This window comes from Sylvia atricapilla, chromosome 1 (genome assembly GCF_009819655.1).
Source record: "Sylvia atricapilla isolate bSylAtr1 chromosome 1, bSylAtr1.pri, whole genome shotgun sequence".
In the NCBI taxonomy this organism is placed as follows: Eukaryota; Metazoa; Chordata; class Aves; order Passeriformes; family Sylviidae; genus Sylvia; species Sylvia atricapilla.
Genome location: NC_089140.1, coordinates 104,934,753 through 105,511,468, shown reverse-complemented (window position 1 = coordinate 105,511,468; position 576,716 = coordinate 104,934,753). Strand labels below are relative to the sequence as shown.

Genomic DNA, 576,716 nt, shown 5'->3' with positions numbered 1-576,716 from the left:
CTGAGCACTCTCCAAACCATTCACTGACACTGGAGGTAGCTTCAAATGATAGGATATACAGATAGCATAGGATTAGATAGAACTGAGTCCTGTCAAGATGAACATCAGTCATAAAACACATCTTTGCAAAAGTATTTCTGCTGGTACTGTTATTCTGCTGAAATGAAATCAGTTTTTATGTTCCTCATTCTTTTGACACAAGCTAAAATGAAAATCCCATATTCTCAGTCTTCCCCTGAGCCTGTTCCTGCCCAAGATCTGCAGGAAATCCATGATTTTGGCTACATCTCCTTGCAAAGCAAATTGTCTAAGAGATGAGAGAGCCGAAATCACTTTGTTCAGTTGTTTTATGTTCTATGGGGAAAAGATGACACTATCATGCACACTTAGCCTTACACTTCATGCTCCTCTGCAGTTCACACGAAGGTCCCTCTGGCATCCCATAAGTTTTTCAGGCCTGCTAGAGGAATACCACGAGTGGTACATAATGCCTAGCAATTGAATTAGTTAAGTTTTCCCAGGCATTTTGCAACTTTTGTTTATAGAGTTGTTTTATATGACTCATTCACTTTATTTTTGTTCAGTGAGTAATATTTGGTACTTACACGCGTAAGTTTTCTTTTTCTAACATGTGCAGCTATGTAACCAATGCAGCTTGGTTACAGAATCTCTCATGCTTCAACTTTACTTAGAGAAAATCTAAACACAAAAACATCCCTATTAAAACTCATCATTAATTAATTATGCCTAGCTTCTCTCAACACGGGGTTTGTGTACTAAGGGTACTCCTGGCTCTCCTCCTCCTCCCTGCCGTATTTCCCCTCCTTCCCCCCAACCAGTGCAAGACTATATTTAGTTGGAGATTTAGGTTGATCTGCAATTCCCGCTGCAAATTCCTTTCCATCAGCAGCTCCAGCCAGAAGGTCTGAATAAGGGAATGGTTTGCACTTCAAGAGGCTTCCTGTTTCCCTGGATTTTCAGGTTTGCTACTGTTTTGTAGAGTGAGGTTGGTACTATGCTTTGCAGATTAAGTGGCTGCTAACTCATCCCTGTCCTGGCACTGGCATCAGACCATCAAGTGCAAAGCATTGTCTGGTTGATGGACCTTCCAGAAATATAGGCAGCAAAAGCAAGGAAAGCATGTCTGATCCTGAAATATTTCTGGACCAAAGTGTCAGATGATAATGCTGACAGGACTGGCAATCTCCCCGAGAAGGAGAATGAAGTAGAGGAGAACAGTTTGTAAATCATTGTAGAGGAAAGTACAGCATGGGGAGAGCTCCACTCACAGAGAAACAAAACACTCAACCTTGCTTCAAATGCAGGCAAGGAAAACAAAAAGAAAAATATTGCATACTTGTGCTAGGTTTTCTCTAAGTTTTCCGATAATTCTTTTTCCATCGCTAATTCCTGTCCTCCTGGCCTTGGTCATGTCCTACCCTGCAAGCTCCCTCTCCCTTGGATTTAACCTAAAGTAAAAATAAGCAGTGAGACTAAGCTTTCACTTCTTCCAGGATCCTCACTGCACAGTCTAGAATGAGAGCCTTGCTTGAGGGCTTTGGAGACCAAGGTTCAACCACAAACATCCTGGGCAATGCCTGACACCTACAGATATTTTATTCACCTCGCTCCTAGGAATGTAGGATAAATGATTTAAAGCTCATGAGATCCTGAAATATTATGATCCTGGGAAGATTGTAGTACTGGAGATTAGCTGGGTCTGCTACTGAATTCCTCTCTCAAGATTTCCATTTTGCTATTTCACTACAATTCACATTCATGTTTTACCCACTGTGGAAGTGTCAAAAAATAAACAGTCTGGATGCTTTCAGTTTCAGCTGCATTTTAACACTTTGCCATTTCTTAAAATGAAGCCAACGCTTGCCTGCTGAGTTTGGATGATGCCAATGTATGTGTAAAATGAACATAATAAAGAGTGAAACATGGAGTATGTCCAATAGTTGGCTTTTTTGTCAACCAAGAGAAACAAGATGACTGCATAGCAAAGTTATCCCTAGAAGAAGAATCAAGGCTGAGATGTAGCAAAAAGATTAGTAGGACTTGTTCACCTCCAAAACTTTGCTTTGTGGTATTGCATTCTTGTCAGTAATTGTAATAATGACTCTAAGCCTGAACAAAAGCCAGACAATGTTGATGAACTCTTTCATGGAATTCAGCAGGCTCAGGAACAAAGTCTATGTTTAATTTTTTTTTTGCTCTTGCTTAACATTTGCAGGTTTGAGGCCAAACTTCTCAGGTGTTTACCACAAGAAGCCAAATTTTCTATGACTGTCTCCAAAGAATATCCGTGTTGCTGACCCAAAGAGTTCCCACAACAAAGGCCCAATTAGGAAGGACCCTTTGATATCATGACCCCAAGTGTCAGACCTGTCTTTTATTTTTGCAGTGTGAACAGACTAAACAGCACTGCCTCTGGCTTTCATCTCTTCCATATTTTCTATTTTCTGTCCCAGTTCTGCCATCTCTTGGGTTGCCTGAAGTTGCCTATAATCTACAGTTTATACCTCAATGATGTGGTGTTGCCACAGGGATAGATAGATAGATAGATAGATAGATAGATAGATAGTCACATTCATTATACTAAACAAATAGTTCTGATAGAGATCTTCTTTTTTAATTATACACTTTCAAATATCAAGCAATATTTCTTCAAATGTCTTGTAGTTGCAACATGTATAGCTAATTGCCTGGGCTTTTGTTTTTGTCCCAAACTTCCTGCTTTAGCAGAATGTATTTATAGTGGCTACGCAATAAGTACATCATGCTGATTGAAATGTTGGATGTGTTTCAGTTATTGTTTATGCATTATTATTCCTTCATTCTTTGTAAATTAGTGACTCTGTAAAGTGTTGGGGGTGCAGCTGGATGCAGCTACAGTGACTTCCTAATGTTTATTTCTGTTTTCAGTATGTCTGTGTTTGCTGCTAAGCTTAAAAGACCTAGTGACAGCCCCTTTCGAAAATGATGGAACCAAACACTTTGAAATCATGGAGAAATTTGGTCCAGATTCAAACTTCACAGCTTGGACTTATCTCCACACCCAACTGAACCAACACCCGAGATAAAACAGCCTTGAACTCAGATAAGGATGCTGTGTGCAAATTCTTCCCTTAAAGCTCAGATTCACAATTTTTTTCAAAAAGGGGCTTTCCTAAACTTAGATATTACTGCCTATCTCCTTTTTGCCAGTGCCTTTGGGTGGAGGTTGCCATGCCCTCAGCTGAGCCAAATGAACAGACTTGGTGCTAATCAGCTTCAGGGCTAAGTCAGCAAAGTCACTTTAGTTTAATTCAGCTGAACTGGTGATTTCTCCGGATGTGCTGTCCGTTTGCCTGACCAGACCCTGATGTGGAAATGGTAACCTCCAGTGCAGGAGCACAGGATAAGGGCTTGTTTCATTAACTGCTTCAGCTAGACCTGCAAGAACACTTCTGCCTCCATCCCTCCATGGTGCTCAAAATTATGCAATTACTTTGCTCTGAAGCAGAATTTTGTCCCGTCTGTAAATTTGCAGGGGACCAATTGACAAAGCCCAGTCTGTTTGTATCCCTGAGTATATTCGCATGGTTCGTTTGTGGATACTTTTTACACGAGTCAGTTTCTGCAAAAGGAAAAACATTGGTTTCACCAAGAAAATACGAAAGTTTGTTTTCAATACCATAAAATGTAGTCCCACTTCATTATTTCTGAAAAGATCAGATTTGTGAATAAATGGCCTAATTAGGAGCTGCCATAGCTGGCATATCCCCAGGACTGCTGTTTATTTATAATTAAGCAAGTAGGATCAGGATGTGACCTGATGACATGACTGCTAACATTCCTGTAAATTCCAGTTGCAATTCCTCTTTCACATGTAACATTGCTTTTCCCAAAGAAGCCTGTCTAGTGCTTTATTTTTGTGTTTGGGCAGACTGGTGTGTTGTCTCTGGTGTGTTGTCTCTGGCTCATGAGGAATGCTGAGGTGGAACAGACAGAACATCAACTCTAGGGGAAAAAGAAATGGCCACTGCTTTGGCATAAGCCTCCTGGCTTTCATCAGCTAATGTCCTACCTCTGGTAAAGGGACATTTTTTTCCCACCCACTTTGGTCTTGATGGAAACTGAAGGAAAACAAAATAGGTATGTACCTGGTCTGTTCATCATCGTGTCCTTCCCGTAGTTAGTAAATGTTTCTTTAATTTGCTTAGTTAGCCCCTCTCACCTTTCAGCACTTCAGGAATGACTCTTTGAAGAGAGCCATGTACAGAGATTTAGCTGACATTTAGTGACACTAGGCTCTGCAGTCTCCAAAATATGACTGATGTCACTTGTTATGTTCCCTCGGGTCTCTGGGGACAAAGTCACTCTTACCCTGAAGCGTGCATTGACAATCTCAAGATAACACTTCTTTGACAGAGTCAGGGGCCCTGCCAGGGTCTAATGTAATCTCTAGAAAGTTTCCAATCTGGGCATTGTTTGTTATTTATATTTCATATCTGGGGTTTGTGTTTGCTTTTCTGTGATTTTAATACAAAAGCTGCTAATAAGAACAAAAATTCATACCTTTTTCTGTTGGATGGGTGTGTTGGCAGGTCTTCAATGGAAGAAACCTTCTTCAAGGTGGAAAAAATTCAAACAAACCTAAGAAAAATAATCAGAGCCTGCATTCTTTATTCTGCAAGTAAATCCACTGGCACTGAGAAGACTAGGGTGGAAGCGTGAATGAAATTGAATTTTATTCTAACTAAATGAATTGTTTAAGCCCAGCTTCATAGCACTAGGAGAGGAGTTCGGAAGCAGAGAGAGATGCTCTTTGGTTTCTTCCCTCACCCTGAAAAGGAGGGCTGACTTTATTACCGCTTTATTTTGCCTTTATCCTTTTATTAATCCTATTTTCCTTTCCCAGACACGAATCAACTGAGATGGGGCGGGCGAGCTGCTAATACCCTTTCTGGCAGGGAAAAGGACTTTGATGCCAGTCCCGCCCAGCGAGAGACCCGGCTGGGACTCGCCTGTCGGAGCACACCCGAAAGCGCCGGGGCTGGGCGGCCGGGGGCGAGGCCGGCACACGAGGGCGCTCGGAGCAGCCGCAGCCCCGGCACCGGGCGGGCACCGCGGCGAGGAGGGATGGATGTGCGAGGAGGAAACCCGCGGCAAGGAGGGGATGGATGTGCGAGGAGGAAATCCTCGGCAAGGAGGGGACGCGGAATGAGGAAACCCCCGGCAAGGAGGGGATGCGGAATGAGGAAACCCGAGGGAAAGAGGGGATGCGGAATGAGGAAACGCTAGCGACTAGCCCGTCTTTACTGTTTTAGTGCACTCCTTTAGATGTTAATATACTCACCGGGGTTAATGATTCATTGGTGACAGAGAGAACTTGAAGAGGGAACACTAGAATTTTTTATGCTGCTGTTTGGTTTTTTTCCTGTTCTACCACTGATGACACTACGGGTCTGTAACTGCTATCCCCTGTCACTCAGTCCCCCGGGCTGTACCACAGCCTGAGTGCTCCCCTGCAGAAGCACAGCATGGAACTCCAGTTTAGGAGGACTAATTAGTGCCCTAAAACCACCGACCTCTCACCAAAACACCAGGTAGCAGCTGGAGGTCACTGAGAATCCACTGAGCAGAAACCTGAAATTCCTTCACTCTGTATGCATTTTTCAGACGAGAAGAGTATCGGAGCAGCTGGGATGGAGGGAGGGGTTTACATGGGGTTTACATGTTGAACAAAGTGTCTCTTGCCTCTGTCAGAATACAGGTTAAAATCGATACACTGTGTTGTAAAATATGAAATTATTTTCTTTTCTGTCTCAGGACAGAAGTCCAAGTCCTGCCCAAATCAGAATCTGAAGTAATCTGGATGATTTGAAGTAGTGCTGACAGCTGAGAACAAGTGCTAAAACTGATTCTTGTGCCTGCTGCCCAAGGGGCCTGGGTGGGCTACTGTAAGGCAGGACATTTGGGTCACTGCTGTGAAGGGACCACATCATATTTCCAGGTGAGTATCAGTCATATCTGGGCATGGTAATAAAGGCTTTCTGGGTTAACGCAGACTGTTCACAAATGCTGGCTCCTCACTCAGCTCCCCAGGAAATTTTGGGAAAGACAGGAGCAGTTTGTTCATGCCACCTTTACTTGGGGGCTACCACAGAGCCATGTGCTCCTGGTAAGGTCAATGTTTCCAAAATACGCTGCATGTACGAATATGGGCAGGCTATTGCACTGTTTGTGGGGTGGAGGTCTGGACAGGTAACCATGGAAAATCCCTTCCACTGGATATGGAAAAGCTGATCACCACTATTTAAAGTCATGTCAGATGGGAAAAATAAGGTGTGTGCCTTGGGTGACATGAAAACAAGGAAACCTGCTGCAGATTCAGGGACACTAGTGTCTGTCCTGTTTACACTTGGGTCATGAATCAGTGCTTGGTGTCCCTTTGTAAAAAAAGGAGACACACACACACATGGAATAAAGAGGTTTTGGAACAGACTCAAGTGTTTGCCTAAGCAAAGAGTAAAATTTAGCAAAAAGCAGGACGGGAGTGTATGATATGGTTTACTTAGTCAGAGATGGTTCCTTCCCCATCTTGAATTCTCAAGGCCAAAATCCTCTGTGTTTTAAGCCTGGTCAGCTGCCTGCATAGGAAATCCCTCTTTTCCACCCTGTAAAGCAGAAATGAAAGGGAGAGGATGGCTAATGTGACTGCATGCACTGGCTGAGGACGCAGAAATCATCATCAATTCATTAGAGCTTCTTCTAGGATGGCTTTTGCATGAAGATGCTATTGTGTCACCTGAAATGGAGCAAGACAAGGCACATAAGAGTCATCAAGGCATCTAAAGGATCCAGAGACCTGCAGGGTTTGACAACAGCTCAGACACAACAGCCTGTTGAGGTGCCAAGGTGTTGCCCATAGTACTGAAGAGGCATGTGGGGGTCTCAGTACTTTTCCAGCTCAAGGTCTTAACTTCTCAAGTACAGACTCCAATAATAATTCTGTCACAGAAGCATCTCATGTCTGCTTAGGACAAGTCTGCGTGCCTAGTGTTGTTTACTTCTCGGGATTGCCCTGGCTGTCCTTTCCCTGCCTGTTCACAAGCTTGCATCTCCTTTCTTTCCAAAGCACCCAGGCTCAATGTCTGGAGGTGGCATTGCATATGCATACTGGCCATGGGTATGTGAAAGTCCCTCTCATTTATATGAATGTTAGATCTTTCTGAGCAAAAAATCCGGGCAAAGAATATTTAGTGGAAAAGGATTTCCCACTGAAAAAAATAGACTGTTTTCATAAGGAATTCAGGGTTGCCTCTCCCAGAGATAAATGCATAAACTGTGAACATTCTTTTACTTGTCTATTGCCACATCAAAGAAGCAGCAGGAATGAATTCCCAGTTTAGTTGAAATTAAATTAAGATACATTCCAGCAAGGTGTTTCTGTATGTAGTTTTTATTTTTAAGTTGCAGTGCTCCCACTATCACTGGAAAGACATTTCAGTCATAAATAGGCAGTTTCCCAGCCTTGCTTCATTACTTTCTATGGACACAATTGCCAGGGACTACATTTCTGTCAAAAACACTCCTCTTATTACATTCTGTGGTTGTTTCTGGAGGAATCTGTTACTCACAGCATGTTGATCTTAGAAGGATTCCTCACATTTTCTGGTAAATACAGCACATGATTCTTGTATGATCCTGCAATTAATGTTTGTAAATTGTCTGGGATACAAACCAAGCTGTCATTTTTAGGTGTTGTCAAAATAACAATCCATAATGTCAAAACACTGTCAATCTCTTGTCCTGTACAAGGAGAAACTATGCAATGGTATGGATGTAAAGCTATTTGCTGAGCAGAACACCATCTACCTTGACTCTTGGTGAAGGGATGTTCGAAAAAAAGCCTTTTAACATTGATTTCTGCAGCATGTGATGCATCAGCAAGATTTACACCTGGGGCTGAAGCAGGAGAGTGATCAGTTGTCCCCAGTGCCACATGACAGCAGGCTGCACTGGGTAGTCTGGAAGCCATATGTTTATTCAGAATATAAGACTTAGTGAGGTTATGATCAGTCACCATCACTCATGGTAAAGGAAAGAAATGGGATGCTGAAGGGCCAGAAGTCAGGAACAGAGAGCTGTTGGTTGCTGCTGGTAGGCAAAATCTACCACATACAGAGATGGATGGGCAGGCTGAGAAGTGAGGAGAGACAGGACACACTTCATACCTGGACGTTCAGCTGAGGTTCAAGCACTCAGCACATCTGGACTTAAAAATGACTCTGAAGTTGATCCTATCATGTTGGCCTAGTCTGAGATACTTGGGACCTTGTCCTTCTGCCAAAGGGAGTAGCATTACTCTAAATAGATGTTCCCTTTTCATGGTACTTACCTTCTGCATTTATGTATAAATGTTCCCCTTGTCGGAGTTCTCCTGCTCACCTAAGTAGGCTTTTAAGTCTTCTCTCAGAAGAAGTGCTCTTTATTCCCTTATTGCCTTCTTTGCCTTTTTGAGTTCATCTTTCTGGCCCAGGAGAGGCAAAACACTTAGAAAGGACTTTTCATTGAGTCCTAAAAATACCTTGTTCAACATCATTAATACTTTACTATATTAATTTGTCCCCAGTTGGAATCTAGAGGGCTAGTTGATATTTTCACATCTCCATCACAATCTCAATGCACCATTAGGCCAGAAGATCTACCAGTATGGGCACTGCATTTTGCCCACATGCCGTTTGCCTTGATGCATAGACTTTACACAGACCTGAGACTCTTCAGAAATTCAGTTTAATACTGCATGCAGCGCAGCATGATTCAAAAGTGAGTAAAGAAGAGGTGAATTTGAAAAATTCTCCACCTTGAGATAAAAATAGACTTGTGATCTCTGACAAGAGTTCTGATAGAAATTCTGGAGTCCTCTGAGAAGAAAAAACAACCCCTTAGATGCTGCTTTTAAAATTCAACACATACATAAGCTTTGGGGAAAATCAGTTCAGTAGATGTCTGGTGCTGAAGATACCAGAAGTTCTGTTTCCCTCTCTGTCCTTCTGGAGGATTAGAGAAGGAGCATGAGAGTGACGGAGGAAGAAAGAGAGCTGAGCAGAACTCCAGGAAAGCGTCAGTAAACTTCTGAAACTCCTGGCTTACTGCAGGAAACTCACAATCCATGGTCAGAAGGAGAACATCAAAAGTGTTGGTATCTCACCTCTCTCCTTTGTTCTCCATGTTGTGGAATTTTACATGAAGCTGCAGCCATGGGTGCAGATAGCCAGTGTATGGCAAGAGGGAAAGGTGATGAGTACTCCTGGGTACTGTCCCCTGCAGCAAGCAACCCTTTCAGGTGTTAACTCTATATTGAATGGAGGACTGACCTGAGTTTGTCCCACAGTCACTTTCTAAATATACTGTGCTGACAAGACTTTATTTCCAGTGTCTTATCTATGAGTAATTCATTTGCTCTGTCTTGGAAAAGCATATTATTAATAGGCAACAATAGTGTGTGAGTGAATCATAGGGCACCAGACTTAGGGCCAAGTTTGGACTTTCAGCAGTCTAGTCTCTGCTCTTAGTTCCTGCTCTACCCCAACGCTGTCATGTAGGCAGGGGTATCAGGGAAAGAGCAATGCTGACAGCTAACTGAGGGAAACTGAAACGTGTCATCTGTACAAGTGGTGAGGGTAGACTTCAGCAGGAGCCAGAGCTTGTCACACCCCTTGCTTTTCTTTCTTGTTGCTGCCTGTAGCCTGAGTCCACTCCATGTGACTGCATTTTGCTGGGCCTGGCAGTGGTTGAGGTCAGGCCATGGGCTGAAGGACAAAGCTGTAAAGCCTGCTGGAGCTAAATTGTTTGAAAAAAGGGGAATTCCAGCCCTAACACATCAAGCAGACTTGGGCTTTCTCTTCTGTAGACTTTGAAAGTTGGTGGTTTCTTAACATAATCTTGAAGACTCAGAATGCTAAGGGTGATTGAGTCTGACATTGAAAATGAGCTTGGAAACACACCAAGCTAACAAGATGGACACGCTAGGGCAGTTCATTTTGCCAGAGACTGAAATTACAGCTGGTGTAAATTCATAAAACTTTGTATCCTTCAGAAAAGGAGAAGTTTAAAAATAATTGAAGGATATATAGTTCTCCCAATGTGCTCTTAATCATTAAACTTTGAGGCCTTGGCAAATGGAAGACTGTTTGACAGGAGAAACCAATAGACCTGTGATATCAGCAGGACCAAAGATATTCAATGAACTGGTCTATCAAAACACATTTATGGAGTTATTGATAATATGTTCCATGTTACTTGGCAGATTGGGAAATAGAGTACAAAACCATGGGGGAGTGTCAGCTATTGAGGAAAATCAACCAATGAGCAGGAGCCAGTAGAGACCTCTATTTGTGAAATAAGATAAATTCAATCTCAGGAGCAAAAACTGGAGACAACTGAGAACCCAAGTAAGAATTTAGGACACAGTGAGGAATTCCTCCATTAGGAGCTATACATAAGAAATTTTAGGTCCAGAAAACTTTGGAAGGCCACCAAGAAAGCTATGGGGAGTCATCAAATTTTAGATTCAAGTTGGGATCCCAAATTATGATGTAGTTTTAAGCTTGAATGGGAAGCAGCTGAACTAAGGAGAAATTTCCAATTTCCTGTTAACTGAATGGTTAACCAAATGCTAAGATCCAGGAGCACTGGGAATTTTTCAGAATCTTTGGTTTCTTTGGTTTGGGGCTTGTTTGAGTTTTTAAGGTCCTGGAAGCATAGCTTTGGTTTATTCTAAGGCTCCTAAACACTAAATTAAAAGTTCATTATATTCTTCAAGTAAGCATCTTGACTACAGAATGGAACAGAGCCAGGAACTCATGTGTATTATGATTTTTTTTTGTCTGATTTACAGCTGACATTGAGACAGGAGCTGCAGGTGAATTAAAATTATCAAAGCTTTTTAAATGCATGCTAAAAAAGACTGGGCGTATTTGAGTCATCAGGGAGCTAAACCTTCAGGTCAGAAAAAATAAGAGCTTGAGCCATGTGGGAATTTCAGTTTTGGGGTCAGAACTGCATGAACCGTGGTGTGTTGTTGGGAATTTCTAGCTCAGCAAACTGTCTGGAGCCTGGAGGGAGTATCGAGGAGGCAGCAGAGAGGGCGTGAGGAGAGCATGAGTCATCTGGGACTGCAGACAGGAGAGGGCAGCTGCCAAGTGAGTGGGTGCCCCTGGGGAGGTTTGCATTCTGCAGGTCTCCCACAGCTGAAGTCAGCGGTGCTTGGTACAAGGAAGAGCACTTTCCTCTGCCTGAGTGCTGGTATTTCCCAGACACACCACGGGAACTGCACAGGAATCTCCACACCTTGCCAGTTCTTAGGGCTTCATCCTGCAAACTTTTATATTGAAGTTTGCTGAGGCCATCAGGATTATTAAAGCCCCTCCCTTGTCTGTAGGAGGTGAGGTCTCCCAGCAAACCACAATCATTCCCAGTGCAAAGTGCTGGCTTCATGGATCTTTAAATCAGAGGTAAATGTTCACTCTCTCTCCCCTGCCTAAAGATGCTTGAGATCATTTGGAACAACTGCATCCAATAAAGATGGCATAAGAAGGAAGCCTCAGCTTTGAATATTTAACCCTTGTTTTCTGTTTTAATACTTGATTGTCTTTGCCCGGCCATCAGCGTGATAACATATACCAGTTTATTCAGTAAAATTTCCCAATTTATTCAGTAAATTTTCCCAATTTATTCAGCTTCATTTTCCCAATGAGCACTCATTATTTATGACTAGCAAGAAAACCTTTGCCTCCAATGGCAGAAGGAGAATGTCTCCTCATTTAATTACCATGTATAGTTAGCTGCATGCTGATTGGAATAAAATAATTCACTTTCTATTCCCAGAAGAGTTTTCCTAAGTGCTTTGGGAGGCGAGGAGGAGGCTGGCAGATGAGTGTAATCTCAAGAAGCACGCTGTAGTGGAATCCAGCACTAGGAGCCAGATGGCAAGGTTGTACTGAATAGCACATTTTTTTTTAATAGCTGTGAAAATTTGCTGTCTGCACAGGGCTTTGCTGAATGATAACAGAAAGCATTTCTAATTTATCTGGTGCTACAATTAGGTTATTCCTTCAGAGGGTTCCCCTTCTTTTTCACATAGTATGAGGGACCAGTTTCAGTACCAAGGGCAATGTTTAAGTATTTTTAAGAGTTCAGAAAGCAAAGAGGGCAAAGCTGTGGGAGGAAAAACATTTAAAAAAGAGAAAAATTAGTTCAGGAGAGGACTAAGACAAAGTAGTACCCTGGCCTTGTTTTGTGCAGCCCCCTGTGAGGTGGTTCCACTGTGTAGCTCTCGTGTAACATCCATTGAGTCTGTTGAGATCTCATGCAACATTCTTTGAATGTGTTGGGATCTCCACAGACATGTCCAACAATGGGAATGAGAACCAGAGAAAGCCAACCATTTCCCATCATCCTTTAAAATAGGGATGCAGTCATAAATGCTGTGTAAAGAAGGTTAGCCTAGCAGTAGATATATATGAGCATTATGTTAACATGGTTCTGAAAGCCACGTTGGAGTATTAGATTACACTTGAAATCTAAAATGTGTTTTCATCCATGAAATGATGACTGGACGCCAGATTTTGAGTTTTCTGACTCCATTCAGACATACAAACTCCCCAAATCCCCATGAATTAATATGATCTGTGCAAATCCAGTTCATCCACAAATGCCTCCTTGAGTGTGTAGAATCATCTGTGGCAATAAACGCAAGACAAGACAAACCCTGCTGTTTGCTTTAGACAATCAGCTAACTGGCAATGCTCTTCTGGGCAGGGGTGATGGCAGAATTTGCAAAGACCATGGACAAAACACACGATTTGAGAAGCATGGGCAGTCCCGTGGGCTTTCACAAAGTGCTACAAAGCAGTGAAGAAGGACTAGGCCAAGACCTCCTTAGAATCCACAGATACATGAAATCTCCCCTGAAGCAGGCATATGTTTCACACACTCCTGGGAACCTGGCCTGCTGTGATAGTTGTGTATTGCTCCAAATGCCTCTGGTGCACATAGTGAGTTTCTCTGCCTGAAGTCAGACAGCCCATGCAGCTTCTGTGCCTTTGACTACAAAGGTCTGGGCCACTTCTTTCAGTGGAACTAAACCCAGGGTTCCATCATGTTCTTACAGACTGCCTGCATTGGGGAATGAAGAAATGGGTCCACCTTTGAGAGCTGAATGGCTTGGAGACCTGATGACAGAGGTGTGACTCTAAATCACATCTCTTAACTGTGTGCCAAGCACGTTTATCAGCATGAACCACTAAGACTGGAAGAATTCCGAAACTTCTGGAATACAGTTTTGGAGTTATACCAACTAAAACAAAGTCCGTGTGTTGCCTATTGTCTAACTCTGCAGCTTTTTATTCTGTCACTGAATACTGACTTGCCCTGCCGCTACAGAAAATGACACTAAGAGCAAATGCCATTCTTCCATGCTGTCTGCATATTTAAAACAGTGTAAATGTAGAGGCCATTAAAACCCTGCAAGCAAAGCTTTGCCTTGTTGGTATAGTTTGCACTGTACCTAGCCCAGAGGGCACCACAACAAACCTGATGATATGCACCAGGGTGATATGCACCCAAAACTGGGGAAGAGCATCTTCAGACATAACACTGCTGCTGAGATGACACTACAGTGTCTGTCTCATCATAGATAGGGACACATGAATCTATTTGAACAGTAGAATTCATCCTTTGCAAAAAGCTGCCTTCAAAATAGGACTTCTTGTCTCTTATCTGAGCCCCAGACACTGCTGTGGCTTTCAGTGTGGGGGTCAGCCCTAAAAAAGTCATTGCTAGAACAGGCTGAAATGTTTTTGTGTTCTTCTTGCAGAGTAATGCCTGAGGATAATGCGGGGTAAATTTTTTTTCTTCTTACATTTCAAGGTATTTTTCAATTACACAAATCACTTCTGTTCCTCTTTTCAACTTTTTCTAATTTTCTGTGTGTTTTTCATATTTTTTCTTCTCACCTTTACACATTTCCCCTGGGAATGTGGGTGAAAGAGTTAAATAAAAGACAGAATTTACTTTCTATGATGATTCCAGGAATCTTTTCCTTATCTGAGTCAAAATTTTATTTTCCAGGATGCTATTTAATTCTTGTAAGATACAAACAGTTTTCTTTCAAAATAAAATATCCTTAACAATAACAGAAGAGACAATTGGATCAGCTCAGTGCAGCTACGCATGGTGATAGCCAGACTGATGATGATGTAAAATCATCTTTTTACTCTTCTGTTTGAAGACTGAATTTTCAAATGATACTTCATTGACAATCAATAAATGAGTTTTTTACTGCTGTCAGCACTACTGAGTCAATGCAGTGCTGAGAGCAAGTGGAGAGCTGTACTGACTCAGCCACACTTCAGGCAACACTCAATTCATTCTTGAGCCCAGAATCATTCTATTACAACTGAGATGAAGAAAAACCCCACCAACCTCATTTTGTCATCACTTTTTCAGGTTCCTTGTCAACCATTCGAAATTCAGATGTAGAAATAATCACAAGCTGAGCTCAATAACTTCTCATCTGACACAAAACCTTCTAGAAAGATGTCCAGCCTTGATCTGATGACGTCAATGGAGTACTCACCATTTCTCAGAGTAAAGCATTCCCAGTGACTAGTCACCCATGCTCTCAATAATTTGTTTCACTAATTCAGGATGATTTTAAAGCACATTTTTTTCTGATTCCCCAGCCTGGCAAAAGCCCAAGGCAAATTGTATGAAATAACCCAGCTATGTCTGAAAGTGTATTTCTGAGGCCTGACTTGAAAGAGCCTTCTTTTGCAAAATTTTTCTGAAATTTTTCATTGGAGGCAGAAGTTATCATTTATAAATTTTCAGTTTCTTAACTAGTTGATTACACCTACAGCTTGGGTCTAATTGCTTCTATTCCTGTTCAGAGGCACAAAAAATCTGCATCAAGATAAGTACCCTTGGAAATGTTTAAAAAGATCCTAATGTATATGGCCAGAACTGCCCCACTTGCAGACAGTGATAATCTAGCTGTCATGGACTAATGAACTGTAACCTGGAATTCTGGTTGATCCTGTCACCCTTGGCCAAAATAATCCAAGGAGGGAAGTGACGCATGTTGAAATCTTGTTTTGAGAACTGAACATTCGGATTTCTTCCAGGACTCTTCTCAAGGTTGTGTTGTACTTGCAGTGAAATTGTTTGCGAGAATTTAGAAAAACTTCAAGATGGAGGGTTATTGCCTTGATTCTGCTAGGAAAAAAACCCTCATTCTATCTGCACAGGCATTTCATACCCTTTGCAAATAATTCTACTTGGACCTGGACTTACTACAGTGTAAGATACCCTGTTGTTTTATACCTTGCAGCCCTTGTACAGGACTACTTTTTTGCTTAAAATTAAGTCTAAACTTTTGTATCAGTTCCCTTTTCCATTGTCTGCATAATCGAATGTGGCAGATTTTAGCATTTGTTTGCCTGAAAATGTTGTTTGTTTGTTTGTTTGTTTGTCTTAAAGAAGCATTTTCTCTTTATTTTAGTATTTCTTCCCCTGGGAAGCAACATTTGGAACAATCCAGGAAACAATATTTTAACAAGCATTAAGTTGCTATCATTGAGACCACAGAGGGAAGCTGATGCAAGAGGGAGGAAAAGTGGCTGCCATGTGCCATCCTTGAGTGCCATTTATAACAATACACATTCTGTCCTCCTCAAAAGAGTAATCCTCATGCTTCTTGAAATGAAAACCCAGGAAAATGAAAATTTCAAATCAAACAAGCTATCATTAAAATCACCATCAGTGACTGAAAACTAGTGAAAGCTGAGTTTAAGTCTAAATTCCCACCTGACTGTTCTGGCACACCTCATGGAGAAGCAGCGATGTGTCGTGTTTGCATCAGACCTCACTTTTTTGCCAGCTTGCTTGAATGTGCCAGGTTGCTTGCACCTGGAGAGCCAGGCTGTGAAGCAGCAAGAGGAGCTTTCAGTTTAGTAGGAAACAGCCTCAGAGCCAGTTTTGGGTCATTCTGCTGCCTCCCGTGGCTGTGCGTTTGTTCTGCTACCCACACCTTGCCACGCCAGGCAAGTCCCATAGGAGATGCCACCTCTGAGTGTAGCTGGCATATGGCATTTGCCTGATTTCCATGAAGGAGTGAAAAATGTTCAAACAAATAAAATGTTGAAACAGCCTTAGATGTGAGCAACATTTTGCAGGGAAAAAGTCGATGAGCTTTGGAGAAGGAGGATGATCATCAAGCCGTGCTCTGTGCACTGATGTTTGCAGCCAGCAGTCCAGATAACAACTTCGGGAGGAATCTGGGTAGGAGCAGTGAGTAATGTACCATTTCTGTAAGGGCTACTAAATCAAAAGTCACGCCTCTTCAGCACCGGATGCAGTGCTGCCCGGGGCTGTTGTGGACCAGCAAATCACTGCACACACGGAGGGTATCAGCCAGCAGCTGTTTTCTAGGTGCTTGAGTGCTGCCGCCCTGAACAGTACCAACTATCACCATTTAATGGGGAAATCTGAGGTGCCTAAGAACTGTTGCACCAGTGACTACGTCTTGCAGACATTGCAAAGTAGAAGACCCAGACCGGGGCCCAAAGGACTGACTTCAGATAATGCTGTCAGCAATCCCGAATAATGATTGCCCCGACAAACGTTGCTAATGAAAATAAAAGTAACCCGTTTGCCACCTTCAAAGTGCATAGGAGTTTTGCATCACCAACAATGCTACCACCACCTAACATTTCCATTCTGAGCCTGATGAGTCTGACATCCAACCAGAGTCACACAAGGGCAAGACAACTTGTAAATGGTATGAAGAAAATTGTATTTAGCAATTTCGGCAAAGCAGTGAATTCACCAATTCCCCAAAAAGTCAAACTCATGTTAATGCCTGAGCACATTTCTCAGCATCTTTTGCAAGTAGGAGGAAGTAAACATGTATATTTTAGGGGAAAACAGCATTTGTGGGGTATGATCTTTGCAGAGAGCTCCCAAGCATGGACAATGTGGGGGTCATTTCAAAGGATCCGCTTGCTACAGAGAGCTTTCCCAATTCCAGCTGAGCACTCAGACTGGCTGTGAATCTGCAGAATGAAACACGGACAGTTTCTCATCCAGATCTGCAAAGCACGCCCTGGTACAATGGATGCAGTTTTCTCCTGCTTGCTCTATCTCAGCTGCTGCCCTGAAATGTTGGTAGGAAGATGTGGAAAAGTGCAGTTTTTCTCTCCCTGTCATTTGTAGGGTTTTACCTTACCAATGGGATATGCTGCACCACATTTCTAAGTTTTGCTTTTGATACCTGCTCAGTAAACACAAAGCAGTGATGCTATTTCAGCTATATAAAAGGCCATTATCAGGGTGCTGATTACATATGATGATGCTATGCATCACATGACCTATCATTGTCTTGCTACGTGCTTTCTGAAATTCTACACATGGTTTATCGAAACCTAAGGTTTTCAAAGAATATAAAGGGGAAATGCTACAACAGCCTCTCTGCATCTACATTGATTTGAAGAAATGTGTCACTGGAAGGCAGCTTTCTAAATGGGAGTTGGTAGCTTTTCATATGTGCATTTCAAAATTTATTAGATTTCATATTTGACATATGTTCTTATGATTTTGAAATAAAAATCACATTTTAAATGTTCCAGTTTAGTTTTTGATTGTCCCATAATTTTTGTTATTCTATAAACTATGTGCTGATAGCTAGTCATGGGAAAAGCCTTCTTAGTTCTTTACAATTTGCTTTGTGGCCAGCCTGAAACACAAAGACTGCACACAAGACTTTCCACTGCCTGAAAAGTTCACACTAGAGACCCTTTCAGGAGAAACAGCCAGTGGTTCCTTACCTAGAGAACAGAAGTGACAGATGCTCTGCCTGATGAGCCCATTTCAATCATAATTTATTATATTGGAATTCACAGTAATATACAAAATTAAGAGGAGAAAAGAGCACTTATTTCTGTGAACTGCTTTTTCAAACCTCTGGAGATGAAAACCCAAGAAATTTGTGGTTGTTCGCTTTAAAAAATACTGCTGGAAGAGGAGGAGGAGGATTATGTCCAGGCAAAGAATTCACTGAAATAATTTTTCTAGAGTGCCTGGCTAATTCTGTATGTGAGTTATGGGATTTTTAAGAGCCTTTATTCAAAACTATTATCTGCATACTTTGAAGAAACTTTGGTCTGTACAAATATTACCAAATATGTTTCTACTGTAGATCCAAGATTTGATCTCATTAGTCTGCCTAAAGATTTGCAGCTCATTTCATTGAGCCCAAGTTAACAAAAACTAAATATTGTCCTATTTTCCTGTGATCGCCAGTATAAGTGAATTTAAAATTGCCTCTCCATCAATACTATGATAAAAAAATACGGTTTCAGACTTGTACTAATTAACTATTTGTTAAGCTATTAACATTGAATAAATCCAGAAGCAAAAAAAAAAAAAAAAAAAAAAAAAAAAAAAAAAAAAAAAAAAAAAAAAAAAAAGTGAACACTTCTTATTTACTCGAGATAATTTTTAAATATTCAGCCATCTCCGGTGATAAAAATGAAGGTACATTGTGTCTTCATAATGTCATTCATGGATGCCCGGCACTGAAAAACTGACATCTTATCACAGCTGTAAAGGCATTTAGCCCACGGGATCACTCAATAGGCTGAGCAGTCTGACACCAGCAGTGGGATGTGCAAGAATCCAGTTAGTAAAGTCACAGCCCATGCCCTACCATGGAAGGAAACCATCTGGTTTTGTAAAACAGATGTCTTAAAATCATACAGCCTAGAAACTTTAGCATTATCTACACAATTATTGTATTAGGGATGCTGGAATGACTACACTTACCCACTAGGAAAATCTTCAAATGAATCACAAGTTTGGCCGCATGAGAACACATCTTCCAAAATTGGAAATGGACATTTCCTCCTGAGTGGTTAGAGAACACATTTTGAGATCTCAATTTGTACTTATTTGGATAAAAGGAATAACATGAATTCAACAAGGCTTTTGAATTCATTACTTTGTTCTGCCTAATTGATGAATTTTTTCGTCATTTATTTTTCTGTGTAGATTGAAAGGCTCCAGCTTTTCATGTCTGGCTGAGAAACGTGGATTCCAAACTCCTTCACTATTTGGTCATGATTTGGGCTCCAGGCCTATCGGTCCTGCGACTGCAATCACATGCCATATAAATGTATTCAAAGAATGAAGGCTAGATTCTCAGACACTGGAAAAGTGATAACGCCATCTCACCTCTGACTTCTGACACTTATTAAGCAAAATGCTGTCCTTAGTTAGCCAGCTGACTCTCTAAAATGGAGGTCTTGAAGGCCATGAAATAACTCCAGACATATTAGTAGAGCTGAAAACAAAACTCCTTTGCAATAGCAGCCCGCTATCTTGCAGCCATGGATTTTCCACTTCACACAACCATGTACACGTGGAGACCTGTGAAAAACCTCTCACGAGTTGCTCTTGACACAAATTACTTCAGTTTGTCTGGGAAAAGACAGCATCCGAACAAAGCTCCCTCATTGAGCCCTCAGTGATTAATCACTGTTCGTGTGTGGGAGGAAGGAGCTGAATGCTCTGAGACAACTCTACCCAGCTACTGAGCCCATGAACTGGGGGACTGGACAGGGAACAAGGGGGTTTCTGCCCACAGCCTCATCCCAGAGATTTATAAAGAGGAGGTTTGGGGTACGAAAAGAAAATGCCAGAGGACAAATAGGAAAGATTACCCAATGCAGTCTGACTAATGGATTTGCACTGTAGCACTCGCAATCCATGCTCTTGGAAGGGGATCAGCCGTGTGGAGGGGAAGAGGCTGACATTTGGAGTTTGCCAGCTTTGTGTTAGTGACTGAGCCGGCACCACTGTGCGGCAGCTGAGCAGCAGGGCTGCCTGCTCACACAGGGGCATCAGGTGGGAACAGCAGAGTCTGGATCAGCATCTGTACTCTTGGGCTCTGCGAACAGCCTTAACTATTCAGGCTATGGCTGTTCATGTGGCTCAGTACACACACACACACCACTAGAAAGAGGCAAAAGCGAACATTTCCAAAAGCAAGAAGAGAAAGCCTGGGAAGTCTGGGATCTGGGTGGATCTCTGGACCAGAACTGCCTTTGGGACATAGGACTTAGCAAAACTGGCTGAAGTCTCACCACAAAGGCTTGCGAGGACTGCCGCATGCTGTGCGGAGATTGCTGCCTTCTCCTGGTGAGCCGGGCAAAGCACAGCTGGAGAAACGAGCCCAGCACATCTCAGTCTTGTTCTAAAAGGCCTGGTTCTCTCAGACTTCCATGCCCTTTACATTGTTTTCATGTTTTGTGGTAAAAAAAAAAAAAAACTACCTACAAACCTGTAATACTAAAATCAGCTGCAAGTACAACATGAATTCTATTGTTTCTACACAGAGAATATCCCACAATATTTGCTCCCCCCCCCACCCCAATGTGACTAAAGAGAGGGAAGCAGGTAATACCTACCAAGGCATCAAGGCAAGGAAAATGAAGAGGGCTTCGGAAGAAGAAGGGTGTGGCCATTTGTTGGTTACTAAAGTGCTGCTTTTCTGCCAGGCCAAACAGACAGAAGGGGGAAGTGGATGAGGGAAGCTCCTCTGCTGGAGCTCCCTGCTTGCTACAACTGCTCCCGGAGATAAGGCGTGGATCAAGGGAGATAGCGCTCTTGGCTCTGCTCTGCTCTGCTCTGCAGAGCCCAGCCAAGCCCAGCGTGTGCAGAGCTCCCTGCGTGGAGCAACCCCACTGGCAGCTGGATACCCCAGAGAATTTAAAAAAAAAAAAAAAAAAAAAAATTAAAAAAAAAGAGGCGATTTTTCTCCAGATGTGCTCTGGAGATGAGTTTTTCGCAAACAGCCTTGTCTCACTAGGAGCATCAGCGCTCCTCTGGAGAGCCCTGGTGAACGCCGGGGCCTGGCTGGGCCGGCGGGAATTTGGGAAGGTGCCCCCGGGCAGGGCTGAGCCTCACAGCTCTGCCTCATCCCCCTGTGGACCTGCCCTCACCCCGCAGCCCCAAGGCTGCCCAGCGCCCTCTGGGACACCCGCACCCTCTCCTTCTCCAGAGCTATTCTTCTGCCAAGACTTTTTGCTTTGTGAGAGATCAAAGGAGAATAAACATCTCCATCTTCCCTCCGAACATCTCCAGCCAATATGCATGGTATTTTTATTGTGGAAGGGAGCGATTTGTAAGAAGAAATGAAAATCTCCAGCGTGTCAGCTCATAGGAGCTAATGATGTTTACACAGACATACCACACTGATGGAATAGTCCCAACATCCCCTTCTGGGGGGAGGGGAGGAAAAAAAATAGTTTGGGGTGGGGGGGGAAAGGGGAAGAAAAAAAAAAAGGGAAAAAGAGAAAGGGAGAGACAGCGGCGAGAGGAGTGACCCAGGCTCCCCTCCCCCGGCTCTTTCCTGCGCAGCAACCTGTACTTGACCCTCCCGAGCCTGGCTCTGCTCAGCCTCCATCCCGCCCCGCCGGAGCCGCAGCGCTGATACCAGGCAGCTGATGCGCCGCCTCATCCAAAACACACACTTGGGGGAGGCGCACGCCCACGCCGGGCTTCGGGGGGGCTCCGGGGCCGCGGAGGGACGCGGGGGGCCGGCACCCACCTTCCTCCCTCCTTCCTTCCCTCTCTCTCCCGCCGGGCCGGGCCGGGATGTGCCGGGCCGCCGCCGCTGTTTGCCAAGCACTACAAGTGGCGGGGGAACTGGGTCCACTTCAGGGTGGAAATATTTCAAATGCTTCCTGGGATGGAGATGGGGGAGAGGCCGCCCGGCCAAAATTTGCGGGAGGAGAGGCCGCCTGCCCTCGCCCGGCCCCCTCAGCCCCTCCCAGCCAGTCCGTCCGCACCCTTTTGAAGTCCAAATTCACGCTGGTCTGGGTAGAGTGCCTGGAGGACCCTGGGACCCGGGAGCCCTGGGTGCCACTGGTCCCTTTGCTTTCCTATCCCATCCTTTGATCCTTCTGTGCACCCATGGGTGCATTAGACTACCTTTGCTGGGGGCACGTCCCAGTGGGTGCCAACTTCCTTGAGCAGGGAACACGGGAAGAGGTCCCTAGAAGACTTTATGCAGTCACAAAAGGCAAAGGAAGGAGAGGGTGAAAGGTTTCAGAGTTTAAAAAAAAAAAAAGGACTTTATGAGTCAAATTTTCACATTGTCAGTCTTTCAGGCTTGCTACTTCCAATTTGTTGCAGTGTTGTCTGATCCCTGCTATCCATGTTTCTGCTGCAGCTCAAGGGGAAGCCAGAGTCCAGCCGTTCTCTACCTGCCCCAACTGTGCGTTTTCCTCTGTCTTTGTGCTGGGGAAGAACTATTAAAATGCATTTCTCTGAGTCATAAATTCCACTCTTAAGTATTTCTTTCAAATGCCTGTGATGTATACAGTTTCCTTGGGTTTTGCCACAGATTTCACAGAAAGTCCTCAAAGAAAAGCCTTTTTCTTTTCTTTCTTTCTTTCTTTTCTTTCTTTCTTTCTTTCTTTCTTTCTTTCTTTCTTTCTTTCTTTCTTTCTTTCTTTCTTTCTTTCTTTCTTTCTTTCTTTCTTTCTTTCTTTCTTTCTTTCTTTCTTTCTTTCTTTCTTTCCTTCTTTCCTTCTTTCCTTCTTTCCTTCTTTCTTTCTTCCTTCCTTCCTTCCCTCCTTCCCTCCTTCCCTCCTTCCCTCCTTCCTTCCTTCCTTCCTTCCTTCCTTCCTTCCTTCCTTCCTTCCTTCCTTCCTTCCTTCCTTCCTTCCTTCCTTCCTTCTTTTTATTGTTTTTATTTTCCAGTCCAGTGTTTCCTGAAGTATAGGCTTGCTTTTAGCAGCAAACCAGGTTACTCTGGATGGACCTATTTCCCTCACAGCTGATTCAAAGCCCCTGGCTGGATCGGGGCACCATAGGAAGTTTCAGACTGTGCCCAAAACAGGGAGAGGCTGCAGGGAAGCCAAAGTGACAATGCTATTTGTTTTTAAATAGCAGCATGGGTAAAACTGTGTGGAGTAGCTCCTTGGCAATGGAACTGCTGAACCCTACACACCTGAGGTAGCATTGATCAGTATGTAAGCCTCTGATGCTGGTTCACAGAACCACCTTTGGAATTACACTGCTGGTAGAGAAACTGATCCCAGAGCAGCTGGGGATTGGAGGGGATATGTTTATACCCAAGCCTTATCTGAACCTTCTCACAGAAAGCTTTGTCGTGTTGTATTGGTCTTGCAAATGCATTTTGCATGTGAGATAGCTGCTTTTCCATACTGAGGTGAGAAGGTTGCCAATCTCCTGAGCTTTGGAGCCAGGCATTTTTTTTTTCTCTTTCTCAGCTTCTATAGAAAACACAGATTTTAAACCCAGCCTCTATCTTGAATTACTATTGTCTTGGTGCATCCCTTAGGACAACAAAAATGTGCTGGAACAAATGGCCACAGAGGATCTTGCCATAGTGTGCCCAGTCAGTCCTCTGGCATGGCCAGGTGTAGGCGGCTGTGAAAATAGCTATTGAGGGAAACAAGTATTGCCCGGTTCTCAGGATATGGCTGAATGGTTTTGTTTTCTCTGAAGTCAAGAAACTGTCCTCAAAATTCAAGCCTGCATTTTGTTTTAAAAACAGTATTACTGAAGACTGCTAAGCACATAGGGTGGCTCAGTTCTGAAACACAGCAGAATCACGGGGTGCTGAGTTTTGATTGTGTAGGGGATGCAACCATGGCACCTTTTTTAGGGTGTCCAGTACTTTCTGATTTACCTGAGCCAGTGCCTCTGCACGCATTTGCTAAGGAAAAGTCTCTTGACTCTGGCTTGGGAGAAAAGAGCAAGCTCATCTGGCACTGCAAAATAATGGCACTATTATTTTTCTCCTTAGGAAATGTCAGCAAATGTGTGCCAAATGCCCAGCTCTGTGATTGTAACCATTATACTCATGAATGCCCTTACAGAAATAATGTGGTTACTGGTCTAGTTGTCTGTCTGTGATTTAGTGCCCCATAGCTGGGCTTTGCACTTCTCCACTGTTCTCCTTATCCATAAGCTTTCCAGTTTTTCTGATTTTCTAAGTAAATACACTCCAGAGTAAAAAAAAAAAAAAGTCAAGTAGTCCTATTTTAAAGGCAACCCCTCAGTAAAACACACTCAAAATGAGATAGATTAAAGTGCTTTGATTTAAATCAGATCCCCAACGCTCCTGATTCTCCCTTTCTTAGACACATCGTAGGAGCACATTCTGTCTATATGCAGTGTCCCAGTGTTGTTCACCTCACTGATGAATAGCCTTGATTTTGTGCTCCACTTGAAAGCAGCTAAAATCACTGTAGTTTTTCTCATGTAAGAAGACATCATCCTGAATGAGCTGTAAGGAAACAAACAGGCAAAAAGCTGCTTATTGGAGAAAAATACTCACCTATCAAGTTTCTCTCCCATTTAAGACCTCGTTTTCAGCACGGAACCTGATGCTGAATGCTGCTTGGATTATTGTAACGGCTGCATGCAAGGAGTACCTTGTTTCTGCCCTTGCTCTTCCTAGTTTTTTCCCATTTTTACCTTTGTCTTCTATTTTTTTCACTGCAGGTTCAGGAGCTCAGTTGTAACTTTTGTTGTTGACATTACATGTTTGCCAAGTTTGGGTATTACAGCACTCATGCAGCTCCAATTTCATTCAGTTTTCCTTGTACGCTCTATCCCTTTTATCTTTGTCCCTATTAATGTGATTGCCCTGTGACAACACTTGCTGGAAGACGTACAGGAGGGCTGGAGCAACCCGTGTTTCCCAGAATGAATGCTGCCTTCCCAAAGGCACTGGTACCCCAGCAGGAGAGAGCAGGACAGCCCGTGCTGCTCTCCTGCCCCCTTGCCACACAGTTATCCAGCTCAACTCTGTTCCTGGCAGGGAGGTGTATGTCTTCCTTGGGGAACTCAGCTGGCCCTGTTAGGGATACTGCAAAGCTGCCCAAAACACACAGACTTTTGCAAATGGGCAGGTTTGCCTTCTATTTATTTCCCCTTTCATCCTGCTAGCGAGGGATCATCAGCATGCAGACAGTATCTAACACTCCCAGATAAACTGCATCTGTACAGGCTCATTCAGACACAGGCTATAAATACCCGCCGCCTGTGCACAGACTGCCGCCACGCTCCCGGGGTGCCTCTTCCAGGGCAGCCTTTCCAAAAGGCTTTGGGAAACATCCTTGTGCAGTGGCCAGACGGTGCTGGGATGAGACCTGAGAGCTGCGGTTAGCAGCGTGTGAATGCTGCTACAGCAGAGGCGCTGACCACTTACCTTCTCCATTTGTACCTATGTGGTGTCAGGGCTGTGATTTAAGTAGGTTCCCTGTCAGCCAGAACATAAATTACAGCCAGCACTCCAGCGCAGGACTCTGGGAGCCATTCAGGGCATTTCCCTTTGCAAAGATTTGTTTCCTCCAGAGCAACGTGCTAAAGTAATGCCTTCCTCCTTCCCACTGCCCTCAACTTCATGTTAAAGACACTGTTAACTTGGTGCTGCCCTTCTCTTAATCCTGACATAGAAAAATGGATCAGGACGTGAAGGAAGAGTTAAATAATTAATTTAGAGGTATCTCATTTTCCAAATCTTGCCTAATCCGGCTTTCCAGTTTAGCATTCATTTTCCCCACCCTTTTGTATATACCAATTTCAGCCCTTTATCTCTCCCACTTCTAAATATTTTACTGGGGTTTTGTTTTATACAGCTGAGAGGAATGCTGTTCTGATAAAACAGGGCTATAATCTCCTCAGGCTGCATTTCCTTAGTTCCCACTCTTCATCTGTAGCTTTTAAACAAAAAATCTTTACTAGATGAAAATAAAGACGGTGAATTTCAGTGGTACATTTAATAATTCATAAATCAAATGAAGTTCAAACAGGTTCAAAGTTTAAAAGTTTAAAAGTTTTGCTGAAGCTTTAAAGTTTAAACTGTCAGAGACTTTGACAAAAAACTTTTCCTGTCTGGAATATTTAAGATTGTTAAACCATATTACATGCATGGCTATTGCTACATTTTTTAAACCATAAGTTGTCTTCTAAAAGAATATTAATTTTATTTTTTTTTAAGCAACTAATGCACATGCAGTATAAAGAAGCATATTATTAGTGTAAAGAAGATCACAGCTATATAACCTGCATATTACACACTTTTTTTTCAGGCCAACTTACTTTGACCAGCAAGAAATCACTTGATTTATTAATGCTGCTATATGCTAGAGGGGTAGGAAAGGTTTCCTTTTAATGGCTTGGCCATTATAAAAGAAGAATTCAGGCAAGCATACATAACTGCAATGTCTGAAAAGCATTAAGTTTTATGCGTGGTGTCCCTACAAACTTCGGAAAACTCCTTCTGTTCTTGCTTATACCAATATCGATATCAAAGTCTAAATGCCACTGAAACCAGTGAATTTTTATGTGGCCTTATTTACGCTGACCTAATTCATTCATGTATTCAAGGATCCTTTTGCTCACATTTTTATCATTTCCAAATAATTTAAAGTATTTTCAGAAATATATTAATTTCATTCATTGCATTTCTGAATGCAGCTGTAGCTCTAAGTGACATTCTGTGAAAGAAATATATTATAAATAGCACACCAGGCAGATGCTCCTACCTAAAAAGAGGAACCAATTTCCCTTGGGGAAAAACTGGCATGGCATCTGAGGAACCTCATCAGCATATAGTGGCTGTGGCCCAGGCTCAGCTCAGATGTAAACACCACCAGTAAGCCTAGAATTTGACATCTTTCCTTCAGTAAAAATAACACACACTCTATCTGTCATTATTAGCCTCTAAAATTAATTTAGTTTCCATGAATGAGCCCATGAAGTAAGCTGTTTGTTATGGCAAAAGCAGAAACATTAATAGCTTTAAATGATTTTAACTGATAAAAGTCTGATAGATGGAGCAAATGGAAACAGGCATTGTAAATCCCTTAGTTTCTCAGGGAAATCAGGATCGAAGAGGACAAAGTAAGGCAGAAAGTTAGTCCACAGTTGCTGATGTAGTATAAGGTGATAATAAGAAATGTATGTCTCAGAGCACTTCTAAAACAGTTATTTTTGACTTTAGAGCAAACCAGTTGCATTGCTGAAAGTTCAGCAGAGAGCAGAGTCATGTTCTTCCATCAGTCAGGAATCCTTACTCCTTCTAGTAAGTGCAGATTTCTTCCAGCAAGCAGCAGGGAATGTTCTGCACATGTCACAAGACTTGTCTCCAGCCTCTCCAACTGCCTCATCCTGGCTGAAGTTAACAGTGAATAAAGGACAGCTTCCCAGCATCCTACTGCAGTGGATTTCCATATCCCCTAAGCGCTCACTGGGATAACATGTGAACCGTGGTGTGAATGAACTGCAATGTGAGCTTACAAAGTGTTGTTTTGCCTGCCAGGAGACTATTTACAAAAAGTCAATAAAGGAGAGATACAAAACTCACTAAATGAAGTTTTTTAAAAACACTCATTCGTGGAATAGCGTTCAATCAATACAATTAAGAAACCTTGGCAAGCGCCCAGACCTGGGTGTCCACAAGTACATGTAATGAGTAGTAGTGACAGAACCCAGAATGCAGAATTAGGGGTTAAACTGAACGTATCATGAGGGATGTACTTCCAAAGTGCAGCCCAGAAATCTCTCCATGCTGGCCGGGAAGATGCCTGTGGGCAGAAAGCGCTTGCACAAGGTGGATCCAGAACTTAATCCACCACCTCCCTGCCACCCAGGGAGTTTAGATATCTGCCTCAGGGTCAGTGATAAAGGGCTGCTACCCCCACAGGGACCTGTTGAAGTTGGGTGCCTGCAGCTCTTCAGTTATGGGTCTCTAGCAGTAGCCTTGAGTACATGTACATGTACAAAACATTGAGTACATGTTTTCCATCTCACAATTGCAGGTTTAAAAGCTTGAGATCTCTTTGTTTGTTTTGGAGATGCCACTTCAGCATAACAACATGACTTTGGCAGTGTCTCACCCATAATGATTTTGATCTCATTTCAATGATAGTTTAGCATCATCAACTTGGAACTGACTTACTTTGCTCTGCTAAATGCCAACGAGTTGCTGAATGAGTCTTTTATAGCTTGCTGCCTGGGAAGAAGCAGTGGTCATCTAATGATAAGGATAGAAATTACTTACAATTCATTATTTCTGTTAGCTAAAGAGTCAACATAAATAGGTTCTATAGAGCTTTTTTATTTCACGGACTATTAAATGGTATGGCCACTACCCCAGATGCTCCATGCTGATTTTTTCAAAATGAAAAGCCTCCACAAGCCCTGCAGTGAAGGGAAACCCAGCAGCTGCACAAACAATGCTACAAGATATCTTCTGCCTTATTTCCAGGCCACAGCTCTTTGGGGACTTGTCTACATTCTTCTGGTGACTAGCCTCTTTAGTACCCTCACTGCTCTAGGGAGAAAAAGGGCTCATTACTGCACAAAAATGGGTAGGGCCCTGTCAGAATGGACATTTTCACCAAGGATCAGTAAGCTATATTCTCTTGGTGCAAGGGGGAACCCTTATATTACTTTTTCAGATTACAGCTTGTTTGATTCCTGTGTTTAAAAATTTAAGGAACCTTGAGTCCGAGGCCGACCCAGGAAAGAGTGCACTTAAGTCCTATGACAGTGACAGAAAGCACAGAAAGCACGAAAATAGCTGTAATTGTGAAGAAGTTCTGACAACGTGATTTGCAATTGTTACCAGCCTGTGCAGGATTCTCAGGTCATGATGGAGATCCAGTAAGGTCAGGGTTAACAGCTTAGGGACAAGTAAATGCTGCCCCCAAGAATTGTTGCACAAATGACTTTTGTTGAATGAGGAGATTAAGTGGTCAATCTTGGAAGAACAAAAAAGGGCAGTAGCTTCCCATGTGCTACCCAGGACCCTGGTACTAGGTTGCAGAAAAGAGAAAGCAGACACCTGTTTGCTGTCCCTCAGGAGCACTCAGTTTCCTCTGGAAAGTGTTTTTCAAGAAGCCTGGAAGCTTCTTCATCATATACTCCCTGATTTTAATGCTGGTAGCACCCACCTAACAAAGTGTGATGCTGCAGGAGGACAGGACCTATCCCTCCTGCTGGCTACTGGTCCCTGCCTATTTGCAAGGCCCAGATCTGACAGATTTCACCAGGTCCTTTGCCTTCATGCTGCAGTGGTTTTGCAATGCTCCCCAGCCACCGATGCAGCAGGCGACCCAGGAGCCAAAGTGGTCCTTGACTGAGTGTTTTTAAGGAATTCTCCTCAAAGCTCCTCTACTCACGGTTGCCGCCTCTGGAGTGAGTCTGGGAATGTTCCCTGCTCCCAGGTAAGGAGCAGGAGGAGCTCAGCTGCGCTTGCTGCTGGAAAACTTCACAGCCAGCTCTCAGCTGGCTCCTGGCATTTGAAAGAGTTGAGGGATGGAAGAGTTCAAAACCAAAGAGGCAGCTTTGGATCTCCCATGAACGTGTCCTGTTGCTGTGATGTCCCAGCAGATACTGGCAATTAACTAAGAGGTTTATGTGTTGTGAGCTTTGGAGTGTTACAGTCTTTTCTGCACCACATGCTGAGACAGAGCTGTGCCTTCTGCTACTTTAATGAAGAAAATGTCCGAGGTCTTGTTTTGCAAATGCTTAGCCTGTTTTAATATAGGAGGCCTCTGGGTTTTGAAGACAAAAACATAGGTTTCCTGGGAAGAGTTTTGATTTTACTGGCCTTCTCAAAGGAAATAAAAAAAGGAATGGAAAGGAAATAATGGAAATAAATTCTGCATTCTGTAACTACTATACTTAGGTGACAAAATCAAACAAAAACAAAATCCCTAATATGTTGAGTAACAATCTATCAAATCTGAGACAAAGAAAAATGCAGTGAGAGAATTTTTGGGATTTGGCCCTCAACCACAATCAAGCATGGGGTGCCTTATACTCTAGTACTTTAGCAAGCAAATTTTAAATAATGATATTAGGTTAGTTTTTGGTTTTTTTGCTATATTACTGCTGCAGGAGAACCCTACTCATCCCCCAAAACCCCTGTGTCATGAGCCAAAGGAAGAAGCTGAATTAAACAGAAAAAAGAGCCACAGAATTTTTGTGTGCAATTTTTGTGTTTACTTGACTGAGCCATCAGAATTAATTAGGAGGTGTCAGTGAGCAGGGCAGTGTTTGATCTATCCCACCAGAAATACTCTGGCCTGCCACCAAAATGTGGGTGCACAGGGAGCAGCATAGAATTACTCTAACCCCACCCCAGACCTGTAGAATTAATTCATCTCTTCGTTACGTCCTGGGGGAAACAAGTACCACCAATTCACTCAGTTTCTACAGGAGAAAAAGGATCCCCTTCTGTTTGTCTGCTGCTGGACTTTACCCTGGGTGTATCTGACAAGGGATCTGTGCTGCCATCTGCCCAGGAGGTTTCACTGCTGTGGAAGGGTGGGCAGCCCTCACCAGCTTCAGGGAGGGCATCAGGGCTGCAATATGCTGCCCTCCTGCCTGGCCCCAGCCTTGACCTCTCACAAGCTCAGGAGGTGCTCATCCAGCTCTCTGCCAAGTTGCTTCATGGAGCTAGACCAACCCAATACTCTTGATTGGATTTGTTTTCCACCCTACGAGAAGACAAGGTGGCCATGGTCCGTCTTAGGTCAGTTTAGGCTGCCTTGGATCTGTAACTTTAATTCTAGGAATGCGATTGTTGTTCCATATAACTATTTTCACACCAGTCACTTTTCTGTAAACTAACATCATCTCTCTCAACACTTGTCTGTGTTCCCACTGGATGCAACAGATTTCCAAACACAATACTCCTGAAGATTGCTGGTTTAATCTCACTGCAGTGCTGCCAATTATAATGACCTTTGTCCCACATGCTGAAAATAACCTCCTGAAAGCAACGGACCCTGCAGAGTCATGCTCCCTACAGCATTATCAGGATCTTTCTTGCAAAGGCCATCAGCAACCCCACACATCCAGATGCATGAGCTTGCTAAAGCCAATCACACAAAACCAGGGGCAAGCCCTGGAGCTTTGTGTCCCCAAGGTCTGTCTCCTATTTTCTTCAGGAGAGTTTTGCCAGATATTCTGGCCAGGGTGTGTGGTTTTGGAAGAGGAAACATTATTTGTCTCATAATGCAGACATCAAATACAAACATGGGAGCTGCAGTTTCTGGCATGAAAGCTTTTTGTAGCAATTTACTATCCAACATCCTTATAATTAATGAGGGCTGTAACTACTATTTTTAGTACAGCTGAAATTTGCTATAAGTTACTAGAGACAGACATGTTGTGTAATATGTGACTAATGTGCCGTCTCACCAAGAATTTGTATTAGATTGCTGAAAATTGCCGGGAAATTATTTCCAGAATATTCCGACCGCTCTGAATGCTCTTTGAATGTACAGCACAAAGCAATCTACAGCTTAGCTGGCTTGCCTGGCTAATTATGTCAAAGCCTTCAGAAAACTGAATTACTATATTGTAAATTCAGTCTGCACCTTGCAAGAAAGATGCAGCCAAATGTATTTCAGATGCGACAAAATTGAAGTCACTGAAATTAATTGGGGCAAGAGGTGAAAAGTGGAAGTGGGAGAAGATTACCAAAGGTAGAATTGATGAAATAAGACGTTTCATTTACTGGGGCAATTAGCTTGTTAAAGCCCCTCTGGGTACCAGGCCCAGAGGCACCCTGAACCTGCGAGGCTCAGTCAGAAGTGGAGGAAGCTAACATGAGGGGAAGGCAGCTGAAACCCACGTGGGTCCTGGGAGAAAGTCACTGTCTCAGCATGCATTTGTTTTGTTCAGAGTAGTCTCATCTCTGTCTCCATGGGGGTGCTTGAGTATCTTGCATGATTTGCTTCTTGTCTGCAATTTGCTTCTTGTCTGCTTTCACCTAATTGCACCATCACACATAATTCAGCATCCAGTCCCCATCTTGGAAAATGGAGAGACAGAATCTATGTATGTACACTCTTTGTAACTGATGCACCATTTCAGTACTAGCTTCCCAGACAAATGCAAAAAAACTCAGCAAAAAACCTCCCTCCCACACCCCCACACCTTCTCCCCCAAGGTAGCAACCCCAAGTAACACCCTTCTTTTATAAGAAGTAGTGTAAAACATTTTTTCTCTCTTCTCTTGAGTTGGGGAACATTCTTCCCTACATAATGATGTTGTTTTCTTGTCTGGCAATGTTGTACACACTGTCACAGCTATTTGCTGTGCAATTCAATTCATAAAAGTCAGCAACCTGTTGAAGTGATTAGCTGTATTTGCTTAAGAGACGCCCAGTTCTGGAATTGCAGGGAGAGTGCATTACAGGTCGGAGTTACAATATTGACCAGGATCTGGGGGGAAGCTTGTACAATCACATTAGCCATTCCTATTTATGACTCCTGAGCTAGTTAACCTTAATACAGCTGCTACTAAGAGATACAGATGGGAAGTAACTCTGTATTAACTGCATACTGTATAAAGTTTATATGCAATCAAATTGAAGATGGAAAGATGGGGGAGTAGATCCTTGAGAAGCAGATTACTTCAGTTGCCAGGCAAAAGCACTGGCCTTGGCTGGAGCATCAAGTGTCCCAGCCCAGACATCGACATGTTCTTGAGAGAGTGCTCCAGCAAGGAGTATAAGGTCACCAGCACTGGCTTGATGCCTTCCTGCCCAGAGGAGTTTTGTCTGTGCCTGGAGAATTTTTGTCTCCATCTTCTAGGCACTTCCCAGCAAAGTGGTACAATGTGAGGCACATTTGGTGCCTCAGGTCCACAGGTCTAAGAGGCAAAACATGCAGGGAATCTCTGACTTTACCTTCACCAGAAAGTAAGACAAAGGTAAAAAGAGCAAGTATTCATTATGGAAGAAAAAAAAAATCCCTGTGATGGAGCACAGTCTTCAGAACACAAACGGGACAATAGAAATGGCAGTGGAACTTTTCAAAGCATGAAAGTAACTTAGCAACCCATATTTATTTCCTGTTTTATAAAAGGTGACATGAAGGCATGAATTCCTAGGAGATGAATCATATATAAAAAACATGTATTGTTTAGCTTTGAAATTGCATGTGGAATACCAGTGAGATCATTCTGCATATGTTCTCCTCCATTCATAAAGACCTGGCATGCCAATCACCTGGCAGGTGTGCATCCAGAGGATGAAAAGAGGATGGAAAGTCCCTGAGAAAGAGCATTTGATATATTTCCTCTCACATTTCTGTTGGTGGCACAACAGGTAGCAGCTATAGATGCATCTTACAGAAAAGTAATTCCTGTCCAAGAGGTTATAGTAGTACGTGAGAAAACTTCAGTTAGAAATTTCCTCTGTGTTCATAGTTTAGTAAGCAGTCACAAAATAGCTTACTTCCAAGAGTTCAAAACTGGAAGATGCTTATTACAGTGCTGTTTCTTTTCGGGAAAATGTAAAGCTCAATGATTCAGGATTTATGTTTCAGGGAAATCAAAAGAAAATCAAATTCTACTAGGATTATTTCCAGGTTTTTTTTCTTTACATGAAAGCCTTTCTGTTTTCACAATGGCTTTCAGTTTTCAAAACCAACAATGCTTTTTCAGAAAAAATCAAGTCTGAATGGACATAGTTTTATGGGTTGCATTGGTGACATTTATTGTGCAGTTATAAGCATGGATCTTTAATGGTCTTGAGCAAGCTAAACTCTATAACTGTGTCCATAAGTGTACAAATAATGTTCCACCCGTGTTGAAAGATATCTATTGACACTTAGCAATTTATATGAGGTCATCGACCTTTAAAACAGGTCTCTTTTTGAAAATTTTATTGCCGTGTTACATTGCTTGACTAAAAATAATTAACTATCTACATTGTTTAATGACACTGCAGCTTAATGGGTAAATTATGAAGGATGGAAGCACAGCCACAGTAAGACTGTGCTCTGGAATTTTAGCCATAGATAACAAATAAGTATGATACCTGACAGCTGAGTGAATCTGTGAAATAATACTCTTTTTAAGATCTCACAAGTGGTTCAGCCTCATTGCCTGTCTGGAAAGGTGTGAGAAAATGAGATCTTTTCATATTCTCCCCTTTTCAGAATTTTTCTTTAAAAACTTGTACTTACAATGAAAATAGCATCTTAGTCTCTCTTTTATGTTTACCTTCTCTACTGGCAGAATTAATAACCCAGTTTTAGGTAACAGAGATTGATCCCTCCCTGACAGCTTCAGTCTCCCTCTCTCCAATGGAAGATAGGAGATGGTTCGGTTCAGGGCCTGGGAAAGAGAACTGAGCATTTCTGTTGTGCCTTTCCTTACCCCACAGCCCAGGCCAGCCATATGTGTCAGTAGTTCAGTATCCAGTAAGAGAGCTCTGCAGCCATTTAGAAAATCAGTTCCCAGGGTTTCTGGCTTGCTCAGTTCTCTGCAAGTTAATGTGCACACAATTTCACAGCTGATTTCAACCCAAGCCACTAATGATGGTAATAAATGTCTTCCAATTTTATTAAGTCAGATGTAATTGGATATTTCAAAGCAGCTAGAGGAATGGGATAGATTAGATCTATGAAAATATGAGATTAAATTCCTCTTTCACTTGTGGCAGCTCTATTGTAGTATCAGAATTGGTGCCTGTGTACTACTGATTTATCAGTATCTATTTATGAGGAAATGGAATATCTGTGCACATATTTAACAGATCTGAGTACTTTTAAAAGCAGAGTTTGCCTTGTTCTCTCTCAAAGGAAATGGGAATTCATCACTCTCTTAGCACACACCCCAGAGCCTGCAGCAAACACTTGGCTTTGGGAGGCGTTTCTTGTCCTGCCTGTGCCCATCAGCTGGACAACACTTGCAAAGTGAAAATCGCTCTTTTTGGCTGAGTTTAAAGGGAAGAAAACCCAGCCCAGGCTTTGCACATGTTCACAGGAAATGGACAGCCTTGCCCTGTCTATAAAGCATGGTCTGAATGAAGGAGAAGGCAGCATGTGTGTGCAGTGGTAGGTATCAAAGCTGACTTTTGAATATTCTGGAGACACTCTGTGCACCCTGCCTGCCTAAGCCATGAGTCTCTTCCCAGTCGCTAGACACTAAGTAGATAGTGATTAAGAATCACAGAGACCCCAAAGCCCACATCTCTCTGAGAGAATCGAGCACTGTTGACGTGAAAAACAGAAACAAGAACAAATGCATATTAACTTCAGGGCTGACAGGCTTTTGCCTCAAAATTACAGAGGCAGTGACTGAAGCAAAAGCAGGAACCATTTAGATGTTAAAGGAAGCATTTCTTTGCAAGCACCAAATTGGGTGACAGGAATAAATTTTGAAGGGGAGGGAAAATGTGACTGACTTAGAAAATGTTAATAGCAGTGAAAACCAAACCCACATAGGTTTCAGAAAAGATCTGCATAGTGCCAAAAGCACATGTGCGTTTTGAGAGTCACGTTTTAGACTCACAGAGTCATACCAGCTGGAAGAGAGTCCTGGAGGCTGCCTGCCCCAGCCTCCTGGCCAAAGCAGGGTTGCTGAAGCATTGAGTTGTAGATAGGAGTCAAGGTTTGTCAGACTTTTAGTTTATTCTACTGAGCTTCCTAGAAGAATTAATAGAAATGGGAACTACAACTTGATAAGAAATTATATTATTTAACTTATCCAAAATCAATGGAAGTTGGGAATTACTAAGCTTTATTAGGATGAAAAATAAATGGAGCAGGATGGCTAGTTACTTAACCAAGGATGTTGTGTGGTAGTGTTGCAGACACTGTATGCTCCTCCACAACAGCATCCTGCCCAGGTCTGAGATCCCACTGCCTGTAAAGAACACACAAAAAATTATTAAAATGTATAAGCAAATGCCCACTGTCACTGTTGAGGCATCTGCATGACAGTCAGTTGGAGCAATTGCTTTCAGATGAACTGGCTGTCTTATCTAGGGGTAAGTCATAACATCATCAAGTTACTTTCATGTTCAAGATGATGAATCATTTGAGAGTGTCACAGATGGAAGTGAGCCTGGACCATTGCCTGTCAAATCCATTTTAGCATTCCAAGTGGGAAGGACTTACCATCACTTATCCTTCAAACAATGATATAGCTGAGGTCTCTACGTACAATTCAACAGAAAAAAAAAAACCCAAAACCAAACCAAAATAACCCCTAAAACAAAAAAACAACAATCTGCCTTCTAAAGAAAACTTACCCTGAAGGAGTTTGGTAGTAGATAAATATCATATTCTGAATACCTGCCCAGCCCCTTGCAAGTTTCTATTATTTCAAATGTAATAAATTTACAGTAAGAAAACCTAGAAATTGTATAACTGTTGGGGTTTATTTCTATCTTTCTTCATTTTAAGGACTCTTTTGATATGACATATGCACAGATTTGTCTTACTGAAGTTCAAGAGCATATTGATCCATTTGTGCCTAAGGTAGGAATCCTTTGAAGTCCTATGCTGAACACAGAATAAGTAAAATTTTTGCAGCAGTAGAGAAAAAACAACTGTAGGGCTGATGATTTAAAAGACTAAATGTTTGTTCCTTTTCCTTCAGCATGGGCTGCTCTAGCCAAGAATATTAACCTGAGTAACAAAAGGGATGGCTGAAGGGGAAGTGCAAGATGAGGCTTAACATCCTCCAGGCCTGAACCTAAAGTACTTTCTGCAGCCAAAGCTGCTATTGTTGCTAAAAAGGCTGCTGTGAGTTCAGGGACACTGAAACCTTTATCTATATTGCTTTGTCTGGATCACTTGAAATTTAAGGAGAATAAATTACTGGATTTACAGTGGGAACAGAGTACCTTGTCATATGGGAATGCCCACAAGGTGTTCTCATATGCATCTTTATGAAGGTTCATATTTTCCAAGCTGTTAAAGATTCACTGCTTAACAGCGAGTGTCCTCTGAAAGCTCTGAAGATGCTTGACTCTCATCCAGCCAGACCATTAGACAGCTGTGCTGTCTGGAGGAGTGGGAAGGACTGGAGTGGCCAGCCTTGGTGCCAGCAGCCAGGCTGGCCGTGCCTGGGTCAGCAGATCCACAGGGGACCTCAGAGCTGAGAGAGCGTCTCACACAGCCCTCCATCCCCACGAGACAGTGCGTCTTTCTCTTTCCTCTGGGTAAACCCAGAGCTTTTGCTCAGGCCCAGTTGCATCTTCATCAGTGTTGGTGTAGTGCTGAGCCAAGACCTGCCTGGTGTTGAGACCTTGTCCTGGTGCAGAGACACACAGGTGTTTGTCCCAGGGTACACCCATGACTGGCAGGGAGGGATCTGCTGGCACCCTGATTGTGATGCTGAACATTTCTGGGCTCCTCAAAGACATGCTGAAATGGGAAAAATGGTTACTCATGCAAATAATAGGTGACCTTCTGGTCAGAACATGCTACTGGCCGCAAATACGCAACCTAATGCATGGACTTTTGTTTTCATTACCCCCTTGCACGAAAGAAGCCATTTAAGGCTCAGAGAGTGTTTCCCACAAAGGCAGAGGGCAGCAGGTTAGTGGCTTCCTTCCTTAATGGGACTGTGGGGCTCCCTGGGCTGTGTCATGGCAGGGGGCAATGGAGGAAGGAAGTGGATAACACACAGCCGTCCTGCACGCACCCAAGGGGCACAGAGCAACAGTCAGAGGTTGTGAGCTGTGAATATCTGGGTTGGACAATAAAAGCTGGGTAATACCAATCTCCAAAAGCAGCCATAGCTGCCCCCCAGAGCTGCTGCTGGATCTGTGAGAACCACCAAGAGCTGAGGCCCTCCTGCACACCTTGGGCAGCACTTGCAGTTCTGCCATCCTGCCATGCAGCCATGCAGCCATCCTGCCATGAGCCTTCCTGTCATCCTGCCATCCTGCCATCCAGCCATCCAGCCATCCAGCCATCGTGCCATCCAACCATCCTGCCATCCTGCCATCCTGCCATCCTGCCATCCTGCCATCCAGCCATCCAGCCATCGTGCCATCGTGCCATCGTGCCATCCAACCATCCAGCCATCCAACCATCCTGCCATCCTGCCACCCTGCCTCTCACCTGAGCCAAAGGGCCAGGCTGTTCAGTGAGTGGCCAGTGTGTTGTGGATGATAAAATCGTGAGCAGGAGGCAAAACTCCAAAATGGAGATAATTTCAACAGATGCTCTCATCCCTCCCCAAATCCTTCAAGGAAACAGTTGTATCTACACTGTTTTTCATTTTATCTGTGGTTATATACCTATTATCTGTCTTAAAAAGAAGTAGTGGTGTCAAATCAGTGTCTCATTTATTATCTTCCACACATTAGATTGCTTTCTATGTTCAGCCTTACTATTAACTGAGCAGGGAAGCAAGTAATAGTCACTGGTTTTGGTGGGAGGCATGTATTTCCCAATATTACAGTTTACTTTCTATTTTAAATAATACAGAGAACAGGAAAAACACTGTGCCCACAAAAATTGCAGTGAAAATTACAAATTAGGTATTTTTTCAGTATCTAATTAGACTGAAATCTGAAGGAAATGAGATAACATCATGTGAATTCAAAAATAAAATCTTCATTCACAATTATGGTATGTCTTTAGTAAAATAATATACCAAATTAATTACAGGGATAAAAGCAAGGATGCGGAAGAAAAAGAAGTGGGTTAAAGTGGCAACAACTGAACAAAAGAAGGAAAGATAGTAAGCTCTTGTGTTTAAATAAAGCCTTCCACTAGGCCACAGATTTGTGTGTGAGAGACTGAGAGCACTTTTTTCTCAATTTATCTATCTCACGGTTCAAAGATGAAACACTGGAAACATATGTGCTCTTTTCTGCCCTGTTTCAATCACTTCAAGACAAATCCATCCCTGTTGTAAATGGGTGTAACTGTTCAATCCAGTGGAGTTGCACCTGCTTACACTAAGGCGAAATTTGGCTCACATTGGATCCAAATTAACTCAACATTTGGAAATGAAAACGAGAAGCTTGGCATATTCCTGCATTTCATCTGGAATCTCATAAAGCCTGAGATTAGTTTATCTAATAGATTTACAGCTTGAAAAATATTTCATGCTGCTATCAGCTCAGTCCAAAACTCTCCCTTTCCCTGCTCCCTTCATCCTTCCTCCCTCCCTCCTTTCCCTCCCTGGGCAGGAGGATTGGTGCTGCCTTGGCCCCCGTTGTCCTGCTGCAGCTGGTGGAGACCCCAGCTAATAACAGCACATCCTTTTTGATCTCCAAAGTGCTCCACAGGAGGTTGTTCCTGTTGGTAAGGCTGGCCCTGCTGCACTCATCTGCCAGCTTCTTCTCAGACCGTGAGGATGTGAGTGCCTGGGGATGAGGGACACTTCCTGCACCGGCACTGCCAAGGACTGGGACGGCAACGTCTGGCATCACTGAGAAGGAGGAAGTCTGGTTTCCTCCCTTAATTGCTAAAGAACTGCTACAGAGGCTTGTGTGGGGAGGAAAGTAATTGATTTTTTTTTTTATCTTAGTGCATCTAAGAGTTTTTAGGAGTCATAAGGGACAAGTAGTTAAGCCTGGAAACTTGTAAGCATTTAAAGGGATGTCTTTCAGAGAAATGCAAGCACAAGGAAATGTCAGAGATCCTCCACACGAAACCCACCCGTTCAGAAAAAGCCTGAGTAAATAGATAGCCTGTGCAATGTGTTGGGAAAGTCAACAAACCCAGGGTTTCTCACAGGAAGAGGGAAGTGAATTCCTGAATCAAGGATTCTCTCCTGAGGAGACCAAGCCCACGGCTCTGAGAAGTACAGAGTTACAGCCTCTTAATGCAGTTTCTTGCTTAGCCCTCCAGAAAGAGTACTCCAAAAAAGCACCCTGGAGCCTAAGAGAATCTGGCTCAACAGAGCAGAGGAACTTGTGTTATGCTTGGAAAAGACTGGCAAGACAGATTAGTCTTTGCATTTCACGTTTGCTATGTTTGAACATTGCTGTATGTGTACAGAGAGGTGTATGATACCCCAGCCTTTCAGGGACAACCATGTATGCACACTGTCAGGACCCAGGTAGGGCTGTGAAACCACTGGAAACACTTGCAGGTTTGGTAGGTGGTAGGAAACACTGCTTGGGGAAGAGGAAAAAATATATGGCTCAACTGGGAAGGTAGTAGTTTGTCATGGATTAAGTACTTGCAGAATCACAGAATGGTGGAGGTTGGAAGCAACCAAGGGTTTGGGGTGGGGTTCATTTTCTGCATAGTAGCTAATAGGGGACTGCGGTTTGGATTTGTGCTGGAAATGGCGTTGATAATTCAGGGATGTTTCTGTCATTGCTGAGCAGCACTTACACAGCCTCAGGGCTTTTTCTCCTCCTCACCCCACCAGGGAGGAGACTGGAGGTGCACAAGAAGCTGGGAGGGGACACAGCCCAGACAGCTGACCCCAGATGACCAGAGGGTCATCAAAGATCGTATGGTGTCATACTTAACTTACAGAGTTGGGGGGAAAGTTGACCAGGGGCAGCTGCTCAGAGGTTGGCTGGTCAGTTGGTTGGTGGTGAGCAGATGTTTTTCATTTGCATGACTCATTTTTTTGTGGTTTATTTCCCCTCTTGCTCTTTTCTTTTTAATTAATCTTCCCTTTCATTATATGATTGCTATTATTTATGTTATATTAGTAGTAGTAGCAGTAATATTATTATTGTGAAGTTGCTTTTATCTCAGCCCACAAGTTTATTCACTTTTACCCTTCCAATTCTTCTCCCGCTTGTCCTGATGGGTGGAAAGTGAGTGAGCACCTGTGTGGTGTTTAGTTGCTGGCTGGGTTTAAACCAGTACAGTACCTTTGGAGGTCACCTGGTCCAATCCCTCAGCTCAAGCAGGTCCATCCCTAGATCAGCATCTACCTACAAGGATCTACCGAAAATTTTATGCCTAATATGAGTTAGTCAAATCATCTACCTTGTCTTTGCTTGCATGCTGCCTTTGTCACTGTATGTTTTTACAAAGGCTGCTCTATTAAGCTTTTTTTATCAAGCAGAAGACAGGAGCTTGTTGATAGTGTTGTCCCTGTCAGGATAAGACTGAAAACATTATTTGTACAGTGGTGAGGCTTGGCTTTTCTGAAGGAAGCTGTCGACAGCTGCCATGAAAGAAACCGCTATTTGCCTATAAAAATTTCGTCAGCAATGAAGAACTTACTTTAAAACCACAAATAGCAATCAGCTCACCTTCCAGTCACTTCTAGAGTTTTCCAATTTAAAGCACACCAGATTATTTCCTAGCGGCATACAAATAGCAGAGTTTGAATCAACAACAAGCTAAAGTAGAGCACATAGAGGATTACACCACCCAGACCAGAGTAGTAAGAACCAAGAAACCTTTTATTGAAGCAGATGTAAATTCTTGTTTCATGAAAATAAGTGGGAATTTTGCCATTTGCTTCAAACCATTATGCTCTGATCCATTACAATTTGAATCTAAACACAAAACCACAACACTGATACTTTGGACACCAAGGAGAAGAAGATAAATTAGTCGTCAGCAGAAGTGAGATATTACATATTTTTTGGCTCTATTTGGGATCTTCTGGAGCCGAGAATTTTGATAAGAATGCTTACTGTTATATTTTATTTTTTGCAGGAAACAAGCTAGTTTTTCATTTTTCTTTCAAACGATCAGAAGTGATTTTTACACTCAGTAAGTTCACAGTATGAAAGATGAAAAGCCAAGTCCATTGTGGTGTACCTTGGACGGAAGATTAGCAAGGATCAGCAAAAAATTTTTGAAGAACATGTCAGATTGTTTATTCTATGATAATTCATAACTGGAAGCTAACTCCTGCCATGAAGAAATCAAGTAATTCTTCTCTCTATAAATGACTTCTAGTATCTCTGAATTTTCTCTTTGTACATGGGCTGATTCAGCCAGTGTAACTTATAACAGCAACAAATTGTGTAACCTATGTAGCTGGTATGTAAAATGCAGAAAGGAATTTGTTCTTCTTGGCTTCTGATGACACTTATGTCAGTCATGTCATCTAACTTGAGGCTGGGTTCTCTTGGTTTTTTGTATTTCATCAAGATGTGAAATAGAATCATCCAGTCTCAGCTGTCACAGAAGCCCAGGTTCCATTGGAACCACTTATTTCCAAGCCTGGATATTACCCAGAAAGTGAGAATGCTTTTGTCTTTCCTGCAGATATCTGTGTGACAAGTCTATCAATGTGTACAGTTGTTTGTGATTCCACATGCTTGTAAAAATGAGCAATCCTCTTAGCTGCCTGTAGTAGTTACTTGCTTTGTTTTGACTAGCTCCATTACTTATTTTCTTTTGTCTCCCATTCAGAGAAAAATAAAATTGCTGATAAACAATACTAAAAGAAGTGTTCAGAGTTGTGCATTAAAGAAGCAGGAAGGGAGGGGGAAATAACAGAGGGTAATTTTATCATATATCTTTGACCTGAAGCAATAATAAATGTGAAGTCTGTATAATCATAGGTGATGTTTTTATATACGTATCATATTTTAGATTGGTTTAGGAGAGAAACACATAAAATTGATTGATTGGTGATGTGGCAGTAATTATGCAAATAGAGTAACTCAACCATAAAACACTTTAAAGAGGAAAAGGTGGTTCAACAACAAGCAAGCATAAAAAAAAAAGAGGTTATTGCATCTATCCTAATGCCCTGACATCTCTGCTGCCAAAGCATGAAAGGAATGGATGTTGTGTAACAAAATTAAAACTTTATAAAATTCAAGATTAAGGTCATAAATAACTTTTCCTTATAAAAAACATGTCCTTAATTGTTGACTGTGACTTTCTTACAATTTTGTTCGGTCTTGGGCAAAGTTCAGTTTTATGAGACCAGCCTTGTGCAGCAAACACACCTTTGCTCTACTGCTTTACTGCACCATTAATGGTTCGTTTGCCTTTGGGGGCAGGGGAAGGTAAGGGCTGCTGCTGTTCTAGCCTTTCCCTGATGCTGCTCACATGAGAAATGTGAGGTAATAGTTCACTGAGTCATTCTGTGAAGTATTCTCAGTTGCTCAGAATAAGCAGTAAGTAATGGCAGAGTATTCTCTCACTGCCCACTCCTGCATTCCTGCAGCTGCATGATCATTATGCTCAAATGATGATCAATTTTTTGGCGGATGCTTGAGAAGGGCAAAAGATAAAGAAAAAAATAAATTATGAACAATGGACTGTCTTTGAGTGGAAACTCAAAAGGGTGGAAGAACACTTATCTGGGCACAGATTTGGCCTCAATTTGGCCTAGACTTGAGATGTAAGTGAAAAACCCTCCAATACCTAGGAGCCTGGGGATAGTTACCTGAAGGCAGCCATGCATTAATTTTAGCAAAGCAGAAACTTCTTGTGAGGATGAACTGGTGAGCAGCAAGCCAAGAAGGAAATGTACAACAGAGAGGGTTGAAAGCATCTCCCAAAATATACTTCCCAATCAGACGTATCAGGAACTACACTGGAATCCTGGAGAAATCCTCTTTTTTCAGCTAGCCCTGTGACCAGGCATAGGTTGAACATGTTCCTTGTGAGCTGTGGCGTGCCCTTGGTGAGCTCCTCTCCTCAGCAGCAAGTCCTGTGGCTTTGGGCAGGTTCAGGGTGTAGGAGAGTCTCATTACACTTGTGCTCTTGGCGTGATGATTTTGGATGTCACTAGGAGACCTGCTGTGCACAAACAGGCTTCCTTATGGACTGAACCACTTTTGTCCATTTTCTCTCCCAAGATGAACATGGCCTTTGATGGCAAAACACTGCGTGTGGGCAGCCACACTCCTCTCAAATAGCAATAAGCAGTGTCAGCTTGATGTGGATCAAATGCTCTTGGAGGATCCACGTTTTGAGACATTAAAGACAGTCATCTATCAAAAGTGACTTGAGAGGGATCAGCTGTCCAGAGCATCTTCAAAAGGTGGCCTAGGAACCATCAAATAAAGCAAACGGGATCACGGTTCATAGCAAGCCAAAGGGAATGTTGTTTCTTGCAGGAGGTGCAGCTACCTGTTCAGCAGGAAGGAACAGGACAAGCTCTGGACAACAGATCCATTGCAAGCTACTAGACAAACAAACTCTGATGTCTAGGAAAGTCCAAAACATTCCGAGCTGAAAATGGTCTGTGTGCAAGGGACTTTAAGGAAAATATGCATATGTGTCCTGTTCTCATGCTTCCCAAACATGTAGCCAGTTTTTTGTAAACAGTTTTATAAACAAAATGTGGGACTAAAAGGGAATTTGGTTTCAACCTGTACATTCACATGGATGTTTTCCCTGCAATTAAACTGTTAAATGCTTTTTTTGCCATCTAGGTAGGACATAATAAATATATACATAAGCAGGGTTAAATCTTGAATCTTTGACTTGCTCAAGTAGAAAATCACTCCTACGCCGATTACTTCACAACTAATTGCAGAGTCCAGCTGAAACCAAGACTGAAAATGGGAAGGTGAGGAACCTCAGCTACTTGCAGTGCTGCTTTAAGGCAAGACCAAAATCATGATAAAAATGGTCATGATCATACAGTCCGATAATCTACACGAAACCAAGAAATGTTGATTTCTCCCATGTGTAGAAACAGTGATTTGCATTCTGTACTGGCGGGTCACCAAGCAGCAAACGCCATGTCAAGGTCTGTCTGTTCCACAGAACCAGGATCTCCAGCCCTGTACATGGTGACCCACATATATGTTTTTTTACCCTATTTGTTTATCATGCAGGTTTCTGGAGCCCTTGTCAGGCAGGAAGTCACATGGACAGATAGACGGCCACAATGGTAACGACTGTCTTGGCTTCAAAAAAGACAGTAGCTCAGAGTTACCAGGTAAGATGAACAGACTTGGTAAGGCCATGTTTTATTGTTGTCACTTGCATTTAATCCAGCCTCCAGCTGGACTAACACAGAATTAGCTTTGGAAAGATGTATTTACTTTCTAACACCAACAGCCGGTAGAGCCAGGAGATAGTCCTTCAACAGAGGACCCATCAGACACCTATGAAAAGGCAACATTTCAGCCCATGTCCTGCAGCTAGTCCAAACATAGAGGCATAATTCCTGATGGAGTCATTTAGCACTTAAAGGTAACTATTAGGCAAGTGAGAAAAAAAGTCCATCTCTGATTTAAAAACAATATTTGAACCTGGCACAGCAGAAACAATAGGCTCTTTCCCAAGTGAGAACAGGTATGTTTATTTTACTGAAATATATGAGTTTGTGACAATCAAAAGCAGATGTTCATTAACAGGCAGGACATAGGTAGGCTTCCAAGGCATAAAGCATGAGGAGGGCAAAGAGGCAGAACATTCAATCTCCTGCCTTGCACCTGAATCTGCCCAGACCCTTAAATCAGTTTTCAACCATGCTTTTTGATTTTCTTGTTTTTAAGTAACAGCTATGCAGATGCTGTTCCTGCTGGCCTTGCAAAACAAGTATTTTGGAGATAATTTTGATTCTTATTTCAGGATATTTTCCATTTTCTTGCCCTTAACATGACTTAGCGTCCAGAACCAGATTTGGATTCTCATGGCTGAAGACGTGCAGAGCTGAGAAATTTCTTTTATAAACCAACTGCAACCTTCAGTCTGGAGCTGAGCTCCTTCAGGGCCTTCATGTGCCCAGATCTCACATTTGGTACAGAGGGAAGCCCATGGATGTGTTACTCCTTATATAGCTCTTTTATGTCTCCTAACAGTTTGGAACTCCCTGACTGGAGGTGAGTGATGTTGCATTAGACTGGGGCAACCTTATTTCAAGCAGGAACTGTCAGCAAAATCAGTGCAAGGTCAGCCACTCCACTTGTTCCTTTCAGGAAACTACTCCTAAAGACAGCCTTACACTAAACAAACCCCCTCAAATACATGTGTTGTAGCATTCCTCCATACGCTGGCGTCATGAAGACTGGCAAAAATGCCATGGCAGCAAATGTTAGCAGACTTCCAGACCAAATCAAGCCCCATTTTCCCTTGTACAAGGACAAATCCAAGATAACTTGCCAGTTGGCTGTGTTTCTATTTCCAAACAGTGCAGCAGAGTATCAGTAAAAAGAAAGTCCCAGGAATGTTTCTGCAAGTGAAACTGAGTGATGGAACTGGTAACTGGATTCAACACCCTGGCAAAAGAATTATTTTTATCAGCTGACCCTGAGTACACCTATAAGATCATATTTTTTAATTCTTGTCTACAAGTGCGTCTGAATCTCAGTTCCAAACCAAACTGAAGTCTATATGTTGCAGATCAGTCACTTGAGTGCTTCAAATATTTTTTTTTAAAGACAAAAGGAAAAGGGTGGATTTAGACTTGTGGAATTCCCCAGATGGCCCTCTACATCCACTTTCCTTAATGAAAAATCTTCAGACACACCTGCCTCACACCCATGTGGTTCCAAATCCCAGAACACGTATGGTCTCAGATAGAGATGGTTGGTTGCCTGCTAAACTTTGTGCCCTATGAGTTATCTTCAGTGGAAATGCTCATGAACTCACCCTGAAAAACAGCTCTGAAGGGGAAGGCACCCAGCTCCTCAGCTGCTGTGCTTCAGGGGTAATGGTCACAGCACCAGAAGCATAGTTCCAACTCCTCCACAAACCCTCCAGCTACGCAATTATACAACGTGATACCACTAATATAAAGGTAATAATACTGGATATCTGAAGCAATAATGACTAATTAGAGGTCCAAGGCTGAGTCCTGGCTCTCAACAGCAGTGGCTCCTGGGTTCCTGATACCCTGAGAAGGAGGTGGCAAGAAAGAAGCTGGAGGGAGGTTAGGGAAGGACTCCAGGGACCCCAGTGGGCCAAAGAGCTCCTTGATGTCCCCACACACATGGTCAGAGAAGAGTTTTGGCAAGGTCAGGGAACAATGGGCATGTAGGTTCCACTGCTGGCACAGACCTTGAAGCTGTGTGAATTGTAAATGGGTCTATCACCCCCATCCACAGAGGGTGCAGGAGCTGGAGTCTGAGCCAGAGAGTGGTCTCTGCATCGCCGGCTCTACTCTGCTTCCATTGCCTGATCCCTGCACTGCAGACCACGAGACAGGGCTGACAAAGTTAAAGCAGGTATTTGACACCACAGACCTTATTTCACTGTGTTATGAAAAGTCACACAGGGCAGTCTTTTTTTCCCTAGGCTCAGCATTCAGAGCAAACACACTGCTGTAATCTTTAGCAAATACATTTTTGCTTGCACAATAAATCTGTTCAGAAATCACACATTTCCATTCAAACTAGCCACTAAAGAGTCACGTGTTGGGGCCTATCTCTGCTTTGTGCTGACACTGCATGGGCAGAGAATCACGTTCCTTCATGAAAACATATCCCCAGTCTTGAGGCAGGGCTTGGCTCAGAGTCACATAAGACTCATCCACATTTCATATCAGGTTTCCTCTTCTTTCTTCACCAACCAGTCTTGAAATATGTCACTTCCATGCCAGCAGACAAACACAAACCACAAATATATGCCAAGTGGCTGTACCTATGCTGGGAAATAGAATGGGCCAGGCAAAGTTAAAAGGAGGAGCACTGCAAAGCACTTCCTATGTCCCTCTGGCTAAGCCCTCACTCTCCAAAACAGGAGGGCAACAGGAGGGCAACAATTCAAACCCTGGCCCAGCTGCTTTTCCCTAACCAGGGGCAACAGCTGGGAAAATGCTGTGATCCCAACCAAAACCACGCCATGCCAGGTAGTCACTAAGAGGAGCTGTCACACACCCCTGCCTTTGTCCTGGCACTGGTGAGATCCTACAACAGTGCCCAGCTGGGACATTGCCTAGGATCTGGAAGATACTCAGTAAATGTCTTGTCTGTGAATGACTCCTGTGAGATTTTAGGAAAACCACAGAGGCTTTCTAAATCCCTGTTGATCTGTAAAATGAGTATAATGAGCCCCACTGTATGTCTGAGCTGTGAGGAAGGACAGAGCACTTTCCAGCTCAAAAGTAACAGGAAAATATGACAGCACCCTGGCTGGACAAGTGGGCTTATCCCATTGTGTTTAGTAATTTTCACTTGAACAGAGAGCAAACACTCATTTGAGTAATTCATAATCAGAACAGAACTTTGGACATTGCTTTAAATTACAAATGAAGCCTGTCATCTGCACTGGAAACAGGCATCTTTAAGATAAACAAGAATATATACCTTTGAAATACAAAAATATTTTGCTATATTCTGAAATAAAGTGTTTTGCATTTGTTTCTTATTGGTATTTATATTTTTCACTTCTTTCATTTGCAAGAGTGAAAGATGATTATCCATTCTATTTTTATGACCTACTTATTGCTGCTATCAGGAATGATATCGTTAAATAAACTTCAGTAAAGACAGACACAACTTTCTTATACTGAAGGATCTAATAAATGAGGTGGGGAAAAATCAGGAAGTTGTTTTATTCAGTGCTGTGGATTTAAAGATTTTCCTGTCTCTCAGTTGTCCAGAAATATATGGCGACAGACCTGTAGCTGGGTCAAGAAACAAACCAAAATGCATGGGATGAAACAGAAGGATAGAGAGAGAAAAAGAGGGAAGGAGAAGAAGAAGAAAAAGAGGAAGAAGGAAGGAGTGAAAGCAGGTGAGAAGAAGGAACCACCTGGGCTGATGTTCCCTTGCTCACTTGTGCACCCACCTTCCTCTACAGCATTTACAAGCCAGCAGCTCAGCTGGATGCAAAAGACCTCTGATTCTCAGACTTCAGTGCTGAAGATCCTCCAAGTTTTTTTAACCTATTTAAAGATATATGTTTGCAATGCACAGTTTAGCTACAGTCCTTCCAACCTACCTGGCCTTTCCCTTACACATTAGATTTCCATTTGGAACCTGAAAGGAATATACCACCAGGAGCCGTATTTCTACCTTCAGGGAAGATCCAAGTGTAAGAGATGTGTGGTGGAAAGCTCTTATTTTCTGAGGAGGTACCCAGCCCCATCAGGGTTTTACCTCCGAGAAACATAGATTAGATATGTGCAGGCTCTCCTTTGAAACTTGTGCACAGACTTTTTTGTGACAAAGCTTCTGAGCAGCATTGAGACTTTTGCAAAGGCTGGTGTATGAAAGACTTTCAAATTCATATACATCATGGGCGTGGGAAACCATAAATCCAAAACTACATCCTCTGCTGCCATGGGTTCACAAAACTGCAGAGATGCTGGTAGAGGGAGAATGAGCACTTGACACCAGGTGAGGGTCGGCTGCAAAATGGCTGTTTTTGCAGGTGGAAGGGTTAGCTGGAGAGATGGTTAAAGAGCAGTATTCCATGACGTTGGTGGTGTTTATGATATGCCCTCTAATTACCCTTACCAGTAAATCAGTGTGTGCACTTTAGTACCACGAAGTAGGGCATACTTCAAGGAAAATATTAGCTCTGTTGATTAGCTAATGAATATGCTATCAGAGAACTCAAGCGACCTGTCCTGTATTGCTCGCTTTAAATAATAATGCTAATTAAAAACATACTGCGTGCCTCAAATCCAGTGCTTAACTTTTCAAACAATGAAATTCTCACATTCATTCTTTCAATTATCTGCTCCATATTTATCGATAGAAGGATGCTGTCCTGTTCTCTGGCTGCATGTTTAATTCATAGAAGCAGAACAGCACACACAGAACAGAGGAGTGAATCTAATCTTATCTATGGCTGGAAAATGAACTGCCCTTCTCCCTAGGGCAGGGGAAGCCCTCTCTGGATGCACACTGTCCAAGCCTGCTGGCTGAGACATAGCCTCGCTGCTCACGTGTCAGGGGCTGCCGCGCAGCTGAGGGTGACACCCCAGAAAAAGTTCTGGTGGCTTCCCTTCCCCCCATTCACCTGCTGATGAGGCTGAACACAGCGTGGCTAATGGGCTCGGGTGATTAAGAGAGCTCAGATACCACTGCTGTCTCTCATCAGTGCTTCTACCTTGTCTGCTTACAGACCCTCTCTGCTTAGAGGGGTTTTACCTAAATGACCCATTTAATCTGGGCTACATTCCCTCTACACATTCCCAGACTCATATGGACTTTATGGGCCAGGATATGCCCTTCTGGAGGACTCTCTTTTGGGGTCAGTTGTCTTCAGGACAGCATGTAGCCACAATGCCTGTGGGTGTCTATAAGCACTCTCTGATGCAAGCAGGGCAACAGCAGATTATGCCAAAATTACTGCAGCAAAACAGCTGAGCAAATTATAAAATTTCCCTTAGCTACAATAAGAAGTTTGCTATCAGAAAATCCACAATAGAAGATGTATTCAAAAATTAATTTTCTCAACTAAAGGCGCTCTGAAAAATATTAGTATTCCTGACAAAGGAAGACTGGCTGTAATGAAACTGATTTTTTTTTTTTTTGAAAACCAGATACTTTTAAGTCATTAATTTAGAACAGCAATTTAAATATCCTCCAAAGCTTCCATTGAAAAGACTTGCTTTTCTGATCACAGTACACCTTCTGGTTTGTCCTGCTTTTCTCTTTTGCTGCAGCTCTCTTTAATGCTGAGTCTTCTCCCTGAAAAGGTCTATTCCCACTGCCTTCCATTGCCATGCTTTTCATCAGTAAAGCTCCACCTGACCCTCACTACCTCACTTCCCTCCCACCCACCCATGCTGATTAGGCAGCACACACATCTCTTTTTTAGCCACAGGGAGTATCTGGTCTCCTTTCAACAGGACATTTTTGCTCAAAACTGAATTTCTGGGCCCGAAGTGCAAGCTGTCTCAGAAGCAAACCTAGGGCTGGGATGGATATGGAAGATCTCAGTGTAAATCTGTGGGAATAGAGAGGCAAGGGTAAGATTTCCCAGAATCATGTACGGCTGAAGCCTCAGGGTTAACATGTCACTCCTATGGGTTTGCACATCAGTGGAGCACATTGAAACACAAGTGAAGCATCCTGGCAACTTTTTAGGTTGCCCAACAGGGATAGGAAAAGTAGAGTGTAACCAATGTGCCTCTGTACATAACTGGTGTGAAATATGAGTTTCTTTCAGGTTTTTCCCTGAGGGTTTTTTTTTTTTTGTTTTTTTTTTTTGGTTGGTTGGTTGGTTGGTTGGTTTTTTTTTGGGTTTTTTTTGGTTTTTTTTATGTGTGGCTCATTTCAGAAGTCTAATCCTTTGCTTTCGTTAAGAAAGTGCTTTGCTATGTGAGAGATTTGATCCTGTTGCCCAATGCTGAAGCAAGTGCTCCAGTTTGTATCCATGGGTACCTGCACAAGGGAAAACTGCATGCAGTGGGATCAGGACTGGTTTATACTGGAGAAGGGGGACAGCACACAGCTGTCAGTGCCTATCCATGTCTTCCCTGATGAGCTCTGACACAGAGAAATTTTAAGACATCAGTATCTTGTTTACAAAGACCAAAATTGCTGCAATCTGTGTTAGGAGTTTCTTACTTTGGCTGAAAACTGATCATGGAGACTTAAAAAGAGAAGCTATTTCCCCTGAATGTCTTGCTTATACAAAGCTTTCATTTAGTCCCAGAAACTTTATCAGAGCAAAGCATAAGACTGGGTAGCAAAGTGAGAGCTCTAACTTTAAAGACATCACTGGCCTCATTCTGTCTAGAGCACATCTAAACCTATCAATTCCTTTTTTAGAAGTTGTCTTTTAATTTTCTTAGAGTCCCCAAAGTGTACAGAATAAAATTATTCCATTCCTATTCAGAATGTAGCCACATTTTTTTAAAAAACTTGAAGGTATCACTTGGTGCTTGCAATAAGAATAAACATTTTATTAGTCAAACGTTTCAGATTTTTTTTTTCCTTTGGTTAAAATAGTAATGCTATTTTTCAGTTTCTAGGCTCTTGCCTTGATCTGGTAAGAAAAAAAAAAAAAAAAAGAAAAAAAAAAAAAGACAAGTCAAAGTTACAGGATACTACAGAACATCACCTTATTGTAAGGGAGCATTGCTCCTTTAGGACCCTGTTTCAGGCTGAAAGGTTTCTAACAGTTTAAAATAAAATTGAGTCAAATGAATCTTGTGACATATTTCATTAACCCTGTGAAGAACAGAGAGTATCCTTTATATCTTGTCCATGTCATGGAAAGACCCAGGCCTATTGTGCTCAATCTCGGAACAGATGGGTCTCCCCAGATGTCACAAGCACCACTTTTCACCTCTGTCACCGATCTAGAGGAGGCTCATCATCCCCACTATCCCATTTTTGATAAACTTCTATTTAGGTAAAATAGAACAATTACAGTCAAGTGTGGATCAAAAAAAGACATAGAGTAAAAGGTCTAATTTTAATAAAATTGAGACACTACACACACACAGAGAAGGATGGGGATCCACAGCTTGCCAGAGGTCCCTGCAGGCCCAGAGAAGGCCAGTTTCAGGTTCTTGGTCCTCATGCACCTTGGGTCACTGAGAGCTGAGGCTGCCCACGAGCAGCTCCTCATGGTGCTGCAGTTGTGGCAGGGCAGATCTCCCCTCCGCCAGGCCCCCTTCCTTCTGCCCTCCCCAGAGCCCTGGCCAAACACACACATGCTCTCCTGTCAGCAAGGACACTCCTGGGAGGCACATCTCTCAGCTTGTGCAAAACCCCTTCAGAGTGGGAGCACTCCCCACCTGGATGGTTTGGGCTCCTCTCTACTGCAAAGAGATCAGATACATGACCACACAGACAGACAAAGCTCATCCCCGCCCTCTCATGCCACAAGACTGGGTCCTCTGTAAGCAAAGCACAAAAAGCAGCACTATTTTAAGTGTTATTTATTGCCATGAGTAGAACAAGTAGAATTTGGGTTCCAGTTGGGGTTCAGTGCACTAACTAAACCTCCCATTGCACTTCTTTTGTTGTTGTTTTTTTTTAATTGTCACAGCTGTGAGGTGACCCACACACCTTTGTTCCTTCTTCAGGCTATGATCTTCACAGCATCAAAAGGTCACAGACTAAAGACCTGCAGACTGCTGTTTTCAGAGAAGGTTTCCTTCCTGCTTCTCCAAGAGCAGGGGCTGCTCAGCAGCCCCTGTCTCTGTGCTGTGCTGTAAGAGGGGACAGATTTTCAAGTCTTGTTTGTTCAACTTTGAAACTTTTCTTCTATGGGACTCAGGATGTCTTTAGCAGGAAACAGTAAAGATGTAGGACAGTTTTGGAGAGGAAGTAGGACGTTTTAGATATGCAAAAAAATAATTACTTATGCTGAAACTAGGTCAAAACACCACAGTGTTTACCACGGCTCTCAGGAAGAGTGCCATGGGTTTTTTAATAACAACAAAAATTCAAGATCTCAGCATTGGGTCTCATCCCAAAAAGTAATATGGTTTCAGACCAAATGGAAACTAATCCAGCCTATAAATCATGATGTAGCAGATGCAACATGCTCAGTCCTGAACTCAGTCACTTTTGGTCAGCTAAAGCTGATCATCCAGACAGCTTTGTTGCAAAGGCAACAAGAGACTGAGCACTAGTCTTCTTCCCTTGCTATTGGTCCCACCATTAATTATGTTCATTATTTCAGCTGACGTTAAATTATCTTTTTAATTAATCCAGCTTCACCTTCTAGCCACTAGATCCTGTTATGTCTTTCTCTGCAAAGTCAAAGGCTTCTTAGCACCTATCATTTTCTCTCCACAAAGGGACTTACCACACCAGTCACATTTTAGTCTTCCTTTAAATACTCTAACCAGACTGTGGTCTATAAATTAATCAAGACCAGATATTTTCCTCAGTTCATAAATCATTTCAGTGATTCTTTTCCCTTTCTTCACCAATTTTTAAATATCCTTTTCAAATGCGGATGCCAGGTCTGGATGCAGCATTCCAAAGTCAAATTGCCTCCTTACTCCTACTCACTGTTTTCCTGATTATTTGTTCAAGGAGTACATTAGCAATTTTGGCTACAACATGGGCAACTCTTGTTTGATTGCGCATCCACCCAGGCACCTAAGATATGTCCACCAGGCACTTACAGATCAGAGGTTGGACTTGATGATCCAGAAAGTCTTTTCCAACCTAAATGATTCTGTGATTCTGTGAAATTCTACTCCCCTCTCCTAGATATGAGACCAACTTCTATCAGATAGCTTTGAGGAAATATTAAGAAGTGTTTCCAAAACACGTTACAAATATGTAGTGGAGGCCTCAAGCCTTTTGCAACATATGGAGCAGAAGGCACAAGAAAATGCTCCTCAAGCCTTCAGTTTTCTTCTTGCTGGCCCACTGCAACAACCCTTGCCCTATATTTTAATACTGAATTCCATGTGTTTGACAAAACCCTGGAATGTCCAGTGTATACAGATTTAGGAACTGGAGGATCTGTGAGGAATGAAGTTCATGACAGATGGATAAAGGAAGATCTGGAGCTGTGATCACACAGGAAGAGTTGAAGTCCATTTTGGGTTTCTGCAGCCTGTGCTCAAGAACAGGATGTCACTCCAAAATCTCTTCTTCTCTTAGAAAGGAGCCGAAGTGATATTATTTTTGTGCAGGAACAGACACTAAATTACCCGAGTTCTGTAAGGCGAATGTTACAGAGCTGATGTATGGCTTTGTCTAGCTCTGCAGCTGGAAAACAAAAATCAGATACTTTGGGTCCTCACTTCACACCCAGGTTTCTGCCCTCTGATCATGCACAGGAAACAAAGCCCACCTGCCTGTCCTGGAAACAGCCAGGCACTCCTTACTTCCTTTGGGCAGCCTGTCCAAGGCTGGTTCTCCTTGCCTGGGTTGGTTCTCTGGGACACCAACTCAAGCCTGGCAGCTGTGGCACCCACTCATACCACACTAGCACACAGCCTCACTTCCATGCTGAAAAATACCACTCTGAGCCACAGTGGGGACCTCATCTTATTTCAAGCACTTTGAACAGAAGAAAATATGATTATGGGTGAGGGTGTCAGGAATATTACTAAAACAGGATCTAGGACCTAAGGAAGTTTGGAGGCAACATATGTGGATGGGAGCAGTCTGATCTTGAGGGGCCACTCAAGCAAATATGAGCTTTCTATTGTTTGATGGGGGACCCCGAAGCAGATGCCCTGGGACATTTGGTATCTAATTTTTACTCTGTCCAGAGAAAAGGTGCAAACATGACAAGTTGCCCTATGCCTTTTCCCGCCCCCCACCTGCACATGTCAACTCTGAAGCTTCTTTCTGGTACTAGAAAGATTCTCTGGGGTCAACCTGGCTTGTTCAGCCTCACTAGTAACCAAAACTCATGGTCAAACTCTTTCTTTGCTCTTTTGCAGCCCAGTCCAGGGCTGTCACTGCAGAGAAATGGTGATAAGTGAGGAAAGCCTTTGGCTAGACCATCCATCAGGAGCAGTGAACTCAGTAATATAAGTGCCAGAGCAAAGTCTATCTCACACACTCAGAGTTGTGCTGGCTCAGCAGGACTAAAATGCAAAATAATTATATATAAAAGAACAACAAACCTTTATTTTGTCTTGGACTAGCAGGTTGAGCAATTAGCACATTTGGAGAGCAGTTTTGTAAGTATGGAGATACATTCTCACAGTCAAACCTGGCTTTGATGTCCTCAGTACCTTTTCAGTACGGCAGCAGAGTGCTGCACCCCCTATGACTCCTACAGAGGGTTGAAAACCTGACAACCCTGCTTCTGTCCAAGGAGGCAAAGCATTCCATTCCTAATTTTTTTTGCTGACAAGAAATAATTTGAAACACCTTCCCTATGAAATATTGGGGGTTTCTAAGGTGGGGTTTCTTTCTCCTAATATCACCTTAAAGAGCATTTTAATCCTCAGATCCAAAAGGAAGGTTTTCACATAAGGCATCTTTATATGCTCCTGCAAAACATATTATCTGCAGGAACCACCCTAAGATAGACCCTGGGCTAAGGTGGTGCTGAGAAGGGAGCCAGGCCTCCTAGGAGCCCTCTTGAACAGGTACCACAGGGATTCAAAGCAACATGGCCTTCCACAGGCCACCAGCAATACCATCAGCAACCAGGTGACATTTTCTGCTGGGTCAGCAGCCTGAAACTGGAACATGCTGGTCTAAACCTCCTGTTTTATGGTGACTCTGAGCAATGCAGCTCTGACACACCCAGCAGGTATGAGTTACGTGCTAAGCTTTTCAGAAGTGCCACACCAAACCTCACCCCAGCAAGAAAAATGGAAAAGAAAAAGGGAAACAAGAAAGGATACTGACCCTAGCTAAGGCTGAACAGTCTGCAACACCAGTTAGCAACAACTTTTTTATCCATTTAAGTGCCAACACTTGTAAAATGACAAATAAAGGGCATTTTAGCCAGTAGATGCTTCAAGAAGAAAGACGTCCACTTTCTTGTCCACAAAACCAGTGTTTCTCTGCCTGGCTCAATTAGCATTTAGATAGGTATTTATTTTTGTAAGCCACAAGATCTGAGCTCACATGGCCCCAGGGCTAGCAGGCCTGGGGTACCTGGCTACATTAACCCACAGGCAGCCGGGGACATGAGGTTGCCCCGCACTGAGCATGGCATGACAACCCTGCCAAGAAAGGTGAGTGACCCCCCACTCCTGGCTGGCCACAGCAACCCAAACCCCAGGCAAGGCTCAGCCTGATCCCTTTTTTGCTAAGATCAGTTTTCCTCCTGGTGCTGTGCTGCAGCATTCATCCCACAGTCCTCACAACACCTCCGGCATAAGGAGGCGGCCTCAGGTGTCAGGTTTGGAAAACCAAAAGGCAGATGCTTGGCTGGTGCAAGTCAGCATAGCTTCACTGGAGGCCAAGGAGCTCCCCCAATTCACCCCAAAAGAAGGTAGGTCTGGCACAGAGAGACAAAGAGATGCACTGTAGCCGCTCTGTGGGTGTGGAGGTTGGGCATCCTGGCTTCCCAGTCAAACAGCACCACTGACATAGCTGGAAATCACACCTGGCAATAAGTCTGGCTCCAGTGAACTGAGCAATGAAGAGTCAGAGCCAGTAAAAGATTTTCCACTTCCTTTAGAAGCTAAAATTCACTGTCTTCTCTTTTCAGCTGCAGTGCCTTCAGTTTTTGCTGCCCTTTGGCCACAGGAGGATGCCAGCAGGCACTCAAAGCCTCTGCCACTCAGCAGTTACATCTGTAATGGGTAACATCCTGATATTTGCCTACTCAAGAAACCTGGGTGACACCCTTTAACTATGGTGTGAAGTGCAAGCAAAACAACGATAGTCCTCACAGGGCATGGGCTCATTTCCTCAGACCTTCATCGCAAAAACCTCACATGTGCCCATGAGGAGCCTGTGTTGGTAGGTGGAAGCCCTAGTGTTACAGATCATCAGAAGGTGTAGTGAAGAGAGTTGCAGAAAAAGCAAACAGTGTAGACTCAGGTAGGCAGAGCAGACACTTCAGCTGGAGACCTTCCTTGCAGCCATCAGACATGCCACCTGTACCAGGTACATTTCTATAGCTTTTAATGTAGCTTAGCAATTGTGTTGGAGACAAAGGAAAAGGCACACTGTACAGAAAAAAAAAATCCTAAAATGATACCCTTTTATTTGTAAAGCTCTGATGAAACAACTTTCCAAATGACATCCCACTTAAAAACCAATGAAAACCAACCTAACTATGCATCAGTCACACTATACAGATTGCATCCTACGTTTTCAAGATGCCTAGATATCTTCTGTAGTATTTACATATGTATCAGTTAGGTAGTAAAGTTTCATTGCAATTTGTTGCTTTCCACCACACACTTATTCAATGGCAAAAAAACCCTTGGGGATGCATTTGCATTTTTGTCCAACACTTCGGAGCAGACGGCTAGGGCAATTTTCCTGAGAGAAGGCTTGTTCTTCGAAACTCTTGCTTTAACAACTGGAAATACAGAAAGTGGGTGCATTTTTGTTGCGCTAAAAAGCCTAAGGATGCCTAGTTAAGTTTTTCTTTTAAATTATTTACGTACCATTAAGTTAAAATGTTTACATTCATTCATTCGTATAAAAACCGTTGTTAAATCTTATGCAAATGATTTAACACTGATTGCTGCAACGCAAATTGCACTTCTTTTAAAAAATTATTGTATATATGGAAGAAAAATATCTGATTGCTACCCTGTTTACAAATTTTGACTGACTCTATACAGTTCAGCCAGGAAATATGGACTTTCATAAATCTCAGTCACAGTGTACTTTAAAAGTTATGTTGCAGTCTTGAAAAGTGAGTAAATATTTTAAACCAAAAAACACCAATCCCAAAGTCTCCTTAACCAGCTGGACCTTGTGGGACTTGTACCAAATGTTTGATTTCTTCCAGGGACATAGCTGAGCTCTGAAGAGCAGGGCAAGGCACACTGAATTTGGAGAGCACAGGAGAGGTCTGAGGGGGGTCTGATGTCTGAAGACATCAAATGTTCGGTGCGAGAAGTCTGCATCAACTCAAGCTGTAAGCGTTTCTGACACTCATTAAAAGTATCTCACTATCTCTGGTAATTAAAGTCTTTGCTACTCCCTCCCGACACTGACAACTTCCACCAAATTCTGTGGGGAAAAGGCGATGAGAGAGTGAAAACAACTATATAATCAGAAAGGCAGCGCTGCTGGGTAAGTCGAGGGTGTATTTCTGGAATCTATCAATAGGTGTGGGTTTATCTCTTCTTTTTTTGTTGTTGTTTTTTTCTTTTCCTTTTTTTTTTGGCTTTTTTTTGGGGGGGGGGGGGGGGGCAGTTTGAAGGGTTTCTTTGAGAGTGTAAGGCTGCATTTAGCTATCCCCGGTGGTCATTTGCTTTCCCTACATTTTTCTTGCATAGATGAGGAACTGGATGCTTCGGCAAAGCCTCATTCGGAAGTAGAAAAACACCTCTGCCACCAAGGCTCAAAAACTGTTTCAGAGGAATGGTCTTTGCCAGCACTCTCGCCTGCCGCTGCGGCCGCTCCACGGAGGAAACCGTGCGCAGATGTCTGGGGGCTGCCAGGATCCGGCTTCCCTCACAGCAGGTCACGCCAGAGCCAGGGCACACCAGGGATCCTGTCTCACAGATGCTGTCACTTCAGCCGTAGAGGTCAGGCTGACTCCTGTGTACAGCCCATCTTGACCTGAATACTTAAGGTTGCTGCTTTCGGGACTGGTGCTCTCTCCTGGGCCAGACATCACCGATGAGCTCGCCTGCAGGGACGGGGAGAAAAGAGAGAGATTCATTGAGCAGGTGAGCTTTGCACACACTGGGTGTCAGTGAAGCGCAGCCATCATCACAGGATTTCAGTTCAAAAACGGGGATTGCCCTCTGCTTGCCCCCGTGCCTTGAAATCCTGAAACAAAAAATGTCTCAGCATTTGAGCCCAGTTGCCCGGCCCTGCTGCTGGGAGTGATGTCTGTGTTTGAAGAGGTGGAAATGAAACCATGCAATGTGCAAAAAACTTGGAAATCAGCTCGTGATGAAGAAGGAAATGTGCATGTGTCCCACTGCCCCCTACTGAAGAGACACAGGTGCCAACATCAAAAATGTGATCTGAGAGTGGCAGCTTTAGTTTTCCCCCCACCATGGGAGAAGCCTGATACATCTCAATTCTCCAGAAGCAGATATGGAGCACCTCCTGGAAAGCAGTTTTCTTTTTGGGCTCTTCAGCCATTGATACCCTTAAAATCATTTCTGACCCTTCAAAACACCAGCCAAAACCGCTTTATCCCTGTAGGACTGGCCACTAAAGGAGATGCTCTTTTAATCTCCAGCAGAGAAGCACTATGCCTTCAAAGCAGGAGCATTTTTGTTCTGCTGCCTGCACAAGACAACACGCAGGGGAGCCCTGGTAGGCACGGAGATGAACCTCTGAACCACACTGGAACCAGTCCATTTATTTTAACAGAAATGGAGAGTTTAAAAGACAAAGGAACAATCATTTTTTCCATGAGGCTGAGCAGATCCGCTAAAGAGGAAAAATTCGCAGTGCCAGACAGAGAAGGGGCAACATTTTCACCTGATAAAGGAAATGTTTAAGAGCTGACTTCATGCAAAATTAACTCTTGGATATGTCAACTTTAAAACCTTAATTTACTTGTTAATGGATAGTCTCTGGATGAAATTCCTTAAAAAAAAAAAAAAGAAAGAAAAAAGCTATCCTAAACTGTGACTGCAGAAGCTTCCTGCCTGCTGTTTAAGTACGAAGTATACATATTTAATAATTTTACAAGAGTAGAGCTCTTGGCTCTCCTGGAGCTGTGCCAAGCTAGCAGTCCGGACAGAGGAAAAGCAAGGCTTCATTTATTCAAAGGTAATTTCCAAATGCTGTGATGCAGGGCTCTTGTTGCCGTGCTTGACCCAAGGAAAACCTCACCTTCTGAAAGAAATACTCACTGCTAGCAGTCATTTTTGTCTGAAATAACATGGGCTTCAATATTTTTTTGATCTTGTATTAAAATGATTGACTGCTGCTGTTCCTCCATCCAGTCATCAACCATGATCCCGATCCACGAGTCACTACTCAGAAATGCAGAGGAGGAAAGAAAAAAAAAAAAAAAACTATCTGTTCCCCAAAACCAGTTGAAATAGCTCTAAATCTAACAAATAAGTTTTATCAGTCCCTTGAACATACAGTTGCCAATTAGTAACAAGGAATCTCTCTACCCTCTTTGCCTGTGACTGTGAATGGAGAATTCAGTGAGGCAGGTTCCATGCTAACCTGTACAGTCCTGATCTTGCATCAGCCTAGCTTTTCAAAGCCTTCCTTTTATTTCTAATACCTCAAACAGGTTTCTGTCAGCACAAAAGACATAATTTTTAACAGCTTCAGTCTCCCCACAGTGGAAGAAGGCTTTAAATTACTGTTGAGCAGTGTTTGCTCAGCCTGAGCTAAAAATACTAGGAGCTGCTTTGAAAGGTTCCCATTTGCCCATATTTGCCACTGCTGTTCTGGTAGGCAAATATCTTATCAGTACCTGTTTTTTCCGGGCTTGGAAAGTGTAATTCACCTTTTCCTGATTCAGCCCTACAGAGGTGGGGTGCAGGGACCCACAGTTTCCATATGAGGTAATCAGGTACCCCTCCCTCAGGCACCCCAGAAGGGAGGACATGGAGGCACGTCCTGTTTGAAGACTGCCCATCCCTGCCTGTCCAAGGCTGGATTCCAGCCCTGTTGAGCCAGGACGGGCAGGAGCCGGGCAGGACTGCTGGGCCTGGAAACCCCACCCCGGTAATGTCATGACAAATCCAGGCAGCTTGGGCAGCTCCCAGAGTGAGACATGGAAAACAAACTTTAGCTCATGAAAAGGACGTGACGGAATCACAGTTCTGTTCCTGACCCTGCCTACCTTTGCTCTTAGTTTTCCAGCTTTAAGGGATGAGAGATGATAGAAGTTGCACTTAGTTATTAGAAGACTTTTTTTTCAGCTGAAATAAATAAGCTGAACAATGCTGATGAAGTCAATGAGGCCTAACTCACAGGTTCTGGCTCTATTTATAAAAAGGTAATGTCTTTATTTTTATTGGTGAAATCTGATAATAGCATAGATGAGGAAAAAATGGAATGAAGCCCACTGGGAAGAGCCTGCCTCCCAAACAAAGAGGGAGGTTGTGTTTGTACCTGCAAAGGTTCTTGTTTTTACCCAAACCAGGAGGAGCTGGTCATGAGTCAGCCCCCAGGCTGGTTGTCTGCATGAGAGGTGGTCTTTCTGTAGAGGACCTGCCTACCATGTGCAGAGGAAGACCACTGCCAGAGCCACAGAGACAAGGAGATTGTACCAAAACCTGCCATCAGCACCTTAGAGGGGAATGTACTCCCATTAAAGCTGCTCCAGGTCAAAACCAGGCTGCTCAGGCTGCGCTGGCCAGCACTCAGGGAGCAGCAGCAGCAGCTCTGGCTGAAAGACTTCTGCTTTCTTCCACCCACTCCTTCCTGCACTGCCTGCCCACCAAAGAGAGCCGGGAGAGGAGATGGACACTTTCCCCTCTGGCCTTTCCCCACACCTCCGCAGCCAAGAGGGAAATGCGCTGGGCAAGGACAGCTGGAGGGGGTGGCAGAGGGCCTTGATCTAGACCTTTGGTCTATCAGATAGACCTTTGCTCTATCCACTTAACATGTTCAAAATGCTCCATGAATTTTGGACATTACACTAAGTGAGCAATAAGCTGAGTCTCAGCTGAGACTCTCTTCCTCCCCAGCCTAGTTTACTTTTGCAACACATAAATGATATCTACAGTCAGTTAAAATACACTAGCAAAAAATTCTTTCACACATGAAGTGTTGTGGCAAACTGGTGGAGCCCTTAATTTTTCAGCCTCAGACTCCCTGCAATAACTTCCATCCCCACAAAAAGCACGTTTTCCCAACACTATCACTCCCTGGAATCTGAAGAGCAAGTCTTGGCACTGCAAAATGATGGCTTTTTTTACTGATGTAACGACCCTCTTAATACACAAAGTTGTCATTTCTTGCTAGTCCAATTGATCCTCTTGTTTATACTGCAGACGTGTAAGTTTACATGTCTTCTAATCTCTCCTTTGTATTATAGCAACATAAATCTGTGGTTAATACTTCATTAATTTCCTAAGGGAGGCAACTTCCAGCATGGCTTGGAAAACTGATGACCCACTGCTGTCAAGGGCTGTATGAGTAACTGGCTTTATTGCTTTGGCAATAAAACAAAACCAAGCAAAAGGTATGCGTCCATATCCATATAGAATTTTGGGATAGAAGCAAAAATACTTTTTCTTTGCTTTTCCCCACTGAAACAAAAAAGCTGGATCGCTTCCTTCTGTTTGATATAAAAATGAAGTGCTCTCTTTTGGATACATATACACAGAGTAAAGAAAATAATCCAACGTAAAAGAAAAATACTCGGCTTATGAAACTGAGTGGGGAGAAGAAAGTAGCATCCCATTTTGTCCAGGAGTGAGGACAGATGCAGAAGAGGTAGGAGACCAAGAAAGATTTAAACTGGAGTCTAGAGTATCAGATCTCCAGCGGCATACCGCCCTGTCTGCCACGCTCTTTGGTATTTTAGGTTGCCACGTTCCTCATGCCTCCTGTTGATCTTATTCCATGTGGTTTAGATAAATATTTATTCATACCAGGACTGAGGCACCGTGTTCCCATTTTCCAGGTGAAAGTTCTACCAACCATGCTGGTGAGCCTTTCTCATGGAAACTCTGTCCCAACTCCTACAAAATTATTGTATACAACTGGAATACTATCATCAGATAATCTGAAGGACCCCTGGACATTCAACTTCCCAATACCCAGGTGGTTAGCATATTGTTTTAAGAGGTCAAATCGCCAGTTCATCCAGACTCTGGGATATACTCTATGGAAGCTGATTTCCCCATAGCCAGCATGAATGTCCTACCAAGTTACTGCCTAAACAGGAGCAAACAACATCACCTCTAACCAGCTCACAAATCTTCTTCTGAAGAAAAAAAAAAAAAAAATCAAATGCAGGAGAAGCCATTCATCTAATCTAGCCCCATTTGTCCAGCATTTGGGAAACAGTTAAAACCACATTTTCCTGCCAGCTCATGAAATGCCAAGGCCATCTCAGTCAGCTCGCTCATTTCTCACCCTTCAAAACTGAAGACCTAGTCCTGAATCACTTCTCAAGGTAAACTTCTGAGAGAAGTGAGCACTAATTTTACCTCCCAAGTTTTTCTGTGGTTTGAGATTATGGTCCTTCTGAGAAAACTCCAAACTGAAGGCAAAGGACACAGGGAGAGTCTTCTGAAAAAAGAGCTCCCCTGGTGCTGATGAGCTTTTTCTGACATCAGTTGTGCCTCAAGGAGCTGCCATAAAAAGCAGATTTTACAGCAGGTTTTGTACTGTCTTTGTCCTAATAAGGGAATAAAGTCCTTCTGGTTATCACATTTGTTGGAGCCCCTGCATGGAAATGGATGGGTTTGCACTGCAGACCATGTCCTTCATTTAGCAATTTATTTGGTGGAACTTTTCCCTGTACAGCTTCAGCAGCATCAAAGGGAGAGCAGGTATAGATGCAGATGCAGGCTGTCTGAAACCTTCAAATCTTCTTTTTATGGGGATGTAAGGCAACTTCATATATCTTGCAGCTGGACCCTTTCCATATTAGTAACACAGGACACCCAGTACTTATACTGCTTAGGAAAACAGAAATAGGCCTAAATCCTAGGTCCAGATGTGAATTTGGCAAATAGCCCCTTTACAATGGGACAACGAAATATCTCCGATCCAAACATTTCTACATTTTGGGATGTTTGAAATCAACTTTGCCCCCAGAGCAATTCATTTATCGTATCTCTCGAATGTTTAAACTTCAGCTAGAACGTAAAATCAACATTTAAGGTTCTTGCTAATTTGTCTCAGAATTGGCATCATGTAAGATTCCCTTCATGAAATGGATAGTCTCAAAGACATTGCCAAGAGTAATTGCTGCCCTCCTCTTTTTCTGCCCTCCCTTCTTTATTTTGCTTTAAAGAGATAAAGAAAGGTAGGGCAAAAAGTGAATGTTACTGACACAAATGAATTCTGCTGAATTTCATTTCCATTAGATTTCTACATAACTGGAAACTTTTTTGGCAGCCTCCCACCAAAGGCATAATAAATTGCTTTTGTACCAGTAGAGGAATTTGTTTTCTCTGTTTCATTTAGCAACAACATTGCTGTGAATTTCACACAAGAGTTTCTAAAACGTCATCAGATTTCTCTGCCTAATGTCAATTTGGCATTTTCCCCCTCTTCACAGAATAAAGGCTAAAGAAGCAAAAACAGAGGAAAACAAAAACAAGTTGCCATGCCCGTTGCGTAATGCACAGGGAGCAAACCGGGTTCATTATTGAAGCAGGTGCATGTTTTTCAGCAACATCACCAGCACCACTGTCAGGAATCAACATTGGTCTTGTTAAAGTGACCAAAGATTATAAAGCCTGGATTCATCCATCTGAGAGTTTTATTTTCCCTCCTGTCATGAGCTGGAGAAGTTTATTCTCCTTGTGCAAAGCTAATGCCTATTCTAGAAAGAATTAAAAACCTTTGATCGGTCAATGAATCAACTCAAAACGAAAAAGAAAAACTAACCAAGGAAAACAGAAGTCTAGTAGAACACCTTTGCTTCAGCATGTGATCATGCAATCTGCCTTGCTAACATCCCTTCACTCACTACAGCTTAAAAGGGCTTTAAGAGTGCTCAGTCCCTTCCATAGGATTTAGACCCTTTAGAAATTATTTTGTGCCCTTTGCAGCTAGTGATCATGTTCCCAAATTATGTCTGGGACAACAGGAGCCAGTCTTGAATGCCACCACTTTCTGCTTTAAACTTCCAGTCTCCTGAGTCCTCATCCCTTTGAATTACAAATGCTTGGGCAAAGCCAGGAGCCTAGGTGAAGGATGTGACCATGCCCCTGATATATCCTGACAACTGCTCCCCTGCAAATCCTCTTTTCATTTGCATACATCTGGGACAGGGGCACAGAGATGGGACACCAGCAGCCCTTCACATAATTTGGGATGGAGTCAGAGGGATGCCCATACGTCTGGTTGCCCCTGCAACTTCCTCTCTTCAGTGCATGTCACAGCCCCTCTCCATCACTTCCCTTCATTGAAATTTTTCACGAGGGGATATTTGCAAGGGCTTTGCATATGCAAGGCACATCTGATCAAATCATGGTGGGGGAAAGGCTGTGCAGATGTAACCGTGCTGCCGGCTGGATATGAGGGGACAGATTTTCCCAGCTGTTGTGCAGGTGTCCTCTCCCAGTCTGATCTACTATGGAAAAATCAAGGAGAACTGAAGTTCCGTCACCGGGGGTGCCATCATGTAACTAAGAGTAGCCTCAGGGTCCCTCCTGGGAGTTACTCTTAGTTGCAAACAGCTCTCAAGGAGTCTTTTAGCCCACAATCCATGCCCCTACACCACTCTCCTCTGGTACCCACACAGCTCCATCTGGCAAAACCATATTAAAAGTGGTACTATTAAAATTATAACATAAAGATTATTAATAACATGTTTGATGTGCTCTTCTAAGGAGAAATAGAAAGGAAGTCAGGTTTTAGGCAGTAAAGAAGGCAGCAGCATAGTGGAAATGAGATCTCGTCTATATGGCCTCTCCTTCCCATGGCTGTCTCCCCAGACAGCACATGGCCGTGCTGCCTCAATGTCTGCTGGGATTGTGCTTCCATGTCCATCTGTTACATAAATCTCACCACATTGCTCAGGATCACAGGCACTGCTTAAGGTAATGCAAGGAAAATTTAAGGAAAAACTGGCTACTTTTTTCCTTTGCAAATATAAGGGAGAGCTTAAAACAGTGCGTATTAGTTAACTGGGAAAGTCTGAAACTGCAATGGTTCAGTTTTCAGTTAGTGTTCCTCTTTTTTTGATGTGATCTGCTTATTTTACTGTATTGACAGGGTTTTCTCATGTCAAAGACAAGCCTGTTTAGTAATATCCTAGTCTCACAGGATCCAAACCCAAAACCCAGTGCCTCTGAAATTGGGTGGCCCTGTCAGTCCACAAACAATCGCATTTGCTAAAAAATGGGTTTTTCCTCCCCTTGTACAATGAAACTTTGTACATTAGAAATTAAACTATTGAAAGGAATTTGGATGTTGGGAACACCAAGACATACTGAAAAATAGCTATTATAAACAATGTCTTCTTTTCATTAATAAAGGACTAAAGAAAGCCACATTAGGAAAGTTTCTCAAAAAAATGATATGGCAGATTAAGGGATACAGAAGGCTGAGGAGTGAGTGTGGATATGGATAGGTACAGCCAAGGGGTTAGAAATTAATCTACATTAAGCTTCACAACTTTAGCAGTAGTATTTATCACACATGCTGAGTGAAGAAAGGAAGTTTGAGATGGTTGGAGTACATGATGTAAAATAAGGATCAAAACTAAAGTGTGATCAGCACTCCTGGGTGCTCCTCTGGAGCTCGGGGCTGCCAGATGCTGAGCACTCAGCCCCTGAAGAGCCTTCTGTGGGCAGAGGGCTGAACCCCCATGTATTGCAATCATCAGGGTGCTCCAGCCTGCTTTCAGCTGGGCTTCGATCAGGGTTGAATTGTACATTTTAGTTTAAAAGAAAAGCCTTTATGATTTACTTCAAACAGCAGGATAGTATTTTTCTGGGTTTTACCTGATAGAATAATGCATAAAAACATGTATGTATACATACATACATACATACATTCAGATAGATAGATAGATAAATAGATAGCATTGTTTCTCGAAAGGACCAGTTGGGCATATTTTATTGTCTTCTGTCCTAAAGAAGACCTTTGAAATGAAAGAACCTGAATATTTAAAAACAAAATATCTGCGGTTAAGCTGTGGCTAACAATCATAAAAATTATATAGATCTTAATCAAGAAGGTTTGCAAAGTACTTCAGCTTGTCGTTCTGTTTACAGCTATATGTAATATCCTCTGAAAATCTTGTTCTAGTATCAGCTAACAAAACTGGAAAGTTTGTTTAGATTATTATTCTGCTAGATAAGATAAAAGCTGTGATAACACTGCCCAGTGATCAGTCTGCTTGCAGACACAGACACTCACCCCAGAGGCTGCAGTCTGTGCGCCGGGAGAAGCGGTTTTGCTACAGTCGTCTGAGTTAGTAGAAGACGTGGATGTCGGAGTCATAGGAACTGCAGTAGTACTGTTACCTGAAAAATTGGGAATTGGTATTAAAAAGAAATATTTTCCAGATGGAGAAGAAGAAAAAAAAAAAAAAAAAAAAAAACTACAAACTATTGCAGCTACACTTTCTTGTATTTTATATTTACCAGAGCATGCCTTTGATTTATTTATATTCTTAGGTTTTCGTTTCCTCGTCTGAATTCCTTCTTTTTTCATAGCAAGAGGCCGAGGAACCTGAAAAAATTAAATTTCCACACCAATCACAGAGTTGTACATGTACTCTAATATCAAAAATCAAAATACACTACAGGACCAGATGTAATATTGCAAATGTCTGTATAGCAATTCAATTTTTTCTGCGTCACAGAACTAATTCTAAAAAATGTTTGCGATTTATTTGTGCAAAACAATATTTTGATTCAAGGGGAGTTGTAGCTGAACTAAGAAAGTAGGAAAACACTTTATTCTCTATGCAAACTTGGGAGTTTTTCAACCCCTCTATCAATCCACAGGAAAACAGCACAGAATTAGGGAAAACTAGCATCTTTTGGCAATAAGCCATAAGAAATTAAATTGGATGGGGTATATCTGATCCTTGATTTATTATTCCAGTCAGTTAGGAATTATCTCCAGTGCCTGATTCTGAAAAGAAAGAATGTATATGGGAAAAAAAATCTTCCTCATCCTGTGGACCAGCTATACAAACCAGATTATCATGAGGAAATATCTTAGGACAGAAGCTTTAGAGTAGAGGAATCGACTTAGTATTTGTTCCTATAAACAGTTCTACCCATAATACAACTTTATGGTATCTAAATTTATATTTATAGAGATAAATTTATATTTAAATGTGCTCAAAAATCATCTTCGTGTTCATTACAATAATAATTATGCTACAAAAACACTGGCTTAAAATTTATTTTAACACCAGTTTGAGGAAAGTCAATTCATGTGTTTTCTATAGTCATAATATTTAGACCTGTGACCTAATTTACATTTTATTGAAGGCTAGACCATGTCACAATCATTCCTAATTCCCTTGCTCTTCAAACACTTATGCTTGACTGTAACGCAATCCGCAGGAGTCTCACCCAAAACACCCTCCATCATACTCAGGACAGAGGGGTTTTTTTTTACTTTGCTATTGTCCAACAATGGCTGAAATTGCATTTAAATTTTTTTCTGGCAGAGCAAGGCTTGAATTACGCTCAAAGTTTTGGTGGCATAGCTATGTCTGTCCATGAAAAACTGTCTCATTAAAGGTCTAGGGATTTTTTTTCCCTACTAAAGACCTGGTTTAAATCCCTGTGGCAAAAACACCACTGCTGCTCATCCAGAGGTGGTTTCTTTATTTTCTTAATACGAATCTGTTTAGAGAGCTACAATGACAAACACACAACTAGCCAAAAGCATAACAAGCTAAAGTGCTACAACCATATTCTAATGTCGCACATTTTTCTGTTGTTCTACACATTTCGCTCATTGCTTTTTTGAGGACCACCCCTTCCCCAAAGCAGCATCCAAGCCAGCAGGGGATCTCCCCTGGTGAAGCAGCCACTTACCCCATGGAGCTTCATGTAGAGGCCGCAGGCATTGCAGACGGGCTCGCCCTCGGCGTTCCTGCGCCACAGGGTGGTGGTCGTGGTGTGGCAGTTGGCACAGGACAGGCCCATCCGCCGCGACGAAGGCTGGAGGCAAGCACAGGCAAACACGGGTATAAACAGGAGGGCAGGGGAGAGTGATTTATGTCTTTATGCTTCGTAAAAAGTCCTTTAACACATGGCGGCGATGGTAGGAGCCTTTTTTAATAGTTTCTGTCAGCAACAGCCCAGAATTAGAACAGAATTATCCTCATATCAGAGAGTGGAAAGATGGTGTGAGGAAGTACCAAATGTCTTTCAACCCTGGGCAGTCACAGCAGAGGCAAAATTTTCGTTTGGCAGCTGGAGACCAGGAGAAGTCTGTTCAGACCACCAGGCATACCGTTCTTTTTCCATCAGGACAGCTAGGAAATATCCCCACTACAGCTCCATCGAGCTGAAGAGAAGGCACATCTCTCCCATGCCACCTCTCCAGACAGTTCAATGCCCTCTCCCCTGTATAGTGAGTGAAGAGACAGCTCTGATCCTGCCACTGATACTCCTGACTCATCGGAAAAATCATCGGAAAACTTCCCTGGGCATCCCAGGGAAACACAAACAACGGCACTACTTTCATTAAAAAAATCTTTTTATCATCACCCATTTTATCTCCATACAAAAAACAACATGCCTTGGGAGCATATTGTACAGGGCAGAGCCTCCCTCGGCCAGCAGAAAAGCTGGTGGGGGACAACAAGGTTCCCACTGCAAACAAGCCATTTATGACACTCTTCCGTGGAGTTTGGAGCCAAGATGAAGCAACGCTGTATCAGAAATAACCGTACAACCCAGAGCTTTATGGCCACAGGCTGTATATCATAAGTGAAGGCAGTCCTCATAAACATGTGAAATGAAGGTGAATGGGTTATAAAAGTCCCTGTAACAACTGATCTCTTTTACGTTCATCACAAGCAAAGAATTCCAGCTAGATCATAAATCTAGTCTTTTTCAAAGTATCGCATTGTCAAAAAAATACAAAAAAAATATGTGCCTAGCTCTGTGTCTGGCAGCTGAACAAGTTTACACGGAGAAGTCAGTTTTAGAGGATTGCATTAATCTTATTCTGACTATAAAGTGCCCATAACTGAAATTACTAACTTAAGGGTACAATGCCCTTCCTCTTGAATCATTTACTGCTAGGTTGTTAGATGTAACTGGGTCACCTTTGATACCACAGGGCTGCCTGCCACTGGGAAAACCAATAAAAATGTTTTGAGAATGAAGAATATTGCGAGTACTGAGTTTCTTGAATATTGTCTGTTTGAGTGTCTTTAGCAGTAAACCGTCATTTTACACCACAGCTCAGAAAGAGCTCCAGATTAAATACAAATTTTGTAATCTTGAATCAGTAATCCATTATTAAGTGTGCAGGGAAAAAAAAAGCAAACCACCCAGCCAAGTGTTATAGAGGCTGAAGTACACAAATAAAATTTTTAATCTTAAAAACCCAAGTATCATGAAATCAGAAGTTTTGACCAAGTTATTAAATATGTACGGACACAGAGCTCAGATTGGGCCCTCAACTCAATACGTGTTTTACGTGATCACATTGAGTAAAAGAAAATTGGTCGTAACACATATGCTTCATTTTCTTTCTCTGCAAGTGAAAAGCTGTCAGCTGTTTCACTCTGTTAAATCTTTTTCTTTCCTATGCAGCCTGGTCTAAATCTTCATACATTTTATTTCAATAACTTTTGGTCATTCCCATATCTAAACAGACACGGAGTTTTGGCATGTTTTGAAGCTAAAACAACTTTTCTGATGCAGGAATTTTATCAGAAACTTTGGGGCAATCCAAACATGTTTAGCGTTTTCAAAACATTTTCCCTTCTCACCTACATATTTCCAACTGTAGGAACACAGAGTCATGGCTGATTTATAGTTATGGCCAGGGTACTCGGTAGGGATTGTTACACAGAGCTATTTCAGAGTTATTTTGCTGAGGTGTCAGACTGAAATTGGGCCGTAGTTTGACTCTGCTTTAGTCTTCTCACACCCACCCTTCCCTCAAAAAAAAAAAAAAAAAAAAAAAAAGGGGGACACAGAAATGCTGGAACCGGGTGTCAGCTCTTTGAAATCTGCCTTGGGCCAAGGTGCCACAGTAAGTTGGGCTCTGACCCTTGAGGCAACTGGCAGATCTGGCCCCTCTACTGCATCTGTCCCCACTAACGGGATAACACCTTGTGTCATGAAATTTACTGGACAACCAGCTAGAAAAAACAAGCAGGTAGCAGCAGTAAACCTCTGGCTTAAATTAACTCTTTGGCTTAAAGAAAGGTCTTTAAGCAGAGGTGGGTTGGTTCCCACATGCTTACTGTCCGCTCTGATCATTGTGTGTTTGGGTCTTGTTTCCCCTTGGTCCCGTAAGAGCACTAAATTTAAATGGTTGAGAAATAAAGAACTGTAGGTGTTTTTAGCCCAAGGAAAACAGGCATGGAGCAAAGCAGCTGGCATGATTGAAAGGGGCTTGAAAGGCTGATGGGTTTGATACACTGTCTCCATACACAAGGGTCCAAACATCAGCTTGGATTATTGTGGTGTGATTTATTGTGGCTCGCTCGGTAACAGCCATTACTGAAGAGCGTATTCTTTCTGTCTGCTGACCTCCACCCAGATTTGCTAAACATAATATGCAGTTCCCGCTTGTTAAATTTTCTCCTTGCCTATTCAGTGCCAGCCTGAGTTATAAACAGGGGTTCTGGTTTGTACTATTTATTTCCCCCCCTAGTTTTAGGAGTATATTTTTAGAAAAATTGCCGCTCATTTCTTAGGAGTAAAACAAAACAAAGGCTATTATCATTGTTTAAACAATTGGTTTTCTTTGAATTATATACAAAACTTGCTTACATTCCCAAGGATCGAGCTCTCAGCAAACAAAGCAGGTCTGGAGAAATTCCTAGCCCTGTGAACAAACATTTTCCAACCTTGATTCGTTTTTGTTTTGGTTTTTTTCTGTTGGAAATGTCCAACATCACCAGCACAAATTTCTTCCAAGCCACTGAATCCCCCTCACAGATGGGGTTCATAGTTTGAAAATCACGGCTGGCCCATGCCTGGTATGCAGCTCACAAGAGGGCAGAGAGATTTTGCCAGCTCAGAGCCTGGAAGTGGGTCCGAAGCAGTTCCCAAAAGACTGCCAGCCCTGTCAGCCCTCATTGTGACCAGTTTGGCCTGCAAACCTGCTCAGGAGCCCCACTTCAGTTTTGCAGCCAAGAGGATCACCAGGCTGATACTCTAATTGCTTTCCCTCATCCTTGCCCCAAATTTCTCCCTGGCAAGAGCTGACGGGGGTTCCTCGGGTGGAAACTGCTCTCTCCCCCCTCCTCCTCTCCCTCCAGACTCACCACTCTCTTTTGGGGCTTGATGAGGGGCCGGCTGAGGCCGTTCATTTTGGTGTAGAGCCCACAGGCGTTGCACAGGTAGTTTCCGGTGCCGTCCCTCCTCCACAGCGGGGTCTGGATGGAGCCGCAGTTGACGCACTCCCGGCTCTCGGACAGGTCCTCCAGCAGCTCTGGGGGCAGGAGCAGAGGGGAGAGGCGGTGGGCACGGCTGCAGAGCCCGGTGTAGCCCCGGCAGAGCGGCCCCGGCCCCGCCGCGCCGAAACCCGGGTGCCGGGCGAGCGAGCGAGCACCCGGCCCTCAGAAAAGCAGTTCCCCGGCAGTGACGGCGGCCATGCGGCGAATTTTTTTTTTTTAACAAAAATTCTTAGGTTTTTCTCTTCCTTTTTTTGGGTCTGGTTTTGTTTTCCTATTTATTTCAATCTGCCGGCCCCGGCGCCGCGGTTGCTCTCCGAGCCGCAGAGAGCCAATGCGCCCCGACACCGGCCCGCCGGAGGGCTCAGCCCCGGCCCGCCGTGCGCTCCCGTCGGGATCTGACCCTTGGGAGATTCGGCTGGGGTCCGCTGAGTGGCGGAACCCCCGCCGAGGTGCCCACAGGACGGAAAGGGAGGTGCACTTGCCCTTAGAGGGGAGCAGAATGGGGAGCGAGGTGGCTGTCAAAATAGCCATTCCCAGAGACACCCTGGGACGTGGGTATAAGGAGCTGTCGTTTTGCCCAATATTCCCTAGGGCCGAGGCTTGGCAAGAACTTTTCTGCACTAGCTCTTATTTTAAATGCCTCGCAACTAGTAAAGCTTCAAGTTTAGAAGCAGCGTTCGGGGCCCTGGTGTGCCAAGGCAGCGACGGGCAGCGGCCGCTTTGCCTCGGCTATCGGGTCAAATTAGAGCTGGTTTGTAGGAAACAGAGGAAATGGAAAAATAAGCGATATTGCGCCTTCTGCTTTCACAGTTACTGAGCATTGAAGGGAAAAAAAAAAAAAAAAAGGTTTAAATGAACAGGGAAAGGAAAAAAAAAGATAACCTGCCTATAAAAGCTAATAATTTTATCCATGTGAATCCTTGTTCTGATTCACCCCTCCATATTTCAGGGAGGGGGGAATAAATATTTTACATAGACTGTGCCACGTTGTGCAGAAATAATAAAAGGAGACGTTTGGATTTTTACAGCTTTCGAGTCAAGTCTGGGAATGTATGTTTCAGACTCAGAGCGTCATTGATTTTTTTTTTTTTCTCTCTCTCTGCTACCTGCCTACATTCATCATTGGGTTATTCTCTTACATTTCACTGCACAGCGAAAGGGAGCCCGTAAAAGTCGAGCAGATTTGGAGACTGGGCTGCGGTGACACGGCGGGCATTGAGCTGAGAGAGAAGCGGCCTTTTGGCCTGAACCCATCCAAATACATTTCTCTCCTCCCTTCGTTTGCGAATTATTAGGCGCTAAAGAGGAACGGGCACACGGCAGAGTCCAGAGAGCACAGTTCAACTTACGTTGTCAGCTCCTAGCTCTTAGGACATCGCTAAGATTTATTATTCTTTGCACTAAAAGCACCATTGAAGACTGTTACCAGAAAAATGCTTAAGGCATCAAGGACGCTGGAACTTAAAACAGCAATTTGTCTCAGCTATTTATTTTATAGCATTGCCTTCGTGCCTGCAGAAAGAAATTTTACCGTGACAATATTTCTCAATTCAAATCAAGGCATTTTCAAATACTTTTCCCCCTAGAGAATGAGTAATGCACTTATCCCCAAGGAAAGCAAAATAAAGTTTTAATTTTAGATACTGTTTTAACATCTCTACGAGTAAAGTTAAGAAAGCTTGATCAAACTGTCTAATATTTAGCCCTAAAAACATGTATTTCGGCTACAGTTTTCCTACGATTTTGAAACGGGTCAACGCGTAGCTTCGGCTTTGCTCCCCCGTTTCGCCTCGCGGGAGCAGAAAACTCGCCTGGCCCAGGAGCTCCGGGCTGCTTCACCCCGCTTTACATCGCAATGCGGCTGCCCTGGCACTCGTCCTTTCCCTCGTGGAAAGGCTAATCCCTACCCCTCCGGCCCCCAGCACTGGTGGGAGTGAGGCACGAGGGCGGGAGAGACCCGCTGGAGCAGGGGAAGCTGCTGTGCTCCTCGGCTGCCTTGACACTCCTGCCCCAACCTCCTCCAGCGCCTGGCTCCTTCACTTCTCTTACTCACCCCTCTCCTCTCGCTGCCGTGATATTTTCCAACCCCAGTTTCTCCCGACAAAATAATAAAATAAAACAATTTTTAAAAGCAACAGAAAAAAAAAAAAAACCCAACTGATTTTTTCCCCTCCATCACCTAGTTTCACCCAAAAACGTTTTTCATATTACCCTGAGATGTGGCTTTTCCTAGCACTGCTACAGCTGATTTTCTTCCCTCTGTCATGATATTAAACACCAAGTGGGAGGCTTAAAATACTTAAATCTACAAGATATCATCGAGAGACTGGAGGAGCATTGTGTGTGCAGCCCCACAGAAAGACGAAAATTCACGGAATAATTTTCTGCAAAACTGCACTGAAAGAGAAAATCATGGTGTCTATAAAATATATGCACCTGGTGGGTAGTTTATGCTTAAAATGAATGATGATCAAACTTGTGTGCATACACACATTTACATAAATATGTATATATACATTATATATTTGTGCATAAATATATAAATATATATACATAGCCACACACACCTCTCTATTTACGTATACATAAACTTATTCTAAAGCTGAAGAGATTGCAATAATTGCTAATCTCTCTGCCTCTGATTAAATCATGGCAGCTCAAGCTCCACTTCTACAATTGATTTAACGACACTGAGAATTTCCTTAACTAAAACAAAAAGTAAGGATGGGACACCTCGGAAATGAAAACAAAAACTCCAGCAGGACTATGGTCTGTATTTTAGCAGCAGTTTAGAAATTAGGTTTCCTCATTCCTATACGAGGGTTTGCCTCATTGCTTTTCTTTTTTTAACGAACCAGAGAAGTGTTTTGTAGTTGAAACAACCCAAAATGGGTTAAGTGAGCCCCTGCAATTTTTTTCTACGATACAAGAAAGATTAATTTGCAATGAATTTGTCACCGTTTCGCGTCCAGATGACTGCATTTAGAGAAAGCAGGAATGCACTGATTTGGAAAAATTAAAAATTAAGTTTACGCTGGGCAATTCGTTTTGGGATCTTCGGGCTGGTAACCCCAGTTGCCATACACCAAAAAACGCCGCTTTTTTTTTTTTTTTTGAGGTGTATTTTTCCTCCTAATTCAATACAAACGACGGGAATTACCTCCGCTCCAGAACAGCCACGGTCCCGAGACCGCCGTCCTGCCACCGACCCCGGGGCCGCCCCTCGACAGCGAACCCCTGGCCGGGGCGGCCCTACCGCGGCTCCCCCGTGCCCCCGGCACCCCCGCCGCCCCTCCAGCGGGCAGCCCCGCCATGCGGTCACCCTCCCTGCCCTGCCCGAGGGTCCTACCTGCGCTGGGTGCCCGGACGGGGATGGGGGCGGCCCGGCCCTGGAGGCAGTGCAGCATGGAGTTCTCGAAGGGCGCCGTGGGCCAGGCAGGGGCGAGCTGCGGCCCCACGTAGGACGTGTAAGGGCCCGGGTAGGAGCCATTGAGCGGCCGGGCCAGGGGGCTGTACTGGTCCCTGGCGCCCAGGCTGTTGCTGTAGGCGCCGGGCTCCCGGGAGGCCCCGTTGGCCACCGGCGGGCTTGGGGAGTAGGGGAAGCGGCCCGAGGGGTGGGAGCCGCCGCCGCTGCTGTACGAGGGGCTTTCCGCGGCCGGCTGCGACCAGACGGCGTGGCCGCCGCCCGGGTGGCTGGGCTGGGCCGCCCCGCTACCCTGCAGGTACGGCAGCGTGGGCAGCATGGAGCCCACGCGGGTCGTGGGCACGTAGACGGGCGAGCTGGGCGTGGAGTGCATGAAGCCGCCCGGAGATCCGTCGTAAGGCGTGGGGCCCTGGGCGGCCGAGATGGCGAGGGTCTGGTACATCTCCTCGGGCTGCTCGGCGCCGAGGGCGCTCAGCTTGGGGCCGCGGCTGGACCAGATCAGCTTGTTGGTTTGGTCTAAGTCCGCGAAGAGCAGGATGTCCTCCCAGCTGGGACGGCCGGAGGGGTGCGGGGTCCCGAAGTGCACGTAGGGGGCGAGCAGCGACCTGCCCTCGGCGGCGGGCGGCGGGGCCGGCCGGTGGCTGTCGTCGGTCTCCGGCCGAGGAGTCTTGGAGGAGCCGCGTTCACCCTGGGAGCCGGAGGAGGAGGACGGCGAAGGAGGAGACGGGCGCGGCTCCCTGGTGGCGAAGGGGCAAGAGGAACCGCCGGCGTCCGCAGCGCACCGCTTCACCGCGCACCAGCCGCCTTCAGCCACGGCCATCCAGGTCCCCTTCTAGCCGCTGGGTGTGGATGGGGAAGGGCGAGGAGGGGAGGAGGAGGAGGAGTGGAGGGGGGGATCCGCAGGGCAGGGCGGGGAAGGACACAAAAGAGCAGGGAAGTGGGGGAGAGAGAAATAATAATAACAAAGTTTGCAAACAGGACAGCCCGTCTCCCTCCCGTAATGAGATTCATCAGGGCTTATCTGGCCCCTCTGAGCGCTTAATCAGTCATGCCGCCTCGGCACTGTTGTCCCTCGCCCCGGCGGAATGGGATCAGGCAGCCCAGGTCAAGACGGGCCGGGAGACGCCAGTCCCGCGGGGCCAGGGGCTCCGGCCCCGCTCCCGCACCGCGGGAGGGCTGCTCCCCGCTCCTTTCGCATCCCGGCCTGCGGATTTGAACATGAAGCACGCCGGGGCAAAGGTGGGCGTAAAGGCGTGGGGCCAGAGGGGGGCGAGGGGGCATTTTTCCCTGTCTCTGCCCTTCCTTGGCTGCTGTCGTTGTTATGATTATTTCAATGAATGAGTCATTTGACTCGGTTCCACAGAGAAAAACAATTAGTAAGGCGATCCCTTTAAGGTTGCTTCGCCGGAGAGCGATGTTAGCTCTTCCGCGCATCGCCTCGCTTGTTTGACTATTTGCAGCCCAAGGTCACAGAAAGGAGGAGGAGGAAGAGGAGGAGGGAAAGGCACCCGGGAGACGGGAGATGCGCCGGGCCCGGAGTGTGCCCGGCGGCGGCGGGACACGGAGCGAGGCCGGGCGGGATGTGGCTGCCGGAGGGGCCGGCTCCGGCGGACAGCCCGGGCTGGGGGCCTGCCCCGAGCCCCCGCACACCTGGCGGGGGTGACACCCGTCCCGAGCCGAGCGGTGTCAGTCCGGAGCTGCTAGCATGAGGAAGGCCGGACAGACAGACACAGAAAGCCCGGTGCTCAGCCCCTGAAAGAAGGGACAGAAAGCGAAAGGGGACACAGAGAAGTGACAGCAAGAGAAGGCGAGGCTCTCCGTTCTCAGCCCACCTCGGCGCTCTCCAGATAACCGCAGGCACAAGAATACAGGACACACACACAGAGCCCCCTCGCAGATAGGCACCAAATACGTCTTTCCCTCCTGCGAGATAACTAGGAGATAAGGCTCGGGCAGATAAGGCTCCAGGCACCGGCATCGGATGTTTGCCCACACAGTCTCCCTCGGGCTCCCCAGCCAGGGGCAGCCGCCGCCGCGCCGCGCTCCCCTCGGAGCGCCCGAGGGCAGAGCGGCAGCGGCAGAAGACCGAGAAAGAAGTAGAGAAACCGCGGCGAGGCAAGCAAAGAGAGGGGCCAAACCTGATGCCGGTGCCCCGCATGGGGCCGGGGCGCGGGGCCGCGGCGGGCGGTAAATCCAGTGCGGCGGGGGCGAGTGGCGGCGGCGACTCCGGCGGCGGCGGCCGGCGGCTCATGTATAAAAAGGAGAGAGGAGGCGCCTCTCGCAGCCCTGCCGGAAAACTGCAGGCAGCCGGCCCTGATTGGGCTCGGCCAGCCCTAAACAAACACGGGGCTCCGCAGGGGTGCCAGTCCCGGGGCCAGCCGGGCCGCCGCTGCCGCGGGGGCGGGGGGGCACCTCGGGGCGCCCGCAGCTGAGGGGCGACGGACCCCTGCTCGGGAAGCAGGAACGAGCAGCGAGGGCTGGCTCTGCCAGATGCCCCAGTCTTTTTCTTTTCTTTTTAATTTATTTTATTTATTTATTTTTCTTTTAACTCAGAAATAATACACACGCTTCCCTCCTTCCCCATGAAAACTTTTTTTGTGGTGAATATTCAACTTCTATAAGTTTGGGGTTTTTTTCCTCCTCGCCAACCGGCATGTCAGCGAATGTCCCCTGGCAGCGGCCCCGGGGGAGATGCGTGCCTGGCTTTCACTGTAAGCAGTGCACGTATCCCTCCCTCGAATCTCCTTAGTTTTTGTTCGTCAAAATCCTAGCTATCCGAGATGAGAAAAATGTGGCTCCTCCTTGAGTTGCCCCAACTGTCAGGTGAAGCCAAAGCAAGCTGTGGGATGTGTCCATCCCAACAGCTGGCGGTAGGCATTTTTCCTCCGTTTCTTTCTTATTACCCCCCCGCTCCTCAACCCTCTTATCTCAGCTGTGTACAAACTGATATGGTACTTAGCAGGAAAGTGACTGGAAATTAAAATAACTTCGTTCACCAGAGGTTATCAGCTGGATATCTGTCATCATCAGTTTGTACAGAAAGTCATCTGCGGCGAAGGGCTGGACTAGAGCAGAGCCGGGCTCTCGGCAGCCGGCAGTCATGAGCCCTCCCGACAGAAACCGAGCCCAAACCTGCTGATGCGCAGTGCTGTCGCTCCTGGGGTAGGCACGGCTTTTCTTTCGGTCTTTCCAGGCGAGGTGAACGGGAGGTGAAGAATTTGCAGTGCTGGGGGTACGGTAAAACACTGGCTGTAGCCATCCGCTCTGCCGGCGTGGGTGAACTGATCGTGACTTGGAAGTTAATTGTGCGCGTTAATTTTTGTGGTATAGCGCGGCAGGGGTTTGATCGGAAAACAATCACTTTCCCGAAAAACAGTTTCTTTATTAAATTGTATGATTAAAGGTGATACTTCTTTTTTGTCAGTTGTCTCTACATAATATCGTTAAGTATCAGTCACCCTGCCAGGCTGAAGTGACTTTTTTTTTCCCCTTTTTGCTTTTAGGTGTATTTTAGTGAGTGCAATATTAAAAAGAAAATAAGCTTTTGCAAGAGAGGGCCGTGATTTGTTTTCTGCCCGACTAGTCTTCCGATCCTAGCTTGAAACGTAAAACACTTTTGCCGTGGTTTTTACCTGCAAACGTGAGAGAAGAGCAGTGGAAGCCGCGGGAATCGATGCCCACGCCGCTTCTCCCCAGCTTGGGTGCTGCCACTACAAATTTGTGCCCTGAAAAGCGCCGAGTTTTAAATCCCGCGTTTCCTTTCAGTCTTTCGGATGCCCCTTCTCCTGTTAAACACGAGGGTACTTCAAACAAGTGTAAAACTGGATATAAAGCGAGAAATACCGTGAGGGGTTTTTTTTTGTTGTTGTTGTTTTTTGGTGGTTTTTTTTTTTTTTTTTTTTTTTCAAGCGACGGGCTTTGCTCGCTGGGAGGGGTTTGCCGGTGCTCATGTAAACCCAGGGTGGGCGGTGGGACCCGCCCGGGCCCGGAGGGTGCCTGCCCGAAAGGTGAGGATGGGTGGGAAGGACGGCCGCGTTGGCCTGGCAGGCGCCTCTTTCCCTGGCTCCAAAGTGACCCGTGTTTTACACTCAGGCGCCTTGATTTTTTTCCCTGCCGATTAGCCTGTTTACGTTATAGCCGGGCTACAAGCTTCATTTTATTTCCTCCGATAAACACGATAAGAAAACCCGGCTTAAACTGGGACCAGCGTGGGAAACCATTCCCAGTCACCCCTTTCCTCTCCAGTCCTTTTCGTTTCGGGTTTGCTTTCTACCCGCTCAAACCGTAGACTCTTAACTCTTCATTACGTCACTCCTTTCCCAAATCCCTCTCTGCTGACGTAACTTTCACCCCGGGGCTCGGGGAGGCTCTCGGGAATCTCCCTCACCATGCCTGGGCTAGGTACCCGGGGGGTATGTGCAGGGACATACCCTGCACAGGTATGTGCGGGGGGTATGTGCAGGGACATTTTTGAGGGCAGGGGATGCTCGGTTGCGGGAAGACACCGCCGGGGAGAAGGTGCCAGGGAGGTGACCATCGCTCCTGATCGTTGTGGCCAAAGAGGGAAGAAGGCAGATTGGTTGGGGAAAAAAGTTTCGTATCCAATTAAGGCAAATTCCCTCGCTGGCACTTCAACCTCCCAAAAAAGGGTTGGGGGTAAGCCATGTGCAAGAGCAGAGCTGTTGCTCCTTCCCCCACTCTCGGGTCTCTGCAAACGTGATCCCTTACCAGGGCTGCTCTAGGGAGGAGGGGAAGGCTTGGTCCGGCCGCACCCTCGCTGCCCCTCGGCCTGGACAGTCCCGGGAGCAGCAGGCATCGCCCGCCGGCTCTGGCCTCAGAGCTCCCGTGGCGCTGCGGCCGTGGGCGCCCGGCGGGCTCGGGTGCGAGGCGGTCCGAGGGGTCACTTTGGTGACTATCGCTGGCTGGAGTGTATTCTTTTCCGAGACGTGTTTATGTAACTTAATGTACTCTAGAAACTGCTGGGGAGTTTAGGCTGGGCTGATAAGCGCAGCGGTTATTGCGGGCGACGTGCCGGCACCTCTCCCCCTCTCTTCTCCCCTTCGCTTATCCGCGCTACTTAAAATATACTTTTATCAAGGCCACTCCACGATACGGACAGTTTCCATTGCCCAGCGGCTGTGACATTGAAGGGGACATATCGATCGAGGCACCGGCGGCTCTCGGCAGCGCTCAGCCCAGGGGGGAGCTGCCGGCCGGCTCCGCGCTTCCCGCTGGCGGCAGCGCAGGGCTGAACCCCCGCCGCAGGAACGGCGGCCGAAGCCGGCGGAGCAATTCGCATCCGCCAGGGAAGAGATGGATTTCAGAGAGATAGGGGCCTTTGACATCACCCACCCGCCTCGGGCCTGGTGGGACAGCCCGGGGGGCTAAGGGTAGTGGTCAGCCGAACTGGCCCCCAAAGCATTAAGGTCCTCTACACATCACAGCACGGGCAGGAGCGAGCAGGGTGAACGTGCCCTTTGCCACAGATCATTTGCGTCGCATGGTGAGGACGGACTCCCAAACTGTCAAGGATGAGGAGGCAGTATTTTTTTCTTTCCCCGAAACTCCTAACGAAGGGCTGCCGGGTGCTCAGAGGCCGAGCTTCAGCCTCAGCCGTCCTCGCTGGTTGCAGACAGCAGGCTCTGGGCCCCGTGGGGCAGGACACCCTGACCCGGCTGGCACAACCTTGCCCGCTCCCTCCCGGCCGCTCGGCTCCCCCCAGGCTGAAGCCGTGCCCGGCGGCGGGGAGCGGGGCAGAAGGATAGTCCCTGCTGCAGTCAGCGGCCTGCCGGTCACTGGTGACATGCTGCCGCGTGCTTTTGGGTGATTTCCACCGTGTCTTTCAACACCTGAGGCTCAAATAAGCATCAGGCAGCAGAGACCCAGGAAGGACATTTATGCAATATGTGCCCAAGTGTGTGGTTTCTGTGTGGGTTTTTTTTTTTTTTTGTTTTTTTTTTTTTGTTTTTTTTTTTTTTTTTTTTGTGGTTTGTTGGTTTTTGTTTTGTTTGGTTGGTTTTTTGGGGTTTGGGTCTTTTTTTCCTTTTTTTTTTTTTTTTTTTTTTTTTTTTTGGTGGTGGTGTTTTTGGTGGGTTTTTTTGTTGGTTTGTTTGTTGGTTTGTTTGGGTTTTTTGTTTTGTGGTTGTTTTTTTTAAATAATGATCTGTAATTTTTTTTTTTTTTAATTTGCCCTCCGTCTAGTCTCGGAGGTCCGGCTGGTTAATGATTTCAGCCTTAATAAATAAATAAATGAATAAAATCAACAAAACGCGCGGAGGAGGCTCCTGTTGCCGCGTAACCTGACTCCCGGAGCCGGCGCTCCGCAGTACCCGCATGCCGAGCCCCCAGTTCCTCGGGGTGACCGGGAAGCCCGGAACCCACGCAGTACCCTAAAAAACACGATTTAGCTGCTTCTGTCCAACAGGCGCATACGCGTTTTGTCTCCTTACAGCACATACACAGGGACTTTGAAAATGAGTTAAGGATTACTTTTATTGTTCTTCGGCCGTTGTAAAGGTTTTGAGAATCAGTGACTAAAATGGCCTAATTCTGACCCTTGTATCAACGGGCATCTCATTGCCCTTGCTACAAAGTGGTGGAGCTGTCTTCCGCTTACTACTTGCGGTGCTGAATATTATGTATCATTTTTAATTGCAGTACCCCTTTCTTCGCACAATCGTGGATAAATCAAATACCTTGACTCTGCGTGCGAATCGGCTTTCACACCTAGTGAAAGAACCCGTTTCGAGACAACAAGGCCAGAGGGAAAGGCGCCCACCCTGGTTCCCGCCGCCCCGTCGAAGGGAACAGAGAGGCGGGGGGGTGGGAGCCGCCGCCGCCCGCGGCCGCCGTGGGAGCCCGGAGCCCTTCCCGCCGCAGCGTCCCCCGGGCTGGAGCCGTGGGGATCACTGTGCGTTCCTGCCTGGGTGCTGGGGAAGGGTTTCAGGGCTCTCTTCTAGTGGATCTAGCAGGAAAACCCGGGGAAAAGTTTCTTGCTGCGAGAGGTCGTTGTGGGAGAGAGCCGGGAACGGCGGGGCACGGCGGAGCCGCGCTTTTCCTCCCCAACGCTTTAGAGCCGGGCTGCTCCTCATCCTCCCCCCGTTCCCTATCACGGATGTTAGGCAATATCAAATCCGATCTGCAATCAGCTATCCTGCCTCCGCCCCCATGCCCGCAGAACAGGGAGTTAATTCTTTCTCACTTAAACCCACCCCTCCCAAAAGAACTCCAACAAAAACTGAACTAAACAAAACACCAACAAAAAACAACCGAACATAAAACATCACCAACTATTCCCTGGGTCGGTTGTCGCCACTGCCGCACACCGTGAAGGACATATGGGTTTATGCACGCATCGAAACCTGCCGGGAAACCCCCCACATAGTTGCCTTCTCACTTCTCTATCCAAGAAATAAAAGAAACCATGAGAACAGGTCACAATCTTCCAGTGAAATGTTTTTCACGGATCAAAATGAACACGTTCTCTTGGAAGCATTTTTCGGGAGTAGCTCCGTTTCGTGCGTGTCCACTCTGAGCTCCGGCGGGGCCGCTCGGTTTCTCTTGGCATTGCGGCAACCTCTCGCCTTCGCTTTTGAAACCCTTCTCCTCGCCATTTACCTGCCCGACCGAAATGTCTGAGAACGCGTGAGAATAATAATCATAATAAACACCCGAACAACGACATTCGTAACCTTTGCTAAGCAAACCGATTCCCTCCATCCCAGCTAATAATGTTTTAATTTGCTGCTTTCGTGTGAAATGTCAAAGTTTGGGGACCTTGTTCCTGCTTGGAATGAAAGTACCTTTTTAAACGTTAAAATAATATCTTCCAGAGCGAGTCTGACCAGTTCTGTACATGCAAGAGCTACTAGATTGGAAAATCAAATCAAAACAACCACATCACAGAATGAGAGATTTCAGAGTTAGCAGCTCGGGGTAATTAGATAGCCTATTAATAGCCCTGCTTCTAGCTGCTATCACAAGTAAGTGGATGGCTCCTGTCTCGGCAAGGTATGAGCAAGCATGCCACGGGAGGTAGGATGGAGACCGAGGAGATGGGGAGAGGTTTCCAACGAGCCGTGTGCGGCCCCGTGGACAGGCAAAATGCGCGTACCCCCCCTTGGCGTTGCCTGTCATCCCCGCAGACGCGGCTTCTCCCTCCTTTTGATAGATGGCGGTGTCGCAGGGGGTCGCCGAGGCAGGTCCCGGCCGGGCGGGACCCATCCCCATCGGCCCGAAGATAAGCGATGGTGCTGATTCACCTCCGGGGAGGCGACGCCTTCCTTCCCTTTTGCTTTTCTTACCCTCGGTGTTAATGGCTTCGCAGACACAGCCCTCTGTTTGCAGTTAGAAGTATAAATATATACTTTCGCCGTGGGAATACCGCAATTTCCATTTCGTTCGTGCAATCATTGCCAGTGTTTATCCATTTCTCCTAAGCCTCCACTACAGAAGAGGGCGTGCAAATAACCCGCACTTTTCGATTACTTTAGGAAAAGGTTGGGTTTATACATCCGTTATTGCTGCTCACGTTGAATTTATAATTCAATAGTAAAGGACGCCAGTACCTGCAAACAATAAAAAGAACAATTAAAAACCCTATCGTCCCAAAACTAGGCGGCTAAAATATGTTGTTCCCCTGCTGTTATTGATTGATTTTAAGAGGTCGCAGGTGATTGAACTTAAAAGAGTCAAACGACTTTCTTTTAATTCCAATTAGATGAGCAAAAAGTAGCATATCCCGGTATACATAAGGTTTTTTCTCGCCGTAATTTCTTACGTTTTTTACATACACACTCTGTAATAATTTCTCGATTTGTCTTTCTTGATGGACAAAGTAGTTTTAGTATTAAAGATGGAACAGAGTAACAAAGGAGATAGGAGAAATCCTAATGTTACTGAGGTTCAAGGTTTTTGGGGTTTTTTTGTATCCTTAATACGGATAGAGTTAGCAGCGATTTTTTGAAGTAAGCAATCCTCAGAGTAAATCAGTGTGATATATAGACTACTATTTCCAGGGGATTAAAAAAAAAAAAACCAAAACAAAACAAACAAACAAACAAAAAACCACAAAAACAAACAAAAAACCCCCCCACAACCTCATGCACTTTCAATAAACTGAGGAAAATGCCATGCAACAGTGTTACAGCATAACTTCAGAGAGTTGCTGGCAATATCCAACTAAGATGAAACCTGGGTGATGCATTTAGCATTTACCAATGAAAATCGAACAGAAGTTTAGCAGCACACAACTTTAATATTCAGCTCTGAAATAATAATCTAAAAATCCTCAAAGACACAGTTTTAGTATAAATTTACATAGGTTATTTGCTTTGCAGCAGCACATTTTCATTGGGACATTACTGTAGGTTGCTTTTTTCTGATAGGGTATGTGGAATGGGGCTTGCAAAGAAGCCTTGTTTCTGTGTGTCTGCTCATTTATCCAGATTCTAAAAAGGTCTAAAGCTACTCATTCAGCTGAAATTTGTCCTAATTCATAATGACTTAAAATGAAGAGCCAGTACCTCCATGGAAATACCTCTGAGAAATAAACTTTGCCAGTAGACCACTTCTGAGGTTACCAGCAAGAATTATTACTCAGCCCTTCAAGTCATGGTTTCAACTTCACTTAACTGGCTTTAAGCAGATTCTTATACAAACTTCAGATGAATATTTTGTCATCTAAAGCAGAGTTTTCTGCTGTCACAGCTTGGAAGCTGTTGGTCCCAAACAAACCTAATCAGCACAAACTGAGAAACTACCTTAACTTCTGTAATGAACTCAACAGTAAAGGTAATGTAGTACTCTCTGTTATTTATGTCAGGCTCTGTCAGGTTCAACAGCAGCTCTTTATGACACAGATGCTGTGCCATTGGACACTAAAGATGGCAAATCCAGCTCTATGTCCAGCACAGCCTTACAAACTTACATTGTCCTTAATTCTGGGGGACAGTGACCCCAGCAGAAAGGACAACCGCGAGCACTGACATCAGCGGCATCTCATGGCGTCACAGATAAATCCGACAGAGGTGGGGCTGTCAGAGCCTAGAAGTGCTGGGAGATGAAAACTCCAGCAGTGCTTAGCTGGCTGGAGGGCTTTTCCCTGGCTATTTTCAGCTTTCCCCCAAATGCCCCATAGGTGACACCCTATGCAGTGCCACTCCCCACAGACCACCAGCAGCTGGGCTGTAGAGACACAGCTTTACCTATCACCACTTAAAGTCTTTCAGCTTCTGCACTAAGCCAAACTCTTTCCCTCAAAAAATTTTGTATCAATCAAGACATTTCATTTTATCCAAAATTAAGATTTTTTTTTTTTTGTGTGTGTGTGTGTGCTGGTTTTGAAGTATTTCACCCTTTAGAGAAAATCAACTTGGAATAAAATGTGCAACAAGGTTCATCTTGAGAGGGCAGAAAAAGTGCTGCCTTTTTTTTTCTTCTTTTTTCTTTTTTTTTTCCTCATTCAGTTTGGTAACAGGCTCACATCTGGAGTGGTAGGAAAGGTCTGTCATGCCTGGACCAGAAGCCAAAACCTCAGCATCTCATCCTTTCTCAGCCTCCAGAAACTACAGCAAAACCTCTTGTTTTTTCTGTGGTCAGCAAGGCACAGAGAAAGCAACAACCTCTGAACTGGTTGGCACTGCTGCCTGAGCTCTGAGTTGAAGGTTATAAACTTTTTTATTTTAAAGGTAGGGGCACACATGAATATCCTCCAAGATATTTCCCTGATGGAATTGGAGAGGAGTGTAATTCAGCCTAAAACCAGAATTTATGCTACACTCTTATTTTAGTTCCTTCTGCCTAGAATAGCTACTACTCAAATCACAAAGTTTATATGTGACCTGTGCTAAGTTTTCAAGTTCAACAGAACTATTGAATGACATTTCCTTTAGCAGGAGTTTTCCAAACAAATTTACTTTGTTTCTGCTTGCAAGAAGTGGCAAACATATAATTCCCTTCTGCCTGCTTTGAACTACATGTACCTCTGAGGTCCAGAAGGTGACATATTTTTCACAAGTGATTCCTCTAATAAGCACAGAGAGGAGAAACTAATTGTTGTGAGCTCTAGTTACCAGAAGATTAAAAAAATTCTGTACTGAAATAAATAAACCATTGCTCAGCATTTGCACTTGTGGAGCACAGAGCTGACTAGGTTGAGCCTATGGAGAGAATTGGAAAGCCAACTTCTCAGCTGGAAAAGGAGACCCCCTGAATTTAATGGTGGTGGACCAAACGAACAGGGACAAACCTGGAAGACCTTGGCTGAATGCTAAATGTGAGTATGGACCCAAAACCCCACTTCTTTCATGTGTGAAAAATGCATTATTTAATGGATTAAATTATTTTATCAGTCCTCTATTTGGGAGGAAAAAATCTGCTGTGCAAAGCTGAAGAATTAAATAAAATCTAGTGATGAAGGACTAAACTCTGATGGGCATTTTTCTGGAGAAAGGCCACTCAAGTTGACATGCTTCATTAAAATGCAATGAAATGCCATTTCCTTTACATCATTACACGCTAATGTCAACCTTAGAATCACAAATTTGTTGAAACCTGAGCTATATGGTTCATCTGTGGTTACCTCTTGGTAATAAAAAAATGTAAAAAGATGCTTTTAAGGAAACATGTTTACAATTAAAATAAATTTGGTGGTCTAAGTGAAGAGTACTGACAGTACTAAAAAGGGCAATGACTAAACTGTTTCTGTTGATGTCAGTTATTCATTTGTGGGCTATCAAAATATAAACTGGGGTACTTAATTGACTGCAATATATACTGGATATGGGCCATATTATTCAAGAGAAACAATACACTGCAAAAACAATACAGAGAATAGGTAATTTGTACAGAGTTCATGAGACAATTATATAATCTAATTACAAAACTGACTCACTATATCCTTGGTTCTATTTATTAGAAGAGAATTGAAGGACATACTAAACATACTCAGAGTCTAGGAATTTAAATTTAAATCCTGCCTGTACACCCAAGCATCCAGGAACTGCTGTGATCCAGAACACAGATCATGAGTGCCAAAAGAATGGATGCCGTGATGTGGGACTCAGGATACTACTTCATTTTCCTGTCTGATGGAAATTAAACTACTGCCCCATTTTCCTGAGAAGTGCACTGAAACTCAGTCAATATCACAGAAAACCTTTTAATAAGGTTAATAACACACAAAAAGAAGTGTAATCAATTATTTATTTCAAAAGACAACAGCAGTTTGGAATCTGCTCATGTTTCACATGTTTCACTGGTACAAAGCTTCTGGAGAAATGCATCAAGAATATTTGAATGCAAGTGAAAATATTCCACGTTCAGACAGAAACAAATCACTGAGGTGCCTGAACACAAGACATTGCCAAGGCTTTGCATATGTCACTCACCCACAGAAAATCTCATCTAAGCACAGAAATGACCAAAGCAAAAACCAAAAGTTGCTGGTTAAGTTGCTGAATTATTCTGTGAATTTTCAAGTAGTGTCTGTACTGCAACAGTTTGAACTCTTTTCAGATGCTCTTCCTTAAACTTTTAATGCTTCCTAAGGAACTTAGGAATATTTCCTTTCTTGATCATGTAAGAAACTTTATTAAATAAAACATGGTTTTGCATATCTTCTGCTGTTTTTTATTCTCAATTGACTGTGCATTTTGTATTTGAATAGATTTTGATAGGTGACATCTAACCATACCATAATAAATTGTGGAGGTGGCTAGTATTCAGAATGATTACAAGGAGTATTTGTTTATAAAACAGGGAAAAACCTCAGTGTCTCTTTATTTGTTTTTATAAATGGTTATTCTGGCTTGCATGCAATAATTTTTAATGAAGGCTATGAGCATCTAGGAGGCAGAATAGCTAATGGAGAAGCCTGGGACACTTGAGTCTAGTTTAGATTCAGGTAGAGAAGTCATAATTCTGCATATTGGAAGGCACAGTTCTGCAGCACACTGCAGTGCAATTCTGCCTCCAGAAATCCTTTCCCCCTGTCAGGAGGTACTCTTCTGCCTGGAGGAATCACTCCAGTGCCAGCACAGCAATCCACTGCCTTCTCCCAGCTGTATTAATGAAATTCCTTATGGGACCACACTGGAAGAAAGACCATTGAAGTGATTACAATTAAAAATAGCTCTTCCTCTGCTCCTCCCACAAAGGGTTTATTTTTAACTTCATCACTTCAATGCGCTGATTTAAGCACTTCTCTACACACAGTGGTTCTGGCACAGCTGAGAAGGTGACAAACTGCAGGCCAGAGGTGGGAACAGGCATCTGGGGCAGGAGCTGGCTGCAGCAGCTTAGCTGGCAAAGGCAGTGTATCATGGGACTACGGTGTGATAGTTCACTGTATGAACTTAAACTTTACTTTTCCTGAGTATTTTCATAGCCCTGAAGCATCTCTGCTCCAAATACCCGGTACAGGAGAGCATTGTTTTCCTACCCCAGCCTGGTTCATTTACATCAGACATTTACAGTCATGTGAGCCAAATCACCAAGAGATACAGTGTACCTGAAGCCTCAGGTGAATCCTGAGGCTGATATCCTTAAAGACATGTAGATAGCTAACTTTCAGGCAGTGAAAGGCTTAAATGTACAGGGCTAGGAGCAGACATACCTTGGCCATAGGACAGCAGCCACCTCCTACCCACCCTCCCAGGTCTCTTCTCACAGCCTTTTATGTTTGGCTTACATTCAAAGGATCAAGCTCTCTATGGGACTCAAGACTGAGTAAGAACGTCTGGCAGGTCATTTGGGCCACAATTTAGGATTTTTCCATCTTTTCTTAAAGCACAGGCTGCGAGTCACTTCCTGAAACCTTCTTTCTTATTGCTCCAGCTTCCTGACATTTTACGGGCCTCAGGCTGTGGTGGCTGTTTGACTGCTTCTGTCCCCCGCCTGCAATTTTGGTCTTTTGAGGGTTTGGGATCTATGACCTAATTTGAATTTTTGTTAACAGCTATGTAAGTAAGCACTTGGATGAACTTGCATAGCCTTTAATTAGCCAGGAAGTCAGATAATATCTAATCCCTGTTAGGATAAAAGAGTGTCCCTAACACACTGTTGACCAATGTGTTCTAGAGCAGACAATACTGCATCATACAACTTATCCTACAGTTCCCTGTACTAAGAACAGTTATCTGATTGCCTCATGTGAAAGCATCACAGCATGACATCATCTAGAACACACTTCCACTCAGTGGAAGAAATACCAATTCAGCCGAGTCTGGAGCTCTCCTTTAATGCCTCAAGCAACTCGCTTCACACATCACAATCTGAGTTTTGAGCCTCCCCCATGTTCATCAGACATTACCTTTCTTCCAGTCTTGAACCAGCCTAGGAGCCTACATGATTTTCCTAATGATAACTGGCACTTCTGGCAGATTTAATACTTCAGCATCAAGTCCTTCAATAAAAAGATCTTGTTGGCCTTCACAAGCATACTGTTTCTCATCTGCTCCATGCACACTGTTTCAGTCCTCCATGAGGCTGAGTCCCTGAGACCTCCTTGTAATGCAAATAAATTTAAAACAAAATATAATGACTAAGTTGCCTTTAGAGCCACTCTACCTTATCTTGATTGCATAAACAAAATGCCAACCAAAAAGGCAACCTTGAAAATCATCTAGCTCACAAAACTATGATTTTGGGATGGAATGAGGCAGCCAAAGCTTGGCTGAACCACGTTGGACCACAAAAATCCCCAATCTTTCAAAAGCTCAGTGGACTCTTAGTCCTTCATTGTCTGCAGAATTAGCCTTGAAACTATTTTTCCAAAGTCTCTCACTGGTTTCAATTACTTTACCTGCACTATTTTCTGTTTCTGTGAACTTCAATCATGACTCTTCTGTCCTCACTTTGCAGAGGCAAAGAATCAAACAACCTGTACAGAATCCATACACTCGCTGTGAAGAGCACAATATTTGGTATGTAAAAAGCTTTAAAAACCCATCCTACTGTCCTAGCAATCTTTACATATCTGTCAAGCTAGAAGTTATTTCAATGAACACTCATGCTACTCATAAAAAAGCCATTATCAAAGTCAGCCAAAATTCCAATAATAAAAAAGAAAATTGAAGGGCAGGCAGGTAACTAATCCATTTTGAAGCTGTCAGGTTGTGACCTGAGGTATGTTTTCACAAGACAGGCAAAAATGAGGTTCTTTCCCTAATGAGAAAAACCACAGTGATTTAAATAAGGAAGGATAAATGACCAACATAAAGTTGCTGCCTGCACAGAAAACATTCCCAAGAAGAGGACCGATCAGATGTAGTCACAGTGGATGGCTACAGACTGCCAGACAGGCAGTGTTGAATCAGAGCTCCCACTCCTGAGTTCCCTTTCTCAGTTGCAGCTTATGTAAAAGACTATAAAGGAGGAAAACCCATGGAATAATGAAGATGAATGCAATAAATAGACCTGAGCCTGTCTAGTTGTTTTAGTGGTTAATGCCACTAGAGAAACCCTGCAGGGCTTTAAGCAATTCTTAGTGATGAAGATTTATGAAGCCCTTTTAAAAACTTCATTAAGGGGTCAGAGAGATTTAAGTGGCCTCACAAGCTCTGCACTAAGCCAAGAGATTCACTTTCCAGAAACTCAGCCAAAGGCAGCAAGGACAGAGCTGGCCTGCAAGGACTCTTCACACACTCTGGGAACAATGCTGAGTACCCTGTGCATCTGGGCAGGACAGCTTAATGCTGAGGTCCTAGCAGGGTTATGGCAACTAAGATGGTTAAAGGAAGCTGCTTAGCAAAAGTATTTCCTCTGAATAATGTTAAGGCCAACACAGTCTGGTAAGCAAGCCAAGTCTGTATACACTGCTCACCTAACTTTCTTATTCCAGTTTCCTTCAGACTGTCTGAAATACTGTAAACCTTTTTTTTTTTTTTTTTTTTTTTTTTTTTTTTTTTTTTTTTTTTTTTCCAGTTGGGATGTATTTTTCTCCCTCAGACGACAAGTGCGGCCTGAAACCCATCAAATCATAGCCCAGAATCTTACCTTCCATACTGATGCCTCCAAGCAGTTGTTTAGGACTGTAATTATTTAGATATAAATAGCAGTGCTCATTAATTTAGCAATCACTCCCAGCTATGAAAATGCAAATTGAGTCAGCTTATTTGTGTTTTTGAGAAAGAGTGAAGGTGCTGGCAGTAGGTGGGAAGGGGAATATTCCCCAGGTGCTGCTGTTTATCACCTTTTTGTCTCACCCTGAGCCAGGGAATGTTTCATCTGCACCCTGCAGAGCTTTGCTGGGCTCTGTTCCATCACCACTGAGGTGGGTGTGCATCACACACCTCTTGTAAAGTTGGTTCTTAGACCAACAACTTCGGTCAACCCCATAAAAAAAAATAAATCCTAGACTTCTTTTTAATAGGTATGCAGCAGAAATAAGCTCTGGTAGCTGGCAAAGGCAGCAAACTTTGACAGAGCAAGAGATGAAGGCTGTTTTTGTAGCTTCACAAGTAAAACTACCCCTCCCTTTGGCTTGCTGGAGCTGCCTGGCCATGGGGAAGCAGCCATGATGGAGCAGGTTTCATGATCTGTCCTAAAATTCAGAACAAACCAAAGCAGCACATCTCCTCCAAAAGCTGTGTTTCAGCTTGACTGCCCACCTGAACACCCTTTGCTAGATACTTGCACCCTGATATTCTGTGTTTCTTATGGATTGTAGGTGGTGCTACACAGCCTCAGTGCCTGGTGAGGAGGAGAGGAGCCAGAAGGAAAGAAGGTAAAAAGAGAGTAGAGCATGGAGAAAGGGAGACCTGAAAAATCTTCAGTAGGAGGAGAAATCCTGCACCCTCGAAGACCTCCCTCACTTCACATCCCATCCCTGAGAGCTGCCAGCAGCAGGCACTTACAGAGACCTCAAAAAAGGCTGCTTTTTATCCCCAACATGTAAAAAACCTTGGAATCTAGACACATCCAGCATTAATTGAAGCAAGCTCCTGAATTTTTGCAGTGCTTTGTTGGACAGATAATCTAAATTATGGAATCTGTTTTACAACTAATTTTCAGGATTTTAAGGGAGCTTGTTCATGCAAGACCTCATTCAGGAACACACTTTTTACATTCACAGAGCTTAAAGCACCTGCTTTACACTAAATGAGAGGGATGGGAGGATGGATCCCCACACTTGGGAATTTATGAATGATTCCACAGGCAACCCTCTGCTTGAAATCAAGCAGTAGCAATACTTCCCAAATAGTTATCCAGTAAATGATTCAATATTAATGAACTGAATAAGAAATTTAATCTACCATTACCTCCATCCTGCAGTTTCTCTTAGGGGCCTTACCTCACTACCCTCATTTGAGTACAATCATTTTTGATATTTTCCTGAAGGTACCAGCAAAGTCAGGAGGTGTCTTCCCATCTGCAGGAGCAAGCACAGACTCAGGAGTGAGTGGATTACAAGTATGGCTGGCAGGAAAGAGAAGCCTCCCTCATGACTGTGAGTCACAAGATTATCGCCTTGACAAGGAAAACTACGACAGAAAAGCCAATTGCATAATATCCCAAAGACAGCAATTAAGTGATTTCATTGATAGAGCCTTTGGATGAGCTACACACTACAAATAACTTCATTCAGGCCACTTCAATGACACATCCTAGAGATAGGAAAAGCCGTGACAATTATCTTTTGCCATGGCATTTTGGGAAACTGGGGATCAGGAATATTTCCAGAGCAAGAAGTTTGTTTTGCTCCCTGAAGACCTTGTTTTGATTTCAAGCACTGCCGACAATGCACTGTTGCCACATTTTTTAGATACCTTTTTTATTGCTCCCTTGATTGTAGGGTGTAGGGATATTTCTGCAGTAGACAAAGACTCTTCTGAGCAACATGCTGTAACAGTGGAAGGAATCTGCTCCAGATCTTCCATAAATACAGAGTTAGCTCACTGTATCTAAGTGACTGAACATGAGGAACATTGTTCTTGCCCTGTTGAGAGTGGAGATATAGGGAGGCAGAGAGAAGCAGGGTGGTTCAGGCACCCAGTGTCTGAGTTCCCAGTGCCAGTGTCAGCCCTGGGTGCTAGCATTTGCCCACACAGGCCTGAGGTGCAGAATGGTTCCTGTCTGATGCTCCTGTGTAGCTACTACCACTTGTGAGATGTTGCAATGGCTCAACTAAGAGAGTAAAGCTGGGTCTGCTATGCATTAACTAAAGCAGGCAAAACTCTGACCTGCCTGGTTTAGGGTAAATAGCAACTGTGGAGATTGAAAGCACTTGGACAGCTTAAAAACTGTGGCAGAAAACAAATTCACAGTGAAATGTACCCTGATCCTTCATCTGGAGCTATATTCCTAGTCTGTCAGAGTAGGAAATGTCTGAAGTGACAGGAATGTATGAATCAGGGGGCTATTTCCCATTGTTACCCTGGTGTGGCTTTTTAGTTTGGGTTGGTTTGGTTTTTTTTTTCCACATACAAAACAATAGAGGTCATCATTAAATTATTTAGGGACTTTTAATGATCCCAAATTAGCACTCCTAAACATTCTGCTTGCTTCAGGTTTGTGAGCGAAACAAAAGATAAACCAAAGAAGAATGCAGTTCTGAGTTTCCTTGAGTCAACAGGAACTTTGCCAGCACTTTTTTTTTTAAAATCTGGTTACTTCAGCTGAAGTAGTCATGTAAAATTAGCAACCTCAAGAAGGAAAGTATAAGCGTGCGTTACTCCTGTTATACCCAAAAGTGGGTTACATTTCCCATCAGTTCCCTCAAGCAAAACCTGCACACCTGGGAAGCACTGTAATTTTTCTTTTTGTCTCCCTTTGATGAGACTTTAGAGACAAGTGAGCCACCGTGTTTGCTGCAAATTTTCTTTTGGGTGCTGTCCTGGCTCTTACCTGGGGGCTGACAGCCCAACCAGCTCATCTTTCTGCAGAGAGGAAGGAAGCATTACTCTTTCCTTTCCCCTCCATGGGGTAAGAAGCCAAAGGGAACCACAGAGCTGCATCATCCTGGACTGCTATGACCAGATTTATCTGGGAGCTTTCCTCTACTGGAAAGCAAAGTGCTGTGACTGTTCATCTGCCTGTGCACATACTCCGAGCTGTGTGTGGGAAATGGGGTGGGCTGAGCAGCTCCTGCCCAGCACAGAGCTGTCCGTGGCTCCCCCTGCAGAAGATAATTATTCTTTTTGTGTATATTCCACGTGCAGAATGAAGAAAATTGAGTCATCAAGGCACAATCTCCGAACAGACTCGACTCTAGGGGAGCTCAGAGCACAAGCAGGACTGAGAGTATCTGCCAATGGCAGCCCCCTCAAACTCTGGCCCCAGGTCCCACCTGCTGCATTGTCTGGAAGGAAACTGAGTATTTCATGAAATGAAGGGAAAAGTAAGCAAGTCTTCAGGTAATGGACTTCAAATCTACAAACTTGGCTGCTGCAAAGAGAAAAGGAATATTTTGTCTCCGTTGACAGATGGAAGGTATGGGACCCACCAGAGAAAAGTGGAGAATTGCCATCACCTGCGCTCTTAAAAGGATATTAAACACTTCAAGAGAAGTAAAGACATAGTGAAAAAAGGATTTGGTGTCCCTCTGAGACCCTTCCCAAGAAAATACCTCTGTGGCTCTTCAAATGTGCTATTATCCGCATCTGCCAGTGGACATGGCAGTCACACGGGAGAAAAGTTGCATTCCTCAAACAAATGATTCATTAAAAATCAGCAACCTACCCCAGGAATGATCCACTATCAATGTTTTGCCTCAAACTTACTCATGAAGCCAAGAGGAGTTAAAAAAGGAACGACAGTGGCTCAACAATGGCACTCTTTCAATCATTAAACCTACCAATACATGCTGGTGAGTGCTGGAACAAATCTCTGTATTTCTAGAAATAATTCTAACTGTGGAAAACATAAACCGTGTCTTCCCTGCAGACACAGTCAAAACTAATCAAAATACTCTTCATAACCCAAAGGAAACACCTCTGGGCTGCGATAAGGGCAATGACTGTAGCTCTTTTACGTCCCACTAGCTCATAACAATAAGATGGACCGGTGGCAGTGTTTTCAGCATGGAGATTAATAGTCAGGGAGAAACTGAGGAGGAGAAAGTACACTTTCAGTTTTCTTTCCGATGGCTAATTAAAAAGCCCATATCTGAAGGGAAATGCTGTGGAAATGAGAGCTATTTGGATGTGCCTTCCCCCCATCTACTATCACTCTGCTTTGTGAGGAATGCTTTATTAACGCTAATCTCATCTCTGTGCTTTGACAGAAGTTACAGTTTCCTTCCTTTGCAGCCGCTAAGGCTCAGTTCTATTACAGGGTTTGTTTAATGGGAGCTTTATTATTTTACTAAATTACCTCATCTTCTGGGAACAAACTTGACCTTGAACTACGAAGCCAAATGTCTTTTTAATGATGCAAGTCTGTTTGGAAATTGTGCTTTGATGACTCTCAATTTTCTTCATTCTGCATGTTTAATATGTGGAATATACACAAAAAAAGTAATTCTTTTCTGCAGGCCTTCCTGATCCACCATTTAAAATCAATTTGCTGCAATTATTAAGGTTAAGACTAGTGGGAACAAACATTCTTAACGTATTCAGGCTCCAGAGAGGAGCCCCTCGCATCACTAGGGAACCCATCTTCAGTAAATTGGAAAATTATACAGGATTGATGTTAAAATACTCCATATTGAAATGTTTAAATTCTAAGATAATACAAATATCATTCCTACGTGCATTTTGGGATGCAGCCTTCTTATGCTGCTTTGAGACTCAAAGAGAAACTCTGAGAAACAATGAGAAGCTACCATTACCCACATGAGACAGTGATTTGATCCAGAGTTTGTAGTCAGGCCAAATGAATGTGATTTTCTAGTATAATCTGTGGGATGATGGATCTCTTGGATCCCAGGGAAGCAAAGCTTTTGCTTACAGGGCAATTGTCTGAATACAGAGGGTAAAGCAGGGTACTGGCCTATTTTGTTAACATCTGATGTACAGGAGAGGAATTACTGTGTTGGTTCCTGGTTGATTCCCTCCCAAATGCCTGTAAGTTGCTGCAAACCCACACAAAAGACTTCTTGACTCTAGAAAAATGTGTGTCTGTGTTTAGGGTGTGTGCAGTTTGGGTACTTCTGAGGCTGTATTGCTCCGAGGTCACCTCTGGGCAAAGCTGGGGGCAGTGTTTTCTGTTTGTGTCAGACTTGAGTGGGAAGAAATACATGAAAATCAAACAGAAATATGCTGTTTGCTGGTGGGGTAGATACACTGTGATGACCTATGTATTTAGAAATATTGTTAAAACTTGTGAACTTCTTTCCACATCTCCATTCAGAAAAGTCCTGGATCATCCTGCAGTAGGAGCAGAGGTCTGGGCACTGCCTCCCCTCAGTGAGCTGTAAGACCCATACAGCCAGGCACAGTCCCTCCTGTGCCTCCTGGAGACACTGAGTTGCTCCAGACCTGCTGCATGTATGCGCACACATGTTCCTTGCCTGTCACCTGAAAGAAAAGGTGCAGGCCTCTGGAATGGTTAAGGAATCAGCACTGGGGAAGTGGCAACCTCTTCCTAGTTGCACTATATCCAAGAAAAAGGAGTCCTGAAAAAAAAAATTGCAAGCATTGACAGTTTGCAACACCAGAATAGCTCATCTGTGGTGCCAATAGGTCCCCAGAAAAAAAAAATAAAAAAAAAAAAATAAAAAAAAAAAATAAAATAAAAAAAAAACCACAACTATCAGAACCAGTCAACAGGCTGGAAAAATTGTTCTGAGGGCTCCAGAGAGCCCTTACCTGCATCTGGTGGATCTTGCCAGTCTCTTATTTTCCACATTGCTGAGGATTTAAAAGCAAAGTTGTTGTGAGCAGGTCACTTTAAGAGCACAATCTTCATTCTGCCTTTCTCATCCTATGAAACAGTCCTGGCACAACATGTGGAAACAAATTCTCTAATGACAGACACAGATTTGGCACTAGATATTCCATCTGTTGTTAGACACCCAAAATCAGCAAAGAATCACCCAGAAGTAAAATCAACAGTTTTGATACCTGTTTTCTTAATCCTTGGAAATTGCAAAACTTTCGTCTGAGCTCAAATTAAGGGAACTGACTCTTTGCCTGGATGCTCTCATCAGACAATCCTCTCTTCTACCATAATGCATCCCAATCATCTCAGATCAAACTCTTTATCCTTCTTCTTGGTACCATGCCAATAAAATCACCTCTCATTCTTTCACTGTAGTCTTTTATACAGAGACTTCTGCACTTGCCCCAAGGAATGGTAGCTAGTTGACCTGAAAAGACCAGATTCAACCAAGTGCTTCCCCACCCAGAATCTTTTTATTCCCTTCAGCTCCCCCATTCCTGTAATAATCCTGGGTTCCCACATTGTTATGAGTCTCTGAAAACTCCTGCCCTACAAAGCAGGATGGCCAGCTTTCCCCCAGGCAAGCTTTCATATGTGTCAAAAAGTTTGCCAGATGAGAGCCATGGGACAACACAACGCCGTGGGCATCAGAATGCTGAGGGAGGAGTTCTGGCAAGCGCTCATTGTTTGGGGATAACAAGAATTCCCCACTACTTTCCTTTGAGATGGGGATGATTTGGACGTGCACTGGTTACAGTGCCATTTAGCCATGTTACACCAAATCTACTCCGCCAGTTTTCTTGCCCCAGCACTTGGGATTGCCCAGGAGCCCTGTGCCAGTGCAGCCCCAGTGTGTCTCTGAGATGAGCATGGAAAGAGCATTTGCCTTGCACAAGGGCTCCCCTTGGGCCATGAAAACTGCAGCTTGACCACTTCTGCTTTATTCCATCTCTAACTGTAGTGTGAAGACAAAATGCCCACAAAAAGGCACTGAAAGTGAAAAGTATGTATTTCCTGCAGATATTTTATGTGCTTTTTTTTTTTCATATTTTCCTCCCCCGTCACTCTGGTTGGGTGGGAGTTCTACCATTATAATTTTATGTCACTGCTTGGAAATTCAGTTGACAGACAAGGTCCTGCTGCACTACTAAACATAAACACTTCACCTTCTTGCTGTGTTAAGCCTTGGCTGTACCTTTTTATTCCACCAATATTTTTTTTTCCAAATGGGAATGCAAGCAGCTGAAGCCCAGTCAGAAAACATGAAAATAGATTTCTAGGAAAGTAACCAAAAGGGCTTTTACCAGCATGACAAGTTGCTTATCAAGAACTATTTTAGGAACGTGAGGAAATGAAACTTTGATGAGAGAGTTCCAAGAGGGAAGATTTACTGAGGAGCTGAGGGTTCAAAGCAGGATGACAGCACAGCTATCAGGAAACCTTCTCTGCACCTGTTTCTCCACCAGCTGCCTAACCATACTCCCCCCTCCTTTTGCTGGCAGCTGAACAGCCGAGATCTGCATCCTCTTTTGTACTAATCCGCTCCACCGTCTGTCTGGAAATGTTTGCCAGTCAACTCATCCCCTCCTCCTCCTCCTGAGCACAGACATAAGACATAGTTTCTGATTTTAATGCCCAGCTGTGCTCCAGAGGCCTCGTATAAATCCAAGTCACACTCTTGGAGAACATGCTCATAGCCTGCCTCAGTTTCCCATCTGTCGGGGGGAAATACATTACAGCTTTCTTTCCTCTGCATGTCAGTACATTACCTTGTGGGGCACCAGGCTCCTCAGGCTGCGAGCTCCTTCCTTCATCTAACACCATATGAGCCTCAGCTTACAGGAGCTGTCCAGGTTTAATGTGCCCAAAGCACACCTATTGTACTGTGAATCAGAGTCCTCCTAATGATGAAGTCTTTTCCTGTGCCACTGCTTTGCCCATGGGCACTTTGTAAAGTCTCCTCCAAGCTGCATGGCTAAACTGCAGATTTCACTAGCAGGAATCTTGCCTTCCTCCTGCACCCTCCTCTGCTGGAGAAGTGCCCAAAACCGTCACTTGCTGTGCCAGGTCCCAAGATCCCAGAACACTGCACTTCTGCCCCTGTGCTGTGATAAGACAGCAAGAATGGATGGTCTTGCTGAAGTCAGCAGAGCATCATACAATGTCTTGCCTTCACACCAAGAATTATTTTAGAGTTAGTTTAGGATGATGAAACAAGATGCCTCATGACACAGGCACAAGAGAGGCTGATATTGGGACATGGGGCATGGGAACTGCCTTGAGCAGGGTGTTGAAAAATCACAGGCAGTTTGCAGAGGGAAGAAGACCAACTCAGAGGACCTGATGGGTTGTCCACTGCTCAGCCACAAGGCAGGGACACCAGCACATCTCTGCTTTGGGTGGTGAGGACCTTGTCCAGACCTTCCTTTAAGGAATGGGCTCACTCTAGGTGTTGCAGCAGTCAGAGAGGGCAGATTTGGCTCCTGTATAAGCATGGCCCAGGGAGTTTAGAAAAAGGCCTAGGAGACTTCTCTCAGCAAAGTGCTGTCCTCCCTGAACTCGAATTATATCTCATAATGATGGATTTCAAATAAAGGATGGCCCACTTAGCACATAGCCAAGGGGCCCATATCAAATTCCCAAGCTTTTCCTCCTCCCTTACAATGAGAAGATTGTTTTTAATGAACCTTACATATCAAGCTCATGACCTCCTTGAAGAAAATTATTCTGATTTTAACATCCATCATGATGAAATGTTATTTCCATTGTGTGAGCAACATTGAGGACAGAACCCTCTGCACCACATTAGCCTCCACTTTACTTTGTTTCTTCAGCTCTTTTCCACCCAGGTGCTCCCTTTGCTCGCAGACTTTGCCCTGGTTGTTGACTGCTGAAGGGATGACACAGGTGGAAAGAGCAGCATGTCACAGATGAGAGGAAAGACATGGGCCATGCACTTGGAATCTTTAGTCAGACATGTATTTTCTGGTGTAGGGGGACCCTACAATTTTCAGTAAACTGATGAGATTGTTGCTCCTGTTACTGTTATTGTTGTTATCTCAGAAGCACCAGAGGATTCATCCCAAGTCCCAGGTTTTTGAACTGGGGAGAGAGATACAGAGAGATACAGAGGACATGCTACAGCAATTTCTAGTATGAGTTATATGCACAGTGCACAGAAATGTAGAACACATACATAAATGTATGTAGGTAAATAAGCGCACGCATTTTTACATTCACATGTATCTTACATATAACAGTGGTGTATATACATACATATATATATATATATACACACACACATCTGTAGATGTCTCCTACTACTGTACAGCCTCTGGGAAGCAGTACTGTGCTCTCAGTGCCTTGCCACTGTGAACAGGTTTGCAGTGTCTCCCTTGCATTTTCAACCAGAAGGAGTCCTTAAATTTTGGGGCTCTCATGCCCACTCTCCCCATATTCGATTGTCCAGTCAAAAGCTGGCTTTGGCTGACCTCTGCTTTTGGCATCTCTTTTGCCTGGACAGGGAGCTCAGCCTGGGATAGAGCCTGTTCCAGGCCCCACAGTGAGGTCCTTGACTGCAATGATATCTTCAAGGCATCATCACAGCAAGGTTGTTCTTTAAGCTGAAGAGGCAGACAGCACAGAGTAGATGTTATTCCATCCTCCGAAGGAAACTCCTGGGACATCAACATCAACTCTTGAAGCTTTCACCCAACAAGCTTTGACCCCTTTTGAAAAGACTGCCTTTTTCCTCTTTCCTTCCACCTCTCTCAGCAAAAGGGCTGAGCCTACCCCAGCCCTGTGGCACCAGGGCACTGCAGCACTGCAGTGCAGCCACCCTGTGACTGCCTGACGGGGTCAGTCGGCACCGGGGGCCGAGAGGAAACTCAGCACCTTTGCACACTGGAGCCCTTCACAATGACTTTTGTTGCTGATGGCGCATGTTTGGTTGTACTTGTTAAATCTTGTTAAACAGGAAACAGGTTTCAAGGCGAGAGGGTCCCGGAGAGTTCAAGCTCCTGCTCTCAAATGTTCTTACAAGATGCACAATTGGCACCGACTTACAGGAAATATTTAATTGGAGTCGGAAGGCGCTGGCTCCACTGACCTCGTATTGCATTCCTCTGGGTGCTCCCTTCACAATGATTTTCACCTATAGCTTGAATCACTGATTTATTTATACCAGCCAATGGTGAGTCCAGCAGCCCTGAGGGGCTGAGCAGACCATGGGTGTGCAGGGAGCCGAAGGGAGGAGCAAGCAGCAAGGAACAGTCTTACGGAGGAGAAGGGGCTGCCGCAAACCCGAGAGTGACATATTTATGAGTCCAGTATCGGTTGCCTGCACTGATAAGCCACGGTCATTAAAGGAAGGAAAAGTCACCTTTGTGTATATAAAATATACAAGATTCATAGTCTGAAAAGACTTGACAGGAAAACATTAGGTAAATAAGGATATCCCATAAAGCATAATGTGAAAATTAAATTACCTCATAAGGGAGGAAGGCTGTCTGTCCCAGCAGTGAAAGTGAGGAAAAATGAAATTCCTTTTTTCCATCTCAAAGCTGATTTGGCTTTAGGGTTTTGGGTGGATCTAGACACATTGTTACTGATGTCTATAAAAAAAGCATTAATGTCCATTATGTTGGACTGGAAATGCTGCAGCTTTCCATAAATTTTCACTACATCTTGCAAGGTGGTGAGAAGCATCTTAAGCATTGCTGCTCTAGGTAGCCAAATAACAGAAGTACTATCTCAGGGGCAAGCTGGACTTGCAATATTATTTTTAGTTTCCAGGTCTCATTAGATTTTATTTTCATCTGATTTTGGAAGCTGTCCTAAATCACTTGGAAATGTTTGCTGCTCTCCTCCACAGGCATTTATTTTCTGGTGAGTGAAACATATCCAGGACCCACCTAGTTTTGCTTTAACTGGTCAGTAAGCCTCCAGAGCTGAGGAAATATTGAAATATCAGGGAGAGGCAAGAGGAGGGAAATCAAAAGAGGCCACCTACTACACTACTCAGCAAAAAAGATAATGGAAAAAATAAAAGGGAAAGAGGAAAAAAAAGTTAATCCAATATTTAAGAAGTCAATAATTTAAAAAAGCAAATTTTTAAAAAGTAATTTCCATTTTTACAGAATGAACAATTTAACAAATAAGGGGTCTGCTAGTGGCTGTCCCTGTGGAAGGCACACACAGCCCCTGCCTTGCATACAAGCGGCCAACACGTGAGCAATGTATGGCTTTGCAGTCTCAGCAGCAAATCCCTGCAGGTACAGCCCTCAGCCCCTCTGAAGCTCATAACTGAAAGCCTCACTGATTCCCAGGGTCTTGTCACAATGTTTTTGTTGGGAAGGAGCTGATCCAACCTGAACCAAGCCAACCTCCTTTTTTATTTCAAACCCTTTATCCTGAAGACACAACTCAGTGGTTAGATAGACCAGATTGTAGCCACCATTATAGTCAGATTTTTTTTTTCAAGCAGAATTCACAGATCAACATCTATTTATAAATGTAACTGTCTACTTTAGTTCTGTCTCTTCATAGAAAAAGCCTGGGGGAAGTCACTTCCCCAGCATGCTGCAGGATTTTGGAGGGATAACTTTAGCAAATAGCCCCAGTTCCTTGGGTCTCTATTCCACAGTTGTGCCACAGGTGCTGAAAAACATATTTAACTTCTCTGGTGCATCAGACAAGCACAAATTTCTCTGGTGAGGACTCAGAGGCCCAGGAAGTGAGAGGCCCTTATTCAGCAGAGCCTGTCTTTTGCATGAGAGGTTGCATCAACACCTCTTCCTACCAATTCTTCTGTTCCAGATCTTTCCAGGTCTGAATCATGTTGCTGTCACATCCCGTTCTGACTGTGAGGTCCTTTGCTTCCCAGAGGCTGACAGTGTCCTCTCCTGGGCACCTCCAGCCCTTCAGGACTCTGCATCAGGAAAATGTACTGAGTATTAATATGGGTGACCATTACATAACTGAAGGGAAGAAAAAAGCCAAGAAACCTGTGCTGGGCAACATGAATTCAATTGATGAGGGTGAAACTTAATTATGTTTGCAGACTAGTAGTGCAATGGCATCACTTTTGCACATCGATATTACTATTAAAGAATCACCATAAGGACCCCTCCTCCTATTTTTGGAATGGCTGCATTATAGACCCATGGTGTTAAATTTGGAAGTTTCTTTTCCAAGTCAAAACAAACTCAGGACTTTCCTGGCAATTAATGTTGTTCCAATGACCTCCATTGGTGTGGTTTTTACCAGACAGGGCCCTCACTCTTCTGGAGCTGCCTTCCCTTTCCAAGTGCATGGGAGGAGGTCCCTTATCTTTATCATATATCTTCAAAAGGTGCCTCTGAGCAAGGCAATCAGTATCACAAACAGGTTTGTGCTTAGGAAACTGTGACTAATGAAACAATAAATCACTATTTGCCACCTCTGGAAATGCAGTTTAGTCCAACTCTGTCACCTTTGGAGACATTCCTTTATTTGGAGGGGTTTACTTTAAAAACTCTACATGTGATCCCCCCATTAGACAAACAAGGTGTGATCCAGAAGAGAGAGCAGTTTTGCAGGAAGCCTGCCTGATGAGGCAGCGTCATTTCATTTGATTGGGGATTTTTCTTTCATTCGCTCTTTTGCCCTTTGCTGATGTCTCAGCTCCCTCTCTAATAAATAACTAGTCCACATCACTAAACCGCTGCACATAACTCAGAGCAATTTGTTACTGTTGGCAATGTCTGTGCAGCAGGGGCCCAGGAACAGACCAGCATGGAAGCAGTAATACCTCCCACTCTTCAGGAGCACGATTTCTGCCTGATTACAGAAGGGGTCATTGGTAGGACAATGCAAAGAAGGTCTCATGCAATTCCCTCCACACAAATTGCGTGTGCTGTGAGAGGCTCACACAGGCTGCTTTACCCAGGAGTATCTGGCAGGAGAAATCAGACCTGTGATATCAACACCACAGATGCAGCAGGACATAAAAAACCCCCAATACATATCCATGTTAACTGAACACAAGGAAAGTGTGTGAACACTTTATACAGCCCTGGGCCCAGAGGATAGCTTAAAATACAGAAATTCCTCTAGAAGCAATGATATCATGAATCCAGTAGTCCTAGGGTCCTTCCAAAGACGAGATTATAAACACAATCTCCAAACAGTTGGTGAGGTTGTAACATTAACAATTGTGAACAATATTAAAAAGAAATGAGAAAGGACTACATGGGTTGTTTTTTTATTTTCCTCTGCCCCTCATCTGCCTGTTCTTCATGGACACTGAGCAGTACAAAGAGAACGCATTTTCCTGGTGTGGTTATTTTGATGCACCCGCCACAAAGTACTTATTTGGTAGTCAAGGAACAGGGAGAGAGGGAGTTCCAGGTTCTGGTTCTCTGCCTGCAAAAACATTTGAGGGTTAGCTAAGGGCATGTGGCACCATGCAGGTGGAGCACTTACTCTTTTTCTTCCCAGAAAGGTTATGAGGGTTGGGGGAGGAAGAACAGCAGCTCCTGGTTTGTGGGAAAAAAAAAAAATCCCTCATCCTCATACACACCAGCTGCTCCAGCTCAGTGGGGCCTTTCAGAGCTTTCTTTTGTCTACACACTTATGAGCCCCTTTCCCATTGTAGCCACATCCTTTGGGAGACCTTTTAGATGCCAAGACATGGAGGGAGAGAGGGAGCAGAGGGAACATTATTCCTATACACATTCGGGTCTTTTGCTGCCAGTTAGCAGGTCTCTGTGGATGTTGGCACTTGAGCCTGGAAACCTTGGGGCTGGATGGAAGAGCATCAAATGGAAGTTGAAGAATAAGTCATCAGGGCAACTGGAGGGCAACTGTGGTTTGCTAGGGCTGTAACATCTGGGCTCAGTGGCACCCACCAGGTGCCAGTGCTTTGCAATTTCAAAGCTGTCTTATTTGTTTCTGTGGGAATTTTGGGGAAGTTTGTTATTTGCTGTTGGGTTTGTGTTTTTGTTTTGCTTTTTAACAAAGCACCTCTCAAAAGGGTATGCTTTCCAAAAAGGCATTGTTTAAGGTAATAATACAAGAGGGAAAATGGAGGATGTGGGGGAAGGCAAGAGAGAAGCAAAGCAAACATAAAATCTCTGTAGTTGCTCTCAGTAAAAAAACTCTGAGTCTATGGGGTGTGATGGGTTAAACTCAAGAAAGCCTCCTAGAAATCTCCAGACATATTTCATGGAAGGCCATTCATCCTTGGGGGAAGAAGAAAAAAAAAAAGCCCTCAGTGTTTTCTTGAAATGTTATGTTGTTGTTTACGAGCACAGGAGAGCCAAGCAAGGCAGAATGAGGCTCTCAGAGCTCTCATGCCCAAAGGACAAAGATCTGTGGCAAACTGGGTTTTGGCTATGGCCACACTAATGACCAAAATAAAGGCCATGATGACAATTTTCCTGAGGGGGTTACAAGAACCTTGAATAAAAGCCACAGATTACTTAGGACCTTCATTTACAACCTCCACCAGTTTGGCAGAACTGGTTTGGTCATTTCTGAGGAGGCAGTCAACTGGAAGAGGTAAGTTTTATAACTCAGATTGGGAAAATTAAGGTGACTTGAGCTGCTTGGCTCCAAATGCAACAGAAACCAGCAAATGGAAGATGAGGGAGCAAAGAGAAATTCCAGGACATACCATGACTCCACTTTGTGAGCACAACAGCAGACTTCCTGCCCTGGATGCCACCAGTCTGGCAAATTTCAGGAAGGACAAGAGCATATCAGATGGATGTGCTGATGATGGACACTGCCTATGTCAGTCATCTGCAGGAGAGAACAACGCAGAAGAAGCCCCCTGACTTTGACATCAAGCAGAAAGATAAACTCTAGTATCAGAAGAAACAGGCTTAAAGGGATTGTCTTTCGCCATCCCTTTAAGGATTTGTCTTGATCAGTCTGTATGATTAATGCTAATATGCAGGTACCTCAAATAATGCACAAGGTTCAGACATCCCTGCTGGTTGCTAGTTAATTGTATGAAGGCAATAACAGGTTTTACATGAGAGGCTGGTATTAAATAAAATTATCAGTTTTGCCTGCATAACTTATATTAATGACATCTTCTTGGGCAAAAGGTTGAACCCAGGTGAGGTGAGAACAAACTTCACAAGATGGTGGCATTCGCTTCATTCTGGATGTTTCACAAACACCTGGGTACCTAACGGGATCTCACAAAGGAAGGAGTTTGTGAGGTATCTCTCTACCTGTGTAACACTTGCTGAAACCCTGAGCCCCTGCATTAGTTGCACAAAAATAAAACAGCTACTCACACATGTAAAAGTCAGACACAGCTACGTGTCTTGCTGGATCAAGATAAAATTTCTTGCATCTCCAAAATTTAACTAAATGGAACTAAAAATCACAAGTTCTCATGTGATTTCCAGTACTTCTCATATCGAGGCAGGCTACAAATCTTGCCTGATCATTTCATGGTACTACACTTTGCCAGCCAATTCTGGTCAGAGCCAGCAATGTCCCCCTTCCTTAAAATGGAAAATAGTTAGTATAAGATATCTACGCACATGCAAACTTCAAGTAAAAAAAAAAAAAAAAAAAAAAAAAAAAAAAAAAAAAAAAAAGCTGGGTTCACATCTGGGCTTTTAGATTAACTCTGCTTACTTGTTTATTTTTAAGCTGTACTCATTTTCCCTCTCTTAACATGCTTATCCTTTCCTTCGCTTGCCCAGCATTTCCAGACCTGCTAAATCTGCACCTTTTTTGTAACATGTTCCTCTGGAAAGAATGAGCGCCTGCTCCTGCCTCCCCCTTTTCCCTATGTAAGTAACATCCATCACTGTATCAACACCAGACTGAGCAGCACTAGGGAAGGGTCAAGGTATTCCTTCTTACCTTTGACAGGTGTTATAACAACAATGAACCACCTCCACTTACAAAATTTCCCAATCTACAAACTGCTTTTGCAAACTGCAAGATTTTTCTTCTTGCAATTCCATCCTCCCTAGAGGCTTCCTGGCTCTGCTCATGCCAAGGTAAAAGGCCATTCACACTTCTGCAAGTATAAAAGCAAAAGACAGACTCTCCCCATCCTGCACAGTGTCTAGAAGAGCCCATGAATGTGAGCACAGCCTCAGGCTTCCTCTGTGGTGGCCACAGCTGGCAGTGTCCCCCTGGGTTAGGCTCTGTCTGGGGCATGGTGCTGGGAACCTCCCCACCAAACAGGGCCATGCTTGGGCTGAAATAGAAGACCCAGAGGAGAAAAATAACCACACAGAGGGATAGGAATTCTTCTCACACACCAATCAGTTAGCCTTCTCTGTGGAGGGGCTCAACCCCTGCATGCACTTACAAAACTTACTTACACAAGCAACGTCATAGCCAGAGGTAGGAAATCAGGAGTGCAGTGGAATTTGAGGTGTTGGGATGCCAGTTTGGTTGTGGAGGAGGTAACAAATGCCAGTGCTAAATAGAAGCAGTAATGTACACACGCAGAGCACAAGCACTTCAGAGGGTGATCCCCAGAGGGATGCCTGATGCTCTTCCTCTCACTGCATTCCTCACTGTCCTTTTCTGCCTCTTATAAGCGTCCAGACTAAACTAGTTTAAACCACTCCCTGCTAATAAATCTCTGTGGCCATCAGCTAATTAGGACAATTAGCTGAAATGAAATATAGATTTCAAGCAAGTGGAATGAATTCCCTCTCTTATGATCCAGATGCTCCTCAAAAGTTCTCGTTTCCTACACGACACATTTCCTGTGAGCTTGTAGTTCTGAGACACAGTGCAGCAGGTCACCTGTCCGAAAAAAAGAGGAGCTCCTCAGAGAGGCTGCATTTTGGGACTCTCAACCTCATGTACACCCTTCCCTTTAGCAATGATTCTATCCTCATGCAAATCAAGCAATTATTGCAGACTGAACCAGTAGCCTGGCACAAGGATTATGCTTTGTCTTCTCCTCCGGAAATGCAAGGAAATTTGCATATCAACCTAACAGTGTGTGGAGAAAGCATAAGAGAAGGCTACTGGGGAGGTGAAAAACTGTATTGTTACTAAAATATTTAATATTATAACACATTTTTCTACATCCTCCCTTTTCCATGGTTTGGGTCATTTTGTTTGGTGTTTTACTCCACACAAACCAGCACTGTGCTCAAGGAGTAATTTTGTACACCCTTTTGCATTCAGTTGCTGATAACCAATGTGGAAAAGCTGCAGACTTGCAGCCTCAGAAGCAGCCAAATCGTTAAATACTGACTGGATCTGCTCAGATAGAGTAACAATATTTCTGACATACCAAGGCCAGCAAGCCAGTGGAGAGGACCCCAGCACAGCACCAAGAATTGGTTATTTCCACTCTCCACTGGCATTCCTGTAGACTGAAAGGTGGAATAGGAGACATTACAGCAGCCTTTTGTCCATCAGAGACATCCTCCAAGCAAAGGATTGCAAAGACTGTCTTTAAAAAGACCCAAACCAGACAAAAAACCCCCAACAAATTAATTCCTTAATTGTGATTAGTGGTTTAACTTAGTTTGGCTATAATTCATAAAGCAATCTCAGGCATCTATCCAGCAGAAACATGCACAGCTTCTTTGACAGTGGCAGCAGAACTCCTCACGTACTGGCAAAACTGCTTTCAGCAAAACCCAGAGAAAGAAGCTGCAAAAACAAGAGCAATAAAATAATACCCTAGGCAGAGGATAAAGAAAAGACTGAAGTCAGCATTTTATCTGATAGCCTGTCTTCAGGAAATGCCTGTGAAAACAGTTTTGGAAAGTAATAGCTGATCTGGCTGCAGATATTCCCTGAAATAAGAAAGGTGCAAAATCCTGGTGCCATTTATTGAGTAATTTTTTTGTTGCTTTTGGGGTGGTTTTTTAAAAGAAAACAAAATAGCTCTCACCAGAAGAAAAGTATTCTGCCACCCCAGGAAAGGCAGAGTGCTTTACTATGGGTAAAGTATTAGAAGATACAAAGTTGACAGATAAAAGAGTCGCTAATTCTAAGTGCAAAAGGAAATAAGTCTGTGTGAAAAATGAGTGAGTGAAAAGGGATAGACAAACACAAAGGAGGCCACTATGATGTTGAAGTGTTTACCCAGAGAGGCTCTTTCTGAATCTCTGAGTGCCATCATCGCAGTTTTCCTCATTCTCAGAATTTTTTATGTGCTTTGTTTGGGTTTGTTTTTTTTTAATTGACGGACAATTGTACCTGTGAAAATCTGAACCTTGATCTACTCTGCTGCATTCCTTCTCTTCTTCACACACTTGATGGCATGCATTCTGCAGGAGAGGGAAACAGCTGGGGAGCTGGCAGGTGACATACTACCATTAAAGACAAGAAATGTATCTGCAAAGCTCTTCAACTGTTATAACATCCTGCCTGACCGCTCCAATTAAGCAAGGCATTGTAATTTTTGTTCCCAAAAGCGAGCTTCCCTTCATCCCTCACATTCACACTTATTTAAAACATACGTGTCTCTTGCCATGGCAGTGGAATTGATCTCACTCTGTCAATAGCTTTTTATGGGGGCAGAAGCTGAGTGCAATGGAGCCACACATCTGCAATGCAAATGATATCTTAAATGTGTCTCCAGAAAGCAAATGCACAGCACATGGGAGCCCTGACAGATGTACTCTGTCCTGAAACCTGGAAGCAGCATAAGTAACACCAACTTCACTGTCACCACCCGAGGCCCTGGGGTAACACTACCATGGGGGCTCACTCAGTTGTAGGGAGTGCTCCCCAAACTGACACATAAGCAGGCATCTTCTATTCCAATTTATGGTTTATTCTCCATTGGTTTATAGATAGGAGAAAGCTCCTGAGGAAGAGGCATGGAGGGGTGCCCTTGTTCCTGGAGCTGGTGGAGTGGTCTGCAGGGAGGATGGCTGGAAGATGCTGCACCTCCTGGCCTACTTGGCTGAAATGGCAGCTCAAAACTCCATGCTTCCCTCAGTTGTGGTTTGCGGGTTATGGTTTCTTGGGAGGAGGGGCTCCCGAGGGGGAATAAGGGAGCTGATGCTATAAAACAGACCACAAATCACATGTCAACTTTTATGGCCAGCGTTCATAATTGTAGAAGCATCTTCCAGATTGCTGGGGCTCTCAGACTGTGGATGGCTCTTACTGAACTGGGCAATACTGAGATTGTGCAAGCAGCATAGTGGAAGCAGATCAGACACTGCAGGCAATACTGGGGTTGAGATCACAACACGTAGACTGAAATGTGCATTTGAGGGCTGTAGAAGCATGTGCATTTTACTCAGCTGTAGCCAGTCCAAAGCCCCTGAAAGTGTCTGGATATTAAATACTTGTCAGGTACTGGATACTGCATGCCTGGAAATTGTACTGCAGAAACAAAGTGGCAGCTTGCCATCCAAGTCAAGCACTCCAGCAGACATGTCTTCCTCACATCTGGTGCCAGAGTCTATCAGCCAAACCAGATGCTGATCTGATATAGCTGTACTGGCATGGAAATGGGAAGGGAACCATCTCAAATAACAGCAAAGTGAATATCTCTTCAGAAACTCCCGAAATGAATAGACACAATAACCTAATCCAACCAAAAATTAAAAATTATTTCCCTGAACAGCAGCAAGTGGAAGATAAGAATTAGCTTTTATCAAGTCCAGAGGCCTCCTGGACAGAAGGAAAAACAAGTGGAAGATCAAATGGATTGTGGGTCAAGTAAAGCACTAGGCAAAGAGGTTTGAGCCAAACCACAGGACACATTTGTCAAGCTCTTAAAAAAATAGAAATGCAGGATCAAAGCAGAAGCACTTTGCAAATATTAACATTTGTCACCTACTTTTACTTTTGATGTGCTTCATTTTGAAGACATTTCTCCCTTTTCTCTCTCTTTTTCTTTTTTTAACAGGATAATCTAATCTTTCAGTACACACACTTGCCTTCTTCAAAAGAAACACAGGGACAAAATTACTGAAACATGGAAAACTTCAATAAGAACAGATTATAAGAACCAATATATGGAAAACAAATATTAAAAATATATTATGCAGCAGTCCAGGGAAAAGCTGTTAGCACTGTAGTCAAATATTCTAATGTAAAGGTTTTCTCAATAAAATATAAATGAAACAATAACTGCTTGCATTGCCTCACATTTGAGTGGAGGAAGAGCAGTCCTGTAGCACTCGAGTCAGCAACAACATAATTGAAGAAAATCACACTCTAATCAAGTGGATCACATTCATTACTGATCCATAGGTATTGTTTCGGAGCTGCTACCCCATTGATTACCAGGATCAAAATATGGTTTAAAAAAAACCAAAAGGCAAGGAAAAAGAAGGTGGGAAACCTTTTATGGAGCGTTTTCAGTTGTGTGCTTGTTCCTGCTACACCAGTGAGAAGAGTCCTAACTCAGTGGTGCGCTGATGGTCCTGCAAGTCTGGGTTACAGCCTCGTTTTCTTCTGCTCTTCAGTCAGAAGGTTTTCATGTCTCCACTGACATCCCAAGTCATGGGACTGCAGAGGGAAACAGCCTTGGAGGACCTTCGGCATGGGTTGAGAGGAACCTGCTGCGCACCGGGAGATGGTGACCTTCTGCGGGCTGCGGCCGAGGCGCCGCTCTGCACATAACAACAACAATACCTCAGGCTGAATTTAGGAAATTCGGTAATTGTCAAGTGTGGTAAATCATCTTTAAAGCAAACACTCTTAAAAGCGGAGAGATAATGTTCATTCCCTCGGGACGAGGCGGCAGCAAGGGATACGGTTTGTGGGCAGGGTTTCAAAGCAGCCCCGTCACGCTGGGATCGAGATAGTGCCACCCGCTCCCGACGGGATTTCTGAGACTGCTGGCACCAGGGTGACAAGCCAGCAATCGTTAACAGGGGAAGTCTGTCTGCTGCCTGCTCTTTGTTCCAGCCCCACTTTCATATTTGAGAACCCTTATGGTATGCTTTCTATTCACAGCAACATTTCAGCCCTTCGCGAGTGTGGCCCCGGTGATTATAGTTAGGCAAATACAGCAAGGACCCATACATGCTTGAGCCCTTCAAAGTATCTTTTTTTCCTCCCGCTCAGTTTCCACTTGTTAATATTTGACTGAGCCTGTAGTTTGAACAAGTACTTCCCAAATATATTTCAGCTTTCAAAAAGAAAGAAAGAAAAGCCACCGAACGTTTACGGTGTTCAGAGCATTTATGGCTGAAACTCGTTCTGCAGGTTCAGCCATCTGTCCTGCCCATCCTTGCACAACCGTTCTTTTGTAAAATGCAGTCGGCCTTCTTATTGCGGAATTCTCAACACCCCTGGCACCACATTCAGTTCCTCGATATCCCACCAGGATGACTTCTTGGAAATACTAAAAGCAAGGAAGATGCTAGGAAGATGTGGCTCAAGATGCTTACAGCTGTGTGGGGTGGGGAAGAAGGCATTGAAGTGTAGATGACAATCTCTTAAGGGATCCACCTGAAGGAAGGACATACCCAAACTGAGGGATTGTGATCACCTCCCCAGAAGGATGATGATGGGATACATACTTCTGACTACATGAAAGGGAATTGCACTACCAGGAGGAACACCAGACACGGGCCAATGCAAATGTTACCCAGATTAACAAGTACGGTAATTACCACTCCTAATTGCTATCCACATAAAAGAGCTTGTCAAGGGGATCTATTCTTGTTGTGAGCCATCAGAGAAATGTACCTGGAATTTCACAGAAGCTGGAAAATACAGGGGTCCAGCATCTCCAACAACTGCCCTTCCAAGCACTTTACACAGTCTCAGCGTAGGTGACTCAGTGGGGTTTTACACAAAGGCTTCTTCATTCTGCTTCTGGCAGCATAAAGCATTTTAAAGAGGATATCAATAATACTATTTTGACAGAGGCTCTAACAATTGTTCTTATGTGAATCTGTTCAACTATTTTAAATCTCTTTAATCCTATGAGTGGACAAATGTGAAATCAGAGAATTTTACAAACACAGCTTCTTTTTTTTTCAGTCATGCACATATACCAGTTCTGGATTTCATATTTCTATATATAAGCCTATTCCCTGTATGTCGATATTTTTTGCTCACCAAGATAAGAAAACAAGAATGCTGCAATATTAATAACAAGGCAGGTCATTTTCCCTTTGAAGAAAAGTTTTTCTTTAAAAATAAGCTTTATGATAGAGGTAAATAATTGTGTGTTCTTAGAAATTATGGGTATTTCTTAACATGCAAATATTATAATAACCATCAGCAAGCCTGAAAGGTTTTCCCATGAGCAAGGAAGGAATAAGTAGGGTCATCTAAAGTCTCTGTAATTACACAGACTTGCAGGAACTGCAAAAAGGCTGTGGAAACTGCAATGTATGACAGAAATTCCACTTTCATATTTGCCTTTTGTAAATGCCATTTGTAAATGGAACAAAGTTACCATAGATGAAGCTCAGTCCCACTACCCCAATTAAAAAACTCTGGTCTCATGGGGACACCAGGGGAAAAAATGTTGGGAAGGCCGAAAATGGGAGAGAAAATTTTTCTAACAGGTTAAGTTCCAAAAAATCAATAGCTAAGGTTAATAACATTTACAAGCAGTGCTGGTTAAGTGTTTGAATCGAGCAATTTTTAACCAAATATGTCTCACTTTACCATAGAAAACCTCAGAACTATAGAAACCTTCAAAGCCAAGAAGAAAAACTAAAAACCATTGCTCTCCTTCCTTCCTGTAATGGCTGTTACAGGGCTGGTGAAGACACACAATCTCACACTGCCCCTGCAGACATCCTGGGCGAAGGCACAGTTTTGTTTAGCTGAGTTTTACACGGCCACTTAAATAAGTATAAAATTTTCCATTGTTTTCTTCCCATTCTTCTCACAGGCCATGGGTGCTGCCTGTCCACCACTGCCATTTCACAGACTGCAGATGTTAATATCCACATCTGCATTGTCTCTCCCCTGCTACCACTTTTTCCAGGTGCCCCTTTACTTTCATTCATGCTTTTTCCACTCTAGCTTCTTATCTTCTGCTTTCCCACTGGGCAATCACAGCTGGAGCTGTGTTGTCGTTTTCTCCCTGGAAGACACCCCTTTTTCTGGAGCACGTGGAAACATCACAGGTTTCACTTCACTAATAAGACCTCACCAGCTCAAGCAGGCCAGCAGAGGCAACCAGCAAACTCTTGTCTATAAGGCCTGTGGGTGCTGCCAAACAACCTCTCTTTGTAGCATTTCTTCCTCCTGGAAATGCAACCATGGAGCAGTTCACGTTTTCAAAGTGTAAATCAGGCTCCTATCTTGGATGCAACTGGTACTGTTGGAGGATGGTCGGTTTAAATCAGCTCATAAAGTGAAAACTATATAATGAATGAGCACAGAAAATTGGCTTGGCAAAACTCCACTGCAATGATTTGTTTTCCAAAGTGCAGCTGATTTACAGATTTGAGGCCTTCATTGGTGCTCTCTAGGTTTAAAGCAAGATATTTCAACAAAAATTATAGCTGAAGAGCCATTCTGCTAATCCAGGAAATGTTCTGAGGGTGACAGAAAACGCCCGAGGTATGTGCGAGAGGGGTATGTCCCAGCTGGTACTGTTACATCTCTGCACAAAGCAGCCAAGCAAGCAGAGTTCCTGAATTTATTGCCTTTCCAGGCCCCTGCCCCGCCCATGGCCCCAGAGCCATCCCACTTAACCCAACAAGCCAAGCATGGGCTTAGCCAGATTCCTGTAAATTCTCACCGAATTTCCACCCTGCAGCTGGAAAGGGCACGTGGAAACATTGCTGGCTCTGAGGCTCCCAGCTACCCAGCCCCAAAAACACCCCAATTCATGGGGGCAAGGTGATTCCTTGGAGGGCAGAGGAAAGCCTTAAAGAGCTAAACCATGAGTAACAGCCCTTGGAGATAAAAAAGGCTAAACAAGGCACTTCCTTGGGCCTGCTGCAGTTTCTCTTAATAAATGGAGAGCAAGATCTCCGTGTGCTAGCTCCTATCTGTGCTGTCCACCCCCAGCATCAAACTTCTATCTCATTCCTGAGCAAGGAACCAAAAGTTCTTTGAGAGACTGATCTACTACATGCTTTGTCAGTTGTAGTGTGAGTGTTATTCCTTAACAAACTGGAAAGTGACTCAGTTGTGATGACAGAGGAACTGGTAGCTGGCACCAAGTGGGATGCCTGGCTGCACACCAGCCAGCTGTGGGAAGGTGCCCACAGGCATTTAGGACCTCTCCAGGATGGATATCTTTTTTTTTCTTTGTCCAGCATGAACCTAGATGATGGAAACTTAAACCACTGAAGACATAACAAAGTGCCCATCAGAGGTAATGTAAGCAGTACAACCCCACAAATGTCAGTGTCCTGAGTATAAGGATCTTTAGCCACCGTGTCCATTTAGAAAACAAAACAAGAGCACAAGGGGAACTCAGTAGGATGAATTGTGCCCTCCCTTCAACTCCTATACTGTAATTAAATCCTCTGGCTTAAGGATGTGATTAAGGCGGTTGATTTCTCTTTTAGAGGATATTACATAGGCTTGGAAAGCCATGGGGATATTCACTAGCAGCTTCCTCGCAGATAAAAATAGGATAAAGAGTTTATTAAACTTTCAAACTTCTAAAGATGACAGACTCAAATTATTGTTTTATGTACATTGTGAAGAATGGAAAGACAGAGCCCTTCCTTTGTGGGGGAAAAAGATATCTTTGTTTTTAGCATACCTGAACTCTAGAAGTTAGGAAACAGCAGATATTTCATATTACTCATTTACCTGGGTCTATGGAAAAAGAAGCTTAAAAGTCCTGCCACGATGTTGTCATGACCAGAAATGTTGACAGTTATCAAACCCTCCTCAGGTAGCTGAGAGAGGCTTGAAGAAGAAGAGCTTTTACATGGTAGAATTTGAAAGGAGACAAACTCAAATTAGCCAACAGTGACTAGGCTGCAAGAGGGGCCTAATCAGAAATGTAAATTCAGAGTTAAATGTGTAAGATTTTCAAAGTGGCATCACAGTGCCTTGCCCAGCACTGCCTGGACCTTTGTGACACATTTTGCTGGTGTAAATCCAGCAGGATGTCCCCACTGAATGGACAGCAGGCAGTAACTGGGAAACATGGCCCTTGCTAGCCCAGCTGGGCAAACAGGGCTGGATCTGCACACTCCCCAACACAGAGCACCTGGCCAGCCAGACATTCAGAGGCTTTTTTTCCCCCAGGGTTTTTTTTTTGTTGTTTGTTTTGTTTGTTTGTTTGTTTTGTTTTGTTTTTTTTTGTTTTGGTTTGGGGTTTTTTGGGTTTTTTGGTTTTTGTGGGGGTTTTTTTGCCTTTTTTTTTGTTGTTGTTTTTTTTTGTTTTGGGGTTTTTGGGGGTTTTTTTTGGTTTTTTTGGTGGTTTTTTTGGTTTTTTTGGTTTTTTGGTTTTTTTGGTGTTCTGTTTTGGGTATTTTTTCCATTCAAACTTTCAGTATTTTTTTTCTGTTCCACTTTTTTGGCCCCAGTTTCTTTCAAACTACAAGTTCTTCCTCTTTATGCATGTCCATGACTTTCTTTTCCTCACAAGTGGCAGTGGAAAAATGTTGGAAGAATAGCAGAAAATTCTCCAAGAATTCTCTTTTTCTGGAGATAAATTCTGAAATTTTTTCTTCTTTTATTTTCAAAAATTATTTACAGATTTTCAAGCTAACTATTTTCTCTATCAAGCCTTGGAAAGACTTGATAGCTCCTAAGGGCATGTGAAACCAAACTCACCACTCCGAGTCTTAAAATCCTCAGAAGGTCAGCATTCAGCAATGCAAAGCGTGAGACTATTACTTCTTGCATTTGCACATCATTGTTATCTACTTGAAACTGTAGCTGAAGGAAAGACAGAGAAAACCACAGAGATGAATTCATGTGGCTACCAGGGAAAATTTGCAATTGCCAAAATGTGGGTAATATTATTTTTTTGTCAATGCTTGCAGGGCAGTGTAAGGGGGCAGCTTGGCACTGTACATATATTCACACAGAGTAGCAAGTTGGTGGCATGAGCAGAAGTTTGGGTGGTTGAGGGGGGGTTTTTTTGCAAGTGATTCACTTTTTTCTTTTTTTCCAATAGACCTGGGCAAAGTTTTGTGTAATTTTCCAGTGACCTTGATTATGCAAGTGGGTATGGCTGCTGCCCTAGACGACATCAAAGATGCCACTCTCATCAGGTGGCAGGCAGCCCTAGCCAGGTGAGGGACACCCCGAAGGCACCAGGCAGTGCCAGGGGCAGATGGCTCTCCAGCCTGCCTTGTTTAATGAACTTCTCCTGGGGAAGCTCTTATTGCTCCCAGTCTAATTTTTTTTTTTTTTTTTTTTTTTTTTTTTAAAGCGCGGAAGTCACAGACCTGGCAGTCATAAAACACAGAGGCATCATCAGGTAAGATGATGATTTACTGCAAATCAACTGGATTATTTATTTCCCCTTTCAAACAAAGAGAGGAAAGTCCCAATCCAGAAGCAGCACGTGTTTAATTCCAACCAGGAGCTCAAACCCCACTGAAGTCAAAGGGTTAAATTCAGCCCCCTTTGAAGTCGGCGAGGGCAGCCCTTCATCTCAACAGGGCCAGTTCTTCCTCCCAGCACTAAGTGCTTTGATGATGAATCCACACAGTAACACCCAAACGAGGTGCAAAGCTGCAGCATCTCTCCCAGGCTCCCTCCCTGATGCCGACACAAAGCTTTGGAGCCAGGCGGCAGCGGGGCTGGGACACGGCCCTTCCACCCTTTCTCCTACAAACCACCAGGAATGTCAGGTGAGAAACACCCGGCTCCTCTCGGCAAGCCTGGCCACGGGCAGACGCTAAAGAGCGATGACCCTGCACAGGGATGAGGGGAGCAGAAGTGATGATGATGTTGCCCCAGATTTTCTATGCAACGAGAGTCCCTGATTATGCTTGATAAACCTCTTCACCAACCTCACAGGTACAGAGGAAACCACTTACAGTCTCAAAGTGCAAAAATGTGGCTAACTTTACCCAGAAACCCTCCCATCACTACCAGATTCTCTTTCAGTGTTACCATAATTTTACCCTTCCCCCAAAGACAGATGAAAGCCACCTACACCCAGCGTTTCAGGTGGTTGAATGTCAGTTGTTTTTGTGGTAGGACCTGGAAAATTAAGCTATGAGAGGTTTGTACCTGGTTCTCTTTGAATACTTCTCTCTCTTTGGTCCCTTTACCACAATTTCTGTTCCCTGAAAGCCTGGGAGGGAGATCTTAGCAAGCAGATAATCTGTCTCTTAAGTGCTCTTGGATGCAAGTGAAACAAAGAAGAATGAAAATTGCCCATTAATCCTTGGTTTTCAGAAATTTTTTTTGCACCAAGAATTTTCTGGCTAAAGCAAGTTCTTTCCGAAGCATCTTTTTTTCTTCCCCACGCCCCCCTCCCCTCCCTCCGCTCTGGAAAAGGCAGAAAATTGAGTAAAAAATAAGAACGAAGAAAAAGAAAAGATAAGGTCTGGTCAATCAAGCCCCAGGTCTCTTGTCTCCAGTTTGTGATTATGTTTTATGATCTCAGACACAACAGATTGTGAGCCTGCAATGTTTGGAAATAGTAGATGATTAAACCTTCTGGCCAGGTGTAAATGCAACCTTTGTCTTCTGATGACTGTGTGAGAATTACCTTCCTTCTCAAAGTCCCCGGCTGGCCCTGCTCTCTTCACTGTTACAAACACCCCTGCTTGGAGCTACAACCACAATGTGCTTCCACTTTATTTCTCATCTATCCACAGGTACCATCACAACCCATATAATTTCAACTGTCCTGAGATAGAGGAAAAAAATGCTGAGCAAGCTACTAAAAATTTGAAAGACTGTGGCCTGTGAGTTTTTCTGCTTCTTCACCCAGGGGGATTTTGTACCAGGTAAATAATAAAAAACGTGTAATGATTGACTAGGCTTTTAAACCTGAGCTGAAGGTAAGTTTGCCTTGCTGTTCCAGTTAAATATTCTCACTAGCCCCCTTCTCTTTCTCCGGTTGGTCATGCCATGAAGTCCCATTCAGCCTGATGCATTCTTTATTCTTTAGAAATTTGGGCAAGAGTCAAATCTGACCTTTAGAGCCATAAACAAATTAAATTGTTTCACAACCAAATAATATGAAACAATATTGAATAGCTAGGCTTCCGCTGGGTTTCCTCTTAAAGAGAAAGAAGCCCTGAAACAGCACAGACGTGGGAGATAGAGGGAGAGGAAGGACAAGGGCATGCTGATACCCCACACAGCAATGAGATGGCAGAGCACTGGGGTTTGGCTGGGGACTGGTGGGTACTGGCCCTTTGGAAAACGTTGTGAGAGGCATTTATTAATTATCATCCCCTCTTGTGATAACAGAGCACACCCTGAGAGCAGTACCCCTCTGCACAGACACCAGTGCCAGCAGCACCTTGTGCTCTGGCTGCGCTTCAAGGTGAAACCCAAAAGTGGCCAAAGCAGCCTTGGTGCCACTGGGTCGGAAACCATTTCTGCTCTGCACTGTTTGCCTGAACTTTGGCTGCATGCAGCCCAGCCTTCCTGCACACACGGGTCCTGCTGACACGGGTGAGGGGCAGGGCTGTGTCACCTGCTGTCAGCTCTGCAGGGACATCCTTGAGAACAGGGCCGCTCCCTTCCCCTTGGATTGCATGCAGGAAGCTGACAGCTGCCAAGGTGGCAAGAAGTGAGTCCTCTTTGGAGAGATGCTGTAGGGTTCAGCACCTTTGTGGAGCATTGCTGGAATGCAAAGCATCTGGAGCAGATGTGGAAACGTGATAAGGCTCCTTGCTGTCCTTAAAAACACTATGAAGTGGCCGGGTAGGGATTCCCCTGGCAAAGGGAGATTCCCCACCTGGCACAGAGCAGATCTCAGTTGCCAGTGAGGCTCCGGGACCACCACAGGCAGCCCACCCTCAGGCCACCCTGGGGAGATCTCTGCTGTGGGTGGCACCCCGTCACCTGCTCACCCTCCTTTGCAAGGGGACACTCCAGCTGGGGACAGGCCACCCGCCTCCTCTCTTGCCTGTGCGGCCAGTTTTACAGTTTATGCATAAAGGCACAGACAGAGAAAGAAACAGAGCAATGAGAGGTGCTCTGGGCCAGCACAAGCCACACAGTACTGCAGCTGTATTGGGAAGGTGGCACCCACAGGCCCCTTGCTCTGCCACCACGGCTGGCAGAGGCATCCCCGTGCCCCTGGGCACCCATCAGCACAACAGCCCATCCGTGGGGCACCACTCAGCATCTACACCAGCACCAGGACCCTCAGACTCCGCATAAAGAGATCCCAAACCACAATTAATTCTTGCCCTGCATGGTGTCTGCACACGTGATACAATCTGTTCATTGGAGATGTACAAATAACACTCACAGCTGCTGCTTTTCCCTGAGGCCTGACACCTAAACTGCCATTGCTGTCAGTGATACGAAAAGCATTTAATTACCTACAGGTATGTGTCATTCGCAAAGTAGAGGCGACAGACATGAAGCACATTTAGATGCCTTAATTAACTTGAAGAATTATGAAGCCGTGCCTGTAACTGAAATATAGTTTTGCCTTCTGTAAACCATTTGACATAAGAATGATGAGTGTAAGAATTAGATGTAGGAATACATCTAAATATTTATACTGTGTTCATTACACCAGTATCTGAGCACATGTTTATGTTGTAACCTCCACTTTTACATCCGTTAATTTTTGCTTTGCTGTGTAACCCCGGGTTAGCCATTGCTCAGTGCCTTGGTGCCCTTCTACAGGGACTGACTTGGCTCCAGGGTGATTCAGGGTAAAGCTGTTTCTCTGGGCAATGCATTTCCATGCTCTTGCTGCAAGACTTCAAAACCGGGACAAAGCATTGACCTAAACCCGGCTGGCAACCCCTACATTGTACAGCCCCAACACACTGAACCTCCTCACATCGTATTTCAAAGTCCTCTGACACAGGGCAAGGAAATGCTGTGGCTGGGATCCAGTAGCTGCTGTCATCAAAATGCTGACAGAAACAGAGGTTAAGGGTACTAAATATTTCGCTGTTAACAAAGCCAATCTACCATGTTTTTTTGAAGATTGTGAGGGGAGGACTCTGCCAACAGTGATAATGAAATACACACAAAGCTCTGAAACGAACTTTGAATAAGGTTTTGGAACTCTTCTAATTTGATTAAATAAATGTGCATTTTGATCAAATGTTTTGCTCTATCTTTAATGCTTGTTTTCAACGAAAATACCGACCAATATAATGAAGAAAATTACTTTTTGGGCAATAAAGTCAGCATAGTCGATTTTGAAAAGTTCAGAATAGGGCTTCTTGTGCCTTTGCATTTTGCTCCTAAAATACATTTGCTAATAAATTGTTATCCAGAATAATCCATGTAATTCTACAATTATTACAGTAAAGAGCGGTGATAACAATTATATACTCTCTCACACACAGGAATTTACCTTTATTTTTTTTTCCCATGAAACAGAATTGCAAGTGCTGCAGTCAGAATGTCCAAAGGGGCATTTGGAGGTTTTGTATTAGCAAGTTAAATGGTAGGACATGGTATTTATCTCTTTTTCTATGAGACAACATGACACTTGCCCCTTGCCACATTCCAGAAGAACTCTTGCAGTCAGTATATCCTAGGAGGTGATCCAAGCAGTAGACTGTTAGGATGTTTTCCCTAACATCCTCGATTCTACATTTCCAGCCCATCTTCTACCACTCCAGGCAGTAGACACAGTGTCATCACAGTCTCAATGACTGACAGCTCCCTCAGTGACGCTCAGTCATTTAGCACTGTCACTTTGATTCTACTAGGCTCTTTTGTCATTTCCGTGACTGCCCTTCTTTCCCCTCCACACATACAATTTCACCAGTCAGTGCTCTAAGCCTGGCACTGGACAGTAGCAGCTCCTTTACCATACTCCTTGAAAGATGAGTTTTGCTTTGCAAGGGACAATGCTGTTTGGCCGGCTGGATGAAGAGCAGGAACACCATCCTGCTCTCTGCAGCCACATCCCCAGGGGATTGGGAGGGAGATGTTGGCCACCACAGGGAGCGGAGCCTGGGAGAGCCAGTTTAGGTGGGACAGGGATTTGTCCCCTTGACATGTGCTGGTTGGTAGCTGCTGGGGAGCCCAGGCTCCTTGCTCAGGGTGTTTGCATTGCAGGGACATCTCTCACCCCCATCTCTCTATCTCATGGCAATTTTGATTTCTGGGATTCAGCCCCAGACTGTTTCATCCTATTCCTGTTTCATCCACCTGCTATTATCTTCTGCCATTCTTGAGAAATTACTGCCAAATTATGCTGCTCTCTTTTTTTTCCTCCCCATCATTAATTTCCTTTCTAGGGTGGAGAGCTTCCCAGATCACCCTCCACCCACTTACACACATGCATGCACACACACACACACTTTATAGAAAGTGTTTACTTATGCGGGGGCAATAGTTTAAAAGGTAAATGAAATAGAGGACGCAGCCTGGATTGGCTTAGCAACACAAACAGTACCAGCAGGTAAAGGGCCCAGGCCTGTTCTTTCCCACCTCAGAATTGTTTTAAAATGACACCCCTTCATAATTAATTGTACAGCACCTGATTAGTCACTATTGACAGACCTAGAGCCAATTGACTTTTTTTTCTTCTTTTTTTATTTTTTTTTTCATCTGGCTGGGGAGAAAATATGAAGTGCCTGTAGCCACACACACAATATACCTCCTGGTGATTACATCAGGCAGCTGAGCAATTAGAGCTGGTAGGATCAGCTCAGGAGCTGGAGGCTACAGTAGCAGGATCACAGCCCAACCTTAGCCTTTAATATGAAAATGAAGAAGGGAAGCAACAAATCCAATAAACCCTAGAAGTCAAACAAAGCCAACTGGGGCTTCGTTTTTGATAAGCTGAAGGAAGAAACGGGGCTGATAAAGCCGGGCGCCTCTTCTGCTGCTCTGGTCTGTCTCCTGCATGAGGAGGATTAAACCAGTCAGGAGGCAGCACCTAAGTGAGAAGGCAACCCCAGTGGCAGAAAATAGGTCTGTGGTTCATCAGGAGTGGAGTTGAGTCAGGAGGGGTGGGCTTGTACCCCTTTCCACTTCCAGGCATCTATGAATGCTTTGCAAAGCAAATGAGTTTGCTCTGGGACAGGGCAAGGACACATCATACCAGGGGAAGGCACAGGCAGCCTTTGCTCACCTTGATCTAAAACACTGTTATCTTGCTGAAAACTTTGAAAGAACAAAGTCAGCCTCCAGCACCAGGAATGCAGTTGAGGTCCTCCATCCCCAGATCTCCAGCAGCCTTCTTCCAGACATGCTCTTCCAGATGTACCCCATTCAGCCTGGTATCAGCTCAACTCAGCCATTGCACAGCCCCGTACAGCTGAGCCCTGCCTCTGTGCAAACACTTTACTCTCAAAGAAGAGGATCTGTACAAGACCTCAGCCAACTTCAGAGTACTTCTGAGTGAGGTATTAGGCCAGTATCAGTGACTACACAGGCGTTTGCTCCAGTGTGAGTTAATCAGTTTAAACCCATACCTTTGGGTAAATACTTGTGTGCAGGCAGACAATGACTTGGGATTTGACCAAAGCTTGGTGAATACAATGTGAATGAATGTGTGCTCTGAATAAATAAATAATTAAAGACACACCTAATTAAGGCTCCTCTGTGTCCATTCTTGCTGATGAAGCACTGTATGCAGGAAACCTCTGGGTCAGCTCTAAAGCAGTTTACATGAATTTATCAGAGGATCTCTTGTTCTGGAAGCTGATTAGTTCATCAGGAATATTTTGCTCTGAAAAACTCTCCTGCATGGAAAGGCCTCAGCATAGGCTGTATTTAAACTTCTTAGACACAGGTGATTTTACAGCCTAGATGTAGTGACTTCCAAACTTAGACCCCAAAGCACAGGAGACAGCAGAGCAGAAATTTCACAGCTGACTGACAAGAATCACTTGACTGCAGGAGTTCAAGCCACCTCGGGTCCAAGGTGACAACTTCTGCTAAAGATGCCTAGCCCTGGACTGGGTTAGTAGCATGGTCCAAATGTACTCAGAATTACTTTCTCAGTTTAAATCAGTATAAAATGCAGCATAAAGTTAGTAGAAAATGCCTCAGTTAAATTAGAACCAAGTCACAGCTGTTTGTAGTTCCAGTTTAGGGTCCAGTTCTCTTTGGAAGAATGTAAATGCTGCACCAGTTGATGCCCTTAGACTGCACAGATGAACTCTAGGATCAGGGATATATCACAGAACTGCAGATTCAAGTAGTTTGGAAAAGACCTCAGATATCATCAAGTCTAACCTTTGACTAAACACCATTTTGTCAACTAGACCATGGCACTAAGCGCCACATCCCGTCATTTCCTGAATGCCTCTGGGGACAGTGACTCCACCACTTCCCTGGGCAGCCATTTCAACGCTTAATAACCCTTTCTGTGAGGAAACTCATCCTCGTGTCCAACTTGAACCTCCCCAGCTGCAGCTTTAGGCCGTGTCCTCTTGTCCTGCCACGTGTCACCTGGGAGAAGGGATAGTTCCCCAGCTGACTACAACCTCCTTTCAGGGAGTTGTAGAGTGATAAGGTCACCCTTGAGCCTCTTTTTCTCCAGGCTGAACACCCCCAGCTTCTTCAGCTGCTTCTCATGGGACTTACCCTCTAGACCCTTCCGCAGCTCTGTTGCTCTTCTCTGGACATGCTCCAGCCCCTCAATGTCCTTCCTGAACTGAGGGGTCCAGAACTGGACACAGCAGTCGAGGTGTGGCCTCAGCAGTGCCCAGTACAGAGGGACAATCACTGCCCTGGTCCTGCTGGCCACACTATTGATGACACAGGCCAGGGTGCCGCTGGTTTCTTGGCCACCTGGGCACAGCTGGCTCTTGTTCAGCTGCCGTCATCCAGCACCTCCAGGTCCTTTTCCACTGGGCCGCTTTTCAGCCACTGCTGTTGCATGCACTGTTGAGGGAGAGATGAGAAGGGCTGACACTGGGGCAGAGGGTGAACATGATGTCTGTTTCAGGCTCTGTTTGATGCCACCTCAAAGGTGAGTCCAGGTACAAATGTCTCAGGCAATGCTAAGAGAGGAAAGTCTGCCATTGTCAGAGGAGGAAGCAACCAAGAGATCAGGTCTTCCAGACTGATGCCTGCTGTTCCACATCACACTGAGTGCATACGGAGGAAGGGTGTTAGGAAGGCACTAAGGATGCGAATGCTGGGCCCAGTAACTCAGAACTCTGGCATGGGATGGTGGAAACTCTGGTCCCGTCGCTCACCTCTACACCAAACTTTCCACGTGGATTTCACATGGGCCCACTTGCCTCTATGCTATGATATCTACTTAGATAATAAGCGTCCTAGAGGTGACAATGTTGCCTTCTTTTGTGTGTGTGTGTGTGACAGCAAAACTAGCAGATCCCCAGATCCCAAGGTAGTGCAGCAGCATGAATGATCCTGACAAGGGGAGGAGCAAGAGACCACGGGGTCCTGCTTCCTCGGGACACCAGCAGCTGAAATCCATTATGGACAACGTTGTAATAAATGCTGATCATTTTTTGTTAGTGGAGGACAAGTGTCTGGGGGTGGGAAGGCAGTACATCCAGGCTGAGTGCTTCAGGCCAGATGCTGAAGAAATGCTGTAAACATGGATGGTCTGAGCATGGGGGATACCTTTCAAAATTTTGGGGAAGCCGCACCCTGATCATTAGGAAAGACCTACCAGTAAGTTTGTACTTCCTAATGTTATTTATCTCAGACATTATTATGCTTGATCTGGCTGTATTTTTTTCAGCTTTTGAGTGGCTTTTCCTCCACTGGTTTGAAGCTATGCATATGTAAGAGAGATGTGTCTGTACCCATATCAGCAGATATACATTAGCCATAGGTTATCTAAGGGATATTCTGTGTGCAACAGCTCATGGACTTGAATTATTGTTCTTTCTCATTAGTAGTGGTTAGGAATGATAATTCCTATTCTGCAGATTATTTTACCATTTTAAAATTTGGTGCCATTTTGACATCAAAATATTAACCTGAATTGCCACCTAATTTTAAATTACAAAATGGGTATTCAAGGAGAGTTTTGTTGGGATTAATTCCAGGAAACTTCACTTTGCCAAAGATGATGGTCCATTAGTTGAATCTGCTAATATATTGAAATATATTAATATTTCAATATTAATATATTTCAATATATTTCAAGAGCAAAATATTGAAATAACAGATTTTAACTTCATCCTCTAAGTAACAGAAGACTTAGTGACTTGTTTATATATACTTGGTCCCATCAGAACTGGAATTCTATTTGCATGAAATGTTTAGAAATTTCAAAACTAATTACTGTTCCACTCAGGCTTTAATATGTCCTGCAGTTATACCAAGCATCCCTGTTGCTTGTTTGCATACTTTTTCTCTCTTTGTACTTTGCTTGTGAGCATTAGCCAAGAGGCAGGGCCCAGAGGAAGATCATTTAAAAGACTCAATAGTCCATGAATAAACTATTTCTGTCTAGGAGAAACCATAAATTTTGCCACAGTTGTCCAGCTCAGGATGCTTAACAGTACTCCCACAGCGCATTGTTATTCCAGAGGACCATTAATTCCTGCCAACTTTTGCTTGTTTGTCAGTAGATATTTGACTGTTTGTTCAAACTAGGGAATGATAGTCTGAAGATACCTACACACAGGGAGCATTTGCTCTTTACTATTTGCAGTGTCATCTTCTATTGTCTTCACTCAGTAGAGTAAAGCTAAAAGGACTGCACCATGGTACTGGGGCAACGTGCCACAAATTGTCTCTGATAAGAGTTTTATCAGATAAGCAGCATGTTGATCTAAGAACTTGTCACAAAGAGAATATTTCCAAGGAAAACTCAATCTGTTTGAAACATTCCTTCCAGCAGCAGTCAAGACTCAGTGTTTAAAGAAGAAAAGATTGTAAAAATAAATCCATAATGCACCTGTAGAATTGTGCATTCTTGTTGCAGGTGAGATCTCTGCCTCTGCCCCCACTGCTTTTGTAGGATGCACTGCGGTCTCACCAAGTCTCAGGGAAGTGAACACAGCATTAGTGGACTGTGGCCCTTTTTCTGGGGTCAGCACTTCCAAAACCACCAAAATAGTGGAGAACGTGCAGGAAAATACAGATCAGAGGCAGCATCTCTCAGTCAGTGTCCAGCTTTTAAAAAGGAGGCCGAGTTGGCTTGCTGGCAGTACAAATTCATTCAGAAGGAAACTGTGTCACATAGCAAGCCCCACTTATTTTTGGTGGAAAAAGACACAATATAAAGAAGTAGAATTTGAAGCCACATTTTAAAAAAAATAAAAATATAAATAAAAATTTTAAAAAAATTGATGTGAGAACTTACAACTACATTCTTCCCAGTGAAGCACGAGCAGAATGCCAGCAAGCCACTGGGCTCACCAGGGGGACAAAATGCAGGGAGGAGCTCTGTGGCCAGTGTTATGTGGGAGACACGTAACAGCAGTTCTGTGCTGCACTCTGGCACCTTCAAACCTTCACAAATAGCACTGGAAGGACAAAAATCACTAACACTAGTGTTGAGCTGCTGATGTCAGTAGCCACCTGTTACACAATTTTTCCCGATTTCATCTTTCACAATCATTTCTATTCCTGTAGGAAAATGTTTGGAACCTCAAAAGCATCTTTTTCCACTTACTTCAGTACACATATAATTTTTCACAGAGCAGACCACCCCCATCCTCTTGCTAATGCCTTAACTTTCCCAGATTGTTGCACTCCCAGATGCTAAACACTAATCACCAAGCAGGGAGGCGTGTGCAACCGCCAGAAATAGATCTTTTACATCTCACATTATGTCATGACAAATGACTTGCCATTAATGAATTTCATCAGGACTAGCAGGGTGGGGAATGCAGGTGTGGTTTTCAGAAATCCCAGTGGCAGCTGTTGGGGGTGCAGCAGCCACAGAGACATCAGCAGGAGTGCATGCACTGGTCAGACCTGAGAAGTGGCTGTCAAACCACAGACATGTGAAGAGATGCAAGAGACAGAAGGGCCTGAGCTCCGCTTAGGCTGGTATTGCTTGAACAAATCCAGGCTGTACAAATTGATGATTTAGGGTACTTCTTCCACCTTTTCTGCTGTCGTTTTTTAATTACTCTACATCCATAACATGCCTTATCCTTTGATTTTCCACAGTCCTTTCAGTCCATAGTTCCGCTTCTCACCCCTGGCCTATTATTTCTCTCTCCGCTGCTAACTGAACCTCAAGCAGAGGCAGCGCTGGTGGGATCATTGCAAACCAGCCCTCCACGAAGTCATTTTGGTGCTGTCCCTGGGTTTCCTGAGGGTGGGGTGGGGTCACATCCCGGCACTTTCAGCAGCACTGTCGATGACACCACACTGGCCTGGGTGGATGTCCTGCAGCTTGTCAGCCCAAGGGGCAGTGGCAGCAGCTTCCCACTGCGTGTGCACAGAGCTGCTTGTTTCTTCAGTCCCTTCACCCTCCCTGGCCGAGAAACATCCTCCCTAGTCAGACATCCCATATTATGACTAAGGCAGAAGGCCACAGGTTTAGTCAGTCTGTGTACAGTTTGCAATTATTCAGCTGTTTTAATGAGAAGAAGGACCTTGAGGCCCGTGATGTCAGAGATAAGAAAGTGTGGAAAGCAACAGATGTGTGACCTTGCTGCTCTCCTATTGCTTTCTCCTTTGTTGTGTGTGCTGCAGCTCTTCAAGGTTTTAATGCCAGGAAGGGGTGAGGGGAAGGCGAGATGCAGGTTTCACAGTTTCAACTCAAACCCCTGGTTCGTGGAGCACCCCCTGGCTTTTAATACAAGGCACTAGTCACAACCAAAACCCAGCAGCTGCTTGAGAGCTGTGGTCTTGTAGGCTGCAGCCCTTTCCAGCACCTGGATATTTATTCTCCTCAGTAAGCTGGGATAGAAATTCTTAGTATCCAGTATTTTCCTGGACAGAGAAGTTTTCCAAAAGAAAAATACCAGTTAATGAACACTGGGAGTCTTTTTCATACAGAACACCATCTCCAAACACGTGGCCAGGACTGAGTGAAACATTTCAGTTTGACGTGCGTTTGTGCCCTTTGGCCTTGCAGGGAGCTGCACTGCAAGAGCTGGAGCCAGCAAACAGCCCGCAGAGGTGCCTCAACCAAACCTCAATGGCCCCAGAGGCGCCTGAGTACAAAGGTTGGGTGTTAAACTTCTCTGCCCAGGTGCCTTCAGACATCTGAGGTGTACCCAGCTTCTTAAAACATGGCCAAGCTGAGTGGCAAAATGCCTAAACTCAAGAGGTGTCTGTGCCGGGGTGTCCTCCCAGCTGCCTTGACAGCAGCATCTTTTCTTCTGAGAAATGTCTGGGCACAGGGTCGGTGCTGTGCCTTCAAGTGAACCAGGAAAACACAACTTCAATACAAAACTGGTTGGATCATATAGTTCAAGGTGCAGCTGTTGGTGGTTGTTGTCAGAAAGGAGAGAGAGACACAGAGGGGTGGGTACAGGAGGCTTGTACCCTGCTCTGCCTGGCATCATCTGTCAGAGCACAAGGGAACACAGATTGTGATGGTAAACCTGCAGAAAGGATCAGAATTTAAAATCTTAAAAAAGAGGAGAAAGGGGGGAAAGAGACATTGCTTTGATAAGAGAAAGCCTGTGGCAAAACTCAGTAGAGTGCAAGGAACTACAGTCAGGCAGAAATAACCAGACGGAAATAGCTGGTTAAGAAGCAATTCTCTGGAAAATACTCTAAATCACACAATTACCAAAACCAAAACCCAAACCCAATAAAGCAAATGTCTTGTTAGAAAGAATAATAAGAAATAAGAAAGAATATTGCCCGTACAAAGAAATGGCCCTTTTGTTCAGTGCAGATGTGATATGCTACTGCTCTTACAGGGTGGCCAGTTTTGTACAGTGCATTTCAGGAAAGATGTTGGCCTTTTGGAGAGAATCCAGAAACACCAGAGGTCTGGGAAATGTGACCTGCAGGGGAGAGCTGAAACAACTGGACGGCTTAGGTCAAAAACAAACAGCTGAGGGGGATGCAGTAATAATTCTCAGAGATGAAGGGAAAAGTCTGCTCCCCTGTTCTTAGTTAAGAGGGAGAAACACCTTTCTAATCGTAAAGGAGACCCTTAAGAACCATGTACGAACACCTTTCACAACACAGCACATGTATAGTTGTTCTCTTCTTGGGCAGTGACATGCTTTTGGAGACCCCTTCCAATCCCTCCGTCCACTTCTGTGCTCAGGCATAGGATCCCTCAACTGCAGGTAGGCAGTCCTCCATACATATCCAGCACCAAATAAACATCCTCACCACCAGCCTTGAGGCACAGTTCCCTTTGAAATTATTCCACTTGGCACAGAAGGATGGAGCCATTTGTCTGGAGTCGGGGATCACCCTTGCCCCAACCAGTCCATGCAGGTGTGGTCAGAGTGGTGTGGATTGGAAGGGGTTGTCACAGCTGAGGGTCCCTGGCTGACCAGCCAGCTCTTCCCTGGGGCATAGATGGGAAAGATAGGCTTATTTGAAGAGTATTTAGAGCATCTGTGTTACCCCCAAAAATACTTCCTGAGGGAATTTCTCTCCCCTCTTTGACTATAGAGGTAGCTAAGACTATCAGGAGGCTAGATAATCAAACTTGGTGCATTGGCTGATATGACTTCCCTCTTCTCCAAAATGTCCCGCTTGTAAAAAGTGGCATTTTTGCATACATTTTGCAAGACATTTAATCACATTGTCATCGTTTCTCTAAGATCTAGACCCTGTGAGGGGGAAACTAGATATTAAAATATATTTGCTAGACTTGATACTTAGTTTTCAAGTTAAAACCCCACAAAACAGTTCTTTATTGACTGCAGCTGGAAGTCAACCCAGCAGGCCATTCCCACTTGCAAATACTTTGCCTGACACGTCAGGGAACAACAGCTCCAAGCAAGCTGTGCCAGCCACAGCCCTGGGACAAACAGTGCCTGCTCCCAGCGCTCACCCTGTGCCTGTGAGGGGGCCAACACCTTGCCCTGAGCCACAGCACTGCCAGAAGGACAAAACAGAAGAAAAGCAACAACCTGAAGGCTATGATATTGGGAGCTGTGCCTGTGCCCATCATTACCTGGCTGCTACATTATCAAGGCAACTTTTTGGGACAAGGTGCTGTGTGCACATCACCCACAGAAACACCGTGGCCAGAAAATACCCCTATTCCAGCCATATAACAGCTTTCTTCTGCTTAACTCCCACAGCTTTCCCAGCAACCCCTCCTTCTACACCTTTGACCATATTTTAGAGGCCAGTGTGGGATGCACGGCGGGGCACAGGATGGGTTGGGGCAGCCCCACAGCTGCTCTGCTGCGTCCCACAGAGCAGGTAGGCAGGCACCAGCACAGCCCCACTCACGGCCCCCCAGCACACCATTGTAATCCTTATCGGGCTGATGCACATTTTTCACTCAAGGTGGCAAAACGCCCAGGACTGCCAGGCTGCCAAGCTCTCCGCTAAAAATACCCCTCAGACACATTTCAGACTGGGCTCGGTAGGGAAAAGAAAGAGCGAGGGTATTCTGCTTGCAATGGAAATGACGTGGAATGAGGCAGGGGAAGAGAGAAAGGGAAGGGGAGACAGGAGCACTGCCCATGTCACTAAAGCCAGGCTGAGCCTGAACGAGGTATTGGCTGTCCCTGGGGATGCTGAGTCACCTCACTGGTGCTCCATCCCCCTGTAGAAAATGTTTGTGCTTGTTGTGCTTCCTATGTGTGATGCCACCAGCAGGGCAGGAAAAGAGGGAGCACCCACTGGGATGTCCCCCAGCAGTGCTGAGAACAGGCAGGGACCCGGCATAAGAGAGAGAGAGATCAGGGTGAGAGGGCAGGAGGGAGCCCAGGAGACCAAAGGGAGCCTAGACAGCCAGGATGAAGGCAATCTGGTATGGAAAAAGAGGGAAGAGGAAGAAAAAAGTTGGGAGAAGTGGGTACAGAGCATGGGAAAGGACTAAAAGCAAAGCCTGGGTGATGCTGGGTGGGTGGCAGGAGAAAGGGAGAGGAAAAGCTAAAATACAAAAAGAGTTTTGAAAGAACAAGGGATGGTAAAACACTCTTAGCATGAGGATCCTCTGGCCTCATTCTCTGTCAAGCGGGATGCCATTAGCTTGAAGATCCTAGGGCAGATCCCTATTTTGGGAGCTCTGCACAGTGGCAAGAGGTTCATTGACTTTCCTGGCCTTCAACAAAGCTAGCTTTCATTAAATATAGCTGATTGTGTTTTATCAATATTGCAAAAGGGAAGTAGCAGTTGCGGGGGGAGCAGTTAGGAAGGGGATTAGGTTTTTGAGGGTCAAGACTGACTAATACATATTACTTTTCTTATTATTTTTAACCTTTGCCTCTGTGTTTAAATTGCATGAGAACTGACAAACCTTCACCAACACAGCCTGTACTTCTCTCTGACCTTGCAGATAACCATGAACTAAAACATGCAGCTCCCTAATTGCTGTTCCTGGTGGCGCTTTACAGGCTTGTGCTAAATTTAACGAGGAGGAGGATCTGACTGAAAACTTTTCTAAAAGTTTCTTTCCTGTGGCATGGGGAAGGATTGGAGATGCAGGAGGTTTGGAATCACTGTGTGCCTCCTGTGGCAGGGAACAAAAGTGCAAGAGATACAGAAATATCCAGAGGACCCAACCTTACTGTAAGGAGTTAATCCAACCAGAGACTGGAGCCTGCACACACTTTTATCGGTATTTACATGTCCATATGGCCATAGCAAACATAATCCCAGGGTTTTGTATTGCTGGTCACAGTCCCCTTGCTTCAGGTCCTGCCACACACCCCCATGAGGTTCGTATGACAGTGGAGGACCAGAGGGACAAGGATCCTCTCCTTGGCCAGGGCTTCTCCTGCCCCACCAGCCTAGGAGACCTTGCTCAGGGGTAAGGACACAAGGCAGCAGCTGGGTCCACAAGGACCACATGTGGCTCCTGGGAGGCTCAGTGCCAGCCAGGATGGCATTCCTGGAGCACGGGCATGCAGGCACCCATGCAGGGCCAGCCTCCGTGCCAGGACATAGCACTGACACACTGTAGCTGATGAAGGGTATTTTCTTCTTAATTTTTTAAGATGTTTTTCTTTCCCAGTTCTGTCTTTTCTGGCCTGGTATGTTCCACACTTGTGATATATCAGAGGAAGCAGATGTTGCCCTGACCACAGAACTTGCCACAGTGCTTAATTTTGTTAGTCTCTTGGGCAAAAGAACTGTAGGCATCTTTCACAACTACATATGCCAGCCTGAGAGCTGCAGATGACACCAGACAAAAGCCATCCCTCATAAGGATCACACTGTGTCCAAAGAACAAGCTTTCAACAGGAGACATCAGATCAATTACCTTCTTATCGAGTTAGTGTTGCAAGAAAAAAAAAAAAAAAAAGAAACTAACATCAAAACCCAAACAAAAACCCAACTTACCAGAAACATATAGAACAATATAAAAGTCATAAAGATGAGACTATTCACTGATTAATTAAAAGAGCTGTAAAATTCAGTAGGTGGCTTGGAGCCCTGAAGAGCCCTTCCTGAGCAGGAACCTGGTTTAACTACTCCTTGTTCCAGCGCCCATCTCCCTGTGCCTCCTCTCCCTGCCACTCTCTGTCTTGTGAGGACAGAGAGTCTTAACAGGACAGCAAGTTTCTCAGGCCAGGGACTGTTTCTCACTTCTCACTTGGGTTTTGCCTATTCCCAGGGTAGTTAATTTGTCTGGCTGTTTCCCCACTCCAAGCAGTGGCAGCAGGAGCAGCAGCAGCAACCAAAGTTTTCATACCTCATCAGATCCAGGCTGTTGAGTCTTTTCCAAAGGTATTGTATCATTTGGCTTTGGAAAAGAGGAGAAACACATGACTCGCAAGGATATGGGAGATTCTCCTATGTTCCCATTGTACATTTTAGTCAAGAAAAATTAACCTCTTCATGGGAGATGAAGATTTAGTGCGGGTAGGATTACAGTGACTGTGGTGGATGGGGCAAGGAGGAATAGAGAAGAAACAAATCAATTCACAAACAGAGGAAACAAAAAACTGCTGCAGATAATCCAGTAGGGGAAAAAAAGTGAAAGTGAGCCAGCTGCAGAGAGTTACCTGAGCTGGAAAAAAAAGACAAAACAGCCTGTGCAGTACATGAAAGAAGAAAACCCAAACCGGTTTCAAGGATTAGAGAGCCACATCCTTCTAGGTGAGTACTGCCAGTTGGTAGTGGCTGATAAGTACCACTCACCATGGCTGAGACAGAAGTTACTTCATCTACTCATGAAATATTTAAATGAAGACAATGTTTTCTAGTGTATGAGGGACAGGGGCGTGGAGGACACAGCAAGGGAAATGGCCGTGGATGAGCTGCACATGCGAGAGGAGCATTTAATAATACATGCATGTGTTGCAAAGGGCCTGTTATCCATTTATTTTTCCTGGAAGAGCATTCAGCCTTAAAATAGTGTAGGAAGCATCAATTAAGGCAAATGCCTACACTCCTGCAGTCCAAGGAAATGGGCTGTCAGCAGTTAGAGTACCTTCACTAGTTTTTTTCCCAAAGGTTGTTGTGTTAAACCATCCAGCTAAAAATCCAGACTTCTGCCCAAGTGCACTGGGTGTTTTCCCACCTTCCCTTCCTGCCTGAGTGTGCCTGGGTGTGTGGCTGCCAGCTGGGTGCTGCAGTGTGGGGAAGGGATATCAGCAGGCAGCCCAGGACAGCGATCCCAAGGTGCTGCTCTAATGCATCGAGTATCCGGCAAAATATCTGAATTCGCTGTCAGTACATTCAGGAATAAGAAACAGAGGATGCAGCTCTAAAAGGCCCCATAGGTCTTTCCTGTCTCTAGCCATGTGTGGATGTGCTGGAATGTAGTACCTGACAGATCCTATACGAACGTCTGGTTTTATTTCTGCTGGAATCTGGGCTGGAGCAATGACTCCAGCCACCTCAGGTGGCAGACAGGGAAACAGCAATACTGGCGGAGTTTGACCAAAATTATGGCACAGCTCTTGACACACGTATGTATTTCCTCCTCTCTTTGCCAACCCTGGCTCGAAAGTCAACTGCCATGTGAAGCTGAAGAAGCTCTAACTCTACTGCAAGTAGAGGTAGGGAATTTTTGCCCAGAATTAACTGGTTAATAATAATCCTTCCATTTTTCCTAACTGTTATGTTCCAGGACACTTGAATTAACAATTCACCAAGCGTGTTCACTTTGAATGACTGCATTGAAATCGGCACCAACTCAAACAGAAGCCCTATAAAAAGCCGAGGTTTTATCGTGCGCTCGGTGGTGGCAGCAAGGAGACCTGTGGGAAGGAAACAATACCCGTCTGAGTGGAGCGAGGGTTTATCTGCCTGCCATCAGAACAGCCCAGTCATGTTGTTTTTCCGTCCGTTCCCCATGGAAGCCAGCTCCGGTGTACAGAACCAGCCTGAGCAAAAGCCCGCGGCTGGGTCCTTCTGTTTGTAGGGCTTGCTGACATAAGGTGGAGTTGAGGTTATTGTGGTGTGGGACGTTTCCTGCCCTGGCCGCTGATAACCGCAAATCCCAGCAGCTTTCCAGGCTCCCTTTGTCTGCCGGCCCCGGACCTGAGCTATGTACAGCCCGTTCCCGCCCGGCCCGGGGCAGACGCGCCCGCATCCCTGTGCCCGAGGATGCTCTGCCGCACGCTCATCGCTTCTCCGGCGAGCTGGGGATGCCGAAAAACCTTTTAACACAGGGTCCAGCTGAACTTTTTACCTCCAGGGGAAAAGGAGGAGGCTGAGGATGGGTCTGTGTAGGGCAGTTCCAGCCACCGAGCATACATTCCTTCACACCAGAAGTAAAAGGATTAAATTGACTGCTAAAATCTGGCGTCATTTATACCAGCTGAGGTGTAAATGAAGACCTTGCCACGACAACAGCATTAAGTTCCCTTTGTGTTGTCCATCTCGGTGCCAGTGTGGGTGGTGAAGGGTGACACCTCCATGTCAGTGTGTCTCCCCTGCCCCAGAAGTCAGTGTGGTCGTGCCAGCTGATGCACATGAAGACACGACTCTGTGTGTGGCTCTCACGAGCAGAAAAGAAGTGCAGGGGATGTGTTTTCATAAAGAGGTGATACAAGAGTAGGTGTGGACAGTCAGTCAGGAGAAGGATGAAGTGTGGGATGCAGGAGAGGGGAACACAGGCACTGGAAGGGTTGAGCAGCAGCTTCCAAGATGTGGGCAGCACAGAGCTGTGCAGGGGGAAGGATCACTCTTGGAAAATGATGGAGCAGCAAAGGGGTAATGCACAACACAGTGCAAAACCAAAGGGTGTGGGGCCCAAAAGAGTTTTCCTGAAGCCAGGGCTCTCTTCCAGCCTACCTGCTACAGGATCACCCCAGGGACCAAGTCGTGCCTAGTGCCAAATGCAAGTTGCAGCAGGGAAGTGTAGTCACATCTCCCTACATAAATAAAATAAAATCCTCCAGGGATGTCCCCTGGTCTCAAAGCCTGCTAGCCCAGTGCAGTTCACAGCCATGTGACCAGGTCCCATACTTCTAAAAACAGACTTGCCACAATGTGCTCAGTAGTCACAGCTACTACAAACACCAGAAACACTCAAATCACAGAATTATTAGGGTTGGCCACACTCTTCCCAATGCACCTCGGGATACCACTGGCCCTCCTGGGCACAAGGCACTCCCAGCTCATAGTCAACTTGTCATCCACTGAGAGTCCCAGGTCCTCTCTACCAATCTGCTCTCCAGTAGATCAGCCCCCAGCCCGTGTTGGTACTTGGGGTTATTCCTCCCCAGGTGCAGGACTCTGCACTTGCCCTTGTTGAAGCCCATTAGGTTTCTTTCCACCCAACTCTACAGCCTATCCAGCCTATCAAACCTATTCATGGCATCAGAGCCTTCAGATGTATCAGCCACTGCCCTCAGTTTTGTCTCATCAGCAGCTTTGTGAGTGTACAGTCTATCTCTCCATCCAGGTAAATAAACAAATAATAAACTAGTTGGATAAGACTGGGGATCCCTGGGGAATGCCACTGACTACAGGCCTCCAATTTCAGCTCCGCTGATTACAACACTCTGGGCTCTGCCATTCAGCCAGTTCTTGATCCACCTCACTGTCCGTTCGTCCAACCCATATTTCCTAATTTCCTGAGCTTACCTACAAGGATATTCTGGGAGACAGTGTCAAAAGCCTTGCTGAAGCTCAGGTAGATAACATCTACTGCTCTCTTGTCATTGTCCCACCCCGCCACACACACTGGCCATGGGATGACCTATCCTCAGACTGATCACACATGATTTTCCTTTCAAAATTCCATGCTGATTACTCCTGATTAACTTGTTCACTTTTACATGCTTGATAATGACCTCTAGAATGATCTGTTCTGCCACCTTTCCAGAGATGGACATAAGGCTGACATCCAGTAGTTTCATGGATCCTCCTTCTTTCTCTTTTTGAAGATGGGAGTAACAGTGGCTTTTCTCTAATGACTGGGCACCTCTCATGAATTTTCAAGGATGATGGAGAGTGGCTTAGCAACAAAATCTCAGAGGGGTGGTAGCTGGCAAGAGCCAAGTACATGCAGGTACTTGTGCTGACAGTTCAGTGATACAAAACAGCTGTATCTTGGCCTAATTTAATTTATTGACATAGATATGGCTGATGACACAGAATCCTCTTTGCCTTTTTGATTCTTTGTGTGGGTGACAGCCCAGACAGGAGGCTCCCTGAGCTGCCCTCTACTGAGGCTTTCTACGTCCAGAGCCACCAGCCAAAGCACACGAACCATCACTCCCACTCAGTCAGGCTCTGCTGCCCTGGTCCCTCATTGTAGCAGCCATAAGAGACAAGGTGCTGGAAGAATCAGCTTAGTCTGGTAAACTGTTTGGTGCAAGGCAGCGGGTCAGGGTCTCTCCCATCAGTTGGGTAATGGGACCATGCTGTGGGAGGAACTGGGTTCAGAGTAAGCGGAGGGGCAGCACACACACCCTCGAAGAATGGCAACCCCCTGGTTTCAGGACACTTGGCAAGGAGGTGTTAATAAGCAGCAGTATTTTACCTGGACTCACATGAAGCCTCAGCAGGCCGTGCCCTGTGGCTAAGCTGTGCTGCTGGAACAAATGGCAGTCTCCCTGAGCACCCCAGGGGGCTTACGAGGCGTCCCTGGTGACATCTGTTATCCCAGAATGGAGAATTTTCTCTCTCCATCCCACCTGGTGAGCAGACCTGCTTTGCATGGAGGTTGAGGCTGCACAACCTCCACCCATGAAGAGGAAGACAAAGATATTTCTGGCTCCCTTATGCCAGTACTCTGACTGCTCACTGAAAATCTGGCTTTGGTGTGGGTCTGTGGATGGCTGAGCAATGAGTGTTGTGGGAGAAATTAATTAAAACCAGGGCTTGAGGGTCTTGGTGGGTAGACCTTACTTTGCATGAGGTACAATTCACTTCTTGCCTCCACAAGGAACCCATCAGCTCCTGTTACTGCTGGTATGGAGCTACAAATAGTGGGATGGTACATTCCTCTCACAGCAAGCCCAGCTGATGTGCCCTCCAGCTGGAAAACACTAAGGACTTTCACTTTTACACTGTATTTGCTTTACTGCATTCACACCAGCTTGGGAAAAGAGCATTAGTGCCACCAGCTACCACTGTCTGTCTCTGGTAATCAAATATCCTGCTCCCTGTTAAACTGAGACACCAGGCACCAGACACTGCTACTCCCATGAGGCTGAAAAGCAGGAAGATCCCCCGTCTCCTGAGCAAATTCAAGTGAGAAAATAAACTGAGTAACGTGTCCTACTCACCTCAATATACAGCTGTGATGCCTCACACTCACAAATTACCCAGCCATGGTAATCAGACCTGATCCCATTTAACACAAATGTTAATTTATCAGGTGTTCCATCTCTCTTTAATGTTCATTTCTCTGTTGTTGGATCAGACAACATCCACATCTTTCATTTGGTTTGCTGTTTCCCCACCCTGTGGAATGCTCAGGGCTTTCATTCCTCCCTTCCACTTTTTCAGCCAAAGGGTTTGCCCTATCCAGGCACTGCCATTTTCTCTGAGTCATGTCTGCACCTCTTGTGGGGACAGATTTCTCTGCCCAAGGATGATGCTGCATACACGGCAGTGAGTGTGGTGGTAGAGGCTGGAAAAGGCCTTGGAAAAGGATGTGGCAAACACAGCCAAGGTGGAGCTGCTCTTACGTGACGCCTGTAATGCCAATGCCATAGTGAGCCAGACCTTGGAGACTTGTCTTACTCCTCTTACCTGTTCCTCGTGCCATGTCAGAGGCCAAGCTGTGGCATTCCCAAGGCTCTTCCATCAGCCAGAGGGATTCATTGAGTCTCCTCTTGGAGGAGACACCCTTTGATCCCCAGCTTCAAGGCAATATTTTTGGTGTTAACACACCAGTAAGGGAATGCCCTCCCCTCAGCCACATTTGAGCTGGAGCTCCAGCTCTGCAAGAGCCCAGCAAGCTCCTCTGACCAGCCAGCTGTGCTGCACACCAACCACAGAGGGTGTAAACCAACCCATAGAACAGGGGGGAATAAACAGGCAGAACATGGAGGGCTGGGAATGTACAGGCTGGGACCGGAGCAGACCCACTGGCTGTGCGTGGTTTGGCTGGGCCGTGCCAGTAAGAGGGAGCACAGGTTCAATTCTGCTGGAGGGGGAGAGTGAGGGAGAAGCCTCGGATCCCACTCCTCTGCAAGGAGTGGAGTGCGGGTACAATAAGCTAGACCCAGGGTGACACGTCGATCAAGGCCAAACACCCCATCCATCTCGCTGTGCTAGTCACTGCCGGCAAATTTTCTCGCTGTGAATGTTCCACCCGGCTCCTTCAACTCGCCCGGATAATGGCATTTCTGTTCCAGTTGTTTAAACTAACAGCAGCACAATTCGCAGCCAGCGGCTTCAGCGCTTTGTGCTCATTTGCTCAATCAACATTCGCCCCCTGGTAAGTGACTTTCAGAGAAAAGTGTCACCGGCAGACAATGGGCTGGCAGTTAACAGCAGCAGCTCTGTGTCTAAATGTTTGCAGACGCTCGGGTAAAATGTCTCAACCCGAATTTATAAGGACAGTCACCTCCCCGCGGTGCGTGGGGCGGGAGAGGCAGCGGGGGGACGGGAGCGGCTTTCCCTCAGCCCTGCCCGTGCGCTGGGAAGGTCGGGCCGCGGCGTCTCCAGGCGCTGATGCTCGGCCTCCCGCCTTCCCAGCGACCTGCACCGACAGGGAGCTCTTTCTCCGAAGGACACGACTCTGCTCTCCAGCAAATATTCACGCTGCCCGGCCTTGACAGCCCCCTGCCACCAGCAGCTCCCTGGCATCGCCCCCAAACCTCAGAACTTCGGGAGAATAATTTGCCTCCCTTTCTGCGGCTCACGTAAAACATTTATTTTGACAATGAAAGCGATTATTGATTCCACCCATTGATTTATTTTTCCTAAAAGCCCATTGTTAGCCCCTAAATGTGCATGATAACTTGCCATTTGAGATACCAGCAAATGGTTTATAGTCTTGTCTACCAGGAAAAGCCACGTCAGTTTATAAACAGGCTGGGTAAGTGGCTCCCTTGTGGCAGTGTCCTTGTTTTGCTTTGACAGTAAAGCTTGATACGGTTTGAGCTGTAGACAAACCACTGCTTATGTAAATTGATATGATTTTCCTGCGCAGCTGAGACACCTCCTGGTTTTGATAATGCCTGTAGAAGTCCTGTGTACCAGCAGGTCACCTAGGCAGACTCCTTCTCATCCTTCTGACAAGGACAAGGTCCTGAATTGTGAACTTCCCTGAAACTGTTTTCAGAGTCTTTAAAACAAATATCTCTGCTTTCTTGCCTTAGGAAAAAGAAAAAAAAAAAAAAGGCATTCCTAGCTATCCTGGCTGCACAGCAAACCTTTACAGGCAGGTCTTCCAAAGATTCAAAAGCCAGAAAGAGAAAAATGAAGAGAGTTTTGGGGTTTTCTCTGTTTCTTCAGGCTTAGAAGAGTCTCCAGCTCCTTAAGCCAGACCCCATTGCTGCATTTGTGAGCCTCTGCCAGCCTGTCAGGTGATGCAGATCCAGGTTTTTCACAGCCTGAGAAAAGAGTGTCTGTTTTTCACTACCGGTGTTTCCCACACAGGGCATATGGAAAACAAAAGCCATGAGGCCATGCTGACATAAATCACCTCCTGCACCTTCTGCCTGCTCGCAGGGACTTTGCCTACCCCAGGCCCTGCAGAGGTCTCTCTCCAGTCACACCACCAAGCCCCATCTCATCCCAGGGGTGTCCCCTTCCAGAACCGACTGGCAGATTGATCCCAGCTCCACGACCCGGAGCAGGGAGCCTTCCAGCGCACCATGCGTTTTGGGAAGGTAAATACACAACCAAAATATCCAAGCTGCAGGGCGGCGTGACCTTCGGGCGACCCTTAGCCTGACCTAACGCTGGTCACTCTCACCAGAAGATTTGTTTATCTTGGGACCTCGAACCTCCCAACCTGAAAGCACCGGGTTGACTCCCAGCTCCAAGGCCTGCCAGTGCTGCCTGCCAGCCCCCATTAGGATCACCCAGCGAGGGGCAGATTTTATTTTTAGTCCCATCCCCACAACCTCACTCCAGGCAAGCGGCCGCGATCGTGCTAGGAAATCTCTGGCAACTTAAATTGGAGTGTGAGCCCCTTCCCCAGCCTGTGGAGCAGCTGTGGGCATTCACTCAGGAAACAGCTCCAAGAGGGGCTTTTCCTTTTGTCAAAACTTGGAGGAAATTTTGCCCAAGGGTTTCCTCTCTTTTGGCTAGAGAACTGCAGCGTGGACCGGGAAGCAGAAAGGGCAGCAGATGCAAAAGCGGGGGGAAGATTTTCTCTTACCATAAGACAGTAGAATGCAGGGGGCAGGGGCGGCGGCAGCACGCATCATTTCGGGAATGTCTGCTATCCCAGAACTGAGTGGAAACAACCCATCTGAAATATGCAGAGCCATTATCAGGCCAGGGCTTAAATAAACTTTACTGTCCATTCAGTGATCAACCTCCCTGGGAGCCACCGGCTCCATTCATCACTGTCACCTTTTCAAAGTGACTGTGATGACAGTTCATGATCATTAACTAGTAATGGTGTGCTTTGCATTAACAGGAGGGCACATCAAACGGGCAGGCTCGCAGCTCGAAAGTTAACTAAATTATATAATAAACATTCTCCAGCTAACCACGTACAGATGGTGACAAAAGGTGGGACAAAGTGGCAGGCAGGAGAAAGCGTGGAGTAGGGGGATGCGTCAGGAGAAGAAGCGCTTGGTACCTACTGGGGTGACTTTCCCCTCTACTTGCTTTTAATTAGAAATAACACAACATGGCTCTCCAGCCAGAGGGACCAGACCCGCTTGCTGAAGTTGTAGAAGCTTTGCTGTCAGAAAACTTGCCTTAAGATTTCACAGATCCGCCATGGCCATGGGATTTTTTCTGCACTTTGTCTTTTTTTTTTTTTTTTCCCCCCCTCAAATGGTATTCATTGCGGGCAAAGCTGAGGCGCTCCAGGCACAGTCCGGATGGGAAACGTTGAAAACTGAAAAGAAGAGGATGTGAGGAGGAAGATTTCAAACTTGTCCTTCATCTCAGAGGGCTGGGATGGCTCGTTCCCACTTCCTACTGGCACAGAGCACTAGGCTCCTGTGCAGCCCTGGTGCGTGCTCAGAGCCAGAAGTTCCCATGCTCGAGTGGGCCCACCAGCTCAGCCTGGTGAGGCAAAACAGCCTTGTTCAGAGAAAAGCTTGGGAGGCAAGAGCTCCTAGCACAATTCCCAGTACAATCCCTACTGACTGAGAAGCATTTAAAAAAAAAAAAATCTGATTTTTTCCATCTATTCACTAGCAAAAAAGGGAAAAAAAAGTCATAAATCTATTTTATTACAATTTATTATATTATACTTGTAACCAGATCATTCACACAGAGAAAAATGGTGCCTAGAGTCAGGTTTTTAAGTCCATAATTCAACACTTTAAGGAAATGGAAATATTTTAAGTGGGACTTCAGCAGTAGCTGCCGGATGCTCAAACCTTTTGCAAAAGTCCAGCAAAATTCCACTAAATGCACTGCAGCAAAGGGGTCTTCTACCACAGAGTCCAGAAGCCTCTCTACTAAAATGTTTAACTATGGATTTGAAGGGGTTTAATTTTAGGCACCAATTTTTTAACCATTCATCTTAACGTTTTAAATTAGAGCAGTCACAATCAGGAAAACCTTTGTGTTCCCCATGACTTAGAAATTACAAAAAAATTCATCAGTCGGTGACAGTTTGTCTTCCTTCATATCCCCACACCTCAGCCCCTTCAGCAATCTCTCAGATTATGTACTTTTCCATTATTTACCCCTCTCTCGTATCTATGTCTTCACAGAAAAATGTCCCAGAAAAGGTAATCTGGACTCAGCTTTATCCTAACCTAAACAGATGCTGGGGAGGAGGAGCGGGAAAGAAGATGGCCTGATTTTTGTAGTTCCTCTCCCAACAGTTCCTCAATCTGCACTTGAAGAACTGACATCCCTCCCTGAAACATTTTTGGACATGCATTTTCAAAACCAGTCTATTTTACAATGCTTAAATTATCGTGGATTGAAAGGATTGACTTCCCCTCTGCTCATTCAACCACCTGTTTTCAGGCACCTCTGAGCAGGGTGACTTTCCCACTGGTTCACTCTAACTGTGGAGAGCGTTGTTAGAATTGAGATTTTTCAAGAGAGGTTTTTAAATCTGGGTTATTTGCCACTTGGGAGCATAATTTTGAAAGCATGTTGCTTGGCTGCCTGAGGTGCCCAGAGCTCCCACTTGTGTCAGGTTTGTGGGAATTCCGTGGGCATTAGGTCACTACTGCTCCCTAGAATCCAAGAGATGTGCAGACAGAAGGTTCTGTCCAAGTATTTGAGCAGATAAATTGCATTTCAGAGCACAATCATCTGTTGCTGCCACCTCCCCTGTCCCCGAGGTTGCTGGGTTCTTGCAGGAGGACAGCAGCAGCAGAATTGAGCTCTCCCAGCTCAGAACATCCCCGCTGGCTCCAGCTGCTGACAAAACGAGGTTGATCTGATACAACCAGCTGTGAACTGCTTTGACTGAGATACAGCCCTGTCTCTGCCCCTGCGTGAGATGGGTGGAGCAGACATCATTGACTGCCATCTATTTTGCCTGCCAACAATTTAAATAGGGAGGCAGTTATGGCAACACATCCCTTGAAGGCTAAGGACATGAGAGAGAACCTTAGCTTCTCCTACAGCTGCTCGTCTCTCTTTTAAGCTGCAGGAAAAGAAGTGACAGTGTCCAAACACTAGAAAGCCAGCTAGGACACCCACTGTCTTTCACCCCCCCTCTCATGCTCTGCCAGGATCCCAGCTGGGCTCTGCTGCCTGCCCAGCACAGCATTTCTCCTCAGCATTATGTTGGGACACCAAGTGTATGCTGTCCTACAAGGGAAGACAGCCTTTCAGAAATCAGATAGAATGAAGAAGCTGCATTATGTTCTCAGGAGATTTATATTTCTTGTGGGATGTTGCTTCACAAATCTTTCTGTCTCTCTTCCTTGGTTCTAAAACAATGTTTCTGACAGAAAAGAAAAGCAGAAAACTACAATTGGTTTATGGTTTGTTCTTTTATGCATGCAGATGTTTCACAAACTTCTGTAAAATAACAATCCACCCTGGGACATAGTGGGTGAAAGAGGCAACACAGCCAAGGGCTTCTGGGTCTGTTCCTGGTCTCATCTGTTGTCAGCTGTGTCATGTCACTTGAATCACCTCAGGATTACATTGTGCCTCTCTATGACTGTCTTGCAAATGAGATGTTCCGTATTTTAGGACTGACACAGTCTTTCAAGTCTATCACCCTAGAGGTGATACTGAATGGGAGCTGATGGACCCAAATGTACTCAAAGCAAAAACAAAGAAACAAATAAACAAGAGCTACGCTACTCTCTAATATTAACCATATGCCCCATACAGGAATGGCAGAGGGTTTGCACTTATTCCTGAAGGTCTGTGCTGGGCTAAAGGTTACCATATGCCATAGGAATGCTCTGCAAACACCAACAAGTGGCCACGAAATCTGAAAATTTGAAGTTACTATGCAGTCAGAGGTGGTTAATTGCAGTTTCTACAGCCTGCTTGCCCAGGTATACAGAGCGTTCAACTGCTTGGTTACCAGGGATGTTAGCTTTTCTCCTCACACATGACTGACTAATTTTCTACATACCATTCAAAGGAAAATGCAAATAAAAGTGGTTTTCAAACAGAACACAATTTCTTCTCCAGAGCGGCCTCTACAAACCTTTATGAGTGCTACAGTGACTGGTCAGGAAGGGAAGATCCAGAGTCATAGCCAAGTGGCTTAGGAAGGAAAGAGAATGGTGTTCTAAGCAGGAAAATCAAACTCAGGTTTCCAATAACTATTTTTTGGTTATGCTGTAAGGTCTCCATCTATTTTGCCAGCAGTTAACTCCTTTCACACATTTCATGCATCAAGGCAGATTCCTCAGCCTCTGATGTGGGTAAGAGCATGTGATAAAGGACATTTTATCCTAAATAAAGAGCAAGAATACAGATAGACATGAAGGAACATGGATCCATGGGGACTACATTTACAGTGAAAAATGGTGACTGCCATTCTTCAAGAACTATGAAATCAGGGACCAGCAAAATGGTGCAGGCAAGCACATCAGAAGCATGAATGAAATTTGGATTATAGCATCATATTGTGGGATCAGTGGAAAGAAAATAGCTGCATTGTTCTGCCAATATCACCTGAATGGAGCTGTGTTCAAACTGAATGATGGGTGATGGGTGTCCATCTCACTGGCACGGCTCAGTTGCAGAGGAAATGTTTCTCTGCACGAATGTGTCTCCTCATATGCAGAAAATAGATGAAAGAGGCTGAGATGAGGAATAATAAGCTAAGACACAATAAGAAAGTGCCCCTGAGGCACATATCGGTCTTCCTTTGTCACTGCAAGGTGCAAACTCACAGACACGAATTATAGAATACATGTAGGTGCAAATAGCACTAGAAAACAGTCTGAGATGGAGGTGAAGGCAGAATGGGAATTAGGACTTTCAACAGTATAATTCAGTCCTTCTCCTACAGTCTTTATTCAAAAGCAAGTGGTGATTCAGGTTCTTAATTTCGCCAGAGCCCATTGAAGCACCTCTACCTCCACCATGTATGCAGCTGAATAATCTGTTGCTAAATGCTGCCGTGGTCTCTTACTAAAGAGCTATTCCAATCCACTGGCTTGTTTGGAAACATCTGCCCACACACACTTGATTCCTTCTTTGAAAACAAACAAAAAAAAATCTAAAAAGCCAAGAAAACTAAAAGTGACAAAGCCATTCTCAGCTGGCAGAAAATATGAGCGACATCACTAGTAAAGTGATTTGAGCATGAAAGCCAGACAAAAGCAATTTTATTAATCCAGACAAACTGGAAAAGACAGGGTGCAGGATTCTGATGCTAAGCTTTGCTCTAAAGGTATGACAAGTATAGGCAGCAAAAGAGCAAAGAGGAAAACAGAACAAACCTTATATACTGAAGAGTGGAAGCAAAATGTTTCCTGACCTGCTTCATTGCAAATTAGACCCATGGAGCTGGATTCCTACTTCTCACTTTTAGGAAAAGCGCTCCAAACAGAGAAAATGGAAAGCTCAGCTCTGACTAGGAAGCAGGTCTGGTTAACATTATGAAAGGAACTAATTTCCCTTCCCCCAGCCTCTTCAAGGGCCAGAGATTTGTGTGCAAAATAACTTGAGTTTTTCCCCTTGGTCAAAGACTGGTGTTTTATTTATTTGCAGTCAGTAATGCTGGACTTCTGTCATATTTTGCTGTGGTACTCCATTATTTAATCAAGTCCCAAGGAAACCGGCCAGTGCCTTTGCTTGACAGGGACTACTTTCTGACATTGCACCTGGCCAACAAGATCACTTTTTTATTGAGAGAAGAGAGGAATTAAAAGTTCAACAAGAAATTGGTTTAAGCCTGAAGGAAGGGGAGCAGTCAACTCTGCAGTGGTTTGGGTTTTTTTTTAACACGTTAGACCAATACTGCTGCTTGTGCCACAGAGCATTTCTGTGCATAGATCAAGCTGCTTTTAAATCCTTCTAAGCGCCACAGTCCTTGGCAATTTCCCCCGTGACCAAAGCCTTAGTCTGCCCAGCCACAACTTAAGAAAAGCCTTGGGTTTTATCCATTCTGAAAGCCAGGAGTGAGACCCCTCAAACAGCTCCTCATTCCCATGTCCCAGGAAAGGCAGCCCAGCTCCTGCAGTCTCTTGTGCTGATAGCCACCCACTGGATTTTAAAGCCTTTCCTCAAGGCAAGGAACCTTACCACTGCTCACCACCAGCCCAGAGCCTTTGTTACTGTCCTGCAGATCTGAATCTCGAACATTATTAGGCTTTTAGGATGCAGGCTAAATGCAGCAGCACTGCAATACCAAGTCCTGCAATTGCAGGGATGAAGAGAGTGTGAAAACAGGGACCTCGCTGCCTTCTCAGTGAGAACATTTCGAGACAGCAGCTACTAAGCCTGGGAAAATAAACCAGGGGAACTAGACAAGAGAAAATTATAAACTGTTGAAGTCCTGGAGTACTTCCAGGTATTCAAACAGGTAATAGATTTGTTTAAATAAGTGGAAATAGTTTCAAAACGTCAACTTTGCCACATTGTCTAGCTTCTCCTTTCTGGTTCAGCTCCAGTCTGGGAGGTTTCTTCATGCATGAGCTCAGAGAAAAGCACCTACTGCAGAAACACAGCAAAATCTACAGTGTTTCAGCAAGGGGATTTTCAGCTGGCACATGCCTAATGCTTTCATGATTTCCTGTTGGACAGATAGCTCTGGGGAAACAGTTATATGACCTACTGCCCAAATATTATCAAGGAAATATGCACAGGAATAAAAAAAGCAAGCTAGATAAATGTGACACTCGTTCCTCTCTTCCCTGCCAGAGTCCCAAAGGCCGTTGGATTCTTGATAATCCAAACACATATTTTGGTCAAACTTTACAGCTAATTTCAATTAGGTAGGTGACACAATACAGCAAGGCCTAATGACTTCCAAACCTCATCAATATACAACCATATGTAAGTATATATACACAATATATATATTATATATATAAGTATATATACACAATATATTTATATAATATACAATAAATACATATATATACGATATACACATATACACCATATATATATAGACACACACGAAATATCAATCAACAGGTTCGCTAGAAACAAAGAAATATAATGATATTTCATCCAGGATGCAGCACATAAGTCTATTTGCGTCTCATGGGAATAAGGGCATTTCAAACCTTTGTGGATAGCCCATTAAACTCCACATGTGGTTCATTTTAAGACTTTTTACCTATTCAATATCCAACATTAATTTGTGGCAAATACTGCTATCTGCATCTTTCCAAAACTGTTCTTTTTCTCTGCAGCCCTGGCTAGGACAATAACAACACACTCATGATGTACAACTTCTGCCTGAAGGCATTTTATGATACAGATTGCAGTTTCTGTAGATGCTGTCCTTGATTCAGAATTATGGGAAAACAGGGCAGACAATAATTATTGGATACTCACAAAAACTGTTGCTGGTGAGAAGATGACACAGATGTCCCAATTTTCATCAATGTTCACACACTTCAGGACAATTCTCTTTATTTGTGTTACTGATAACAAACTGGCTGCAAGATTTGAACCAGTTTGCATTTAGCTCAGCATTCCTGTGGAATCAAACCTTGGGTAAACCAAATTTCACAAACTGAACTTAAACAAAGCCTGAGAAAAACAGACAACAGCGTAAAAGGGAAGAACAAGTGGGAGGGAAGGGGAGAGAGGGCGAGACCCAGAGAAAGCGGCGTGGTTCGCTAATGGAACAGCCGGAGCTCAGAGAATCCGCTCCAGTGAAAGCTGATGAAAATCTGATTCAGTTCACTCCCTTACTCAGAGACTGACTTGTTCCTCCATATGCTCTGTAAAAAAAGCACTCCTCATGTCAGTAACATGTGGAGACAGCAAATATTTCTCAATAGTGAATGATTCATTGACTTAATAAGCATCTGGCTTAAACATCTGATATATATTTAAAATTCCATCTATTCCCTAAAAGATAGTATTTTTTTTTTTTTTTTGAGTGATCAAACCCAAATGATAACAGTAAAAAAAAAGGCAATAGGATGGTATTTTTTGATGCCATTTGTGATCAGCGGAAAAGCTGTTTACCATTGGTGTGGACCAGATTGGGAGCAATTCCTTGCTAAAACCCTTCAGCTGCTCCTTTCTCAAGTGGAAGAAACTGAACATGACGCACCTGAATCTGGGCAGCAAGTGACCAGTGATGCTACTGGGGTCTGCCTCAGCACGGGAGGTGATGGTAACATTTCTGTGCAGAGGGCTGTTCCCAAGGGCAATTAGTGACTCAGCCTGCCAGGCGCACACCCACTCCAGGAGGACACGGCTCCTGGCTCCAGCTCAAAGTCACACCCTTCACCACTGGTCCCTATCAGATGACTTTTGCCACGCACGGAAACTGGCATAAGTTACAGATCAATTTATCACTTCAGAGCTGGATCAAGCACCAGCCCTCCAGCCCACTGTGGCTCCAGCCACACATGAATCAACATTTAACATGGCATTAAAGTTCTCTTGTGATTGCTTTTAACTTTTGCGCAGTGTGTGCTTAGGACTGCAGAGTGGGGGTTCTCCTGTGCACCATTTTGTAGGCTGGTTGGAGCTCAGTGTCCAGAGTGACATTCCTCCTCTTCTGGATGATTCAGAATATGACACTGTCTCCCTGCACCCATTTCTCATCTCTCTTCTGTCTAGAAACAAAGCAGCCTGAGCACAGGGTCGGTGAGCACAAACAACCCTCTGTGGTGTGCAGTACAGTCAGCATATGAAGGACCATGACACAACGGCAACTTGGTCTCATTCACTCCTCCAGCATTTTAACTTATTTTCCTTCCCTGTTTTTGCTGGATTAAGCTTTTCCAGCATAACTGGGCCGACTCTGGGTGTCTGGGCTAGATTTAAAGTTCAGTGAGGTTCTTTATTTTCCAGGAAACATTCTTCCTTCCTCTCCTTCCATGATTGTTCCCACAGGTTTTAGTTTCTTGTTGTTGGGATTTTTTTCTCCCTTTCTGGGTTTGACCTTTGTCCAGCTGCTTGTTAAACAAGTCTTGAGGGTCTCACAGCAGGTTTCAACACAGTTGTGCTTCCAGTTTGAAAGGGAACTTAGCTGGGCAGATTGGAAGTCTCAGAGTTGGAAGCTTGGGCTCAAACACTGTTTGGTCACCTTACTCCACACAGAGATTGACACCTCCCAACAGACTGTACAGGGGCTGCTGCTCTCATTAACTCAAAGAGCTCATTCCTGCCCCTGCTTACCACAAGCAAGGATGGCTACAAGAAATTTAAGGCAGCATACTGAAGCAGGAATACCTTCTTTCAAGGCTTTTCATGCAAACTACATATATATCTCTGCATGTGTATGTGCGTATGTGTGTGCATGTGCATAAAACAATATAGAAGGAATATAGAAAGAAAATCCATTGTCTTCCTTTTTAACTTCACACATCCACACGAGTCTCTTCTCCACCACCAGTTTAAGCAGTTACAGTCTAGAAAATTGAATACATATATTCTGAGATGTCTAATACCGTTGTATTGGCAGAGAAGACAAGACCTAGGACAGTGTAATTTGACCTAAAGCCTCTGCATCTTTTCTGTCTTTCCAGCACAGTTTGTTTGGCTGAGGACTGCCCTCCTTTCCTAAGTATCCCTCAAACTAGGCCAGTATTATAATGAATATTGCCCTTCCTGCTGCTGGCTCAATCATCTGTCTTTGCCAATCCAATAATGCACGTACTACACACACACTCACTGGGTTTTCTAAGCTGAATCTCACAGCTCAAACTGTGGGAATCTCCTCTTAAACCTGCAGCCCTATATTCTTAAATCTACTCTTAATTGTTCTCCCTACTATTTTATACCCATGTACACTCCTTATAGTCACTGCCCTCAGTTCCAGTTCCTCTTCTTCCCACCTTTCCCATTCTGTGGCTTGTGAGTGAAGCTGGTTTGCCCCCTCACAAGACAGGGTTGCCTCCTGGTTGTTCTGCTAGCCCGGTGCTGCACCTACCTTCAGCATGATCTGTTTCTTTTTTCCAGCTCTTCCGACAAAAACAGCCGCCCAGAGCCATGGGCAGCACTTCACATGGGGTCTCTCCTCAGCACCTGGCCCAGCAGTATGGCTACAATGCTCCCCTCTTCTCTGGAAAGGGTTGTACTGCATCCAACTTGCACTTCCTGTGACTCACTGCAGCACTCTGGTTTTCACCTTCTCGGAACCCTCCGGCTCCTGTTCATTGCCAAAATGTTTGTTATTTCCTAAATACGATGAGATCTTATCTTCTGCAGCATTACATTTCACACCTCTTCTGATATGTGATTATTCCGTTCTCCTTCTGGAGATCCAAATTCCACTCTTTATGTAAAATGCTTCCCAACTCCAGGTCATCAGCATACTCCTATACTGACACTTGGTGAAAATATCAATGCAACTCAGTTGCCAAATTTAATTTTAGGAAACTCTGCCAAGAAAACTACCTCAAATCTATTATTTCTTTTTACCAGGTAAGTCACTTCAATTTGTTGTCTGTTAACCACACATTGAATTCTCAATGTTTGAGAACAGTTTGAGTCAGAGTTCAAAAAAAAAACATGACCAATAGTTTAACATGTGACTTCTTAGCTTTGTGAGACTGAAATGGAGATGAAAAAACCATTTTCCTCTAACTCTTCCATTAGTGTTACATGTGCTAGCTCTGCCTTCATTAACCAAAGCAAAAGAAAACAGGCACCCTTAATTCCAGCTAGCTGTGGTAAAAATCCATGTTAAAAAATAATAAAACTTTTAGGTCTTTATGAGCTAGCAAGGTTTAAATTCTAATAACCCCTTTCCCACAGTCTTTAACATTATCTGCTGCAGCATCCCTTACTTGGCTAGACTCTCCTTGGAGTTGATGCTGCATTAACACTCCTGGCAGTGAGGAGAAGACCTCAGATCAGCAATGTCAAACCAAGTCTTTCACACAGCCTTTCTGGTGTGTTTGGTCCACGACTGCTTCTGCCTTCCTCTCTAAAGAATCCCTAAATACAAGTGACATGAATTGCTTTGCCAGATGCCTGATACGATTTCTCTTGGGAAAAACACACATTGGTGTTAATCTCACATGACTTGGGAGATTACAAGAGTATTTCCTCCAGGGATAAAAAAATAGAAATCATCCTGATTTTCCTACTCTGTGCTATATAAAGCTGGTTACACAGAAGAGAGAACCCCACAAGTCTCTTGCCTACCAAAATATTTAGTTCAAGACTCTTTCTGAATCAAACTGCCCTGAATTTGTGACTGTGATTCTACAGCTACGAATTGTCCATTCCGTACTTCATTCCCAAGCAGGCTCATGGGTTTGTAGACACATTATTGAACAACTACATAAAGAAAAATCTTATTTCCATCTCTTTGGATCAGATATTGTGCTGGAGACTAATATAGAAGAAAAGGAGGGCAAAAAACCCAAACAAAAAAGTGGTAGGAAAGAATAAGAAGCTGCAGCAGCTGAGGACAAAACTCCAAGGCAGGACTTACCCAACATGACCACAAGCAACTCTGTGTAAACTTATAATATCTGCATGAATGCCAGGCAAGGCAAAGACACACGCAACTTTTCAATCAACTCATTGGCACCACTCCACCTCCCCAGTAACCCAGCACACCACGCTGGGAGCTTCAAGCTCCCAGTCTGCTGTCATGGCAATGTTGGGGAGAAGGGACCCTTCTCCCTTCCAGATGGTTTTCCATGATGGCCTCATCAGCCAGGAGCAGGCCACTGAAGATGGGCACACATACTCCCTGCTGCCAATATCCATTAACAAGGACTCAATGTGCTTGCAAAGTGAGGAAAACTGGGGTCACTGAACGTCAGCGAGCTCAGCATCCTTTCTTGGGGGTGCCCAGTGCCTTTGAAGATCAGGCCCTCGGGTACTCCCTACGTGAAGACATGAATAGACCTTTCTCTCTGCCCTCACTGGAGACACTGGCAGCATTGTTAGAGCACAAACACAACCAAGTCTAAACTGGCTGCAAATTTGGCTGGCCTTTTTGCTTCAGCGTGATCAAATGGCAGCATTGCTCACCGAGTGTGAAGGGCATGAAAGGATTAGCCGCCCTCCCCCAGCAAGCAGGTGAGCTCAAACCCTTTCCAATTCACTACATGTCAGTTTACAAGTAAAACATAAGGAATAAATGCAGCTATTGTTAAGGTGAAGCAGCCATCCTGGCTGGGGAGTAAGATTAGCAATTTACCCTTTGTAACAGGATTAGCACAGCCCTATTGTTTCAGTGTTTATTTATCAATTTGCATTTTTAAAAGAGGGCATATATCTGATGAGGGCCCACGTTCTCCATGTACCCCGGGCCACACCATTTCCTTCCAACTCCCCATTGACAGAACTTACCAGAACATTTTATAGACCAGAAACCGAGGAGAAACCAAAACTTTGGCTCTGCTGTTGCTCACACAGCATTTTGTTGGGCCAGCAGGCATTCCTCCATCTTTCAGCTGAGAGCAACTGCTGGGTGCTGCCAGCCATGCAAATCAAACACCAGAACTGGCTTCTCACTTTTCCTCAGAGACCTGAGCTGAATGCAAAGATGTTTACAGCCCGTTCGCCACAGTTTCTAAGGACATGGAAACCTGTGCCAGGTTCTTCTCTCACATGGACTGCAGACACCAAAGCAATGAAGCACCTCTGTAATCAGCACTGATTCCACACTTGCGGGTCTTCAAAGCCCCTCAAATAATTTGCATAGCTTCCACTGGGCTCACAAAGGCCTGTTTTTTTCACTGACAAGGGTAGTGAAGAAATTATTCGGTCCATTAAGCACAGAGGTTAGCATCAAACATCATTTCTTGGCATCCCAACATCTCTGATGGGTCCTCAACTTCAGCTGTGTTGGGCGCTTACAGAGTCTTTGGGAGCCTTGTAAAGGGGCCTTTATTGCTGCAAGGACGGGTCCAGTCTCCACGTGCCGCAGGGACTCCTCGCTGGAGTTCAAGTTGAGGGAAGAGGTTTCACACAGAGCCGTTCTCAGCACGGCACAGGGGGAACACTGCTCACCCAGCCAGCTCCGCCAGGAGCACTGACTGGCCATTTGGCAGACAACAGCTGCTCACCCGGATTAGGTAAAAATTCCTTTGTTAGAGGGAACAGGGGTGTTTGGGAAGGTAAGTGAGAGAGCAGATTTTTTAATTAAGGTGACGCCAGCGCATTTGCGCTCTGGCGCAGCCCCACACCCTGCTTTTCCATAAGACAGCGATTTAGGAAGCTATTCTTTTAGACCATAAAAATAGTTTGAAAGACGAACAAGCATCCAGCTGTGCTAAATTATTTTCCTGCTCCCCCAGGACCCAGCAGCAAACCACAGCATGTATTTTACAGCCGTATGATTTATTTATATGGACTAACATACAGGTATTGATTTTGACCCATAAACCCCCTCTGTGGCTGGGGGCCTATATCCCAAAGCCTTCTCCCAGCCCAGGCTCCACCACCACAGCTGTGCAGGAGCAGGATCCCCATTTGTGAGAGAGGGAGAAGAAACCACAGGGTATTCTCTGGCTTTTTGTAACTCCTTTCTCGCATCCATTTCTTTTTCTTATTCCAAACAATTCTAGTCTGTTGATCAAGCATCTCACACAGGCAATTCATTTTTCCTGTTCATGGGGGAAATGAGGAGGTTCCAGTGGGAGCTGTTAAGATCTTAAAATACTCTCTGTGCTGCTGGCTTATTACAGATACTCTGATTCATGGTTGAAAAGAGAGGCCACAAGCGGACTCGATTAAAGACATGAATTTCGGAATCGTCAAGGAGCACATGAGGCAAGCAACAGATATTCTGCCCTGAGGATCATGTGCAAATGTAAAATAAAATTAAATTAAATACACACAAAAGGAAGGGAGAGAATGTAAGGGACAGACTCTGTCCCACAGGGCTTACAATTTACATTTAGATTAGCACAAGTGGAAGCAACATTGCAGGGAAGGGGGGTGAATGTTACAACAACAAAACTTTGTGGCTGGCCTACATTGTAATTTCACTAATTAGAAAAAATGAAGTTTCTAGTCAATAAATCAGTGCTATTGACATTTCCATGAATTTGAGGGAGGTACACAAATACCTGTGGGATAAACTCTTTGATTGGATTTAGCCATTCTACTCTCTCAAGTAATGGTTTTAAATCATCAGCCTTTGAGGTCTGCTTTGAAGATAAATGAAACATACCCCAAGAAGAAACAAGTCTATTTCCTAAACTTACATTCACTGTATGTCCCTGAGTAATGCTGGTGGGCACAACAGAACAAATCACATGATACTGTAAGCAATTGCTCCAGAATGACACATGGAGAGGATTGCTTGCTCTTTTTACTTAACTGAGAAAGTAATTTACCACATCCTCATGGACAGGGGCTGGCAATCTCCCTATGTGTGGAGCTACTGACCTCTCCATAGGAGCTAGATCAACCAGGCTGACTGCTGGTGAGCACTTAGGGGTCTGTGAACACTGACCTACATACAGATGACTCAACTTGAGAGCAAGTCTCCTCAACACACCTGTAGAGCCCTCAGTCATCTTTTAGACTGGACTAGCGTGGCTGCTAGCAATAAGTATCTAATCATACCTCAGCACAGCACCAGCCCACAGACATTCATCAATCACCAGGTGCCATGGCTACGGCACAACACCAGGCAGCAAAGCCATGGCACCACTGGCACCATCACTGTCCTTTATCGGTGCTAAACACACCAACTCCCTTCACGAGGCAGCAGCGTGCTCTGAGAAGGCGGTGGCACTGGTAAACATGATTATTCATGGCTCTTCCCCAAAACAGGGCCCTTTCCTGCTCCTGATTTACCAAGATTCCCCTCTCAGTATGGAAGCAGAGAAGTGACTGTGACATCTCTGATACTTCTTGACACTCCTCCAAAGGCTGCTGATACCAGCCTAAGAGCTGTGAAGACAACTGCTGATGCCAAGAACTGTACTGAAGTGTAGTTTCTGTTCAGCTCAATGCTTAAGCTTGGATAGTATAGGTGAACTACAATGAGGCATGGCTAAAATGCACTGTGTGAATACAACTGAATATATTGCCTCATCCAAAAAGAACAGAAGGGAAAAGCCAATTACTCTGCACTGAGAACACTCTCCCATTCCGCTGGCTAAAAACAGACCAGGATCTCTTGGTATTGTTAATATTTTTGCCACTTTATTTTTCTATACAAAATTACCCCCAGATTCTCAGACTAATATTTTGCTGTCATAAGCTGTCTGAATTAAAATGAGGAAACAGAAAGCAATATACATTTGAAGCCAGACAAGTATTTGGTTGGCAACCCTGTTCTGGCAATTTAGCACGTTAGCGTGTGTCTGGGGTGAGACTTCAGCTTTCAGTGCCACGCGTCAGATTCCCCTTCCTCACCCTGCTGAAAGTGCTCACTGAGTGAAGGTGGTTTCCTGAACCCAGCGACTGGCTGCAATCACGACACTTTCTATCTTAGCTTCAGGAACATCAAAAGGCAAATCACTTACTATTTTAGAGTGCTCACAGTCAACTGTTTTAAGTCAAAGGTTTAACAACACATTCTAGTTTTAAGGCAAGTTTCAAAAAATACTGTACTACCGGATGACCACAGCGTATTCCATGGTCAAGGCTAAATGGACAGCACTGTACCAGGCAAATATTCTAGAGAATACCGTGGCTACTGTTTAAAGGCAAACAGATAGAGTGAATTGATAAGGCAGAGGTTAACAAGTGGTTCTGATACAAAACATGTTAAAAACTAGCAGACCCAGGTCATGGTACAGTAACTTTTATTGCAGAGATCAGTAGGCCAGCACAGCTATTTGTAAGTACAGTACATAAAAGTGTGCCTCATGCTTATGCCAGCCTGCACAGGGCTAAAACGCAAGCATATAACGAATTAGTGTTAATAGGCAAACAGTCATTAGAAGTGCTAACAAGTGATGGTGGAGAGGCTCTGTTTTCATTTTATTACTGATCTCTAGTAAGTGTTATTATCCTCATAGAATAACATTCTATTATGAAATGCACATGCACAGGATTAAAGCCTTTGATAGTCCAATGCTTGCCAGCGGCAGCAGAACTGTAAACAAAGTGAAAGAATCATTTCTGAAATGCCAACAACCATTAGTACTCACAAAGTTCAGAGAATGCAGAGATCCAATATCCTAAAGCGTAAATAACAGGAATTCACTATGACCTGAGGATCTTTGGAATCAATTGAATATTCAGTTTCTTCTCATTTTTTAAAAGAGCCTAAACACACGTGCTTAATCTCAATTGATGTGTGCCTGAACTAGGGTCTTGAGTCTGTTACATATTTTCAAATCTTTTTAGCCAATAGAATCCCCTAACATTTTTCTCTTTTATAACACAGCAAGCAGCTGCAACTAATCATATTTCATTACGGTTTTGTATATGTTTTGTTTTAAAATAAATTCTACTTAACCAACAAAAATGCAACTGAGCAACTTCTGCTCACTGTAGAAAAAGATTTTTCTGAAGACTGGCAGAATTGGACATGACATCAGATACAATTAAGACAATGCATTTATTTTAAATTTTAGCTAGGAGGACATGGGTTGAGGGAAGGAAAAAAAAACCACCTTGAAATGAAGAAGTTTACAGGACAAGACAGACTTAATCTTTGCCTCCTTTCTATTACTGTTTACAGACAGATGACCTGAAAATTATGGATGCATTTTATATGACTACCTATTTATTGTAACCACTTCATCTTTGACATACAACCAGAACAATAAGTGAACAAGGCTTATATTTCTGTTTTGGAAATATGCAGTCTCCATGCACCAGGAAAAGTCTCAGTGGGAACTCAACCTACAACATCCTGTATCATAATAGAGTAACACCAAGTCCCTCCCAAGCCACCTTCAGCACCAACACAACAAAGCAGGGAAGTGCACACAAGTCACTTTACTGCCCTGCATAGGCTACATTGAGGAAACTTTACTGAGCTATTAAATAACCAATTATGACAATATAAGATATTAAGTACAGATAGGGTTGCGTCAACCAAGCTACTAAATTTGGGCTTTTGAAATTCTTCCCTGAAGTAATATTGGGGGTATTCAAGTAAGCATTTCACATTTCCTTCCAACATGCACCTCTTTCTTCAGAAGATACCTAAAATTCAGTGAAGAAAGAAAAAAAAGAAAAACGTAACACAGCAAAGTCCTACTGGGGAATAGGGTTTTAATGAACACACAAAGCAACTGGGTGACATCTTTATCAGCCCTCATAAACCTTGATTGAATACACAGTGATAAGGCCTGTTTAAACTGTCATCCTCACGATAACACAGGCAGAGACAACGCGGGCCTTAGCAACGACCTGTGCGAGGGAGCCCCTTCCCAAAGAGGCCACCCTTCCCACTGCTAGGCAATGTCTGTGAACAGCCCACAGCCTGGATGGCTGCCTGGCCCGGGCCATGCTGGGAGGCAGAGGGCTGGGGGCTGCCCAGGATGGTACAACCATGGCTTCTCCCAGCAGCGGCTTGGAAGAGCACCTGCATCAGAGCTCATCTGGCTTTGGGGATGGCCACCTCTCTGGGGAAGATGGTGCTTTGAGTCAGAGTGACCTTTAGCACTCAGATCTGCAAACACCAAGAATTCCATGTAAGTAGATGTAAAGAATTTAAGGAAAGGCTTTTTGGGGTTCTTCGGTGCTTGTTTTTGGTTGTTTTGTTGTTGTTGTTTTTTAAACCACCATCATCTGTGAGGTGCATAACTGCATTCAGCACTGGGAAGCAGGTTGGCATTTGGGGCCAACACGGCTATGGAAGTTGCCAAAGACACAACTTCTATCAGAAGATTTGCCTTGGCCATCTAGGATACTTTTTTTTTTTTAATTAGTATTTCAAACCTTTAAGCATCTCCAAGAAACATCTACGCAAATTGCCAAGTTAGTAAGCTAGGATTTAATCGTTCCTCTGCAATTATTTCTAACTTAAAGAAAATACAACCTACACGTGAACTTTTATTCTTTCTCCCCCAAATCGTTCTTTCCTCACTGCAATGGTTGCAGTGACACCCACTGGCTGTGGGAGGTGGAGTTCCAGAGAGCATTTACTAAAATGCTTCAGTGCACTGACAAGATCACAGAGACAGAACCTCAGAGAAATGTTGCCACCCAAAAGCTGGCATTTTGTCAGTTCACTTAAAGTTATAATTCAGTACCCATATTGAATAAAGCTCTTTCTCATTAACACTTTAATAAGGAAATATTGATCAACAGTTACTTGTTAAGTATAATAAAACACATATTTGTATATAATTATTAGTTAATTAGTAACTCCCATTGCTTGGGTGGTGGAAAGTATTAGTTCCTTTTATGCCTATTTGCTCTGTGGCAAGATTGAAGTAGCACTAGTACCTGGTTTCAGTTTTTCATCAGGAAAAGACTGAACTGAGCTGGTTACCACCGTGTGACCAGCTGGCAGAGGAGGCATCTTACCTACTCAGGAACTCCTTAAGGCTGTTGTAGGATTCCCTGCATACACCAGCAGATTTCTTTTCATGCCCCCAGGCAGTAATTTCTCATTTCACACTTAAGAAAGAGAAGAAACACAAAACTAAGTGACTCGTGTGAAGACTCACAAGAAAACCATGGAAACCAAATCTAACAAATCACAATCTAATGGTCTCAGTTAGAGGGTAACTTGTTTCTTCAACTGTATTAGAGAAGCTTCTCTATAATATATACACATAGGTTCTTAATGTTTAAACAAAATTATCCAAGTTTAAGCTGAAACACAAATAAATCACTCCTGTTACACAAGGTATTTACCAGAAGTAAAGATTGAGTTTTAATTTAACTACACATGATGGCTTGGAATGGATCAAGGGAAATTTCAGAAATACTTAGAATAAAAAATTAGAAAAAAAAGAGACCTACTTTTTAACTGCTTCATGGCATGAGCCAAGAGCAAATGGCTCCTGGCTGTGAGCATGCAAGGTGTGTTTGCTGACTTACTCAGATAAAAAATATTTTAGTCACCCTTGTGTTATTTCCCGCATATACAGCACTAATGTTCTCTCCAGAGAGTCAGAAGCACAACTATTGCATTCATGGAAAACACATTTATATGGGACTTCCCGCAGAGCTGAAAAAAAAAAAATTATCCAATGCCTTCCCAGCCAAACTTCCTCCTGAAGTGAAAAATCCTTCCCTTTGATAAGAAAGCTGTGTCAGGCCCACATTTCTGTCCCTGACAAAAGAACCACTTGGCTTGCTCCAGTTTTGGCAGCTGTGCTCAGCAGAACCAGGCTGCTCTTCCCAGCCAGTCACCATGCTTAGCAGAGACACCACTTTATCTTTCCTGAACAATAAAACAAAAATGAACTATGCACAAGCAAGCAGTAACTGTGGGTAACACTGCCCACAGCTCCAAGGCAGGCATTTCTCTGGGTTAGAAATTCCATCAATAACATAACACATCATTAAAGACCTCCCTGTCCTCCCCCCTCTCCCTTTTTTTTTTTGCCTGTCCACATTCAAAGCTATCTAAGGAGATGTTCAGTGCTGTTCACAGCAAAACAAGCTACACTTCTTAGCTTCCTTCGTTCTTTCCATATGATGAGGAAGCAAATTAATAAAACTCAGGGAAGGACACTTTTCATGCAAACATGCAAAGCTGGTGCCTTATAGATCCTCTTGTTTCTAATTCACTGACAGCAAATCCCCAGGTACACAAGCAAACTTGTTCTAGAGTTTTGGGCTAAGAGTACCAAACACCACCCAATGCTCTATGTCCAGGTTCCCTAGGGTACCTACTGACCTCATCTCAGGCTACTTACCCCTCCAGAAAAGCCAGATGTACCAACTCATGAAATATATTATGTTATCATGGATGCAGTGCACTTCTGGTCTTACTCTTAGCTCCTGTGGACACAGCACTGTGCCATGAAGATGCCTTAATCTTTATCTACCCTTCAGACACTGCAGGTCACACAGCATTTAGCATTCAGCTATGACAGAGAAGAACTTAACATAGGATGTGCTAAGCCCTTCCTTGTCTCCCCTAGAAAAACCTGACAGCTCCAGGCCATCTCTATTAATATTCCTATGAGCAGAGCTGGCTAGCTTATTGTTTAAGTACCTGTACCTCATAAAACAATCGATTTTAGGCCAACAGGCTTAATTTTGTAGGAAAGGACAGGCCAAATCCAAGAACATAGCAATGATGCCCCCATTGACTTCCTCCCAAAACTAAATGCCACGTAAAAAAAAGAGAAGGCATCTCAACATCTGATAATTGAAGATGGTCAGAAAGAAAAAGATCAGATCAAATCAACATTAAATTCCTTTCCTTGTCCTGCAAAGTTGCAGAGGATAACACTATCTCTCCCATAACCCCACAAGTGCATACTCATACCCTTGGAAGGATGCTCTGGGGAGAGGTAGTATGATGGTCAGGAACACTGGAACAGACATATGGCATATATGTTTGATTTTGGCAAATTCAGATGGCAAGTAGCAATTACGGCAGCATTTCTGGCAAAATGAAAACTGGCAAGAGAAATGAAAAACCAGCCACAGCTGCCATCCAGTAGAGGGTGAGAACAAAAAAAAAAAAAAAAAAAAAAAAAAAAAAAAAAAAAAAAAAAAAAAAAAAAAAAAAAAAAAAAAACACAAAAAAAAAAAAAAAAAAAAAAACCCACACCCAAAACAAACCAAGAGCAAATAAACCAAACAAAAAGGATAACTCTCCTGAAACACTCCTGCTAGTTGCTTTTTTTCTTTCCTGAAGATTATTTGACTACGTCCTCAAAGCTGAGAAACTCCCACAAGAGTCAGTGACTAACCTTTCCTGGAGTGCTCAACAACTGCTTGCCAAATCTTAGTGTCACCATTTGATTCAGCATAGCAGATAAAGCCTAAAATTAAATGTCTGGTATCCCAATCTTGTTAATAAAGATAGGCTTTTCAAATCTATTTCATTTCCATGCCACTTACCAATAAAGCAATGTCAGCTCAGGATAAGTAGATGCCCAGAGGGCTTGGCCCACTCAACCCTACTTGGCTGCAACACTTTAAAAGCGTAAGTGGCTCCCAACTTCTGCTTGCTGCAGGGCAAGCACCTCACACAGCTCATTACTGAGCAGTTGATTTGCAGCAGCTCCTTTATGCTGCTGCCTGGGTGCAGACAGCCAGAGTACACAGAAAATCCAAGTCAAGATCACTTACTCCTTCACATCCTCTGTGTGTGCCATGGGAAGAGAGCTGTGTTAAACAGAACAGCGGATCACAACTTTTGCACCAGGGACTGGCTTGTCTTCCTTCCCATGTCTTCCTTCTCCATGAGTGGAGTAGTTTCAATATACGACACATTCCTCCAGAGAGATTTGGTGTGCAGGGATCTATCCAGTGTGGTGGGACATACAGGACATGGCAGTTGGGTTACAGCAGGACTCAATGTATCCATGTTACAGGCTCTTCAGAGAGGGTACAGAAGAATTTTAAACTCAATTTTAGTAAATCACTCTTCTCTCTGTCAAATTTGCCATCTGAGTTTCTCACCTCATAAACTCCAGAAGAACTAGGCCTGACTATTTTAGCTTTAGGCTTCCCCATGCCCTTACTCTAACACACTTTCTATCTCAACAAAAAAAGTGTGGTGCTTCCAGATTCGATCTCCTCTACATGAAATGGTGGGAGAAAGCAGCTTCAGAGGACAACAATACGAAGACTTCCTCAGCCTTATATAGAATCAGAATCACCTGACCAAAACCCAAGATCACTGTAATTAGTCTTTTAAGTGCCATGTGCTATAAATCATAAAAACAGACAAAAAACTTGAGCATGATGTGGCTGTACCAAAAACAGCTGAACTAGGCCTCTGTGTTAGGAAAAGCCACCCTGTCTGGATAGGCCTGAAGTAATCTTTATTTTACAGGTCTCATCACAGAAGAAGACAGGAAGAATAATAGTATTCTATTTCAAAGACAACAATCTATGGCCATTGGCTCATAAATGCTATGCAATTGCTATACAGTTTATATAGCTTTTATACAGATCATGATACCTTACAACTGTAAGGTATATACACAGTAGGGGTTATGAAATCTCAGCAGAAAAGTATTACTTGGTAGGTGGCTTCAGATTTACTTTATGTAAAGAGATTGAATTATTTTCCTATTTCTTCATGGAGGCGGCAAAAAGTCCAGACCCCTTCTCTTTGCAAGCAATCCTATTGAACTTCCTCCAGGCAATGTAAGTGCACAAGACATTAGATGGAAGTTTCTCTCTTCTAGTTGTAAGGTTTTTTTAAAAGAAACCCTTCAGCTGTCACCAAAAACCTAACCCAGGATACAGTAAGAAGGAAAATTACAGGTTTTAAATTTATAGGACAAAAACACATCACCAAAGTCAAACAACCTTGAAACATTTACTTGTTTCTGACTTTCCACATATGGTTGAGATCAGGAACACCCCTATCCTTTCCTCAGGTGGTAGACCAAATCTCTTTCTTGTGTCACCAATGGAGAAAAATAAGGGATGTCAATAAATGAATGTGAAATTATGCCAAGACCAAATTCAGGAATTCCTCCCGTCAGTACATGAAATTCAGAGTGGAGTTAGGGACACGAGGACAGGGCTTCACTATGCTTATGCCAACCTCAAATGCAAAAACAAGACAGGAGGACATTCAGAAGGGATATACCAAGAAGGAATAGACACAGTTCTGCTATCAAAAATAAAGACAAAGAAAGAATTGAAATGGAGGATTTCAGTAGCAGGGATAGAAGCACTGAGGACATAAATACAAACCCCACAACAGCTGTGACAGAGAAAATAAGGGTTGCAAACAGGAAGGTAAGGAAGGCTCCTAATTAAGTTCAACACACATAAGAACCTGTGCCTGAATGACAATGACCATCTCGAGATTCCTATTTGTGAAACATGACTTTGCTACAAGAGATGGAAATTTTTGTTGAAGGAATAGCTCTCGGGTCTGTTCAGCCTCTTGGGAGAAAGATTTTGAGTTACTTCAAACTTCTGGCCTTCAAGTAACTTGCATACTCAGGGAAGCCTTGAGAAGCTGGACATTCCTTCCACCGAGCTTTGATAGGCTTCAAAGCATATTTAACTATAAGCTGTGTTACTATAGAGTGGAAAATATTAATCAGCTCTAGCCATCTAGGGAGACTGTGGTTATCATTAAGAATATGTGGGACACTCATACAAGAATTCTTTTTCCCTGCCCGCTGGACAAGCTCTTTCATATAGTTTATCTGCTCCAACTGCATGCTTTTGAAAAAAAGCTTGACTAACTGAATACTTTCAACTAGAGCTAAAGGCAAACACTCCACTGGAACTTTGCCCTAATCAATAGTAGCAATGTTCATGTCACATGAGAGTCAGAGGATAGAATATGGTGCTTACTGAAGTCAGCAAATAACCTAATTATACTTAGCCTGCTTGAAGGAGACAAGTGAGGTCTGGTCCACCCACATATTAATGCAATCATCATTATCCTTATCCCTTGTTTGCTTTCTGCTTATATTGTAATAAAAACTTGTGCCAAATGGAAGGTGCTACTGACCCCTTGTGGGAGAAATACTCACACATTTTAGGATGCAGACACGTCAGTGGGGAAATGGGCTCAGAATTAAGTTTTTCTCCTTACCTCCCACAGATTTATTTCTAAGGCAAATGCAGTGAAACATTAGTGTTTCAAGTTTCAAGTGTTTCATTAGTGTTGCAAGAGGTCACTATAGTCTCGCAAGTGTATAACCACAATTTCAGGCCATTTTACAGAAATTAAGGCTTATAAGCTTCTCTAGGGCAGTCATGTAAGCACCAATAAATCAATCCTAATTGTAGTAGATACTGCAATGACTTTCCCATAACTTAAAAGTCCTGCACTGCTGAAGATTAAAATTTATACATCGCTAGTTGACACAGTTCTTGATTTTTAATGCAATTTAAACTATTTTAATCCATCATAGCATCACTTGCTAAAGACTGCAAAAAAACACCACCTTACTATCTCCTGGAAAGAAAGGACATACTACTCTGCTGAAAAGTGAACAAACTATTTAAAACCCTGAAGTATTTCTCAGCCAAAACCTTCTTGTAATATCAAGAAAAGTTGGTATGATTCATTCTTGAAAGCGTAAGTTTTCCCACAATATGTCACCATCATGAGCAGGGCTGCAAAAAGCACAAGAACTTCAATGATTTTGTTTCTGACAACTTATATTTCCTTTCCTTTTGGTGTAAAATCAAGTCTGAAAAGGAAGGCCAATGCTTTTTATTCCAATACTACTGCTAACCTTTACTCTCTAAATGAAACAGAGTACACGTGTGAAGAACCACTCTCTGCACTTGATTCATGTCAAATCCAAAGGAAATCTCCATGCACCTCCACCACTCCCATCAAAAACAGAAGATTGCACATGGGTTGTAGCTGGAATGACTTAGAACAGCAAAGTGCGCTATACAGAAAATAACTGCATTACACAGTATTTCTATTATAAAATTATTATAGTTGTTCATATTGTACAGTATGAAACAGCCTTCTGAAAATCTAAACGCATCAATACCAAACACTAGTAAAACCTGCAGCTTCCACTGCAAGCAACAGCAGCAGCTGAAACCCTTGAAACCACAGAGATGAAGTCTTGAACCAATGCCAGTACTGCTCCCATCACGTTCAGTGAACATGTAAGGAGAAATATGAGAACAGCTTGTAAATCCCAAAGCAAAGAACCAGAGGCTACTTCAAATGTATTTCAACAATTTGCATCATTTTAAAATAAAAATTTTTCATAAGTATTTGAAAACATTATGTTTTCATACAGATCTGTCATATAAACCAAGGCCGAAGAAACTTGAAAAATGGAAACTGAGAAAGAGAGCAACAAACTTTTTATTCTGTCAGTTCCTTTTTCAACCTGTACACTAGGACAAATAAAAACACTAAGCCATATAAGTCTGGTTGGTTTTGTTGCCTTTGAGTACATAGACCTTTTTTTTTTTTTTTTTTTTTTACAAATGCATCCATTAAATTGAATCCTAAAAGTACAAACTATGATGCAGCATCTGTTGTCTCAGAATATGGAAGTTACTGTATCTGGCAGGAGATGTTTAAACGATCACATTCACGTAGCCAGATCAGTAAAGGCCATTCAATTACAAGTAAACACAGAGTCTAACATACACTTAACAGCAACTCTGGTCAGTAGAACAGTACTATGAACTGCATATTTACAGAAAAATTTGCACATAATCCAGAGATAATTTTAAATCAACCTTTCTGTTGTTACAACATAATCCACCCTTCCAACTTCTACTGTGCTGCTTTAACAGTGTTTCAGTACCTTGGAGATTCAAAGGCACATAGCACTTCTGATGCTTCCACAGACTTGTTCTTCAGGAACACATTATAAAAGAACCAGTTTTTTTAAGAACTTTGGACTGCAAAATTTCTCAATAAAGTCTGGTGAACTTCTAAACATTGTATGCCAACAAGTAACCAAGTTTGCAAATATTTTTTTTTCAGGTATACAATTTTCTAATTCCACAGTGACATCTAACATCACTACAACTAAGAAGGAGGAAGACAAATAAGCCACCACCCCTTTTCCAATGTTGTGTGCAAAAAATCAGTATTAATTCAGTCCAACTATACTTTTAAATCAAAGCTCTTGAAAAAGTCAGTATACATCTTATATGACAAGTTTTACTAACCATACAGTACATCAGCATTTCCTTTGAAAAGCTTAGACCTTGCTAAGCAGTTTTAAAGTAAGCAATTATATAATGCTATCTGCATACAGAAATACACTACATTCACACAGACAACCTTAAATTTCTCCAATAGTTATGTCAAAATCTACAGTTTACAGAAAATACAAACTTAGTTTTAACAAAAGCAAAAATGTTCGTTGTGATTCAGTGAAACCTGTTTTCTAACATGAATAGTTTGCATTCATAAAGACACTAAGGTTGGGACAAATCAAGTATTTCCTAGAAGCTCAAAATGACACAAAGTTTTCTAACCATGAAATGGCATGCAAACATACTGATTTGTTGTTGGTTATTTCTCTCTCACAAAAGATTTACTAGATCAAAGTAAAGCAAGTACTTTTACATGTTATACAATGACCTTTTCCTCACACTAAAAACATCACATACAGAAAATTTTCTCAGCTGTCTTTGACACAAAAGCTGCTTCTGTCAATTTGAATATTATGCCCTTCAGATTCTCATGACCAGTGCAACAATGAAACAGCTTTCAGAAAGCTTAATAATATCTAAATTTGCCAATTTTCCTTTACAGAAAGCTTATACAAGTTTATAAATCCATGACAAGGGCATTACTACTATATTAATGTCAACTCATTAACTGGATTGAAAAGATTGAGAAGATACTTGCATTCTGTGAAGACCATATGGCTGCTGCCCATTCAATAGCTCTATCAAGGCACTGTACAGTCGTTAAATCTCTAGTATTCTCCAAGATGTGCTGAAGAACATTGTGAATGTGTTTAAGTTGTTAAAAAGCCCTGAGTCAGAACTTGCGTATTTACCACAGGCTTAGCTATAAAAATGGCACATACTAAAGCTTCTGCAGACAACAGTTTACCTTTGTCAACACAAACAAGTTATGAAATACAGAAAAAAGACAAAAAAGTATGAATTCCAGCAACTTATACACAGGTATACAATGTACTTTGTGGCAAATTACACACTGCTATTGTATGCAATTTACACAGTAATTTTATAAAGTAAAAAACCCTCTGCAACGTATTCAGACATCAAAACTGATGAAGTAAAAGAAAACCAATGCATTCCCCATCCCTTCCCAAAGACAACGAACAGCTAGAGAAGAATTCAGCACTTTGACAGAAAGGAGGTAGCACTGCTAAAGGTTAGACTGTAGCGTTGTTGGGGTTTGGTTTTTTTAAGTGAAAACTTGACCCATGCAGCACAAAGAACAGGATAGGCTCTTCGGTTCACCAGCTGCTACTGGAAGAGTAAAATTAAATTTCTGACAATTAGTTTTGTAGAGGAAGCTCAGATCACTAGCTGAAGGCAGCTTCTTCAAACAATTTAGTGTATACACTAACTGCAGTTAATACTGCTCAAGATAAATACACATGCCTAAACCTTCATATCTAGAAAATATATACACAATAAGTACTTATTTATTTTTAAAAGACCATTTCACGTCTTTAAAAGAAGCTAAAATACCAATTGTAAGACTATGCTAACAAGGCACAAGTACTTGTGCAAAACTGCTATATTCTCACCCAGTCCAAGTTAAGAACACCACCTATTAATCAAACTTTTACATTTACAAAGTAACTTGTTTCCTATCTCACCAGTGTTATCCACTTAGTTAGCTAGTTTTTGTTATCCACTTCAGGAAAAAGGGATTTGTCCAAACCCCAATATACAAATACATAGTAATCCAAAAAATGGAAGGTAGGTAATAGCAGCCCAGATTTTGAGAAGTGCCATATAAGCTTGGGCCACAATAAGTGACGATACAAGTTCTGAGGGGAAAAAAAGTCAAAGGTAGTTATACAAAAGTTAACAATCTGCAACTATTAAATTTATTCTTTTAACCTCTTAGGTTGTTTTACACCCAAAATCACTGTGTAGTGATATGACTGTTTATGTCCCTTAATGAATGGAAAAGAAAGTATTCTACTTAAACATCTGAGCATACCTCACACTGAACAATAGAAATTTTTAGGTATCTCGTTACTTGTTTCAAGAAACAAGTGGAGACATTTCATTCCATTTAATTTCAAAATTGCTACTAAATGCTGGGAAATAGACATAACAAACCTTACAACCCTTACATTCTAGGATTTCATAATTAATTAGAGATAAATGCCCTACTGATTTTTCTAATTTTCACTTTGCTTAGGTGAAATTTAGACTTTAACATTTTGCTGAAGACAGATGCACAGTGACACTTCCTTAACTCTATTTGTTATGATCCCCTTTGGCCTTCAAGTGAACTTCTCATCCTTCAAATATGTGCTATCCAATTAAACATTCGCACTCTGTGCACACTGCAGAGATGACAGAATAAAGTGAATGAGTTTACTGAGTTCCTCAACAACACTAAGTTCACCTTCTACATCCAAATGCAAAAAAAGGGCCTGAACAGAAATAATTATTTCCACAAATGATACCAGATTTGCAGGCATTTTCCCTCATTAAGTTTTTTGAAAGGCAAACTGTATCACCATCTCCAGACAAAATACAGCTCTTCCTCCTGTCAATAAGAGACTTATATAAATAATTCAAGCATCTTGGTTAGCTTTTCTAGTTTTTCTAATTCAACTGTTTTTCTTGGCACTGAAATAGCATCAAGCTGACATACTTCAGTTTCAACTGGCACACAACATTGCTGAATGAGTCCAGTCACAAACTCCTGTGCAGTCACATACATCTGCTGTGGTTGCAGTATAGGACACTACATTTTCTCCAACAGCAATACCTTCAGCCATTGCCTCCATTTCCATAGGACTGTGATGGCATTCAAGTACTGAGGGTCTTCAACAGTAACTTACATCGTACATCCAGTTTCCTGCCCAGGATGCTTCAGAACTGTTCTAACGCAGCTGACTTATTCAACTGATGCTAATCTGGAATACTTTCAAGTAATTCTGGCTTGTTCCAGCAAAAAAGAATTAGGGAAATGCAAACTGCTATATTGATGTTTCGGTTTTGAGTTGTGTTATCAAGAAGAGATCCACCCTGCATCTGTGCAGACAAGTTTGCAGAGGTCCCCTAGAAAAATTAAGAGGACAAAATACATCTGCCAGAGACAGAGGCTATCAAGGTACAAATCTGATGCATGACAAGCTAAAACTCAGAATGGATCATCAAATGGCACATCCTATTATAGAAGTATTTCCAGGGGAAGCCTGCCAAGAACGCTTACTATAGAGAGTTCAGCTGTCTAACACGCTACCAACATAAAACCCCGCAAAAAACAAACCAAAAACCTTAGTGACACTCCTACTGGCCAAATGAAAATTGCAGTGAACACTCAGATGCACGCAGAGTTCAAGTGGAGATACCAAGATGCTGAATTGAAAACAGGCCTTGTATCAAAAACTTTACAGAACTCCTGGAAATTTTGGTATTTTAGAATAGGAACCAAGAAGCAAAAAAAGGAAAGGCTGCTTCATTTGGTGAAGAATACAGATGCAGATTATCTGAGAACAGATGGCCACTAGTATACAAAATAAACCAGACTGCTATAGTGACTCCAGGTTGTGATCGTGTCCAATGAAAAAACACTGAAAATCATGAGGAACACTTGGAATGCTGGGTGAGGATTATTGAGCTATTGTAAGGCTGTGTATTACATCACTTTATGGTGTTAAAAGCCACTCTCCATACACTTTTCCAATATCACTGCACTTGTTTCCTGGAAAACTTTATTCAGTGTTTAAATCTTATTGCTTAAATGTTTGCCTATCTTTACAGTTTACTAGTAACAGTCTTCTGAGACATTTGCAACATTTGCACAGTTCAGGCATATCAATGTATGTTTCAGAAGACAGATTGAGTTCTCTGAAAAGACCACAACTATATCTTTATCCTTACTTGGATCTTTTCCTTAACTATCCTTTTGTCCACATTTTAGACATATGCAATGAGAATTCAATGATAAATTCACCTAAGCTTCAATTAAGGCACCTAAGTGACTCCAACATAGATTTCTTCAATGTTCTGCAAGAGCACGTCCAAATGAAGTCTGCACAGTGGCAAAGGGCTACATGAACTATGCACTCGGAAAACTGTTAAATCACTTAGGAGTAAGCACAGATTCCTTTTAGCTACAAGAGACCCTTAAATCAGCGTATTTTCTACCACCAAAAAGGGTAAAAGGATATATTTGTTTTCAAAATGTTAATAGTTTGCAGTCCCTAAACCTAACAGTAGCATTTTGGGGGTCAGGAGGAACAGCTCTGTATCACATCACTGACAACAAACTCCTTCAGCCAAATTCAGCTCAGCTAGGCACAGCTCACATAATTCACTGTTCTGCCAGCAATATCTTCATTTGCAGTATTACTCAGCAATGCTCACAGATAAGTTCTGGTGTGAACACCCTAGTTAGATGGATAATCAATATTAAATATTCTCTTTTGCTGTTGACACTGTTTGCCTGGAGACAAAACTCACTTAAAAAGAAAGGAAATTTTGCAAAATCTGTTTTTTCTGAATTCACAGACCCACAATTTTTAAACAGCTCCATATGTATGTGTTTCTACACAAAGGATCAAATTCACTCACCTAAAAGAGATAACTGACCCACTTCCCAAATGTTCTCCTTTCCACTCATATTAGAAGCAATTCCATGGAAAGTCAAGTAATTTGCAGAATTACGAAGCTCACTATTTTAAGTTACTTAGCTTGAACCTGTTAGACTAAAGTGCAGTTTTGGAAATATAATGCTTCTAAAACAGATTTTTCTTTTTACTGTTTCCTATACAACCCATCCTCTGGAACAAAAGGCAAGATAAAGTCAGAATTACCTTAACATTCTGAGGCATTCTGAGGTATTCTGAGGCATGATCTTACAGGATTAGTATATTCATTACTATTGTGTATATATTTTGTATTGATTTTTCATGACTGTGTATTTCAAGACAGAAATTACTGTGAATCAGAACTGTCACAGGAAATGCCGACACCCTCCAGAAAAGCATAAAGCAAAAAAAAAACCAAACAAACAACCCTACATATTTATGTTTGGTAGTAACTGACAATATAAAAAAGAATTCCCTTACATCACTTGACATCTGATGCATACATGATACACAAGAACAAAACCAAAATAAGATTGTCCCTTTAAACTTTAAGGGGAAGAAGAAGACAGAAAAAAAAAAAAAAACCAGACTGCTTTAAATTAGCATTAGGCTTAGATGTTTTTTAAGAGTAAAGCTACAAGCTGACTGTTCAAATACTGTTTCTTTTATTTGGTGTGTTCACAGTCTTTAAGCAATTACTATGTAACAAACTTGTGCTACAGTATTAGAAATGTTTTCATCAGAACCCTTCACTGCCTTTCAAACTTAGAGAGGTTTAAACCATCAACATGTCCTTACTCTTTCACAACCTAGTAAAAGACACTGGCCCCTGTTCAGTACAGAAGGATCCTCCGTTCGATTGCCTTGCGGCATATGGGGCACTCGCTCATTCGGTCTCCACAAAGCTGACACGTTCCATGGCCACACAAGAAGATCATGTTCTTCAGGCGGTCCAAACACACAGGACACATGGTCTGGAAAAGATTTCCACAGGTTACATAATCAGTGGCAGTAGTTATACAGTACTGAATATGCAATATAAAAAATTGCTGAATTTAACAACAAATACATCATCCTAAACATAACAGATAATTGCCACAGCCACTAAGCTAAATTGGGCTTTTTTTTTGGTTCATTTTTATTCCACATTGATTAAAAATATGTGGGTTTTTCCTACTCCATCATGACACAAACAACTATGTAGCCTTTTCTCTAAATATGATTTCTAATTAATGCAATCCAGCAGTAGGCTGACATCATATTTCAGTATCATTACACAAGTTTGCAACATTGAAACATTCTAGAGAAACAGTCTCCTTTACAACATGTAATCTTCCAGGAAACAAAACATTAACAGCTGGATGTATGCAATGCTTGGATAACGATTTACAAATTTCTTCTCAGGCTACCTAGCCATTCATATACTTACCTGCAAACACCACACACTCAATACCCGCAGAAGGAAAAAAAATGTTGCATAATCAATATGATATATAAAAATATAGTACTTTGTTTATGGAAGTTATCTAGATTTTTATACAAAAGAACGCCTCAAGTTTCAAATAAACAACAGTTTAGTAAATCTGTAACCTTCACTCAATACAGCAGCACAGCAAACTTTTAAAATCAGTTTAAATTGCTGAATGTGAAGTGATAGTCAATGCCCAAAGCTCTTCAACAGCAAAATTCATTTTGTACCAAGCCACCAGGCAACAGTGTCCTACACCTTTTTTCATGTGCAGAAATTGAAGTTTTCATAAGGCATGTTCCTTCACCATAAACATATTGCAGTCATATTAGGATTTCATTTATAACAGTTTATCAAATGTTAGTAAATGAATAGATGTTACAACAGATGAAAATTATTAAGACCATTCTATAGATCAGATCAGATCAAAGATGTCTTCATATCTGAGACATACTACATGTATCTAACAATTATAAATGTTAATCTCATACATAACATGAAATACCGACAAGGCTTGTATTTCAAATACAAATTCATTTTATCACCATCTTGCAGCCGTGACTTGCTCTTGTATTTCTCAGTTGGGCTTTACTTCAATTTGTTCATAGCATGAGAGAGAATCCATACCAAGGTAACCTATTCAGAAAAACCCTAAAGCTCATTTTCTATTAAATCAATAGGTATTACTTCCTAGGGTAGATAGCTTAATTGAAGAACAAAATGAAATTCACCAAATTTCTGCTTAAGAGTTTAAATTGCCATAGAATCTGGGCAAATTACTATCTCAGTCTCCAGGATACTAGTATTATGGGCTAGCAGGAAAATAAAACTTCCAGGTAAAACCTTAGGTCAATTTATGTTTAAAAAAAAGCCCTGAAGGGGAGCATGCTCCAGCTTTGCCAGAATTTCCACAGTACTGTAACAAAACAATCTCAAACTAAAAACCTACAGAAGACTACTGACTGTCAGCCACTCCTGCTCATTTTTCCATTCACATTAAGTCGTCACCTTCACATCCCACACATCAATGGGACCTTTAAGAGTATTCCTCCTTCAGTTACTCACAGACTTCAAGTATAAGAGAAACAGCTATTTCCAATGCAATGAATACACAGCTGTGTTACAAGTGTCTAACTTGACAGCACTGGCATGATGATCTTTCACAAAGGACTGAAAAAGCAAACATCTCATCTCTGGGAAAATCCCCAAGGTGTAGCCTTTATTCTATGTTTTAGCTAATGAATTTCTTTCGTGTCTAAATATAATGCCAGAATTACTGAAGTTACAAGGGTCTGTTTATCTCCACATGTTACACCATCATTTAAAAAATAAAACATCCATTAAGGGACACAGAAAAAATACAATCTGCTGAAATGCCATTACTTCAAACTGTTTCATTCAGTAAAGGACAGAAATCCCAATATTTTCATTTTATTGATAGGCAGTATTAGAAAACTGCCTTATTTCTCCTGCTTAGTACAAAAGCAGAGTTTATAAAATACTTTAGCAGTTTAATTTCTTAACATGATACTATCTTAAACCTTAGCTACTTCACACAGTAGGAGGACTCAGCTGGCAGAACAACAAGCTTCCTGTTTGCTACACAATTCTCTTCTGACAGGTTCTTCTCAATCAGTTCAGCCGTTTCCCAGGGGGATACAAGACCAAATAACTAACTTTTATCCAACTCTGAAGGAGAATTCCTTACTTAACCACCATCTTACATGCACTTTTACAGTGAAAGAAAGCTCAACGCAAGCCTTATGCTCCATCTGGGGAGTAGAAAATAATGAGTGAGAAATAAGCAACATCTGTAACTATTGTATTATTTGTTAGAACATCCTCTGCATGAAATCCCATTTTTTATCTGCCTGAAACATTTGACTACAATCTTTTGAAGATAAACAAACAATATAAAAGAGCACTATGCCTATTCTATATGAGAACTACTTCTTCAGGTAAGTACTCTGGGAAAATGCTCATTGCACTTTAAGTATAACTGGGTTTGCAACTCAGATAATTTTTTGTCACTAACAAGGTGTTTTAAACTGCTTGAAGTATCAATCCCTCACTACTAAAAACAGGTTTTACAACAATATAGGTGCACAGTGACATAATAAATTTATTTTTAAGGAAGAAGAAAGTGATGTAAGTATGGTGAAGGAACATACGTAAGGTATTACATGGATGATGATGATTATGTATGAAATGGAGTGAAGGTATTGCAATTACAGTCAAAAGGGTTCACATTCAGGGAATCCCTGAAGAATGGTGTGGTCATCAGATGTGGGAGATTCTGTTGACATCAGCATCACTTCTGCTTGGCACCAGAAATAGTTTTAAAAGCTTGCTGCTGCACTAATATATTAGATTATCATTGAAGGTATGAGTTGAAACAAAGGCTTATACCTGCTGAAAGAGAACAAATTACTTTTAAGTAGAAAAATATCAATTGAATACGAAAACTGAACTGTTACAGCACAAATCAACAGAATACACAATTACAGTGGAATGCTGTGCATAACTTCAAGCACAAATTTAAAAGATGAGATGATCAATTTTTAATCAAATCCAACTTGCTACTCACAAGTATGATACAACTTGCCTTGTCACAAGACTAAGCACAAAAGACACTAAAGAAAACACAGGAGTCTCAAGCCAAGAGGCACAAAAAGAATGACCAGAACCATCTCTTTCTAGTCAGAGGCACTGAACAATTGACTGCTGGCTGGCAAAATCTCAAAGATTAGATAACATCAGAGAGAATAAAACAGCACCTAAGGAAAACTGACAAAAAAACCCCTGAGATCACATCTAATCAAGAAGAAAAACTGTAACAAAGTAATTTTCTTCTCACATGCCTATACCTAAGAATATCAGCATATCCAAACAGAACTCTAATCCTCTATAACCCCTAATGTACCCTGAAAAAATGTATCTGAAGAAAACAAATTACTTGCATTTAAGCATGCATCTAGCATCTTTTGCATGTATCACTTCAAATGCCAAAAGAATAACCTTATTCTTTCCACTCAATGCTAAAAATGTCAAGTAGAAGCTAAACAGCGGATGCAAGACATCAGAGATGACAGTAACATCTGGAGTTTCCAGGTAAGACAGACATCCATTTTCAAATTACAATCTTCGATCTGCATGTTCTTTACAGATAAAAAACTATACAGGAAACTGTTTTGAATTTCTATTACTGGAGTGCTGGCCCAGTGACCATATAACAGGAATAGCTCTTCACAGACATTCAGCTGAGCATATCAGCTCTCAAATTTAAGGCATTTAGAAACACAAGCCCTACAGCTGGCAATCTACACATTCTAGCCCTGGCTTTCATGCACATGAACAGCTGAATTAAACAACTACCAGGACTAGATGTGATGCTCCCATCACTGAAGTATTATGGACTCCTGTAAGCCTACCAGAGGAAAAGCCACCTCAGTTTCCTGTATCTGTGAAAAGTTTCTTCCAATTGTGTTATACACATGGAAGCAAAAAGTCACATTATCAGGGTTTTAAGAGTGTAAGCTCATTCAGTAGTTAGATGCTCCAGATCTCTTACTGCTGAAAGATCTGCAAACACTATACCTAATCACTAAGATAAACCTTAATATTTTAATTCCAAATATTTTGATTACATGTATAATAATTTCAAAGCTTTAACCTTGCAGCCACACAGTTTTTTGAAGAATTTGTTCACTATATCCTTCGTAAGACAGATAACTGTCAGCCATTGTTCCAAGCCAGCTAATGAACAGACAAGTTAAGATTAAGGTAGATACAAAACAATGAAGATGACTTATTTTTATCACAGCTTCTGCTGTTACAACATATTAAGGTCAGCTAAACAGTCAGAGAATACACTGACTGGGTAGAGCATCCATTTTTAGTCACATCAACATACATGCTCTAATAGATGGATTATCAAACATGGCACTTGATTTTTTTTTTTCTTTTAACCCTGTACACAGAGGACATACAAGCCACATCACACCAAAAATATTGGTCTTTTAACTAAAGTTTAAGACCTGATACACTTCAACATGTCATTTTTGCTTTAAATAATAGAGTATGCATTGGGTTTTTCAATCAAGTAGTTCATGCCCTTAGTGGTTCTCACAATTTTTATCCAGCATTTTTACCTGTTCCTTGATGTCTTGCAACTGTTGCTGCAGCTTCTGTACATCTGCATTGACATTAGTGTTGTCTTTGTCCTTCTGCAAAACTGGAATGTTTCCACTTGCTGTAACATTAAAAGAAAATAAAGATCCATCATTACACAGCAATCTAATGAACCAGGAATAATTATTTCCAGTTTCACGGGTACAATTTTTCAATTACCTGAAAAAAATGTTAGTCAACCATCTTTGATGACCTAATAAATTCACTACACCATCACTGCAGCTCAATAAAGAATTTCTTTGAGTTTAGTGGCAACACTTCTTGGACAAGTATTTCCGTAATAACTATGCTTGCAATCCCTTAATGTTCTCAGAATTCTTATTTGTCAGTAAAGTTCCTGACACAAATACCTTTTTGCACGTTTAAAGAAAAAAACGCCAAATTCCTTGACATTGAAATGACTTTTTTACCTACAGAGATGACTCTATTTGGTGTTCAAATTTGCCCAAGTGTCTTGGAAGTAGTTTGTTCAAAATTTGAACAAGCTCATATTAATATTCCTGTATTTGACTGATCTGGGAAGCAATATTACTATAGGAAAGAAAAATCGTCAAGACTTAAATTTCCAGTGTGAGTACTGAAAACCAATTTTAATGACTATTTCTATATTTATCTATTTCAGAACACTATGACAAGAATGAACTAATATTCCAATTCCTATAAACTCAACTGAGATACTGTGTACCACATACACACACAGAGCAAATACAAATAATTCATAGAAATTACTCAAGTCACAAAAAGTTTGAAAACTAATCAAAGGAGGAGATGTAAAAATGGACATTCTCTCAGGAAAGTTGCTTGTACCTAGATGCAAAATACTTGCCATTCCTCCAGAGTACCAGAGGTAAAAAAAAAAAAAAAATCTTTGCTCATTTGCACAATCACAGATAATCTTCGGCTTTTACTTCTTAGGGCATTAGTAAGTGGCCAAGTCATCACACATTTTTGGATTCTACTCCGAATGTTGGAAGCAATTCTCCAGTGTAATGACTGGTGGTGTTACCACATTGACTGCTACCGATGCAGAAAGTAGTGCAAACAGCAAAGCAAAGGGATACCTGGGTTAACACTGTTTTCATTAAAATTCTCTTCAGAAAGGAGAGAAACATTTAGATCATTTAAGAGAATGAGAGAATAAGTTGGTGCAGGAACGTGAAAGAGTATGGGCTCTGGAGTCACTCACAAATATCATCACTGGTATCTTCTGTACCTTTCCCTCCGCAGCACATTATGAAAGGCACTCTTCGCTCAACCACTGCCCGACACTGTACACATTTCTTCATCAAGCTTGCACAATCTGAGGGAACAGAGAAATAAATCAACTCAGAATCTTCCCACTTAATTTTTATTTTTTTTCTCTCCATGAGTTTGTTTATTCAGAGTAACTATACAGCAATGACTTAACAGATAATACAAAGAACTACTTGAGTTTATCTTCACATGATTTTCTGTAAATCACACCTAAACAATGTCCTGTTTGGGATTCAAAGCAAATCTATTCCTTAATCCCTTTTAAGATATTTCAAGTGAACAGGTTCCTCTTTCTCCAAATGAATGTCTAGTCCACAAGAATTAAAAGAAGTTAAAAGATAATTACACATTTGAGACCAGAACTTCCAAGAATGTCCTGGCTATCTGCTTTTTGCTTTAGAACAAAGGATCTCACTAACTGTCCTAATGCTCCAGGGGCAACAAGGCGCAGCTCTTTACCCTTAAGAGTAAACTTACATCTTTTGATATAAACCTAGGGCTGTATTTTTCTTTTAAAGTTATTGTCTCATAAATGCTAAAAGGTTACTGTGAATCAAGAGAGTGGGTCCTATAAAATACACAAACTTGAAGACTCTCTCGTCCTGCTTGAACAAGATGTCCAGAAAAAAATGTGGAAAGAAATGATCTACAACTGTTAAACCTTTTGCTGTCCTTGTTACAGCTTAGACTTGGTAACATGTACTGCTGAAATCCTTCACCACAGTAATCAATCTTTTTGTTGTATTCTTTCCTGGGAAACGATTCAAAAACACTTCTCTCATCATCTTTCATCTGCAGACAGTGAAAGAGGCCAGATCAGGCTAACTGTAGTCATTGATTTGACGTCAGCTGCCTCAGTCAGAACAGAGGAAGAAACCAGACTTCTTTAGCAAGTTCAAGTAAGCAGTTACTCATGGGAACAATTACCTTCCCTCTTATGTAGATCCTCATCAATAAGCACTGCTCTTCTCTAGGGAAATGACCCTTCAACAAAGCCCTGAAATGTCTGGAGCCAAGGTAATAGCTGCATTCTCATCCATGTATACTCAAAACCAAAAAATTTCTGGAGATTTCCTATGTATTTTTTCACTACACAGGACATATCAAAGTGAACCATGTTACTTCTGGGGGGGAAATACAGCCCTTGCGCAAATCTGTAGGTTAGTAATAAAGTATACTAAGTATTTATTTACAATATTTTTTAAAACTCCATTTGCATACCTGAATGCCTTCAAAAAGCTGCAACAAAACAACAAAATTAATTATAATTACTTCCAAAGTATTAACTATACACAGGAGGCTTCTATAACGTGAGAAAGCCTACTCCCAGTTAAATAATTCAGATGAAAGAGCACACAGTTTCTAAACTTTTGAAAATCTCCACTTAGTCCTCCGATTGTTACCAGCATGATAAATAATGCAAAAATTTTGATGAACACACCAGACTACCAAGTAAATTGCATCTGAAATCAGATTACTAATGAACTTTTAGCAATCTGATTTAAAACGTTCTGTTTCAGGATAACTTCAAAAAGAGGTTCTGTAAAGTTACTTACTCTCACAGGCACACATATGACCACAAGGCTGGAAGAGCACTGCTGCCTTTTTGTCTGAACACACTACGCATTCTTCAATCTGTAAAGAATACACACATGTGAGCAAAGTGTATCTCCTGCTCTCTACATTAATTTGCAAGGCACTTGGGCTTCAAGAATCTCCATCTAGTGGCATTTTTAACTACTTCAGCATCTCAAAATGCAACTTAAATGAGTTATCACACTAACTTCTAAGAACAGGTATTTGCTGGCAATTTTTATACATTCAGTATGATGACAGACACAGAGAAGCAGTTAGGACAGCATAAATTCCTTTTTCTTTTTTCTTTTCTCCATCTTTATTCCATCACAGATACCTAAATTAGGGTTCATCAGCCTGAAGATGAGAGGTCTCCAAGAAGATGTTGTTACAGCCTTTCTGTACTTAAAGGGTGCTTACAAAGAAAGATGAGAACAAACTTTTGCTGAGCCTGTTGCAGTAGTACAGGGATAATAGTTTTAGATCAAAAGAAAGCCATTTTGGACTAGGTATAAGAAACTTTTTATGACGAGGGTCATGAAACACTGGAACAGGTTACCCAGAGTGGTGGTAGATGATCCATCCCTGGAAACATTCAAGGTCAGGCTGGACAGGGCTCTGAGCAACCTGATCTCGTTGAAGATGCCCCCGCTCATTGCATGGGATTAGGTGTCAGTTACAAGACTGATTTTAAAGGCCCCTTCCAACATTCTATGATCCTATGAAATTAATTTAAAAGGCGCTTTTACTGAAATGTTTTAATATTCTGGGATAGGGTTCCTCAAGTCCTTTTATTTGAGAGCTGTACATATCATGGAATCATCAAACGGTTTGGGTTGGAAAAGACTTTAAAGATCCTCAATTTCAACCCTTGGCAGGGGCAGGGACACCTTCCACTAGACCATGTTACTTAGAGCCCCATCCTGGCCCTCAACCTGGCCTTGAACACTGCCAGGGATGGGGCATATACAGTATCATCACAGACATCACATAAAATTCCATTTATACTGGCCTGGACCACCTCTTCCAGTTCATAGAACTGTTGTCCTGATTCACTCATTTCTTAGCCTTGCAGATACTACTGTAAGTTTTTATACGAAAGTATAAGAGAAGTATTGACCAGATAGTCCAATCTCTCAAATTAATTCAGCAAAAGGAATCAAAGGAAGGTTATCCACAAAGCTTAGCTTTCACCTGGGAAAGCTGATTTCCATAGATTAACTTCTTTAGATGGGTGAATAGGGGCAGAACCCTCACTTTCATGCTCCAAATCACCCAGTGGCAGAACCCTTTCACTGACTATAAAGAAAGTCTAGAGGAAAGGAGCTCTCACTATGTTCAAAACCCAAATGTTAACATTCTCAGTGCAGAACAGTATAAGAAGAATAAGAGAGTGAGTAGTGAAAACAGTGCAACTTTTATATTTCTTATACTGACTCCAAGATGGAGGAAAAACAACATACCACAGAAGCAGACTAATCAAATATGCTTGGAAAAAGTAAAAAAAAAAACAAACCCAAACAGTTGAGTTTCCTAAAAAAACCCTAACCAAACAAAGAAAAAAAACCCAAAAGCCAAAAAACCACAACCAAACAAAAAAACCCAAAGCCAATCCAAAACCAAACATAAACCCAAGTGCTGAACACTATTTCTCTTTTTTAACAGCTAAAAAAAAGAAACCAGGACAAAATCACCAGGACTTGGTGATTACAAGGAATAAAAGAATACCCAAACAGAAAATCAAGGGGGATGTACCCTTACAGTCAAAACTATTTGGGAGTAGCCATTTGAGAAACTTTGGTCTCCAAAATAGGGCATGACTGGCTGATTCTCTGAAGGAAAAAGACAGTGTAATGAAACTTACGTTTCCAAAGAAAAAGAAAGTGAAAGCTGAAAGTAATTATTAACTACAGAAACAAGCACATATTAACTCAGTTTACAGGCAAATCATTTTTCAAGTAGCCCTAAGGAATAGAATAACTAAATATTACTGAGGGGAATGATACTTCAGAAAAAGCAGCAATTTATCCTAACATGAAGAAAAGATATCATGGCCGGGCAGAAATCATCTATTTCAACAATGCATCCCCAGGTGACTGTATTAGGAGCTCTGAGAACCTGAACAATAAAGACATTGCAAGGCAGAAAGAGGTAGGAATGACAGCCAAACAAAAAAGAGCAAGATATCATTATGATGCAAAATTAATTCCATCCAGTGAGGCATAATAATACCACATAAAAGAAGATGTATATTTCTTTGACCTCTTTTTTCCTTTTTTTTTACATTTTTACATTATAAAAGAAAAAGAACCAATAAACTTCAGAGGTTCTTACCTTTGTCCTAGACTGAACTTGTTCTTTACAGATGAGGCATTTTTTCACCCGTGGTGAGCACAAAGAACACGTGGCAATGTGGCCACATGGGCCGAACAGAGTATCTCTCTTCATGTCTGAACACACCATACACTCTTCTAAGGTTTCAGAATCATTGTTGATCATAGACGGACTTCGGGAACCAACTTGGCCACTACAAAGAAACCTTGCAGTCAAACTTTTAAGAATTAAAAAATTTAAAATGCACGTCAACTGGTTGCTTATATACTCCTGTGCACTCGGGCACCAATGTATGACCATAAAGCAATGAACTGGCTTTTCCAGTAAGTACAGTGGACACTGGAGTGCAAGGTCACGCACTTGGATAAGGCATTATAGAAAAAAAAGGACACACTAGTCAGGATATCGTGTCCCTCCCTCCGGTGCTAAGAGCTTGCTTTACTAACAGAGCCGCGGGCCTCGGCCGTCCCCACGCGTGGCAGTGCCGGGCCGCGGGCCGGAGCTCGGCGCCGCGCTGGCCCGCAGGGGGCGCGCCTGCCCAACCTCCCGCCGGCCCCGCCACGGCCCACGACACGGAACCGCCGAGCGATGAGGCCGGCACGCACGGACACACACTCCGAAAGGAAATAAGCGCCTGACTCCTCACCAGGGCAACATCGGTAAAAACAGCCTCTCTTTGTCACATTTTAAAAGTAAAGTTTTGATTTCCGTACAGGAATTAAGGACGAGAAGAATTTGCAGCAAGAGGTGTGGAACATAAGTAGGACAAGGTGAATCATCTGATACTGCATGGACCTCTCAACAGGCTATTTCACTGAAACTGTAATTCCCAAAGTCATCAGACCTACCCCCTCGTTCTATTTTCACAGAATCATACAGTTGTTCAGATTAACAGGTACTCAGTAGGTGACCTTCTCAAAGCACGAACACTGAATTCGTCTTAGTTTACATTCAGTTCAGTCATTAAAAGTTGCATAGACAGAGATTTCACAACTTCCCAGGCCAGCCTGTTTGCAGTGCTCGTTTATTCTTCCAGGGATTTCCCCCCGCCCCCCTTGTTAAGTTCTACCAACCCCGACCTGAAGATTGTCACCTTCTCATTCCCCCCTCTCCCATAATAATATGCACTAAAGTCCTCTAAGGCTTGGGTAAGTTTCAATTAATGTATTTGTGAATAGCAGTCAGTGTACCATAAAAACATAAAGAATTAAAAGTAAAAAACAAATGACCACATACAAAAAACATACAAATTTAGGGGTTTGGTGGGGATTTAATAAGCTATTGCTAATTAAAGGCTCAACATTTTAAATAAATCAGTAAATCTGTGGGAAGTAGACATTTGGAAACTGTGTATTTTACAAATATACAAACCTGACTTTTTCTTTATGACATTTAGCCAATGCTTTGCAGAGACTTGGATCAGGGCAGAGATCGAGAGGGGACTGACCCTTCTTGTTACGAATGCCGAGGTCAGCCCCATTGGCTGCCAGGAAGCAGGCAATGGATGCAGCACTCTTCTTCTCTGCTCCTTGCGTGCTAAGGCCCATTATTAACTGAAAGAAAATGAATACGTAAGCAGGAAAGACTCTCTAAACAGTTTAGAATCGTCTGGCTAAAGGAAAGCCACTTGACATACACACATGCACATATATGCATAAATGTGTAAGCCCAAGGAAGCATCTCTAGAACTAAAATCAAAACAATTGCTTCATTCTGAGTCAGCTATATTCAGCTTTCTTTTAAGGAACTAAAATTCAGCAAGGAATAGTTCTACTACTGAAGCGCTCAATCTCCTGCACGTCTATACTCACGTGTGAAGTGGCTGTCCTTTTATGTAAGCACTGAAAAGGGCAAAGTTCCAGTGGGTATATTCAGAACACACTTCAGTATATACTCAAATTGCTGAGTTCAGGCAAAATGCTACCACTGCACTTGGACTGAAAATAGAGTTGAGCAGGGAAAAGAATGCACATCTACTTTCAGTTCAGTAAGTAAAGTACCTGTCCAAGAAAGTAACCGAATTTCAGTCTCTCTCAGCCTGGTTGGATAAAAACTTACACACTGTCCATTGTCTAACCATATAATGCTACTTTGCCCTTTTACAGCTGTTACTGTATCCTCACAGGGTCAGCTAGAAACACCAAGAAGACTCATACCACAGCCCAGCTCGGAGTGGATTCCCCCACTCCAGAGCATTCTGGGCCTGCTCCCAACATCTTCTTGGATTAAAGCTCGATCAGATAACATGCATTAAGTATAAGACACACTACATATAACACAGAACTGCTGACATCACTAAGAAGCCCTCAGGAACTACACCACACTGTATTCAAAAGAAGAGCTTTGGCAAAGCTAGGGGAGCTCCAATTCATGGAGACCCAGTTGTCCAGGGAAGAATTTTTTTAAACCTCAGTCTATACTTTTTTTTTTTTAATTTTAAGTTCTTATACCAATATGTATCACTGAGCTGACAAGACTCTTGAAGGTCATTTCATAAATTCAGATACTCCTCCTGCATTCTTCCTCATGATTAGGTAAGAATAGTATAGATCCAAAGGCTTTACACCTGGAAAGTTGCGGAAACAAAAATTTCATAGTATACAGGTAACAGAAAATTTTCATTGATCAATTGAGACAATTTTTGGGCACTTCAATTACAGCATTGGCTGAAGCAAAGCAGAGATTTTATCCATCTTTAGTCCTGGTACTTTGGACCATATTATTAATCCAGCCAAGGCAGTACAACACCTAGTGAAACTGATTTGCTCCAAGGTTGGCAGAGTCGTCATGGAACAGTCATCTACATTGGTCAAAAAACCCCTAGGTCCTAAAATGCCTCTGCATGCTGTGTAATTTGAAAACACCAGGACAATGTTGTATCCTATGACATTTCTCAGGAAGCATGCAACTTTTCAGGCACAAAAAATCAAAACACCACAAAACAACACATACACAAAATAGTCTCCATTATGTCTCAGTGCCCAGTACGGCTGCAGCAAGCAATTTCTGGAGGGTGCTAGTCCTGAAATGCATCAACACAAGCCAGTCCCAGCCCATTCACCAGTGAGGGAGAAGTCTCAGTGTAATCCACAAAAACTGTATAAATCATATAAGTAATTGTAACTAGTGAACTACCTTTGAAGCAGTAAACACTTTCCAATAGTTTCTTTCTTTCAAGTTAGGCAGTGGCATCACTTAAAAGCATTTTAAGGGTCAGAAAGACAACTATATTAAAATAATTTACACAAAATGACCCCGGGAATAGTACATTTATTTAGGATAAAAAGTACTCTAGGCCAGAAGAGTACATCTGTAACACAGCAATTCAAATGACTTTTTTGTAGTAGTGGAGACTATACTTCAGGAAATTTCTCCTCCTCCCAGCTGCACAATCACCATAATATGGTGGACGGAAAATTTTAAAATCATTTGAAGAAATGGGGTTCACTGCTCATAGCACTTGAGCACAAAAATGTTTTTCAGAATGGTACCTAAGATGAGTATGGCTTTGCATACTATCAAGATTTTTCACTAAATGCCTTTAAAATAAACTATTTAAAATAGTCTATCAAAAAATAAACTGAAGAAACCTGACAAAAACTGTTTTAGATGTAACATAAAATATCCTGAGTTGGAAGGAATTCACAAGGATCATTAAGTTCAACTCCTGCCCCTGCACAGGACAGGCCCAAGATTCACACCAGGTGCCTGAGATCATTGTCCCAAAGCTTCTTGAACTCAGGCAGGCTTGGTGCTGTGACCACTTTCCTGGAGAGCCTGTTCCAACAGGCATAAATGTTGGCATTCAGAAGGGACTATAAAAAATAAAAATCGATGTTAAAGAATTAGTTCACTTTAGTTCCATTTATGAAGTAAGTTAATGATAATCAGTAAAAAGATATAAAAATGATAATCAGTAAAAACAAATAATACAATCTCAATGGGTTGCTGTTCAACCAACTCGATCAAGTATGAAAAAACCCTAAAATCATGCAAGTGAGATTTTTCTTTTCAGTTTATTCAACTGAAACAGAAATAGAAATATTTATTTGTTGAAGTACTATGTACTACAAAGAGGCATCCTACAGGCCTCAGTAGGTTGTTGCAATCTCCAAGACAACAGTCCAAAATTAATTAAAATTTAGCCAAGCAAAAATAGGCTCCAAAATACTAAATATTTACAGAGATGTGTTGCTATCACATACTCTAATGATCTCTGACACATTTTCCATCCTTTAAAAGAACTAATGAAGAATAATAAAAAATATCCCAAAACAAACCCTCAATTTAAGTCATTGCATTCACGAAAAGAAAGCCTTACTGATTCCCAGGCTAAATTAGTAATCCAATTTATCTTCTATGCATCACCCGTATTTGCAATCCTACACAAGACAAATTATCAATGTGTCCTTAGATAGCTTTAAAGGTCCAGATACCTGCACATATTTTCACAGCTTTGATTCTGTCTTTGTTGATACTCAATTTTGGGCCAAAGACAGCTCAATATTTAAAACTGTTTAATGGTAAAGTCTAGTTTATAGAATTTTTACCTTACTGTCATTTAAATAAAGGTAGATAGGTACAAGTATTGTTCTCATTCATTGTTTTTCACAAAACATTTTCAAAATGGTTTGATTTGCTGATCATCTTAAAGCGTTTCCAAGTATATTTACTCCATCTTTTACACTTCACATAAAATAAAAACAAGCAAGTTATCATCTCTTCTCTGACAGAACTTATCTTCTCCACACCACTTAAACCTCCTAAATTTGTTTGGCAAAAATTCTCTGCAGCTAAACAAAGTGCAAAGAAATGACCAGTAATTTGATCATGCTAATAAGGGAGACGAGGTATTGGTTGATTAAGATTTTTTACAACTTTAAAACATTTTTAGGTTATCAGAGATACAATGATGAGAGAATTTTTTCTTTGTTGCTCATGATATCCTTTGCCTGCTCTTTGTCTTATTACTTCAATAGAAATTTTTAAAAAAACACATTTTTTGTTTAAACCAAGGATACTTCCCAAATGAAATTAGAAATAAAACTTAATTCTCTAAAACATAAAATTCCCTCAAAGAGAAGGTAAAAGGTGATGGAAAAAAACCTCGCTGCTTCTGTTAAAACCCTTTAGTTATGTACTGAAAACTCAGTACATAACTCTAGATCCACTGTGGATGCCATTAATAAGACTGGGAAGAGAAATCTATTTATGAAATGCTGAATGTGAAGAAAAGAAATTCATCTCCCTTTCATTCATTTCACAGTTAAACATACAAACACAAATTATTCTAGACAGCTCTCACAGAGTCCATTTCAGATCACAGAAACAACTGAGCTGTAACTGCTCTTCTTGTCTCATTTAAAAGGACACAAGCATTTTCTTACACATGCCAGTCGTATTTCAAATCCCTTTCAAAGCTTATTCCAGTTATTTCAGTGAGATTAAGTATCCAATTAAAAAAAAAATTGTACAGTGGAATTATTATTTTGAACAAAGACTTTTCATAAAGGTGGTGTATTTGTTTTTTCTTAACGAAATGCAAAAACAATATCAACAATTTTTTTTTAATTTTAACTCCCAGTTAAAATTAGAAAAAAAAATTATACTGGTAACTAATGGTTCAGCAGATCTGATCCACCATTATGTTGGGCATCTTTGATATCTAAAGAAAAAAACTGTCTCTTTTTCTCAATCTGAATTGCTCCATAACTTTATTTCTTCTTTGTCTCTCAGGTAAACTATAAACTTCACCTTTGCATATGGGGTGCACACATCTTTTGGGTGTGGGAGTTTCTTTTTTTCAATAAAACATTTTGACTTTTATTACCTGGAGGTTTTTTACTATTTCCTTTTTGACAATTTCTGAAATGAACTCGGTAAAAAATATACATATCAATAAACACATAAAATTAAGAATGCCTTGCTCTCACAGAAAATACTTTCAGAAAGTTATAGATGCAACCAAGCAACTAAAGCTATGAAGACATGCAAAATACTGAATCACAGAAAACTATTTCAGTCTTATTCTGTACTGTAATACTGTTAATTCTCTTTCCAAAAAAGCTACTTTGATTTTTTGGCAGCCACACATGTTTACTATAGAAGAGAAATCAGTAGAAATATTTTCGAGCTACATAACCCTCTTTTTCTTCAAAAAAGGTAATGACTTCATGTGAAAAGCTACATATAACAACATGATTTCTGCTTACACTGCAGTTTAATGCAGAATGTCTACATGAATTTATGCTGCCAAAAACCAGTCCAACAGTACAGAACTAGACAAAGAGACAAATATATAGGGGGGAAAAAAGAATAAATAAATGTGGTTTATTTACTGTGTTCTTTGATGGCTCCCAAGCAGTATCTACCTTGCCCACATCTTGCATGTCTTGGAGCTGGCGGAGCTGTGACAGGGTGTGGTGTCTCAGGGCTTCATGCAGGGGAGTATCCCCATCTTTATCCTGAATATCCAATTTAGCACCTGCACGGACTAAGAGCTGAAAAGAGAGAGAATCCAAATTAAAAACCAAAAAACAAAACCAAAAAGTCACCATTTATTCCTTTTAGAACGAATTTCAGAAAATTCTGATTTAGAATTCTCTAGAAGGTTCAAAAGGGCTACTCCTATCTTGCTACAATTCACAGTTGAATTAATTTAAATTTATTTTCTGTACCCGAAGTTCAGCCCTCAACCAAAGCATTTATCTGTCTCAAATATCAGCAAGCTTATTTCAGCAGAAAGCTAATGCTTGCCCATGCTCTGAGTGCTATAAAAGACACAATTTTAGAGGATTCTTTCTACTTCCTCAGACTGTAACTCTTGTGAGACAGCCTGCAAACAATGTAATGTATTACAGCAATACGTGCAGTATTTAAGATAGGTATATATTCTTTACTATTAGGCTTCAATGACCTCAAAAATCACCACTTTCACACCATGCTAAACTTTACAACTTAATTTACAGTGTCTTCGCATTAGCAAAGTAGTTAAGCACGTACTTTGGTTTACCCTAATTCAGGAGAACACATAAAAATCAATGACACTATTAAAAACTCTCTCAGAACACTTTGGAAAGTAATGAACTGTAAGACTTGTCTCTTAGGCTAATTTTAGACACCCGTTCCTGTTCACATGACACGAAACAAGCACAAGGCTGCACAGGCCCTCCTATTCCTATGGCCTTTGCATAGGAATTATCAACCCACCAGAACTCTGTTAAACACGCTGTTGAACAAAACGAATCAACACATGCTGACAAAAAAATACCAACCGCCCCTTAAAAATTAAACCCCATCACCATTCAGAAAGTTGTAGGCAGCAGCTGAGATTTTAACTCTAGTTTTTGAGCTTCTGCTACTCTACAAAACTGGGATTAGCAGTAGAGACAAAAGGCATAATCTAAAAACAGGAATACACTACGAGGGGTCTCCCTCTTTGGAATGCACATGCTTGCAAGGAGCTCAGTTTCTCAGAACCAAAGAAACTCAGGCTTCTGAATAGGATAAAAGGAAAATAGCCTTAAAGGAATTCAAAGCCTAATTTTCAAGGAAGTATCTGCCTGCAATTATTTGCAGCTTACTATTTTCTCCAACCTTTTCTTCCACAAGTGAAACCAAGAAAACCAGCTAACAGTCAACACAGTCAAGTCTCAACTTGTTACACTCTCTAAATGGATTTACTCTGGCCCAATTTCTTTTCTCATATTTGCATCTTGTGTCTGCCACTAGCTCTTTACTTCTTAGAGTTTCTCCTGGAATCCTTGGCTAGAACTCTGCAGAAGTGTAAAAAAATAATCGGAGGAAAAAAAAAAAAAAAAAAGGCAAATCACTGCCCTTTGTCATGGCAGTAGGACTTTTAAAAAAGCCCTGCTACCTTTGACCACTATTCCACAAATGCCTGAGGGTACAAACCCAGCTCTGGAAGGTATCCAATAGGAATTAATTCTGAAATATGGAGCCAACATGTTCTTTGCATGGCTGCATGAGCTATTTTAGGACTTCTTAAAGCTAATCCAGCTCTGAAAAACGGATACTCTACAGGGTCATTCACTTAAACATTCTCAGGAATAGGCATGTCAGTCAAATACACATGCTAGTTCCTCTACATGCCTACCTTCCTGCTCATCTGCTACATTAATACTGTATTCTCAGGTACTGTGTAAATTCCAGAAGGGCACAAGAGTTCACCAAACACAACTGCCAAATTGCTTGTAGGATGCAAATGGCACTGACTCTAGGAAACCATTCTTTTGGTAGCAAGCAGATCCAGATATAGGGCCATATCACATGTTGCACTGCAATGGGATCACACCCATCAGCCCTCAGAGAGGGAGAAACCTTACGGTAAAATAATGTTTAAAAGAATGCAGGCCTGCATAGGGGAGACAATTCTGTTTAGGCCTGAATAAGAGAGTTTTGTAGAGTCATCTTGTATGAAAAGACAAAAAAATATGCCAAAGGCCAAGGCCAGGTTGATGTATTCACTCTGAGAGCAGCGAGTGCTCTCTCTGGGGCTCAAAAGCCCACAGCAGCAAGCAAAACACTGAGCCATACACATCCTGTAGACAGTGCACACAGGCCAGAAACAGCAAGCTATGCCAGACTCACACCTCCTGTGCTAGTAATAAAGCTTTGTTAAGTAGAAATATTAGCTTCTCAACCATGCAAACAAAACAACAGGATAGCACTCCTTTCACCAATAAGGTCCTACTGTTAACTGCTTAGGTCTCCCAAGCTAAGAGCAGGGAATGTAAAGCACTCAGAGACTGAAATGTAGTTAAGATCATAAAAAGATGTTTCATGGTACGATTTGCAAAAGCCATGAGCAAGAATAATTATTCATACAGCAAGAGGCATCAGAAATGCTATTTGAAGGTCCCCTTACAGCACCACAAGATTCAGACAAGTAACAGCTGAACACACTCTTCCTTACTAAACAAAAAGGGATGCTGGAATTGGCAACCACACAGGGGAAGCCATAATGTACATGTACAAAAATTTACCATGCCTCAAGTGGCGTTCATATTGCTGACTGACCTTCTCTGAAAATTGGCAGGCTTCTGAATTAAAAAAAATCCATCAAACAAACATGCAGTGAGTATATGTTGTCAAATAATTTTTTAAATGTTCATGAAGTATTCATATTTTAACAGCTGCCATCAGCTTTAGTCAAATGCCATTAACCATATGGCTTACTGTAAATAAGATACTTACCCTAACAATTTGTGTATGCTGTCGTTCAACAGCAAGATGAAGAGCGGTTTGCTGGTTAACATTCTGGATATCCAGGTTAGCATTGCCCTGCAAGATATTCAAAGCATTACAACATTATCAACCCAGCAATTCATCTATAGGCAAGGCAGTCCATTAGAGCACTGACTATGACCCTGAATATAATTCCTAGTTGGGGATTTGAGAACAGAAGTGATTAAATACTTCAATTATTCACTGATGTTAATCTGTTGAATGAAAATAGGTATCAAATTTTTCAGTCTCTCTGCACCATTAGGCCATTTTAACAATCTCAAAGGCAAGTTTGACCCTTAGAGCTCAACACATCCTTCCCTGCTCCACTGCTTCTGCATTGCGACTGCAGGCGTAAAGCAGTCAACTATTCTCACATCAGATGGTTAATCAAAGCATGATATTTAAATTCTCCTGAGAAAAGAGTCCTTCCTACCTGATGCACCAAAAGTTCAGCCACTTCCACATGATTATTGAGAGCTGCCAGATGTAAGGCAGTGTAACCATCATCTTTTTTCTCATCAACAATCCACGGTCGTGGTAACTTGGACAACAACACACGCATTGCACTGAAAAAAAATAGGCAGAGATGGCATAAACACCCCTACAACATATGCTGAATGACACCAGTAGAACAACATTAATTCTCAGAACTATGCAGTAGTGGCTATAATAATTTTAATCTTTTTTCAAACAGAGAAAGTGGGTGAAAAGCTATACCAACAGTTCCAAAGGAGAATAATTTCACATTCACTTCCTTCTACTTAAAGCACACAAACAAATCATACAATGGCTAGAATGGTGTGAAGATCAGCTTTGTTTTTTAGAAGAATGCTATCTAGCAGTTAAAATCACATTAAAGAAGTATTTAAACAAATTCTGAAATGTAGACAAAGGAATTTTCTCCCTCAAAATCATTATCGCATCCTTTACTTAAGCATTTAATGACCAAGTTCCACTACATTAGATCTCTTTAAAATCATCACTTTATAAAGTGTTGCCATGGGCTGTAAAACTCAGTTTCTGAGAAGGAAAATGGTCTCTTAAGCACAGACAAAATAAATGCTGAAACTGTGAAGTGAGTACTAGTGGGATATTTTCTTAACATATAATGGTTGAGTATAACATACCATGGCAGTGTCTGGTAGTCGGGGTGAGGAAAAGCAACTTGATTACTACAAGTATTAAAGTAGACTAAAATCCATGAAGTCCAAAGACTGAAGGTTAAAGATACTAGCAACACAATGCTAGATAAACAAATTGCTCAATATTGTATTCTCTGAGAAATACAGTTTTCTTAAGCTTACATGTCTTCACCTAGCTTTTGGAATACATAAGTTACCAAACTTAAATCCCTTATTGTCTTATCGTTATAAACAGCATATGCAGCTCCCTTATGACAGTTCCTTAAAGACAAACACAAAACCAGAAACCGCTACAATCCTGTGCCAAGAAAACTCTTCTGTCATCTGATGTTTCCCTACTGTTGAAGGAACACTCTATCTACAGGAGAAACAGAGCTTCTGCACAAAATCCAAACTTTTAAAATCCAAGTAATACTTGCTAATGCAAGTGAAATCACTCAGTCACACAGTGCATTCATTGCAAGGCAGATAATGTATCTGAATTAAACAGTTCTTCATTACAGTTTTGGTATCAAAACTGTGGGATCTCAATAATCCTCAGAAATATCCATATAAGTTGAACCTCTCAGCTTTTACTTAAAAATACCCTCAAAAGGTATGAATGACTGCCCTGTCAAGCAATAACTGAGCTCCCAGTTAATTCCAATCATTTGTTGCCTTGAGCATCCACACTGAGGTGAAGTGCTATTCACTCCTAAGGTCTCTTTCCGAACAAGCCAACGAGTTTCCTATAAAAAAAAAAAAACAAACCTTAAAAGCTGTGTCTGGGCACAGCTCACCCTAATGAGCCCTCCTTGAAAGCAGAGAAGTCTGTGAGGTAGACTACTGTACCAGTAAGGAAGTGCACTCCTTCCTACACACTGCTAAGATACTCCCATAAGAGACCCTGCTTATGCATCTCCATATTCTCTTGCTACTGAGTGCACAACATAAACCAACTCCTGGTTTCATACTTACGCCGCAGCTGCCAGAATGATGTATTAAGTGACACTTTTCAGCCCCCAGAGTCAGAGAGTCTAAAGGAATTGCAACTAACCAACTGCATTTTCAGGCCAGAGGATCATACAAACCCACAGGAAACCAACTGCTACGTGGAGCATCCACAGCCAGGCTGTTCTCCATGTTTGTCCTCCTTAGAGTAGACAGAAGCCATTCTCAGCCTCTTAGGATTTTTTTGTTTTCCTGGCAGAAAGCTTTTCACCTCCTCACAGTTCAAATCACTTATAACACAGCAATTTAAGACAACGACACCTAACAGATTGTACATTGCTCATTGTGAGCCATCTAGCTTCTATTCATAACAGCTCTCTCACGTGCTAGGAAGAAAAGACTAGAATACTTCAGAAAAAAACAAACAATGGAAACATCAATTCTTTGAGACAACAAAGATTGAGAGATTCGCTTAGGGAAGATTTTTTCAAAATTAAGGATATAATTTAGTAAAACTCAAGTTACCAAAGCTTTATGAAATGTGGCAAAATAAACCAGTATCAGTTGCACTGATAAGCATAGTCGATTTTATAATTCAATGATGCTGTATTTTCAAATCTTGGCACCATCAGAACTGTGTTTAGCTACTTTAGGGAGGGAGCGGTCTGGAGCACTGTGGTTTGCTTGGTATCTGGGCACACCACCACACCACTCTTCAGAATGCTGGACTGATACAAAGCACTCAGTACCAACAGCACAACAAGCCTTCTATAGTGGCTTCCCACAGGGCATCATGTCATGTAAGCTCTTTATCTTCACCTGCCAGGCTCAGTGCCTCTAAAGACCCCTTCTAAGTTCTAGGGTAGCTACTGTGGATAGTCTGAGACACACAATAAAAAATTCCTGAAAATTCCCTAGGACTGAAGAAGCAATATGAGACTGAGCAACCAGGAAAAAGCGGGGCAACAATATCCTAACCAAAAAAACCCCAAACAAACGATGACAACAAAAACCCAACAAGAAGTTGTTCCTGAAACTGCAACCACAACTTGAGGAACACTATGGAAGGGCATCAACACTTTAATTACAGCCAGCTTGTTTCCAAAGTAGCTCTAGTCACTAAACAAAAAACGGTCCTAACTAACTCAATGATATTTTATATCCTTTTCTTCAGCAAGGAAATAAAAAACTGCCAACTCTACTGATAAAATTTAAAGTACACTGACCCAGTTCATCAGATGCTTCAATATATAAATGTAAATGTTCAGAAATACTACTGACATTTCTTTAATACACTTCATCTTTGAAACAAAAATAAGAAACTGACTGACCTGGTATTTTGTCTGCTGTGAACAAAAATCACTTATCTTATTATTTGTGTGAGTGTTATCCTTACCAGATCCCCTTCCAAATCTTTAGTTTGCTGTCTTATACCAGAAAAAATTTTATCTGAAGTTTGATTGAAAAGTATTTGGAGGTATCTTGCTTTCAGAGAAATAAGATGCCTGCTACATTTCTGGATCCTTTTAAAATGTATTATCTTACTGGAAAAACAGAAGGACGACCAGAACAAATAAATGGCTTCTGTGTGTAATAGATTTTTATCTTACTGTTCACAGCATATCATCCAAGGGCCAGGAACCACTACCCATTTGTTTCTTTTTGTTCAGAAAAAGACTATATCTCTCTTCCAGACCATGGGACAGCAGGATAGAAAAGACTGTTTCATGGAATGACACCTTAAAATTCTGCAAGATATTAATATGCTACAATGGTAAATTCAGCTTAGTGGCTGCATCCTTCTCCTCATTAGATGAGAGGTAGGGTTTTTCAAATTTTACAGGATTTTCTAGAGTTACTGCCAAAATTTTGACAGCTAAGTAGCTACCATTCAGAGCAGCACTCACTGGAAAGGCACATCATAAGTCACATTAGAGAATTAATGTTGCCAATTACACAGTAATTCTTGATTCACTCTTCCCCATGAAGTATCACAGAAGAAGCTGGGTTGTATTGCTCTGTTTTTAAGACCACAGCATAGATCTGGTCTTAGATTGCTTTTATCTTGTATACATTAAACAAACCACAGACTACTTTCATTGTAGTTGCACTGAAAAGATCAAGAAATCAGCAAATCTATTAGTAACCCTGATCATGAAAACAGCTAAAGAACTCTTTCAAACTATCATCTCCAGTGCATTCAACTGTAACAGATTACATGGCTGTCTGAGGAGCTGCAAAGATTATTGATGAAATGCTTGAAACTCTTCACTGAAACACTGAACTTATGTCATCACTATGCTATTAGTACTGAAGCATCACCAATAAAAAATTTTGTAGCAGACAAGCTTTGGTGTTTGTTGGTCTACAGTATTTTCAGCTTAGTGGGAAGCTCATACAGATTTTGGTCCTTTTTTAGCTGGATAACCATTTGTAGCTTCTGAAAATTTCTACTTTTGAACAACAGGACAAAACTTCAGTGACAATTTTTGAGAGAGAGATCTGTAAAGCTTTAATAGGGATAATTAAAATATTGCTTCTTTTCTAGAAGCTAAACACATGCTCAGCAAAAAAGTAACCGGAAAGCTCATGTGCTTATAGAGGGCTGAGATGGAGCCAGGCACAGCTGCTGGGGGTACGCTGACTTATACTACCCAACATAATGCACCCCCATAAAATGACACTCCAGTCTCTAATAGCTGCAGGTGATTTGGTCAAAGGAATATCCACTAATACGATGCTACATTAAATCTGAGATGTAGAAGAGCAACAGCAAATGCTGCTGTTGCTTGCATCTTTATTTGACCTCGCCACATGAGTAACACTTTTTTTTCTTTTTAAATTCGGATTTTCAGTCTAGAACCACAGCTTAACATATACAGAATCGTAGAGTCATTTGAGTTGGAAGAGATCTTACAGATCATCTCATTCCAACCTTTGCCATGGAAATTCAGCAGCATGAATTGTGTATTTGCAACATAAGATATGCCACAGATCTGAACAATACAGTAATTCACTTTTAGCCACAGAGAGCACTTGTTTCAACATCAGTTACCAACATTAGATATACAAAATATAAAATTATTCTTATGATGGAATGTTAGCATACAGTATATTATTCATTACCAACCTACATATAAAATATTGGGTTTTACACAGTACTTTGCTCACAGAATTTTTGCAGATGCTCATCAGTACTATCTGAGAATGCAACATACAATAACAGATTTATTTGGACAATCTACAAGATAAAAGTAATTGCAAACAAGATGAAGCCAGCACCTTATTGTATAAAAACAATTCCAGATTTAGCAGTCTTAACTGCAAAGTATCCTTGCACCCAGTTAAAATACGTGAACAAAAATGATAGTAGATTCTCTGCTACCAATGCAATTTGACTGCAGAATGAGGTAAATGAAGAAGGTTGAGGGTTTGTGGGATAGTGGTGGGGTGGGTTTGTTTGGCCTTTCAGGGTTTGTTTGTTAAGTTTTTTAGAAACAAACACTTAGGCAGAAAAAGTTAGAAAGGCCACTTCACAATCTGCATAAGCACATTCAACCTAAATTGCTACTGAAAGACACAATCCCACTTTTTTCCCTGCACTTCAGCTCCTGCATTATGTTGGCTCTACAGACACATCATTTTCTAGCAAGTGAAACAACCTGCCAGACTCCTGATTTGGCAAGTTTGCTTTCAGACAGATCAATGAGAAAATCCAACCTACCCCGCAAGTTCATGATCACTAGAAGCAATAGGAGTAAGGAAATGACAGAGCCAGAGCTGCGGGGAGGGCAGACCGCCCCTTCTAGAAGTGAAGTCTTAGATCAGCATAAACTTATCAGCAATCCTATCACCAGAGGTTGTAATGATTCACTGTACTTCCTATTACAGGTTCTTCTACTTTCATGCCGTTCTCCTCCCTCAACTCAGGTTTCCACTGTCTCAGTGTGACATGGTTTCATAATGTATTTTACAGTAATCCTGGCTTGAAGTATTCTCCACACACCACCTCCCACCCCCATATCCTCCTCTCCAGACTCCCAGCCCTGGCTCAGCTAAACCAGTTCACCTGCCTCCAGTCAGAGCCTCAAATACATGAGCGAACAGTTCAGATTTAAAGACAGCTTCCATGGCAAAGTTTTCTTTTAAGACTTTGTAGTCCAACGTGCATTTTATGCATTTTACAACACAGCAGAAGAAAAAACACATTTTACTAAATCCCTTTCTTATCCTGTTGACTACCACATCCGCTCAAAAAAAGGCCCCCACAAAAAGTGGTTCCAACACAGCATCTGAAAGGTCATCTCCTTCTGCTGGATTATTTCTCATATGGAACAGTACTCCAAGCCTGCTCACTTGGAAGCCAAAGAAACATTTGAACCAACATAGTGCAAGGAGCAACATAGGAGCAGGACAGTGCTATTTTTGGCAACCATACCATCGTAAGTGCACGTCAGCACACAACTTCAAGCCAGATCAGCTCCCTGATCTGATTCACATCATATTCGCTGTGCAGTACAGAGAGAACCACTGGAAGAATGAAGAAGGAAGTATCTATCTCTCAGGAACAAGCAACAGGAAGAGATTAATACCTTAGACTGGTACTGCTGAGCACAATGTAATTTAAAATTAGAGTTAAATATTTCATATCTGACCAATGGCCTAGTTAGTAAAAATTTAAGTAGGCAGGCTGTTTCCTTATTTTTGCTTCTCTGATTTTCAAGCACCTCTTGCTTTTGAAAAATCTATTTCAATATACATGTAACCAAAGAAACAATGAGGTATATACATTTACATGGAATTCACAAGAATGCATTTGCACAACAGCTTTGTCTTCAGCGAATAATTATGAAATCAAAGAGAAAAGAGAAAATGTGACTTTTAACAGAAAGCAACAGAAGTTACAGGGTAAACAGTTACCAAGCACAGGATAAAATCAACACAAAAAGAAGCAGCAAGGGAAGTATAAATCCAAGATACTGGTCTGCTCAGGACTTTGTAATTAATTCTCTACCCTACCATACTGAACTTTGTATCTACTAATTACATCAATATTAATTGAATGGCATTTTGACTTAGTAAGTTTGTTTCATTTCAGATTGAGATATTTTCACCTTTTTAATCCTTCTTGCTCCCAAGCAAAGATTTTGTTTTAGAAAAATACAGAGAAAGTCTTGGAGTTTTTGGGTTCCTGACTGTTGTATTTAAAAGTCTAAATTTCAGTTATTCTTTTTAAAAGAAACATTATATATATGCCCCATGAATATGAAAATCCTTCTTCATATTTTGAATGTGCAGTTATTAGGCTTGCCATGACATGAAAGTTTAATACAATGAGCTGTTCTCTTGATTTCTTTTTTTATTCTTTTTTTCTAAAACAATTCAGTTTTTTTAAAGACCAGTAGCACCTAATTTACATGTGTATTTATTTTCTTTAGATGTAATTCTATGGATAAGCATTACAAACAAAATACTATGCCATTATTAAACATAATGGTATGGAACGATACGAATTTACTAATTAACGTTTTTTCAAATAATTTCTCACTTGATTTGAATAAGGAAAAGCAGGGCTACAAATGGACACCGACTTCTTTTTTATAAAATTGCTGCATGATTTGCAATTGAAAACTTAGACTGATTAACCTTGGGTTAATCGACATGTTAGTCACGGCATTTTTCAGTGATCAAGAAACCAGGTTACACAACCTGCCATGGCAGCGCAGGATATTTATTGTTCTATATCTGCGTGAAGTCCCTGCCTTGTTACTAGCAGGGCTGCCTCTTTTTTTTTCCTCTCTCCCACTCCTCCCTCCACCCCCACCCCCCCCCGCCCCAAATGTTTCTAAGTATAGTGACAACCTCATCAGGGTTTACTAGTAGCAGCGCAAGCTCAGTGAAAACCTGGGAAATCTAACTGGAAACATGAGAGAGAGCTTTATTTGGCAGTGCTAAAAAAACCTGGGGACAAATGGCTAAGCGGCGGTGGAAGTGCAGGCTGCACAATCAATAGGCAGAGAGCTGGATAGAGGCTCCCTTCGCTGCTGGATCGACAATCGACAGCTGAGAGACTATTTTTTGCAATGGTTGACTAAATATGGTCAGGGAAGAGAGAGGCACAAGAGAGCCTGTTTGCCTGGGAGTGCATGTTTCAAATGCTTAGCTGCCTATAAAGCCGTAACAGTTTTGCTCGTGCCCTCTAAGTGGGAAATACGGTTGGTGACTTCTGTAGTGTGTGTGCGGGAGCCCTGACCTCGCGAGCAGACTTGACCTCTGAAGATGGAAAGTAGCTTCAACACAGACCTGCCTACAGTTAAGCCTGGAAACATAACCTCAAGCAAGAAAAGATGCAGTGCAATATCTAAGGAACTAGAAGAAACCAATATTTGCCGGGGGAGGGGGGAGATGATCGCTATTTTTTTTGGTGCCTTTTTCTAATTTTTTTTTTTTTGGAAACAACTCCAACTTTTGGGGGCTTGGTTTTGGTCTTTTGTTGGGTTTTTATTTTTCTTTTTGCCTGTGATGATCTTCATCTGACAGTGGGCTATGTCCACCTTCCCTTGGCTTCCTAGCATCTATCCTTGGAGTCTTTAACTCTCAGTCCAGCAGACATAAGGTATAATTTCTATACAACATCATCTGTATTTTAGCATTCAAAAGAAAGGAAGAAGGTGCCAATTAAGCACCCATCTTCATGCCTTTTTTTTTTTTTCTTTTAAGTTTTATCTATTTAAGGTGGTGAGGTACTGTATGCACCGACATTCGCCCCCCCCCTTGCCTCCCCCTCCCATGTAACGAAGAGCTGATTCAGCGAATAGAGTGAGAGCACTCAGGATGAGATGGCTGCTGCTGATGTGTCTCTAGGTCATTACCTCTCTTCCAACTGCAAATGCTGCATGATACTAAGCTTACAGGTAACAGAACATCAGGAGACCTGCATTATTCTGCACGTTTAAAGGATGCCTATGACTTTCTGCATGTATATCTTATTTACTAGACTGTTATTTTAATTGTTGTATTAATCCCTCTACTCTGGGAACAGCTTAATTTTGAGTGTGCTAAAGTACCAAGCATTTGTAGTGTAAAGAGCAGGTTGAAAGAAAACAACTGTTAGTCCAAATTTCATAGGAAAAAAAAAAAAAAAAAAAAGGAAGAAACCAAAAAAAAAACCAAATCCCAACTTGCTTAGTAGGCAGAATTCTTTTTAAAGAAGATAAACTAATAAATTGCAATGCCATTAACTGGTTGTTCATTTCAGTTAAATATATTCTTATCTTCCTATGCACAACTAAAAATGTACAAACTTGAAAAAGAAACAGTGTGCTAGTGCAATGCTGAGTTCTCAAATAGGTCTAGGCAAAATTTTCAAGGTGCTTTGTATCAGACGTACATGAAAACAGCCTACTTAAAAACTAGAATGTGACTGCTGTGATTCTAATGCTGCATTGCTGATTCTCCTTGTACTACTGTGCTAGCTACTGCTACACTCTGATTTGCTCTCTATCAGCTGCACTAGGTTTTTGTCATGAGCTGCAGAAATTCTTACTTCCTCTGCTCTCAGCTTTCCTTGCAACTATTACAGTTACTAATTGTTAAGCTTATTTCAAATTTACCTTCTAATGCTATAGAGACAAAGCTTACTCCACTGTAACCCAAATCAACTCCTGAATACATATGAAGCAACCATAAGCTATATCCAACAGCCCCTCAGAAGTCAAAGCTGTACTGCACATAAAATATTTAACCACTGCTCCAAACCAAGTCGCACGAAATCTTACAAAACAGGGTTGAACTTGGGCTTTGTTTCTATTAGGTTTTTTGTTTGATTTGGGCTATTTTTTTTTAGATAATTATTTTAGCTGTCATAAATATTTCAAGGGTGGACAAGACTTTGACTTGAGCAGGTGAGTTCCAGTTTTAAAAAATGAGAAAAGCTGCTTGCAGAAGTGTTGAATAGGTATTAGCTTTCGCATGTGACCTTCGGCCTAACAATCCAAATCCTGTCACAGCAATTAGAGGTTGTTTTCTCAACTCAATGCCATCATCTTTACGATAAGCAGGATCACCGGTGACATGTGCTTTTGTGTTTGGTTGGGCTTTTAGTGGGTTTTTTTGTTTGTTTTGTTTTGCTCTATTTTTGTTTTGTTTAGTTTTTCAAACCACTCTTGAAATACAGTGTAAATAAGTATAAACCTGCAAAGAGTTTGCAGAATAATGGATGGGATACAAAAAGCATAGAACTGGGAATCCGGGGTAAGCAAATAAGTTTATAACTGCTATTTTAGATCAGTCTCTGCTTCCCTTCAGGACACTAGATGCAAACTGTACTGCAGCATGAAAATCTGCTAGAAGACATGGGAGGAAGCTGAAGTTTTTACAGTGGACTACAACTATGAATTCTAAGAAAAGACATTGCAAACCTACCAGCGATTCAACTCTCTACTTAAACACGGTCACTTAGAAGAGCAAGAGGCTGCAAAAATATGGAAAAACACTTCTAACATCAGTGCCATCCCAAAACAATGCCCGGCTTTAAGACCCTGTGCAGGTAAATTGCATTGTAAAGTTCAGTTAGCATAGTAAGTTTATTTTCTGCCATCAGTTAATCAGAACTGCTGTCCTTCCAAAGGACTGTCAGTTTTACCTAATGACAGCAAGAAAAAGCAGCAAAATACTTTTCAGTTTCATCTGACAGGCAGTCAAGCAACTCTGTGTGTACCTGCTCAGAGCACATACTTCTTTATGTACCCATATGAACATACAATGCTATGGAATGTAAAGAAGTATGTATTTTTGGCAGGCAAGGAACGACCAAGTAAGAGGAAACTAAACAGCTGCTGGAAGAAACAGGTTTCCCTCTTGTTTGAATGACATTCATGTGACAAATTGGCTTGCTAAGGGTCAGCTGCTACTGCCAAAATAACTCATACTTGTTAGTAACAAATCACAAAACATAAAATTAAGTGACTATAAAAGTGGGTAGGAAGAATTGTTAACAGCTGATAAGCAGAATATTAGATGCAAACAGAATTCAAAGCAAGGCTGGAAATGAAACCTTGAAATGCATCAATTAAGACTGCAGCACAGCTGCAGAATTCATCATTACCAGTACCCCTCACTTCATAGATCTTAAACTAAACTTCAAAGCCTGGTTATCAAAATGCATCCCATAAAAACAACCCACTGTTCTAGTAATCACAGCCTGTTCTGTGTACTTCAGATGGTAGTACTTAAATCAGCATCTATGATAGAACATTTAATCCACAGGTTGCAAATGAGACAAGTATTACCAGCTAAGGAATTACAGGTGTGATGTAGAAAAAATGATAGCCAAAATAATTGAATATAACTTCTGCAATTTACTAAAACTTAAGTTAGAATTTTCTCCAAATCAGCACTTATTATGCTCACTGAGCTCTTCGATACAAAGTGCAGTGTCAGGTTTATGCACAGAAAGTGACAATACAGAGATTTCTAGGCCAGAGTTGCTAGTCAGCGGATTAAAGCTATTGACAGATTCCTAAATGGAAACACAAATGACAACTACAGCCTAAAACGTAAGTTATCTTAAATACTATTTTCAAATAGGCTGAATTTATTTTAAATCCAAATTTAAGAAAACTGGCCATAAAAAAAACCATTGTAGCATTCAAAAAATTTTAAGAACTACATGAGAAATAGCTCCACAACAGTTTCAAGTTCTAAAAGCTATATTAATTAAAATACTCTGGTTCATACCACCCCTAAGTAAAGACACTCAAGATCAAATTCAGGAACAAGGAAAAAACACGAGGAAAGAGCTCCCCACTCTTCAATCCAGCCACTTATATTCATGACAGCAGATCTCTAAAACCAGTTATTAAATAGGATATGTCCATGATAAGGAGGCACATTTGGCCCAGATTATAAAGATTCTTAACCATAGCCTTTTGCTTACTAAAATGTCTTTTGCTTACTAAAATGTCTGTGAGGAAAAAAACCCCAAGCAAAACAAACAAGAAAAATAAACAAGAGCAACGTATGATTTTTAGATGGAGAACTTATTTTTAAATACTCACATAATTCTCAAACAGCTAATAATATATATAGCCGGATAATTTTAACACCTGAGACTATGTATTAATATATATATACAAGAAGAAATATTATCTTACCTGCTTAAGAAAGCAAAGTTTCAATATTTTTTTAAAACTTTCTCTTAACGGCAGATATTTTGACACGAAGGCTACAGTATCTTAACGCCTAAATTAAAACCTGGTTTATAGTGGGAAACAAATCAAATTGCAGTAGCTTTTCTGGATAAAGCAATACTACTAAACTTGATCATGCTCACAGATGCAATTTGGTGTAACTAACAGTTTCACTGAGGGGTTAAATTGCTAAGCGTTTTCGTCTTTTCCTGAAGAGCTCCTGTGCTCAGCACCAATCGATTTAGCTTCCACTACATAATGGGACAGATTTTTTTAACAGCTTTAATTTATCTCAAAGGTTTTTGGTAACAATTTATCATACTGTGTTCTCTCTTGTATAACATTGCAATGTTATTCTGACACAAAATGACAGTTCAGAGTGATACAAAAGTTAAAATTATATGTTGACATTGCTTCCTGCTAGTTCATGTTAGCATATCTCTAAGAATACATACCCAGTCACTCTAAAATGTCACATCCATCACTTAGATCAGCTGTTCAATTTTAACCGAGCACACGTTGAACTTTGGGCATCTGCTGACACAGTTGTAACTCAAACATTTCAACTGTGTGACTGACAGGGATAACAGATGCTGACATTATCAAATGCTACACAGCTCTTTTTCCACAGCCGTTTTTTGTCCCGATATGGCCAGTACATGAAGCTGTATTGCCATCCAAAAGCACACTTGAGCAGCTGTATCTGTAAAACAGTTCCTCTATAACTGGTAAAAATAGAAACTCATTTTATAGCCATCTTGATGCTTAAGTCCAAGTGACACACCTGCTACGTTTCTATTAGGATACATAGTGTTGAGAATATATTTACATAAATCTTCTCACCATCATCAGACTATGCAAGAAACAGATGTAGACTACCCTTGACATACTCATTACTAGGGAATGGTTGCAAGTAAGGTCGTCCCCTCCTTTCCACTGCAGTCAAAGCTCAGAAAGTATGGCATAAAAAAAGCTATGTGAGCTCGTACAATTGTATTAAAGACCTTAGTTAAGAAGAAATCAGATGCAATCCCAGATAAATCTTTAAAAGCTGTGTTTTTCTTGCATTAAATGGTTTTACATACACTATCAGGGTAAAAAATTAAATCTATCCTGCTATATTATATAATCATTCCTAAAAAGTTAATACTAACCAGAGATATAGCAATGGAATTGAAAGCACTTGGCATTTATATTTGTGCTAACCAACTACAGCATAAGAGCAGCTGCAAAAGAGAACCTGCCAGAAAATGAATGAGGGGAAGGGGGGGAGGAGGGTGACAAGGAAACTGAAATGTTCTTCCCCTGTAAAGTTTAACATAAAAAAAATAAGGGAGCTCTATATGATGGAAGTTTTACAAATGCAGTTTCTTATCTATTCTAAAATTTGATTACACTAGACAGGAAAAAGTTAAAACTGTAACTATGATTTGATTTGAGACTCATCCAAAGATTCTCAAGGAAACACTCAAGGACACAACGAAAGTATACAGACCTTTCTGGTATACAGCTTTTAATTGTGCATCTCCAAATTAGGAAAGAGTTAAAAATTTGCATTGACAAGAAACAAATTGTGTAACACAAAAGAAAGGTGCGTGACCTTTGTGCACTGCTCATGTGCTTTAGAATGTGTTACTGAATTATAAGCTTCCTGCACTCCAATGCTTTGCTAAAGCTGGTAAAATGGAACCAAATCACCTCTTCAATGGATTTGGTCCCCTTCAACCAGCTGTAGCTATGCATTGATCACTACAGGATTTCTCATGTTTCTAAAACTGGACACGAAACCTGCTCAGAGCAATTAATTATGTAGTCCTCTCTACAGTCCAGCCCAACTTCTAGGCAGCCTGAAGATACAAGGTAACGAGGAGTGTAGCAAATTCTGTATTCCAAAAATCTCAAGTTTGTATTTGTAAATAAATAGCTACTGGTGTTTAACATTTTGTCCATATGCAGTGAAAATCATCTCTTACAACATTTATAAAGAAGATAGGTAAGCAGTGAAATAAACATTTCCCAATGATTTATTGTCTCTTGTATTCTTCCTCAAGTCTGGTGCCCTTTCTAGCAGAACTAATAAAAAAAACCTCAAAAGGAAACAATCATGAAAAGTACTGGTAGGGCAGATTTACTTTCTGGGCATCCCTCTCTCCTTTTTTTCATTGCACAAGGAGGGAAACTCCACAGGGCAGGAACTTCATTTGCCATTTTGTATCTGTCAGGCACATTATTTACTATTTAAAGATAATAAATTTGTCACTGACTTCAACAGCTACAGGCTAATCTGCCATCTAATAATAGGTCTGCTCATGGAGATTATATTCTTCCTCCAAACTAACTTGAACAAAAGTACTCTTCCAAAGCATTTTCTGACATAATACTTTAATAAGAGGTTTTAAAAACAGGCTCACTTTGCACTCAGCTTCAACTAAGCTTAACCTACACTTACTGTCAGAACTGCAAATGCAAAAGCAAAAAAACACTTTGACTGGTTTAGAAAATAATTGTACCACTGTAATTTCCTCGGAACTTGTCTCTCTGAGGACCTCCACGACATCACAGCCCGTGAGTCCTACAGACACTTCCTGAAGACACTCATTAACACTATGTAGAAGTGAGAAACCCCACCTCTCAATTAAATTGCTACAGTTAGAAATTTCACTGCCAACCTGTTCAAATCATCGGCAAATCTAAAACCAAATAGAGACCTCCTAAATAATAAGAAAACCGGGGGAAAAATTATGACTCTGTTCTATTTTAAACCACAATCTCCTGCTTGCCAGTTTACGAACATAAAGATAACATACTTCTTGCTATTGGAGAGCAATACAAGAAATCTGTATCTTACCCCACGATTTTAATTTTTTTATTTAAAGTCCAGCAGAACTTACTGCTCTGAAGAACTAATCATACACACGTGTGAAGTCAGGTCAGCTCCAAGAGCAGCCTCTATTTAAGATGCTAGCTGCAGAGTGAATAAAGCTCACTTCACAAGATACAATGCAAATCTAAAACTAACTGGGGCAACGGATATAAAATACGCCTACACTTCACAGTCATGTCTTCAGCTCAAAAATCTAAAGTCACAGGTATGCGAATAGATCAAACATAAGCAAGAGATGATAACATGGCAAAAATAACCAATCTGTACAGTATTTTCAAATTTTACTCTCCTTTTTTCTGTCTGAAAAAAATCTCATTAACACTGAGGAGGCAAAGTCTGCCAAGCTTTGAGGCTCACAGTGCTTTGAAAAAAGTCCAAAATAAATGCACTTTTAATATGACTGAGTCAGTTAAAAATCACAAACAAGAAACCATGTATTAAATAAAAGTTTCACTTCCCCACACTCAATTTAAAATTTCTTTTTAGCTCTATCTTCCATGCACAAGTTTAAAGCTGCCTACAGCACAAAATAATATCCATTCTACATTTAAACATTATACATCAGCACAAAAACCAGAAGTTCTCTTTCTGTACCAATTCACAAGGTACAAAGGGAAGCAAAACATGAAAAGAAGAAATATTCTACTAAGAATAGGATGCTGTCTGAAACACACTGTACCTTGACTTGTGGAAAACACAGCCAAACTGCCATGGAAGATAAAGTGCTGAAAAAATCTAAGCTATTTGACATAAATTGCTATCTTTCTTATAATATTTATCCAATATTCAAACATTTAAGATAAAACAGATTTGTTTTCATATGAAATATTAAAAACTTTGGAATGTTATCCTCAGTACAATTTGTAGGTTTTTTCTTGGGACATTAATCTCTATTATTTATAAAGATCAGAACTCAAGAAACAAGAGGTTTTGCTCTGAAAATGAAATTGGTTGCAAATACCTATTTGACATCAACTAAAAAAAAATACTAAAGAAATCCACCTCCATTTATTGTGGTGCCCATGCACTTAACACATACATTTATTTTATTATCCTCAACAAGGAAGACGTATGTGAATGTTATTAATTCTTGCATACGTAGCACACTTTTAATTTTTAGAATTATAGCAATGCACACACAAATGCATACATATTTATATACACATACCAATACGTGTTCAACTACTATGAAAAAATACAGAAATTACATAATAGATCTATACATTTAAATATAAGGGGAATTTAGCGCACTGTATTAATATAAGGCACCACATCCTGAAGCCACAATCCTTCAGTTAAGGTGGAGCAGGGAAGCTTAGATGAGGAAAGCTAGGTCTTTTAAGTAAGGTTTCAAGCAGAACCTATTACGTACTGTTTGTGACCCGCAGCAGCAACAAGCTAAAGATGAGGGGGTTATTTTTAACAGTGTTTTAAATAGCTTGCACTTAGTACACTTAACAGATCAGTAACAGCCATTGTTCTATATCACACTAAAAAACTAAGTGGCAAATACAAAACCTTTGGTTTCATTCAGAATCAGGCCAGTGGCAGAACTACAAAATCAGCAATGAAACAAATGAGTATCACTGAAGTCTTGAAAAATATAAAACTCAACTCCTAGATGAATGAAACTATCACGACAATTTTTGGCCAGGGGGGAGAAATCAAAATAGACTTATTTTGGTTTCATTTTCAATCATTTCTTTCCAGGCTGATGGGTAAAATATCTAATGCTGTGAGCATTAGATATTTTAGATAAAACTACTACTCTTGTGATGGGAGAAAAACTTCCTTTTCTGCGTGCTTGAGCAGCGCTCAGATGGAAATGCAACCAAAAAAGAGTATTAAGTATCTGGTTTAGATTCAAGTGAAACCCCGTGTATGGAGGGAACCCACACAGCATTCAAATCACGAATACTGGAAACATTTTCCAATATTTCAAAAAAAAAAACTGTGGTAAAGGAGGGAGGATTCTCATTAAAACTGCACTATACCTATACCTCACATTCTACCAATCATCAAACTGACTCAGTCTGAACTACAACTTGGATCCCTCCATCAAAGGAACCGTCTGTCACTCCTAAAACCTTGACCCACAGAAAAATCTCCAGCACACGCCTATAGAAAACATTTCTTTCTCCATACACTTTCCCTGCATCTCATAATGAGATGATGGGCACACAAGTCAACTACCACAAGAGCTGAGGGATAATACTGCAGGAAAAAACTAAGAAAATATACCCTACCTAGGTAACTGAGACAGGAAACAGTCCTTCTGGCTAATGCTGTTATAAAAAGTAAGGAAGAATTCATTTTAAAGGAAGAAGTTACCAAGTCAGACTTGAAAGAATTCTCTTCTGAATGCCAAAAATAAGCACCCTTCACTTGGTCCTTGACATGTTCTCTTAAAGACCTTTTATGAGTACTGTAGAAAATGTTAAACATTTATTCATCCTATCAACATTTCCAACCACTACTTTTACCTTGTGAAATTATTCCATTCCACTAACATAGATAATTATCTTTACTTTTTAACTATCAGTCTTGATAGCTATGTTCTAAGAGATTAACCTAAATTTTAATCTCATGTATTAATAATCACTGGAATTTATACAAATTTACAGCCTTATTTCTCCAGCTTCTCTCAACTGAAAAGCCAAATTTAGTAATAAACAAGCAAATACACACATTTCTTCTTTTGTGTAAACTATACTGAATATTCTACCCCAGGATAAAGCATTATTGAAGCCTTGTTAGCATGACAGCTTTGAAAGGTACCATTTATCCACAATGTAATAAGGAGTCAGCAACACAACTTTTCTTTAAAGTTCTATCTATGCAGTAGTTTTCAAAAGCTACCTTAACTGAAATTTGAATGTAGACATATAGAATGCACCTAGTATAAAACAAACTACGCCTCAGACTTAGTTTTTTCAGTTGAGCTGCTATATAAAAGCTGAAATACAGAATTCTTCCTAGATATACTTCTATGAAAATATAAACAACTGTTTCATATACTGACAAATATAATCTAATGCAACAATCCTAAGGGTGCTTTAGAACTGTAATTATCTGCAAATAAGTATATCTAAAAAACTCAAATCCCTTTATCAATTCCCAGAGTCAAGAAGGGAAGCACAGCAGTATTTATGATTTTTATCCCATGTCAAGATTCCATCTTCAAGATCTTACTAACTTATTTATCAAACTTTTACTTGGCAAAGTTTTACAGCCGTGACAGGAAATTTCTCAGGAATTTGGAGTTATCTGAACACAGCATTAAAATGAGCAGACTCCTAGCTTCATTCTAGCAAGGGCTTCCAAGCATTAGAAAGATGCATAGCTATGCAACATCAACATTTAAAAAATACAACTATATGCAGATTTAAGAGACTTCTGAAAGAACACCATAGTTCTACCCTTAAATGCACTTGTTTTCCTTACATGCAATTGTTTTCCTTTCACATACGATAAATATCTTTTTTAAAAAAATATGTACCTAGGGTTTCCTCTTAGGGCAGCATGGTGAAGAGCATTAAACCCATTGTTGTTGGTGATAGTAACATCTGCTCCAGCTTCTAAGAGTACAGCAAGGATATCATCACGCTTTTTACTTATTGCATCATGAAGTGGAGTGTCTCCTTCAGAATCCTAAAACCAGAAACAGCTTATGTCAATTTTTGCATGCATCCACATCACAAAGATGCTAAAATATCACTAGGAAAACTGACTACACAAACACAAACCAGCTCTTCCAGACCTGAGTGTTGTTACACTGCAGCGTTCAGAGCAAGTTGCTTCTCATCTTGCTCCAGTTTTGCAAATGCTTCAGCGGGAAACCCCACCCTGAGCTCCACCATTGTACAGTCACACTACTGCCAGAAGTATGCTTTGCATCCCAAAGTACTGAAGACACTGGGGTAGATAATGACTTCTCTATGCTTCTGACCCAGATGGAGTTGATGCCCAAATTGCAATTTATGAGTAACAGGACAGAAACAACAACTAATATGACAGAGGGAAGACTAGTTAGGCAGAAGGAGGTATGGAATTTTGAGTTACAAATGCTAAGTTCAGCCAGCAATTAACCATGTAGAAGACAATACCAAAATGACAGTGTGAAATTAAAACATAGGCAAATCAAAATGAAAAGCAATCCAGGTACTAGAAGTAGACATATCTGTTACTTTAACTGAAACGTATCATTTTCCATGAAGCAAAAGCCAATGTCATAAAGCAATATTAAGCTTTTTAACTTGTTACAGCTAATACAAGATTATATTACACAAGGTACATGGCAATACTTGACTACACAACTGAACAGGCAAAGCTTGATGTTTTATTTTTCAAATATCTCAAATAAGGAAAAAAATACTTTTTATTCCTAGAAGCATTTTGTACATTACTTATTCAAGGACTCAAATGGCTGGACTGAAGAGAAATGCCCCTAACCAACAGCAAGAAAACACTTCCATTTAAGCTTATTTGCAGCTAAATAGGCAAAATCTCCAGATTTATGCTTCCAGTAAAATTCTTGCACCATATAAGTTAGGAAGTCTTTTGTCACCAACACTGACTCAACTGCAAGCTCACTAACACAGAAACTGAATGTTTTAGCAACACACTAGTACAAAAACAGATCTCTACAGTGAGAACCAAAAATTGCCAAACAAAAAGTGCCAGAATATGGAAACACTTAAACCAGTGTGAACCAATTTGCCAGAACTAAATGATGTATCTTTTATTTGGTTTAATTTATATTTCCTGGATTTTCTGTTTACAAACTAATATATGTTTCTGTTTACACAGCGAAGAGGCCACAGTAGTACAGCGCTGGCCAGTTAAATTCCAGTCATGCCTGAGTCTTACTCCCCTGTGCTCCCATTGACAAAATCAATCACCTACTCACATTTGCACATTGCAGTTCCTCAGCACACATGCTGAATCTGAAAGTTCATTTTTTCAATAGCAATTATATTTTCCAGATGAAGCATCCTTGCACCATTCTACTGACTTTTTCAACTGAAACAAAATTCTGTCATTTAAACTCAGGCAAATCCAATTTGGCTACCCATATGTTCCTGTGTGACTTACAGTCATCTTTTCCCGGTCTCAGCACATCAGATTCCTTATTATACCTACTATTCAACAAGCACTAAACAGGATTTAGATGGACATAACAGCTCAACCTCAGCAAGACCAAGACAATACTTTAAGAGTCAGGTGGAAGGAGATAAATAAACAATCACTATGCTCACTAATTTCAAAAAAGTTTTTGCTCATCTTCTTTTATGTGTATATATAGCTCAAAAAAAACCCTGATTATTGACACGACAAAACAAAGAAGTAATATCTTATTACCGCATATCTTGATTTGCTCAGGCCACTACAGCTTTTTCTGGTGCAAATCTCTTCAAACTTACCCATTCTCATTTGTTTTACTAATGCACTTCATGAAGCTGCATTAAACAGTGTGGATACCTGCTTATCAGATAGCACATTTCCACACTACCTTCTAAACAGGACATTGCACTTATGCTACTGCTTCCATCACCTTCATTACAGATTAAATTCCCTGTGAAATTATGGTACTCGAGATCCTACGCATGAGGGCTTTTTAGATAAAAAAGCTGAATATTTGAAAGTGAATCTGACTCAATAACTCAATCTATCAATGATAGATCTGTTTTGATAAAAAAATAAAAGGTTTCTTTTAACAAAACATTCCAGAGTATCATTGTCCTGCTAAACTGTAGCTTGCAGAAGGAGCACGGAGTTGTGGGTTGCATATAGGAGTAATTAATCAGGCAGGAAAGTTAACAATTAGAAATAACTACAGATTGTGAAAATACTAGTTAGTATCAACTGTCTAGAACAAACCAGAAGTCAATCTAGTTGTCAAGAAAACAAACAGACTTAATAGCATTTTTCTTACAGTTGATCACATCACCATGTAAAGGTTGAGACAGACAACTTTACAATGTCTGTTCCTCTCAGTCCCATTTTACATAATTTTTTATACAATTCAGTAGCTCAAAAGTGACCCTACATTAAAATTTACTTTACCTGGAGACTGGGGTGGCAGCCAAAGTCCAGTAAAGTCTTGACAACTTGCAGGTGACCTTTGTTGACAGCAATATGGAGTGGAGTCTGCCTGCGCTTGTTGCGAGCGTTCAAATCTGCGCTGCCTCGGTGCAAAACCTCAATTACGGCGCCCTCGTCACCGAAGGCTGCGTGATGGACAGCCCTGTCTCCATCCTTGTCCTACAGTGAAACATTCATTTAACCTGCTACATTTCACATTTCCTTCACATTTAAACAAGAAGATTATTTCAACTAACAACTGTCCATATTCGATGTAATAAGAAAATTGAGACTACCATGATACCATTAAAATACCTAATTAAATAATTGCTTAAACTGCTGCAATAGAGAATGAAGAATCGGTTTACATATAAGCACACATGTTCTACAATATATGATACTCTACAGCATATACAACTATTGTCTTGAATCTTTGTGTGATTTGTTCATGGCTTCATTTGTGTTTTTTACTACAAAAAAAACACTGTCAAGAAAAAAAAAAAAAAAAACCAACCCACAAACAAAATCCAACATCCAAACAGTATTACACTTAATATCCTAAAGTAGTTCTTCCTGTAGCCTGGAAAGTGTTACAGATTCCAAACCATAGTGCAAGACATGAATATTTCCTTTTTCATACGATTAGGTTAGTATTTATTAGGATTTACTATGCTGGTTTTGGTCTTCACTTAATAAGCCTTTTCCAAAGGAAATTTGTGGCTGATCTGACATTAACTAGAAGTTCTGATTCTGTGTTGATGATTCATGGCATTAAAACTCTGATTCAGTTTGTTTCAGTTTCACTCAAACTGAGAATTAAAATGTGAAAGTCATATTTGTCAGTTTAGGCTATTTTAACATTCATAGAAGTTCACTGTACAACATGAAACATTTTAAAATATCAATCAAGTGATTACAGCATTAATGACAGTATATAAAAGACAGATGTAAAATGGAAGTTACACACGATGCAATAACTTCCATAAGCTATTTTCTGAGTATTTGTGCATAGTTTAATATAACCATGCATTTGTAGGATTCTATTTTGAAAACAGAGAGACACTGAAAATTATAAAATAAAATCATGACTGATCAAAGGCTCACTGCCTCTCCTAAACTTAAGTAAGCTTAAGTTTCTCATCAATTTGTTTCTTCAGCAACATCTTTCAAAAGTATTTTTTATTATATATAACACATTTCTAATATATTTTAAAACAATGCAAAAATTAATAGCTCTTGGCATAAACTGTATTTGCACAATGAGACTAGTTACAGCATTTTAAATGGTGGAAGAAGACTTATGCCTTAATTATCGAATGTACCTTTTTGAAAATATGGATATGGTTTTCAAGACAGGGTCAGGGTGTTAAATAGCAGTTTCAACAGCTTTTGAAAAGATACTTTTATTCCTTTCAAATCAACCCCATGCTACCAAGTTGCCTTCTCAGAGCAAGGGATTCCTTCTCAGGCTCATCTAACATGAACCAAGAGTCAAAAGAAGCCAAAGCCAGAGCATTTGGAAGGGGAAAAGATCAGAAAGGGAATCTTCTCTATATTTTTCATCTGGTTATAAGGATCATTATGAGGCAAACCTTATCTAGAGTGTGCCACTAGTCCTAAACTGCCATAAGCCTTGTACTTACAGAGCACTTGGTTTCCCAGAGGCATGGTCATTTGTCTTTTCATATTTGCAATCTGAGAAGTACACTGAGATAGTTATGGATGAAACCCCATATAATTACTGAATGTTTTAGTTTTACCATATTTCAATTCTGAGACACAATTGCCTGATTTTATAAAGTTTTAATGTATAGAACTCTTACTTTAATGAGCAGAGGTCCAAGATCATGCAGGCCTTTTTTTAGCTCAGCATCAAAACAAATCATCTCTGGAACTAAATCCTACACAACAGCAATAAACCATCTAGAAAAAGCTAGCAACTAGTAAATCATCTGTCCTTAAGACTTACATTTAGATATAAATTTAAATATTAAAAGCACTACATCTCTATACATTCCAACAGTATAATACTGTCAGTACTGTTAATATAATAACTGACAACCATTAATGTCTGCAGCCTAGAAGGTTACATATTTTTACCTTCTACATAAGGTTTTTGAGCTATGTCAATAACCAACTGCTCTCTAACTAAACAGAGGCCACTTGTAGTCTATATTAAGACATCATGAAAAAACACAGGCAATAACAATGAGGATATTCCCAGAAAATGTCACCATGAACGTATATACTCCGCATGAGTATATAATGACTGTAAGTGTAAAAATATCCCACTTAGCTATAAAGCAACGAAAGTAAGGATTTTTATCCACTGCTTCCATGCCTCAGACCACAACAGTGAAGTAAATGGACTACATTTTTGCTCTCTGCTTAATGGGATAGCTCTGCTGAATCTTTGCATTTTATAAGGAATTAATTATGTTTCTAAACATTATATAGATATATAAATATTGATAAACAGCTTACATTTTTAAAGCCTGAAAAATATAACTACTAATCTAATATTATTAATATTATAGCAACTAAGCCAATTATATAATCAAGTGGGAATATCATCTTCACTTAAGCAACACAGTTATGTGAAGACTGCTTTAAAAGTCAGGTAACATCCCTGACAATGTTTTACGCTAGTGTGATGGTGTTTCTGAAGCCTGAGCAAACATGAAAGTCTTCTCAATTCTAGTGCTAGCAGATTACCAGGTGTATTGTTTTCAAACAGCTTAAGTAGTAATTCTACCAACCTCTTTAATGCTTCTAACCCTCTCTTTAGTCCACTACTTGATTAACATGGTAGCTCTGAACATCACAGTACAGACAAGAAGCAGTTTAGACTAATTTTAACAGTATTTACTTAGTACTGCAGTGAAATCACCACTTCTAACATGGAGTTACTTCACAGCAAGTATGCATTGTATCAATCTTAGCCATCTTTAGAATCTAGCATGAAACATCTGTAAATTAATGGTATATCGGAAAATACAAAATAATTTTAATTCCAATAATTATGCTGCCTCGTTAATGCTTGATGTAATAACTTCTGCTTGATTCCATAACTTCTTTATATCAAAGACAATATAATGCTACATGCCCAAGCATTTGCAGTTATTTTTCTGTTATATAAACATCTGGGTGCACAATTAATTCCTCAGCATCCCACTAGGCTTTGGTTTTTATACTTAGTAAATCAAATGTAACAGATCCTTCTTGTGCCTCACAAAATGAGGAATGGTTCAATATCAATGCATTCTGTGTAAATAATTAAGTAAAAATCAATTTAAAATGTGAATATCACAGTATACTGATAGATAATTCTCACAAATAATTATTTTAAAAAACCTAAACAAGAGACACTCTCTCATTTTCAGTGAAGGTTAAAAAAAGGCACTGAAAAACTGGATGCAGAGCCAGCAGTTTCTACCTAAAGATACTGCTATTGCTTTCTGCTTAAATTTGGTTTAGTTAAGAATTGGAAGATTTCTCCTAACTGAACTTTGTATATATATAAGAAGCACGACAAGCATCTGGAGGTGCAGCATCTGACATATTTTCCCCTCAATGTCACAAGCAGAGTTCCTACTGCATTCTACTGTTGAAATAAAACCAAAGGACAGAAAGAAGGGGCTTCATGGCATACTGGCTTACACAGCTCTATTAGTTTACTTATATTTCATTTAATAAGAATGTTAAAGAACTAGATATTGAGCCTTTATAATACTGTTAGTAGTGATGACTTGAGAGGCTACCTAAAACAGAGACTAGACAGTGTTAAAGAATAAAGTAGGTACTTTTTAAAAGGCCTTCAAAGGATACACCTTGGGCAGTACAAGAGCCTGGCCATGGCTCCACCCAAGATGGACAGGGGGTCACTTAAGGCATCAGTAGGAGTCTAATTTGGGTACACAATTACAGTAATAAAAGCAGCTTTTCCCTCTCTCTGGCATTGAAAAAGAAGGCAAGTCAAGCAGAATTGTCATGCATGTAAAAAAGTTTAAGGACACATAAAGCATATTTTGTTTACGTTTAGGTTACCTCTGCTTCTACATCCACGTTCTGTTTCAGAAGCAACTTCAAAATGTCGACGTGGCCATTCTGGCTAGCAGCTTGCATAGCCGTGTGTCCAGCACACTGCCCGTTCACCTGGAATGCCAACACTTGCAGGTGAGTTAAAAGACACGGACACACACACACCTCTGAGGCTGTTTAGCAGCAGAAAACTTAAAGCAACAGCACACATTAGCATACAATCAAATGAACAGTTTTAAGATGCCTTCTTAGCATATACAGGTCTCCTAGGTCTTCTCTATTTCATTTCTATATCAGCTAGACTGAAGGAAAGAGGAAGAAATGGATTTATAACAAACATTAAGACATTCATGATTAATGACACTTGGATTAAAAACATTCATCTTTGGTTGACTCCTGTAAAGGCAAGATTTTTGAGAACAAGTCTCAGATATATACCTATGCTCTGCTCTATGGTACAATAACTTCCTTGCCAAATTTATGGCAACAACAGGAGAGAGTCTGAACAGAAACCCATGTTTTGTAAAATCTTAAGCTAAAAATCAGTGCTCAGAACCACAGAAGTTCAGACTCTTAACTGCTGTATTTAAAACATGTTCCCTAAATGAACTCCTATAATTACTAAGCATTCTCTTTTAGACTTTTCAGTATTAGACAAGTTGGTAAAAGGAATCTGATGGAGAACAAATTAGACAATCTACCTCTTGAGTTAATAAAACAAACAACAGCAAAAACACCCTGAAAAATCTACCCTCCTTCCTTCTATCCCCCCTGGAAAAAAGAAGATTCTTCAGTAATTCTGAACATTCTCTCTCTGCACCAACTCTGGAAGCCAGAGGTTGAAAAGTATCTTAATTCATGGCAGACAAAAGAACACAAAATCTGTCCAGCAAGAAAGTATGTACAACTCTGTGTTCACATAGCCCACTCACATTTCATAGGATAACGAACAGGAGAAGAGACACTGGAAGTAGCTGTACTACTTCTGAGAAGACACAGTACCAACTGGCAAGGAGTATTCAGAACAGCTGCACTTCCTTTAGTACTAGGGGCCCCCAAAAGAGATACTCAAAACAGAACACTCACATCTACGTCTGGCCTCTTGAGCAAGTCTTCTACTTTAGCAACATCTCCATTGGCAGCAGCTTTAACCAATTCTTCATTGAGATCTCCAGATTCCTGGGTTTCAAATAATTTTTTCAACAGCTGGGACAATCTCTCTGTAATTGTTAACCAAAGAACAACTAAGATTACAATTCTAATTACACAAGAACAGAAAAAAAACCCCCAGCTACATTTGTTGTGTTTCTAAGGCTACATACACAGTAATACAGAAACTATCATAAAAGAGCAACTATAAAATTACTAAGTTTGAAACAAGTGCTGTACCCTAGTACCCTTTAGAGAGTGGAGACTGCCACATTAGACACTTCAGAACAAAGATGGTTGAACCAAAAATAGCTTTTCTTCCACAAAACACAAAAGGGTGGGAGACAAGGTAAAAACATGAACTTCTGTATTGCTGTTACAAACACTCTACCATCAGGTATAGCCAGTCTTCTGTGATTTGAAACACTAAGTTGTATTACTTGTGTAGATAGTCTTATGGCCACTGTGCTCAGTTCCTTATTGAGAAAACTTACTGCATCTATGCCTCCTTCGGAAAAAATCTAGAAAATTATGCAAAAAGTTTTCTTGGCTTTAAAGCAAATATAGGAAGAGGAAAGAACAACTAGCTACGACTAAAAAAAAGAAAATTCCAGTTTCAACTGATCTCTGAAACTGTCGACAGAACACAAAACATGCTGGACAGTCTTTCTGCCTTGTTATTGTATGAATGACAGCATGTTCAACAAAAACGAAGCGTGATTACATAGACACCAGAAAATCCCACTGTAATTAGTCATAGGATGTCTGACCAAATTTTAAGACAGACATTTTAAAGAAATAAATTCCTGAGTTACAATAAAAAACCACCTGCAACAGATCTCTCACCTGTGCCTGCTATCTTAAACCACCTATTGAACAAGGAGGCTGCTTGTTACTGCCAGTGATAAACTCTGCATGCCTTAGTCCCTGTTTCAATCTGATGTCCCTTCCAACCACTTTTGAAGTCCTTAAGAGTGGACCTCCAAAGACACACCTGCACTGTGACCGAACAGAAGCACCTGATCAATATAACAACATCTCCATACTGACTGCAAGCTTTTTTTTCTTATCTTTCTCAAGTAAAACTTCAATTACCTAAACTCCAAGTCAATTATTAACCTTGCATACAAACAATGGATTATTACCTAATAACAATTTTTTAAATAACACAATTACTTGCCATACATATATTACTGGTTATTCTTCAAACTTACCACCAGATGCATTACTTATAGCAGATCCTGCCGATGCCACCTTTGAGACAGCTGCTGGATTATAGGTCCAAGATGTCCCACAAACCTCTACCTTCAAGTCACTGTCTGAATAGATCTGCTGAACCCGACCAACTTTACCTAAAGTCTGAATTAAAAATATCAAAAGCAAATAAAATATCCTGATTTCTAAATATTTTATTTTTAATATTATATAAATTTTATGAAGTCGATTGTTTAACAGTACAATCACCACCACTTTTAGATAGGTTTCATTAGGCTAAGCACATTGCTACACACGACCAAGTATTAATTACACTGCATTTGAGGAGAACTCAGAAGAAAATCCTTTTTAGATTCCTGCAGCCTCCAGGTACATTACCAATAATAACTAGAAATACTGTACAAGCTTTAGCCTTCTATGAATGCAAACACACAGCTACTCACCGGAAGCATTGCCTCAGCCCACTCCCCGTGACCTCTCTGGAGAAGCTTGATTCTCTCCAGGTCGTAACACACTTGAACAAGGTCACCCACTTGGAATTGAGAGGTACCTCCTTCTGCACCTTGAGCAGCATCTCCACTCCGGACAACATTTGCCTTGGTGAGAACAGCTGGATTAAATGTCCACCTAAACAATGAATCATTTAAAGTAGATATTAAACACACAAAGAAAAAATATATGTTTAAAAATTCTCTTTTGGGTAAGTTTCTGCTTGTATGCCTACAAACTTTCTGTGACTGAATACTATGGATACTATATTTGTTGTTATCCATTTTTTGTCCATAAACTTGCCTGTGGCTCATTAATTCATTACTTGTGGCTCATAAATTAATTTCAGGGATAATCTTCAGAGATATATATTTGTAAAGGCAATTAAGAAATATCCTGCCTAAGGGGAAGCAAGCTGACAGCAGTGTAAGAGTCCTGAAAGTAGCAATACAGTTGCTTTATTTTTCCAGGGATAGGAAATAACTGGTTGAAAAGCAGCAGATCCAAGCTGTCTCACAAGGACTGAACTGTCAGGAAACTACATGGGAAGAACACAGAATTTTGGCCCCTCCCTTCAGGTCAAAAGACGCAACATTAAATTATAACAATACTTTTCAATTAAATGGATGTCCCAAACATACCTCAATTTTCGATCAAACTATCCTATTTGTAGTATAAGTTTTACTGATTTAGAGGCATTTAGCTGTTTAGTCAGGGAGGAGACCACAAGACAGAGCAGCTCCTGTCACTGACTCTGCTGACATGACCGCCAGAAGAAAAGCCGCTTGCATGCCTTTATCTGGGAAAACAGCTTTGTTCTGCATTACTTTGCAATATTAACAAACAATATCTTGAAGGAAATCCTGAATGAGCAATATACTGTTAATTCTTTCTGGACAAACTGAACAGGTCAAACCCCATATAAAACTGAAATGATATTCCATTCATCAACTACTTTTTAAAGATAAGCCCAATACTTGAGAGCAGTAGAACAGAAAACCATGTGGCCATACCAGATTCAAACCCTGCTGTCAGGTGGGTTTGAGTCTTGTTACTGTGGATGCAGCTAAGCAAAATTCAAACCTAAACTGCCTGCAGGAAGTGGTTTTGGCTTCCCCAGTACCTCCTATTCTTGGTCTGTTTTTACATAAACTAACATTCCTTTGAATAATAAAAGGCTAGATATGGATCATGCCAAGGTGACTCCAGTTTAGACAAGATTCCCCCAGAGTTTGTCATCTGTCCTCTTAAACCCTTATCCTGAAAACCCACAATGAATTGTTATTACCTTGAAAGCATGGGATACACAGCTTTTAATTAAAAAGGAAGTTCCTGCTTGAAATACTACACTTTTCAAATAAGATAGTCTACAACATAATATATTATTTTGGACTCTAATTTTCACCAAGAGAGAGGCAGCAAAACTTCTTTTCCCACTAAAGCATCCTCAAAGATAATTCCCCATTACTCATCTAGAAGGAAATTTTAAAATACACAAAAGGACAAGAGAAAGCTTGAAGATAAGGGAAGCACTGAAGATAAGGGAAGTGTGATGCAACAATGAAGGCTATAGAACAAACCTGTTGCCACTTGGATACTGTACTACAATGTCATGGTCCTCATCGATGCCACAAACTGTTCCAGTTGTTGTTAAAGTTTCAAACATGCCATCAGTCCATCCTCCGTGACCATGCTGCAAAGACTGCACAATTTCCAAGTCGAGGTCAATGTTTACAAGGTCACCTATTTGCAGCCCACCAGGGTTTCTGTTACCATTCTGCTCACCTGAAAGGGAATAAGGAAAAAAAAGTTTACATCACCATACTAATTTTCCAAGTAATTTAAAGAATGGAAGGTAATTTCTGAGAGTCACAGATTTGTTCAGGTTGGAAAAGACCTTTGAGATTTTCAAGTCCAACCACCATGTTCACCATTGAGCCCTATTCCAAGTCCATATCTACAAGTTTTCAACACTTCCAGCAATGGAGACTCCACACCAATGTCTCTGCAACAGTAGTGGCCAACAGGCAAAAAAACTTTGGAACCTCTGGCAACAGAATCGGTGTGTTTCTTGTGGAGTTTTTAAGGCAAACAGCAGCAACAGTGGAAAATGCTAAATACCTGTGACAGGCTCCAATATGGGGTCTAGCTGGGATCTTAAAAGCTATCATATTGTGTTAGACATCTGGACACACAAACATTCTGGTGTCAATAAAACAGTGCTTCTGTGCAAGGAGTTAAGATTTATTACATCTCTTACTGTTTAAGCTAGGTCTGTAAGAACAAACAACTATGTTTGGCTCTTTAGAAATACAGTGCACAGGACACACAACACAGTTTATAACTTAATGAACACTTAAAAGCTCCCATGCCATTCCCTTGGCACACTGATACCAAATACAATTTAGAAAAGCATGACTATTTATCATTAGTGCATACAAAAGTTACTATTTACATTTCACTAGTAAAGACAGTCCTTTTGGATGACATTTAAAAAGGAAAGCTAGAATGAGTATAATTAATACAAACCAACATGCATTTACTTCACCCTCAACTTACCTAACACAGGACAATGGTCTCTGTAGAAAGAGCCTCCTTTTGCATCTTGAACACATTTCAGGTCAGACTACAGAGAGAGATTGAGACAACTTTAGTCCTCAGTGACCGAGTCTCCAGGTCAGTGAAACTAGAACTGAAATATTTAATTAAGAAAGGCTGAAAATTATGGGTACAAAAAACATGTCCCATGATGCACGCAATCTCAAATACTTTCCAATCCATCACCCTTGACATTCTCAAGACTTGAATAACCTTTACAAATATAAGATGCTATAAAGGATCAGAAATTTTTAGTTCAAAGACAGGAACCAACACACAGCATCTTTGCATTGTTCTGTTAAGTTATTTTTCCTTTTTTAAAAAGAAATCTGTGAACACAAGCAAGGAAACATCATTTAATGCCTGCCTGGGCCACTCACTCTTCCCAACAGTTTTTGACAGATTCATATTTAACTTCAAGAAAACTTGCCACTCTGATTCTATAAAATGAAAAGTTTTCTATTAAAAATATGCAGAAGAGTATTACTTAAAAATAACAAAATACTACACTGAGCTAAACAAATTCTTAAGTTCTAAAGCTCATCCTTCATAAAACTGTTTCATATTATGAGAAAAGAAATTTCAAGCATGGTAACTAAGTCCTATTCATAAAGCCAGATGATTTTCTAAAATTCTCCTTTCCTTTAGGTTTTTTGCCTGTGTAATGCTTAATTCCAAATAGCTATCAAATGCCATTGTTCCTTATGAAACAATTCTCACTAAACAAAGGGCATTTTTGTGCACAAAGTAAGTTGGGATGGAGATTGGAAACTGCAAAAATATGTCAGAATATTCTATGACGTGGGGGAGGAAGTAGGGGACAGGTGGTGGTAGTGATACAATTAACCACAACTGAACACAACAACAACAAGCTGGGGTTTTTTTCACAACTTGAACAATTCTTTTACCCATGCCTGAGATTTATTGACAGAATATCCTCCCGCAAAAGGATTAAAATGAAAACTCTGAACTCCTCCAAACCATCAAAGCTCTGACGAGCACAATACCACCCTTGGCAACTGGTAAGCAGTCAGAAACAATACAAAACTCAGTGTATGTCCTGATCTACAAAGAATGTGTCGCCACTTTGGAAAAATGATGAAGACAGCTAAAGGAAAACAATGAGATTTTAGCCACTCTTGAAATCCCCTGAGAAAGCAGAGAAAGAGCTTGCTCAGCACGGCAGCAGAAGGCCTGCAACAGGATGCTGCCACCCGGTGGGCAGGTGCCGGGTTTAGGTCGGCCGCAGACAAAGGGGCTGTGCGGCCCATCCCAGATGGCAAACTCATTCATTCCCCGGAACGAGGGAGACTGAATGTGCCCGGGAGCACTGGGTCTCACCCACTGAATACAAGCCCTCCGTGGCAGGCAACAACCAGCTGTCTGTGAAGGAGACAAGGAGGGGTGCACATGCAAGAGCTGCTGTCACATTCTTCAGAACGCTAAGAATAGAGTGCAGGAGAGTCCATAAGCTCTCCTCCCTGCCAGGCAAAATCAGGGTGAAAGATGGATTGTGTTACAGAAAGTGTTAATGCACTGAACAGACTGATGGCTAAAACCTAGCAGAAGAAACAAAACGTTCATTTAAAAGGCCAATCACTATTTTGCAGATGACATTACAAGGAAGCCTGTTGCAGTATCCTAAATTTAATAGAAAAAAAAATCAAACTCAGAAACCTGCACTTGTATTTTGCCCTGCCTGTACTGTGCCCTGCACACAGTTTATTCCTGGAGTATAATGATATGCTTGGTTGAAATACTAAGTGGTAGCTTGGTGTCCAACCTCAGCTTCACAACTGTCTTCCTTTCTCTTACATGATGTAGTCAATGTTACATTGCTAAAGAATAAAACAAGAGTCTGTTCTGATATTGCAAAAAAGCGAGGAAATGTATCTTCTTTTTTTTTTTTCCAGAAGTCTTCAAAAAGTTAATGGAGGACCCAAAACACACAGAAAGGTAAGACACTGTAGTACAAAATAACTTATGTATTTTATATAAGCAGAGTGCCTTCGGCAACTTGGCAAACAGCTCTACTAAGAAAAGTATTATTAACATGATAAAGGCCTGCAAATGCCTTAAAATATAACCAAACCTAAACAAGATTCTGGAGTTTTAAGACAGAAAACTGTACTTAGTTGTATTTCAGTGTCCCAAAAGCTGGGTAAGCAACTACAATTTTCCTTCTAGCACTCGGCTGTTATGCTTCTCAGAAAAGGAAAATAAGCTTTCTCCTGCTCGAATAATTTAAATAAAAAAAAATCAGGGATCATGGTAAGCTCCTGGTAACCCTACTCTGAGGAGTGCATGGCAAGAGGCCCCCCTAGTGCACATGGAGCAAAACCACACATGGATGGAGCCTGGATGCACAGGCTTTGCACTTCAGAGAACCCCACCGGGATTTCTAAAAGTTATGAGTCACCCTGAGACTTCAAAATCAATCAAAATAGCAGATTGTTTGGAGATGACATGTGCAAGCGTAAAAGGGAAAGTACCAAAATAAGGGATGTTAGAATACAAGTTTTAGCCTCTCAGTGGCACCACCAGAAAAAGAACTAACAACTGTGAAGCTGGGTGTAATGTAAATACGTGGTGGAGACAAACAAATCAGCTTTTCTACAATGATTTGATGGAGTCATTGTTTGATAAACCCCAAGTAGGATTCTCTCAGGAAACAGAAAAATAAGCTATAGATTTCATAGAATTTGTGTAAAATTACAGATAGAAAGCCCAGTTAAGCAGGGAGTCAATGAGAACTCAAGGAAAACCTTGGGAATCAGACATTGCACAGCACAACTTGCAGATCAGCAGTAACAGCTGATGCATGTGAGTAAAGGTTTTGCCTACATTGGAGAACTTTGGTCTTCTAGCATCCATACTTTAACTTCCCAAATACCTGCAATCCAGCAGTATGTGACTGTATTACACAGAGATCATGACTTGCCCAGTCAAATGGGAAATACAGTAAATGTAACACTTTACTGTGACATACCATCCAATTATACCAATGGAAATAAACAGCAGCAATATCACCTTCATAAAACTTCAGAGAATGAGAAAATGTAGAGAAAGGTCAGCACTGCTGGCAGATTGTGTAAAAGCACTATTATCCCTGACCTTGAGGAGGAAAACAAAGCAGCAGGAGCAGATGACTATAGAAAGAATTATTAAGTTATTCCAATCAATATGGAAAGCCATCCATCAAAGCCAGAGAGGGAGGGTCTACAGACTTGAAAAGAGAACTAGCTGTGCTACTGAAAAAAAAGAGCAATGTTTGATCCAAATGAACTTATAGAGCATCTAACATCATCAGCAAATATCAGGGGAGCAATTAATACTGATCTTATAGATACACCAGCAGGAATAGTGCCACAGCTGCAGTTGTTCAAAGTAGCAATGAATACATACAGTAAAAGTCACTTGAAGTCTTTAAACTCACAACAGCTTTTGGCAAGAAAATCAGCCCCTTCGAAGCAAATGGAAAAAGTTCAGTGCCATGCTGCTTTGTCACCAGATTAAGGAAACAAGAGACTGGATAAATCCGTAAGTTTTAGCTAAAGGTTTATAAGAAATGCCATATTTCAAATTTCATGAACTCAAATCCTTCTCAGCTTCAAGAAGCTGGGAAAAGTGAAGCAATAAATGGAGAAAGTAGAAGATGGTAGAGAAAGTGACTGAAATGCCAAAGAAGTATGAGGCACAAAACCAATAATAACAGTTTCTTACAGAGGAAAGCAGACCTCAGGCAAATTCTGAGTGAATGGTTTGTAACCTCACTATTTATTATAGGCACTTATAAAAGCTTTGCACATGTAACTTTTTTCCTAAAGGAAGACACAGTCTTCCTTGTGAGTTAATATTATAAATTGGAAAATGATCAGTAGATACATCTCTGCTTAATGGAATTATTTTTCTTCACAACACAGAAAGATAAAAAACTCGACTTGGTTGAGACTACAGGACAAATGTGACTACATAAAAAAGAAGCAAAACAAAGTCTACTGATGAATACAAAAAAATGCACAAGGTAAACATAAGCCTCTTTTTCCTCTCTGGATTCAAAAACAGCTGACCACCTAATTTTCTTACTGACATTTAACTTATACCACAGGTTATGTATTAAAAAACATCTGCTGCTTGTGTAAAGGTGACCAAAAAGTCTTGATTGTTTTTTAAAACAATTATGGTCAGCACCTAGAAGAAACAGAAGGACACTAAACTAAGAAAATATTTTTGTTGTTCCTTCCTAAATATCTTATTTTCTCTGTTGTGCTGACAAGATAAATGACCAAAGAACTGAAGATTTGACTGACATTACAGATCTGACAGTTTTAACCACAGTGGAAGGCGCATCTCTGTACATTTTGTAACACTCACATACAATGCCTAGTTTACCAAGACATTTACCTTGCACTTAACATTTATCATCTAGAGCAATTTCAAATAATAACTTCATGTTAAATCAAAAAGAGTTCAGTGAATGTACATTAATTACCTATCACCTAGAGGTAGGCAATCTCAACTTGCCTTATGCACTCACTATTTGGAATTTGTGGAAAAGTACACCGACACAGATGGCTTACAGATCACTGTGACAATGATGGATGATAACTACAGATACTTCTTTCAGAGGCTACACAGATGAAAGCACAATCATCCATAACAAGACACATGGGAAAGCTAATAGCAGCAAAAACCCACAAGTGGTAGCGAGCAAAGAAATTCTGAAAGAAACAGATTCCTAAATAACAAAATTGATTTAGGATACTCCCGCAGATGGAACTATTTTGCACTGAAAACTAAGGGAAGTCACCAGCTTTACATCCTCAGTTCATGTGATTCTAAGAAATAAAACCCAGACACAAGCTCCCAAAGCAAAATCATAGTCTTCCCATTAACTTTTTAATTCCATATGACCTCTCTTTATTGCAAAAGGACATGTTCACACATTTCTAAAGCAGGTTATGTGATTAACAGCTCAGTTTGGCTCAGAACTCTGAGTACATACAGGTAAGAAATGTGAGCAGTGTAACCAACCATATAAGCCAACAGTAGTTTATTCCTACTAAGGATGCAGCAAACATTTTATCTGACCTAACAGCATCATAAACACGAATGCCAATTCAGTAAATTGTGGCCTGTTGCAACAGAAGCTCCCAGATTTAAATGTCAGACTTCACACCAAAAAAAAAAAAAAAAAAAAGCAAGATGCACTTCTCAGCCACTTCATATGTAAACACAGCAAACACAAATAAAACCTCCAAGTATCTGACCAGAAATAAATGCATGTTTTCAGCCAGCACCTGCTGCCCCACCAGCCAAACCTCATCTCTCCAAATCTGGCAGGCCAGATAGATTAATTTTGAGGACCAGATGCAGCCTATCAGCTATCAAACAAGAACACTGACTTACAATAATGAGCTGTGTTTCTTTAATCAGCTCCATTAGCATGAGTCAAGTGTTATCCATTTGCAAGTCAGGGTCTCTTCCCAGCTGTATTTACATGGGTACACACTCTTGAGTATTGTTGATTCCACATTTTCTGGACCTTTTAAACCGATTTTCCAAGTACCAAAACAAGTTTGCCCTAACTTTATGTGGACTTTCTGACAGTCTCAGCTTTACATAATAGCACATAAATAGTAGTAAACAATAATAATAAATTGTACCCTTAACAAATTATTAATCAGTTATAAAATTAAGCATTACATTCAAAAGACTCTCACATATATCCAAGAATCCATTCTGTCTGAAATTTCATTGCATTGATGAAAACACCAAAGATAAAGTTAGTGTAGGAATGGATTACAATCAGGTAAGCACTACTTACACAGCCTCAAATTATCCTTTCTATACATCCACATGTACATTTTTTTCTCTATTATCTTAAATACATCTATGTATGTACTCTCACACACAGTTTAACACACTTTTTTTTAATTGACCAAATATTTCTATTCCTACAAAACTCATGTGAAAGGTCACCATTGCCCCTTCAAATTTACAGTTGCAGTACTTAATGGAGTTTTCTAGAAATACTTAACACTTTCAGAAGTGGCAAAAGTTTGGAAACAGAATGTAGTTGATTTAAAATATATATCATTTTTTTATTAAGGGAATAACTATTTCAAAGCAGAATATAACTAATCTCCAATACACTTTTCTCCTAAGGCCAGAAGGAATCTTCAGTAATTCCACAGCACTTTTACTATGTAGTCCAAAATTTTTAACATAGCAACTGAAGTCATAACAACTACAACAACAAAAAGATCAGTTGATCTGTATCTCATTCTATCTAGATTTTGTAACTGTTACTTTTCCATGCATCACAAGAGGGAAGATACCAAACATTGATTTAATATTATACTGCAAAATACAACATGCATGCCAGTGTATAAGGAATTTTCTTTAGAACTAGAGGACACCATGAAGTACATCATTTAATACTGACTCATATTTTACCCCTAGGATCTTAACAAATCAAAAAAGCTGACCCACACTAAATTACTTCACACTTTTTAAATGTAACACTAAAATATGTATTTACTACAGAAGTGGTATCTATTTCCATTTTAAGTATAAAAATAAACTTTAAGTGAGGCTATAAGGTCAAACAGTTCACATTCAACAAAGTAACTGGTCATTGTTAAACATTTTATTACTGTTACACATCTGACAAGATGACACTTCAATGTTAAATTAACATGGTTTTCCTCTGCACAATCAAACAAAAAATCATGCAGAGAAAATGCTAATTAAGATGTTTTAAGCAGCTGATAATCCAAATAACCTTTCCTTGACCCACATTAGGATAAGAAAACCCAGCAACAGAAGGCACTTAGGCTAGAGTCTGACCCATTTTCTCTCAAAAGCAGAAGTTGTTGCTGGAGAAGCTTCAAAAGGAAACAGAAAAATTTAGCGCTAAAGCAAATTAAGGTTGCAATTCAACACCTTCCCATTTGCAAAAAGGAAATTGCTCTCAATAGCATTCCAAGTGTTGACAGCAATTTAAAAACTGCAAATCCTGCAGTAATCACACCAAAATTTGAAGTGAACTGAAGATTTCAGTAGTTGAAGAATAGGGTTTTTTAAAAAGTTTGTAACTATGCTTACCGTTCTTTTCTGAATTTTAATTTAAACACAACAGTACCACAGAAAGATAAATGTCTGTGATGCAAATATTTACTATGGCAAAAAGCAGCTCTTAACTTGTAGTTATTCACATTTAATAAATTCCCAGATCAGACTTTCTTACTAATACATATGCATGACCCTTACAGCTGGATTCACAATGACCTGATTACCAGCATGCAAACTGACAAAGCATATTACAAAAGCAGGATCATAAAGCACAAGTTATTCTTACTGCCCTTCCCCCATCATGCATTTCACCCTTTGTATTCTTTTATACTTACCATGCCCTCAAAGCCAACTCTGTAAAGGTTTTTAGCACCATTGTCCCAAAGAACATATGCTGCGCTATGTGGACTCGACGCACTCCAGTCTTGGATTTCAGTTACCTATTCAGTTGTGAAAATGAGAAAATGGTTTCTAGAGCAAAGACTCAAAAGCACAATTTAAACTTAAAAACTTACTCATCTCTTCAAAATAATTAATGATATTGCAGTTTTACTAAACCTGATAAAACTTGCTCTGAAGCTGTTTTCTGCTGAATGCAAGTGCGTTAAGACAGCAGTCTGAAAAAATGCTTTGTAGGCCTATTTTTCTTGTGTATATTTGGAGGTTATCTAACTACACAAGCAGAGAACAAAATCTGAATTGCTTTGATATGTTCTTACCAGAAATGGAATTTAACCATGAAAAACAGGATGAAAATTATTTTAATTGCTTCAGTATGTCTGGTTTAACATGCCCGGTGGCTGTGCACTATGTTAAAAGATGAAGTTTTATTTCCAGAACCAATGTGTTTAACAAGAGTACAAAAGGAGAGGGAAAATGTCTTTCACTTCCTATATTGTCCTAAGCCAGTAACGTAATATCCACACCTAAAACCTGCAAAGCTTTTAATTTTAAACTGGAGAAGTCCCTATAATCATTAGGTGAAAAGCCCTAGGGTGCCAGCACTGAAAACCAAGACCATGAGATACACAAATGTGCTGGCCTACAAGCAGTAAGACTATAGAATGCAGTGATGACCACAAAGGGCTACTCTTGATAGTTCTGTTTTTATACCAGCTCTCTAGTAATGCTGAAATATGCTCAAGATATGCTGATACAAGTCAATCTTAAAGAGACAACCGTAGCAAAAAATTAATGATTACAAAAGTTCTGTGCTGATATTTTAAAAAATGCAAATTAAAATGTAAAAGAACTGGGTATGGTACGGTTATGAGTATGGTTATGGCATACAGACCCATCTCTCTTTCCAAATGCTTAAGTCTTACAAGATAAGATTAAAAAAATGGCCAGCCAATTCAAATAGTAGCTTTTATGATTGTTTATTTGCTCTATAATTAAAAAGGCCACTGAGGCCATTACATGAGCAAAAAAAGGTGCAGCTTCTTGTTCAAACCAGTTTTATTTTTACCTTTCCTCTACGCCCATTGCCACCATCTTGATCTTCCCATTGCCAGTCAACTCCTCGCACAACCCTGGCACCTGCAAAGATTCCTCTTGCTGTAATTTTCTTTGATTTACGTCGAGACTCCAACAATACCCTGAAGTTATTAAAAGAAGAACCCACAAACGTCAAGATAATAAAGGAAGTCCAAAACAAATCTTTGGGGATGGGAAGGAGAGCATCTTAAAACACAAATAAGCCACAACTGCAGATTTCAGGGCATGAATCACACAAGCAGTATACAAAACAAAATCCCACAATCTTCCAAAATCTGATTTATTGAATGTTTATAATTATCTTTTTAATTCTAACTTTTTTCTCCAGACTTCCTAATACCAGCACTCATCTTGCAAATGCTCGTATACAGATCTGTACTTACATTATTAATATCATCAAAGTACATGCAGAGCCATATAAACACATTTCTGTGTTTCTGCACTCTAAGCCAATACATCTGTCCCACAACTGCCTTGTCACTCTTATTCAGAATTATGCTATTAAAAGGATCTCTTTTCCCTCCTCTCTCATTTTTATAGCATGCTTTTTATAGCATATCTTGGCAAAATTAAGTCAATATAGTAACATCCATTTTTTTTTAGTCATATTATACATTTTTTTCAAAGCAAATCTCTTATTTTCCTTCTGAATTCAACAGCACTGAAGTAGATAACCCTAAACAGAAAAGTTCATGATTATTTAACTAGAAATAATCATCTCAAAAGCCACCAATTTTCAAGCAGCAAGGCTTCTTACTTCATACCAGGAACATGTTGCCAGACAAAAGAATTTTTCAGCTGACATTTAGAATATTTCCTGACCACTTGAGGAAATTTCTCAGCCTCCTGATAACTTTTAACATCCAGCAGATGGCACACAAGGAAAAAGTTTAACTGTCAGAAAGAGCACATGAAAATATTGGCCTTTTTTTTTTTCTAAGAAAAATAAAAGTTAGCAAAAACACAAAGTAATCTTGTTTAGAGAAGCTTCTTTAAAAGTTATCAACACCGACAAAACTGAGACAAACCTACATACATTACTTCATTATGCCACGCATACGATATCCCAGACTGAAAAATAGAATAGTAAGAGCTTATGCTTCCCTTTATCTAAATGTTCTTACATGTCTCTCCCCATTTTTCCTGTGAGACATCCCTCAAATTCAACAGTGCTGTTTTGCCCTTTTCTCCTCCCTGAAACAGTTAACTTCCATCATTTTTTCTCAGCTAAGCTTGTTCCAATAGAAACAGCTCCCTGGCAGAAGAAGCTGCCTTCTAGATAAGAGCTCAGTGAGAGTAAACAATGAAAGGAAGAAAGTGACAAGATGCAAAAAATTTCCACCAATATAACACACAGTGTACAACCTATCTTCGAAACTAAAACTTGTGCTGTATTCACCATAACCAACCTCTTAAAACTACAAAGGAAACCTCAGCTTAAGAAAGAAAAAAGTCTGGCAAGCATTCTCAGAAGCGACAAGACCTCAAAAAAAGAAATAAATAGAAAACATATGTATTTTGTCACCTTTAACTACATTAAGCCAGCATTTCTAAGTCCCACTTCTAAGTCTTGTTCTGCATTCAGCATTCCAATTGGGAATAAGTTTATGATAGCCATTTGATACCTAAAGCTACTGGTGCGAGCCTCCAAAAAACATAAAGAAGTTCTTACATTTTGATTAAGCCACTGACTTGAGCATCTGAGCCACAGTTAAAACTTTTAAGCAAACACTTGAGAATGTAAACACAGACCCCATAAGACACAATTTGAGACCCCAGGTTATGTGCTCCAGCCACTTCCCTTAACTGTAAAAGAACTGATTAAAGCACACCACTAATTTACAGCAGACTTGTAAATCTAACTTCTCCAGGAATAAGATATAAATGTTGTCTTACATATGTCACATTCAAATGAGCACCACATATAAATTTATTTTTTTTTTTTATGATTTAATGAAAGAACATTCAGGAAACCTCACAGAGGTGACACCGCCTTTGTGTGCAGCCTTTATGCAGTGTTTTTCCACAGCTCTCCAAGATTTAGCAGCAGGCAAATATCACTGTTCTCACTTAACTGGTAGATAAATCATGACAGAGAGGGGCTTTGGACTGAGACAAGTTATTTAAAGTCAAGAACACACTAAATGCAATTTTGTTCAGAGTTCTCCCCTGAGAGATGATAATAGATGCTTAAGAACATGAAAACCAAGGCAAGGGTAGAACAACCCTTCATAGCATCTTTCCTCTGCTTCCTGTAGTGAGCAGTTTATGCAGTTCAAGTCCAAGTTTTAATTCCCAGACCATTCTGGTTTAAATAACCTTTAAGGAGAATGTTTTCCCTCAGTCTGTCCATGTCGTTATTGAACCTAATTAAACCTTCACATTGAGAATTCACTGACAAATCTTTTTGTGATTACACACAGTATGAAGGTAATTGCCTTTGTTTTAAAGCCACTACATGAGAACACAAAAATTAGGAAGGCCTCAAGGAGATTAAGCAAAACTGAATAATCATATCCTTTTTCCTGTACTCCATTCTTCCTAAAATTTCCATGTTTTCCAAGATCCAAACACTTACCCTAACTATCCTCCTCACAGAAACAGAATCTAACCTCAAGCCACTCTCTCACCTAATCCAAATTTCAGTAACCAAATGTTCAGTCTAAAAATTAACCACCAATATCTGTTTCTACTTGATTTCACAAGGAAAAAGTTAGTTTTTACCTTTCACTTCCGGGCGTGGTAATTCTGTAAAAACGATGCCTCAAGTGGTGCTTGTCCCCGTGATAGCAAACTGTGCACAAGTCATAATTTGTGCATTCAGCACATTTCCATCGGATGCCAATGATAGGCTGCTGTCGACACGTATCACACATAGTCCCATCATGCTTGATACCTGTGGAAGGAAAACAAAAAGAAAACTAAAAATTAAAAACGTTGCTGCATCGCTACACAGACTTGTGTTGCACACCACTATGATTTGAAACCATAAACTAGAAAGTTAACAATAAAGAAAGGCTGCTGCTTATACCCTATCAGCCCATATCACTGAGGGGAAAAGATAGTGGACTTTGCCTTGTATCTCCAGTTGTCAGTCTGTTCCTAAAATATTCTATCTTCTCCCAGCTAAAAAAGCTGAAAGGCTATGTCTGATTCCTTCCATCTCTACAAAGGAGAGAAAGAAAATGAGAAATCTTTTAACTAGAAGTTTACAAGGTCAGAAATGTGCTTATCAAAATACACAGGGCAATCTAGAATTTTATCTCTGGAGTACAGCTATCAACACACGTTATATCACAAAGGCTACTATGCTCAGCTGTGTGTGGCAGCCTGAAAATTACTGGTTTGACTCACACATTTTCTGTACTGGAAAATGCAAGTGCTTGTCTCTGTTCTTTTTTATACAGGAAAAAAATTCAGCTCTCTTGGATATGTCATTAGCTTCATGAAAATCTGTTACCATTTCTGAAGCATTTTACTGTTATTCTGGGGTTTTTTTAAAAAAAGAAAGTGCCAGAGACAGACCAGATGTAACCCACCAGCATGGGTTCCACCAAGCCTTCCACAAAAATTGATCCTCAAGGCTTTAGTCTACAGCTCTGCCAAGCTGCAGCACAGTGAAAATTATCAGCCACAGAGTCTCCATCCACCCGTTCTGAACAGCCATAAGATTATTAAAAAAAATTATCAGATTCTGCTGCTGTTTGGAAAAAAATGAGCGATAGAAGAGAGAAGCACTAACATTCAGTCTGTAGCACCAGACAGAAATGAGCACTAAGAAGCTAGAGTAACACAGAATTTTCCCAGCTACTTCCCCTTAAAAAAAACCAGATCAGTTTGAAATTAAGTAAGGAAAATGAATGGATTTTGCCCCCTCCAGCAGGGATGCTTTCAGAAATGACTGCCAAATTCACTATAAAGCTATTACTCACTTATACCCAACAGCTGAGCCATCTGTAGCAAAGAAAAATCAACAGTTGGAAAGGCAAAACTGAAGGAAATGCCTTCTTGTTTGATCATTTCACAGAAACATGTAATAGCTGAGGTTGGAACATTTGGAAGTTGTTTCTTCCAACAACCACTGCTCAAAGCAGGGTAAACTAGAGCTGGCTGCCCAGGACCATATCCAGTCAAAGTTTTGAGCACCACCAAGAACAGACTCAACGACACAGCATATTCCAGTGTTCAACCATCCCTAGGACAAAATGTTTCTTCTGTTTCAGTGGAAATTCCTGTATTTCAATTTGTTCCCATTACCTCTTGCTCTGTCACTTGACTGAAAAGAGCCTGACTCCATCCTCTTTACAACATTCATCAGGTATTTATATCCACTCTTAAGATCTCCCTGGGCCTTCTCCTCTGCAGACTAGGCACCACCAGATCCCCCATTCTCTTCCTGTACCAGACGCCCTTAAGATTCTTTGCAACACATTTGCAGTCCTTCACTTGACTCTCAGTGCGACCATACCCCTCTTGGTCCAGGGATTGCATTGAAGCATTTTACTATTTCTTTTGTTTCAAAGCCAAAGTCTTCAAGAGTGGATGCATTAAATGCACTGAAATATCTTGTTAGTGTTGTTGTCACCTTGTTTAAAAAGTCTAACTAGTTATGGTGCTTGGGGTTGAGAGGTAGTATTTGTTTTGTGTTTTTTTTTTTCTAACTGATTGCTAAATTGGTATTTCACATAGAAACAGAAGTTACACATCTTTTGATTATATCCTTTTTTAATGGCTGTTGAACTTTTAGGAAAGCATTTGGCCAAGAAATACATTTATTCTGGATGTGAAAGGACCAAGGAATTGGGTGCTGTAGAATTGTTCCATATGAGCAAACAGCAGGAAAAAGGGCAAAACAGAGGTATAATCAGGAATCATGTGATACAGAGTAAGTCATCTCACTGTTTTTACTTCAGTAAAAACTAAACACTTCTTGACAGTGAGGCAAAATTAGCTACACAAAACTCAGCAAAATTTCTTTATGAAAGATCAAGAAAAAAAAATTGTACAAAGATATTTGACTCAAGCCATTTTACTGACCATAGTGTCTGAGACGCAAAAAAAGAACAGTGCATGTCTGTACTTGAAGCGTCTGATCTAAAGGGACATATCTGTATCTCACAGATCTTAAACAACATCCTGATAGATACGGCCTTTCTTCATCCATTCCCCGACACATGATTCCAGCACCAACACCACCTCAGTGTATGCCTCACCTGACTATGCTGCTCCATTCTTTCCATTATTCAAGCAAAAGGTTTTTGCAGAGCTGAAATGCAAACTGCATAAAGAAATACACCAGAATGGAAAACAGCCAGGAGGAACAATATTCAGCAGAACTGGTTTCCCAATCCCATTCTTTGAGGTGCTGCACAACACTATTGCCATGAGAAACAAAGAATTGTAGGGCAGGTGGAGGCAAGTAATCCTGTTACAGGATGTCTAACCACTGCACCAGAGGTCTGAAGGAAGAAGCAGATTTGTATGCTTCTGGTCACCGTGGACTAAGAGACCTTGAACTTCAAATGCTAAAAAAAGAGTAAAACAAGGTGCCACTACTGATCACATAATGTGATCCTAAACTCATATTCATGGTCATAATACAAACAAAATTATTTAGATCAATAATATGTGTTAAAGAATATTGAAAGAATTAAAGTTCAACATAAGGGTGGTAGGCTGACCTTGTCTGGCTGTCAGGTGTCCACCCAACCTGTCTCTCACTCTCTCTCCTCAACAGGACACAGAGTGAAAATAAAATGAAACAGCTTTTAGGTCAAGCTAAAAGTGAAATTATTTACCAATTTACCAATCATCATCACAGGCAAAAGAGATGAGATTTGACTTGGGAGAAATTCATAGCTAATTAAAAAAAAAAAAAAAGTGGATGGTGAGAAAAACAAAAACTAAAACACCTTTTCTTCACCTTGCAGAGACAACTGCAACCCTTCATTCCAAACTCCTCTATCTCCCTGCTTCCTCCCAGGGTAGATCACATCATCTTTTTGGTTGGAAAAGGCCCTTAAGACCATCAAGTCCAACCATTAACCTAACACCACCACAATCACCACTAAACCATGTCCCTGAGCACCATGTCTACACGTCTCCTAAATACTTGCAGGGATAGTTTTTCAACCACTCCTCTGGGCAGCCTGTTCCAGTGCTTGACAACCCTTTGGGAGCAGATGGGCAATGGAGGGTCAGTCCATAACAGCTCCTCACACTTTTCCCCTGCCCCATCACGGGTCCTCTCCACAAGCTTTATTCCTTCAGGAAAACACTCTCCCCACGGCTGCAGTGAGGATCCCTGCTCCTCTGTGGCCCTCCATGGGTGGCACGGGGACAATCTGCTCTCAATAGGTTGAGACCTCTCTCACCGAGGTCTCCATCTGCTGGTTAACCATCCACACAGCAGAACTCAGCACTGAGGACTGTGGTGGCACTACAGAGACTCAGGGGGAGGGAAGGAGACATTATGTCCTGTGTTTCAGACTAGCGTGGTTCTACCCCAGTGAACTGAAGGTTCATCAGCACTGGGATCTTGTATTTCAATTTACTTTTACCAAAAAGCAAAGCAGCTTATGTCCTCCCAAACCATCCATGATGTATATCAAAACACAGGACGTTAGAACAAGAAGGAGACTGCATCAAGTGTAGACTATAGAGCCAAACTAAAATCCTGACCCAAAAGCAAAATCTGTCACATAAACTCTTGCCCTCTTCAAAAGGAAAGCTGTTTAAGAAAGCTTGAGAAACACAAATGTTACAAAGTTTATATTAGGAAAGAATGCTTTCATTAAACTACTGGAATAAATTAAAAGTGCCATAAAAACTTCAGAATTCAAACAGCAGCCCTATAGCTGATCAGCTGTGCACCAAAAGAGCACTTTAGCTGTCTAAACTGACGTAATGAAAAAATTAAACTTATAAATATTCTTTAAAATTTCCTAGAACCAGGCTATTTCGAAATCAAACAGGTTTTGTGTCACATACACTTTAAAAACCAAAACAGACCAGGTAATGAGAAGCACTTTCACTTCTTTCACATGGTGAAAGTAGTACTTTCACCATGCCTAATTACTTTTAAATAGCTGCCATTTCCTTATATCCCTTCAGCTTAAGTACACCACAAAATCCAATATTCCTGATGTCCACTTGCCATTAATGCTTTTTACTACCTGAATTTCATATTAGTTTTCCACCTTAATGCCATGGTTGTCTTCACTTTTCTCATCTCTTCCCAAATCTTTCCTGGATTACCTAGTCCACCATTCCTGTGTCACCCCTCATTTATACATCAAATTTACAGCCTTTCACAAGTTTTTGAAACCCATGCTCACTCTTACAGCTGTGAAAGGAAATAAAAGCAGTGTTGCTGAAATCGCTACCTGAATTGGTTACAAATAGTTCTTTTGTACTGAAGATAATTAGATGGCAATATACAGCTGTCCAATAAAAGGATTTTATCAGTAAAATCAGAGGTACAAGGGGTATCCACATCACTCACTGTTAAACACAGGAAACACCAATAGTGATTCCACTTCTCAGAACAAACAGAATCTGGTTTCCAATGGAGTCACCACTTTCTAAGAAAGAACTGTAATGAACCAAAACCCCTTCATACCATAATGACAATACTACCATCAATGCCACAAACAACTTTAAAAATAGATTTCTATACACCCCAATTTAAAAAGCAGTAATGATGTTTTGTCCTTCCTATTCCTTCACCCCAGACCATTTTTACACTACGGCCAGATTCCAGGTAAACTGAAAACAAAGAATTCGTAGAGATAACCAGTCAGATTCTGAAACACTGCATGAAAACTCCAGCGAGTGTTCCCACAAACATAACTCACCTACTAAATACACTGTTTGGAAGTTGCCAGCTGGCCAATTATTATTATAGATACAAGAAACCAGACTTGCTAAAGCATGCGTCCTATCTGGTAAGGGAATCACAAGATACACAGGAAGGGAGAGGATTATCGTGTAGGACACATGGGGGAAGGGCAGGAAAGAACAAAGAACACATTTATTTAAAAAAACAGGCCTCCCAAATACCACTACTCAGGAAGTTAACAGGGTTGGTTTTTTTTTAATTTTTGAGGGCTCCTGTAATTATTTACAAATAGCCACTAAAAAAATCTCGACTAAGACAATTCGCCATAACGTACACTTTTGATGTTCTAAAGGCAAGAACAAATAAACAAATACACAGGATAAATTATAGGTGCTCTGTCTTTTAAAATGTTTTAACATGTTTGACTTAGTGATCAATTATGCCACTTTTCAGGTACAAAAACCTACTACTACAAGTACAGAAATACACTCATCTTCCACAGGTAATATTACCAGAATACTGCACAGAATGCTATCCACACTGCACTGATGCACACTCCAGCTGGGGGGATAATTCTCTAACAAGATTTCCATTTCCTGCCCCCAGCCCCTCTGCCACCTCCCCTTATTGAAACACAATTTGGTAAATGCTTGCACGAGGAAAATAATATTGTTCGAACCAACTGTATAAAAAAATGAAATTAATGACAAATTCTGGTTTAAGCTCTATAGAAAGCAAATCTTCAGGAAGAGAATAAACAGAAAAAGTTTCTACAATGCTCATGACTATTACATGAACACAGCCAGATGTGCTCTCTACAAACATGCTACTTGCCTGGCGTTTATCTCAGGTTAAAGGCTGCCTTTCTTTCTAAATAAAAAACTTGGATTTGTAACTTTCTTGCTTCTCTTCAGCAACTCAGAAAACTACTCCTTTCTGTTTCTTTTCCACACCACTACCAAAAAAGGGGTACACTCAAGACTTGTAGATCCTGGCAAAAGGTTACTTGACGGAAAAAACAGGAAGTATTTGCAAGTAATTGAACACCCACACTGCACTACTGATGCACCACATCTGACCACTTTTTCCATTGAGGAGCCAGCCATGCAGGACCTACCTGAAGTTTTACTTTACTGCTGTGTGAAATTTTGATTCTTTTCAAACCCTTGGTTTACCAACCACTCTCAAGTGCTCTGTCTCATTTAAAGCAATGTAGGGTGATGTAAACATGACCACACCAAAGGGCAGCTAACACAGCAAGCCTGGTAGACATAACCAAAACAACCCTGAACTTGGTATCACAAGTCCCTCACAACTCAGATGACTACATCTGGAGCAAAGAGCTACTAAGACATAATTCACGTAAGTAAGTTTTTATTTTAAGAAGACCATCCTATTATCTTAGCACTAAGGCTATTAAAGTTTTCTAAGATGTTAACATAGGGTCACAATGCTGGTAATAGCCTGCAATCATTGAAAGACAAGAACAGTACATGCTTTAACTCTATGAAGCATATTTGTGGCATACACATATATAGGCACATAAATGAATCAAACTCAACTTGCCTTTTTTTTTTTTAATAGAATGACCTTCATATGTTACTTTTATAACACAGTAAATTCTGATGCACCACTACTGTTCCCAGCTGCACGGGCCTCAAACTCAAAGCAGCAACTCTGGCTGCAAGCATCACGTCTAAGAACTTATAATCAAGACTGGTTTTGAACACATAACAGAAAAAAGTCCCAGCAACAAGCAATTTTTATTTTTACTAGTGTACTTTTTTATTTATTTTCACTATAAACTTACAATCACGTTGTGACTGTAAATTAAGGAACCAGAGAATTCTTTTTCATTTTAAACTGTAAGAGTCATGCCACACACTCCACTAACTATCATCAAACAAAAAGCCATCTCATGCTTTATAACATTTCCTTGCTCCACATCATCATTAATACTACCACAAGGAATTCCCGTCACCTAATCCCACTAATATTAATGTCCCTAGAGAAATAGCAAATTATCATTCAAAGTCGGAGTCCCCTACTCTAAACAATGGATAGTCACCACCATGGAGAAAAAATAAATCATAACCAAAAGGTAAAGAAGGGAAGTGATTTAGACAAGACTACAAAGTGAATCAGCAGTAAACCCAGGATTTCGGTCCAAACTGACAGCACCTTAACTCTATTAACTTTGCCCTTTTGTTACAACTACTTCACAGATTTTTACTCTTCCTATCTCCAGGGAATAAAGACCTCAAAAGTAAAAGTAACTGCCTCTAGCAAAAAGCAACCCTGGGTATTTCCACACAACAGTGCCATGAGGATGAGGATGATGTTCCCCACAAACCTCAGGAAGAAAAATACCATTCTGCTCAGCCAGACAACAGCAATGTGTGTGACACAATAGACACAGTTTTATCTGAAACAGAAGTTAAAATCCGAATAGAAAAATACAAACAGAAATTAAAATCAGAAGGAATAAAGCAAAAAACGGAAATAAAAAAATGACCGTTCTAAGACTGAATATTAAGCCTAAGCTTCCAGATACAGTTAAGAGGACACCATCTGCTTGCAAATACGTCAGGCAGGGCTAGAACAATGAGCATTCGAGGCTCATATGCAACATTTATGCATATGCTTCAGTTCCAAGCAGAAGCAGTCCCACTGGTTTCTACAGGACATCAAGCACAGGTAGAAGTTTCTAAGCATAAACATCTGCAAGACAAGGGCTGACTACTTGAAAGACTCCTCTTTCTTGTTTTAAAGTCCACTGAAAAAGGACTTCTAAAAAAAAACCATCATCATCATTATGCCAGCAGAGAGGAAGGTACCCAGTCACTGAAAAATTAAATCCATCTCAAAGGATAACCATGTAATAGTTGGGGTTCTTTTCTTAGCAAGGTTTTTTTGTAATTAATTAAAATGAATTCCATTATTCTGTCTCCTCAAAAGTCTTTTAGCTTAAACCTACTGATATAATTTTCCTTGCTTTAACACTACACATAGGTGGCACAAAGATGGTCTCTCCATCACGTTCTAAATGAAAGACACATTACAAAAGAGTACAGCTCAAGTGCCTTAACAAACCAGTGCAAACACCTCATTACTGAGGCAATCCTGACCGGCGCAAAAGTCCCCTCACAATATATCTGATGAAACTTAACAATATCTGTATTTTTCTGGGCAAGTTTTCACTGTAAAAACAGGTGCTAAAATGAACATTTCCCTGCAGTGTTTGCAATACTAACACTGCCGCATAATGTCAGTGCAGATCAAATTCCATTGTCCAAAATGACTGGATTGAAAGGATAAATATCAAGAAGCTCAGCAATTAGAAGAATGAACTCAAGCAGTTTTCTTCTTCCCAGTACCTTTACTATTTTACAGTAGCTCTGGCAATACAGATAAAAGGCAACGTGCAGACTACAAGCACAAAACCACAGCATTTCAACCACTTAGCGTAACCTTTAAAAAAAGGTACTACACATTTCTTCTGCAAGTATCCCTATACTTGATTCAAGGATGACTGCCACTATTTTACAAAACTGCTCTGAAATATACATTCAAGAAGTGGGGATCGGAGTGTGAAAGCAAACCCAAACCTTGATGTATCACCCTCTCGGCTCCCCGTCTCCACCTTCTCCCCGGCACAACAGGAGCCTGCTGGCCGTGGCAGATCACTTTTGCTACCCCAATTTAGCACTCCCGGGACAACTTCTGTCCCCGCGCCGCAGATCTGTCCCAAGTTTGCGTGTACGCACCGACACACGGACGCGCACAGACAGACACGGCGCGGGGAGGGTGCCTGACTCCCCCACCCAAACCCAAGGCGCACCTCTAGAAGAGGAAAGAAAGGGGCAATCGCTCCTCAGGACGGGAAACCCCCGCACGCCGGGGCGCTGCCCCCCGGCCCCACCGCCCTGAGGGCCGAGGCTCCTCCATTCCCGCCCCGCTCACCGGTGGGCGCGCTGTCGAGGATGCGGAGGTCGTAGGCCCCGGAGCAGCGGTAGTTGGCGGCGGTGCCGTTGTCCCACACCACGACCACCTCCTCGGGGCTCTCGAAGCTGCGCACGGTGCCCACATGGCCCTCGCCGCCATCCTGCTTCCCCCACTTCCAGTCCGGGCCGCGGACCACCCGGGCCCCGACTCCTTCCACCATCACCCGGTTGTTCCGCGAGCTGCTCATCCCGGCGGCGGCGCCCTGGGGCGGATGGAGGGGGCGCGCAGCCCGCAGGCGGCGGACGGGGACCCCGATGGAGGCGGCTACCTCGGGCGCCGGGCGGGAATCTCCGTCCGGCTCTTCTCGCTCGCTCGCTCGCTCCCTTCTCTCCTCGCTCCCTACGCGCCCGCTCCCCGGCCCCAGCGGCGCCCCCCGCCCGGCCCCACCGCCGGCCCCGCTCCCGCCGCTACATCCGGGACCTGCGGCCGCGACGGCGGCGGCTCCAGGGAGACCGGCGGGGCCTCCCCCGCCCCGCTGCGCTGCGCATGCGCGGGCCCGCGGCGGGCGCGTCGCTCGAGCGCCCCCTGCGGAGCCGCGGCGGGCACTGCCCCGCTCGCCTGCCCCGGCCCGGGGCCGCTCCCGAGGGGAGGGCCGGCAGCCGAGGAGCGAACCGCGGCTCTTCTTCCCTGCCGGCACGGCTGCCTCGGGCTTCTCCAGGTCCCAGCCCGGCCATTCCTTCCGGAATCGCCGCGTCCTGCCGCCGGGGGCTGTGGCGCCGCCCCGCCCGGCCCCGAGGTGATGGTGTGGCGGCAGCGGCGGGAGCCTCCCGCGGCCGGGCTTCTCTACCCGCCCTGCTTCTCCATCCACAAGTTGCTCCTGTCGCCTACGCTTCAGTGGCAGAGGGATTATCAATTCAGTTGTATCAACTAAGCGATCTACCTTAGGTAAATCACAGAATCATTGAACGGTTTGGGTTGGAAAGGTCCTTGATCATCATCTGGTCCCAACCCCCCTGCCATGGGCAGGGGCACCTTCCAATAGACCAGGTTGCTCAAATCCCCATCCAATGCAGCCTTGAACACCTCAAGGATGGGGCATTTTATGAATCTATAGTTCGGATTTTTAACCTGTGTAGTGGTTTCCTCATTTTCGATTTACTTTTGTGTTCTCACATCCTGTTTTCTTTTCAAATATGGATATGACACTTGCATACTACCAAGGTGAGGTTGATGGGGCCGTACTTTTGTACCCAGGAGCATTTTAAGCTGGTGTTCAGGTGCTCCAGTCTGCCAAAGGGAGGAATCGGTATCTTCACCTGCCCTTCCCACCTTGGAGTACCCTTCGTGGGGAATGTACCTGCTCAAACTTTGAGCCAATATCTGCAATGCAATTCTTCATAAACTGCCCTCTTGGTTAGCCCTCTCATGATACTCAAGGATTTCCTTTAACTCCACACATCCTTCCCAAGCTTTTATAGAACATGGTTCTTCATTTCAAAAATGGTGCTCCATTGCTTTTGTCTCTCTTTTTGTGTGTGTGTGTGTGTGTGTGTCGCCTTTTTAAAAGTATCTATCCTAAAGGACAGACAAGTCTGAACCAGACAAAAGAAAATCATTTCTTAGTTAACAGGGATATGGCTGCTCTTGCAGTGGAAACCTCAAAGCCCAACAGATACCGCGCTGTTGCCAGGCAGTGGGGGTTTTATGGCAGATGCTTCTCCTTATACAAAAGCTACCCACAACTTGCACTTACTTATTACATCGGTACATGGCAAAATTTCCCAGAAATTATGGGTGTTTCTTTGTATATCAAAAGATCTAGCTGGGCTCTTGTGGGAATAATTTGTCCATCTGCCTCATTCTACTTTTTCGTGCTTTGACAGTTATGGACAAGTATAAGGTTCACACATGCCTAAGGATAATGTAGAGCATGTTTTTCTATTACTCTCTGGTACAGTTAGATAAAAAAGGCGTTTTGTAGTCAGGAAAGGTATGCCAGAAATAACTAATAAAATCTGAGATCAGAATTAGTTCTCCCAGAAATAATCTGCGAAGTTCATCCCTTACATTAATTTTCCCACAAAGGCTATATCCTAAATTACAGAGCTTAAGAGAATCTGCTGCTGCTGCAGTTCAGCAGCAATGCATGTGGGTAGATATTATCCTGGAGCTTCTTCTCTCCCAATAATCCTTCTGACAACTCATCCTCTATCACAATAACCCCTGCCTCTCCTCCTACTCGCCTGCTTTTTCTATCACATTATTTACTTGCAAAATCCAGAATCTCTAAAGATGCCTGGATCATTTCAGAGGTGTCTTATACACACAAGAGCATAAGTAATAACTATAACCCAGTATCTGTTGGACTGACTGTGACTGCTCCCTTAAAAGCTGACAGGGAGTTCTTTACCTGCTCAAAATACAGTGACTTGTACAACTTTATTTGTGTGGTACAAATAAAGGCTGAATAGACTGGTCTGATACATTCACTTGCCAATGACTACATTACTAATTTCTGCACTCTATTCTCCTGTCATTTCTACTCCTATATGGCCACAAAGTTGTGGAAGGTGCAAAATTCTCATTGGCTACGTGATTCAGCTTTCCAGAATCCCAAATATTTCATTGTATTATGTCTTTGAATCATATTCAATGAATATATGAATATTCTGGGCACCTGTTTAACCAACTAGTAAGGAAAAATATTTTTAGCTCTTGAATATTTTATTCGAATTAGCCTTTCAAAATAAGCAGTAAATCCTGTCTTCAGCTGGAAATTTAAAAAGTGACATCAGAGCATAGAAAAAGTATATAGCTTTGGGAAAAGATTTTCAAGTTATGTTGGACAGTTAGTGGTCCTATCTCGATATTTTTCTGGTATCAGCCACAAGAAGATACAACAGCATTAGTGCTAGAATAATAAGCAAGAGAATCTAATTCTGAGTGAGAACCAGAAGACTATCAGAGACTCACAGAAGGGTGAAGACAGAAGAATCAGAATGTAATACCAAAAGGAAAAAAAGAGCTTTGAGTTTTGAAAAGAAACTGAACTAAGATTACAAATTAAACAAGTGAAAGTATAACCAAGATAGAGATTCTATAGGAAGTTGGATCCAATTAACATAGTGTGACAAGAAAAGTGACAGATACCGCATTTTCAGATATGTGTCAGCATTTTTCTTCAGAAATGCAGAAATCAGCCACAGTAACACCTTAAGGAAAGAAAGAAAGAACTCATATCCATTTTTCAGCTGAAAAAATTCCCTTGTTGGCTTAAGGCCTTTTGTGAGGCAGAAAGAGTTAGCTCCTTGTCTGGCTGGTTGTACACAGAATAAATGCATTTGCAGTTGTCTCTAACAAGTCTCTGGTCCCTCAATAGGATCGTTGTCTTCTCCTGATGTATGCTGATATCTCTTAAACTTGCATTTGCCCTTGAGAGGAGAGGAGAGGAGAGGAGAGGAGAGGAGAGGAGAGGAGAGGAGAGGAGAGGAGAGGAGAGGAGAGGAGAGGAGAGGAGAGGAGAGGAGAGGAGAGGAGAGGAGAGGAGAGGAGAGGAGAGGAGAGGAGAGGAGAGGAGAGGAGAGGAGAGGAGAGGAGAGGAGAGGAGAGGAGAGGAGAGGAGAGGAGAGGAGAGGAGAGGAGAGGAGAGGAGAGGCGAGGAGAGGATTGAGCCCTGAAAAGCATTGCTGGTGACTAGTAACCAGCCAGATGTGACCCCACTCACCACAATCCCATGAGCCCTGTCCTTCAGCCAGTTCTTCACCCAGTGAAGAGTGAACTGGCTCATCCTATGTTTCGATAACTTGTCCAAAAGGATGATGTGAGGGACAATATCAAAAGCCTCACTAAAATCCAGAAAAACTGCATTCACTGTCTTCACTTCAGCCGCTAGATATGTGACTGTATCATAGAAAAATACCAAGTTGGTTAAACAGGACTGTCTCTTGTGAATCCATGTGCTCACACTCCAGGTAATTTAATCTATCAGTCCTCAAATTGTGGGGGAAAATGCCATCTAAACCCTCACTACTGGAGTTAGCAGAGAATTTATTTCTTTGTTTTTCAGGTCTATGATCTAAAAATTATATTTATAACCCTGCTCAAACCCTGTACCAGTAGAGGAATAGGACTAGGGAGTTTTTCCACTATTCAGACTGGAAGAGAAGTAATGCCTTTAAACTACTGCATCAGGAGCAAGCAAGGCTCATCTGCAAAAGGCTTATTTACAGCGCTGCTGGCCCTGTGAGAGGGTGCTTGCTTTGAGCACCTCAGGTAGTCGTGACAGAGCAGTTGAATCACAGGCTGGAAGGGAATGCACAGTGCTTTAGGCAAACTCACTCTAATTGCAAAGACTTGTTCATCCAGTGCAGAAGTTTGGATGCACAAAATGAGCTCGTGAACAAGTTCTCTTCTGGCTACCCAAAAGTAAGTATACTGCTGAGTCAGTATACTTACTTATTGTCAGTATACAATCCCACAGCTGGTGATTATGGTCTTCCTCACCACTTCCTGCCATATTGGAGCAATCCAGTCAGGGGCCAAGAGAGAATTCAGTGCTGTGCATACCCTGTAGACTCCTTTGTTTTGTTGGAAAGCAAATACTTCTGTAAGAGTGACTTTTTGTAAGAGCAGCTGCCACTCTTCTGAAGGGCAGGGCATCTCTCAAGACAACTCTCATAGAGTCACTGGAAATAGGACTTTGGAGAACATCCAGCCCATGCTTCTGTCCATCAAGGCTATCCAGAAAGCTGTTTGTCTAAACTCTACCTGGTTGCCTTTCAGATCTGCAAAATGGCATGCTCCAGCAGGAAATTTTAATATAAGTATTTGCCTGAATTGAAGAGAGGCTTTGATGGAGGTTTTTCTGGACTGTCTTGTTTGATTAAAGCTGAACTTGCAGTGTAGCATCTGGAACACATAATGGAAACAGACCACAGAAATGGAACTGTGCTATCTGGAACACAGAAAGGAGACTGTGCCTTTTGCAGGAAAGACTTCTGTATTAAAGATTTGCTTTTATACATTTCAGAAGAAAAAAATCTCAACTTCTTGGAAAGACAATTTTTAACTTGGGGAGTTATGAGGTTTTGTTTACTATCTTCCACAAATCCTGAGTTCTTAGAACTTGTCGTATGAAGGATATATATAAAAATAGCTGCCTATGAGTTGAAAAAACATCTAGTTTGGATATAATAAGCCGACTGTTGTTTTCTTTTTAAATTATTGAGGTAGAGCTTATTAATTTACACTGATCTGAATCCAAAAGATTCTGCTTCCTTAGTTCAACACTCTATTTTAGAACAAGCACGATTTTTTGGTCCTCCTATTGGAAACTGAAAGCATTCTAAATTTTAATTTTCTGGTTTTCCCCAAAAGAGATTTTACACCCTATTTCTTTCCTGTGGACAAAAGTACTAGGAAAAGAAGTAAGAAAAAGGAAGCAACTGTCTTGCTCTTGTTGAATTAGGCCTATTCTTCTCTGTGTAAGTAACTCAAGTAACTGAGGAAGACAGACGGAAATATTGGCAAAGGAGACTAAAAATACTCTTACTGAAAAAAAATGCCCCAAACGTAATATTTATTTATTTAATGAAAAGTATGTAATCTCACTCCACAGAAACTGCTAACCTGATGAACATGCCACTTCTTTAGGTGAGAATAATATGTACATAATGTATATTTTCTGGAACCCGAAGTACCAGTTAGGAACTTGAGGGCATATCCTGTTTTTCCGTGGTTTAGTGTTAAAAACAACCCTATTTCTGCAGCCTCTGCTGCCATCGCGTGGCCGTGAACCATCTCTCATCAATGCTAAAACTCACTCGTCTTCTTAACTTGTCGCACTTTCCTCTGCTTTATTTGCCAGATTCATTATCCCGGCACCATCCAATTTTCTTCCTCATATTCCAGAAATGTCATAAATAATTAGCATTGCTTTTTTTCCCTAGTTTCTGCAGATTAAAATATTTTTAATGTCAGACAGTGAGCAAGTTGTCAATTTGCACGAGAGCAAATTGCTTTGGTTGGCTTGGTCTTCACTATGCTAGTGGCATCCTCTACAAAACTGTTAATTAGAATAGATGTATTGTCCCACAATGTCCATGACACTGGATTTTTTTCTAAGAGCTTTTAACTCCTTTTCTAGAAAAGAAAAACAGCTGAGCAGAAAAAAATAATAAAAATACATAATTCCATTTTCCTGCAGTGAAACAGAAGCACTCCTACGGAAATCTGCTAAAAAAGAATGATTTTTTTTTCTGTATGTAGCTAAAAACCTCAACATGTGGAAAAAAGTGTTTTAGGATAATAATAATGAGCACCTTGGAATCTTCTTTCTTGGTTAATGTTTTAAGTTTTACTATGCTGAACTCTTTTGAGTGGAAAGAAAACAAGAAACCTGTGGAGTTAATCCTGAGGTTTTAAATATTCAAAGATAAAATAAAATAACTAAAAATTATGTAGCGATCGAAGGCATACACACAATACCACGTACTGATGTTTGCACATCAGTACAAATGTGTACAAATCATGACAAATACAAATTCTTCTACTTTAGCACACCTTAGAGGAGTAAAAAATGTATACTTACCTGATATTTCCAAGGGTTTAGCCAAATATTGTTGTTTAATTCATAGATGATTTTTAAATTAGGTGATGTATTGCAAGGAGGGATTAATTTCTTCCTGGCATTAAATTTCCTGATTGCAAAGATTGTAAAGAAAGTACTTACTTGAAATTCTAAGATGTAATCAAAACCAGCTAGGTCGTATTTTTAGACTGATAGGAAAATAAACTCTCCACAAGTCATCAAGATATTTTAAGAATGTTCCTGCTTTATGTGCATGATAATTTTTGTTGCAATCAATGAGGCTAATCATGTGCATACAATGTCCTGTGTCAAGTACAGCTTTGTCTTGTATTACAAAGGCATTCAATATTCACTAAGCAATGCCTGAAAGATGACTTCAGTACCAAAAAAAAACTCTGTTTAATTTTAACAGTCTGCCAAAATAGTAAAAAACCTTGAGCATCCCAAGTAGAATCTAAATTTTCTATGTTTTGTCCTAAGAAAATTGTTCCAGTCACATTACGTAATCTTAAATTCTAAGAAGTAGTATTTGCAGTATACTCTGATAGACTTGTTGAAATCTGTATTTAGCTAATGGCTAGAAATTTTTTTTAAAAAAATTTTAAAAATCTGTTGCTAAACAAGGCAAAATGCTTTGCATAAGATAAGCATTTAAAAGACACACTTCATTTAATTTTGTATATGATTTTATAAATAATTTCCACTCTTAGCATGCTAAAGAAAATCTAAGAAATTGCCTAAAGGAAGATGGTTCATTGAGCTTACTTCTGACTCCGCTGAATTCAGCTGGGGCCATACTGCTGAAGTACATAGAAAAAGAGTTTACCAAATGTATACAGAAGTTATTTCACTGGGGAGAGTGGTGTGACATGATTATAAAACATTCTAAGCTATTTTGGTCTTTTGTGTGAAATACAACTATTTATCCTTTTCTCCTCTTTTAAGTGATAATGAAGGAATGGAAACAGGTAATAAAACTGAGAATGCTTTACTGCAATAAATCTTCCTTAAAGACAGGAAGAAATTTAATGTGGATTCAACATCCAGCTCTACTGTGCTCTTTCAAAAAATCTCTAAGTTCTGTTGCAGCTTCTGTTAATGTTCTTAATGAAAAAAATTATAAGACCAATGTCTTCAATATAGTTGCTCACTTTCAAATTATTTTATACTGTACTGTCTCATATTGACAGTTTTCAACATGCCCTGGATCTCTGATTTCTGAACAAAGCAATTTTAAATTCATTCACATTTCTGAGAATTGTACTCAGCTATATATCACAGAATTTTATGCTTCATTTTAACTCTTCTCTGAATATTTTAGGCGACACCAAAAAAAAAGTAGCATTACTGTTATTTAAATATTAAATTTTATTATTTTGATTACAATTACCTCTATTTTGGTCTGATCCTCTAGATCCTCAAAATCTAAACCATGATTTTGTATTTAGCAGTTTGCCAGCTGCAATCAAAGCAGGGAACTGATTTCATGGAGATCAGATCCTGCAAGAGTCATCCCAAGGGAGACAAATATTGAGCAGTCTTCCTGTTGCAGCAGCTGTTGAAGGTATCTTCAGTCACCCAAACAGAGAGTAAAACAATACCTGCTACGCCTGCTGAATTGAGATACATTTAATTGAAGGAAACATAGTTGAGGGAAGAAGTTAAATCAAATTTTCATAGAATTATAGAATGGTCTGGATTGGAAGGAACCATTAATATCACCCAGTTCCAACCCCGCTGCAAGCAACAAGGCTGGCACACCTTCCACTAGACCAGGTTGCTCAAAGCCCCATCCAACCTGGCCTTGAACACTTCCAGAGATGGCACCTCCCCAACTTCTCTGAAATCTGAATCTACCCTCATCCAGTTTAAAGCCATTCCCCCTCCTATCACTACATTCCGTTTAAAGCCATTCCGTCCTATCACTACAAGCCCTTGTAAAAAGTCCCTCTCCAGCTCTCTTGTAGCCCTCCTTTAAGTACTCAAAGGCTGTTTTAGGGCTTTCTCTTCTGCAGGATGAACAACTCCTGCTCTCTCAGTCTGTCTTCAAAGGGGAGGTGCTCCACCTCTCTGATCATTTTTGTGGCACTCCAACAGGTCCACATCTTTCCTGTGCCAAGGACTCCAGAGCTGGAAGCAGCACTCCAGGTGGGTTCTCGCAAGGACAAAGTAGAGGGGGAGAATCACCTCCCTTCCCTGCTGGCTACACTCCGTTTGATGCTGTCCAGGATGCTGTTGGCCTTCTGGGCTACAAGTGATTGCCAGGTCATGTTGAGTTTCTCATCCACCAACACACGTCCCACATAATTCCTTTTGAATCCTCTGTTCCTTCCAGTTTTACCACCATAAAGGGCTGGGAAATACTTCTTGATGGAATGAAGAGAAGAACCATAGAAGAAAAAGATATGGATGCATGGGAATATGAATATAACAGTAAGGACAGCAAAGCTTAATGAAGGGACAACAGAAACTAGTGCCACAATTACTGATTTTTTTCATGAGCAGCAAGAGTACAAACAGAAACATAGCCTTTTTTTTTTCCATCTGAAATTTGAAGAGCCTCCAACAGAGCATTTTCACTGACTTCATTCATATTTTAAGGAAAGGCTAATCAATAATATGCATGAGGCAGTCTTGAGAAATGCTGAATTGAATTTTTCAAAGGCATTCTTTCTCCCATTCCCTTGCTGATAATAAATGTCACCAACACTGGGTGCCTTTTCCCCTTTGTTAATGGAAAACTTTTCAGATGTCTTATGCGGTTGGACTTCACACTTTTAAGTATCCCAAGACAGTTTATGCTGACACAAAGCTCTTTTCCCCATTTTGTTAGATGAATACTAAAGTTAAAGAAACATTAAAAGGATATAATCAAACAGAACCTTGAATTTAAAGGTTTGAGGTTACAAGTCACTTTGCCCCTCCTTAGAGGTGCTGTTCATTGAAATCCAGTTCAAGAGTGCCTACAGAGAATTGCAGCGGGACTGACTTGCAACTGTCCATTGGAATGTCAGCAAGAACATAATGATTCTGTCCCAAATGATCATAGAACCACCTCCCTAAACAAAAGATAAGATAAACAGAGTGCAGCCTTCTAGTGATAAAAGCAAATCAAACTGTGATTCTTCGATTGCTTCTGTCAATTATTATCTATTGCTTAAGCAAAGTAAATTGGCAGACAATATGAAAGAACAATTCTGTGCCCTTTCGTTTCTGCTTAATCTATAATCCATTAGTAGTGGGTTGAGGCAATCATTTTATAAAGCACTTGGAGAGAAGAGAGCATATTGCAAACAGAAACTCTCTCTGGGAATGTAGGACTCTCTTTCTCTGAAAAAAAAATGCAGTAAGTGTTCAAAATACCATAGTGACCACCTCCTTTTTTCACACATGCACAATTTGCAATGACTCAATCACTTGGAAGCGGTTGTAATATGAGCAGAATACAGCCTTTTCTTTATCAGCTCTGCAAAATGTGTTGTAGGCAGAAGGACAACCTTTTAAAGACTTAAAAAAAAACCAACACCAGAACAGGAGGATCTGATGGGGATTGCTTGAAACAGAAGGAAACTATCAATATTACTGCTGTTGTCAATGTAGCAACATGTTCACACAATAAAAAACCCAAACCCCTCAGCCCTTCTCAGTATATGTTATTTGTTTCAGTTTGCCTTTGGCATGTCACATATGTCTGACCTTGTTAATATTCCCATGAGTAACCAATACAGAATAGGTGGTAGTCCAAGACGAGATAAACCTCATCAACCTTTGTGTCTGGATGTTTTTTCAGGCATTCAATCTCTCTTGATTGTTAATCAAGTCATTAAACTACTGGGTTTGTATGACTCAAAGGCTCTCCCTAACCATCAACAGCCACTCCTTCTACTTCTCAGTCTTATAAGTGGATATGCATTTAGAAGCCTTCTAGATGCAAGGACACAGGCTGCATCTTCTTCTTTCTCAGACATTTGGGATTTTTCTTTTCTCTAGATTTTGAGAGACTCAAGGATTCTTCAGCTTAATGATGACAGGACTCAGACACAGAACAGTCTGCTGCAAGCAACAACTAGTTCTTCCTTCAGATGTAGCAGGTTCCTCTGCATCCTAAAATCTAGTAGTCAGTTCAGCCATATTATTGTCTCTGAAGATTGCTAAGTTCACACTGGAGATGAAGCCTACATGTTCTCAAACTGAGCTATCTACTCCAGCTCTCCCACTGGAGTGTCCCTTCATGATGAATCCTTTTATCTGAGGTATACAGCATACACTCCCAGCAAGTCAGAACCAAAACCTGGGTATGGTTATTCTCCGTCAGCAGAGGAAGTGCAGTGTTGATGACAGTAGGTTTCCACCCATTCAATTTCCTGTTTCTGTAACAGCTCTATGGAAAAAAAAAATCTCCAGACCATCCCTGCCTGCACTTACCAATTCCCATACTCTTTTCAACTTTGGACAGCTGACTGTATAGGAAGAATAGATATTTTAAAATTTCTTCAGATCTTTGCAGTACACTCTTACTAGTTTTTTCATGGTGAACAAGAAAATTTCGGACAGAGATGCTTTATGTCAAAGCAGAATCTCTCTGGTAAGCTCTGTCTTAGGTAGGAGGAGCAAATTAAAGGCCACATTTCTTTTTCTGCTGTTACATTTTCTTTCTCTCTCTCTCTCTTTTTTTTTTTTTTTTTTTTTTTTTTATGTATGTTTTGAAATTTGGATATAGCAAGAAAACGCAGATAAGGTAAGAAGTGAAGAGTCTCACTGAGCAACGTCTGTTTTCTCTCAGCAGTTCATGGAGCTCGGCCATAAAATAAGGAGAAGGAAAGTACTTCTGTGTACCGTGGTGCACGCTTGCATCTCAAATAGCAGATGCTCAGCTCCAGGATCTTCGTGTTATCAGCTGTGCTCCTAGGATTTTGCCAAGGAAAAGACGCAGATACTGTGCGTCTTTTTATGAAGCTGAAGGGGGGAGCATCTGAGTTAGCAAACACGAGGGCCTCTAAGCAGCAATCCACACAGCTGAAAAGGGAGCTGGCCGAAATTCTCTTAGGAATTAGAGATACTTCTACTCCTCTCTGGTCTTCACTAATGCCTTGTAACAGCAGTGATAAGCGGAAGAGCAATAGCACAATTCTGTTTCACGAAAAACATTTAGAGAGCGAGATTGCTGATTAAACACTGCTGCATTTGGAAGCTCATGTTCTCTCTTCCCTGCCCGGCAGTGACTGAGTTTCCATACGCCTGCTCCTTACGATTTTGGACGGGTCCCTTTCCTATCTGACCCCCCCGCGCCCTCCCGGCAAAGCGACGGGGCAAGGTGACACCGGAGGAGCGCCGCGATGTCACCTGCCGTGGGGCGGCCGACGCCGCGGAGGAGCCGGCGCTGGCGGCAGCGGCTGAGACACCCCGGACCGCCGCAGGACCGAGTCCCCCGCGGGCCAGGCTGCTCCCCGGCCCGGCCCGGCCGCTCCGAGCCAGCGCCAGGCCCCGGCGGCAGCGGCGGGGCGGTCCCGGGGCGGCGCTGCAGCGCGGAGCGGGCAGCGGCAGCGGCAGCGGGAGGCTGGCGCCAGCTCCTCCTCCCTTTCCTCCTCCTCCTCCCTCGGCGCTGGGGTGGGCTCGCCCGCGGCTGCCGGGGTGTGGTGTTCTGCCGTGACGACCCCCGTGTGCGATGGACTGGCAGGTGCTGACCAGGGAGCTCTCCCTCTACCTGGAGAGCCAGGTCCGCGTGGGGTTCTTCGGCTCCGGCGTGGGCTTGTCCCTGGTACTGGGTTTCGGCGTCGCCTACGCCTGCTACTACCTCAACAGCATCGCCAAGGTGAGCGGGAGGGCGGCGGGGCGGGCGGGCTCCGCAGGTGTCCCGCCGATGGGGACAGTCCCGAAAGGTCACGGCGACCCACCGCCCCTAGGCGAGGGGATCGCACCTGGAGTGGCTGGGGGACAGGGCTCTGCGGCCGCCTTGTCCTCACAGCCCTCGTCCGTCCCCTGGAGGTGCCGTCCCGGCATCCTGGCCGGCGAAAGCCCTCTCGAACCCCACAGGGGCCCGGCAGCGCAGCCTCCCGCCCCTCCCCGGGGCTGCGTCTTCCGCGGGGGCCGCCGGCGACCCCCGGAGGCCTGCGGCGAGGGAGGGCTCCCCTGGTCCTGCTGGGTCTGGGAGGGGAAGGGGCTCTGCTCTCGGCTATCCCCGAAATGCAGCTGTACCAGCTGGAGGGAGCTTGGCCGTGGGCCATGGTTTGGAAAGGGAGGTTAGGAGACTACCCTCCACAATACAAACCCGACCTACTTGGTTCGCTAGCAGGGCAGGTGGTAAAGTAGTTTTGCTGCCCTTGTGTCCCTGTCGGTACCATCCTAGGTACCTCTGAAGGCACCATGGCAGCGTTTTGGGGGCTGGAGAGCTCTTGGGCATCTCTTCATCAGCAGTAGTTTTACAGATAAATTAGGCAATCGCAAATTACTTGGATACGGTGAGCCTGATGAGATCTGAAGTGGCCCCGTGGTGAGAGCGCCTCGTTGAATGCGTAATCAACTGAAAATACGCATATCAAAAGGTTTTTGACCGTCGAGAACCTGAGTGTTGCCACAGTCCTTCAGAGAACCGCCGAGAACATAGCCTTCCTCTTCATAGAGAAGAGGGTACTTGATTCTGGTCAGAGGAGAAAAACGAAGGGAGGATGTGTATTACAGCTGTTTATGTGGAATGGCTTTCTTCAAAGCGTCTGTTATTGTCCTATTAATGCTTGCACGTTGGGGAGTCATTGTGACAGAGAGGTATAAGAAATGTTGTTGCTAAAACCTGAGATGCTTGATTTACTTTTCTCTGCTAATTGGTATACAAATGAAAACTGAAAGCAAATTGTCTGCATGCAGAGCATTGTTAGAGAGGAGGAACCGATGCACTTGTGCACTGTAGAATGAGATGGGAGAAGTCCCTACCAGGTTAAAAAAGGTACTGCGGTCAAAGTGCATGCATGAATTAAATGTAATTTTTTGTGCGGTCCAAGAAAACGGACTTGATAAAATCTTTCTTGCCTGCTAAGAAACAGTGTGATTTTAATTTGGCAGTGAAGATACAATGCTGGTAAAAGTAGAGCTAGATCAGTATGTTATTAGAAATAGGCAACAAATCCATTATGCTTAATGGGTTTCACTTTTCGCTTGGGCATTTTGGCATTTTGTTGGGTTTTCATTTATTTATCTCTCTCTCATGAAAGATAAAAGCATTGCAAATGATTATATGAAAGAAATTAGCTCAATGAGAGAGGATCTAAATAAGCCTTATTTCTTTATTTGATTTTAGTTTGTTTCATAAGAATGCCCATGTCTGACTGTAGTCTCTTTTCCTAGAAACCCCAGCTCGTGGCAAGCAATGACCGTTTCTGCCGCTTTCTGGAGGAATATTGCCCTGTTGTGACAGAAACTTATTATCCCACAATTTGGTGCTGGGAAGGTCGGGTACAGACTCTCCTGCGCCCCTTTATCACATCTAGACCCCAAGTACAGTACAGGAAGTAAGTGCCTTTATTCTGGAAAGTGATTGATTTGATGTCACACTCATTGTCAAACTCACAAGTTTGTGCCTAATTTTTTTTTGCTTTATGCCCACTTCTACAACTTTGTCATGGACATGGAACTCTCTTTATCATGGGTTCAATATGAAGTAGGTTTGGAAAGTCAGTGTTCCCAAATGGCCCTATTTTAGCTCAGGGAGTTTTGTACCGGAGAAATATGGGTGACAATATAGGAACTGATGTGGTTATATGTTCACAGGATTACACAGTGGATGAGGTCATAAAAGACCTCTGGAGGTCACCTAGTCCATCTCCCCTGCTCAAGCAGGGTCACCCAGAGCCAGTGGCCCCAGATCATGTCAAAATAGCTTTTGGATTTCCGTAAGGATGGTGACTGCACAATACCCCTGGGCAAATTGTGCCAGTGCTCGGTCACTCTCCCATTGAAAGTGTGTTTCCTGATATTCAGAAGGAACCTCCCATGTTTCAGGTTGGGCCCATTGCCTCTTGTTCTGACAGTGGGCACCACTGAAAGGAGCCTGGCTCCATCTTCTTTGCACTCTCCCTTCAGGTATGTGAACACATTGCTAACTTCCCCCTGAGCCTTTTCTTCTTCAGGCTGAGCAGTCCCAGCCTCGCCTCACAGGAGATAGGCTCCAGTTTGTTCATCATCTTTGCGGCCCTTTGCTGGATTCTCTCCAGTATGTCCATGTCTGCCTTGGACTGGGGAGCCCAGAGGTGGACTCAGCACTCCAGGTGTGGCCTCACCAGTGCTCCATAGCGGGGAGGATCATCTCCCTCAATCTGCTGGCTCTACTCCTCCTAAGCCTTCACAGCCTCCAGACTTTTGGCCAACTTTCCTGTAAGGGCGCATTACTGGCTCATGTTCATGGTGTCCACCAGGAGGACCCTCGGGTCCTTTTCTGCCAAGCTGTTTCTCAGATGGGCAGCCTCTACTGGTACATGGCAGTGTTCCTTCCCAGGCACACGACTTTGCACTTCCCCTCACTGAACTTCATGAAGTCCAACCCACTTCTGCAGCCTGTTGAGGCTCCTCTGTATGGCAGCACATTTACTTGGCTAATCAAATATTCTGGTGTTCAAATGCCATAGTTGTACAAAGGTCATGCAGTCACTGTATCTGTCCATTAAACTAACGTGTTTTACCTTAACTATGACATGGCCACATTCAGCCTTCTTTTGAATATACAAAACTTCTGGGTTTTTTCAGAGTAAGTTTTACCTGTGGAGTTTATGTTGTGTTCTTTCATGCCTAAATTCTAAGAGGGAAAAAAAATTCCCTTATATTTATTTTTTGTCCTCAGCTGATCTCTTTCACACAGAAATGAGACTTAGTCTGGCAAATGAGGCATTTGGCACAAGACCTAAGGAGAAGGACTTTTATGCGCCGGAACCTGGATGCAACACAAGTTGTTTCAGCTCTGCTTGCACGGTAGAATAGATTTAGCATTTAGCAGCTTCCCTTAGTTTTAGTAACTAGGAAACATTTCAGTGGTATGGCCATGTCCACTTTTTCTACTCCTTCTTGTGCACTTTTATTTCAAGGGTTTTGAGAGAAAAAACATAGTTCCTTGGGGCAGTGCTTATTTTGCACCATTTAGATTATGTTGGCAGTACTCACTAGCATTGCATCTACTTCCCATTACTGGAAAAGGGCAAAGCTGAGCTAATGAGTCTGACGAAGCTGGTCACCTTTAAAATCTTCAGTAGTCACTACCAAGAATTTCCAAAGAGAAATTAAATGCAAGGTAGGCTTACATATCAGTAGTTTCCACAGCAACTCCCTTGAACCATTCAAATATGTATATATTAGCTTTTATCTACATGTTTGGATATCTCTTCTCCATTTGGATAACTATTTTCTAAATTATGAAAGTAGCCCTTTAACTGTCCAAATTTTTAGGCAGTGGAAAGATTTGTATGTTTCTAAAAAAAAGAACAAAACTTTTTTGTCATTGTTTAATGCATGCATAGCTTCTGGAGATATTACAATATTTGTTGCATTATTAAGACATATGCTATAAGAGTGCCTTCTAGCACAGTTTGTTTTGATACGGGGTGAAAGATGCAGTAGTGTGTGTCCGTGTTCTGCATGTTTAAAACATAACAATCCATTATGCACTCTGCTTCTTCGGATGAAGAGGAAAATAAATGCAATAAATGTGTATCACATTACCCAGCATGCTATCAAAAAATTCTCAGATGATTCAAAGGAAATCTGCAGTACACAAAAATGCCTGTATAAAATACAAAGCAGTGCCAAAAATCACATTAGTTACAAGCTTCCAGTACATCAGCAGCAATTTATGAAAGGGCATGTCTTCATTCACTGTCTTCATTTACTGAACAGGAATAACTCTGCAAATTGACCGTTCTAACTCTTGTCAGCTGTAGGTGTAACTCTTTCTGAATGCAGACATGCCTAGTCAGGTGGCACTTTGAGCATTAAAGCATAATGAAAGATGCAGAATTCATACCTGGTAATTTGTAAACTGCATGTATGTATTTTTCAATCTAATCAGTGTTCTCTTAAAATGTACCTTTCAGTGAGCTCATTAAAACAGCAGATGGAGGACAGATTTCGTTGGATTGGTTTGATAATAATGACAGCTCATATTATCCAGATGCCAGCACAAGACCTACTGTCCTGTTATTGCCTGGCCTGACAGGAACAAGCAGGGAATCCTACATTCTTCATATGATCCATCAAAGTGAGACACTGGGATACAGGTACTGTTGTTTTTCATTGCTATTCCTTTTGCTGCTTCTGGTAGGATCCAATATCAGTATGTATATGTATCAGATGCTTTCCTAAGGCAAATGAGATCTGAATACAGTAGTTTATGTAAGAAAGTGTTATTAGTAATAATAATCACTGTGGAATTATATAACAGGCAGTATGTTTGGAAGGGCAGTTCTAATATCTACAGATGTGCCCCAGAGATTGCAATGAAAGCCAGCTAAGTCTGCATGGGGCTTTGCTGCTGCTTCTTAAGTTATTATATTATATTGGGTGTTAACCTTTACACTTTCTAGAAAGAGTTTGTATTCAGCTTCAGGACATGTGTCTGGATGGGTTGCTGGCAGTAGGCCTTGGTGGAGTTCAGCTTCTGACTGCCAAAATTGCTTGATTCAGCAGCCTCAAACTCCTGAGTGCAGAAAGGAGAGCTAGCCTACTGTTACTAATGGTGTTTGAGGGGGTCTGTCGCCTCTTCCTTGTCACTGTGTTATTTAGTTTCATTCTGAAGGCTTCTGGTCAGAGTTGGGTAACATAAGTGGATTAGCAGATGAGTAGACTCGTTTATGTAACCATATTGCTGCTGCTGCGCATTAAAATAAGTTGTCATTGCTCCAGGATCTGTATTTGGAATATTAGATTTTGTCTTTGCAGACTGGCTTCTGGTGCTGACTCCAGTAAGTTCTTCGAATCTGTATATATTAGCTTTTATCTACATTTGGCTATCTCTTAATTATATATATATAAAATATATGTATTATATAGTAATAACTTGTTACTATTAATTTTTAAAGTATTCCTTGAAGTTATAGATCTTCTTCCCTAAGGGAAGAAGATAGAACATTAAAAAGTAGGGCTTTAGGTCAGATTTAGAGAATGCTATAATTTTGTTTTTAAACAGCAACATTTGATAAAAATACCAAAATAAGGGTTTTTTTCATGCCTTTAACCTATCTAACTATGTATATTATAAAACTATTTCAGTGAGATGGTAGAAGAGTAATAGAAAAGTAATATTTATTGAGAAAGTATGGATTTATAAATCAGGGTAATACTGCTGGAAGATTCAGAGATTCCCACCAACCAAGAGAGACCAGAAACTTCTGCTGTACCAGATGAAAAAAACCCAACATTCCCAAGAATCTGCAACTTAGATCCAGCTGTAATTATCATTTTGACTTGGCTCATTTCTTCCAATTTAATAGAATTACGTGGCTTTGAGGGATGTCTACACACAGATCTCTGACGTTCTTTTCTCAGAGAGTAGCTTTAGGCTGGGCCCTGCACTGGCAGAGCTCATGGCAGAGTGCAGGCAGGACATGTCTGGTCCACTTTCAGCTAAATCTTGGGGCTCTCACCCTGCAATCTGACCTTGACAAATCCCAGAGCTCTGACAGTCCCGCTGAACTCCGTTTTGGTAGAAAGTTTGTTCCACCATAGGTCTGCCTCTAGGATCTATAGGTCTGTAAATATTTATGTGCTGAACTTATTCATAGAAGTGGCTCATTTTTCTTTATGCATTTTCTTTTTTTGTGTGTGTATGCTTATCTCTTTTGGTGAAATTAACAACGTGCACAATTGAATTTACTGTCTCAATTTTTAGATGCGTGGTTTTTAACAATCGAGGAATTGCTGGCGAGGAGCTTTTGGTAAGGATGACTTCTATGATAAATATCTCTCATTTATAAGTGGTAATTATGAAATCATTTGTGCCTATTTGTACAGTTGGATTTAAATGAGACAAAGTCAGAGCATGGGTTGAAAATGCAGAGATGAGAAGTCAGCCATCTGGTAGATCAGTCATGTTCCAATAATATTTTTTTATTTTGAAACCCTAAAGGGTCATCTCACCATTTTTTTCTGAACATTTCACTTTAGGAAATTATTCAATTAATAGTATCTGTAACATTACAGTGAACAATCCTTACATTTTCTTTCCAAAAATAGTGCAGTAATTAAAATGTGCACATCTCTGCTCAGTCATTGCAGTTTTCTCCCATTGATTTAACATACATATCCAAATGTAATCCATTGTAATTTCTTTCCCAGAATTTTATTTCTGGGAAATAAATATTTAATTATATTTATTATATTTTTGATATGGTTAAAAAAGTGTGCCATTAAAATTGATCCTTTCTACATGTTAGTGAACCAATAAACCAGCTTTATATGGATATCTATATCCTGAAGGTTAAATGTGTTCTCATATTTTTCTCCATGACACAAACTCAGCTACAGAGGACTTTTTTTGGGACAAACATATCATATTTGCTTAAAAATAACTGGCCATTCCTCAGGTGAAAAAATCTTGAACCTAAATATTTTCTGCAGCTAGGGACAAGGCATGATGAAATATTGCTGAATAAGCTTTGTTTTTTCATATGCCTTCTGTTGACAATTCTGCAGCTGGAATGAATGTAAGCATAATACTCGGTATTGTTTTGCATTTTTTTAATCCCTTGGTTTCAAACTTTAAAAAACTCAGAATGTTTTCCCATAATCAGATAAAGCATTTCAATGCAAATATTGCCATGTTAAGAGTAGTTTTCTGCATACTTCTGGAGATGGATCTACAAAGCAGTTTTGTGACACACAAAGTCCTTATTGATGAATTTCTGAATCATTTAGAGAAAAGATCCCTTGTTCGGATACATTGTGTGTATTTTACTGTAATCGGATTTACATCTTTAAGCTTTATAAGTTCTTGTGGTGCAGCAAACCAGCTGAAATTATCACATTTTCTGCAAAGAGATTTCAACGTTTTCGTATAAAATCCCTACTTAATGAGTCTGAAGCAGAGTTAAACACCACAGTAGAAATTAGTTATGTAAGCAGTTCTTTTTCTAGTCACTTTAAAGATAGATTCAAATTTACAACAAATAATAGTTATTTAAAGAATACTGTTCTCACTGATTATTGAAAGCTATTGTGAATTATTGCTCCGGAATAATCAAGTATTATATTGACCACAGCCACTGTAAGCTAAGATGGTGTTTGAAAATATCTTCATACAAAGCATATATAGCTTCAGACATTAAACTGTCTGAAATTATCTGAATTTAAAATGGAAGATACATCTCTAGTTTTATAAACTTTCATCAAATACGCTTTCACTTAGAATGCATTAGATCCTAGTTACCAAAAATAATTTATTTTTCCTTGTAAAGTTGACAATTCAATTAAAATAAAACACATTCACACCAATTATAATTAATAGGATGTAAAACAGAGAAGAGTGATTCATGCGATTGAGAAATAGAAATACAATGTAAGTGGAAATTAAAAATGTCTTCAGTTTTAATTATCTAGATTTAGCTTTTCTTTCCATTTCTTAATCTTTGATGTCAACATTTCAATATTCTTGTTAAATGGGTTTTAAGTGATTAGTTTAATGTTGTTTAAATCACCCACAAATAGCCAGGCAGTTTAAGTAAAGTAATTTTAAAAAAACACCCTTGAAGTCCATCATTGCTTCAGGCAACAGAAAAGTTTCATTAACTCATAGTTATGTATTTTTATATTTAGTTTTAATATTTCACTGAATTTTGGCAGTTCAGTCCTATAGTTAAGTCCAGGTCATGAGCATGTTAGTAGCAACTCTAAGATACAAAACTTTATTTCTCTGTAGGTGAGATATGGACAACAGCATTAGGAAAAAAAACTTATGTTACTGTGGTTCCTGTGCTGCCCAAATGGACTTATCTCCTTCATACTGCTCCAGATAGTCCCTCAAGTTGGACTATGTGGCCTGTTCTAGGTGTCTGTGCAGGGGAGGCTCAAAAGTTGTGCTTATCCTTCCATAGCAGAGAAGTGAACCAAGTCTTACCCAAGGGGTTACCCAATCTGATGCCAGCAGAAGTATTCCAAGTCTCAATTCAGGATTTAAAGAGACACCAATGATGGATAAGGAATGGATAATATATGTTTCATTGTTTTAGTTATTAGAATACTTTACTAAATTAGGTAAACCACACTGGGGAATTTATTTATCTGTTTATTTGGTTGTGTTGTATGTAGAATCTAAATATGGGTTAGTTTTCAGATGCTGACAGAACTTGAAATCTAATGCTTTCTTTTGCATTTGAATGTGAGTGAATATAGTAAAATTGTTGTCATAACTTCCTTTTCTGTAAACCACAGCCTTTATATTGTTTCCATTTCCTAGGGGTATTTTAAAAATATCAGTATCTATCTAGTTCTGGTCTAGTTCTGTCTAGTTTAGCACGTTGTTCTCTTTCAGATTTTGTCAAATGACCTGAAGGTTGCAGATACTGAAGATACCTGTACCACTTTTATTTTGGAATGATAACAAGTATAACTCCTTCCTTCACCTCCTTGTGAAACACTCTGGCTTTATATTTGCCATTTAGTGAAGCTTCACAATAAATGCTAAATTTATCTTCTTATATAATGATCCACTGTTCAGTTTGCTTTGTCCTTAAAGGATAATACAAAAGCTTATGATGGCATTTTTTTCTCTCTTGACTCCTTACAGACACCAAGGACTTACTGTGCAGCTAATACAGAGGATTTAGAGGCTGTTATTCATCATGTGCATAGCTTGCACCCCTCAGCTCCATTCATGGCAGCAGGTGTTTCTATGGGAGGGTAAGGTTGTGTAACACAAGTCTCAGCTTAACTGTGATCATAAGACTGGTGTAGCCTGATTGTAAATTATTACTCTGGAATACTCGCATTACTTACTGAACTGCAAGCAAGTTGGGTTTCTCTCCAACAGTTAATATGCAGAAGGCTTTTAGAAACTTCATATCTTTGGGGCTTTTATCTCTGTGTCAGGGATGGTTGAAATTGGCTAACATTTAAAAATTGGGGTAGGGGGGTGGAGAAAGATAGAAAACAGTGATAGGCAGATTGACAGCCAAACAGGTAGGTAATATAGTCTTTGAAAATTATGGAGGCTGTCTTTGGAACAGAGGGATATAAAATAGGATTTTGAGCTAATGCACCATGTTCCACAGCAACCTCTGCCAATAAGATTTGTGTTCACTCTGTTTGTGTTCTGCAATGTGTGGGTAGGGAGAGGTGTGGATATCTGCTCTGTCTGGCTCAGAAGCAAGAAGTAGTATTGTTGTTCAAACCGGTATGGATTGGTAGAGCATGTGGTATTAAGACTTGCTGTGTCCTGGCTCCTCTCCAAGAAAGCACAGTGAGAACAGACAATGATAGCACAGTTTCTTAGGAGAAAAAAAAATCACTGCTAGAAGCTAGCTGAAATATTCCAGCAGCCTCCTCATCTGCTGCAATTATTTAACAATAATCATAGCAGATGAGAATTTTCCTTAGGAATACTGCAGACACAGTGGTAACTTCCTGAGACTTCCCTTTTCTCGGAAAAATTTTGTGGTGGATGGGCAGATGCAGTTCATATATATTGATATTAATATATAATACTATATATTGACATCAGTGTATCAATGACTTGTAGGAGCTTTGAGATAAATACATATTTGTTCCATACTGGTATTCTCTGCTTTTTCACGAATCTTTAATCACTAGGTTCCCTGTTCTGTTGAATAGTGGTCTCGGGAGGGAAAAAGGCTGGTCAGCCTAACTTCAGTTCTTTGGGAAGATCCTCTGGGAACCATTTCCGGGCATATGAGGAATAATGGTGACTGTTCTCATCAAAACATGCCCAGGTGATCTGATTACATTCTATGAAGAGATGACTGGCTTCACTGATGAGAGGAAAGAAGAGAATGTTGTTTGTTCTGAGGATGTTGTTTTTTCTGAGTCTTCTTTTGTACCAAAAGACTTACAGAAGCCTTTCTTGCTGCAGAAACCTTTCTCTTGTTGTCTTCCACATCCCTTGCTTGTTCCAGCTCCAGCTGAACTTCAGTTTTCCTAAGTGAATCCCTGCATGCTTAGGCAATGACTGTTTCTCCCAGGTAGACCCGCCCCTCTTCCACCTTGAAATTGATCAGAAGGGTTTTTTTCCCTCCATGTGTTCTTCTGCCACTTGCTCAGCATCCTGCATATCAGAATGTATCACATTTTTGCTTTATGTTTGCTTATCCTTTAAGTCCCCTTTGCTTATCAGGGCCATCTAATGTGAGATCTTGCTAACTAGATCCCTGAGCAAATGAAAGCCAACTCTCTCCAGTATTGTAATTCTGCTGCTTAACTTACCGACTTACTTTTCACCTTAAATATCCACCACCAGTGGCCAAGACTGTTCTGCATCTTCTCTACCAGTTCTTCCTTACATTTGAATAGCAGATCCATAGAATGTTTCCTATTTAGGTCCCTGATTGTATATCAAAATGTTGTCCTCAATACTCTCCAGAAATCTGGTCTGCTTGTGCCTTGCTGTGGCAGTTGATGCTGGGATGGCTACAAGTCCCTGTGCCTGGCAATTATGAAGGACTGAAGGTGTGATAGAAGCTGGAAGTTCTGTGACTAGTACAAAAGGCCACATCAACTCTTAGTGTCATTTCTGTCCTTGGCTTAACCTACTTATGGTATCCAAAATACTGGCAAAGTCTGTTACAATGGCACAGGGAATCTGTGTTCTGTACCTGCCTTACATGTCACCAGTACCACTGGGCTATTTTAGGCAAGGTGTTCCACCTTCCCCCTCCAATATGTTCTTAAAATCCTGAGCATATGTTTAATTGTACAGAAGACTGGAATAGTCTCTAATCGTCTACATGAGAACTATTTCCATGCTTCAAAATTAATTGGAGCATTGCATGTTTAAAATTAAGCAGGAGTAAAGATCTCACCAGGGACATACTGCAAAAATCATCCACTTGTCTTAATCTTACAGGAGTTTTTTTACCATCTATTGCTTTTCAGAATTTTCTCAATGATCAGACAATCTCTATAAGACAGATTTGCCCCAGCTAAGAATTGAAATAGATATTCACTTCACAGACGTATATAAATGTAAGTGAAATACCACCTGTTCTGCTACCTTCAGTAGGTATTATTGTGGACAGGGACTTTATTTTGTAACATTCCTAAGCCTTCTCTCTACCACATATATACTATGTGAATTCTGTTAGAGAAGTGCTTCTTCTGCTACTGCAATTCCTATTTTGGTTGATTTATTGGACTGCTGTCCTAAGATGTGGTAGGTAGTGCAGAGGGATAAAGTCTCTAGTGATAGAAGGCTGGTTCATAATGTCTTTGCTAAAGGTTACTGTCTCCTGAAGTACAGTAGATGATCCAAGGTACAGAGTGTGGCATTCCAGGGAGCCATCTTAATGTTACTAATTAACTGTAGTGGTTTGTGTTGAAGACTTGGTATTAAAATGCTTCTTGTAAACTTTATGGTCTCAGGCAATAAAGCCTTAGAGCTTTTCCATCAGTATTTTTATTTTATTCTCTTCTTGCTGTTTTGTTTTTTCTACATTTGAAGAGTAGATACTTGTGAACTCCCCCCATTTTCAACTCAAGTGTACATTAGCAGTAGAGACTGTAAGTTGCAATTGGTCAGAAAGACAAGACCTGAGCTATTTGGGTCATAATTTTGTTTCTCTAGTTTTATTCACTATCCAAGACTTCATTCTTCATACACTTTGTTCTTCCATGTGTGAGGTGAGGTAATGGCACTACCTTAATCTCAAAAGACTTCTTCATAGTGAGACAGGTGTACCAGGGGCAGGTTGCATTTGTCAGGCACACTGGTCAGATTTATCATATCAGGAAGACCAAGAGCTTCTAAGATGGTAAAAGTTACTACCACCTGTTAATACTAATACTTGTTCCATGAGTAAGAATCATTTGAATTTCCCCTCCCTTTAGTGATTTAAGTAAGACTAGTACACCTCTATTTCTAAATGCACTCCTACTCACACCCTACAGCGCGCCCTGTTCCTCTCTGGTAGTAGAGAAAGTAAACTTAATGAGTCATATGTTGTGTGACTACCTTCTAGGTGTACTAAGGCACAACTGTAGGACTCATAGGAGAAGCTATTGAAAAACAGACAAAAACATTGCTGACTGTTACATTTCCTCTAAATTGAAGCAAACAGTTTGATAGTATGTATGTTTCTGTTTTTCATTTGTAGCATGCTTCTTTTAAATTACCTGGGCAAAACTGGCAGAGACACTCCTTTAATGGCAGCTGCAATTTTCTCTGCGGGTTGGAATGTTTTTGAATCTGTAGAATCTCTGGAGAAGCCACTAAACTGGCTTCTTTTCAACTATTACTTGACCACTTGTCTACAATCCTCTATCAGCAGGTGAGTTGCCTTCTCAACTATGTAGCAAGGTGGAAGGATTTTAACATGAGATCAACAGCAGGTATAAAAATATTGGCAAAATTAATGCTGTAACAGCTCTAGTTGTTCTTTGTGCATTATTTGGTATGTTTTGAAATCAAAAGGATCTTTTCAAGAAAGTTTGTCATCAAAGTGACTAAATTTATATGCTGCTCAAGGGATTCACAACAAGCCCAATGTACTTCTGTATCTATGGATGAAATAAATGGACTTTGGAAATTTTTAGACTTCCACATATTGACTTTGAGTAGATTTGCATATATAATAATTAAGTTGGTGTTGACTGCAAAAGCACAGAAAGGCCTAGTTCATCATTTGCTTTATGAAATCAGGGTGTATTTTGTATTCCCAAATATTAAGTTGTCTTATCTTTGGCATCTTTCTCATGGCTTATGCAGATTTTTACCATATTGATGGATGTGCCTACATATGAATGAACAATTATTCTGCTCCTGGATTCCAGACAAATATTTAATATTACAGAAAATTAAAAACAAGCATGTTAGACAGTTACTTCTGTAAATGTATATGTACCTGTAAAGCAGAGAACTTCTACATTTGTTTACATAACAAAAAGAGAAGCCCTCCAGTATTTCTATCCTTCGTTTTAGGCATCGACAAATGTTGGAGAAATTATTTGATATGGATCTTGTGATGAAGGTATGTGAAAATGCTACTTCTGCTTGAGCTGGATGCTGTTTTCCAAGTGCTGACATAGTTCCCTGTCTGAATTCTGTACTTCAGGCTAGAACTGTTAGAGAATTTGATAAGCAGTTCACTTCAGTCATGTTTGGCTACCGTTCGATTGATGATTACTATGAAGATGCTAGCCCATGTCGCAAACTGAAATCAGTAGGAATTCCAGTGTTATGTCTAAACTCTGTGGATGATGTTTTCTCGCCAGCTCATGGTAAGTTTAAGCTTTTTAAAATATGTTTATCTGTATATCCAGTCATTAAGACAAACTACATATGTTTGAGAATAAACTCAGACCTATGTGTAGAAGTGTACTTAAATTTTTACTTGCACATAGGATCAAAACTTCCATAGAGGGCTCAGTCTTGCAGTTAAATTTAAACACATATAAAACAGATGATGATGGAGAGACTTGATTAGTACAGAATGCAGAAATATATGGGATGGTCTCATTACTGGAGTCTTTACAGTCAAAAGAAACAAATAGGCACATTTAGGGTGTGAGTTATCTCACTGTAAGGAAGATACCAGATGTAATGCCCTCTCAGAAGCACCTGTTTTTGTTCACCAAGTATGAAGAGAACCCATAAAAAAGGAATTTGGATTCTGATGTCTGGATGTAGACATTCAGAATTCAATCTGGAAACAAGTGGGTTTTTTAATTGCCATTCTTTAAGTTCACACAAAGAATGTCTGGGAGTTGCTTATGTTTGAGATGACATGAAATCCTCATGTGCTGATCTCAGTGTCACCTCCAGTACCTGTAAATTAAAAGTAAAAAATCCCAATTAAGTCAGATTAATTATATCTAATCATGTAGGCTGAAATCTAGGGTAAGAGAGGAGAGACACACAAGGTGAGCTCCTAGACGGGGGCATGTTGAAATTAATAAGAAGCATCAATATCAGCTAAATAACAGGCTGAAAACTCCATTTTCCATTTCATGCCAAACACGTGATGATTATGAACATTTTGCTTTTCCTCTGAAGATTAAAACCCTGTTGCTAACTATTCTGAAAATATATGCTTGTTCCTGTAGAGGAAAACCACTAAAATGAACAGCTGGTTGAGCCAACAGTCATCAGCAATGGGCACCTGGCACCTTTAAAAATGTAGTTTATACAACTGATTTATTTCAGGGAAGTTTTCTTCTGCCACCACAAGTGAAGTGAGATTCTTGCAGAATGAGTCATGAAACCAAAGTGAGCAGGCAAACAGATCAGAACAACAAGCATAAATTAAAGAATTGGAAGAGACTCTGTGTGTGTACTGTTTATCTGTGTGCAGATGTACAACACATAGAGAAACATGCATCCCTGTTACTATTTATAGTTCAAAGACCAGTTAGAGTCAAATGTGACATGAAAAGGGCCCCTCCAGTACAGGGCACTAGAAAAAGTCTGATTTCTTCTTCTCTAGAACAAAAAGCATCCATGCTTTGCATTAACAATGTAAAGAGTTACAGATACTAAATATGAGGGGGAAAAATAGTGACTCTACATTAGCCAAACTACCTATCCCTTAGATTGGCCAAAACAGAGGCTTAAAAAAAAAAAAATAAGGTCTGAGTAAACATAGCAATATTGTAGTAGAATACTGTGTGCACCTTTAAAATTTGCAGGTCAAAGGCTTTCTAAAACAGAGTTAGTCCCTTTGTATTTATTAACCTCAGTGCGATTTTTTCCCCTTGAAATCAGACAGTTGTTTGTTCTCTCAGAAGCTTATAATGTCTGAAAATGAGAATGGATGGGCTGTGACCCTAAAATCTATGTTCAAATATAAAATCTGGCTGGTGATTCCGAAGATAATTTTTATGAGTCTTTGGATCCTGGAGATGACTTTCCCCCCCATAGTACTCTAGGGAGGTGATCTGCTGTGCTATGTTTCTTTCACAGAGTATCTGAGAGAGAGAACAATGGCTTCACCTCTTTGTTTAGCACTAGGTTAAGTTGTGGTTTCTGTCTAAAGATAAGCAATAACTGTGGTAGGGTCTACCTGTTTAGCATAGTGACAACAGCAGTAAAGCAGTCAGTGTGCCTCAGTCCCTGAAAGATTTGTTAACCTTTCCTAGCCCATTATGACTGGGACTGGGACATTTGTTACCTAGATGAAAGCTAGTGCAGATACTCCATCCTCTTTTCACCTCTAGCTCTCAAGAGACAGCTATTGATCTGACCCTATGACATTCAATCTGAACAAAAGAAAACACTTTTTTACTGTGAGAGTGGTCAAATGCTGGCATAGTTTGTGTGGTCTCCATCTATTGCAATACTCACAACCTTACTGGACACAGCCCTAGAAAAACTGCTGTTGGTAACCCTGCTTGGGCAGGGGGTTGGACTGGATGATATCAAGAGTTATATAGCCTTATAGCCTCAGCAGTTCTGTGATGCATAGTTTGACTACTCAAAGATTGAGTCCCCTAGACTACAGCTGTGGTAGATATTTCAATCCTTGAACCTGTTTTGTGAAAGTAACACAAGTCTTGGTGAACACTGGGATGGTTGGTTGTGTAAAATTAGGTATCTAAACTATTGTGAGGATGCCTCAGAAGTCTTGAAGTGTAGAGGCGTGCGAGGTGGAACACCAGTGCTTCTGCAACAAGAAGTGCTAAAAGTCTATTGTAATGACTGTCCATCTTCTCTTAAAACTCTGACTGTAACCAGCCTTTCTCCATGAAGATATTTGGGTGGTTAGGCATTCGTTTATTCCTTGTTCACAGAGTTAATTCTGTTAGCTGTAAACTCTTGTACTTGTGCAGACAAGTTTACCTCAGAAAGGGCCACCAGGACAATGTTGATTTCCAGCCAATAGCACAACTCTGTTATATCTGTCTATCCTTAGCTCCTTTTTCATTTGTGCTGTGCACCCTCAGTGGGAATCTTTGTGCTGGCAGGAAACACGATTAGCAGCCTGGGATTTATGTCTGCTGCCATTTATGTCTGCTCCATGAACTGGAGTTCGTTCATCTTGACATCTTTACATCTTCTGTGAGCTGTTTTATGTTAGCAAACATAAAGCGCTGGTCTTACTCTTGGAGGCGACTTTATTCTGGCAACTGGCTTTTTTTTTTCTTATTTAAAAACTTCTGTGCGTGGACACATAGAAGCCTGTGGCAACCACAGGCAGTTTACACTCATAACTGTATCATGGATTCAAAGCCACAAAATTCATACTCATCCAAACCCCAGCCTTTTATTGACTTTAGGGACTGGGTATTTCATGCCTCATCTCTCTCAGTAATACCTACCAGCTTTCAAGCTACCTTCCAATTCTGTTGTAGGTAGCTGTAGTTTCCAAGAGCTGGGAAACCGGCCTAGAAAACTCATCAGGGAGAAAGCTGTGCCAGAATTCCTTTGTGTTTAAATAGTTTCCATAAAGCCAGGGACATCTATCTTACAGTAACAGAGCTTGAGGGATACAAAACCAAGTCTGCTTTGTCACTACATAATGTAGACCTAAGGAGACACTTCCCTTAAAAAGTGCAGATGCTGCCTTGTTAGTACCTGATCATTTCTTCTCCTGTGCTTTTTGGTACGCTTTGTACTTCCCAGCAGTTATTTTTAAATATATTGTGAAAATGGGCCATTTGATCTCAATCCAGTATTATGAAGAAGCAATCAATTTGCAGTCCTTCCTTAATGTTGCTGTTTAAAGTTCACAGAGCTTGGCAGCTGATGTATCTGTAGTTTAATTCTGGAATGCAATTCTCATATTGCATAATACTGACTAATGAAAACAAATGCTTTCTTCATTGCATGACACTTCTCTCACCATAACTGATTTAAAGAAGCCACTGCTTCGGGAAATACGTAATAAAGCCAAGTCAAACCCTTGGATTTTGTAAATGTGAAAAATAAATCAGGAGTGATAGCATTCATTATCACTGTCACGTTAAACTTTTCATCTGAAGTGGCATTTTTCTTTGAAGAGACTTAAAGCCGTGTATTAGGCATCTGACTTAAATTTCACTATACTAATGCTTAGTTAATTGCTGCTGATGAGCATTGTGCCCAAGCTGGAAGCCTGCCCTTGGAGCTAGGTACCATGCCAGCTCCCTCCTGATCCATTGTGACAAATAAGTGCATGTCTGAAGCTCAGTTATATATTTTATTGAAGTCTCTGAAGCTTTTGTGCCCCCCCTGAATCTAAACTTGGAGTAATTGCTATTAGGTGTTACTTTACATACTGTTATGTAAAAGAGCACAGGTGAATGAAGTCATCAGGAGAGACCAAATGGCCAAGGAATGGCCAGGCAGATAACTGGTTAAAAGTTTAAGGAACAGAGAGAAATCAAACAAAAAATGGAATGTCTGACAGCAGTGACTTACATGTTTTTTCTTTTGTTCATTAAGAAAATAATTTCTTTTTGGTAAAGAATGTACAACAAATTGGTTTTGAATGAAGTAATTCTGCATACAAGTATTTACATTGTGGTTCTGTGATCATAAATCACAGGTCTGTGCTTGCTGGATCAAACAGCATTAAAGATTTTGGCCAGAAGAAATTTAAGTACAAGGTTGCATGTGGACAAAAGTGAACAGAGGTATCTTTTGGCATGCCATCCTATCTCCTGGGATGCATACATCCAGTGCTCCATTCATCTGCCCTTTACATTGCAAAACTGTGGTTTTATTTAAAACCACATTGCATTGTGGTTTTATTTATTGGATGGCTAACAGTCCCTAGGAACAGCCTTGAGAAAAGCACCACACCACTGCCAAGCATCATTTGCATTTTGGCACTGAAGAGCAACACAATATACTCAATTCTTTTCCAAGAACCTCCAGAGCAAGAAACTCTGCTGGGGAGGAGTTACAAGGACAAATAGAGGGAATTTCAGGATGGGGAAGATTACATGTGTAAAGACCTGCTTGTGGCTTGCACCTTACCAGGCCTGGAAAATAATCAGCATCCTAGTGCAGGACTGGTAGGCTTCTAGGAAAGAGCCACTTTAGCTGTGTGGAGGAAGGCAGCACATGGCATCCACTACAGTACTGCCAACCAGTTTGGGAATGAACGATCTCCAGCAAACCGATTGGGGAGCTATGATTACACTGGCAACCTCTTAATGACAGGCATGCAGAGGTAATGGTGAGTTTGGCCTGTAAGGGCTTCCCCAGCTGGGTTGGCACAGTAGAGGAGACATTTATTATGATCTCCCTTTTAATCCCCCAGTACAGCAGTTTCTTATCAGGAAGGGACATTCTCTCTACACATTGACACTAGTCTGCCAAATTGAATGACTGTCGTGGTTTTGCACGTTTTAGCTAGTGAAGAGATATGTTCAGGCCAGTTAGCAGCTAATCATGAATCCATTAGGACTGATGGAGTTCTCATGCCTATCTCTGATCCTTGAAGGTCAAATCTGTCTCTCCTCATATATTCCTTCCCATACCTTTGCACAGAAGCCTATTTATTAGTCCCCTCAGTGACCAGGCAGACAACTGCAGAACGGGTGTGGAAAGTGATTCACTGGCTGAAGCAGGCATGGGGTTTACTTCTGATCCCCACTTCTCTCCTGGGATTCTGTTTAACATGGACCACAGGCTACTGGAGGGAAGAAGAGCAGATGGCTTGGTACAGATAAGTGGCAAATTTCTATGCAGTCAGCAGAAGCTGACATGAATCGCAGCCACTCTCTTTGTACATGGCAATGTGTTCCTCCACAGAATCCAAGAGAGGCAGATCAGAGATTGCTGAGCAGATTAACCCAGGCAAAACTCCAGACAAGCACGTGCTGAGTCTGAAAATGATGCATGTGTTGGATTGCAATAACTAACACATTGTTTTCTGCATCTCATGTTCTCAGCATGTGCTATTCCCCAGTCTAGGCTTTTGCATCATTGACTTTTTAGTCTGGCCTCAGTACTGCTTTAAAAGGTCCAGATCCTGCATACAGTATTTTCAGTTTTCCCACTGAACAAAGGAATAGCCAAGGACTTCTTGAAGAAACAGTAAGAAGCAGTTTCTTCCTCCTAGTAAGGAATCAGAATCACATAGTAAATGCCGGAATCTACAAACTACTTAGATGCCTGAAATTTTGAAAGGAGGGAAAGGAATGGAAGAAATGGATAGCACTGAGCAGCAAAGAACCTCACATATTTGGGAAGAGAGCCCCCATTGCTCTCTGGAGCTCAGTCCATGCTCCCCCAGGGCACGCTCAAAGTACATCATGTTATGGGCAGGGAGCTTGTAACACACCTTGACAACAGACATTAACCCAGCTCTGCAGGAAGTTGGTTTTGCATCTGTGCTGAGGCCCTGGAGTGGAACAGAGCATGTCATCCCAGGCACTGCTGGTAGGGACCTCTGAGGCAGACTGCTCCCTTGGCTCCACAGGTCCAGTGCTTCTGCCTTGATCTATTTTAAGTTGCACAGCTGTTCACTACAGTCATTGCACTCAGGTTCTCCTGTGACTTGCTCTGGATGAGGGTCCTTTTTTGGCTAAGCAAAGGGCTTAGAGTAAGACACTCTAGTTGCTAAAAATGAAGGCAAACTGGCATCTCAAGCACATGGCTATGAGTTTGCCAGCATCCAAATGAAAGTAAGGAGCACATCTATGAAGAAGGCAGTAATATGCAGAGATAGGTTCTATTGAAGGATAATGACCTTTGAGATAGCAAATGTATAAAGAGGTAAAGGAGCAGACTCCAAGAAATAGGAATGAGTGGAAGGTGTCTCTGAAGGAAGTGCAGTCAGAAAGGGCTGTGAACACCCCCATAACTGAATGTGATTCAAAATATTTTAAAGTAAATGAGGAAGTAACTTAAATCTTGTGAAGGACTTGCTGCTTAGTGTTGTAGTGAAAAGGCATTTTTAGCTGAGCAGTTTATGATTTAAAATCAGCTTTATTTTCTTGTCATAACCTTTTTTTAGACACAGTGAAACTGCTTCTACTCCCTTCTTTGGACAAAGCATTTTTCTTTCACTGTTGCTTTTTCTGTCAATCCTGAATAATCAAAAATCTGTATGATTTTTATTTTTTTTTTCCATTTCATAAGGCTTCTTACTTGAAAACTGGAACTTTGAAAGGCATTCTTTACTGAAATGTGCTGAAATTTCTGCTCATTCAGATGTCTACTTAGCAAACCTAAAACTCCAGAGGAATCTGCTTAAATAATTCAATTTTTCTGGATCTGTGGTGTTTGCAGTCTTGATATAAAGCTCCACTGCAGTGTTAACCAGCTCAAATGATAACAGGGTCACCCCATTGCACCAAGTACCCTTTGTAAAGTCATATGCTTTCTCTGGTGTCAGTCTGTGCTAACTGACCTCAATTTTCCTTCACAAAGGGAACTGCCCAGGTGGTGAAATTGATTAAGCCACACATCTATGTGTAGCAGAATCAAAACAGGAGGCACCCAAGCCTCCCTCCTACACATTTCCAGATCAATGCATATCTCAGGTGTCATTCACTGATGACTTTAGGCTAATTGTAGGCCATTGCTTAAATGGCCACCTCACTGAAGGCTCTGACTGTGGCTGTATTCAGATGTTGGCATTAACATGGGGAACTGGATTAAGGTGCTAATCAGATCAGGAAAACTAACCGAGCAAAAGAAAAATCCTCGTATTATGCAGTCTAATAATCTACATCCTAAAATAATGTAGTCACTAGCAGTCACTGTTCAGTAGAGAACCACTAATATCTTGGGTGGCACAGAGCAGCTTTCTGTGTTTTTGTAGAGTTGTTTGCCCCTTCCTCTTTCTCTGTTTACCTTGTGTCTTAGGTTATGGGCTCCTCAGGGTAAGAACCGTCTCCCAGTGTGTTTGCATAGTGTGCTCTAAACATGCAGGTGTAAACATGTGGCCGACCAGATATAATGATAATCTTATGTATTAGCTGATAGGATATCTTACAGACAAATCTTATCTTACAAACCAACCCTGACATTAAAAGTTCTGTGCTTGGAGTCTCATACAATTGAAATTGAGCTTCCAGTTCCTCAGCTTTTCTAAAGTTGAATATTGCAATAACAGTTAAAAATTAGAGGGCTAATTGTCCTTTTACTTACACTATTTATAGCAAATCCTAAGTATGCATTAACATGGGTGCTGTTCCATCAGTGTGAGTGAAAGACAGATGAAGCTGAATTTTTTACAGCAGCCAGGAAAAAAAAAACTAAACAAAACCTCACAGGTAAGGTAAGTTAAAGATGAAGAGAAAAATTACTTTTAATACAGCTGTGGTCCCAAACCCTGTAAGAAATTTAAGCATATATTAATGTTGTGCCTATTTATTAATAGATAATATGAGAAATGTTTAAGAGAAATTATTCAATGGCTGGCATTTCACAGAAGGTTAAAGGCTTAAAACATTTTTCCTGCCCTTTTAGCCATACCAGTAGAAACTGCCAAACAAAATGCAAACGTTGCTTTGGTTCTGACTTCGTGCGGAGGCCATATCGGTTTTCTGGAAGGAATATGGCCAAGGAAGTGCACTTACATGGACAGAGTCTTCAAGCAGTTTGTGCAAGCTGTGTTTGAGCATGGAAATAAAATCTTTAGCATGTAGCTTTGGACCACTATCATAGCACAGTGGCACATTCTGACAAGGGCCGTTAAGCTTAGTGCACAAATTTTAACTCCTGTAAGCCAGCAAATGGATAAAGTCCATTACTACATGCAAAAATATTTTTGCCTAAGATTTTGTAGCAAGAAACTAAATATTATGTTGTCACTTTTATATTTATTTTTAATATGCCTTACTAAGAATGACCTTAAATGAAACAGTGTTCTGCATACATCAAATTGCACTTAATCAAAACTATAAAGTAGAGAGATTATAATTCCTCAGGATTTTAATTTAAACCAGTATATATTTAGGAGACTTTATTTAGATGGCTTTTACTATTAGAATGGCGACACTCGAAATAGCTTATATTATCCTGTCATATATAGTACCAGTTGGCCCGTTCCTTAGAACACTGATGGTGAAAATCTTAAAATATGAAAACAAAAGGAGGGATCACATAAAAGTATTGATTCTTCAACTAAGTCAAAATTTCAGCATGTTATTCCATAGTATTAAATTAATACCTGCTTTTGCTGTTCTGCCCTGAGAGTATTCAGATTTAGGGCTGTTTATTGTTTCTTAAACTATGTCAATGCCATACTTGTCTTACATGGTCATTTTTTAAAGAGCTAATTTATAGTGTTTACATATAACCAAAAGATTCCTTTAAAACAGTACTGTAATAACTTATGTAATTAAAAGACATTTTGCATTTCAGAGTTTATGTAAAGCTGGGTGTTGTCACATAAGTAAGTAACACATGCATCATATAACTGATAAACTCGGTGATTGAACCTGCTATGTTTATATTACCTTGCAAGAACATTTCAGTTTTAAAGAATAAATATTAGAGCATCAGGAAATTACTATATAATCTGCTTTAAATTAAAAAAGAAAAACAAATTCAAACCTTTTGTCTCTGCTATTGTTTCATATAATTTCTGAAAAGAATGGAACAAACTGGAGAAAGTTGGGATGGAGGTCAGAGTCGTGCCTCTGGTTTGTATATTTGATCATTTGTCACCATTTTGGCAGTAGGTTGTCAAATCACTGAAGCCACTGCAAACTGACTTCTGCCCTAGTGGCTTATGAGCTGTGAGGTGGCCGAGGCATCGCTGTTCTCCTGAGCCCTGACACAGAGACAGCCAGTGTGGGCCTTGGAGGAGAGAGGACTGTTGGAACAGAATATATTCTGAAACTGATGGGAAGCCCTAATTTAGGGCATATTGAAGTTTAAAGCAGGCCCTTATGCAGCATCTGTGGAGCTCCCATCTTTTGCTGATCACTGATATGGGCCCAGCCACTTACAAGAAGTCAGGAAAGATGCCTCTGCATTTTTATTTTTATCTTTTGAGCAGGGTCAGTACAAGAAGAAAATGCAGCTAAAAAAAGCAAGTCAGGTCTTTTGTCTCAAGCAGTACGTGAACACTCCTCTTGCAAGGCATGTTTCCTAGTAACAGCAAAGGAAGAACAAAAATACTTTTTGTCTTTAGAAAAAGAAATTGGGACATGGTATACGAGAGCTGTTTTGTAAGGTAGACGGTTGAATTAAGAAAATTAAAAAGTGCTTTCAAGTTTTGACTTTTCAAACACTCATTGTGTTTGAATAATGAACTTGCCTGAATAATGAACTCTCATTTTTTCTCTAATAAGAAAAATGAGGAAAGTGACTTGCAGAAGCAAAATGAAATTTTGTGCATGCTACTACAGTACAGAAAAATAGCATATTAGTAGGGTGCCTTATTTATTCTTGTATTCATCTCCAGGTTTTATGTCCATGCAAAAACAATGAGCAATAAACAGTATATTTAGTGTTATGTTTGTAAAATTGTTTAGGTACAGTACTGTTCAAAATTCAGCATCAAGTATTAATAAAAATAAAACCACTTCCATTAAATCACACCTTACCGTTCAAATAAAAGTAATATGATTAATGCCAGAATTTCTGTCTCTGCACTGTCTTAATTTAGGTATGATCCCTACAGAGATCCCATGAGACATTTATCTTTACAAGTACATCAAAAATCTGTAAAGCTGGTGTTCCCCCCCAGATGTACAGTGTCCTTATACTCCATCAGGGAAAAGCACAGTGTGCAAGGTGGTAACAATCAAATTTTAATATGAGTATCTTGAAGCTTTCCCAGTCAGATTTTCTGAAACAAAAAAATGCAGACACCTCAGATCTTACAGGGTCTACACAAACTAGAAACAAGTGCCATAAACATTCTTGTACCTCACACACAGTTTTATAAGTAAGCCAAAGTCCACAATGTGCCCTCTATTCAAAACAGTGTGAATTCACAGGGTCTTTATTTGGCTTTTCATGTGATCTGAGTATCCAGGCATCCACAGGGATATGTAATGCTGACGGTGGGAGAAAGTTGTTAGTTCTCAATGTACTCATTACTGGAAAGATGGAGTAGAACAAAAATGAAATTCCACACCACAAACACTGCAGACACCTACCTCTTAAAAAAACCTTTCTTCCTAGTTCAGAATCCCAAAGTATCTGAATTTGGTGGGGTTCTATAGAGATTATCTAGTTCAACCCTCCTGACCAAGACAGAACATATCATATACATGCTCCAGAACATCCACCTCTTCTCATTTTTCCCTTGAAGTCAATGCACAGTACAGTTCTTTTTCCTCTGTGAGGACTTTAGTCACCCAAGAGCCACTTGTGGCCTCAGCTGTCTTAGCAGCAGATCATAAAAAACCAAGAGTTTAAGGTGTAATTTTTTACATCCATTCCTGGAAAAAAAAATATATATACTTTAAAAACCTGAAAATTTCCAATAGGCAAATATGGTTCTTTGAATACAGAAAAACTAATCCATGGAATACATTTCACACTGAAGAATTAATGCACTTTTTAGATACCAAGACACATAACAGCATAAAAACCATTTAAAGTACTTAGCAGCAAGGGCTGTGGATGAGAGTCTACAACTCCACAGGAGCTGGTGTCAAGAAAATGCCAATAAAGCGTAAGTGACTCCAGGCAGGTCAGCATGGTCCTGTCAAAGTAGCACTGAGTGTCACACCAAATCAGTGACTGTTGCAGAGTGCAGTCACCCCAAGGCCTAGACTCACCATTACAGAGATTGGAAAAGGGATCCACATTCAAAAATTGCTCCTCAGATGTGGTTCAGGAAGCTCCTCCTTACCTTCTCCATGCTGCAAGTTGGAATTTCCAGCTGAGATCTAACAGTCAACTGGTTGAGCCCTTCAAATCAACAGAATGGAACAGCTTACTTTATCTCAGCAGTTCCCAAATGTTTCAGACAACAGCCTCCTCCCCTTTTTCTGGAATGGTCTGGACCCCTGTGTACCACTCACACATATACCCACTCTCTGTCCCAGATGCAAATCTCTGTAAGCTAACTGTACCAGCCTTCCCTCCAGATGTAACCATCTGCAGTCCTTTTCCTGTTCCCCTCTTCCCCTGAAAAAACCCAAACCAAACAACTTACATGCAGCATGCAAGCAAAGTGGACAAGTCCCAGCCCAATTTTTTTTTTCCTGCCCCCCTGCAAAAAGAAAAATACCAAAACCAACTATTCAAATTCTGCCTCCCGCCATTTCGAACACGGCCCCGCCTTTTCAGCTAATTGCCCTGTAAAGCATTTTAGCTTCCAGCAGGCAAGGGCATTCTCCAATCCCTGTTGTCCCACGTGCTATCTGTACAGGAATTTCAGAGAACGGCCTCTTTCACCTACAGCTCCTGTAGTTACGTGGCTTATGCCAGTGACTCACACCTGCCAGGATGAAGACTTTTAGCCCTGCACTCTGCTTCTCCCCGGGTCGCTTCAGCTCAGTGCATCATCACCCTGAGGAAAAAAAAAAGGAAACATTTGTTCCCTGAGTCATCGAGTTGCTGTAACACATGGGCACACTTCAACCTGTGCCACTAATTTGGGTTCTCATCCCAGCATGCCAGCTGGTTAAAAAAAGCCTTGGAATGCTCAAGGTAATTAATAAGAAAGGAAGGTATAAAAAAGCCCAGGAGACTCACCCTGGGGACTTGCCACTGACCTTCAGCAATATATGCTGGGTCTCCCTACTAACTACTGCTGCAGCCAATCTGCTGTGGAATATATCAGCCGCTTTTTGGGTTTGGGTTGTTGTTTAATTTTCATTCCAACAGAAGGAAAGGAAAAATCTGCCGAGCATACAGTGGTTCTTCATGGGCAAACGTCTCTTCCTCTGAAGGATCCAATTTTCCTGTCTCATTCCTTCTACTGGAGATGCAAAAATCAGCTTCTCCCTTCCTCCTAGGATAGAGAGACTTTTTGAATCTGCTAAAGGGAGGAAAATCGAAGCCCTGTGCTATTTCAGTTGCTCCTCCAGTTCCATAAATGCTCTCTATGTGCAGTGATTAGAAAGCCACTGGTTTAAATGAGCTTCCTCTGTGGCCTTACCTCACCTGTCTGAGGCATTCTGAGGCGCGAGCGGTGCTTGGAAGGTTAATTACCGGTGAAAGGTTAAGCAGCTCCTGCCTTTTGGTTGTCTGTCACCACTTCCTTGGTCAGACGAGATGTCTGATAAACAGCAGGGCAGCCTGGGAGTGTGTTTGCATGTCAAAGGGGGCTGTAAAATCTGCGTGCTGGCAGGACCGCTGGGATCCTGCGATCAAGAGCTCAATGCTGTAACTATGTAGTCCGCCCTAAGGCTGCGATTTCACAAGCAGCTGTCAATGTTAACAGCTCTCTCATGCCAAAAGGGGAAGGCTCGCGCTTCCTCCTCCCCTGTCTTTTCTTATCCTGATTCCAGTCATACAGCCTTTCTTAGTCTGGTACAATATGATTCAGTTTTTCCACTGGGGTTTTTTAACTGCTAGCTCAGGAGGTTAAATTTGCTTGTCTATGGGGGTCTCTCAGGTCCTAGACGGAGGCTGGCATGGTGAAGAGCTGGAGAACACTGCTGGGAGTGGGCAAAGGAAGTGGAGAAAATAATAGAAGCTTCCCCTCTCTGGTGACAGTCATCTCCCAAAGCTGTAGCCCAACAGGACATTCTCTGCAATTAGTGGACTGATCCATTATCGCTGAATTATTCCATGAAAAAAGGCATAACCTAGAAGCAAGTAATTTTTCACTTAGCTGCAGACAAGAGGCACTCCAGCAGTATTACTGCACTGGTAAATAAACATGGCTAAATTAACAAAAAATCCTCTTGGGGTTAAATTTGTCCTACTCATATGTCCTACTCACCTATGTGAATGTAGTTTCTCCTCCCTCCCCAGGTTCCCCAGTTCAACAACAATTCATGCCCAAACACCCCTGTTTATATTCACCACAGCTTCCAAGGAGAATAAATTTCTGTAAAGTTTGTGTTCTTTCAACTATGACATTCGCTAGCAAGTTCACACTGACATCAGTGCTTCAGAATGCTGCCACCTTCTGTGGAAAACTGGAAAATTACTATTCTATCCCGTGGACTAACTTTTTCCAAATTTTGGAATTTAATACTTTATAAGAATGCCTGCTACTTTACTCTTTCCCTGCTGTACAGCAAATTACTATTTCATGGAAGGATATAAGAAAATTTAGGTTTACTTGCTTCATGTTCCTAAGAAAGAGACATGGGAAACCTAATCTTAAATTTATAAAGATAACTTGAAGAAATGCTTTTATCATCCTTCAGGAAATTTACACGCAGCCTAGTGATTTAAATATCCTTCATCTGGAAAATATTCTGTTGGTTACTGAAGGAGAGCAGACCACATGTTGCTGCTTTCATTGTAAAGTCACAGCAGATTATCATGCATTAAAGAGGAGCTGCTACAGGGAGTTATAAATAACATCTCCTCCTATCAGCTTTTAAAAAAAAAAACTACAGCTGCTGAAAATTCCCATTTGTCCAGTACAAACTGTGCTTCAATGAAGTGTGTCCGGAAAGAGGACTTATCAAGGAAGGCAGTTCCTTGTTCCAGTTAACAAAGAGACAGAAAACTTTACAGGCAAAACAGTATCTCCAGGTGAATTTCATATTTATACAAACAAATTTATGCTAGTCAGAAACTTGACAGCAATTTCCTACAATTAATCCCATAAATGTGATAACAATAGAAATCACGAAAATATTTTGAAGATTATAAAACAGACCTAAGAAAGTTATTATAAAACCAAATATAACCCCTTTTAAAATAGCTCAAGCATTAACAAATTAATATTTACAGAACCAAATACTAAAATACTTCTGTGGTCTCCTTTGGAACAGTGAACTGTAACCAGAAATTGTAAAAGATCTTGATACGCTTACATGCATTTCAGGTAGGACCTACTTCATGTTACTCCTAGGAAAATAATATGGATGGAGCACACTAGATCTGCATGAGGTACCTCTGCATCAGTATTCTAGTTAGGGTCAGCAGCTCACTTTTGAAGGGAATCCTCTGATCACTCCCACTTACCACCCAGGATCTTGGAGTGTGCATAATGGATTCCTTTCAAAGGAAACCAAACTCATAGTTACACCCCCAGAAGAGACTCAATATATTCAAACTCCAGCTGTCGCTGCACCCATAGTGACAAAAGCTGGTCTGGACTGCCACCTCAGTGGTGTGGATGTCAGATCTTCAGCTTTTTCTTCAGAACTTCTCTTACTTGTAGAGAAGTGTAGACAACAGGCTCAGACACATAAATATCCTGAGGCAAAGAAGCCATGACAAAGTTAGCTGAGGTATAAACACTTTACAAGTGTAGCAAGGACTGAAATATCCCAGACCATGGCAAAAATCACAAATAGGTGGTTATGCTATAGAGTGAGTTGTGAAACACTGTGCAGAATACACAGAACAAAAGAGCTAGCTGGCACCTTCAGAGTAATTGCTGAACTTAGGAAAGCAAAACAAGTTGGACAAATGGACTCAAAAAGGTAGCTCGCTGAGTGAACTTGGTGCTCTGGAGAGAGGAGAGGACACGGCATAGGACCAAGACACACCCAAGAATCCTCTTGAATCTCAGCCACAGACAAGCGTCCATCTTGCTTTACACCCAAGTGATTTACACCGACACCGTGACCCGCCCGTACCCAAGGGAGCTGGCAGCTGTCTGCGCACCTGCACAGCTGAGCAGCAGCAGCTGAGTAATGTATTTCAAAGGCGTCTGCAGACAGAACTGTGAGAAGGGGCCCGCAAACACTAAGGAAACGCTGCTGCAAGCACATCTGCTGTAATACCACCAGGAACTTGGGGGGACTCAGAGAATCACAGAAACACAGAATCAGGTTGGAAAGGAGCAGAGAGGGTCATCTGGTCCAATGTTCCTGCCCAAGTAGGGTCATCCTAGAGCACACGGCATGGAATTGTGCCCAGATGGTTCTTGAATATCTCCCGTGAGGGAGACTGCACAACCTCTCTGGGCAATCGGTCCCAGTCCACAGTCACCCACACTTCCTCATGTTTATTTGGAGCTTCTTGTGCATCAGTTTCTGCCCGTTGCCTCTTGTCCTACTGCTTAGAACCACCGAGGAGAGCCTGGCTCCATCCTCTTGACACCCTCCTTTTGGATATTTATACACCCTGAAGAGGCCCCCTTTCAGGTGACTCTTCGGTCGACTCTTGTCATTTTACTGCGGCTGCCAGCCGTGAGGTGTCAGCCATCGACACTGTGGGCCGCCACCGCAGTCACTTCGGCCCCACTGGCTCCACGGAACGTGGCGCTGCTTTCCCCCCTTGTTTTTGGCAAAAGATTTGGCTCGGACAACCCACCCGGGCGCCGAGCCCCCGAGACATCGCCGCCAGAAGGGGAACTTAAAGATCGCCTGGCTCCAACCCCCTTGCCGTAGGCAAGGGACACCTCCTACTAGACCGGGTTACTCAGGGCTCCATCCAGCCTGGCCTTGAGCACTTCCAGGGATGAGACATCCACAGCTTCTCTGGGCAAACCTGTCCCAATACCTCATCCACTCGCAATAAAGAATTTCTTCCCAATACCTAACCTAAACCTACCCTGTCTGATTTTGAAGCCATTCCCCTTGTCCTGTCAATGCACGCTCTTGTAAGTACCCTGCAGTCCTTAGATGCGTGTTTTAATTAGTACCGTCCCTGAATTCCTTACTCAACACTCCCCTACGGCGGCCGCCCTCCCCTACACGGGCGCTGCGCATGCGCACAGCGCGGCGCTTCCCGCCCTCCCGGTTCCGACTCCCGCCGGAAGATGTCCCGTCCCCGCCGGGGGAGGCTGGGCCGGCGGCGGGGCGGGCGGGACGGGGCGGCGCCGCGGCGGTGCCCGGCTGTGGGCGGGTTCGAGGCTCGGGCTCGCCGCCTCCGCCAGCGCCGGCACGTCGCTGACACCCTCGCGAGGTAAGGTGCCGGCGGCAGACCGGGGGGGGCACTGACGAACTTGCTCTCCCCCACGCTCCCCTCGCCCCGCCCGTGTTCCGCGGGGTCCCGTCGTCCCCGGCTGCCCCGTGCCCGCTGCCCCCCGCGCCCCCGCCCGGGGCCGAGAGCCCGGCGGCGGCTCCTCCCCGGGCCTGCCCGCCGCGGTCGCGGGGGGAGCGGGCCGGCCGTGCCCTGTCGCCAGCGGGAGCCGTGGCGGTGCCCGGCCTCATCCCGGCACGTCCGCCCTGCCCCCGGCGGCTCTGGCCGCGGGAGCTCCCGGCCGGGAGCGGGATCCCTCCGGCAGGCCCTGCCCCGGGAGGGCTGTCACCGCGGGGCGCTGGGGGGGCTGACACCGGGCCACGACTAGAGGCCTTCCCTTCCCTTCCCTTCCCTCCCCTCGGGTTGTGCCGTGGGGCTGCCCGGCGCTGCCGTGGCCCTCAGCCGGGACGGCTCGGGTTCGAGCCCCCCGCGCCCTGCCCATCTGGTGCGCGGCCAGCCTCAGCCCGTGCTCTAAGGGCTGGAAGCTGTGGGGCTCGCGTTTCTCTTTTTTGTTCTTTTGTTGGTTTGGGGTTTTTGGGTGTGAGGTTTTTGTTTGGTCTGTTTTGTTTTCGGGTTTTTTTCCCCCCCTGTACTTCTTGCACCAAACCTTTGCTCGTGTTCTAGTTTGTTCTTGCAATTCTTATGTCTTCCCTGCTTTCCATAATCCGGCTTTTACTAGAGAGTGACTTCTCCGGGGCAGAGACTGCCAGTTCTGGAATGTCTGGAAAAGACTTTGCTCTGCTGTACAAAGTATTAGTAGGAAAGAAATTACTGTTCAAGAACTCTGTGGGAGGAAGAGTGTATTTTTTAGTTGCCTGAGGAGTGCCAGCGAGGGGAGTTTTGTGCTTTCTGTTTTGTACTTGAAAGTCTCCTCCGAGTGTGCCATGTCATGTCTGGAAAAAAACCAGAGAAGATCCAGGTGTATACAGTGTGTGTCACGGTATTCTCAAATTCTCAGGGTCGGTGTTGTGCTCTTAAGAGACCAAAGACCAAATCAGCAACTAGGGCTGTTATTTTCAGGATGAGTGACCACACTGCATCTCTGACGAGTTTTCTTTAACTGGTGGAAACCCAGAGGCTTGTGAGGTGTCATGGAGCTCATGAGCTATTAGAATGTAGGCACGCCAATTGTATTACCTGCTCCTTAGGGAGAGACATGAAAATAGCTACACAAAAAGTGCTTTTAGAGATTTCTTCCCTGGGTAGAATTAAAAAAATGTACCTCAAATATGGGTTATTTATCGTGTATCTTCTTTAAAGGAGAAGGTCAGAAGATATCCCTGGTGTCTGGAATCTTGAGTTTTTAATCAGCTTTTTAACAAAATTACCAGTTTTGCATGGTTAGAAATGCTTTCGTAAGTGGATAAATGAAAATAACGACAATATAAAGTATGAAGAAAAGACAAAATACAGTTGTTTACTTTTTCCTTTTTTGTAATCATCAATTATTAAAAGGGGCTGAACATAAGTATCTTTGAAATTGTTAGGGGAAGACATTCACGTGTCAATATTAGGAGTCATACTTTGGTTGTAATGAACCAATGACTTGTTCCTTTTTGACCACAAAAATGCGTCATACTTAACATCAAGTCAGTTAAGGTTTGAAAAGCAGTATAGTTTTATAGAAATCTATATGTAATCTGTAAGTCTGTCAGTTACAAAAATTAATAGGTAATTCTTGATTGAAAAAGGTAATGTGGAAGTTCTGACCACTGAATCTTCCAGTAAACTTGATTTTAATAAAGTTATTAGTAAGACTTTATTGATTATTATTATCTTTGCTGTAATACAATAATGGTGTCTTTAATAAGGGAACTGAAAAGTTTCACAAGTCAGAAGTGTGTATGAAAGGGGTGATCAGCCAAATCTGTGAAGATTTTTTTATCAAGAATCTCTGTTAGCTTTCAGACTCTTATGCAGAGTAACTTCTGCATCATTAACATCATTTCAGTTCTCATGAAGACATTGTCTTTAACTGCCCAAGGCAAATGTCTCTAATAATGCTGCTTTCTAGGCTTCCCATCTCTGATCTGTGGCTTAAGTGATTATTAGAAGGAATAATGTTGTAGGTTGCTGATGTTTGTGAAGTTCTGTTGTAGCAGCCACAAAACTTGATAACGGAGTCTAATGGATTTATTCTCTGTTGCTGTGAAGTACAGGATTGACAGTAGTCCCATGTTTTTTGCCAGCTCTGAAAGAGAGCAGCACACTGTTTTCTGGAAAAAGGTGAAAAGCTGAGAAACTTCCTTTTGAATTGAACTATTGCTTGCCACCTTTCAAAAGGTAAAAGTGAGACAGCAAAGTGGCAAAAATTTTTGGATATGGAAATAAAAAACAAAATTTTTCTGTTGTTTCTTGGTTGGTTGTTGGTTTGTTTGTTTGTTTTTTTTTTTTAGCTCCTTATCAATGAAACTCTAAAGCTAAGCATTGTTTGAGGGGATGGAAGAGGGTGGGAATTCAGAGTCTTGAGTAGGGAGTTATGAGGTGTTTACTGCATGAACATTTTCTGTTCTTCATAGGTGGCATGAAACATCCTGTTTGTAAGCATATGCATAAGGAATGCTCTTGTCACACCTTGATAAGTTACTTTGGCCTGAGCATCGATTGCCTCTTGTAAAAACCTGTAAGTAAAATGAGTGTCATTTGATTTGAGATTGCTTTAATGATTTTCTTTTTGATCACAGCATGATCTGGCTGTAAAAGAAAAAGTGAATGTGTGAAAGTGAAAAATTACGATATTTGACAAAGAGCCTAAAAGCTGAATGGTTTGGTTTTTTACAGAAATGGCAGCTCAGAAAAGGAAATCTACGTTAGTAGAGCCTTCTGCTAAACGTCCAAAGCTGGACAAGAACAGCAAACCGGCTTTGTCAAAAAAGGAAAAAGAGGTGTTGGATACAAAATATGGCTCAAATAAATCAAAGCCCAATCAGTGTGCAGTGCAGGAGAAAACTCTACTCAAAACCTCTGCCAAACCAAACAGGTCAGTGACAAAAAAAATTATATATAATTCTGTGTTGTCTTGGTAGACTATATTAGTGCAGAAACAATCTAAGCAGAGGGTATCTGAGTTAAAGATACAGCTAAATAGTTAAATAATGCTAGAAGGGAGACCAGATTTAAATCATCATGCATGCTGTCCGCTACATGGCTTTTCTCTGAAACCATCTAAGTGCCTTGAAATTCAGAAAGACCACCTTCAAAAAGGTTTCTGAAGCAAAAATAAATCTAATATTATATGTGTATATATATATCTTACACTTCATTTGAAAGTCACAAACATCAGTGATTAAAAACTGCTAGAGATGTCACAAAGCATTAATCTGTGGTTTGTAGTTCAGTCTTGCCCTGCGTATAAAATATTACATACAACACTTAAGAGTAACTAGGTGGAAGTAAACACCTTTTTGGAATAATTCTTCCAAAAATATTGAGAGTGTAAGATCTAGTGTTTTAAAAAAGAAAAGAAAGAAGCAGAGGAGGAATGAAAAGAATCTTACAACAGATTCTACTTTCTGGATGCTGAAAAAAATATTTGAATCTTTCAGTGATAACACCAATGAACCTGAAGTAGGAACACGCATGACTACAAGATCTTCAGCACTCAACTCAAATAATAAAACAATATCTGGCAAAACAGTCCAGCAGCAGCAGCCTAAATCTTCAAAAAATAAGGAGGTATGCCAGAAAAAACCAATGCAAGAAATTCCTAAGTCAAAATGCTTAATTGCGCCAAACGAGCCAGTAACAAGGAGATCACAGAGACTGCAGCAGTTAACGCATGTGCATGTTCCAGCAAGATCCCTGCGCAGCAGAGAAGTTAAAGAAGAAAAAGTTTTGGAAGTTAAGCACAGTAGCCAGGCAAAAAAACACACTCGCAGCATTGCAGCAAAACCACTGAAATCTGCTGGAGGGAAAACGGAACAGAAAAACACAAAGATCAAGCCGAACAATACAAACAAGGATAAAGAAATACATGTAGAAGTGACCAGCTCTCTGAAGGAGAAAAAGTGTAAAGCGGACAGTAAAAAGGATAATTCCAGTAGCTTTCAACACAATCTTCAAGGATCTTCATCGTGTCCTGATGATAGTCTTGGGGAAGTCAAGAAAGACCCAGTGGGCCCTGTGTCTCCTAACTCTAGCAACACAAAGAAAGTGGAAACCAATTCTCTTAAGCCAAATTGTGCAGCATCTAAGGAAAAGCAGCAAACTCATCTGAACATAAAACCCAGTGCAAAACCAAAAAACACTTCACAGCCATCTGTAAGTGAGACAAATGCAGCTGATCAACCAGAGAATGATGGAAAATCCAAAAGGGTGAGCATCCTTGAACTTTGTGAAGAAATTGCAGGTGAGATTGAGTCAGATACAGTAGAAGTGAAAAAAGATTCCCCTAGTGCAGAGGATAGCAAAGCAGAAGAAAAGCACAATGACACACAGTTACAGCAAAGTGAAATGCCTACTCAGAAAGAACCCAGTCAAAGTCCTCAGTGCAAACGGTTTTTCCCTAGCAAAAAAGCAATGCCTGTCAAATGCACTCTGAATGGTAGAAATAACTCCTCAAACAAAAACTCTAAATGGACCAAAATTAAATTGCTGAAAGCTAGTAATGTGAAGCAAAGTAACTCAAATTCTCCAAATGTCGCCAAGCTTCCCTTTTTAAAAGATTTCCCTGAAGTTTCAGAGGCGAGTCAAATGGCTGCAGAAGCAGAGCTTTCAAAGGCGCAAGGCAAGCTGTCAGCAAGACTCTTTGAGAATGAAAGTACAACTTGTGCACAGGAGAAATCAGATCCTTCGTCTGAACGAGCTGAAGCTAAAGAAGTGACATTAGAAACAAAACAGCCCACAAGGAAAGGTGCAGAAAATGGTTTGTTGCCTAACTTGACAAAACGTTTATGTGAGCCAAGACCAGATGAGGTAAGTTCTTTTAATTATGGTGTATAGTGGGAGGGTGTTCTAAACCTATTCTGTTTTCTGAGAATCCCAGGCTCAGAATTGTTTTAACAATGACTTTCTTTACAGGAACGTTAAAATTTTCAAATATATTAGAGATTTATTGCTATGTTGACATAGATGGGTGATAGTAAGCTGGAAAATTAATTGATTGCACCCTCCTAGAGTCTCTTGGTAACTGAATGTTGATCAATAAAATTTTGTGCTGGAGCTAGACATTGAATGGATTCGTATGGACACTTCTTCATGGCTTCAGCTTCCATAGCTGTTTTGTTTTGCAAAGGTGTATTAGAATACTTGTTTTCCTCTCATTTCCTTGTCTGAATGAGTTTCTAGTAAAATTTAGGATTTTAAGGACCACTGTGTTCTATAGGAAATAGTTTACAAGCTTATATATAAAATGAAAAAAATTTTTTTCAAAATTAATACCACAAACTTCAATATGGACTAGCTAATCAGTTGCATTTTGTCTGCTTAAATTAACATAAAACTGATGCTGTATTCAAAATGTTAATACTTAGTTCAGTTAGTGGTTTTGTCAGTAGGTTAAAGACATTGAATGATTTGGACATTTTTTAATTTAATTTTTTCTGTTTTGCTTAGAACTTTCGATTGCATTTGGAATCCAGTCCAGAAAGTTCTCCTGTAAAGTGTGTTACAGCTCCTAGACCACCAAAACAATTAAAAAAAGAACCCAGAGAAAGTGAACCTCAAGGTAACTGTCTACTACTGATTTATCACTTGTTTTGATGATTTCTGTGGGAAGGATAAGTCTCCCCTTCAGAGGAATGTTTCACAGAGTAAGGCACAGCTGGCACAGAACTAAACTTGGGGAGTTGGAACCATTGACCATGGGGTTTTATATTGCTTTGTGTCGCACCCAGGGCCACTTGAGTAGCATTGAAATGTACTTTCTTCCCTGGGCTATGGAGATTAAGGACGGGAAACCCAACCAAATTCTTTCATTTTCCATGTAATAAAGCAGTAAAACTTCCATATTTCAGTTGGTTTCTTGTCTTGGCTTGGTTTTTGTTAATTCTCTGCTCTGTTTCCTTTGAATAAATGTCTGCATTTCTTTCTTCTAAATTTTTCTTCTTGATTTTAACCAAATTACTGAGTAATCACTCTCCTGTTTTTGTTACCTAGTCTTCATTTATCGGTGTGTGAATGCAGTTTGTCACAGCTTATGATGAATGTGATGTGAATATTTTGACTGAAGTACATTTAAATAACAAGTACTGTCAATGGATTACTAACCAGTCTCTTCATTAATTTTTTTTTCTGCTCTTAGTGGTGAGGGATTTGTTTTAATGTATCCTTTAATCTGAACCTTAGATTGAGTGCGCAGTTTTATTCTTTAGCTTTACTAAATAGCTGGAGTTCTTTTTCCTGACATTGTAGGATACTTTTGCAGGGTAACTACTCTTTAATTTCTGCTGCAGAATTAAAAAAAAAAATCCTTCTTTTGCTGTTTTTGATTGTTTCCTTTCCTTTAGTGTTGTAAAACGTGCCTCAGATAAGAGCATGCTGTACATTTATGATTCTAATAAAATATAGACAGCTACTTATATGTATGTCAGCATAAACATATTTAAACTCCCATGTAGTTTACTGATGGCCATGCTTAGCTTCTGGCCAACTGTTCTGCAGAACTGCTGTCAAAATGTTGGAGAAAAATGCCTTTTTTTTTAAGTATACTTGGAGAAACATGCAAATACTGCCTCAAACTTGAGTATTTTTTATTGTCCATGAACAGATTGCAAAATTGTTTTGAATGTGTTTTTTTGAAAATCACTGTTTGTGTAACTCAAATTTCCTTTGCAACTGAAAACTTCATAATGAAGTTATATTCTTTGATTAATTGTAGATTTGGCTCCCATGCAGTTGATGCAAACTTCACTTACAAGTCAAACTTCTGAATCTGAGAGCAGGTATAGTATTTCATAGGTTATGAAATTACAGTAACTTTGCATAGATAGAGTTATGAGGGAATTTATTATAAACCAGTTGTCTCCTAGCCTCAGTTTCCAGTTTCAAATAAGTGACTCTTCCTTTGTAAAAACAGACTTTTATTTTATCTCATTGTTAAGGGATATTTTTGCTTTGCTAAGAAAATAATTAAGATATTTGTAGCTGCACATTTATTTCAGAAGTGTTATTTAACAGAGTTGGGAAAACATTTATACTGATCTCTTCCTCAAATCAGATGCGAACCAGAGAGTAGGGGAAGGATTTGCCACATGATTTTCACGTACTGAATTATTTCACTTATATCTGAAGGGTTTTTTTACTCCTTGTACTCTGGGAGTCTTCTACGTGTGAATTTTTTTCAGGTGGGGAGGAGGGGATGTAATTTGGAATTTTGTGATTGCTGTGAAATGAAGGTGTCAGCAGTCATAAAAAAGAAAAAGTTCTTAGTACTAAGTTTGTGTTACAGTTCAGGTTTGCATTTTAGAGTTGATCACATTGACTGTTAGAGTTTTTTAGCAGTTCTGACATAGGCTCTGGTTTTAGCCAATTACAAACTAAAGACAAAAATTCCTTTGTACCTGATACCTTGAGCAGCAGCAGTGGCCAGTGTGTTGGTATTGTTTTCTGTATTCATAATGGGGACCAGAAGAAATGTTTCAGGTAATTTTCAGTACATCTCTCTGAGGCCAGATTAACAATTCTGGCTAACCAACCATTTTGTGCTTGTTGAAAAACTCTGCTGCTATAGAACTTCACAGAAGATGGTTGGTAAGATAGATGCAGACTAGTTAAATGAGTGGTTTAAAACATGTTGATAAACATTGCCATGACTTTGATTTTTCATATTATTATTCTTAACTGCCAAACAGGTTTGTGGTATCTACATAAATTTATTACTTTTATTACCTGATCAAGTTCGTATTGCTTGACCATTATCTGAATATATATTTTAATTCTGAGATCTTTCTTTCCCTGCTTTCTGTATGATAGTCAAGATTTAACCCATCCTTCTTTCTGTGGTACTCCTGCCATAACATAATCTGTCATCTGTGTGTATCTACAGTGTAGTTCTCTTTAGGGCTTTGGTAGGGTAAGGTTGGAGCAGGAAAAGGCAAACTTCAAAGTAGCTACGATCTTGGGGTACATGAAGGGAATAAAAAAATTACCCCTGATTTAGCACAAAAATGCTGTTTTAAAAACTTCTGGCAAGAGTTAATTTTTTTTAAGAGGTCACTAGATTAACCTGTGCTGCAGGAGGTGTCACAATAAAGTTTGCTCGGAAACAGAAAAATATGTAGATACCTAGTTGAAGTGTGTGTGGTTTTCTGTGTGTTTTGCTTTGGCAATCTCCACGAGTTTTATCCAAACCTGGAACAAGTATCATGTTTTTTCCCCTGAATATAGGAGCATATTTAAGCAGCACTACTATATAGAAGTTAATAGAATGATTTTGGTGATAGGTTATTGTATTTTCCACTGTTTCTTTCAGCTGTGACAAGGGGAGGTTTAAACTGTGTGAGATTCCAGTGATACTCACGCATTTATTCCTTGGGTCTTCCTCCCTTTACTGCCACCTGTTAGAATAAGTTCTAATTGTAGGGGTTTGACACCTGACTTAGATTTGTGAGAATATATTTCCATGGTCTGCTTTAGCAGTTTGATGTATGATACCTGAATCTTACTTTGCCTAATGCTATGTATTTCCAAATCATGCTCTGAAAGTGCCTCTTTTAAATGCTGGTGTTAATGGTTGAGACCTACCCACTTGACAATAATTTAATTTTTTTTAATAAATTAAAAAAAATCTTTTAATTAGGCTAGTTACAAACTTTGTTTTTTGATTAATCCTTTCCTTATTTTTCCATTTGAGTTGCACATTAAAATATACAGGACTGTGTTTTATGTAATTAATTTGGATTTGCATCTTGGTAAAGTTTGTACTAATCACAACGCTTTGAGTATCTAGTATGACGTGTATAAGCAGTTCTATTTTTAACATGAAATATATTTGTATTTCAAGGGCTCCATTGTCAAATCCTTCATTAGCATCAAAATGCAGTAACTTGCCATCTTCTGAGGAGCATATTCAGAAGCTAAAAGAAGCAGGAAAAGATGGTGATAAGCAGCTAATCACAGTAAGTAATACCCTTTTAGTAAGGCTTAGAGTTTCTTGAAGAAATGATCTCTGAATTTGCAGTGCTGTGTTTTAATGAACTTGTCTAAAAATCATTACTTATACATACTACTTATGGCCACTGTAAGTGACTTGTAAAAGTAGAACCTGTACTAGATTGCCATTCAGTGTTGATGGGAAAATGGTGTCAGCAAGCCTTAATGTTTAATGTTTCTTGTTAAAATAAATTTCTGCCATTTTTAAATGGAATAGCTATTCATTGAAAATAGGGAGGGTGAATATGCCTTTACTTGCGTGTAAATTCTCAGTTTCTTAAAATTTCAGAATTATAGAAGGAGATGCATCTGGTAGGTTGTTTGCAGAATTAATATCAACAGATTTGTTCCTGTGTCATTACATTACATGAAGTGTCTATTGTTCTGAGACCAACTTAAAGATTTCCCAGTGCGTGCACTTATTTTTACCATAATATTTACGCAGCACTACTAGTTGGGTTATTTATTCTTTTCTTTTTGGCTATTAGCTACGAAATCCAGGTAACAAGAAAATGGAAAATGAGAAGGGAGTGACAGAGTTGTCTTGTTGTCTTGTAGAATCACACAACTTGTTTGTGAGGCAGTTGGAGTTTTTGGTTGTGTTTTGGTTTGAATTTTCAATAACACAGATGTCAGATAATCCTTCAGAAATGAAAGGCTAGAGAGGGAGAGGAATCCAGGCCATTAGAAAGAAAGGAGTGTTTGTAAGGAATTATACCTCCAACATATATAATTGGAGATGTTACTAAGTTATTATTTTTTTCATTCAATACATGGATTATACACATGCAATTATTAACTGAAATAGATCCAAACTAATTGAGAACACGCTGTTATATCCATACTGAAATATTTAAAAATCAGAGCTTCTAAGGACTAAAGTGATAAATTTATCTTTCAGTTGTCTGGGCACGTGAATGCCCAGCCACAGGATAACTGAACTGTATCTAATGTTTAAAAAGTATTTCAGTTACTGCCTCTTTGAAATCCATTTTACCGACAGAATTAAAATGAATTGTTAAATATCTTAATTACATTAAAAGGACTATAAGAATATCCCTTTTCATTTCTGTGAAACTAACTAAATTTTTACTCATACAGTAATAGAACTCAGCTGAAAAGTTGCTAGCATCTTTGACAAGATGAAATACAGAACTTCCTGCTTGGCTACTGAAGAGGGGTTGTGTAGCTCTCTGCAGTGTTTAGTATAGAAAGAGATTTTTTTGTGAGTTACTGATTATGCTAGTAGTATCTTTCTATTCAGCTGGAATTAGGAGAGTAACCTTTTCTTCAGGTATACAACAAAAAAAGTTATTTACCAAGCAAAATTTTAAAGAAAGGTTCATTGATGAAGAACAACTGGGGAAAATGATGAAGGATGGGAGAGACTTTGTGGTTTTCTGTGGGTATTTCCGGAAAATGCAAGTGGGTATTTAATTTCTAAATGTAAAAGTAACAGCTTCACAATATCTTACATATTTCAGCACTTCATACAAACCTAATTCACTTTGATTTCACTGAGTTCAGAGGAGGCTTTTTATTGTGTGGAAAGGGCATTTTAATAATACTTGTATTTGAGTTTACCAAAACATTAGGTAAGGTACTGGTCTGTTACTCTTTTATCCTAGGGAAAACTGCTCTTTTGTCAAAACTTGTAGAGGAACCCAAATGCTAGTTAAGCCACTTCGTAAAATACTGTCCTTGACCTTGTTTACAGTGGAGATGAGACATAGTTATGTTTAGAATAGTTTGTGCCAGCTTCAGGAGGTGAAAAGTTACTAAATTAACTTCTAAATTACTAGGCTTTCTTCCTACCAATACTCAGATGATTTTGGATTAGATGCATATAATGAATTAAGGTACTTTTTGTAATTTTGCTTGCAAAACCATGGTGGATTTCTGAAATGTGGATTCCGAATGGCTGGGCTTATTTTTCTATTATTAGTAGTAATTATTTTTGAAGGTGTTTATGTAGTTCCATAATGATGCTGTGAGAACAGAGAAATTAGTAATATGGTTTAAAAACTGCTGAGGTTGAAATTTCTCCTGTGTGGAGAGCAGTCTTAACTCCACCAGGTCAAATCACTTAAGCATTTATAGTGTCTAAAAAATTGTAGTTAATAGCTAGAAATCATTTTTATTTCAATGTATTAAGCGAAGCAGTTTCATTATTCTTTACCTTGAGTGAAGTTGGGAAGTCAAGCTTTTATTCTTAGCAAGAGACATTTAATTAGTGCTTTGTTATACTTTTGAAAAACCAAAATGCCTGAAAGATGCGATTTTAGGCTCTCCAGTGTGAGATCTGTTTCTTTTGGAGATGCGTCAAGCCAGTCCATCTTAATGTATGTACAGAATCCTTTTTTCTTTTTGTAACCAAGGCAGAAAAACTAATTATTTGGCTAGTCACATAATGCAAAGTCTTTATTTTGCTGCTTGTTTGCTACTGAATTTTCCTAGTTTTTTTATGTAAGTTTGACATTTGTCCTTTTAGGTTTTTTTGTGGTATCTGATGCTCAGAGTCTGAAATGTTACAGTATTGTCTGTGTATTCTAATCTTTTTGGTCCCTGAGCTGTATTTAGAGAGGTGTTACAGTAAAACTGCACTATGTTTTTCACAATTTGTTTCAGGGTTTTTATATTTAATCCTTAAAGATGTGTCTTAGCTTCCTTCTTCTCCCGTATGATTACTATAATGAATAAATTGGTTTTCTTCTTTTCGTAAGTAATGTAATCTTCAACAAGCTTTAAGGCTATTTGACTAACAGAAGTGAAAGAACACAAATTCTGTTTGTAGAAGAAGTACTTAGTTGCTGCACTTGCACCGTTCTTTTTCCTAGTACACATCACCTTGTTATCTGGACAGCTTTCAAACACAGAATTATCTTCATTTTGTACCAGTACATCTAAGTCAAACGGTGGGTTGTTCCTGTTCAGATTTGCTTGCTCTCACACATCTTACAAAGCAAGTCTTTTCAGAGTGTAGAACTTGAGCTGAGAACAGCAGAGCATCTAATGCTCCAAGGCACTTCATAAAGCAAACAGTGCCAGAAAAGAGTGAACATGTTTGAAGTGATGTGCAAAGACTTAATTTTTTTCCTCTAAAAAAGAGATCGTACTCTCTTCAGTCTGAACCTCAGATTATGACATTCCAAATCTGTGACTTGGTGTTTGGTGGAATAGTCTGTTCTGAATATTTGTGAACTGCACCTTCTTACCCTTCATTTCAGTGTTCATTTGATGGGTTGTCAGGCTGCTTGAAGCTCCATAGGAGGCTTTGCAGAGTAATGCACTAAAATTATTCTTTACTTTGTAATTACTTGAATGTGATTTGCAGACATGACAACTTGAATATGAAATCATCTGTTCCTTTAAATTCTGAAATGGAAAGAAGAACACAAAGCATGTGTTCTCAGTTTTCATCAGATGAGACATGCTGTACAAACAAGACAAGGAAAGTCAGTTGTTTTCATCTTGTAAAATTTCTGCTGGCCTGTCAGACCTAGGACAAAATTTTGACCATAAAAATAAGAATTGTTAAAAGCATTAATGCTACAAAGAAATCACCTAAATAATTACCTATGAAACACAGGGATACTTACTCCATTTCGAGGTTTGAGTTTGACTAGTTTGACTAGTATTTGAGTCTTTAGAGTTTGACTAGTATTTTGAAAATACGTCATCAGTTTTAGGAAAGAACATGTCAAATGAATGAACAGTGAAAACAAATCACTAGAGTGATAGAAGGATGGTTTTGAGTTGCAGAGACTTTTTTGCCTTTCTAGAGCTCGGAGTTAATGCCTGGATGCCAGCAAATGTGGTTAAATGTAGTTGATTGTTATAAGTATCAGCAAGTGCATGGATCAGGATTGCTTGACGGAAAGTGCTTTTGATTCTCAGGTTTAACCTGAGTTGGTGCTGTGTCTGAGTGTGATGTGCATGCTAATCCGGTTTACACATTTGGATATCATGCTTGAATTTTTCCTTACATATATTGTGATTAAAATTGAACATACTTTCCTGCTTGACTGAAATAGATTATCTATGAAATAAATCTTTTTCTCTAAGGTGAAAATACAGTGCTTGGTAGAAATAATAAGTGTAAGAGTAATTTCTTATGAGAAGAACTTCTGAAGAAACTTGCATCGCAGTCATTTAAAGTTGCCGTTTTCTTCCTTAAACTTGTATAGTCTGGTTAGGCAGTTTCTCTGAAGATTTAGGGAATGGCTTTTAGGCAATATTTCATTGTCCACAGTGGTTAAGTACTGCCTCTCTCCTGTTCTGTAAGCCCAGTGAAAACGAGACAGTGACTACTTTGTAAGCGTTAAGGGTGTTTGGTGGTTGAGAGCAGTTATTTTTCCTTCCACACAAATGTTGCCCTTTGGGATAGCTCTTTTCTTACAGGGATGATATCCTTTCTTATTATCACTTCTTCCCAGTTCTTCTCTGCAGCAGCCCAGCTTTGTCTTGCAAATTCAGGTAGGCTGTACTTGGTGTACTTTGTCCTGAAGGCAGGTGAGAATGTTTTAGCTGGGAGCTGCTACAGGAGTTCAGGCACCAAGGCCACTAACACTATGCTGTTGGTGAAGCCTGGCAGGCAGCTCAGCACCATGCAGCTGCTCTCTCATTGTCCCCAAGCAAGATGGGGGAGAGCAATTCCACAGGTAAAGCAAAAGCTGTGCGTGCAGGCAAAGCAAAATCAGGAATTCATTTACTGCTCTTCCATCGGCTTGCAGATGTTCAGCCTTCTCTGGGAAAAAGGACTTCATCATGTGTAACGATTGAGAAGACAAATACCATTCACTCCAAATATCCTCCCTTTCCTCCCTCTTTCCCCAGCTCTAACTGCTGGGCAGGATGCCATATGGCATGGAATACCCCTCTGGTCAGGTGGGATCAGCTAGTCCTGGCTCTGTCACCTCCAGCTTCTTGGCACCCCCATCCTCCTCACTGGCACAGCAGTGTGAGAAACAGAAAAGGCCTTGAATGCTGTGTAAGCAGTGTGCAGCAATAGTGAAAACATCCCCGTGTTACCAGCCCTGTTTTGGTCACAGACCTAATACACAGCACCAAAGCAGCTGCTGTGAAGGAAATTAACCTTTTTCAAGGCAAAAGTTGTGCTCATCAGAATGCTTTCTGGAATATTCCTGCTTTTATATGGGTTCAGAAGGGATTACTTGCCCCTCATAAATATTGTGCAAATTTATTTTCTTACTTTGTATTGCTTTTCATATTGCTTTAGCCAATGACCAGTGAAGATATCATTTCATGATGGATAATGACCCTCCATTTTCATTTTTCAAATATGTTAAGTAAAATTAGATGCATCACAGCTTTGAAAGTTTCAAGATGATTTTTATCCTTTTGTTAAAATAACTTTTCAGGAACATGGGCACAGTTGATAGGTTTTTGGGGTGGTTTTTTTTGTTGTTGTTTTTTCTTGGTTGGTTGGAGTTTTTTGTTCAAAATGGATTTTATTCTGAATTGGGACATGTCTTCTGATCCTCTTGGTCAGCAAGGGGATCTATCCATCAGTTTCAGTCTTGAATGCATCTTTCACTGAAATAGCGTTCTTGGACCTTTTAATTTTCTGCGGAGAGCCCCAAAATCTTTGTGTTGTTTCTTCCTGCACTTCTTTATTTCCTTTCCAGCCTGCCTGTTTCTCTGGCTGGGCTTTATTCTTTGTTCTGTGAAAAGGCTAGAGGAAAAGAGGAAAAAACAATCTTCCTCTAACTAATACTAGGTAATCAAGAAGGAGGTGAGCTAATCTGTGACTGAAGAGAGAGAAAAGAAAGAAAGAAAAAAGCCCTTTTTCATCTCCTACAGAGGCACCAAATGCCTTTTTTGCTTGCAGGGTTCCTTATTGCACATATGGAGGATCAGCAAACATGCACCTTTTCAAGGAAGATTTTGGTAAGACTTTTCTTTCTGTCTGATACAGAATTAAGAAACCCTTCTGAAGTTAAGGCAGTATGGTCTTAATGTTCTCAGTGTCCCATTACAGTGAACTGTGAAACAGTGGATCTCCTTTATTTTAGGATTGCCAGAGATACTCGAATGCTTAATTGCCATCTACACGTGCAGAATTAGCTTAGGAAATAAAAGTATTTTGTCTTTTTATTGTTATTGTTTAGAAAATGTAGTTGTAAATGTAGTAACAACATTTTTTTCTGCGTGGAGCCCCACATTCTCCTGAATATTGTTGCTCTGAAAAACATTCAGTTCTAGCAGTCAAACCTCTTGCATCTTTTCCTAGTTGTGACAAGTCAGCACTTTATTTTTTGGTATCTGTTGCTTGCTGAGAATATTCCACTCCTCCACTTTCAAATTCCGGTAATGTTTACTCATACATGGTACAGAAGGTGCTCCATAGGTTTTTGGGGTTTGAAAGTCTCGGGGGAGACTTTCAACACGAGTCAAACTCAAAGGAACAAACCTCAAAATGGGTTTTTTTACAGTTGTTTCCTTTTTTATTTTTGGTAGGTTGTTATTGATCTCTTCCCATTAGGGAAGGTCTGGCAAGCTTTAATGGGAGTATTCTCATTTGGGAGCACTTTTTTCTTCTGGATGCATGCCCTTTCCACTTTCACCTATGCAATGACATCACTTCAAAAACAGTCAGTTCCTGTAGATGTTTTGTTGATGTACAAACATGCATTTGTCATAATTCCTGACTTTATTTTGCATGTATTTTTTTGTTGTTGTGGTCTGTGTTGGATTTTAAAGCTCCTGCATTTAATTTTTGCCTTAAGCATTATGTCCTGTGCTGTGGCTTTCAAACAGTACTTCAGTTATACAAAAATCTTCTTCCTTGTCTTCTGGAGACTGTAAAGTATTTCCTGAAGGCGATATGCACATTTATCAGGGCTAAAGAGTTCAAAAGATTGCTTTAGATACTACAATGTGCTTTTGTCGATAGTTCTGAAACAGGGTTTTCATATTAACCTCTGTGGGTAGCCCATTGATACAACTAAATTTGTGTAGAATAGTAGTATCAGTGAAATCCTTAAAAAACAAAATCCAAACAAAAAAATCTCCCCCCCCCCCCCCCCCCCCCAAAAAAAAAAAAAAAAAAACCACAAAAACTCAAAAGCCACTGATACCAGCAACATCTGAGGAAGTCTGACTGTCAAATACAAAATGGCACTACTATTCCAGGGAACTGATCTCTTCCTGGCAACTTGCAAAACAGCCTTTGTATTTACAAGGCAAGATGGGGTGAGCTGGGGAGCTGGACAGCTTTGAGGATATCCCTGCCTTGAGCTTTCTGGTGACTTCCTTCATAACTACAGGGTTTTGGCTTGAGATTTTTGATAGTACAGTTGCAGGTTAGTTTAATACCTTTAGCTTCTTCACAATTTGAACAGAAATTGTGTCATGAGACTTAATGCAGTACCAATACTTAAGACTTGCTTGATGTAGCCAATTTTTTAATTTAAGTGGGGGAGGAAGGGGGGACTTTTGACATGTATTTCAAGCATCAAAGTATACTTCCTTTTCACTTACCCTAATCTAGGTATAGGGGCTATGTTCTCCATCTGCAAGTTAGGATTATCAAGTCTGGTTCATTCGTTCATCTTTAGATAGTCAGCTGCACTGCTTTTTTTATCTTTCTTGTATTAACACTTGAAATGCAGTGTCTTTTGGTGGTTAGAATGGGTGCTTTGTTTTGCTGCTTTAAAGGAAATCTGCAACTGAAATAAAATGTGTTTGGTTCGATTTTTGGACTTCTAGAAAGCTCATCTTATTCTGACTTCATGAATCTAACCTCAGGGTTCATCTTTCCCTCTTCATTCAGAAACATAGTGTAACCCTGTTTCTCCTTCTGTTGAGATCTGTACATTGATGTACAGTTAAAACAATGACTTCCCAGATTCAGATTCTTTTCTTTTGGCTGGGTTCCGTAGATGTGCTGTTAAGGAGATCTTCAGCTCTGTATTTGTCTGGCCTGCTGTGCCTTTAGTCTCTTCTTTGAAAGAAACCGATACCTACACTTTAGATGGCACTAATGTCTCTTTGAAGTAAGTTGCTGTTGTGTGGAGAATTGAACTGTTGCTTAGCTCCTAGACATGTCTTCGAAGATGGAAGGAATAGGAAATGTTCTGTAAACATTTCTTCTGTATTACAAAATGCTTTCTTCTGTAAAATAGGCTTTTTTTACTATGAATATTTTCGGCTCTTTGAAAACAACATTAAGTTCATGCGATCTGTTTCCTTTCAAATTGTGCACACAGATCAATTTAATGTTAAAAAACACCCTGAAATATTTTTTGCTTATGTAGTATACTGGTTTTGAATATAGAGTAAATTCCTGTTCCTCTATTGCTTGTGATATATTTTAAAATAAATTAAAAGTGACATTTTATTGCTGCTTACACAAGCTCAATTTCCAAATGCAGTTAAAAGAGGAAAAAAAAGTAGTTGAGCTTTAAGCTGTAATTTAAACACGCCTTTTTGGCTAGAGATTTTATTTGAACTGGTATTCTTTTGCTCTTTGCAAAAGGCAGCCCCAGCACCTGATACTTCACTCTTCATTAGGCACTGACTCCAAAATCAGAGTGTGTTTCCAGATTAATAACACTTTCAGTGAATAAACATAAAGCAACAGGTACTGAGCAGTGCCCTGAGTTTGGTAATGGTTGCATATAGAATAACAGGAGAGCCGAGAAAGTCAGGAGTGGTATGATTTTCCATTTGCAGTGTAGCTGCTATATAGTGTCTCAAAAACTACTTTGAAATACTTGGTTTTCATTAAAAACCAAAGAAGGTGGTGATCAGCTGTTGCAGACATATTCCTGATCTTAATGATTATTTCAATAACTTTCATTTTTTATGATACCCTTCCCGACTTTCAGGAAAATGGCTCACCTGTGGTCTACCTCAAAGCAGCTCACAACCAAAGACAGGCAGCAGCAGAAGTGTAGGGAAAACCAAGTGGAGTGAGGCTGGATATGGGAATTTTCTTTGTGGAAGATGTTTAGATTTTGCAGATGGGAAAATGAAGGAAGAATTCTCTGTTCTTTGTATGTCATAGAATAAAAGTAATTTGTTCAAAAGTAATGGGGGGTGGAGCTAGTATTTTTAGGTAGAGTTTACTTTGTGTTTGATGCCTGTGCCTTTCAAGGGTATATGGGTTTTTGAAAGATGAAATTTTAAATTCTGTTTTTGTTGTTTCTCCTGTTTCACCCCACTTTAGCTTTTGTGTTGAGTTTCCAGAAGATACACTATTAGGTGGGATATCTGATTCAATTAAAGTTCTGTTTAACTGTATTTACTGTGCAAGGAATTGATAAAGTCCTGTTTTGTGGGTTATTTGTTGGTTTGGTTTTGTTGTTTTTCTTTTTTTATAGGATGGAGGACAGAAGAGATTTGGTGCTATTTCCTGTAATATTTGTGGAATGCTTTACACTGTGTCAAATCCAGAGGATGAAACCCAACATCTGTTATTTCACAACCAGTTCATAAGTGCTGTTAAATATGTGGTAAGAAAACCTTCTGTTTTGAAAGACATAAACAGTATCTTTTGTTTGCTTTGTGCTAGTTACAATTCATATTACATTAAGTTGTGTTTTAATAAATTATTATCACAGTAGGCCATAAATCATCCACTTTGGAAAATAAATGTTTTTAAGAGCCATGGTAGACAGGTTATATATTATGTATAAAAATAGTGTGATAATGATGTTTCCTTGCCATATTATTATTTCTGCTACAATTACCTGATCTTAGGGAGGTATGAGGGTAGTGATAGGAAAACAAAGGAATGTCACTGTTCTGAAAGTACTAAACACAGGTTTCTCTACAACTGGTATTTGCAGCAGCAGTTGACTTAATAGTCAGATAAAGGGCTGACTGTCCTGCTTTTGTAGCTGTGTGATCTTAGATGACTTACGAATTACTTTTCCATTATTTATGTGTAATTTGTGGAGAGACTGCCTAGGAATTCAACTGATACAACTTCATAGTGTATTGAAGCTATACTGAATTTATAATGAGAATGTGATCTCTAAAATACATATTATTTGCAAATTTCATTATATATGCTCCTCTGAGTATCTCAGATTTGAAAAATTCTGTATAATTTCAAGTATGTTGTAAAATCAGCTACTTCACACTAGCTGATATTACAAGACATAGGAAATGCCTGTTCCCATGTCTGAAATCCAGAACAGAATCCACAAAGTCTGTTATTTTCTTTATCATACATGTTACCTTCAGTACTCTACACTCGAGTAGATAAGACCTCCAGGATAACTGAACTGAGGCCACCTATTCATGTAGGCACCAAATGGCTGTTGGGCTACTCTTAAGTCTCAAGCACTCTTCTGTCCCACTGTTTGCAAATATAAAGATACGTCTTCATACCTAAAGTGCTTGAAAGTCTCTGGTGAATAGTTCTGGCATTTACTCTGTCCTTGGTTAGTTTTTTCCAAATAATCTGCAGATCTTGAAAGATCTCTTCTGATACACGTTAGCTACATCGTAGGGTGGGACTGGGCAAAAAGTGTACTGATGGAAGTCAGTACATTATAATGGCAGCATAAAACACATTTCCCCATTTTATTCCTGTTTGTGTCCCCTCTCCCCAGCCAAGTATTTTCAGATCTTGAATGTTACCAGAAATGTAAACATAATTCACAGAAGATATTTAGTTCTTTTGGACAGAAGCTCTTTGGCACATGAGTTCAGTAGCTACATAAAGCTGCTATGTTCATCTGGGTAAGAAGCTGTACAAAAGTTTTAAATGTTTTGGAAGTTGAAAGAGCTGAAGTCTTGCACTTGTGTGTATGTCTAGGGTAGCAACATAATTACCATGAAAGGGAATGAGCAGACTGCCTTAAACCAGTCATAAATAATTTCATACAGAGTTAGCTATGCTTTTTTAAAAAAAAGCTTTCTCTATTGTTTTGTCAGTTGCTAGTCATCTTCTTAAAACTTCCAACAATGTGTACTCAAGCAAATTATTTGTATTGTCAGTTCAGTGAGTAAAGAGTTCTCTCTCTGTAATCTTTTGAGGCTTTAGTCTCATTTTGTGACATTGTAGACAACTGTAGAGCCATCATTTAGGTGGTTATTCTGTAATGGAAGCTGTAGAGTAAGAGGCGAAAGAAGAACTTTGAGTCTTCAAATTCCCCTCTGATTTTTTTTTTCCCCCCGCTCTTAGCAATCTTGACACTGTTTTCTGCATGGATGAGTAACTTTTGCCATTCTAAGTAGATAAGTTTTTACCACTAGTCATTTGATCTGGAGTCAGTGGTTCTTGGTTGATAGTATTGTGACAGAAACATTCTCGCCTCCTCTTAGAAAATAATTTCAATTTAAGATAAGCCTTCTTGGCAGTGAATTAGTACACCAAGTGACTACTTGTTAATTCTTAGTCATCCAGAAATACTGGAATGATTGCTAATTATCCTGGTTTTGCTAGGAGGTTTTTAGTGGGGATTGTTGGGAGGATGGCTCATAGGTTTCTGGATGTTTGTATGTACTTACTGCATTGAAATTTTCACTGTCTTCCTTGCTATGACAGTGTTAACTGGACAGTAGCATCAAGGGATGAAAAAAAATGTACTAGGGAAAGTCCTGGTAATTTCTTGGTTGGACTTCCTGGTCCAGGAACATGTGGTCTCAGTGACCTTGACTTGTTACTTCTTTAGCTCTCCGGACACTCTTTATATGTAGTTAGTATGTTTGGCATTAGTTGTGATTCAGAGGCCATTCTAAGGGATCTTAAAAGCATTTGTCATACTCTTGTCATTCTCATTCTCCATGCCATATGATGAGGTCCCAATCTGACTTCAGACAACTTTTCTCAGTTTTTTCCTCCCTTTTAAGCATCTCTTGTTACGGGCTTAGTAGTTCTAGGAATGATTGATTTCACAGACTCAAAAGAAGTGGCTCTATATACATTGTCAAGGAGCTAGAGCTGCTTGCTATTAACTGTGAAGATGGACATTATTGTTAAGTGTCTTGCCCACCTGCCCAGAGGTGCTCTGTGGGTTTTTTAAAAAGTTTTGAATCGCCAGAAGGTACTTTGCATGTAAATAATAAACTACTACTTATCTTCAACAAAATAAAACTTTGTTTGGTGGGTTATTTTAAGGGGTTGCTTTATTCCTTGTAGTAAAAAATTGTGTATATCTCTAAAATATGACGATGCCTCCAAAAGAAGGACAGGCTAACAAAGAGTTGGTATTGGATACTTACTTTGTCATGGGTGTCTGATAGAGATGTTAAGGAAATTGTAGGCCTTAATGTGTAGAGGGGAATTTTCACAAATATAATGACAATTTCTAGATTTGGGAACAGAAGATTGGCAAGGATTGATACAGGTTTTCCTAAGGGTAACATTTGCTATTAATAGAAGAATGCAAATCAAATTAGCAAGAAGGTAAGATGGCCAAGGATAGCACTGGAGCAGGAATGAGAGATGTCCCCAACTGCAGACAAATGGAGCAGTCTCTCTCACTTTTTTCTGGTTTCAGACATCTGAAAGTCTCCAGACCAGTGATGCCATTCTGGCATGTCTGTGCACTAAGCAGTGATGTACACATTAGCTGTTAGCGCCAGCAGGATGGGCAACTCTGTGGGATGAATAAATTACTCAGTTTTATAAAATCTTCTAGCTGTGATACCACACAGTACCAGTTCTGCATCCTCTCTATGATACCACGTGGGATCGACTTAGTATTTCTGCAAAATGTTTCTGTAAGAGCACAGCATTTTTAATGGTGTTGTGAAGTTGCAAAGCCAAAGCCTTAAGTTAGTAAATGCCTGTGTCAGGTGTCATATGTGACTGCAGTTAGTGTTTGTATTTCAAGCTCATGTTCTTGGTTAAGAATATTTTGAGCTTAAGAAAATGGAGGAAACTGTTTGGGCTGTGTAATGTTGGTAAGTTTACAGCTATTCTGCACCCAAGTTAATCTCTGAGCTTCTTATGATTCTCACATTTAAAGAAAGGCAGTATTTGGCTTCTTGGCATCTGAAGTTAATAGGATATTGGGATTGAAGATGGTGCTGAACTTCATGTCACCTTAGAAGGATTTCATACTTGTCTTGATTTTCATTAATTCCAAAAGTAATGCATCCCTATGACATAAAAATATTACAAATGAAGTTCTTACCATTAGTATCTTCTGCAAGAAGTTTTAATAGAGGATAATATTTGGTAGTTATAGCCAAGGATCTTAATGTGTTCTGCAGTCAAAAACTCATTCTCTATATTCCATTCATAGGAGGGAGTGGCAGAATATCTGTCTTTGTCAGAAAGAAGAATGCAGCAGACCCATTTGTCTGCTGCAAATTGTCTAACTAAAGGACAATAGTTTACAAAATCTCACACTTGACTTCATTACTAGGGAAAAAAATCATAAATGCTTTTTATAGTAAAGACCAAGAATTATACCATGATTATAATATACATATTATTAACCATGTTTTTCTCAGTAGCTCAGTATTTTTGAGGAAAAAAGCTTTTTAAGAAAAAAACGTGGTTGGGTTGGTATTTTTTTTATTTATTTGTATTCTGTTGAGAAATAGTGAACACAGAAAAGCATAACAGAAAGGCATCAGCACCAGTTGTATTGTTTCCTACTCATATGTAAGAATTCCTAAAAACTTAGGAAATTCATAGGAAGTAGGCTATCACATCTGTTAACTTAGACTTTTAAAGACAAATCTCCATCAGAGATTATTTTAAACTATAAGCAGAACATAATTCATGAAAAACAGAGCACTGAACATTTAGTTACTGTGCTATTAATATTGGAGCCATCTTTACACGTCTCTTCTACCTCATTCTTTATATACATACATCATATGCAGTGAAGAGAATGCAGTGCACTCTGTAGTGGTAGCTACTCTCCACACTATTTCATCATCTGGTAGCAGCTGCTTGTCTGTATTGCACTTTTTGTAATTATGTGTTTTGTAATCCTATTGCCTTTGCCCCTTAATACACACACAGGAGAAGCAGCCTTTATTCTTGTTTGAATTGGGAAGAACTTAGAGGTAGACTAAAAAGGAGCTAACTGTGCATTGCAGAGCTGCCTTACTTTCTCAAGCAGTTAGAAATGCTTGTAGGATAAATAGTCCCAACGTGGAGGGGAGGAGGGTGTCGCTACAGTGCTTACACACCCCTTACAGCAGCAATCTGCCCAGCTGTGGTGAAGATCTCTGCCTGCCTTGCTGCTGCTGGCTGCAGGTAATCTGTTGTTGGGCATAGACTTGGAGTATCAGGGAGGAGTGCTGTAATCATGTGCTTTTACTCCAGGCCTTGCAGAGCATGTTTCCCTGTGGAAAGAGTAGCTTTCCTTTTAACTTCTTTGGTCATCACAGGTGATGTATATCAATGCTTGGGCATCTGATTTAACAGTAAGTAAGTCTTCATGTCCCAAAGTAATGTCAATTAAAAGAAAAGGGAAAGCAGTTTTTCTGACATTGCAGTAGGATACTATATACTGCAGACATAAGACTTCTGTTTCTGACTCTGCTGAGGTGTTCTTGTCACCTGCCTGCAGGGAGTCCCACTTTAGTTCTCAGTGACTGAAATACCTTGCAGACTGTAGTATTTTAGTAGTGTTAAAATAGCGGGGGGTTGGTTAAAAAGTGTTAATAGATGTGTTCAGGGAAATAATTTTCAGACCACATGAAAATACTGACAGTAAAGCATATTTTGTGTACTGTAAATATGAAATAGGATTAGTCCCAGCTGCTTTTCCACTTTCCCTTCCCTGCTGTAGCACTTCCCCTTCAGTGTTGCAGTATGACAGAGTTGTGACCAGTCTGGTGCATTGCTTCCATTTGTCTGCTTTAAAGGAAGCAAAACTCAGCAATAAGGGTATTAAAGGTGCAGATAAATATATGAAATCACAGGTTTTCTTTATAACATTATAAGAACTGCATATGACTTTAAAGGCTCAACATGGCTTTAAAATGGCTTCACCAAAAATCTAGATGAGCTTAGGCTTTGCAAAAACCTTTTGGAAAGCTGCATCTAAAAGATGCATTTCAGAATTCCAAAACACTTCAATTGAGAAACTATCCCTCCTCTGAATATCATCAGTCTCCATAGTATACAGATCACTTAAGATGAACAGGTGGTCAGTAATGAAAACAATGAGTCCTACACATTTGGGAATAAATTACTGCATTTTTACAGATTTTTAGACTTGTGCTAATATACTGTTGCTTAAAGGCATAAATACTGTGATGTTAAGAAGTGTTTTGTTCTTTGTTGGATTCCATTTTGCGGAAATACTTGGCTATAACATTAGCAGGATACCTTAACCTAAAATTTAGGGTTGAACTTTCTGCATTAGACTTGCAGCAGTCTGGATGCTTTAATGGCAGGATTATCAAACACATTGCATTTATATCCTGAGTGGTGATTTAAAATAGGCTGTAAAAAGCTCTTGCAGAGCAAATGGGTAGCCAAAAGGCAGAAAAAAAGACAAAAAATTTGAGAGAGGTTAAGGTTTGAAGTTGGAGAGTAGTAATCCTGATTTTTGATGCCTTTTAAAAAGCATGTCACAGTCCCACAAATTGCACTTTCCTGCTCCCCTAAATATGATGACACTGCTGTGTATTGCCCTTTGTGTTCAGACTATAATGTATTTAATAATAATATTCAAGCAGGATCTTCATTTGTTCAATTGCTACTGAGAAGAAAAGCAGACAGGGTTAAAATGGTGTCTGTGTTGCAACCATTGCCATGCTGGGTGCTAAATTAATACTTGAATATTTCAGGCTAGCAGCTAGTAGATACATTTCTAAAATTATGCTCTTCATGCCCTCCTTGGGGTAAGGGAGTAAAATCAGTGTGAATAAAATGAGGTGCAGATCAAGTATTAGAACACTGAAGTTTAACATTTTTTGTGGTAGTATATATGGCATTCATGTACAGTGCCAAATTCCATTGCTTGGTCTTCAGTCAAACATTATGGGAAGGTACAGATTTCAATGAGAATCACTCCATCAGTATTGTTTCTTCAAAGACTTTTTTATTTAAAGTTGCTTTGAAGTAAGACTTGTAGATCAGCCTTTTTAGTGGCTGGAGTTACTTCTGCATTCAGTATTTTTAGGTCCCATCAAAGCAACTTGAGTTCTATTATCTACCAGTCCCATCTTGCTAGATTTAAGTGGCTTTTTTGTTTTGTTTTTTTCCATGCAGGTACTGCTCATTATTCACCACGAGTGTGGATCTGAAGAAGAGTTAATTACCTCTATTTTTTTGAGTATGTTTATACTTCAGATACACACAACGTAGTCTCCTTCCCTATTAGATTCTTAGAAGGTAGTTATCAATTTTTTTCTAGTATCCTTCTTGTGGCTTTAACAGTTATGATCAGTAACAAAATAAACTATTCCTTACATTTTGGGCAACTGCATGCCAGTCAGTTCACTTAGAACCTCCTGGAGGTCTTTCGCATGCCAGACTTTTGAAACTGAGTGTGTATTTGTGGAGGTAACTATGTTAAAAAGAACTCTTCTAATAAAACTTAGGGCTTTCTCATTCACTGGACTTAGAAAAATAAGTATTTATGTAGGTTTGGAAATCAGTTACATGAGCTGAATTTGCTACTTCTGTTCTAAAATTGAGTTTGCGCTGCAGTTCTGGGGGAAAAAATCTAGTTGGGAAATTGTAAGACACTTTCACATTATTTTTAGATATAGTTAGGTTACTGTATAAATTACTGTATAAATAACATCATATTTTATCTGTTGTGCTCATTTTTAAAAGCTAGCTGAAGTTTCCTTCTCTAGCAAAGCAACTGCTAAATTCTGTGAAATCTGCATAAATTCAGTGTCTAGAACAATAATTTGCCACTTCTGTTTGTAAAAGTACATCTTGTATATGGTTTAGATAAGTGTTTGTTTTATTTAGGGTTGGAAAAAGGAGAGAATCTTGGCTGAATATCCCGATGGAAAGATAATAATGGTTCTTCCTGATGATCCAAAGTATGCACTTAAAAAGGTATGGTGAGAAGGACTGGACTTGTATGGCTTGCTTTGGTGTTTCTATATAATTAATGAGAATGTTCATAGAAAAGTTTGTTTCATTTACATGTGAACAGTTAAAATTTGGCTCAAAGCTGCAGTGGTTCTGTTCCCTTTTCCACAGACAGATCAGATACCTCATTGTTAAGCACTGCTGCTCACTCTCTTCATAGAGAGGCAGAGCCTGGGCACAGCTGGGAAGACTGCTTAAAGTTTGGCGTTGGTTTTGTTTTTTAAATATCCTTGCAGAATGTCTGATAGATATTTTCTGTAATATAAACTTCTCATTACATTTAAATGAACTGAAATTTATTAACTTTATAACACAGCACAAATATGGCATCATTCTCTAGGTGACTTTTTGATAAAAACAGAATCAGGTGGGAAGTGACCTCAAAGTCATCTAGTCCATTGCTATGTCCAATGCAGGATTTGCTCTGGTTATGGTGCATTTGACAACTTGCAAAAAATTCTACCATTAGAGGTTTGTCTGACCTCTTCAGACTGTATTACAGTGCTTCGCTAACCATAACATTAGGAAACTTTCTCTGAATGTCTTAAAAAGACTCTCCATACTGCGATTTGAGCTCATTAGTACTAATCATATTGCCATAGCTATAGAAAACATCTTTCTTTTCCTCCTTGCAGCAGATTGTTTGTTCAGCAGCCTGAACAAAATAATTTTTTTACCTTAAGGAGATTGACTGGATGTGCTGGTTTTTTTAGTTTATACTCCTAAATGGAGCTCCTTTAGAGCTCCATTCATTGTCATGCTCTTTTCTAGCTTATCTCCATTTGTTGCATGACTCGTATCTTTCTTGAAGCTCTAAAACTGGGCCCAGCACACTAATGGGGACTTTGAGCAGTTGGGTATTTCAGTGTCCTGCTGGCTAGCCTGTATTCATACATCTTAAAACTCTCATTGTGGCCTGGCACTGACTCTGCTTAGCTGGGGATTTGCTGTTAGGCTAATAGGGACTTTTTCCAGTGTCCCTGTCACAGGGTCACAGAATGGTTGAGGTTGGAAGGGACCTCTCGAGGCTGAATTGATGCCCAAGACAGCTCTTGCCGCTGGTGTGGCTGTAGTGGGTTCCTTTAGTCCGAGTTACTGAATTAAAAAGAAACTACAAATTTTCACATTTGATGCAGATAAGTTTATTTTTTTAGTTTTCTTTTTCTGGTGGGATTATCTTAATTTTAGTACATTTGTTGCACATTCATTTTTTTAAATATAATGGCTGATGAAAAAGAAGGAAGACTGTAGCAAATTAAGTCATTTAGGATAAGAGTTCTCTAGTTCTGTTCAGCTGAAGTTGATAGAATCTTACAGCTGTCATAACCATGGATGCCTGATTTCAAAGAATAGTTTTACTTGATGTTTCAGATAATTGAACGTGTCATTAAATAATTAGTACCTGAAGGTTAGGTGAGAATAGAGAGTAACTCATAATATACCTGTTAAAAATTATTTTAAAGCATTTTTAACACGGTTTTCTTTACTGTGCGAGTGCCTGTGCATTGGAACAGATTGCCCAGAGAGGGTGTGGAGTCTCCCTCACTGGAGATATTCAGGAACTGTCTGGATGCAATCCTGTGCCATGTGCTCTGGGATGGCCCTGCTGGAGCTGGGACCAGATGTGATACCTTCCAACCTGACCTGTTCTGTGATTCTGTGATACTCACAGCATCAGTAATCCTCCTTTTGCATTACTACTGTAACTACAACATGCATTCAAGAAGCTTATGCCATTTAATGCACCATAGGTGAGGGCACATTTTTTGTCTTACAGGAGACGAGGGATGATAGAGGTTGTTCCAATGTCCAGATGCAGGTTCAGGAATCCCTCAGTAAAAAATCAGCTCAAGCATATGCTTTCATTTACATTCATGCTGGAGTTTATCTGTTTCTTCTAAACTTCCTAATACTAAACAAAATATTATTTTTAGTTTAAATTGCTCTTTGAAAACCCAGTGGAAGAGTAGAAAGCTGAAGGAAAGAGACAACAGTTACTCCTTTAAAACAAATGCCTGTATTTTCTACTTGTCTTGGCGCTGTGCCTGCTGTCATCTGCTCAAAACCCTTAATGGATTGGTTCTTTCAAGACTTCAAAAATAGCAAAAAATCTTAAACTGCTTGAAGTTTCTTTGTATGTCTGATTTTCTTCTAAAATATTAGAGCTCACAGTTTAATTATCTTCATTCTCTCTATTAGCCTTTGTCTAATGAAGTTTGGACTTAATGGAAGCTGACTGAGGGGTCTCTACTCTTAATATTTCCTGACTGTTACTATTTAAAGAACATGTATGCAGATGATGTGTTGCAGGTTACTTAGGTTGATCCTTAACTTCTGGAATAGCTTTCAGTGTTCTGGATGCCCTAATATATTTCTGAAAAATCTGTGATTTTAATGTAAATTTATAAAAATGTGCATTTATACATGTTTCTTACACAGCATTTAAAATTATTTTGACAGGTTGAAGAAATCAGAGAAATGGTAGACAGTGACTTGGGATTTCAGCAAACTCCTCTCATGTGCTACTCTAGAACTAAAACTCTTCTTTTTATTTCTAATGACAAGAAAGTCATTGGCTGCTTAATTGCAGAACATATTCAGTGGGTAAGTGATTAAATTGAAGAGAGATAATCTGTGTCAGTGCTTAATAACTGTTTTTTCACAGCAAATTAGTATTCTGTGTATGCCTGTTCCACAGAGGAACAGGGTGATTGGGCCATTCTGAAATGTAGTTATTCAGTTTTGTGTGGTTGACACTGAGCTGAGACACATGAATGGTGTCATACTTGGATTTCTGCTGGGTAGGGAGTTGAACATGCTTGTTGTTAAGCAAGATCACAGAACCAGAGCTCTGTAACAGCAAAAGAAGAAAAATTCCACCCCTCAGCTGCAGCAAGCTTTTAGATGATGGGGTCTGTCTGAGCCAACATGGATGGAAGAGTGGATGATGCCTCTGTATGATTGAGTTGGATCACCACAGGGTCAAACAGCTCCACAGGAAATAAAGGCAGAAGTCAGAACTGCACTGGAAGGCATGACAAGAAGTCATTGCAATACTAATCACTGATGTCACATAATCTGTCTGTTCATTCCAAATCCCATAGTGTTTTGTACTGTCTGATACTTGGGAGTATCAGACAACAAGCAAAAACAATCCTAGCCAAAGCCAGGGAAATGGATGCAAACACTTAAATAGAGATGGTAATAAGAATTTGATTCTTTGTTGCTGTTATTTTAAGTGAGATAAACTTTAGAGGGCTTTTTTAAAATTTAATCTTTTGTCATCTGCTTGATTTTTGAAACTGTTAGGAGAAATTAAATGAGGCTGAAAATACAGTCCTTTTGGTAAGGTATTTTAGCAGCCAGCTATGTTTAACTGAAATAAATTAAACAATAATTATCTTCTTCAGTCATTAGTGGTGCTTTTATAAAGTGATGAATGTTTTTCCCATCATCTGCAGGGCTACAGAGTTATAGAAGAGAAGGTTCCAGAAGTCAGTTCAGAAAACGAGAAGGTCATATTTGAGAGACAGAAAGCATGGTGCTGTTCAACCTCTCCAGAACCTGCCATCTGCGGGATCAGCCGGATCTGGGTGTTCAGCATGATGCGCCGGAAGAAGATCGCTTCTCGGATGATTGAGTGTCTCAGGTAAGACAAAACCACCCCTCAGCCACACCTGGTTTAGACAGAACTCAGTGCAAGACATTGACGGCTTTGTGTGTCTCAGGCTTGTATTTCCAACCTGCTGGTGGTGCTGAGGATATGGATTTGAGCACAGCTGACAGTTGCAGTATTACCTGGAGCTCAGAAACTAATGTCAGTACTTTACAATAGTTTGTCTTTCACAGAAATCTTTGAGTGCAATTGTAGTGAGTCACCCTGGCAGACTCCCGGGGGAAATTCCTCCACAGTAATTATGAGTTAAAGACAGAGGACTGTCTTTGGTCAAAGTGTGAGATTACCGATGGATTGGGACTCAGGCATTGGCTGATTGTCCATTCCTTAAAGGTACAAAGAAGGAGGCAATAGAGACCCAGTGCATGAAACTATATGGTATAGTCTGGTGGTTTCCAGCTGTTGTTTTGGTTTTATATATACTCAGGTTCCTTATGAATATTTTTGGCCTTACATTTTCGATTTCCATGGAGCTTTAGTAGCCAATGGTGAGTATATTCCAGCTGAATGCTAAGTGCTACATCCATAAAAAGGACTCAAACGTCTGTGCTATTGTCTAGATAAATGTTAAAAATGTTGAATCTCCAAACCTTAGGTTTCTTTCCAAGAAGTTTAAATGTCAGTTCTGAGTAATGGCAAAAACTGCTCAAATCTAAGGACTGCTGGGGCTATCAGGTTTGTGCTTCCCTCATCTTCTTGGAGTTTCTAGAACAGGCACTGCTGCCTCGGCCAGTCCTCACCCTCATGGGTATTTCGAGAGCTCAGCAAAGCTGTTCTGCCCTGCGCAGTTCATCTTGCTCAGTTGGTGGAGCAAGTCATGATGAAGGTCATGTTTTGGCTGACCTACTGACAGCAAATCTGTGTTCAGATAAGCATACTAACTTCATGATCTACTTATGTTTTTGGCAGATTTTTAATAGTGTGTTCTGTAGCTTCCTGGGAACTGTTTTTAAAGGAAAGATTTCTCTGCCAAAGTGATGCTGGAGTTGCTTCCTCAACTACCTGCCCTAAAGGATCTTCAGAATCAATTTTGACTGTTTGTTACAGCTAGTGAGGCCTCAGATTTCCACTTAACTGTGCACTGCACCTCCCCTTTGGTGTGCTCTGGTGCTTGCTTGGCCTCCCAGTAGCTCATTGCTGTGTTCACTAAAGAGTTTTGCGTTATTCTGGTGCTCCATTGGTTTGTAGAAAGGTCCAATGAGCTCTAGAGCTGGTGTGGATGGGGGAGCCCAGGAAGTTGCAGAAGGTAAAGGAAAGGTGTGACACTTACTTTGAGATGGCAGTAAGCAGTTAGATATGCTCAACTGCCAGTGAAACTTCAACCTGAACATTTTCCATAGCAGAAGATAGTTGGAACAGAATGATTTTGGAAACCAGCTAGATCCTGACTTCAAAATGTTGAAGCATTGTAACAGACTGAGGTCCATTTTGAGACTGTCTGCCACAGTTCATTTAGGCTTTCACAGTATACCTTGGAGTCACAGAAATCCAGTCAGTCTAAAGAACCTTGCAAAATCATCTTCCTGAACACATGAAAGAGAAGAGATTAAAGCTGGTAGTAATTAAAAAGGATTTTCTTCCTATTATTTCTTCCTCAGTATTTAACGGCGATGTCCATGTATGAGTGAAACTCATGCTTGCTCTTCAAGTACATTTATGATTATTTTATAGAAACTAAAAAAAGAGGCTTAAGAGGATTTTTTTTTCTGTTTCTAAGGATAAATGTTACCTCCTCCTTCCCCCAGTCAGGGTCTTAAAGCCTGAATTCAGTTTTCCAAAATTGCTCACATAGCCAGCCAGAGAAGTAGAATGGTATCCCTTGATTCTCACTCTTCCTTCAAGACTAAAACATACAGGAAATAGTCTTCATGAACAAGTTAAGCAAATAGATTGTTTTCTTTCAGTATAGTTTATTAGTGAATGTGTATTTAGGAGTTGTGCCTTGAGATTGGTCCCCTTGAGGCCCCTCCATAAGCACCCCAACTTGTTTTGTAGCTTGTTTTCATTCCTGCTGATTGTAGTCACAGCCCTAGCAGTCTCTTTTCTATTAAAAAATATTTGGAATTAATTCAAACTTTTTATTTTTAACTGTGAATTTGAAGTCTTGATGCAATTGTTCTGTGCAAACTTTCCTTCTAAAACAGCAGACCCTTACAAAACCCCTCCCAGAGCAAGTGATCCTCCTTGCTCTTTGGAAGGAGGACATAAATCCCATGAATAGAGCCATCTCCTCCTAACAGAACTTCTTCCTGCTGAGTATCTGTGCCACTTAATTAATGGTTTGTGGCCTAACAGCATAAATATTTTTCATTATTCCCTAAGGGTAATTATCTTCTTTTTTTTTTCCCTTTTCCCCTCTTTTAAACAGGAGCAACTTCATATATGGCTCATACTTAAGCAAGGAGGAAATCGCTTTCTCTGACCCCACTCCCGATGGAAAGCTCTTTGCAACACAGTACTGTGGCACTGGCCAGTTCCTGGTATACAACTTCCTCAATGGACAGCACCAGACTTAACTGCTCTGCAGGAATTCCATTTTTATTGGAGACTTCTGCCCAACTGCATAGAGTAGGTACAGACCTTCAGCAGAAGCCAGGGCCATTTTTATTACAGTGAACTCAGGACTGGTAACAACCAAACGGTTGTACTATTTTATTAAAAATTGTAAACAATGCAGTAATAGGCTAACTTTGTTTTTTTAAAAGAAAGATATTTTATTAACTTTTGCAAAAGTTTGATTGTATTTTATCTAGTTAGTCATGTTTACATGCAGCAGAAAATTGTTCATAGTGGACTGTAAACTAATGCAAAGACTCTAGTCTGGCCGACAAGTACATGCTGAAGTTCTTACTGAGGTGATATACCAGTGCTTCCCAGTACTGGAGCGCTGGGCTCCTGCCCCAGCCCCCACTGCCAGCACTCGCCTGACACAGCTCCAAGGAGGCAGGAAGTGTTACAGTGCAGTCACTGTGGGCAACAACCCTCACAGGCTGTACGGTGCCTTGTGGGGTGCCCCTGTACCCTGCTCCATGTCAGGGCTGCTCCCTGGCAGCAGCACTGGAATCTTCTTGTGGCCTCAGTCCCCTTCTCCCCCAGATTAGTTTTGGAGTAAAAGGTGGAATGAAAAGCCCAAGGACTGGTGTAACTCGTCATTCTTCAAGTATTGTACTGAGTATATACCTTTGTTAGTAGACTTCACTTTGATACTTGTCACTCCTTCATAAATCTCTCCTCTTTCAAAGGGTTTGTATGTTGAAAAACTGCTGTGGCCTTTCTTGATCTGTACATAATGTAGATACATTAAAAATAAAATACTTGATAGCTTTTTTAAAGTTACTCTGGATAATACCAAGTGTGAATGAATCTTTAGTGTATTTCATACTTTCCTTGGTGGGAAAAACAACATGCTAAAAGATCAGTGCCCCCAGGAGCTCTGGCTCAAAATCATCCTGATACAATGTTTATAGTAAGGGGAGGGGGCATACTTTCTGTCTTGAATCAACAGTTTAAAACCTTAATGGCAGATGGGAAATTTAGTTAAGGTTATAGGTAGGGTTTGTTTCACTTTTGGAACCTATGTGCAGTCAGGTTGTACTTGTTTATGGTGTGCTATCCTTAGCCTTGGTCTAGAGCTAAAGCAAAGACCTTGCATCACATCCCAAACAATGCTCGAGTACTTAAAGCTGGAGTAGCAGAAATGGTGGTGAATTCTGGGCTGCAGAGGCTGTTTGGTTCCAAGCTGCCAGGTGTAATTTTCCAGGGGATTGTGAGCAGCCTGTAAAAAGCTTTGTCAGAAAAGTAGTGCAGGTGCTCAGGAACTCTAGAAGTGATCCTCTGTGGGGGGCTCAGAAAGCAAGGCAGTCTGAAATGGTAACTTAATATATTCAAATTTAATGAAAGCACATTATAAACATACCATAGCCACAACTTCAGACAGTTTCAGTTCATAAACAATAACATGAGGTAGACTGACTAGTGAAGCTAAATTCACCAAGTTTTTGGTTAAGAAAACTTTACACTAGGAAAGCAATGTTTTTAACCCTCTTCCAAAAGTCACAAAAAGCAATTACATAAGTTAAGCAAAAAGCATCTGCATATGATTCTTTAAATCTTAGTTTACATTCAGTTTTAACCTGCGAATAGACAAGAACATCTACAGGTAAAATATTATGCTGGCCGATTTTCATACATTCATAAGAATGGCCTTAATGGCAAGGCTTAAACCAAAATGGAATAGCAGTTGTGTGCCTGTCTACCAAAGCTCTCCTTGCCAGGAAGTCACAGGCAGCCAGTTCAAAGTGTTCCATGGGCCAGGCCTGTGCTGTTGGGGCTGGTGTAGTGCACTCTGGCCAGAGTGTTACCAAAACTCCTTGCTTCCATAGGGGGCAGCACTAAGGAAATGGGTTTACTATTAGCTGGTAAGGGTAGACAAATACACTGATTTTCTAAAAGCACTCTCAGCCTTCAGGATGATTTTGCTCTGCTCTACCAGTGGGCTAACTCCTCCTAGTAGTCTCAGCACCTGGAATATTAAGATTTAGTGCAAACATCAAATACACGAACAAAAAAGGAAACCATTTTTGAACATGTAATACCTGACACTTCTCTACACCGTGCTAAGACTGGGGGCTGGCCTTAAGCCCTCTGGCAAAATCAGAGCTACTGGAATACATTCAGGCATGTAGCAAACGCTTCAAGAATCATCTTTTATATCCCTACTTCTTCCCAGTGTTAAAATAGGTAAGGCAGGTTCTATCTGAAGAAAAACAAAAAAGAAATTTGCTGAAAGGCATTGTTCATGAGAAATTTGCTAAACTTACCGCATCGGAAATAATGCTACATCAAAACAGACATATGCAATCCATTTTCCTTTGGCCTCTGTCAAATATATTATGTTGATTCATCTGTAAACATCTCCACAAGATAAAGTTGCTTCATTAACACTATGCCTTAAAAAAATGCAGCTTTGGCAGGTCCTTCTGACTGCAGCTTGGGTATAAAGATGGATTGATTTCATTGCTTTTTGGGGAGTAAACTCTGATTCCTGAATAGCCTTTAAAAACACTCTGCATTTCTCTTATTGATAATGGGGGTCGGGATTTGCAAAAAGATCATTGTTGGGGGCTATGCGTGTGTAAACCCCAGTGAGGCAACAACCTGCTGAGGGTGAGGGGAACAGAGCACTGCTACATTCACCCCTGACAGCCAAATGCTACGGCACCGAGTTAATTCCGGAACACCTTCCCAAGGATCAGTATTGTGGCTGGAAATGGAGCCCTGTGCCACTGCTGCAGAGCCAGTATTTACAGAGGTACACGGATGGATGGCGGTGTCAGGTGCTGTGTTCACACATCTCTGCTTCTGGAGAGTCCCTCCTGAGCAGTCCTAGCTCCCTGGGATTTCTCCCCTGCTCCCCCTGGAGCTACTGTAGAACACCTTGTTTCTCTTGGGTCCAGCTCAGGCACTGCTACTTTCCTGCACATTTCTTGTTGTGTTGCTTCATATAGGGACCGGTACACCTCAGAGCTGATCTCAGTTCTGCAGCCAACTGGAGTTGGGTGTAAAGGAAATGGAGAATGAGTTGCACAGTCCACGACAAAGGCACCAGACGGACAGGAGGATAAATTTCCATACGCAAAGGAGGATGGACCGCAAGTTTCCAAAGCGCTGAGGAGAGTGAGAAACTGAGGGAAGCTACTCTGGCCTCTGACTGAAGAGAGAGCAGCTCTGAGAAGCCTTTTGCTTCGGGCCCTGGAGCTGAGGAGGGGGTGCCTACTGGGGCAAAATACCATTGCTAAGGGTGCACAGTGCCTGCCATGCGGTTGCCCATTTGTTCAGGTTTAAGTAGTAAACTTTGAACACCTGTGGAAATTTTGCCAAAGACAGTTTCAATACATACACAATTACAAATTTTAAACTAACACTGCACAGAGAACAAGACTATTCCTTGTCATACAAATATCTATTTTATATTGTAGTTTCAAACCCCTGAGTATTCCTGTACCACAGCACAGAGCTGAAGAGACACGGTGGGCTCTCCTCCACCTTATCTTCAATAAATTCCACATGCTAGGGTGCATTTCATGTAACACATTCAAGCTTACAGCTTCAAGAGGAGAGCAGCTGCTTCCCCTAACTCAGCTGAGTATAAAAAGGATTCTTCTTTGGAAAACAACATCCTCTTTCCAGAGGACGGTTGATTAGTGTCGGTGGTTGTGAATGATGTGAAAATAACTGGAATCCAGGATCCTATAAATCGTAACTGATGTGGTAATTTTATCCCAAAGAATAAAGCTACTTCAGAATGCAGGGAATCCTTTAGAGAAGTCTAGATAAATATTGGTTGCACTTTGCTCCACAGTGATTGTACTTTTTAAAAAAAAAAAAAAAGTTATTTTTTCTTCGTCGGCGGTGTCTCAGCGAAGCTTATATGTGGCGTCCCGTAAGGAAGTAGAGTGGTTCATCATCACTGCTGTTTGCAGTTTGAAACTCATCCCGAAGTCGGAACTGCCACTCATCCTCCAACTCCAGCCGGACTATTGTCTGCCGTAGCGAGCTTCTGTCTTGACATATGACACACAGGGTGGCACCTTCAATTGAAAAGCCTGTTAGATTCCCAGGGTACAAATACAACTCACCTCCTTCACTGATTTAACTAGGATATTTTAAAGAAATCTCTGCTGTAGGGAGGAAAAAAAGTTGTGTTAGAAGGGTCTATCACCAACTGTCCAGTCCAGGCTCAGATCAGCCCTTTGAGCCCCAGCACAGAAATGAAGGTGTCCATTTGCAGGAAGGCACAGACACAGAGAAGCAAGCATGGGGTGTGGGGCGTGCTCTGAATCACAGGATGTCACTGCCTGACAGTCAGCCAGTGTTAATATGCAGCAGAGAGAACATTAACTGGATCTTTAAAATCTGATTGCTAATTAGGCCCAAATAATAAAGCCTACTTTTTTGTTTGTTTATTTCATGGGACATTTGGGTTTGTAGATGCTCAATGATGAAATTCTAAGCCAAACCAGTTCCAAAACTGACTTAAGAAAATCCTCTGACTTCCTTAAGTATGAGAGCTACCCTTGGTAAAGCAATCTAAGAGTCTGTAATTAAGTCTTCTGTGACTTAATAAATTTACAAACTTTGTTCCACCTGGTCACATGATTACACATGGTCATTTAATAAGCAGGAGAACTGGACACCTTCAGGACTTTCTGTGTTCTGTGCTCCAGCCCATGCACCTGGCACATGGGAAGTTTTGGTTCAGATCCCTCCTCTGCTGGACTGAAGCAGGGAAAGGCCCTTCCTTCCACCCACTGCCTGTTTTTTTGGGAAGAAGCCACCCCTTGCCCAAGGAACAACAAACTGCCCTCTCTGGCTGCATCAGCCCTGGGGACCTGGTGGTGGGCAGCACCATCTGCAGCATCTTTGTGCCTTCCCCCTCTCTCTCTCCCTGCAGGGCCCAAGAGGGCACACGAGCAAACTTCAAAATGTGGTTCTTGGAACCGGCTAAGGGTCATCCCTATGGTCCCCCTGCACATGCAGCATCCTCAGTCAGCACGAGAGGGAAATGGCTCAGCTGTGCCACCACAGCTGCACTGGAGCTCTGCAACACACTCATCACTGAATTCCTCTGGCAATTTGCTAATTGAGAACATAAAGACAAAAAGATTTTTATGAGGTTTATCAAGTTCTGGTGGGGCAGACCAAATCATCCTCCAGCTAAGAGCTGTCCTTATTTACAGAACTGAAGATTTATTTGCCGTTATAGACTGATTGCCAGAGCAGAGTTTCCTGTCCTCATCAGTAATATCTATGCTCACAACTCTCAACTTGCTGACTGCACAATTCAATGCCTGATTTCCAGAGTCCTTGCTGATGTCACATAAAAAATAACTTAATTGATGTAATTTATCAATGCTTACCTAAGGTTCAATTATCTGCTAACAGGAACAGAGGGTTGATACACCCCTCAAAAACCACTCCATCTAATTCTTTTGAAAACAGTGCCAAAACAAACTGTGAAAATAATGGACCTGTTTAATCCAGCTGTTTATTCCTCTGCCTTTCCCTTTTCCTCCATGCTATTATTGGCAAGAGGCACCCAGGATGCCCAGCAGAGAGGTGAGGTTACCTTTGAGAAACCTGAACCGCTTAAGGAGGTCTGCACCGACAAAGGAGTCGCAGAGATAGAGCAGAAGTCCACTGAAGAACACCCCTTCACAGTTGACATTGACTGAGTGTGGGCGAGAGCTGACGTAGCATATGGCCACCTGGAACACAAGGGGGAAAGAAATGCTTTCTGTCTCAGAAATGGCAAAGGATGACTTTTATGGAATGGAACACAATTAGTGATAACAGGCAAGTCAGCTGGTGCTCTGATAAAAATCCAATTCAGTAAGATTGCAGCACTGAGCAAACTTTCCCAAAGCAACACACAGAACAAACCTCTGGATGCAGATTTGCTCACCAAGTCTGCAACACATTATTTCGGGGCTCTCTGTAATTCAGTTTGGTTTTTTTTTTCCCTCTATTAATTACCTGCTTATAATGCCTCTATAGATTATATAGGTTACTCTAATAAGGATACATTTGTCAAACAAAATAAGCAATTCCATAAGTAGGGGCAATGCTTATGCTTGTGGTTCCCAGCACTCTGGTGTCTCAGTGCTGTGATGGCTGTCATATATCAAAGGGTGTTCTCTATCTTACCACTGACCTCCATAAAAGTTGTCTGAAAACACCCTTGTTAGACACTGACCCTTCTCCAGACCAAGATCAAACTGACCCTTGGGCTCAAAAATTCTATTCTCCCCACCTACAGACATCTAGAGCATATTTTCAAAAATCTAATTTGCTTGAAACCCAGGTGCACAAAAAGAAGCATCAAAGGATGAATATGAGGTTTTGTCAAGAATGGCATCACTTTCAGGTTTTTGTTTTGTATGAAATATTATTTCAGACACACATGCCCAATTCCTTTGCAAATAATGGAATTGTTTAGGTTACACTCATCAAGATCCCACTGTTCAAATGGATCAGTGAGATCCAAAATCACTGACTCCAACTGTTAACCCAGCACTACCAAGTTTACCCCTAAACCATGTTGCCAAGCACCACATCTACATATCTTTTAATTACTTCCTGGAATGGTGACCCCACCACTATTCTGGGCAGCCTGTTCCAGTGCTTGACAAACCTTTCCATGGAGAAATTTTTCCCAATATCTAATCTAAACATCCCCTGGCACAACTTGAGGTTGTTTCCCATTGTCCCATCATTAGCAACCTGGCAGAAGAGGCTGACTCCCACCTGGCTACAGCCTCCTTTCAGGTGGTTGTAGAAAGAGAAGTCTCTCCTAAGCCTCCTTTTCTCCAGGCTAAACAACCCCAGCATCCCCAGCTCTTTCTCATCAGACTTGTGCTCCAGATCCTTTACCAGCTCCACTGCCCTTTTCTGGATATGCTGCAGCACCCCAATGTCCTTCCTGAATTCAGGGCCCCAAACCTGAATACAGGATTTGAGGTGTGGCCTCCCCAGTGCCGAGTACAAGGGAATGATCCCCTCCCTAGTCCTGCTAGCCTCACAATTGCTGATCCAGGCCAGGATACCAATGGCTTTCTTGGCTACCTGGGCACACCCTGGCTCATGTTCAGCTGAGTGTTGACCAGCACCCCCCAGGACCCCTTCCTTTGTGCAGCTTCCCAGCCACTCTTCCCCAAGCCTGTAGCACTTCCTGGGATTGTTGTGACCCAAGGGCAGGACCTGCCCCGGTCCAGCAGTCACAAGAATCCATCACAGACCTCTGGTCTCTACCCACACCAGCCAGCTGAAGACTTCACCGCCAGCTCCTCCAGTGGATTGGCCCTTTACTTCCAGCAGCAGAATCTGTTTGGGACCAAAGTCTTCAAATGTTACCCTTGATGCTGAACAAGGGCATTTCAACACAACAGAGATATTGAAGGTTTGCATTTCCTTGTCCCCATCATCCCTGCAAATCTTTTGTACCTCAAGCCCGATGTTCAGGTAGCAGTCAATGGCCAATACGGGGTTCTTGAAGTTATGAATGGCCTTGGGGAAGAGTTTGTAGGTTGCATGTTGAAGGAATTTCTCCAGGAGGAACTGAGACGGAGCTGCCAACAGTGTGTGCTCGCTGTCAGGGGCGCAGACGTACTGAAGAGGCATTATTGGTGCCACACTGTCTGAGACCTGCAGTGAAACCAAGGGGAGCCCCTTTTAACTCACCTACTCTGTGTGTTTGCTCTGCTGGAGTTCCTCTACCTGGGGAAGGGATTGCCATGACAGAGCAGGAAGAGAGGGAAGAGGAACAAAACGATCAAAACTCCCTGTTTGATTTTCACATTGCACCAAAGCACAGAAATAAATTAACTGCTTGCTCTGTGCTTACTACATACTTCTGTAGATAGCTGCTTGCCTAAAGATAAGACATAAATAAAATAGGGAGTTCAAACTGTCACAGTGGCCTTCATCCTGCCTTACTCCTGGGCATTATAGGAAATTACATACTCCTTGTGTGGACTCATCCATAAAAAATGTTTTCTATGCAGTTTTCTCATAGTCCAGTCCATCACTACAGATTCCACTGCAACCACAAGAAAAGGAAAATCAGAAAATGATCTTCAAAAATACTCAAACCCAGAGTTTAGTCAGTTAAATTGTGAAGTATGGGAAGTGGTTTTTTTTTAAGGGAGAGGGTGTGAGATGTGCTCAAAACCACCAGGAACACAAACGGTAAGATTCCTAGATTAAAGGCAATCCTTTGAAATACACCTCCATTTAAAGCTGGCACAGCTGTAACATACCCTGTATAAAATATTTGTTATTTTGATTTCCTGGGGGATTTCAGATGATTGCAGTTTTCAGAGCCTTTCCTCAGACCGCTTCATGTTAGGAAGTGCAAGGACTGAAAGTCATCCCAAATCAGCTAACAGCAGAAACTTGTGGCTGTGCTAACATCTTTAAAACTGATTCTGGTACAACTTGCCTGCCTTGGATCAGAGTCTGCAAATTCTTCCTCCATCAGAGATACCACTGAAAAGCTAGACTAAACTCTTCCCAATCTCAGTACATCTTCTAATAGATTAGGAGGATGTTTTTAGTAATTTATAAATAGCAAAATGTTTCTTGTTTTCTATTTTTGATGTGGCAACCCTACCATGGATTAAGCCACATATGTCAGGTGTCAAATAAGCCTGAAATGTATCAAAAGAACTAGAGAATTCATTATTTCTTGGGAAAACAGGTCCTGATTTTACCCCTTAAGTACAATAGAGCATAATTCCAGACTTACCATGATTTTTGGCTTAACAACAAAGTCCTTTTGTCCTCCAACCTGAATATGTTTCTTCATGACACTGAAGTTGTTGAAGCGGCAGATGAGGAGGCCACTGCTGTTGGTCCGCAGGTTAAAATCCACGTCTTCACAGAAATACCTGGACATTAAACACAAGATCACTAAACCAGCTGTGTGGCTGCTGTGCATGAGCATTCACACATCCCCTGCTGAAATGCACCAATACGGCCTCAGCAGAGATTTCTGGAGATCATCTGATGGCACCATTATGAAGTTTCTGCAGAGCTCTGAAGACTCATTCCTCCAATGTGCTCCTGGTCGAGGAAAGCAGCTGCTGGTCACACTCAACCCAAATTAGTCTTCACTTTTCAGTGTACCTGTGTGCTTCTTCCCCACACCAGACCTGGCTTGTGCTCTCATGCTCATCACATACTGGCATCAATCGTTTCCTCCCCATCCTTTACCCCTTTACTTTTATTTTGTGTGTGTGTTTGTTTGTTTGTTTGTGGTTTTTGTATTATATATTTTGGACTTGACAGAAGCTCTGCAGTGACCAACCTCCATTTCTGAACAAGCCAGTTCCATATGACGTATTTCTCATAAACTGCAATGAGGGGTAAAGTATGGCTTAACAAATACTTGGCTATGAGAGAAAAAGCTGCTGGGAAGTAACCTTAGTCCTACACTATCCATGATGTCATTGTTCACATCTGTGGGCTGACTCCCACCTCATGATTCAACCTGACACAGAATGTGAAATCAAGAGCTCCTGAAGTCAGCAGCAGGAGCCGAAGGCGAGAAGCTCCAGGGCCATTTATGGCCAGCAGAGACAGGGTTTATTTGGAACTCACTTGTCTGAGAAGAGGAAGAATTGGGTATTTCTTCAATCTGGGCTGAGAGCTAGCAATAAAGGGCCATGATAGGGGTGCTTTATTGCAAATGCTTTAGGATGAAGTTGGGGGAGGAGGAGGGGAGGAATGGAAGGAAACAGTAGAAAGTAATTTTTTCATCTGGTTTTCCTGTAAACTCAAGTGGCAACAGGGAGGACAGCTATCTCTGAAGGATAGAATGCCTCCTCCTAGGCATTCTGGAAGCTCCCCATTCTTCCTGTAACTGATGCCATTTTGTACTTTTTCTTGTACTTTTGGTGTCTCGATTACCTTTTCTCCTGAAGTTTCTTCTTTCCTCATTTTTTCAATCCTCTGAAGCCCTTCCCTGCCCTTGATCTATCTTCCCCAGGTTTTCTTGGCTTATGGCAGGGGTTTTTTGATGCCTTGCTCATTCAGATGAAATGTATTTCACACTGTGTTTCATTTTTGTGATCGTGCACTCATTACCTAAGGCAGGATCTTTCTGTTTATCTCAACGCATTCAGAAACATTGTGACAAGGTTCTTATCAAGTCAATATGCTATTTTTCCACAGATATATATGTACTGCCTACCTGTTTAGATCATATTGCACATTCTGGGTCAGGTCTATGTTGAGCAGTATAAAATCACGCACGTGGCACCTGGAGAATGGAGCCTTTGATTTCCTGGTGTTCAGCTTGCTGTTCCATTTCTGAACACCCAGTATTGCATAATGAACAATTTTGGGGGTGGCTTCAATGTGTTGGAGGACGCTTTTCAGAGACACATTCTTGCTGAAACTCCCAGGTTCCAGGGACTGGCTGCAAAACATGGTCACACACAACATATAAACATATTTTATTATTTTTATAATACATACATTGCATATATATACATACGTGTGTATAAAAAATTTCCATTGACAACTAAGGATGTTCACTCCAGATGCTGTAAGAATATATACATAAATGAAGATTTTTTTCAGCAACAGGCAACTTTACCTCATCAATGCAGCCATTCACAAAATTACCCTTTCAGCAATTTAGGACGGGGAAAAAAGTCACCTTACACATAATTTTTGGAATGCAATTTTCTCTGTACTGGACAGTGTAAGCACTGAGAAGGTCAAGAGCTTAATGCCTTCTAAGATCCCCAAATAAACTGTTTGCTCTGAGAAACGTAAACTGAATCAAAACAAAGTAACACATTGAAAAATCACTCTTGTTTCGCTAGAAACAAGAGTGGCTCTAGGCAAAGAACAAACACAAGCAGGTGGTACTGACACAGATGTAAGGGCACAGTCATGTGGAAGTGTTCAGCAGAAGGTGGCTGAATGTCGGTGGTCAACAAAACCAACATACCACTCTTCCTAGTGCTCTGAGCACTCTGCCAGATGTCGGAGATGATCCTTGGTCACAGATGTGCTGCTGTCAGTGCTGATCAGTGCAAGGACCCAGAGTGGGTGGGTACCAACCTGGACTGCTCATGGAGGCTGTGCATGTTCCACAGGACGCAGGAGTCATCCATGACCACGATGAAAGGCCACACACACTGGCGCTTCACCCCCAGCTCCTCCAAGCGGTTTCGTTCCAGTTCTAGGTTGTGGTAGGAAAGTTCCTTAATGAGAAACCTGGCAGCACCTGAGGAAATACCATAAAGAAGATGTACAGACACCTTTATTAGACTTTATCACTCTTTCCGGAGAAAGGTAACATGAATATCTGCAGTGATTACCCTTTTTGAACTTAGTGCTCATAACACTTTAGTTTAAAAACAGATCTGTATGTCCCTTTTTCAGCGTGATTAAATCTAAAAGGCAGATTCCAAGAAGACTGGACGCTTTAAGACACTCTGCAGAACATAATTTTGTGGACATTAATGGAGTAACTTGAACCAAGAAGGGGCTAAGATTATAAAACTGAAGCTACTTAAAACCTCTTGCAGAATAAACTCAGCATCCATGAAAACAAATTCCAAAGTTCAAGCCCCTAGTGTTCAGCTGCAGTTAATATTTACCTTCTGCTAACTAAAACATTGCAATCTGAATATGTGTAAAACATCTAGAATGAACATTTACACAGCCGGGTTGAGTAAAATGAGTGAATATGGCCCATAAAACTTTAAGCTGAGAAGGCAGTGATCCATGCAAACATATATTCCATGTCCCTGACAGCAGTTCTTCCACGTTTTTGCCCAGACATCACAGCTATTATCACAGCAGGTATGTGAAGATCTGCTGCAATGTTTCCTGCAACAGCATGATCCACATTGTCCAACATAGATTTTGATAACTTCACAGCAATGCATTGATGGTGTCTCTTACCTACTCCAGCGTTGTTGAACATGCCTGGCAGGACAAGCATGATGTGGTTGGGCCAGTATTTTCGGTAAAGTGGCATTTCATACTCCTTGACTACCAGGAGGTGCAGGTGGCTGATGCCTTCCATGGCATGGTAGAGGTTCAAGAGTCCATGTTCATGACGTCCACTTGATGGGGTGAAGATAGGGCTCTTGACTGCATTCAAATTCTGCTGGAACACAAGATATTTTGGTAACATTAGGTAAAAAACCAGCTTATTCCTGATAGAGACTTCTATTTGTTTATTTTATATACCAGATTTTAAGATCACTGATTATTTCAACACATACAAACTGGAGACTAGGAACGGAAAAAAAGGGTGTCTGCCCTCAAAAAACCCATTCTAAGGAGAAGATTTACACAAAGGACTTAAAAGCAAAAAGACAACAGAAAAACCTCTCCCCTTTAATTTGCATATGTATGTCAAGCTGACTGCATGCAGCAGATGGGTAAGAGCAGCACACTCACCTTGTCAGAAACAAGTGGGAGTCGCATGCTTTCAAGATGTTTTCCCTGTTTGCTGAAGACAAAATGGCTCTCTTTGGACTTGGGGATTATAAAATGCAGCTGAACCTCTTCTCCCAGCATCGAGGATGAAAATGTGAATGCATGCAGAGTGGAGTCAGACACCTGAATACAAACAAACAACAAAAAGAGATTTCCAAGCAGGTAACACAATGTAAGTATGTAAGGAGGAGGAGCTCTTACACTCACAGTACTGGAAGCCATCAGAGAAGAACATCTCAACCACTCTCTTTTGGTAATTATTTTCCTCACAAAAAGGCACATTATTTAGGCCTTGCTATTAAAGGAATCAGCTTCCTGTACTACTAATGGTCTTTGGCCAAACTGGACTCTTCTGAAGTCCATTTCAGCTAGGCATTATTTATCAATATCTACAAAGAGAAGTCAAATCTATACACACACACACACACACACACACACACACACACATGCATACATACTAGGAAAAAAACTGTCCAAATGAATTTTCCCAGAAGATTCAAAGAGCAGTGCAGCACATGGGAGTGCCTCCACAACAGCATGCACTGTCATCCAGACACCTCAGCAGGAGCATTACTATATTGGCATCAGTATAGTATTTTTCCTGTGGCAATACTCTCCAAAGTAGCTGCGTGACCAAAGCAGACCACACCATTAACGAGCCTATGACGAATTTGGGAGAGCTTAAGTTTGCACAGCACTTCAGTGAACCATGTTAGTGTATACAAATGCCTACACAGCTGGTAGATTTCATCCTACAAAAGCATCTGTCTTACTTCAAAGTCAAGTAATTTACTCTTACCAATGAGCTTTCTAGGATCTTTGCTAAAAATTGAAATAATGAGCCTAAGATGGAAAATGCAAGGGACTTTATTTAGGTTCTGTCAAAGCATATAAGAATCTCTCTCCCTTCATAATGTTTGCTATCCAATGACTCTTCTTTGAAGGTGTAATTTCCCTGAGCTTAATTATCTTAATTCTATATACACAGCTCACACTGGCACATACAAGTTGATGCTTATATTTATTACTACTAGTTATGTTTAACCACATGCACAAAGATGAGTGGAGGGAACAAAAGATGTCCTTGGGGAGGACTTGCTTCTATCAATGGACTTAATGAAGCACGAGGTTTAGATCAGACCTACTGGTGCTGCTCTGAGGGAACTGGCATTGTGCACTGCCAGGTCAGGGTGTCTATACTGCCATATCTTAATAGCAAGCTATTGGAAAACATTAGCATGCAAGGAAGGAGTGAATTGAGATAAGAAACTTCCAGATAAACTGCTGCTGATGGTTAAGAAATAATGTGTGAGCTATTAACCAGGAATAATCTTACTTGCCAGTCTCCTGTAAGCGTAACTGTTTGCTTTAGAAACTAAAAGGTTTTTAACTAAACAGATTAAGACGTTCATTTCTGTCCAGTGACTCATAAGCTAGTGGTGAGAAGGAGGCACAATTACATAAAAAATGAAGAAGAAGTAGGCCTTGCCATCTCCCATCACAGGTGTGGATGGCTGGCATTTAGGTTAGACAAGCATTTCTCTTTATTTTTACAGTCTTCTCCCGTGAGACACTGCAAACTCTCTGGGCAGGCTGAATAATGCTTTGGCTTGAGAAAACTAGTATCAATATCCACCCTTTGCCAGAGGCAGCTGCAGAGGAAAACTGCTCATTCAGAACGTGGCAGACACAGTTGATGCTCCTGGGTCTGTAGCTCAATATCTCCCCTGAGACTGGAAGAATTAAACAATTCCATCTCAGAGAAGGTGAAAGCACAGATCCTGAGATGAGAGCAGTTTGTCTGGAGAGACCACAATAAAAACCCAAGGATGCAGTTTACCCTTAGACCTTGACACCAACCTGCGCAGCAGGATTAATGTCCATGTACTGATGGCACTGCTCACAGTGATGGAAGGTGTTGTAAGCTGCATATTTAGTCAGCATCATGGACACAGTCTCCCTTTTCTTAGGTTCCTCTGATTTTGTTTCTTTGCTTGTTTCTGTGCACAAAGAAAAGAAGAAACAGAAATTTTAGGAGCGTTAAAAGCCAGAGATTGAGATCCTGGTAAAAACTGTACAGAATACATAAATTAATTTTTTCCATTTGCTTTTGGAGATAAAAGGTTCTTGTGAACTTGTGTTCAAATGAACCAATAAAAACTGAGTCTCTGTAGGAAAGTATTTCTAAAAAAGTCAACATTTTCCTTACCTTGTTTCACTCTCGAGAGTTGTTCTGTGTATACAGGACTTATATTTCTGTACTTAGGATCATGTACACTCAGGTCAAAAGATATTTTGCTGAAGATCTCGATGTCTGGCCAGTGGTCATTGCTGGACTGAGTAATTTCACTGTTCTCTGTGTGATCTGCAACAACATACTTCAGGTAAGCAGAATCAGATACTCACCAAATGGTGCTTATGTGATGGCTGCTGCTTTACAGTTGCAGTGGAACTCACACAGGCACACACACAGGAGCAGTATCTTTGGACATCATAAATATTACCAGGGAAATTACAATCCACACAAAGCCATTTCAAAGAAATGGCACTTCCATAGAAACTGCATGCAGGGGAAGGAGCCTCCTTGGTATCTTTCTACACTGTTCCTCATCATGCTGCTGAGGTACAATTCAGTCTGGTTCAAGGATAAAGTGCTCAGATGAAGGGTACTATTTATGCAGAAGACAAGGGTGTAGTAGTTTTGAGCCTCTCTGTGATGGAATGAAGAGCACTGGGTAAATGAGGACCAAAAGTATCCAAAGGCAGAAGGATGAAAGCAAGGAAAGAGGCTGTATATATTTATAAAGTGGTAGCACATGGTAAAGGCAGTAGATGACACACTCCTATTACAGAGTGAGATGTGACCAGTAAGGATGAAATAAAACTTTTCTGCATTGATCCAACAGAGATAAGTATAAAGTAGAAAATCAAGTTTAAGCAATGGGAATGGTAGACAACACTGGCCAAAGAAAACAACTTTGGAATGCAGCTTGAACATGAGTCAATTCAGATCAAAATGAGATGAAAGAACCCATGAAAAGTAGGTGTGTAACTGAGATTACTGATTTTAGAAAAGTGAATTCAGGTGAAATCAAGGTTGGGTCTACAGATAAGCACATGCTCACCCTACCCTGATGCAAGAGGTGAGACAGTAATCTACAGAGCTCTGAGTCCATTACTTTGACCTGGTAATATGCAAAATTTGGAGAGGGTGAAGGAAGTAATTAAAGATGTTGAATTAAATGAAAAATGTGATAAACTGCAAATAGGTTGACTAAAGAAATCCTGTGTTACTTTCATCATATGGCTACAAAATACCTATTCCCCTGAACAAAGGAAATGCAATGAATCTTATCCTGCTGTACTCAAATGCCTGGTATGATACTATAAGACAAATTATTAATACAGCTGAAGAAAATGGAAACAGGGAAGGGTCTGTAAATTGAAAGAGTTGACTAAATAGAAGATGGCAGCATGTAAATTTGTAAGCATTAAGGCAGGTGAGATTACCAATGAAGTTAAAAGATCAGGAGAGAGGCACACTGTTTAATATTCTCACTAATGTCACCAGTTAAAACAAAAAATTAAGTTCTTAAATTTTGGCTTAATGGCTTAAGTTTGCTGGTGGCACAGTCCTAAGAGTCACTGTCAACACGGAGAAGGAATCAAAGACCAGCTGGAAAGAATTCAATGCCATTGAAAACTGTAACAACAAAAACTTGGTGATATTTAAGAGAAAAAAATGTGAGTCATAGGTACATTCAAGGATTAATAACAAGCATTTCTGTAGCAGGTTGGGAGCACCTTGGTTGGAAATGACCAAGTTGCTGAGAAACCTTGGAGTACAAGCTAAGCATCAATGCCAGTGAAAAGGTCAAATGGAAAAGACCAGTGCAGTCATAGGTTTCATCAGTCATGGGGCTTTCAGTGGGGGCAGGGGAATACATGAGCTGTTGTAGGCTGGGTTAGTTAAACATTCAGTTCTGGTCACCCATGCACCAGAAGGATAAATTGAAAATCGGTATGTAGGCCAGAGTACCAAACTCATTAGGAGAATAAAGAGCCTGTCAATTGTGAGATCCTGTAAAAAGATCCAGACTACCTGGATGAATGCTGAAGAGGAGCTAAGACAGCTGCCTGACCACTCCAAAGAAACAAACCACAAAGAAGAGAAGAAGTATTTAAATTACTAGAGTTTTTTGTCCCAAAGAGAATGTATACAAATGGGACAGAAACATAATTGGGGTGGAGAATAAAGTAATATTTAAAATAATGAGAACAGAGGGCTCTGGAGAAGCATTCTGACAGAACTAGTGGGAGCAAAAAAGCCACAGCCAAAAACCCCAAACAAACTGCTCTTCTACTGGAGTTCCATGCATTCCTGACAGGGGCGTGACACACTGCCATGATCTCAATAGGCCAGTCAATATGATGCAGAACATCTCTTACGTTTTGATATTTCATCCTAAATTTCTGAGGTGCTTTAGTTCAAGTAATGAGAGAATAACTACCCCCAAGGCTCCAAATCAAAGGATTTTTTTTCCATTTAATAGCACTGTATGAACAGAAATACAAATTAGTCTTTTCAAAGGTTCAACAACAACTACATTTTCAGGATGCCAGTCTAATAGTCATAAGAGTTATGTACCAGAACACCATGAAGAGGACTAAATTTTTAAAAGGTTTTGCTCTTCTTAAGGCAAAGTGCTGCTATGGATCTGTGAGATCTGACAAATGAGCACAAGTCCAAAGAGGACCCCACTCCCCTTTATCCTCAACATAAAATCTGCAAACTGCAGACAGGAAACAATCTTACTGAAAATGGGTATATAACTTATAAATAAACATAAATGATGGTTAGGTTTCGGCCAGGAACAAAATGTTCTTAAATGTTGCCCTGTCTGCTTAAAAGCAGCCAGCACTTGAAAACCTGAAAGGAGAGATAACATAGGCAGATGCTGCCCATTTACATCTTTGTGCTCACTTTTATTTGAGTGTTACACAAATGTATCAACCCAAAATATATTTAATAGTTCTCAGATAAGCCCATTATAAAGTTTACTTTTTCATCAATCTGTATTGAAATATATGCAGACACCTAGAGTCTAGCTACACACCAATGAAGAGGAGGACATGTAGTAGGTGTAAATTCATAGTCTTTCAGTGAGCCTGAAAACTTACTTGCAGAATAATACACAACATAGGCTCTTTATGATACATCTGAAGAATACCTACTAAATACTTACTGGCATTAATCTCTTCTTCGTCATACACATCTACTTCCAGCAACCGGATTAGCATGCGGAAGAGAATCCTCAGGAACTGCAAGTATGAACCAGTCTTTCCAACCTGAGCCAGAGATGGAAAAAAGTCTAAATGCCAGCCCAAACTGCTACAGTGGAAGGGAAAATTTCAGATAAATGCCTCTGGGCTTACATAGCTTAAAAGCTGTGTGTTCAGCTCTGTGTGTTCAGTAATATTGCCCACTATACTGAAAACACTTCTACTAAACTGGTCTCTGAGCACAACCTGGCTGGCCACAGCCTGTGTCACTTTTGCATGCAGGGAGATCAGCAGTGATAACTGCTTCTCTCCTGACATGCTCACAGCAATGTTATGCCCAGTGGCACCCACATGTGTTTCATTTCAGCTAAAACATGACATCAAGCATCACCCTTCCTCTTATTACCACTTGCAGCATGGACTTAGCCTTAAAATTTGACTTTGGTTTTTGACCTCAAAACACATCACTGCAAACTTGGCCTGTTCAGACTGCTAAAAAGGCAGGAGGAAGAAACTGTGCCCTTACTTGTGGTGGTCCTGTCAAAAGCAGCCTCCTGGGATGAAAAGTCCTGGTGCCAGACGCCTCAGCCTGATTGCTGAAGTCCGCGTGGTGCTGTCGGGCTGTTGTCCACTGCCTGTAGTACAGAGACTGCTCTTCACTGCTCACGTCCTTGTGAAGCAGAGGCCTCAGAGAGCTCAGCCAAGACACATCAGCGTGAGGCAGCAGGGAAGAGGAGGAAGGCAAGTTCCCATTTTTCTGTGAGCTCAGGAGGCAGTAGGCAGCTTTGGACAGGATGACGATGCGTGGCAGCGCCACACGGAGGGCCTTGCTGTCCTTGGCCGACTGGGCAGGCCACTGAAAGGTCTGGGAGACTGAAGACACTGAGGAGAGTTTGGGAGTGGTGCTGCTCGCCATCTGGTTACCCAGCGAGTCACACTCTTGTTTCAGGGTCTCTCTGCCTGTAAAACTGGAGTAAGCTCCCTCATCTACTGAGCTGTGTGCCACAGCCTGGAAGTTAAGGGATGGTGCCTGCTTCTGAGACTTGTCTGCGGCACTCGAGGAGCTCACACCATTGTCAGCCAGGGAACCTGGGAAAACAAAAAGCAGACAATGAAAAGTTACTGACTGACCTAAGAAAACCATGAATTCATTTCATCTATGCACCAATTCTAACATTCAAATACTTCTATTCAATGAAAGCTGCTATGGCTTAGGTCAGTGTTTCACCATGTAAAAAGAACTCATTTACATCTGTCTGTCCCTTTGGCTGGAGAGGCAAATGGCCTGCTGCAACAGGTGTTCAATCATAATCTTTGTATGCTAGCTATCATTTCCCATCTAGGATTTGGAATTTGACGGTACAACGCTCTGAAAATCAAATTTAACAAACCACTGTATACAGAGATCAACTGCGTCTTCCTTTCTATGAATAACAGAGCATTTATTTCACTGCAACTTTGACATGAACTGGGCTATGTCCCCTCCTCCCTACTTGTCAGGTTAAGTTAGTGCATAGGAAGACCTGGTGCATAGCAAAGACCCAGTTCAGCTGTCTTAATACCTCAGACTCATAGGGAAATAAATAGAAGGAACCAGAAGTGTCTGCACAATGCAAAGAAGGGAAGGCTTGGTGGGAGTTGATGCCTGAAGAGGTAGGACAACACCCAGCCATTCTGTTGGTCTTGGCAGGGAGGCACATATCCATACTCATACATAGGTGGATGAGGTACAGAGCATTTTTTTCTATTCCTAGAATTTTATAGTAGCCCTTTTTGATCTGATTTTTAAGACCTTTTCAGAATCCACTTAAGAAAGCTACCAACAAATGTGAAATGTAAGTTTAAGAATCAAAATTACACGGGACGTCTAGCCATGGCATACCACCCCTCCCACTGAAACACCATCTCCTTTTAGCAGTAGACAGGAAAATTGCTCACTGTGTGAAGAATCTGCAACTAACAATTCATTGTCTAGCCTGCAGCTGGATCCAGCTAAGCAACCCACATTTGAGAAAACATCTCACTGTTTGCATCCAAATTCCAATGACACGGGAATAAAGACTTGTTTTTCAGACCAACAGCAGAACAACTGACCTGAGGTTCCAGTGACAGCGCTGCTGTTGCTCTGGGGCCGGTCCAAGTCTATCAGCAGCTCATCAGAGTCATTCTCACTACCATTTGCCTTCTCCTGCTCCTTCTCACTGAGGTCAAGAGCTACAATAGGCCCTCGAATTGCCTCCTTGGAGACGTAGCAGCACGCCAGACCTACTTCTTGCTCTAATGCAGTCCGAGTTAAGTAGCTGGAGTCAATTAGCCGGAGGTCACAGTATTTCAACGACCTAGGAAAGCCAACACAAATGAAAAAAGAAGTTTTGTTTTCTCTGACTTTGAAGAACACTCCCTACCTTCAATTGCTTACTCAATAGTCATGAACAGTTTTCTTAGCCCATATATACAAAATGATTTTAAAATATTCAGCACATAAGTTGTCCTCCTTGGTACTCTGCACAGACGCTTACTGACCCACACAGTAGATAATATGACTTTTCACAAACTGCACTTTCCAAACTTTAAAACAGCTCCCAACTAAAGTCTACAAAAATACACTTCTTTTGTGAAAAGACAGCTAGATGTTATCAAACCCAACTTATCTAAACGTGTCAGAGAGCAATCATATTGAAAGAGTAGTAACAGCACCTGGGAAAAGTCTCTCCCAGAGGGTCTTTGCCAGTGAGAATAACAATGCAAGGTAGACCTTCCAGATCCTGATAGGTGCGAGGAATCCAGTCATCCTGCTCATTGCCTCTCCAAGCCTGTGAACAAAGAATATTCCAGTCACACCTAAATTACATATAAATCTTCAGCTCTTTCCTTTTTTCATCAGTTCCTGCTTTTGCTCTGTATATTGGGCTTGCTTACTCAACGGCCAACAGGAAGGAGACCTTGGGTGCAGGCATGCATTTTTTTTTTCTGGTAGCCAACTGTTAGCCAAGCATTAAATGCAAAGAAAATGGGTGTATAGCATATGTTATGCTGGAAATATTCACCTGGTGTGGTATTAGTGTGGTCTGTCAGAGAAAAAAGCAGTCGATGCATTCAATTTGGCACAGATAGAAGATATTAATATAAAGCTAAAGTAAGAATTTAAAGTGGAGTATGAAAATGGGCCAATGAACCTTGTTTAATTATTTTATACGACCAAAGATTACGTGACAGAAACACATTTCACCTTTCCCTGGAAGTAATCCCCCCCAAAAGAACTCCTTACCTACAATCTATCAAGGCCTGAGACCACAAAACTGCACCATTTTCCCTTAGCACAGGAAAGGTTGGCAGCATCAGTCCCATGTCCTTACACCCTTCAGTTCCCCTGGTTCAGCAGAGCTTACTGAAAAAATTTATTTCTCCAATTTCCTGGCAGTATCTAATGACTTGGTAAAGCAGCCTTGACAGCAGAGAGAGAACTTCTGGCTCAACGATGTTAGTCCAGCTGTGTCCTTCCCTGCCTCTCCAATGACCAAAGTTTCTGTGAAAGTGCATGACTAGAAAGTGAATTAGGGGAAGAGAATTTTTCTTTTGATTTTCCTTGATTTTCTTTTCGTTACCATAAGGACCTAAAAAGAATGAGTGCCTGGGGCTTTGAGCTGTAAACTTGCACCCAGAAGATATATTTCTTGACTATCTTTCTCAGGAAGGTCAGAGACGTGCAACCCTCAGGGCCCCTCACTTCTAAATGTCTCCCAAACAGTTTGATCCTTGTTACACTTAAAGGGTATGCCATGACAGCATCCCTGGTCAATGAAATAGTTATTTAAATTGTCTTCCATCTCTTGTTTCATTCTGTACCTCTGGCTCCCTGATGGAGAGGAATGACCTGTCTGGCTGGACTGGCTGACCAGCAGGCCTGTCTGACTGAGAGGGGAACAATGCAGACATCACACACTGCAGAGACAGCTGCCCACCCTCCCTGCCCTGCTGTGGCATCACACACCCTGCTAATGCCATCTGAGAGAGGCTAATTTAAGTCACACTTTTCAGCTGGGTTCATTAACACCTATATAAAGCTTCCCACCCTGCCTCTGAAAATGGTCATGATGAGGTCTCATCCTTCCTACAGCCAAGAGTATTTACCGGTGGGACCACATTCTGAGCCTCAGCACTCACTAGCCTCATACTGCTCTCTCCCCATACACACATCAAAAAAAGGGCTGGGATGCTTGCAGTGAAAGATTCCCCTGGCTCTAGTCCTTCAGGTTCAGTACTCCACCTAATGTCAGAACAAATGCCCAGCAGCATGGAGACTAAATCAAAATTGTCTGCAATAACCCAGACTAATGAATTTTGTAATGAGAATCACTTCCCCAAACATATGGCTCACACATGTCAGAAATCTTGTGTTTTCCCAGGCACCAGACTAGCAGGTATGGTAGCACAGCACCAGCCTCACAGGTGACCTTTATTATTCTGAAATACTACTGGGACAATCCACCTAAAAAGACACTACAGGGTTATATTTGGGCAACTGAATTCCTCTCCTCACTCCCTTCATATGCATGGTTCAGATTTGAGGGCTTTTCTTCTAAAAAACAGCAAGAAAAGAAACAAATACAGAATCCTACAGCTTTGTTCAGTCCAAAAGCGCATCTTATGTTTTGGAGAGAGGAATAAGAAGAATTATTTAGAAGACTTCTCACTCTCTACCTGGTAAAATTTCTCTGTTCCAAACCAGTATCTGGGTATCACAGATACCCACCTGCAACTGCTTCACAGTCAAGGCCTCACAGGCTGCTTCAGCCCTGTGTAAGGGCTGCAACTCATTATGGCACAGCACTATTAAGAAGCCCACACAGGACTCAATCCAGAATTACTTAAGGGTAGAATTAGTGCCAATCCAAAAAAACCCACCAGCACAGAGCTGTTATCTCACATGTCATTGTCTCATTTATGATTACTTTCTTCCCTCTCCTTCTGCAGATAAAGTTTGAGAAGCAGGAGTCATAGCTTCTTGAAAGGACATTTTATCTGCTTTTGGCTGTAGGCAAGCTCTTTCAGACAGGCACACAGAATTCATTCCTCTCCTCTGTGGTTTTCAATACACTGTATAACTCATAGTAGAAGCAAAAAATTAATCTCTCTTTGAGACTTAGAGCAAGGATCAGGACAGATAACCAGTATTACTTTCAGGCTGATACCTAAGACAGGCAACCCTTTGTTTAATGTAGTGAGGTCAATTCATGAAGTGGGTTTGGCTAATTGAACCATGCTCTTGTAAATCCATGCAAAATTTTAGGCTGGTGCAGATATGCTAGGCATATATGCAAGTAGCCTCTTCAGGCTTTCAGCATGCAGGGGGTTGAGGAAAGAAATCTGTGACAAACAGCATACTTTACCAGTTACCAGAAGGGCAGAAGTTGGATGAACAGAGCAGACAACAGATACACTAGACAGACAGATAAGTTGGTGGAAATAATTAGTTTGCCTACAGAGATCTGAGCTCTCCTTTTAGAGATGAACCCTATCTGATGCATGCTGTTTCTCAACTTTAAGAAGTGAAATAACAGCTGGTGCTTGACTTCACAGACCACTAACAAATCAGGTTTGTTCCAAGCCTCTCTTTTACGCTCCAAGTACAGAAATGCATTCACAGCGACAGATACAGAACACCTGCCCATTCCCAATAGAATAATTAACCTATAAACACGTGGGAATAAACACAAAACAACTACAACAGCCACACTGACTACAGCAAGCGCACAAACAAACAAACATGGAGTTTCTGCTGACCTTGAGCCGTGTCACGAAGTGTTTCGCCACAGTGAGCTCCGAGGCGGGATTCCCAAGGAGGATCTCAAAACGATACTGCAGCCCCAACTTGTCCCTCACTTCCTGTAGCCTCTCTTTGGCCAGCATGGCCAGCTGCACCGATGGCACCCGAATGACCAGCATGTGGCCGCAGCCATTCTTATCTTTTCCCGGAGATGCGATAAGGTCATCCATGATGCTGAGTGTTTCGGGTGTGCTGTGATCCCTTAGAGAGGCCATGGTGGTGAGGGCCATCAGAGCTTGGGAATACTGCTGAATGAGCAGGTAGCAGCGAATCACCATGCTGTGCAGCCGGGGGTACCTTGGGGGAGACACAGTCCTGCGTTAGCACGTGCAAAATCACACTACCGTCTGAAAAACAGCCAAAACGCAGGACTGCAAAGGAAAGAAGTGCCTATTTTTCCCAGTAGTGCTCAAAGAACTAAAGCATCCATTTTCATAGACGAAAATTTTGAACAAAAATTCTCTGCATTTGGCCCAAGTCCTGAGCTCAAGTAACAGGAATTATAAACTTCTGTTACCCTCATCTGGTCCAAAATTTCAGCTAAAGATCTTTGACTTGATGGAGATAAGAAACACCTCAGATCTGATTTATTCCAAGAGCACACGCTTATAACTGCTTTGCTTTCCACAAGATTTTTCTTTGACAAACTTGAGGACCATCGTGGCTTCAAGTGGTCTGTGGGAGAAGTACTTCAGAATTTCACATCTCTCAACCTCTCACCAGAAAGCTGGACATACCAATAGGAATTACTGGCTCTGAGCCAAACCTGAACTTCCATTCTGCCTTTTAACTTACATAGCCAACATCTTGTTTCCATTACAGCTACATGCAATGACAACAAATATGAAGTAAGATTTTAAGAGAAATAAAATTAAAATCTACCGAAACAAAAAATCCCCCTCAATTTCTAAACATTTCCCATGAGCTCATTCACCACCATAATACAGAAAACACTACACTAACATGCCTTGAGTACTGGTCTTACGCCACATAAGTGCAAATAACTAAAACAACTAGAAGTTCCAAATTTCTCTGGTCTCTTTCTTGAGTAATCTAATAGACAATATGATATCCATTTAAATAAGGGGGGTTATGTTTAGCCAGTAGCTACAATAGTTTCTTCTGGATACCATAAGCCAGTCATAAAAGTATGTTTTTAAAATACTTTTTACTCTTCCTGCCATAAAAATACCCATTGCACTTCTGCTACTAAAACAAATTGATCCTTTCTTATAATACACAAATGTCTGCAATATTTTCAGCTTGTAAGCTTGAATGGCTCATCTGCCCAGACAGAATAGCCCAGTTTCTTGAAAACAGAGCCAAAATTGATAAACTGTGACACAAAAACATATCCTGGCTCCAAGGCAGAGAGGTTCTTCACCTGCCATCAATTTCTAGTATTATCCTAATCTCATATGATTATTTGCACATACATAAATCTCTCTTTATCCTTTTTCCCCACCCACACTTAACAGAAAGAGTGATAGTGACCACTATCTCTTCCATTGGATTTGACCAGAAAGAATAGGAGAAACCTAAGGAACTGACCTAATTACTATTTCTTATTTGTAGATAATAACAAATATTAAGTATTAATGATGTACTTAATTATTAATGTTGCTAATTTAGCACATTTGATATTGAATGTTACTTAATAAATACAGATACTTTTATGACTATTGTATTGATGTAATTAAAACAGAAAACACAGTACTGAACACAGAACAATCCTGTTCTAGTAAATATGAAAACACAAGATCTATTATTTGAAGTGCTATAAGAGATCTGTCCTGCTGATATGCACAGCAGATTAACTCCACATTGCTGGAAATAGCAGTATTCCCTTCATTCCTGAAATGGGCACATTTAATTGTATCTTGTGTATGTGCCATGAAAGTAGCTTTTTCAGGAAGATGCAGGGTACAAATAGGCCCTGAGCTGCAGAAACCAAAACCATGGCCAGCTACTGAAATAACAAAAAATATGTTTTTAAAACAGTGTCCCTCTCCATCAACAAGAGAGACACCAGAAGGGGTGAGGTATGAAACCTCTGGTACCTTCTGAGCCCAGTGAGAGCTGAGCCAAAAGAAGAGAGAGGCACAGCTGAGCCCAGACTGCTGCTAAATGGGCTCAATCTCTTCTAAAAACAAATGAAGAATATCCACTCCCTTCTTCAATTGCACTAAATTTGTTACAAAAATAAAACTGCGCATACTTCATGTTTTCCAAGATCAACATCAGATATCATGTCTTCATCCTCCATAATGGGGCTCATAAATATATATCTTTAAGATCCCAACCTCAGCACAATCCCAAGCTTCCATGTTATTATTTACCTTTCTAAAAGCGTGTTGACCATTTTTTCAAAGGTTTCATCACATCTCAAAAGGGGACTTGTGACTCCCCACTGGAGGGATTTGCTGTATTCATTCAAACCAAAGTATAGCTTTTCTTCACTTGCTGCATCATCCTGTTTCATACACAAAGAGCAAAAATTTAATGGAACAAATTTTTATTTCTTTTGTCATTTTAAAAACTAAGTGGAAAGCACTTTTCAAACCAAGAATCCTTTCTTTTTATCCATTCTCCCTAAGTGATGCTATTTATTTGTTTTAATGAATAGAATAAAATGTAATTTGTTTTTTTTACTTAACTTACTGTTTGCCTACAGCTAGGAAAAACAGGTGTAGGTCCTTGCAAATTTTTCAGTATATCTCCTATGTGCAACTGCAGGGAGTTTCTAGAATACTGCTAATTATTTTCTGACTCCCTATCTCTGGCTTTACATCTACTGACAATCTCATTTCTATTTAGAGTAGAACCTGAAAAGAGAAGGATTATTAATTCCCAAGGTTGTTCTTGATTATCAGAGCCTACATGCTTTTGTAATGGAAACCACAAATTAACAATTCTTTTGTTGGAATGTAAGTCTGTAGACAGCTATCAGAAAGGAAAAATATTTGTGTTTCAAATTTTGTGAGCCTTTGATGGAAGCATAGCATGTTCTCTAGTGCATTTATATCAGCAATAATCTCTAGGAATGTAATTAATCACCTACAGTCCTCACCTTTTTTGTGGGGTTTATTTTTTTTTTTTTGATCTGGAAGTTGAAGACTGAAAGTTGTTAATTTCTTTTACTTTGGAGAAACAAAAAATTGTCTAGACCATTTTACAGAAGGTCACCACGTGGTTTATATGAACAATCAACCAAAAAGGAAACTTATAATATTCATTCACTCTGTCATTTTACATTAACTATTTTTTACAGCACCCACTTTAAGACACTTTGCAGAAACCAACAGTCCACTCAGCGCGGTAAAGTCAAATCAGATATAAATACATCAAACAAGTAATAGGAGAAAATCCTTTTTTTTAGCAGGTTTATCCAAAATATCCTCAAAATCAGCTGGCTGAAATGATGAAAAAAGTTAATAGTGCAGAATATTCCAACAGGATTTTTCCTCTGCACCATGACAGCACCTACTATACCAAAACTTCTTAACCTAGCACACATCTTTAGTCAGGACTAGGAAAATAATGGACAGACTTGACAGGCTGTGTGACATACAACTTAGAGTCAAAAGCCGGACTGATTGAAAAGGGAAAGTCAGCTCTGGAGCTTTATGGCAGGTCTACATAGCTTTGTTTGACCAGAACACAGAAAGTGATTTCTCACCTTGCATGAGTGGATAAAGAAAACTGTGTAATTCCTGGTCCTAAATATCAGGTGCTATCTCTACCATCAATATCTCAGGGCTGTCCATCTGGAATCTCAGAGAATAAACTCCAGCAGAGAAAGAGCTCCTTCCTAACAGACACATTTTCTAGATTCTGTCAGGTGGGAATTCCACATTAAAAATCACAGTTAAAATTAACAGTTAAACACTTACCACAGTGTCAGATTGTATCCAATGTACCTCATTGCTAGAGCTGATCCTGGACTGCTGCGTTTGCAGGGCATAAGGGAAAGAGCTGACCTGAAGAACAAGGAGGTTGAATGCTTCAAGCACCTCCCTGCAATTAATAACTCTATCAGCCAGACCATGATTAGGCTCACCATGTGACAGGGAACTTGAAATGGCACTGCAGAAATAAGAATGCAAAGAATTACCCTACTGACATCCTGAAATTCAATGGATTACTCTCTTCCTACAGAAAAATCTCTAAATGACCATGACACAGAGAACCATAGCTCACAAAAATCTCTTTGGAAAGGTAAAAGACTTCAAAAAACGTTTGACTGTTCTCTGTGGGTAAACTCAGGAAAACAAGGGAAAAAACAAAACACCTAAATAAAGGATCAAAATCTGTTGACAGTGAGAAGGTGGATTAGTGTGACAACTTAAAAAAGCACTACACCAAAAATAAGCCAAAGCTGATTAAATCCTTCTCATTAAGAAACACTGTTTCATGAGGTGTGGCAATAGGATATAGTAGCAATTTTATGAAATCCAGTGGCTTTTCCAATCTGGAACAACAATTTTTTACAAGGCTGGGGAGCCTTAAAGTCTACTGATGTTCTGATGTTCCAAGCTCCTGAAATTGCCTTAGTTCCATTATATATTCAGAAATTCCAAATTCAAAGTATAGCAAAGACAGTAAAAGAAAATTTGATGGGGAAGAAATAGGTAGAAATAATGTTGCTTTTGTATATTTTCAGCTGTCCTTAAGGACAGTATTTTGCTTATTATAGAACCATAGAATGGCTTGACTTCGAAGGGACCTTAAAGACCATCTAGTTCCAGCACCTCTGCCATGGGCTAGGACTTCTTTCACTATTTCTGATATTGAAATGAATCCCACAACCTTGTACACCATGTTTAAACCACATTATTCTCCTTAGTTTACTCATGGAACAAGAACAGAATAATCAGTTTTACTCACTTCTTTCTTCTTTCAAGATGAAGTTGTGATATGGTGTGAAGAAATGTTTTTGCCTGTGTGTACATGCTGTGTTTAGACCTAAAGCCAAATTCAATACAGCTGATTTTTTAAATCATTTTCTTACAGAAGCTATGGCATCTTTCTTAAGATGCAGATTTAAATGTCTGTAAGCTTTCTCATATCACAAACAACAATATTATCAGGGATAAAAATATGAATTAACACATGAACAGCTTTGGGTTTGACATTTGGGTTTGAGGACAGAAAAAGAAGAGGAATAGGAAAATAAGACAAGAAGAACAAAGATATTTGCAAAATCCATCATTTTCCCCTTGATTTCAGCACCATAGCACATAACCCTAAAAAGAGTCCTGTTAGGCATCCAATAATCTGAAACTAGTCTCACCTACCTTCAGCTGAATCAGAATTAGGTAACAAATATCATGGGCAACCAAAAGAGATTCTTTCCAATTATAAGGCACAAAATACCTTCAAAATGCCTAGAGAAAGCAGTAAGTGTCTAAGACAGTAAGTCTTTTGAAAAACCTAATGAAAAGATGCTGGAAGAGGATGGTTTTCCTTCAGCAGATTGAAGCAGTTACCTTGTTAAATCCACATGGGCGTTGTCATGAACCAGCACAAAGAGTGTGTAAGGGTTCTGCTTCACTCGCCTCATGAAAACTTCAAATTTAGTTTGAATCTCATTGTCCAGCCGAACGACATATTTCTCAGCTCTCTGATAGGCTGTTCCATTGTCTTCTAGGCCCAAGTCCACAAGCACACCTGTCAAAAAGAAGAATACAATGAAGTTCTTTACCTTTGAGTGCATCCAAAAATGAAGGGTCAATGGGAAGTTGCCACTTGTCCGCCAAACCACTGATAGGCCCCACAAGGAAGACAATTATCCAAATGCAATTTCTCTCACAATGGAGGCCAAAATGTGCTCCTTGGCTTCTGGATTTCCTCCAAAAAGTACCTGAAGACCTTTCAAAAACTTTTCATGTTAGCAAAAAATGGGGGACAAAAAATCAGGCCTCCACAAAGATTTCCAAAGTAGCACTCAGTTGGCTGTGCTCCATGTTCCTAGGCCAAATTTGTCTACATTAAAGTAATATACTAATATTGTTTGAGTTGGAAAAAGTTATCCTGACCTTTCCTTTGCAAATATAATCAATTTATATAAAACTGATGCTCCCTTTTGACATGACATGCTATCATATCATATCATACTTTTCATGCTCTGCTTCAATGTTAGTGTTGATAAAACTAGCCTTTGTAAAGAGATATTGCTGTCGTATTCATAAATTAGGCATGGTGCAATGTATATGACTTTGAATGTCATCTGAATTAAAGGAGTAGGAATAAACTACTCTGAAATATGGGTCAATCAGGTATTTTCCAGGGCCTTCATGATTTTGTAAACCTTTTTTTAAAAAAAAGTAAAATAAAATGCAAACAAATGATATATTGGAGCAACTTACTTTTCCCCTTGTACCAGTAATGATGTAATAACATCACACACACTGAGGCTGATCAGCCAGTTTCCCCTCCCCTCCCTTTTACCTGATTGTCGAATCCGTTGAAGGGTCTGCTGCACCAGGACTTCTGAGCGGGGCACTATAACGATGAAGTCCACCTTGCTGAAGTGACCCAGATCCAGGCTCTGATTGCCACTGTCTGCTATAGCACAAACCTGGGACAAGAGCTTTCTGGCAACTATGAGCTGTGGCTGGTAAATTTGGAAGGTATCAACATCCAAATCTAGAGTGTGTTTGTTTGAAAAAGAAAACAAAACACAACAAGAAACATGTTTACTTTCCCACCCCCCCAGTAAAACATGACCCTCCAAAACAGCCTACCCTTTATTATCAGGGGAAAAAAAATCACTCACCAGAATAAATCTCAACACTCTGGAGGGTTTGGTCCAGACCATAAATGTCAACTTTCTTTCTTTGATCAAAATGTGGTAATATATCAGGTGACCTCAAATAGAGCACTGCCCATTTTTTAAAATGCCCTAAGTGTTTTAAGGGTTTCTAACAGTGGGACCCAAGGAAACCTCAATGCCAACAATGTGAAATGTATTCTGTTAAATGAACCAACACATACATAATATGCATGCACATATATAAATACATATGAAAATGCACATGTGTACATATAATAAAAAGTAGAGAGGTAATGAGGTACAAAGCTCTAATGTTCTCCTGAAACTCAGATTTATCTGGACTTAATAAATGTCAATATCACACTAAATGCAGAGAACTGAGACTGATCAGAGCATTCATGTTTCCTCAAAATAAAAAGCATGTTCCATTTCAGGATTTCCTTTAGGTAAATTCTATGTCCAGCAATCCATGCTTCATTAACCACTGAGTATTTTCAACTTGCAGATTACCAGATGAAATCCTATAATGGTATTACAGTTTTTGTTTATGCCACTTTTTTCCACTGTGTTGGTTTTACACAGGGATGTGTTTTGGTGTGTGCGTGTGCACATGTGCTTATCTCCTGTTCAAATATGCCTTAGTGTCCATTTCAGCAGATCTGGTATGGAAGAAATGTCCCTTTCACTGCCTAGGAGACTTACTTCTTTATTTTTTTCATTCAGGCAGTTTCTAAACAGCTTCAACCATTGTACAGCCATATGTTAATGACAAAACGAACTCAGAACAGTTGTTTAAGAAAATATGAAGGTTTAAATAAAAGTACACAGTAAGAAGAAAAAAAAAACCCAGAATCTAAAGACCATTTTCCCTTCAAATAAATCCTCTGAGGGAGTTGGAGATTCGTACTTCTGAAGGTGCCAGAACAAAGTGCCTGTCAGCCCTTCTAGTTGGATCTCCTGATCCATGTGGAGAAAATAAACCATTTTGCTTTCACTCAGATTTAACATCAAATAAATCAACTTAATTTAAGTAATATGAACCAAGAGCATACCTTTCTTTCACAGAAAAAAGCTTTACTGGAGGTTGAATTTGCTTTGATACTAGACCTGAAAGAATCTCAATGTTCACAACAGCTCAGTGTATCTTTTGCCATTACTGTGATATGAAAAGGAAAGTATGTTTAGAACTCTGAATAGCTAAATAATTCTGAAAAGTAGCAATTTTAGGCAGGAAATCCTTCCTTATCTTTTGCACTTAAGCATCTTATCACATTATGCTGAATAAGACACATCTCAGATCAACAAATTACAGATCACACTTGCCTAGCACTTTCAGTCCAAGATCTTAAAACACATTCCCTAAAAGTTTAAGCCTCATAGCAAAAGTCTCTAATGCATATTACCAGGCACAAAGACACCTGAGGAGATCAGAAGGAGAACACAATTCCCCTCTGCCTTAAACTCAAGGTTACATTCTTTTTCTCCATGCAAAAAGATGAGATTAATCCACGCTGCAGTGTTACAAAGAAACATCTTCTCTACTCTGTCTGATGCCTAACAGAAAATAACATGTTTTAGCTTAGAGAATATAAAAACGTCAGAGGAAAAAATTTGCAGAAGGTTATTACAGAGATTTTCTGTCTGAGCAACTGCTATATTGCTACATTTAGCTGGCAGTATTAGTGTTTTAAGGTTGGCACACTGACTGCAAACGTGCCCTCAGATTCTCCTGAGGGGTATGCATTTTGACATTTAACAAGCTACTCACTTATTTCATATCTTGCACATAAAAAAAATTACCTGGTTCTTGTGTAGAAACCATGGCAATTGCCTCCTGAGATGACACACACTCACTAACATCTCCATTAAAAGGAATAATGACACTTTCCCCCCGCTGCTGTAGCATCTTCTCCAGCAGCTTGTCCAAATCATCACCTAGATCAAAATTAGCAACATCAAATTATCTGGAAAGCATTTCAGAGAAACAACATTGAACATTACATACACCCATGTTCTCACACAGCTGATGTCAAATCTGCACTTGGGCAAGGGGCTGGGGATACAGGGAAGAGAGGGAGGGAAAATACCTTTCTCTTTTATCTACTGATTTATCAATTGGATTAATTTTTAAAAAAAGGAGCCACAGTTGTATAATTTCAGGTCTGTGGCTTTACAGCTACTGGTGACATCTGATGATTACAAAGAAACACACACCATAAAAAAACCTTGCTAAAAGCACAAATCAGAAAATACTTCTGTACTTAAGGGTGTATGACATGCTCTGCCATTACATCCAACAGCTGAGACAGTGTTAAAAATGTTTTGCCCGAGGGTTATGAGCTGCCACCACAGATGAAGGAGACAAGCACTCGTTTACACACAAGGAGGGGAGAAGAACAGAATGCCTCCCAATGGAGAGAGCAGAGCTGTATCCATGTGCATTTTAACCGATGAACAGGAGACACACCAACCCTAAAGACAAGACTGTCTTGGCTAGAACTTCTGATTTTTAGAATCACTCACCTAAAGATGTATTTTTGAAATGTGATGCCAGGAAACTAACTTTCCCTGTGATGAGCTCATAACTGATCTCTTTTAAAAATTCACTGGTGGTAAGCATGCTCTCTGCAAGTGCCCGAGATTGATACTGACCTGCAGGAGAGGGGAAAAGAGTGAGAGCAAACCTTAATACAGTTGACTGTCAATACAACCTTTTCATCCTAGAAGCCTGGGGCATTCTGATCTTCAGTCATGGATCTCCACTGCCTTTACCCAGTAGACTAGGAGAGGAGTCTCAAGTCTACTTCACTAGTGACTGCAGAATTAGTTGATATAACTAATTTTAGCAGGTTCTTTGCTATTGCATATCATTTTGCATACTTGTATGACAAATGATATTCAAAATAAGTATTTATACCTTAGATGAAATGGAGGATTCTGGATAAATATGAAAAAAGTAATTATCCCTAGTGCAGGAGGAAAAAAGGTAAAAAAAGTAAAAAATTGGCATTACTGATTGATCTGCCTACAAAGGAAAGATGACTAGTCAAAGTTCATTTCCATCCAGACACACTCATTCACACACAAACAGCACAGCCAGTTATCAATGCAGAATACAAAGGATAAAAATAAGGATAAAAAGGATGAAAAGCACATTCTGTTTTAAGCAGCCTGCATAAGACTCTGCCATGTAAAATACTGCAGTTGTCACAGGAAACAAAGACAAACCAAGTATTTTGCCACTGGGTCACTTCAAGATATTTTCTAAGGCAATCACACAAACAATAAAGTCTCAGGCCTCTCAAGAAGTAGCAATGACTAGCATAAAAATATTTTTCAATATCCTCATGAACCTCAGTACTCCAAGTCTTGCTGAAGATACAGTAAACTGTGACATTGCAGTGCAACAATACAAAGGAGAATAAAAAGAACAAAAGGGATTTAAAAACCGGATCAGTAACTCCAGAAAATTAATTTGGCATTGCCATTTGACACAGTCTGCAAATATACTCACCGAGAACCACTACACAGAATTCATTTCCTCTAATCTTTGATGCACAAATGGCAACTACATAATCTGGTAGCTTTTGCTGATGTTTCATTTCATTGAGAGACCTCAAGGTCTCTGAGATGCCCTCTGCCAGGGAATTCTGGGTGACAATCACATGCACGAGATCCCGAGACACACTAGCGATTAACCTGGCAAGCCAAGGGAGTTGACCTGGTGACACAGAGATACACTGTGCACTCATTTGCAAGGATCTCTCTCTCAGAGTAAATTCCTGCATAGCTTTCAACATGATCTGCTCAAATTCTTCCCTCAGGGGTATCTGGTCAGGACCTACAATGAAAACAAACAAACAGAAGAACAGTGTCTCATATAAAAATGTTATTGAACCTGGAATAATTACACGTCTGTTTTGCTCTGACAAGCTCCTTCATCACATTTTTTAATATTTAAGAAAACCCACTTGCTACTCAGTGGATATCCACCCACATGTGTTATTCTTGTTTTTTTATTTCAGAAGCCTTTCTATTCCACCACCACTTTTTTTTTTTCCTCCTCCAAACAATGAGGTATTCCACCTCACTCCCAGCTTCAGCAACTGGTGGGACAAACAAGGGAGTGGGAAAATATGTGCCTTTTGCCTGGAGGAGAAGGATTAAGCACGCAGCCATATGTTTTTGCAGCAGAAAAGCAAAATGCTTATCCTTGTAGCCTAATCACAGCCATGCAGCCTGTCAAAGCCTGGTAAGTGCTCTTTGCTTTGCTTTTTCTCATCATGCATACTAATCAACTAAGCATGGATGCAAATAAACATGTTTAACCTCTTCCTTAGGTTAAATTTGCAAGCATCTAACATAAAGAAGAATATGCAACTTTAGATTTACATTCCCCAGAGTCTGTCAACTGTACTGTCAACTTGAACTGGAAAAGAGAAATATAAGCCATCCTATCTTGGCATCAGTCCTCCAACTGAACTTCAATTAACATTCTGTTCAGTTAGCTTTGTCTCATTGTCAAAGATATTCAGGAACAGTTAAAAACATTCATGAACACAGAGTAAAAAGTAACCATAGCTTATATTGCCAAGATCTCATATCAGTGCCAAAGAAGGCAGCTTCACACTTCAGCAGCTTTCTTTTCTATGACAAAATGGCGGGGGCTTAAATATCAGAGATATGTGAAATACTGGGTTTGCGTTTATGTTTTCTTTCAGGCCAGGAAACAGAAAGGTTGTGTGAGAAACAGGGTGTGGGTAAATAACCCACAGCGTAGAATATGTAAAAACTGCCACTTGTTGTCATTTTTGCCTTTTTGAGAAGTAACATATGGAAAGTGCCACCACCCAATTACCATAGGATGGTAAGACAACTATAAACTTTTAAGTGCAAGGCTGTTTTCATTTTTGATGCAAACTGAAAAATTCTGATGAGTCCATGGGCACAATTCTCTCTTTTAGAGTTCTCTTTTGGAAATGCATTTTCTTTATACTTCTAAGAATGCATCACACTTTCTAGGTCCTTGAAGACTTCAAAATTAAAAAAAACAAACCACAAAGCAAATAAACTAGACAAATATCAGTAGAGAAGAATGTTCCTCTGCAGAAATAAAGTTTACCTGAAACATATCAACCCCTGGAAATGATGCTACCCACTAACAGAAATAAAAGCAAACCTTTGCTGATTGAGGGAGGGTACTTAATAGATAGGCTCTAAACACAAAGGTCATCATCATGAATCCAAGAAGATGAAGATAATGGTATGAATAGAAAAGCAGATTCTCAGTATGAGATTACACAGAATTTCACTCAGATTACTTATAAGAAAGTATGGCAGTCTTTCTCCACAACTGTCCAGAAAAATAATGGAACTAATATCAGATGAGATGTAAGACAAAATAACAGATACTGATTTTGATTTGTGAACAGTTTCCTAAAAAAAAAAGTCAATGCTAAAAGAGAATATAAAGCAGCTTCTCCACAGAAATGAGCATGGAAATTACCATCTTGATTTCAAAAAACAAAACTGCAAAATAAACAATATAATAAAATATTAATATCTGAGTTACATCCAGTTGGTGTCTGGTCACAGGTGGTGTTCCCAGGGCTCAGAGTTTGGGCCAGTCTGCTTAATATCTGTATTGTTGATATGGACAAGGAGATTGAGTGAGATTGGCTCAGTTGGTTAAAACACAGTGCTAATAATGTCAAGGTAGTAGGTTCAAACTCCATGTGGGCCATTGCCTTAAGAGTTGGACTCAATGATCCTTAGGGATCCCATTCAGCTCCAAATATTCAGTAATTCTGTATGAGAGCACCCTCAGGCAGTTTGCAGGTGACAGAGGGCAGAAAGGCTCTGCAGGGGGATCTGGACTGGCTGGATCAGTAGGATGAGGACAGCAGTTCAAGGTTCAAGAAGACAAAGTGTCATGTCACAACAACCCTCAGCAGTGCAACAGGCTTGGGAAGAGCGGCTGGAAAACTGCCTGGTGGAAAAGCACCTGGGGGTGCTGTTTGATGGCTGGCTGAACATGAGCCAGCATATGGCAAGGTGGCCAAGAAGGCCAGTGCCTGGCTTGCACCAGAAATAATGTGGCCAGCAGGACCAGGGCAGGATCATCCCCCTGTACTCAGCACTGATGAGGCCACTCCTCGAGTCCTGTGTCCAGTTCAGGGCCCCTCACTACAGAAAGGACACTGACATGCTGGACTGTGTCCAGAGAAGAGCAATAAAGCTGGTGAGCACAAGTTCTATGGGAAATGGGAGCTGGTTTTGTTCAGCCTGCAGAAAAGGAGGCCCAGGAGGATCTCATAGCTCTCTATAATTACCTGAAAGGAGGCTGCAGCCAGGTGAGGATTGGACAGGACAGATGGAAATGGCCTCGGGTTGAACCAGGAGAAGTTCGGGTGGGATATTAAGATAAATTTCTTCACTGAAAGGATAGTTAGGCATTGCAATAGGTTGCCCAGGGAAGTGGTGTACTCAGCATCCCTGAAGGCATTCAAAAGACACGTGGTTGTGGCAGCTGGGGACACGGTTTAGTGGTGAACCTGGCAGTACTGGGTTAATGATTGGTCTCAGTGATCTTAAGGGTTTTTCAACCAAAAAGATTCAGTGCTGCTATGATTCTATTCTATTATTCTATACAGTTTAAGTCAACATATTCAAATGTCATCCATTTCTGGATGACTCTCATTTCTGGGCAGACAAACTTCAGGGTGGCTCCACAGAGACTACTTCTCCAACCATCTATGACAGAAGAATTGCTCGAATAAGCTCTTGCTTTCAGTTTCTGACTATCCCTTCCACTCAAGACAAAGCCTTGCAAGAGCCTTGAGTCTGGATTATATATTTGGATATTAAAACTACAAAACATCTCTGAGTGTCACAGCATACATAGTCAAAATGATTCAAATGTACCACAACAAGAGAGAAGGGAGGATGATTTCAGAATTCCGAACAGGTGGTATAACAAAGGGTCCAGAAATCTTTTTCAACCAGAACACAGACCACCTTAGCATTGAGATTGTGTCTGTAGGAATGGCAGTGCAATAGTAAAAAGCTGATGATTACAGATGATGGAATGTAACCCATACTGCAAATATGGGAATTCTGACGTATAAAAACAAAGCTTGAGAATACTTCACCATGAACGTTGCCAAAGATAACAAATATGAACTCCAAGTCAGTCCAGAAGGTAGACTAAAAAAAAAGCCACTAAAATCAAACACACTTTATCTTTTTTTATTTATTCCTTTATCATAGTCAGTGGAATTTATTTATAGCAATGCTACAGCTCACAATCACAGGTTTAACTATGTATAGTCTTCACAGAAGGTTTACAGCATCAGAAATGCATTTGTGGTTTTTTTAACTTTCATTTGTAAATATCATCACAAGTTGCTCAGCTGATTTCTGAAAACACAACAGCATCATCCTACAATTAATGCTGTCATAATTTTACAAGAAAACTGATAGGAATTCTCAGCTATATCCTTTGTTTTGTTTTGTTTTCAAAAAAAGGAGCACTTCCATAGACAATATTCTTATCATCTGGGATCACAGTCATCTGCAAATGTGTTTTATACAAGTAGTGAGATCTGAAAAAAATTAAGCCAAGACTCTGTCTTTCGTGCTTTTGCCTTCTTTTTTATCTTTGCCTTTATCTTACGCTTTCACAATATACTCTGGAGAAAAGAAAAACATTTTAGTCCTACTTTCTCAATAAAAAAAGAGGCTTACATGAATAAATTGTTATATGTGTATTTGTCTCTTCTTGTCAAAAACTTTTGAATCTGGCTGCCCTCCAATAATCTCTAATCTGCTTTAATTTAACAACATGGGACAAAGGCTACAGATCAGTGCAGCTGTCACAATTCCAACAGTTTTAAGTTTACAGCAATATTCAAACCAGCAACATGTTTTGATCCCCTCCTCTACAGAGTGTTTTTACTTTTCTCCTCATTAGGCTCTTTCAACTTACAGTACTGGCACAGTCTCCACATAAGGTCAAATAGGAAACTATTCAGTTTTGCACAGCTAAGAACAAAAGCCAAACTAAACACCTGCTAATAAGAGAACTGCTTTATGCTGAAGTCACAGTGCTCAATAAACACAGTTCTGCTACAGAAGCTTTGCATGAAGCCTCTTCTAGTTTGCAGCAAGTATAGACTTGCTACATCCATCTAAAGTTAGACCTGCTTATGGAGCATGATTCACTGACTCACAGGTTTCAATCGTTTATTTTTAGCTGGAAATGCTGTTATCAGCTGGCTACAAATTTACAAGCTGCCTCTATCAATACAGACTTTCGTGAAGGAGCTGGTTTTAACACACGCACTCTACAAACTTTCCAATAAAGATGAAAACCTCAAATAACAAATTTAAGCCTACTTAAAGAAGGTAACAGAAAAACATCCTGTAAAAAATTAAGAAACCCTTTGTTAGTTCTAACATGGCATCCAATGGACTAGAGAGGGAAAGGATGATAAACAAAGCTAACAGGTCACTTAGAGAGTATTTTGACACAGAAAATGGTTTCTTTCCTGTCTCTTACAGAACTGCAGCAAAGTGTAAGCACTCATGGGTGAAACCTGCATGGAACACGTTTGCTCCCCAAACTGTAAGGTTATCAGCAGTTGTGCTACTTTTGGAACACCTGCATATTTCATACCATTATGTATTACAGATGCACTGTGCTCTTTCACAAAAGAGCTTCTGTGACAAGTGGCATCTTTTCAAATACAAAAGTTAGGGTGAGACTGCCGTGGAAGTTTCCTAACACTATCCTGCATTTTTAACTTCTAAAACCTTGCCGTTACCACTGCTCTTTTTATTCTAAGGTAGGGAAAATGACTGGACCTGCAATAAGAGAAAAAACATGGCTTGCTGGTTTGCTCTCAAACTTGCAAAAAGTCCATTTCAAAAACATTTACAAGAATCAGATATTCATTGAATCACTTGCCTTAGTCTGAATAACAAATGTGGTTTTCATGTAAACAGCGCTGTCATGAAAACAATGACAACTATCACACATCTGCCAGCATTTGTCACAAAACTGAATAAAACAGACCGAGTGTCCTTAGAAAGGGCTGTGATAACTGATGGTTTGATACCCTAAGCAAATGAGTTATCTGCATTGCAAATCCATTTCACAAAGGTGACCTGGTCAATCCCCATATGGAGAGCAGAAGCAGTATCAGCCTTTAAATTCACTTCACTTCTTCCGTTTCAGGAACAAAGTGGCAAAGTTACACACACTAGATGGAGCCACTTGCCTCTTCCAGCCACAAAAGCAGCCAAAAAACTGGCGCTCAAAGGGACAGAAAAAGGTATGAAGAAAAAAGTACATTCTCTAATAAAACCAAGTGCTTATGACAAATTGCTTACCTAGTTGGACAAGATACTGAATAGTTAAAAGTATCATATTCTCCACACTTAGCAGCTGACTGCCGGACAAACCCAAGAGCTCCAAATCCTTGTTTTCCAGCTGTGGAATCTTGTAGCAGTTCACCAGCAAGGGACTTACAACAATATCACCAACATTTCCATAGAAATAAGGTAAAGTGCCATAGCCTATGATAAAAGAAACAAAACCCCCCCCGGAATTTACAAAATTTTCCATTACATGAAATCTTGCACAATGATATATTTCCAAACTTCTTCTTAAAGCTGTCTGACAAAATATATTGCATCAATGACTGTTCTTGACACTATAAGAGCTTAAAGAATAAATCATAGGCCAGGGATCCACTGTTGTGTTTTACAACAAGTGATCACATACATTTGCAAGAACTAAAATTAACTGCATGATATCCAGCAGAAAAATAATTATTGTTATCCGAATACAGATGAGAATATTATCTGTTTGCATCTTACCCTGACCTTTAAATACAGATTCTCCATAATACAGTGTACAAAGAAGAAAAATCAATGAAAGCAAAAGTACATTGATCTAACATTATAAAAGCAGCATAAGTCACATTAGCATTGATTAGCAGAGGCACTGTGGTATCACTGTGATTGATTTCACTTTTTTGCCACCTTCCCATTCTGTTTTTATAAACAGGTAGAATAAACATTGGCAACTAAACATGCTATTCTGTAAGGTAAAGCACATGAGCACAGGCTAACTCTACTTTTCTTTCAGAATGTTTTTCGTTTCAAAAGAAGCATTTCCACAGAGATTTTGCCAAATCCATCCTTTTGGGTACATCTGGTTCTGTACTATTAATAGGATGCTGTTTCTCAGGGCCACTAACATTTAGCCTAACCGAGGACTTAATGGCAGCTCTCCAAGAGCCTAAGGGCTGCATTCAATTTGCACTTAAGTTGATGGCTGTAGGCACCCTCATCTTTAATAAGGAAATGTTTCTCTGAAAACCATTAGAGCACCATGCAAGAGCTTTATAGTCAGCTTCCAGAAAACAACGCTAAGCAAAACAAACCAGAAGCATAACCCTATCCTTGACAGATTTATTGGTGTAGATGGCCCTGTTAATTCTCCAGGAACTGTGTGTATTAAAATTATCTGTGCAAGTGAGGATTTGGAGAACTTGTCCATTCTTTCAGGAATAGCAAATTATTCCACAGATCGTATTGATAGGCATGTTCTGTTGACACTAAAGCTATTTTCTATGACCATCTATTGTATATTGGACCTAAAAGAAATTTAGAGTGAAAAAAAAATAATTCATCAAAATTTTGGCAGCACTAGCTGACCCATTTTTTAATATATTATGCCAAAATAGCTCAGGTTGAAAGATGTATTCACATAAAAGCATAATCACACTCTTAAAGCAATGGTTTCTAAGGGTTAACAAAGTACTTTGTACAGCTAAAGGATTTTAAAAGCCTGAAGACTCATCTGTTATCTCAATTGCTTACAAGAACTATGGACTATAAATGACAAAAAGTTAGTATGATTTATTTCTGTTTAGTCAGTGCAAATCAGTTTTCTGGTTCTCACATAGAATTCTAGGGCTTCATGATCTGAACTAAAAATGCTGCAGGAAATATTTGCTTAGTTTATAAGTTCTTTATACCAGAAAGCTATTTTCACTACTTGGAAAAATCTCTCTTCTTGGGTTTTACAGAAATCTTATTTGTATAAAACTTAGATTTGGCCAGTAGTTCTGCATAAAATTTGACCTAGTGGTGACCTGTTTGCAAATCAGGTTCTCCAGAAATCGCCTGACTCTCAGTCTTAAATATCGAGCAATTAAGGGAAACTATCTGTAAAAAACCAACTTTATATGGTACTGAATGCCAGAACCAACAAAAAGAAATAAAAACCCCTTTCCTCTGTGGAGTGTGTATTAATACAAAATGCAGCATTTGATTCCCCAGTGTAAGACTTACCTATCAGAATCACTGGTCTGACTCCTGAGTTATTCAGCAGGTTTTCAGGAACTATTACAGTCTCCCCTGCTGGGATGGGTTGAGGCTGTAAAATTCCAGTTAACATGGATTGAGGAACTGGGACTGACAAAAGAGGCTCTATAAAATAAAGAAAAGAGAGACTTCCATTACTAAAAGGCTCATACTGTGATTTGGCCTTATGAGCAAATAAGAAAAAAAAAATACTGCAAATCACTAACTGTAATAAAATTCAAAAGGGCTCTGCATTTCCTGCTATGGTTTTAAGTAATTTAAATGAAGAGCCTATATCCTCCTGTAGCTCGACCTCTAAAATAAAACTTTTTCTGACCACTGTATTGTTGGTGAGGATGAGAGAGCAAAACACAGGTTTGAATATGCATCTTTAAACAAAGCCAAGTACTAAGCCAAAAGGCCACCCCCCAATACTGCCCCTCAATACAAGGGAAGAAACTGCTTCAACTTCTGACCTAGAATATATGTAGCTAAGAAAAATAAAAGCAGGCCAAAATCTCAAAGCTGCCCTTAGATAGTTGCTACAAGGATAAAAATCAGGCTTTACTCATGAAAGAGCAACAGCAAGCTTTCTCGTAAAGGAAACCAAGTGCAAGAATTTTGTAATCTGTAATCAGGTTTCAGAGTAAGGCTTGCTTCACAAGTTTCTTTGGCTTCATTTGGTGGTTTGCAACCATGCCATCAAGAGAAAAACATCAAAGGCAGGACGACTGAATGCATACATTTTAGCAGGGGAAACTGTTTATCCAAAAGAAAAAAGCACTACTCATAGAAAATGAAGTACACAACAAAGGTAGCAGATTAGCAGAGCCAAACTCAACAAAAAGGCCAGGTTGCCTTATATCATGTCTCTTCAACAGGTTTCTGAAGATAGTAATTGACAAAAGCTGCAATTTTAGGTGTTCAGATAAGCAGACCTTCACTACCATATAACCCTTCCTCCTGTGATAAATATCTCTGAAAATAATTGCAAAATATCTTAAACCCAAGTCCTCAAGAGCAGAGTTAAGAATGTATTGTGCATGTTGATGAATGGCTTTTCTCATTCCTTGGATGCTTATTCTCTCACTCTATAGAAAGAATAAGTAACTCTTTATTCCTCTTTAGAAAATATGCTCAATCTCACAACTGAACAGTACTCAAATAATGAATAGTTTTATTAGCAGTTATGAATAAAGAGGTATCTACATGGATATTGATGAGTACGCATAATTAATTCTATTTCATGTTATGGTATTAAACTCCTACAGCTTTTCCATGCACAACTAACATTTGGTCTCACTTTCAGCTTTTAAAAGAAGATGACCTAATGGATATCAGTGTCCTCTGTTAGGCCAAAATTATATAAAGCTGCTTTTCCCATGGAGAAACAGAGTGTACAGTTTCTGTAGCATCCCACACCAGACTGAGACACAACAGTCAAGGTGAAGGCTAACAAGAATCCCTGAAATATATTTATATATCCATACACCTGCACAATTTCAGAACAACTGAGTTACAGTTGGGGGACTAGGGATTTCTTTTAGCTTTATATTTTTAATAATATTTTTTGCCTCTTCTTTTCCTCTCTCTCCCCCATCAGTTTTACTTCCCTTAGATGTGGGGAAGACTTCCCTGTTGCATCTTGGATTACAACAACCAGGACCAAGCAATCATATGTGCTTTTTTGGGGGCACCTGAAAAACTCTCCATGGTGTGCTTAAATACTTCGACAAGATCAGTTATGTTTGGTGTTCAAGACTGGAGAGGTGCAGCACAGGGCTGCTGGGCTGGCTGAGTTCACGTTTTAACAAACAAAATCTTGGCATCATTCAAGTTTTACCTGTTCTTGTCGAAGGCCGGATTGTAGGAACAGGTACTGGTAAACCAGGAGGCGGGACTGGGGACCCAGGAGACCATCCTCGGTGACGTTTCTTTGGTGGTCCAGAACTGGACATAGATGCTGGAAGAAAAGCAAAAAGTAATTCTAAACCCTGTCCTCCCAAATGACCAAATTCCAGCCCACACTCCATTTCACACCAGTGTTGAGCAGATATCACATCACAGAGCACAAGAGGCTCATATCTAGATTTACATAAAACCAGATTATGAAATGAAAAATATTGCTAAAAAGTCCAGCATTATCATTAATGGTCATGCCAAAAAGCAAACGGCTCTGTAAAGACTGAATGGTAGGAACAGCTACAATCAGAAGAAGAACAAAAACACAAATTTCAAGCTCAGCATTCAATGCAGCTTAGAATAAAAAAACAGAAAGGTTTTCTTTACCTTGGTCTCCAGCTGCACAGCCAGGACTTGGAGATGTTGAGTGAGGCATTGGCCGAGAGACTGTAGAACTCAATGCGTTATTTCTTCCTCCATTAGCGTTTCCATTAGCAACATCCGTGGCACGCAGTGAAAGCGGAGCTGAGTATAATAAAATACAGTGTGTGGCTTGAGACAATCTTGAAAACAAACAAATAAAATAATACAGCCACACACAGATGCGAAAAAACAGGGCAAGATGCGTGAGTGAAGAAAACCATATTCCAGGGGAAAGCATGAAATGTATTCGGCAGAGAAACATTCAGATTGCAAAATCCAAGCCTTGAAAAGGGATGTCCAGATTTCAAGGTGGGGGGGATAGGTGGAAGAAAAAAAATCCAAAGAAAGCCCCACCAAAATACAATAAAAAATTACACACACACAAAATTATTGGGAAGTTTGTGACATTTTTTTAAATACACATCACAAATTCAGTTTGTAAAGATTTCTAAGCCACTTGTGTGTATCTACAGAATTTTCCCCCAGTCATCCATATGCTATGCACAGTAATTCACTACAAGGCTCTCATCTAAAGCCTTAGCAAAGGACAGTGGGCAGGGGAAGACAGAGCAGTTTGCTGCAAAGTGTACATGGCCTGAGCATTACAGAGGCAAACCATGCCTAATTTTGCTACCTCTGCCTAAGGTGATCCTCCAGTCCCAGCAAGCCTTGACACTCTGGCAGGATCCACTATGTCCAGGCCACAAAAGTAAACTATAACAACGGATGATCACCAGAAGTTACCATCACCAGAAGTCACCATCATCAGAAGTTACCATCATGAGCTCATCTGAGCTCATTCTCATTCTTTTTCAGAACACAGTTTTTCCAGAAGAAAATAAAATCGCATAAACTGACAACATGGAGGTCAGTGGAAACTACAGTTTCTTGCTGATATCAGCCAGTTCCACAAGGGTTTACCTCCCAAGAACATATTCCAGGAGCACAACCAGGAGATAGTGCAGCTGCTTGCTTGGTGGCAGCTGCAACTGGAAGTGTTAGAGATGTGGTATGTGGCTTAAAACAGTTCAACTTCCCAGTTGCAGACATCCTAATAAATTCTGGCACAAGACTCTCCAGTTGCCAGTTACAAAAATAACTTCACTTGCCCATTGTAAACTCCCCAGTTATACTCTGAGTCAACAATTTTGTATGGACCAAAATGGTGGACATGGGTCAGTTACAGAAGTGGCTGAAAAGCTAGGAAGAAAATTCAGTGCAAAATTGAAATTTTTCAATTTCAATTTTTCAAGGAGGGGGAAAAGGTATTTTACACAAAGAACTGTTAATGATTTATTAGATACAACATAATTACATTAGGTACCATAACAGTATATATTGTATTAAATAGCAGATCTAATATAAAGCATAATGCTCATGTGCATATATAAACCAAATAAATGGATATATTTTCTTATTCAAGCATACTGTCCTGCAATAAGTGTGCTGATTTCTTTTTTATTGCTTGAAGATTAACCAGCTAAAGTAAAAAACAATCAGATTATCCGAACAGACTGTTGGGATAGATGCCACAGTTGAGGGTTATAATTTATTAAACATACAATACAGAAATAAGCAATTGAAACAGCAGAGATATTACAACTCCTTAAAATGATACTAAATTCCACTAAATGTATGTTGAGGAACTATAATTGTTAGAAATGCAGAACTCCACACAGCTCTCAATTACTGAGGCAGGAATCAGTGTGATATCAAGATGTGACATTTATGCTCTCTTACATATCCTAGGAAGTGCAGAGAGAGATATCATTGCACCTCCTACCAGGATGTTAAATCTGAAAGCCGAGGTGTGGCTGAAGCTTGGTGACAGTACTAACTGCAAAAATTTCTGTGCCAAAGACTGCAAGAATAGGGGAGTTCTGGAGGATGCTAGTGAATGTTTTCCTTTCCCTTTTCCACCAAAAAAATTACACTCTCTTTTCTTGGCTGTTAAGCTGATGATTCCCTTGGCTCTCAGGTGTTTCGGTAAGCAAAGCCAATACCTGCAGCAAATGCCTTTCCTACGAGCTGTACTGACAGAGCCAGAGGTTTCACAACGTTCTTGTTCCGGGATGGGTCCTGCGTGCCACTTAAGTTAACAGCAGCAGAAGATGATTTTGCTGGACTGAACACTGAAGAATCTGAGAACAGAAATTGTTTAGTTTATGATTAAAATTTATATATATACATTTATCAAAACTCATCTCTGCATAAACTGCAAACAATTTTTCACCCTTCCATGTATCTTTAAGGTGTTTTAACAAACATTTAACTAGGTGTTTCTACAGAGTCTCATAATCTACTGAACCCATGATTCATCTCTTCCACAATATTTTGCACTCACACACACTCAAAAAATATTTTAACTGTAAAAAGGGCAATCTCATTGCTCTTCAAAACACTCTCATAGGATAGACAAGCAAATGGAGTTATCTCATGTTTCACATGAGGAAGCTACAACAAAGAGCTTATGGAACTTGCAGCCAGCAAGCATAGGGAATAAGCACTGGAATAAGTTGCCTAAAGAGGTCATGGAATCTCCATCACCCAAGATTTTCAACAACAAGCTACTGAATGTCTGTCAGACACAGCTAAGCTTGACTAAGGGCAGAAAAAAATTAATCAAAAAACACAGCCTCCTTACAGCAGCCTCCTTACTGTCTCTAAAACTATAAAAAGCATATGCCTGTTTATAAATCTGGGTAAAAAATTAAGGACATTTGAGCCCAAATCTTTGCATGAATTAACAAACTTCTTAGAGCACTTTACCAAGGCTAAAACTTATAAACCTTATTTTATATAAGGAAAAACTGAAGAACAAACTAATTTTAAAATTTGCGCTGTATAAAACTGATCCCAAACCTCTCAGCGTGTACATCCCTTTAACACTGGGCATTTCATAGTTGCAATTTACTTAAAAAAAAAAATTGAAGCATTTGGATGCTGATACACTGGCAAATCCAAATTCTTATAACCAGAGTGAAAGAATATTAGCTTAGCATCAGTCCAGAATGTAGTTTGCAACAAGCAGGCAAAGGAGGCTAAGTTCACCTACAGATGTCCTAGTAAAACAGCCAGCTAAAGAAAACAGAAAACAAAGACCAACTTGATCTGCCAAACACATTCACCCTCAGGCCATACACCATTTGGTGAAGGAGGGTGGGAGGAAGCTCTGCTTTGCCAGACAGAGTAACTGACATGAAGAACAAACACAGAAGCCTCTGCTGCTGCTGGGCCACCAGAAAATCTTGTCCATGTTCACAGGAAATACGCTGAATGGCTAACAAAATAGACCACCAGGTCAGTGCCCTTGGAGGGACACGCTGGTCTGTCATTAAACATGATATAGCAAATATGTAGTCTTAAAGTTTCTTCAAAGTAAACACTCGAGAAACTTTGGGGAATTTTTTCCCCATCTCTAGTTTAATACATTTTCTTGAAATTTTATCTGTGACTGTGGAAGTGGCTGGTATATGTTTAAACACCACTCTGTTACCTCAGCAGGACCTACAGTTACAAAAATACCAGCTATCAAAATTTTCATCTTTCTCTTGTAAAGCCTTGTTTCTAGTTGCTTAACACATGAATTGAATTTTCCCCTCTCAAGTGTCTGCCCAAAACCATATTTTTGAGACTGTATGCCCATAACTACCTACATGTAATTTATAGAAGTCAGAGGCTGAACTGCTCATCAGAAATATTTATACAACTTTTAAAGAAAAAAAAGGGGTATGAGTTGATGATGAACTGAAAACAGTTTCAACTATTAAGTAGTCCTGTTTTAAAATAACCAAGAAGCAAAGTCCAGTAGAAAAACCTATGCAGAATCTAGAAGGGAAGAAGCTAGAAAAGCCATCTATCATAGGTGACATGTCAGAATTATGTTACTGAATAAAAGATGCTCTCCTTCCTTCTCCCAGTCACAGGGGATTCATGTGTATGTAAGTGGCATTATCTCCACAAGAAGATAACAGTAGAAGGAGATGAAAAGGTTTTGATGAGCATGACCTAGGAGTACAAACAGTGACACAGAGAAACACCAAGCAGACTGAAAATGGCAGGGAGTGATAAGGAGAAAGCTGTATATAAAAGGTGTATCTATTAACTTGGCAGATACAATAGAAGACAAAGCTGTGTAAATATTAGAATTCCTATTCTTCCAAATAAACAGGTTCTCATATATCTGCACAGTTCTCATGCCTGGATCTGGAAGCTAAGGGATCATGCAATGAAATGCAGATGTCTTTAAACCATGCTGTCATTTAATTTTACTCAAAGCCTAAAGCATTTAGCTTCCTCAACAGAGACAAGGGCAACCACCTGAGGGAAGTGCCTCTGAAAACACTAATCAGTGATTCTAATTTCATATGAATGCCCATGTTCAGCTTTTGTTTATTTACTCCTTTTAACAAATTTTTGAGATGTAAGAAATATTTTAGCCATCTTGCTTTATATATGTATTTCATACTCCTTTAAATAAATATATGTTTTTGGACATTCATACCAATTAATTACAACAATTAGCAGGCCATTTTCTCTTGTTTTCAACTTTCCGAGAAATAGCACAAATAGACACAAAAACATACAACAGCATAGATGAAGCTGCAATAAAGCAATGTCCTCACTGCTCAAAGCTCAAACAAAAGCACTTTGTCTACTTGCAAGAAATAAACAGATACACGATATTAAGATGCTGCTTGTCAGTCAATGTCTATTTGATTTTCATATTTTCTCCTTATTTAGGGATATCATTAATAGCTTTCTAGAATAGTTGTGAGAGACCTGTTAGCTCACATAACACAAACCCACTGTATGCATATGGGGAAACTGCAATTCTAAGTACACCTTTGCATGCAATAAAATTTAAATAAATAAGGAAATAAACAAGTAAATTAAAAAAAATCTGGCTGCCTCTCCCTAGAAGGAGATTATTTTCCTTTTCCAGACAAATAGCCTAGTTTATATACAAAGTAAACACTTCCCTACAAATGTGTAATTGAAGTTTTTTGAGATGCACAAAAAAATTAATGAAACAAAGACAGGGAGGCACAGAATCAAATAAATTAATCAAAAGATCATTTAATGCTTTTACGTCAACTGTTGTTTTGAGACTAATGTAACCTTCAGCCTCACCTGGGTCTTAATCTTTGCCAAAGCAAATTTTGAAAGGCATCCTCTCCAGGGTAATCTATACATGGCTCAAGGTAAATACCCAGTTGTTTACAGCATCCCTGACCCACTGGTGTCTGAGGTAACTTACCACCCCCAATGGTTATCTTTACAGCACTTTCAGCTCCTACCTGTCTGAGTGAACCCTGATTTGTATCCATTAGCTGATCCACCCTCTGGGGTCGTGGACGGTGACACCGAAGGATTTGGTTTAGCAGAGAGGCTAGCAGCAGATGATTGCCTGCTTCTACATTCTGCAAACGAAGCAGCTACAGTACATATTAACAAGGCCTGCCTTCCAGCAGCAAAGTTCAGCAACACGGTGGCGAAAGGTGACAAAATGTTAAGAGCATACATGGAGCACGTATAACAAACAGCGGCAAATGGCAGCATTCAACGAAAATACGGATTTGCAGTTTAGTCAACTTTGTCTTCTAATTAAGAAAACCTCCCTGGAGGCCACTCAGGGGGCCAGGCAAATACACACCAGATGCTTCAAAACAGCAAGAGCCCTCAGATCACAGCTTCCAAGAGATTTGAAGAGGACATTGAGATTTGAATCTGGACATGTCCCAGAAAACACTTAGCGACTTCTGTGGCACAACCTGTGTACAAACCGTCATATGTTGCCCTTTAAAAGGAGAAGTTGTGCCAAACCCCAGATTTTTAATATGCCTCCGCAAACCTCCAGGGAGATCTCAGTGCTGTTAGTGTGTGTCTGGATGAAAACTGAGTCGAGGGAGGAGAAAGTCACCTTGAAAATCACATATTAATCCATTTTTAAAACTGAGATCTAATCAGTATTTGTCTTAAGAGAAGGGCTTAAATGTTTAAAAGCACTCTTCTTCTAATTAGATCTCTAATGTAAGTGAAGAGTGAAAGGTTACCAGATGGATGGCAGCAATATGGGGATAGAACCTATCAAAGTAATGCCTATGAAGTTGACTTTTGGTTGATTTTCTAAACTTTCATGGGTGCTCAGAACACTTGCAATTAGCACATAGCCAAAAGTGAAACCGGTATCTGCTTCTTCCACATGCACATTACTCCTGATTCTATTTGCCAGGATACACACCAACTCCAACTGCATAAGGGAGGGGTTTCAGAAAAAAAGATACCTAACGTAATTCCTTTGTCTGTATTTGGAATTTCACTACTAAATTAAATATTTGTGTCATCTTTGTGGAAAAAATGCTGTTGAAAAGCCACATGCACACTGAAGCAGTAGTTAATTATCCTTGTAACAGAGAAAAACAGCTGAAGCCAGGATCCATTTGAACCACTAACTGATACAAACTATAATCACTCATACAGCTCGGTGATAACCATCTCTTTCTGGTGTCATGCTGCTATTCACATGAGGATGTGACTCTTCAGATGTCTGTCAGTCCTCCTGCAGAGCTTCCCCTCTCCTCACATCAACTTTTTGGAACAACAGGAACCAGACTGAACTCTGCCTTCACTGAGTGAGACCACAGATGAAAAGGTCAGGTAGTCTGCACATGAAGCACCTTGGTAGATGGTGAGTAGGTAAACCACACTTTCCTTGAGTCTTTGTATGGTTCTAGCTCCAAAAACCTGCATCCTCCAGTAAGAGACCCCATGGCTATCTTGCCTTGGAGGCTCAAACATATCCTCTTGTAGCACATTACATCACACAGGCTGCTCTGGTAGTGTAAAACACTGCAAATGGCAGGAGTATCTAAGTGTTTTCTTTTCCTCAGATCAATGACCTCAGATTTCTTAATCTTACAGCATGCTAGCTATCCTCAGGCATGAGACAGATTGGATTGCACCTGCAAAGATGAATATCAGTGGAAAACCAATGTTGCAGCCTTGGCTGTGAGTCACCTTGCTTCAGGCACATAAAAGAATTTATCAGACTGAGTAACCTCTTCTACCAAGATGACTGCACACTCTAAGACGGTCAGATCTAGGGCTGACACCAAAAGTATGGGGAGATGAAAGAAGAGTGTTTATAATCCCATGGTTGTTATTAAGACTTAAACTTCTTTGGCAAAATCCAACCAAACTTGAGTGAAAACAGTGAGAATTTTCCCTTCGAGTAGTTGCTTACGAATGCATACATTTTCAACGGCAACTGCAGTTTTTCATTCAACATCATCCCTAATAGCATAAAACACACCAAATGGAATGGGCACCTTTATTACCTTTCCAGCAAATAAGGGGTCCCTTTGAAAGTACACCTTGGGAGCTTCTTACTAGGTAGTACTTTAAGTGCTTCTGCTTCTTTGGCTGAGTGGTTAATTTCAGGTTGATATGATTGGAAAACTCTGTGAAGTACCGAAATCCTCTTTCTCCACAGCCTATACAATTACCAGAAAATCCTGGAAGAACAAAGCAGAAGATGCACAAACAAATTAAATGTCTTGTAAACAAATTAAATGTCTGCTAGGTACAAAGCCATGTAAACCTACCTGTACATCCAGTTCCAAGGGACTGGAGAGGCCTCCAGCCAGCCAGCTTCTGTAGACACCTGTGTCAGTCTTACCTCTTCTGAAACTCCTCTGTCTCTGTGGGCATACTGACTTATGCCAAAATCCTACCACCAATTTTGCACTCTACAGAGTGCAGAGAAGAATAACTACTTGGCATGAGGAGAACTACATTGCCACACTAGGAAATTTCCATGAGGGGAAAAAAAAACCCAACCTATTTTTTCCATATTAAAAACCCATGGGCTCCAAACTGCAGATGTCTCTCTCAAAACAGTGGCTAATCCATCACAGCAATTTCATATCACTGAAAATAACATCAAATAAATTTTTCCTGAGGCTTATACAAAATACTTTCCAAGTAAGCTGAACCTTACATTTTATTAAAGTCTTGAAAGCCATCACTTGATGTCAAGATTGGCATGGTCAAAGTCAGGAATGCTTTAGAATAGTTTTAAAAAACCTACAGCTTCTCTCTTAAGAAAGTAACAAATTTAGGGACAAAGGCTGTTTTCCTGCAATGTTCCCAACAAGATTTCACAGAAAGGGGTGAAATTTGAGGTCTGAAGGATATGATTCAGACTACGAATTATAAGCAGTCTTGATTTCCAGTGCCATTCACAGCTGTGTTAATGGGAATCTGGCATAATGATGGCACCAGTCTCACATTTCATAGAACAAACCACAGGGCATGTTCTGAAATTGTCTGCCTTAAAATCTTTGTTGTTTGAATCAGTCCTCTATTATTTAGTGCTGAACAATTAAGCCCCCTTGTCTTACATGTCATGCTACTTATCTCTGAAATACTTTCAAAACTTAATAAAACAGATTTTCTATGGAATGTCAATAATGATTTATAAAAATGCTTACAGATTAATACCTAGTAGAAATGCTCTATTTTTGTTTGAGTTTTTTTCCATTTACTAATCAGTTCAAGATCTGTAAGAGAATCAATTTTTCATTCTTGCTATCATTATTTTCCACGATGACAAACACCCTGAAGGATGCTGGTTCCTACACTCACCTCTCAGCCAAACTAATAGGTTTATGACAAAGATATTTAGCGTTTGACAAAATGCCTTATCCATAAATAAAACTCTTCATAATTAGGGCACTGTCTTTAGCCTTACTATGTCTCATTATCAGTTTGGACGAGTATGACAAGATGCAAATTTCTTCATCCTGTTTTTCCTGGGACTGAATCATTCTTTCTTTACTCCCTTGCAGCTCACAGGATCTACTGGTGCATCTCCATTTTTCAGAAAGAGTAACCAGGGTCTCACAGAGCTACTGAGTCAGTTTTTTGCTCATAGGTGCCAATTACTGAAGCCTGGAGGCACTTTAATACATCAGCAATGCCAGAGATGTGAGTCACCAGGCTTATTATCAAATGAGGCCAGAGATGATGGAGGATACAAAGCTGGGATGGAGGGGAGGCTTACCAACAAAGCAGTACCACATTTAATGAGGTTTAAACACCTAACGCCTGTCTATCAGTTCTTACTGGTCAGCTCCTGACACTTCCCCTACTTAGCAGGGGAGAAGCTCCTCTGAATCCTGAAGTACATCAGAGTACCCCGTTTCCCCACATCCCCAGCCAAACCACAGCCTCTACCTAACTCAGAACAGGGACATTTCTGCCTTAGGCCTAAAGCTTTACAGTGTGTAGTAGCATATCAAATGGATTTAATGGAGAGGTAACATTAAAGCACAAAGCAAAGCTGTTTCCAATAGTTACACAAAATATTGCTGGTCTGGACCAGAATTTGAGCAATGCAGTTAAATCAGGGTATTTATTTGTTGTAATTTCTTTCCTGTTGAAAGGTCTTTCTGAATATATCCTAGGCAGGACAATGACTGGAGGGAGAAATGAGAGAGTAAATTCAAAATGGGCTAAAGGAGCCAAAATACATTAAATCACTTCTACTAGCTTTTTAAAAGGTGTACCAGTAGCAACCCAGGCAGGAAATCTAGGTGCACATAGGCCTGTCTTCAATTACCACGAGGCACTGTTGTATTAAAATTTTAAACTTCATAAATGTAACAGATCATGACCTAATTGGGAAAGGCAGGAGGCGTGTCCCTACATATTGGGTTTTGGGAAGCAAATTGCTCCCAGAACTTCTACCGAGGACAATGATCCTGGTGAAGCCAAGTGCAGAAATCATCCCTTAATCAAAAAAAGATTTATATAGTTCATTTTCAATATTTGCATGACCATATTTCTTCTGACATGAAAATGCTGTAAGCTTCAGCAGAGATAAAGAGTAAATGGATAGTTCACATTTAGAATGCCAGGGTTGCAATTGACTTCTGCCCACACAGAAATCTAGGCAATTCAATTGTGGTTAATTGTGGAATCAGGGACTTGTTTTAAAATGGGCTTTTAAGACAGGTTCATCTACAGATTTGATTTAATGAAATCAGTCCTCTCCTCAACATATTTCTAATAGAAGGTTATTAGCTGAAATGACATTAGATAATTTTCAACTGGCTTTTTTTTCCCTCTGAATTATTATGGCACAAAGAAAAAAAGATCTCTTACCTAAAAGTGCATTTTTTCCATGATCATCTGGCAAAAATCGCTTGTCAACAGCGCAGACTAGAATGTGCTCAGGAAGGTTGGGAGATTTGGCTCCTACTAACAGGAAGCCTGCTGGGATATCAATTTGCTCCATGCACAGAGATACTAACCGTAAATCCTTGCCTGCTTGACAAAAACCTACAAAACAAAACAAAACAAATGATAGCTCTTCAAAAGAATTCATTTAATTTTCTTTGTTTTGTCAGTTACAAAAGCAAATGGGCTTCACAACTTGATGCTGTATACTGGAGTTTTAATACATGCTTTTTGAAGGAAAAAAAGGAAATCAAGATAGCATCTCATCAGAACCACTAGCTGAGGATTTCAGAGGCAATAGATATTATTTTAAATATGCTGAACGTATACAGGCACAAAAGAAATTCAAGTGTCCAAACATTAGACATCAAATGGCTCCAAAACCCAATTTTTCAAAAACAATCAAAATAACAGGATAAGCTTGTGATTTAGTAACAGAAAACAGCTCTTAAGACATGCCAAAGATTATTTTTTCTTTGCCAAACTTTAGTTTACAGTGTTTTCAAGAGAAACAGTTTTGTCTTTGTTGCTTGTAGAAGGCTAGCATTGATACATAAACACCATTATGTAATATGAAAGACTGATAAAAATCGATGACTGAAGTTCATTAGTGGCTACTAAAAAATTATTTTATTGCATTAAAATAATTAAATATCTAATTTTCAAATTCTAAACACATTTTAGAAATTTCAGCAAATAAATAATTCACTAATTTTAGACATGTGAATCATGTTTTCGCTAAGTCTCCATTAGAGTCTCTTGAAGACTCAGTAGACTGCATGACTTTCAAGTCCCCAGTTTTTCCTCACTCATGTACACATACATACACAAAATAAGGACATAACATTGCTTCTTGGGCTTTCAATCAGTGTAGAGCTGAAGCAGCAGAAGTGGGCCAAAATGGGGACCTGAGAGAGTTTCTGCTGTTCTGTGCCCTGCAGTGAGCAGGTAGCAGGCTGGGTCACACAAAAAAGCATAGCAAGGCAACCCAGTGCAGTGTCCAGGCTAAATAAAACATAAATACAGAAAATCATTATCACAAGAATAAAGGTTACTGATAAATTTGAAATTACTGCAATAGATATTAAGACATCAGCTATCAATACCTATTACTTACACTCGATTTAAAATACTATTCATGCCACAGAATTTTAGGAAATAATTGTCACAGAAATTTTGAGGAAGAAAAAAATCCTGGAGAAGGATATTTTCTAAGCATCTGGTAATGCAATGTGATCACAGCTTGACCAAAAGCCAACTCAGGCATTATTGATACATATGTCTGTGCTCTTAGCTGCTGTACCAAAACCTACAGCAACTTCTGCAAAAATTATGGAAGTTAATGGGTTTTGGTTTTATCTCAGAAATGTAGCAGGCACAGAGCATGTGCAAAGTGGAATGCACAGAATCAGCTTGCATGAATTTTCTCACAAGCAGCAGCTTGCTGAAAACAGGGTCCAATACAGGTTCAGTCTTGTGCCTACACTCATAATCTGCTGAACCAGCTCCCGGCTGAATGGTTTCTTCAGTTCTTCCATCAGCTCAGTTCCAGCAGCTGCTCATGGAAAGCTAGCTTGGATTCACCCTCACACACACCTTTTTCCAGGCAATGAATTGAAATGAAGCACCTAAAGTTTTCATGTATGAATCAGTGGATTGTATCAATAACTTACCAATAAAATTGTACATATGTTTTAGGAGAGAAGTATTAAATCTGCATATTTAAAGCACAATTAATTATTTTCTGAGTAGGTGCCATTTGATTTTAATGGAGTAAATTCTTCTTAAGAAGAATTTAGAGAACTTATGTTCTCTAAATACATATTGATCATAGTCAAATAGAAAGCCAGGTACCAGGCTAAGTATTATCTAGACTTTTTGACGTAATTTAGAAAAAAACAGTCACTGATAAACCCTGGGGAAAAATAAAATTCAAAATAAAATTTGCTTATTCCAATGTTTATGCCACTTGGGTATTATATCCAGAATTTTCAAAACTGACCTTAAATATTTAGGCATTCAGTGAAACCTGAGTAGTTGACATGCTTAGAAAATACCACTTTACATCTAGATTTAAAATACAAAAATTACCCACTGCTGACAATGTGGGCAAACAGGAAATCTGTAGATAAGGATTATGAAACAGCAAGTGCAGAAAGATTTCAACACAGATTTAAACACGTGCTTTTCACAATTAACTTCTACCCCGATCTTTACCTAAAAATGTTCCAGAAATGCCCAGAAGCACAAATGGTGACCAACAGGAGGCTTTTGAAGGAATTGCTAGCAATAGCAATACTAGCACAAGCAAGGTTGGCACCGTTGTGTGTCAATACAGACTTGCTTTCTGAAGGAGCTCACAACACTAAGAAGGGTGAGTATCACATGAGAAGCTTTGAGCCCCTTGGCATGCTTGAGGGTTTTGATGTCCCAGTGAAGTGAAGCAGTGCTCCACGACATCCCAGGTGAAAGAAATAGCTCAGCTTTATCCCGGCTATGAGCAAAACAACTTCAGCTACTCTTTGAGCAGCTGTGTGTCACCATTCTGCATCAGTCCCCAAGGGAGAAGCTGCAGGAGAACCCTAAGAAACAACATCTTCGCAAGTTTACATGCACAATTCAGTAACAGCCTGCTATCACTGGAACAGCTGCCTGTTACTTGAGAGGCCATAGATCTTAATATACTTAATATTTTCCACCATTTAGGACAAGTACGACTGTAGAAATGCTGCGTTCTACCTAATCTGCAAACAATACCTGCAATTTACCCCCAGTATCATCTCTTACTTATCCAGTGCTCCCAGATCCCTTGCACGCTCCCCCTTCTCCCTCCTTTCACAATCCCCTTTGGCATCCTCCTCTGCTTTGGCTGGCGACATCTCTGCATCAGAGAAGTATGCATGTGCAGACTGGCTGACCAGCACATGCCTCTGTGATGCTCAGCCTGTGAGAGAGCTGTAATTACTTAGCTGCCCCAGGGGACTTAAGTTTGGGGACACTGATGTCATCCAACCAGCTCCTGAACTTCACAAATCTTGCTGAAATTCACTACCTTTATAACTTCTACCCCTCTGCCAGCAACGGCAGAAAGCAGCTCTCAGCTCAGAGCTCACAGGCAACTGCCAAAACCTCGTGTTCTGAGATGGTGTGATAATAAACAGGACGGATAACAAATGGTTTCCTCTGGCTCCCCCTCTGCAGAGGGAAAGGGATCTTGATGGGTGGGCAGTGAGAGAGGCAGCACACACAGGCCCTCAGAGCCCCCATGAGCTTTTCTCTTGCTCACTGAACAGCTGCCACAGGAGAAGCAGGGAGGGCTGCAGAGCTTGGCCAGGTACAGCCATGACTTACTTCCACCAGGAGATATGGAGAGGATGCAAATCTGCTTCTGTGCAGTAAAAGGTTTGAATTTTCCTTCAAAGACATGCAGATGGTATACTTCAAGAGCCTTTCAATTATCCTTTTCCCCCTTGACTTTTAGGGCTGAAAAGCATGCTTTTAAGTTTCTGCTGCTTTTTGAAACAGAATGAGGAAATTCCACCCAAAACACACTGATTTGGAAGCAAGTAACCGACTGTGGGGAGATCAAGGGGGTATTAACCCTCCCTCTGTTTCATTGCCTTTTTCTAACTAGTAAGCACCACAGAGACCCCACCCTCATTTTCTTTTCTGTTTCACATAACTTTTGATTTGGTAATTAATTATCTGTTAGAAATAATAATTTCCACATTAAGAAAGACAAGACTTAATGTCTCAGTACTAGATGAACTTGTGCTGTCAGTGTCTAAGACTTAGAACATTTAAAATCCATTTACATTTCATAGCTATTCCTTTATAATTGTTTCTATTCATTTATAATTGTTTCTACATTTCTATGTCAAACAGCAGTAAAACATTTCCTCTAAAGCAGAAAGAATAGCACTTCAATTTACTTGTGCACTATTTATGAAAATCTAAGTACAAAGAGAAGAAAACACGAGTCAGTAAACTAAACCAACTTGTCTTTGTGAAATCTTTTATCGACATGTAATTATAAAAAGCAAAAGTCCAAAGCTGAACTACCTTAAAAAAAAAACCCAAAACCAACATGTTCTCACAGGATCTCAGCTTTGTTTCAAATAAGGAATAGGCACTTATATTTCGATCAAAGATTTGAAAATATCAGGAGCAGTCACCAAAAAATTAAAATATTAACAGCTTTTACAGATGTCTTCATTTCTTTGAAAGAAAATTCATTCGTTTTTGTTCTGAGAAGCACATCTGCATTCTCTAACACCACTTAATTTAAAGCAACCCAGTCCTATCTTCCTGGAAATGTATCCCCACAGCTGTCAACGATTCCAAGTGCTATAATCTTCTTTAAAATGAAATTTGTTATCTATCTTCCTTTCCCCACTGTAAGTAGTTCCCATGTGGGGTACCAGCCCCTTGCTGCTCTGTAATAAATGGGGTATTTGCATAAGGAATTAGCTTCCAGGAATTACATATGAATTAGGGGTCACTGTCACTCGCTATTGTAACCTCACAGTAACTGATCAGGTGTTAAGTACCCGCTTACCTAATTGCCTCTGAAACTACCTTGGCCTTTCTTTAAGCATCAGGTAAATGGAGGATTTGCTAACAAAAGAAAGGTGATACTATTGTGTTTCCCACAGCTTGCATAGAATGTTATTCCACAAATTAGAAGCAGCCTCTTTTAAAGCTACAGCAAGCAAGCGGTTCAGAACAGCCTCTTGCTAATGCAAGAATTTTGTTGCCTATTTGAGGTACCCATATGAAAACAAATAAATAGTTGTTCTTGAAACTCTATTTTCGTCGAAGTTTTAGTAACGAAAGTTTGTGTTGAGTAGGAAAAAAAAAAGCCGCCCCCAAGCCCCTGAAAATAAGTGAATTACTTTCGTGACTAATAGCAAGGCTCAGTGGACAAGGCAGTTGCTCTTTCCAATGGGCTAAGGAGAGAGTTATGAGATCTAATACTAAAATCAGCTGAGAAAGAATCTCCAACAAACTCACTTGTGAGGCACTTTTTTTTTTTTTAGCTGATAACTAAAGGCATTATGATCTACTTTCTGCACCCATGTGACTGACAAATGCATCTGAATAAAAGAACAAGTCACCACAGAAACTAATATGGTTATGGCACACATCCTGAATTCAGGAAAAGCAAACAGCACAAATACTTTAAAGGGAGAAAGATTTCACCCCACCTGATCGAAAATGTAGGAAACAAGTTTTACAGCATGCAAAGCTATGAACTTCAGGTTCTAATACCAATATTTTGTTCTTGGATAAGTAATTGAATACATGCTTAATTTAAAGTATCCAAACACAGTGAGTTCAAATGGTCTATCAGTATTGTTTAACATCTTCATAATGTTATTTACCTTTGCAATTAAATAACTAAGATAAGGGATGTAAATAATGGCACTGATCCTGTCTTATATCTCTGGAAGGTATACTCACGAGATGAAAGATGAGCTATCAGATTAATATCTTGTTGAGATAGGGTCTGCAGTGTGAATATTTGGGAACCAGGGCATTTTAAACAATTATGCAAAACTGTCATAACAGATCACCAGAAGTATTTTTAAAAAAATCTGTTTTCCTTTCCTTTTCCAGATACAAAAACGCTGCTTTCCTAAGTCAGTTCCTTGAGAACATCTAAAAGTAAGGCAGATCTTGTAAATTCAGAATGGTAAACTTAAAAATGAATAATGAACAACCCTGAAATTCTGGATATGTAACACACAAAACTTCCTTCTAGAGTGCTTTGATCGTAAAAGTCTTAGAGATAAAAATCAAAACACAAAACTGCCCTTGAAAGGTCAAACTTTTCCAGGACATACTAAGAAGTTTAATACTACATACATATAATATGTGAAGTGAAAAGCATACTGCTCCTGCTCTCCACAGGAGATTTTGCAGACTTTATTGATACTTGCCCTCAACTGAGAACACTTTCCTGGGAATACATCCTCTTATACTTTCTCCTTCCCTCCTCCTTCAAATTTGCAAGCCTTCAAAGAACAGAAGATTACACTTCTGTGTGAATAACAAATTCTCCCAACAATATTCCCCATCTTTTCACAGTAGCCAGCCAGCCCTTCTGTTCTTTGTGCTACAGGGAATGGGCAGTATGCTGTTACAGAGGGTAAACATGCTCGTGTGAGCTGCATTTAGAAGTGGAAAAGGCAAAGATGACAACACATGCCACTAACGCCTCCCAGAAATGTCGAAGAATTATCAGTGATTGGTACTTCTATCACTTCATATAACCAGATACTTCAGTAAGGTACAAAACCATTTTATAAATTACAGCTTTTGATGTACAGCTTTTTGAGCACAAGGAACTCCATGATTCAGGGGGATACTGAATAAAATGTCAAGAAGGGCATTTGGACCTGGTGGAAACAGTTCTTGTTTTCAGTTGTCTGGAGTCAGCAGGGAGATGTTTTAACAAGAAGCACTTTACTACTACTTTAATGAGTAGATCTTCCTTTTTTGATGACATTAAATCTTCAGAATAGAATAATTTTGGGATAAGATGAACCAACCATATCAAATTTTCTCTCACCAAGTAGGTACATCCATATTGACCTGGTTCTTTCTTTAAGACATTCAAACCCAAACAAATCTAGTATGGTCAACAATTTTGCTCACCTTGAGCAGAAACAAATCAGGACAGTTCAGGGTAAGGAAGCAATGGCCAGCTGGCGCACCAGGAAAACAAAACAGACAAGCTTCCTCTACCAACCTTCTTATCACCTCAGCAGCACAAAGTACACTAAGTGTCCTCCCCATTTTCTTCCTCCAAACTCTTCCTTCTACCCACAGAAGCAACTAAATCCAGCTTTGCCAGCGTTTCCAAGAATCATTTAGGGATAGATTGACAACCAGCCATACTGATGCCAACTCAGGTCATCTTTTTAGGACAGTGAATCAATGAAAACCAGAGACAAAAAAGAGCTTTCAGAAACTAATGGTGTGCCACAGCCAGTTCTCGACACTGCTTTCAAATGCTACATTAAACTTTATGTCCTCAAACAAACCCTTCTAATTCGTTTTTTGTCAGAACTAAGGCTTTGACTATATTTTCAGACTTTATAGCCCAAGAACTTGTAACTGTAGAGAGTGTATATTATCATTAGAATCAGTTGTGAAGATTACACAGTAAAAAAAAGGATACCAACCATCAGTAGTGCAAGACCCTTCTGGGGCAGGTTTTTGCGAGTATGGGATTGGTGGACTACTTGAATCTGACATGTCTTCATCCTCTTCTTCATCTTCCATTTCATTAACAGATTGGTTGGTTGTAGAAAAGTCCAGGTTTCCATTTTGTGAATAGCGATGTACTAACTCTTTATCCAACTCTTCTACCTTTGGCTTCACATCTGAAGAACAATAATAGAAAAAAATAATAAAATATAGCAAAAATAAAAATAACTTAGAAAACTGAAGTTTTCAACAGTATTTGCCTTTAATACAATATCTATCTCCTTTTAAAATAACCAGCATGCCATTCTTTCCCCTTAATGATGCCCCAGATTAAGATTTTGTCACACAATGAACTGCTGTGCAGTTCTTGCCCCCCCTTTTTTTTTTTTTTTTAAATGAAACACACCCTACCCTTTTTACACAGAGAAAAACAACTGAAATGTGCCATACTTTCATGGTTACCTTCCGGCAGGAAAGGAGGCTGGTCAGGATCCAGGTACAGCTGAGAGAAGATCGGCCGTGGGACAACGCTGCTACATCTCAGAGAAGCTTCTATGGAGTTATGAAGAGCTTCTTCGAAACGGGCAGATTTTAGTTGCCCTGCATATGAATTCCCCATGATCTAAAAACACAAAGGAAACAGCTGATAAGGGGATGAGAACATCCATGCACAGAGAATTTACAAATAAAGACAGAGGTCTTACTATCACCCATGACAGTGATATAAAGTTAGCAATAAAATATGCTGTGGAAACAACACCCCTAACTAGCACCACACGCTCATGTTTCTCTCTCAGTCTGGCAGACTGCAATCCTTCTGTTCCACTAAGCTTTGAGCACATTTCCAGCACACTGCATTGTGTCTTCTGCAGACACGATCTCTCAACAGCCTCAAGAACCTGCCTGGTATAAAAAAGTAATGGAGGGTAGATAAAATTGTAATTATTTGGGGTTTTTCAGGATATTCGGGATAGAATATAGAAGGGTAAGTAACAAAAAAAAATTTTAAAAATCAAGTTGGGCTTCATCAGCTTTTGTCAAAGAGTGTGCTTACATGATTTTTCACTTGTCAGTATGCCGTATTTGGAGAAAAGCTTTACACAAAGACATCCAACAATTTGAATTTTTGCTCTTACTCATATTAATTGAAATTACATTGAAGGTCAGCTTCTCTGTCTTTTCAGAATCTCTTCAGCTCCTGTCTTCAGTGTAATACTGTGATTTACACATAATCTGACCTATTAAAGAATCTAATTATACTCTTATAACAAAAGATAAACATTAAAAAAGAGAAATAAGTAACTTCTAAACCACATTCAGCAAACGCAGTGAAATGTCTTTATTTGAAATTATGCTTTACACTCAAAGAGAGATAATCATTTAAATATCTGCTTTGACAATTAATATTTCTGTTGATATCAATGACAAACTTAGGAACTTAATTAAATATTCAAGCATAGACAAGCCTGTAGATCATTTCTTCTCCTTGGATGGAATCACACAGCCCATAGACTGTTACATTTGTGCACCAGCACTAGGATACAGATTCTCAGATTTAAACATTTAGTAACAGGGTGGTCATGGAAGGTTTTAAAACAAGCTCAGGGACACTCACTGAAACACGAAATTTTCCACTTTGCTAGATCATTATACCAAATGACATTTGTTCCAAAAAAACAGCGATCTAACATTTTCCAGTATTCAGAACACAAGACTTAACTTTCAGAGAAATTTATTTCAACAGAGAAAAAATTTAGAATGTTAAATCAACAGACATCAAAGTATAAAACTTATAACATTATCTTTGTACTTCCACTCACTAGATGTCAGCTAGTCCTACAAACAGGAAGAGACCTTGGCCAAGAAGATAGGTTGGCATTTTGAAAACCTACAGTTCCACTCCTGCTTTATCACCAGGTTGCTCAAGGTCCTCAGGGCCACCTGTAAAAGGGCAATAATCATGACAGCCACTTCCAGCAGCCTTTGAGGTCTGCCGGTGTAGACAAATATCTAAGAGCTAATTATTACTACACCACTGGATGCACAAGTGTGAAACAAACCAAATTATTCACTTCTAACCCGGGAGAGAGGGTTAGTTCCCTGTTCAGAGACTTTATGCAGCTTTGGGAAAATAATCCCCCATCTCTGATTTAGATTGGCTTTTAATAAATTTTGTGGCATCTACACTTCTCTACCCCCACCAGAGACAATACCAGATAAAAAACCATTTCTCAATCTGACACATTCTGCTATTTCAGCAGTGAAAGATTAGTAGATTCTGTTTTCCCCTCTATAAGTTTTCATTAAAATTTGGAAACAGCAGAGACTGTGTACAAACACACAACTACAAACTGTGTTAGGAAATAAGAAAAAACTACACTGAAGCAGTATTAAGGTTGCAGTAAGTTAAGCCTATCAGGTGCCTTTGAAAAAAAGAATTGATGGAAATCAGCTAAGTGACTGAAATATTTATTTTACTGAAATTGTTAGAGATACTTCATAAATATAAGTGAAATTATGACAGACTATTATTAAATTTCATGCAATAACATTTAATTTCTCTGCTATTTATCTCAATTATGATGTGCTACAGGTAAGATTTCAGGAATCTATTCAAATGGAAAGATTTTAGTTAAAACACCATAATGAAAATGAATCAACCTTCATGACTCAGAAAATTTGCAATTCCCACAGCAGAACACCTGTGTGAAATCTATTCATTCTCCATGTTTTCTACAGCCTACCTGTTGTATAAATTCTATGACAATTATTTTAGTTCTGATGGGAAGCTATTAATAAAGCATAGCACACACACAGCAAAAATGCTGGCAATTTGATTTGCTTCCCTGGCATCTATACAAGGAGACTTGCCTGTGCATGGAGATTGCCACAGATTTACCCGAGAAAGCTGGTTAATGTTACCAAAGGATGTTTCTAGCTTGCCAAGAGAAAACAAGATCGTTGGTGGAAATGCCAGGTAAAGAAACGCTCAGGAAGCACAGCCTGTGTGAATTCTGGTCCCTGCAGGGTGGAAGCCGAGCAGAGCAGGAGGAAGGCGGGCCAGGGATGTGCTTTTGCAAGATGGGGCAGGCAGAGGTATCAGGGGGCAGAGTGGCCCCGGGTCCCGCTGGGCTGCAGCGGAGGGAGCTGGGAGCCCTGGAGAACAGCATGGGGCAGCTCATTTCCTAACACTGCCTGGGGCCATTAGGGCAGCTGGGCCTCATTTGGAGCTCAACAGAGCTGGGGAGGGGAGAGCAGGGGTTTTTCCTTTTGCAGGGGAGAGGAGGGGGCAAGACCCTCCAACAGTGAGCTACTGCCTAGTTCAGGTTGTGCCATCTTGATCCAGCCTCCCCAAAAGCCAGGAGCACTAATTCAAGGGAGTAACTTCTTAGTGTTTCTGCATTTGATTCTACCCCTAAATGCCTGGCGCTATTAGGAAATGGTTAATTTTCCTCCTCACAGTGTAAATGGGAGGCAGGCTCCAGCCAGCACACCTCAGCAGCAGCAGAGACAGAACGTGCTTTAAATGGGCTGAGGGGGCTTGAGGAGGCAACAGCGCCTGAAGGAAAAATAAACTGATGGAATTTAAAGGGAGACCAAAAAAACCTCAGCAAAACCAAAGAACATTTCTCTTATTAAGACATGTGTCTGCCACATCTGCATTTAAATATGACCAAAGCCAATGATTTAACATAACTAAATTAATGCTCACAGTTGAAAAAGTTACCTAAATAATATGCCTTTCCAACACTCATATATGAGGTCATCTGGTAAAAATAAAACAAACCAATCCCTCTTGCTTTTAGTGAAATTAGAACAAGGTTTTCTTAAAATTCTGCCCATCTGATGCATCAGTGAACTCAGGAGGATGTGGGAAAGACATTCCATCGTTGAGTTCATCTGAGCCAATCTGACACAGCGACTGAGAGAAAACAGAGCTGGACTTGACTCAGGAGCTCCTCCCTGATCTCACAAACCTGTTTTTATGCTGCCAACTCCGGCACATCGGGGCTCACCCTCGTGTCTAATTGTTCCACACCCAGCAACATGAGACCTAACTCTGCTGGAGCCTACCTGCATGCACTGAGAGGTTTCCAATGGGCAAGAAGTTTGATGAGATGGTAAAAAATTATTTCCCTGTCTACATGGACACTAACTGTAGCTAGCTCAGCACAGAGCTGGTTAGATTCCCAGCAATGGGCAATCTGCACATCTCTAATTCAGTATTCCAGCCCTCACCTCTCATTTTACCTGCACCCCTGGATGGATAGCAGTATAATTCTTAAGCGGCCTACTTCTCTTGGCAACCTTTTGAGGTCGGTTTTGGATTGTCAGTATGGGCAAAGTGTATGTGTATTTAGCTGCTAAACTTTTTCCTTCCACCACCACACTACTAAGGAAGGAGGTTCAATTTGACAACTTCTTTGGCAACTTTGTCCTTCTAAGGCTTCCCCTCTACCTCAGAAACTTTCCCACTGTACACAAATGATTTTTATTTAATTTCCTTAAAAGTGACTATGGGGATTAGAAGACATTCTCAGAATTGAATAATTTCAAAATTAAATCTGAAAGAAAACATGAAACAATAGGGGAATTTCCTAAAATTTAGATCACCTCCAGGCTCTGTCCCTCTCAGGGTTCTTCTCTGAAAACATTCAGATACTAAAGCACCACCCAACACATCTCCATTGCTGCTGTGCTTCTTCAAAGCAAATTTCCTAAACTCACTTCAAGTCTTCTTTGCAGTGGCCCATCACTGAACTACAGGATTAACCATGAGATTTGCTGGAGTGAGAACTGCCTTACAGCAGAGCTGGAAGGCAGCCCTCACATTTCAGTCTGTCTCCTTACAAAGACACATGGAACAAGGCAATTGTGAAATTCCTCTAACCTGACCAGAGGTAAAGCAGGATTATTGCTATATCTTTTAATAAAACAATTAATATGGGCATTCATTGTGGAAAGCAGAACTACAATTACCATGAGCTTCTATCAAAGCAGACAGAAATGGAAATAACAAAAACAAAATTTCAAAGAGCACTGATTTTAACACTGCCTCAGCTAACTGTGTAGTGAAGGATTCAGGGAAATTCTAATCACTCTTTCAAACCCAGAAGCTGAACTTACAAAAAGGCCTTGTCAATTCAAGCAAATTATCTTGTTCCATGTGGTCACCTAGGTTCCAAAAGATTTGTGCAGAAACCTGACATAGCATGTTTGAGAAAAAACTGAGCCCAGGTCCAGCAGTGTGTAAGTACAGTAAACACTATCCACTTTTAGATAGGAAAAAAGATGACTATGCTTCTTTAGATTAAAAAATAAAAAAAGTCACCTCTGAAAAGTGGATCATTACTCAATAACTCTTGGGAGCCAGAACTGCACATTGAGTTGAAGGCTCTGCTAGTAAAAATATAATCAGATCATTCAGTACACCAGATACCACGTATTTGGCCTCCAGGTGGGTCATGACCCCAGAGACTTTAAAGGAGAGGAACCGAACCGGAGGATGAGGGAGGGGGTGAGTGTTGTTGTTATGGCTTAAAGCAATTTCACAATTACCTGATAGCGAATGATGAATCTGATGCAAACACCCCCCATTAAGTCAGCTCTATCAAGTCCTTACTTTGTGTTTAACCTAATAATGTAATTGTGTTCTCCAAAACACATAATCTGGCTTCTGATCTGGCCTACCCCACAGAAAAGTTTCTCTTCAAAGGAAAAGAAAGCAAGTTCCTCCACAAAGGCATTGCCAGGCCCAGCACAGCTTCTGTATCTCAAAGGGTTATCTCAGGCAAAGAGAGACCAGGCCTTTATTTGTGCTGCAGAATAATGAACTGGTTGTTTCAGGTACAGCTAGTGTTTCTGATTGTTTACATCATTCTTAGTCATGTTCTGGGAATATTATTTTTTCCCATTAGAGCATCACTTCAATGTACCCTGAACATGCATACACAGAAAGAATGTCAGGTAATAATAACAATAGCAAATATTGGTTTTGCTCATTAAAAGTGCAAACTTCAAAGTTAAAAGTCTATGTACAGCATCAGCTGTAGCATTCAGTGGGGAAGACTTATATGTGACTCAAAACAAGATTGTAAGGTGGAGCAGAAGTCTTACTTCATAAACACTGTAAGAGCCCTTTCCATCCCCCCCTCACAGTGTTTTCAAGGTCTTGAGATTGTCACCTTATTAGGGATATTCAAACTCAACTGTAAAAGAGCTTACAATCTTACGTAGCAAGTATCAGATAAATAACTCATTCACATCTTTCAAGAAAAATGACTTATTAGTTTGGATTTACCCTATTTACAGTGAAGTTTCCTCTCATCTTTATTTTTCATTTTATTTTTAAGAAAATACCGTTTGCATCCAATACCATTTAGAGTCTCATCTTTCAGTCTAACGTTGCCACTGCTGTGTAAGAGTAATAAGAAGGATCAAGAACACATATTGTTTTCTTTACAAAGTTCTCTCATTGCTCAATTAATGGCATCTGTACTTGGAGTATTGCATCAGCTTATCTGGGATTTGGACAATTCCTTGGACAGAGAAAAATGCCTATACTACAGAGCCACATGCAGGATGGTGGAAGAGGGCAGCTGTTTCCCGACAACATCAAACAGAAAGCAAATCACAAGTGATCTTAATATGGAGGCTGCTATGCCCTTACTACTCCATCCCTTCCACCTCATGACTATTTCCACCATCCTTAGGAACAGTTCACAAAACAATAAGCATACTAAAGGTAAAATTAACACCTGGATGCAGGTTGGTGTTACTAAGTTGAACTTACATACATGAAGCTATCAACTTTAAATCACCCTCAAATGCTGCAAAAATTAAGTCTGAATTGCATTTTAACAAATTCAGTGACCTGGGAGTTTTCAGCTTCACAAAATGAACCAGCAGTGATGTAAAACTGAAGCTGGCAAAACCCACCAAGAAACAGCAACCAAAACATCGTCTCATCTTTTTTACCTAAATGTTTGAAATGTTTCTTTAGTTCTTTCTGTTATCCGTAGAGCTGTGCACACAAAGATCAGTTTACAACCATGATCAAACACTGAGAGGTACAATGGTACAGAAGTCACTGCAAGCTGAGTTCAAATCAAGCTTCACAAAATGGCACTGGCTTTACTTTTTTCCAGGTTATGGCTCCCACTCAGGAAAAAAAATGCTGCATTCTAGATAGGTTAAACTCTTACAATGCAGTGAGAGGAAAACTGGTGCAGGCAGTGCACCAACACATTCCTCTAGTGAGGACTGAGATGATTTAAGGTTAAGCATGTTCCAATGGCTTCATTTGACGCCATTTCCTCAAAAAAGAGATGCAATAAGCAGATGAAGGAAAACATAAAAATTTTCAGGAGTTAATTATGTGGACTTAGCCTACCCTGACTCCTAGCTTTTGGAGTCCTTTCAAATGATGTTATGAAGTGAGCAGATAATTACTGTGGAGGTTTTGTAGGATTTCCTAAATAAATTTGTAGAAGATGGAGCAAATCCTTTCGTGCTGCAGGGACCTTTCACAATATGCATAGGAAAAGGAACATTACTGTGCACCCTTAAAAGAAGGGATACGCTTCTCTTTCAATAGAAAAACCTTCAGGTGGGAAAAAAAAGGGTTATCAACCTACAAACATTGCTTTTGATTTTGCAGTTTAAAAGGCAGCATTATTTTAAAAGGAGTACATGCTCACACAGTCGTGGCAGGGATGGCACAAATAAATCACCAAAGGAGCACTTTTGAAAACCTCAGCCTGCTTCCTTAAGACATGCATGCTCATACACAGCCTTCCCCACTTACATTTTCTGTCCTAACTCAACAGCACTATTAACCACATTATTAATGCCAGTGCAATACAACCAAATCAGCAATGATGCTTAATCCTAGCTATAGGATCAAGGCATATTTTTGCTGTGTAATTTTTTGCAATTAGTTACAGACATGAACTGCAATTTACTTTTCCAACAACCTGGCATGTTGCCACAGCCAGACAGTTATGTGCCTGAATCACCTCTGTGCCCAGCAAGATCATGGAGCAGATTCTCCTGGAAGCTATGCTAAGGCACACAGAAAATAAGGAGGTGACTGGTGACAGCCAGCATGGCTTCACTAAGGACAAATCATGCCTGCAAATTTGGTAATCTTCTACAATGGGGTTAGAGTGGTGGGAAGCGATTCCATGTGAAGGGACCTCACAGGCTTGAGAGGTCATCCCACGAAAACTTCACGAAGGTCCTGCACCTGGGTTGGGACAACCCCAGGCCTAAACACAGGCTGGATGGGGAATGGATTGAGAGCAGCCCTGAGGTGAAGGATTTAGGGATGTTGGTTGACAAGAAGAGCAACATGACCCAGCCATGTGCACTTGCAGCCCAGAATGCCAACTGCATCCTGAGCTCCATCAAAAGCAGCGTGGCCAGCAGGCCAAGGGAGGTCATCTGTCTTTCCACTCTGCTCTGGTGAGAACCCACCTGGAGTGCTGCATCCAGCTCTGGTGTCTCCATTATACTAAGAATAATGTAAACCTGCTGGAGCAGGTCCAGAGGAGGGCTATGAATATGATTACAGGGCTGGAGCACCTCTTCTGTGAGAAAAGGCTGCAAGAGTTGAGACTGCTCAGCCTGGAGAAGAGAATGCTCCAGGCAGACCTCCAGTGCCTAGGAGAAAGCTGGAGGGGGACTTCTGACAAGGGCAAGGAGTGATAGAACAAGGGGAAATGGCTTTAAACTGAAAGAAGATAGATTTACAGCAAGTAACAGGAAGAAATTCTTCACTGTGAGGATGGTGAGGCACAGGGTTTGGAACTACATGGTCTTGAAGGTCCCTTCCAACTCAACCCATTCTGTGACTCCAAGAACTCATTTAGCTACCACACTTCATAATACAGCAAATAAAATTAATATAGTATGTGAGTAATTAACATAATAAAATAAGCACAAATTTGTTCCTCCAATAATGTATTCAAAATCAGTAACTCTTCCCAACGCTAATAAATTTTAATTGAAATTTTGCTATTTTTATATAATTTTTGTATACATAACTGTTCAGTCATTCATTAACAACATATATTCTGTTAATACACAGGTCTTATTGTATATTATTAGTTAACAACTATATTTAGTAGTTACCAACTAAAACAAACTATTCAGAAGCATTACGGAAATATAATCTATTTATGTAATTTACAACAATCTACAAAATAAAGTATCTTCTCAGATGCTCCAGTTAATTTAAAGCTTTGTTTCTAATGAAGATTTAATGTTAATTTCAACAGAACACTGTCTAATATTCCATCATTTAAAAAAAAAAAATTCATAACTGGGCAGCTTTGTGAATGGCTTTCCAAAATAAACAGAAGTCTGTGTTTGTCACAGATTTCAATGCTGGTATTTATCACTAATTGCTGACTTTTATGAATTATGTTTTTGTTTGGGAGTTTTTTCCCAGTTGCTTTTATCATGAGAAATTGAAAGGCAAAGTCATCAATGTTTCAAAAGAGCCATGTAATGCCATAAGAAGAAGCAATCACAATGGCATCTCAGCTGGCATTGCTCATGAAAATGAAAGGGATGATCATTTATTAAGCACTTTAGCACTGGGCACCTGGAAGCTGAGCACTTCACCTACAATCTCAGGCATACTTTAAATGCCTTCTCAATTGATTTTGTGGCCAACTCTTCAACACAACTGGACTAACAAAGACCACCATATGAAGCTAATGATATTGAAGTAATTTCCAACCACTGAGTTTGCTCAGCTGGTTTGTGTTTCATTTTTTCCCCCTGCAACTTGTCTCTACACCAGTTCTCCTGATCTGCTTCCAGAACTCAGTTATGTAAGTACATATTCACCTGCCTGGTGTTGCCTTCAACAGGACTATGAAGCAAGACTGTGCATTATGGCTTAACATACATTTATATATTATATATTTATGTATGTAAATTATTGTAAATCCTTAGGCCACTGGGCTGCAAAATTTCAAGTTTTAAACATCACAGCTTGTGCTAATTATTTATTGTAGGCAGAAGGTACTATTTGTGTAGGAACTTATGCTTGACATTTTTAAAGACTGCTCATCAAGATGACACTACTTGATAGGAAAACAGCAAAAAAAGTCACTATTAAGATACAGAAAATAGAAGCTAAAATGTGATCCATTTGTACACATCTCAACATCAGACTGCACAGCATTAAAAAGAAAATCCTTAATAAAGATCATTTTAGATATGTATATCTGCAATAAAAGTGTTTTTCCTCATGTTCTTTTCTTTCCTTTTTTAATAGGTTTTCTCATGTGAAAGTGCTGCTAAATAAGAGAGGCAAAGACATTTTTATTGCCAAGCAATATAAACAAATCGCTATTCATTTTGCAGAGACATTAATGGTTCTGAAAGTTCTCAGTTCTCAAACCACATATTAACTGACACTAATAAAAAACAAAACTTTCTGAATAATAGGCATAATGGTAATACAGATTACATTGGCTCTTAAAACTTTCCAAACAAAGATGACACAATTCTTCACAAATACCCACTTAATACTTTTCTTTTCCACTGTATTCATCTTATCTGATGCCTGTTCTGGTTTCTGACAGCTGCAACAGGCTAAAAATAAAGCACTGGAGTAAAACTTTGTTGACTCCAACCTCTACTTTGCTGCAAGCAAACTTTTTTCCCCACTGAAGTTGGCAGAGATGGAGATCTACCATGGCACTTCTTCAAATATGCAACTTGAAAGTAATTTCAGGGTTACCAATTAAAAAAAAAAAAGTCTCTGCAGCCAGAGCATGTCCATGACTCTGTACAAAGGATAACACCCTGCATCCAAGTGACTCACACATGGCATTTCCCCCTTCTCCTTCACTTTTAAAGCATATAATTCTGCCAAAAGCACCATCAAAAAGCACCACCTCTCCCTCTTCAGATAGATCATGAAAAGAATCCCTAACATAGATTTCAAGATTAAAAACTAAAATTTAACTAAGAAGAAATAAAGTCAGCCTTAAGTAATTAAACTAGCCTTCAATAATGCACTTGGATAGAAGGTGAGGTAAGTTGTTGGTTTCTCACATCCTCTGAAAAAGGATTGTTTTTCTCTCCAGAGCCCAGTTTGAAAACAGGCAAGCCTGAACAAGACTTCTCCTTGGTTTTGCAAGGCTTAGTCATCCCTAGAAAGGAACCAGCAAAGGTGGAAACAAGCCCCTTTTCTTTTGCAGGGGATTGTGTCAAAATGTTAAGTTCCCTCGGAGCAAGTCCCTGCACAGCTCTTCCAAAAGTACCATTTTCAAATAAGTCAAAATGATCATGCTTCAGCTCTTCTGGACTCTAAATATGTTTTAGAAAGGAACAAACAAGATTTTTCTTATCTGAAGCTCTATCCCACTAGATACAGAGGCATATCTAACATTTCTGCAATCACTTTTAGCCACTGATGCAGAGACAAGAGAAAACCAACACGGCAAAGCCAGCTGCTTTCATGGCCATTTCTATGCAAAAAAAAGAGTGCTCTGAATAGACAAGAAAACCTCTATAGGTCAAAAATATAACAATCAGCTTAAATCCACAAGTAATATCAAATTAATATCATTCAGATACTTTCTGCAATTTCCCTGCTGATGGGAAACTCTGTCTAAATTTCTCATCGATAATTTTAGTGGAAATGAACTTCCAAGTGCAGAGTGCTTTGCAGAGTTCTTCCTTTTCCTTTCCCTCAACATGTGTTTGTCATGTGTCAAAGCTGACTCTACTTTCTCCCTTCACCAGAATACCACAAATTCTTCTGTAAAATAAACAAAATTCTTTCCAGAATCTCTGAAATTACCAGAGGCAACCCTGTTTGATATCAAAGATACACATCACTATTGGTCCATCTGCAATATCCCAGAGTCTAGTTAGGATGAAATTTGCAGGAAACAGGCAATTAACAGAACACTTGAACACCATATCCAGGGATATGGCTAAAACAGAAGAGTTTGACATTCAAGCTACATTTTCTGGATACTTTGGAATCTCAAAAGTTATTTGTGGGATAAATGTCCACAAATGACATTTATATAATGCCATTTAGGTTTAGGAAAAAAACCCACCTTTATCTTTACTCAAAACAAAAGCTGAAATCCAAAAATTCAAATCATATACTATTAACACTTAACCGGGGAAGGAAATAATTTTCAATTTCCACTGCTTATATTGAATGCAACTCATCATCCACTATGATAAATTGAGGGAGAGGGGGGAGCATGGGGTGGCTATGTCTTACATGAAGAAAAAATCATAATAAAATATTTGATTTGTTGGAGCCATTAAATGTGCTTCTCTTCTCTACTTTTCTCCCCAAAATCTTAATGAAGTGTACAGGCTAGACTTAATTTACGTGCAACATAATTTACGTGCTAGCACAGGCAATCGTGATTCCCAAAGCTGCTATTATGGTTTAATGAGTCAGCAACACAGAATATTTACAGCTTCTATGGATTCTTAATGGCATGCATATAAAACTTCCAGTAAATTCTAACACTCAAGAAACTAGTGCTCAAAATATTTTTCTGTGACTGTCGCCACAGTAGAATATAAATACTATGCATAAAATTCTCAGTGTGGGCTAAAATCTGCTTAAAAAATTGTAAAAACCCAAACACCTGATAAATAAGCAGTTTATAAACATAGAAGAATTTTCCCCAGTAGATGGGAGAAAATTACAATAACACATCTAAACCTGTTTTGCATACTCTGAGTTAAGTTCTGAAGTTACAAACAAAATTAAGCATTGCAGCTCAAATACGTATTCTTCTAAGCAGTTTAAATTTACAGATATAGCACTTAATTCCATATAGATATATATGGTCTGTAGGGATAAAGCTGAGAATAGTCTCAGACCTCTCATTGAATTCCTACAGCAAAAGCCAGACCAATCTCATTGATAAATAAACCACTTAATCCTTTCTTCATTTACCATCACGCAGTTGCAAAAGCATGAAACCGAAGCCTGGAAAGTCAAAGCTAAGGCCTGACCTTCCATCTCTGTCCTCTGTGGCTGCTCCCTTGTGTACCCCTCAAACACATGCCATCATTTCCTGATGAGTTTAGAAAGGGTTATCAGGAGAATTTCAGGACATGTGTCAGTTTTGTGGCAACCTGAATGCTATACAAACATCTTCTGTGTTTAATAGGCGATTTGTATTTTAGTAGGTTTATCCATTCCCAACTTCATTTGTTTAAAGGTGCCTTAACCTTGACATAAATCAATGCTAAGCATCTGTATGGAGTACTTCTGAAGAGCTTAAAAATTAAACTCTACGAAGAGCTGTATTTTGCAAGGAGGTTTCTTTCCAAAAGAAACCAAACCGACTTGTCAACTTCTTTGCTCACTTTCCCCCCTCCTTGAAAATTATGCAGTTTATTCTTTTTCCCTCTTCTTACAGGGGATCTTCTAAAGATCACAATGAAACAGAGGGCTGATCACTTTAAAAACGCCACCACCACCGGCTCCCAAGTACCTTTTTCTTCCTAAGGCAACCACGAGTGTTTGTGTAAGACAGTAGGGACAACGAGTCGGAGGCCCTGGGTCGTGCCTTGCTGCAACCCCCCCTTCCAAAGGAAAACAAAAAGCACTGAACCTTCTCTGCCACATGCCCAGTCCTTCCCCCACCACCTCTGTGGTGAAGACAGCCATTATTACATTTCCTTTCGGGTTATTTACAAGGTCTTGGCTCTGACATTGATTTCTTATCTGTTTCTATGACAAATGTTAAGTGTTAATAAGCTGTCCTTTTAAAGTAAGATAATGCTAAACAAATTATAGGAATTAATTACTCCAAACCTATTCTTTATCTTTTTTTGTCATGAGCAGTGAAACAAGAACGGTAAAAATTACCCAAGACCAGAAAAAAAAAAACCCACACTTTTTTTTCAGCCAATTAGTAAGTGTTAGCAGATTAAAGGAAAAAAAGGCAGTACCTTGAAAATCTAAAGCAAATTTGTCAGGGAATATAGAACAACCAGGCGGGCACAGCTCCCTTACAAACAGTATTTTAAATTTCAAGTGAAGATTTACTTACTACTTTTTCAGATATTTTGTTCCTGGTTTAAATTTTAGGATAAAGGGTGAAAGTTTCAGAAATCTTTTCACTTACAGAACCAGTAAAATGATAAACATTTGGGATCCCAAAGTACACTTCTACTCTAACTGTCCTTTCAGACGTGCATTGACTGCACTATAATAGCTGCCAACATTTGGTAAGGATTAGCCTTTCATTTAGACAAAAGCAAGCATTCCTTAGCTAAATCAGCACTTTTTGCCATCAGACTCATAAAACCTTTTCTCAATACAGATTTTCAAGAGAATCCTTTAGGGTTTTAGGATGCTGCTCCTTTTACTAAGTAACAAAATACACCCCAGGGTGTCTCATTGACCGCACTCAGCTGTCCTTTGACCTCTGCAATTGTTTAGCCTAACTTCAGGGCCACAGAATCTGCCTCCCCCCCCCCCACCAAAAAGGCTAATGTTGCTTCCTCCTAGCACCTGGCGAAGCCAAATCCTAGAGGTTCCCCCCTCTTCCAGATTTATACCCTGTTCCAGATGTTGCCAAGCAAAATGTTCCTGCGGGCAGGTTTTGGGAGCCCACAAGCGCCACTCAGAACCCGGGCTGTGGCCATGACCCCCTTGCTCCTCTCGGGGCTGCCCTTGCCCCCAGGGACACAACAGGTCATAAAGCAGGAATAGATCTTCAGCCTTCTGGGGACGCTGCCTATTTAAATGCAACAAGAAACTATGTGAGCCCAATATTGTGTGCTGAAGGCAAGCCTCCCCCCTCTCAGAAGTCAGGGGAAAAAAAAAAAAAGAAAAAGAAACACAAAGAAAAGAAAAAGAAAAAGAAAAAAAAAAAAGACGTGTGAGAATCTCAGTTGGAAGCACAAATCTACCCAAATCATTACAAAGATCTGCATTCTTCTTCCCATTTGTTTTAAACCCTTTGAGAGGACAAATAAACAAACAAACAGTCACCCTCCAAGTGCATAAAACATATATTTAGCCAGTTGCTTAGGTATTTGCAGAACTTCTAAGTAAAACAGCAGAAGAAGATTGTTACAGCTTCAAAAGAATTGTCGTTAAATAATGAAGTTGACCTCATTGTGGGTATATAAGAAAAAAATGGCAGCAGAAATCAGCCCTCTGCTGAAAGCTTTTTGATTACATGAACTGGATGTCATGATTTTTTTTTCTTTTCTAAGAACTTGGACATTTTACATGCCTGAAGCAAAAATAAAATCATTATTTACAGTCCACACTGCTCCTAAAATGCAGTCAATGGAAATGAAAGCAGAGATGCTGATCACAAACATACAGTGTATTGTCTATTAGGAAAGGCAAGTACGGTACCTTCTCAGATTCCTTTTAACCTATTTGAAATGCAGTCATGATTAAAGGATGCAGCAAAGAGTTTGTGAAGCCTTGCTGCAAAGTTGTTTAAAACTCCTGAACACCTGAAAAATAAAAAGGGAGAAAAAAAAATCAGAATGACTCATGCCAGCACTTAGTTTAGAACAAGACAAAAACCCCTTCCTATGGAAACCTGGTCTAGGGTGAAAAAAAGAAAGGCCAATGACTTTTAAAAAGCACGTTTTTCTTTAGAGGAATACTAGGCTGAAAGTGTTTGTTTGCTTCTCTATGTTCTACCAGAAGTACAAACTTAGAATTTGCACATTTTTGGCACTGAAGTCGCTATATGAGAGATTAGGAATTTATCACATTAAGATGATAAAATGAACTGTTGTAGAAACATTTTTAAAAAGATATGATAATGCAGAAGTAATTGTTTTACTATTTATAAAGCAACAAACTAAATGGTTGAGCAGTTATCTATCCTGGAGATCAATGTTCAAAATGAAATCAGAATTAGCTGTTTGCTCTCTTATCTGGCTTTCCATAAAAATATTGAAGTGAAAACATGACTAATAGAAATTGCATTTTTATAAAAGAAAATACACCTGAAATAGCTCAAGGAATGGCCAAAATGGCGTAGCAAGCAGCAAGCAAAAAAATAACTCCTAAAACACCTAGGGCTGTACAGAACACCGATTAACATCAGGAAAAGCTTTAAATTAAGTTATCATTGAGTGGACTTTGACAAGACTTTCTTAGGGAGACAAACTGGTTTAGCTTCTCGATAGCAACAGACCATATTTCGCCAGAAGACTCAAAAGGCATTTTCCCCGTTTCTCCCACATGGGATTTTAAGGCTTAAAGCCGGCACTGCAGGCACAGGCCCGCTGGCAAAACCAGCCCTCAGCTGTACGCCCAGAATTCAAACTCCGGGCGTCGAAATTGAAGGCCTTAAAGCTTCCTCGCTGTCCTGTCAGTTTTAAAAAGCAGCGTGTTTAGGCGGGCAGCTCCCCGAGCTGTGGCTGGGGAAGGTTTAGGGCAGGAGGGCTGTGCCCCGAGGAGAGGCAGCGAGGAGCCCCGTGTCCGCAGCCCGCCGCTGACGGCGCGCCAACCTCGGCGCTTGCCAACGCCGGTAATCCAATTCCAACCGCTCCTGGCGCTGAAATTGCTGTTTTTCAGACACGTGCTGAACATTTCACCTGCTAGTAATGACATTTTTGTATTTTCTTCTAATTACACTCAAAGCTAAGACCTTTGGCCCTAGGCCACAGACCTCTATTCAGGCTGCACACATTCTCTTAAAGGCCCTGAGCCTTTGTTGTCACTCTCGGTCTTTCATCTATTATTTACATCCATTGAGAGGAGAGATACTCCACCATTTGTGAAGCTTTAAAGCTTCTAATCATCTTAATTTCTTCGCCTTTCAACCAGTGCTTCCCCTTATGGACCAATGCCAACAGTGTGACAAAATAATTTTTCAAGCCAAGATCCTGCTGGACCCTTCCCAAACCTTGACACACACTGGGCTGGAAGCGCCTTTTGTCCTTTGCCGGCTGCTTTGGCAAACACAGACCTTTGCCCAGCCTGGGGGTGGGGGGTATGGATCTGCTTGTCAGAGGGACTTTTCTTGGGATTTCGGTGGTTTTGCACCACTTTCCCTCTGTTAAAAAGTCTAACTCAATCAGTCCAGCTGAATCAGAGGTGCTGCTGTAGGGAGCCTTGCCTCTTTTAAAAATATTAAGTACTTTCTGAAATACCACCGATTGTGAATTTTAAGTTTCCACTTTGTTTTTGCAAAAGCTAAACTGCTGATATGCTGCTTTGGTTTTTATACTCTTATGTGCCCATTCAGAAATGACAGATTATCACACAACATTTAAGACACACAAAATACTGTTAACCCTATTCCTGATTATTGGCAACATTAATTTGTTCTGAACATGTAACATAATGCGACAATTTTTTTATTTTTTTTTCATCTTATGTTCAGGTCATCTCCTTCTTTTCCTCCCTTATTTGCAAATGAAATAGGAAACAAATCAACAGCATTTTTGCCAAGATGCAGAAGATCTCTTCAGAATTCATCAGCCACCAATCTTCTTTTTCAAGACCTGTAAGATCTGCTAACGTGATCCACATCTTGGCTCTTTCTTCCGATGTGGTCTGGCTTACTTTTGATTTTTAACAGTGCTTCCTTGTTGTCTGTCCCCTCTGAAGACCCCCAACCCCCATGTCTTTTCTTATTTTTACCATTTGCTTCAACTAGCAGTTCACTTGAGACTCATCCATCTTACAGTGCCTAAAGTGACAGATGCTCTCAGGAATGACCATACTGTTGAGTGAACAAAAGATAACATCACCTCTAGGAACTCGGGGAGAAATACAACTTCAACCCTGAGACAGGGCTATCCTGGCAGACACAGCACCATAAACCTCTCTCAAGTGGAAAAAAAACCCCAACAACAACTGTGGGGAAAAGGAATCTGACACAATTACAAGCCAAAAAGAGTATTCTTTCTATTGTAAGCTGTAGTCAGCTTGGCGTTGATGACCTTTTTATTTTCTTTTTTTTTCTCCCTCTAATACCCCATTGAAGAATTTTGTGATAAAATTTACCTGTGATAAAATCAAGAGGAGGAGAGAGAATGGAGAAATTTCACACAAATACTGTTTCAGGACCCCTGCAGACTTAGTGGAGGAAGAAGGCACTTCGGCACAGCTTCAGCAGAAGGTCACACAAGTCCTTTGCCAAAACACAGACATTACCTTGTTAAAATCTACACATCCTACAGACCAGCTGTTGCTCAGTTAAATTCCACAGGAATTCAGAATCATGGTGCAAGCCTGTGCCCTTGACAAATGCATACTGTAACCAGAGTAAGACTACTTTAATGTCACAGCTGCTTGATAAATTTGTAATCTGCAAGTAATGGCCCCTCAGTGTTTTGATATTTGAGCATGCACCACTTTAGAAAAAAAAATAAATTAGAATGATAGATTTTCCAGCCAACACCCACATATACAGCTACAGCATGATGCCTGTTCCTAAACAAAAATCTGCCCTCTGTGCTTGTAAGACGGAACTAAAAACTGCTGATTTGAAATACACCCAAAATTCTCCATCCAGTCAGTGGAATGGGACTTGTTGAAGAGTCCTGGGTGGTAGAAAAATATTACTTTAAAAAAGCAGAGGTCATATAAGCTTATCCCTCTGACATATTTGCAAAATTGACACCACAAATGCCTGCAATGAGACACAAAGGATTTCCCTTTCAGTAAAGCTTTAAACAGCATCTCATGCTCAGTTTTCAAACAGTACATGAAATAACCATCATTACAGTACATGAGACTGAGAAAATCTGAGTTTCACATATGTAAAGTTAGAGTTGTAAAGTAAAAGACCAGGACAGGGATCCTAATAACCAAACATCTGTCCAGTGTAAAGTCAGGGAAAAATCACAACGTGGATTTCTTAAGATTTATTTAATGATTGTATTTAGCCATATTTATTAATTTGTGATGAGTTATGATTTTAGGTTGCTATTCTTATGTAGAATGTTTCTGCTGTGCTCTCATAGCAGACCACATCAAACCACCAGACTGTAAATACAGAAAGTAATGTATAAATACACCATTTTTTAATATAGGCCATTTCCCCACAGTATGGCATTCTGCAGTACCATTTTGGACATCCAACACACAAAAATTAAACTAAAACCAGTTTGGTAAGAGGATCCCAACTCTGGGCCTCAGACCACCTTGAGAGTTCCTCTCCCATTCTGAACCACTGAGTGATCTGACACTGAAATCTTTGATAAAATCCCATTCAGTTGGGAAAAACACAAACAGGAAATCTACAGAAGACCATTACTGGTATATGATTGAAAAAGTTTTATGCAAGACTGCTTTCCACCTCATATCTCTGCAACTGGCAGGGTTCAAGGTATACTGCAAGTACCAAGAAGAAAAGAAACAAGAAAATTGACTCTGGGGGGATGTATTGGCACATTCTGCTGTGTACCTGAATCCACTAACTGTGCTACACATTGAGTGTCACCATGTCCAGAACAATTTACTGAAGCTCCTTCCAACCCAAATATATCAAAGAAGCAAATTATGAAGTCTGCACTTAACATCCTCAGAGGAAAAAAGTCTTTATATATAATATAAATATATAATGTTTTCACCCAAAATACTTAAAGATCTTGGCATCAGATATGATGAAAAAGTAGTGAACTGTATCCTGCCTTATAAAATCTGTGCTTTGCATTCAAATGGGCATCTTATCAAACAGCCAGCCCTTACACATTTTATCTCCAAATATTTATCACAGTAGAGAGAAGTGTTTATAGTCAATATGCAATCTTTCTTCTGCATGCTGCTGATTTTAAACAAGACAAAACGTGAGCTAAAAGGTCAAAACTACTATAAAGAGCCTTGAATAAAAACTCTGATATTACAACCATTTTGCTGGAAGAGACAAGGTATAAAATAGGCTACTGGAGCCAAACTCCTCATGGAATAGGGCAGGCCAAGGATACTGATCCAAACAGCAGTGAACAGCATCAGAACTGTCAGCATTAATGTAACTCCAGACTGCTATGAAAATCTCTCGTTTAATTAATGAAATTCACATTTTCCGATTGAGGCTGAACATTTTTACATGCATGTATGTAAAATCAGTTCTCATTCAATGCAATTTTAACATGAAATGACTGAAAATTTGATAGTAAACTTACAGGTAACTTCTGTCATTACCATTATGCTATTGACACTGAAACATGACCTTGAAATGACAGCTTCATTTATGCAAGTTTTACCAGAGAAGGTTTCAAAAAGACCTGATTAAATTAACTACTTTTAAACACAACAGGATCGATATGTATGCAGAGAATGTACACCCCCATAGCAAGTTCTGCTTGCTTGATTGATCAAAAACAAAAAAAATCCTGTGGCTTTCCAGATCTCAGCTGGTGCCAGAAATCCACATAGAAAAAAAAAATCCATCTAAATGAAACTCTGAAAAGGTTTACCCTTCACCAGTCTATTTGCACTTCAAAAACTCCTTAAGTCCTTCAGCTAAACCCCAGGGTTGAACCATTTCAAAAATGAGAGGGGGATGGCCATGATTTATCTTCCTTCTGTGCTCTGGACAGAGCTGTAAAATCTGCTTGCTGGTGTGCCTGTGTGCTACAGGCTTCTTTTAATGAACCTTGGATATTTCTTCATTTTAGAAATAACTCTGCTCAATTGCTTACTGCCCTTTATTTCCTTCCATCAGACACAAGTACCATTTATAAAGCAAAATTTTGATTTTTGGGCACACAAGATGATGAAGTTGAATGAGCAAAATGGCCAAGCATCTGAAATTCACATTTTAAAGGAAAATACAGCAGATCTTATTCATACTCGTAAGGACTGGCTGTTGCCTTAGTGAATTTGTGCTCAGGGCACACTTGTTAAACAATCTAAGCCAAACCCTTATATTTACTAGTATCAAACACATTTTTAGTAATGAGCTCAAATAATTTTTTGTTTGTAGATAATGAATGTGTTAGGTCATCCCGGATGCATTTTCCAGGCTTCTGTACTTCAAGATACATTACCAATAGAAGGAAAATGGAGATTTCATGGGTCACAAACTTCTGCATCATGAGGACCTTCAGTGCTGCTGTCAGCCTAGTAAAACTCAATCGATACACTCTTGCTTTATTTGTCCACTATTTAAACCCCTGAACCCGAATTTCTACTGAGGGTTTTTTTTTTTTCCCTGAAGCAAAAATACCAATTCAACAACTCTACTGACACTCTCTGAACAAAATTTAATGCTGTGATATTGTTTGTATATTAAAAACTTACAGACATATAATATAAACAAAAATCTTACAGCACCAACACTGTGGAAAAGCACAAAGGAAGGGCACTGAAACATGTTTGTGTACTTCAGCTTTTCTAAAGCCTTCTTCTACTCTGAAGCCCCAGCCTTATAAACCATGTATCAGTGGAATAACTCTTACCAATCTAAATTCTTCAGACTTGGGTAAACAGATAGACTTGCTCTCGAAGTAAACAACAATAATTCAATTCAAGATTCAGTATTAATTATTTTTGCATGGAAAGGGCCAATTTATTTCCAAAGTCTTATTCAGATTTTGCTTGTATTACAGATTTTTTTCTCTCCCAATCTAAAACAACAGAAATGGAGGAAAAATATTTTATGAAAATATAAAAAAAATTGCACATCCTGCCACTGTAGGTTGAGTCTTAATTAGACTAGAGTGAAGCTTTAAAAACATTGACATTGTGCTTGTTTTTGTGCAATCTAAATACCGGCCCTAACAAAACTGCAGGACTAATCTGGAAAAAAAACCTCCAACCAACCCTAATCACCTTATTAATCCCCACTCAAATCCACAAGGATACTTAAGTAAGAGGTTGTGGATATAAGAAGGAATGGCATCTTACTCAGCATCTGACATGCTACGCAACTTAACTCCTCAGAGTCTGAAACTTTCCTTTGTTCCAGAAAAAGAGCCAAAGATGTTTTAAGAATATATCCTCTTCTGTGCATATGCTTTTCATATTAAAAAACCCTGTCCTTGTTTTTTTGCAAAAGCTGTGATAGAATATTTCTTTGACTAAGTCCTTCACTGCCTCACATTTGTAACACTGAGCTGAAGGTGTTTATAAACTTCCCTCTTCACCTGGTGTGCTTGCAAAAATTTACGATTCCAGCTGCAACCTCATTAGCAAAACACTTCAACCTCCCTACATGAGCCAACATTTGCTATTTTAATAGAGTTTTTATGAAGGTGGAAGTTTGTCTCTTATTACCACATCCCTCATTACCATGAACCTGCTTTGCATAATATATATTGTAATAAAGAAGTTTTGAGTATTTGTGTAGTCATCTATTTTTTCCATACTTATTTACAGCTCCTGAGAAAATCCTAAATGGACACACTGATCAATAGGATTTGGTACTTCTATTGCAAGCAAAAGTGAATGTCACCACACCACAGCCAGGTAAACCAACTTGAGAAACTGAAGTCCAAGCAGACAGAAGAAAAATACCATAAAACAGAAAAAAAGAATCTGGAAAAACAAAACACCAATAAGAAGTACCCTGTGGATTCATTAGCAACCAGGGTGGCAGGCTTTCCTCTAATTCCTTTTAAAAGCCCATGACTACCTGCAGAGCCTGGGAGTGCAAATCACATTAGTGGAGCCACCAGATGACCAAAGAAAGCACTGGAGGCCTGGTGAAACCAGTAAACAAAAGGCAGCATTCCAGCTGAATGCCGCTGCTAGAGTCAGCATTGTAAGATGCTTGGATCTGATAACCCAAAAACCAGATTAGCTGCAGGCAACAAAAGAGTAAAATGAGAAACAAAGGGGTCATTTTGACACATGAAGAAATCATTTCCACTAAACCATCTTGAGTTTACTGTGTAGTTATAAAAACTGCTCCTACTTGAAGTGACATTTGAAGCAATGAAGCTGTGACAGTGCAGTGTCTTGGAAAAGCTCCTGAAATAACACATCCTTGAACGCCATATAATTTAAAGAGGCAAATTGTCCTCTTTGAATCTTTATGACATTTTAAAGGTCTATTAATGATTTTTAAATCTGTTGTACAGATTTCAGTTAGAAGACTTGACACATATGGCTTTTCCTGCCATATACTAAGGAAAAGATTCGTTAGTTTTATCTGTATTTAAAAGTCTCCTACAGAGAATGCACATACCACAATATTCTCATTCAATTACATGTGAAAGCTGCCTTCTCTCCCCAGTCCCCATTTCCTCACATATGTGTCTCACTTACTGTCAACACAGGAAAGAATCATATTATATTCCTTATCAGAATCTCAAAACAGGATTTTTATCCTGAAAAAGCCCAGGCACACTACAATCACAAGGACCAAACTGCAAAATTCAAACACAAAATATTCTAAGAATATGTAGACACCAGAGAGTGAGTGTGAGAGAGAGAGAGAGAAGTCAAAACCTTCCAGGGTAAAATTGGAAAATTTGCCACGATTTTGTCTTATACAATTAGGAATTTTATACACTCAAAGCCTCAAATCTTTTTATTTCTTCACAAGACAGTAAATTGTCCTGTTATGAAATATTCACTAGGGCTAGAAGAAATTTCTGAGGAATACTGTGGTATACAGAGAACATTTCAGCCTGCTAGCTTTGCTCTCTGCATTTCTTGTTGCTAGCACACAGCACAGAAACCTGACAGACAGTGAGGGAACAAGCCTTCCTGGAACACCACATCTCTTCCCTGGGTTTTGAACACATACAGCAACTAAACCTGTTAGTGCCAGTAAGGATGGAATCTCACATATGAAGCCTATCTATCCACAGCCAACTGATTCCTCTCAGTGACAAATGCAGAGAAAACAGACCCAGAAAAACATCTCAGCAGAGTCCGGTGCGGAGAGCGTAAAAGGACAACCTGCAGCTGTGTCCAGACAAATATACAAATATATGGTATGCATTGACCTGGAAATCCTGCTATCGAGGCTCAGTGAAAGGCTTGTCAGAAAAAGTTTTGCAAACACCTTCTGCTATTTGGTGAATTTTTCAAAATACATAGCCATTAAACACTTGAGAGGGGAAAGACGTAATGCAGGCCTCTAATTATAGAAAATGGCCATCATGTGAGACATCTGTGCCAGCATACATCAGAGCCCGAAAGACCAATGGTATGGATTAGATACTGTGAACATCTGTTTTTCCCTGGTTCCAAACCATTCTGCTCTGGAGTACTACCATGGTATCCACGCTGCTTCTAGTATTTTTGCCACATACATGACCCAAGAGAAAAAGGTAGATGGGCAGAAGACAGAGAGAGTAGAAGCCCCTCTTCTTTTACTGTTCTTTTACTGTTCTTTTAAAGGTATCTTCTTATCCGAAACAGCACTCAGGCACAAACACGCCTTTATAAATCCACAGAAGGAAAACATGAAAGGTGTGAAGAACAGAGTCAAGAAGAAATGAGATTTCAAAAAGAAATATGACTTGTGGCCAAAATGTGTGCACATATGTGCTGTAGAAATCTACAGGATGGAAGGGAAACACAAGCTACTGTTGTAGCTCATCTTGAACCCTTATACTGAGGAGATTTAGCCTATCAGCATTCAAAGAAACTTGTGTTTATAGCAATCAGCCAGTCTGAATACAAAGATGGATGCAGCTAGTAATCATATAATACCATCCACTTTAACACAGCTGGCCTTTGTACTGCAAAGAGAAAAAATATGCTTGCTAGTCATGAGCAATTAGATTACAATTAGTGATTATACACAGTATCTTTCTAATAACATGTCAAAGCACTCTAAACAAAAAAAATTAATCAGTTCAGAATATCAAAAAAACCCTTTAAATATTTAATACAAGCAGAACCCATATTTCAGTTACAAATGGCTTTCCCAAGCAAGGCTGGTTTATTTTAAGTTGTGTTGCCCAAGTTCTCCCATTACTAAGATATTCCAGAAAAACAGAAACTCTGTCAGGGCTTGCTGTTTAGCTGCTGTTTCTTGTGCAGAAACACCGAGTATGGCCAGACCTTCCTAAAAATGTTAATGTTACAAGCTTTCCTCTCTTTGAGGAATTCAAGTTATTTCTACATAGGGGCAAGTACCTGACTCACAGGTCTTCCCCTAGCTGGGAATGCCATGGACCCAGTTCTGGGCAGCTGACTGAACAGCTGGGAGGTAGAAGAAACAGGTTTCTTGCTCCTAAGGTCATTCAGCAGAGCTAGCACAAGGTCTCTAGAAAGACCCCACATACACAGAAAAATGGATGGGCTCCTTACAGATCTGATAGGAAAACCACAAACAGACCAGGGCATCTTCACTTCTCATGCCGATCTACATCCTCTATGACTGCAGTTTGAGTCTACAGCTTTTCTCACATCAAAGCTGCTTTTGTTGAGAAGCTCTCTGTATGAAGAACTGCACAATACCCAGAGAGCTTCCTTGAGCACATTTTTGGACCACAAATATTGGACGTTAGAATCGTTATCACAGTAGAGTAGAAACCATTCATAGAGAAATTATGTCTAATCTGGACACTGCTCGCCATGCTAGAAGTCCAGGAATATTTACGGAAGTGGCTATTGAAGCATTCTCCCTCAGGGTGGGAAGAGAAACCAAGCTCCTCTTTGAACAATTTAAACAGAAATCCAGCATAGAGAAAGAGAAACGTGAAAGGTGCAGTACTGGGAAAGAATACTGCTCTGCATTCACAAGGGTAAGAGATTTGCTAGTGCTTTTACTCAGCTCTTCCACATCTCCAGTGCTCTGGCATGAAGAGAAAGGGACAAAATGGCCAAGGGGAAAAAAGGAGCCTTTCAGAAATAAGAATTTCATAAGAAAAATAAATAGAAAGAGAATACCTTTGTCCTCTCTCTCACAAACTGAAGTAGAGAGATCTCATGAAGACTCAGGAATAAAGAAAAGATCATTCTACTTTTGAAGTACAGGAGGGGCAAAAAGATAGGAACCGTGCTAAGGAACTCTCTCTACTTGTGATAACAAATCTGAGAGTCTGATAAAGGTGAGCTAAGGAGGATAATGGCATCTTCTTCTCACAACATTATAACCAACTTCCACTGAGCTTTTCTGAATGGAGCTAACTTTCCTATAAACTGGTACAGGGCTCTGTTTTTGTCAGAGCTTCTTCAGAACCTATCTCAAAATTAAAAGCCCATACAGAAAGATCCTGAAAAAGACATTCATATTCCCACCAGTGGATTATAATGCAATAATCACAAGTGTATAACAAAACATATATTAAAATAAGCTAATCATCTCTACAGCTCTGATTTGCTCTGAAATGGAAGTCCCCCATCTGTCCCTCTCTTCTTTCAAAGGAGAAGTCTCTATTTCTGCTAAATGTATTGATTTTCAAGGCCATACTCACACCCCAATCTATAAAGAAAACAAAATGCTTTGATGGAGTGAAAAGGAATCTTTCCACAGGATTCAAAAGTAAGGCAATTTTTTGCTCCTCACTTAAATCTACTGTTATAGTACAGGCATTTTTCAAACAATAGGTAGTGTAAAAGCTATACAGGCAAAAAAAAAAAAAAAAAAGTACTGGCTTCAATGCTTATCGCCCTTGAAATTCCTAATGTGACAACAAGCAGTACTTCCCTACCATATCCTACACGCTCCTGGTGCCTTCCAGAAAGCCTTTTTATCTGATGCTGTGAACAGACTCCTGCTGCAGATCTGAATGTCAGGGACTGAAAGTACTGTACAAATGACAGAGAGTTGGGGAAAATGAGTGGTTGAGTATAGAAAGAAACAGGAAATCAGTTCTCAGAAATTCTATCTTTGCTTCAGTGCTTCTGTTTGGCCTCCTCCTCCCACACTTGCTCTCTGTCCCTTTCCAACTTCCTATTTTACCAGCTCTTTTACTTGCTACGCACTAGTGAAGGAAGCAAAATTTACCAAGATCATCTTTCTCCTGGTGTTGCATTATGTGACTGTCTTAAGAGTACTGTCCGGTTTACCCCAGCCTAGGTTAGGCTGTCATCTAAAAACACAGCAATTCTTTCTTTCAGCCTTTTCTGCTTCTCCAAGTATCAATTCTCATCCCATATAATGACAGGGTTTGAGAGAAGCACATTTTTCTCATGGAAGCTCTGAGAAAGCAACAGAAGGATGAAAATTACAAAGTATGAAGAATAAACAGACATATTTTTTAAAAAGCAGAAGCCAGATAACAATTCCAGATAAGATTTAAATAAACATACGTGGGAGGTAGCAGGAAAGGCAGTTGGTTCCTCATGCTCAGATGCACACAGGTAATGACCTCTGTCTCTTGCTGTCCCAAAGCTAACAATGCTGGTTATTGCACTCCTCCAGTGAGCTCTGGAAAGGATCCAGTGCACTACTGATTACATTTCATTCACAGTTAGTTTAACCTTTGAAACATGACAGTCAGTGGCAGTGAGCAGGCCAGCACATAAGGTCAGCTCAACCTTGTTGGTCCCAGCATTCTCCTAGTGTTTGCACAGAAAACAACCTGGTGATCAGGGATTCCTACTCTAAGTACAAAAGACCCAAGAGGGACTGTACCAGAACACTAAATTTATTGCAAGGTGTAATTCATGGCCATTAATCTGTCAAGACAGAAAAATACAGGTTCTCCTCTTTCAAAAAACCAAAATAGTACCAGACAGAAATAGTCTCATTTAGGAAGGTAGAGATGTGACTGATCTACTGTCAGGTACCAGGCAAATGTTGCACATTACTTCTCCAAGAATAGAAAGGAAAAAAAAAAACCCAAAGAGAAAATAAGTACACTCTGAAATAATGGTGAGACAACTAGGTCAGCAAGTACAACAGGAACACTTTGTGCTCAAAGGAAAGCTAAAAAACCAATTCCTGTTCAATTGCCCATTTTTCTCAAGTTACTTCCTTTCCAGAACAGCCTCTTTTGAAGCTCACTTTGTATCTGCTGTACACCCAATTTTAAAATGAAAAAAACCAGCATCTTCAATTACCTTGAATTTCTACAGAAAAGTACAGGACTTAGCAAGATCAGATACCTTATCTCTTTCTAAATATTATTTCTATGTTTTAACAAAGCCTTTAGTCTTGGGAAAACATATGCAAAGGGAGAACAACAAAGCTATTCCTAGCTTCAAAAAGCTACTAGTTAGTTATTTAGAATTTATCACATTTTCCTTAGAGATAGATTTAAAAGCATTTTTAAGGTATTAAAATGGAAAAAATTTAGTTTTCCTCAGGAACAACTGCCCTCTAACATAATAACAGCGATGAGGATTTTTTTAAGACATGCTTAACTATCCCTTGGAGCATGTGCACTTGGATTTTTCATTATTTGTATGTTTGTGTGGATGGCTCAGGGAGCATAGGCTTTTCAAGAGCCAGTAGGAGGTGAAGAAAAGGTCATTGCAGCAGGATTCATTTTCTCTTAAATTCTCAGAGAAATGCTGCTGCTAAGAGGCAACAACAAACCCATCACCTCTTCCTCTCACTATTAGCATTTCCTAAGGTTCTCTCAGCTACGATATAGCAATACCTTTGGTTATACCCCATCAGCTTTTCATCCTCCTCTAACATGAGTTTTAACACAAATGCTGGCAACAGACCTGCTAAGAGGAGGAGCTGGACTAGACCTCCAGACGTCCCTTGCAGCAGCACCCCAGCACTGCCAGGAGCAATCTGCTCGCCCACGAGCTGCATCTGTTGCTGCTCCAAAGGCAAGGCCTCCCCTCTGCCTCCATTCACACCGCTGCAAATCCCCACCATCAAGCACAAAGTGGAAACCTTGCCCCTGGATCTTCCTGGAGGCAACTCCAGGGTCCTTCGAAGGAGGCAGAAAGCTGTGTGGGCTTGCGTAAAGGAACAGCTGTGCAGCAAAGTTTACTGTGCTGAAGTAATGTTAATTCTTGTATTTACAGCTAGAAGGAGGGTGATGCTTTAAAAGCTCACAAACAAAACAGAGCCTTCGGAAAATCCTGAGTCTTGCTCTCTGAACTCACTCCCTCCCAACTCTTCACACCTCTCCACTCCCACAAGTCTCTACAAATGGCCTGCACCAAGTATGTAGGTAAAGCACCATATAGTTTTCCAATAGTTAGTGCTACCTTGGAGCTGGCAGTATATATACTGGGAAAGATGCTGCCCTGACCTACGGATTGGCTGCTTTCCCAAGCATCCACATGGGAAAACAGGCCGCACAAAGGAATACAGTTATCCCCAGTACAAAGAAGTGGGTGCTGGAATACACTGGATAACAAGAAAATCCAGTTCCAGAGAGTGGGACCACAGAGCAGAGATGTTTAAGCAGCTCTCCTGACAGCAGCAAGGTCAGGCGAGAACCAGGGTGAAAAAAAAAGCCCTTCCCACAGCAGGGCTGGTGCCAGTGCAGCAATTGGCCACCTCTGGCTTGGAGAAGGCTCTTCCACCCTGGCTCAGGAGATGTCTGGGCGGGCTCCATGCAGCCACACTTCCATTCCTGCAGCCAAAATGTCTCAGCATATGTAAAAACACCATACAAGTGAGATGGTGAGAAGGAAGCAGAGACCCAACAAGGCTCACCAGTGCTGGGCTGGCCCTGGATCAAGGTCAGCTGCGCTATGAGGCACTGGGATGGACATTTCAATAACAAGGGGGCACAAGTAGCAGAAAACGGAGAGAAAAAACTCTCACAGTTTGGAGGTTTTTTTGAGGGCCTTGAAAAAAAAGATAAAGATCTTAGGTCTAACATTATACAGACAAAAAGGAAAAAAAAATGCTGGCAGGGAAGTGCAAAAAGAAAGGTAATACAATCAAGGTGACACTCAGAAAACAACAACCACCTAGACCAGGCATAAGGAAACATCTGCCCAGTGCAATGAACTGGTGAAGGTGGAAGCTTGATATGGTGAAGGTGGAAGCTTGGACAGTGATATTTCCCTCTCCAAATGAAAAGGTCATTCTGCTAGGTCAGAGACCTTACACAGGACACAGCCATGTTATGGGTGTCCCATGCATCATGGCAGAGAAAAGACACATGACGGAGGGCCAGGAGCTAAACATCCTGGAGGAGATGCCAGGGAGAGTGACCAAGATATCAGCTCCAGCCCAGGGAGACTGATGCACTTTATGGCCTGAAAGCACTTCCCGCCAAAGCTCACACAGGAAGATAATGCCCCCCTCAAATGAATTTACGCAGGTGGCAATTCATTTGTCAGAGGTTAAAAAGAGCCAGTTCCATTTTAAAATGAGAACGTTCAAGCTCCGCAGCAGACAGGAACAAATGGAGAGCCAGTATCTGTATGTGCGCAGCTTCTGCTCACACCTGTTGTCTGATTTTCGTGGGAGTTTACACCACCAGACCTACACAGGCCTGCTGGTCCAAAATGGCACATGATTATATCCCATTAAATCTCATACCAAGTCCATATTTCTCAAAAACATGTTCCTGCAATGTAACTTCTGAATTAAAAACAAACACTCCAAAATGGACAACTGCTACAATAATGTGAACCCAGATGCTTCAAGAAAAAAGCACTTGTGAGGCTATTAACATTTTTTCTCTTGATTTAGATTAAACCCCCACTTTACTGATGCTAAGCCTCAGTAAGATGTAAAAAAAAAAGACTGCTTCAGAAAGTATTCCTTGCCCAGTATATTAGCCAGCTTCCTGTGCCTTTCTCATATAAACTTGTAATCTTTGATAAGGTTCACACACGTAAAAATAAGGTTTTAAGATGAAAATCACCATTACTTCTACACAAAAACAGTGCATCATGTGAGGCATCTGATACAGTAGACCAAGCACAGTGGCAGAAAGATGTAAAACAAAACATTTCATTTAACTACCGCTGAAATCAGCTACTGAAACTTGTTCATTGATTTTCCTTCATTAAAAAATAACTGATTGTAGAAGAAGTGTTGCTTGGCAGGATCAAAGCCTATCCTACAGGAAACACACACACAAAGCATTTGGAAATGAGGGTTAATTTGGCATGCAATTTAACAGCATTAGCTTTTATCAGCAGCATTTCAAGGTCAGGCACAGCCAGGTTTAAAACATTTGGTTTTGTTACAGTTTCAAATACAGCATACTAGAGTTCAAAATATCTTAAACCAAAACTAATAAAGTGATGTGGCTCTTTAACTCTCCCTTTTATTAACTCAAGACTTGACGTTTGCAAGAAAAAATCCCAAACCTGTGTCAAATTAGCAGATTACAAAAAAATGCTCTTCTTCATCTGAGCATGGGATTAAGTGAGACAGATTAGACCTGATGGAAGGAATCCTTTTGCTGACAAAGTTTGTTCAAAATTTAAAGAGCTTTTGAAAATGTTCTTTTAATACGTCAAGTGACTTAGTAAAAATGACCTAAAATTTCAAGTAGTGAATTTCTTCAAGTCTACGATTTAGATTTATTCTAAGAAAAAACCCTACTTCTTCTTTTTTACCAAAATCTGATCTGCTCAGAATTAAAGCTAGCACATTCTATTTATTCCCAAAAAGATTAATTCAAAATGTAAGATCATTCCGTTTTTATATTTTACATTTAATTTATTCAAAGACATACAAATGGATGGTGGATTTAAGAAAACATAAAGCAGGTTTGATCAGCTCCAATATGGAATACTCCAAACACTCACTGGAGATTTTCCTTTTCACTGATTTATAAACTCCAAAAACTAGTGAGTGGTTGCATGTTTTCACGTTTACCATTATGCTGTGGAAAAATTTCCACATCTTTTTGTTGAAAGCGTACTCCATATAAAGAATCCCAACTACCCATAATGCTGACAGACTTTAACAGCGGTTGGCAACAAATGTTTCATGAGATCAAGTCCATACAGCACTCGAAACAAACACTTTGATTAATCAATTACTGGCAGAACTTCACAGTACTGTGGATGTGTGCCTAAGAGCTTTACAAACGCTTACAGGACAGTGATGTTAGGGGGCTGAAATCTCTTAAGCCTCTTTCTTTGCAATTCTCTGCCACAGTTCAGAAGAATGCCACCCCATTACACCAAAACCAGCACGGAAAACAACCACTCTCGCCTCTTGCATGAGCATAATTAATCTTCTGACACCTTGACAAAGCAGCTTGTTGATAGTCAAAGAAAGGATTTTTCTGATTTCCTCCCAAGACAGGAGATGGTCTTTATCCATCATCCCTTCTTCCTGATCTCTTCTTCCAGAGTCCCCCCCATCTGCAGAACTGTCTATCAGAGCAGACAGCAGGAGGGAGAGGTCTGACTGATTGATAGGGCACCAGTGCGCGACTATGCTATTTAAGTGTAGGAACCTATTGTTAGAATCTTACTTTACAGCAGTTAAACAAATATAATAGCAACCAATTCAACCATTGTGCCACTAGAGTCAGCTCAAGCTAATAAGTAAAGTTAGCTAATTACACTGATCTGATTTAAAATCCAGACAAATTGTAGAGACAGTCAGCATTACTGTGCACTGAAAGAGTAGAAATTGTAAAGAAAAAAGTTTTGCACAAACTATGCTTTCTGAATTGAATTACAGTTCCTTCTCACTCTCACTCTCCCTTGTGAGCAGGATCATAGACTTTTCATACACTGGCCAGCTAGGTATTCCCAATTAAGCAAAATAAGTTTTCTTATAATGCAGTTGAAATTTCTTCCTCTTCCCTTACTGACTCCAAGTTCTAACATATCTTACTGTTAAGACTGTGAGGAATCCCAGTTTTTGAGGGAAAAACATTATACAGTGGCTCCTAAAAGGTGGATATCATATACTACAGAATACACCAAAACCCACACTAGTAACATATCTTTGAGGATACTGATTTGGTATAACCAAAGTACAGGTGTGCTCATGTAAAGAAGATTCTGCACGCTTCTCACAAACAGATACTTAATATATAAATCACTGGGTTTGCATGTAGAAATATGTATTTTTCTTACATACACATTAGAGATATATATGTGTGTATCCAGTCTGTAGTTTTTCTCCACGCATCTCCCCCACCTTCCCAAAAAGATAAGCAAAATATTTGGGCATAGTTATATGTTCACTTAATTATTTTCTACACTTACATAAAGAGTGGACATTGTATTAATCATACCTTTTAAAAACTCTTAATTCTTTGGTAATTGCTGGTCACACAGGAAACCAGTCCAGGTCAGAGAGGACCAGGGCATGGCACTCCATGTACTGCTGCCAGCCAGGGCAAGTCCAACTCAGTTCTCGGTGATCTATTTCAAATATAAATCAGACCACAGTCTGTGTCTCACCAGTGTAACAACCAAGGCAGAGGTATACAAGAGTTAGTGTTTTCTTACTGAAGTTGCCAAGAAAAAGACCTTCATCTGGGTCAGAGGAACTTGGTAGCTCCTGGGTTTAGATACGCCACTCTGACCTTGACTTTTTCATTCAGGACTTACCGTTCCATAAAAACAGCTGCCTGTGCTATCTGGCCGAGACCAATTCTCCAAGCAATCTTCTTTTATTTATTTACACCAGAACAACTACCACTATTTACATCTGTGAGTAAAATTAGCCATTCAAAAAGTGAACATGGTGCTCTTGCCATGAACTACATGAAATTTCATGGGATACCAAGCAGGCTGGAGCACTTAAATATTGTTTGTCAGAGCAAGTGTAAAAGATTACATGTTCTTTCTCTCAAGAGTACTGTAAGCCACAACCCAGAGGAAGATCTCTGTGTCTCTTCACTGGCATTTTATACTTGCAGATGTTGAGGCAACAATAGGAACAGCCATCTGCAGTCTCCTGCTTTTCCTTATGTATTTTCCCCATCTGGGTTCAGGAATCAACAGACCTCTAAGTCCTTGTGTCAGCAGGATAGATGAAGCAGAGATAGGGAATACTGGCATGAGTGAAGAGACCATCCAAATCCAAAGACCTGTGGTTAAATGCAGAGAAGGTGCCAACTGGGAGGCAAAAGGGAGACAGGTGGAAAAAAAAAAGGTGGTCTCTGCTGCATGTTGCTAAAGAAGAAAGGGGACTTTCTACACTGGAAGGGACTAGGTTGGAATTGATGAGACACAGAGCAGCAAGGCTAGGCAATCCAAGTCCAAAGGAAAGGTAAATCTGAACAAAGGGCTGTGGAACACAAGGAGTTATGTGGAAAACAAAAGGAATATTGGAACTTCGGGGTGCAAACTTTGAGGTTATTCTCTGATTCAAGTATCAAACTCTACTAATGCAGATTGTTATATATGGGATGTGAAAATATAAGTAAGACTATCTCCTTTCTTCTCCATTCCCCCTACTATGAGCTACCAAAAAAGCTGCCTTCCTTCATACTCAAGCCATCCTTTTTGCCTCAGAAATAATAATGCTTTTTTTCTGGATTGCAGTCCCACCTATTTTCTTAAAACTGGAAATGCCAAGTCAAACTAGAGGGGGAAAAACCATAGATCAATAAATGGGGCCCAGGCCAGGCAAAGGTGAATTCCCCAGAGTAGAGGAGACGACAGAGCTTTCTGTCCATAAAAGCTCTCTCCTCCTCAGCTGAACACTTCCTCTCTTTGCTGTCAAGTTAGTCGCAAAAATTTGTCAAGTGTTACTGCCACAGTATAGAGTATTACTGGATCACAGGAACTAGACAAGGGCATCGCCAGTGAACTGCAGTTATTTTCAGTGCAGTGCCAACTATGCAAGAACCACTAGCACTGTACATCTAACAGGTCTGTATTCCCTTTCCTATTTGCAAAACCCTAAAGCAAGCTGAATGGCTGTCAGTCAGAGGTGAAGTTTAGCAACAAATACAACAATTTCTGTATCTGATGGATTAATTTTGCATTACATGCTTGAAAGCAAAGGAGTAGCTCTCCCCCAGTGGTGGAATGGGAGAGCACTGGGACCTGCAGTAGCTCCCGCAAAGATAAGACATGCCTTTGAGTCTGTTTCTTTTGTTAACAAAGCACTGAGCTGACATACAGCCCTGACTAGGCTGTATCTTCCCAGCACATGCAGAGCAAAGATATCTGGAGGGAGGAGGCAGCTCAAGAAGCAGAAAGAGTCCACCCACAGCTGCAGGCAGCTTTGTGGGCATCATGTTCTGAGCAGTGTACTGGATAGCTCACATTGCTGCCCTGGGGTCAGGGTCTATCCAAGTCCAACCTTTCTCCAAGCAATCACATTTGAGGACCTTCGCACTGCACTGAAAAAACACATGAAGGAATGCCATGTTTGTGGGTTTTATGTATGATAGAATGGATCGGGATATTTACAAACTGTAAATTCCTTATAGCAAATTGCTACTTTAAAAGCAGGCAGTGCATTTGTTACTGGTGCTGTCCCCATGTATATATTAAGTAGAAGGTTGTTAGCATATGCACATTCATTTAAAGCAAATTCATAGAGCAGAGCTGTGGATGCTTTTGTGTTGGAAGTAATAGTCACAAGAATGAATACAAAACATTTTCTTCCCCATGCTAAATACCTCTTGGAGACTTAAGCACCAGCTAGCAGAGTTTGAATGAGAGGTTCTCTTGACTAAAACACAGAATTCCTTTGGAAAGATGAGGCCAAAGGGCACATGGGCAATGAAATCATCCTAGTGAAGAAAACTCTATGGATAAAGACTTTGCTTGCTGCTTTATTAACATCTTCCACTAGTACTTTCTGGCTCACTTAAGGTTCTAAGTCATAATTTACAACACCATGACAAGCTTCAACCAGATCAAATGCTTCTTTCCCATCCTGATGTCTGAATCCCAGATTCAGTCCTATTAACACCAGGAGCTACAGGTGTAATGTCAGTATCTGAAGGAATATTGAAGGGAAAGCTATCTCCAAAAATGAAGCTCCATCCTGAAACTGAATGACTCCTCAGAGTACTGAAAAGGAATATTCTGACTGAGATCTCCATGCTGACCATCTGAGGGGGGTTTCACCAGTCAGCTGTTTGTAGGATACTATAATTTCCCTTCACAGAGCAAAGAATGTGACTTTCCATCCCTATACTGATGGACAAGAAGCTGCTATCAGCTTTATCTAAGCAGAGAATTTTACTGAGCTTATCATTAAGTTCTGTTGCATAAAAATGGAAGTCAGGTCTCTGAGCACTAAACATGCAAATACTTGTTAGTTTGCATTTTTTGGAAACAGAATGTATTTCTGTACTAGAGGTGATTGACGGCGATGAAGTTTCACGACAGGTTGTGCAAGTTTTTTCTTTGCCAGCTCATTTATATGCCAGGAGTTTTGACTTTCCACAAAATAAAAGTAGGGAAACTGCAAGTTACTAAACAACAAACACATAACACTTGTTTCAGATAGAGCAGAAAGCAACACAGAAAGAAAACATAAGGCATAGAATAAACAGATAGAAGTCCAGTACATATAAGTTTGGTAGATATTTATTTAATAGCACTAAGTAGCAAAGAACAAATTGGAAGTTTAAAATAGTTCCTCTGACTTTTTGCTTTGAGCCACAGCTGCACCTTCTGGCAATGCAGAGCCTGGCACCTGCCAAAGGCAGCCCAGTGGAGTACTCTTCTGTGGTACAGAGCTAGTAAAGATTAAATGAAGTCTTTTGGAACTCAAGGCAGTAAGCAATTCTCATTTACAAGAGAATCCTCTGTTCAAACATTCAGCTTCAATAAAAAAATCCCAATGCTTTTTAGACTACAGTATAAGACTTTCAACCATGACCAATAGTAAAGTATAATTGTTTTTAGAGATAACACAACTTTGTTAAGTCACCCATCTAATTTATTTTTCCATAAAAAAACTCAAAAAACAACCCTCCACTAGAATTATCAGTGAAAGCATTATACCTCTCAATCACAAGAGTCACTCTCGCCTGTGCTCTAAAAGACAAAACAGCAATACAAACGTTTTTCAAAGTTCTCTAAAAACTACTGATCTACAATTTAGGATGACTAGCATAAATTACTTGAATAAAGAAAATCCAAATCATATCCAAAGCTTTCAAAAGGACTAAGGACTACTCTTAGCCATACATGGTTTTAATAGTTCAGGTCAATATTTTTCAGTGTGGTCTGCATTTCCCTGAAGCTCTCTCAAGGCTTACTGCAAACCCAATGAAACAATTGGGTAGCATTGCTAAAATACTTCATGAACCTACATAATCTCTTTTATAATCAGCTCTTACATTTAGATATCAACAGTGTGAGGCAGATAATAAGGTAAAAATACAAGTTAAATAAGTTTAACACTCTTTAGGCATTTGTCACTTTATTAACATTTTATCAACACTTTATTGCAATTGCCCTTGTTTTGAAATCTCCTGACTGACAGATCTTCCGGCAATGCTCACCAGCACTATTCAAAACCAGCATTGTTCCAACCTTACAACATGCCCATTGCAGCCCTGTGACTATCAAGATTCAGATGCTCATTTAGCTGCAGCAAAATGTCAGAATCTGCAGATGTGAGATTTTCAATGCAGGCCATGTCACCACCAAGAGCAAAAGGCAAGACTGCAAATATAGACGTTTATAATTTTCAGAGACAAGACTGGTTTAGAAGAGCAAAGACTATGAACAGTTCATTCCAGAATATTACTCAGCTCAGATTTGGGCTAGTCACTTAGGGACTTACCTAACAACAGCTATTAACAGCCTATCAACAGCTGTTAGATGTACAAGAACATAAATTCTAAAAGCAGGATTTAGGAAAAAGAGGTTCTATGTATTTTTAGATTGTTACTCAACCTAATTTTGAGTCACTTAAATTCAACATGTGCAGTTTAGAGAGGTGTCTGAATGATTTGTGCTTGTTCAGTGCATTCGTACATTTCTTACCTTCAACAAGTACATTTTGTTCTCCGCCACTCAAATATGTACACTAAACCCTAAGTTACAAAGAAAAGCAGATACACTGAAATTTATTATGCTTGTTTTTCACTGGAATGAAGTACCGTAGAGAAACCAATCGTATTTTTCCTTCCCTTTCTCCACGCACATCCTTATACATACCCAAGGTAAAGAATATGGTTTATTTCTTCTAACAAGTAAGACAATATTTTTGTGTTTCAAAGATACTGTTTCAATTATCTTTTACATTCCAATACTACACAGATTTAAAGCTGCACCTCGACATCATCACCCATTACTCAGTGTCCAACCAATTAACATCTGTTTTCAAAGGGAACACAGATTAATCACTAATTGTGATGGTGGCTCCACTTGAACACTATGGGAATTGAGGCAATCCTTCATAGGCCAACTTTCAGTCCAGAACATGAATCAACATTAATACAGTGTTCTGCAAGGCTGGTAACAAGTTTTTTGTTGTTATTTCATGTGAGACATCTCACACAGGTATCAGAGCTCTTCTTTTGAAAGTAGCTGCAGTGTGGCTTGAGAAAGCAGGTGAAGTTAAGAACAAAACACTTGATAATAATGATTTTGGAAAGGACAGCTGAAAAGGATGGTTTTACAGAAAAGTGCTTTTTTAGTTATAAAGAAATTGAGCATTGTAGTAAGCCCATTTTAGAGCAAATATAGTCAGAGAGATATGACAGTACTCACTTGTTTTCTTTTGACATCCAGTGTGTTTACACTAGAGACATCTGAAGACCAATTCTATAAATCTTAGCAATGGAAGTAGAAAATACGAAGTGGTTTTTGTCAGTCATCTGCATGCAGCCTGGTAGCTTGTTTAGAGATTTATTCAACACAGCTTTCAGAAAAAGAGAAAAAAAAATGGAAACTGCACAGACTTTATCTGCAGACTTTATTCTTCACTTCCATTGTTTGCATCATGATTTGAAACTAAAACTTAGTAAATCACGTTACAATAAGAAAGAAAAGAGCAAAGTCATAAATCTCAAGAAGCTGATAAATAATGTAAGAGGATGGTCCATAGATGTGCTCTTACATAGTGAAAATTAAAATTATTACAAGTTCTCTGGAATAGATGCATTTTACATCAATGGTTTCATACAGTGCTTTAATCAAAAATCAGTTTATATCCAGTTAATAGTAAACCTAATTGCAGTAGTAGCTATCAAAGTGGCTTGTGAAACTCCACACTTTTTTCTAACCAACACAGCCTCATTTTTGCTAGCATATTATCTAGTATTGGACTCTGAAAATGAAGAATGCAAACAAGTTTTAACACTACCATTTAAAAAGATGAAAAGTTTGGATACTGCATAGCTCTAACCATTTGCAGTATTCAAAGAGTGTCAAGTCAATGACATTTAAGCCAGTCTTAAAACCAGCAAAAGTGCAGTATGCTTCTCAGTTGAATCAAGTTATCCTACCTGCCATAGGGATGTATCCATTTACTACTCTTGGCAATTTAAAAATAAACATATTTTGTAGAATTTGTATCTGCCCATGATCTACCTTGCTTACATGTGGTTCTGCCCAGTGATTCATGCAGCAACACACAGAAACAGATTATATGAACACTGCAGACACTAAAGAGATGGTTTTCATTTCAATTCAGTCCAGTCCAGCCAGACAGAAACTGAACAGATTCAGAAGGTCTCTTCTAATACTTCATGTAGCAAAATAAAACAACACCACAGCAATACAAATATTTCAGTCACCTGCTAAACATTACATAGAATTTTTTCCATATAGATTTTCCTGTGAATTACATGAAACTATCCCAAAAAGCTTGACAACAAAGATACTACTGACATATAAATATCATATGTGCTTGTTTCAAGAACATGGCAACAAACAGGCAGAGTGTGAGCAAAATCTCTACACAGAGTAAGCCTCTCACTCTCCCTACCAAAGAACAGGCAAGAAAGCTAACATAGCACAGAAAAAAAGTGGGTTTAGAGACCTAATCTTAAGAGCAATGCAACGAACTGACTTCACATCTTTTGCTCCCCTACTACAACAAGTGCTATATTGCCATGAATTCACACTGTAGTGAAAAGACTGACATCTTCAAAATCAACTTCATGTTTAAATGCTTTTCTTCCTGCTCTGTCTTTTCTGGTGATAAATACTTGGAAATCAATGAGGAAACATCATTTGAAGTGAAGCCATTCATCATGCACCAAAAAGGGTAAGTACCCCATAAACTGCAGCGATCCATTTCCTATTAGAATCACACAACAGAAGGCAACAGCGTTTCCATTAGCAATTTTTATGACCTCTGTAGGTAGGGGATAAGGCTAGGAAATGGCTTATTTTTGTCAGCTGTAAAGCAGTTGCTGGGTGGGGAAGGAAGAAAATTTTCAAGAGAATCAGAGTTATTAGTAAATCAAAGGGGAAGGGGCAGGAGGAGATACAACAAATAATGGCTGCACCAACTGCGCATCTTTGTACTTAGGAAATTTGTGGATTGGCAGTTCTCCTAATACTGAACATTATAGTAAAATTTAGTCATTAGAATGTTATTATACTGTGTATAGGCTTAAAAAAAATTGCAGTCATTGCCTGTGACTGCTGCCTAATAAACAGCACTTCTCTACAACTTAGAAAATGGATTTACTATTATTAATGTTCCTCTAAAGCCGGTGTTATAAAAAGCAGGAGCTAACAATTCTGGCTTGATAATAGAAAAACAAATTTTATTAAATTAAGCACTGTATTTTTCTCTGTTTCCCTTCTCCATCCCATCCTGTGCAACACTCTACACTCTCTGCACCAAACCAAGCAGGACTAACACACTAGGCAGAAAAAAAAAAATGTAGGTTTTGATGTGCCTCTTTACAACTGACAATATGACTGCCCTCCCAAAATACCAATCCTGGAGCAAGAATGAAGCTTTACAAATAGATAGGCTTTTCCTAGAGTTCAGGGAGTGGAGTTGGGAGGAGGAGAAAATAAGAAAGAGCTTTATTTTAAAATATTCTTTCAATTAATTTAACTGTATAACTGTATTTAACATAGAAATGCTTCTCAGATTCAATTTGATATACCAGCAAGAAATTACATTTTTAAGTCAATCTCACCCTAAACCCACAAAATTTCAAAGTCCATACACCAAAACATCATCTAGTCCTGTGACACAAATTGTAGGAAAGCGCCTTGTGTGTGCCTCAAAAGTTAAAACAACCCAGGCAAACAAACAGCCAATGACTATTAAATTTAAGAGATGGAAAACCAAATTAAATCAAATAAAATGATTATGCATCTCCTGCATTCCAAGATTTAGCGTGAAAACCACTGGGAAAATCCTCTGACCTGTGTTATACATGAACACAGTCTGAAGGAACATCAAGTCACTCCTATCTCCACTTCCTCCCCTTCCACACGCAGAGCACTGAATTAACATTGAATATTTCAACAGAATTCCTCACATCTCAAGAACTGTGAATCAGTATTTATATATACAAGTTTTTAAGCTTAATTCTACCTGAGTTTCCACCTTACAGAAGGCAGTGCAAGCCACTTGATTTGTTTGAGCCAAAATCCCGTGCAAATCCTGATTCAAATCCCACATCCACTCCACGCTGGCTACACTGGAGCCACTGATGCAGGACTCGAGTCCACTGAGTGTGCAAGTGGTGGTAAAAACATGACAGCCTAGGTGGCTGGGTACAAGTTTTCCCCTCAGGAATAACTGGTATTACCTCACATGCCACCCACAGACGAGCCCATCCCACACTAATTGTTAAGCTACTTTATGTTGCCAGCAGCCAGGAATAAATGAATGTTATTACAGTCATGAAAATGAGGGGCTAGTTAGCCTTTGTAAGTGAGATTGGTTTCACCTACATGAAACCTCACTAATTACTTTTTCTTCTTTTAGCATTTCAGACCAGCTTTCACACACAGCTCCTTCTTTTCCTCAATGAAAAGTTAATAATTCTAATTTTCTGAAACAGTCAAGTGTATAATTGTAATAATTTATGGTTTTAGCTTCTCCCGGAGAACTGATTTTACTCTCCAAACAGTGCTCTCAGGACCTTCTTCAAAAATCTTTGCAAAATCAGAGCTCAGGATGTGATTTCACCATAAAAGTATTTTTCTTCTGTCTGTGCCAGTGTACCTGCCATACACGGGAAAAAAACAAGGAAACCACCACACATTACAAACACATTTGTGGCACAGTCTCCTGACAGAGTGAAGTCTAGGCATCTGCAGTAAATTAGGGAAAACACTATTATCTTCTGATACAACTGTGCTTTGACTCAACCTGTCTTATGAAAGGAGACCCCCGCTGCGCTGCCCCACCTGACAGCTGCCCCAAATTCAGCCATACCACCACAAAGTGGTAGGTACGTCTTTACAGAAGGCTTTCTGTGAGCTTGCCAATTTTCCTAAAACTATATATTATGCTGCAGTTTCTATATTTACTCCCTGATCCTACTTTATGATACTCTGGGACTCATTCCCAGCAATCCTGCTTCACCAGCCTCGTTTTTCAGCGTTCCTGTGTTCTGGTGTGGAGTTTGAGGCCAGCCTCTGCCTCAGCCTGAACTCTGGGCTTTGATGCTTACTCTGGCACACCAGCACTTCCCACGTTCCACATCACAGCCGGGCATCCACACCCCTGCCTTGCCCTGAAAATTAATGTGTTTGTACTTCTTTGGTCTCTGACCTTGGGTTTTCCTGACCCTGACTGTGACCTCCTTTCCGTCCCAGCCGCAGCCTGACCCAACAGCTAAGCCAAACCCACCGATGTCCTGGCTCCAGCAGTGTGTGATCAGACCGCTGTGAGTATCTGTGGCGATAATTAATCCCCAAACAGGGGAGGAGGTGGGCAACCATCAGTTGATGGTCTGTTTTCAAGAAGACAAGCAGAAGTCAATCAGCACTGCCAGGGTTCCTACAGATCAGCAAGAACACTGTGGTGCTCACTTCTCCCATGCCTGCTTGGCAAATGGGAGCAGCAAAGCTCTTTGGAGCTCCTCTCCTTGAGTCAGGTGCTTCATGTGGAACACCCTGCAAGACCCTGCCAGTGAAAAGATTTACAATATTTACTGACAGTATGTATTTGGGCTGTGTGGAAAGGTTAGGGTGGTGGAAGGGTACAAGGATGACTTCTGTGAGAAGCTGCTAGAAGGTTCCTGTTTCCAACAGAGCCAATGCCAATGGAGTCCAAGATGGACATGCTGCAGAAGAAGGCCGAGCCCATCAGTGACCATCAGGCAGTAGCTCTGGCATAACAGAGATAAGAAGGGGAAAAAGTTGACGTGCAACTGCAACTGCAGTTGGAAAGAAGGGTGAGAATATGTGAAAAAATTGCAGACACCAAGGTCACAGAAGAAGGGGAGGGAGGAGGTGCTCCAGGCTCAGGAACCAAGGTCCCCCTGCAGTCTGTGGTGCAGACTGTGGTGAGGCAGGATGTGCCCCTGCAGCCCATAGAGGAGCAGAGATGCACCTAGAGCCCATGGAGGACCCAAAACCCTGCTCAAAGGAGACTGTGACCCCTTGGGAAACCCACAATGGACCTGTGGGCCCATGGAGAGAGAAGTCCATGCTGGAGCAGATTTTTGGGAGGACCTGTGACGCCATAAGGGACACACACTGTAGTCTGTTCCTGAAGGACTGCACCCTGTGAAAAGGAAACCCTCTGGTGAAGGAGAAGAGTGTGTGAAGCCCTCTCCCCAAGGAGGAAGGAATGGCAGAGACAACATGTGATGAACTGATAGTGCTGCTGAGGGGGAGCAGGGAGAGAAGAATTGCAGAATATTCTGAGTGGGGAGGGACCCATAATGTTGAGCCCAGGAACAAGCAAGGAGTGGGGGAAAGGTGTTTAAAGAGTTGGGTTTACTTCTTGTTACCCTATCCTAACTTGATTGGTAATAAATTAAAACTAATTTCTCCAAGTCGACTCCATTTTGCCGTTGTTAGTAATGGGTGAGGCATCTCTTCTTGTTCTTATCTCCACCCACAAGCCTTTTGCTTTATTTTCTCTCCCCCATCAAGCTCAAGAAGGGAGTGGGAAAATTATTTTGGTGGGTACCTGGTGTCCAGTCAGGGTCAGCCCAAAACATAGCAGGAAAGTGACAAAAAAATTGATCATTTTTTAGAGATTACATTGGACAAAATTCTGTAGAAACATATTATTCTGATATAACTCTACTGTTTCCTCTCCCAACTGGTTTGTCAAACTCCAGAGCAGCCCCTTTCCTCAATCTGAATCCTCTTTGATGCCACTCTATGCCAGTTCTTGTCATTCCATAGGGTTTTCATCCCACTCCTGTAGTTTTATCCTAGTTCAGCAACTCCCTCCCATCAACCAAAGATTCATAGCAAATTACATTGCTTTACCTTTTACAAATGTGCACAATTTGTCAGAAACACTTGGCTTCAGTACACTTTGTTTCTTCTCATCTCAGCAGTCCTCAGGTTCCTTGTCAACATATTCTCAGTGTTACTGCCCAGCTTTGCCCTCAACACCACTTCCCTTTCTGATTCTCAAACACTTCCTCCTCATCAAGCCAATCTTAATTTCTTTTCACATGTGTTTTCCCTTTAGTTTCCAAGCCCTCAGATTCTGTTATGGCCAGCCCAATCTCCTTCTCAATTTTTTTCTACAACCTTCACTCCAAGCTTCTCTGTCTTTCTCAGGCTCCTTGTTTATTCCTCCCATGATTATTTCCATTTCCTCACCATCTTCCACCAGCACATTGCCTAAATCCAATCAATAAAGGCATACAGTCACACACACACAACAGCCACCCTTAAAAACCTCCTCAGTTTCAGTGCCTGATCTTCAGAGGGGTTGTAAGGATCACAGGGGGTACAGCTAAAGGCTATACAGCTGCAGGCTGTAAGAGAACCATAGGGGAGGTGGAATCTTAGCACTGCAGCCCTAATAAGTTTCTGAGCATGAACAAACTAAAAGTTTTGGCTCTTAACAGGAATAGCTTTGGCTAATTTCTGAACGGAGAGCAAAGATGTAAACTCAAGATTAAATCTACTCCTGCCAAGTATAAAGCAATTAGACAGCAAGGATTGAAAAAAAAAAAAAAAAAAAGGAAAAAAGAAAAGCAAGAACTATGTTTTCACAGTATTTTCCCTTCTGCAAAAAAAAATAATTGCTCCAGCTGTGTGCCTGATGCCAAAAACTGCCAACAACTGAACTAAGGGGACAGAGCAGTCTTCAACAGCTGCTCAACAAGCCCAAGTCTCACACAAATGACTGAAGTGTGGTAAAGCACTGGGATACTAAATTGTGTCACAGAAACCACTTGCAAATCTCAGCAGATTTTAAGTTTCACCTATAGTTACTTAAAACAATAAAATAATATAATTTGTCTAAAAGTATTTGCTGTTTCCTGTCATTTGTTTCTAAAAGCGAGTCTTTCTTCACTGCTGGTTTTAACCTTGGCAAGACTTTTAACCTTCATTTTGCCACCACAACCCCCCAGCTCCCAAGGGAATGCAAACAAGAACTTTTAAGCTCACACTCAAACTGTCGCATAGATACATCTGGCTTCAGACCAACTCCTTTCACTTCAGACAAAATTCATATGGATTTGCTATTACCAAACACAAAGTCACTAATTGTATAATTTTCAGCCCCTTTTGAGACAAAGATTCTCAGCATAAAGTCAAAGTCCTCTTTTTAGTAATTAATCAACAATTTTGTAAACTGATAAAATTAAGTTCTGGTATCACATCTACCATACTTCTACCATACCTGCATTCAGAAGGCAACAAATTCAGTAAAGGTTCAAACTAACTAGCTGTATATTGATGAAACTTTCCTGGGTAAAGAAGGGAAAAAAAAAAAGACCTCCCCATTTAGTCTTGGCAACCAGGAAAATAAAGTCACAAGAGCAGAAATTTCACAGGAAAAGGTTAGGTCATCAATACCTCTTGTCTTCTCAGGCTATTAAGAAACATACTTCCTAGTGCTGTGTCCACTCCAACTGTGATTCAACTTCCTGATGTTGACCTGCCCTCTCTCAAAATACTAGTCTAGTATTTTACTACTCCAGAAATCACTCAGTGCAGTAATTGGAAAGTATGGTTTCTAAAGAAACAAATAATAGCATTCATGTCTCCACTTCAAATTTTTAATCACTGTAAGGGGTAATTAAACACACTGCAGTGCAGACTTCCAGTATCCCACACATGTAAGGTCACTGCATTACAGAGGAAGATAAAACCCATGGCCATTTGTCCTACAGCTGCAATTCCCTCTTATGTCTGTTAAAAAACCAAAAATATACATTAACATATTTTCAGCCATAAGTAAGTAAAGAGCTTTATTTGAACATCCTGGGCTTAGTTTGAAGATGTCAATATTCAAATTTGTTTAAAAAACTTTTCAAAAGTGCACTACAGTCATCATTGGCACTTACAATCTGTAAGTACAAAACCACCAATATTTTTTCTCCATTAAAGTTTAAACTAGAGGTTAGAAGGAAAAAAGTTATCTCAAAAACACAAAATACATTTTAAGAAGTTGATTTTCTTTTCTTTTTTAAAGATGATAATAATACTTCTTATCAAGTAGCATCTCACAGAAAAATAAACCTCGTGAACCAGTTGCTCTCGTTTTTTGTGGCAATCTGAAGAAAAACTATCCAAGCCTGAACTTACTTAAATTGGAACAGCCCAGAATCCAAGCAGTTGCTTTAATTTCATCACCCCTCACAAAGCAGGGAGGATAAGTCAATAAACTGACCCTTTAAGAACTGACTAGTTCAGTAATTGTCATCGGTATCCAGTTGGCATTAAAAAAATGTAGTCATGATCGTGACCTTTGCATTTCTGCAAACATTAGCCATTGTCATGAGGAAGACCCCTTTGGCCTCATAATTCACATGCTGTTAACAACCAGCAAGAACACAGCGTGTGTGTCAGTTACTAAATAATGTAAGAAAAATAGGATGTCACACTCACTGTCACCTCACTGTTCCTGAGAACAGCCATGAGCATTGAACTAACTGTATTACTCAAAATTTTAGAAAGATAATGTTAATCTATTTTTGACATTTATGTGACTTTTTCAGCTATATTATTACTACTTTGGGGCAAGATGAAGGATTACTTGGCTTATTTGTATAATTTCTATTCATTTCATACTATTTCTGCTTGCCTGGCTTCCAAGAGAAACATGTCCAATATTACATGTTTTCTGTCAAGAACCTCTTAAACTCACAATTCCATGCAAATGAAACAGAGGAACAGAGCTCTGAGAAATATTTCAGCTTCTCAATATTCATAAGGAAACTTAGCCAGTTAGGCAGGACATTGATTGTGTAAGGGTAGTACAACAGGAAGCCATTGGAAGGGCTGATCCTAACCACATCCTAATACAGAGAACATTTGAAATCAGAGTTTATTAACAAAGGAAGAGACAAATCTTTAGGAAACTAGCTTCTACAGTTCTGGCACTCCTGGAATTGCTTGTTAATGCTCAATTTTATCGCCTGTAAAATCAACATGGTGCAGACAAGGCTTCATCTGGCTCACTGCCTGCAGAAACTGCACTGTGAGCAAAGAGCAGACCTGGAACACTTTCTGCAGCCCACCTCGCCCGAAAGTGTTTTCACACAGTGACCCACACTAATCAAAGATAAACAATGGACTGGTCAGATCAACCTAAAAACAGACACACCCAAAAGTCAGACCACAGGTCGCTTTCCCTAAGTCACACAGTGGCCAACAGCAGATACTCCGAGAAGAACACAAATTCTGTGATGCTCCTGGCGTTTTAAGTACCTGAAATACTCCCCCAACCTCCACTGATCTGCAGCTCAAGGCCCATTTAACAAGAACCATAAATTTATCCAGCTGCTTTAAAAAGCAGCATGCCTGAGACCTGAGAAAGGAGTGCCATAGCCCACCTCACACTGGTAATTATCACCTTTTGTTTGCATTCAGCATGGCCCCTGCTAATTTCATTTGATGCTCCTCAGTTCTTTTCCTACAGAAGACACAAAGAGCTCTCACCTTCTGCCCCACAGTATTTTATGGACCTCAGCTGTCTGACTTGCAGGGCTGAAGTCTAGTCAATGTAGTAGTTCCTTAAATAATGGTAGCTGTTCTACACTTGGACTGACCTTATTTCTTTCTCTCTGTTTTTTCCAATCTTAACATGTGTTATCATAGACCAAGAGAAGGAGACAAATTGCGTGTAACCTTCAAGATGTAGGTATCCTAAAGATGCATGTGCATGGTAGAATAATTTTGGTTTCCTTTCCTTTGGTTTCCTTTTTTCCCCCCCACTAATGCCTCAACATTTGCTTTTCTTTGTCTTTTCCCCCTACCATTACAGACCATTAAGCTAGCACATTAACAGCACCCTCCATTACAACCTCAAGACATTGTTTCTGAGCAGTAGCCCGTTCAGAGCATCCATACAAAACTGACACACATCCATGCACTTTCTAAGATATACACTGAAGTATTTCCTAAATAGAACATGGTATATTCCCTGAATTGCTATTCCAGTATATCACCACGATGGAAAAACAGTAGGACAAATGGAATTCAGCTCTATCCTTCCTCTTCTGTTGTCACAGTATGATTGAGTGTTCCAGTGGTTTGCAGTGAGAAGGAAGATACTGCACTTGAAAGAGAGATAATAAACCATAAGCCACCTTAAGCAGACTTGGAATTCTGTACATGGCAGCTGAACAGCCCAAGAACACTACCAAACCTCTTCATCAACTCATTCTGAAAACTCATACAAATCTGTGTTGTGTTCAACTATAGCAAGTTTGTACTAAGTAAGAGGTTTCATTAGAGAAATTTCAGTTCAAAAGAGGATTAAATCATCACTGTGTGAAAAACCAAAAGATAAGGTGGATTTCGCTCTCTTCTCCTGAAGGCTGGCAAAGATCAGTGAAATTAAACACTGCCCAAGGCAATTGTTAAAAGCAGTTTGGCCATTAAAATCATGTCATCTGCTGACCCAACTGACCTACATTAAACCCAGGCTAAAGGGCAATGTCATCTTTCTTTTCCTATAGATAGCATGACTTTGCATCTTCAGCACAGATGGAGGACAACCCCCTTGGCCTTCTGGTTTCCACTGGTTTCCTTGCTGCAAACCATAGTTAGCTGCAACCAATCTTTTGTACTTATTTGGCCTTAGTAGTACTTTAGTTTAGTGAAACGGAGCTGAAAACCACCAAATTTCCTCCCATAAGGTTATTCCACCAATACCTATCTAACCAGAGGCTGTAGCACTCTACACAATTAATGAAGAAAAAGATTAATAGGCTAATGCAAATATTACAAAAAATGTCTATTTAATTATCACTGGATACATTCAGTTTAGATAGTCTGAATAAATGAAATTTTCTATTATAACACTAAGTGTCAGATGAAGAGGCCACTCAATAATTTACTTTAGCTCTAGTGCATAACCAACAGCTTTTCCACCCAGATTTGAGACCTGCTACGTCAAAAATGGGACATTCTGTGAGAATTTTGTGTGGAAACACCACAAAGTCAATTTATAGGAAAAAAAGAGGATGAGAAAAGAATAGGTTTGTACTGCTTTTTATCAGTCTCTCTTTTATGCAGTTACTGAGGAGAACCCCCCAACTTGTTCAGTCACTGTTTCTTATATAGCAAATGCTGTTCAGGACAGGCTGCTTGAAGAAGACATAAAGTAGTTAAATCTTGCAGCCTTAAAAGGATTCTTGAAGGCTGCTTCTGTGTTCTGTTCTCCCAGAGAAAACCACTTCATCAAAACCACAAGAATATTCTTACATTTCATTCCATCCCTCTTCAGTGTGGGCTGCAAGATACAACACTTATTTGTGTTGCAAGAACTTTCTTGTTTGCCAGCAACAGACACTTTGAAGAGCTTACAGTGTGCCAGAAATTAAATGTATAGCTTGATCCTGCAATGTCTGTTCCTCCTCATCAGCCATCATTGTCAATGGGAATAAACTGGTCGGCTGCCTAATGGATCAGAAGAACAAAACTTGCATCTTCTGCAGATAATGCAAATTTATAACTCATTTGTGCTTCATACTATGCTATTAGTCTAGAAATTATATGTCTGCTAAAGCATTAAGTTGTTTTTATCCACAAAGAATAAAAGTCATTCCCTTGTTTGAGCCAGCAGCACACTAAGCATTCCAGCAACTAATTCATCTTCTTGGTTTTGCCCACACTTTCAGCCTCCAAAATCTTTTAAGACACCTGCAGAAACACAGGCCATATGTAAGAATGCAAACAGCTAAGTTAACTCCAAGTTTAACTTCAATTTGCTTTTAACAGCCAAAACATACAGAAAAAGAAACCCCTCCTGTTTTCTCTGGTGCTCAACCACAGTTGGTTTTTACTGAGGTAAATGCCCTTTACCTCAGCTGAACGGTAATATCTTGCTGTTGAAAGATCTAGAGGTAAGCAAGAAGTAAATTCTTCTGGCTGTTATTTAAAAATAAGAGCATTCAAATATCTTCCACTAAAACAAAACAAAAAAACCAAACAACAACAAACACAATGCTTTAAAAAAAATTAAATCAAGGTTGCCAAACTCTGATCTCAAATTCACTGTCAAGGCTGTCACTCTTAGTCATGAAACACCCAGCAGAATATCCTAGAATCTAATCAGTGACCAGCACATTGAAGGGAGGAGCATATATCTAATGACTCATTAAAGTATCATATTATTATTATTATTAGTATTATTATTATTAACATATTTCAGTTTGTCTGAAATAATTCTTTTGAAGAGAAAGGAGCCTATCCAACAGAAACCTTTCTTAAGATTATCATGAAAGGAAATTTTCAATAGGAATTAAAAATGGAATCTAAAATGTTGACCAAAAAGGGATTAAAGAAAAAAAAAAAAAAAACAACGTAGCAGCACTGATGAAAAACATGGGTTAAAAAATATGGTTTTGTGCAAGACTTGCCTTTTGGATAGTGGTCCAAACGAAGAAAGGAGCAAAGCTGATTTTCATTAGCAAAGTGGAAAGATCTTTTGAGGACCATACAAATGCTTTTAAATTATATTTGGTTATATTTGGAATGCCAAAGCATGCAAAAAGCACCTTGGTATCTTCTCTGCTCCCTAAAGCAGAGGCCCCCTCCAGACTCCTCTGAAATGCTCCATACATCAGAAATGGGTGGATGCTCATTCCTGCTACAGCAGGCAAAGAAGATACCTATTACAGGATGGAAAAAATCTGTCAGAGGGGTGCCACAGCCTTTTGCCACATTAGCTTTGAATGTCTATCCCAAATTTGGGAAACAGCAGTATGACTTTTCTGTTTTATTTATTTTTTAAAAAAAAGTTCTTGTGGACTCTTCTGCGTTCAAGTCTGCCCTTAAAAAACTTACACTCCAGAAACCTTTTTTTTTTTTTCCACCTAAGGAATTTACAAGCCCTCCTAGTAAGCTTAAAACTGACACATGTTGAATATTGGTAGCTTTGGATCTCGAAAGCTTCACAAAGAACGAATAATAGATTTCTTTTCTCCTCTGGTTCTACAATTTTCCAAACACTTGAAGAAGCGCTGAAAAGTATGACAACAGGTTTAAATGAGTTTCAAAAACCTCATAAAAACAAAATAAAAAATGTAATAAACAATTGTAATTCTATGATGCACTGCATAATTTTTGAGTCTTATGTCTTTTATGCATCATACATCTTTTTAAGTGAGATGGAAGGAATATGACCCTTCCTTCAGTAATCTCACAGAAGTATACCTATTTTCATACGTACATATACATTCATTAATTCAGTCTTTTGTATGTACCAGAAAAAATTTAAATCTTATTATATATAAATGGCTTATTATAAAGCCAAATGTTAACAGCCACTTCAATGTCAAATCACACCTTTGTCCAGGGCAATGTAACAACCACAAATACAAAACTATTAAGGAAATGACCTAATCAAATTAAAGGCTTCCCTACAAACACTTTAAAATGATAACTTGTGAGAGCTGCGTGCCAAGCACCTTCTGTCCTTGGTTGCAGGGACTAATTCAGTCTGCATTCGGCTTCACCCCTCTGGCGTCAGCCACCCATCTGTCACCCTCCCTTCTTCTGGGGTAATCTGCTCTGTACTTATCTGAACACTAGCCTCCTAAGTCTTGGCCACCTCAAGAAAGTTACCCCTTGCTGATACTGGGGGTAGAGATGGTTGAGGCACAAGACATGCCTGGCTGAGCACAAACCACCATCAGCAGCATCTACAAAACTGTAATAAAATGCTGCCCAACAGGGCCCCCACTTATGCTTTCAGAGAAACTACATTTAGGTGCAAATAAGCAGCAATAAAGTTGTTTCATATAACCCACCTTTATTAAAAAAGTGGTCTAAGGGCATACTCTGAGTCTTGCCCAGATGAAGATAGCATGGACACTGGTGGTGATTCACTTCAGCAGCATGGGGATCTCACCCACTGCATGGGTTTGTCCAATAAAGGGCTCTTAAGTCTATGGCAAAAGACTCATTTCAAGGACACTCAGGGAGAACAATAGCTGCATTTTCCCAGTCTAGCAGGATTCTTCTCAACTAGAAACATTTTATTTCTGTCAGGCAAAGTGGAATCATTAAATGCTATACCTCAGCTGCGCAGCCTAAATTATCATGATGTAAAGACTTCACTACTTTCACCAATTTTCTTTAAAAGACAGTTCTCCTAGCATAGATGCTAAAGATTTTTGCTGCAGCAATGTACTAATTTTCAGGAAGTCAGCAGGTAGTAAATAAATTTAAGTATCATTTACTTGGAGATACACTTACAAGCCTGACCATCTCATCTATAATCCATTTCTCCAGCGAAGATGTGAACAAGCATATTTCTGCTTGATCTAAATGGACACAGAGGAGCATCAATAAAGTGTGTTCAAGTACAAGAGTTCTGCATATAGTTAAGCTTTGTTAGAGGAAAGTAATTTTTTTCCCCAGCTGCCTAATTTTTCCAGTATGACTTCACAGATGCAGTAGGCAACACAACTTAAAAGATTTTGGTCACTGTCTCAGATGTATTATAAGCAGAGAGATAATACCCTGACACAAACACCAACTTCAGTTTCTTCACAGTTCTGTTGTCAAAAAAGGCACTAAGGCACATTTGGTACTCCTCACATCCGTATCCAGAGTTCTGTAATTAATTAGCTTTTTAAAAAAAGGATTTTCCTGGGCCTAAAATCCCTACACTTAAACCAGTGTGACATTTTGTACGTAGCTTCTGAGATGTAGCACTGAAAATTTAAACAAGGGAAGGTAATTGATTCATTACATCTATTTCTACTATATTTCTTTTTGTATTTTTTTGGTTGCCATTTCAAAAGGCATTGTTTAAATTGCCCTAATCTGCAAACAGCAACAATAAGTGTAGCAAATACTTGACAATGAAGATGTAAAGCCTCTAAAAACCTGTTACCTTAGTAACCATGGGAATGCAGGAGAATAAGAATACATGCAGTGTCAGGACATCATTTTGGATTCCACAGGGTTTGGGTTGAAATACAGTCAGCTTTCATTAGCTTTTTGTTTTTCCCAGTAGGTCCTTGGACTTTGAAACAAAACCTGAATGACAGCTATGAGCAATTCCAGCCTCACTCCTCATCAGCCACACCAAACAAAACAGCTCTTCACTGTGAACTCCCCCTCCTTTGCACCCAACATGCCTCGAAACAAACATTTATGCTGCTGACCCCTCTGGATATCACTAATAAACTGCATTCCAAAAAGAAGAGTAAAAACGAAGACCCAACTTTCATGGTACTCAGATAATTCACTTTAAGCAAATGTACTGCAAGAAAAATAAAAAGTCACCACATCCTTGCAGGGTATTTCTGTAACCCCACAGTTTATTACAGGCTTTACAGAATATGTTAATTCAACACCAACACTAAAAAGAATTTAGCTGGTCATTTAAATAACACTTTATTTCCATTTTGCTCATGAAGGGGGAAAAGAAAATTAAGAAGATAAAGGATTGAGATCCATGCCCCTACCCCCACCAATGTCTGTTGGGAAGCTTGTGGTCAAGACTGAACAGAACAAAGATCTCCCAGCTGCTGGCTTTAGCTGGTTTAATTTTAGTTCTGTCCCCTTACTCTTTGCTGCTATCTAGTCACTTAGGAAAACAATCTGAAAAAGACTCCAGGCAAAATCATTGGAAAAATGAGCAAGAAATTCAACCTCATGAGAACAATGGTGGGGAAGGAATGAAAGTATCTTTGCTCAGTGAAGGAAAAAAATGCAGAAATATTGGTCTGCTGGGTCATCTTGTGATGACAAAAATCTTTGCATCAAAAAGCCTGGAAAGTAACAGTAGTTCAGAGACACGGCTTTGCCTTGCCTTACATTTGGGTTCATTCCTCTTTCAACTGATAAGGTATTTCTTTTCCATTCACAGAAACTGCCATTCCAGGATAACATTGACACATGTAAGAGTTACATCCTCCACTTATTTGCTGTCTTCTGCAATCCTCTACCCATATATATAAAGCAGTACCAGAGAGAGGCAACACTTGTTTAACATACAATAGTCCAGATTCTCTGTTTTCATACTACATTATATGAACTGCCTGGATCATGTTAAGCATTATTAGTAAACACCGAAGTTACACTGCTGTTTTGGTCTATGAGCAGTGCTTTAAAAGTGTATCTCCTGGCAACTGCAACTTACAACTTAAATCCAAAAGAAGATCTAGATTAAATCAAATCAATTACGATGTATGGAAGAATACTTTCTAATCCACTCACGTGTTTTTTAGATAAATATGGGAGCTGCTATTCCCCACTCCTGAGTGGGAAATGGGCTCATCTCTACAAAGGAAAGCACACTCATAAGAACACTGAGCCAGCAGGTTACAAAAGAGCGTATTTTTTTCAGAAATATGCAGAAGGTAGGTTTTGAGACATTAGCTTAGGCCTCAGAACATTAAGCAAAAATTAGAGGATGAGCATAGCCCAGTATGCCCAAGGCCTGGAGCTCTTTTAAAGATGAGTATTCACCAAAGCTGTAACTTGTAACACAGAACAGGGCTGTGGCAGACCAGGAACTATTTGGCCATGTAACTCCACTGAAGAACAATGGGTTTGTCCTTTCCAAAGTTAAGTTTCGATTTTGTAGTTTCAGAAAGCTATTTGCTGGACACAAAAGGCTCTCTAAAAGCCATTTTTTAATTGCTTCCTCCCTGAAAAGCCTGTCAGTGGTGCTGACGGCCATATCTTCTTAGAAGGGAAGCTTGGCACTCGCACCTTTGATGCACATGGTTTTGGAGTTGGGGGCTTTGGCTGGGGAAGAAGGGAAGCATCATTCTTATCCTTATACCATAAAGTCATTGCTATGGTGCCCAAACTCTGTCCTGCAGACCACAAATAGGCATTTTTATCACAAGAGAGGAAGATTTCGCAAACTCATATTATGGATGTCACTGCTGTCAGTTCTGTAGATGGCTGCTGAGTCAGAACTGCGGTAGGGACATTGTAACAATTACATACCTGAGGCACATAGATGAACTCACTCAGCATGGAGAAGCACCTCATCATGACCCTACCTCTGTGCTCCCTCTCCCAAAAGGAAACCCCTGCCAAAGACACTGAATAGCAGTTCTTCAGACTCTGGCTGACTGATTTCAGATGGGGAAAAAAAAAGTACATAAATAATTCCATCCTTGCAAAAGCAACATGAGAAGGAGAATGCAAGCAGATGCCAGTCTTCTACCAACCTCCCATTCTAGAATTACTGCCCTCCTGTCTGTAGGGTAAGCCACAGGTGCTGTGCCCTCTGACTGGCAGATCTGGAGATGCTTTTATCTGGGAACAAAGGGCACATCAGATCTGTTCTAAGGGGAGAAGTGCAGTACAACCCAGGCAGAGAAAGCACAAAGACAAGTGCAGGACTGTATTCTAACTGCTATGCCATCTGCACAGGCCATGGACTCAGCTGCTTGCCCCAGATGCTGGAAGAACTGGACTTTTTGTCAGTTCCCTACAATTTGAGTCACACAGCTTAGTAATGCTCTTTTAAGGGTTCCAAGAAAACCTGGATCAGAACAACCACTCATCTTCTCTAGGTCAGACACAAAAAATGTGTTCCATATATCTATGGGCTTAACTTTGCATTTATTTCAAGCCTGAAATAAAATTTCCAGGTTTTTCTTTTCCCTTCACGAAACTAAGTCTGCAGGAAGAAACAAAATTTACTGAGTTCTCAAAACAGTTCAGAATAGCTCCTTCACTGCCAAGTTTAAACTCTCAGGTCAACACTGACCTAGTTGGCACCAGTTCTACAAATTATTTTTTTGATCTCAGTATAATCTCAAGACAGACTGAAAATAGCCAAAAGGCATGTTGGTGGTAGCTATCACTTTCTAACAAAAAAAACAGCAAAAAGCAGCACATGTGCATGTTCAATTAATTTTTACACCCGTCCAGTGTAAAATCCAAAAGTAGGCTTTCTCAACCTAAAAGAGAATGCATGTTTAAAAACACTTCACGGTACATTTGGCACTAGTGGTTTGAGGGAAAAAAAAATCTACTCAATACTGATCACTTTCACCCCATTGTGTTACACTGCACCAAGCTTGGCATGCCACTCAATGGGTAAACTGGACCAAGGAATTCATCCATCTGAAAAGTGACCTGGAAAACTATGTTGTTTTTCAAGTGGATCAGTTATTCTGCCAGATCCCAGCATGCTTCAAACAAATAGCAGCAAAGGAGGGGGAAAGGCTGAGGTTGGGGTGAGGAAATGGGCAACCAACAAGGAGAAAGGGCTGATTGAACCTGTGGCCTGTGATCTTTCACATGGTTTGATATGAACCTCCCTTACTGAGCCAACTTTCTTTTAAAAGATGCAACTTTCTTTTAAAAGGATGGAAATCTCACAGGTATCCCTGACCCAACACTTACTAAATCACTGTTCAGTAGGCATATTGCCATTGGCTTCAAAAAGAGCTGAATCCACATGCATCCAGGACCATGCTGAAAGCTGCAAACAACCTACCTATGGAAAGCAATCTGGAAAGCATGTGGGAAAAATAGAAGAGAGAAATTAAAAATAGAGAGGGAAATTAACTTTTTTAACACCTCCAAGTCTACGAAGTGACCTTTGGGAATTACCTCCAAATTTCATCTACTGAGTGACAAGTAGGCTAAACTCAATGCCAAGACATTTGTATCGAAAGTCTTTCCTTCTCACTCTCCTCTGTAACATATCATCATGGAAATACTCCAGGAAAGAGTTTCAAGAAGGAAATAACAGTGACTATCATTTTCCTACTGCATTAAGAGACTTCACTAGGTTTTTTTGCAGATATTACCTGTCTCTTTGTGTCACACATGCCTTAGGTAGATACAGCAGATACCTGGAACTATGAAATGCTTCTCTGAATGCTGAAATTCAGGGCAGGGAAGAAAATGGTATTGGAATGCTTTTAAATAATCACAGCTAGAGAGGACACACACATATTGGCATATGCATGGGCCTTGTACCCTGCATGCATAAAACTAAAGGAAAAATACGGGCTTCTGCGATATAAATAAAACAGATGACTTAAAAATAACTTGAGTTCAAATCTATCCAGCACGCTACTACTAAGCAAACATCAGGAGGCAGTCAAACAGAGAATGATTTTCTGACAATTAAGCAAGAACAATAGCAAATATTCCATTTGCAATTAAGAATCTGGGTTTTGTTTTCACAGAAACAGTGGGGATTTCTTCACTACTGACTTCAATTAACTTCTGCTCCCCCCCACTGACAAAAGGCTTAATAGGTCCAAAACCATGGCTGCTTTCCCCAACAATTTCAGGCTGAAAAAACAGTTTATTACATCTTCTCTAAAAATGTTTCAATTACATTTATTACACTCGCCTACTGTAATGCAGGCATTCCCGAAGAGCTAAAAACCAAAAAACCCAAAACCTCAACACAGATAAATAAATTCCAGTAAAACCACAGTCAGTAGCCTCCGAAAAACTGAAATCCCTTAAACATTAAAAAAAAATATTAAAATTAATAGGTCTGTTTTGTGGTTGCCACAAGGCAACCTGCTGATTCAGGGCAATGTCACCAACAGTATTCTTATCTGTAAAGGGTAAGAATCAATTGTTTGACAGAAACAAAGGAGAGCTCAACAGGAAATCAACCAGCTTGGGACAGATGGCCACTGAATCAAGTTTCACCCCTCCCCTCTCCAAAAATAGGCTTAAGAGGCATTTTCTGTTACCAAGCAACAGCCCAAAGGAAGGCATAAATCTTTTCCTACGTGTTATTCCCCTCCTCCCCGACACACATACATTTCAATCTACTAGGGCGGTATGTTTGTGGGTTTGTTTTCCACATAACAGGTAGGAGGGTTTATTCTGGGCAAGGGCAACGCTTTTCTGCACGTCCACTTGCCATGTTTCGTTTTTTTTTTTAAGGCAAGAAGGAGGTTAACTGTATCCGTGCTATGAGAACTACCAAGAAGATGGGTTACAAGCAGGGATCCAATGCTAGTTAGTAACCTCTCCTTGTTCCGCCAAGGTGACCTGAGAAATTACTCCCTACAGAGGGGAGTTCTTAATCGCTATTTTATATAAAACCAAGATGATTCTCATCATACCCTGACAAAAAAGTCACCACCGTTTTGTTTGTTTTTTTTCTTTTTAAACTCATCAGAAAACCCTGTACCTGCTTTAACCCATGAAAATCCATAAAATTTAATTCCCAAAAAAAAGCACCGTGATATCTCTAATATAACACACAGACCAGCAGGCTTTTAAACCATTTGAATTTCAGGAGCATTAATTCTCTAGTACATCCAACACTCTAAATGAGAACTGGTGTATGGGATGAGTAGGAAAGGATAATGGACATTTACTATTCTGGTGAGCCAGTGGAGGAAAGAAGGGGCTGGAGTGGGGGGTGGGATGGAGGGGAGAAAGAGACCCGAGGAGGCTGTTTGCAGAGATCAGGGAGTAGGGGGAGGGGAGCAGAGCCCGGGGGTGAAGGACAGCACCTCTGAAATTCAGATTAGCATCCAGGGAACAAACCGGTTTGTTTGACCCCTCTATCACACAAACCGGGGGAACAGATCGGCGGCCGGCAAAAAGAGATGGGAGTTAAATTTAGCAACACAAAGAGTAATCTGCAATAAATTAAAAAAAAAAAAAAAAAAAAAAAAAAAAAAAAAAAAAAAAGGTTTACAATTACAACCCCTCACAGAAATTAATTAAATGGGGAAGAAAAAGTCTCACTTCAGCAACAAACTGGGTAATCATCCTTTAAAAGCACAGAGCCTGGATTACCACTGACACATACTTAGACTACTAAAACATATGGCCAATAAAAAAAAAAAAAAAAGAAAAAAAAGGCGTGTGGGGGGAGGGGAAAGGTTGTGACAGCATGTGGTCTGCAAGAGCTTTATTTACTCCCTCCTCAACTTCTGCTTCCTCTAGCCAGCTGAAGACCTTCTGTAAGACACAGTCTATTTTCATTGGGCATTTCATCCACTCCTTTGACACCAGTGCAGGTTACCACCACTGTGGTGGGTAAACAGAGCCCTGGCCATGGGCTGCTTCACTGACCAAAGGCCTTGGACTTTCAAATCCATTTCAGCACAAAGTCATCTCAGTGGAGACGCTGCCCCAACTCTCTGTGCATGGCAAATAGTTTTCACAGGCAAACCAGAGACGGCGATGTCTAAATTCAATTAATTAAAATGAAGTCGACTGAAATTAAACAGAAGGTTTGAACACAAAAGCCAAATAGTTGCTTGTATGTATGCCAAGAACACCATTTGTTCTTTGAGGTCTAAAGCTTTCTGACAGAAGTTTCAAGCTTAGCAGCCCAAGGACCTGACCAGGAGACTTGAACTAAGTCTTGACCTCCAAACTCAGTCATAAAAGACCTTAACATCAAATCACTACTATCACACAGTGCTTTAAAAACTCCTGGGCCAACAACACTCCTGTTTTAGAGAGAGGGAAACTGAGGCATGTAGAAGCCATGTGCCATCTCTCAGTGGCAGAATTTGGAAATAAAACCAGATCTTCCACTGACCCAAGTCCACATTGTGATATCACCCTGAGTATACATGTGAAAGCAAGCAAGTTGTTGCTTAAATTCATGTAAATTCATGGCCAACATGAACATTTTTACAGCTGTTTTTCCTGGCCTCTTCACAGCTGAGTAAGAGACCCATAGATTAAATCCAATTCATTACCAAAAATAGTCCTTCCAATCAGGCAGACAAGGACAGCCACCCCAGAGTTATTCAGGAATAGATATACTTATTTTTCTAACTTATTCAGAATTTGGTTTAAAAAGACATGAAACTGCAACTCTTCTCTAATGCAAGTTAGTAATTTCTTTATAAATATTAAATTAATTATGGACTGTGAGGGGTTTGTTTCTTTGGTACATCAGTGTAAATGGTGCAAAATATACCATGGTAGCAAAAGCTCCATACTCTTTACCTGCTAATACATAGACCATCAACTGGGAGAAAAACATACATCGTAGCTTTGCATAAGCATTTATTATAATAATAATAAAAGAGGTTTTAAAAGAGGTATTTTCTCTTACATGTAAATATATGTCCTTCTCACCACTCTGCCATGGTAGGAGAGAGAGAACCACCTAAGTGGGCAAAGAAAGGTTGTTGTCTTCTCCTTTCTTAAGTAAACCATTTTGCTTTTCCTTCAGTGTCCGAAGAAATTTCCGTTTTCTTTTCCCTGGCCAAGGCGGTATCTCCAGACACACTGCAAGTTTTTTGGTTGAAATGTAAAAAGACACAAGTTTACCTCCAATCTCTGCCAATAATTCTATGATTCTATGAAATGAGGACTGAGGAGACTGCATTACAGCATCTTTTTCTTAGAAAAATCACGACATATTTTCTTTGGATTCTCCATCTCTCAAACTGCTAGTTTAGAACTCTAGGTCTTCTAACACAGTCTCTTATAATAATTAGTTTAACTTGACTCTTTACCTTGAACTAAACCACTCAACAGCAAAATAAAGCTTGTACTTGGGCATGACCCAAACAAGTCCCCGTCCTTTTTTGCCACAGAACATAATAGCAATAGGCAGTGTTCAAAACACAAGAACGTTTCTCAGTCTTATTAGAATCATAATAGCATTATTCTTCATTAAAAGATGGGTGGAAGAATAGAACAGTAAAGAACAGTGATCATCAGTTAAGAGCTCTGTTAAGTAAAAATAAGTTTATCCATAGAAACAGAGAACCAGTTACAAAAGGGATAACCTACAGGGATAGGTAAGCCAATAAAAACTGCAAGTAGATAACTGCAAACCTCATTTCCAAAACAAAGAACATCAGAACCTGAATATCATCCTTCATGTGACTATATGGTGGAATTGCATTTAACTATTTACTCCCCAGTTTGACATCAAAGTGTTAAAAGGGGACATTTCTCTTAAAACAATTTTCTGCTTATATATTTAGTTTGGGGCTATTTTTTCTGGCACACGTAATGACAAAATGGACACAAGATTCACCAGTGTATTCTCTTATCTCTGCACACTGGCTGCAAGGAACACAGTTTATGTAATTTATTCCAGATCAGAAAGGCAGTGTGACAACACAGAGAATAGACCACATTTTCAACAGGCATTTCTTAATGAGAAATTTATCAGTTTTTCTCAGCATGAACTGCACTTTTGAACAGGGAGGACAGAATTGTTTTAATGAATTCATCCTGAGGCCAGCCTCCTTCCAGGCATATGGCCTCAAAATACACTTGCTCCTGTCTTTGGGACAAAGGATTAACTATGAATCATAAAACAGTTCTTGTTTCTGGCTCTTGTTAATTTGCCAGTCAAGTTCTTCCTGAGGTGGAATTTCTCAAAGAAAATTCAATCTGCAGTTGCAAATTTCTAGTTCTTTCCCCTCCTTGTCATGTTTTTTACAAAAGCACAGTCTCCCACGGTTTTTTCATATAATCACTTGGAGCAGGAAAAGCTATTTTATCATCCAGCCTCCATTCCACTTTTCATAATTGCAACAAAAAAAGCACAACCTCCTTCCTTCCACACTTGGCTGGTTTTCCTCTACATATGGAGTGTGTTCAGCTAGAATATGGCAACCAGGGAGAAACTGCAACCCACGTACTGAATCATCACATAAGAATCAATATGTCCAGAAAAATAAAACATATGGACACACATACAACTCAACAGAAAGATGCTGGAGGGCATGTCATTGAAAACTGCAGTTCCCAAATCTCACTAATTAACAAAATAAGAAGTAGAAGCGATTGACTGAAATAACAAGTATCTCCTTTTGTGCATGTTTTATTTTAAACCTTGAAAAAGGTTTCAAATTAATAGTACTGGGCTTATTCCAAGTTTCCTTAGAGTAAAATGTTCAATTATGAATGAATGTGAATCTGGACAGACTGATTTTAGACAATGCAACAATGTCAATCCATCAGGTATCATTATTACCCTTTGATGCTCAATCTTCCATCCCAGACAGGCCAAACAACCTCTTAGGGAGTCACTCAAGCTTTGCAGCCTTCCTATTAACACATGCCCAGCGATGCCTCAATCACCAGACCATTAATGTTGCTATCCACCAACATGACAAGAGCAGCAGAGAGCTGCCAGTAGCAGAACTCATGGAGTCTCTCTGTTGATGTGTTTGACTGGATGTGAATCAGCACATATTTCTGAGGATATACAGTAAGCCCATCTGGCACATAGGAGAAAAAGAGCCAGAGGAAAACAGGTTACCAAAACAGTTCAGGCTGCCAGTTGCCTGTTCCTTGAGTACCTCTGCAAAGGCCTTGGGCCAGATGAATTGTTTCAGGAAGCTGTATCTTACCAATAGGTAATACTGCCAAGTTTTATGGGTTTTGTACCACCCCACTTTACAATCAACAACAGAATCATTCAGGTTAGAAGGGATCTCTGAAGGTCAACCAGTCCAAATTCACACTCTTGGCAGGGCCACGTTTGAAATCCCATTAAAACAACACATATTATGATGTATTTTGGTTCATGGCTGATCTGCACTGATTGTTTTGACTTATTATCCTGTCAAATCTAACTGTGAGGTTCTCAGTGATTCTCAGCTAGAATACAATGAATCAAGACCTGAAGGTCCATTTCTTAAAAATAAAAAGCCCAAGGAACAAAACAGCTTTTGTTAAAGGAAATTAAATGTTTTATTGATGCAAATACTTCAGCTGTTTCCCAACATGCAGTTTTTGCAATTTGGACAAACTGCTAGTGACCTACAAAGTAAAGATCTAGTCGTGTCAAGGTTATACACTGAGGTTCATGCTGTTCTTGTTTATATAGTGAATCACAATAGAGAACACAAGCTTAAAGTATCAGTATCATCCGACATAAGAAGTACCAAAACTATGCAGCATCTGTTGCATTCCTTTCTCTTTTTCAGCCCTAAACCCCTGAACTGCATGTTACTGAATTCAAAGTTGAGCCCATTTTCACAGGAAGATTCAATTAAAAAGCATCTGGAAGAACACTGTCTTTTACTGAAACTAAGTCCCAGATGCAATTCTCATTTATTACACTGCTGGGACAGCATCCTTTAAACATGGTAATCAAAAGCAAACATGTTTTTTTTTCTTCAAACAGACATCAAAGGAACAATGTTAGGATGAATTTTCAACTGTTCTGAATCTACAGGTTATATAGATCTGCCTTTTCCAGCAGGATGGGCTCTGGCAACACACATGCAACTTCACAAGTTCAACTCAGCAGTTAATCTGGCCGGCTTTAGCACATAATCAGAAATGGATTTACTACAGTGACAGCAAATGGAGCTGCAAACCTGTACTGCACTGTGTAGGGGAGTGCTTAACTCTTATTGCAACTCCCTCTTTCTACACCAAATCCACATGACAACTGGACTCATTCCAAAGCCAAGCTTGACAGAAAGCCAGTCAGCTGTGCTGCAGATGAAAACTGAGCATCTGTCTGCACAGACACCAGACACAAGACTTCCCTCAATAAAACTGCCAAGATGGATAGTCAACAAGCAACACTGTTCATTATGACGGCTGAGAGCAGACAGAAAAATCCCTTTTTTCCCCCCTTCCTTCTCAGGCTTTTCTGCCACAAGGTCACATCTGCTGTTTAAAATTAAATTGGGATTTTTTTGTGATGGTGGCCTTTGTTTAAAAGCTTCTAAGGCATACTGTTTTGAATAACATTACCCATGGCATATCTACTACCCACTAAGAACTTCTGGTCTATAAAGGCAAACTGTGAACACAAAAAATCAGTATAAATAATCTCAGCCAGTCAATCATTAAAAAAAAAAGAGTCTTCTTCCAAGACCCACTAATGTATTGGACCAGTAAGATACTAGATCTCAGCATTCCTAATTCTCTCTCTCTCTAATGTCTCTCTCTTTCTTATATGTATATATACGTACATGCACAAACATACACACTATCCTTGATAGTCTTGAGTATTTTGGAGGAGGCAACTGCCTCCTATGTATTTTCCATGCAGCACCCAAAACACTTTCAGATATGTCGTAAGAAAGAAGAGTATTACTAAGTTAATGCAGCAAAACAAAACAAAAAAGCACTGTATGTTTAGATACAGTCATTTCATAGCTCTTGACACAAAAGTTTGTGATAAATAATGTTTTAATCTTCGTGCCCCTGAAATCCAGCTCACCTTCCACATCTGCTATAATCATGATTGTTATTTCACCTTCTTCCTCCAAGTCCACAGTCTGGCAAGCAAGTTATCTTCATGCTGCTTAAAAGGCTTGAAAATTGACTGCTGACACTCCTACTGGGAAAAAAATATGGCAGGGACTAACTGTCAAACTTTACCGAAACTGCTGCAAAAGGGACTGTGAGGATATGCATAATTTTTCACTCTGAACTTCTGCTTTTAATATATCCCATTGGTAGTTCTGTGTGCCTCTGTTGGAGGCATTAAAATGTTCTTGAATGGCTTTGCATTTCTCATCCTTCTCTATGTTTTCTTCAAAACTGCTCCTCTTTGGGGTGGTACTGATCACTTGGCTAACCCACCTAATTTCTTATTGTTCTCACAATCAGAAACTTCCCTCTAAGAGGTTAAGATTCAAAAGAGAGTAACAACAGTATCTTAACATCTTATCTATACATATTAATTTTTGAAAGCATTTTTACAAGAATATGAAACCACTTATGTTCTTAAATGTCACATACAACATGACTGGCAGGAAGCTGTTTCTTGATTCAGTGCTTTGTAGTTGTAAAAATCAAGATCTATTTCTCAGTCTTCCCAAAGGAATCACCTAATTGCATTAAGAATTTGATTCTGTATAAGTGGTTTAAAGAAATTACAAGATTAAGCTTCCTTTATGAAACAACTGTTCTCATAGTGGACTTAAAGTGTAAAAGAGCAGGAGAATAAATGCTGCAAAGCAACACCGAGTTTGGGAGACTTCCTGGGAAGCCACAGGGAGATGGTCAGTGAGGCAGGAACAAAAGCAGTAAAAGTAGATGGCTTATTCTCCTGAATGGCAAAGCTGAGATGCAATCGTACTGTGAAACACATTATCACCACGAAGATAGCTAGTAGGGAACTAATGGCAGTGAAGTACTGTACCAGCAGGAAAAGGACACAGGGCTTAGGACAGGGAACACAGCACTTGGCTCTCTGCAAATCCCAAATCAAGCCATCAAGACAAAGTTTTGTAACATGCGCACTTCATTCTGAGCATGGGTAGGCAAGAGTAATATTCATGAAACTTTACTCTGAACAGCCCTATTTCACCAGGGATTCCAGTGTAAAGAGGTAGTTGCCCAGATTCCTTACAGCATCAGAAGCAGCTGAGCTCAGCTATCTGCGTTTGCTGCTCCTTACCACTACATCGGCTCTTTGAAGTGGGTGTGATGGAGAAAGATCTTGGATCTCACTAAGCCCAGAATGCTCTGCCACACTTCATATTTTTAATAAGTGATCATTTCCTCTTTACTAGAAAGACTTTGGAGGATCAGGCTCACAGCAATTTCCAAACACTCTTCTAATTACGCAATTACTCCTGAGTGATAACAAGCAAGGGACCATATAACTCAGAGTACACACAAGTCTCTCTAAGCATTGGCATTACAACTGCATATGACCACCTCTATATTTTAAAAGAAATATATGCAAGGAAATAATGCAAGGGAGAGGAAGGGGAGTGGCATAAGGGAATTCTACCAAATCAAAGGTTAGGTTTCCTTATGCATACAGACCTGGGAGTCTGTAAGAAAGTACATTTTGAAGTTGGGGATAGCATTATAAAATAAAGGGGATGGGGAGGGACGAATCCTAATATCTCTCAAATGATTCATATGAACATTAATGCTTCTTTATGAAGCCAAATTGAAGTTTAGTATGGCTCTAGTGAAAAACAGCAGCATAAACAGTCTTTCAAAAAAGGCCACTGATTTCTCTGAAATTTTGGTGCTGTACACTCCATTCAATAGATAAATCAGTGCTGCAGAGGGAGGTGCAGCAGAATTTGGTGCAAAAGGACAGGAGTACCAGGAAAACGTTCAGCAGCTTAAAAGAGTTAGTCATCTTAAGAAGCTTCACACTGTAGGTGCTAGGGAAATCTCACCACTTTTGGTAAGACACATAGATGAATCTTCATTTTAAAAAGGAAGACTATTAATAAATGTGTTTCAGACCACAGCTACATTCAATAATTAACTTCTTCACTTGCCTCAAAGTGCTCTGATCACATCACACCAAGGGTCTTGAAAAGAGCTAATTACAGACAGTGGTAGAGATAGGAGACAGAGAACAAGAGGATCTCTGCAGAGCATTTCAGAAAACTAGTCACTCCAGGTTGTTCATGGAATCAGTACAACAGATGTCTGGTAATCTCTTAAGTAACAGTATCTTAGGTCTGCCCACACTGTTTTCTGTTCACAGCTCCAGCAGTTTGAAAACCTACCTCAAAATAATCTCTCCAGAACCTTACATGAGAAATATTAATCAATCATATCTCATCATACTGATTCAGGCTGCTCCCTACCTTCTTACTCTTATCGTGATTTTATGTCACAACATATAGTTCTCCCCATCCTTTATATTATATGAACATTTTTTTTAGTTAGTGCAGTGTAACTTCTAAAAAAAATTAAATGCAAATTGACCCAAGCACCTGACAGTATATGATGCAAGATTTTCAGGTCAAGTATATGGAGGTTTTTTACTAAACATCTGAGGTGCCATGGAACTTAAAACACTAACTCAGTGAGAATAACATTAAATACACTTCAATGAAAGTAGTCATTTACACAATTCTTTATGGTCTCTCATGTCCCAAAAGAATTTGACAGAAGTTGCGACATTATGACATTACTGTGTGACAGAATAAAACAACAGAAACCAGCTCACCAGGCTTCAGCAGTCATCCAAACCAAACTAATTACATTTTAGAATCACAGAATCATAGAATGATTTAGGTCAAAAAAGATCTATATGATCATTGAGTCCAAGCATCGACCCAGCACTGCCAAGTTCACCACTAAACCATGTCTGTAAGTGCCATGACTGCACTTCTTTTAAATACCTCCAAGGCCGGTGACTCAGCAGCTTCCCTGTCACATTGCTGGACAAACCTTCCAATGCAGAAATTTTTCCCAATACCCAATCTAAACCTCTCCTGGTGGAAGTTGAGGCCATTTCCTCTTGTCCTATTAATTGTGACCTGGCAGAAGAGATCAACACCCATCTAGCAAGGTGGTCCCCTCTGAGCCTCTTCAGGCTAAGCAATCCTGCCTCTCTCAGTGGCTCCCCATAGCACTTGAGTTTCAGAACCACCACCAGCTCTGTTGCCCATCTCTGGACATGCTTCAGCACCTCAGCACCCTTCCTGAATTGAGGGGCCCAAAACAGAACACAGAATTAAAGGTGCAGCCCCATTCAGAGCTGAATACAAAGGGACAATCGCTGCTCTGGTTCAGCAGGCGACAGTATATGATACAAGCCAAGATACTATTGGCCTTCTTGGCCACCTGGGCACACGCTGGCTCATGTTTAGCTGGCTGTCAACCAATACTCTTGGGTCCTTTTCCACTGGGTACATTTCCAGCCACTCTTCCCAAGGCTGTAGTGTTGCACAGGGTTATCGTGACCCAAGAGCAGGACTTGGCACTTTACCTCATTAAACCTCACACAATTGGCATCGGCCCATCGATCCAGCCTGTAATTTCTGTAAGAACTCCATACTTCTGTTTGATACTTCCAAGCCAACAACAACAGTGTACAAAATTTGGCTGTCTCAATTGTGAATAACCACTGTTCCAAATTTCTGTCATTTATCAGTTCCTCCAACAGATATCCTGTGTTTTTTACCTCTGGACTAGAAAAACATCAATGATTCTATTTAATTATTAAGAGCCTAATGCTACTGGATAGTTCACCAGTGCATGCATCTTCAGAGAATGGCACCTTGGTTTTGGGTCATCTTCACTACCTACTTGCAAATTCAAATCCATTGGCAAGGGTTATAGTAGCTTGCTCAGAGTTGCAGATAAGCTTTTGCAATGACTCACTGAAACTTTATTCACTACTTCTCTCCTTATTATGGAAGACTATCTCCAGAGTTCTTAGAAACAAGATGCATTTAGGTTATACAAAAAACAAAACCGAATGTATCTCCACACAGAATACAGCAAAAAACAAAATTATCAGGTCTGGAATTTTTAAAAAGTAAAACCTGAAACTACATTAGGCAAAACCATTTTGAACACATATTCTTACAAGTAATACTTTTCTCAACATATTAAGGAAAGTAATGACAAGACAGGATTTGAGGAAAGTAACAATTTCGGAAAAAAAACCCACATAAATTGTAAAAGTTTAGTGTTGTTTTATGACTGCTGCTGTAATCTGTTTCAGGATATCAGAGATATCTTAATTGCTTACTATATCTAATGAACTCGGTTCACAGGACTAATTCTCTAAAAGACATGATTGTTAGAATGTTAAGGCTTATTATGCCTTCATTTGTTGGTTTTCCCAACAGTTCTCCTCCTCACAATTGTGTTTTAGAAACAAAAGAAAATGCATCTTTTGCACTATGTGCAAGAAATTATTATGCAAGAATAGGCAGAGAACATACATCTCAAAGAGGCTGTTCTTCTGAGGTATAAAGCCAAATATCTGAAATGGTTTTTTAATGTTATTGATTTCACAATTCTTTTCTGGTGAGAGTCAAGATGTGATGCCTTAATATCACGTCCAAGCTCCATGTTTTGTTAATTACATCCTACCTAGCTAAATGCCCCCTGTAGTTTCAATTAGACATGGTATTCTTCCTCACTTCCCGTCTTGATTATTGTGCACTGTTGCTAAGCAGTAGTTAACAGATGCCATATTTACCCAAAGTTGGCTGCCTTGCAGTGGTCATTAAAAGAATTAAATACAAAACATATGGTAAAGAACCATACAAAGCAAAAAAAGCACTTTTAAAAGCCACATGTTTAATATAAAGGGTACTACAAAGCTGGTTACACCACTGAAAGTAAAGTCCTTACAGTCCTATGCCCACTCCAAATTTCCTAGAAACACTGAAAATTAAAGAGAAATCCATTCAATCATTTTTTTCAGCTTTCACTAAAAGGTTTCCTAGAACTCATTTTGACTGAGTCTATACTGAGTCTAGTTTTACACTGAATAAAGAGCCCAGCATTCATAGTGTGACTGGCTTCCAGGTATTGACATCTTTCCCTTTAAAAAAAACCTTAATTCTCTATATCCCATAGCAACTAATTAGTCTCCTCTAAACCGGACTTCAAATTTCCTTTACCTTGCGTCTGCAAAATACTTGGAACATGGCTTGCTGAACCACCAAATATCAATGCCAGTAGCTATGTGTTTCAGAAGACCTTGAACCAAATGTGCTTTTCTTGAATACTAGACAAACTTTTCACACAGTCCGATCACCCCTCCTTTCATCTCTGGTGTCCTCATGTAATCTTAAGAAACTTCATGTAATTTAATTTTCTCAGTAAAAGCTCAGTAATCAGCTTCCCTATTACTGCTTATTTCCTTTAGTATTACATACTGGACTTAAAAACTGCCTTATCAAAAAATCCTCGCTATTTATGATCATTACGTTACCTACAGCCAAACCCAACCAATAAAAATGCCTAGTATGTACAGATTGTTTCTTATAGCTAATTTTTTTTAATGTTAAACACCTTAGGAAAAAAAAAATTGTTTTGCACAAATGCTCCTAACAGTAAGCAAAAATATACACTGTATTTTTTATCTAGTAAGCAAAAATATACACTGTATTTTTTATCTGTATTTACAGATGTTGACTTAAACCTTTAGGGCTCAGAACCCAATCATTTAAACAGGTAGGCACATACTGAGCATTATTCATTGAATTTCTGGAGCATTTTGTCGGGAATAGTTGAGAATACTATTATGTATAGAGAGAAAAAGTTTGCACATGTACAAAATCCATCAATGTTAAAAATTACAAATAACTAAATATTTCCCAACAGCTCTGAGAACCCTCACACAATCCCTACTCCTTTGCAATGAGGTATTTAACAAGCTAATCTTCCAGCTTCATAAGTGCTTTTGTTGTACTCACAAGTAAATTCTACAGCATAACGTTTAAAATTGGTAAAGATTTTTTTAATCCACTAGCACATATGTAATAAGCTTTTCAATCAACGTAAGACCCATCCTTGTTTCTCTTTAGAGGACATATCCCTTAATAAAAACCAAAGTTAGGTGTGCATTACAATATGTAAAAGTGCTGGAAGCTTTACCTGTCCCAGAAGTCACAATGTATAATTATACCTGCAACTGAACTATGCACCTATTTGCTTCACCTCTCAAAGTTACAGTAATAACTGTAAAAATAAATTAAGCAAAATAAAGCTTCGGTGATTCCTAGTCAGGCAATAAGACACATTTTCTTCTCAGCAGCATTTTATTTCCGTCTTTTAAAAAGCTCTTTGTAACAAGGTATCAATGAAGTATGAACAATATGAAGCATTATTTTAATAATACTCGAAGTATCATTCAGTGAAAAAGTCTGAAAAGGCAGCAATTCAAAGAAAAGCAAACGGAATAATGTAAAAAAGGTCCTATCTTCAGCGTATTCGAAGCAAACATGCTGACAAGCAGCAGTCATGGGAAATATTCTTCGACGGGTAACTGAAAGAGTCTCCCCCACTTCAAACACATCTAACCATCGATAATTCCTAAATTTCGGAATACGGATGACTATTTGCAGGCTAGGGGCCTAAACAAACAGCGACGCTTGGCCCACCCGCTGAGCTGGCCGAAATCCTACGGCGTTACACAAAGTTTTTATCTTTCGGAGGTTTCGGGAAGCGCTGGGAGGGAAGGGCCGGACCCGCGGTACCTAAAAGCCCCTGCGTACATCTGTCAGCTGCAGCGGGGAGCCGCCGCCGGCTTCACCCAGCCACTTTTCCCCCGTTCTACCTTTACTTCCCAACAGCAAAGAAGCGGTGCTGGTCAGCTGCCCCCGAGGTGAGAGCATCACGACCGGGCCGCCGCTGACACGGCCCGCGGGGCGGCGCGGCCGCCACCGCGTCTCCCGGGGACACAGCCGTCCCTCCGCCACAGCGACAGCCCCTCATCCCCGCGAAGGGGGGCCGGCGCCCCGTGCTCCCCTCCCTCCTCAATCCCGGGCTGCACACGCCCAGAAGCGCCCGCAGATTCCCCCGTCCCGCGGCCACCCGGGCCGGCGCTCCCCGCCTCAGGCGCAGCTCCCGCGGGCGCGGAGGGCGAGGCGGCCCAGCGCCCCCTGCCGGCGGCCGCCCGCGTGGCAGCGCGGGGCGGGGGCGCGCACTCGCCGCCCGCTCCCAGGCTGAGCCACCTGCACCCCCCGCCCGCCTCGTCCCGGGGCTCGGCCGCCCGCCGCCCGCCCGGCCGCAGCGGCTGCTTGGCTCCCGCAGGCCCCTGGCCACGGTTCTCCCGCCCCCGCCTTGCCCCATCCGCTCGGGTTATCCCCCCCCGCCCCGATCCAAGACGCCGGTAACAAAGGGCTGGAGCCCACCCAGGGACGGGCGCCCGCAGCCCGCGGGTGACACGGGCGCTGCCCGCCGCGCCGCCGGCAGCCCGCAGCTCGCCCCCGCCGCCCCCGGGACTGCGCTCCGCGGGGTGACAACGCCGAGCGCCACTCCGCCAGCGGAGACGCCGCCGCCGCCCGATCCCGCTACCTTTGTGCCCTCCCAGAAACCGGCGAGAAAGCGAAGCAAAGCCCCGCGCCGCTCCCTTACCTTGCTGGGCAGAAAGAGAAAAAGTTGAAGCACTCTCCTTCTACACCTCCCTCACTTTTTTGTTTAAATTTAAATATTTGAAATTTTGGGGGGTTGTTTTGGGTTTTTTAATATCCCCCTCCCTCCCTCCCCTCACGCCGAGCACTGCGCTCAGGCAGTCCCTCCCGGCGCCCTTGGTGCCACCGTCTCTCTCTTTCTCTCTCCCTTCCTCCGGGTCTTCTCGGTATCTCTCTCTCTCTCGGCAAGAGGAGGGGAGGGGAGGCGAGGGGAGGAGAATGGGGCGGACCCGCAGGTGCCGCCCCTCCTGCTCTGTCAGCGGGAGGAGAGGGGTCGGGGGCCGGCGGGCGCGGGCGCGGGCAGTGGCCGCGGGAGTGCCGCGCTCAGGTGCGGGGGTGTCCGGCGGCCGCGTCCCCGGCCGTGCCCCACGGGCGGCGGGGCTGGAAAGGGGGTGCCAGCATCGTGTCAGGGACTGAGGTGATGGAAGGGGCCCTCGTGTGAACGTGAGTTAGGGGAGGGGGCAGGTGGCGAGCAGTGAGGCTCGGGACTTGGCGGCCAGGACTCGACGGGGACGGAGCGAACTGGGATGTTTCCAGTCTGTGAGGGAAGCGACGGAGCCCCGCACTGAGAGGAGCCAAGCTAGGGAGGGTCAAAACCTGCCATATATCCAGCGTGGCTCGGTGACCGGTAGGGGAGAAGATGGCACCGGGTGTGCCATCTGCCCTCAGAGAGACGGCCCTGGGGGGCACGCTGGGCAGAGCTGAAATTTGGGCAGGAGGATCACCTCATGTTGTGTTTGGGTTTAGTTAGCAATGGAGCTGGCGCAAGAATGCCGAAGTAGAAGCTGAAGAGATTTGGCATGCTAGGAGGTTGCTGGAGGCAAACAGGAGAAGGGGACTCTGAGTACATTTGTGTCTGATATGAAATTGAGGTTGATAAAGATGAAGAAAGTAGAGGAGGCACAGAAACAGTGTGGTGCTGCAAAAAATGCTGCTTGGTCCAGCAATGAGAATTGTGACAGGCGAATGAATGCAAGGAAGTTCTGGAGCTCTTGGCTATAGCCAAGACTCTGATTAATGCAGAAAAAGTCTTGGTTCATTTAATGTTCAAACCCAAGGGACCTCCCAAATAAGGCTTTGCGACTTGTTCAGTGGCTACTTTTCTGATTTCATGCAAATTTTATGTGAATAGCTACATCAGTTGTCTTTGAGAGGACTATTCACACGCTTGAATTGCTTAGAGCTGGGCTTCAGCCATGGATTACCTGAAGACACGCTGCCTCCATTAGCCTAAACATCTTGGTATTTCTGTATTTATAAAGTCATTAATAGTATGAGCCTTAACAACAGGTAGGTAAAAATTTAGTTGAGTCAGAGTTTAAGAGAATTTACCAAATCAGGTCAGGCTTTAGGACCAAACTTTGTCACTTTGCCAGTTCTAAGTGGTTCATTTTTATGCTGTGTATTATGCTGTGTATAACTCTGCTATTGATACTACACACAAGTAAAATGGAATTAAGTAATGTCAGTGTCAGTCCTTTTGAGATAATGTTGCCATGGGACTCTGGACAGATTTAGATAGTAACTATTGTTGCTATTAAAGGTTTGTAAGAGACGTGAAAGCATATCAAGGTGCCTGTATAATACTGTGCTATAGCAGATGATAACTCTAACTCAGATTACTTAATTATATCTAAATTGATCCCAGTAATTGCAGTCTAGATTTTCCTCAAAATTTGTGTTTGACTTTAATTAGAGATATGTACTGAATGAGTGAGAATTATTCTGGTAGCTTTAAGGCTTTAACACTTTTCCTATTTGGACATATTTTTGTTTTGCTTTTTTGAAAAGGAAGAGACATTAATTATATGTTCTAACTTCTTATTTTGACTATCAACATTTACAGCTTGTAGGGTGGTTTCATCTGTACCATCTGTGGGCCATATTGCACATCAGATGGCAGGATAAAATCTGCAATGAGAACATTTTGGGACATAAAAGTCTTTCAGGGTTTGAAGCCATGATATTCACAACACAAATGTACAGAGCCATTCATGTATCTGAAACAGAAGATGCAGAATACCACAGCAGCTGCTGCAGTGAAATAAAAGAGAGACCACACAGTTTGGGGAACATGATGGCATCAAGAACAAAAGGACATTTGAGGGAACACAACTTCAAGCAGTGAGAAATTTGAGAAATTTAAGTCAATCATTCAGAATTATTGACAGCAGATATGCAGTCACACAGCAATTAGAGACTCACTCTGGGAATCAAGGTCAATTAATACTGAGGTAAAGAGGCAGCATCCATAAAAACCACCTTGTTTAGTAAACAGCATTTTCTGATTGCTGACTCTGCAGCATAAAAGAAAATTGTTTATCACAGGTTGGGTTTTGGTCGTTCTCATACGCACAAGGCAAGATACCATCACCTTTATTCTGTTGTAAAGGACTACTGTATAAGGAGACTATATGATACTACGCTTTGTGCAAAGATTGGTGGGTCACTGCCCAGTGGAACTACAGAAGCTGATAGGTATCATTCAGACCTGAGCCTTCATTGTATATTGCATTTCACTCTGCACATAAGTGAAAGTCTCTTCACTTTCTTCATATTTGTTGGGTTTGAGAGCAGTAGGAATAAAGTCCTTTATGATATAGTGCTCTGGAAGCCCATTTCCCTCTTCCATGCCATAAAGGCAAACTTCCAACAGATTTCAACCTTTTTTCTCAATCCTATGAGCAAAGGTTTTAAGTTCATCTTAGAGCATTCTCTGAACTGCAGCTTGTGCTTATTGTTGTCATGACTGTTACATTTAAATATTCACTGATAATCTTATGTATCCAACCTCAGGAATCAGGTTTCAAAAAACACTAAGAAAGAAAGAAATAGTCACACAAGAGAACTCTGCTTTATTATTATTTGTGAACTATTGATTTCATACATATTAAACCCAGTAATTTCTATCCTGTTTTAGTATCAATGTTTTAGTTGATCCAGCCTACAAAACCTTTGGTATTAAATTTTGCCTGAATGAAGTGTCTGAATTCCACAGACCTAGTGTTGTCATTGTTAAAATCTGATTGCAGACTTTGCTTTGATTTCTTTTTTGGGTCCAATGTGAATCCCACCATCCTGATGGGTAATTCTGGTTTGAACCTTCTAAATAACTTCTATCCTTCTATATAAATCACCAATAATCTTTTAGGGTTCATACTTTAAGGTTCATACTTTAAGGTTTATACTTTACCCCTTCATTATTTTGATGTGAATTATCCTTTTCCTTGTTGTAATATTGTAATTAGGATTAGGACTGATATTATTTGGTCTGTTTAACATCGAGACATCTATGGAATGAGCTATTCCCCCAAAAACATTTATTCTATATGGATGAAACAGGTGGATAGGATGAAACAGAAAAGATGAGATGGAGATGGGGAGTGAAAGCACATAGAATTAGATATCTTTAATGCAGACAGTCTGAGGTCAGAGCTAAACTGAGTTCAGATCTGATGCTCAGACACTGCTGTAATTCCAATTCCAAGTCATAATATCTAGGCTTCCTTATCATTATTATTTCATGTAAATGTTTTTAAAATCCATATTTTGGCATCCGTGCTTTTAGCATGAATATTTAGCACACCTCCTACCAAAAAACTTGACAGTGCACAGCAAGATGAAAGAAACAAGTTTGTGTTCCCTACAACTAATAAGAACATACTTGCTTTATCTTTCTATTACTCACTCCACAAAACTTGAGCAAGTCTTCATTAGGCTTTTCTGGAAATTCGGCAGTGGTACATAGTCAGTGACAGGCATATGCTTTCTATTCCTTTTTGATTTTCATAGGCTTTTAGGTCATTTAGAACCTGTTAATGAGATAATCACTTCACAAAAAGAAAAGGATGGTTGCAGACGGTTGTAGAAAAGTCCTGGAGTTAATCACTTAGATCTCAGTCACACTGACTCTAGAAACTATAACAGACTCTCCATTTTTCTGAAGCTTCTATAAAATATTTGGTATTGCAGTGTCAGCTCTCATTTACAGATTGGTAACTGTACAGCAACCATCATGAAAGGCACAGCAAGACAGCATTTCCTTTGCTAGGAAGCCTGTCCTTAATAGCAGCCTGGATGCCAGCTAAAGGGAAAATGGACTACATGAGAGACAGTGTGTATCTTCATAATTTTCTAAATAATTTTGTTTCAGATAAGGCAGTAAAAAAGGACTACCCCTTTTTGGTACTACCACATGTCTTGCAAAAAAGTATGTTCTCAGTTAAGGAAAACTGTAAGTGAGCACTTGTCAAAGCTGACTCTACATAGTTTTTGTGGTGTGGTTTTTTTTTTTAATACAAATTTTGATGTCATATTTCACTCAGAATTTATTGATCTTTCAGTGAATCATTTTCATTAGCTATTGATCAAGGAATCACTTTTATTACCTCATCTGTGCATTACTTCAGAATGTAGCTGAGTAAAATGAATCACATAGTGTGAATTCAGGTTTTTGGATGGACCCTGGTTTTTATACCTGTGATTAGCACAGTCCATTTTGACCTCTTTCAGTGAGAAGATAGTGACAGATTTTTTACTATACAACAAAATGTGATCAATATTACAATAATTTTTAACAGAGAAATTAAAAGCATGGTGACTGCTTAAAATGATTCAAGAAGTGTTTTCTGATTGTTGTATATTGTTGGTAGTTGTATTTGTTCACTTTAACTACATTAGAAAGAATTTCCATGTATCTTTGGATGCATGGTTAGTATATTCATGAGGCCCATAGACCAAAGACTTGTTTTTTTCCCCAGGGATGTCTAGAAATAGATTAGTCTTTTTTTCATCAGGAAATACTATTTTTTAAAAAAAAAAAAAAAAAAAAAAAAAAGGGCAAGCCAAGGCTACTTAGCTAATTGTATGTAACAAAAAGTAATGCTACCTACTGTTTAAATATTTTCAAAGTGTGAGACCATATGAAAAGCAATCTCGACAAAATGGAAAAGGCATGCATAGTACTGACTGTTCTATGAAATGCTCCAGTCTGCTCTGGCTTTTTCACCATGGGTTGCTCCTTCAGAGACACTACTGAAACCTAGATCCATTACTCCTAATTGACACATCTCCATTGCTAAACACATCTAATTGAATCAAATTATTTTATAGCCTAGAGTGAAATAATCCTTTTAAATAGGACTGACTTACAGAGGAGGCAGTCTTGCCTAACTTTCAGAGGTATAAAACTTGAGATCTAATCTGTCTTTATTTATAGACAGTGAAAATGACTTGGCAGTTTCATACCATTCTAAATGAACACCTTCAAAAGGCAATCCCTCTTCTCTTGTTCTCATTGACTTTAGAGAGTTGAGAGACCTAGGTCAGACTATGCACCTACACACCACCAATACTGGGGGAATGCTGACCATCTCCTTGGGGTCACCAGATCATTTACCACAGGGATATAAAAAAAATTCTCCCTGTTGTTCACCATTTGACTTGCACAACAGAACCACTCACAGGTTGGCTGTGAGTCCCCTGGCTAGTTAGTCATATACAACAAAAAGAGAAGTTTCAGTTTCATATAAGCACTTGCATTTAGAGCTTACAGGTGGGGGGTGGGGGGGGGTTCATAGCACTGACATAGTTTGAAGAATAAAGCTCAAATGGTTAGTTTTTTAAATTCCAAATTTGCAAGGTTTCCTGTAGTTGTTATCAGTAAGAGAAGTGATTCTCATCAAACTTGAATCATAGACTAATAGTCTCTACAGAATAATTCCATTGAAGAATCATAGAATAATAGTTTGGGTTGGAAGGGACATTAAGGATCATCTAGGTCCAACACCCTGCCATTGGCAGGGACAACTTCCTCTAGACCAAGCTGCTCAGAGTTCCATTCAAATTGGCCTCATTAGTGTTGGTTGATGTTTGTTGGGATATTTATTCTGACTACAGCTGGGAAATGGCAATTAGTTCATTTGCTACTTTATTTTTGCTGCCCTTTTCTTAGACAGACATTTGCACTGCATAAGAGGTGCTGCTTATGAACTACAAGTATGTTAAAAATAGTAGAGAAAATGGCCCTGGATCCATATTGGAGTCAAAACACGGAAATCGGTAATTTTAGAGGTGAAAACCAGTCATCTCACAATTACAGCACCCATATCTTTAGTGGACTGTCACCCCTGGCCTAAGTGTAATATTTGTAGTGCAAGGAATTTTTACTGTTTTCCACTACCTATAATCTATGCAGATTTATCTATCTAGGGTATCAAATTTTCATTTTGGTTTGTGATTTTGTTTTGTTTTTGCCAGAAAGGTACAGATGTGTTGGAGCTTTTGGGGTTCTTACAGATGGAAAATATTTTTAGGGTGAGGTAGATAAGACTGCACAAACCCTAGCTGTTCATGGGTTTGCCACTGTTCCCTTTATACAGAAAAAAATCCTACTTAAAGCAGCTTATGGTAAAATTCCTGAGCTTGTGTAGCTGCCAGAAGTAACAGTAACTCCCTACTCTCCCAGTTTTCCTACTGGCTCAACACACATCATGGTAGACCAGACTTGATGCTAATGAAAAGCTTAGCTGGTAAAGGAGCTCAGTCCAGTACTCACTGTATCTTAACTGGCTCAAACACTGTCTTAGTCTTGTGAAGGCAAACATCTAAGTCTACACAGATATCTATTCCCATATTTATAAAATCTCCGTCTTCTCCAGAATAATTTACAGAGATATGTGAATGCAGAGACAGCTTGGCTCAATTCTCTTGAAGCACAGAAAGAAAAATGGGTGTGTGCCATGGGGTGTGACCTGCCAGCAGCTGAGTTTTCCACACTGAAGGTTTCCCACAGAGCTTCAGAAACATGCTGGATACCCACCATCCCTCTCTTGGGCAGCTTCCAGGGTCCTGACATTGAGGTGTCTCAACCTGCAGTCTGCTGCTGTGCAGACACAGAATACTTTAGTTATTCATCTCCCAGCTGTTTCTCCTGTTTCTGCAACAAAAGAGAAAAAGAAAACAAATCAAGTTAAAAGGTGCAGTATCTATGCCTACAAATCTTGTTGCAAAAATAAATTTGTATGTGAATTATAGTGTATTAATTACAAATACTTTTGTCCAACTACCCATCTTTTTTTTTCTTTCTCTTTCTCTGTGTGTAATTTTCATGGGAGATTAATTTAGGTTAATGTCTCACAAAACTACTGGGTTTAATACTGAGTTGGATTCATCTGTGTCTCAGGGAAATCAGCTGTTTCATCAAATTAGTGTAATTTTCTGTCTTTTTCTGTCTTACCATCTCTCAAGAACTAAGGGTACTAAAAAAAGCACAGGGAGTTTGTTACCTTTGCTAACAACTTGCTGTAGAGCTTTTGGATTTCTGTGGGTCTTGTCGTGGCATCAGTGAAAGAGAATTAATGGAGAGGCCCTTCTAGCATTTTGAAAGCAATCTGGGGATGGGATTTATCTGTGGGTTGGCCAGCAGGGAAGGCTGCTGCACAAACTCCCTGCATGGCTTTGCCGGAGTCCATGACAGCCAATCTATGGCCCCCAGCTCCAGCTCAGACATGTTTGGATCCTCCTGACAGCAAGCTGTAGTTTCAGGTCATGTTTATTTACAATTTGCTTTTTTGTACCAGTTTCTTGGTACCTCCTGTCAGTGAAACAGACAGGATTGTGATCACTGTCTGCAGGGAAGGAAACCTGCCTGTTTGCTCTGCTGGTTAGAAATGGTTCCAAAAACAGCTGCTGTCCAGTCAGCCAAAAAGAGCAAGATAATCCTAAGGGCTACAAAACATGAACTTATTAATGCTATGGGTTAATCTCTATTCATTTCCCTCGTTATGTGTTTATTGTATAGAATGGCCCATGTTGCAGTAGCTCCAGAGAAAGGGCGGATCAAGGTTATGCAAAACAAATTCCTCTGGGTTTTCCAGTTTGATAAAAAGAGTTATTGTTCATCTGAATTAACAAAAAGTCATTTAACCCTCTTAGTACGTTCACTCATGACGTTCAGCAATCTATGAATATCTATGGTGTATTCCTGCCCTTCTTTGCTTTTCGGTTGGTTAGTTGATTGGGATTTTGTTTTTGTCTTGTTTGGCTTTGAGTTTTGTTTGTTTTATTTTCCCTTAGCCTGTGAGGAAGGTTTTTCCTCATAAGTTCAGTTTTACATAATGTTTTGTAGTTGAAAGTCCAAAGATTTTCTGGGGTTTTGACACCCCCAAATGAAAATAAGGCATACTTTTGTCTCTCTCAGCAGGAACCTCCTCAAGAGACAGCCTGAGAGTAACACTTTTCCTAAAGTACCAAATGAGCTGTGCGATGTCTTACAGATGGTGGCTCCAGCTGTGGTGGCAATTTTTAGTGTTGCCAGATGCTATTCTCTTGGTGTTTGGGTGCTGTCTACATCTGCTGTTCAATCAGCACCAGGAACGTGAACATTCTGCAAAAGTAAACTTGAAAATTGGTAGACTTTGAACTTTTCAATTCCAAATTAAGTTGAGAGTAGGAGAAAAAGCATATCACTTGTGAGGTGAAGACTCGAGGGAGAAGTCCAGTGCTGTTAGCAAATCAGAGCTGAAAACTGACAGATATTTGGAACAGTTTATAAAATCTTTCAAGAGATGCAACTAAAGAGGGAACCAGAAATCACTAAAAAAAACTGGCACAAGAAGATGGACATGAAATGGAGGCAGGTAAACACAATGCTCATTATAGTACTGGTCGAAACAGAATCTGCTTTGACTTCAGCAAACACTTTGGTCAACTACCTGGTTGTTTAACTGCCCACTGACTGGGAGAACAATGTTATTACTCAAATCTTATCTGGTTTCACTGAAGACGAGTTGCTGAGCAACGACTAAGACCAAGAGCAAGCTGAAGAATGTAAATGCCACCTCCCTGTGCTTGTCCTTCATCACATCGCCATCAAGCATACTGCCTTCTCTGTAAACACCAGTTGACACTTACTTGCCTATCAGGGAACAAGAATGGAAATTCCATCACAACACTGGGGGGGGGGGGGGGGGGGGGAACCTATCAAGCACTGGCTAATTGGAGGGACTGAGGAATCTTCTACCTTGGCATATTTACAACTGACTGGAAAAGACATAGAGCAGCAAGTGTTAAATTGGCCCTGTCCTGAGCATGGGGCTGGAGCAGGTGCTCTCTCCAGTTGTCTCCTTTTTTCTATTCTCAGTAACCGACTGCATAGTGACTCAGTAAAAAAGAAAGGACACTTTTAGGCACTTTTTAGCCTCCTGGTTGCATACACTGTGCTGCTGTAACTAAAATGACAAGAAATAGCACGGTGAGGTGTTAAGATGCAGGCAACTTGCAAATGCATAAATCCTCATACAGGGACATGGGCAAGTGTTGGCATTGGCTGCTCTGTGCAAAAGCAAAAGTCCAACAGCAAAATATGAGGGCAAAATACTGAGGTTGAGGAAACCCTTGCAAAAAGAATGATGGCAGACTTGAAAGTGCTGGGTTGATGGTTTAGTAAATCATCTTAGTGGTCTTTTCCAAACCCAACGATTCTATGATTCTATTATTTAATTTGCTATTTTCAGAAGTCTAGTGAAAGAAACAGTCTTACATTTCTCCTCAGAAGTGCATAAGGATTTCCTGTTTCAGATAACTATCCTATGGGACAAAATTTTGTTCCCAGGCACAGGTAGAAGCTAGAAAGCTTGACCTCAAAGGTATTTACTTCCATCTAGAAGAAAAATTTGTATTGAATAGTTTCAGTTCCAGGAAAGTTATACTTGATAACAACCAGAAATCAATCTTTCAGGTAGAAAAAGCTTTGTTTTCACAAATGTCAGCATCCTGTTTGCTGCATTACACCATTTTCTTGTCTATAAGAGAAGTCCCTGGATCATCAGGAGCTCTTTAGTGTATGCTTTGGGTCTAACACAGCAAAATGACACTGATCTCTCCCCCCGCTAATGTGACAACAATCCTCCCAGACCCAAGCATAAGAGGACTAGACCAAACATTTCAGAATAATGGCAAGATTAGTAACAAATCTCAAAATCCTCCTTAGCCCAACTCAAGAACTTGCCTGTACATGTAAAGGTTTCCTTATCCCTCTACATCCTCTTTCAGTGGGAGTTTCTGCTCAGTTGCTGTGCCCCTCTTTCATGAGTCTTTTCCAGAGCCACTGCTTCAAAGTATAGTTTCCCATCTTAATTTTGTGGCCTTCATTCTCTGTTCTTAGATATACAGATTCATGTTTACCTGTAATAAGGCACCATATCATATGCTTGCTTTTTGCTTACCATCTGATTACATCAGTGGCCTATTTTTATTTCTGTTCCTCTGGTCTGTTGCCATATGATGAGTTTATGTTTTTTTTCTGTACCACAGATCAAAATGGAAAATAGCTAGGAGACAATCTAGGTGGAGCTTCACTAGTTAATAACCCTGAACAATGAATGATACTGAACAATGATTGTTTAACATTAAGACTACTGATAGAGTTAACCACTGGATTGTGAACTGATATATTGATATATTATAAAGCTCTCCATCAAAGAGCTCCACAAAACTAAAGCCTCACGCATCTAGCAGCTTTATATGAAAACATCTTACTCTTCTGAGAAAGGTCCAGATTATCTCAGCAAAATCTGGTTTCTGTAAATCCATGTCACTTAGTATAAATAACATACTTTCTTTTATCTTGGTATTTATTAACACAATCATTTTGGGCAGCCCAAATTTCAAGCTATGGACTTCCACTGGCCCCACAGCCAGTAGAACCCAGGCAATGTCAGGGCTGGACATAAGTTCACTGCCTGAATTGTCTGGGTTGTTCTGTGTATCTTTCAAAATACTGTTTCAGCATGAACTTTTTTTTGACCCCCTGGAGATCCCCTGGATTTCCAAGTCTTCTGAAAGTGAGTTTTAATGACAAGCTTCTGCCAGCTCTTAGGAAGTTCTAGGGTGCTGACACATTTTCTGATGTTAGAATGTCTGGTATCAGCGGCTGTTGTTCTGAGCATTCTGACACACCTACTCTTCCTCCACAGCAGGGACTCCACTTGCTTTTACTCCCAGATGCAGAACTGAGGTAGTCACTGAAATTCCCAGGACAGGTCCATTGCAAATCTTTGTTTGGTTTACATTGTGCATAGGCAAAAATCCCGGGCAAACCTGAGTCAAAACTGAGGCATAGTCTTGGCAAATCCCCTCGAAGTGTTTCCTACTGGAGCGCAGTTATGTTTGTTGAAGCTTCAACCCTTCCTATGTCACTGCTACCCCTTATATGCTGTCCCCATATAGCAATTAATACATTATTAAAATCCCTTTGTTACTATCACTTTAGAGAAACCTCCTTCTGAGATGTTCGGTATTTATGCTGCTGTCCATCTCTGCGGCGTCCTTGCCCTTCTATAGTGCTACATGGCAGCCGCCTCTCCTGGCTGCGTGCCGCCTGTCACTCTGTCCTTCCCTGGAAATCCCGACAAACCCTCCAGTATCGGTGGGAGAGACACAAGAGAACGTGCTTCCAGTGCCTGGGGAGCCGGGGGATGCCTCGGCTCCCGGGGGAAAAAGGGACAGGGCCACCGGCCTTCGCTGCCGTACGCAAGTAGCGCCACGGACGTCATCCTCCCACGGAACCTCCCCTCTGCGCCTAAACCAATTTTTTGAATTACTTTTTTAAATTACTTTTCATATATATATATATATATGTGCATCTGATTTTCGCAGCTCCCCACAGGCGCCAGCGCGCAGCCCCGCTGAGGGCGCGGGCGCTGCCGCAGTGCCGCCCAGCGGCCCACAGGGCGCGGGGAGCCCGCCGCCGCCGCCGCTGAGGGCCCGGCCCGGGGCTGAGCGTGCGCCGCGCTCGCCGCTCGGAGTTTCCTTCCCCCCAACGAGCTGGTTGTTCTCTCCCCTCCTTGGGAGCGGGGACTGCTCCTGGCTGCCCGGGAACAGAGCTCTGCGCCCGCGATGGGGGGCGTGCTTGCTGGGCTGAGCCCTCCGCTTGTCGCCCCAGCTGCCTTCTCCGGCTCCCTGGCTTTTTTACGCGTGTAGATTTATCATCTTGCCTTTGAATTACTCATCCCTGTTGCGGGGCAGTATTGTAAAATTTAAGCAATTCCCCTCTACTTCACAGATAAGTAACTATTTTCCTTTCTGGTTAGAAATTGCATATCTGTTTTTTTCCTTCCGTGTCCGGGCCAGCCCTGGAGACAGTAAATGTCTGTGGGCGATGTCCACAGGTAAAATCTCTGCCTTGCTGGAGAATGTGACAGTCATCCAGATGTAGTTTTTAATCAGTTGAAGTCCCTTGTCACTCAAGTCAAACTACGCCACAATGCATCAGCAGCAAACGCTGCCTGAGGAGACATTGTGAAGCTGACTGTGGAAAGAGCCTGTGCACGTCTCGGGGAGTATCTCTTCTTCTGCGATCTCTCCAAAGGATACAACACTGCTGTGTCAAGCTACAGCTCATATTTATAGGTGCCGGTACACTAAATCAGGCCAGTTCATGGGAGAAATGCAGATTTAATCTAATTTCTCTTCACCAGCCATCTGTCTGAAATAAAGTGTTCTTGACGGTAGATGAGGGTGTGTGAGCACACCCCATTCAGGATAGGGTGGAACCAGGATGTTGCCTGCCTGAGAATGTGAAGCTGCCACTTGGCAAAGCACACCCCTGGAGCCGTGCCCAGAAAACCGGAGCACCCCATAAAAGAAATAAAGCAAACAAACAAAAAAATGCAAGCAGAAGAGAACTCTCATAGTGGCTTCTTTGCTTGGGCCAGGGGCAGGTTTGGGGGTTTTTTGTTTTGTTTTGTTTTGTTTTGTTTTGGTTTGGTTTGTTTTGGTTTGGTTTGGTTTGGTTTGGTTTGGTTTGGTTTGATTTCTTTGGGGGTTTTTGACATTCTTCTGTAAACAACTCCCAAGGACAGAGAAAGTACTGCCCATCTACCCATGTACCCTTTGTCTGCTGCCCCTAGGACAGTCTCCTCAATCCTTGAATCTTTTTTCTTTCTTTTTCCTGATAAGAGAGCATTTAGGCTCAAAGTTTCAGTTTGAAATATGCCCTCAAGTTCCCATGGTATTCACTTTCTTTGGATGAGCTTGTCACCTCAGGAACCAGCAGCAAACTATTGCATCAAGTCATCAGTTCCTTTCTTGTAGTCACTCTTCAAAACTCCGTCCCTGCACTGCTCCAGTTCTCTTGGGTGTTTCTCCTGTGATATCCACACAGAAATGGCATTGTAAACTTTATTGTGATGTATGCTGACAACCTGGAACCAGGCTGAACTTTGGCAGACAGGGCTGGAAAAATGCAAACAGTGCATGTGACTTGTAGTGTGCCTCTTCACAGATAAAACCCCACATCTGCCCATGAGATCATCCTGAGTTTCTTCACTTTCTTTAGTGTATGAGTAGGGAGGCAAAGGGTGGATGCAAAAGAAGAGGTCAAAAGTTCATGCAAGATACCTGTGGCAAATTAGGGAAATGGCTGCAATACAGAGATTATCAGACTCTGACTTGAATATGAAATTAAAGGACACTGACTGGCAATACCAACCTGCAGATGACAAAATAACAAGAAGCTGAGGACTGGCTGGTGACCTTTGTTGTGACAAGCCCAAGTGCCACCTGCACAGAGTTAAGATTGTTTTAAACAGAATTCAGCTAAAAGCATAAGGTTTTTTTCCAAAATGTTTTACAGTATGCATCTGCCAACTTCTGATCTGATACTGGAAGTCTTAAACCCAAATTTACTGTGCCCCCACGCTACAGAGCTCCTTAAAATATCTTTGGTTTTTTCTTTGCATATTTCTCATCTGACTGGTGGGCTGGCACTATTTAGGTTATAAAATTCAAAACAGCCATGGCCTGAGGTGACAAGATTTTCAGGGAAGTATTTCATGTAGGGTCCATCTGCTGTATTTGAACACAACAGTCTGCATTGAGCCCCTTGATTGCACCAATATGGGACGTTGGCAAGTGTAATGTTGGCCCAATACTTAAGCTGCTTTCTAGAAACAAAATGCAAAAATGAAAACATAGAAAACTTGAAAAGTAAAAGGAATAAAAAACAAGGAAGGCATTTTTAAAAATTCGTTTAGCAGGAGAACTTTTTCAGTAACAGACACAAAACAAACAACCTTTATATAACAGTTTTTAATCTCTGCTCATTAAGAATTTTTATGAAAATTTATTATAAGCAGAAATTTATCTTTCATGAAAGAAATTCATATTTGATTAAGCTCTTAAAATTTATTCTTTATATATGGCAGATTTTTTTTATATAAAAGAGACTTTTGGTCAAAGAGTTCTGTATGTTCTGATCAACTCATGGAAATCTTTGTTACATTGAAGAAGGCTCCCTTTTGTTTTGTCACTGCCAACATCAGGAGCTACTGTGAGTTGTAGCTACAGAGTTTTCCTTCCTTGTATGCATTTTTAGATCACCAAGGTTTTTTTACTTCAAATCCTTACATCTGGTTTTTGAGGTTTGAGAAAAAATGCATGCTCAGTGCTGTTAAAATACCATTAAAGATTTCTGATGTAATTTATTAGGGCAACAGAATTCCTGACAAGTGAGGAGCTGTGGATGTTTCAGAGGGTGCCACTGAACTTCATGGATGGCTTGTGACTAAAGATTCATTCGTGTCCTGTCTATCCACTGATCGCACTCTGCAGTTACAGCGTGAAGCAGCTCATTTCTCGAGGAGTCTACAGCATCATTGCAGTGTGACTATTCCTTAGTCAATGGGACAAAGGAAAGCTCTAACTAGAAAGTGTTTATAACATTTCACAATGTCTAATGCATAATAGTAGATCTCTTAGGTGTCAAGCTGGCTCAGTTAGAAGAGATTTAAGCCTCAGGACTTGGTCTCAGGTCCTAGTTATTGACACAACAAATGCTTTGAGGGTACAGAAAAGAGTGCCCTTTTTTAATAATTGCTGTTCTTTGGCTGAAATACTTAAACAAATTGCATTTTTTTCTGCTGAGAGCTGTTTATCCCAGTGCAGATGTAGATACAAACAAACAGAAGATAGCTGGTGTTTTCAAAGCCTGAACATCTATCCTAGCTTCCCAAGTTTGGTTCTCAAACTACAGAAGCCAAGCCTTTCCAGTGCCAAACTACCATGACCCCGTTGGAAGCCACTTAGGAAACCAATAGGTTTTTGAACTCTCATTCCCATACATGAAAAGGGCTGGAGGAAAAGAATCATCTACCCTATGACTTGCCAGGAGAGTGGCAAATAACTTGTATATAAATGTGAATGGAGCCTCCATTGAAATCAGCAAACTTGAGCTACAACTGGCAAGTTAAATAAAGACTGAGTTTTACTCCTAAGGATTTTAACTATGAGATGGCCAGAGTTTAAAAGTGTGAATTTGGGCAGGGCGGAATCCATCCTTTTGCTAAACACACCTTAACGATAAGGACAGCCTATCTGCCTGTGCTTGGGTTTTTCCGTGTTTTGGGACGTGTTTTATTTATATATTTATATAAAATGTAACATCTAAAAATCACCTAAAACACTGGCTCATGCAAGCCTAGCTGTCCAATACAAAACAACCATGAAACAAGGATCTATGCTATTCATGTTAAATTTTCATGCTGCTTTCTTCCCATCTAAACTGAAGATTTTCAGCAGTATTATTAGGGAAAGGCTTTGGAGCTCTCACCACTGAAGGCAATGCCATGAAAAGCTTGTACACTGCCATGGCTGATAGCCTCCTGCTGCTGAAAGGTGTGTGTGGCTCCTGGCAGTCTCCTGATGACAGCAGCTGTCAGTGACAGACGTCATTTAGCAAAATCTAGTCCAGCTCTAGTGATAGGTACTGAGAAAATGCACAGCTGAACTCCTCTTGTTGTTTTTCTTCCCTCATTAATGTTCTTGTACAGCTCTGAAATCACTATTGGTGCATACTTTTTTCAGTTTGTGTTTTCTTGCAAGGAAAAGCTTACCTTTTCATTTATAAGCTGACTCTCTTCAACAATAATAACATGACAAAAACTTGTACCAGAATAGAGCAAAGAGTTAATTTTCTTTTTTTCTGGTTGGCCCCAAGTGACCCCTTGTTCCCACTGCTTTTGAGATTACTGGAGTTTGCTTAGCCTGAAAAATTACAGCTATAGGAAAAGGTATGCTTCACTGATCTGTTTTTAAAAGGAACAGCAGAATTTTAAAAATAGAATCCCCATTTTTTTTCTAACTCTGGCATCTCTAACCCAAGTATGTTGATGTAATTTCCAAAGCACTAAGAAATGTCTTAGGACACATTTAAGTCAGGTCAGCCAAATCCAGGATTAGTGAAAAAATGAGTTGTTCATCTCATCTGGAATGAGATCTTTCTTCCCATCATTCTTAGTTATAAAGATATCTTTTGTGTGGTTGAAGCTAAATTTAAGCCCAGCCTGAGTGTATTTGTGTACTATCTATGCTTGTTTCATGCATCAGCAGCACACTGCATTAGTAGTCTGCACATACAATTAGGGTTTTATGATCTTTGAAGTCAGCTAAAAGATTTATATATTTGCAGGAAAAAAACCCAAAAACAAACAAACAAACACCCTAGGAAGTCATAGGAATAGGTGTTTCTTAGAGCTACAGTCTGGTTCTCCTTTGACTTGTGTTGGTTTGCTCCATTATCTTCAGAGGAATTAGTCCTCTCCCTGATTTGAGCACCAGAGGAAGAGGAAAAAAATCCATTCCTGAATGTATGACTGCTTTTACAGAGAGATCTGCTTTTATAGAGCTTGCCTTTGTTTCAGATCATAGCCCTGCGGAGCGGGGAGCACCGAACGAGAGAGCGGACCCTGCCACGGGCATTAAACCAACCGTGCGGGGTTCCTTCTGGACAACGACTCACAAGCAGCTCCTGAAAGACTGGGACTGAGCCCAGCTCTTAGTGAGCGATGCCGAAGGGGTGGACCTGAGCCTGTGGTGCAGCTCCCGAGGGGGCCAGATTGCTGGAGGGGTTCCTGCCTGCTCGCTGCTGATGCTCCACTGGGCAGGTGGGAGCAGGTCACGCCTGGATGCAGGAATGAAAGTCACGTTCAGAGAGGTGTGGAGTGAATGAAGGACACAGGAAGGTGAGAACATACTGATTTAATATATGCACTTTTTTTTTTTGCAAGGAACTGTCTTTACAGGCTGTTTCTTTCTTTGTCAAAGCATTCAGCTACTGTAATAGGATTTAAATGTATAATGAGTTGAACTTTAACAGATCTATAGTAGCAGTTAACTAGCAAAGGAAAGTCCACGTCTAGCTATTTCCTGCTGCTACAATGTTTTAATAACAATGATACACAAAGACTTGTTTTGTTTAGCATGCACCATATTATTGCATTTTAGACAAAGTCTTGATTCTCTTAGTCCAAGACAAAGTCTCAATTGTCTCCACTTGAGACAAAATCTCGGAGCAAAAAATACGTATTTGAAATGTCCCAAACTACAGAGGAGTAAGGAATCAGATTAGCATCAACTTCTGCTTCTAGCTACAATGAAAACAAAGATAAAGCAAATATGTATTTTCTAACTGGAGAGACACATTTCAGAAAGATTTTATACCTCATCATTCCCTAATTACATAATCAGAAAAATGAAAATATTCTTCTCATTCTCTGCACACACACCCTACCCCAGGCAGACCTGTTCTTACTGTGATGGGATTTGTTTTCATGCAGCAGAGTTTCCCTTTGAGAGCTCACAGGCATGGAGAGCAGTTTTGTTTACCACCCCCAGGTGCAAACTTTGTTAACTAATGTTTACTTTTGTGTTTTCAGCATTCAGCAATGAGGCAGGTTGATGGATAGTGAAGATGGTGGTGGTGGGGAGAGTGGTAAGGAAAATTCAGGTTTTACATCTTCCAGTTGTGCAGGCTCGTAGGCAAAATGGCTATCAGCCTTTTAGGTATACCAAAACAAGAAACCCCAGCCCTTGGCAATGGTGACCCTTCTACCTTGGTTTTGGTTTGTTTGGTTTTTTCAGAATGGTGGGAAACAAAGCACAGCCAGCCTCCTGACTTATTGCAAGTTATAAATGCTGTACAAAATTCTAGTAGAAAAATGTTTTCTCCTGTTGTTCAGAGTGACTCCAGATACTGATGTACTTAGTTACACAGCACAAGTAACCCAACTGGAATGAAAAAGAAAGGTAATTGAGTTTATATTCATCTGTCAATATTCCCAAGGGACAGACTGTTCAGCCTGCCAAGTTTGCTCTGCTTATGCATGCAGAGCATGAACTTAAACTGACTGGAGATTCCCACAGTAGATTCTCCCTGGTGGATAGGGGATCTCTTCTGCTGTAATGTGATGGAGGTGGTGTGATTCCTTCTACCATAACCATTCCCCCATGTCTCACAGTATCAGGAGACGGGCTGGATGTTAGGCAGGAAAAGAAAGAACAAAATCATGTTAGAAATGAGTTTTTCTTCATCAATGTTTGCCTGACCCAAGTCCTATTATCAGGGGAAAAACCATCAGCTTCTTCCTAGGCTTTCCTATGCTTCTCACTATTAGAATATCTGGGAGATTCACATATATTTCATCTTTCTATTCTAGTGAAGTGAACATGGGGATCAAAGCAAAAAGTTCCTTTTAACTTTGAGTGAGCAGTCTAGGATAATTGTGAGCGAACATTTACAAACAGATAATCATAGAATATGCTGAGTTGGAAGGGTCCCACAAGGATCATCAAGTCCAACTCCTGGTTCTGCACAGGGCAAGCCCAAGGAATCCCACCATGTGCCTTAGAGTGTTGTCGAAACATTTCTTATACTCTTGGAGTCTTGGTGCTGTGACCACTTCCCTGAGGAGCCAATTCCAGCACTCAGCCACCATCTGGGTGAAAAACCTTTTCCCAATATCCAACCTAAACTTCCCCTGATACAGCTTCATGCCATTCCCTTGGATCCTGTCACTGGTCACCAGAGAGAACAGATCAGTACTGGCTCCTTCACTTCCCCTCATGAGGGTGTTGAAGATTGTGATGAGGTTTTCCCTCAATCTCCTCCAGGCTGAACAAACCAAGTGACCTCAGACGCTCCTTGTATTGCACCCAAAGCTGCCCCCAGCACTGGAGGTGAGGCTGCCCCAGTGCAGAGCAGAGCAGGACAATCCCCTCCCTTGCCAGGCTGGCCATGCTGTGCCTGATGCCCCCCAGGACACAGCTGCCCCTCCTGGCTGACAGGGCACTGCTGACTCGGCTTCAACTTGCCATCAACCGGGATCCCCAGGTCCCTTCCCACAGCGCTGCTCTCCAGCCTCTCATTCCCCCAGTTTTCAAATAACTTGCATTTTTTTACTTTACATGGCTTTGATTTGACTGTCTTCTCTTATTTAAGATAATTCCATAGGGTATCTCCATGTAGCTAGACCATACAAACAATAGCAATCTTTATCCCAAACACAGAAGCAAGTCAATGCCTGTAGTGGAGCAGACATACAAGACACATGAGAGAGAATAACCAACTATGGCCAACATTCAGTGCATGTTGGAAATATATGAAAGAAAAAACAGAAAAGATGGGAGAATCTGTGAAACAAAGGAACAAAAGATGATTTGATCCTGTGGTCCAGGAAGAAACCAGAGAATGCGTCTCCGAGGAAAATTGAAATCAAGAGCCTCTTTAGCTGAGCTTTGCATGGCAGGAGTTGGTAAGGACAAACAAAGGCTCTACCCTCTGATGTTTGACTTCTGCACCACCTGAGGAAACAGTATTGTAACCAACTCCAGGGAAAAGTGGCTCCACCACAAATTTTTTCATGTTGTAGAAACAACCCTCAGCACATTGGCTCCAATGCCATGTTAAGGCACAAGTGCACAGACAAAAGCATCTGTCTCCCACTTGGAAAGGCAAGCCCCAAAAGCAGCTGCCAGTGCACAGCAGGTTTGCTGATATGCAGGTTGGATCCACTGTATGCACACTATATAACTGGCATAGACAGGTGCAGCGAATCTTATAAGTCAGATTAAAAAGTGGAAGGACTCAAAAAACACAAGTATGGGAAGCCAGGATGGTTTATGCAGGCAGGTCATAGTTACCTTCACATGTGTGTCATGCCCAGGGCTGCTTAGCTGGGCTCCCTCTCCTGAGCTTTCCTGTTCTTGTTGCCATCAAGTGTCCCACTGACAAATCTGGCCCGGGCAGTGGCAAGCTGTATTTTTCCTTCATGGTTCACTGTGAGAACCTGGGCTTTCACCATGAGTGGTGGTGTCTGTGATGAATAAGTAACCTTACAGATACACAGAAACCAGTCCTGATGAACCGGCACTCAATCCATGTCACCAAGTGTAAGCAGAACTCGTTGGCTCAAGCCTCCTGGTCTCTCCTGCAAAGAAGAGAGGCAAGACTAAAAAGAACTGTGGGCAAGTGGGAGGGGGCCAGGCACACAAAGGAAGCCAAGTCTGAGTGCTAGGAGTTGAGACCCTGAGACTTTCTGAGCTCAGGCAGCTACAGGTCTAGTTGCTGAGACTCTTTCTTCTGTGCTTTCTGATGAATGAGGGACACTTGTCCTGGCACCAACACTTCTGGAACCAGAAAGGACAATTAAAGACGTGCCTCTTCCATAGGGATTCCATAGGGATCCTCTGTATCTCAAAACAGTGACAGGGTAGTGGGAAGGAGAGGATCATCTCCAGCTGTGCATAAACATCCTGTGCAGTGGCACCTGGAAGTAAATGCCGGTGCCTTAGTGTGGGGTATGTGTATGAAGAATGTCAGACCATGCAGTGGCATCTCCCTGAGTGTAGGGGGCTTTGAGCAGGGTAACAGGGTAACATGTAGCAAAGAGCAGATTTCCAAGGGTCCTGGGTACACTCTGTGGGGCTCGGTCTGCCCTTCCTGGTCTGACAGCCGTTGCAGCTGAGGGTTCTGCTGTTACTCCCATGCCTCAGGCAGCCGTCGTCGCCTCCAGTGAGAAACAGGGAAATGGGAGAGGCAAATGAGTGAGAATGGGGTAAACAGTATTTTGCTCAAACTGAAGTGGGGAATGTCCTTGCTCAGCAGTTGTTCTCAGCTACCCCAGTGTCCCGGGGCGAGGTCCCTTCAGAAAAACAGAAACTGATCCAGGCTAACATCTTTCTGTAACAGAGAGCAAAGAGGAGACCAGGATGGGAAAGCAAACAAATTTACCCATTTTCAGACTGTGTTCCTCAGATTCTGTTGCTCGTCCTCCCTTCTGCCCGAGGTAATAATCACCAATGGCATTTTCCTCACTTTGTATAGTGCAGGAGAAACCTGGGTTTCAAGCCTTTGGCAATTCCTCCGAGGGTGGATACACACTCTCCCAAAACAAGGGCTCTTCCTTCCTGGGAAAACAAAGCCAGCAGTCCAAATTGGAGTTAGAGAAGCAAATATATTTACATAAAATATGTAACACATTATAATAATAAAATAAATAATTAATTAAATTTATGATTGGGTAAGTTATAGTAATAAAATATGAACTATTTTTGCAAACCAAATTTCTTAACCTCCCAAAGACAAGTATTCAGTGCATGGAGAAACGCTTTTGAGGTGCCCAGCAGTGCTGACACCAAGCAGCAACTCCATACTTTCCCCAGGAAGGTCTAAAAGCACAAACAGGCCAGCAAACCTGGAAGCACATAAAGTAATTTTCCTAGTTGTTAGTTACTGTAGGTTACTGTGCCCTGCGTATTATCGCCGGCTCCCGGCAGATCTGTTGGTCACCATGCCCTAATATGCAGGTTCCTGCTTCCAGTTTCTGTTGTGCTTTTTTGCCACAGTCACTTCTTTCCCCTCCCACAAGAATTGCTGTGGAGTAAGAAAAAAGGCAGCAGGCCAGAGGGACAAAATGAAAGGCAGCGAAGAGCCTTGTAGCCTAACTGCTTTCTTTTTTTTCTCTCTCCCAGCCAAAAGGTTCCCAAGCATGAGCAAGCCTAAATGTAACTTGGCACCAGTGCCACAGATAAATGTCAGTATTTTCCCTGGCAGTTAAAAACAAAACTGTCCAAGGTGGTTTTTCTCTTAGAGGATAGCCTCCCTGATGTGTAGGTTTCTCACATGCATTCCACAGAGGGCGGATGAGTGGGGTTTTCCTCACTGTGCCTGCAGCAGGAGAGCCCCAAGAGCTGCCCTGGTGCTGGGGTTAAAGCTGCTCCCTGGTATGAGTTCCCCAAGAGGTGGTGAACATGGAAATGTACGTGCACATGGGGAAAAGCAGGCACAGCAACGTTGCCTGCCTGATTGAATTCTGTTATCACTATGGGGTATGCTTACAAAAAAGAGCAGGCTAATGTGATTCAAAGTAGTCAGAGAAGACAATTTACAGACCTGCCTCTTTTGAATGCTGCAGAAAGAAAGAAAAGCCTTATGGCAAGTTGGAGCAGTCTGTGAAGTGTAGCAGGGTAAATAACTCCTTACAAGCAGTAGTCGAAACAAAAACAGGATCAACAGCTGCTCTACCCAGCTCACAAGTCATCCTGCCTACTCCAGCTTGAGCTCCAGGCTGATGCCAAGTTATTTTGCTTTGGAAGAAAATGCTTAACAGTTTGATCAACTGAGATTGTTGGACAGCATCTCTTGCAGATAGACAAGCATTTCATGAACCAGTAGCAATTATGGAATTGCCATAATATGGCTGTTAATTCTCATCATCAATATGGATGTACAGAGCTTTGAAGTACACACTATTTTTAGGTATCTGGATGTATTCCTCATGAAGATTCAGCTTTCAGTCACTACAGTCCAGTAATTCTTCTGGTTTGATATCATTGTTTTTCTCAACATTATTTATTGATATTTGCCCTTACATTTGTTTCCAACAATTCTGTCTAGGAATACTATAGCAAAGAAACCAGTTCCATCAGCAAATAAAGTAATTCATCTATTCCACCCAGGATAAGTTTTTTTTCACTGTAGTTTGCACAGAGAGGAAACTGATACAACATGGATATATGCTGTGGATATATAAACATAACTCCCACATTTTTTTTCAGAAGACTATTGAGATTATATTAGGATTATTGCAGAAAAAGGACTTGACTTTTTTTTATTGCTGCCCATGGGAAATGCTGATCACCTACATGCTTCAGTAATCCAGCATATGTGTGATAGCTCTTGACTAATTCCAATTATTCCCTCTGAAGTTTAATCTGCTTCAGCCAAAAACAGAACCCAAACCCATGTGTACAATTTCCACAGTAACACCTACAGCAAATCAGACATGGTAACATTTGTGTTGAAGGATTCTTCTCCATCTGGTGGTAAGGGGAAATATCAGAGAGAAAGGTCATATCATTCTCCAAATGGACAAGTACTTGGCTGGTATGAGGTTAATGCTCCCCACATGACCAGCAGATCTACAATTAGCACAGTCAGAGTTTTCTTAGTATCTGGGATGAAATCCTAGCTATCAAAGTGAGAAAATTTTCTGTCCTAAATGGAGAAGTATTTCTTCTTATTATGTACACTGCTTAGGACTGGGGTGATGAATAGCAGACTTGCTTAACAGAAGTCAGATTAGGGGAGTCTTCTGTGTTTAGAAATATTTTATTCACCCTAAGTCTTTTTAATGGGCTGTTGACTGATCTCTTTGCTTCAAAACACAGTAAACAAAGTAGCCTGTACATTTGTTGGCTCATATGTCTGGACATGAGAGCTGACAAATGACATCTTCCAACTTGCAATATGTCAGGTTTGCAACCTGCAGACTTCTATGCAAAGACTGAAATAGAGGTTTGAGTTGTTTTATACAAGAACTTCACTGTGAGACTGTCTCTAAGATAACAACCTGACATTCTCAAAAGTGGAAGGAGCTACACAAAGTTACATGCTCCCCTACTGTCTGAGTGGATTTGAAGCCACAGAGTCAACCCTGGAGTTTTGTACTGACTCCACATACTGAAGCTATGAAGTTACACTTCTTCTTTCTCTCGTAACCCTACCAAAAACTACTATTTGCAAGCAGAAGACATTTTCATCTAAAATCAGGATTTCTCTCAATGCTACTCACTACTGCACATGCAACTAAGACAAGGAGTCTTTGCAGCTATCATAACTTTCATTCCTCAACGAAACTGAGATGTTTGTTAAGCTTCAAACTCCAGTCCTTGGGACAATTAACATCTTGGCAAGCCTCCTGCTGTGATATCTGGTGGACAGTCATCAGTACATCAAATTATGCATGCTTGCAATTTGATCTTGACCAACGTAATTTCCTTCCCCTCTTTAGGAATTCTTTCACTGCCTTTATGCCCAGGGGATAGATGGAAAAGATAACTGTACACAAACTACTTCAACTCTGAAGCTAATACTGAAAAGATAGCTTTATTTCTGCTTATACTGCTACTTTTCTCTACAAAAATTACCTTAACAATCTGTGAAATTTAGCATTATTAAAAAAACCAAACATAGGAAAATGTATTTCCATTTCTCCAAACTGGTCCTTTTGCAGTCTATTATAGCCTATATAAGAGACAATGGCTTATCTATGGCAGAAAGGCAAAAAGGACACAGAGAGTTGTGATTTGGTAGAATTCTCATCCTATAACTTAATGTTTTTTAAGCATTTAAGAAAGCAGATTTGAATTAACTGACTATGGAAATTATGTTAAATGTATTAACAATATCAAGAGTCAGGAGAACACATAGGCTGGTTTGCCTCTGCCACAAGTCACAGAGCACTATAGAGTTCATATTATGTAGGCCAGATTAATCTTATTTAAAAAAAAAGAAAAAAAGAAACTTCTCATGAAGCAAATAGAATTTTAATGTCAGCTAAAACATTCTGGTTTAGATTATTATTGACACTTATATGGTATCTGCAGAAATATTTTTTAGGTATTTGTGAAATTTGATATCTTTTGGAAAGTTTAATGTCTTTATTACTTTCGGCAGACCTTTGAAATTCAAAGTCATTCATCTCAGAGACCACATTTTTCCTGTGTTCTGTGAATTTCTGTGTGAGAGTCATTGAGATGGAAACTGTTGGGAACCACTACTGCTTTTCTCTTGTTGGTTTCTCCAGGAAAGGTCAAGGCAGTCTGCCAGGATAGTTATTGGGCAACATCACTGTTTTAAAGACCAGAGTTCTTGCTGACACTGAAACAGTAAGAGGAGATGAAGCACTAGGAGAAATTGTACAGCAAAAGCAGAATGAAATTTCTGGACTCAATTTAATAGAGATGAAGCTTAAAAAGGTTTAGTACGGTAGAGGAAACAAAACTTCCAGCTCCAGGGCCTGGACCAAATAACTCCTACTTATGCCTGACACTCCAAACCCAATTAATTAAATGTCTGCAATGACTCAATAAAGGGCAAGACTCTGTGTTTCTCTATACATGTCACAGGGGATTTCCCTTCGCTAGCTTTTTTTCTCTTTGTTTTTTGAAAACAAGTTAGAACATCCAATTCCCTATGCTCCAGTCATTAAATAGTGCCACTTAAGCTACAGTTCAGTTCCTGAGACATTAGAAAATGGCAGATTTAAGACTCTCTGGGCAATCTTTTTTTGTCCTTCTCCATGTGTATATGTTTTCTTACAAACCCTTCCATGACACAGTCAGATTTTAGACTTTCCCACAGGATGCATGCCTCATTCTGTACAACACAGGATAATCACACCCAGTGGCAGAAAGAAATTAGCATAGCAGTCTTAATCTGGTATTTCCTAATTTTACTAATTTCCTTATCCTTCAATGTTCGGCTGCATTAATCTAAACAATATTCTTTTAATGTAATTTTTTAATGTTACCATTTAAATATATAGGTATGCATATTTGTATATCTCTCTATCTGGATCTGTTAATGTATTGGTAAACACAAAAGAAAAAGATAAAAGTTGTTTGTTTTTAATTCTTTCAGAACTGTTTGATCTCTCCGCGCTTGTTTTAGCAGCTGCCTGACTGTTTTTCCTCATATGTAAACTTCAAAGTCAATCAGAGGTCAAAACTCTGGACAAAGACAGAATAAGGAAAACAGTGGTGACTGGCATATGTGATGGGAAGAAACAGAGGAGCTAGGTTGTAGAATATTGTGTGTTTCTGGCCACAGCAGGGGGGGAAATTATCTACCTCTTGGACATAACATTTCCTGATCTGAACGTTTGATATAGTTGTCAAGGCCTGATACTTGTCTGGAAATGTATCTCACAGAGAAATGAAGGGTACAGCCATGCACAGAAGGACTTGACATTCACTGCTATTCTTGGTTCAAGCAGTCTGAAAATAGCTTAATAGATTACTGTAAAAATGCTGCAGAAAAACAGCTGTTTTCTGTTAAATGCACAGGGTTTCAGGGGTGGGTATTGGGTTTGATTCCCAATTTGTTATTTGCTGTTTCTGGTTATAGGAAAATCAAAGGAAATGCAAGTCCTGGAGAGGCAGCTTCTGTAGCAGAGTAACGTGGAGCATTTTGGCACATGCAGTCGTGGTACAGGATGTGTCTCCAATTAATGGGTTTTTTCCCTTCAGGAGAGCATCTGCCTTTCCCTCCTTCATCTGTCTGCAGAATCAGGCCCCTGCTTGTGCAGAGCCAGGCAGAGGGCCATGAGCGTCCCTCTGGCTGGGAGTTGTGGCCTTGCAACTTGCCTGGCACCTGGCAGAACAGCCTGCAGAAATTGGGAACACCTTAGTGATTCACACATCCTCGAAGCAGTTCCTGCCAACAGAGTTGCTGGAGAGGCCCATCAGAAGCAGAGGTGGATTCCTCTGTGTGTGTGTATGTGTGTGTTTGGGTTGGAAGGGACCTTTAAAAGTCCTCAGATTGTGGTTAGATTATGGGAATTTGTTTAAATGACCTACAGAATAATTTGTTCTTAAAAGAATAAAAAAAAAAAGTTGTTGGTTAAAATAGTGTTTAACCAACAGGGAAGATGGAAGTGGGACCGGTGCCAATGTATCTCCCCCAGTCTTCTTTGTTTTCCTAAGTTTTGGACACCTTTTGCTTTTCCTACAGAAGGCTTAAAATATGTGATTTGTACCATATGGGCCAGAACCAGGTATCCCTGAACGCATCCCAGGAGGCAGGAGGCCCCTTAGCAGTATAAATTGCAGTGAGCGATATTATGGGGGGGGGGGGGGGGGTGTTGAAAATGCCAAAGCCAACCTGGTGATCCTTCTGCAGGATACTGGTGGCAATAACTTGAGTTACAATATAATTTTAATTATTGTTGTTATTAAATTATTTCAATTATTTAAATTATTTCCCTCAAATATATTAGCTTGTATTTGTTGCTTTCACTCCCACATTGAAAAAAAAATTCTCAAAAACCCAAACAAAAACACGCCTAGGTTCTAGTTAGGCTAAAAGCCAGCTGTGAACCATGGGATTGTAAGCTGTGCTGAGCAACAATGTTTTAATAGACACAAGAATGACGCTTTCTAGCTCAGGGAAGCACACAGACTTTTCCCAGCTGCGTGAATAGCAGGCAGAGGTGTAGCCTGCCGCTGGGAGGGAAAGAAGCTGTGAATGGGCTTCCTTGCAGCCTGTGGGATGCTAAATGAGTAAGAGATCAACAGAAGAAAATGTTGTGGGCCTGGCTGGCTGGTGTGACAGGCAGAACACACTTTTCTCCTACTGTGAGCCACCCTGCGAGAGCTAAGGAGAGTTTCACCCTCAAAACTCCTTCTAATTTGAGGAATATAATTAATGTGTGGCTTACTGTCCCTTGTTAACATGACCAGAAGCAAAATTATTCTCTGTAGCTTCTCATTCAGTGGCCTTTTTCTACATAGTTCAAGGTGATGGAACATCATGCTTTCCCTTAATTAGATTCCTACCAGTTTTTGTTTTAATTTACGCTGACTGTTAATTTTCAGATTTGCTTCAATGAGTTCTGCACGAACTAAAATTTTACTCACTACTTATCATTAATCCACCATTTCTCTGCCATTAACACCAAAGTGAAGAAAAAAAATCCAGCAAGAAATCAGTGAGAGAAAGGGAAGAGAAAGTGTGAAGAATGTCTACAAAAAAACCCAAAAACATGTAGGAAAGGGATATCAGTGGAGTAAAGAGCAGCTGAAGACACGCAGGAGAGAGCAGCTGGGAAACAAAAGCAGAAAGGGTGCTGGAGTAAAGTTGGCTGTAGGCGGCCCGGATGGGAGGAAGAGGAAGTGGGAGCAGAAATGGGAGCAGGGAGTTTTGTGTTTGGTCTTCAAGCGGAGGGTGAGGAGCTTGCAGTGAGGAATTACGACAGGAAGGAAGCCAGTGAGGGCAAATAAAGAGTGGAGGTACAATTTGTGTAGTGAAAAAAAGATTAGGGGTAGCACTGGGCATCATGTGCTGGTGGACTGCATAACATACAATCAGCTTGAAGCAGCAGTCGTGATTCTTCAGGAGACAACCTAGTAAAGAATACTGTGGCTTAATTTTAAGCCTTTTTTAACCCAGGGTCTCTCCATATAAAGGATGAGCATTGTGTTGCCCTGAGCGCTAAATGGAGTGCGTTGTGTTTTGTGCCTTGTCATTGATTCTAAATGCCTTTTGTGTTTCGGGGCTCTGAAAACAAAGGTCAAGTACTAGCAAATTCTGTTTTCTGTGAGAGATTTAATTAAATCCTAAGGACAAAGGCAGAGTACTAGAATCAGCTATTGAGTGTGAAAAATGGGTGAATTTGCATTACGATTTCTCTGTATCGGTTTGCACATAGCTTTGTAATTTGGTTTTTTTTATTTGTTTGTTTGGGAGGGGTTTTTTTGTTTGCTTTGATCGACAGAAGAATAAATATTTTAAAAATCAAGGTAAGTCTTACAGATGTTATTTTCTGCATGTAAGTTGTCCAATACATGCTTGAAAAAAGAGGAGACAAAGCAGAGTGAGAAAGATTATAGAGTAGGATGGAACAATTTCTGAATATAGATTTGGCCTAGTAATTCAGTGGGTTTAAATTGTAGGGCTGGAAATGGACTGGGCTGCCTAAGTGGTTTTTTTATACTTTATGGGCAATAGCAGCAAACCAGAGGGTTTCAGCAATTAATAGCATACTGCTAATAATGAACATACAACTTATTCATTAATAACCTGAGTAAATTGCTCAGGTAACTGTGCTGTGGAAAGCTCTGGAGCCAAAGGGGAAAATATTTGGTATTTGTTCAATATCAAGACATTATTGCTATGCTTTAGAGGGTCTGAATTTTGCTATGCCAACCTATTCTTTTTTCCACGTTTAAATCACGAAAGAAGAATAAACATATTAAGAAAAGCCATGTTATTGAAACTGAATGCAGCTAAATTACTGGCAAACAGAAACCGAAAGATGCCACATGGCTGCCCCAACTGATCTTTCAACTTAACAGGTGATAAGGAAGGAATTATTTTTTAGCTGGTGATAAAGCTTCTGAAGCAAAGAGTATTAGTGCATGAAATTGGCAAGATAGACACGATGAAGTCATATGTCTATGGGAGCAAGAAACCATCCAGTTTGCCCACAATTTTGAAATTATGTATGAGTAATATAGCTCCTTCTCCCAGTGTCAGATTTGATGTACAGGAAAAATCTCATGGACAGTGGGTGTAAAACCAGACAAATCAGAACATGAAACAAGAAAGGAAAAATGGGGGACCTGGAGGTGCAGAGCAGATCATGTTCCAGTGTCCCAGGTCCCACTGGGGGATTACCCTTCCAGACAAAATCTTCAATTCTCAGCAGATGCAAGGGGAGACTATTTCATAGAGGGGCAGCCCCCATGGCAGTCAGACTTTGGAAGTCACCAAGAACCCACATTTTACCTGGAAGCTGATGGATTGGCCCCTGGGGGTAACCTGCTAGGCCCTCTCTGCTCCACTAAGGCGTTCTCTCTAATAGACAAGCTTTTTTGCTGTGCTAGGGTGGTCTTCTCTTATGCTTCCTCTACGGCTCTGCACCTCTGTGCAGAGACATCTTGCAGGCATCCCTGCTGGCAGACATGACTCATTTTGGGGAGACGGCGTGTGGGGTTTTGCAATAGTCTGATCAGGACATGAAAAGAGACATTAACGAAATGCATGTTCAGAAGCACAAGGCACCCTACCATGCTCACATAGATACTATAAAGATGACTGCTGTGAAATGATCTGTTGGCTGTCCAGAGTGAGGTGGGGGGATTAAAACCTCCACCCAGCTGAGAAGAATGGTGGCAATAGCTGATTGTCTCCCACACTCCAGGAGACATACATTTCTTTCTTCATTTTCCCATGGTGCGGCATTACCTCCAGTGCTTTGCAGACGCTTGTCCTCAGACTCATTTGAGTCTAAAGAAATCCAGATGAAAGGCTGGATCTCATGGCTCACATCACAACAAACTGGGGGACTTCAACTTAACAAGATGCAGAACACACATCCATCTGGTAGAGGTTGATCTGGATGCAGTTTTCAAAACTGATTTAAGAACAGTTGCAGTTATTGCTGTGTGACTGATAAGTCTGTGATGCCTCAGTGTCTTTTAGGAGTGAGTCAAGAAGGATGTAGTAACAACTAACAAAAAAACAAAAAACCAAAAAAAAACAAAAAAAAAAAAATCATGTGGTCATCAAATAGTAGAAATACTGGCCACAATAAATTCTTGCCATAGTTACCCATACTGCAGATAACATCACTGACCACTGACAGTTATAACTACATGATTTTTTTATAATTGGACAGATTTCTATATTCAAATCACTGAAACTACAAGTACCATATCCAAACTATAGCATAGTTCAGATTTCCTTCTCTGAAAAGATCTTGTATTTATCCAACTCGAAGTAGTTCCCAGCAGGCCCCTGTGGTGATAGTGCCATCATTTTCTACACATATGAAAGTAGCAGCATTATAGTCCCAGCACCATGAAATGCCCATAGGAATTCAGACCATGTCCACACCGTGCTCAGCAGATGTGATGGTGTAATCCAGCTGACTGAGGAACAGCTACATGAAGCTGCGACAACATGGGGTTTGGGCCTGGGCGAGAAACATGAAGGTCTGTGGAGGCTGATTGTGTCACTGCAGGTGCCTCAGCCACCTGGCTAGAAACTAGCCCAGGTGAGTCTGGAACTGAGGAGTTTTATGTCACTTTTCTGCATGAACATTGACAAGCAAAGGGATCATATCTAATCTGATCATATCACATCACCTGGGGCTAGCAGGTAACTCATTTTGCAGCTTTGACTTCAGCCAGCTGGATTATACAATCACGTCTGTCAACACGTTGTGGATGTGGTCTAAGTTGCCGTGAATATTTTACAGTGCAGGCAGTATAACATTTCTACATTCATAGAAATATAAAATGATGGCACAGCCACCATGAAGGAGTGCTGCAAACTCCATGCAATCAGGTAAACAAAAGGCATTTTCATTAAAACAAACTCAAACTCCATAATAATTTGGACATAGTACTTATAGTTTCAATAATCTGTTTAAAAAACCTCACTCTATTCCAAGTTATTCCATAATTTCAGCGAAGTTTGGCACAAAAAAAGGAGTGACTGCAAAGGTGTAATGGTGTAACTCTTTACAAATACTGCTTTGCATATGCATGTTCCCAGCTTTGTTTTCATTGTATGAAGGACAGCTTTGTTTGCCACGTACCTTTTGTTTCTATGGTGAAGGTTCTAGAACATCAGCCGGAGGCAATTTTGCAAGTATTAGTATGGCTGTGGGCCACGAATGAGTCAATCACCTTGTACTTTTTTTAATCCAGGGCTTTATAGAGCAGTCTCATCTATTCCTGTGGTGTGGAGGCAGTTTAGGACAATGCTGACATTCTCCAGTTCTGGTGGAAGAGCTTTATTTGACTCCGGAAAAAGCAAATTGAGTTGGCTCTTTTTCCCCCTCTGCCTAAAATCTCTCCATCTAGAAGGCATTGCTTTGCATCTACTACACTTTTGAAATGGCCTATTCCTGGCATTTAGTTTGTCCCTTGGTCAGATTATTTTTGCTATCATCAAATTAGGAGCCTATAGAACCATAGGATGGTTTCTGTTGGAAAAGACCTGTAAGATCATTAAGTCCAACCATTAACCCAGCACTGCCAAGTCCACCACTAAACCACGTCCCATAATGCCACATCTGCACATCTTTTAAATACATCCAGGGCTGGTGACTCAACCACTTCTCTGGGCAGCCTATTTCAATACTTAACAATCTTTTTGGTTTGTTGGGAAGAACTTTTTCCCAATATCCAATCTAAACCCACCCTCCTGCAACTTGAGGCCATTTGTTCTTGTCCTATCTCCCTTCTCCATTTCAAACAGGGCACTTCTGGGGATTTGAAGTAACCATAATTATAACAAATAATAATTATAATAATAAAGAAGCAAAATAATGAGGTAAAACTGATATAAAATTGCCATCTTGTGAGTAGTAAGATTTGAATTACCCAACAGGCTTGCATAGCATTTTACCACAGGAAGTAGGAAATTTGGTGCCTTTTCTGTTCAAAAGGGGAGGAAAAGAAAGATAAGAAGAAAAAGATTAATTCTTTAATGAGAAAGAGCTTGCTCACACTTTTCTGTCTACAATCACACCTATAAAATTTTCATTTCTGGGGTTTGGGTTGTTATGGCCAAATGAAAAGAGAATTATAATAAAAGTTAATATATAAATCATCTCATTTTCTAAGACTAGAATCTCTTAAACATTATAGATGTGTTCTAAGAGTAGCAGAGCTCTACAAAGAAAACGACAGTGGTAGGTAGCATTAGTATAAAATAACAGTTTACCAATCACCTAGTGGCTTGAGATTAAAAAAACAATTTGAAAATATCCCAATTGTGAACAAAATCAGGTTCTGGGATTTAGTTATGAAAATTCACCAAAAAATTACTAACTTGACTCATTTATAATTCCTGCAGTTGCAGTGAATTTGAATTCTTATTCAGTGACTAAACTTTAATTTAAAAAAAATCTGGAAGATAGTCATATGAAACACATGCATATTTTAAAACTGCATATTTAATGGCCTTTGAGTGCATTTAATTTAAGACAAGACATGTAGAACCTTGTGACGCTTCATGGTATAAAAGCAACTGTCTATAACTTGTGTTGTGAATCTTCACACTGTGAGTGTCAGGAATGGCAACATCTGCCATTCTGTCCTGAAAAGATTCATACTGAGCCCTCTGTTTATACCAGCAATGTTATGAGATGTGTAATCTAGAAGTTAATTATCTGTTAAGGGCTGAAACTGTTAAATATTTCCCAGGCCCAAGACAAAAAACATGGCTTTTTATGGATTTGTCATAGTCTTCATCAGAGCAAAGCATTTACAAGGAGTGTAGATATTTAGGACAGCATACATGAAAACAAAGCCAGGGCAATCAAAGCTAGTTTACTTTTCAACTCAGCCCAGTTTACTTTTAACTTTTGTCTTCAGAAGAACTATTTGAGCAAGGACTGCAAAACTAATCCAACCAGAGGAAATGCGATACGTGTATGTCAGGGAAGTAGGAGTAAGGTAGGGTGGGAGAAATTTGCTGTAGGAGAGAGCACTTAGGGTTATGAACTGGAGAAATAAGAAGAAAACTTCTTCATCTCATAGATGATTCACAGTTAACAGGATAATAGCAATGTAGAAAATTGGATTAATGATAGCATTTAAGAAGTCTAAAATGATGAAAATCACTCTACTTTTAATGGAAATACATATTTATTTATATTTCCATTTATACAATATAAATATATAGACACAAAATATATATTATTTCTGTTTATATCCTGGTGGATGAGACCATCAGGAGATTACTTTTTAGCTCCTGCTTTAATATACGCCTACATTTCTAAAACCTTCATTTTTTTCAGGCAATTTTTTCCCACAGTTTTTCTTTGACTTAGAGTTGAATTTGTTTGGCTTTTCAAAGATTTCCAACAAGAAGCACTTGGGCCATTTTTAAGCTCTGGTTTAATGAAAATAAAAAAGCTTTTTCCCAAGGTAAAAGAAGAATTTCTGGCATCTTGACATTTTCCATACCCATTGAGTGGCTTTAACGGGAAAATAGTATTTGCCACGGAAATGGTCCTTACTGAGGTATGAAGCTTTCAGCATTCCCGTGGAATTTTGATTTGACCAGTTTGTGAACTTTTGACATACCTTGGCTAAAGGATTTTTTTTCTGCATTTTTAAAGCACAAAAGCAGAGGGAGCCTGTGCTGTAAATGCACTTGTGGCTGATGTTGGCCTGAGCCATATGGTGCCCAGATATGGGAGCTGCTATCTATCTCTGCGCTCACAGCTCCCATCCTTTCCAGATACAACAGAAGTTACTTTGGGTGTGTCTATGCTGTTTATACAATGATGCCCTTGTCTGCTGGCAGCAAATGCATCTGTGTTTGCACGGGAACAGACAATGCCATCCAGTTTACTTCCTCCCTTGCAGCAGTTTGTTTTCAGACCGGATCCTCTCCATCAAACTGAGCCATTAAGTTCCAAAAGGTGATTTCCATGCCCTATTTCTAGCTTGTTCAAGAACATATAACAAAGATTCAGGTGTCCCATTTCTTACTCATCACTCACCACTTGCAGGCAGTGGAAGCAGGTTCTCCTCAGGGTTCCAGCACAAGTACTATGGTGCTTGAAAATGAACTGTAATAGGGAACAGCAGCAACTACCCTTGGTTAGAAAGCTGGGATACACTGGAATAGACAAGGCCATATGCCTGGAGCCTCACACCTTTATTAAATCTGGTGACATGCAAGAAAAACATATTCATGTACGCATAGGTATATGTTGCACTGTTTCAATGTCAAACTTATGTTTGAAAGATACTACTTTTTTTACCCATAGGAAATCATCTTTTGATCTATTATATGCAAAAGTGTTTTCTCATGCTAGCAGTTCTTATTGACTGGGCCTCTCCTCTCCTCTCCTCTCCTCTCCTCTCCTCTCCTCTCCTCTCCTCTCCTCTCCTCTCCTCTCCTCTCCTCTCCTCTCCTCTCCTCTCCTCTCCTCTCCTCTCCTCTCCTCTCCTCTCCTCTCCTCTCCTCTCCTCTCCTCTCCTCTCCTCTCCTCTCCTCTCCTCTCCTCTCCTCTCCTCTCCTCTCCTCCTCCTCTCCTCTCCTCCTCCTCTCCTCTCCTCTCCTCTCCTCTCCTCTCCTCTCTCCTCTCCTCTCCTCTCCTCTCCTCTCCTCTCCTCTCCTCTCCTCTCCTCTCCTCTCCTCTCCTCTCCTCTCCTCTCCTCTCCTCTCCTCTCCTCTCCTCTCCTCTCCTCTCCTCTCCTCTCCTCTCCTCTCCTCTCCTCTCCTCTCCTCTCCTCTCCTCTCCTCTCCTCTCCTCTCCTCTCCTCTCCCTCCTCTCCCCTCCTCTCCCCTCCTCTCCCCTCCTCTCCCCTCCCTCCCCTCCCCTCCCCTCCCCTCCCCTCCCCTCCCCTCCCCTCCCCTCCCCTCCCCTCCCCTCCCCTCCCCTCCCCTCCCCTCCCCTCCCCTCCCCTCCCCTCCCCTCCCCTCCCCTCCCCTCCCCTCCCCTCCCCTCCCCTCCCCTCCCCTCCCCCCCTCCCCTCCCCTCCCCTCCCCTCCCCTCCCCTCCCCTCCCCTCCCCTCCCCTCCCCTCCCCTCCCCTCCCCTCCCCTCCCCTCCCCTCCCCTCCCCTCCCCTCCCCTCCCCTCATGTTTTGCCTCATCAAGAGCCAAGATGACTTTTCTCAGCATGCTAAATTATGGCTAATACCTCTCTCCTTTCTTTACTTTCTCTCTCCTTTCTTTACTTTCTCTCTCCTATTCACAGAGCATTTTAATGTGTACATTGCTCAGAGCACTTTGCACTTCAAGCTTTCAGTCTGTAATTCCTTGAGAAGTCTTTTTAGTGCATAGGTGAGTCCCCAAGGGAGGTGAGAGGGCTGCAGTGTGGTCTCCCCTGTGACAGCTACTTACAGCCACCAGCATTCATTACCTAACACAGTCTTTATTATTCAGGTTTTGCAAGCACAGTGAAATCAATGCTAGTGTGACTTTATCATTACCCAAAGTCAGTTCAGATATGTCTGCTTGAGCATCCATCACACCTTGCCTGAAGCAGGAAGTTGTTGCACATAGCCTGTTGCACAGATGTGCTTTAGCAATGATAAAATATTTTGCCCAAGGACTGGATTTGTTGACCAGTTTTCATCCCAGGGCTTCAAGCCACACTGGCTGGTGCTATTGCCTGTCCCTAGGACTAGAGCAGAGGCTAAACTAAGCCAGTTTTGCAGGGCAAAGGAGAGAGTGTGGTGGACCAAAGGCAGGTTTAACATAGTGTGCTTTAACTGTTGAAAGTTTCATGCTGACTAAATAGGAAGCTGAATGTGAGGAGACCTCATGCATTACTAACTTGGCCTAATATGGTGAACAGGATATAGTCTCATTTCTCTCTTGTGCAATTCTTCTGAAGTCAGTAGCTACTTCAGGAACATGGATGTCCCAGCATTCTCATTCTGTGAGTGTATGCCTTTTAAGATGCACACTCTTTTTTTTTTTTTTTTTTTTTTCCTTTTACCTGAAAGATGGCCTTTGTAAAGTAAATGGCCTTTGACTTTATTACAAGTTCTTTTGCTTATTTTTTTCTTAGTTTTTTCACAGGAGGATGGGGGTAACAGTACCTGCTCAGAGAGGGCTGAGCCAATGCTTTGAGTATTCCACTGCTCTTGTGTTCTTGCTGTTTGCTAAATGTTTCTGAAATGAGCACTACTGAAACCTCTTACATGCACAGTTTTACTACTCTTATGTACAAGAATGTTATTTGCACAATAAACGGTATTACTTTAACTTTTTATAAGCATTTTATTATGGTTTAGAGGAAGCCAATATATAGTCCTTCTACAGTTTACTGATATTCTGTATTTAATGAGAAATATTAAATATAATATTTCTTATTAATATTAAATATAATATAACATATAAATATAATAATATCTGCCAAACAATCAGCTCTTAAGTCAGTGTCAATTTGCATCACACAAAAGGCAGAAACATTTAAATATCTATATAATGAAACAGGCAAGATAATATGGATATGGGGACTACAGTTTTGGTTTTATTAGGATTATCAGTTTGTTTGTTTACTTTGTATGGACAACACCTTACTTAGAGACACCTCAAGGATTAGAGACTAGATGCTTTTGAAGAGAGAAAAAATGATCTTTCAGGTTTGCATGCTTAATCAGCTCAGCGTTATCAGGTCATGGATATGTTGAGTAATTTCTATCTCGCTCAACAAAACCTAGTTTGATTCCAAAATATGTGACACAACAAACGCAACAAGAAGAAATTACTCTTTTTTAGCTTATTTATCAAGAAGATAAAACAATTCAATGTTCAACAATTCAATGCACCAGTTGGTTGTGTAGGATGGGAATTCATATGATTTTAAGGGGCCAATGCTAGAAATATGCAAGTTTCTAATTGTATAGATACAAATAGTCTGACTGAAGCTTGTGAAAATGGGATTTAAGGTCCCAGTATATGAGTGTTCTCGGGATTAAAAACTATTACATTACACTCCCAAGTTACAACATGAGTACTTTATCACATCAGACACTTCACCCACACCTGCTTTTAAAAATTAGAATCTATTACCCTCTCTTATGCTGGTAGCCAAAGCCTCCCTTTTACAGTTTTGAAGCAGTGCTCAGAGTTTCCTAGACAGCTGCATGAGTACCTCCCACACAAATTCTATTCTATTTGAGACAGACAGACAAACACTTTTAGTCCACCACAATCGTGAGAAAAGCCCAGTCTGACAGACATATTTGAAATACACGGAATCTGCAGGCAGATGAACACCAACAGAGCAGCTTTCCTCACCACAAACACTGGTAGAAGTTCTCAGGTGTATTGCTCCAGAGGCAAGATCCTTCACTGGCAAATAAACATGGGAGGCTGGGCCTGTCCAATGCCCAGCTCTTGTCTCTGTGAATTCTCCAAATTGCCAAGCAATGAGATGGTGCTTCTCTCTACTTTCTCTGTTGAATCTGCGCCACTGTGAAAAAAAAAAAAAATGCAAAGAAGCAAAGAGCAAGAGGGAGCAAGTCCCATGTGACCTTGTTGCAGGGAGACATGGAGAGGATGCAAGGTGTTTTGCCTTTCCAGGAGTATCTGTAAGTTTCCCCACAGACATTGAATAAAACACATAAATGGCACCTGCTGATCACAGTGGTGATGCTGCCCACTGAGCTGCAGATTCAGGCTTCCTCTTCCGAACTCTATTATAAGCTCATGAATTTTGCATTATTTCCAGCTAGCTGCCTCAAATCACCCTGCTGAGGTCTGGCATTTTCCCTAAAGCCTAAATCAGGTGCCCAAAACCACTGTGAATTTGGCTCCGTATCCCTAATAATAATTTTCATCTTGCTTCAGATACAAGAAACATTTTCTGTGTATTTTAGAAATTACTTAATGCATCACATATGAAGTGATCCCAAGCCTACACCCAGTAGCTTGTGGAAATGCTCTCTTTGGACTGTGGTTGCTGAAATGGAACATCTGCATTTCCAACAGCAACTAAATCATCAGAATCAAAGGCTTGTGGTAGTGGCCAGCACAAAAGAAGAGAGCAAGAAATGTTGCTGTGGCCTGTATTTTTGCTTTAACTGGACATACTTCTCAGCAGAAAACAAAAACAAAGATGCAGACAACTGTGGATAAGAAAAAAGCAAAATGCAGAATGCCATTTCTTATTTTTTTTCTGAATAAAGCAAGATAGAAAGTACTGATATCCAAGACTGAATAGCTCAAATGCTCTAATATTTGGCTACGAATTTGTTTCCTAACCATGACATCTAAAATAACTCATAGTGCTAATGATTCAGGTTTGCTACTGGCAACTGTTCAGTGACCAGAGATTAATGACTCGACAATCTCTATGCAATTTATAGTGATCTTCGTAAAAATGCCATTGCCATTTATGGAACTGCAGACGAAGTCAAAGAACCCAACCAGTACAGTGGCCTCTGTCCAGTAATATTTGAAACCATTACTTTGCTTGAGTCTCAAGCTGAGCCCAGAAGAGTCAGGTTGGACATTAGGAGGAATTTCTTCACAGAAAGGCTTGTTAAACATTGGAATGGACTGCCCAGGGAGATGGTGGAATCACTACTTCTGGAGGCGTTATCAAAAAGACTAGACATAGCACTTAGTGGCATGTTTTAATTGACATGGCGGTGTTTGATCAGAGCTTGAGCCTGGATGACCTCAAAAACCTAACTTTTCCAACTAAACTAAACTAAACTTCTCCAACCTAAGAGATTCTGCGATTTTTTTTTTCTTATTTGAGGAAAAGCTCATTGCTGTGGTCTGAGGGTAAGGTTTGAGTTGGAAACACCAACACAGGCTGCACAGGTTACGTGTTTAGTGCTGGTATCTATTAATTCTGTGTTTGGTGTGCTACCTTGTACATGGCTCTTGTCTGGACATAAACTGGAATGCTTTGAACTTCTGACATTGTGGAAGGTGGCCTCTCCTTCCCTGGACACACAGGATGGCAGAGTGGCTGCCACTGAAATGGATCTCTGGAGGCCAGCTTCTCCAGTCCCCCTGATCAGACAGTACAGAACCGCAGCATCACAGAATGGGGCAGGTTGGAGAAGTACTACAGTGGGAAATCAGGTCCAATCCCCTTGCTCAAGCAGGATCATCCCAGAGCGCATGGCACAGGATAGCACCCATATGGTTCTGGCATATCTCCAGTAAGGGATCACCCAAGGACCACCCACAGCCGGCTGCCCAGGGTCTGGCTTTCGAAGACCAGCAAGGATGGAGCCCACAGAAGCTCTAGGGGCGACCCTCGCTGCCACCTGTCCCCCCGTGCCCGTGCCGTGCCAAGGCGGCGGGAGCCACCAGCGCTGAGGCGCCTCCGGGCAGCCGGGGCGGACACACGGCGGCAACATCCCCCCACGGCACGGGGAGCCGGCGGGAAGGGGCGCCTTTCCCGGCAGCGCGCAATTCCCGCCGGAACCGCCGGGCGGGGGCGGCCGCACAAAGACGCGGCTCCCGGAAGAAGGATCCCGGGCTGTCACACCCGGCCCGCCCGGGCCGGAGCCGAGGCCGGAACGCGCTGCCTCCCGCCCGCTCTCCTTCGCCAACTTTTTCCTTTACCAGCGCAATGAGGTGGTGGAGGGTCTGGAGCGCACGTCCCATGAGGAGCGGCTGAGGGGGCTGGCGGTGTTTAGCCTGGAGAAAAGGAGGCTCAGGAGTGACTTATTGCTCTCTACAACCACCCCAAGGGATGCTATGGCCAGCTGGGCTCGGCCTCTTCTCCCAGGCAACAAGTAACAGGACCAGAGGACATAGCCTCAAGCTGCGCCAGGAGAGGTTTAGATTGGACATTAGGAAGAGTTTCTTTACAGAAAAGGTGATTAGACACTGCAATAGATTGCCCAGGGAGGTGGTGCAGTCACAGCCCCTGGAGGTGTTTAAGGCAAGACTGGAGGTGGCACTCAGTGCCCTGGTCTAGTTAACACGGTGGAGTTCGGTCACAAGTTGGCCTGGAGAGAGCCCGCAGAGCTCTTTTCCAATCTAATTCCTTCTGAGGCTGTGATTCCTTCCCAGGCGCGCCCCTCGGTCTCGGCGCGCGCACGCCGTGCTGCCGCCCCGTCCCCGCCCGCACCGGAGCCGTTCCCCCCGCGCATGCGCCCCTGGCCCGGCCCGACTGTTCAAACAGGAAGGCGGACATGTTGGTGGCTCTCGCAGGTTCTTCTGCAGCCGCCGGACCTCCCGCTCTCCCCTCCCCTTAAGCCGCCTCCTTCCCTCCTCCCCTCGCGCGCCGCAACCTCCGGTCGATCCTGAGGCGGTCCGGGCTGCCCTCCTGTCCGTGAGGCGGAGGAGCGGCGAGGGGAGGGCTGAAGCGGCGTTGGCAGCTGCGGGAGGCAGCGAGGAGGAGGAGGAGGAGGAGAGAGGAAGAAAGATGCTGCTGCGGCCGTTCCGCCGGTGAGGTGACTTGTCCGCCGCCCGCGGGGGCACTCGCCCCGTGCCTTCTTCGCTTTCTCGCCCCCTGCCCACGGACGGACCGACGCCACGGTGCTGAGACTCGCCGTTGAGAGGATTCCCCTAAGTTTTATTTTTCCATCCATTTTTGCCTTGTTGGTGTGCCTGCAGGCTTTTGTCTTTTTTTTTCCTTCGGTGTGTTGTTTTTATTTTCTTTTTCTTTTCTTTTTCTTTTCTTTTCTTCTTTTTTTTTTTTTCCTTTTTTTTTTTTTTTTTTTTTCTTTCTTTTCCCTCCTGTTGTTTCTTTTGGTTCACCGGAAAGAAAGCCGCGCTCCGGAACCTGGTACCGAGCAGCCGGCGCTGCAGCAGCAGGGCCAGGAGGAGGGACCGCTACGCTGGATCCCAGGACGGCTTCCCCGGCTGGGAAAATGGGAATGCTGAGACGGTGGGGCCCGAGCAGAGGAGGGAGGGAGAGGAAACCTGCTGCTGCGGAGCTGTGAGCATCCCGGGAAGCTGCGTGCGTGCCTGGAGGAGCGGGGGGAGAAGCAGCCTCGTCCCCCGCCTGCTGCGGGCTCTCCTTGGATTCTCTGCCCCGTTGACGGGGACTTGCCCCAGAGACTTCTGTGATTGAAGGGATCTCGCAGGAGGCGCTTCCTCAGCCTCATACAGGCTGTGGTTTCTCTTTTGTGCTCGCCTGTTCCTGTTTTTTTTTTTTTCTACTTTTAACTTTTTTTTTAACCTTACTTTGCTCTGGAATAAGGGAAACTTTTTATCTCCGGAAACATGTCGACGGGAGAAAGTTTTGAGTCTCGGTTTGAGAAAATCGACGTGACCTTGAAGGACCCCAAATCCGAAGTGAACGTGGACTGTTTGCTGGTGAGTAGGGAGCGCCGATGGGCCCCGGTCACGTCTCCCCGAATTCCTTACCCTGTGGGACCGAATCTCGCACTCCTGGCTGAGTCACCGCCCTGCTCAGCTCGGCGCTGGTGTTTTGTTTACTCGGCTTTGGGCTGAGAGTGCGTGAATGTGCCCGTGTACCGGGAGGGCGGCTCATGCCCAGCCCTGCCTCGCACTTGTCATCGTCTCTCGCTCCGCGCACTGCTCGGCGCCTCGCCGGCTGTCACAGGGGCGGTGCAGCCTTTCCACAAAGGCGGAATTCGTGAGTGCCGCTCCTCCGTGTGAGCGCAGGACTTCAAATAGCTCTGATGCCAGTTCTGTCTCCAACAATCTTTTCAAAGACTGAGGTCCTCTTATGCTGTGGTTAAGCGCTGCAGCGCTGACGGTCGCATACAGCACGATTAATAAGCCCTTACAGGTGGGGCAGGGGTTTAATAGCATTTGAAACTGGTGGTTGTGCTAAGCCAGGGGCAGAGGGCTGCTCTCTTCTGGTTTCTCTAATTGATCGTACCTGGATATCTCCAGTGCTGTCAGTCTTATAATTGCATCATAAGAAAGCAAACCATAACACTTCCTTGACACAAAACCAACCCACGTCATTCGGTAGCTGATTGACAGAACTGGATGATCTTTTAGTTCCTGTTTAGTTCACTTAGTACCTCAGTAAACTGCCTGCCAAATCAGGCCAATTTGTTTGGGATGCATCTGGGTCCTTAGATATGCCTAGAGATGTCCTTAAATAGTACCAAAGTGTAATTTGTGCTTTCACACTGAAGTAGAGAGGTTATTTTCTTTGGAGCAAGTGATGGAAGTTCTTTAGTGTGTTTTTTTTCCCCTAGCTTTCTGTTGTCAGAGAGGGGAACAAATGAATTTGTTCCTCGTATGAACTCTGACATTTGGGGTTGGAAGGGAAGGGAGGTGTGGGGGTGGAGATAGCTCTTAATAGTCATTCTTCATTTTTTGCTGCATGGTTCTTGGCAGAAAGCTTGCTTGAGCATAAGGCAGTGGAGAGATTAAAAGAATAATGCAAGAATCTGTGCAAGTTCACAGTATTGTTTACTCTCTTTAGCTTATTACAGGTTTGTGAGCTTCTGAAGTGTTGGCAGGTCATACCTACACCCCTGGATAAAAGCAGAGCCTTGTGGATGCCGCTGTCACAAAGGAAAATAGCACTGCATCTTCTAGTTAACTTGCTTCTCTTGATCTCCCTTACCCATCTGTTATCTTAGAACCACAGCTAATGAGGAGACCTCTGGTTCTTAGGATATAGTGTGTCGGTTTTGGTACCTCGAGACTCGTCAGACATTTTTACAGCCAGTTCTGTTGATAGGTGTCAAGAGTATTTAGTCAGCTGAGAGTCCAGAGTTTACATTAACCATGGCTTGGTTTGCTAGTATGTGCTTAAGTGTTGGCCATTCTTTGGGGGCCTTCCTGCAGTGATGGGAAGGAATTGGCAGGTATCAGACATGCAGTTGGTAGTATCTTTAACCGTATTCCTTAATCTTATAATCAGTTTAAGGATTTGCCCCATTTCAGTTATCTTAATTGTGATTAGGAGCTAAGCTGGAGTCAGTTTGGGAATGAACTTACTGGGATGCTTCCTGTCATGCTTGTTGAAAGTTTTAGAACACGTGCTTGCATCAGACTTTTAAGGTCCTTTGAAGTGACAATTTTTAAAGAAATTTCTTTTAAACTATTACCAATTAAAAAAGAAAATGCTGCTTCTGAGGAAATAACTTGGTAAGCTGACTTTGTATGTGTTTGGTCAATATATCAGTCTTCCTGCTGGCCGGACTTACACTTTGTTCCACTCGTTCCTGAGGTCTTTTATGTTATCCTACATTTTCTAAACGGCTTAAATATTTTACACCCACTCTTAATGGGATGATACACACTACAAGTGTCATTCTTGGCCCAAAGTACTACTTGTCTGTCAAATCCATCAAAATCTGTATGGATATGGTTTTAAAGAAGACATGCTTAGGTGTAGGTGTATTGATCTGCATTTAAACACCTTCTGAAATTAACTCCCCATTCCCCTCCCTGCAAGACTCAGTTAAAGAGGGAAATTTGACAGACTTTAGATATGGTACACTTAAAAAGAAAGTAAAATTTTTCTGATTTTTTTTTTTGATATTCTGATCAGACTACATACAAAAGTTCTTTCTAATAAAACTTCAAAAATCTAAATTATTTTTTACCTTTGGTTAGGGTTGTGCATTGATATTCCTTGTAACTGCTTTGACTTTTCCTAAGCAAAGGTGCTTATGTGAGTAGAAATACAGGAATAGCTGATACACAGACACTTCAGCATCTGATATTCTATATGTGTAGGTTTAAAATGCTGGGGTTCATTTAGGTTCAGGAAGCATTTATTTTGGCTGTATGATGAAAAGTCTCAACAAAGCTCTTGGCTTCTCCTAGGATGGTTTCATCCTCCACCTTTGCTTCATTTTTCTTCTGTCCTTATTTTTCTTCCCCATCAGTTTGTACCATTTGTAGACTAACAGGCAAGACATGGAATAATCTTCAAATCAGCTTTGTAGCCGTTTTGGGTTTCGTAAATGTCATAAGCTGTATATGCTAGGAAGATTCTAAATTAAATTATATGCAAAGTAGTATGAGAATTCCAAGAAAAGAAGATGGGGGTGGGGCCTGATACAAAGGAGGATGTGTTGCCGTGTCAGGAAGGTGTGGGAGAGGAGTGCTGACAACGGAGTGGAGCAGGCAGAAAAGACACACTGAGGGCCTTGTAACTTCGCTTTACATGCTGCAGGAACGAGATTCATAAAGCCAGAATGCACGAGGGAGAGGTGTTTGTTTTTCCTGTTTTCTCTTACACAATTGTAATAAAAAACAGAGTAAGAAAATGAATTTGAGTTGCAACTAAGTTTGTTTCTTTGGGGCTTCCGTGCGCTTGATTTAGTGCTAGGCAGGGGAATCATAGATTAACTGGTTTGTTGTTTTTTTTTTTTTCGATGAGGCATGGAGGAGGCTCAAGCCTAAGTTACTGTAGACAGTGTCACAGCGTCATGTAGTGCATTTTCTCAAGATGTTTGGTGCTAGGAGTCTTACAGTTCCCAAGAGGTCTAACAACACTGTGAAGGCTGTGTTAAGAGAGGTTGTCCCACTGTGGGGTGTGGAGTGGTCAGATCCTGCTGGACTCCATAGGGGTGCTGAGTAGGCCCAAAGGCAGTGTAAGGGGCTAACTATTAACTTGAGCTAAGTAAGTGTCTCATGAGCTTAGACACTGAAAAGCAGTATTCAGTGGGCATTATTCTACAGTGGTTTTTGGAATGACCTTGTGTTTTAGTAAATTCTTGGGGTTTATGGGCTTCTAGTTTTTGGACAGTGGAGAGGTAAGGTGTGTAGATGTGGGACACTTTGACCTGAAATTGCCGATGCTTCTGCTTCTAAAATAGTTAGTAACTTTTCATGAAAATGTATTTTGGTGTTCTCTCTGTTCTGGTAAGAATTCATGAAGAGTGTTTTCATGGTTTATACAGGCACTTGAGTTATTATGTATATTCTCTTTATATAACAATACAATATTATAATTATTCAGGTACTTAATTAATGACTTCCATAGTTGATTTTAAAAACTTCACACTTTTGGTGGTCTTGATCTTCAAAGATATCAAGTATTTCATTTGTTGAGTAGTTTGTCTTCATATTAACTGACAGCAGTAAACACTGCATGTCACAAACTTGTTTTATCTACTCTGAAGAAGTTTCCATTCTTTTGTTGCACCAAAAATACGTAGCTACAGAGCTTGATTCACGTGGTTTTCCCATGTCCTGTTTCATCAGCTAGATTAATTTACGTTGATCTGTCTTGCATAGGACAATGGCAAGATGATCTCCTCATCCTCAGGATTTGGAGTTCTGTGTGTCTCCTACTAGACATATTTCCCTTCTGCTAAATATGTTAGAAAGCACTTCTGAAGACTTTGTGATTAGGGATTTGGATAATAATTTTTAAAAAGCAGTAAATAAAAAGTGAGAAAGTACCTTTACTTTAGAGGTATCTATCAGAATAGCCGTTGAAACCACGGTTGACTGAAACCACACTAACTCTGCTTTTCAAGTCGGAGTGATTAAGTGCTAGAAAAATTTGGTATCTGAGAAGCTTGCTTGATTGCTAATGAAGCTTCTTGTATATATGTGTGTATGTATATATATTCAAGAAGCAGAACTTCATGAACATTTGCTGATTGTCAGCTTCAGAATTCTGTACATTGTTTGAGGATAGTTCGAAGTAAGGGAAAGTGTTCTAACTGACAAAATCTCCTCGGACATGTCTCCACCATTCTTCAGATCCAGGTGGAAGGTCTGCAGTTGTGTTGGGGCAATCACCACTGTCACTACAGACTGGGTGTTGAATGGTTTGAGAGCAGCCCTGTGGAGAAGGACTTGAGGGTTTTGTCTGAATTTCTGGCTCATCTGTCAGAGCCATGACCTTTTTGGCAGGGGCTGTTAGTGTCAGGGCAAGGGCTTTGAGTTGAAATGAGTGTAGATTCAGATTGGACATGAGAAAGAAGTTTTTTACTGGGAGGGCGGTGAGGCACTGGAACAGCTTGCTTAGAGAATTTGTGGATACACCATCCATGGAAGTGTTCAAGGTCAGATTGGACGGGGCTTTGTGTGGCTTGGTCTATGGGAAGGTGTCCCTGCCCATGGCAGGGATTTGGTACTACATGATCCTTAAAGGTCCTTTCTAACCCAAACCATTCTGTGATTTGGTCGTTAGATTCAAAATAAGACTCCTGGCTGACCTAGAAATGCAATTCCGTGTCTTCAAGTTACCATATTGGAATTTTATATGCAAAAAAATTTAATGTTAAAATGTTAATTAATATTAATAATAATGCTATTTAATGTCAATGTTACTGTTTCTCATCACTACAGATTATGAAATATAAAGATTGATGTTAATGATAAAATGTGTATCTTGATATGTTAGTCAAATGCAACATATCTTGGTATGTTAGTAAAATGCAACTCTAAGCTGGCTTTGAGAATACAGTAACTTGGTGGGTTTTTATTTCAGGTTGCATCTCTTAAAAATTTTTTAGTATTATGTTACCCTTTAGAAATTTAACAATAGAGATGTGGAACTGTCAAAATGTTAGCATTTATTTCATGGTGTATGGTAGGTTTTATAGAGGAATTAATAGTTAACTAAACCAATTCTTCTGCTTATAAAACTAGAGGCTGTGTAGGAATGTAATTATTTATTTTTCCTATTAAAAGTTTTAATGAGGCATGATAATAGGAAGTTGATGTTAAGACACGTTCCAACAAGAGGAATAAAACACCCAACTAAGCTATAAATGCTCTTACAAAGTAAAAATATTTGTAAACAATGTCCTTTTCCCTGGCAACTATAGAGTGTTTTTTTTGTTGCTTGAGGGAAGGAAGAGGGAAACACCTGGAATTTCTTTGTTGGTCAAATTGAAAATCAACCTGTTGGTCTGTAAATCTTTAGACTTTGAGGACACTGATAGCTTTAGGAGCCACTCACAGAGAACTTAATAAATGCTGAGAAGCCCTGTGAGCCTCAACGTTGCTGTTAGCAGAATTCTCTGGGTCGTACTTTAGTACTACATAAAAATAAAAAGCTTTTAAGTTCTCTTACCAAAGAACACTGAGATGTTTGTCTTGATACAGGATGTTTATCTTGAATTTAAGAGGTCCCAAACCATGTAATTAAATTTTTTTTGGTGGATGTTGCTTGATTTTATTTATCAAAACTCCTTTGTCGACAAGAAATTGCGGTTCCAAATGGAAATACTGAAAAACTTAACTTACTTCTCTGAGGACAGAATTGGAGAATGGTTGGTAACTTTTCTCTCTTTGCCTTAATTTGTCCAGTCGTTCCAGCAGCAATAAAGCCAGAAGGATGATGAGACAATATTGGTAAAACTGCAGGCACTATGCAGTCAACACCCAGTTACAGCTCAGTTAAAGCAGATGCAGATACCACCATTTTTTGGCTTCCTCAGCAATCTGCTGAAATTAACACTCAAATTAATGCTGAGGCACACAGCATGGACAGCAAACAGGAGGAGGGGGCGCCACGTGCAGCAGGAAAACACTGACACTGGAACATTGGCATTGGAGCAGGCTGCTCAGGGCAGTGGGGGAGTCCCCACCCCGGGGATGGACGTGCAGATGTGGCCCTTGGGGACACAGTTTAGTGATTGTTCTTGGCGGTGCTGGGGAAATGGTTGGAGTCAATAATCTGATAGGTTTTTTCCAACCTGAATGATTCTGGGAACAGTGATTGAACAAGTGCTGAAACAGGATCTTTGAGAGGAAGAGAAGTGGTTTGGGGGGTTCTCTTGTCCACGTTTTTTTGCTTTGCTGAGGTGATTGGGTTGCCTGTGCTGAAGTCTGCAGTCAGCAGGGTAGAAATGTCTCTGCAGTGTGCTCAGCATCAGCGGGGTGTAAGGTGCTGTGGTGCATCTTCAGTCACAGCTGTGTGGAGACTGTCCAGACGAGCAGGAGCTGCTTGCCTGGGTTGGCTGCCCACCTTGCGAAGGGAGAACTGGCACAGGATCAGCACCAGCTTCTGGCTGGAGCACGGGTCAAAGTCTATCCTGATACTCAAAATCTTGTAAAGGATTGGCTTTCACTAACTGAAAGGTTGCCACTCCCTGTCAATATTTATACAATAAGACTGTCATGGGGACAGTATGTAAGATCTCTTTGTTAGTAGATCCTAATTGAAATCCAACTGCAGATTTCTCTATTTTAGCTTCTCTTATGTTTCTTATGTGCATTCATTTTTTCTGTTTCTCTCACAAATCTCAAAAATATGTGAACATTTTCTTGGTTTTTTTTTGCATGGTCTGAGATGATGCAGAGACCTAACACTTGAAACCCTCTGTAGGAAACACTGCACACACTAAGGCTTTATTTTGGACTCTAGATTGGAACTACCTAAAAGTGTTTCTAGCTTGAGTGTGTCTGGGCTCTGGAGCTTATAACTGAACTGGAAACACAAGTGGAACACATCCTGGTTTTTTCTTACAGATCTTCATGAGTCACAATATTCACTTAGAAAAAAATCCTTGAGTTCTAATAGTTCTGTAAGTATTGACTAATTGTTTCTTTATATTTCTCTTAATAGCAGCATAGTTCTCAGTGCTGCACTATATTCAGATGTATGATATGCTAAGGTATGAATATATTCGGAGGAAAACTTGATGTGAGATATCTGCATAGAAAATGCATTAATAGAAGATGGCTGTTTTCCTGCGTAGTCACTGCTGTGAAAATACTGTTTCTGTGGAGGCTGAGCTTAATTTTTAGCAAATAAGTAATGGCCAAAAAAACTCCTGACTATACAAAACTAAATATGCCATCTGGAATGTGCTTTTTGAAGAAGAGGAAGCCAGAAGCTTCTTTTGACATCTGGAGATCTCAGCTAGGAAATTTTTTCCTGTTTTGTGGTTGGAGATGTTACATTTTTCAGCAGATGGTTAGTGGAGCTTGTATTATAGCCATAATGGTTATTTCCAGTGGGAAAGTGTGAAGGAACAGTGGTTTGGGTATTCATCTCCAACTGGCTACTGTTTGATCATTTGTGTCTTTTGTCTAAATCAGTTACTTTGGATGATGATTTGGAAGTCTGCCTTCTTAATTTTTATTACCATGTATTGTGGGAAAGTAGTATGTTGTTGAGTACAAATGATGTTTTTTTCACAGAATGATTGAGGCTGGGAGGAACCTCTGGGGGTCCCTCATCCCCCTGTTCTGATAGAGTGGCCTAAACCAGGTTGCCCAGGAAGGCTTTTGACAACTCTACAACTTCTCTGGGCAACCTGTAATTTTCTATTTCTCAGGAGAGTACTTTCTCTGTTGATGTTTCACACAGGGGAAAATAAAATTCATCAAAACTAAATAGAGAAGTCCTCAATACTTATTTGGCATTTGTTTGGAGAGTTTTTACTTTCTTGTTCAATAAGTCTTTTTCTAGCACAAATAATTTTTGAAAGGTATCTGCTACAGAAGACCAGAGGAACTTTCTGCATGGAGACATTTGTAGATTTGGATATTTTAAGCATAAAGATTTGTATCTGAGGGGTCAGTTGCTGTGAATTCATAAGCTCATATTTAATTTGTGACTGTGGTTGAAACAGATGTAGGTTTTTTCTGTTGGAGCTAAAAAGAGAGTAAATGTCTTGCTGTGATCTCCGGTTTGCACTCCACAGGTGCCGCTTCAGTTTCTCATGTTTATGTAGCCTTGTGTTTTCTGTACCTGTGTACACAGATCATTTTCCTCCTGACAGGCAGGGAGGGATGCTGGATGGGAGTTCCTTATGGGCCTGGAAATGTGAAAGACTTTTTGATACTGATGTGACAGGAACCTGCCCTTGAGAGATTGGTGAAAGGGAGAGAGACTGCCTGTGGAGTTTTCAGGCAGTCTCCAGAGGAGAAACTTCAACTTTGAACTTTGGCTTCAGAGAACCTGAAGTGTAAGGTGGCAGTACAACAAGCACCATCTGCCTAGAGTATGGATGACAGTCCAGCATGTTAATGCCACCGTTTAGATCTGCAAGCTTGTTCAGCTGTAAGTGTGCAGTGACTCTGTTAAGTCCTTGAGAGGGGAGGAAACTTCTCCAGCCAGGGGGTAACCAAGTAGGAGTGGATGGGGAGGATTCTTCAGGAAGGAGTGAGGTGAGGGTGGGACAATTAGTGAGTGATAGTTTTACTTGGCTTGGGCTTTTTTGCAGATGCTAGGTTGTGCAAATAATACCAGGCAGGACATGAAGCTGTGGTTGAAAATAGAGATAATACTGATGTCTCACAGTGTTCATCAACTTTGTGTTGATACTCTGCACTGCTGTCAGTGTTAGAGGTGGAATCGTAGAATTCCCTTCTTTGTTATGAAATCTGATTATATGAATGTGTTTTTATACTAATCTCTTCTTAGAACGTAGCTTTGATTGATTGTAGGCATGCAAAGAATCCTGTCAGTATTGAGCTGAGAGAATTTATTCTCCCCTTTCAAAGAGGAAAGGTGGTTCTGCTGCTTCAGTGGTTTGTTTATTACTCTAATACATCTTCTGTGGGTTGCTGTCCTCCTCCTTCGAATTAATTTACTACTCAGTTCACTGGCAATTCAACAAACAATTGCCAGCATAACAATGATACGATTTTTGGTGAGCTTAGGACCATTCAAACCTGCTGTTACATGCTATATATCCTCTTTTGTGGAAATTCAAGGCCAAAAGTAGTGCCAGCCAAGTGGTAGACTCAATAAGAATTGAAGATTTTGCTCTGCTAGTATTGGCAACAATCACCATGGCTTTTCAAAGAGGGATTGCTGTTGCCAACATTTGTGGAGCAAAGATGGTGATGTAAATAAAATATGCTCATGAAGACCTGTGAGTGAAAGCTGAACTATTGATGCAATTGTGTATTTTGTTGGGTTGCTTTTTGTTTGAGCAGTGGGTTCATTGGTTGGTTGTGTTGGGTTTCTTTTTCAATACACTGAATTTATAATTGGACATGTCATTAAAGAGCTAGTCTTTCTCTGTAGCAAATAAATCAGTAGGTTTCCTGGAACGGCTTTTGTCTTCTGTCTTTTACTAAAATGCCCATGGCTATTTTTAGCCTTTTTCATACTCTACAAACTGTTTTGTGTATATGGTTTTTGGAAGTGCATGACCTTAAAGTGCTTGGAAATAGTTTTGACTTGCAAAATCAGGTGGTCAGAGAAGTCATCAGAGCTAATCACAATGTGATTCCAAGTCAAGCTATGAGGACTCTTGTTAGAAAAACCCATATTTAGGAGAATTCTGGACTGTTTCTCTAAAGAATACAGTTGTAACACAAAGAAGGTCTCGTGTCATGTAACTTGCAAGCTCAGAGCTGTTCATTGATTCTGCCTGGCAGGTTGGATCGGAGTAAGGAAAGGACTGAAAGTCTCTCTCGCTCTAATTCTTGGGGAGTGTAAGGTCAGAGGACTCTTTGAAGTGTTTTCCTTTTGTTTCTTTTCTGTCCTCACATGCCTTCCAGCTTGGCTAAGAAAGCTTTTGTCCTTCTGAATGGAGTATATACATGACACTATTATCATTAGTAGTTTGACTTGATATTTAAGCAGATATCATTTAGAGGGAAAATTAGGGTGTTAGACGCTGGTGCTGCAGGAGCTACTTTGGGTCTGGGACTGGCAGTGACTGTAGACATCTCCTCTGTGATTTTCTGCCTTCTGTACAGTTGATTTTGGCTGGCATCAAGGAATAGTTGGGATGGGTGCGTTGTTCTTTTCTGTGGTCATCTCCTCTTTGAGTTCCTGACAAAGAAAGGAGTCAGATTAACTTCACCTTCATATAGAGAATAGTTTCTGTCATAGTTCTTGGTAAGTTCATGGGAAAGAGGGGCCTGAAAACCATAAATTCTAGGGGAGAGAGAAAGAGGTTTTTTTTTCTTCTTCTTCTTATATACTCAGTTTCATTGCAGTTTGACAGACTCATAGTTATGGTCAGGAATAAAAGTAAAGGTTGATCAAAACCATTTATTTGCAGGTTGGGAAGTTTCTTTCAAAGTTTCTGATGCCCTGTAAGTAGAAGCCTAGTTTTTCAGTGTAAGAGTCAACCAGAACAGGCAGCTGAAGGTTTTTGTTCTAATCTGGTTATCTTGTTGATTAACTCTACCAAAGTGGGACATCTTCTGCTTTCTTTCTTTTATGGTTCAACATCAAAAAACTTACCTTACAGCGATGTTACGTTACTCATATTTTGTGGGAGGAAATAACAGTGTTCTGCAAAGGTGTATTGTAGAAACAAGTTGAAATCCTAAGCTTTCTTCTGACTGATAACTTCTCTTATAGGCCCTTACATGTAATTTAAGAGTATGTCTTCTGAGCTGATGGGTTAGCAAAAGTGGGGGAAAAAAAGGAAATAGGGTCAGTAATTTTTGGATAATTACTTTAAAAAGCTATATGATATTTTTACATAATAAGGTTTTTTTTTCAGAGGAGTTCGAATCAACATAACCTCTTTCATAACAATGGAAAAAGACTCAGTCTTCAGCAAGTAACTTGCAACTTAGAGCTAAAACTTATGCTTAATATTAGATAATTCTCTGTAGATCTTGCTTCCCTTTAATTTCATCATGATAAATAAATGTATTTCAGGTATAATGAAGTGCAGCTCACAGAAATGAGCTGATTTATTTCTTAAGCTTCCTTTCTATATCCTGAAGAAGTGTTACCCATAAGAGCACCTGATTAAGTTGGGCAAGATACCCATGTCCTCATCTCTGCAAAATACAAGAATCACCTGATTTTTAAATCCAGAAGGGTGGTGTCTCTTGTCACGATTTTGTGTTCTTCATTTTTCAGATAATTTCTGTTTCACTTTTGCAGTACAAGTAAAACCAATAATCATGTTCTTATCTGAAAAGAAGAAGTAACTAATGGGGCAGCTGACAAAAATTATTTTGTCAGTAGTGCCAGACCTTTCAATTTATAATCTCGAGTTAATTCTTGAACTCGTGCCATGGGTATTTGCCTACCATAAATTACTTAATTCTTGACAGTATCCCTTTGATACTGACATTGTGGAAAGTCAGCCATTCAATTTTAATACTTGCTCTTGTTTGAGTACCAGTCAAATATCTCTTGAAAAGACAGGAAGTAAAATGAAGATTGGTGTGCCATGTAATCTTCTTGGCCTTAGTAAATAAAATATCAACAAATAGGAAGAATCAGTGCAGTATCCTTGAAACTGTGATAGAGCCTTCTTTACTTTTCAGTATTTTTAGCTGCAGAACACAACAGATTACATTGATGGTGTGGCAGGAGTAGGGTACAAGAACAAAAAAAAATACCGTTTGTGGAGAAGGAAGTCTTGTCTGTCTAAAAAATAATTATTCAAATATGAGGTTTGGAAAACAGGTAGAGGAATTACTAAGATGATAATTAAAGATGGTTTTGGTGTTGGAATTGTTTGTTTGGCCTAATTTGCCTTAAGTTAGGGTTTACTGATTTCTTCAGTCTTCTTGTGAGGCTGTTTTGTATTTCTGTTTCCTGTATCTAAAATCAGGAAGTACTTCTCCCAACCCCCACAGTTTGTGGGTTTGATGATGTGGAGGCAAATTACTTTTTGTACTCCTTTTAAGGGGTAGAGAAATTTCACTGTTAGTGCTATTAGGTATTCAAAAAGCAGACATCAAGCTACAAGGACATGTGTTGAACATGAATAGCCAACATAAACCTCCCACAGCAAGACTTAAAGTCAGAAGCCAGGTGTGAGTGGATTTAAAATTGCATCTTTATTGGTATGTTACAAACTGCTTTCCTTGGTATGTTACAAATGTTACAAATTTTAATATAATACATTGCTTTCAAATTTTAATGATTTTCATAAAATCATGGAAAGAGTTGGACCCACAAGGATCGTCCTGACCTTGCACATTTCACAAACCCTAAGGATCACACCATGTGCCTTAGGGCGTTGTTGAAATGCTTCTTGAACTCTGTTAGGGTTGGTGGTGTGGCCAGTTCCCTGAGGAGCCTGTTCCAGTGCCTAACCACCCTCTGGATGAAGAACCTTTTCCTGATACCTAACTTAAACTTCCCCTGACACAGCTTCATGCCATTCTCCTGGGTCTTGTCACTGTTCGCCAGAGAGCAGAGATCAATGTCTGTCCACCCTCGTGAGGATGTTGTAGGCAGCAGAGGTCTCCCCTCAGTCTCCTCCAGGGTGAACAGGCTAGGTGGTCTCAGCTGCTCCTCAAAGCCCTGAAACACCTTTGTGGCCCTCCTTTGGACACTCTCTAAAAGCTTTGTATATTTCTGATTTTGTGGCACCCAAAGCTGCCCCCAGCACTGGAGGTGAGGCCGCCCCAGTGCAGAGCAGAGCGGGACAATCCCCTCCCTTGCCAGGCTGGCCATGCTGTGCCTGATGCCCCCCAGGACACAGCTGCCCCTCCTGCTGACAGGGCACTGCTGACTCGGCTTCAACTTGCCATCAACCGGGATCCCCAGGTCCCTTCCCACAGCGCTGCTCTCCAGCCTCTCATTCCAATCTGTATATAGGTCTCTGGTTGCCCCATCCCAGGGGCAGAATCCAGCACTTGTCTTTTGTTATGGGCGGTGGTTGCCCAGCCCTCAGATTTGTTGATGTCTCTCTGCAGGGCCTCCCTGCCCTTGAGGGAGGAGCTGTTGAGTCCCTCAAGGGCAGGGAGGCTCTGCAGAGGGGCCTTTAGTGTCCTTTGGAGTTTACTATCACTGGCAAACTTAGTATTCGTTCCAGTCCTGCATCCTAGTAATTCATGAAGACGCTGATGAGCCCTGCAGAATCCTGCTAGTGGCCGGTCGTGACGTTCCCCCTATTTGCTACAACCTTCGCACCTGAGCCATGAGCCGGTTGCTCCCCCATCCCTTGGTGTGTTGAGCCAGCTGAATGCTAGATGTGTCCAGTAGGACACTGTGAGACAGTACTGAAAGCTTTACTGAAATCCCAAAAGATTAGATCAGCTGGCTTGCCTTGATACCTAGGTGGGTTATCTTGTCATAAGAGGGAATTGAGTTTGTTGAGCAGGACTTTCCCTTCAGGAGCCCATACTGATTGTGACCAATGACTGCATTGTCCTTCAGGCATTTTTCAATACCTCCCCAAATAAGCTTTTCTATAATAGTCACTGAAGTGTCACTGACAGGCCCTGCAGTTTCCAGGGTCATCATTCTTCTTGCCCTTCTTAAACCGGGATAATGTTTACCAGCTTCTAGTCAGCTGGAACCTCTCTAGATTCCTAGAATCATTAAAAAATCATTGAGAGGGTTATCCTTTTGAATTAGAGGTATTTTTCTCAAGTTCCACATGTTCCCACAGACAAGTAGGGAAAACTTATTTACATGGATGTGGGTTTTAAAAGTACTGTTTTAAGCAAAGTACTGTTTTAAAGTAAAGAAAATTAGATTCTCTGCATGCTAATACATATTAGTACACGAACCTAAAAATTACTGTGCTTTGATATAATAAGTAAAATTTTAAAATACATTTGCTTTTTTAGTAGCATTTTCATAATGTTCATCCCTCTCTGCATTGAACGTGTAGTAGAGAATTACTCTATTTTAGGAGGAAAATTATATACAAAGAGGAGCTTAATGAAATTTGTTGCTTTCAGTGGAAAAATGTCAGTACTGGCTGTTTGGGCTGTGTTGTGCATGTATATGAAGCTATTGAAATGAAGATACATGTGTTTTAAGTTGCACTTTAACTGCGGTGTCCAATGCTCAGCTGATAATGCTCAGTAGTATAACAGGAGATTTGTTCCTGTTTGCCATAGTTTCCAGTGGTGTAATCACTGGAGGAAAGGAGGAAGATCACCAAAATGTTCCATTTACCTAAGCAGTTTGAGGGTTGTAATAAATAAAGTTTATAACTTCTCTGAAATAATTCTTCTTCTTAGCAGCTTTACATACTGAGTAGGTAGTGGTTTTGTATCTTAATGAATTCACATGCAACTATTGCTTGCTTTTTAAATCTGAAGGCATGCTTAACAGATTTCCAGGAAAGCCTTTTTGTGAAGAGCTTCATTAATCACTCAAGATCATCATTAAATAAATTAATTGGATGAAAAGGAATTTATGCTCAGTACCTTTACAAACTTTTATATACATATATACACACTATATGTAATGGAAAATGTGAACCTATGACATTCCTTTTCCTTTAAAATAAAAAAAATCTACAAATTCAGTTGAAGTACTCTAAGCTTCAGAAAAGTTAATAGGAGTTCTTGTTTTCAATACTGTGCAATTATAATTTTCTACTCTAGATTTTGTTGGAAGGAAACTGTGATGAGAATATTTCTGTATACTGAACAGTGACACTAAAATTACACAAGGAATAATCTACCTAAAGTTTGCTAATACAACGTTGAAATAATTTTGTTGAGACATCAAATATGTACTATTTTTAAAATACATCAGGACTTGTGGTGGTCAGCAGGTTTTACTCAGGATTGCAGCCTGTTACAGGTGAGGTCTTCAGGGGTGGATACTCGATACAGCCTAATGCTGTCCAGCATCTTCCTGCATGACCTGGATGGTGGCATTGAAAGTAGCCTCAGTAAATTTGCTGATGATGCTGAACTGAGTAGTGAGGACACCCTTTGGAAGGAAGAGACATCTTGCAGAGAGACCTGGACAGGCTGGAAGAGTGGGCAGGCAAGAACGGTATGAAGTCTAACAAAGTCAAGTGCAGTGTCTTACATCTGGCATGACACAACCAAAGAGCCCGGGACAGGCTGGGATCTGTGAGGTTGGGAGCAGCCTTGCTGGCCTGGGGACCTGTTGGATGACAAGGTGGACATGAGTCAGAGCATGGCAGCAGCAACCAAGACAGACTGGATCCTGGGCTGCATCTACAGAGGGGTCAGTAGCAGAGTTGGTGATGTGATCATTCTATTCAGTGCTGATAAGGCGGCATCTGTAGGGAGGTGTCCAGTTCTTGTTCCTGCAATTCAAGAAGAGTTCTAAAGAAGGGTCACAGAAGTGATCAAGGGGCTGGAGAACTTGGTTTATGAGGGAGTAGTGAAGGTGTTTCCCCAGAGAAGGTGTGGACGACCTCATCACAGTGTTCTAGTACTGAAAGGACAGCTACAAAGAAGATGAAAGCTGTCTTTTCAGGAGGAGAAAACGAAGGTCAACCTGTACGTACACTGGGAGAGGTTTATGTACAAAAGAAATTTTTTACTGTGACAGTAGTCAGTCACTGGAACAATGTCCTCAGAGATGTGGTAGAGTCCCCATTCGTGGTGGTTTTCAGGACTCAGCAGGGTGCTGGGCAATCTCATCAAGGCTCCCTTTAGCATGAAGAGTTGGACCAGGTGAACTTTTGTGGTGCCACCAAATCTAGACTGTTCTGTGATCCTCTTTCTTTGGAGAAAACACCTCTGTGTTGTTTCACTGGTTGGTTTTCCCTTTACCTTTTCCTAGCTTTCTTTCAGAGCCTCAGAGAAGCTCTTAAATCAGTGCAACAACATGTTTGCAGCAGCGCTAGTTAAGCACAAAGTACTGGTATGTGCTATGCGTACAAATTGTTTTCTCAGCTATTAAGGTCTCATTTTCTGAGGTGACACTGTACAGGCTATGGTATCTGTGCTGAGCACCAAAATGTTAATTTCTCTTTCAATAGCAGGTCTGGTCTCATGAGACTGAGACTTAAAGAGAAAAAAGGTAGTGGCTGAAGACGTGGAAGAAACTCAACCACAGAATGCATGTGTAACAAATCTAGTTTTTAAATGGACAAAAATATAAACTGGTATTTTTTCTTAAATATTTTTCACTCTAAATGGTAACTCTAAATAGCGATAGTATCTGGATTTAAAAAAAGAGAGCAACAGGAAGCAGCTCTCACAGAGTTAATTTTTGTCTCAGTGACATTTAATACTCTAAAAGTTAAGATGATCACTATCTGGAAGGAGGGAAAGAATATTCTGAGGATTTAAACCAGCAAGTTCAAATTATCCATTTAGATTGGAAAGATACCTCTGCTAAGCTAAGAGAAACTTGCAAAATTATCAGGAGCTAGTAGTTTTGTTTTATGACTGTTTAAGGTGAGAAGTTGCTTGATTAGTGTATGTCTCCAAATTAAGAATTAGCATAGAATGAAGCTTTCAGTTAGTAGGATGTAATTCTTCTTTGTGAGTATGGAAGTAATACCGGTAATTTGGATATGAAAGGTTGTTACCATATACAGTCAGATAGAGCCAAGCAACATTTAACTTTTACTGGATGAAGATACGTAGTTTATTTGGGCATAAAATCAAGGCTTCAGGTACACTTTAAAAAAACAACTGAAGTAGTTGGTTGAATCTGTATTTCTGATGGAGCACAAAGAATTACAAAGAAAAAAGTCTAAACTGTCCTCTAATTTCAAGTGTATTTTATTTCTCAGCAGATTATTTTTCTGTAATAAAACTTAAAAGTGCCAGGGATTTGTTATAGAATTCCACTTATACAATGAGAGTGGCGTTACAGGGTTCTGTATAACAGTTCTCAGGCCAGTCCATCAAGAGTGAGGCCACAGTTTTTCTACAGCAGCCTCTTGTCTCTGTTTTGTAAGCCAGCATCTAATAAAGCTACTGCCCTCATGTTCCATTCAGCAGCTGTAGTGTTTAGCCACGGGCCTTTTAGAATTTACCTCCTCCTTATGTTTTGGGTTGTGGGCCAGGAGGACAGCTACATGACCCATAGCAGAAGGTGTATAAGATGAAATAAGAATGCATTGGAAGAAGTCGGTGGAAAGAGCAAATCAAATTCTGGCTATTGTTTATGATCTTCTCTCAGCTGCAGTTATGTGAGGCCGTTGGCATTCCACATGTGCTTTTGCAGAAATGGAATGCTCCAACATCTGTGGTGACAGGCAAATTCAGTCACTGTCACTGTGGTGTTGCAAGGAAAAGAGGTTAGATCAGGATGTCTTTTAGTCATCCCTTTACCATCAGGTTCTTATGTTTCTGCTAGTTCAGAATAATTCAGTGTATTGTTAGTTGACTCTTGATAGAAGATCTAAGCTATGTTGGCTTTTAAGACACTCAGAGGTGTCCTTCATATTGAGGATTGTTAAGGAATGTAATAAGATATATTATCCTAATTTGGCTTTGTAATTTTTAAGATCTTACTGCTAGTAATTAAAATTTTTAAAAAACTTAGTAATGGAATTCAAAATAGGTTTTTAGCATGCTCATGACATTGAACAGCCTTTGGAAACTGAACAAGTCAGGCTGTAGGATATTCAGAAGATTTTCTGCTGTTAAGATTGACTTTTGTGTAGAAATAGTATGTGAGAATTTAGAACTATTCCCCTCAGCTTCTTTTTCTGAATTTTCTTATTCTTGTTTTCTGGACAGCCATGTCCAGAAACACATGTTGCTGGACATGTGTTTCTATACTGGTTTTCAGAAGGAATAGCTTATCTATTTATAGGCTGGTTTTCTGCTGTTTTCTTAATTTTTATGGCAACATGTACAAAAAAAGGTATTATTTCTACTTGTGTTCTTATTTATAAAAGTTGGCTTTTAACAGAATCTGTCGAAATGGACAAAGTGTCATCTTCTGAGAATAAGCAGAGTAAGACGTTTTTCAGTGAGGTAAGGTTACATAAATTGGAAATCTGTTATGTCATAGTTCAGTAGGTAAAGGGACAAAATTATAAGAAATGACCAGTTCTCATACTGTCCTTTAATTCTGTATTGGAAGGAATGAAAAGAGAGCTCTAAACACGTGAATGTGACGTGATCTTAGAGTTGATCTGCGGCGGTTCAGAAAAGAGGAAATTCAGTTCTTTTCTGTTTGTTGCAAGTTACACAATGTGTTATCTTGACTAAGGCAAGTAAGGGGGATTTTGAATGTGCTTTACATGACAGAATTAGATGAAATGCTGCATTGCTTGTCTTCTCTGAAGACTGCCTTAAGCATATAGAGCTTTGCATCATGAACTACTTGTTATTTTGCAAGTGCAAAGGAGTTTGTGTCTCTGTTGAAGGGTTTGGTACTTTTTATTTCCCTTGCCAAGCAAACAGTTTGTAAAATGTGAATCTGAATGGATGTGGTAGGTCACTTTTTAAAAAAATAATTATTTGAAATGTTTGGTTGTTTGGGATGTGTAAATCTGTGTATGGAGGATGTATGCACACACATCCTGGTGTTAGACCTTTTCTAATGTCAGATAGTTGGGTTTTTCCTTTCCTAAGTCAAATTGTTTATCTGTAGTTCAATTTAGTAGATCAGTTTAGTTAAATTGAGTGATGGTTTACCTCAATGTCAGTGCGTTTTGTTTGAATATCAAAAAAGATACAACTAGCCTTTTCATTTCCTTTTCAAGTCTCTGAGGCTATATATGTTCATTTATAAAATGACATGATTGGTATCAAACATCTGTTTCCATAATTACTGTTTCCATCCATGTTTTATGTAGTTCTTCAGAAACTGGCTCTGTAGTCCAGCAGACTTCTGGCAAGGGAAGTGCAGGATGTCTGACAAAAGTGTGATTCTAAATTTTTGAACTGATACTGCTGCTCTTTAATTACATTCCAGAATATCTCATGTTGATATTTTTTAGTATTTAGAAATTGGAAACCTACTTTCCTCAGTGTTTTACAAACACAGAATTTATATGAGTGGGAAGTAGCAGATACTACCTGACCTCATTTGACATGGCTTTTGAATTACTTTGTTTTTTAATATTTTTATACACACATACAATATATCTCTAGTCTCAGTTCGTGTAGATTTCCAAGAATGCAGTGTTTTTAATGACTTAAAAAAAATCATATACTGGAAAAATGTTTTTAGAAAGTAAGTGCTAGTGTAAAAATCATATAGAAGTTGGATGGAAATAAAAATAGCCTTTCATTTCCTTTTGGTTTATTTTGTAGGAAACACTTTTTTATCAGTTTTGTTCTCTGCTTAATGAGAAACTAAATGACAACTCCTCAAAATGGTCTGTGGGATGGAGGAACACAAAATGTCATGTTAGTGTGCTCTGATTTGTCTCATGGCAGGCTTTTATGGTGTGACAAAAATATTGCCTGCCCTCATCTCCTGTAGAGATTAAGTTAATCAGCCCAAGCTCAGTCTTGCTCCCTTGTAAGGACAGGCAAGAGAGATTTTGACAGGATTCCATGGTTGTGGCAATGGTCCAGACAGCCCTGGCTCTCTTTCCTCTTGGGTTAAGATTTGTTTTCTCCCATGTTCTAAAGCCAGAAGAAAATCACGCCTTTGGAGTGCATGTATCAGTCTACTCTATCCTCTTTGGGTGGGGGGAATGGTTTTCTGAGGTTCTGGAGTGCTATGTAGGAAGAAGGTTTCAGGGAGAAGTTGACTTACTCTTTTGGTGTAGCTGGAGAAGTTGGTTGAAGAGTTGCTTTTACAATTACTTCTTAGCATTTTAGTATGTTTCATCACTATGATTGCAGTATATGAGCTTGGTGAAAATACCCAGTGTCGTAGAAGTTGAATACCACTGTTGTATGAAGTTCAGCTCTCTAACACCATTAGAAATGCATGTCTCATGCTTGAGCAATGGAAATACTGGGGAAACACTTCTTTGTTGGTGTATGGAGTCAGTGGCTTTAGTTTTCTTCAAATTTTGGTCTCAAAGCTTGAAAAGGAGCAAAGAAAAACTTACTTACATGTCCCTAACAAGCTTGTAAGCATTATAAATCACATCTTTGGACTTTCTTGAAATTAAAATTGTTGGATCCTCTCATGGATTTCTAATGCTTCCTCTCCTCCTCTAGTCTTGAAATACTGTGCTTGAAAACCCCAGATAAACTGGCTTATATTGTTGCAGTATTACTTATGGTAAAAACCTTAATGATTATAGTGAGTGACTTGCAGCTTGTAGAAAACCTAAGTTTTCATGGACAGCTTTGGTTCTGTTCTGTCATTTTTGTACTGGATTGTGGAACCATGCTTTCATGTAGGTTTTTGCTTTTATAGTTACACCTTTCTTTTTTCACATGCAGTCCAAAGCATTTGGGATTTTTGTCATGATTCTACTACAGTGTCAGAAAGGGTAAGAAGAGTACATAGAGGAGATTTGGTTTAAATGGGAGAACTGTAGGAATGATTTGGGTTGGAAGGGACCTTAAAGATCATCTAGTTCCGGCCCCCTTGCTGTGGACAGACACTTTCCGCTAGACCAGGTTGCTCAAAGCCCTGTCCAACTTGGTGTTGAAGACTTTTGGGAATGAGACATCCACAACTTCTCTGAAAGCATGTATTAGGGGAGTATTATTTGACCTGAAAGTAGTCAGTAGTCACTATTAGTGACTTGAATATCTACTTAAACATCCAGTTTTAATTAAAATTATGTTACTAGTGGCATTGTCTGTATATGTTACCATTTTTTCTTCAGGTGAGTTTTGAAAGAGAACTTGTCTCTTCATACTTTTTAAAATTAATTGCTTAAAGGTAATGGGTAAAAGCATGTTTTTTGTATTGATAAATTTGTAAATTTAATTCTTTGGGTTCTGGACTCTGGAAACAATCTGTTAGCAGAACTGTTTTGTTCTACATTAGCGGTGAAAATCTCCCAAAAATGTGAAGAACTTGCTGTTTTGTTCCTGTTAGTTACAAAATCCTGTTAATCTTAGTGGTTGGGAGTAGAAATAACTTGTCTATATCTAAAATAATTCTCATGGAATTTTTATAACCTTTTTGAAAAATAACATTACTTAAAAGTCATTTTTGTGGGTGTATCCATCATGGAAAAAAGAACAAATATAGAAAAACATTGGGTTTATGCAGACAGACATCTTTTTTATTGAAAGTGAAGTTTTTGTTTTAATCAATGCACGAAAAGGTCTATGGGCTTCACTAGGGTTTGTGACACAAAACTGTTTAATGATGCACGAATTCTTAAATAGTGTTAAATTCTTGTTTAGTTGCATATTTCAAATATCTGCTTGACGTGTGATTGCTTGTGCTGGAATGTTTATTGCAGAAATGTAGCGAGAGCTCTGACAAGAGATTGCGCAATCAGAGAAGTTTCTCAGAGTTGATTGCTTGCTTTGGTTGTGCTCAACTTCCCATATTTTTCGTTTTGCAGGCTGTTTGGCATGTGACACTAAGGAAAGGCACATTTCTATATAAATCACTGTTTCAGTTTCTACAGAGTTTTTTTAGTATAATTCTTTCATAATCTTCATTTCTGGACTTCTCCCATTGGCTATAGAAGTGTTTTGACTTGTAGAGTTTTAGGGAAGAATTTCCCTTTTGGTGGTGAAAAAGGGAAGATTTTGTGCAGTGTTTCCAGACTGCTGGAAAAATGATGATGTTCGCACTCTTTCTTAAAAGTTATTCAATGAATTGTCTGTGCTCTGTTTAAAAAATTAAGTACTTTTGTTCTCAGCCTCTGTTTCCAGTCCCTGGCTTATATTTCTGTGGGGTGGATATTATTACTAGCAGAGGTTTTTTTTTTCCTTGAGACACCTTTTAGAGTCTTTTCTAAAGGATAATTACTGAACTAGTATAATCTCCAGAGACCAAATTGTCAAAGCTAAAGAGAGAACTTGCCTTTCTATTGTTGTATAGTTTATTGTTTATATCTGTAGTTAGCACTTACTTATGTTTGCAGCAAACATAATCCAGGGCAGGTGACAACTGGTTCAGTATGGCTGAGGTATTGTTGCTTTACAGAAAAATTAGTATCCTTTCTAGTGACTCATTTTATTGCATACTTTGGTGGTAATATATTTTTATTTTTTTCATAGTAGAGGTATCACACTTCAGACAAAAGCATGGTGGGAGAGCTAGAAGCAGCAATTTAAACTGTTGGTGGGAGAACTTACTCTGATTTTCCTATAATGTAAAGCTAAGAGATCTAAAGTTGCTTTACATATTTGACAGCTTTTACAAGAGCTAGAGCACTTTTATTTATGTTGTTTGCAAGAGACTAAGGCTTACTTTCTGAAGTCAGGCTTCATGGATACCTGCCTGGAAAAAAATCTGGGAGGCAGACAGCAATTTCCTAGGCAACAGATGTGGAGGGGGTTCTGTTTCCTTTGGTAAATACCACTATTTCTTAATGGAGTCGTGCAGTTTCTTTTCTTTTGTTGAAGTCTTTCCTCGACTCCTTGCAGGTTGCTGCAAAAGAAGCCTTAGAATTTTGAGCTGGGACTGGACCAGTTTGTCTTCATTCTTTCCTATCTCTGATCTGTCTTTATACCATTTTGTTGAAGGGAAGTTATGTGCTAGTATTTGCATCCATAGTGTTAATTTTTATCCATGTTACTTTTGCTTTCTAATGAGCGTTCCTTAGAGTGTTGATTCCCATTGGTCTAAATTGGTAGTTTTAAGTGTTTGTATTTCAAATGAAAATGTTGGGACTCCCAAATCGCAATGGCAGATCTCTGTGCGGCCTGTGGAAGAATCTGCCCTCACAGGATAACCAAGGAAGCTGTGGGGACCTCAAAGCCTCAAAGAGCATTTGCTGATGTCATTTACAAGGGATGTTTGGCTTAAAAAAAAAAAAGTAGTTATTTTATATCTTAGTTGAGGGAACAGGGCTTGCCTTGTATTTTTGGTTAATACCATAACTTTAAGAAGTGGAAAGGATGTGAAGTCACTTTTTTCCACCATGAGGTATTTCTGTGGATAATGTGTCAGGTTGTCTGCTCATCTCTAGTTGCAGTTGTTACAGTAGCTGGGAACTCTAGACCTGTGAGGCATTTCCTAATGCCAAGTGCTGCCCTGGCTGTGGAATGCTGCTTCCATGGTGATAAACATCAGTCAGTTCTTTTACTACCAGTTTTCCTACTTCTTTAAAGCTATTTAAATATATATGTTTTAGGTGCACTTGTGTTAATCACATTTAGTACAGTTTTCTTGAAAAGGGCAGTTTTTGCAAGCTGTACTTAGACTTTATTTATTCTAGTGTTAGTCAAACACGGTTTGATAAATCATTTAAAGTAGGCTATCTATTTTCTTATTTTCTACACATTAAAATATAAAGAATCTCTGTAGCCTTCCAGATAGTTCTACAACTGCTCTAGTCTTTTTATGTAAAGTATTCTTTTCATGGTAGAATGTGCCACATTTGGTATAGGAGCTTTGTAAAACTTCGACCACAGAGCATATTAACCAATGCAAGTGAACCTTTTTTAAGGAAATGAAGCTGCAAGGATCCAGCGATCTCACTTGCTGTGAAATGAATCAGTATCGTTTGACTTAATGGCAATCAGCTTTTACTCCTGTTTCACATCTTTCTGAAGTATTTTCAAATTATGTGGTACCTGTTTTCTGCCTAGATCTTACTGAAGTACTTTCTTGGTGCTATGTTGGTCTGTGTTCTTCATCATCCTTGAAGACACTGCTCTCTCATCTGGTATTTGTTCCTAAAGATGGAATACTAAGTGAAATGAATTCTGATGACAAATTGAAATAATAAACAGTAGTGCAATAAATTGAAGTTTGGCTATAAAGACTATGGACCACAAGAAATTATGCTAATGTAGTAAAATTAATGTTGTAAAATACTGATAGGATTTGGAGGGGAAAGAAACACCCACAGAAACACATTTTCTGGAATGCATCTTCAAACAATGTCAGTTTTCCATAATTTTAGCCATGAAATAGTCCCAAGAATAGGTGTCATTCAGAACACATCTAGTTACCCAGGATTTCTCCATCTAGTCAGTGGACAGAGAGGGGCTCTGGTGGGAAGGAGCTATGTCTTGCCTTCTGTTTTAGTGAAGGACTGGGGTGTGTAGTGGGTGCTGGCAGTACTCGTGCAATCTTATTCTATGTAAGTTGATTTCACAGATTTGCACTACATTTCTTTTTAGTTCATTTTAGGAGATGCTTCAGGTGGTAGGATCCATTGATGGAGTGAAGAAACAGCAACACCCAGAAGTGCATGTGAAAAAACATTACTGCTTGTATGTGTCTACTGTCTGTAGACTTGCGCCTGAGATTTCCTAAAGTGCTAATATGGATATAACAATGTTGAGAAGTCTTCTGGCTCTGGTGTTAGTTTAAATGGGTATTTTGATGTATGTGTTTGCGTATATCAATATCAATTGAGATATCGGTATTGATTTACAATCTGGTGATTCATGTAGGAAATTTGTCAGTGCGAGTGTTGAACAGCTACTATTTGAACAGAAGGCAAGTACATGTACTTATACATGGAACTAGACAGAATGTGGGTGAAGTTTGCAACTACACTTGGAATAATCCTTTTAAAAGGCCAAAATGAAAGCAATAATCCATTCTGCTTTCAATAATGCTGCCTTGAAGTTTCAAGATCTCCTTATTCAGGTGTTAAATCTTCATTGAGTCAAACTCTTAGCTCTTTATCGAATTAACACCCCACCTCCCAATATTTCTTTTTGAAATATCTGTTTAACCAAATTTGCAAGAACTCCTATGAGTTTTGCAGGATACTAGGAAGCAAGGAGCTCTGTAGAGTTGTGTCATGCTGGGTGATGAATCAAGGGCCTTTTACTCAGGCTCATGTGTCAGTTTGTGTACTTTGCCTGCTCTAACAATTTAATGAAAATTCTTAAGTGAAGTGCTTTAACTCTGTCTACATTGTCTTGTCCACTTTAAAGATGAAGTGTTAAATTGCAGTTTTCTCTTATTTGGACAGCGAAATTAATGAGTGTGATTAACTTAAAACTTAATGGGATCTTTTGTGTACTTGAGAGAGATAAATGTAGCACTGTTGACATAGTTGAGCAGAGAATTCACTTAACGTATGACAGGACATTATTAGGAATTACGATGAACATGCAAATCAAGGTCAGTCAGGTTTGTTGATTTGAGAGCAAGAGGGAAGCTCATAGTGCTATAGTGACAGGAAAATGCTTACAATACAGATAATGTATTGTCTAAAATACAGATAGTTAAGGGTTGTAGATCCTAATACTTACTTTTGTCTCTTGAAAAAAGGAAAAGTGGCAAAGAGTTTAAACTTGGGTAACCTTCAGTCTGTCCAAGGAATGCAAATACTTTATGCTGGTAATACCTATTAAGTATTTTTTAGTGCTTTGAATGCTAAATAAATAGTAAAGTAATTGTGTCTCAATAAAAAGTTTCAACTGAATTTCATGTATTTTTATTTATTTTGGGCTAGATATACTACATCATAATGAAATGTGTATGAAATAAAATTTCAAAATATAAAAATGCTATAATTGTACCCTGATACTGTAGATAATATACTGCATTTTGTACTTTTTATCAGTTATGAATCATGAGATATATTTTGCTAAATTGGAATTGGTTGATGGTTTCAAATATCCCTGTAAAATATTCATTCATATATCTGAATAAAACCAGCATTGCATAATTGTAGTGAGTTTTGAGAGTAGGGAATGCAGTTGCAGAGTAAAGAAGTCTAGTATAGTCATAGTAGTACTGGCAGTTTGATGCATTAAAACTTTGGAGGTAGCTATAGACCAAAATTTGGGAATAAATCTCATTAATCTGAGACTGCTTAAGACAAACTGAAGAAAACCAGTCCATTTGAGATGAATTTAATGAAAAGAAGTTAGCATGACAACCTGAGAAATTTAGTGTTAATAGATTGTGTAGTTAATGTATGTGTTAATGGTAAGTTTTATGTTAGAGCATTCTGTATTTTCAGGAAAACTGAAGGGAAACTAATGAAAAAGGCTGTTGGGCGTGGCTAGTTCTATGGATAAATGAATGAACGGAAAGCTGGTGATCAGTCTACTCAAAACAGATTGGTATTGGAGTTTAACAGGTCTATGGTATTTCACTGTCATAACGGATCTGAAATGGTGAATAATAATGATGGTAGAGCAGTAAAAATTAAAGATCTAGCAAATCAAAGAAGAAATTAATACTTTGTGGTGCATAGCTGGTTAAATAAAAGTGGTAGGTAAAATTCATTATTAAGTGTTGGGTGAGTGCATAGGAGAAAAAACTCACTCTTCATGTCCTTATGTTATATTGAACTAGCTTTGATTTGTAATGCCTAGTTTTGTGGAAGAATCAATCTAGTACACAGTGACTATACAAATTTACCAGATATTTCAGTGAATAACTGAAAATACAATGAAGCACAGAGCAGGAACTGTTGTAAAGCATTGTGTACTTACAGTGTGCTCACAACTTAAATACAACGTGCAGTTTTCTCAAAAGTGCCCCTGCCCCAGTTAAAAAGCACATGGTGGAAATAACAGATCACCAGATGGTGCTGATGGTGGGAATTGAAATAGCTTTCATACAAGGATAATTGGAAGAGAGTTGGCCAGTGGTGAAATGCTGCAAGTGTGTAAAGCTGTCTCTTGGGGGAGATGGGTAAAGAGTCATTGTCCCTTTTTTGGCTAAAGAGTGGTAAGCTCAAAATGAGGTACACTTTTATATGGCCTATAGCTGGTGGAATTCATATCTGCACAATGCTGTAAATGCAAGAAACGAAATCTTACAAAACATTTAGACACAAATCACCAAAGAAGATGTTGCCTAGAAAATATTTATTGTAGTTAACTATGACAGTGCCCCAGTGCCATTTCTGGCTCACACATACACCTGAGCAGTACTTGTTCATATCCTCTTTCCTGGACACTTTTATTGTCATCTCCAGAGCCAGTCTATGCATCTAGACTGACCTTTGATTTTATTCCATACAACTGTACCTTTTAAACTTTTAAGTATGGTGTAGTAATGAATGAAATGAAACCAACAGAATATGTGGAATTGTTGGTTTCATAAAGAAGAACTCTGCATGTTGTAACAACTCCCTAGTGTGTCTTTTTAAAAAAATTAAGGATAAAATGAGGTCTTTTAAGTAGATAACATTGAATGAATGTGGTATAGAAAAGGCTATATCAGACCATGAAACTAACTGAAGAACATTAGAAATGAAGCTTTTCCCCTCTTCTTTTTTAATCACCTCTGAAATACTGCTACCATGTAAGTGGAGGTATAAACCAATTTATTTTAGTAATATAATTTAACTATTAAAAGGAAAATGTCTATGTAGACCTGAAAGCTAAACAGGAAAATTGCTTTGTAATGACAAAATCAGTCAGAATTTAGTGTTAGCTGAAAATACCTCTAAGCCACAATATATGTTTCCAAGAAGAATGGAATGTGCTGTATTTAAAGAAGATACATACTAAAAATACATGGAATCCATCCGAGTGGAGGAAAAATCCGTCATGGAAATGAGGCAACCTTATTTTTAATACAGTGCATGGAACTATTGGAGGTATAGTTGCCTATTACAATGGCATCTTGTCATCCTTTAAGAGGAGGAGAGTATGGCTACTATTGGTCTTGAGCGAAAGATGATGTCCCTTCTTTTCTGTCTTGGCAGAAAAGTCAGATGACATTGTGAAAGATTGAGCAAGATGAAATGAAGAAAGCTAAGAGATGAGCTATCTCTGCAGCCACAATAATGCTCATGTCTGATTTGGCCTTTACCCTTTTTCTGTAAGCCATTATTTCTACAACTCCATAGTGTATTCTCATCTCTCTGATCCGCACCACTTTGAATCAGCACTCACTTGGAGCTTGTTTGCTCCTCCCTGTTTGTCCAGCAGTAATAGCATTTAAAAATAGCTTTGCTTCTGTGCTTCCCTTTGTGCTGGGACAGCCTGTCATATTTGCAAGTTCTTCTGCTTTATCTAATGTACGTGAAATAGGCTGTTTCATGTTTTATTTTGTACAATATGTATCCCAAATATTTTACTTCCATTAATTATGATTCCATAAAATTACTTCAAGCTTAGTCTTTTTTTTTTTGCAGTCTGACACTAAAATAATACCAAGCTGGTTTTTTTTTCTTCAGAAACTTACTTCAGTTGAAGAAAATAATTATTTTGAGAGTTAAGGATTTGCAAGTCTCTTAATTATAGAATATCACCCATCCGTACCTTTTTAGAAAGGGAAGTTTGAACCAGGATAGTTTATTCTCTGAATATTGTAGAGAAGGGGAGCTGATTCTTGAAGAGGCTTTTAAAGAAGCAATTCTTGGCTTGTAGCTTTGTTACATATTGTTTGCATGATCTTGAAATGTGATTTGAAATGAATGGGAGATCAGCTTGAGTCTGTATTTCAGAGATTTTTAGTTAAATATTTTAATTTATAGAGTTCATATCTAAGAACTGGAAGGTGAGGAACAGAACAGGAAACATTGTACATGGTGAATGCTGAATTAATCAGTATTGAAATTTGCTTTTGCCTGTTAAAAGTGAATTTGTATACTTTTCTCCCATCTTTAAATTAAAACTTTTAAAAATAGCACACCAGAATACCTAACATGCCTGAGACACCAAGGAAACCATGACATTTTCTGTACTTTATGCTTCTTTTGGCATGGGCTTATGTTTTAGTATTTTGAAAGAAGTATGATGCAAAAGTAAAGATTGTTGTTATGAATTTAAATGTATTCCCATTTTTTTGCATGGTTTTGTATTCTGTGTTTAAAATTTCCCTTCCTATGAAGAAAAAGACTGTAGTTTGGCTTTTGAAGGAAGCCCTGAACTGAAACAGGGAATTGCACAACCCGAGAGCCAACCGGCATTTGAGAATTTTGTGCTTCTGCTTGACATGTGGAAGTTTTGTGTTGGCTGTTGATCTGGACAAATCAATTGACTCTACAGATTTGAAGTCTTCATGACAGATTGAACCCCAAATTTTGACAGTTCATCTTTAATTTGCTTTTAAAAATCACTGGATGGGACCCAGCAGCCTCCTAGCTGGTGTTTTCCTACTGCTACACACAGCATAGAGAGAAATGCACAGAAGCTACTGGTAGACTTTGTACTGCTATGGCAGCAGTTATCATGGTTCTCCATTGAATTTATTCAACAGAACCAAAGAACTGATTTTTTTTTCCTGGGTTTCCTGGGTATTTACCATGTATCTTTGGAAAAGATGTCTTTTAGTAGTTTGCAAAGTATTTTTCACTAAGTTTCAGTTACCCTGCCTGCATAGTTTTATTTCTGCATGTCTTGAGTCCAAGCTGTTGTTGGCCTCTAACTCTTATTTCTACTACTGTCTCATTAAATGTTGTTTCCTTGCTATTTGCTTTCTATTTTCAGCATCAGTCAGTCCAAAAGAAGATCCTTTAATACACAAGATGCAAAACCTGACTGTTTTAGAGAAGTGAAATACTGCGATGCTTTTCTTGATTTGTATAATTTTATTTTTAACATTTCTTAGTTCAAAATGAGCCACTGTATGCAGAGGTAGCTTAAAAAGGGATATTTTTATGCAATTGACAATTTGATAATATCCAGCCATTAAAGTATTTTTGATTATCCTTGCAACTACCCATTTTCAAATTGTAACATGATTTTAATGCTTATTCTTATTATATCTGAAGTAAATAATTTCTATCTCACATACTTTAAAAGTGAGGACTGCAAGCCAAGAAATAATTTTGAGTTTGATAGCACTTGGGATTTTTTGTAGTTAAAAGTCAGTCCTAAAGAGTGAGGTGAAAAACAGATTTGAATTTGAAGTGAAAGATCAAAGACTAATATTTCAGTCTATATCAAATGTGTTCTCAACTATGTATTTCTAGAAAATAAGCTTTCAAAAAGTTTATGCTCTAGCTTTTGTTCAGGCATAGTTACTTGAAATACTTAGCAAAGATTGATGACTCAGTTTTCAATCCTGAAAAAAGCATAGAAAAATCATTTTAAAAGCTGAAAGCAGTCAAATTAGGTCTGGTCAGATCTGAACTGATCAGATCACAGATATGTCCAGTCTAATATCTCACTCCAAGCAGGTTAAAGATGGGTAACATAAACACTTGGCTGTGAATGGACAAGTAAATAGCACATCTCTGGCATGCTTTGGTAATATCCATCAATTTGTATTTTAAGACTTGTGTCTCTGTTTTTGCAGTTGTCAGTACAATACTTACCTGAGAGAGAGGACTCCCTTACATGCTTTGATTCTTTGTTATGTAATTCTCTGGAATACCTGATCATTTTTCAGTGGAGGCCATGTCTGTGGTTTTCAGCCAAAAATCTGGGTTTAGTTTTTCTCCAAGAAGGTGCTACCCATTGAGGAGCCATTTATGCCTAGTGACATAGACTTAAAGTTTAAGTTACTAAGTTCACAGCACTTTATGAGGCCTTAGAACGATCTCCTTCTTTGTAGTATTTTTCTGTTGGGCTTTTTGATGCTATTTGCTTTTGTTACAGGAATGTATGCTGTGGTAGTGGTGCTAGATGGCCTTGTGGCAGTTTGGTCCTAGATTTAAGTTGGAATGTATAAAGCCAACATCTTGTTTGTGAGAATTCACACCGAATTCAATGGATAAAATACAGGGTTTTGATTCTGAGAATTAAATGACCATCATTGTCCTATTTCCCAGTTGCTAGTTCATGTTCAGGTGCCTACTGTGTGATGCACTGTGATTTTTTAATGGTACTGAACATCATTAGAACTACTGCTTGTTCTTTTTGGTTTTGGAGAAAGCAATTATTTTCGTGTGAGTTGGGAAATCATTAAGGTAATTAATAATATATAGAAGCACATGGAATTAAATTTTTATGAGTCCTATGGAAGTGAAGGAATAACAGCTGTTTCATGTAACTGCTAAGAGTCATTAAATAAATGTGAGTGATTTCTTTTGCATGGAAGATTGATAGGGACAACTGTTTTTTTTTTTTTTTTTTTTTTTTTTTTATCTTGGCTCTTCAGTTAGCAGCATGTGTAATTATTTTTCCAAATACTTAATTTTGCTTGTTGTTTTGTTTGTTTTTTTCCAGGATGGATTAGATGCTTTGGTATATGACTTGGATTTTCCTGCCTTAAGAAAAAACAAGAACATTGATAACTTCTTAAACAGGTGTAAGTATTTAATGTTTAATATACTAAGTAACAGCAATATTAAAAACCCCGCCTGTACTAGCTCTTTGAAAGGCACCTAGGGATTTGGGGTGCATTGAGTTTTTGGGTGCAAGTTGTTTTGGGTGCAAGAGTCTTATTTATTTATTTCCCACTGAGAAGTGACAGCTGCCTATGCGGATCTCATCCTCAGCAATTGAATTTCCAATCTGTTGCCCCTGTAAATGGCCTTGTCTGCAGTGGCACAAAGCCTTTTAAGAGAAAGGCCTCTTGTCTTTGTTAGGGCAACTCCCTGGATTCCCATAACTTGTTTCCTGATTTCATGTACTAAGATACCGTAAGCAATTAACAGTAAAATGACATAGTGAAATATACAATGCCATGAAATTGTATCAAGTATTTGTTCACTAACAGACTGGACATGTATTTTGTAAGCTTTTGAGTTTTTTAGTGTGAAAGGTTTCTTTTCATTGAAGTCTTACACTGCTTAGCTGATGCATTTACTTGTGTATGCAGCTGATGTGTCTGTGGAATTCTCTGCATTTGGTCTGTATTTTTCCACAACCTGATTTCCTGCACATTATACTCTGTAATGACATTTTAAAGTAACAAAGTTGATTTTTTAATAGAAATAATAGGTCCATAATTTTCATAATTAAAAAACCCCAAAACACAAACAAAGAAAACCCCAATAAGGCATTTATGAATCAAAACTTTTCTGAAGGCTGCCAAACTGATAAGTTCTGAAGATCGTGGCAGAAATGTTTGCTGTCTGAAGACTTGCTTCTGCCTGTAGACCAAATGGGCAAAACTTGCAAATAAGCTAATACTATTAGATTTTTATAGGCTCAAGTAATTAAATTGAATTCTATAATAAATATTTTTTGTGGTAAATATAAAGTAATTTGACTAAAATAATTTTTGTCTTTGCTTGGAATTTTATGTGGGGTGTTTTTTTTCCTGGTTCCACAGTGTTTTCAAATGGTTTATTGGGTGCAACTGTAATCTGTGATAGTGAATTTGTGGTGGTTTTTTTAACATTAATCTCCATTTGTGTGAGTATTGAGTCCACTAGGTCTAGTTGATGGCTCACTTGCATGCAAGCTGGTTGCTGAAAGCCTAAGCTCAAATCTTCTGTTTAACTTTTCACAGTTCAACCTGTATTGATACCATATGCTGAGTTACATGCACATTTTGTATACTCAGTTATTTACTGAGAAGGTGTGGTGAAACTCTTGGAGAAAAGAGAAGTTGTATCAGGCAAAGGAAATACTCATTGCAACAGATAATTTGAATGCAATTTTTATTACTAGTGAAATCATTAGTGAGTCTCAAAAAGCTTCACTTCTGCAATTGGGGCTGAGTGAAAGAAAACTTTTAAATTTACAACCTGATAATGAATATCTTTTAGGTATAAATTATATAGTGTGTAAGATGTGATCTGAAGTAATCTGAAGGTGGAGAACAGAACACATTAGTTCCCTTCAAATTGCCTTTGAAACATTAACTTGCAGTGTTTGCTGAAATGTGAAAGCAAGCTGCAGATGTGTGAGTAGTGGCCTTAGAGGGAACTGTGAAGTCTAGTTTGCCTTGAATTTCTTTTAGAAAAAAAATTAAAAAGACATTTTCATGTTCATTTCTATTAGAAGACTGTTTAAAATATCTTTTTTGCAGTATTAGCTGCCTGGTTTGCAACATTTTTGCAGAAATTTAAAATAAATTTCTAGATGGCAAATAATATGTGAGCTTGCTTCCTTTATTTTACAGACTGATTGCCCTATCTTATCCTCTCTTTACTTCTCCTGAATTTACATTGTGTATTTGTGGAGCCTCCAAAATCTGCCTCTACCAGCTGAGGTTGTGAGGATGATTTTTGCAAATGTAGAACCTTATTGTTTCTCTACCATGTAGAATTAAAAGAATAAAGAAATGAGTATTAGAGGTATCTGAGAGCCCTGCTTTGCAGTGGTGACTCAGTTTATTTCAGGGCAGCATCTGAACCTATAAGCAAAGTTCAGGGCAAGTTGGAGAGGGTGTTTTTTGTCATGGGAGCCACCCCAGCTGTTCATACAGCATAAGCCATGTCCTCCACTGGTCCTGGGCGATAAGGAGCTGCCTATTGAAGTATATTGCAGCCTGATAAACGTTGTTTAACAGATCTTAGAATATGGAAGTTGAATTTCCAATACTGTTGTTACTGTAACATGTTGTTTGAAGACAACTGAGTGTTAGTGTGTATCTCAAGCATAAATTTCAATTTGCAACTGATCACAAGCTTGGCTTATATTATTTTAAAATCCTTAGCTTAGGTTGCTCTTCTGATATATTTTCCTTAATTCTTCGTTCATAGTCAAGGCTTGTGATTGTGCTTAGGATTTTTCATTCAGAAGAGGTTAACCTCTTGTTGTGAGATTATTAAACAAGAAGTTAACAATAGCTAGAAATTTGCTGTTACAAAGATTGCTGCATTTTGGTTCTGTGCAGCCTTGCTCCTTCTCTTCTGTAAGCCAGTTGTCACCAGGGCAAATAAGGCAATGCATTATTTGTTGGAACTACTGAATATTTTGATCCCTATTGTCAGAATTTAGAATTTTGCTGCAATGTACCAGAATCAGCCTGTGTTATCTGCATTGTACATGGTTGCTTTACATTAGATAGTAATGTCGCAGAGTATTTATTCAAACACAACTATTTGTTCCTCCTGAGGTAATAAAATCTTACTGAATTTTTATTGTAGATAGACTGCTTTTGTTTTAAGTTGTGGCCTGTGTAGGTAGAAATGTAATGATAATTTTCTGTCAACTGCTTTGTCAGTTTTTAATGTATGGACTTAAAATATTTTATTTCTCTTTCTTTTTCATCTCCTGTCCTTACTCCTCTCTAAACTTTGCTTTTAGGCCTAGATTATTATTTTTTAAAATAAAGTATCATTGCATAATTTTTTTATTAGAAGCATATCTGTTTTAGTAGAACTTCCTGGCTTTTAGAAATACTGAAGGACGAAGCTTTTCTACGTAGTCTCATGCCAGTGTTGACCCACATGGATTAAAATAGACTGTTTTAATCTTTTACCAAATTTGGAATTGGAATATCTGCCCACTGGGAGTTTGTAAAGTATTCTAGTTTATAGAATGACAGGTTTATATAAATAATTGCAATGATTCCCACTGCATGTTTTAAATTAAAATCTACTTTTTTGAGTATTAGGAATCATGAAAGTGCAGAAAAATGAAACTTTTTAAAAAAAAAAATTTTTCAAGTGTCTTGTAGTTTATTTTCTTACACACTTTCCCAGCTGTGTTGCATGTTTATTCAGCAATAATCATTTTATACTGATCAGCTTGCAAGAAGGATCATGCTGGATATGAAATTTTTGCGTAGCTATTTGTTTTTTTTTGCAGGTAATTATCTTTAAGGAAATTCCTAAATTAAGATCTCCTGTGATAGGATTGCACAGTAGAGTCATTTCATTAGGTTATGTCAGGTTTTGGTAACTGTGGTCGTGAGAATAAGGTCATGCATTCTTGTAGAGAATTTTTCACTGGGAAGGTAGGTTCTTTGAGCAGCACTTCTTCTAAAAACTGGAAAATTGAAGTTAGACAAATGTGTTTAATTAAGCTGACTGTATATGAAATGTGAATTTTGTTCTATGTAGATAAAGACACAGTAAATAAAATGAGAGATCTGCGCATGAAAGCTGAAGATTATGAAGTGGTGAAGGTGATCGGTAGAGGGGCATTTGGGGAGGTTCAGCTGGTAAGTTAAGTTTCTACTTGTACATTTGAACTAATTCTGTAGTATTTCCTCATGTGTCTGTTCAGTGTAGTGTTCAGAAGATGCAATCTTAAATATTAAAGCCTTTGTCTCAGTGAAATTTTATTCTTTTACACTTTATGGAAATGTTTTAAAAAAGATCCTATTTCAATCCTGTCCGAGTGTACAAGTACTTGTTTTGCATTGTAATCTTCTCTCTTAAAATGGAATGTGTTTTCCTCATAATTAAGAAAATTAGCCTTTACCACTGTTTACATGGACACTTGAAGAAGTCTTAAGGGCTAGAAGAGTTTCTGCCAGTTCAGGGACTACACCAGATTTTTGTGGACCTAGTTCTCCCAGATGAGAGATGTGTGTTGTTTGTGATAGGTTAGCAGCCAGGCTTGTTAATCCTGCTTTATTTAATTGAGTGCTGTTGGGAGAAACTGGAAATACAGCAGCAAGTACACACATCTGCTAATGAACTCTGGAAAATGCTTGTAGTTTTGACTTTATGGTATAAACAACACTAACTGCCAATATTTGTCCTTTTAGAGGCACACACATGCAAATTATGTGACTCATATACCTATGGACTTCCACGTTGAAACATTCTAGCAAGTCTTTTAAAAGTAGTGCATTGTCAGATGTAATTATTTTGTGGACCTACAAGATATAATCCTTTATAGTAATGTGAACAGTCTTATAAAACAGATTAAATGGTAATGCAGGAAAAGTAATGTTTTCAGTGATGCTCTTCATGTATTAGTAAGGCAAACTAATATGTTCCATATGTCACATTTGTCTTGATAGGTAAGGCATAAATCCTCAAGGAGAGTGTATGCTATGAAACTTCTGAGCAAATTTGAGATGATAAAAAGATCTGATTCTGCATTCTTCTGGGAAGAAAGAGATATTATGGCTTTTGCTAATAGTCCCTGGGTTGTTCAGGTAAAGTGATACTACTTTTAAAATATTTGCATTATAGAATGGTTTGTTTGCAAAACTGCATCACTTGGAATTATGTGTTTCAAAGTCTCTTTTTTTGGTTTTTTTTGGTCTGCTAGGGAATACATGACTAAGATAAGGAATGCTACACAAAAGAGCAGGTATCACACTTGCTTCAAACTGTATTTTGTCACATCTACAAGATAAACTATTGTTTTTATTTTTAAAAATCTTTGCCAGATATATGTTGGTGCATCTGCTCTGTAGTACTTACTTGAATCATCCAGCACACCAAAAAGATGTACTTAAGACAGAGCTTCTGTATATTTTAATTTCTATGTGTATCTCTGCAAATTATGCCTGCTCTGTTTTTTTCCCCCCTATTTCACTGTTGTCACTGACAGTTTTTTGGGAGGCACTACTGCCTTTGAAGTTGTAAGGAGGATGCCTGAACCAATCATTGAGTGTTGTGTGTGCACATGTCAGCTTGTTAATTTAAACTGTTCTTACCCTTAAGCATATAAGTTCTTCTGTTAGGTTGGACTTACACAAACTCATTCAAGATTTACCCAAGTCAAATGGGTATAACTATTTTACTATCTGTCTGGGTGTGATTGTTCAGAATAAAACTTAGGAATTTCATACAATTTTAAGTAAAGAAAAATCTGCTCACTGTTCATGGTGAACAGAGGGCCGACAACTTTAAGGGAAATATTTGTATTGTTTAAAGTTTAGGCTCATTTTCTATATAATAAATAAATGTTAACTTTAGAAAACTAAACATTTAGTGATAATACAAGTAGAATCAAGCAGATGTTTGCAACAGAGTAGTTTTATCTTTGCATATGGGCCAACTAACATCCTAGTGAGAAAAAACATTTTGTCTAAATGTAATGAGCATTCTTTGAAATTATCTCAAGATTTATTGCACCAAATTCACTAATCTTAATTTGTAACCAGGACTCTACATCTTCCAGAGTAACATAAAAGGATGGAGGATTTGACCAGAAGTTGCTCTAGAGGTTAACTTCCTTTTACAAGGTCTCCTGAATGATGCAGAGTTGCTGCAGTTGTTGTAGCAATTCTCTTGCTTTCGAAGTCAGCTTGCACAGAAATGCCTTTGGTTTGCCAGCAAGCAAAATATTAAAGATAACTGAGACATCAAGTGGCTTATTTTTTTGTTTTTGCTTTTTTTGCAGTTATTTTACGCGTTCCAAGATGACCGTTACCTTTACATGGTGATGGAATACATGCCTGGTGGGGACCTTGTGAATTTAATGAGTAACTACGATGTTCCAGAGAAATGGGCAAGATTTTATACTGCTGAAGTTGTACTTGCATTAGATGCAATTCACTCAATGGGTTTTATACATAGGTGAGAAAGAAAAAGATGTTACAGAGGGTTGTTTATTTTCTGATGCTGCCAGAATTACTTCAGTTTAGGCAGTTTTAAAGTTCAAGATATTACTTCATTATTGTTATTCCATAATTATTCCATCTTACAAACTGAAAAGTTGTTGCCATCAGAAACTGTAATTCTGAGGTGATACAGTCAAAGTAAAGGTTTTCAGCGGGCTAATATTCCTCAGTTTGGGGAGCAATAAAATTGTCCCACTTTACCAAGAGATAGCAAAACCAATAACAAATGGTATGAGCATGTTGGCCCCAAAATGGTTCTTTTCCTTTGATTAGAAAAAGCTATTTAAGGAATTTGATCACGGTAGTATCCACTGTCATTTGAAGCCTCAGTGACCCATTAAACAAGAATCTGTGAACAATGTGAGGAAAATCTCCCAGCCATATGTTTTCCTGTGAGGGGCAAGATGGAAAATTGAGATGCAGAGCAAAGGGACTTGGATTTGTTTCATATTATGTACTTGCCCTAATGTGAAATATAGTCACTTCTAGGATACGTTGAGAAGTTTTCTTTTTGATATTTGGACTTTTATCTGTTTCTAGCTTTTTTTATATTAACTAGGAGCAGAATAATAACTTTGTGAACAGAAGATACAGGAAGAATTTGAGTAGTGTGTAGTATACATATAGTATATACATTTTCAGTAAGCTGAAAATGTTCAGTAACACGTAAGCTTTTGCAAAAACTGCAAACACAAAGCAAAATAAACTACTAATCCATTGCTTGAGTAGGATGTAGAGCATCATTAATTATGTAGCTATGCTGCATCTAATGGGCAAATTATCTGGCTGAATGAACCATTTGTATGTGTGTATTGCAAGCTTTAGAAAGCAGGCATTAGAAGATGCCAGCAGCACTGAGAGGGGGTTTTTTTTGGGTGAAAATTTAGATTATTTTGACACCAGGAGAGTTTTTGGAATTTGTTTTTCCCTGGAGTTAATCTATTCAACTCTGATGAATGAAAAGGAACTTATGAAAATATGGGCCTACTGCTTAATGGGTCAGGGACTGAGTGACAGAGGACATGGGAATGGTTGAGGCTGGTGCCTTTGCCCCAGCCTTCATTGATAAGGTCTACTTTGAAGCCTCTTGGGTCCTGTGCTCAGTGGCAGAGCTTGGGAGAGGAAAGCATTGCTCTGGCAGAGTCAAGTTGAGTCCCAGTTGTGCAAACTGGATATGGACATGGGACATGCCATGGGAGCTGCCAAGTAGCTTTATGATACTGCTCTCTGTCACCTTGGAAGATGTGTGGGAATTAGGAGAATCCTGATGACTGGAAGGAAATAAATGGCACACCTGTCTTTCCCCAAGAATGGCTGGGAAGAGAGAATCAGAGGAGCTGAAGGCTAGCCAGCCTAAGGGCAGTTGGCTTAAATTGTCAGGAAACGGTTTCTCTGCATGTGGATGGTAAGGTGATTGTGAACAGCCTGTGTGGATTTATGATGCCTTCCCAAACCAATTACCTTCTGTGTTAAGATGATGGGCTTCACTGACAGGGCAGAATATGTTTGTCTTGACTTTAGCAAGGTTGTAGATGTAGCTGGGTTAGAAAGGTACGCTTTGAACGGGTAGAACTGTCTAGATACTCTTGGAGTATACTGTGCTGTCCAGCAAGTCAGCTACCAGCTACCAGTTTCCCAGAGGTTTGATATCAGGATCAGCACTGTCTCTGTTCTCAACATGAACAGTGTTCAGGCAAGACAGAAAGCATTAGTCACCAGCTGCCCAGCAGGACTTAATAAAAAAGGTGGACCAGACTTGAAGTTGCATGGTGAAAAGATGAAAGGCAATGGATGACACAGGTTGCAGCAGGGGAATATCTAGCTATTCATTAGGAGTTGTTTTTTCCACTATGAGGGAGGTCAAACAGTGCAAGAGGAAAGTTATGGACTCTTCATCCTCGAAAAAAGAAAACTTGCCTGGATTTGACCCTGTGAGTAACCTAATGTAACTTTGAAGCTGAATCTGACTTTGTAGCTATACTTTGATCAGACAGCTAACTGAGAGTCTTACAAAAATTGCTCCCAACCAGAATTATTTTGTGAATGTTACTGGTACATTTGCACTACATTTCATCTGACAGTTCTGGCCAGAGTGCTCCTTTGAGGTCGCTGAAACATACTTCCTCCTGAAATTTGTGTTGTGCCGTCTTGATAATTGTTTCTTACTGCTATTCTGCTTCCGTATGTTCAATGACATCAACATGCTGCACTTTACCAGTTACTTTATAAAAACTTCTGTAGTGAAAGTACTTGGTGGATATAATTTAACACTCCTGAGTCATGGGAAAATATTTGTTCACAATAGTAGAATTTTGAAAATGACATACAGTTGTTCTCTTAAAATAGAAGTGGTACAGAAAAGAGGCTATGTTGTCAATGCCTGTTTGACATAACCAGTGAGTGTTTTTTAGGAACTTGAGGTTCAAGATTAGTGTTCATCTATTAAATTTGGTCACTTAAGGCTATATTCTCAATTGTGTTCTGCTTTTAAAAATATTGTAGTTCAGCCATCTGTGTTGGTTGTGATACTTAGAGAAAGCAGAAAAAATTGAGGCAATAGTGATCCTTTAATGTTGCTGTTTTCCCATGCAGCGTTGGATCTGAAAAGCAGTTGACTTCCATTGTTTTCATAAGTTAAGTCGATTAAATATGCATTCTTTTCTTCTTTCAGAGATGTGAAGCCTGATAATATGCTGCTAGATAAAGCTGGTCATTTAAAGTTAGCAGATTTTGGTACTTGTATGAAGATGAACAAGGTAAACATATGTTTGTAATTTCACTTTTCTGTTTGTGAAAGGAAAACATACTTAGAAGTGAAAAGATACTGAGAAGTTTTAAGGTAGATGAGAAGAGTGTTAAGTTCCACTCTGTTCCCTCACTATTCTTCATGGTCTAATGAAAGGAACTAGATGATCTTTAAGGTCCCTTCCAACCCAAATCATTCTGTGATTCTGTGATACATGCATCTTATTAAGTGACAATATTAAGTGCAGAAATGGTTCTTCAAGTACTGTTCTCTAGAGAAACTTTCTGAAGTTAAGCCTTTGATTGTCTCTAGATGCTCAGGGTTATTTCTTTAAGCCTTTTGGTATGAACGGTTAGCGCAAAGAAATGAGATGTCATTTACAGAGTGTGCCAGAAATGAAAGAATCAGAACTGACATGCCAGTTGCTGAAACCAGTTGTACTTACTAGCCACTGCTGACAGGGCATGAGGACAAATCTGAAGGAAACAGGTGTCATAGAATTATTTACTTTATAAAAATGTATTCTGAGGTTATTAAAAAAATACTTTGCAACAGTATTCGTGTACTGTGTAGCACTGTTGTTCTCTAAACAAAACTGGTTTGTGACGGCCTGTGCATATATTTGAGGAAAACACATTGTGAAATCTGAAATATATGTACTTAGTAGAGTTGGTGTAATATGTGCAATATGTTCTCTTCATATTCCAGGAGATTTGAATAAATTACTGTACTAAACTGCTGAATAAAAGGCATCAGTGAAAACCAAGTGGAGGTTATGTGTAAACATCATGGTAGTCTTGAGCCTAGTCTTGGTCTTGAGTAGTCTTGAGTCTAGTCTTTTGAAAGAGAAAGGTTACTTTCTAGAGGAAAAACTGCTCAGCATAGGAGCTTAATTTAGGATTTGCTACATATGCAGCATTAGATTAGTAGTTATTTTGCTTGCTTAGTTATATATTTTTATTTAAGTTTTTTCACTGATCCATTTCTAGGAATGGCACAGGATTATTTCAGAAGTGCCTGAATGACACTGGAAAAGGGTGTGGGGTTACACCTTCAGCATTCTGGATGACAGCTCCAGTGTGACTGATCTCAGTTCTGTCAGCCCTTTTCAGGAGTGTGAGGAACATCAAACGTTCTTCTCACCTGTTACCTGTTTTGAAGTCTCTCTACATAGATTTTCAAAGCTTTATCTACCTTTAGTCTTCTTAGTATATTGGGTCAGAGGCCAAAAACTTGCAGTTCAGTTGTTCTGTTATCAAAATCCCTGATGTTGACCCATTTATGCTAACAGAGGAGCTTTCACTGTTTACAGTACATCCTGTCAGCAAATGACACATTTATGCTGGCAGGAGTGGCTGTGTGATGTGTGCAGGGCCTTGATGCAATCCTGATTATTTCTTGGATATAAACTGAGGTTTTTTAAGTAACTTCCATTGTTTGACAGATCTAGTCCTTTGTTCTGGCTTTTGCAGCTTAGACATCAGAAGTATAAAATAGAACATTTTAAAAAGAATGTTGACAAAATTTGATGTGGATCTGTTGATGTTGCTTAGGCTGCATAAGCTCGCGGAATTTAGTGGCAGTTTTGGATCTTGTATTTGAGCCTGGCTGTTTTCCTCTCCTTTGTAGGAAGGAATGGTACGATGTGATACGGCTGTGGGAACACCAGACTACATCTCTCCTGAAGTATTGAAGTCTCAGGGAGGGGATGGTTACTATGGGCGGGAATGTGACTGGTGGTCAGTTGGAGTCTTCTTGTATGAGATGCTTGTAGGTGAGTTGTAGGATCATCAGAATTGACTGCACTACTTAACTAGACTCCCATGTCAAAATCACACTTGTTTTTAACATTATCGCTCTTCTGGCATGAGCTGTGGTTTACAGATCCTGGCATTTACAGAATATATTTTAGAAAAATTCTAGCAGAGTTCTCAAACATTTTTGTCCTTGCCTCTTGTTCACTTGGTTGCATATGTTACTATATATGTCATTCAAATATTGCAAATCAAGTCTGCAATAATTTCGATCGGCTTTTTAATGTTTGTGGGTTTGCTTTTGCAGGCGATACACCTTTTTATGCGGATTCTTTGGTTGGAACGTACAGTAAGATTATGAACCATAAGAACTCCCTTACTTTCCCTGATGACAGTGACATTTCTAAAGAGGCAAAAAACCTCATTTGTGCCTTTTTAACTGATAGGTAAGGTTTGTGTTTTATTCGTAATGAAAATAAGCCTTCATTAAGAGTATTTCTTGTCATGTTGAAAGAAAAAGTATTTGTTTTGTGTGTAGTTTTAAACTGCTCAAGAGAAGCGAAATTCTTAGTGCCTGGGCATGAGTGCAGTGTAACAACGTGGCAATTGCCTGAGCTGTCCATGATGGTGGAAACAGAAGCAGCAGAGCTTCTTACAGACAAAAGTTAAAACCAGGCTGTGTTCTGAAATGTAGCTGCTCTGCTCATATAGAGTTCTTCTTATGAAAACTTTTGAATTATGTCGACATTTTACTGTAGCTTGAGAGGTATTTTATTGTTTTTGTTGTTAGATTATGCTTTAAAATGAGATTTTCCTTCAGAATAATTTATTGAATCTCATGTCTTTAACCAAAACACTCTTTAACAGGGAGGTGAGGCTAGGAAGAAATGGTGTAGAAGAAATTAAACGGCACCTTTTCTTCAAAAATGATCAGTGGGCTTGGGAAACACTCAGAGACAGTAAGTATAGTGCTTTTCTCAAATCGTGGTCTGGCTTACTTATGTATCATGTTAGCAAAAGGACTGGTGAATTTTGTTTAAAGGAGTTAAAAGTTTCATTTACCCTGTACCAAGCAAAATTTTCTGAGTGACTTGAGTAGTATACTGATTATTATCATACTATTTTGCATTTTTTCTAGCTGTAGCACCAGTTGTGCCTGACTTAAGTAGTGACATTGACACTAGTAATTTTGATGATCTGGAAGAAGACAAAGGAGAGGAAGAAACATTTCCCATACCAAAAGCATTTGTGGGCAACCAGCTTCCTTTTGTAGGGTTTACGTACTACAGCAACCGTCGGTACGTATGCAGAAAGCAAATTAATGGTGCATTCTTTGTTGGCATTGTTTCTGACTGTTACCAACTAATATTTAGGTTTAAGTCTATTCAGATACTTATTAATCTTTCAGAATACTAAAAAATACTCTCTTTTAATACTTCAGCAATGATAATCAGTACTGCTAGGCATCATTAGCTTAAAATATCACGTTGTGTTCTTGAGCATCCTATTCTGCATCGAGAAGAGTTTATAGTGATGCTGCAGAAGCTAAGCAAGAAAAATCCTCTGTTGCCACTACTAGGCAGAGCTGCCTGCAGAGCACTAAACTGTGTATAGAGTCATGAATCAGGGTTTGAAAGTCCATTTGTTTTACTGCATATTACTGTCCCTGAGCTGAATATGAAGTTTCCATACTTTACATCAGTGTTTTAGTGTGTGGTAAGTTAAACCTTGGCTTACTAGAAATATTTCCTACTTACCTGCTTTCTGCTTCATAATTTTTCTTTTTTTTAAATACACATCCCCTGACAGAGTAAGATCTTGATGCTTTACGGCTTTCACTATTGCTTAAAAGACTTTAAAATTACATCAGGTAAAACTGTATTAATTCGTGCTTTCAACAGTCATTATTATTGTAGGCCCTATAGATAGCTCTATCTACATTCAGAAATCTCAGTAACTTTTTAATACTTGGAAAGCTGCTTTTAATTGTGGTGTCAGTCAGGCTTAAAATGGGCTAAAACTTCTAGGAGAACTGTCAGATACTGTTAGTTTTAATAGCATTTCTGGATATAAAATCTTAAAGGAAATAAATCTGGTTTTCATCCTTGCATAAAAGAGGAAACGATTTTCCAAGCCTGTGGTGAAATTCTTTCCATCTCTGCAAAGAGATGGATTTGTTGTTACTTTTTGCCATGGTAAGGCATAGAAGGACTTTCCATACACTTTGGGTGAATTCAGCAGTTCAAGAGTTTGACCTATTGTTCTCGCTTTAGTCTAACTTTGAAAAGTTTTATTTTTTGCGTTGCATTAATATTTTGGAATATATTGTCAAGAAGTATATTAAGACCTTGTTAATAACAGAATTTCTTCTTTCCCTGTCTTCCTTTTGGGGGTCAGTATCAGGAATTTAGAGAACTAGGTGGCTGTGTTCTTGCTGTCACTGAAGAGCTCTGCTGCTCTCTGTTACTATCATGACGTTGTAGGCTATGATGCTGGCCTAGAATTGAATTTTGTCTTGTAATGTTCTGCTGGTCTGATTGTCATGAAAAATCTGCAATGACTATTCATACTTGTTATACCTGTAATCCTAACTTTTGTTTTCTTTTTGTACTGAAAATAGTTCAAGCATTAAAAGAAAAATAAATCTGTATTTGGACATTTTAACACAGATGTTGGAATACCAGCTGAGAACGCTTTGTAGCCCTATCTGGCTTGTGAGTTCTCTTCTAGATATGATGGAGCTGGTGCAGTGCCTGTCTTAAATATCACATTCTTAATGCTCAACAGCTCTGTGTGTAAAATATGGTGGCTTCTTGTACTCCAAACAGTAAGCTTGTTTCCATAGAAAACTGTTTCATTTCCACTCTGTTATTTGATTGAAAGCCAGCTTGATGTTTAATTTGACCATGGTTTGGAGATGCCTTTGATTTTACCCTCCTTGATCTTTTGGAGAGTTTTTTTTGTATCTGAAAACATGCCTGTGAAACAAAAAGGATGTGTCCATCTTTCTCAGTTCATGTGTTGGAGAGTTCTTTCTCACATAATCTGATCCACTTAATAGATGCTTTATGTCTCTTTAGATCAGTTAGCAGGCCAAGAATTCATCACATCAAATACCAAAGGAATTTGAAAACAATAATTTGTACTTATTTACCTGACTCTCCAGAATCACCATAACTAGAAATCTATGGTATTTTTAGATACATTTACATAAAATTAGAACACTGGCTTCAGGGCAAACTTCTTGTGTGTGGAACTCTTAGTAACTTTGTTGAAAGTTACACAATCTCTGCAGACTTTGCTTCATTACTGCTACTTGCTGCATAAGTGCCTGAGTAAATATTTATGGGATGGAGGCCAATGAGAGTGTTGTAACTAAGGAAAGCAAAGATTTTTTTAATGGTTATTAAAAAAAAAGAAAAGTGGTTGTTTTAGTATTTGGCAGGAATCCCTTTTTCCTGGAGGCCTTCTATTGCAGCTTTCTGCTTTAACCTTTACAATAAATTGAATTTTTCAATTAAATGTGCTTAAATCTGATTATGTTACTGTTTCATTAGCCACATTTTGGAGCAATAAATCTGGAAGTTAGACATCCTAATCTTTTTTTCATAATCTTGCCTTTAAACAAAGCAAATATAACTTGAAAAATGTTTTTGCAGGTATTTAGGTGTCCCTGCAGAAAATTCCAATGACAACAGAACAGGCTCCAGTGTGGACAAAAGTGTGGTATGTCTTCATCTTTATTGTATCCTAATAAAGAGTCTACTGCATATATGGGCATAAACTGTTTGAGTTAGAAACGTCTCAGATTATCTTAGTGTTTGGGATATGAGAACTCAACACATAATTTTTGTCTCTTTAGTATGGCCTCCCTAATAAAGTTATTGGAAAAGCAGAATTTCACTTCTTAGTAAAATGTCGGTTTTCCTGAATTGAATAAAATAGCCAAAACCTTTTGTGGTAAAGAAATCACAGTTTTTATCTTTAGAAATATCAAAGTGCTTGTGCAGTGTTTTTAGAGTGCCTTATTGATCCTGGGTAGCTTTGTGGCAACCATGGAGTCTGGACTTCCAGTGAACTCAGTGGGAGGTGGAAGACAATGAATCAAGCATGGACATTTTGGTCCTTCACAAGTTTTTCCCACAAGCTGCTGGGAGTTGGGGCGCTGATGATCTGCATTTCTAGAGCAGTTCACCTAGCAAGAAGTACTCAGGAATTCCTTCAGTTGCTTATTCCCAAGCATCTTGGCGGCCAGGTTTCCAGGAAGATATGCTGAGGTGTTTGAGACTTGGTTGAGTGCTTGGATTCTGTGTAAGTTCTGATACAAATCAAGCTATTCCCTGAGAATGGTTTGATATTTTACAAATCACATTTTTTCCAGAAAAAAAATTATCAAAAATTGATAATTAACTCTAAAAGAAATCTTGGCTCTGACTATGATTTACTTTGTTACTATTTTGTTTTGTTTTCTGTTGAGAGTAGAAAAGATACTGTTCTCTGATCTATTGATCTATTTCCCTTTTCTCTTAAACTAGCAATAAAAAGGTTTAATGACACATGGCACTACCCGGAGAAAATTTGTAACAGGGTGGGGGAACTGATTATGTCCTTTATTGGGCAACTGAATTTAATCAATGAAATGTCTTGATTTTTTAATGTATATTGATGTGTTTGATATACTTTCTTTTCCTTATAAGCATGTGACTGTTGATACAATAAAATTTAAAAACAAAGCCAGACTTTCCAGTATTTGAAAGTACTTGAAACTGTATGCTGGCTTTTGGTTGACTTTCAAGAGAGTTACTGGATGGACTTGGCATACTCAGTGGGTACTTAAAGAATCCTCAATAATCCTGTCCATGTTGTCAGACATATTCAAATGTCTTGTGATTTTAGCAGTTTTGGGAGGTGAAGGTCTGGAAGAATTTGAGTGGTATAGGAAGGTTTAAATCAATGTTAAGTCTTTACTACAAGGTATTTCCCCCCCACAGTTCTTTCTCAGCTGTTTTTCTTTCATTACATGCTGCAATGAAAACGGTAATGTTGACACATGGTTAGCACATTAATTAATTCTGAAAATATAACACAAGATGATACCTGATCTGTCTGCTTTTGACGTCTGCCTTTTGAATGTCTTTGGGGAGAGATGAGTGCCACAGATGTCCAAGAAATTGTTTTGCAAGTGTGTAAAACCTACCAGAGTTAGGCCATGATGTTGTGCAGAAATAGAATTCAATGTCCTTTTACTGAATATCATACTTCTTTGAAGATCTGATTGGTTACTTTGGTTTAGTGCTGCCATAACCACCTGTAAACAGTTTGATTTTAAGAAAAAGAAGATTAAAAGATTCTTTCGCGCTGGATCTTCGGTTTTCTTCATTGCTCAGGGACAGAACCTGACTCAGTATGCTGTAGTCAGTGAAAAAAAAAAGAGAAAAAAGAAAAAAGTATGACACTTCCAGAGGGATTTTTCTGTACTTCTCTGTTGCAGACAGGCTTTTCTGTAGTCTTTTCCTCCCCTGCTTCCTACTCAAAATGGAATCAGAGAACAAACTAAAACTTAAAGGAGTGCTTTTATACTGAGTTAATTGTAACTCAGGATTTTCTTGAGGTATTCTTTAGTCTATTGATAGCAGATTGTGCACAACTTAGTCCGGAAGCCTGTTGTCTCTACTGATATAATTAGACTGCTCAGCAGGCTCAGATGGGTCCCCTGGGGTGCAGCCTGATGTGAGAACATGCAGAGACACTGAGACGCAAGAGGATGCGATAGCAGTCCAAGCTAGTAGGAGTCAGTACAGAAATACCTCTGTTGCCAGATGTCTTTTTAGACCTGTTTCTCATCTATCCCATTTAGCATTTAGTTCCTCTGTGTACTCTGTCTGGAAGGGCTATAACACGAGTAAAAAGAAAGGGAGAGCAATCACACTGAACCTTTGTTATCCTCTGTTTTGGGGCGTTTACTGTGGTTCCTTCTTACTAACGAGAGCCTTTAAATAGTCTTGCTTCTTGCTTTACTTCTCAGTGGCTCTTACTAAGGAGATAAATCCATTGTTTACTGGTCCTTCCTTTTTCCTTAAAGTTTAGATTTAGAAGCCATCCCTTGTTTTTAACTGCAAGCATTGTGTGATCCTCATAGTGTTATGTTCTGTATCACACCAGTAATTTGTTTTCCAGAGCTGCTCTGTTAAATGCTGAAATGTCTCATTTTTGGAAGTTTTTTTGAGATTTTGGAGTTAAAACAGGAAACAAGAAAGCAAAGCATCAGAACCACTTGAATATACTGCTTTGAAGAGAGTCCAGATGAGGCATCTAGTGCTTCTCTATGCAGTTCCAAGAGTGTTGAGGGAAATGTGTAAAAATTAAATAGGCTGAAATCCTTACAATATCAGTGGAGAGGTTCATAATAAATTAACATAAGGTTGACTTGATGAGTTCCTTCAAAGCTGGCACAATCATGTTAACTGAGGATTTTGGGGTTGGAATGGGATTATTCTGCCTAGATGTTCAGTAGAAAGCAGATATTTTGAGACTACATGAAAAGAATGAATTTCTGAGTTTATCCTGGCAAACAGTACATTCTATGCAGTAATGTGCCAAATTAACATCTGAAGTGTTACTATCTTTCTTACTGTACTTGGTACAGTTCTAGCTGTAAAAATGATCTCTGACTAAAGAGATGGTGAGAGCACTTTCTCCCCATTGCCAATAACTGACTGACCTGGTTCTGCTTCCTGAACTTGTTAGGAGCTTGAAGATACATTGCAGAGTACAGATGGTGGTTCATGCTAGAAGAAATTTTGAGAATAACTAAAGTACTTTGTTATATCTTAGCAGTGATATCTTTAGTCAGATACTGTAAATACTGTCAGATACTTATAAAACAAGGAGGATTTGATTTAGCTTAGCCCTGGGAATTTTGAAGATATCCTAAAATTTCATGTGCATGTAAATGAAAAAAAAAAACTGTCTTACTTCTAATAATTTAATTGGTGTGGGGGGGGGCAGGGAGAAAGGGATAATTTTTTAATAAAGTAAAATGTCTGATTTTGGTAGAAGAAAGTAAGCTGTGAAACAATGCAAGCAGAACTGAATATTATTAGACACTATTTAAAAGTTTCTAAATTTAATGCATGTTCTTTCATGTGCAAATATATACCTAAAGCTGGAAAATATGCAGAAGATGATCTATGAGTTAGAAGAACAGCTACATAATGAAATGCAGTTGAAAGATGAAATGGAGCAGAAGTGCAGGTGAGACTTTGAACTTCAATTGTTTACATAATTTAAATATATCTAACACTTCAGTTCTGTGTTACTGCTTTAGGAATTACCAGGATAGCACTTAGAATGGTGCTGTAGTTCTCCAAGGGAGTTCCAGGCACAGGGTTAACTAATTCTAAAATTTTCCTGAGTATGGTATAAAGAAAAAAAAAATTTTTTTTCACTGACAACCATGTAATACGTGTTCTTTCTGAACACTGAAGTGTTTGACTTTACCTGAAATCTCTGTATTCAGATGTTTTATTGGACTGAGGTACACACTCACCATGCTGGGGTTTTTTTTTAAATGGGAGGGTCTGTGTATATAGCATATATTGGATTATTAAAATTAATTAGCTCTTTTCTAAATACAGGGTACTTGTTAGACAACCACTTTCTTTTTCTATGACTGACATATAAGAACAACTATTGCTTTCTACAGTTCTGTTTTTACCACGCTGAAGTAGCAGCTATGTGAGAGTTGGCATTTTTCTTGCAGTTGCACTTATGAACAAACAGTTGAGATTCTTCTTTTCTGATAATCAGAAAAGTCATGCAAATTAAATTCCCCTTCAGTTAGCTTCTCCTTTTGAAGTTTTTTCCTGAAGGATTAAATAATCCCAGGCAACACTAGGTATATGGTAGAGGAAGGATTTAGAGTTGTGAATTAGAACCAGTGTGTAGCTGTACAAGATCCTTAGGTATAAACTGGTAACTGAAGTGGTCTGGTGGGAATTTAGGTTGTGTGACACTGGTGCTTACTTAAACACAAGCTCACTGTTGGCACATTCTGATTGCTCTCCACAAGCAGGATGTACATTGCTGAAGGATATTCAGTAGCTGTCTTCCTGCAGTACTACTGAAGTTGTCAGAGCACAGCTGTGTCTTCTGGTATGTCATGCCATTCACTGCAGAGTTAGTAGATCGGAGGTATTGCTAGCTGTTGTAACTGCCTGTTTTTGTACTTGCCAGGAAGCCTTGTCTGGGTCCTCTTTGTTGTCTCTTTGAAGAGGGATAACTGTCTACAGAAATGCAATGGATGTGTCAATGTTATTACCAGTTAAATGAGATTTTCTGTGCATTTTGCTGCACTCTTTCTGTCGTCCAGTCTTCTAATACATTTTTTCAACAGAGAGACTTTCAAATAGTATTATTCATATACTTTTATCTGTAGTAAGGAGCTGTCTACTGTGGAATTAATGAACTATTTTAGATATTTGGAGGTAACAACTAGAGGAAGTTTTAGCAGCTTACCAGGGTATTTTAATCTTGAGGAAAACCTGTTGTGTACATACACTGTTTTTTGCAGATTAAGAGAGAAAATCTGGCATCTAAAGGTTTGCATATTAAATTCTGCAGCAAAGCTGATAAATACTTAGGGATGTATTTTACAAATTATTTGCAATGATTGATTGTCTTTGTCAGCTTTAAATGTTCATTATGAAATAGCATTAGTCAAAATATAAATGTTTGCTTTAGTAATGATCACAAATCATTTCACTAGAAAAACAGTACATATAATGTATCTGTTAAATGATCTTGTTTTGTTTTTAGATCTTCAAACATAAAGCTAGACAAGATAATGAAAGAACTGGATGAAGAGGTAATTTTTTTCCTCATTGTGAAGATGCCTTAATTGGGTAAAGAGTGGAGTCAGGAATAGTACTTTCATGATTCTAAGATATTTTTTCTGGGACTAAAAAATTTTGCTGTGTTCAAGTTTGAGACCTAACGATCATGTTTCAATACATAGCATTGGGAGATCACATTTTTATTTGTACACATTTTCAAAAACTTTTCTTTCTGTAAGTCATGCTGATTCTTGTTTACTAAATATTTTACTTAGTCTTGCTCATTGCAAGTTTTCTGGAGTTTATCAAAGTCAATTACTACAAAAATAGAGATGATTTTCTATTGAGTCCTTCTCTTGTCTCTTGATAATAATTTTAGTAGTTTAGATATAATTATATTAAGAACAGTTTTTCTAGTAATTGTATAAATTTGTCATGTGGAAAGTAAAAAAGCTGTGTTTTCTGTAAACCTTTCCAAAGAAGCCAGAAATTCATTCATTTAAAACAATGTATCAGTTTCCTTGTTTTATTAGTTGCAGGGATACTGGTTTAGCCATCATTCCTTAAAATGTAAATATAAAATACCAATCCTTTGAATTTCAGGGAAATCAAAGGAAGAACTTGGAAACAACAGTATCTCAGATTGAGAAAGAAAAGATGGTATTACAGCATAAGATAAATGAGTACCAAAGAAAATTTGAACAAGAGAATGAAAAAAGACGTAATGTGGAAAATGAAGGTAGGCAACATTGTCCAAACATTGACACTGAGGAGGTATGTGATATGTTGGGGGGAATAATTTCATACCATAGTATCTTAAATGCTATGCAACTTTAAAGTATGAAAAGGGATCTTTTCAAATAATGAACACAGATTTTGAATCCATTTTTATTTGAACGCAGTTTTTTGTTCTTATTTTCAAATTCTCTGCAACTCTATGCTGTGTCGTTAGTCTGCAAGCACAAAATTTGACATAAAATATACAAGGAGCAAAAAGTCAACAAAAGACCTGTCAATGCAAAACAATATTTTGGAGCATATTTATGTAAAAAAAGCAAGAATAAAACCCTAAGGATTTTTTAGTGTGCTGTGTTAATGGTGCAATTTCTCTTTAGTGTCCACGCTAAAAGACCAGATGGAAGACTTGAAAAAAATCAGCCAGCATTCACAAATTTCGCATGAGAAGATAACACAGTTACAAAAACAAGTAGGTTGTTTGTATCCCTTTTCTTCATTATTTCTTAGATTTGATCACTCAGGTGTAGCAAAACTGGTTCCATAATCTTTATGTTTGAGAATCTTCTCTGGTTTGTTTTAACAGCTAGAAGAAGCAAATGATTTGCTGAGGACAGAATCTGACACAGCTGCAAGACTGAGAAAGGGTAACACAGAAATGAGCAAGTCATTAAGTCAGGTAGAATCACTGAACAGAGAACTGCAGGAAAGGTGCAGAGTTCTGGAAAGCACAAAACTGCAGGTAGAGAAAGATTATTACCAACTACAAGCAGCTTTGGAGTCAGAACGAAGGGACAGGAGTCATGGATCTGAAATGATTGGAGAACTACAGGGTAATTATTCTGAATTTATACTTCACTAAAAAAAGTTGTGGTAATCCTACTTAAGTGGAGTTTGATGACGGGAGGAAAGCCAACCTGCAAACAAAATGTGACTGAAAAATTTCTGAAGGTTAGATTTGGCTTCCTGATCATGTTGAGCAGCTCTTGGGATGGAGAGAGAATATCAAAATAAGAATGTCAAACACTGATTGTGTGTCTGAGCCTGCACTGACTAAGGGTCTGAGGCCAGTGGTGCAAACATATATGAAGTGCTGGAGAAGATGCAGTGCTGTCTTACTGCCTTGTGCAATAGCCAAGTTAGTGTATCCTGCACTTGCTCTTCTTTCGTTTGTAAGGAAGGCTATATTTTTGTTAAATTGCATTTGTTTTCTTTCATGATGATTCTGTATTACAAGGTTAAGAGCACAATAAGGGGTGCAGAATCCCCATTTTCAGGATGCTTGAAACTTTCTGCTGTTTGTATTGATTCTTCATACTAAAAGTATTCAGATGCATTAGTTCCTGACTGTGCCTGTGCTTATGGACCCTAACTCATAACTTGCCATTTTGAACCATCTGTCTGCAGTATTGAGTTTCCATGAGGCGCAGGCTTTTGATGAGGACTTTCCTTTCCCTAATAAAAGGGAGCTGATATGATGGAGACTTTTTACCAGGGCCTCTAGTGACAGGACTAGGGGAATGGTTTTAAATTGAAAGAAGATGATTTACATTAGATACAGGAAGAAAGATTTCTACAATAAGGGTAGTGAGACCCTGGGACAGGTTGCCCAGAGAAACTGTTGTTGCCTTGTTCGTTGTTCAAACAGAAGAAATGTTTCAGGCTAGGTTGGATGGGGCCTGGAGCAATATGGTCTAGTGAGAGATGTCCCTGCATGTGACAGGGAGATTAGACTAGAGGGTTTTCAGAGGTCCCTTCCAAACAGCATGATTCTACTTAGTATTTCGTGTAAACTCCTACATCACACAAGGGTAGGTGCTATGGGGTTTGATGAATAGTTCCTTTTTCTATGTCATAGCACTTAAAATTATAGGATGATTTTGGTTGGAAAATACCTCTAAAATTATTGAGGCCAACTGTTAACCCAGAATTGCCAAATCCACCGCTAACCCACATCCCTAAGTGCCACATTTACACATCTTTTGAACACTTCAAGGGGTGGTGATTCCACACCTTCCATGGGAAACCTGTTTCAGTGCCTGACTTCCCCATGGTTTGAGTCACAGTTAGGTGAATACATGTTTTGGTAGTATCCAAAAATCTGTTTGAGAGTGATGTTCTGTGTAATGTGCCTTATCTACCCATCAATGAAGTTAGCATCACTTACAGGTGCTCATTCCATAGCACAGCATGGGTTAATGAAAGAAATTTTGAATATTAGATAATGGAAGTGATGGAAGGCAGGAACCATTTCTGCATGATTAGTTTTTGTGAATTGTTACTGATGACATGCATAAAAAGTGTCTAAAAAGGTCAGTTTCTTCTACAACGTACAGCCTTTGCATGCCTGAAACATCCGAAGTATTTGAAATATTTTATGGGCCCAGAAATCAGTAAAAGTTTCAAAGCAAATTGATCTAAGCAAAGTTATTAATATTGAGTGGTGTTTAATTTTTTGTGGCAGTTCGGATTACAACTTTACAAGAAGAAGTGAAAAACATTAAAAACAATCTTGAAAGAGTGGAAGCGGAAAGAAAACAAGCACAAGATATGCTTAATCATTCAGAAAAGGTATGGTGAAATGTTGTTCAGGCTGATGCTCTTTGTCAACTTTTGACTATATTTTCAAATATTATTGATGTTCCAAGTCCATTGTTACTGCTCTAAATCAGTCTTGTGCTTAAATTATTAACTAAGTACTGCTCATTTACAGTCTCATCAGCATGGTCTCCCAAGTCCTCAAGTAGTTCTTAGTTGTAGCATTGGGCATAAAAATTGTGTTTATCATTCATTATCACTGACTCAAGGATCCTACTGCCAGTAGCAAGGAATTTTTTTTTCTGCCCAAGTATGACTGCAGAGACTTGCCTCTGAAAATCTAGGAACTTTTTAAAAATTGGATTTTTTTTTTTTTTTTTTGCCTTTACTGGATTTTAATTTGACTGGATCAGTGCCAGGCAGGCCTTTTCAACAACTTTGGTACAGATTTTTTTTCTGTCCTTCCTTCTGGATGGTAGCAGAATATTCCCTTAAAATCTTTGATCCCCTCCATATGATGGAAAAACAAGTTAAAAGGAAATCTTGCAGCCTTTCTCCAGACAGACTGCAGAGTTAACTGTCTAGTGAGGTCAAGTAAAGACTTGCTGTGCTGTGTGGTCTGTGCAAATAAACCAGAGATATGACAGCCTGTGAGGGAAGGGGCAAGCAATTCTAAGTTGCTGTTATGTGAAGCAGCCATTCAAAGACAAGTCCTTGGCTCTCAAAACACATTTCCAGTGCTTGTTTGGTGAATTACTGTTAATGCCTGGCAGTCCTAGCAATCAAATAACCCAAATCCATCCAGGTAACAATAATTCAGATTCTTTTGAGTTATCTAGGATGTCAGTTCATTAGTTGTATGTTTCCAATTTAGGTGACTACTGATGATACAAATGGAGAAGTTTCCATTTTCTTACAAATTTATAGACTACTGGAATAAAAGTTAATAAACTTTTTTCCGGAGCACTGACTACAGTTTTGGTCTATTACTATTCTTTACTAAGCGTGGAAAATAACATTGATAATCTCTTGATAACAGAAATTTGATACTAAAAAAGGGAATAAAAAAATGCGATTCCTTCAGGTATTACAGAAATCTGGTAACTTTTTCCTTATCTTTAGGAAAAGAATAATTTAGAGATAGATTTGAACTACAAGCTGAAATCCTTACAAGACCGGTTAGAGCAGGAAGTCAATGAGCACAAGGTGACCAAAGCGCGGTTGACTGACAAGCACCAGTCAATAGAGGAGGCAAGATCAGTTGCCATGTGTGGTAAGTGTTCCCTGCAAGATTCAAGTAAATACATAATAAAATGAGTTCTGATTACGATATTTTTATACACATTATCTTACAACGTAGTACTCTTGCACAAGTGTTTGATCCCTTTTATAAAGAAAATGCATATTAAAATCTTTAAATATGAAAACTACATATTTTAAATTATTTTCCCTAACATGTATTTAATAAAAATTGTATTGTTTCTTAATGTTGTGCATACCTTACTTCAAAGCCTTCCTTGGCTTCTAAAATGCTGTTGAATCTTGAAAGTCTGTCTAATGCTAAACAGAATTGAAAGAATGCATTATCAAGAGAGATGTCTTAGAGCATTCATTCCTGTGTTACTGCATTAAAAATACCAGTGTTTTATTAGGCTTGTCTGAAATGAGAAAGTTTCTTTTATAGAGGCGTACCCATGAATCAAAGGTGTGTCTTGATCTTGTAATTGAATATGTCATGTCTTCTCTGCGAAGGTCATCAGTACCTAAGTGTGGTTTTTAGAGTTAACAATAATGGTAGCATTTTTTTTCTTTTGCTACTATCCATTCATGGAAATGAAACTTTGCCTTACTTCAAAATGACTACTTCATGAATCTATGTTTTTTATTTCTTCCACTATCTATCTTTCGGTTGTCATGATAATATTCCAGTGCTTTGAATGCAGATTGGAATTATATTTCTTTTTTAGTGTTCCTTGTAATAATGCCAGGATCTTTTTGCTTAATAATCAGTCCATCAAACAGCAGAAAAGCTTAGATAACTGAACACAAGGGTCTGAAAAATATTAGGATATTTATGACTGTTCTTATGAAAGCATGCTTGCAGATGCTACATACTCGTTTTTGTTGTTTTTCTTTCCTTAATCTTTTTTAGAAATGGAAAAAAAGATAAGGGAGGAAAGAGCAGCAAGAGAAAAAGCAGAAAATCGAATAGTTCAAGCTGAAAAACAGTGTTCCATGTTGGACTTTGACCTGAAGCAATCTCAGCAGAAACTGGAACATCTTCTTCAGCAAAAGGAGAGACTGGAAGATGAAGTAAGTAAAAGGTTCATCGCTAATAATTTTCTATATAAATAAGAAATTGGAGTTGAACTGAGAAACAGAAAATTAAATTCACTTATGCTGAGCTCTTTATATAATACCACTCTCAGTGGATAGTTGTTGGCCTAAGTAGATTTAGGTGATTTCTATTTGTTTCTTAACTCAGGCATGTCTTGCATATTTGAACCTCAGTTCAACATAATGCTTTTTTTTTGTGTTTTCTCCTTTTCTAAAGAAAAAATTTGCTTATGAATTTGGCTGTGCAGTCTGATTGATGTGGATGATTTACAGGTCTGCGTTTGTTTTGTCTAGTTTGCATTCTTTCCTTTTGTGCAAGGAAATGCAACTAGAATATTGAGTGTGAAAACTAGGTACTAAGAATAGTAGCTTCATCCTTACACTTTCTTTACAGGACAGTGGGAGTGAAGTTCATAACACCTTTCTTAGGGGTCACAACTCACGTAAATTAGTTTTTATGTAGTAGGTAAGATGCATTTTTCCTAGGGTGAGAGGTTTTTAAGATCTGAAATCCATGGAGAGGTTGCAGACAATTTGCGTTTCTTTAATTCTTGTCTTTCAGATAAGTTAAATCAGGACTTTGAAATAAACTAAAAATCGGAAAGATTTATCATCCTGCAGCATCATAGCCATAGGTTCTCAGGGCAGCAGATTTGTGTGATTATTGGACTGAAGTGTTTGGAGATTCAGGAATATTTTGACGTATTGACATGGTGTAGCATCTAGTCAGTGGTATTTGATATAAAATAATCCATATGTGAAACCTCTTCAGCCACATGCAATTGGTTATTTAGCAAAGGCTCCTAAATGGAAATATTTCTCATTTAGGTAAGGAATCTGACACTTAAGCTAGAACAAGAGACGAATAAGCGAATAATGGCACAGAATGAATTAAAGGCACAAGCTTTTGAAGCTGATAACTTGAAGGGTTCTGAGAAGCAGCTGAAACAGGAAATCAATACCTTGTTGGAAGCAAAGAGATTACTGGAATTTGAATTGGCTCAACTTGCAAAGTAAGTAAAAACCTGAAGTAAAATGGAAAAAATTGCTTAATTATACATGTACTATTTTGCCTGTTCCTGCCTAGTGAGCAAATTTCTCTACTGCATAGGCATTTTTTCCTAAACTAAAAGAGTATTTTTAGCTCCATGTTATGATTCCTATGTAGCTGCATGTTATGATTTCTATGTAGCCTTCAGTGTTGGAATATTTTTGTTATGAGCTATGATTCAGAACAGTTCTTGGCTCACCAGTCTATGTTAAGAAACACACACACAAATATACATATACATATATGTATGTGTTTATTCCTCTTCTATTTGAATGACTTCTTTATGGATTGACTCTGATGCTACTTACTAAATCATATGGGACTTTTAGTACATGGGAATCAATAGTTCCCTTTAATTGCCTGATTCATTTTCTTAATGTTTTTTCAACTAACTTAAAATGAAGACATTTTTCATTACTTAGACTTCTATTATATATTCTTTCAGCTGGTTTAATGTTTCTCCATTTAGAGTACTTCTTGGCTTCTAAATTACATACTGAAACAATCATTGTTTTAGAACAAGAACTGTATTAAATCAGAATTCTAGTATACAGTGAACTGTTGCCCTTTGTGAAGTAATATGTATGCAAATGGTAGACCATTGTAGGATGCTGTTCTGGTTAGAAATTGTCTTTTGTTAGTAGCTGACTTTTTAAATGTTTTCCTTTTTTTTTTTTTTTTTTTTTTTTAAAATTCCTTCAAAGACAGTACCGAGGAAATGAAGGTCAGATGCGTGAGCTTCAGGATCAGCTTGAAGCTGAGCAGTATTTTTCGGTAAGACTTATAAGGAATTATATGTGCTACATTTTTAGATAAAATCATTTAATAGTGAATAGTTGAAAGTAAAATTGTTTTAATGTAAGTAACAGCCTGGCATAATGAGGTATTCAGAAAATTCTGCTTGAAATACAAACAAGGAGCAAAATATTAGAGAACTTTAGATGGTGTACCTAAAATGTTGTTTTGTTGTTTGTCAAGACTGACATTATATTGAGGAACTCTTACCTGAATTATTCATCAGAGTTGTTCCTATCCTGAGTTTAGAAAGGAGGTACTTTTCTAATTCAATGTAATTTCAAACTTTGTAGAGAGTTCAAAATCTCCAAACTTAAATATTGAAAATATTCCATGCTATTGATCTACCATGTATACATTTAAGAACCATAGACTCAGTAGTATTCTGCATGTATTCCTTACTGTAAAAAGCTACATTCTCTACACTTGAATCTCTGAAGAACCTGGGAACTCCAGGTAGCAAAATGTGTATCTGTTTAGTCTCTCTGAAAAGAAACAATAACATAAGATTCTCTGTAACACCTGAACTCAAGATTCGTTTGTGAATATGGACAGACTCATTTCTCTTTGGCAAATACTTTTAAATTTGTTTCTTCCTGGGAGAGGCAATAAAAATTTTTGTATTTACTAAACTGCATATGATTGTCATTTCAGTATCTGTTACAGGGGCTTTTTGTGCATTTCTCCATGACATACACGATGCAGAGCATTGTGTTTCTGAGTTTCTTTTTTCACTAACATGTAGTTTAAATAAGACATTCGTAATTCAGTCTGAATGTTTAGCAAAAGTAGTTTACTGTAGATCAGATTTTAACTTTGAGAATTACAGGTGGTGTTAATAATAACAATATAGTAATAAACCCCAGAAGTATTTCACAGAAGTCATTTGCATAAATCAGACCTCAGCTGAATCAGTTTGTTTGTACAGAAAAAACTTAAGATTCTAAAAGAAAAGATACATGGACACAAAGAGAATGCCACAGGTGAAAGCACAGAATGGTGTTGGCTTGTAGGATGAACATTTTGAGACAAGTGACGCTTCAAGAGGGTGCAGTTTTGTCCTGCTGTGTCCAGGAGACCTGTTCTGCTGTGCCACAGTGCTTTCCTTCTCTTTTTGCAGCATGTGTATTTGTGCAGCTATGTAGGAAAACTCATTAGAAAATTGAAAGCTGATTTGGTCATATCAGTTCCCTACCCAAAAGAAACTGCAAAGAAGCATCTGAGAGGAAGGAGGAAATTTCATTAATGACAGTATTGCCATGTGTTGGGGTTTGACAAATTCAAACTAAGTAATCTGAAAACAAGGAAGAGTTTCAGTATGGAATTTGAATAATGATTTTTTATGCTTTCTTTTACAGACACTTTACAAAACTCAGGTTAAGGAACTGAAAGAGGAAATTGATGAAAGAAATAAAGAAACCCAAAGAAAAATGCAGGAGTTGCAAAATGAAAAGTATGTCCATTATCTTTCTCACATGAACCTAAGTTTTTCCATGTAATACTATCTCACTCATGAATACTTTGAATAAGATGTAAGATGTTTAAATTCCTTTAGAAAAAGGCCCCAAAAGTGTTCTGTAACACCTTGTATGTGGCAAATACATAAGATGTTAGCTATACTGACTGACAAAGCCAAATACTGTTATTCATATTTGCTTTGGACATTATCATGTCTGTAAGAAGAATGACTTCTCTAAAAATTTAGTAGGATTCAAAAAATTTAAAAAACATTCAAATTTGTGGTAATTATATTACTTACCAACTTTTAAAATTTGATTATATTATCCTGACAATTACTTAATATATTTCTATAGTCAGTAAAATAATATGAGAAAAAGGTAATGAAAAGTCTTTGAAATTTAGTATACTTGTGATTACAGCAAAACTAGTTATTATTGATAAACATTTATTGTGATATGCTATTTTCTAAGCTATCAAACAAGAAAAAGATTTTAAGCTTGTTTTTCCAATTTCTTAGTTTATTTCATGTTCTGCAAAAAGAGACTGTAGCCTTAGGCATGAAGTACAGTTTCTTCTAAAGTCTGTGTCTCTTGTTGTGCTTGAGCATCAGCATTGGAAAACAGTCTGAAAGGCAGAGATTATGTACAGTGTTCATTTTGCACAGCATTTTGGTGGGCTAAGAAAGGGAAAAAGAAAAGATACTGTGCTAATATGGTGTGGGAGGAAAATATATGTGTCTCTGTGAAGTCGTTTATGAGTGGTAACCAGCATAAAGAAATGGGGAGGGAGAAGGTAGGCAAGACTTCCCTTATTTTTCTTAGTGTTATTTATTTGTTTTCTTACTTTTTTTAATGGATTCTTTGTGTTCTATTCCCTCACTATTCTCTGCAATCTTAAGTTCATCATAGGTGTTTCTTACTTGGATATAACTATAGGATATAACTATGGGAAATGTGGGTTAAGTTTCTTTTGATGGACCACTCTGTACATATAATGTAATTTTATTTTCTGTTCTTCAAAGGCGGGAGAATACATCTTGGTGTTTCATGGATGATTGAAATGTTAATGAAATCAGTGTCAGCTTGTTGCTGTAGCTTCTGTGGACCATCAAAAGATACAAGTGTACAGAAGGCAATTTTGTAACACTTGCTTTTCTTAAGAAACTAAGATAGTGACCATTAGCTGAGGTTTGATAGTCTTCCTGAAATTTTGGCATGTTTTGCATAGGAAAAGGAAGTGTTAATGTCCTTTTTACAGAGAAACACTCGCTACCCAGTTGGATTTAGCTGAAACCAAAGCTGAGTCGGAACGACTGGCGCGGGCACTCGCTGAGGAGCAGTATTATGAACTGAATCAGGAAAGCAAAAAAGCTGCATCAAGGCACAGACAAGAATTGACTGATAAGGACATCATCATAAGAAGGGTAATTTAACTGTAATCAATATAAATCTCTTCCAGATGGAAACCACAATTCATGGTGATAATAGATGAAGTCTTACTGGGATCATAAATGATAACTAATTAAGTATCTTAAATTTGGGGTTCACTTGAAACCTTAAAAATTTAAATTTCATCATGTGACCTCCCTAAAAAACAAAATTCATTAATCTGAGATGAAACCAGAATAAAAATCAAGTGAATGTGTAAAATTCAGTTATTAAGCCTTTTGTATTTACTTGTTGTCATTGTCAATTGTATTATTTAAATCTTTGAAATTTGTGGAGCTGTGTATTAGAGACTCTTAATGCAAAGTAACCTTGTCTTAAAAAAGAAATCCACTTGAGCGTCTTGAGTTTCACAACCCAAATCCCAAACTATAATATTTGAAGACACTTTATAGCATAGCTTTTGGATGTTAGTATGAGCTTGATAAATGTCTTTAACTGAGAAGTCTTAAACAGCAAGCCATATGTAGCATAGTTATTTTATCGTTGTTTCTTCCTGTTTAACATGATTTCTTAAAAATCCTGTGGGTGTAAAATTCCAGGTGTAACTAGACCTGGCTCAGTTGCTGAAAGTTTTCTGTTAATGCTGTGGAAAGATAGTGCAAATAGTGTTCGTTTCATGAATTTGCTTTTGTAAGCTTGAGATCTCCAGAATCCCACTATTTCTTAAGCAGCATTTAGAAGACTATCTCTGTGGCATCAAAGGAATGACTTCTTGCCAATGTATTTTTCTTTTCAAGTAGTCTGATAATTTTGTCAGACAGCTTGATGCACAGTTGTTTGTATATGCTTCAAACAAAACCTTTGTTTAGGAATACAAGTATGTTTGGTTTCTCATATGTATTTGTTATGTGATCCTTTCCTGGCTGTGGCAGTGAACATACATAATCAAAGTTGTCGTGGTTTTCCTTTCTAACTTTTTTCTTGTTTTTTTGCAAGCTCTGTACATATTTGCCTATGTCTGCTTTGTCTTAGAACAAATTTGGTTTTGTTTTTATCCTGCTTTTCATGATTTATGACAGTTATCTAGTAGTAAATTCCTTGTATCTATTCTAGAGTTTAGTGCTGGAGTTCTAGTATCTGTCAGCTACTTTTCTGTCTGGATTCAAGGTATCAGGCCTCTACATATAAATTTTTCCAAAGTACAACATTTAATTGAAAATTGCCACATTCCATAACCGACAATCTGACTTTTCTTAGGTTGATTTTTGATTCCATACTACTACAGTGTTGTCAGTTCTGCAATGTTAATTTTTTTTTTCTGGGACCAGGTGGATTTTGAGCTTTCTGGTGAATCAAAACAGCACAGAAGAATAGTGGCATTAAAAAAAAATTCTCATAGGCAGAAGGTCTTCTAAGTAAATGATTATTATAGAATTAAGGGTATTTAAAGTAGTAGTATTATAGATATTCTTAGAATTTATGTCAAGTTCTTTATTCTAAAATGTGTTTCTTTTCACGTAGCTGGAAGAAACTAATAACACTTTAACCAAAGATGTTGATTTAATAACAAAGGAAAACACAGAGATCAGTGAAAAATTTAAGAAACAAGAGGAAGGTATGTCATGTGTAGAGTTTTCATTGATCTTTTCTGAAGCACAATTGAATTTGAAGCATATGTGGAGAAATGGGAAGTGGAAGAAGACATGGCAGTTTATCTTCCGTGTTATTTTGGGCTTAATGTTTGCCTTAGTATTTCATCTTCATGCCTTTCTGCTATATACTTCTGGTAATTTTCTGTCATGGCAGTAGTGTTAAACTGGTAGTTTTTGTCTGTGCAAATTGTATTTTTCTCAAAAAGGGAAGCAACAGGAAAACAGAATGGAAAAAAAGATGCACTTATAGAAGTAATTAAGTTTAAAATACTTACCTTGTACTAAAATACCTCAAAGTTGAATATTATTTTAACAGATTACAAAATGAAAAAAGAAGAGGAAATCAATAATATTAGAATGCATTATGAGAAGAGCATAAGCACTGAAAGAACTCTGAAGACACAGGTATAACTTTTTATGCAATTTAATAGCAATAATTACTTCACATTAACAGAACTATTTCAAGTGTTTTGTTTTTTTGAAGTAATTCTTAGTTTCTTTGAAATTAAGTTTATATTAACCATGATGTACAGTATGCATTGTTAACTTTACCTTTGAAAGAATAAGTTTTGATGCTGTGTACTTTTCAGTATTACTTCAGTTGTGAATAAGGGCCATTTATGTTGGTGAAGGGTTTTTTTAATCATATCCTGTAACTAGAGGAACTGAGAAATTTTTAATGAAATGGTCTGCATATATAATTTTTCTTACTGGTTCTGCTTTGTCTTAACAGGCTGTCAACAAACTGGCTGAGATAATGAATCGGAAAGATTTTAAAATAGACAGAAAGAAAGCTAACATGCAAGATTTGAGGAAGAAGGAGAAGGAAAACCGAAAGCTCCAACTAGAACTTAATCAAGAAAAAGAGAAATTCAATCAGATGGTAGTGAAATACCAAAAGGATCTTAATGAAATGCAAGCGGTAAAATAATTTAATTTTTTATCACATTGTGGAATAGATATAAATATGTATGAGTTTGTTTTCAAAATACTTGGCGGCCATGTTTTTGGTAACACAGTAACTATGCATGTATATATAAATACAGCAACTAGCAGAAGAATCTACATACAGGAATGAGCTCCAGATGCAGCTGGATAGTAAAGAGAGTGACATAGAGCAGTTACAAAGGAAAATCATGGACCTCCAGCAAGGGATGGATTCTACCAGTGTTGCCAGTCTTCCAACAGATGAAACGGATGGAAATATTTCAGGTATGAGAAAAGTAGATTTGAACTACTTGGTCGTGTTGCCTACGCACAGTTTTGGAAGGTATTGTTTCAAAGAAGTTATTGCTTCTTAAAGTCTTCGGGCTGTCTAATTCTGTATCACATCTCCACTTCTTTTCTTTGTTTTGGTTTTTTTATTTCATACCTTAGTTGCTTATTTTTAAGTTCTAATTTTTTCCTCAAATCACACTTTCCTCTGTATGGCTTGGCATTACTATCATTTATATGCACTTCTGAGGAAAGAGTATCTTTGTATCTCTTGTTTTTCAAGTACAGTGATTACATTGTGCAGTATTTGGTGAATAGAAGACAGGGCCAGCACTTCTACATTATGATTGTGTTTTATATCTTGCATGCAAAATTGTCTTGGTCTTATCTCTTCTTACTCAGTCATATAGCACCTCTGTGACAGTAATTGCTGATGTGAAAAATAATTGGAAGAATTTCCATAATAAATTTATGGTTGTATGGTACTGTGATTTAGCAGATTAAAATAAGAACGTATAATACGGTGTAGCCAGCCATTTCCATATATCAGTACCAGACACTGTACTTTAAGACACACTGTTAGACTGGTTAATTATTTACCTCTTCCCTTCCCCAGCGTTTGAAATGTGTAATCAGTTAGTACTTTCACATGATCCAATTCTAAATCGCTCAATACAGGAAAAAAATATTTAGTGTAATCAGGTGTGCTTGATAATTTCCATACATCATAGTAGATACATCTTTTTTTTTTATATGGCTAAGTTATTTTTAGAATTCCTTGTGAAGTTTTTAATATAGTTTTGAAAAGTTTGAATTTCATTGTAGAAAAGTATTTTCAGACATACAAAACCAGAATACTATTTTGGGTATTTTATGACTTCAGTGGATGAGTAGTCAGATAAAAGTAAATAGAATAATTTTAGATGTGTCTTTTCCTGTTAATTCACTTCATGCTGCTCAAATTGCCACATTATAGCGTTTTTCCAGGAGTCATAGAATGATTGAAATTTCAGGTAGGTTATCAGTCTTAGTACATGTTTTGATGTAGTTACTCCTTTCTGTGTCTGTTTTTCTTTCCTATCTTCCCCTAGTGTATTTTTAGATCTTTATTTTTAGTTAATACCACAATGAATTTCATTTTAGAATAGATTTTTGTTCAGATAGTGGTATAGTTTTTTCCTTCACAACTTGCATTTTGTTCAAGAAGACTTTTGCACTCTGGAGTTTGATCTGTAAATTGCCATTTTGTAAAGATTCTGTCTTTTGACAACATCTTCAAGGCCAACTCCCATTGGAAATTCTTAGAATTATTAATTTGGTTAAGGAACATTTGTTTTCTTAGCTGTCACCTGCTAGGAATTCCTTCAGGTATTTCTGAGGTATCAGTACTTCTCACTCATTTTTCTCTTAGATACTAATTTTCAGGGTATTCCATTTAACAGTGATAAAAAAGAAATCAGAAGGATTTTGCTTATTAAAGTGTTTTTTCCTCCCCTCAAATTACAAATGGGAATCAAGCCTTACTGTTTTTAAGTGTCTCATAATTGAAGAAGACTGTAGTTCGTAATTTTAGTAGAAAATTTCTGAACTCTTTTAAATTGGGATCTTTAGGGGTTTTTTCTACAACAAAACAGACCGGATTTATTCTACCTATAAGAGTAATTTTGAACTTCCTCACTTCCCTTCTCAGCCATTTTCATTTGATGGCTCTTTTATATTACATGGAAAACATGGATGCTTCCATCTGGCCATAGACACCTTCCCTGGTTTTTTCTTAAGGGCAATAGTGTGTCAGTATGACCCCATTGTGCCTCAGATCTTGGATGGACTGTAGGAAAAAGCTCTTTCTTTGTCTGCCTCATTAAGGAGGGGTTTTTTCAGTTTTACCTCTGGAGATATGGGTAGTCAGGCTTTTGGCTGCGTAAGCTGTCACTTCCATTTTGAGGTGGAAATTTCAGTCTGTGCAAGATCTTTTCAAGTCAACTGTTAATTTCCATTGTTAATTAGAACATCACAGTTACTGGAAGTTCTGGTTGTCTTCAGTGAGGTGTCTACTTGTTAGCCCTCAACTATTTCTTTTTTGGTAGCCTTTTGTTTCTCTTCTCTTTTTTGCCCTTTTTTCTACACATGCCTCTGATTTTTTACTGCAGTTGTCCTGCTGGTTGTACTGTGTGATACAAGTAGAACCTCTAACAGATATTACTAGGATTTCTCTAGATTTAGATCATGCTGCCTTTTTTTTTTTTTTTCCTTTGTTTCTGAGTTGATCAGGATCTGAATAAGAAGCAATTTGGTAATTAAAAGAGATTAAGTGACATTAGTGTAGTCAAATTTCACACACTTGTCAAAGAGCCAGGCAGAGGGCAAAAAAGGAGTGCAGTAGCATTATAAAGATGAAACAAAAAAAGCTAGAGTTCAGAGTAAAGATAGCCCATGCCACAGAAAGAGAAAATTATCCAGCACACAGTTATTTTCCTGCAAACCCAGTAATTAGTCTACAAAACAGAAGGTGACATATTATAGTAGCTCACTCGCTACAGTTTTGTTGTATGATGTTGGTTGTCTTCAACTGTGAGCCAAGTTCCCATGGCTTCCATAGCCTAAACGTGGCCATTCCTTCAGAGCACCTTGAATAGCATCTTGTTTAAGAGCTGAATGTCATGAGTAGTCAGTAGGATTCTCTAGCTGGTGCACTAGTTCTTAAGGCAAAGGCACTCCTTAAAAAAAAATTTTAAGCAAATAAATGGTTGAATTTTAAAATAAGTCATTATAGTATGATTTATTCATTCTCCTGTCACAATAAAAACATTGCCAGGGGAAAAAAAAAAATACAAAATGATGTAAGCATGTTTAAAACATTCCATGGTCACAGTTCTGGCAATGGGTAGTCTTAGGTTTAACTGAGAAAAATTCTTATACTTATAAAATTGTAAGAAAAAAGTTCTCTGTTTAGAGAACAGACATAGACACAAAGAAATCACATGGTAGCACACTTTACAGCTGCATTTCATATGGAGGTGTTTTCTGTCTGCCACTGGCCTAAGTAATCCCTCAAATTTTGGTAGCTCCTAGGACAACTCACACTCTCCCAAGGTGAGGATTGGCCCCTTTAGACAATCCAGGCTATTCTCAGGCTTTTGTTTACTTACATGGGAAAGATCGTTATGTGGATGAAGGGTTTTTCTTGTATTCAGTTCTAGGAGTGGTTTGTAACTCTCACTCTTGATTATTGATTCAGATAGCGGTTCATATCTCAGTTGGTGTCCCCAGTGTTAACAGAGTCCTTGCTGAAACAGCTGAGGTATTTGCTTTTAAATGATGCCTTTGGAATGCCTTTTCCTTCTGGCTGGACGTAGGGAGTCTTTTTACTTTCATGATTGTAAACAGAATTCCTCTTTGCCAAGACAGAGCATAATCAGGAATGCAAGGGTTTTTTCTCCTAATCGTTACAGGGCATTTAACCTGTTGTGAATTGCTTCATTTCATCTGATTGGCAAGATCAATGCTTAAGATCAAGATTAAGCAATTGAGCTATCCTACGGGTTTAACTGCAGCACATAATATTTTACAGCATGTGTTGTAAATCATACTTTGCTCAAAGATAGGATGGAATAATAAAGGCGGAGCATTTAAGCCAGCAGTTTTATTGGACTCGGATAAGACTTCCTGGATTACCTGCAAGTAGCCTGAATAAACCTGAATAAATGCCAAAGCAAGATCCAGTCAGAAATCCTTGGTGAAATCCACAGTCTGCAGAAGGAAAAATCCAATCTCCAGGTTTTTGGTTGCTGTGGAAGACTCTTAGGAATAGGAATTCCTGAACATTGGAAAGAGATGCTCTGCTGTTCATAGAAGCACCCCCATTACATAGCTCCTGAACAACAAAAAGTCTCATAAAGCAGTACACAGTCATGGTTGTCTTGTGTGATTTTATTGAAGTTAGAACTTACTGTTAGAACTCTTACCATACTGAATCCCTGTGAATCCTGGTAGTCTGGATACTAGCCATGAAAATGTTTAGAATGCAAATCTGCATTTAAAATATTTTCAGAGATAGCTATAAGATCTGTAGCCTTTATGGAATTCTTTTTTCATATCCTATTCAGATCCAGCTAGCCATCAGATATTTTAGAGGCCTATCTTGGACTTTCTGGATTGTAAATATGAGGTATCAATTCTGGTATTTTTTCCAAAATACAGGGAAGTTGTCAGGCGATAGTTTTGAGCCTGTTTTTAAAGACTGGAATGGAAGATTGTTTTTCATAGTCTAGATAGCCCATATTTTCTTAATTACTTAATCAGAACACTCATAAATATTAGTCTTCTGGATCAAATATTTGTGAAGTGGCCAGATGAGCATTTGTAGTTGTGCTAAGTCTGTCAAGAGAAATGAAAATGCACTATAAATACTACTTGAGAGGAACTTTTCTGGCAGGGTTGGAATGAAAGAGCTCATCTCCCCTTTCAAGAGTACATTTGGTTCCAGATGAATTTTAGCTTTGTTGAAAAAGGAATACTTTTGGAAACTGTTACTTTCTACTGCAAGATGTTATTCACAGCTCAGAAATCATTTCTCACTCAAATATAATTTTTTCCCTAAAATAGGTTTGTAGTAGAGAGAAAAGAATGTCAATGGATTAATTTGGAAGACCTCATTTACTTCCTACTTGTTTTGAAATTGTTTTCAGAACATGCTGAAATAGAAGAGAACCTAGAAAAACTTCTTCTGTCCCTATAAGCATCTTGTAAAATTCATCATCACTGGCTCTTTCCAGATTTTCTTATGCCACAACTTCAATAGATGCTTCTTTTCTTTTAACAAGTCATCCCTCCTATATTTCTTTATATTCCTTTAGAATGGCAGTCACCCATGCTTTGTTCTTTATTAGCAATTCATCTCTTTGTTTTGCTATGGAAACCTGAGTTTTAAGATGTTTCTATAATTTCTAAAAATGGAAGAATCTTCTCTTAATGTAAAAATTAATCCAAGTATTCAAAACAATGTAAGCATTATCTGTGAGGCATGTAGACATGGAGGAAATAGATTTTATTTTCCAAAGCTACTGAGTATCAATAACTGGGGAGAGTCTAGGATAGCAGAGGGGTAGGATTGAGGGTTTTGGGGACCCTACCCCTCCAGTCCCTACAGTTCTTATGCAGATGTCAGAAGACAGGGAGGTACAAATTTTCTTCATTTTTCTTACTGGAATGAGTTTTCTTACTGGAAGTAAATTTTCTAACTGGAATGAGTTCTGCTGATGTGCTTTTCTTCCAGTTGATATCAGTAGTTCAGTGGTCCTTCAGTATTTTGAAGCTATTCTATGTGGGGAAATGATTCCATATTCCTGACTATAGTCCATTTCTAAATATTGTCTGCTGTAAGGCTAATGAGGGAATTCCTAATTATAATGCCTTGCTAGGCTGTCAGTCCAATTGTAATTCTACATAGCAAAGCATATGTACAATAACTTCTATACATTTGAATGCATTTCAGAGCTTACTGGGATATACCTCACATAGAGTTATTCCTGAAGGACAAAAGGAACCAGGTCCTCAGGACATAAATGGTTGTGGAGAATGTTTCCGAAAATTTTAACTTAATGCTTTTGAAGTTTTCAGTGCTACTATTACCTGGCTTGATAATTTTTAGTTTTAGAAACCACTCTCAGTTAGCTGGAAGGGCTTTTTAAATCAACAGTCCACATTAGGCAGAATGCAAATTTTCTTGTGGCCCTTTTTTTGTATCATGCTAAATTATTTCAGTAGTTTATTGGTGGGAACATACTAAATTACATTTCTCTTTCGAGAATTTTTCACTGAAAATTTGAGTAAAACACTTGTCTCTTATTCTTTATATCTAGTTGATTCTTCCTGCATTCCTTATTTAATTATCTCCTATGCTTATCTTCTGTGAGTAATGGGACACCCATGTAGCTTTGCTTGCTCTTGTGCTCTTGCTCCTTTTTTTGTTTCCTGTGGAAAATGTGGATCTGATTTGTTTTACTTCCTGCATCTTCCTGCTGAGTATTTTCATACAGCCCCTCTGAATGTTAAATTATGTTTACATTGAAAATCTCTTAATTTAAACTGCAATGTATTTTCAAAGCAAAGTCTTTCCTGCCTGGCTCTTTGCAAAGTATTTACGTACAGTATTTAGATGCTGGCATCAAGGAAAACAGCTTTACTTTTACTGTGCAGTAACTGTGTAATCAGATGTTGGCTTGTGATGAAGCATGAATTAAAGGCTTATATCTTCATTTTATTTAGCTGTGCTTTTTATTCTGCTTTGCTGAATAGGTGATTGCCCATTACCGCATGTAGTACATCTTCCTTTCTAGTAGCAGTTTGCTTTTGTGCTATTCTGCTTTATAATTATAAACACACAAAATTATTAAATATGTTTTTTTTTTTAACCAGAATCAAGACTTGAAGGTTGGCTTTCAGTACCAAACAAAGGAAATATAAGGCGGCATGGCTGGAAGAAACAGGTACAAACGCCTTTCTTCTTTCTTCTTCAATTTCCTTGGAAAGGTTTCTAGGCATGTGGTGAATTGGTTTTACAACACGTATTTAGGAAACAAACAAAATAATTAAGAGTAATTTAGTGTATGTACATTCTTGAAGAAAAAAAAAATCCCGAAAAATTCAAGTTCAGTGTGAAATCTTTAGTAGTGACATTGTGCAGATTTACAACAGGGGAGGAAATGCTTTACAATGAGCACCTTGGGACCATTAAAAATCACATTTCTTCTTTGAGTAAACGTCTTTATAATTCTGTTACTGAAAAAGAACCTCTTTGTGCAACTTGGCAGCACAGAGTAGGGAATAGCACACTTAAATTTTCTGAAGGTCATGGAAGAGTGCATCACACTGTAACTTGCCACACGTGATTTCCAAGGATGTTTCTGTCTCCCTTACCTTTAAAATGATCCGTTTCTCTTGAAAAGAACTGATTTACTCTCAGAAACAGGATCTCTGTGCTGGAATTTCCACTCCAAACAAAGCAGTCTTGTTTTGCCTCTGCAAAGGTTATGATCTGGTTCTTTGACACATCCAGTGTTCAAATTGAGATACTTAGAATCAGTTCCTGATTCTCGTTTCTGGCTTTTCAGTTCTCCCCTTTGAACATCTTTTAGTACAACTAAATACAAAAGTGAACATGGTCTTTAGAAATTTTTTTTTTTAATTTTAAAGGCTAATTGTATGAAACAGTTTATTTTCCTTGATCTTCCTTATATTCAAAGACTGCTACTGAAAATTACTGAGTTATTCATGACCCTTTAGAAATAACTTTCTGATTCCTGTTGAAAGGCCTTTCTCAAATGTTCCTATTTCCCATTCACATTCTACAACAGCTGGAAGTGATTCCTATAAAATTTAAAGGAGAAGGGATTCCTTCCTGTGAAAGAAGCACTTGAGTGTTTGTATTGGGCGTTTAGCTGCTGTACTCCTCCCTTGAAGTACTCCTATTTTCAGGGGGATTCCATGGCCGTCTTCATACACTCCAAATGTTTGAGTTCCAGACCTGCCTGTTTTTGCATCAATATCAGATCTTGGTGATTTGGCTGTAAGTTAAAACCACCACCTATTCTGGCTTGCTGGGAGTGAGTGATAAGTTCTGCCCTAATGGCAGAACTAATGGCCAGTCACCTTCCCCCTGCCCCTTCGAGTAGGGGAAGAACAAAAGCAGAATTTATGGATTCAGTTAACAGTTTACTAAGAGCACAAAGCAAGACTAAGAAAAGCACAATAAAACTAGTGATATTAATAGCAAAAATATACAGAAGGAGAAAGAGAAGGTACTTTACCCACAAAAAAGGTGTTCACCACCAGGAACAAAAAAGAGTGGCAAATGTGTCCTGTAGATCTGTTTGACTGCTAAGGCTGCTTGAATCCTCTTGTTATAGAATTGACTCTGCCTTGCACAAATCAGGGAGTTTTGTTCTATTCTGGATTATATAAAATACTGTGTCATTTTCCTGTCAGAATGCTTCTAGCACTCTTTTATGGTTGTTTTTGAAAATGGAGATTCTGTTTTGCATTCCCTGGCAACTGAAATGTAAAACTCCTGATAAATGCAGCTTCTCCAGTGAAAGACTACCAGAATTTCTTCAAGCATGCCCAGTTATAGGCATATTTATTTGCCTCAGGATATTTTAGGCAGTTAATCAATTCACACTTTCCTAGTTTGAATGCACTTTGGAGGAATTTGAGCTGCAGATGGATGGCTCAGTCACTAAATAAATTGGACTGATAAAGTTCATTAGCTGAGGTTCATATCAGTGAGACACAGTAATGAGGGACTATGTTCACTCACATGTGCATTCTGTTGGCTGAAGTGTACTGTAGCTGAAGCAAGCTGGCAGCTAGTCAGCCTCCTCAGGTGCTTCTCTTCCAAATTCTCCTCCAGTTTCAGTTTTGGGATGTATATGAAACCTCAAATATAGGCATGCCGAGATTAAATTAAAGGAAAAAGCGAAATGACATTAGGAGCGTAATTGGATTGATGCCTGAGTTGTTACAACTTGAGCTGCTGCATTTCTGACTCAAATATCAGTAGCACTGATGTTTTAGCCCCATGCCCTCTGAGTTACATAGCTTAAGTTAGAAAGGGGTGAGTGTGGAAAACTTGCTTGAGAATAAACACTTCAGTTATACCTGAAGCTAACACTGAAATGGGTTTCCCTTGTTTTTATCTAGAGCTTCATTTCATCCCAAATAAAGATGATAAAATATGCTTCAAAAACCACTGTAAAAAGAACTACTGTCAGAAGTTTTTTTTATATTCACAACAGGATATTGATACTGTTGCATTTAACTTTTTTTTGTGAGGTTAAGTTGTTCTTTCACCAAGGCTTATATATAGTGTGATAATTGAATTCCCTTACAGTCAGAATTTGCATTTGTGATAGTTGTAATTTAAGGGTTTGCTCTTATCTCTGAAAGCAAAGGTGCACACTTCAAAGGTGAAAAAGGCATTAGTTTTCTATTGAAGTGGATAAAGGAATTGAAGTACAGTCTTTGTCTTCAATGGGAAAAAATCACAGGAGGCTCACACACAGCCTAGTACTTACTCAAGCTGATCAGGCTTTCTGTTAAAGAATTGTGACAAAATGCCCCTTCATGACTTTTTTTAGATGTATTTCAGTAATTGACATTGACAACTGTAGCTCACACCTTGCACAGGACATTTTAAAAATGCTGTTCCATAAACTTAAGGTGGTGTTCATACTCAGGTTTTGAGGTCAGATTCAAGTCCTATGTAAAATGAGGTTGAAACCTCCCTTTGTAGAAGGAGTACACATTTATTCAAATTATCAGTATCTGCATTATGCAGAAATCCATCCAGTTACCTGCCAGTACTTGGAATTCAAGATGAACTATTGTGTATTCACACTCATGTTTTTCTGTCCTTTCACCTCCTTCTGAGTTATATGTGAATCTGGACATCAGTGTAGACAGAGCTGCCAGTTTACCTCCTTTTAATTCTCTTTAGTGTCTCATATCTTTCAGTTCCTTCTAAAAGATTTGAAACTGCAGGGGAAGGAACAGCCACAGCTGTTGGTGAGCTTATGCTTGTGGACAGTTCCAGCAAAGATGTTGGACTAGCAACTCCCAGTGAAGAGCAGCAGGCAGTGAATTGCAGTCTTGAACTTACTGGGAAGAGCTTAGGTTAGAGGTGTTTATCTTAACTATCTCAGTGTATTTGTAGGTACCAGACCTCTGTTTCTGCTGATTCGTCTTGGCTCTTTATTTTACCAGACCATTAAACTGGAAGTGTAGGAAATAGCAGGAGCCATGAGACTCTGTTTTTAGCCTGCCAGCAGTTTGCTGTGAAGTACCAGTGAGTCCTGCAGGCCTGTAGAACTAGAGAAGTTTTTTACGTTATCAATAAGTGATAACTTTTGCATTGTGTCACTCACAGTGATACAGTAAATCTCATAGTAACCTGCCAGTAGCAACTGAAATTTCTGAGTTTGTGTACAGATGGACTTGCAGAGTCATCACAAGCATTTCAGAGTGATCCAGTGGCAATGTAGTCACTGCAACTGTAGCATTGCAGAGCTGTCCATAGTGCAGCTGCCTTCAGGATGATTTAAATATCTCCTGATGACAAATTGAAACCTTTAATTTACTTGGCTTTTTATGTGTGTGTGGGAGTATATTAGGATAAATAATTGCTTTTCAAAATGTAATTTCAACTGTTTTACCCTTTCTTTCCACAGTATGTTGTGGTGAGCAGTAAAAAGATACTGTTCTACAATGATGAAAAAGACAAGGACCAGTCTAATCCATCTATGGTACTAGATATAGAGTAAGTAAAGTTATTGCTAGTTTTGGATACAAATTGACAAAAGAGTGGAGTGTGTGAAATAGCAGATAGCAAATCCAGGAGCTTGAAATAAAATTTCTGTAAGTAATTTTTAATTTCCCATAATAGTTGGCAAATGTCTGTCTATCTGTATTTCAATGTACCATTAACAGAACTTCGATAGTACTTTTTCTTTGTCCTATGATTGCTAAAAGTGAAAAAGAGAAAGGATCATTTCTGTTCTACTCCAAAGCATTTCTAACTTTTCCAGATGTTTTCTGTTTAAAGTAATAACATATATTAATTGTGATTCCTTTACATTGGTTATACATGAGGAAAATTGTCAAATATTACTGAAGCCCCTCTTTGGTACATGACTGTGATGTTTGAGCAGCTGATTGACATTATGGGATCTTACAGAATAGTAATTGGAAAAAGGTTTTAGAATTCCTGAACAGATGTATCAGGGACTAACAAATACAGTGGTCTGGAAGGAATCTCAAACTCAGGAAGTGCTTAAGCTGCCAATTGCTCATAACCAGGAAAAGAGTTATTTTCTCTTTGAACTGTTTTGTACTCTTTTTTTCATAAACATCTGATACAGCTACTGGTGAAAACAGGATGTTGGGAGAGATGGGCTTAGAGTCTTGACCCAATATAAGATGATGTTTGTTCAATTTAAATAGTATTTTCAACAGCATGTGCCCCGGGTTTCCTTTTGTGATGTTTTGGCATAGGTTGTTCATCAAGCTATAACATGATTTATTAAAAAAACTTACTGGATAGTATTCTACTTAATATGGTTACTTCCGTACAGGTTTTCACTAAGCTTTTCTAGCGATAATGTTAGACTTCCTAGTGTTTTGAGGAAATAATTGAAAGCCTTTATGTTAAGTAAATTTACCATGTTTGATCTTGTCTCCATTGTAAGATAACCCTCTTTCCATGCTGTGAAATACTTTGGTCTTTTGTGGGTAGACAAAATCTATATGGTTTATGAATTAGTTCGTAAAATCATAGTGCAGTGTTGAAGTAGGTCGTGTTGCTTGCATAATTTCTAAGAACTTCAAAGCAGTTTTATAATGGTTCTGAACCATACATAACATTTTAGAATTTTCTGATTCATGTTTCTTCTCATCTAGTAAGCTGTTTCATGTCCGGCCTGTAACTCAAGGAGATGTATATAGAGCTGAAACTGCAGAAATTCCTAAAATATTCCAGGTAAAAAGAAGTATATTCTCCTGTCTATTCAACTCTCTTGAAGAAGTGGTGGCTTCTGTGAAGAGGGTATAAGAGTACTTAGTGCTTCAACAATAACACAGCAGTGTTTTTTTTTCAGATTCTCTATGCTAATGAGGGAGAATGCAGGAAGGATTTGGAGGTAGAACCAGTACAGCCTGCAGAGAAGACGAATTTTCTAAATCACAAAGGCCATGAATTTATTCCCACGTTATACCACTTTCCAGCCAACTGTGAGGCCTGTGCCAAACCTCTCTGGCATGTCTTTAAACCCCCTGCTGCCCTAGAATGTCGAAGATGCCATGTGAAGTGCCACAGAGACCACTTGGATAAAAAGGAGGAATTAATTGCACCATGCAAAGGTAATACTCATGGTTTGTTTGTGTTCTGTGTTCTCCATGTGGTTAGGCCAAACCTGCTAAACTACTGAAGGTGAATGAAAGCACTTCAGTTTAAAATTAAACCTAAAACTAAAGTTCCACAATTCTAGATGTGGAAGTTGCTGTTAAAGCAAAAGGCTGTTACACTGCTTATGAACAGGCAACTGTGGCAAACCTGTGTAGGGAGGCCTATGGTGGTGTAACTGATGGAGCTCTGCTGATGCCCTGAGAGCACAAGGTTCCCTAGAGGTTTGTGCCCAAGTACTGGGCAGCTCCTTGGTGCACACATCATTCCCTCTGCACTTATACCTGACCCATGATAGGGACAATTGCAGTGGCTGTATCAGCAAGCTCTACTAAGACCTTGCAGAGTGGTTCTTCAGCCACCTCACATACTGGAGTAGAAGTTTCCTCCTTGTGCTGCTGTGAAGTGGAGCATTCAGGGTATGTACTCTGGAACTTGGCCAGGAGGCACCCACACAACTTGCCAGCTTATTAAAATTGTAAATAATTTCTCATTTCTTGAATATTCATGTTAGACTCAAGAATCTGACTGCAGAATAACAAATAGTGAAAAACATTATATTCATAATCTTCCCTGCTATTTGCTGTCTTCCAAAAATCTATAAACAAATTCCATACAAGAATGTATATAATAGGTGCCATTGTTCCTTCCAGTGGCACAGTTGGTGTGTCATAACTCTTACTTTGACAAGGAGCCCTGGTTTTCACTGACTCATCTTCCTCCTTTTTCCTTGTAGTGAGTTATGATGTAACTTCAGCAAGAGATATGCTCTTGTTGGCATCCTGTCAAGATGAACAGAAGAAATGGGTGACACATTTAGTAAAGAAGATCCCTAAGACTCCACCATCTACTTTTGTTCGTGCTTCCCCTAGAACTTTGTCTACAAGATCCTCAGCAAACCAGTCATTCCGAAAAGTTGTTAAAAATACTTCTGGAAAAAATAGGTGAGAAATAAGCTACAAAAACTACAGATCTCCTTGGCTAAAAAAGCCCCTCTGTCTATAAGTCCTATTTCATATGAAATTGTGAAATAATTCCATAGTTACAGCTGTTGAGCTGATTTGCTCAAATCTCAAAGGAAAGAGCAGAATTCTCCTGTTGTTATGGTAAATTTATCAGTTCTTCACATTTGGTAAAGGTACCATGGAGGTGGTACCTGGCCTGCCAGGGCTTGGCAGGGAGCTGTTTGCATTTTATTTTTCCTCTTTAAAGGCAAGGCTCAGTGAATGTGTCGGTAATGGCATTTAGCAACAAGGGTGATCCACAGTCATCCCATCCATGGATTGACTCAGAGCTTGTGTATGCTAGAATTCTTTGTGACTGGGGCTGGAATAAGAAACTTACAGATTCTATCTATTGTGAAGCCAGTTCTTTTGTTGTGAGGCCAGTTAAGTAGTAATTCTGTTCTTCCTCCCTGCTTATTCATTCCCAGTTGTCTTCTATCCCAGCAGTTGTTTTTGTAAACTATTTGTGACCCTGTGCACTAACCAAGACATGATGTAAGACCAAGACACTTTTTTTAATGCTTAGGTTACTGTAATCTGATTATAACCTTTATTAGCTTTAGAATGCGGTATGTGTGTTGTTTTCTCCCCAAATAACTGATGGAATTGACAGTACAGAGTGGAAACTAGTGTCTCAGTAAGGAAAGAGTCTTCTCCGATTGACAAGGCTACCCAACATTCCTGGCATGAAATGCAATAAATGCAGACTTTTGCACATAAGAAGTCATGAGGTATATCATGAAACATCTTCCCTGAAGAAAACAGAAGAGAAAAAAATATGAAAGACAGAAAGGGCATTGGTTTTCTTGTCCCCAAGACTTCCATCCTGAAACATAAATGATCGATCATAGAATGGTTTGGGTTGGAAGGGATCTTAAAGATCATCTAGTTCCAACCCGCTCTGCCAGGGTGGATCAGGTTGCTCAGTGAAGTGCTGTATGCTTTGTATGGTACCTTTATTTCAAGGATAATCGGGATTTTAAAAACTAGTTACTAAAGGCAGACAAGGATACCAGAACTGGTTAAAGAGACATGTGACTGATTAGTAAGGTTTTTCAGTGAATCTTGGACCACTTAAGACTGCAAGAAAAAGCCTATCATGCTGCAACATAAAAGGATTAGGTAGAAAAACCTCCGGAACTGATGATGTAAGAATCATTAATACTGTTTTAGAAGAATTTTAAAAATGTGACACTGCATAGTGTTAGTCAATGTACTCCGCAAAATAGATGTTAAATTAAGGATCTTTTGAAGAGGAGGTGCTCTTGGACAGTAAAAAAAAGAAGAAAACAGAACAACTAATTTCTCCTAAACCAACCTACCAACCAACTAGCCAGTGGGGTTGGAAAGAATTGTTTTAATGTCTCATTTTCTTGCATCTTTAAGGTATGGTAATTGGATAATCTAAAACAATACTTGAAAGATACTGATAGTACATTTAAAAAATCATCCTCTGTTCTTGAGTCTACAGATTCTTTCCCCCCGCTGCTGATCCTTGCCTTGGTAAGGATAGTGCATACTTTTTTATTTCACATTGAGATGTTTAGAATTGTAGACTTTCTCTTCCAAAAGACTCTTTGAATTGCATTCTGAGTGAAATGCTCTCCATTTATCCTTGTGAGGTCCTCTGGTAGCTGTAATAACCAGCTTTCAGGCATAATCCTATGGGAGAAAAATCCATTTTCTTAAATCAATTAATTGATTTTTTGTCACTCAGTCTTAATAGAAGTGCTGGTTTGGAGTTGCCTCTAGCAAGGACAATTGCACAGCTAATCTGTTACAGAAAAGGTTTGGCTATTTGAAAGTTTACAGTAGCTCTTAAAGGAATGGGTATGTTTGGGGACATCAGTTACCCAGACTATTGCTGTTATTAATCCTAGTGCCATTGTCCTGTTGAGAGTGTTACAGAATCGCAGAAATACACAAGTTGGGAATGGAACATTTTTAAAAAATGAGAAACACCATTATTAAAGCTCTGTTTTAAAGATCCTGAAGATGCAATGGAGTCTAATAGCTCACCAGCACCAGAAGGAGGACAGCTGCACATTCCTGAGCTTTATCTTGAGTCAGTTCATGCTTCACAGATTACCAGAATGAACTGATCTATTTTTTAGCAGAAAATTAATCCAGGAATGTTTTTCCTAAAGGAAATCAAAAAAACCCAAAGCAGGACAACAAAAGCAATCCAACCCTAACTCCACACAAGAAAAGCTTGTGATTTTCTGTTGGGTTCAGAAGTTGCAGTGGTTTGAGGGAGAGCCTCAAGAACAAAAGGAGGAAGGGTGATGGTGATGTTCTTGCATGAGTCAATGTCAGGTCAGATCAGCTGTTCCAAATATTGCAGCCTTGTGTTTTCTCCATCTGTCCTGGTGTACAACTTCTGCTCACACCTTTCTCCACCACCCAAGAAGATCCTCCAAGTTTTTGGGAAGAAATAAAGCTCTTAGGTTTTCTGTCAATTCAGAAGCTAATACCTGCATGGTATCTTATCTCTCTAGCTTCTTGAATTTATCTGACAAGCTGTGACATGGATCAAACACTTAACATTTACATTACTCTTCTAGACTGGCAACAAATCCATTGGTGAACTCGATAACATAACTGGTATCTTGCTTCTTGATTATGTCAAATACTAACAGAGCTTCTTAGAACATGTAGTTAATTACAAGAAACTGTTTTAATGCTGCATGTTGTAGTCAGTGATTGTGGAGAATGAGCATAAGGCATTTAGAGAGGCACAGCACTTGAGCAGCAGGAGTGCTGGGTATGTGTGTGCTCCTGCCTGTCATGCTGCCTGAAAATGTCTGCAAGAGGCAGGTGGGGGCCCTTGCACCTCCCTCATGCTCGAGGAGCTCCTTGGGTGTCTTTGTGTCACACTCTGTCCCCGTCAGACAGCTGACAGTGGGCTGAGTGGAGTGAGGCCTGCATGGCACCTCCAGAGCAATGTGAGCAAACAGTGAAAAGATTCAGAGTTCACTGAGGAAAGAAGCATTAAAAAAAGACCGGCTTGGAACTCTTCATTCTGGCAGTTACACTGTGGACATTTTTCAGACAAATTTTTTGATTTGTATCTATGAACTAGACAAGTACTGCTGTGAGGGGCTATATCCAGCCAGTGCCCTTATATATTCTGTCCTGTATGTTTAAAAAGAGGAGGCGATTTATTTTAGGAAAATCCACTTCTAATGTACCAATGTTTAAATTTAGCTTATTAAATAAATTCACAGTGTAGCTTATGTACTGAACACTTAACTGATAGCACAGTATCTGAGCTCATCTGACAGCCTGTTGCTGCTTAAAGGGGAGGATTTGCCCTCTCCATCTTCTTTTCCTTTTCTGTCCTTGGATCCTAGATAAGTGCTCAGAATGATCCATTTTGGACCCTTCCATGAAGGTACACAGTTTAGTTTCCTGACTGTCAAAAAGAATGTAGACTAACTGTGCCAAGCTAGTGAGTGGGTCAGTGCACTGAGAAGTGCAGTGATTGCCAAAGCTGAGGACAGGTAAGTAGGAGGATGCTTTCCTAGGGTCAGGAAGGTGATAAAGCAGAGGAACAGCAGGCTCTTTTCCTCTCAGGAGGCAGTCAATTGTTGGATCAGCCTCTATGAACTCAAGACGCTGCATCCTCCCTCACCACTTTACGTAGATGTGGAAATCAGAGAAGCAGCAATGATTTTTATGGGATATACGTGTCTAGCTTTTACTAAGTATCTGAAAATTGTTCTCTTGTCAGACAGTATAGCAGAACTTGCTCTCGGTGATGGAGTCCTACCATGTAAGCAGGCATTAACTGTTTTGTTGAATGGATAGAGACTTGAGCACGTGCTTGAAGACATTTCAGTACATTTCATTCAGGGTCTGACCCACCTTTCTTTGCAGTTGGTAGGCAATGCTTCCTTGACTTCACCGAGAGGTGTCTCAGACCCATTGAAAGGAGCTTCACATATAAAAGTTCATCCTAAGTTCTATTCCTCATTTTAATAATTTATCACTAGTGACTGTGAATTAGAACTTCATGATGAACTTGCTGGCATTTGCAGTACTGCTTTGAGATCAAAATCGACACTTCATGGCTTACAGTCTGCTGATTATTCACGTTATATTAGCACAGCTGAGGTCTTTTGTTTTAATATAGTTGGACTTGGGCACTTGGTCAAGTTAATGCATGTTTGAAGAGGAAAACAACCAACCAGCCAAAATTCCTGTGCATCAGATAGATGAGCTCTGCAACTGCATGTGCGTGCTCTTAGCCTAAAGAGCCTTTTCTTGTCCTGCAAGTGAAAGAGAGTCACCTTGCATTTGCCATGAATACACACGATTGTTGATTCTTAATTCCTTACTTGTAAAGCTGCAGTAATATCATCTGTCTGATCTCTTTGTTTACTTAATGTTGTTAGAAACTGAGAACAGTTTGTGGAAGATGATGTAGGTATGATATTAGTATTGTAACTTGTCAGTTGAAAAAAGAATTCTGTTAAAGTTTCTTCTTCACTGAGGCTCTTGGCAAACACACACTAGTGTTACAAAGCTAATTTTTTATATTTGCTATTAATTGTCTGTTTTTTTCTTTGTTCCAGCTAACCACATGTACAGTGCTTAATGGAACTTCGTGGGATGCAGTCAGAGAAACAGGGCTTTTTTTAACCACACAGAGCAGTGCAGATGGGCTGTTGTTCCTTTCAACATAACTATCACAGGCTTCAGGGTTATGATCGCTATTACTGTCTCCTCCTTGCTTTGGCACAAAAGCACGCTGAGGGTGTTTAATTGCGGGTTTGCCTCAAGGTAGATTAGATTAATTATTACTATGTAATGCAAGTTAAAGCAAGTAAAGCTTAGCTAGGTGTATAAAAAAGGTGCTGCCTTTTTTGATTTTTTTAAAAAAGCCAATGTTCTTTGTACCAGTGGAAGAAAAGGACTGTAAACCCTGTGAAAGGGATATTTATGTCAAGATGAGCATATGAAATGGAGTAGAAGAGGAAGGTTTCTCAGTGAGAAGGTTTCTCAGTGAGCAATTGCTTTCAAGACTCTTAAGCTGTGCTCTTGAAGACTGCAGAACTAGCTTAAAATGAAGCCTTATATCACTTGAACATCAGTGCCTTCACTGCAGAGTTCTTTACAACCTTAATGCTAACCACCCACTATGGAATGTATCAAAGTGTTAAATATTTTGCATTATGCTTTACAGAATACTGATGCAGCAGGTTTGTAAAGGGGGGAAAACAAGTAATTGCCTTTAATCTATGCATTGTTGCCAAGCCATACTGAATTATTTTATTGTTAGAGGCACTAGAAACTAACAGTAAAAAGAACCACCAAGTTGGAAGCATATTCTGGGGTACATCATTTCTATTACTGTATAATATATTGCCTTACAATTTTAAGTGACAACGTACATTAAGTTAACAAACATTTAAGAAATATATGCACTGTTTGAACTGTAAATTATTCTTAGAACACTTTTACTTGGTTTTACTTTCTTCTTTTAGTGCCTTAATTTGAGGTAATTGTATTATTGCCATGTCGATAAATATGTAGAAACTTAAAACTAAACAAAAGAAACCTCTATAAAACTATTGCATATCAGTAGTTTTTACTGAACTTTAATTGGTTGAAGTATTGTAGATGCTAGATGCATTTCTAAATTAAGTACAACCTTTGGGTGAGAATTCTTCTTATTAAGAGACTGATTCTTGTTCGTAAGCCAAGAGATGTGTAGGCAATGAAAAAAAAAAGAAAAGCAAAAGCTCTGGGTATTTAGGAATTTCAGTAAATGCTGTCAGACTCTTGCTTTGTAGCAGGAATACATCCATGGTATGGGCAGTATGGTTTTATTTTATTTTATTTGTTAACCAAATACCTCCTCAGTAATTTATAAAGGCTTTGCAGTTGTGTATTAAATAAGAAGCACTGGAATACTGATAACGTCCTTAGGACTATTTGCATGTTTCAAGTGGTATTGAAATCCGCACTGATGGATATGTAATAATAAACATATCTGTTATTAATATGATAATGACTCTGTGCTCATTTAATGAGAAATAAAGTAATTTATGGAAAGACCCTTTTGAAAATGACTGGCATGGTGTTTCTCCTGACTGCAGCTTATACATCTTTCTAAGCATTCAGACATTGCAACAGTTTCTGAGTACAAGGTGCATTTGCAACATAATGCCCAGGGCAGTCTGAACTTTTTTTTTTTTTTTTTTTAAACTATTCCACATGTACAAGTAAATACCATATTAAATGTTTTCATTTCCTTATTCTCATGGCCTGCTGTAGTAGCCTAATTTATATTTATTATTCAACCACCACCTGAGCTGGCCGTGTGACTCCTTCATCCATGATGCAGGTTTGGAGTTTCAGAAATTCTGCTTATTTGTGGGAGGGAACACTGTTCAAAAGACAAGGCAGTTTCGTTGGTGGATTACCCAGGGAGATTTATGGACAGCTAGT

At 40.5% G+C, this 576,716-nt stretch overlaps 6 protein-coding genes and 2 long non-coding RNA genes across 18 annotated transcripts; 4 read left to right on the top strand and 4 right to left on the bottom strand.

Moving 5' to 3' along the window:
* Nucleotides 1-58,441: 58,441 nt before the first annotated feature.
* On the bottom strand, nt 58,442-78,058 carry GATA6 (GATA binding protein 6). The gene is made up of 7 exons (XM_066329808.1): nt 77,991-78,058; nt 75,778-76,691; nt 72,297-72,463; nt 68,875-69,000; nt 67,459-67,546; nt 67,232-67,338; nt 58,442-58,880 (listed from the first exon to the last, which is right to left on the bottom strand). The coding sequence occupies exons 2-7, from the start codon at nt 76,670-76,672 to the stop codon at nt 58,713-58,715; spliced, it is 1,551 nt and encodes a 516-aa protein (XP_066185905.1). The 5' UTR covers nt 76,673-76,691; nt 77,991-78,058; the 3' UTR covers nt 58,442-58,712.
* Nucleotides 78,059-117,534: 39,476 nt separating this feature from the next.
* On the top strand, nt 117,535-119,577 carry LOC136367948 (uncharacterized). The gene is made up of 3 exons (XR_010744755.1): nt 117,535-117,812; nt 117,953-118,000; nt 119,355-119,577. It is a non-coding gene; the product is annotated as an uncharacterized lncRNA (long non-coding RNA).
* Nucleotides 119,578-158,286: 38,709 nt separating this feature from the next.
* LOC136369425 (uncharacterized) lies at nt 158,287-160,321 on the bottom strand. Its single transcript, XR_010745019.1, has 2 exons — nt 160,228-160,321; nt 158,287-158,898 (listed from the first exon to the last, which is right to left on the bottom strand). It is a non-coding gene; the product is annotated as an uncharacterized lncRNA (long non-coding RNA).
* A 6,309-nt stretch (nt 160,322-166,630) lies between these two features.
* On the bottom strand, nt 166,631-243,739 carry MIB1 (MIB E3 ubiquitin protein ligase 1). Of its 3 annotated transcripts, none has more exons than XM_066329697.1 (21): nt 243,238-243,739; nt 234,159-234,330; nt 231,406-231,535; nt 230,273-230,377; nt 222,822-222,888; nt 221,843-222,047; nt 220,217-220,400; nt 219,773-219,917; nt 218,496-218,629; nt 217,416-217,523; nt 213,351-213,548; nt 210,784-210,935; nt 192,572-192,704; nt 192,106-192,192; nt 189,228-189,389; nt 184,261-184,442; nt 182,890-183,082; nt 180,537-180,615; nt 178,913-179,026; nt 177,687-177,787; nt 166,631-173,041 (listed from the first exon to the last, which is right to left on the bottom strand). In XM_066329697.1, exons 1-21 carry the CDS (start codon nt 243,464-243,466, stop codon nt 172,901-172,903), a joined length of 3,021 nt encoding a protein of 1,006 aa, XP_066185794.1. In that variant the 5' UTR covers nt 243,467-243,739; the 3' UTR covers nt 166,631-172,900. The 3 variants fall into 3 exon arrangements, with proteins under 3 accessions (XP_066185794.1, XP_066185801.1, XP_066185810.1); XM_066329704.1 differs by having other exon boundaries at nt 178,940-179,026; XM_066329713.1 differs by having other exon boundaries at nt 189,261-189,389.
* An 11,665-nt stretch (nt 243,740-255,404) lies between these two features.
* Nucleotides 255,405-278,437, top strand: ABHD3 (abhydrolase domain containing 3, phospholipase). Its single transcript, XM_066329725.1, has 9 exons — nt 255,405-255,620; nt 257,147-257,310; nt 259,879-260,061; nt 261,672-261,717; nt 264,564-264,676; nt 268,102-268,275; nt 268,926-268,974; nt 269,059-269,224; nt 277,350-278,437. The coding sequence occupies exons 1-9, from the start codon at nt 255,474-255,476 to the stop codon at nt 277,526-277,528; spliced, it is 1,221 nt and encodes a 406-aa protein (XP_066185822.1). The 5' UTR covers nt 255,405-255,473; the 3' UTR covers nt 277,529-278,437.
* A 7,313-nt stretch (nt 278,438-285,750) lies between these two features.
* ESCO1 (establishment of sister chromatid cohesion N-acetyltransferase 1) lies at nt 285,751-318,997 on the top strand. 2 transcript variants are annotated; one of them, XM_066329678.1, is made up of 12 exons: nt 285,751-285,833; nt 288,410-288,513; nt 288,672-288,870; nt 289,436-290,804; nt 291,444-291,555; nt 292,708-292,771; nt 294,832-294,946; nt 304,328-304,459; nt 311,860-311,949; nt 314,446-314,589; nt 315,447-315,634; nt 318,030-318,997. In XM_066329678.1, exons 3-12 carry the CDS (start codon nt 288,674-288,676, stop codon nt 318,175-318,177), a joined length of 2,559 nt encoding a protein of 852 aa, XP_066185775.1. In that variant the 5' UTR covers nt 285,751-285,833; nt 288,410-288,513; nt 288,672-288,673; the 3' UTR covers nt 318,178-318,997. The 2 variants fall into 2 exon arrangements, with proteins under 2 accessions (XP_066185775.1, XP_066185783.1); XM_066329686.1 differs by lacking the exons at nt 314,446-314,589; nt 315,447-315,634; nt 318,030-318,997 and adding an exon at nt 311,146-311,268 and having other exon boundaries at nt 311,860-311,951.
* Nucleotides 318,998-319,524: 527 nt separating this feature from the next.
* Nucleotides 319,525-451,859, bottom strand: GREB1L (GREB1 like retinoic acid receptor coactivator). 8 transcript variants are annotated; one of them, XM_066329737.1, is made up of 34 exons: nt 451,667-451,859; nt 395,117-395,220; nt 380,182-380,353; nt 379,707-379,907; nt 372,442-372,618; nt 369,612-369,788; nt 367,572-367,694; nt 364,275-364,412; nt 362,236-362,373; nt 361,790-361,909; nt 359,935-360,072; nt 357,964-358,149; nt 352,085-352,411; nt 351,094-351,222; nt 350,371-350,505; nt 348,246-348,443; nt 347,285-347,465; nt 345,689-345,881; nt 344,135-344,268; nt 341,753-342,092; nt 338,666-338,781; nt 338,063-338,307; nt 336,495-337,057; nt 335,932-336,034; nt 332,895-333,050; nt 332,546-332,685; nt 330,647-330,808; nt 330,143-330,350; nt 329,294-329,459; nt 328,413-328,640; nt 326,967-327,108; nt 325,664-325,864; nt 323,790-323,928; nt 319,525-322,251 (listed from the first exon to the last, which is right to left on the bottom strand). In XM_066329737.1, exons 3-34 carry the CDS (start codon nt 380,348-380,350, stop codon nt 322,088-322,090), a joined length of 5,937 nt encoding a protein of 1,978 aa, XP_066185834.1. In that variant the 5' UTR covers nt 380,351-380,353; nt 395,117-395,220; nt 451,667-451,859; the 3' UTR covers nt 319,525-322,087. The 8 variants fall into 8 exon arrangements, with proteins under 8 accessions (XP_066185834.1, XP_066185861.1, XP_066185868.1 ...); XM_066329764.1 differs by having other exon boundaries at nt 330,143-330,347; XM_066329771.1 differs by having other exon boundaries at nt 380,194-380,353.
* Nucleotides 451,860-493,191: 41,332 nt separating this feature from the next.
* On the top strand, nt 493,192-576,337 carry ROCK1 (Rho associated coiled-coil containing protein kinase 1). Its single transcript, XM_066329667.1, has 33 exons — nt 493,192-493,338; nt 524,596-524,677; nt 528,330-528,430; nt 529,241-529,378; nt 530,575-530,750; nt 533,466-533,550; nt 535,170-535,314; nt 535,602-535,740; nt 536,162-536,253; nt 536,433-536,592; nt 538,954-539,020; nt 542,460-542,548; nt 544,112-544,160; nt 544,732-544,867; nt 545,244-545,335; nt 545,450-545,696; nt 547,328-547,434; nt 548,524-548,674; nt 549,554-549,714; nt 550,567-550,751; nt 551,494-551,563; nt 552,943-553,037; nt 554,303-554,468; nt 555,955-556,048; nt 556,402-556,490; nt 556,819-557,007; nt 557,132-557,297; nt 563,718-563,788; nt 567,527-567,615; nt 568,755-568,833; nt 568,952-569,213; nt 569,993-570,200; nt 574,838-576,337. Exons 1-33 carry the CDS (start codon nt 493,246-493,248, stop codon nt 574,839-574,841), a joined length of 4,077 nt encoding a protein of 1,358 aa, XP_066185764.1. The 5' UTR covers nt 493,192-493,245; the 3' UTR covers nt 574,842-576,337.
* Nucleotides 576,338-576,716: the final 379 nt, after the last annotated feature.

Coding starts and splice junctions, on each gene's coding strand:
- ABHD3 (XM_066329725.1), top strand. CDS start 255,474: ATGGACTGGCAGGTGCTGACCAGGGAGCTCTCCCTCTACCTGGAGAGC. Junction 255,621..257,146: donor ACCTCAACAGCATCGCCAAG/GTGAGCGGGAGG, acceptor CTCTTTTCCTAG/AAACCCCAGCTCGTGGCAAG. Junction 268,975..269,058: donor ATATGGATCTTGTGATGAAG/GTATGTGAAAAT, acceptor TCTGTACTTCAG/GCTAGAACTGTTAGAGAATT.
- ESCO1 (XM_066329678.1), top strand. CDS start 288,674: ATGGCAGCTCAGAAAAGGAAATCTACGTTAGTAGAGCCTTCTGCTAAA. Junction 292,772..294,831: donor ACTTCTGAATCTGAGAGCAG/GTATAGTATTTC, acceptor TTGTATTTCAAG/GGCTCCATTGTCAAATCCTT. Junction 294,947..304,327: donor GTGATAAGCAGCTAATCACA/GTAAGTAATACC, acceptor CTTTTTTTATAG/GATGGAGGACAGAAGAGATT.
- GREB1L (XM_066329737.1), bottom strand. CDS start 380,350: ATGGGGAATTCATATGCAGGGCAACTAAAATCTGCCCGTTTCGAAGAA. Junction 352,412..357,963: donor TCAGTATCTTGTCCAACTAG/GTAAGCAATTTG, acceptor TTTTCATTGTAG/GTCCTGACCAGATACCCCTG. Junction 327,109..328,412: donor GTGCAATATGATCTAAACAG/GTAGGCAGTACA, acceptor TTTAATGTCCAG/GTATTTCTGTGAAGACGTGG.
- MIB1 (XM_066329697.1), bottom strand. CDS start 243,466: ATGAGCAGCTCGCGGAACAACCGGGTGATGGTGGAAGGAGTCGGGGCC. Junction 220,401..221,842: donor CAGTATCCAAGTGGCAACAG/GTTTGTTCTATA, acceptor TTCATTGTTTAG/GTGGACATTTAATCCAGCTG. Junction 180,616..182,889: donor AAGTTCAGTCTAGGACAAAG/GTAAGAACCTCT, acceptor TATTCTTTACAG/ATTGAAGAATGCGTAGTGTG.
- ROCK1 (XM_066329667.1), top strand. CDS start 493,246: ATGTCGACGGGAGAAAGTTTTGAGTCTCGGTTTGAGAAAATCGACGTG. Junction 493,339..524,595: donor TGAACGTGGACTGTTTGCTG/GTGAGTAGGGAG, acceptor GTTTTTTTCCAG/GATGGATTAGATGCTTTGGT. Junction 549,715..550,566: donor AGGAGAGACTGGAAGATGAA/GTAAGTAAAAGG, acceptor TTTCTCATTTAG/GTAAGGAATCTGACACTTAA.
- GATA6 (XM_066329808.1), bottom strand. CDS start 76,672: ATGGCCGTGGCTGAAGGCGGCTGGTGCGCGGTGAAGCGGTGCGCTGCG. Junction 69,001..72,296: donor TCAAGCCCCAAAAGAGAGTG/GTGAGTCTGGAG, acceptor GCTTGCCTCCAG/CCTTCGTCGCGGCGGATGGG. Junction 58,881..67,231: donor CACAGACTGCAGCCTCTGGG/GTGAGTGTCTGT, acceptor CCGTCCCTGCAG/GCGAGCTCATCGGTGATGTC.